A 502,238-nucleotide genomic window follows, 5' to 3' on the forward strand; every position below is an offset into this window, starting at 1 on the left:
AACTTACCATTAAATAGGTTTTATTGAAAGATGTAATAAATACTCAAAACTCATCACTGCATAACTATTGACTACATTTTACCATGACTCGGGGTTATGGTTTTTGCATTTGGTGGATGGATTACATAACGGTTGGTTACAGTGCATTTCTTTCCAGCTCTGTGTTCAGGAACATCTTGTTGGTATCGTGAAATCAGCCATAGTGGGAGTATTTACACCACAGAAATCAGCAAACAGCACAAATCAGGGCTTTACCCCCATTCCCCCAGAAATCCAGTCGTTAAGCATTTACCCACACGTGTTGGTCTCATGTTCCTAATTTGAAAAATGAGCTGGAAACTACTTTCCATCAACTCACGCTCCAATTCCAATCGAAGTGATTGGCAGAAGGGGCGCCTGGGTGGTTCAGTCAGGTGAGCATACGACTTTGGCTCAGGTGGTAATCTCGAGGTTGGTGAGTTCAAGCCCCACATTGGGCTTGCTGTGGTCAGCCTGTCAGCGCAGAGCCTGCTTTGAATCCTCTGTCCCCCTCTCTCTGCCCCTCCCCTGCTTATGTTCACCCAAAAATAAATAAACAAAAGGAAAAAAAAAAAAAAAGAAATGATCAACAGAAGAGACAAAAGGGAAAAATCCTGCCAAGTTTTCCTCTGTGTTTGGAAGCAACCACTAACATGGTCAGATATGCAAGGCTTCTAGAAAAGAAATCTGAAAAAAACATTGGAAACTGTGTGTTCTACCAATGGAAAAAGAATCAAAAACAAAAACTCCAGAATGAGGACAAAGAAAGCAAATGTGTCAGGCAGCCCTCTACTCTCTTCTCTCCTTCCCACGTCCCTCTTTTGATATGTAGATTATTCTAATCAAAGGATGGAAATAAATGGTATAGCTCCAATAGACCAGCTGTTTAGATTCCCCTTACCTATTTAACTGGCTCCCAACATAATAAAAACATTCCCTAAAACAAACTAATAAAACAGGCCACCTAGTGACAGACATTTCCATGAAATCTGTAGTAAAAAAAGGGTATACAAGAAAGTGGTTCCTCTACTTTAAAAAGATTTTTTTTTAATGTTTATTATTTGTGTGGGAGAGAGAGAGAGAGACAGAGCATGAGCTAGGCAGGGGCAGAGAGAGAGCAGGCTCCGGGCTCTGAGCTATCAGCATGGAGCCCGACACGGGGGCTCAGACTCACAAACCGCGAGTGAGATCATGACCTGAGCCAAAGTTGGAGACTTAACCAACTGAGCCGCTCAGACGCCCCTCTACTTTAAAAAGATTTAAGCACATCTCAAGATTATTCAAGCACATCCAAAGCACCTGAATCCTGTAACAAAGAGTTCTTGTGCAACCCTCAACTTAAATACCAAACCAAATCCCAAATCTAGCTCTTTTGCTAAAGGATTTCCATGCGAACAAATGGTTTAGGTGTATAAACAAACAAACCTTTATCTAAATAAACAAACCTTTTTATAAATAAACCTTTATTTTTAGCAATCCACTCCTCACTTTCCTCAAGACATCACTTTAATTTCTAAAATTGATATTTGAAGCTCTCTTTTCCCAGAAAAGACACAGCACACGGCACGCAAGGTGAGAGGTGATAGGCAACTTTCTGTTGAGGGGGCACCGAGAACATGCCTATCTTCTTTTCACAGCACCCCACCCCCACCCCCGCCCCCACCCCCAGGGCATCAGACAGGAGCGTCTCCTCTTGCTAATGACTTAGTCATTCCCATCTCTGCCATCATACATTTGGACTCACAAGAAAGGAAGATAAATTTGAGTTATGTGGCAGGTGGAGGATGAAAAGAATCAGGAAGAGGAGAAAATCATATCTGACACAATAGAAAGGAGCTTTACCGTGAAGTCTCACTCCAGCCAGAAGGAAAATTTGAGTGGGGGTGGCAAGTAAGAAAGCAGACATGTCCCAAAATGTTAATAACAGTTTTGAAATAGAAAGACATCCTCATGATCAAAGGCCTCATCATAACAATACCAATCACAGCTACCAATCGTTGGACATTCTCTATGTACAAGCAGATGTGCTAATTGCTTTATATTTTTATTTCTCACCTTTGGGGGGCAGGTACTATTATCATCCCGTTTTAGAGATGAGAGACTGATCCTTAGAGAATTTAAGTTATTGGCCCAAGTTCACACCACTAAGTGGTAAATCAAGGAGTTAAGGCCAATCCCAATTAGTTGGCAAAGACTATTCTATAGTCACAACACCAGCATCTCGTAAGATGTGCTATGTGGGCCAGAGTCCCTCCTCCCTTTTCAGGTAAATTTGGAAATATGACATATTATATCCCTGCAGAATAAAATTATTATGTTGCTAAGAATTTCTGCTGTAAATAAATCTGTTAAATCTTAGCCCAGTATTTCCCAAACCAACCAATTTTTGATGAGGAAATCCTTTTTATTTGGGGGCAATATCTTAAAAAAATTATGTAACACACTCTGTGGTCTTTATTCAACAAAACATGATAGAGGAACATCAATATCTTAGGCCCTTCCTGCTCCAAATGACCTCAGAAAAGCATTTGGGCTAACACTTCAGTTATGGTTAGGAAACATCTCTGGGTGGAACCAACCTTGAGGAAACAGTGCAAAGGCCCTGAGGTGCAAATAAGTCTGTTTGTTGTTTGTTGATGGGAGTACAGTGAATGAAGGAGAAAGTGGCAAGCACATGATGAGTTCAGAGGGCGGTCAGGGCCAAAATATGTAGAGTTTTAGCCGTATTCATATTCATTAACATTAGGGAGTAATATGGTCTAATCAGAATTGCGAAACGTGAAATGATCACTCTGGCTGCCACCTAGCAAGTGGACAATAGGAGAGAAAGGATGGAACCAGGACACCAATTAGGAGGCTCATGTAATACCCCAGGAGAGACGGGAGAGGCTGGGGCCAGAGAGTAGCGGTGGCGGTGGTGAAAAATGTGAGCTGCATTTTCTAAGGAAATTCACTGCCATTTATGAATAGACTAGATAAAGTGGCCGAGGGAAAGAAAAGAAGCAAGGATGACTCCTAAGCTCTTCTGCCCAGAGCAACTTCATGGATTGTTACCGGTTGAATTTTGTTCCCCCAAAAGATATGTTGAAGTGCTAATAACCCCCAGCACCTCAGAATGTGACCTTATTTGAAAAAAGCGTCTTTGCAGATGTAATCAGTTAAATTAGAATGAGGTCATACCGGATTAGGGGTAGATTTTAATGCAATGTAACTGATGTTTAGCAGAGAAACCCAGAGAGGAGAGTGCCATGCAAATAAATAAATACATACATACATAAATAAATAAATAAGCCAGAGAAGACAGCTATGTGACAGTGGGGTGGGGGCAGAGACTGGAGTGATGCATCCACAAGCCAAGAATAACCAAGGCTTTTGCTGGCAAACACCAAAAGCAAGAGTCAGGGAAGGGTCCCCCCTTCCCCTCCCCTTCTACAAGTTTCAGAGAGAACATGGCCCCAGACTAATTTTGGACGTCTGTATGAAACAATAAATTCTGATGGTGTAAGCCCCACAATTTGTGGTATTTTTTTTTTAAAGAAGCTCTAAGAAACTAGTACGTGGATAGTGGGACCAATATCCCACTGGAGGCTGGGAAAACTGTGGAAGGAGTCGTGATGGAGAGGGGTAAAATGTGAGTCATCAACAGTACAATGGGAAAGAGAAGCTACATTGATTTCTTATTAAGATATGTGTGACATTATTATAAGCCAGGGTTTCCCATAGGATCCTAGTTCAGTAAAATATCAGTAGATTTTAAAAGGACAAAAAGTTTGGGAAGGTTTGGGTTAAACGAGCTTAAATAGGCTTCCTGGTTCCAGAACATCTCAGAGCCTTTCACTTATTAATGGGCAGCATGTGTTTGACTGTGACACTATTCTTAGAAAGGCCCTGAATCCAGAGGTTTACATAAGACATACCCAGATGGGACACTAAGTACTAGGTTGAATAATTTTTCAAGCCCCCACTTAGCTATTATCAAACAGGAAAGCTGGAATTTGAAGCCAGATTTAAGTGATCTCAAAGTCCATGTATTTTCCATATGTCACTGTGTAAACCACACAATATAAGAAAACCTGCTTCAGTGTAGCTTTTGACGAAAGCAGAATTCTGGGTAAACTGGATTATCTCGGCATTTATAAAGCTTATAGGTGCTAAAATTGCAAGTGATTTAAGGGCATGTTTATCTGCGAAGAAGAAATGGAAGAAGAAATGCTTCCCTCAGTTTTGAAAGTAATTTTGTAGTGTTGGCTGAAGCCCTCAGTCCTTTAGGACTCATGGCTAAAGCACTGTCTTCCAATGAGAAATTCTTGATTTTTCTGATGTAAATTAGACCTATTCCTCTTAGAATCAGTCTCCTTTTTGCTACCTACTGTGACTAAATTTCTCAGCTAAAAACTTAAGATACACAGCGTGGCAAATACAAGGTAAGACTGGACACGGTGGATGAGAACATTTTATGTGACGATGGTCCTGGGACATTCTGCAATGTCGTCACCTTCACCAGCACTCCCTGAGGTGGCAGGAAACTCCTCCCTGATTCCAAAAGAGAGACGATTATTATAGAGAATAACTGCCATGTAATACTCCCTTAGTTGAGTCTAGTATTTTTCTCATCTCTTTTCCACACGTCATTTCATTCGGTCTTCAGAGGAGTCAGTGGCTCTTCAACAGAGGTCCACGTTGATGAAGCCATCAGTCAGCTGCAGAGCTGAGGCAGACTCCCAAGTTCACGGGGCCATCCACTCATTCAACAAAGACATACAGTTGACCCTTGAACACCATGAAGGTCATGAGTGTGACCCTTGCACAGCTTAAAACCCGCGCATAATATGGACTCCCTCCATACTCTAATGACTGATAGCCTACTGTCGACTGGAAGCCTCACTAATAACACCAACAGTCAAGTGACACATATTTTGCATGTTGTATGTATTGTAAATTGTGTTATTATAATAAAGAAAGCTAGAGAGAAGAAAATACGAAGGAAAGCATAAGGAAGAGAAAACGCATTTATGTTTCTTTACTTATCAAAAAAAATCTGCATCCAAGTGGACCAGTGCAGCTCAAACTGCATATCTTTAGCTCCTACTATGTGTTAGACTCTAATGGAGGCACAGAGAACCAGGGACAAAGCGTCTGCCTTCACAAAGCTTACTTTACGGTGAGAAAGAGCACAAAGGGAGCTATTAAGTCCATCAACTGATGAATGGATAAAGAAGATGTGGTACATATCTATACAACGGAATACTACTCGGCGATCAAAAAGAATGAAATCTTGCCATTTGCAGCATCGCGGATGGAACTAGAATGTGTTAGGCTGAGCAAAATAAGTCAGCCATAGAAAGACAAACATATGATATCACTCATATGCGCAATTTGAGAAGCACAACAGGTGAACGTAGGGGAAGGGAAGGAAAAATAAGATAAAAGCAGGGAGGGAGACAAACCATAAGAGACTCTTAAATACAGAGAACGAACTGAGGGTTGCTGGAGGGGAGGTGGGAGGGGATGGGCAAATGGGCGATGGGCATTCAGGAGGGCACTTGTCGGGACGAGCACTGGGTGTTCTACGTAAGTGATGAATCACTGGGTTCTGCTTCGGAAACCAATACCACGCTGTATGTTAACTAACTTGAATTTAAATAAATATTTTTTAAAAAAGAAAAGAAAGGGGCGCCTGGGTGGCGCAGTCGGTTAAGCGTCCGACTTCAGCCAGGTCACGATCTCGCGGTCCGTGGGTTCGAGCCCCGCGTCGGGCTCTGGGCTGATGGCTCAGAGCCTGGAGCCTGTTTCCGATTCTGTGTCTCCCTCTCTCTCTGCCCCTCCCCCATTCATGCTCTGTCTCTCTCTGTCCCAAAGATAAAAAAATAAAAAAATAAAAAAAGTTGAAAAAAGAAAAGAAAATGAAAGCAGGGTAAAAGTTTCGGGAGTGATGGGTGGAGGAGTGGTATTATTTTATATCAGATGATCAGGGAGGGCCCCTGTGAGGAGGTGACCTGTGAGCAGATCTGAAGGACATGAGTGACTTCTGGGTGAAGATCCGGGGAGAAGAGAGTTCCTGGCTGGAGATCAGTGATTACAAGGGCCCTATAACAGGAGGCCAGGAGGCCAGAAACCAGTATGGCTGGAATCTGGCGAGTGAAGGGGAAAGGACAAAGCGGGGCCAGGTATCCGATCATTCGGGGTGCTGAAGCCAATATGTGTTTCAGAGGCTCAGTTCTCCCCAGCCCTGAGGCTTCCACCATTGGTGAGACCGGTCTCATGCCCACCTCTTGTTCATTCCCAGGACGGCGGGGCGAGAGGTGGAAAGGTTTATCTGATGGATAAATATGGGTAGTAAACTGGGCATGCTGGGCTCAACTCCCGATGTCCTCACAGTGAACTGTGTTCTTCTCTCCGCACCCAGTCTGGACTTGTAAATTGTTGGGCAAATCTGCTCAACCCTGGGCTTCAGCAGTAGGAGGTTTATTTGCCCAGAACTAAGAGTTCCAACCCAACCCAGTTTCGGTAATAAAAATGCTCTTTCACTCTCCACCTGCCTTGCTCTTTTGTCTTCTCCATTTCTCCAGAACTCAGGTGAGGGAAAGGAGTTTGCCATTCTGAGCGCTCCCTCAGAGACCCCAGGAGAATGGAAGTTGGACTTTTTTCTAAGTGTAACAGGCTGGAATTTTTTTCCCACTACACCCCACTGCGAACTTTCCATCATATATATAATTGGAGCAAGGCATCCTTAACAGTATGAGCTTCACACACATATTCAGAATCTGAAGTCACATACACTCTGGCTTGCCCACACCAGCCCTGGAAAGGTATGGGAATTGATCAATAGAAATGATTTTTAAAACTCAAACCAGCCCACATACCTGCATACAGGTAACCAAAGGGCAACAAAGTCATGGACTATAGCAAGAACAAATAAATACAGAACTAAACCTCTTCATTAAGTATTTTAAAATCAAATGTGCATAGTATCCAAAGTGGACACCCTAGAAAAAGCCCACAGATTTGTTCGTCTGGTCCTTGAGCCATGGAAACACCCTCTATAATTACCCCTATAGTTTCTGAAGGAAAAACAAAAAAACCACAACAACCAAAACACAAAGACAAAAAAACAACAACGTATTTTCACCCTCTTACTTGCTGCTTTCTCACTTTTTTCCACACCATCTTACCCCAGGCATTAATGATCTCCATATACCCAATTCAAAGGTCTTTGTCTCAGTTGCTTTCTCTGACACATTTGTCATTACCACCTTGGTAAATTTGCCATGGCCTTGCCTTTTGTGATGTGTGTTTCAGGGATCTTCTAGAATATTTTCCTTCATGTTTCCCTCTTCCTCTGCCTTGCCCCTAAACGTTAGGTGTCCCAGGAGTGTATCCTTGGTCCATGGCTTATCTTCCTCCACACGTTCTCTCCAGGGTGGGCCCATCACTCCAAGTAGACCTTCCATTGACCCCACTCAAATAACCACTCTTCTCCAAAGCTGCAGACTCACCCACCCAGCTGTCTGCTGAACATTTTCAACCGATGCCCCATGGGCATATTAAACTCAACTTGTCAAAATGGAACCTAACCCTTCTGGGAAGGCACAGTGAATTGAGCACATGTGTTTATTTCTGCTCCCTCATTAAACCACTCTAAAGTGAAAGTGAAGACCTTTTTTTTTAAAGGTATACATCCCATGGCTGAAGAAAACAGCAAATATGGCTGACCAAAATTTTGTTGTTGCTGTTAGATGGAAAGTGAACAGATAGTCTGCAGAGAGAGAAAGCAGAATATCAATGAGAAACAAGCTAATTCATGTCACAAAACCACAGAAAGGCAAAGGGTAAGTGCCTTCTGTAGAAGGCTAAGGGGGGACGGTGGTGTGGCACTGAAAACGGAGGGATAGATGAAAATCTGTCACAGCGGGTAGAGCCTCAGATCCCTTGCAGAGGAAGAGACTCATGCTGCAGAATTTATTTATTTGTTCTTTGAGATTTATTCTTTGAGCGATTAAACCATAGAAACTCTAGATTTGAGAATATGAAATACAGTCAAAGCTGGGGAAGAGGTATCCAATTGAAAAATAAGAGAAAATCTACACACCGATATGCCTCTGGTCCTTCAAACACTCATCTTTAAGAAAGCTGGCAGCCAGCACTATATGCCTCTATCCCTCACTCTATTTAGGAGACTAAAGGATTCTTCTCTGGAATACCTGAATCCACCGAAAGATAGATATATACACACACACACACACACATACTAATATGTCCTCCAATAAAATCTCCTGGACCTCATCAATCAATACCAAGGAGCCAGTGGACGGCTGACAAATCCCTTCAACACAACAGAGCTTCCAACCAACAACTTGGTTTCTCCCACTTAATATGAAACTAGAATCAAAGAAGCACTGGCAATTGGAAGAAAGCCTTTGATTTGAAAGAAAAAGCAAAAGAAATTACTTGAAGGAAAAACAAACTATAAGAAACAAAAACACAAAGAGTAGAATGAATAATGCTTCAATATATATATAGATAGATAGATGTATGTGTATATATATATATACATCTATATGTATATATGTATATGTATATATACATATGTATATACATACATACATACATACATATAGATGTATATGTATATATACATGTATATATACATATACATGTATATGCATATGTATATATACATATACATATACATATATACATATATATACATACATATATACATACATATACATATATACATATATACATATACATATATGTATATACATACATACATATATACATACATATACATATACATATATACATATACATATACATGTGTATATATCTATATGTATATGTATATATGTATATGTATATATACATATGTATATATACATACATACATACATACATACATATATATGTATATGTATATATACATATTTATATGTATATATACATATATACATATATATATACACATACATCTATCTATCTAGATATACATCTATCTATCTATCTATCTATCTATATTGAAGCATTATATTGATACATCTATCTATCTAAACACATACACATCTTTAAGAAGATAAGAGAAGATCTTCCATTCATTAAATAACAGAATACTGCCTTAAAAAGAAATGAAGGACAAGAACATGTTCCTGAAAACCAAAAAGGTGGTAGCAATTTTAAGATTTTGATGAAAGAGTGGGACAATAAAGACACATAAGTCTCCTAGAAAATACCACTAAAAGAGAAAAGGAGGTTAAAAACAGGAGGAAAAAAAGATAATTAAGAGATTGGTTCTGGAAGACCAAAAGCCGACTAATGGGAGTTCCAGAAAAAGAAGTAAGACACAATACAGGGGAGGAAATTATGGAAGAGATAACACAAAAATATTTAGCAGAGATATAGACATGCCTCCCAGATATAAAGGGACCCACCAAGTTCCTGGATCAAAGAAAGAGAAGACACAGAACACACTCCAGAAATAAAGAGGCTGTCATTAAGCTTCCAGAGAGAGAGAAAGAGATATCACAACAGAGAACCAGGAACCAAGAGGGCACTGAGCTTTTCAATGGCAGCTAAAAGATGCTGGGGAAACGTGCCTCCAAAATACGAAGAGGAAAATGATCTTCACATTAGGACTGCACACTCAGCCAAACTATCAAACAAATATAAGGATAAATTGAGAAAATCTTCAGGTGGACATAAGGTTTCCAAAAATTGATTCTTAACATACCACTACTCAGGAAGCTACTGGTAGATGGGTTCCACCGAAAGAAGGAAGAAAACCAAGAAAGAGAAAGATGTAAGGTCTCACTCGTAGGGGAGCTAATGCAGAAGACAAAACCCAGGAGGACAGCTATGCCTGAAGAGCCACCAGTCCACCAGTGCAGTTTGGAACAGTAAGACCAGTGTTTTGGTTGGTTTTTTTCACCTACATACATGAACTATGTGGACAGAAATTATTAGGAACTCAAAAACTACACTTAGTATCTTCTCTAAACATGTCCCTACTTCCCTATTTTTCTGTCTTGGTTAGAAGTACTTTCAAAGTGCTAATGTCTTACATTTTAACCATATACATCAGTTAAGCTGAAAGCCTGATCAAAAGGGGGGGATTGTTAAAAAGAAAACTACAGGCCCACAAGGGCTTCACTTAGGCCAAGTCCCCAAACCAAGGCTTAATACATAATCTAACTTCGGTTCCAACCTCCCCCAGAAACGCAGTCTTAACCAGTCAGTCAGGTATTTTCTGATGAGTAGCTGTGAGTCTGCCACATGGGAGGGGCCCTCTCTGTCCCCCTTGGGAAGATGAGGTCATCTGCATGATAAGACCCCTTGCTGTCCCCCCTACAAGAAAGGTGAAAGATCCTTTTCTTTTGGTAATAACTTTCTTTTTACAACTTCTCAGAAATCCCCTCCACTTTCTAGATGAAATGCTAACCAATTCACAACTTAATAAAGCCAATTACATCTTTAAAAAAAATTGCTTAGGTTTATTTATTTATTTGGGGGGGGGGGCAGAGGGGCAGAGAGAGAGGGAGAGAGAGAATCCCAAGCAGGTTCTGCACTGTCAGGACAGAGCCCAGCGTGGGGCTCAAACTCATGAACTGTGAGATCATGACCTGAACCAAAATCAAGACTTGCCTGCTCAACTGACTGAGCCACCCAGGTGCCCCAGAGCCAATTCTATCTTTTTTAAAAAGAAAAAAAGGAAAGAAAAGAAAAAAATACTCTCAAAGCACTGAAGCTAGAAACCCCAGCTTCTTTCTGGATTTATCTGTCTCCTCGCTGCCTTCTCACAGCCAATCAATCGCCAACTGAATCCCTTAGCTGTTTTTCAAATTTGCCCTCTCGTCACCAGCGCTACTCCCATGTCTTAATCTAGGTCCTTAACATGACTTGCCTGCACCATTGTAAATCTCCACGCTGATTCCTGACCCTGACCTTAACTCCGAGTCTGGTGAATTTCCCCACACTCTTCATTTGCGTTTGTCTTTCTTATTTTGCTGGGCCAAGGGTTTTACACCTTTTCAAACTATATTGCATGGCAATAGATAATGAACACATAGGCAAGATCTCAGCATAAAGTAGGAAGTGGGTAAACAGCAGGATGGAGGAGAAGTCAACAGAGAGCAATTGCAGACAGCCTTGAAGATGTGTTCAGAGCCTCCGTCTTCTAGTGACCAGGTACGGAGGGCTCTACATTTTGAAAAGAATATTATGGCCACAGAGTGAGGATGGATTTAAATGAAAAGACAGAAGGCACAGATACAAGTGAATACACTTTACTGTAATCCAGAGTTAAGATGATGGAGCCTAAACAGGTAAGGGCAGTGGTAATAGTGTGGACAGGGCTGACTTAAACATAATTAGAAGGTAAAATTAGCAGGACCTTGGGAGAGATGAAATATTATCTGTTGAAATAGAACAGAATCTAGGATGATTCCCAGTTCTGACTTAAATGGCTGGGCAGATGGTGGTGTCATTAACTAAGAGCTCTCACTACTTGATTCTGCCATGAATTTAACTAGCATTAGTGCATTAATGTGTGTGTGTGTGTGTGTGTGTGTGTGTGTGTGTGTAGGGATGAGTGGAAAATCAGACCCCTGAGAAATTGAAAATCAGCCCTGCTGGTAATCACATTACGATGCTCCCAACACAACAGTGACAATGTTTCTGCATGCCCAAGGCCATACTGCAGCTGTAAAATGACTGTCAATCCTTTCTTCTGGGTAGTTACTGCTCTCTTAGCCCTGTGTCCCCCAGCCCCGCTTTGCTCCTCCACCTCCTGAACCAAGACCTTTGAGACAGTCATTTGCTGAACTGCCTTGAATGCCTCCCACCCCCGCTTCCCTGATCCCTCCCTTGCCTCACTGGGCCCAAGGCCAAACCTTTCAGAAGCCTCTCCCTCTATCCCAACCTCTTCGTGATCCGTTCTCCTTTGCTGCAGGTAAGCAAATACAACTGATTTTGTGTCCTCATAAATGAAGTTAGAGAAACCATAAAATCGAGAGGGAAGAGACCATAAAGGTAGAACCTAAGCGGGCAGCTGAGGGCTCTGTATATTATTCTGTGACAAGAAAGCAAGCATCTGCCACAATTCCTGAATATACAATGTTCGATTATGAAATTTTTCAGAAAAGCTGAAACAATTTTACAACTTTAGGTAGGTGTACCCTACCTAAATTCCGTTGTCATTCAACTGGTATTGATTTAATGCCTTCTATTTGCCTGGAGCTATGCTTACCTGTAAAGACATAAAAGCCAGAGTAACGTTAGGGAACAAGGAAGGGTTTGATTTGACCGGAGCAGAGTTTGTGAAGGGGTCAGGTGACTTTGGTCTGCGCGGTTACGTTGGGAGTCACATGGAGGACACTGAATTTCATGGCAGGAAGTTTATACTTCATCCTGGCTGCAGTCAGGAGCCATTGAAGGCATTTAAGGAGGGGAGTGTCTTGTGCTTTAGAAAGCTCATTCTAGGGGCACCTGGGTGGCTCAGTTGGTTGAGCATCCAACTCTAGATCTAGGCTCAGGTCTTGACCTCAGGGTTGTGAGTTTGAGTTCCGAGTTGAGCCCCACATTGAGCTCCGCACTGGGTGCGGAGTCTACTTAAAAAAAAAAAGAAAAGCTCATTCTAGCATCAGTGTTAGGCTGGAGTGGAGAGGACCTAAAGTCTGAGAGCTAAGTTAAAGGTCTTCACACATGTCCTGGGACAAGTAAAGTCGTTAAACTGTGAACAGAATGGATTGCGGAGAGAGAAAAAGGAGAATGAAACCATATAATTACACAAAGATACGTCTAGGTGTCTTTTTGAAAGGTAAGTAATAGGATATTGAATCCCAAAAGGGAAAGGTCCAGGATACCTACATACATCTTTTGGCCTGGAAATAACCCCAATAATTTGAAAGCAGCCACGAATTAGAATCGGACTGTGGAGAAGAGGTTAAGAGATAAAACCCAAGGATATTGGAAATATGCTAAGAATTTGCTTTTTCAGGCCAATAGATCTAAGGACCTAAAAAGTTATCCCCTGCCCTCCTTATCTTGCTCCCCAGGTTCTGGTTTAAAGCAATGAAAGAAAAGCATGTGGTTTCACATACAATGCTATACCTGCAGTATCTCCAAGGGAGAGGAATCTCAGTAATCTGGGTTCAGTTCAGTTACGCTTAGCATTTGGGCCTTATGACAAAGCACTTGATCACTGTCCTGATGAATTCAATCCATTATGGCTTAAATCTTTGAACTTGCAAATATATAGCATAAAAGTTTAAACTCCATTCCTGGTTCTGGCCAAGAAGGTACAGTTTTCAGCATTCTGTCCAGCTTACCCTCTCCCAAGTCTATATAGATATTAATGAGTCATTTTTCCAAAAGTACCTTCCTAATTATGAGAAACCTCCCTACATCAGTTCTTTTAAATGTTCTTAGTTCTGTCCATGAAAACCCCACATTATTAAACCCCTGGGAATGCTAAACTGAATAATCACGTTTGCTCTTTAAAATGAACTTACAGGGGCGCCTGGGTGGCGCAGTCGGTTAAGCGTCCGACTTCAGCCAGGTTACGATCTCGCGGTCCGTGAGTTCGAGCCCCGCAGTCAGGCTCTGGGCTGATGGCTCAGAGCTTGGAGCCTGCTTCCGATTCTGTGTCTCCCTCTCTCTCTGCCCCTCCCCCGTTCATGCTCTGTCTCTCTCTGTCCCAAAAATAAATAAACGTTGAAAAAAAATTTTTTAAATGAACTTACAGGGGCGCCTGGGTGGTTCAGTCGGTTAAGCGGCCGACTTCAGCTCAGGTCACGATCTCGCGGTCCGTGAGTTCGAGCCCCGCAGTCAGGCTCTGGGCTGATGGCTCAGAGCCTGGAGCCTGCTTCCGATTCTGTGTCTCCCTCTCTCTCTGCCCCTCCCCCATTCATGCTCTGTCTCTCTCTGTCTCAAAAATAAATAAAACGTTAAAAATAAAATAAAATAAAATAAAATGAACTTACATTTGGGGCACCTAGGCGGCTCAGTCAGGTAAGCATCTAACTTTTGTTTTCACCTCAGGTCCTGATCCCACGGTTGGTGGGTTTGAGCACTGTGTTGGGCTCTACGCTGACAGAGTGAAGCCTATCTGGGATTCTCTCTCTCCCTCTCTCTCTGTCCTTCCCTTGCTCGTGCGCACACACACACACGCACACACACACACTCTCAAAATAAATCATTAAACTTTTAAAAAATGAACTATACTTCTTATTAAGAATGGGCCATTACCTTGGGAATTTCGATGCTAATAAAGGAGTATCCAACGTTATCTGAGGCAGTAACTAAGCTCTCCTCTTACTATCTTGATTCAGTGCATACCAGGGTGGTATTCAACACTCAGTCTTCCCTCTGACAAATCATATGCCTTCCGAAACAAAAACAAAGTCATTAGCAAATACTGTCATGCTGTTTGCTTCTTGTTTTTCTTTTCTCAAGGGGAGTGAACTGGTAAGCCCTGTGGACTTTCCAGATAACTCTTCTAAGTCATTTGAAGTACCTGTCAGTCAAAACCCACTTATTTCTCGGACTATAAAGTCAGCGCAGGAGAACCCCCCACTATAAACTGGTTTATAAGATGGACTCATATATATTGTGAGACCAATTTTGCCCCTCCAAAAAAAAAAAAAAAGAATGCAACAGCTTCTTGCTAAGAACACTTTCATTACAATACAACGGGTTTCCACTGGACTTAGATTAACCTGGAGTACAAATCTAGAAAGCCCCATCAGCCAAAGGGTCTTGACAACTGTACAGACTTTCACATGCCAACAAAGCCAGCGTGATCCACTTTACCAAAACTGTAAAAGTTCCTATTTGGAACAACTTTCTTTCTTAAAAGTTATTTTTCAAGTTAGCAAAATACATTCTAGTTAGATGGTTTTTTTTTCTTCTTTACATCTCTTTTTACTCATCTCACACCCAAAATAGTAAAAAGTTACTTGTACATTTAAGTGGAGGAGAAAAAAATAAGTGTCTTTAAAATGGGGAGACTGAGGCTTAATAAACTTAAAACCTTTGCTCAAGGTCACCAACTAACAAAACGCATCGGTGGGATTAAATCCCAAATTTACCAAAGCCTATTTTTTCCCATGAAGCGAAGCTGTCCTCAAAGGTACTGGATGCTTCCCACTGGCTTCTGGGAACTTCCCTGCAAGTACTGAATGCTCTTGGCCAGGAGCTCGTCCAGCTGTCCTATGCCCCTGGTTTTCTCCTAATCCTATAGTCCACGTCTTTCCCCTGCTTTCCTTCCCTCTATCGGGCTAAATCTCCTTTTGTGGGATGCTCAGATCAAAGGCATTTCCCTCTTCCAAAGCACCCACGAAATCAAAACACCCCAAAGAGACGTCTTGAGGGAGGCAAGGATGTGCCCCCACTTTGCGCCAAGAGTGTCCCACACCTTCGCGCGTCCCTGGGAGGCTCCTCAACTGGGAGGTTTCCTGGCCTGGAAGAGGCCTGCGTGCAAAGGCCTCGGTGGTGCCAGGGGCCTTCTGGAATGTTCCCCGGGGGCCGGGCGCACCCAGAGCCAAGTGCAAGGCATCCCCAGGTCCCCAACCTGGAAACTCCGGAAACTCCAAGCCGGCCAAGATGATGCTACCTCCCTTCTTGAGCACAGGGCTCCTGAGATACCTGCCGTGCGCTCCCTGAGTCCCTGGGACACTGCGAGGACCCGCTGCACCGCGCCACACTCACCGGAGCCAGCAAGTCCCCCGAAGCGGTGCGGAGGCGGGAAGAAGTGAGGCACCCCGCCCCTCGCCCCTGCAGTCACGACTACCTTGCGGGACGCCAGCTGCTGGACGCTCCTCTCGGCGGCCCACGTGATCTAGAACTTTGGCGCCAAAGGTAGGTCCCCACCCCCTCCTACCTCCCCCGGCCTCCGCGACCTGGCGGCACCGGGGAGCACTCCATCCTGGAAGAAGCAAGCACCCCCAGAGTGGAATCCGGAAAGGTAACAGAGAAAGGTCGGCTGCGGTGCAACTCTGGTGTGTTTCTTCCTTTGTGTGTTTTGATTTTCCCGCCTACTGTTTTAAAGCTGCTATCAGAATTCAAACACTGTATTTAGAAATTATTCCCCACCCTGGTGCTTGCAACCCCGGTGCTTGCAAGCCTGGTGCTTGCATCTGGAAGCCAAGTGGTGTTTTACTGCCACTGTTTAAAAAGTCCACTTGCATTCATCCGTGGTCCGCATTCCAGTCACACTGATTCTAGGAGCTCTCAGAACACCAACATGGAGTCAGGTGGTTTTCTGCGGTGTGGGGTCGGAATCTTACGGCAACCTGATGAGTTCTGTACTAAGATTATCCCCATTTTGCAAGCAGGAAGTGGAGACTTAAGAGAAGTCAGGTATCCTGTTCAGGGTCACATCTCCTGTAAGTGACATCAGTAGGTATTTTTAACCCACGCCGCCCCAGGTACTGGGCACTGAGCCAGACACTGGGGGAAGAGAGAGAGAGAGAGAGGCTAAATCGGTAAGGAGATTACAAGAACAAGGTAAGACAAAATACAGGAATGTCATCGTTCCCACATCAGAGTGTCCCCAAATGCCCTGAGGTTCAGAGATGGTTATTTAGAGCACCCCAGCAGGCCACCTGGCTTTGAATTCTGGCTCTGCTACTTAGCTACTAGTTCTGATCCATTGATTGATTGATTATCAAGTTAGCTAACATACAGTATATACAGTGTAGTCTTGGCTTTGGGAGTAGAGTCCCGTGATTTATCACTTCCATACAACACTCAGTGCTCATCCCAACAAGTGCCCTCCTCGACGCCCATCACCCCCTCAACACCTCCTCAACACCCACCCCCTCAACACCTCCGCCATCAACCTTCAGTCTGTTCCCTGAATTCAAGAGTCTTTCATGGCTTACCTCCCTCCCTGGAACTCAGTTTTCCTTCCCTTATCCCATGGTCTTCTGTTAAGTTTCTCAAATTCCACATATGAGTGAAACATATGACATCTTTCTCTGACTGACTTATATCACTTGCACCAACAAAGCCACCACACTCCTTTGTGAGGTGATGTGGCCCTTCTTCCCATCAGGAGGTGGAGTCTGTTTTCCATCATCCCATTTAATCGGGGCTGGCTTTGTGCCTAGTTTTGGCCATTAGAAGGTGGGCAAATGCTGTTTGCTTCTCAGAAATCGAAGCACCTTGCAGCTTCTGCTCTGAGGCTGCTGCCTTGGGACCACCAAGCCAAGAAGCCAGTGTGGCTCCTAGAGAGTGAGAGGTCACGTAGAGGAGAACTGAAGGATTCCAGAGGTTTGGGGAGGTATGGATTTGGGGTAGGAGACACACAGTGGACTTAATCCCATGGACGCCTCACTCTATGTGGAGAAGTACAGCCAGTCGAGGGCCAGAAGGGGGCCTTCTAAACTGTGGGCCTTAGGATATAAGGACAGCTACTGGCCAAGGAATACCTTTGCCCAAAATGGAACCACTTAAAGGAAAACCAAGCTGAATTTTATGGTAAATAGAAAAATGAATCACACTCAAGCATAGTTATTTAAAATCAGGGTGTCGCCAAAGTGTTACTGGAGTTTTAAGGACTTCAGAGGTATAAATTGCTACAACTTACAAAAACATCATTTCAAAGTTTAACTAAATGTATTTTACACTTATTTAGTTTTGTGAATTTTGAGTAACACGGGTTTTTTTTTTTTTTTTCGGTTTTAATTTTTGTTTCAGTTCCCCCGAGTGAAAAATGGCATACATTGATTCAAAGGGGGAAAAAAATGACATCTATTAAAATGATTAAAAGCCAAATAATAGAGTCAAAAGAAGTAAACTTCCAAATGACAGTTTTGTAAGTTTGTGGCACTTATACTTCTGAAGCTATTAAAGTTTAAAATTGCACTAACATATTTGAAGCACCCCGTATCTGGGGTGTGTAAGGTTTTGTACTAGGTACCGAAGCTTAGATTAAACAAAAAGGGGGGAGGGGAATAAAGAAGTGGCCTTCTTTAAGAAAATCAAAGTTTAGTTGGAGGGAGGAACCAGTTAAATTGATCCCATAATACAGTATGATGAGGGCTGTAATTGGGGCCTCTAAAGAACATTGTAGGTGCAGAGAACAGGGACCAAGTGACTCTGCCTAAGGGGCCAGGGATATCATTCCTGAGGAGGTGCAATGAAGCTGGGCATGAACAATGAACGGACATTGTGGGGAGAGGGTACCACGTGTGAATCGATGCTGTGTTCTGGGAACGATTGACGGTTCAGGGTCAAATACTGGATGTATTCGGGATGGGTCAGCAGTTGGCTAAAACAGACAGAAGGAAATCAGAGTGGGAAAAGCTTGAATGTCGATCTACAAAGACTGATGTCATTCATATTTGAGGCGACTTTCTTAATGAAATCAACGTAACGAAATAGGTTAGAATAGAATAGAATGGGTTTATTAGTTTCCTCGGGCTGCTATAGCAAAGTACTAAATAACTGCGTGGTTATAAAGAATGGAAATTTATCGTCTCATGGTTCTGAGGACTGGAAGTCTGAGCAAAGGTGTCTGCAGGGCCATGACCCCTCTGAAACCTGTAGGGGGAGGATTTTTCTTCTCTCTTCCAGCTTCTAATAGCACCAGGGTTTATGGCAGAATAATTCCCGCCAGAGGCATCTCTTCATCCGTCTTCAGGGATGTCCTCCTATGTCTCTTTACATTATCTTTCTCTTATGTGCGTCTTTCTCTGTGTCCCAACTTCCCCCTTATATAAGGACACCATCATATTGGATTAGGACCCACCCTAATGACCTTATTTTAATTTCATTACCTCTGTGAAGACCCTATCTCCAAATAAGGCTACATTCTGAGGTATGGGAAGGAGGGGGGGGTGAGGACCTCAGTGTATCTTTTTTGGAGGACACAATTCAATCCAGGAAAATAGGAAAGAAAATAGAGTAAGTCATGCTTTGTGAAACTTTCTTTTTCGGGTAAATGTGTGTGTATGTGTGTATGTTAGGTCATTGTATTAGTTTCCTTTTGGTAGCACAACAGATTACCACAGAATTAGTGGCTGAAAACAACACATTTATTCCCTTATGGTTCTGAAGTCAGAAGTCTAAAATCAAGGTGGCAGCGGGACCGCATTCCTTCTGGAGGCTTCGGGGAAGCATCTGATTCCCTTCCCTATCTTTTTCGTCTTCTAGAAGCTGCCCACATTCTTTGTCTCCTGGCCGCTTACTTACATCACTCCAGCCTCTTGCTTCTGTCCTCGTATCTCCTCCTCATTCTGATTTTCCTGGTTCTCTCTTATAAAGATGGTTGTAACCACATTTGCCCCACCAGATAATCCAGGATAATCTTCTCATCTCAAAATCTTTAACTTAGTCACATTTGCAAAGTCCATCTTGCCATGCAAGTAATATATTCATAGGTTCTGGAGTTTGGGACATGGACATGTTTGGGGAGTATTCAGCCTACAATAGTCATAATGCAAGCTTTATTTGTTATATGAGATATCATCAAAATAGCTTGAAAGCCACTGCACTGGAAGTCTAAATTTTGATTAAGATATATTGCTTATTTTCTTATTATGAGCATAATACATGATCATTATAGAAATATGAGGATATACAAGAAGGTCGTATAAAATTTTGTTGTGACTCCTTAGAGATAACCAAATGATGTGTTATTTTTGTCTAATCTTTTATCTATGCAAGTATGTTTAAAACAAAATTGGAATCGTATTATATGGTGTTATTTATCGTGCTTTTAGCAGTTAGCATTACATCCCAATTATTTTCACATGCCGTTAATTCAAAAACATAATATCAGTGGCTGTATAATGTTCAATCATACGAATCTACCCTAATTTATTCAACCGTTTCCAACATTTGGTCATTTGAGTTGTTTCCAATTTTTCCTTATTATTGATTCACTAAGAAATAGTCTCATATAAATAATTATGTGCATCTAATCATTTCCTTAGGAAAGAAATCTGGAAAGCAGAATTACTGAGTCAGAGGGTCTTTGGAAGGTTATCCAAGTACAAAGAAGAGAACTCTGTTGGCAAAGTAAAGTACATTGCAGGACAGGGGTGTGGATGGAGGTGACAGCCACGGGACCAGACGAATTGGGAGAGAATAGTACAAATGATCCCTGTAAAAGATGATGAGCCCTGGGGCCAAACTGTGTGTGGTAGTCCCTGTATGAGTTTTCTAGAACCGCCATAACAAATTATCACAAACTGGGTGGCTTAGAACAATACACATTTATTCTCTTACAGTGCGGGAGAAGTCTGAAATTAAGCTTCTGGCCCGACTGCTCTCCCTCCAGACGTGGGGGAAAATTTGCTGTGGGGCAAAATCTCCTGCCTCTTCCAGCTCCCAGAAATCCTTGATGTTCCTTACCTGGAACCTGCATCTCTCCAATGTCTGCCTCCATCATTATAGGGCTGTTTCTCTGTGTTTCTGCATGTCCTCTCCTTTTCTTATAAGGACACCAGTCATTGGATTTAGGGATTTACCTCATCTGCAAAGACCCTCTTTCGAAATAAGGTCACGGTCTGAGGTTCTGGGTGGGCATACATTTTGAAGAGAACACCATTCAACCCACTAGAATCCCTATGGAAAGGAGGGTACAACGGTGAGAGGTATTTTGATGAACTGAGGATATGAGCACAGCTAAACCTGGGATGGACAAAATGGACGAGTCTGTATATTTTCATTAAATAGTACCTACCCTGTCTTTCTTGATATCCATTCTTCAGCGGAGTGTCGCGTCTGGTGAATCTATGCACAGATTCTGTTCGGAAGCCGCCCTGCAACAGAGGAGATCATCTGTCCAGGCTGTGCAGGTACAGTCATCAGCAGCATGGCAGAGATGATTTTAGTGCATGTCTTTCCTTAGAGACAAGTGTATTCCTTCTCTTCACTACTCACTAGCATATCTTGGCATAATTGGCCCATTGCTTCTTATCTTTTTTTTTAATGTTTATTTAATTTTGACAGAGAGACAGACAGACAGAGCATGAGTGGGGGAGGAGCAGAGAGAGAGGGAGACACAGAATCCGAAGCGGGCTCCAGGCTCCGAGCTGGCAGCACAGAGCCCGATGCGGGGCTCGAACTCACGGACCGCGAGATCATGACCTGAGCCGAAGTCAGATGTTCAGCCAACTGGGCCACCCAGGCACCCCTTCTTATCCTTTGAGGAGTGTTTCTGTACATTTCTCCCCAAATGACCATAATTGTAATCAGCTTAACAATTGAAGAATCAAAATATGTAACTTGCAGAGGAGAATCAAACTGCTGAAAATAATATTTTTAGCCCTTGTATTGAGTACTCAAAAGTGGGCAAAAGAATGGCTTTACAAAGAAATTGGTTAAACCTTCTTCTCTGATTGTCTTTTCTGAAAGCAGAGATTTAAAATTGTCAGGTTGGTTGGGGCACCTGGGTCTCAGTTGGTTAAGCGTCCGACTTCGGCTCAGGTCATGATCTCACGGTTCGTGGGTTCAAGCCCTGCATCAGGCTCTGTGCTGACAGCTCAGAGCCTGGAGCCTGCTTTGGATTCTGTGTCTCCCTGTCTCTCTATCCCTCCGCCGCTCATGCTCTGTCTCTCTGTCTCTCTCAAAAATAAATGAACATTAAAAATAATAATAAATAAAATTGTCAGGTTGGGGCATCTGGTTGGCTCAGTTGGTAGGGCATGTGACTCTTGATCTTGGAGTTGTGAGTTCAAGCCCCACATTGGATGTAGATATTATTTAAAAAGTAAAATCTTAAAAAAAATAAAATAAATGTCTTCGTTTTGAACTTAAAATCATTAAAAAAAAAAGAAAAAAATAATAAAATAAAATTGGCAGGTTGATCAGACCAGGTGGTTTCAGGGTTCCCCCAAGCACTTGTGTTCTCCCCAACCGCATATTCTGAGGAGACTCCGGTTTCTTAGGCCCTGATGGAACATGAGTTGGACCCAGGTTCAAATTTAGAACCTGCCATCTGGTGACCTAAGCAAGTGACTGCGTCTCAGTTTTCTCATCCCTACATGGCAAAAATAATATTAGCTACCTCAGTGTTTTTAAGAGGGTGGAGTGAGATAGTGTATGTAAGTACTTGTCATATAGAATGGGCTCGATAAATGGTACCTATGACAATAATAATTATGGTGACGCAGGCTTATAACTCATTCTTTTCAACTGTCTCACCCAAGATAATGAATTGTATTCTCTCCCCCACTGGTGTTCATTGCATCAGGACACCACAGAAAGGCGTGCCCCTCCCTGACCTCTGGCCACAGCATTGCGGTGTTCCTTATATTCCAATTAAGAAGACCCAGAGAAGAGCCCATTTACACATCTCTGGCAGGTAAATACAATTCCAATTGTCTAGCTTCGGAGCTTTGATTTCACATTAATAGCTGCTGCCTCCAAGATAAATGTGGACCTGTAATGAAAACAAGGGGAATTGATTAATCTTGTAGACAACCATGCCCCTCTTGGAAATGTCTGTGTCTCTCCCCGCACTTGTCAAGGCTTCTGCCGTCGTTCCTTTTAAGTGTTGTTACATATCTTCGACGGACGCCTCACGGCTTTGGAAACACAGCTCAGAGGCACACCAGGAAGAAGAATGTCACGGCCCGCGCGGTGTATTACCTTGTCCAATAAACCATAAACCACGCTGCTTAAGGAAAGAAGTCAGACGTGTCACATTCACAGACCCGCAAAAATGTCATTGTGCTATTAAAAAGGAGGGCTAGGGGGTGCAGCTGAAATGACCTCACAGCTGTGCTGCACCTTGGCCGTAGCCTTGAGAAGTAGCCCCAGATGGCGGTGATCCCCCTGTGAGACACAGATGCGTGTCCTGAGAAATTTACAGAAGCGCGTCAGTCTCCTTGCACTTGGTAAGGAAGGGCCACCTCCAAAGACTGGCCGCAGGCTACAGACTCAGGGAAGTTGTGGCTAATTACTTGGTAATTATTTATAACAAGTGCTTCTGCTCCCAGCATGATTATCCTTCCCTGGGTTGCTTGTCTCCTTGTGCCTGGTTTATGTAGGGAAACAATGTCCAAATTAATCTAAGTCTTTTGTAGATGAATCTGTTCTCTGATGATGCACCACCCTTCCGCAGCAGGTGTTAAGCCTTGCTAACAAAAGACTTATTTTCGGTTTCCCTTTGGCTACGCTGAAAACCAGGCAAACAAGACTTTGGTGGATTAAGGATGAATTGTGGGATTAATATAGACTTGGCCACCAAGGACAGTAGAGCTAGCCCTGTGAAAAACCATGAGAAATAATCACCGGGAGCTTTTGCAGGGTTTCATGGTTTGCCTAGCACTTTTCACATATGTCATGTCTTTAATTTGTACAACAGTCCTGAAATGCTTATGTTGATATTATGATGAAGCTGCCCATGTGCTCAGTACAACGTCTGATTAAGGGCACCGTGAGGCTTTAGGACTAAACTGGTAGGGATTTGAATTCCAGCTCAACCACTCATTAGCTGTGTGACCTTTGCCATATTAATTAACCTCTCTAAGCCTTAGTCTTCTCATACATGGAAAGAGGACAGTCCTACAGGGCTGATCTGAGGATTTAATGAAATTGCGTATAGGGCTGTTAGCACAATGCCTGGCCCATAGCGAGTAGGCCATTCATTTGTTGAAGGCAAAAATTTTGCAGAGGATAACCAGAGATCAAAGGGAGTAGGGGAGATAGCATGTGGCATCGCTTCTTTTTTCTTTTATTCAGATTTTATTTTATTTTCCTCTAATGCAGACAGTGGTTAGCCCAGGTGCTCTACTTACTAATAAAATATTGTGCCCATGATTGATGGCATGATTCAAAGCAGTTGACCTAGAAAAGTGACTTTTCTGGTTCTCTAGCCTCTTGAGGGCTGTCGAGAACTTCAAGAACTAAGTAATATCACCAAATAAAGGAATACAGGTAAAACAGGTGAAGGATAGTCCTCGGTAGGAAGACTTCGGCAATTACCTTAAACCATTTGTTGTGTTTTATGTGTGGCAGTTGAGGCTAAACTGCTGAGAACCTCCTGCTTGGCTGGCTTCTGTGGATTTAAAGGACTCTCCCTTGACTTTGAGATGGCTACCCCATAGGAGCACACAGCAGCTGGGGAGAGAGAACACACGGGAGGACCAGTTCTCTCTTCCTTCTCTATTCTCTGTCCCTGGCTACAGCCTTGCTCTTAACCTTGGTTTTCTCATCGGAAAATGGAGGCTGTAACAATTGTCTTACCCCATCCACCCTAACCACCTTCCTCGCCCCAGAGGCTGGTGAATCCTAGGTGAGATGAGGGGTATGAGTGCAGGGGCTGACAGCACTATGCGTGTCCTGTGCAGCACAGTGGTCCCCAGTGCCATGTAAATCGCCTGTGTTTAATGTATTCCCCTCCACCCTACCCGGAGATCTATCAGTAAAACGTTCTTTCTTAGAAGAACTCAACACTGAATTCTTAAATTCTGGGCTTCTTTGCACCATGATGGTTGGAAGAATTACTACCTCACCTTTCCTGTTTCTGTGCACCTGTTGTTAATTTCTCCCAGGAAATTTTTGACAAAAGTGAGCGAGCAAAATAAAATACAGTCCATCCTCTTACTTGTGGATTCTGTATTTGCAAATTTGTTTCCATGGTTTGGATAACAGGGTCCCTCAGAATTCCTCACCCAAGTGACCACAAGCCTGCTGCCAGAGCCTGCATGGATGCATTCTGCCCCTGGGGGGTGGCCAAGAGGCATGCTTACAGAGTTGGATGTGCAGGCTGGACTGTGCAGGCGGAGGACAGGCTAAAATGCTATCGAGCTTTATACAACCGTGTTCCAGACCATAACTTCAAGCAGTCTCAGAATTCTAAATTCAAATCCGGTTTCCCAGGTTGTTATAATGACATATTTTTTGAGCTAAGAAGGTAGAGTGTGTTTCTTTTCTTGGTTTGTTACCTTCATTTATAATGTTTAAATATTTAGACACATGGCATGTGGGCCTCCATTTATACTCTTATGCCAGACCCCCCAAGAAAGAGGCAGGCTTGGAAAGAAATACACTTGTGTGGATTTAAGCTGCTAATATTTGGGGCCTCTTTGTTACCACATCATAACCTAGCTTATTCTGACTGTTGTTATACGTCGGAAGGAGGGGGTGGGTTTTTCAGGTACAGAAGCTCTAAAGCCATATATTCTGGCATAGGAACGTCAACATGGGTACCAGGAGGGGCTCAACCCAACAAGGAGTCCTAGGAGCCTCTGTGAACATTCCTGTGATCTGTGATGTGGACTACGTGAGGGGTGTCTACGTAATCTGCCTGGGGCAGGATGCCAACAGGCAAATGAGGGGCACTAGTCAGCTGCACTGAGTAAGTGAAGGAACAGTAAGGACAGGGAATCTTGAGAATCGGGCCTCTTCCCATTTGTATATAAGGAATAAGCCCCTAATGTGTTTGTCAGATCTAAAAGAGAAAGGGATACCCTACCCTCCGAACTGATCGATCTTGGACTTCTTCCCAGACTCACCAAATGTGAGCTCACATTGGATTCATTTTCAAAAAACTAAAAAGATATGGCATTTCTTATACTCCAGTATCACAGAACAGCACACACCTGACCAATATCTAAAGTGCTATTGTTATTACCTAAACTTGGTTTACACCATTTCAGAGAAAACAAATGCATTTTAATAGCCTAAGAGAAGCAGCAACTATCAAAAAAGTAAATCTCTTTCCAAAGCCAGAAGGAAAGACACGGTAGGGCACCCTGTCAAGGTCTGCACTCTGGATGATGAGCCCTGAACTAATGGGTCCAGAGGAGGCCACTTGCTCCCACAGAGTGGACCAAGCATTCACCCTTTGGCTATTGGTTAGAAAAGTTATTTTTACATTCAACCTGTTTTTCTTCCCTTAAATCTCAAGAGGCCCAAGGGTTGTAGAAAAACAAAGCCGGGTGAGATGGAGGAAAGTTTAGATAATGTGTACAAGATTATTCCTAGACCTCAGAGGGAAGCAATTTGAAAATCATCTTGTGTACTTTGAGTCTTTTTTTTTTTTTTACTTTGAGATCTTTTCTATCTTTCCCTCTGCCCCTGGTCTAGTCTGTATTTTCCTCTAGCGGCCAGTCTGTGGCAAAGTAATCACATCTCAGTATTAGGTTCCATGTTCTAGAAACGTCAGAACAAATCTCAATGATTAAATGCCGTGAATTAAGCTTGTTACTTCTCTAAAATTGATATGAAAGATACATTTTAATTAGAAAATTATAAATCCAAGCTGCTATACCACCAAGCCACCTCCAAAATCTGTATGAAGTTCTAATTCTGAAAAAAAAAAAAAGTTAAATCCTATCTAATGACAATGATCGTATTCAATAAATGGGGCTCAGCTTATTTCATTTGGGTTGAAATTTTGCCCTGAGGCATGTGAGGGTAAGCTATCTCCTGTAAAGGTCATCTATGAGAAAACCTTTGAATTTTTTCTCTTTGGATGTCTATAAGCTCTAATTAAATATGCATTTATTGGTGTGATTTTGACCAGGGAGCTCTTCATTAGTATGGAAGTGACTGCTCTGGCATAGCTTACACAGAACGTTACACTAAGTTTTCAGATCTTTCTGTGCTGCAGAGCTAAAGACAAAATCCAAGAAGTCATAATTCTTTATCAAAACTGACAGTTACTGTGTCATGCATCTGGGGATTTGTCTAGAGAACACTGCTCTGCGTTTTCAGCATTCAAATCCTATGGCTGCCCCTAGCCCCATACATTTAATTTTAACACAAGAAAGGATGTCTAGCAAACATCAAAACAAAAGCCACCCTTCAAGCTTAATTTTCTTTTTCACACATTTGGCCACCATACCTCCTCCCCCCCCCCCCCACCGTGATGTCAGCAGGAAGTAATCTCACCTATGGAAAAGAAGCCAGCACCCCTAACTGTGCTGACAAATTGTAGGGAAGTGAAAGGCTTGATGATTGCTGAATTTTATCCCTTTATATTTCCAAAAGAAGAATAATGTAGTTTTCTTTCCTCCCACTTACCATTCTAATCGCCCATGTCCGCAGTTCACACCGTGGCTCCCCACACTTCTGCATGGGAAGATAAAAAAAAGAATGAGATGTGACCCCTCCCCCACCCGGCCACACCCATTGGAACCTGTCGCTAGCGCATCCTTAATCAATCCCCCAAATCACTGTGGGACTATACAGTCCTCCCCCATTCCATGCCCAGCTCCTGCTGGTATAGGAACTACACAGCTTGTGGTAAACTGCTATCCATTATTCCTCTATATTTAGAGCTTCTCCAGAGAATTTCGCATTATCTCAGCCACGAAGCTGAAAGCTGCTTAAAGTTAGTTTTTCACAGTTGTTTATTCAGTCTGCTTCAGGCACCCTTCATTTACCTTGCATTAAAAAAAAAAAAAATCAGATCGATGTCCAACTACAGAAATGCAAACTATTGAAATATCACCTCGTAGAAAATTGACTATGATTTGCATTCCACTAATGTTGGAGTAGGTCAAAATGTTATTTCCTTCTCTCTTCTCACTAATGTTTCATTGAAGGTAAATTCTACTCCCTTCCACCAGTGAAAAGCCACTCAATGACCTGAATAAGATCTGGTGATAGGAAACATATTTTCAGTAATGCTGAAGTCATTTTTCTGCCAGAACAAATTAGTCAGTAGCTATGGAGTATGTCACAGAGGTTTTCAAGAGGCACTTAGGAGGATGCTAAAAAAAATATTCTTCTATGTAGATTATTAGAAATGTCACAGTGCTAATGTAAAAATGCTGTGGTAATCTTTCTGTTTCACTCTTCCCTACAAAAATCCTGCTTCTTGCTTGTAATTCTGCTCCTAAAAAAGAAAATGTCGTTTGAAAATTATTGCAAAGAGAACCAGAAAGGAAATTTTATAATTTAACCTGGAAAAGGCAAGATGGAGGGGTAATCAGATAACGGAGGCAAAGACACAATTGAGCTATTTCTCTGAATTCCCATCTCTACTGAGAACTGAATAAGAAAAGGGGACTTGGGCTGGATTTATAGGAAGCTTTCCGTAGAAGAAAGTGTGTCAAAAATAGAATGAGTTCCTGAATAAATGGATGAATAAATAAATGTATGCATGAATGAATGGATGGGTAAATGAATGAATTAATTGAATGAATGGAGGGTTATCGTCAAGGACCATCTTCCTTCAGTGCACTTTGGCATTTGAAGGAAAGCAGTTTATAGCACACACATAATACCTTGGGACCTCAGTTTCTATCATCATATAATAGAACAAACAACTGCTACTTTTCTGAGCCATTGAGAAGTTTGCATAAGATAATGTGAACAAAGCATCTAAAGGTACGTCTGTTTCATAATCATAGAAAACTAGAGTAAGATGTAAGGCTATGCTGGATGTGTGTTGGGTAGGGGATAGCTAAATCCTGAAGACTCAGGCAGAGAGGCTGACTTTATTTTATGGGGTAGCCTGGTCTTTACGTGATAGCATTACTATCAAAAGTTGCCAAAGAGGAAAAAGGGCCTCCTGAGCATCCTCTCTCCATGATCCATTTTCTCATGTTGACTCTATGCTATACGGACGATGTATGCATTTCTCCCAACTCTGTTGCTATTTGATATTAGACATGACCATAGAGTTAACAGTTTAATGTCCAAGTGTTCTCTGGAATTCTCTCGGTTCCTTTTGGCTTCTATTCATAAACTCAAAAGAGATTATTAGTAGTAGTATTTGTGACTTTACCATTTTAAATCTTACAGATGCTTACCTCTTAGAGGGAGACTTTGACATTCCAACAGATTTAAACTCGAAGTGTAAACATTCCTTTGGGGACTTTCATTTTGTTCTGGTAGTAAAAACTTCTGAGGAATGTGACTTACACCTGAGTTTCCAAATGAGTTCTCCTCCAGCAACTGAAATATCCTATGTGCTTATTATCCCACTGGTTATTACACTTTACCCTAGGGAATGTGCTATAAGTGAAAATTAAAATCTAGCTGCCCATATGAAAGCTCATGAAGTCATTGGGTGGCTCTTCAGTATTTGTGAGCTTGGTTCTCCTGCTGGGCTGCAGGGCACAGGGAGCCCTCCCGGAGCTGGTTGAGAAGGGCCTCCTGCAGCCTCCTGTAAACAGATTTCTTTATCCAGGAATCACAGAATTGAGACCTGCAACAGATATTGGGCATCATTCTCTTCAGTTCCCTCAATCCACAGAAGAGGCAACAGATCACACAAGAGAATCAATGGTTTTTCTAAGATCCCCAGCTGGTTAAAGAAAGAGTCAGAATTAACACCCAATCCCTGCAGTATTCTGAAATCACAGAACCCACCTGGTCTTGAAAGAAGGAATTGTTCTAGACAGATATGCTTTGGATGGTGGAATTGGGAAACTGCCCATGTTGATGGTGGCTTCAGATGGAATAAAATTTGCTTTTTTTAAAGTGGAGCATTTTGCTTTGTAACATATGATGTTCTATCATTGACCCGGGTCCATGGTGCTGTGATGTACGTTTCATGTGTATTTCATATTTTTAAAGAAGTACCATTGACCACTACCTTAAGACTAACAGTTTGGAAAGCATGGTATTTCAAAATTATTAATGCAACTCTTTCAATAATGCAATTTGGACTGTAATAAAGGTCTCCAAAGAAGCAGAAAGTGGAATCTGTGCATGGCTTAATGGAACTATTTATTTATTTAATTTATTTGTTAGAAACATTTTTTTTAATGTGTATTGGAGAGAGAGAGCACGAGCCAGGGAGAGGCAGAGAGAGAGGGAGACACAGGATTCAAGCTGTCCGCACAGAGCCTGATGCAGGGCTCGAACCCATGATCCGTGAGATCGTGACCTGAGCTGACGTCGGACGCCCAATGGACTGAGCCACCCAGGCACCGCTTGATGGAACCACTTCGAGTCAAAGGATCTTCGAGCTGGAAGAGATCACACATACCAGCCAGCCCAGCCCTTCATTTTACAGAAAATAAAACTAAGGCCCACTGAGTTTACCAAAGTCATACGAACCAATAAGTGGCATAACTGTGACGTATAACATTCTAACAAGACTGTTTTCCTTTCCTATTTGACTGAAAAGTCTCACTTAGAGCAGGGTATAATCATGATGACTTCATAAATGTTTTCTAAATTTGTACAGAATTTATAACTTAAATCTTAAGTATAGTGCATTGATCCAGCTTACGAGTTAAGGACAGATCATCCTCATGGCATTGTCCCGATTACAGTTCTCACAAATGGACATTAACTAGAAAAGACCTGTTAATGTGATAATAACCAGCAACAATAAAATTAAGGAGATTCATTCTTAATGACTGAAATACAAGTGCTACATTTTGGTTTCAAGTGTGAAATGACAGTGAAATATCAAAACTCATACCAATGGGAACATTGCAAATAGGCCTACAGAGGTCCCCAAATTTGTTTCAAAGAGAAGCAATGGCTCACTTCCCTGAAATATAGAGATATCTCAAGGAAGGTTTGGGAGACCCATCTTTCTAGAAGGCTAGAGGCAGGGAAGGTACCAATAATAAAGTCTCTATGTAGAGTGGGAAAATGGGCTGTCTAGTGTTAGGAAGACTCTTCTAAAAGTGTTCCCAAGGCTCTCCTTCACCTCCTTCAAGATTTTGCTTAAGATGTCCCTGACCACCATATTTAACCTATCCCACAGCACCCAAGTGGGGACTACTGATTCCTTTTGGCCTACTCTATTTATTTCCCCTAGCATTTACCATTTGCTCATTCGTATGTAATTCACTCATTATTATGCTAAAACATAAGCTCCTGAGAGCAGGAAATTTTTGTTGTTTTTGCTCACTAATGTAATGGAAGTGCCTAGAATAGTGCCTGACTTATAATAGGTTCTCAGTAAATATTCATGGAAGGAGTTAATGAATTGTCCCCAAATGGTATGCTTTGGACTGTCAAAGGTACATCACTTTTTCTTCTTCTGATCGGTGGTCATCTTCTTCTTACTGGACACAGCTGGTGACGGCGGGCATGAGGGATACATTGTGGATTCAGTAGACTAGTTAGCGTTGCATAAAGCTCCCCTAATTTCCTGATATTCTCCCAGTCAATTCTACCGTACTTCTCTGTGGCAGACAAGATTACTACTTGCTTGTTCATCAGTCATGCTTCCTGTTTGCTATCTCCATTTAGTTTGGGCAACAATGTGCCCAGGAGATGAATCACACTTGGCCTTAGTCATGGCAAACCACTTTCCTTTCTGTCAGTGATTGTTCTACAAGTGGGTTCATAGCCCAGTCTTGGTCAGTGAGATGTAATGAGAATTCCAGTGGAGGACTTGGGAAAGATTTTTCTCTTAAAGACTAATTGTTGATAAAATGTTCATTAGGAGAAGGTCAATAAGAAATTGTGATACACATCCAGTAACGTGATCTTCCATGGTATACACTGGAAAAAAGAATACCTTTTTACAGGCAACATGACTCAGGTGAAGTGACAACTTGAACCTTTCTGTTAAAAGACAGACTGAACATCAGTATTTTTAAAAAACACACCTTGCAGATGTATTTGAGTGGCTGTTTGCACTTTGTAGAGTTGTGTGCCCCTAGACCAGGGTGGAACAGGAGGAGACATTCGAGGTTCTCCAGGTGAGTAAAATCAGGGTGAGTGACTGAGATTTCTGAATAGTCTTTGGAATTTCCTGCTGTCAAGGAAAATCTCAGGGCTGCTTGAGATGGAGGTGTGAGTGGTGTTTTGGTTGTGCCATGAATATTTAAGCAAAGTAAACATTAGAGCTAGAAGAATTTCCAGGGGGGCATCTGGCCCTGTTCATGGTATATGAAATATCCCATTGTTGTTTTAATTCACCTTTTCCTGCTTAATTAATAAGACTAACCACCTTTGGATATTTTGTTCACCACTTTTTATTCTTTTCATAAATTGCCCATTGTAGCTTTTATCCAGTTTTCAATTGGTTTCTTTGTCTTTCTTTTATTAATTTATAGAAGTTCTTAAAACATTTTGGATTCTCACCTTTTATCAGTTTCATTCAAAATGTCTTTCCCTAATTTATGGTTTTTCTTTGAATCCTATGGCTCTTAAAAAACCTTTGCATTTTAGAGAATTTCAAGGATATGTAAAAATAGAGAGACTAATATAATGAACCCCCATGTAGCCATTACCCAGTTTTCACAATTATCGACTCATAGCCGGTCTTGTTTCATCTGTGATCCCCACTCATTTCCCTTACCTGTGGATTATTTTGAAGAAACTGCGACATCATGTAATGTCATCTACATGTCTCTGAAGATAAGAACTCTTTGCTACTTGAAGACACAGCTCTGTGTTCTGATCTACTTGATAAAAATCAAAGTCCTGGTGATTGTTAGAGGAGAATGAACTCAAATTGTGAGGAGAATGAACTCAAATTGTGGCTTGATTTTCATAGATAATTCTATTGGCTATAAGAAGAAACTTATCTCATAGGGAATAAAATGTGGGCTTTTTCCTGTTCAGCTCACTTCCTGTTCAGCTCATTTCTTGTTTTCTTTCTTTAATACCTAGTCTAGGTGGTCTCTGCATTGTATGTTCAGCACTGTTGTATTTTATTTATTTTTTTATTTATTAAAAAAATTTTTTTTTTCAACGTTTATTTATTTTTGGGACAGAAAGAGACAGAGCATGAACGGGGGAGGGGCAGAGAGAGAGGGAGACACAGAATCGGAAACAGGCTCCAGGCTCTGAGCCATCAGCCCAGAGCCTGACGCGGGGCTCGGACTCACGGACCGCGAGATCGTGACCTGGCTGAAGTCGGACGCTTAACCGACTGCGCCACCCAGGCGCCCCAGCACTGTTGTATTTTAAAGGTACTTAAGTCAAAATACATGGTTGTGCTACGGTAAAGGCACTGCACTCATGTTACAATTATAGAAGAATCTGGAAAGAGCATTCCACCATTCAGTCCCTGCAAATGTATCATCTTATCAAATTACCTCTTGTAAATTATTCATGTACAGCGTGCTTTGTCACTCAGAGTTTCACAATTTCATTTGCATACCTCTCGAAAATGGTGTTTGTAATTGTTATTTTAAGCAACACTTCATTAGTGATTTCTGTTTTTATAAAAATGTCTAAATACAATGATTTTCTGTATATTGAAAAAATACACACAACTGTTTTATTGTTATACTATCTTTCACTTAAAAAGAAGGAAGAGAATATTAAGTAGCTGACAGTGTATTGAAAGGTAACTAAGACTAGCACATGACCACGGGCTTCGGGCTTTTTCTGCCTTTTCTCCTTTGGTTTTGTGTCCTTTAAGGGGCTGTGCTTATTTGCAGCTCTGTTTCTTTTCCTCAGGGCCTGCTTGACACATTTGATCCCGAAAAGCTCCTCCCTTCCCTCTGATGCTGCTTGCACGCTTGCTGTGTTTATAGCTCGCCTTGTCCTTATTCCATAGTTGTCTGGCAGGGATAAGAATTGTGTCCTTTGGATCCTTGTATTTGACCTTGATTAATCTGGCACTTCCAGACTTCCAGCTGAAGCCCGTTCTCTGTAGTTGTACCGCAAGGAAGCTTATGGAGTAGGGGGGCTTCTCTGAGCTCTTGGACCTTGGTCATTTGGTGCTTTCTCGGCCACTTTATGTTTGGCAATTGATTGCTGCTGATCTAATGAAACTCTTCTCTTATTTCAATATCTTGACACATGTCTTTCCAATCTTCATTACCAGAGCAACTCTAGGGAACAGGGAATCTTCAAACAAGATTTTAATATGCCTTCTGTATTAGTCAGGGTTCTTCAGAGAAAGAAAAACCAATAGGATCTATATAGAGATTTGTTAGGAAGAATCAGCCTGTGCAGTTATGGAGGCTGAGAAGTTCCATGATCTGCTGTCTGCAGGTTGGAGATCCAAGAAAGCTGGTGGTGGAATTCAGCCCGAGTCCAAAGGCCTGAAAACCAGGGAAGGTGATGGTGCATATCCCAGTCCAAGGGCAGAAGAAGGTGAGATTCTCCGGTTCAGCAGTGAGATGCGTAAAAAGGGGCAAGTTTCTTCTGCCTCCCCCTTTTGTTCTGTTCAGGCCCTCAGTGGTTTGGATGACGCCCAATCACACTGAGGAGGGCAGTCTTCTTTACTGGATTCTCCAGGTCAAATGCTAATCTCATCAGAAGCACCCTGACAGAGACACCCAGGAACAACGTTTAATCTGCACACCCCAGAGCTCACTCAAATTGACACACAAAATTAAGCATCACACCTCCCTTCAGATGTCTATCCCTTATAAAACATTTGTTCTATTTGATCCCAGAGACTTGCCCTTCCTTTAGTTAATTTTGGATGTTATAAATATTAGTCCCCCTCCACCGTGCATTGTTCATATTTTCTCCAATTATTCATCTGATGGCTCATCGAAGGAACGTCTGCCTAGCTCCGCTTTATAATGGCTTGTATATTTAGTGAATATTTTGAAGAAAGACCATCATTCATGACAAATGTGTATCTTTTAGTACTTTTGTTTCCCAGCTCCATAGAATGCGTCTGACTGACTTTCTGTAATATCTACCCTCAGGCAAAAACAACTTGCACTGCTCTGTGACTCAGCTGGTCCATTTCTCTAATGGATACAAACCCACATTTCTCTTTTTCAAAATGACTGTTTATGAGGTTTGTCGATCAAGATAAAAGGTGCTGATGGGGTGCCTGGGTGGCTCAGTGGGTTGAGCATCCGACTTCGGCTCAGGTAATGATCTCGTGAGTTCGAGCCCCGCGTCGGGCTCTGTGCTGACCGCTCAGAGCCTGGAGCCTGTTCCAGATTCTGTCTCCCTCTCTCTCTGACCCTCCCCCGCTCATCCTCTGTCTCTCTCTGTCTCAAAAATAAATAAATGTTAAAAAAAAATTAAAAAAAAAGATAAATGGTGCTGAACACAATGAACTGTCGATTTGGTTCCCAATTTTGACTCGTGATTGCAGAGTCCTGCTACTACTTATATATGCGTTGCTTCTTCACATGAAATAACGGACTGACACCACCTTGCAAGCTTCCCACTACATTCTTTCTGCCACACTCCTGGCAACTAAAAAGCCCTTAGGAGCACCCAGGGGATTTCACATATCTATAAGAAGAACAACCTGTTAATTGAGCTTGGTTATTCTGTGGGGAGATCATCCAACATAATACATGCATAATGGAATAACATACAGCATTAGCCAGCTCAGAGCCCTCAGGCTGAGCTTGCCTGAAGAAAGAGCACCAGGTCATGAATAAGCAAAGAGGGTGGGGAATCCCAGAGGGAATGGAATTTGCCCAGAATCCTCCTCAGTTCAGCCCTGAGGTTTTTATCAAGGGTCTTCTGTGTATGGAGTGTAAGGTCAGAGACTTGTAATATTTCTTTCACTTGTGGGCAAGGAAGACAAGCTCCAAAACCTTCTGGGATGCTATTTAATCAAATTCCACAAACTAAGTATTTGCCGAGAGACAAACAATTCGGAGCATAGAACTTGTTACAGCCAAATCCAGCCGTGAGACATAATTAAGAAAATGATCAGTGTGTCTCCAAATAATACATTTTTTTTTCAAATAATACATTTTTATTTTTCCATAGAAACTACATGCCGAAAAGGAGGAGGCCAATAGCAAGTTCAAATGTCAATATTGCTATTTTAAAGATGGTCATCCTTTGGGGTGCCTGGGTGACTCAGTCGGTTAGGCATCTGACTTCGGCTCAGGTCATGGTCTCACAGTTCGTGGGTTCGAGCCCCGCATCGGGCTCTGTGCTAACAGCTCAGGGACTGAAGCCTGCTTCCGATTCTGTGTCTCCCTCTCTCTCTGCCCCGCCCCCACTCATTCTCTGCCTCTCCTTCAAAAATAAACATAAAAAAAAAAAAAAAGATGGCCATCCTTTGATTTGGAAAATAAAAATATGGTTCTTTCTCTCACATGGCCATGGTGTCCTGTGTCCATAGTATGACAGATTGTGTGACAGGAAAACAAATATGTTCTGAAAACAGTGCAGAAAAGCAAACTTGTATCAGTTGTTTTCCAGTAGGAGTTACAAGGTTGTTGGTTTTTTTTTTTTTTAAGGTACAGATACAGGGGCGCCCGGGTGGCTCAGTCGGTTGAGCAGCCGACTTCTGCTCAGGTCATAATCTCACTGCTCGTGGGTTCAAGCCCCATGTCGGGCTCTGTGCTGACAGCTCGGAGCCTGGAGCCTGCTTCGGATTCTGTGTCTCCCTCTCTCTCTGGCCCTCCCCTGCTCATGCTCATGCTCTGTCTGTCTCTCTCTCTCAAATATAAAATTTAAAAAAAATTTAAAAAACACACATTATCAGGTACAGAAACATGATCAAGGCCCTGTCTTATGAATAAAGGGAATGATAATTATCTGAAATTTAAGATGTACCTGTAAAAAGGATGCCCAGCGCAAAATATTTTCTCTATATTTATATCACAGTACCTGAAATTCATTATGAACTCTTAGGAGCTAGAGTGTCTCTCCAGTTTCAATTCCTAATAGGTTTTTTTTTTTTTTAATGTTTATCTATTTATTTTGAGAGACAGAGAAAAAGTGCATACACGCACAAGTGGGAGAGGGGCAGAGAGAGAGGGAGGAGAGAGAGAATCCCAGGGCTCAGTCTCATTAACCATGAGCTGAAACCAAGAGTCAGACACTTAACCAACTGAGACACCCAGGCCCCCCTCAATTCCTGATAGTTTTAATGAGAAAGGTAACTCATGAGCACATTAATCAACATTGTCATCCTATGTAGGGTTTTCCATGGATACATGTCTCCTTTCCGAACCCTCAGAGTTTGAGATTGGAGACAGGAGGATTCATCTAGAATGTGAGGTTTTCCTCTGGAGGGACCAAAAGATAAATAAAACTGATATTTGAGGCCTATTATTTTCCAGGCATTGTGCCTAAGGCCATCATGATCAGCTCAACAAGTATCCTTTGCAACCCAGGGAAACTGATATTTTATCAGCCAAGCCTCTTGTAGCGGCTGGGCACAAAACCAAACTTAAACAAAAGGTTGTCTTTGTTTATGTCTTTTAAGTTAGGTAACTAAAAAGTCTAGAGGTTCTTTGTTTCAGTTATAGCTGGTTCTGGACGCTTGAACTATGCCTTTAGAATCTCTTTCCTTTCCTTTTTTCTTTTTTTCTTCTGAGGTATCCTTATTTTCAAGCAAGTTCTTTCCACACAGAGGATCTCCAGGTTTACATGTCCCCCATTTTGGTTTGTCATCTCAAGTGAAGAAACATACTCTTTCTCTTAACATCCCTGTCCACCCCAGATGGAACTTTTAAGGGACTTGGATGGGCCCTGCTTAATTAGCCCTGTGCTCACCTCTGTGGTATGGCTTCCTAAACCAGCACAAGAACCCATGAAGGCACAAGAATGCCGGAGTGGAGTCAATACTGAATGAAGCATGGAGTAGGCAATGAGAGACATGAAAACGGAAAGAAGTGTTAGTTTTCTAGTGTCACTGTAACAAATTGCCATAGATCTAATGGCTTTAAGCAACACAAATATACCATTACATACTTCAGTTGATGAGTCTGATATGGTCTCACCAGCTTAAAATCAAGGTGTCTACAGGGCTGCATTCTTTCTCAAGGATCAAGGGAGGAATCTGTTTCCTTGCTCATGCCGGTGTTAGCAACATTCGGTCCCGTGTGGTCACAGGACGAAAGTCCTCATTTCCTTGCTGGCTGTTGGTCATGGTCTCTCTCAGCTTCTAGAGGCCTCTGCATTTGCTTCCTCGTGGCTTCTTTCATCTTCAAAATTAGCAACAGCGGGTCAAGTCCCTACCTTGTTTTGAATCTCTCCTGCCTCTTCTTCCATTGGCTTTCTCTCAGCACCCCTAGGAAAGGTTCTTTCTTTTTCAGTATTCACTTGATTAGATTGGACACATTCAGATAATCACGGATAATCTTCCCATCTCAAGACTTATAACTTTAATCACACCCACAAAATCCCTCTTGCTATGTAAACTAACATATTCACAGGTGTTGGAGGTTAGGAAGAGAGGACATCTTTTTGGGAGACCTTATTTGGCCTGCCAGACAGGGGGGTAGGCAAATGCCAAAAATAGACTCTCAAATCCATCATTTTTAAGGAAGGAGGTAGTTATAAACTGAAGTTTCCAAGCATACCCTCACATATAGTTCCTTCAAATGGAACTCAGGTGGCTTAGCGGGAAGCCCCCAATGCCTATATCTTTGACTGTAAAGAATAATCAGTTCTATCTGAAAAGGTGGTCCCCTTCACCTCAGTACTTGGTGTACATAGGGAAAGAATCATGGAATGGTGAAGAAGGAAGGAGACAGCCATCTAGTCAGGCAGATCAGCCAAACCTGATGCAGGGTCTTCTGGAGCAGGTTAACATGTGTGGATAATAGTGCCTCCTGAATGGAACTCAAAAGTACCTAGGTTTTCTTATTTGGGAAATTCCTGTAATAATTCAGTCCTTTCGTGAAACATGTTAATGTAAATCATTAAATCTTAGCATCACCTTCTCTCCAGGATCCAGGCTCACTGCTGTCTTGGTAGCATAAGTGCTGTAGGCACTTGTCTGATTTCTGTTAGTTGATGTGTCACATCTAATCGATCAACGTTCTGGCTCAGGAATCCTCTGACCTCTAAATTCAGGCTCACCTTTGGTTACGATAAGATCAGTGTCTAAAGTTCACATTTGTATACTATAACAACGATCTGTTTATCAGTCTATCCATCTAGCTGTCATCATGTACCCATCCATTCATACTTTGTCAAAAAATTTTGTTAAAAATAACTAAGCTTTTGGACTCAGCAAAACTCTCAAAATCAATTTTATTTCTCTTGCAGTTGGAAAATGAATTTTAAATTATTCATGTTAACACCCTCCAGATAAATTGAACTTTTAGAGTATTTAAGAGTATTTAAGAAAAGCTTAGTAAAGTCAATCTTTTACAGTAATGGATTTCATTTTTTAAATATTAATTTCACATTAACCATTGCTTTTTTTTTTACTTCTGCAGCCGTCTCATCAACAATTTCAAGAATCATTAATGTTAATAAGTAAAAAAGTAAATAATTAAAATTTTAACATTATAAAACATTTTTTTTTTTCCAACGTTTGTTGCTGGCTATAGGACTCACCGGCTGTCTGGAAGACGTTTTCTGTTATGGCCTAAAAAATACTGGATAAGATAGTTTTTTTTTTTTTTTTTTTTAAAGAAAAAAACATCTTTTTAAATGCATGCCTGAGCTTACAGGAAAATAAGAGAAATTCTCTCAGGGCAGCAAAATAAGAGAGCAGGCACCCGGAGAGGCAGTGAGCCCTGTCGCTGGCATTGGCCTGTAGGTGTCTGCCAATGGCTTTCGGCTTTGAGCTCTGGCCTTATCTTGAGCTGTAACTTACCCCGAAACCCAGAGTGTTTGTGAAGTGCAAGGTGGTGCTGCCAATGATAATACTGGGAATCCCGCTCTTGCTTGGGATACAGAAAGCTGCAGGAGAAGGTCACTGCCATCTTGATAAGAAAATGCTGAACAATGTACAAAATCCCAACTCTCCTGAACTCATCAGAGAGCTGAGGCCACATATGGCAAGCAGGAAGCTGTATTTCAAAGGGTAAAAATCCCCTCCACCCCAAGGAGAGTCAGGATGCGTGAATTGTTTTGCCTTTGACAGTGTCTGGGAGGAAGAGGTGGCTGCCATAGACCTGGGGCGGGGTGGGGGGTGGGGGGAGATATTTAAAAGAAAAAAAAAAGAATTTCTAAAGGCTGAGTATATGCCAGTGTATCCGTTTACAGTAACTGGAGGCCCCACATACCCAGATACAAGGGGGGGTTTTACCCACCCTTAAGCTCCTCTCCATGGTCTCCACTGGGCGCTCTTGAGAAAGACTGGTGTTAAGTCAAAAGGCTGGAGAGAGCCCCTTTTGGTGGCGCGGGATATGGAAGGAGGTGTCGCTGCTGTGCCTGCTTAGAAGCAGGATTCTAAAGCTGTTGGGGAAGAAGCAGCAAACTCTTTGGTCTTCAGTGCCCTGAGGAAGGGTGGAAGCAAAGCCATGTGCGTTTGGAGGGAGGACAGCACATCTTTGTCCTCATATCCGTATTCAGGCAACGATTTACTGTTTCCGAGGGAAGCAAAAGTAGAAACAAAAGCCATCTGCCCCTTGGGAGAAGCAGGGAAACTCTTTTGGGTCTGAACACTGCACCAATAGCAAGCAGAGGTCTGCGAGTACTGAGGAGGAAGCAGGAACCTCTCTGGGCAAGGGAACCCATCCGTGCCATCCAGCTGGTCAGCCTCTCAGGGCACAGAGCAGGGTAGAGTAAGGTGAAGAGTGGATTTAGAAGAGGCAGGAGGAAAATTTCCGGCACAAAGAGTAAAGAATGTGGGGGGGGGGGGTATCAAAAGTATGTTAAAGGAACAAGAGGCTATGAGAAACAACCTGATAGGCTTGAAAAATAATGAAATTATAAAAACGAAAAATTAAAAAATCCAAGTTATATATTCAATGCAGTTGATAAACAGCAGATTAGATAAATTGATACTTTAGTTGATGGATAACCAGCACAAGAGAAAATTAATGAAGGGGAAGATAAATTATCCACAAGAGAGCACAGGGAAACAAATAAATGAGAACTATGAGAGGAAGGTTAAGAAGCATTGAATGGGGAGGTTTGACATATGTCTAAATCACTGATGTTTTTGAATAGGTAATATTCAAAGAGTTAACAGCTAGTTTCCAGAAATGAAAAAAGATACAGCTCCTCGGATTCATGAGGCCAATGATCTTGAACAGGATATGTCACAGCTAGGCACACTGTAGGAAAACTTCAAAACCTCCAAACAGACCTCTTAAAAGCAGTAAAAAAGAGAATATAGCCAAAAAAGAGATAATAATTAGATTGATGGTGGACTTCTTTTTGTCGAGAAAACATGTCAGAACACAGTGAAATAATATGTTCAAAGTGCTGAAGGAAATTAACTGTCAGCTTGTATTCTATACCAAGCTAAATTTTTATTCAAAAGAAAAGACAAAATGAAGACATTGATAGGCAAAAATTGAGAGGGATTACTACTAAGAAATCCTCGTGAAGACACTTTAAAAGCATATGCTTTAGGAAGAAGAAAAATAATACAGAAGGAAGGTCCACAGTACAAGAAAGAATTGTGAGCAAAGAAAATCACAAACTTCTATTAAATCTCTCTATATAGTTACAAACAGAGAAGGAAGCAAACCATAAGGGTCTTTTAAATACAGAGAACAAGCTGAGGGTGGAAGGGAGTGGGGATGGGGCAGAGGGGGTGGGGAAAATGGGTGATGGGCATGGAGGGGGGCACTTGCTGGGATGAGCACTGGGTGTTATACGTAAGCGATGAATCACAGGAATCTACCCCCAAAACCAAGAGCACACCATATACGCTGTATGTTAGCTAACTTGATGATAAATTATACATATAACTTCTCTCCATTCTGTGGGACCTTGGGCAAGTCCCTCAACTTCCAATTTGCTGTACAGAGACTCTAAAAGTGACCGCTATAGTGTAATTGGGGAAAATAAGGAAGAACACGCACCTAGAACTCTTGGTGCAGCTCTTGGGACTCGGTTCTCATTAGCATTTTGGCAAAGGATGTGAATAGGCAATCTGCAAAAGAAGAAATATAAATAGACTCAAGTAAAAATTTAAACCTCACTATGAATCAAACAGATACAAACGAAAACAGCGATGAGCATTTTTTCCTCACCAATCTGAGTTTAAAAATATCTCGAATTCTTAATTCTGGTACATGTGGGGCAAGTCTTGGAATGAGTATAAATTGAGACGATTTTTCCAGAAGGCCATTTGGCAAATTGTATCAAGACCTTTAAACATTTTCATAGCCTTTGACCGTGTTCAGCCGTTGACTTACCCCAGCAGACACCTCTCGAATTGTATTTTGAATTTGTACCATTTATGTAGAACACACTGCGTCTGGGGCTTTCTAGAGTTGTACAGCTGGTGGCCCTACCATTGCCATGTTCAACTTAGAGCAATGAAGCCTAAGGAAATAAACAGAAAGGCACCCATAGATTGATGTGCAAGGATTTTTATCCCTGCATAAATCAAAAAAGCAGAATCGGTGGAACAATTTAAATTTCAATCAATAGAAGAATAATGAGAATTAAATTATTGTAGATTCGTACAATGGAATTTTAGATAGCCATGAAAAACCACATTAGGAATATGTAATGACATGGAAAACTTTTAATACGACTTCATTCCAAAATGAAGGTAGCTCTCTTGTCTCCAATTATAAAAATAAAATACCGTCATTAAAAAAATTGCACAATATAGAAAAATTAAACTGCTCATAGTAATTTCAATACACAAAGATAGGCACTTTTTTTTTTTTAATTTTTTTTTTCAAAGTTTATTTATTTTTTTGGGGACAGAGAGAGACAGAGCATGAACGGGGGAGGGACAGAGAGAGAGGGAGACACAGAATCGGAAACAGGCTCCAGGCTCTCAGCCATCAGCCCAGAGCCCGACGAGGGGCTCGAACTCACGGACCGCGAGATCGTGACCTGGCTGAAGTCGGACGCTTAACCGACTGCGCCACCCAGGCGCCCCAAGATAGGCACTTTTTAAAAAATATGATTTATTGTCAAATTGGTTAACAATTAACATTTTGCACTTTTGATGCAGATCCTAAGTTTTTTTTTCCACGTGTATGTTCATATTCCCACATAACATAAAATGCAAAAAGCAGACTACAAAAGTGTTAATCCCCACAGGGAGACAAACACAACTACAGCATTAATGTATTTATGCATGTTGGTGGGAATATGGACGGTTTTTATTTTACTTACCTCTCTTTTACTTCCAACATGCCTACAGTTAGCGTGAGTACTTACCTTCTAAGAAAAAAACATTTTAAGTAACATACAGGCAGTAAATGATTTGATATTGAGCTAACTTAGGACTATTTCTTTCAGTGCTTTGACTGTAAAATGTAGACATATTCCTTTTGCGAAATGAGAAATAACACTCATTAATCATGTTGCCGTCTTCCTCTTAATGAAGACATGCAAATGCATATGCAAACAAGCTGAACTTCTATTATGAGGCTGTGACAGGAAGCTCTGCAAAAGAGAAGGTAATGATACAGTTTGAAAAGTGGGAGGGCAGAGGAAGGTGAGTGGTGGCAAAAGATTTCCACTCTGAATGCCTTAAAAGTGCTGCATGAACCCGATAGTGGTCTAACAATAATAAAAGAAGATGGCAACCAGCATTAAGAAACGAAAGCTACTCATTATGGTCTGACACACAGAGTGTACCAGGACGGGGACATGAAGACTCAAATCCAAATGAAAATGTAGAAAGTTGTAACACTGCTCAGACTTTTCCCTAAGATTTGCCAGATCATCATACTCAACTACTTGTCAAGTTCAGTCAATATTACCTGTGTATAACTCTAGGATATTTTTATCTAATATCACACGTTTGGATCAAAACTGAGAAAGGCATTTCAACATTGAAACATTTTGTCTACACAATTCCATGGGCTCACATGTCTAGACATACAAATTGAGCAAACTCAGCATCCCCCAAGATCATTAACGTTCAGTAGGAAAGGCCTTGATGTCACAAGAGGGTACGAAGCATTAACGTTCTCAATATAACTGTCCCAGAGAGAATTGGAAGTAGGCTTATAGAAAATTAAATTCCTTGGACGGGGAGAAGACAATATCAGACAGCATCCTATTGTGTTAATTTGGCTTCTGCCCTTTTGTGTGGAAAATCAGGACAGCCTGCTGCCTTTAGATGGCTTGGGAAACCAGAACAAAGATAAACACTCGGTTGATTCTACAAACGTTTTTAAAATTCTATTACAGGAAAGATTCTTGGGTTTGGGAAGGGATGATTCTACAAATGTTTTAAAAATTCTATTACCGGAAAGATTCTTGGGTTTGGGAAGGGAGATGCCAAAATGGCAAAACACCATTGTTGCCCTCCAGAATCTTCTCATGCCATGAGAAAGCCAGGTGGAAAGACAATTGCAAAACAACAGAATTTTTAAACGGGCTGAATTGGTGGAGTAAACACAGGAAGACATTAAAAGACAGTTGCTTAGTAAGGGACTGTGATCTCTTACGATTATCATAGACCTTGCTACTCAAAGCAGGGTTCACGGAGTAGGTGTTACTACTTGGGAGCTTGGGAAAGACACAGACACTTAGCTCCCACCCCCAGACCTCCTGAATCAGAATCTCTGAGGGTGGGATCCAGTCTTAACAGGTCTCCAGGTAATGTTTATAAGGTTCTGAAGTTTAAGAAGCAACATTTATCTGAAGTACAGACATTTGTGATGTAAGAGGGCATATGAGCTTTCCTGTTGCTTGTTTAACAATGCACAATTTAAAAATCAATGATTATATATGCCCATTATAGAAAAATTAGAAAGTGTGGAGGGATACCAAAGGTGCCAAAAATTACCTTTATGAATTATTAGTCGGGTTTCTCCAGAGAAACAGAACCAATAGGATATATGTGTGTATATATAGGTGTGTGTATATATATATGGACGCTCATGCCAATATATATTGGCTCATGACAGTTCTTTTATATATGGAGGCACATGGTTATAGGGGCTGATAAGTCCCAGATCTGCATGGTGCATCAGCAAGCTGGAGACCTAGGAGAGCTGATGGTTTATTTACCATCCAGAGGCCAATAGACTTGAGACCCGTGACGAGCCAGTGCTTCAGTTCAAGTTCAAAATCAACAAAAGAACTGGTGGTGTAGTCTGAAAGTTGTCAGAAAGAGCTCTCTCTTACTCAACGGAGGGGGGTCTGCCTTTTAGTTCTAGTCAGTCAACTGATTGGATGGAGCCCACCCACATTAGGGAGGGCGATCTGCTTTCCTCAGTCTACCGATTTAAATGTTACCCTCACCCAAAAACACCCTCACAGAAACACCAGCCTACTCTTTGATCAGATACCTGGGCACTCCATGGCCCAATCAAGTTGACACATAAGATGAATCATCATGCCTGAATTAACCAATGTAACCATTTTGGTTTATTTAACGTGCCACCTTTTCAGTTTCAACTTGAGGACTGGGAGGGTATCCGGAGGAGAATAAAATCTTCGGATACAGGGAACCAGCTAAGATACTTTTTGTCTCTCTGCATCTGGCATCAATGGAAGTAGGAAGCAAATGCATTCACCTATGATCACCTATGATACCGCCTCTTCCTGTCCAAGATGAAGGTTTCACTTTCATATATTCATAACACATAAGAAGTGGAGGGTTTTTTTTTCCCCAAAGCAATTTTTTTTAGCTGTGGCGTGAAGTATTTCTCTGGCATAAATATCACCCTTCAACCCCATCTGAGCTGAAAATCCCATTTCTAATCTTCTTTCTGATTGAGAAATGATAGAGTGGATTTGCTGGCAAACATCTGCCTCACTGACAGCTGGCTGCTCTAGAGGGAGTGGCCCTAAAGTAAGTGCCTAGTGTTTATGCTTATTCATCACGAAATGTATTTTTAAAATCATAATGCGGACAAAATTGAAAGACGATTCGCCCCATGTTGATTAAGAAATTTTTGTGCTAATGTTAGATTTTATTCTGTTTTCTCACATCAAGAGGGCTATGGTTACATGATCTTATGAAAGATCTTGACAAGAATTTGATTCTCTTTTCCTTGCCACCAGAGACAGTCCCAGCAAAATCGTGGAGCGACATTAACCCTTGCTGGTCCCCATGGACCCTTTTGACATTATAATCCTATCTTTCCTATCGGTGATTCCAAACTTCAGCAGCACATTGAAACCACCTGGAACTTTCAAAAATACTAATGTTTGCGGGGGCGCCTGGGTGGCTCAGTCGGTTAAACCCCCGACCCTTGGTTTCAGTTCAGGTCATGATCTCAAGGTTCGTGGGTTCGAGTCCCACGTCAGGCTCTGTGCTGACAGTGGGGAGCCTGCTTGGGATTCTCTCTCTCTCTCTCTCTCAAAATAAATAAACTTAAAAATAAACAAATAAAACACTGATGTTTGTTTCCTACCCACAGGGATTCTGATTGGCTTGTTCTGTGGTGCATTCTAGGCACTGGGATTTCTAAAAAGCCTTCTGGGTGGTTCTGCTGTGCACCCAGAGTTGTGAGCCATGCCCTAGGCGATTTGTTACTCAAAGCGTGGTGACGCATCACCCACATCACCTGGGAGCTTGTTAGAAATGCAGGATTTGGGGCCTGTCCCACACCTGCTGAATCTGAATCTGTTTTTTTAATTTATTTCTGTATTTATTTATATATTTATGTATGTATGTACTTATATTTTAGGGAGAGAGAGCACGAGTAGGGAGAGGGGCAGTGGGGGAGAGAGAGAGAGAGAGAGAGAGAGAGAGAGAGAGAGAGAGAGAGAATCTTAAGTACTCTCCACACTCAGCACGGAGCCCAAGGTGGCACTCAGTCCCACTATCCTGGGATCGTGACCTGAGCCAAAACCAAGAGTTGGATGCTTGACTGACTGAGCCACCCAGGGGCCCCATGAATCTGTATTTTATAAGATCCCCAGGTAGCCTGTAAAAATATTCAAGGTTGCATACCACTGTCCTTTGTGTTGGTTTTTTCCTTGGTTTTAAAATCAGCTTTTGGGAATCAGGAAACTCATTCAGGTGAAAATAATTATTTAGTTGAATGTCTTAGGTCCCCTCAAAATTGATCGATTAGAACATGTGTCCCTAGCACTGTTTAAATCAAAGAAGTGAAAGTTCTAATTTTGGAACTTCCAGCATCTGGAAGCTGGATAGGAGGGAGTTTTTGTTTGTTTGTTTGTTCTAAAGTTTATTTATTTATTTTTGAGAGAGGGGGAAGGAATCCCAAGCAAGCTCTGCACTGTCAGTGCGGAGCCTGATGTGGGGCTCCAATGAGCTGAATACAAGAGTCAGACGCTTAGAAATCAAGGGTTGGATGCTTAACCGACTGAGCCACCCAGGCGCCCCTGGGACGGAGTTTTTGATCAGGGAACATTCTTGGTTTCCTTGGGCAAACACCCTCTTATTCTCCCTAACACTATGCCTGTCACTGCCCAGGGTCAGAACACAAGTCCTGCAAAGCCTCCAGAGTCTGGCTTGCCCAAAGATTTGTTTTAGGCAAGGAAAATGACAATGTCCTTCCGGGTTCAAATAGAAAACCATGAATGTTTAAAGCCAAGAAGATGTATCTTAAAAGACTTCATTTCTCTCCCAAGCGAAGGCTCAAACAGGAAAGTATTTACTGAAAAAGCAAAAAGTAACTTCAAACTCAAACTACTGGGTAATTTTGTTTTGGCATATTCTGAAAAGTATCAGCCAAAGCTGGGTTCAAATTAATGCCTGTCTCCTTGATAGATTATTTACCCTCTCTCATTTTGGTTTTCTTCACTAAAGGGGGAATGATAATACCTACCACCAGGGTTATGGCACATTTTGATTAAGATGTAACACGAGTTTTTTGGCCTCAGTTTCCCCAAAGGAAAACGGAGACCGTGATTCCCACTTCAGGCTGGTTGTGAATAGATGATAAGGCAGACAGAGTGCTGAGCATGGTCCTGGCACATGGTAAGTGGTTATTATGTGGCAGGTGATTTTTCTGTATCGCTCGCGGTAGGGAACATGCGGAGAGGGGGAAGGTAGTGGCAGTATTAGCAAATCATCAAATGTTGGTTTTCTTCCCTTTATCACACAGGGGCCAGATGTGGCAGACAGATGAAGTAACCTGCCTGTCTCTCACTGTTCCATACTTTCATATTCCATCAGGATTCTTATCCAAAGGTGCTGGTGGGGAAATGCCCCCACGGGAGACATTACCGTTTTGTGTGGGGTGTGTGTATGTGCGTGGTACGTGTGCATATATGTGTATGTATGCGGGGGCGGTGAGAGGGAGTGAGAAAGAGAGAGAGGACCTGAATGTACTTTCTTATAGGCCTCGCTCTATTCCCTGGGGGTTCTGAAACATTCTACCCTAGCAACATCCACTCATTCCTCAGGAACTGCTATAGTTAAAAAGTACGTGTTACACATTAATATTGTTTACTACGCTCATACACTGCCCTTTACCTAAAGATGAGGCATTACTGGGGCGCCTGGGTGGCTCAGTCGGTTGAGCATCTGACTTAGGCTCGGGTCATGATCTCACGGTTCGTGAGTTTGAGGCCCACATCAGGCTCACTGCTGTCAGCGCAGAGCCTGCTTGGGATCCTCTGTCCCCTTCATTCTCTGCCCCCCTCCCAGTTGCTTTCACATGTGTGCTCTCTCTCTCTCTCAAAAAAAAAAAAAAAAAAAAAAGAGGCACTATCGTCTCCATTTTAACAGATAAGTAGACTAAGAAAGAGGAAAAACCGAGTTCCCTGTCCAACCTCACCAGCGGCGTGTGGCAGAATCAGGATTTGAGCTGGATTTATCTCCAAAGCCCAGGCCTCCCTGTCTTCATATACACTCACACAAGTGGTGTAACACAGGAGTGGTAGGTAGAGATGGAAGTTACTTTTGCATCAGATCATTATTCTCCCAGCCTGCTCTGGAATAGTAGGTGTAAGCACAGCATGTTGTGCTCAGAACTCCTAACTGGGCTTCTATACAGCAGACGCTCTGTTACACCTATTATTTCATTTGGCCCGCGCAAATTCTCTGGGGTATTATTACCCTGTCTCAGAGATCGGGAAACTAAGATTCAGTAGCGGGCTCAAGATCACAGAGCAAATGAGCGAGGAACCAGGATGGAATGGGGTCTGTCTGCCTCCGTAGATTCGCACGGTACTTTTCCAGAATCACTTCTTCGCGCTTCATTTTACAAACCAATGTGGAATGTTTGCAAAAGGCTAAAACGTGTTTCCTAATGCCGGAAGACTGACCCAGATATGGTGTCTTTTAGTTTTCCTCCAATGCCCACTTACTCTCCCTCCTTAAGAAAATTAAAGAGCTTTTTCTGCTTTGTTATCAAATCTATAACTGCCACAGGGAAAGAAATGAAAACATTGATTCAGGACTTTTTCTGGCGGCAGGGCGGGGGGGTTGGTGAGGGCGAAGGCACAGAACATTCAGAATATCTGCTTGGTTCTCTGAGCCGACAAGCTAACCCCGTGGATGAAAATATGCCAGTTATCTGGTTGACTTTGAGGCTTGGGTTGGGAGGTTTTATTTTGTTTTTTTAATCTGCTGAAAGGAAAATGGATGCCAGCATGGATAATACCCATACTTCCCAATTAGAGATCATCTCTATAGCTTGAAACGTTGTCCCGGTAGAAATAGAAACGCCCAGGAAGAGGTGGAGGGGATCCTACTATGGGATAGCCCAGGGCAAGGATGCAGTTTTCTTCCCAGGGCCTAGTAGACTCCCTGACACATACTGAGTGCTCAAGAAACATTACTGAACAAATCAATGAATGCATAAATGCATGGACAGTTAGCAGGGAATAAATGCATTGGATACTTTTATGAAAGCAAGTGTTGACAGTAAAAGCATAAAGCCACAGACACTCCCAGACGACGTGAGAAACAAGTTCACCGCACACTTTCGCCCAGAGGAGACTTGGGGCACTCTTCACTTTAGTTTATCCTAGATTTCTCGTATGACACTGAAGGCAGAAAAGATTTTTGCAATCGCAAATGTCAGAGAACAAAGCCAGAGGATCCAACATGCAGAAGAAAACGTAGTCCGTGAGTTTCTGCGCTCCGTCGTGAGTTTCTAAACTGATTTTTCCCTTCAGAAAGAAAAGCTCCTGTTCCTCTGTCTCCATCTTTCAAGTCCGAGAGGTTGTAGCTGATAGCACGACGCAGTGTGTGTGTGCGCGTGTGCACCACACATCTGATCCCCTCAAGTTAAGTGGCCAAATAGGAAACTCAGGGCCATACTCCAGGAGCCCTCTCCACTTCAGTGGAGAGCTAGGAACACCTGTGCTTGTGGCTTGTGTGTCGCCACTAGGGGTCCCCAAGCAGCAAGCGATGTGAACTGGGAATTGGGTAGCCGAGGCGGCCTTCCTTTGTCTGCACCCCAGGTGTGGACTCCTTTTGTTCAGCGGCCGGGCTGCTACCTGCAGCCTCTGAGCTGTCTGCAGGATAACCCCGCCCCTGGCCGCCTGCACACCTCTTCTGAGAATAGGGAAGGTTTCTCAGCTTCTGCCTTTAGTTACGCCCGATGTTACCCCCGAAGAGCCAGTGTTTCCCTTTAACAGGACTAGGAATCTTTGTGGGAGAAACACAGCTTAAACTACAAAGGGAAATATTTCTCACTACAACAAAGAGTATATCGATGTTGGGAAATTGATAGCGAAAAGACCAATTTCCAGGGTACAGTAGAGTATTCGCCATAAAATATTTAAAGCTAGTTGACAAATAGCCCCACTATTCTTCCTGGAATGCCGGCCACTGGATTAATCTTGAAAGTGAGGAGTATTTCATTCTGTGCTTAGCACAGAGGAACGGAATGACCTTCACAAAGAAACACCCCAGAGTGCCTGAATCATGGGAGCCCATCTCCAACCACAACGGCCACATTCACCCCGTGGTGTTTTCTTGTCTGCTTTTAAACTTCAAAGGAGAGCAGAGCAAAAATAAACAAATTACAACAACATAAGAGCTACACTGTAAACAATAAATTATACCAGTTGAAACAGCTGGTGACTGGGGGTGGGGATTATAAATATTTGCTCCATTGGGGCACCTGGGTGGCTCCAGTCAGTTAAGCGTCCGACTTCGGCTCAGGTCACGATCTCGCGGTTTGTGGGTTCCAGCCCCGTGTCCGGCTCTGTGCTGACAGCTCAGAGCCTGGAGCCTGCTTCGGATTCTGTGTCTCCTCCTTTCTCTGCCCCTCCCCCACTTGTGCTCTGTCTCTATCAAAAATAAATCAATGTACTAAAAGAAAAAATTTTAAACAAAGATTTGCTCCATCAAAATTTTACTCTTATATTCTCACCATTTCAGTTTTTCTCGTTCACAGCAAAACAGTGTCATTGCATGCCTGTCGACTTCTTTTTGTGCTCCAGATGTGTTGCCTGTCATCTTGTTGCCTGGTGGTCAGAGCTACTGATGTGAAAAGTCATTGCTGAACATGAGAACCTTTCCTGGATTTCTTACTTCCTTAGTTTACTCCCTTATTCCAGAAATATCTCCTGAGCACCTACTGTGTGTAAAGAAAGCCTCATAGGGAATACAAAGGCTGGCCAGAGAGGGATCCTGCCCCCACCCCCCAGGCTCTTAATGGAGTAGGGAGATAAAATATGTTCCAAAATTACCATCAAAACAAACCAGAGCGTCTGGCAAGTGAGAGGTACAGGGGGAAGACTAGAGGAATTCAATAGAAGGAAAGCTGGATTCTGGCTTAGGGATCAGGGAAGATTCTCCAAGAAGGTGATTTCTACTACACCTTCAACAGTACGTAAGATGCTCAGCAGGGAGGGCGCCGGAAAAGGTTAATGCTGCCAGACCTGGGTGGTACTGGGCACAGTGAGAAGGGGTTGCATGTATGAAGGGAAGAAGAGGACATACGTTTGGAGAGGGAAGATGGGAAGGCTTTCAATGCTAAATTAGCTTTCATGCTAACAAAACGGTCATTGTTAATCCTCGATAGACCAAATTATAAACAAAATTTCTTTCGTTCCACGAGTCTTTTAATAGCTGAAGAAGGTAGACATATCTTTAAAAAATCCTGCTTTTCAAACAGACCGAAGATTTTTGCAGCACCAATATTCCCTTTTCCACTGACAAATTGGCATTAGCTAGAATGAATGCCCACGAATGAATGAATGAATGAATGAATGAATAAAATGTGTGAACTAATATCCTTATTGTTTCATTTGGAGAAACGCTTTGGAAGGTCCACACATAGGTTCCTGAGCCTACTTCATGAGGAGGGGTTAGCATCTTATTTCAGCCACCTGCTCCTAACTTACTGATATTGTAAACATTTTTTTTTTTTTTTTTTTGCAAGGAACAGCCAGCCTTTAGGCCCTCTGAATCTAAGAAAAGTGATAGTGAGCAATCATGCCTGCTGAGTTTTTCTCCATTTGTTGTGGCTTTAACAATCTAAATTATTGATCAACTTTCAGATTTCCATTCTGAACCTGGAGCTTTCCATTTGTTCTTCAAAATAATAGGCCTTGGAGTCATGGTCTGTCTCAGATCAACAAGCTAGGTTTCCCCAGTCATCCTGTTTTTATTCAGTAAACACGTTTGTGGGCCTTGCATCCTTCTTCTGGCCTCTGAACCCCGTGGAAAAAAGTTAATCTCTGTTTTATTCTGCTTGTGTACAGCACAGGGTGGCCTTGGCCTGGTGCCTTCCCAGCAAGTTCCCTTTTCCCCCTTTCATCTGTCAATTTGAGATAATAGAAGTAATCTATTTCACAGGGCCATGCTTTACTTTCCCTAACTAAGGACTGCAAAGTTCTGTGAAGGTGAATGTTATCATCCAACTACTGAAATAGAACTTAACATCCTTTTGTGAGACTTCAGAGATGAATGATGACACCTGTTGTGTATTGCTCAATTTGGGACAAGCAAGACACAAACCTTGGGCTAACTATTAGACATTTCCCTGACAGAGCACGCCACGGCTGATCAGTTATCTCCAGACGCAATGGAGAAAGCAGAAGTTGTTCAGATCATAGATCTGACCTTTCAAATGCACAATTTAAAGTCACTTACAGAGCGCAAACTGTATGCCAGGTACACTGTGGCTTTACACCTATCATGTCATTGAATCCTCAGAACACCCTATATTATCAGGATTCGGGCTGCCGGTGGAGGAACTGAGACTCAGTGAGTGCAGGTAATTTACTCCAGGTCACGTAACTAATAAATGGTGGAGCCATAGTATGAAATCATGTGCTGTCTTCCTTCTTCAAACTGACAGAGTGTCAACCCTACTAGGTGACACAGCCAGGTCAGTCCACCCGCCATCTAAAGATCTGGAGGGATCCATTGATTACTAGTTAAACAACTAGAGGTGCCTTTGATCAGAAGAACTTTGGGAAAACAGGAAGTCGGTTCTGATGGAGAGGTTAAGGTTGTGATGGACCATATACCCCTGAAGGACTCTCGGTTAGGCTGCTTGGGTCTCCTTAGAACAGGCAGGGATGTTCTAAATTCCATGTAGATGAGGGTCAGGAAGACTCCATGTGGCTGAGGACGGCTCAGAAAACTGCATTAGAAAAAAAAGCCTTATTGGTAAGACATCCTGGGATGGCATCCTGAAGGGAATGAAAAAAAAAAAGTTTAAATCAACTAGAAAATGTGACATGAGTGCATATTATGATTATTCAACATTTATCATTCACCGTACATGGGGTGCGCGGTTGATGTGGACCCCCTAGGACTGTCTGCTGTTCCTGTGTCACTCCTGATAATTTTTAAATTGACTATGTCCTTTTAACCATGTTTTTAAAAATTGAACTACCCCAATGCGAACACTTTCCACTTTGCTACATAATGAGAGTACTTTTCATTCCTTTAGTGTTTGCTTTTTCCTTTGATCTAACAATTTCTGCTCAAATTTCACAGTTTTCTGTTGCTTCAGGATTGAAAGAACCGATTACCCCGCTGGGAGCGTGAAACAGACTTAAAAAAAAAATCCGTATGATATTTCCCCCTGGTGAAATTAATTTAGGCTTAAATACAGGGGGAAGGTACACACCTTGAGCTCACATCTCTTTCTCTCCCACACCTAAGCAATTCCTTATCCTGAAAGGGCACAGGCAGACCTGCTTCCAAGTCTTTGTGAGGATCCTTCACCAGACGAAGTCAGAGAACCTCTCTCTCTTGACACCCGGCTTTGTGTGGGCCTGGTGACATATTTGGAACCTCTCTATCTCTTTGAAGGGCAACCTCAAAAGCCCAACGGACCCGTTAGTCACTGCCCGTGGCTGGGGTACTTAAGTGCACCTGGCTTGGGCTTCCTAGGTGTTTTGAGGGTGTTCTAGGAAACACACCTTCTTGCAGGGCAGGGACCATCATCAGCTCCGGAGTAACAAAGGACAATTTGGAGCGGCGTGGAAGGAGCGCTCCACAGCCGCTCTGGCATCCCAGGCGCCTTTTTACCTAGCATCCGTGTCCTTAGTGACCTCGCCCTCGCCCTCCGTATCCCCCGCCCCGGCTGTCTTCGCCGCTCCCTAGCCTGGCCACGGACAGCGAGCCCCACCACCTTCTCCCCACTCCCGGTTGCCTCCAAACCGTGGAGCCAGCGCGGCGCATCGCAGCCGCGCTCGCCCCGCGCCCCCCGGTGGCCTCCCCAGCACCTTGGGGTCCCGCGCCCCGGTCCAGCGCCCCCGCCCCCCGCCCTGCAGTCCTCAGCCTCCTCCTCCAGCCCCAGTCGCAAGAGCTGTCAAGCCCGCGGCAGCTGAACCAGCCCCGGAGCTCCCGCGTCTCCTCTCCTTCCTTTGTGTGCGCGCGAGCGGAGTTGGGGCGGAGGGAGAAGGGGGAGGTCGCTCTGTCTGTCTGGCTCCTGCCGCCTTTGCCCGGGCTGCTCGAAGGGCCGCCGGGGAGGCGGGAGCCCAGGGGAGGGCGCAGGAGCTGGCAGGGCGCCCCCCGGCCGCCGGGGCGCGGTGGTCCCAGCCGCGCGCGAGCGTGCGCGGACCGCGTCTGGGGCTCCGCTGGAGGCGCGATTAGTCCGCTCGGGCCGCCCCTCGGATCTCCCTCCGCTCCTATCTACCCACCGACACCCAGAGAAGAGCGTGCAAAGGCGCCGAGAGGGACGGAAACCACAAATAAATAGCGGCGGCAGCAGCGCGTCATCTGGTGGAGCAGGAAGTGCAGGCAGAGTCCGGAGGCTGGTGCTTTCTGCGCGTCCCCAGGACTTTGCCATGGGCTGGGGGCCGCGAAGGCTGCGAGCGGCCGGGCGAGGGCAGCGGCGGCGGCGTCCGCACCGGGGCTGAGCCAGCAGCGACGCGCGGGGCGCGCGGAGATGGCAGCGTCCAGCAACTCCAGCCTGTCCGGCTCCTCGGTGTCCTCGGGTGAGTTTCAGCCCGTCGGACGCGGCTGCCGCGCTGGGTCTCTCGCCCCCCGCCCTGGGAGGGGTAGAGCCTACCTGTGGCCGTCCTGCCCCCTCTCTCGGAGTGAGGGCAGGCGTCCGGTGTGGCACTTGTTTGGTTTGCCGGCACCGCGGGCGCCCACAGCACCTCTGCGCCTGACATCTGACAGCGCAGAGGTGGGAGAGCGGTGGCGCCCTTAGTGTGCGAACGGGAGCCTTCTGGGGACTTGGGGAGCAGCAGGCGAGAAGCGAGACGAGCAGGGCAGGCTCGCACTTTCTGGCGCAGCTGGAATCTGGGCTAGCGGGGCGCGGGAGGTTTGGGTGACGCTGGGCGGCCCGGCTCGCCAGCGGCGCGGCGCCCGCCAGGCTGGTTGCCCAAACCCCAGGCTGAGAGAGAAAACCCTCGCTCCTCGCAGACTTGATTTTCTTTGTTTGTTTCAGAAATTAGCTCCGTGGAGACACAAGCTTGGGGCATGGTTTGAGATAGAAGTAAGGAAGGGATTCTGTCTTTCTGGTCCTGATTGAAGCGAGTTAGAGGAAGGGAGGTCGAGCCCAACCTCTGCCAATTTGCCGGTTTACAAGTGTGTGCGTGTGTGTGTGTGTGTGCGTGCGATTTTCCTGTGTGGCCTCTTGAACATTTTCTTATAATACTCTCTGTAATTTCACTTTCCAGGCATACATTTTGTTTTCAGGTGTGGCTGAGTAAAGGGAGGGCTCCTTTCAGCTTTTTTTAATGGTTGATCAGCAGGTCTAATTGAAGAGAAAAAAAAACTGCTAATGAATCTGAAGGAATAAGAATCAACAGAACCAGATCCTCTGGTTTCTGTGTATGACAGATTTCTAATCAGAATGATGCATTAGGTAGCATTCTTCTACCTCTCTGGTCATTGAAAACTTTAATGACAAACCCCAAAGGCATAGCTGATAAGACCTCAGTGTAGCGTGCCTGTTGAGGGGTCCAGAAGGTCTGGAAATGCTAAGGAAAATATTCAGTATGTTAATATCGTGTTAATTCCTATTGTGTGTCTTTTGTTACATTACTTAAAAATTAAACTCAGAGGAAGCAACACCTTGGTGGGGCCATTGAACAGCAAGCCGGTCGTAAATTAGCCATATCTATGGGTGTGTAACTAATTTAACCATAAATGCAAGGTGAGTTTGACTACGGTGCGATCGTGATGTGGCACAAGGTGATCCCTTGAAAGCCATCTGTTATCTTTTTTGGCAGGTTTAGTTCCAGGGAAATGGCACTTCCTTTCTTCATCACTGCCAACTAATGAAAAGCACAGTGTTGTTAGGCATATGATATAGTTCAAGTTTCTGGTAGTAGCAGCCAATGGGGCAGAACAGTCATATCTTATTAAGAGCAGCAACAAGTTGACCGCCTGTGGTTTTAATTCTGAGAACTCAGCAAATGCTATGGCGTATTTTTAGTACCCCCAAACCACTGCTGCTGCTTTTCAATTCATTTTGGTTGACTAACATTGAATTTAAAATACAGTGATGTTGGCTTACGATTAGCAAGCATATGGTTATTCCTCTCAGAAACCCATCCACTAGGAAAGGAACGGGTGGGGGAGAGAGGAGGCAAGGGGAAAGAAGAGACAAGGAGGCAGTATTATCGCACGATTTCCTGACGGCGTAAGTTACAGATGTGTGGCACCTGGAAATTCAGCTGTTGGTATAGCTGAAGAAACCTGATGAAGAAACTGAACTCAGCCTTAAGAAGGACACGTGGGTTTGAAGTCACACAGGAGCAGCTCTAGGTGGTGGTAATCGCCTTGCAGATTGGATGGAGATGCCTCTGGTGGTTCTCCTTCCTGCTTTGGTTATCACTTTTTTTTTTAAATCCCAGGGGGAACTGGGCAATTAGGTGGACACCGAAATGCAAAAAGGGAGCATGGATATATTCTTTGATGTGGATCAACCAGGCCCATGAGCTTCGATGGCTTAATACACCAGTTAGACACTTTGTCTTGAGAAATACCAGAAGCCCGAGTTCTCTTTTTGAGCACACTTACCATCGTGTGGCTCATGAATAATTCAGATGGTGCAAGCAATTCACACCTGGGAGAGGTGTGGGGCGTTAAAGAATAGAGCCTGTTTGTGGTGGCAGCTGTGTTCTCCCAGGCAAAGGCCAGAGTCTGAGAAAATAGGGCACTCTATCCCTGTATTAATTTTCGCAGAGGGCCTACTAGGTGCCAGGAAGTACATTATAAGCCTCAGCCGCGAGGAGACTAAGTGAGGAAGGCCCTTTTAGGATTCCCTCTAGTGCTGAAGTTCTGGGATTATTGTTCTTGAGTTCTGGCTACACCACTGCCCAGCTGGGTAATTTGAGGTGAGTTACTCAACCTCTCCAAGCCTCAATTTCCTCGTCTGTAAATAAGGCTGATGCTAATAATGGGGCCTACATATAGGAATGCTGTGTGGATTAAATGAGATAACGTGTGTATGGCGTTGAGCACAGGGTGTGGTACTTAGTAAGTGTTTGGGGTGAATGCATTTTGCTCCTTTGGGGCATGAAATAGAAGGCACTTCATGGCTCAGACTTTAGGGGCAGAAGTAAGTCCAACACACGTAAAACTTGCCTCTTACATTGCATGTTAAATTTGATCTTGAGATTTGAGGCCCATTGAATAAGCATTTATTAAGTGTATCTTGGGTTTCGGGCACCGTCCCAAGTGTTTGGAATAGAAAAATGAATCAAGGTCCTTTCCCTCACCATCCAGAGGCAGAGATGGACAATACATAGTAATCTGTATTCCAGTTGGAGAAAATGAATTATGTGGAGGAGAGTACAAGGAAGAGAGTGATTCCTTCAGTCTGCAGGGGTCAGTGGGGGGTGACCTCTGAATTGAGGCTCAAAGGGTGTGTGGGATTTTTCCAGAGGGCACAGAGGGGGAAAGGCATTTCAGGAAGAGGGAAGAGCTTAGACAAAGTCCCGGAGATGGGGAAGTCCATGGCCTAATTTTTAGCTTCCTTTCTTAGGGCTAGTGATCCATTTTCGAGGTGGTGTCTCTTCTCCCGACAGTTCCTTAAGATCCATAAGCAGCATCCTGCATGGAGGTGCTACGGCACTTACTCTTGCTGCTGATGTAGGGGGTTTTCTTTCTGTTCAAGTAGCAGTGGGTTTGATGGAACAGCTCTGGAAGCCTTAGGACGCGTTTGGGCAACTGAGCAGTAAAAAAGGAACTGTCGATTTTGTAGTGAATAGCATATGGAGAGGTGAACTCGAATAATAGGGGTTAAACCTCTCTTGGAGGAATAGATGCGGAAGATTTAGGCTTGGTTGTGTTTGCACAGGGAGTAAAGAGCTAATAACTTACTCAGTAGTTAAGTTCAAAGTTATCTGATTTTCCTGAGAGTACGTTCTCACTTGCTGGTGTTGAACCACAACACCCGAGTGTGCCATTTATTCTCCGTTATCAGCTGAGACACAACAAATGAAATAATCAGGTTAAGATTAATTTTTAAACGCATTTTCCAAGAACTGTTCAGAAATTTTCTTCTGGAATATTCAATTATGTGTAGAAGAAATTGCTTTGCCTTTGTTTTAATGATAACTGCTAGTAATTAAATTTCACAATCACCTAGATTGCCAGGATGGTTTGATTACCTTTATTATTTTAAATGGAAAAAAAAAGCCACTATCCCTATGCTTTTACTCTAGCCTGTGGTACTTGATTATATTCTGAAATAAACAATGGTTAATTTGCAAAACAGTTTTCTTAATAATCACGGGTTATATTTGCTTTTATAATTGAAATAAGAACTTTTTGCATTTTTAGTGATTTGATTGCCAAATGGTAATTTCACAGAGTTAAAAAAAAAAAAAACTGACATAAAGTAATAAATAAAGAAGCTCTGAGATGTTTTCCAGTAACTGAACAAGGTAAAAATTAAATATTAAAGGGACCCCTGGGATATGAAGTTGTTAAGATTTTGAGAACATAAACACACTGTATTATAGAAATGAAATCAACCCAGACTTTTGAAATTAAAATGCAGATGGGAAAAGGTAAAAGTCAGTATTTATGTGCAGCATCATTGAAACCTTAATTGGGAAAAGAGCATTCCTGAGTGGATTGAAGGATTTATTCCTCCAGATTTTGTACAATAGTAATGTGGGCCAAATAAATAATGTTATTTTCTGCTGTCACACTGGCTTGATCCTAGAAATGATAAATAGGAATTTTCATTACTCATTATTGGAGGGTCAGAACCAGTGACGTATACAAATCTTTCATATCCCCAGATGCAGAAGGTAAAGCTGAACTATAATGATGCTAAGACATATCCGTGTGATTACAAACTCCATGGATTCACTCCTACAAAACAGGGTATCTTTGTTGAAACAAGCCTTCTTTTGGATCCCTGAATGATTCAGAAATATCCTATTTTGTGCAAAAGAAATTTCCTTACCATTGCTTTAGTGAGATCTGCTGGTCATTTAATTTCAACATTACCTAGCGGGTCAGGAAGATTTGCTGATTTTTGTTATTTTAAATCCCCTCCCCCCCCCCCCAAAAAAAATTGCAAATAAAAAATCACAAAGCTAAAAACTAATGTCCTGAAAGAAATCATTCGCTTCCATGGGGAGTATTGTTCTTTGCTATTTTTCTGGCGACCTTCCCACACCTCATTTTAACTTGTCAGATTTTTCACTGTCCCTTTGTGGTGATCCGGACAAACCCAGTGATAGAGAATCTGAAAGGAAAGACTTAAGCGTGACCGCATGTTTGCTGGGTTTGACAAGGGCCCACGGATAGGTGTGCTTTTGCTAAAACACCAGATCCCCCCTATTCCCACAAACCCGACGAAGTGTTTTTGAAAGACCCTGCCATTCGTTCAACTTTTGGGAGATGCAAACCCCAGGTATTTTCTGAGGCCAGCCTGTGAGGGATTTAAGTGGACAGTGTGTTCTCTGAGCTGCGCCCCGGGGCTTGGCCGGGGTGTCAGTCCCGCTGAGGGCCGTCTGCTGCTCTGCGGGGTCTCCTGCTTTTGCACAATGGTCAAAATAACCGGACGTTAGGTTTGGACAATCTGTACATGAGTAGTGTCACATGGGTGAGTTGTGGAAAAGAGTTTTTTGCCAGAAGATCACGATTCTTGCCAAGATCGTTAGAATCGGGGAAAGAGGAAGGGACCCAGGGATAGACGTATGATTAATAACACCCATCTATCACCCACCAATCATGTATGTTTTATGGAATGTTGTCACATTTCATGGCTCCTGAAGTACGTCACTTAATTTTCACAATGAATGGCTTCCTTCCTTCCTTCCTTGCTCTCTTCTTTTTCCTTTTCTTACCTGGTGTTGTGTTGGTCAGTTTTCTATTCAGAGTTTTGGGTTTTTTTTCATAAATCCTGCCTTTGGTCAGCTCTACTGTTAATGGTTTCCAAATCCTCCCAGTACCTTCCTGCTGCTTCTTCCATTTGCTCCGTGAGGTTGGAAGCTGGTATTCTGTTTCGCACGTGGATTCTGGTCGGGCAGTCAAGACGGATGTCTGTCTGCCTGGTGCAGGCCGATTGGTGTAAGAGTACACATTCCTGTGTCTCAAAATTACTGGCAAAAGCAGAGGTGTATTTAAAGTCTTCATGGCTAGGGGCGCCTGGGTGGCTCAGTCGGTTAAGCGTCCGACTTCAGCTCAGGTCATGATCTCACAGTCTGTGAGTTCGAGCCCCAAGTCGGGCTCTGAGCTGATGGCTCAGAGCCTGGAGCCTGCTTCTGATTCTGTGTCTCCCTCTCTTTCTGCCCCTCCACCGTTCATGCTCTGTCTCTCTCTGTCTCAAAAATAAATAAATGTTAAAAAAAAAAAAAATTTGAAGTCTTCATGGCTAGAGGAAAATCCAGTTAGGAATGTGCTGGCCCCATAGGCAGTCTGCTCTGACACAGGACCCGTGTGTCTGTTTGCTGGGATCTGAGCTTGAAGACCTGGCCTGTGTTCATTGCCAAGTCGTGATAAAACTTTTCAGCTCTGTACCCACGGAGGGTCATTCACCAGCTGCTTGGGCGAACAGCCTGCTTTTCCCCTCATTTGTTATTAATCGAACACCTTTGTGGGGGCCGATCTTCGAATATGGTCTTTACAGTATGGTCTAATTACAGCCTTGCCTTGCTTCAATAGTTTGGCCTGTCAAAGTCACCCAACCTCAGCCCGATAAAGTGTTACTTTAAATCATCCAATGTCTGCGTTCCCGTGGACATTCTCTAATAAAGGTGTTCGGTGAATAGCCTTATTTAAAATGTAATCCCTTCAGGTCAGAGGTTGCATTGATGAGATTTCTGGAGTTGAGACATTGTCTACACATTGTACAATCACTCCTTGCCTTGGTGGGCCTGCTGGAGAGAACAGTTTTTCAGGAGGAGAGGCTAGATGCTGCTTGCCTGGCGGAATCCCCTAGATCTGGATAAACAGTCTGCTTCCTTGAGCTGGCAAGAATTTTCACATTCTGAAATTCATCTTCATTAGATGTTGCAGGAAGAGCCTTAAACTCAGAAGATCTAGACACTGAAACTTTTTTTTATAAAAAGTTTATTTATTTTGAGAGAGAGAGAGAGAGAGAGAATGCAAGTGAGCCATCCGCAGAGGGTCAGAGACAGAGAGGGGGAGAGAGAATCCCAAGCAGGCTCCACACTGTCAGCCCAGAGCCCGATGTGGGGCTGGAACTCATGAGCCATGAGATCATGGTCTGAGCCGAAATCAAGAGTCAGACGCTTAACTGAGCCACCGAGGTGCCCCTGGACACTGAGACCTTTAACCAAGCCATTTAAACCCTTGGCCAGGATACCTAAACCCTTAACTAAGGCTCTTAAACCGTTGGTCAGAGGCTTTAAGCCCTTAACCAACACCCTTAAACCATTAACCAGGACCCTTGAGCCCTTAACCAAAGTTCCTAAACCCTTAGTGTAGTCACTTAAACCAGGTAGTTAACCAAGCCCTACAACTAGCTAGCTATGTGACCTTTGGTGAAATTAGCTTCTCTGAGCCTTAAATACCTCTCTCTGGAAACTACAGCTGTGGCAGCCTGTTTCAAGGAATAGACGTGAGCATTAATAGGGTGAGGGAAACATTGTCTCCCACAGATGGGGCTATCATACTTGCTCAGTAGATGTCAACGCCCCTCCTTCCTTTTCTCCCACCCTTAATATCTTGGGGCTTTAGTTCTCTGATCTTTAAACCAGAAAGAGTGCTATCTGATGAATTTATCCCACAGGATTGTCATTCCTGAAGTACTGTTTGGGGGAAATGCTTAGTAAATTATAAAAGCAACAATTCTGAATGGTTGCCCTGTGTCACTCTGTTTACATGCAATCCTCAGAGTATTCTCTGAGGTAGACAGAGTATCCCCTTTTTGTAAACAAAGAGGTTACGTTCAGACAGGGCACAGGGCTGGGGTTCAAGGTTGCCATGATAGAGCCAAGTATACTTAATTTCAAAGATCCTGTTTTTTTTTTCCTCTTGAAACGTACGCTGTTGGTTTTTGTCTCTGTGTGTTTAAAAGTGTCTGATATTAAGGCTTAAGGCTGAAATGCATGCTCATTGTTAACAGAGAACATACAGTAACACAGTTGTGCTTCGTTCTGTTGTCCTCGGTAGTTACCCACACCCACATCCAGCCTGACCAAAGCTTATTCTCACTGGTGTTAGGGACTGGGAGGTGTTACCAAGGTACCTAGGGGATTGGACTTAAGGATATCTGTACTTAAGAATGGTCTCCCAGAGTGAAGGGGATATAGGTGTTCAGTGCACTATTCTTGCAACCTTTCTAAGGTTTGAAAATTTTCCAAATGAAAGAAAAAAGACAGAGCGGGGGTAGGGGAAGAATAGTACTACTGAGTAATTAAGTACTAAGTACTAAGAATAGTACTGCTTTGCATCCAGGCGATTTCTTCACTGGAGCTTGAAAAACATTCCATTTTGTGTGAGCTTTTCAAGTCTTGTGGTCACCTCATGGACCTCCCAGATTCTGCATCTTCAGGGGGAAGGATTCGTATTTCTTTTAAGCGAAAAAGTAAAGGGAACTGAAATTACAGAAGGCGTTCAGGTAGACCATGTGGAACATTTCCTACCTGAGAATGTTTTCTTTTGTTTTTTTGTTTCATTTTGTTTTTTTCCCCCCCCTCCCGAACTGGTTTAACCTCACGTGGGCATTGTTGCTTTCAAGGGAGGAGGGAGCCTGCAGGTTGTTGAGCAGATTCCAGAATTACCAAAGAGAATCGGGGTCTGAGGAGCTCCGGGAACTGCCCAGGGCTGCTCAGCAGGTTGATAGTGGAGCTAGAACTGGAACTGACCTCTAGGACCCACATTCCCAGAACATTCATTCTCCATCCCCACTTGCTGACTGATCCTAAAGCATAGCATTATCCTAAGAGAATTTCTTACCACTGTTTTTTTTTTTTTTAGGGGGGCCCGGGGGTTGGCTTCATTGAGGCTGTTCTGTTTAATTATTTAATATTTTCAAAACAGAAGTTATAAAGTGCTTTGTATTTTATTTTATTTATTTATTAAAAAAAATTTTTTTTAACGTTTATTTATTTTTGAGACAGAGCATGAACGGGGGAGGGTCAGAGAGAGGGAGACACAGAATCTGAAACAGGGTCCAGGCTCCGAGCTGTCAGCACAGAGCCCGACGCGGGGATCGAACTCACGGACCGCGAGATCGTGACCTGAGCCAAAGTCGGCTGCTCAACTGACTGAGCCACCCAGGCGCCCCAAGTGCTTTGTATTTTAACTGAGGCTTAAGTCTCAAGGCAGTTGTGCCAGTAGAGGCACAGACTTAAGCGACCTAGCATCTGCCCTGACTATATAGCTGTGCTGTCCAATATGGTAACTACTAGCCACATGTAGCTGTTTAAATTTAAATTGATGTAAATTCAGTTCCTCAGTTGCATGAGCCACATTTCAGGTGCTCAGTAGCACATGTGGTTAGTGGCTACCATATTAGACCACGCAGAAATACAACGTTCCCATCGTTCTGTGGAAGATTCTATTGGGCAGCCCTGGAAAGAAGGTGGTTCTAAGACAGGGATATTACTGATGTAAAATTAACAAGCTAAGGATAGGAAATGGTCTCCCATTCCTGTATTTGCTCTGGGTGCTACTTAGGTTATATTTCACTAACTTTGCAAATTAGCTTTTCTTTCAAAGTAATTTTTTTTTAATAACTTTGAGGGGGAACAATGGAATGACAGCCAGAGGATGATGTTGGGGAGAGTAGTTAAAATATTTATAAACTCTTCTAGTCTTGCAAACTTTTTAAAAAATGGTCTGCAGTTTCCCTAATGACAACTCCGTTTCTTAAAAAAAAAAAAAAATCCTACAGTGAGTTATAATTTCACCCTCAATGAGGAAAAAAAAATGCCCATGATCAGAAGTAGATTGGATCTTATAATTGTAAATGTTCCAAAACATCATAAGGAAAATAGGAAAATTGTGAATGTGTGGACTGAGGTTGCTAGGGGCATATCCAAGTCATGCTATTTAAAGGAGATTTTCTACCAAGTTGGCCATCAGCAAACCATTTGCCTAGAAGTATTTTACTTCTGCAGAAGGCCCACATATGGGGCAAAGCAAATGGACTGGCTTTTAGAAAAAGTTAGCTTTTGGAATTTTCGGCACATTTAATTGGAAGAAAAAGTGTGCCAAGAAGATGCAAGAACATGGCAGTTGCTAAGAAAAGGAAGCTGTCCTCCTCCTTGAACTTCTGTTGCCGTCTTCAAGTGCATCAAGAAAATGGAAAGGTAGATGGTGTCTTTAAAGGGTCGAACAACCGTCAAGAAATAGTTCAAGGCCATTGGGTTCAAACATAATAGCCAGAGGACTATGGCACGTATGGCTTAGTCCTTATTGACATAACTCAGATCATAAATTTAGGGCGGTGTGAATCACAGAATCACTTGATCACTGCCTGCAATTCTTCTCATCAGAGACCTGGTACCTGGATTTCATCTTATCCTCTGCACCCTTGGGACTGGCTGAACACTGTGTTCTTCGAGGAAACAAAACCTGGCATTCTTTATTCATTTCACATATTTGCATACTAACAATATAAAGTAATTTTTCTTAAGTAATTTTGCTTCTAAGAAATACGCTCAGGCGATCAGCGTTTGACACAACAAGGAACCGGGAAGAAGGGAGTAGGGCTTTACCGGTAAATCTTCTTTTTTTTTTTTTTTTTTTTTTTAAATTTTTTTTTCAACGTTTATTTATTTTTGGGACAGAGAGAGACAGAGCATGAACGGGCGAGGGGCAGAGAGAGCGGGAGACACAGAATTGGAAACAGGCTCCAGGCTCTGAACCATCAGCCCAGAGCCCGACGCGGGGCTCGAACTCACGGACCGCGAGATCGTGACCTGGCTGAAGTCGGACGCTTAACCGACTGCGCCACCCAGGCGCCCCTACCGGTAAATCTTCTGTAGCAAATACTCGAACGTGCGGCTACCACACTGACCTATCACAGTCTCGAGGCTGAGCCGTGCGCTGCCTTACACGGTAGCCCCACGGGCTGTTTAGGTCTCGAAACGTGGCTAGCGTGACTGGAGCTGCGCTGCAAGGGCAAAATACCCACCAGAGTTTGAAGACTTAGTAGAAACCAAACAGGACAAGAAGTGTCTCATGAACAACCTTGCTGTATGGCGTATGCATTGAAATGATAACATTTTGTGGATCTTAAGTTTAAAAAAAAAAAGGTATTTTGAAGATCGCTTTCACCTGTTCATTTAAACATGTTTGATGTGGCTCTAGACTATTTAAAACTGGATGCACAGCTCACGTCATACTTGGATCGCCACTGGCCTGGATGGCTCCAGTGAGAATCCACTACACAAAACCGGCTGATTCACTGCTCCATGGCTCCCATAGTTGGAGCCCTGTGCACTGTCTAAGCCAGAAAGGTACCCTCCCTTCCCTGAGGCCCCGGTCAGCCCCCATTCTCAGGTCCCTGTTCTGTTTTAGTGCCAGGCCTTGAGATATGTCCTTCCTTGTCTGGGTCTGTACAGAGCTTTTGAAATGAAATAATACAGAGAGGAACAGGGTGGAACACCATCAGATTCTTACTGATACAGATTTTGTGCCTTGTTCTATGCTGGACTATAGCTCTAGACTTCGCATATTTACTGGTTAGAGTTCTGTGCATCCCTCTTTCCGAAGAAAGCTTGCAGTGCTAGGAAGTTGGGAAGAGAAGCCGAGAGAACAAGGGACACATTTTTCTCCCAATGTATGTAGAAAATTCTCCTGTGATCATGTTCTCCAGGGGCTCCTTGCCATGAATATGTATATGTGTATAAAACACGTCCGTGTGTGATATATGTCTGTAGGCATGTATATATGTCTGTGCGTGTGTGTTTGTGGGGATATGTATATACGGAAAGCAGAAGTGGATTAGGTTTCACAAAGTTATTTCCACGCAAATATATAAGTTAATATCAAGGGAAAGGCAAAGTCAAGCCTAGCGTTACTTTTAGTAGTGAAAATATTCACTTGGGATTATGCTAATGATGTGTAGATATTAATACACATAATTCGGCAGCCTAATGTTGATTTAAGTTGCTCATTCAAATTCACTTTATTATAGAAAAATTAGCCATTTGTTTTATAGTGTTTGTCCCTGCAGACAGTGAAACCGTTAAGCCATGTTTAGTGGGTAAATAACACTATTTTGCTGACTTTCATATGCAAAGAGAGCATTATCCTGTCTCCCACAGGAAGTGCCCTGTGAGTTATTACTTTCTGGCTGGGGACCTGGTTAGTTCAAGCCAGGTGTCCTCTCTGTTATCGCCCTGGTGATCAAGGTCCAAGGTTGAGGTACTGTCAGTGATCAGGGCACAGAAGTGTTTTCTTTTATGTGACGTTAATATGCCTAAGGCTTGAACTTTATCCACATGAGTGCCCTATGCTTGTTTTAAGCAGCCAAACTAACCCACATGCCTTTTTCTTTTTTTCCAAACATGAATTCTTCCTCAGAGAAAAAAAAGCAATTGACAGGGACTTTGTAAACTTTCTTGCAATAATATCAGATTAAGATTAGGAACATAACCACAGCAAATCCTAGGCAATCACAATCGGAAGACGTGATTTGGAATTAGACAATGCAATTTGTCGTAAGAATATAATTGCCATAGTACTTATTTGGTTCCGCATTCTAACCCCAGTAATAGCTCTAAGGGTCTTCTGTAAAGATGCTCAGCAGCTTTTCAAGGGAGAGATGCCCTGCAGACATCTTACTTCTCACAAATAGCTGAGTGTAAATCTGTCACTCTGGAATTCATATAGACATGTTTCTGAGAGCATATGTAGTTTCAGCTTGTGGTCCCTCCTTATAGTAACGAGTTCCACCCATTTTCCACCCCTAGAGTGGACTGCTATTTCTTTTTATTGCTTTACATGTAACTCTCTGAAACTTATTTCTAACATCCAACCTCGGGTTTTATAAATAAGTGTGGGTTCATTTGAACCCTGGACTTCAAGAATGGTGTTGTGTATGGGGGCGCCTGGGTGGCTCAGGTGGTTAAGTGTCTGACTTTGGCTCAGGTCATGATCTCACGGTTCATGGGTTTGAGCCCTGCTTTGGGCTCTGTGCTGACAGCTCAGAGCCTGGAGCCTGCTTCGGATTCTGTGTCTCCCTCTCTCTCTGCCCCTCCCCCACTCACACTCTGTCTCTCTCTCAAAAACTAAATAGACATTAAAAAAAAAAAAAAAGGATGGTGTTGTGTGACAAGCGTTGGAAAGCTGGGGAGCTGGCCCAAACACCAGCACCAACTGGCTGTGTTAAATTTGGACCCCTCTGAATTTTCTCATCCATAAAATGGGCTAATAATACTTGTGAAAATCAAATGGGATAGTGTCTGTGAAAGAAATGTGAACATTGAAAACTTGGGAACAACCCATAAAAACCTCTGGTCTCATGAAGTTCCATTCTTTTTTTTTTTTTTATTTTTTTATTTAAAAAAAAATTTTTTTTCAACGTTTATTTATTTTTTGGGACAGAGAGAGACAGAGCATGAACGGGGGAGGGGCAGAGAGAGAGGGAGACACAGAGTCGGAAACAGGTTCCAGGCTCTGAGCCATCAGCCCAGAGCCCGACGCGGGGCTCGAACTCACGGACCGCGAGATCGTGACCTGGCTGAAGTCGGATGCTCAACCGACTGCGCCACCCAGGTGCCCCGAAGTTCCATTCTTATAGAGACGCTCTGTTGGTTCCTTTTCTGGGTGATCAATGCTCACTCAGAGTTCATAATTGTCTACTGTAACTTGAAAAATCTCCTCTAAATATATCACCTTGCTCTTCACCAGCCTTTCAAAGCCTTGAAGTGTAAGCCTATCAGTTTAGAATCTCTCCATTCAGCCGCAGGATTCCACTAGGCATCCCACTTTCCCATAAACATTTTAAATTAGCCCAGACAAATCTCTCACCCAAAGAGACACCACTGTTTATACTTTCTGATCCAGAGGAGTGTCTCTTTTTAAAATTAAATTTGGTGTAATATTCAATCTATGCAAATACATCCCTGCAACAGACACGTAAGTTATAAAGCACAGGAAGAGAACTCTCGTAAGAGAGTCAGTCACTCAGTCTGGGAGCATCACCTACCCTGGCATCTTCCTGGAAACTCTTCTGTTTTCTCCCTTCCCTCCCCCTGCCTCCCCTCCACCATCTTCTTTCACTCCCTTCCTCCAAAAGTAACCACTATGAATTTCCTGTTTACTGTTACCTTGGTTTCCCTTCCTTCTTCAAATAATTTTGTCACATCACCAAAACCCATGCATCACAGACAGATGTTTCTGTCTGTTCTGGTCACTGCCAATCTTCAGTACCTGGAACAGTGTCTTGCATGCAGGAGGCACTCAATAATTGTTGAGTAAATGAATATGTCTATATCCCAAGCACTCCATCATAGGAATGCTGCAGTAGCCCTCCTTTATCTTTTGTATGTAAATCAGCTCTGTAAGGACCCCATCACTGGTTCACATTAGCCACATGCCTTTAATGACTTTTAGAAAGTTAGGGTTTCTTGTAAAAACTTGTAATGTGGAATATTTGCACTTAGGTGCAATAGAAGACTCCCAACAAAATCACATGGACTTTTCTGAACCGAGACTGCTCCTTAAACCTGATGTGTAGTTCACAACTACTTTTCGGGAGTAAATAGTGAACCCCTCAAAGAATATAAGCAGCAAAGCTAGAGCTGAATGGGGAGAGCTACAGAAAAGATTTTAGAAAGTGATATTGTGCATGTGCCACAGCAGTAGCAAACCTTGAAAACAGTATGGGAAAGAAGCCAGTTACAAAAGCCCACATATTGTATGATTCCACCTGTATGAAATGTCCAGAACAGGCAAATCATAGAGACAGAAAGTAGATAAATAATTTCCTAAGGCGGGGAGGCCTGGGGGGAAATTGGAGTGATTGCTAATGGGCCTGGGGTTTCTTTGGGGGATGATGAAATTGTCTGTTAATAGACACATGGCGGCACATGTCTGTTAATAGACTCAAAGTCACCAAACAGTATACTTTTAAACAGGTGAATTGCAGGGTATGTGAATTATACTCAATAAAACTGTTACTTAGAAGAAGCAAAAAAAAAAAAAAAGGGCAGAGTAGGGCTGAGAAGGTGAAAAGTTTGTAACGTTAGCAGACGGGGGCGGGAGGTGGTGGGGGTGGGGGTGGGGGGGGTGGGATCAAGTCCTACAGATCAAGTCCTTCCTGGATGGATACTCATAATCACATAGGAGACATTCATTCCGTATTCACTGATCGCAACACGTGGGGGTGTGTTCATATCCTCTTCCCATTTTTATTTCCAGAGTTGTCTTTTTCTGACAGCCCCTGACCTCCTTAGAAGGTATTCTCTGTGGTTGTTGGTTCCTGGGGTCAGCTCGGCCTGCACCCCACAATGCCTCCTTCCCCAGTGCCCCCCAAAGGCTGCGGTATCCTCTCCCTCTGGCTGAGGAATGAGGGCCAACAGCAGGTCTCCTCTGCTGATGCTGGACAAAGCAATTAGTGCATTTCTCATGACTAGTTAATTAGATTTTTGTGCAGCTTTTCAAGCCCCGGGCACAACTCTTACACCCTCAAAGCGGAACATGAGTCATCTGGGAACCAAGATTCCTACCGTGTAACCTTGGTACTGCTGAGTTGACTAGTACTGTGATGCTTCTGCGGCTGCCTCCAGATGCCCCCGCTGGATGGATGCGTGTGTATCATCTGTGGGCTCTTTTGTTGTTAATAATCAAAGAACGGGCACGCTTTGATCATGTCAGATCACAGCATTGTACTGTAAATACTTTGTTAGAAAGACTAGAATATTACATGGGTACAGTTGTCTCAGATGTTAGTAGTGTTTGCTTTAACCCTGAACAAGCAAAGAAGCATGCATTTGATCAGATTTGATCCACAATAGGAACACTTCAAATAGGACGTTTTTCAGAACCACATATAGTTCACGATAATAAATCTAATCCATATGAATTTTAAAAATACCTGCCGCTTTTGAGTGCCAGATTGTTGCAAAGGTCCCTTTCCTCTCCCCTCAAGGTCAGTGACTCTTGGGATAAGGTATACTTTCTGCTGGTTGGAGGAAGATCGGGCTCTGGTGGGGAGCTTTTGGAGCATCTTTGGGGACCAGAGTCCCCGGGGCAGCCACTTTCATGGGCAGGCTGCAATCTTCAATGGCCCTCGAGAGTTTATAGCAAGGCTGGCGCCACTTCAGACTGTTCATGGCTTATCCTTCTTACTCCTCATGGGACGACAGAGATGGGCACCTATTCATGGGAGTTTAATGGCAAAGCAAGTACTAAAACATCCTCTTCGGGTCTCGTTCAGAGTGTTTTTCTGGCAGCCGGAGGAGGAAGTGGGCATATGCACTACAGTGGATTTGCTGTTCTGCGTCCTCCCTCGGGGACATCCGGTTGCCTTGGGTTCCCTACAGCAACACGCGTAGGCAAGGTATTGTGCCAGGTGTTGGCCTCTGCACCTGCTCTCACATTTCACTCCAGGGACGGATCTGACACCTTGATCCTCCTACAGCGGTCCTGCTTTCTCCGTGGTTTTGCTTTCTGCGGTTTCACTTCCCTGTGGTCAAACAGGCTCCAGAAGCAAACGCTCCTCTTTCTGATGAATCGGCAGGTCAATAGCAGCCTAAGTCGAGCTGCTCACAGAGCCCAGGTCATTCACCAGGTCTCGTCACGTGGGCATGTATGTCCTCGGCTCACATGATCCCAGGAGAAAGGGTGCGCACGGAGACGCAGATTGACGGAGATTGTATTTACATAACTTTTCTTACAGCATACTGTTAACAGTTTTCTGTTTCATTATTAGTTACTGTTTTGAATCTCGTACCGTGCCCAGCTTACAAACTGAACTTTATCGTGTGTGTGTGTGTGTGTGTACAGACAAAACTAATATATATATATATATATATATATATATATATATATATATATAGGGTTCAGTACTATCTGTGGATTTAGGCACCCCCTGAGGGTCTCAGAAGACGCCCTCCCCACCCCCCCCCAGCCCCCCCAACCCCCGCTCCATAGATAAGGCAGGGACCACTGTGCTCTCTAATGTCACAGGCTAAAGTTTCCTTAACAAAAGCTGCTGTTTATGGAGCTTTTCTGGTGCTGACACCAAAATGCCTAACACGTTCACACCTCCTCACTTCCTCTTTAGAACATGTCAGGGTGTAATTATTGTCTGGGTTAGGATGTTTCTGCTGCAAATACAGAAAACCCTGAAGGAGGTGAGAGATAGGGGAACCAAACCACTGTGGCTGTCAGCTTCTCTGCAGTCTCTTGGTGGAGGACCTTTGTCCTCATCACGGTCTGTGGGTCCAAGACCTGCGTCGGGCTCCATGGTGAGAGCATGGGGCCTGCTTGAGATTCTCTCTCTCCCTCTCTCTCTGCCCCTCCTCCTCCCTCAAAATAAATAAATATTAAAAAAAAAAGAGTAAAGGAGTACAGGTTTCCCCCACTTTCTGGAACTAGAGTCCCTATGAAAGCTTTTGTAAGCAAAATGACGCAAAGCAAAGAGGCATTTACCATTCATTTATATGGAAAAATTTGTGAGCGTTCCCAGACCCCCAGAATAACCTCTTTTTGATTTCTCTGACACCTTAGGACACATCTTGCTAGTGGTTGTCCAAAATAAATCACGGTAAAACACAGATGCTCACAGACACGGTTCAAAGCTATGTGGTCAGATGCTGGGACGCTGGGTGTAGTTTTGGGGAAGGAACTCCGTGGGACCACTCTCGCTGCTGGGAGTCTGCTCTGCCTTTGTAATTGCTCACTACAAAACTAATGCTGAATTCTCTCTTTGCTTTTCGTTTTTTTTTTTTTTTTTTTTTTTTTTTTGCAAACTGCACAAAACCTTTTTGGATTTCTTTTGGTTAGTGGAAATGTAGGTTAATGTAGGTCTTTTGTAAAAGTGAAATAGCATCATGCAAACTTTTGAGCGGCAGGGGATATCTGTAGTCTCCTGCTGCTGGCTGTGTGAAAAGTGAGAGAACCTTTTTCAGAAGCTCCCCTTCCCCCCAGCAGACTTCCCCTTGTCTTCTGGGTCACAGGCTTGTCACATGCTCATCTGCAAGGCAGTCACTGGCAAGGAGACTAGGATTTCCATGTTGCATAGTGTCCAGTCATAAGCTCCTTCCTGGAATGGGGGTGGGGCCAGCCTCTCCTAAAGGGGTGAGGACACCTGAACAGAACGGGGTTCTGTGAAAGAGGACAGAGGAATCTAGAGTGTCGGGCACAGCAACGTCACCAATGTCCTCAGCCCTTGGAATCTTTAAGGCCATCACAGAAATACTGAGAGTTCTAAGAAAACTGGCCTTTCCCATTCAAAGCACTCATTATAGTCTAGTTGAGAACCAAACAGTTGGTGGTCTTATTTAGTCTGTACTAATATTCACTTTGGGACCAAGATGTTTCTGCTTCCCTTCCAAATTAAAGTGACCAAACAGCTTTTACTGATGCTTTGCCTTTACTTGTTAGTGCCTTACGGATTGAAACACTTGGTGTTATGGTTATGGAAAAATACAGAGTTGATTCTGGATAGATTCTTTAGCTCTGATGAAAAGTTGGACCATAAGGATTGAAGGTTTTGATTCTTGAGACTGACTTTAACTTCCCTGGGCCTGGCATAAGTTGAAATTGTTTTATTAGAAATTCAGGGAATAATAGTAGATAATTCAACCACTCCTGGTTGCTATGGCAAGGAATTTTTAAAGCTTTGATTTATGAGAAATGGTGATCATTAGCAGCTCTTTGTTTTTAAAACAGAGAGCCCTGCAAACTGTCAAGTCTTGAGTGGAATAGATGATTGGCACCTAGTTGGAGAAAGAATCTGAGGTTATTTCTGAAGAAAAAAGAACAGGCGGAAGGATTTTGGAGAGCAGGTTTCCATTTTTCATTAAAAATTTTTTTTTAATGTTTATTTTTGAGAGGGGGAGAGAGAGAGAGCAAGCGAGCACAAGTGGGGGAGGAGCAGAGAGAGCGGTAGACACAGAATCTGAAGCAGGTTCCAGGCTCTGAGCTGTCAGCACAGAGCCTGATATGGAGCATGAACCCACAAGCCAACCCACTAGCCGTGGGATCATGACCTGAGCCCAAGTCAGACGCCCAACTGACTGAGCCACCCAGGCGCCCCTCCCATTTTTCATTTTTATGGCAGGCCAAAGTGCGTAAAGATCATCGGACAAGGAGTCATATGACCCAGGTCTGTGCCAGTTCTGTCTCAGCATTTGCTTTTCATGTGGCCTGGGGCAAATTACATTATCATTTTGTAACGTTCTGATGCTCATCTGTAGAATTATTAGGTTGGACCAGATCATCTTGAGGGTCTTGAAAATTTTATGATATTCTGATTCTGCCTATCTCTTCTTGTCAATTTATAGTGCGTTGGCGGCATCCCCAAGGGAACAAGCCTCCCACCCCACACACATACTTTACATAGCAATTACCGTTGACAGCATTGGTCCTGGGCACCCAGGGTGTAAGACATCACAACCATTGGGTGTCTGTGCTGCACTCACGTTTCAACCCTCACTCTGCTGCATAAGCCCAGAGATCTTCCAAGTGGGCTCAAGGGCAGTATTATCCAAGCCTTTTGGAATGCAACTCACACTAAGAAGTACATGTTATATCACAAGTCAGCACATACACACACACATACCATGCACACACACACACACACACACACACACATAATTTAATGTGTATTTATTGAGTATTTATTGTTAGATGTGTTACTGCAATGGACAAAAAAGACAAAAAACTCTCATCCTCATGAAGTTTCTAAATACAGAGAGAGAGAATAAGCAAAAGAAACTATATGTAATCTATGAAATATGTGTATCATTATTTTGTGTATTTATAATGTAGATGAATACTAGTTTGTATAGTATATTAGGAGGTGATAAGTTCTATGGAGAAAAATAAAGCAGGAAGGGAGATAGGAGATACTGGGGTAGGGGTGGGGGTGGGGTCTGATATTAAACTATGCGGCCAGGGACGGCCTTACTGAAAAGCTGACATTTGATGGCGAGGGAGCCAGCATGCAGATATCTGGAGGAAGAACATTCCAGATAGAGGGTAATTACAGATGTCTGGCTGCAAGACAGACTGGTGTGTCCCAGGAACAGAAATAAGTTCAGTGGGGCTGGGGTGAATATGAGGTAAATGGAACTGGGCAGAAATGGGTGGGCAGATCATGGTGGGCCTTGCAGGCCATGTTAAGGACATCGGCTTTTGCACTGGGTGAGGTAGGTTGTCCCTGTAGGGTCCTAGCAGAGTGACATTGACTTGGGTTTTAACAGAACCACTCTGGCTACTATAGTGAGAATAGATTAAACACAAACACTGGGTGTGTGTGTGCACACGCGAACATACACACACACACACACACACACACACGCAGAGACAAAAGCTCCACACACAGGGCTTACCCCTTCCTGTGATGTGCTCTCCCATCTGCCTTTCTATTGCATTTCAATTGATTCATCTAAAAACTGGTCAGGGCCCACAAATTGATTTCAGAATCCGCTAGAGGGGGGCAACTGGCAATTTGAAAAGCAGATTATAAATTGGCCTAGAACCCCAAAGATGTAGTAGATGAAGTCTCTTTGCTGAAGGCATGGTTGTGGGATACGTGACACCCTGTCTCCATATTATTAAAGATTCATATTTAATAATAGTTTTCAAGGCGCTTTTGTTCATTTTTTAACTTACACCGAAGAGCACTATTTTATTGAACGATCACTTAAAAGTTTCATCTTTTCCTGCAACTCGGATATTAAATAACTTTGTGTATAGAACATTTCAAATGTATTTAAAGAGAAAAGTACAACACACCCTGTGTCCCCTGACTCCAACAATTAACAGTTTATGGCCTAGTGTCATCTAAGCATCACCTGCATCATTGGGATCATATTGAAGCAAATCTCAGGGCCAAGGTCACTTCATCTGTAAACATTTCAGTTGGTATCTTAAAAGATGAGGACTCAGCTCAGAGCCTGGAGCCTGCTTCCGATTCTGCGTCTCCCTCTCTCTCTGCCCCTCCCCCATTCATGCTCTTGTCTCTCTCTGTCTCAAAAATAAATAAACATTAAAAAAAATTTAAAAAAAAAGATGAGGACTCGTTTTTAAAAAATATGCCACGTTACTATTATCTTGCACACGCACACACACTGGCCATAATTCTGCCTTTTAGTGTTATCACCAGCACCCGGGTTCACTATTCTGAGGCGGGAAATACAAGTGACTTTAATGAAAGGAAGCTGTGGTCATGCTTCCTCGCCGATGATTCTGAAGATGGTGTTTCTAGACACTGCCAAAGCTTCTGTTTAAGAAACGCTTTCTTTCAAAAATGAGTCCGTTTGAGCCTCTTTCCCTTTTGTACTTTCACTTCTACTTAAATATGGCCTCTTTTCTGTGCCTCTTGACTAATCGACAGTAAGCAGTTTGAGAGAAGGCCTTGGTCTCCCGACTTTGTCCTGCCCAGTGGCTGAACACGGTTCCTGGCCCAACAGCCCTCACGCTTTTGTCAATGTTTGACTTCCTTTCTAAATGCTGCTTGGAGTAACCTCTCCTCCACCCTCTGGCCCGTCACTCTTTGGCCGTATGTTGCAAAGCCTGACTTTTTTTCGGAAGCCTCATCTTTACCAGGGTGGAGAGCTTTCTGGATGGGCATTGACGTGTTGACTGGAGCTTTCCGTTGTCTCTTCTGTTCCCTGAGTTTGCTATCCTCAATCAGCAGGGCGTGGCGTTCGTCTTCCTGTGGTATTTGTCCTAATCTCCACCAATTAACTGACCAGAGACCAGTTTGATGTGGCCTATATTCCTAAAAAGATGGTCATTTCTGAATATGTGTAACAGTCATAATTTTGGATGGAGGTAAGGAAATATTTTTATGTTTGAGTATATGGTGTATACTAATCCTACGTTCAGTATCCCTTTTATCCTAATTAATTACCCAAATGTTTTCTCTCTAAAATTGGTAGGGATAGGTGGCACGTTCCGAGTCTTAATCTTCTCATCCTTGTTTTCCCTTTCCTTTTTCCATTCTCTTTTCAATGAAAATGGAGTGCATTATTTGGTGTCAGCCACATGAATGGCTCTGGTGACATAAAGGGATAAGAAACGGCCTCCTTGTAACTTCTTATTCAGAGTGGGCTCCCAGTGAATTGTCACACCGCAAAGGCGGGGATCCTTAGGTCGCCGGGTACTCAGCAGAGGGCACCTTCTGGGCGCACATCACACCTTCTTAAAAACATTTTTGGATGAATAACTGCATGAATGGAAACATGGACTTCACCACAAGGAGTTTACAGTCCCAGGTGTGGTAGTGAATGTGGACTTTGTGGAACTTTATAGAACTTGTAAAGTCATTCTCAGTTATAATTATTCATAGTTCAAAACACTTTCCTTAAGTTGCTACCCGTCTTGACCACGGTCCTCTGAGTGTTTTGTACTCTCTTAAAGATGCCAGAAGGTTCTGCCTGTGGATCCTTATCAACAGTGGCACCTGTCTGGCCTCTAAACTGGAAACAAGCGTGTGAGGGGAAGCTGTCCCCTGCACTCGCTGTCTACCTCTCCTGTATGTGCAGTTCCGACAGACGGGGCCCTCCCAGTTTCTTATTCTCTCTGGGTCTGCAAACGTCACAGTCTTGGGAGGCCTCCCGGATGTCCTGATTAAGGGTCTTGCTTAGCCTGGAGGCAGGCGTGTAGTTGTAAACTTTTTACCACGAGGAAAACGTTTTTAAAACCAACACTCGAGCCTAAGTCTGTTTCCCAAGGCTTTTTCGTGTGAGTTACAATTTTTCATGTGTGCTCTGCTCGGAGGTATTTACTACTGGTTAAACAGAAATTAAAAATTCTTGTTGCTATGTCATTCCAAGGATTTGCTGTGGTGAAAATTAATGTCTTCAGTGTGTGTGTGTGTGTGTGTGTGTGTGTGTGTGAGAGAATGTCTGGCTTTGTGTGTGTGTCAGTGTATGTGTGCATCTTTGTGGGATGTGGGACGTATGTGTGTGTGTGTGTTTGTGTCCCAAGGCAGATTTAATTTCCAGGGGAAAGAAAACTTTCAGAAGACCATAATCTGTGGGGCAAGTTTTTAGCTACTATCTTTTCTTTCGGTTTCAAATTATTTACTCTTCTTCTTTAAGTGACTGATTCTGAATATGAAAGTTCTTCTAGAGATTGGAAATATCATTTAGCATTTTAATGGTTATATATAATTAATCTTATTATGTAAACCAATTATTTTTAACCCCCAGGTGGAGTATATAACGCAGCCTATATGTAATTCTCCAGGTATGATGAATGACAAGTCATAGAATCAAAATTTCAGAGAAGCAGCTACTTTGGGGGGCTGGAACATTTTTTTTTTTTTTTTTTTTTTTTTAAATTTTTTTTTTTCAACGTTTATTTATTTTTGGGACAGAGAGAGACAGAGCATGAACGGGGGAGGGGCAGAGAGAGAGGGAGTCACAGAATCGGAAACAGGCTCCAGGCTCTGAGCCATCAACCCAGAGCCCGACGCGGGGCTCGAACTCACGGACCGCGAGATCGTGACCTGGCTGAAGTCGGACGCTTAACCGACTGCGCCACCCAGGCGCCCCTGGAACATTTTTTTTAATAGACGTTTTAGTTGCTGAAAGAGTCCTTGTAGATTTCCCTCAAAATTAAAAAAGCAAGAGGAAGAGGAAATTACAATTAATAGTCTTAAAATTCCAATTAATCTCTCAAATAGTGATTAATTTCCAGAGACACGGAAACTCTGCAGTGTATCTGAGAGAAAGGAAAAGACAATTAGGATTGGGGAAATTGGCAGGACACTCGGGTAGGTGGAAATCCCATCAGGATTGAAGATTGCACCAGCACTGAGATAATTGACAAGGTGGGAAGCCTGCCAAAGCCGTGTCTCTTGTTGGTTCTCCTTAATGGAACAAATGTGCCCATTTTGAAGCCCACTGACCGTGTTTCCTAAAACCGTCTATTGTCTCTTCATGGAAATCCTCAAGTAAGATCTGGTGTCCAATGAGAGTGCTTTTTTTGTCACCTTTTCACTCATTATTTGGCTGAGATTTTGTCCTCTGCCCTTTACATTTCTGAGACTACTGGTGTAACTTGGGAATCACAAGGACCAAGTGATGGATCAACTTTTTCCTCTATGAAGGAAAACTTGCAAATTTTGGGGGTGCAAGTTATTGAGGGCAGGAGAAATTGGAACAGAGGGATAATTGGCATGTTCTCATAGAGCTGGCTATACTTATAAAAATAATACTGATTTTAACATGCAAATGCGAAGTTCGAATTATTGAGTAGGTTCAGTTTTAAATCCTTTGGAAACTAGTTGTATGTACCTCCGGGTTTCATTACATGGTAATTAAGATGATGTTAAGTTTTTACAGTAGCATGGCTTTGATCTGCTCTTTCTTCCCAGTCTACTAACAGTCCTCACTGGGTGGGAGGGGAACACCCTTCAGAGAACCAAAAATGTACCTCACGGTCCCTTGAGCTTCTAAACACATGCAGCACTTTACAGAAATAATGTGAGTAAACTCACCATTTGCGGTCAGCTGGAAAACTTAACTTTCAGAGAGATCTGACCAGCTACAGTGACCTAGAAAACTAAATAAGCACTTTGGAAAATCTGGTTTGTATGTATAATTATTTTTATATTATCTCAGGCTGTGCCTTGCAAAGAGCAAACCACAGTAGTTATCTGACCTATTGCTCTACCCTTGCCTTTTCTGCAACACGGTAATTATGTAAGACTTAGCATGTTTTTCACTAAGTATATGTATACGGGACATTCCTTAGCTCCAGTAGCCCTCTATCTGGAGGCTACTCAAGCACTCTGCAGCACCCTCTCAGTCTGAATGGGAAAGAAACCTTAAACCAGGACCGGTGGCGACATTTAGGGACAGGGAGGACCGCTGGGAAAATAAAAGCATTTGGCGCTATTAGCTGTCTTGAAAGTTGTGATGTGGCAGATATTTTTAATTAAAATGGAAAATTAATCTTCAACATGAAAGGGTCCTAACAATGCTTTTCATTTGAATATAAATATTTAGTTGGGATATAGGTAACAGGATGTCTGTAAGGCCCTAAGGTCTTTTGGGTTGACTGTTTTTAGTCCAGGTTCTTCCTCTAGTAACTTAGAGCAAACACGAATGATTTCCTTTAGATTGTATGCATGCTTCTAAGGATATCTGAATAAAAGATACATTTCTGATAATTTGCCATCTCAGCTTCATCCCTTGGGCAGCAGGCTGGAATGCAAGAACCTAACGTGAATGTGAATTCATGTGTATGTGCAAGAAGGGATGTATCCCTTCCTGGATTTTTAAAAAAAATTTTTTTTTTCAACGTTTATTTATTTTTGGGACAGAGAGAGATAGAGCATGAACGGGGGAGGGGCAGAGAGAGAGGGAGACACAGAATCGGAAACAGGCTCCAGGCCCTGAGCCATCAGCCCAGAGCCTGACGCGGGGCTCGAACTCCCGGACCGCGAGATCGTGACCTGGCTGAAGTCGGCCGCTTAACCGACTGCGCCACCCAGGCGCCCCCCCCTTCCTGGATTTAAGGAACTGGCAGGAAAGCAGTTTCCTCAGGATACCTTGGATGGTTTATTATCCTGATCAGCTAGCTTTGCAATTAGAAGGCACTTAACTTTTGTTTAAAACACGAAAGTGACTGGTGGAGTTCAGATATCCATAAAACAAGGCCTAGCCTATAACTTTAGCCCTCTTTATCTTACATTTGAAAAAAGACAGTTCAAGCAGAACAATGAATTGGAATTAATTACAAAGCTAGAAAGGGCCCTGGGCCCCGGGCCCTTTTTTTTTTTTCATCTTATTTGGATTGTGACATCCCCTTCCACCTCCGCCCGCTCCCCCCCAGCCTTCACCACTGCCACACGGCTGCACCTCTGTTCTCAGCTCCTGACTTGGCTCCTTTTTCTTTTTTTAAGTGGGTACCACAGTCCTAAGTGCTAGAGAGTGTAAGTCATGCTTAGGAAAGGTAGGCATGAGGACTGGTGGGATTACATAATATCTGTATTCAAAGGTTATATCCCCAGAACCTGCAAAGGATCAGAGACTGATTCAGTGGTTCTTAATCCTGATTCGCTGGAATTGGTTTTGGAAAAAACAGTGGCCTAGACCACATTCAAGACCTAAAGCATTAGACAGAATCTCCTAGAGGTAAGGCTGAGTGATACTCCTGTGCAGCTAAGGTAATGAAACACTCAGTGTTTCCCCAACGTAGTGAATCCATGAGTCACCTAGAGCGTTGAACCGTCCAAGGATGGTCCTTGATGCCTGCACCCTGTGGACGGTGGTTAGAATTGCAGAATCTTAGGCCTACCCCATACCTACTGAATCCGAATCCAAGTTTTAACAAGATCCCCCAATATTTTGTGTGTACTTTAAGAAACATTTACTAAAAGCCATGACATAAACGAGAGGGAAATAGGATAAACAAACACCAGTGATTAGGACAGGTGATTAGGATCAAGTGAGGAAAAACATATCCATGCAATGAAATTTTGCTACCTTAAATGAAGTCTGGGAAGAGTTTTTTTAAAAATTTTTTTTTTTTTCAACGTTTATTTATTTTTGGGACAGAGAGAGACAGAGAATGAACGGGGGAGGGGCAGAGAGAGAGGGAGACACAGAATCAGAAACAAGCTCCAGGCTCTGAGCCATCAGCCCAGAGCCCGACGCGGGGCTCGAACTCACAGACCGCGAGATCGTGACCTGGCTGAAGTCGGACGCTTAACCGACTGCGCCACCCAGGCGCCCCAGTCTGGGAAGAGTTTTTGACAACTTAGGAAATGCTTATACTAGAAGCTTAAGTGAAAAGTAGAGAATTGTATCCATAGTATAACAGTATTCACAAACATTAAAGAATTTCCACTTTCGAAGTCCTGGGAGTGATGGTATAACCAGTATTGGACCCAGCCTCTTGTGATGAAAGACTGTCAGAGCTGGATGTAGACCACTCTTTCAGGCATTGGATAACAACCAATACAGAAATACAATCATTGAGCAAGAGGTAGGAGAGTTCTCTGGGAGATCCCGTAGGCACACTGGCTTTCTCTCAGAGCATTTTTCAAAGCAAGATTCAGGAAAATAAAACCCATATCGACTTCAGTGCCTCGAGGCAGAGGAAACAAAGATCAGGAATCAAAGATTTGAGGGTCAGAGTTCCAGAGATGGGAGAGCGAGAGCGATGGAGGAGAAGCCCTGAATCCACATAAACATTTCTTTAGGCTTTTTGGCTCCCCCATAAACTGTGCATGTTGCAGGGTGAAAGGCAGGAAGGTCTAGCAGAGAGAAGCCTGGTGAGAAGGCTGGGGGTTTCAAAGGCTGTTGATGCAATAAAGTACATATAAAAATAGACTGAGAGATGAGCCAGATGTTGGAATCACTAGAAATGGGCCTCAAAATACTTATAATTGGTTTGATGAAGAAAATGGAAGACCTGTATTAAGAAAATGTCTTCAGGCAGAAGGACTGGTCTTTAGTAGGAAGACATAATTACAGGAAGGAACAAAGACCTCCAGAAGTGGCAAATATGTGGGTGAGTATCAATATTTTGTAAAGTTTATTTATTTTGATAGAGCAAGCAGGAGAGGAGCAGAGAGAGCGGGAGAGAGAGGATCCCAAGCAGGCTCTGTGCTGTCAGCACAGAGCCCAACGCAGGACTCAAACTCACAAACTGTGAGATCCTGACCTGAGCCGAAATCAAGAGTCAGACCCTTAACCGACTGAGCCACCCAGACACCCCTAAATAAATATTTTTATAGCAACAACAACAATAATTTTTGTTGTATTTATAACATCTATAAAAGTAAATGAATAATAGCACAAACGATGGCAAGAGTAAATGAAGTTAAACTGTTACAAAGGTCTTGCATTGTTTAGGAAAAGGCAAAATCACTAATTTAACAAAGATGAAATCAAGGATGCACTTTGTAATTTTTAGGGTAACTATTAAAATAATGATTTTAAGAGGATAGAACTGGAATGCTAACAAGAGAGAAAAAATTCTAAAAACCAGATGATTGACTTAAAAGGAAGGGAAAAAAGTACAGGAGAGAAGAACAGATGGGACAAATGGAAAATATATTGCACGATGGTAGATTTAAAAGCAACTCTATTAGTAATTACATTAAATATAAGTGGTTTCAACATTCAATGAAAAGATAAAGATTGTCAGACTGGATAAAACCAATTGTATAAGGCTTACATTTTAAGGCATTTTGTAAAGACACAGAAAGGTTGAAAGGAAAAGGTTAGAGATAGATATACCCTGCAAACAGTAACCAAATGAAAGCCTACATCAACATGTTACTATCAAAGTAGATTTATTTTTATTTTTTAAAAAAAATTTTTTTTTTTAACGTTTTTATTTATTTTTGAGACAGAGAGAGACAGAGCATGAACAGGGGAGGGGCAGAGAGAGAGGGAGACACAGAATCGGAAACAGGCTCCAGGCTCCGAGCCATCAGCCCAGAGCCTGACGCGGGGCTCGAACTCCCGGACCGCGAGATCGTGACCTGGCTGAAGTCGGACGCTTAACCGACTGCGCCACCCAGGCGCCCCTAGATTTATTTTTTTTAATTAAAATTTTTTTTAGTACTCTCTACACCCAACACGGGGCTTAAACTCACGACCCTGAGATCAGAGTCACATGCTGTTCTGACTGAGCAGGCCAAGGGTCCCTCAGAGTAGATTTTAAAGCAAAAATTATTATGAGAGGTAGAGAAGGACATTTTTAAACAACAAAAGCAGGTTATAACAATCCTGAGTCTATAGGCACATAATGATACATCTTCAAACTATATAAAGCAAACATGGGCAGAGCTCAAAGGATAAATAGATAAATCCAAGGCCCACAGCCTTCTGTGTCACCCAAGTAGCTATAGCCAATCTACGTACGCTTTCCAGTGAATCAGTGTTTCACTGATTCAGTGATTCACTGTGATTTGTCATTGCTACCCCTCCACAAATTAACTGCTATTCTGACTTTCTCATCCTAGATTAATTGTGGTCTGTTTTCAAATTTTATTTAAAAAATTTTTTTTTAACCTTTATTCATTTTTGAGAGACAGAGCACGAGCAGGGAAGGGGCAGAGAGTGAGGGAGACACAGAATCCGAAACGGGCTCCAGGCTCTGAGCTGTCAGCACAGAGCCCCATGTGGGGCTCGAACCCGTGAACCATGAGTTCGTGACCTGAGCCGAAGTTGGGTGCCTAACCGACTGAGCCACCTAGGCGCCCCTGTTTTTGAATTTTGTACGCATAGCATCTTACAGTATTCACTTCAAAACTCTGTTGTGCTGAGATTCTTTCACCCGACATTATGTCTTGAGATTCATCCACATACTGTTCCTACCCATGGTTCATTCTTTTTCACTATTCTGGAATATTGCAATTTCTGTACGTTTATTTCCATACACTCATGTTTTCTGCTAATGATTTGGGTTGTTCCCAATTTGGGCCTACTACAAAAAATGATGCTATGAATATTTTGGTTGTGTATGTGCATACGCTGTCTATTACGTATATGCTCATAGGTGGAATTGTTAGGTCATGGAATGTGTATATATTGAACTCTATAAGATACTGCCAAATGGTTTTCCAGAGTAGTTTCACCAGTTTAGTGTTCCACCCAGCAGTGCATTAAAATTCCAGCTGTCATATATTTACACTACTCCCATGCCTCATTTCTTGTGGCTTAAAACTCTGTTGACTTGGTTCTCTAAAGCTCTATGGGCGATAATATCAAACGTTTTTCTATTTTAAGAATAGGAAGCCTTTTCATCAGGAGAAGAGTAATTATATTTGACCAGAGTGTCAAAACCATTGCAGTAGCCGAACTAAAAAACAGACATGACAGGAGAGACAGTCCCAACCGATATGCTGAAGTCAGATCATCCTAAGGCCACTTAACTGAAAGAGGCACAATTAGGTGAAATTACTGTCCCAATTAAGAAGCCCTTACTTCTTACTCATTAACTTAATTCTTTTTCCCCCAGAAATGTTCCAATTATGAAAGATTATGAAACAATCTCTGATAAAGTGATATTACATGTGAACACAGTAAATATAACTGAAAAGGATAGATTTTTAGGTCATCATATACTACTAAATTTTAACTGAGTTACATACATAATTAATACAATGAAGTTATGATGAGAACAAACCTCACAATACAAGCATTTTTTTCTGTGTTGAGTGGAAAAACTGTTCTTTTTTTTTTTTATGGTTTTTTGTTTTTTGTTTTTTTACACCCTGTGTTGTTGCTTAAAGAGAGATCACAGGAGAGAAAGTCAGAAACCATTTGTGTTGTTACTAGCTGTATGATCCTAGTCACTTAATATCTTTGTATCAGTATTTAAGCATCTGCAAAACTATGGAACATTATATCCTGTTTACCAAAAAAAGATGATTGTGAGAAGCAATTGAGGTGCCTGTAACAGCTAATCCATGTAGAGAAAGTCAACAAAGCACTTTCCACATATTTTCATTTTTATGTTTAACATAATCTTATAGTTGATAAAGTGCTATTCAAATGCTTTTTCATATGATAAGTCATATTTTTCATAGGATAATCTTATTATACATCTTATGTCATGAGCAGAACCCAACGTAGTTCAGTCTATAAGTACATTTTGCTCATTCTCCTTCGCCTTAGTATAAGGGAATGGAGAGTATGATTCATAATGAGTAAAACACGTATCATCTCCTGGAGATAGAAAATGAGGATAAAGGCAGATTTCCATTCGGGAGAATTTATTTGGGCTTTGGAAGTAATTTAAAATGGCTCTTCCCTCTGTTGGCAATTTGTAGCCTGCCCGAGTTGACACCTCCATTTTCAATCACAGCAAGATTGCTTTTGGTTGCAGGGAATTGCGAAAGCCAGAGCTCGGAAACTCTGAAACTGAACCCTTTTCAAACTCCTTATAGATTTCAAGCTGATGGAGTAGGAACGCCATCTTCTTTCCTGCTTAAATGTTTCACGAATTATTTACATTAATCCAAGATTTGTCTCCATCACGGGCGGGAGGGGGGGGGGCGCGGAATGTGGCCTAATGATAACATTGCCCTGTTATATCTGGACACAGTGGGTTAGCTGGAAAGATATGTTAGCTTTCAAATACGCAAACTTTATTGCAAAGTAATTGCTGGACTTTTTATGTGCATATGAGATGGAAGACAATATTGTCTATTATCATTAAGTTCCCACATTAGTCAACCAAAACCAATATATTAACAATTGTGTGTGTGTGTGCACGTGTGTGCACGCACGCGTGCCTTCTGATTGTCCATCTGTATGGAGGTAAGTACACATGCGTTTAGAGCAATACCTCCAAAGATTCTCTTTGTAACACTAGTTAGATTCTACAGGATATTAGTGCTGTAGTTTAGCATCCCTCTTGATTTCTGTCTTAATTTTCCATGATCTAGAGAATCTAGAAGTACAACAAAGCTGGTAATCTCACCACATCTCTAAGGTATAAGAAGCCCGAAGCTCATCACCAGCTGTAAGCTCTTTGAGACCCGTTTTGAGGACTCACCATGAATCACGCTAGAAAAGGCAACTTACCTCGCGTAGGGGACAGTTATAATTACTGAGTGGGTGTTATAGTCACTGAGCTTTACTGTAGTTAAAATATTATTCTAAGACATGTCCTACAAGCCATGGGATTAGGCCTTTATTAATAAAACTCCCCAAATGGTATTTGCAATGTGTCATTCCACTTGAGAAGATAAATAGGGCGGAATTAAACTAACACAGAAAGATTACTTATCTTATAATTAAGAACATTGTACAAGAATGACTTTTGAATTTATAGCAGTTTCTGGGTTGGCCAGGGAGACATATTAAATAACCTTCCTTTTTAAAAAATATCTTTTGAGACATAAATTCTCTGTGGGGAAAAAACATAGAACAATGAGCTGTCTTTTCTCAACTGATTGCCTGTAGCATTCCAAATGCTTTGAAAAATGAAGGGAAATTCAACATTTTAAAATGATCTTTCAGAAATCTATTATCATGAGTGTAGAAAAATGAATTAAAGTCTTAAAGAATTTAGACTTTTTGGAAACTTCCATGATGTAAGCTAGGTAAGTCCAGGCTAGACCAGCCCACAGAGCATGATAGCAAGAAAACACAGAGGTGAGTCACTGATTTTTGTAGTCAGCTAGAAAAGAAGCACTTTCAATGTGATTTTTAGAAAAGAAAACTAGACACTATTTCCTGACATGAAGACAGTTACTCTCTTAGTTTCTCCTTGGAAACTTCAAAGAGCTTTATCCTGTTTATTTACCATGCCCAGTGACGCTGAGCATCAGGTTGGGTTTGTGATTTTTAAGATCTTGGCTAAGATGTCATATGTGGGTTTTTTTGAAGGCTTGACTTTCAAGTAATCTCTACACCCAACATGCAGCTTGAACTTACAACCCTGAGATCAAGAGTCATATGCTCTACTGACTGAGCTGGCCAGGTGCCCCTAAAATGCTATATGTGTTCTTAAGCAAAGCAAAGTAGCAAGTTGAACACTCAATTTATACCATTAAAGTAAAAATGTCCACTTATGCAAATCAGAATCAAATTCATGGTAATTTGCCTATAGTATGAATTTTCAGGTTTTCTCTTGGAATCATGCTGAGGATTTTAATTTTGCTTTTAATTTTCTCAATATATGCCCAGAACAATTAACATGAAGAAGATAATTTTATTGTAAGGCTAGAAGATAGATTTGGATGATCCAGTTTTTCCCTTTGTTCCTTCTGAAAGAATTTATTTTATTTTATTTTTTTAAATTATTATTTTTTTTTTAACGTTTATTTATTTTTGGGACAGAGAGAGACAGAGCATGAACGGGGGAGGGGCAGAGAGAGAGGGAGACACAGAATCGGAAACAGGCTCCAGGCTCTGAGCCATCAGCCCAGAGCCTGACGCGGGGCTCGAACTCCCGGACCGCGAGATCGTGACCTGGCTGAAGTCGGACGCTTAACCGACTGCGCCACCCAGGCGCCCCAAGAATTTATTTTTTTTAAGTGTAATTATTTTGAGAGAGAGAGAGAGAGAGAGAGAGTGAGAGAGCGCACAGGGGAGGCGCTGAGAGAGGGAAAGACAGAGAGAGAGAGAGTGAGAGAGAGTGAGAGAGCGCACAGGGGAGGCGCAGAGAGACAGGGAGAGAGAGAGAGAGAGAGAGAATCCCAAGCAGGCTCCACACCATCAGCATGGAGCCCAATATGGGGCTTGATCCCAGGAACCTGGGAGATCATGACCTGAACTGAAATAGAGTCAGACACTCAACTGACTGTGCCACCCAGGAGTCCCTAAAATGAATTTCTTAAGTTGGTCTTTACTTTCCCCATCTATAAAACAATGAAAAAGCCTGTCTGATGCTGTGCAATACAGAGAGGGCATTCATGTTTTCAGAAGCAAATTGTAATGCGTACATATAGGCAGTTTCTGTCATTTTGTGCTTATGGAAGGAATAATCGGAGTTCCATGATTTCAAGTCATTAGATCTGCTGTGAGATGTGACATGTTGTTGCCATTTTGTTAGAATATTCTGGAACTATGCCACCTCAGTGTTTAGTTCGGCATTAGCACAGACTATAACTGTTCTGGCAGAGTTTGTGAGTCTTATTTCCCCATTGGCTCCCACTATAATGGCATCCCACTGACAGCAGGCAGCTCCTTTTTTTCTTTATTTTTTTAATATAATTTATTGTCAAGTTAGCTAACATATAGTTATACAATATGCTGTTGGTTTCGGGGGTAGGTTCCCATGATTCCTTGCTTACATACAACACCCAATGCTCATCCCAACAAGTGCCCTCTTCAATGTCCATCACCCATTTTTCCCACCTCTCCAACCCACCCCCCATCAACCCTTGGTTTGTTCTCTGTATTTAAGAGCCTCCTTGTCTGTTTGAAACTATATTTTTTTCCCCTTCACTTCCCCCACTGTCTTCTGTTAAGTTTTTCAAGTTCCACGTATGAGTGAAAGCATAGGGTATCTGTCTTTCTCTGGCTGACTTATTTCACTTAGCATAATACCCTCCAGTTATATCCATGTTGTTGCAAATGGCAGGATTTCATTCTTTCTCATTGCCAAGTAGTATTCCATTGTATATATAAACCACATCTTTATCCATTCATCAGTTGATGGACATTTGGGCTCTTTCCATGATTTGGCTATTGTTGAACGCACTGCTATAAACATTGGGGTACATGTGCCGCTACGAATCAGCATTCCTGTGTCCTTCGGATAAATTCCTAGCAGTGCTATTGCTGGGTCATAGGGTAGTTCTGTTTTTAATTTTTGAGGAACCTCCAGACTGTTTTCCAGAGAGGCTGCACTAGTTTGCATTCCCACCAACAGCGCAAGAGGGTTCCCATTTCTCCACATCCTCACCGACATCTGTTGTTTCCTGAGTTGTTAATTTTAGCCACTCTGACCGGTGTGAGGTGGTATTCTCAGTGTAGTTGATTTTCATTTCCCTGATGATGAGTGATGTTGAGCATCTTTTTATGTGTCTGTTGGCCATCTGGATGTCTTCTTTGGAAAAGTATCCATTCATGTCTTCTGCTCATTTCTTCACTAGATTATTTGTTTTTTGGATGTTGAGTTTGGTAAGTTCTTTATAGATTTTGGATACTAACCCTTTATCTGATATGTCATTTGCAGATATCTTCTCCCATTCCGTTGGTTGCCTTTTAGTGTTGTTGATTGTTCCCTTTGCTGTGACGGGGTCCCAGTAGTTCATTTTTGCTTTTATTGGGGCACTTCAAGTAAAAAGTTGCTGCAGCTGAGGTCAAAGAGGTTGTTGCCTATTTTCTCCTCTAGGGTTTTGATGGTTTCCTGTCTCACATTTAGGTCTTTCATCCATCCTGAGTTTATTTTTTGTGCATGGTGCACGAAAGTGGTCCAGGTTCATTCTTCTGCATGTTGCTGTCCAGTTTTCCCAGCCCCATTTGCCAAAGAGACTGTCTTTTGTCCATTGAATACTCTTTGCTGCTTTGTCAAAGATTGGTCCGAGCAGGCAGCTTCTCAGAGAGATGTTTCCTTACATTGCTGGGGACTGTAGCCCAATAAAACCATCAACTTTTCCACCTTCATACTTTTTTTTTTTATTCAGTCACTTTCCCAACTCAGTGATCTTTTTGCCAGTAGCCACTCACACTCCTTTAAGTTGTTCTTTGTTCCATAGAAATGGAGGTATTGAGTTCTTTGATAAAGGTTATCTCCTGTCCAGCATTACTCCCTACTTCTTGTGGCAAAAGCTCCCCAGTTTTCATATGGGCGCCCACCTTTTCCTAACTTTCTCAGGTCTGGAGCTTCTGAGGGTAACTTACGTCCAGCTTCACTGAGAAGGGCTTCTGGGACCAGGCTAGAAAGGACACATGACCCCACCGGAACCAGAAACTGTTTGCTCTGGCTTTTACTTGCTGGATTTAAACTGTGGTTATTTGCAGTTATCCCCTTGGGACCCGGGATAGACTTCACCCCTTTGGGGACAGAGCTGAGAGGTGGAGAATGGAATCCCGATTCATGGTGTTTGAACCTGAATCCAGTAATGGCTGAAGTTCTACTCTTGGCCTTCTAGCTACCATAGCTTTTCCCCCTCTAGTTTAAATCAGTTGGAACTGGGGCTTCTGTCATCTGTCATTTGCAAAAGAAATAATGCTAAGTGATACAAACGTAGAGTCTATAGTCCATGTTCAAAAGCATTTCAATCCTTCTTTGTTTTATCCTGGGTATTCCCACTAATACATCGAGGCTGCAAAACCTTTTCACACTCATGGATGCTTGCACCCACCAAGCTGATTATTGGATTTGAGGCCTTGGGTTGCACTACAGGTAAGTTTTCAGCTCTGAATAGATTTTAAGTGGTAAACATGGTATCATGTTGCTTAAAATCAGGGTACCTACAAGCCATTGCTTATAATTCACAGAGAAGCGATCTTAAAACACACACACACACATATACGTGTATATATGTATATGTGTGTGTGTTATACATTTAGAATGACTAGGCCAACAATATTTGATTAATTTCACCTGTAGATTAGAAAAACCCAACCTTCCCACTGGGCAATACCAGGAAACAAATGCACCAAGATAGAGAACTTGATGTGACCAAAGTCCAAGACGATTTAGCTGCAGGCAAAATAGGAAAGGGGGTTGTTTGTTTCCTATGACCCCAGGTTTCTAGGAGGCCAGTCCACCCACGCATGTCAGGGCAAGGTGCCAGGTGAGTGGGCCCCTGGCACTGGAGCCCGATTCTCCTTACTGCACTCTCGTTTCACGCCCTCTCTTCCGTTTGCTCCCACTCTGTTCCAAGTTGGCCTGATTTCCAAGCAGACTGACGTGCTTTCCTTTCTGGCCCATGAACTCAAGGATGGATTTAATATCTGGCTTTAACTCTTAGAGCTCCTATGCCCCCCAGGTGGATGGACCAACGCCTGTCCGCTCTTGACCTCTTCCCTGGGCTGAGGGTGCTATTTCTGTCTTTGCAAGCACACGGCGGGGTGCGGAAGAAGGTCGAGATGAAAAAGTAACACATAGAGGGACAAAGGTCCCTTCCCGCACGTGGAAGGATACCCCTCCCGGGTATCTGCCCGCACGTGTCTTCACCTGATCTAAAAGTGCTTCCCATAGGCAGACAAGTGAAGCCAAGCATATGGCGTATGCTTCCTAGTGCACCAGACTGTAATATTATACACTTGGATTACAAAGTCTGGATATTACAGCCATAAACATATGTAAACATTTTAACGTGTTGTTAAAAAGGAAAAAAAAATCACTATGACATATTATCTTAGTGAGCTGATGATGAAGATTCATTAATCATATTCCGAAGATCTAGGTGGAAAGAATGACACCCACTTCAGCATAGAGCTGCAATAGCTAGTGTGATGGTATTTTTTATTTGGCTTGCCTGTCACTGTTTGCTACAGCTGTGTTTTACAGATTAGGGTCCTAGGACTGGAAGGAACCTTTAGCCGAGGGATTGGAAAACTTGACAGCCTCCTGGCCCGATCCAGCCTGCCACCTGTTGCTGTAAATACAGTTTTACTGGAACCCAGCCACATCCATGAGCTTTTAAATGTTGTCTAAGGCTGCTTTCACATACACCAGCAGAGCTGAGTACTTGTGACAGAGTGACTGTAAAGCCAACAGAGCCTAAAATATTTACTAAAGGACCCTACCCAGAAAAACATGTGCTGACGTTGCTTTAGAAAGGCGATCTGAACTCATTTGTTCATTTTCAGGAATGATTGTATTTTTGTTGCCTCAGGAAAGTATTTTTTGGGGTGCCTGGGTGGCTCAGTCAGTTGAGTGTCTGACTCTTGATTTCAGCTCAAGTCATGATCCTAGGGTTGTGAAATTGGGCCCTGTGTCAAGCTCTGTGCTGATGGCATGGAGCCTGCTTGGGATTCTCTCTCCCTCCCTGTCCCTCCCTCTCCCTCCCTGTCCCTCCCTGTCCCTCCCTGTCCCTCCCTGTCCCTCCCCCTCCCTCTCCCTCCCTCCCCCTCCCTCCCCCTCCCTCCCCCTCCCTCTCCCTCCCTCTCCTTCCCTTTCCCTCCCTCCCTCTCCCCCTCCCTCCCCTCCCCCTCTCCCCTCCCCCTCTCTCCCCTCTCTCCCCTCCCTCTCCCTCCTTCCCCCTCCCCCCTCCCCCCCCTTCCCTCCTCCTCCTTCCCCCTCCCCTCCCTCCTCCTCCTTCCCCCTCCCCCTCCCCCTCCCTCTGCCTTTCTCACTCAAATGGGCTCTCCTCTCTGTTTCTCTCTAAAGTAAAAAAAAAAAATTATTTTTCCAGTTAGTAAAGATTCCAGGGATGAAGATTGAATTGCCTTGTATTAGCAACCAAAAATTCTTTGTAAAGGTAATTTACCTAGATCCTTCATGATACAATGTAAACCCAGTTCCTCTTTTTATTTTTTTTTTTAAATTTTATCTTTAGTTTGGTTTTTGTTGTAGCTGCTCAATGAAAGCTTTTCCTATATTTAAAGACGATCAAATGGCCCAATTTTTGTCTCTCCCCACTAACCCCTGCCAGAATGACGTCCGTCCCTTTTAACGTTCTCAAACCTTGGAACTTTTTTCTTCTGCATTCCTTGTAATGATATTTCTTTTACCTCGAACTGGACATTGTACTCTGATAACATTTACCTGTTACAAAGTTCATTAAGGCATATAATCAGTTTGCATCTTGGAACACCTTGGGAGGCCAACTAGTTTTTCCCATGGCCATTTTGCAGGTGAGGGGCAGTGAGGCTCAGCAAGGTTAGATATCTGGCCTGTGATCACACAGCCAGGAATTGATAAACCTCTTCAAGGGAACCACACTGCCAATTGCTTTGCAATGAGCCTGGCAGGAGGCCCCGTAACAGTTCCAAGCTATACTGCATGTGTCTGACACAATACTGCTTGATTGAGGGGGAATTATCCTGTCCTTCATTTTATAGCTACTGTTCTGTGGCCACAGCAAACAGGTTATGTGTTAGCAGAGGAACAGGGCAAGAGTGGGGTTAAATTTGCAAAAATGCATCACCAGTTGGAGAAGAGGTGTGTGCTTTGCGGGAGGAGTGGCGCCATCTTGGTATACAGAAGTAATCTTATCTACATGTCTTTTCAACATTACCATCCCCATGTTCGGGCTGTGCTATTTGTTTTCCCCTTCTGATGTACTGAGTTTGGTAGTCTGCCCAAATTGCTTGGATTTTGGAGTCTGTCTCTGAAGATAGCCTCTACAGTTCTCTTTTCTCGTCACCGTTTGGTGTTAATTCTCTTGGAGTCTTTAATGAAGATGTTAAGCAACAAACACAAAGAGATAGCTCCTTAATAATATATTGTTCTCAGCCGAGGACAAAGATGGCATAGGGACACTGCTCTGTAAGTATGAAAGAAAAAAAAACCAAAAAACAATCGCTATTGCACTTTTGGGGGTGGATGTTTCCTGACTTATTCACTTTAGCCTGTTAGATGTTTCTTTGGGGACCAAATTATAGCCCTGATACTATCATTAGCACTTCAGATTATTGGTTACAGGCTATAAGGGAGATGTAGGCTGCTGCTTGAACATTCTGCATTTTTAGTGAACACCGCTTCCGTTTTTGGTTGTATGTTGCTTATTGTTCACCGTTTATCATGGTGTATGTTCATGATTTCTATATGCAGAGATCATCTTACTAATTGAATTCCTTATTGTATGTCTTCAGGGTATTGTAGTTTAAGTATTTATTTTTATTACAATATAAGTCAATCATTTGAAGCATAAACCACTTTTCGTTACACACACAGCGGCAAAATTTCCCCCCAGTGTCTTTGTTTCCGAATCCTCTAATTCCTGGTGACCGTAAGGAGTGGAAAGAACACGCTTTGACTCCTGAGCCCCCAGTGTCCCCACTGTGGCTGAGAGAGGCCAGTGAGGAGGTTCATCTTTGGATTTGTAAGCAGATTTGTAAACCTAGGACATTTTATGAGGACATCATCAGGAGAGAATAGATTCAGGACCTTGCTGTCATTTTTATAGAATTAGAGTTAGATGGGACATTAAAATAAAAATTTCTCTTTTCTGACTCTTAAAAACTGAGAACAAACTGAGGGTTGATGGGGGGTGGGAGGGAGGGGAGGGTGGGTGATGGGTATTGAGGAGGGCACCTTTTGGGATGAGCACTGGGTGTTGTATGGAAACCAACTTGACAATAAACTTCATATATTGAAAAAAAAATTTCTCTTTTCTTACCCTGTCTTCCAGTCTTCCTTTAAAAGCTACTTAAGCAAAACAAAACAAAACAAAACAAAACAAAACAAAACAAAAAACACCATTCCTTTGCATTTCCTTAACCTTCTCTGTAGCTTAGTGGCCACCTCTCATTCTGATCTGGTCAGATTTCTTCTCATCCTTTTATGTGCACGGCCAGGAAGGCTTCCTAAATCATTCTCCGACTCACAGGTACCTTCTCCCTTTGAGAAACAATGTACGCAAGCTCTGTTTTTTTTTTTTTTCCTTCCCTGTAGAGTTACGTTCAACAGATACAATTTCCACATCTAAGAAGCAGTCATCCTTAAATTTCACCGACTAAATTTCGTTCTGGAAGTTTCAAACCTGCAAACAACGTGAGCGACCTGATATTTATTTCCATCTGAGAACAGAGAGCATCTTTTTCAAAGTGTTGGGGTTTGACTGAGGCTGTCTCTTTCCCTTGGCACTGACCGTGTGTCCCCTTGGCGTGCACTCACATATCTTAGACTTTTCGAATGTCCGTTGAACACGGATGCCCTTAAATTTTGCAGGCTTCTTTCTGAACTGTTATTTATGCGCCCTGTGAAAACTTCAGTTCTTTTTATGACAGACATTATTTCAAAGGGACAGTGATGACAATGAGTATTCATTGAATTATCTTCATGTATCTGTAATATGGTCAGTCTTTTTAACATTCCTTGTGATAACTTATCTTAATTTCTATTATCCTTTTTTGCTTGAAGGTTTTCATTATTTCTACAATTTATATTGTTTTTGTTTACCCAGTTAATGCCCTTTTCTCTTTCATTTTTCTCAGTGTTACATTAAAGGACAAACGAATCACAGAGGTTCAGAGCTTGGGTTCCAGAGCCCCTCCTGTCACCAAACTAGTCGCATGATCTGTGCAAGAAACATTGTCTCTTTGTGCCTCCCTTTCCTTTTCCCTAAAATGGTTGCAATAAAATTACCAAACTCCTTCGGTGGTTGCAATATTGCATGAGTTAAGTTATATAATGTGTTTAGAAAGGAGCCTGGCATATAGTAAATGCTCGACAATGGCAGCTATTATCATTTATTTATTTTTGATTATTTATTTTTGATAGAGAGAATGAGAAAGAGAGCAAGCAGGGGAGAGGCAGAGAGGGAGGGAGACACAGAATCCAAAGCAGGCTGCAGGCTTCGAGCTGTTAGCACAGACCCCGATGCGGGGCTCAACATCATGATCATGACCTGAACGAAAGTCGGACGCTTAACCTACGGAGCAACGCAGGAGCCCCTATTATCATCATTCTTATCATCGTCTCCTGAGGAGTACGCACCTGGTCAAACACAGTGTGTCTTCAAAATCCCTTACAAAAACCTCATAATAGAAGCAGGTGCTTAAAGAATGTGCTAAGTAACTGTCATAGGCAGAACGATGGCACGATGTCTGTATGCTAACCTCTGGAACCCGTGACTATGTTATGTTACATGGCAAGAGAGACTTAAGGCTGCCGGTGGAATTGAGGTTGTTGTCAGCTGACTTTGGGATGGGAAATTTTCCTGGATCTTCTAGGTAGGCCTGATGTATCCACGAGGGTCCTTTAAATGTGAAAGAAGGAGGCAGAAGGGTCAATGTTAGAGGGATTTGAAGTGAGAAAGTCTCAATGGGCTATTGTGGGCCTTGAAGGTGGAAGGGGGTCACCAGCTAAGGACTGTTGGCAGCTTCTAGAAGCTGGGAAAGGTGAGGGAATGGATCCTCTTTTCCCTAGAGCCTCCATAATTAACACATCCCTGCCAACACCTTTATGTCAGTGAGACCCATTTCAGGCTTCTGACCACCAGAACTGTTATATAATAAATTTGCATTATTTTTTTTAATGTTTGTTTATTTTTGAGACAGAGAGAGACAGAGCATGAGCAGGGAAGGGGCAGAGAGAGAGGGAGACACAGAATGTGAAGGAGGCTCCAGGCTCTGAGCTGTCAGCACAGAGCCCGACGCGGGGCTCGAACTCACGAACTGTGAGATCATGACCTGAGCCGAAGTCGGGCGCTTAACCGACTGAGCCACCCAGGCGCCCTAAATTTGTATTATTTTAAGCAACCAAGTAAATGGTAATTTTTTAGAGCAGCCAATAGGAAACTAACACAGCAACCAACTGACCAGATGAGAAGATTAATTGTTTAAGACAATGACACCGAAGAAAGATACCAGAGAAAGAACTTGGACATTAACAAGATGTAATGGCTAGAACCATTTCTTAAAGCACTGGGTTCTAGACCTTCCCTGGTCAGACTCACTCCTTTAAAATAGCTCACACGCACAGAGACATAAAATTTTCCATAAAATTTTATTGAGGACCACAAACCACACAGAAGCCCGCCATGACTCCGGGTTGTAAACGTAGGTTTGCTTGGGATCTAGTAAGGCTTAACCAATGACGAGGCTTTAGCAATGAGTCTAGGAGCATTCACTACTGGACTGTCAGAGTGGTCTATTGCTTTGAGGTTCTTCTGAGTAGCCAGAAGGCTCTATGAATGTGAAGGTAATTTAGAAGTTTGGGCTCCTTTTTCAGTCAAATTGAAAGCTTAGAACCTTATTCTCTGTTTCTCAGTCTGCTGCGACCATATTCAATCCCAAGTCATGCGGCCCTTCTGTACTCCTTGTCTCCTTTTTTAGGAAAAGTTTGTCGTCACTAGAGGAGTTAACTTGGCGTTTAAAAAGTAATTTGAAAGCTAAGGTAACACGAGAGTGATCGTTACTATAATATGCCTTATTTCCGAGGTCTTGTTTGTTTTTGAGCAGTCATGAAGGCAGGTTCTATCCCCACATCCTAGGAAGCGCCGATGTCTCTAGAAGATGGCATACGTATTCTGTCTGCTAGCATGATTTCATTCATTCATTCGGTAAGTTTTGACCCAAGACTGACTAAATTCCAGGCATGGGATTAGGAATGAAGGATGGCAGTGGTAAAGAAGGTGGATGTAGACCTTATTCTGACACTTACAATCTTCTTCGGATCCTTGTTAAAAAGTAAATACCCCTTGGAGGTATGGTTTAAATGTCACAGTCCCTGTGCCCTTGACAGTGAATGTGTTTATCAGATCTCATTCTGAAAATAAGCTTTCACTGAAGAGAATATGAAGTTTGAAGTATGATAAGAGCCTGAGGGGGAAGAGTGGGATTGCTGTACGAAGATAAGAAAGGATGATAAGAGGCGGGTAAATAATACCTTCACTCATCTTGGATTGCTCTTCCAGTGGATCCAGACTATTCTTTTTTTTTTTTTTTTTTTAATTTGTTTTCAACGTTTATTTATTTTTGGGACAGAGAGAGACAGAGCATGAACGGGGGAGGGGCAGAGAGAGAGGGAGACACAGAATCGGAAACAGGCTCCAGGCTCTGAGCCATCAGCCCAGAGCCCGACGCGGGGCTCGAACTCACGGACCGCGAGATCGTGACCTGGCTGAAGTTGGACGCTTAACCGACTGCGCCACCCAGGCGCCCCCAGACTATTCTTTAAAAGTCCCTGTAAAGAGTGTGCAAGTGACAGGCCATGGAATGGTCACAGACCATCAGTATGACCCCAGACCTGGTTTGAAGCACGTCTCTGGGACTCGGTGAATACTTGGGTCACATAGCGTGTCTGGCATTTCTCACAAGCTTATGCTGGGGCTAGACATAGCTGTTGGTGAGGTTTCTTCTTTACAGAAAGATAAAAGCTGCCCCGAAGTGACCTGTGATTTCACAGACAACTTCAACATCTTCCACCTTGGCCAGGTTGCGTGAACACGTAGGACATTCTCAACCATGATTTGCCAAAGGAGATGATGAAGTGAGATAGTCTCAATGGGCTCTTATGGGCCTTGAAGATGGAAGGACGTCACCAGCCAAGGACTGTTGGTGGCTTCTAGAAGCTGGAAAAAGCAAGGACATAGACTCTCTCGAGAATTAACACATCCCAGCCAACACCTTGGTATTAGCCTACTGAGACCCATTGTGGAAAAACAGAGCCTTGTATTCCTTTCCTGTTGCTGCTGTAGCAAATGACCCCAAACTTTGTGGCTTACAACACAAATTTACTTTCTTAGAGTTCTGGAGGGTCACAATTTTAAACTGGATTGACAGAGCTGCATTCCCTCTGGAGGCTCTAGGGGAGTATCTATTTTCTTAACCTTTTTCGCTTTCTAGAGGTTGCTCACAGTCCTTGACTCATGGCCCCCCGTCGCTCTGGCCTCTGCTTCCTTTCTCACATTTTCTTTCCCGCCTTCCTCTAATCATGACTCTGGTGATTATATTGGGCTTACCCTGGTAATCTAGTATAATCTTCCCATCTCAGAATCCTTAACTTGATCGTATCTGCAAAGTCCCTTCTGCCATGTAAGGTAACATATTCCCAGTTTCCAGGGAGTAGTGTGTGGACACCTTTGGGGCCATTATTCTGTGTACCACAAGGCTGACGGCATCGAAATAGCCAGAGTCCTTGGCTAAAGGCCTTCAAACTGACACCTCAGCCCCATCCAGTTTTGGAGCCAGAAAACCTTTATAACCCCAAGGTGGGCCATTTTTCCATTACAGTCTATGTGATATGAAATGTTTTAATGTGATTAGAATTAGCTATGTCTTATCTCACATTTGGCTCAGTGGGGGAAAGTGGGGAAACAGCAGATTTCCAGGCTCTGTGCCTTGCCTTTGCAGGTCTGTAAATTCTTCATCAGATTCCTGACTGTTTCAGTAACCCCTCATCCTCTTGCCTTTTAGAGTATACCTCACACTGCATTTTTTGGACAGATAGGACATACCTTTTCAATATGTGTTTTTCTAAAGCCGAAGATTTTAACTTCACGTTCTCATAGTTAGGTGTCATCATGGAGCTTTGTGTTCTCTTCCAGATAACTTCAAAAGTCTGGTAGCAAAGAGGCAAGGGGAAAATAAAGCATTTCGACGGAGCAAGGACCTTTGCCAAAACCGTTCCTGGGTTCTTTTCTGTCTAACATCTACCCTCTAGGCTTAAGCGGAGAGGAAAACAGGTCTCAAGGCCAAGCCTGGAGGTAGGAGATCAGCTTTGAGCCAGGAGATTAGGCAATGGGGCTGGCCTAGGACCAGACGAATGGATGTTTCAAAACCAGAGAAGAAGAGAGAAAAGTGGGACAAAGAAGGAGCTGAATAAAGTGGTACAGAATGGATACATCTTGTGCATGAAAAATTCTGACCACAGTGTCTTTTGAATGTGATTCCAAGGGGCCAGGGCAAGGTCTAAAAGGAGTGAACCTGAACTTTTTACTGCACAGCACAGCGTTGTATATATGGTGTTGTAAGTTGCTGTCACTCAATCATTTGAATCTCTGTTACTCACTTACATTTTGACACCCACCCCTTATTACACCCCTTTTATTTTATTCTATATATTCATTTATTTATTTATTTTTTTAAATTTTTTTTTCAACGTTTTTTATTTATTTTTGGGACAGAGAGAGACAGAGCATGAACGGGGGAGGGGCAGAGAGAGAGGGAGACACAGAATCGGAAACAGGCTCCAGGCTCTGAGCCATCAGCCCAGAGCCTGACGCGGGGCTCGAACTCACGGACTGCGAGATCGTGACCTGGCTGATGTCGGATGCTTAACCGACTGCGCCACCCAGGCGCCCCTATATTCATTTATTTTTAAATTTACATCCAAGTTAGTTAGCATGTAGTGCAACAATGATTTCAGGAGTAGATTCCTTAGTGCTCTTTACCCATTTAGCCTACCCCCCCCCACAACCCCTCCAGCAACCCTCTGTTTGTTCTCCATATTTGTCTCTTATGTTTTGTCCCCCTTCCTATCTTTATATTATTTTTGCTCCTTCCCTTGTGTTCATCTGTTCTGTGTCTTAAAGTTCTCATATGAGTGAAGTCATATGATATTTGTCTTTCTCTGGCTAATTTCGCTTAGCATAATACCCTCTAGTTCCATCCATGTGGTTGCAAAGGCAAGATTTCATTCTTTTGGATTGCCAAGTAATACTCCATCGTGTGTATACATATGTATATGCCACATTTTCTTTATCCATTCATTCTTTCCATACTTTGGCTGTTGTTGATAGTGTTGCCATAAACATTGGGGTGCATGTGCCCCTTCGAAACAGCATCCCTGTATCCCTTGGATAAATACCTAGTAGTGCAATTGCTGGGTCGTAGGGTAGTTCTATTTTTAGTTTTTTGAGGAACCTCCATACTGTTTTCCAGAGTGGCTGCACCAGTTTGCATTCTCACTGGCAGCGCAAAAGAGATCCTCTCTCTCGGCCAACATCTGTCATTGCCTGAGTTGTTAATGTTAGCCATTCTGACAGCTGTGAGGGTGGTATCTCATTGTGGTTTTGATTTGTATTTCCCTGATGATGAGTGATGTGGAGAATTTTTTCATGTGATGGTTGGCCATCTGGGTGTCTTCTTGGGAGAAGTGTCTATTCATGTCTTTTGAGTTTTAGGCCTAATATGTGTATTATCCCCAAATTTAATGTTGTCAGGCAGACCACGCATTTTTCCCCACTGGGAATGATATATAAGTATGATCTTAAAGTATACGTATAAATTCATTTATTTAACAAATCTTTATTGGTCATCCAATATTTACCGGACTGTGTACCAAGGATTCTTCTAGGCACTGAGGATACAGTATTTAGCAAAACACATTGATGTTCTCTCTTTGAGGAGCTCATATTCCAGCTTGGAGTGACAGACAACAAGGTAAAATTTAGGGAAGGAACAAGAGGGCAAGAACAGAGATGGAGAGTGTCAAGGAGGGTTGAATTTGAGATAGGGTGATCAGAGAGAGCCTTTCTGAGAGGGAGACCTTTTAGTAAAGTCCGGAGGAAATGAGGAGGTTGGTTAGTGGGTATCTGGTGGGGAAGAACCTCCTGGACAGAGGAACGGCAAGTACAAAGACCCTGAGGGGCTACTCTGCCTGGAGTGTTTGTGGAATAGAAGAAGGCCAGCGTGGCTGGAATGGAGTGGGCGAGAGGGGCAGGGCTGGTAAGAGATGACAGCGGTGTGTGTGAGTGGAGTGTGGTTCGCAGGTCATGGGAGGTCTTGTCGATCACAGCAGGGGCTGTGTCACCCCACACGAATGGGAAGTCATTAGAAGGTGCTGGGCAGAGCAGTGGTGTGACCCGCCTTTCATATTCACTGGATCATTCCGGCCTCTGTGTAGAGAATGGACTGCAGGGTGCACGCGCCGAATTAGGGGTGGCCTTTAGGTGGCTGTTCCAATAATCTAGGAGACAAATGATGGCTTGAACCAGAGCGATGGCAGTGGGGCTGGTGACATGGGATTGAACTCTGGGAATATTTTGAAGGTAGAGCTGGAGCAGGATTTGCTGACGGGCTAGGCAGGAGGCCAAAAGAATGTGAGTCAGGGGTGATGTCAAAGTTGTTAGCCCGAGCAACTAGAAGAAGGAATGGAGGGACATTTACTGTCGTGGAAAAGTTGGTAGAAAGAGCAGGTTTGGGAGGGACCATCCATGGTCCGGTTTGGACATGTTTAATTTGATGGTACTCGTTGGACACATCAGGTAGGCATGCCGATCTATATATGGCCCTACAGTTCAAAAGAGAGGTCCTGGTTGGAGATATGAATTTATCTTCACATAGATGCACATACCATAAAGCCACCGTTTCTAGTCTGCACTAGTATACTTCCTAAAAATCGTTAATTCAAGCTTTCACTTGTCACTGCTTTTCACAGCACCTTTACATTTGGCTTAAATAATAAAGACCCTATAAAAAGCTCTTGTCCCCTTGGTTCCAGGCTTCTGTCCATATTCTGGCCTGTTTCTTCCCGGACCCATCTGCTTCCATCAATGCTTAGCTTTTCTTGCTGAGCCTAGCCCCGCAGAGGCTATATAGCGTTCAGGCAGTTAAAGTTCTTGAGTCACATGGGGGAGGGGGCGTGGTAGACTGAAAAACACATGCCCCGCCTACAGAGGGCAGCCCTGTTCTGCTCCCACGTGTGTGTATCGAACCAGGGTTGGGGACCCAGTATTGCCGGTTCTTCCAAAAATCAAGCCAGAAATCTAGATTTTTTCTTTTTTTTTTAATGTTCAGTCTCCTAATATTTAGACATTGGCAGCTAACTTCATACTTTTTTCAAGACTCTGGGCCAAACAGAATATATTTGGGGACCAAATCCAATCCACAGGGCAATCAGCCTTTTACCACTGAGGAGCCTGTTAGGCCAATGACTGTGTTTGGGGTTTGGACCCTGGACAGAACCTCTTGGATTGTCCGCCTTGGTTTCCCCCAGCACAGGCAGAGGACATGACCTATGTACCCTGGGGAATTCCCAAGGGACACTCTCCCCTGAGCCTAGCTCTTAAGGGCCCTGCTTTTCTGGAAAGGACAAGACACCTTCCCCAGGACCTCTCTGAAGAACATTTTGTGTCCTGTTCTCCTGCACCCCCTTCCCTTGTGATACTGTATCTCGCTCACTTCAAAAGCAGAATGAGTATTGATCCCATCTCGTAGGTGAGACAGGTAGAGACGACTGAATCAGCACCTCTGTCTCAAATGCCCGATGGTAGAAAGGATTGCAGAATAGTAGCTGAAAGACAATCTGAGGGAGAAAGTTAGTCTCAGGACGGGTAGAAGAAACTATATTTTTTTTCAACAATTATTTACTGAATACGTGCTGGGTGCCACTTCTTTCGCTATGTGCTGCGTGTGCCGGAAGAGGGTAGAACACAGTCTGCTCCTAAGAGAGTCGCAGCCTCGTCGCGGAGACAGATACGACAAGAAACACATCGCAGCCCGTGCGAAAGAATCAGCAGGATGGAGATGCCACAGAGCAGAGACCGGGGGTGGAGTGAGAGTCTGAAAATGGTTTTGGGGGGGCAGTGAGAGCTGGGCCACGTTTTGAAACACGAAGAGGAGTCTATCACGTAGACCACCGGAGGAAAGCATCCTAGAAAAACGAATGAAATGGGCGATGGTTGAGAGGTATGGAGCCACATGGAGCTATTAAGGAACTCTAGTCCTCTCGAGAGCTTACACTGTGAGGAAAAGGGGAAAGCCAGGTGTGGTGGGACAGGGTGGGAGAGGGTGCCAGGTTCCAGGTCCCAAAGGGCCTTGCCAAAGAGGAGCAAAGAGGGGCCACTGTTTTCGCATCTTCGCTGGAGGCTCCTGTGGCCAGCTCTGTCTCAGTTGAGAGGCAAACCGACAAAAATCCCGTCTTGTCTTCCATAATTTATGTCAAGAGGAGAGCCACTGTCGACCTGAAGCTGTTGAAAAGGAAAGGTTGACGTAACTTTCACTAATTGCCTTGAGGCCTCAGGCCGTTCACCTAAGACATAGAACATAATAAAAGTATCAAGCGCTTATAGGGTGTTTGCTCTGCAAGGCATTGTTTCCGGGGCCCCATGTACAAATGCATTTCTATTCCTCGTTGAGTTCTCGAAACCACCCTATGATGTAGTTGGTCCCAGTGTAGTTAAGTGACTCGTCCAGGGTCATACAGCTTGTAAGTGACAGAGCAGGCGTGGAACCCATGCCGGCCGCCTGTAGAGTTCTTGCCCTGACCTCTTCTTCTATAATGCTGTGTCTGCCATGTCCTGGGCTTTCTCGCCAGAGGCTTTGGAAGGTGAAGAGTAAATGTCCGGCAGCCAGAGATGGGGCTGTTGTTGTTTATGTAAAACCATCTCTTTGGCACTTGCTGATGGCAACAATTATAAATGCAAATGATCAGACACCCTGCCTTAATTCAATTTTTAAAAAATGTTTATTTTTGAAGGAGAGAGAGACAGAGTGTGAGTGGGGGAGGGGTAGAGAGTGAGGAAGACACAGAATCCGAAGCAGGCTCCAGGCCCTGAGCGGTCAGCACAGAGCCTGATGTGGGGCTCGAACTCACAAACCGCGAGATCATGACCTGAGCCAAAGTCGGACGCTCAACCGACTGAGCCATCCAGGCGTCTGGACCCTGCCTTAAGTCAAAGCACATTGAACTATGGCTGCCCCCCTTCATACTGCTGGCTTCAATGTTATTCCACGTGTATGTGAAATAGTGCAGCCCACAGCCATATTTTCTGAGGCAGTCCACGATCTGTCTTGATGAAAACAGAATAGGTCTCTGAGTACTTTTGATAATTTTCTTCAAAAACTTTGGAGGGCTGGGTTCAGGTCGGTTGACTCTTTCGGTAGAATAAGTGTCCATTATGTTCAGAAAGCATTGCAATTTCTCTTTGATGCTTATTGTGCATTAGTTAAGAGCCGTCTTGGATAATGGCACAAGTTTAAACGCTGAAATCCCAAAGTGAGATTCTTTGACTATTGCCTGAAAAAAGTCTGCAGCACTGACTTTTCTTCTTGGAAAAAAAAAGAAAAGAAAGGACAGAAACGAGAAGGAGTCAGATGGCATTTCTATGAGGAAAGCAGTAATTTCGGTTCTCGGGGCAAATGCTTGTCTTCTTATGGCATGACAAAAAAAAATTTTTTTTTTTTTTTGGAAATGAACTTCAAACCTTCCACACACGTTAAAAGTATTCCCACATGCAGGGAAACAAATTTATTTTCATTAATGCCTTTACTGCTCATGTAATCAACAAACAGGGGTATGGAAAAAAAATACCACTGAGAGGCATTTGTAAAAACTTAAAATAGACGTATTTTGTGTTTTCTGTAGGGTAGCTTAGTTATTTAGAATTCCATTGTAATATAATCAGTTATTACTATATTTAAGAAATATGGTAAGGGGAGGAAATTACTTTTCAGAAAATGGAACTAGCTGATTTTTTTTTTAATGCTATGGAGAAATGCAAAGAACAGTAACAACAACAAAAAACCCCACAATCTTTTGTTGCTGCTACTGCTTCTGTTCGTCTGTTTCATCTTTCATAGCACAAATCTGATTTCTGACATTTTTCACCAACCTGAGATCATTGTAGCCTACCTAATATAGGTGCACTTCACTTTGGGTCCCAGGCACTATCCTGAACAGTTACGTACAAATCAGTTTCCTAAGTTGAATCTTTTTTTTTTTTTTTTAATTTTTTTTTCAACGTTTTTTATTTATTTTTGGGACAGAGAGAGACAGAGCATGAACAGGGGAGGGGCAGAGAGAGAGAGAGAGAGAGAGAGGGAGACACAGAATCGGAAACAGTCTCCTAAGTTGAATCTTTTAAAATGCGCTCATATTGGGGCGCCTGGGTGGCACAGTTGGTTGAGCGTCCGACTTCAGCCAGGTCACGATCTCGCGGTCCGTGAGTTCGAGCCCCGCGTCAGGCTCTGGGCTGATGGCTCGGAGCCTGGGGCCTGTTTCTGATTCTGTGTCTCCCTCTCTCTCTGCCCCTCCCCCGTTCATGCTCTGTCTCTCTCTGTCCCAAAAATAAATAAAAAACGTTGAAAAAAAATTAAAAAAAATGCGCTCATATAAAAAGAACAGAGAGAAGAGAAAGAAAAGAAAAGAAAAGAGAGAGACAGAGAGAATCTGAAACAGGCTTCAGGCTCTGAGCTGTCAGCCCAGAGCCCAACTGGGGCTTGAACTCAGGAACAACGAGATCATGACCTAGGCGGAAGTTCGATGCTTAACCGGCTGAGCCACCCAGGTGCCCCTCAGTTTCCCTATTTCTAAACTCCAGATGTCAGTATTCCAGTTTGTCATAAAGTAGGCATGTTTGTATTGACAAGTGACATAACTTTACTCTGTGTATGTTATACAGATTCTGAATTAGAAGAATCTTAAAATACCCCCAGAAATTTGCTTGCAAAATATGTGTGGGTAGGTGTTATCACTTGTTGGGCGGAACAAATTACAACAGCGAAACAAGAATTGCACCAAGCCTCAAGGCTATCGAGGGAAGAGAATCTAAAGTTCCCACGTTTTTTTGTTAGTGTGCTTGCCAGAGTAGCCTGTCCATCTAAAATTACATAATCTAAGTAAGTCTGAAGTTAACTGCAGTTCTTTGCGCTCACAAATCTATTTTTAGACACCAAAAGTACACCTAAGTCAAGCTACCAAGCAGGGTCCTGCAGGATCTGAACATTTAGTGCCTCCTTTTTAAAAAGAAGTTGCCCTGAGTAACGGCACACTGGATTGTTCTATTGTTAACATTAAGGAGGGAACTTCCTGATTTTTTTTCCTTCGTTTTTATTTGGTGGTTTCTAAACTGAAAAGGAAACATTGAAGGGTGCTTAATTTCAGGTCTGTGGGTTAATGTGTTATTTTCCCTCCCCACACCCACTTGCCCCTCTCCCTGCCGTATCGTAAGCGGTGAGTTTTCTCATTTATGCTGTTTTGCTCTCATTTCCGAGTGTGGGATTTACCCTGCTCCTTCTTGGTTGTAGTTTCAACATAGAAGACAGGCTGCTGGGGAGAGACGGTGGCATGGAGGGCAGAAGGGCCTGGGGTTACCTACTGTCCTTGGCTGGGGAATGAAACGTCTGTGCCTATGATGACCTAGTTCGCCTCCCACACAGTGGGATGCGTTAACCAAGGGACTCTTGGAGGTGACTGAAACCTCCCTAGTCATTTCCGCTATCCTCTGTAAGAATTTTAAGGCAGACATTGGTATACGAAGACAACAAACGTGAGTCCAGCATGATGGCCGATGGGTCTTGTCTCCAGGAGCAGTATAGCCTACTGACAACAACCGGAGGGCTGTGCCGAGGGTGGTAAGGCTGGTCTGGACTCAGTAGAAAAGTAGGTTTAGAAATGTCCGCATTGGGTGCAGGAAGAGGAGATGGTGGTGTATACGCTAAATGTTATAGTCTGTCTGTGGTGGGGGCGCCGGCTCCTGACTGGTAATGGGGAAACCAGCATTTTCCTCTCAGTGCTGCCCCTAATGAGCAGGGCAACTTTGAGCGAGTTAACTTCCCTTGGCCTTGCTCTCCTGGTCTCTCAGGGGGAGAGTAGACTCTCTGAACCTTCTAGGCCTCAAATTCCATGATCCCAGGCCAGGCTGCTAGGGAAATAAGTACTTAACCTTCGTCTTGGCCTTTTAGGTCTTTCTCGATCTGACCTAATACTACTTTTCAGGCTGTATCTTCAGTTTCCTATACGTATTGGCCAGGCCAGATACCCACGGTTTCTCAAACGTGCTTCGTATTTTCACACTGTGATCTCTTCTCTTCAGTAATCTCTCTACATATAATATCTGCGCCTTCCCCTCTTCTCTGATGATCAAAGTTCTACTCATTTTTTTTTTTTTTTTGAGACTCTGAGCCTGTAGAACGTTTTTCTTTGTGGAACCTTTAATACTTGACAATCTGTGTCAATCGTCTACGCGCCTGCTAGGTTGCCTGCAGATTCGGCCCCAAATGCACGGTGGGCAGAATTTGCGTCTCGTGCATTCTCCTGTCAGTGGACTCTCTTCAGTGTCTGATTAGGCTTACGAAAAGTAGTAAACATTCCTTTCAATGGCACAGCGAAAACCGGAGCATAGCAATAGAAATAAACTGGCAAGGAGAATCGTTTAAGTCAACACACAAGTCCCTGTTGAATTGGGGCCAAACAGGATGGCAGGTACTTCAGTGGTCACAAGTGAGAGTAAGAAATAGTCTCTGTCTTCAAGGGCCTTATGGCTCATCATCCCAACATCGTCATCACCATCATTCATCATATCTTCCGCTTATTTAGTATGTATTCTTTTTAAAAAATTTTTTTTAATGTTTATTATTTTTGAGAGAGAGAGAGAGAGAGAAGGAGAGTCCAAGTGGGAGCAGGGGAGGGGCAGAGAGAGAGGGAGACACAGAATCCGAAGCAGGCTCCAGGCTCTGAGCTGTCAGCACAGAGCCCGATGCGGGGCTCGAACTCACGGACCGCGAGATCATGACCTGAGCCGTAGTCGGATGCTTAACCGACTGAGCCACCCAGGTGCCCCTATTTAGCACATATGCTTTCCCACATCTCTAACATACATCCTAAATTCTTAGAACAACCATACCGGGCATCATCACCTCTATTTTACTGGTGAGAGAGTTTACCCAGAGAGTTTAAGTGACTTTCTCAAGGCCACACAGCTGTGGGATGACTGGCTTCATAACCTGTGCTGATTCTAGAATACGCCACTGTCACCCTAGAGGGAAGCATATGATGAGGACAGGCGGTTCACTGAGCATGCTTTCTACTTTCTCGTCTTCAAGGCTTTGCCCATGCTCTTAGGCCACTTGGAATGCTCTCTCCTTCCACACCTCTCAGCTTGTGGACATGCTTCCCACACTTGAAGTATGTCAGTCTCAGATATCTCCTTCTTTTAAAAAAATGTATGTATTTATTTATTTACAGAAAGAGTGGGGGAGGGGCAGAGAGGGAGAGAGAGAGAATCCCAAGCATGGTCTGTGCTGTCAGCACAGAGCCTGCCATGGGGCTTGAACCCATGACTATGAGATCATGACCCGAGCCCAAATCAAGAGTCGGATGTTTGACTGACCAAGCCACCCAGGCGCCCCTCAGATATCTCCTTCTTGAAGCCTTTTCTGCCTCACTCTTCCAGCTGGGCTGCTGATAATGTGGGACTGTCTACACTTATATAAAACGAATGGATTAATCCCAACTTCATCTCTTTTTTTCCTTACAAAGTTTCTCAGGGTGAGGTAAGAACATCTAATGAAAAGTGACCAGGGAAGTCTGTTCCATTGAACGAACATCTGTTGAGCCCTTGGCAAGACCTTGGTAGCACATACAGGAAGACTCTCCCAGTATTAGAACGACTGTTCTCTGCTTTATAGAAGAGGCTGTGTTGACACCCATGATGAGATCATTGTCTGGGATTTATGTTGCACGGAGAGAATTACTCTTGCCTCAGGCAGAAGCAGAGAGGTTCCCAGAGTGCTCCTGTCCTCTTCCTGGTCCTGGTCCATGGAGCCCAAAGGGGTGAGAGATAGGCACCGGGGTGCAGTGGACAGCGTCTGAGAAGGAACTTATTTGCTTGGAGTTGCAAAACCAGAATAGGTTTCTGGAAGAGTTTTAGAGCTTCTTCCCTCCATCCGGGAGCGAAGGGTCAAAGTGAGGCCGCTGTTGGCAGAGTTTATATTCATTGATCTTCCTATGAGTAAGTGGGTGAGGTCGGTGTGTGGTTTCTGCATCTTCCACGGTGACCATAGAGCCATTGCTTTTGCAAGTGCTGTGGATTCGGAGGTAAATAAAGCACAACTGGGGCCAAGCAGCAGCTTACACAACTTCAGTGCAGTATGGCACCTCGCGTGTGGCTCATGATGGCAGCGTGCACGAATACCATTGCAGCCCAGAGGAAGAGGCAGTCTGTTGTGCCTAGGAGCGTTAGAGAAGATTCCAGAGAATCTGGACCCTTTTGCCTGGACTTGAACGCTGAATGGAACTTTCCCCAGGCTGAGAAGGGGTGGGATGCCGGCTCTCCAGGAGAGAGGGAAAGCAATTGCAGAGAGGAGAGAAAACAGGATGACGTATCTGGAGCTGGGGGACTGCAAGTTTTTTTCTGTTTCAAATATTGCTGGTGTTTATGCAAAAAACAGAGTCACCCGCAGATACCAGAACAGGCATCTCCTCCCTGCTGTATCAGACACATGGGCATGCTGTCAATGCCTCCTTCCTCCCCTCTTCACCATTTATGAAAGCCGTTGCCCAACACCCGCCAGAGAACAAGTGCCCATTTGTCCTGTGCCCACATGCCTTCCCCAGCCTTCTGCCCATGGCCAGCCTGCCCTGCTTCCTGCTCTCAGCTTGCCAGAAGGATGCGGGCTGCTGCACCGTGCAGCTGCGGGGGGGCGGGGGGGTGCATCATGCCCACAGACCACCCTGGCGCCCCGGCATTGTGCGGTGCCTGGATGTGGCCTTGAAGGGGCCAGAACTTGTTTGTTTTGCTCCCTTACAATGACTGCCAGCCCCTGAGTTACAGAACACAAAACAGAACAAACAAAAGCTTTACTGGCCCCGATGGTGCATCACGAGTCCTGACCTTTTATTAGCCAGTCTTGACCTTCATCGTATCACAGCCTGATCCACTGAGACAGGAGCGTTGACACTGTTCTATTGTTTCCTCTGCCAGCTTTCCCTCTCCGTGGCTTTGCTTTCCAATTGAAGACAAAACAAAGCAAAACAAGGATCAGACTCCAACTCCTCCCCAACTTCTAATCCTCAGGTGGCCAATGTCACACTTGTAGTTTTGGTTTTGTTTCTGCTGTCAGTTTTCAGTGGAGACCGTTTTTTGATAGAAAGAGTATTACTGCGTGTGGGCCTGTATGCTTGCTCGGCCTTGTTCAGGCGTCCGTGCCTGAGATGAACCAGCACACCATGCCCGTGAGAGCAGATCTCAGAGACCAGCCGGCTAACAGGGGGTTTCAGGGGGGCGCTGGAAGGCTCCTGGAGCTTGGAAAGCAGACCCTGTCCACCGGAGGGAAGTGCACTCATTGGATCTGACTTTCTTTCAGGTGATGGGAGGAAGTCTGGCCGGGCATGTGAAAGGTGCAATCCAGAGGGTCTGGAGGCAGTACTCGAGCAGGTAGTGGCAATGTCAGCAGGAAGCAGCATCTGATATCTATCCACCCAGAGACCTGAGCTCCAGACTGGCCACCTGGACCCTGGGCCCCGCAGTCAGACCTGCCTTCAGACTGCTCACCTGCCAATTTGTATCTCTGTTCTGCCTCTAGCTCATTACCCAAGGCCTCCCCAGTTCTCTCTCTAGCACTCTCTTCTTCCTCTCGACTCTGCTGCTGTGCCCTTACAGCAGTGCAGACCATACATTTTCCCCAGGTTCCTGTTCATGTTGCGGTGTTCCTGTTCATGTTGCAGTGTTCATGTTCATGTTGCGGTGTTCATGTTCATGTTGCAGTCAAGACTCCCTGACTAGAGTCTTTGCCCATCACATCTGCCCTTTGGATACTGCCAGGCCTTCACCTGAAACACAGCTCTGATCACATCGTTCCCTCACCCATGGATCTCGTGTGGTTTCCATACTGTTGAGCTTGGCATTTCAAGGCCACGGGTGGTCTGTGTTGCTTCTTACTTCACTTTCTGTCTCATTCTCTGCTTAGAATACAACCACGTCTTACGCCCTGAATATTTTCAGGCTTCTACTCTCATCTTTTTGTCCAGAGAATCTAATGGGAAGCTTGTTAAACATACAAGTTCTTGGGGGCACCTAGTGGCTCGGTCAGTTAAGCATCCAACTCTTGGTTTCAGCTCAGGTCATGATGTCACGGTTTTGTGGGTTCAAGCCCTATGCTGGGCTCCATGCTGACCATGTGGAACATGCTTGGGATTCTCTCTCTCCCCCTCTCCTCCCACTCATGCTATCTGTGTGTCTCTCAAAATAAATACACAAACTTAAAAAAAACCATACAAATTCTCCACCTTGAGGGACACACACCAGTAAATTGGGGACTGGAATCTGGATACTTCATGTTTAGAACTCTGGCCCCATGACCGGCTGAACCAGGTTCAGGGAACCAGCACCTTTGTCCTATCTTCCTGTGTCCTGGTGTGCCTTCCCCCATCACTGGAACTTGATCTGTCCTTCAGTGTTCAGATCAGATGTGATTTTCTCCTTGAAGAGCTTCATGATCCAGGTAGCCAAACGTGATTTCTTCTTCCACCCCATAGGTTGGTCCCGTGGCCTTTCTGTTCTAAGCCATCTGTCTTTCCTTGGTTTGATTGCAGGTTCCTCATGTAGAGAGTATATTTTATTCATCCATGTGTATGTTAAAACATTCAGGAAACTAACTTATATTTAATAGCTGCTCTAATGTAAAAGGTGTTACGTAACCGGACAATCAAGTAAAAACACACAGATGTTACATTCATTTATGTGATAGTTTCCATCTACGAGAGAAAAAAAAAAAAGGGACAATCTCTCAGGAGTGGTGGTGGCCTGAGTACCTGTAATCATCTCCATTTTTTCCCTAAATTTAGAAATGTGAGTTTAAACAAGTCACACTTTGAGTTGTCATTGTTTGGCTTAGTAAGAGAGTGTCAGGCTTTTGAACATCTGTATTGTCAGGCCTTTACTGATGTAACCTTATATACCACAGGTTTATGATCTTACTGTCCATCTGCAATCTTTATTTTTTTCTTCCCGTTACATCTGCTTTTGTTCACCGGCAGAAACCCCAATGAGCTCAGGTTTCTGTTAACAGGCGTACTTCTATGGCATTCTCTGAGACGAAAGGAAGATGATAGGAGTCAGCTGTTCATAGCTGTTATAGCAATATCTTTATTGATACATTCCCATGTTTAATATCCTTGTATCTGCATCTCAAAAATGAAATTAGATATCCATTACCAAAATTAGATAGGAGATTTATTGGATGAGAAGTGCTCTCTTCCTAATCCTTCAGTGAGCAAAAGGTACTTCTTTGATAATTCTATAAGAGAGTGAAAATTCCTTTTTATTTTCAAACGTTACAGAGAGGAGATTAACCTGGTTAGGCTTCACTGACATAAGGAGTGCGTGTCTCAGGGAACCAGGGATAGCCAATGGAAGTTTCTGATTCAGGAACGTACAGAAGATGTGAGACTTGGATGAATTATAGCACGACTCATTAAAGGGTATAAAAGTACTTTACAAATAATTAAAGATTTTAGATTAGGGACTGAATTCCCATTAAACCCTGACATTTCCTACTATGAAGGCTCTTCCCTCCTTTGCAGGCCTGAAACTTCTTTACGATTCAGTAATATTTCCGTTATATGTTAATTATAGGCAAGGGTGGTAGAATGGAACGAAAATAATAAAAATAATCCAAAACCATTTGTTATTTATCTGTCTCCTGTGCAGGATACTTTACAAGGCATCGTGACTTAAAACACTTGCCTCTCATACGACCACTTTTTAGGGTTGTTATAGGAATCAGATGTCATAAAATACCCAGCATGTTGAATGCTAAGTACAGGCTAGGTAGAATTTTTAAGATAGCTTTGTGTGCGGAATGTAAGCGAGTAAGTTAAGACAATCCACCCATATTAGTAATGTTTGACTCTGAACAGAGATTTCACTCTTTCCCCACATACCATTTTAAGATCCAAGCGTTAGGGGAATATATCAGTAAGTGTAAGCTGTGAACATTTATTTTCAACTAGGAAAGTGAAGCCAAATTTAGAACTAGTAAGGTTGGCATCATAGAAATAGAAGTTAATTATATATAATTCAAGACAATATAGGACCTGGTGCATGGCACTTATCTTGAAGATCTAAGCAATTAAAAATCCAGTGATAGTGGTTTGCTTTAGCTTTTTGTCGGTGTTTTAAATTTTATATGTCAAGAACCCTCCATGCTGGATGTACAGGTTTAGAAACAAACTCATTATCTTTAACTCCTAAACAGCTGAAGAAAAGCCCCGAGTAAAGGCTTTGCCGCTGTAGTGAGTTAAATAGCAACCCCACCCCTACCCGCCACGCTACACACACTTAGAAAAAAAAAAAATCATGTCCACCTGGAACCTCAGACTGTGACCTTGTTTGGAAATAGGATCCTTTTAGATGTCATTCGTAAGGTGGGGTCATACTGGATGAGTGCGGTTTGTGAATCTCCTACCGATGTTATCATAAGAGGGTAGAAGACACACACAAGCAAGAAGGTCGTGTGAAGACAGAGGCAGACACTGGAGCAACATTGTCACATGCCAAGGAGCACCAAGAGTTGTCCTTGTCCTTGTCTATCTGAAGCTGGAAGAGGCAAGGCAGGATTCCTCCCTGGAGCTGTCAGAGGGACCATGCACCTTTTGACCCCTTGATTTCAGACTTCCAGCCTCCAGAACTGTGAACGAATCAAGTTCTATTGGTCTAGGGCGGCCAATTTGTTACGGCAGCCCAAGGAAACGCATATGGTCACTTGTCAGGGGTGCGCTTAAAGGCACCGACACCCTATTTTCTATCCTCAGGTGGGCACAGTAAAACCTGCGACACAGGATAATAGGAAGATTACATAAGATCGTCTATGTACAAGTATTCAATACATGGCTTTTGGTCTTAAATTTCACTCTTGTGCACCAACGTGCTATCTCTTGTACAGGATGGAATTGCACATTAGGGAGAGGAAACGCTATTTTCCACAAGGCCAACCAAAAATGTAAGTGACTGCTTCGGGCAGTCGGCTTCCCATCGTGGAAATGGTTTAAGCAGAGTCTTAGGCATTTAGAGTGTTGTCTCTATCAATTAGAGAATGCATTCAGTCCAAGTTACGGAAACCCAACCGCAGTGGCTTAACAAATAGGGATTAACCAACAAAATTCTCACATAGTAAAATTCCTGAGTGAACCCCCTCGGTTAGGATTGAGGCACCAGGGTACCATGAAGCACCCAGACTCCCTCTTTCTGCCCCTGCCCTCCTTACGTGTCCTTCATCCTTGCTCCATGAAGTTGGTTGCCCTACCTTGAGCCACACATGCTCATTATAACAGGATGAAGAAGGTTGTGTCTAGAAGGGACAGCCCACATTAAGAAAGCAAATATTTTCCATAAATCCTCAGTACCTTAAAATTATTCCTCATTAGCGAGAACCGAGTGCATGACATCTCCTCAATATGAAAGTACCCAGGAAATTTAGTTTTTTAGCCGGGTGCAGCGCTGCTTTGAACAACATAGGTCTTCTATTTGTAAGGAAGGTGCCGTGGATTTAGGGTAGCCACTTAGCAGAGTTATCCATAAAAGAGATTCTGGAATTGGTAGAAGATTGGGCTACATGAGCCCTTCCAACTAGAAGATTCAAAGACGCAGTTAGCAAATCATTCCCTACCCTCAAGGCATTTACACAGTTTATATTGAAGGGAAGTTCTGCAGTCTGTTACAAGATATTAAGAAACTTGAAGAACGAAGACTGTTCTAGAAGTTACTCCGTTGCTCATACTCAGCCTTGGTGTCACTAGGTAAGGGACGTAAGAATCTGCCATAGCTGCCCAGACAATCACACGCACCATGTCTGTAATTAGAGCCAATCTCCCTGCACAGCCACGGCTCGGCACCTACTCCTTCCCAATCTCACGTGAATGTGTCTGCTTATCAGAGTCTATGTCACATGTAGACCCGTAGCTACAAGAGAGACTGGGAAATGTAGTTTTTAGCCTCTCAGCCTCTGTAGTCCAGGCAGCTTTGCTAAAAGGCGATTGGACAGGGTGCTTAGCTAGCTAATGCGCAGCGTCTAGCACGGATGTCGTTCTAAGCAGCTGCATGTAGTTGCCCCAGCAAGACAGCCCGCAGGTCACAGAGGGGTGAGGCCATGTGCAGGAGGCATTGGAAGACCAGAGGGACGCAGTGAGGAGTTCAGGTCCACATACACCAGGAGCCTACAGAACAGGCACCCAGGACCAGACAGTGGGTTGCTAATGGGGGGCTGAAGAGAGTCAGGGAGAGGTGGAAGTAGATGTCCCTGGGCGTGCCTGTGTGGATGGGGTGCAGAGGGAGACACGTTTCTACATTTCCCTTCACCTGGGCCCTGTCCCCGCTGCACACAGAGCTTTGGGTCCAGGTAGGGCCAGCAAGCTCGCCTCGCTGCCCGACCAGCCCCATCCAGCCCAACAAAACAGGGATGACAAGGGAGGGGCTCATGTGGTAGCTATGCGATGCTGTTCCCGTGCCCTGGCCTGTGTGACCTTCCAGCTCATCCTAAAACATGGGCCGTGGCAGGAAAGATCAAGAGGCAAGGAGGAGAAGCAGTAGCCTCCACACTAAAGAACTTTTTGTTAGTAACTCCCAGGCATGAGGTCGGGAGAAAGAAGCCAAATGATTTTTCGAGAAAAACCTAGAAACTTGATTGGAGGTGTGCTTTTCCTTCCTTCCTTTTCGTCTTTTTCTCGGTGTCAGTCATGTTTGTAGACTGTGTGATACAGGCAGTGGGACAGCCTGAGCAGTTAGTTAGAACTGATCTTGTAGGGGCCCCTGGGTGGCTCAGTGGGTTAAGTGTCCAAATCTTGACTTCGGCTCAGGTCATGATTTCAACAGTTTGGGAGACTGAGACCCATGTTGGGCTCTGCACTGACAGCACAGAGCCTGATTAGGATTCTCTCTCTCCCTCTGCCCCTCCTTTTCTCTCTCTCTCTCTCTCTCTCTGTCTAAAAATAAATAAACTTAAAAAAAAAAAAGAATTGATCTTGTAGACAGTCAATATGACAAGCTGGATGATTCAAGTTCAGAAAGGACCTTTTATAGAAAAACAAAAAAAGCCCCCAAAAACCCAGTCCTGATTTATCCCCACTCCACCCCTACCCCTTTTGCGTACTCTTTTTCCTAGGCCTCGTGGAGGATTTGACTGATTTCCCGACATCCTTTCTTTCTTTGCAAGCGGCATGCATCTAGGCCCTGCACTCAGGTATACCTCCTGTAAGGACAAGATCTATAAATGCAACTTGCGGTATGCAAACCCCATTTTCTAGAAGCAGATTCCGTGTAATGCCATTAAATGTAATCAGAAGTTACCAAGCATCTTACTGGAACTCTCTTCCAAATGCACCTAATCCAATTTACCTTTCCTTTGGTATTTAAGTCCCTGACAGCTGGAGTGGACATTTCTCAGACAGAGCAGTTGGGCTTGTAAAAGATGCCCCATTTTTTCTTTCTTTCCTCTTCTTTGGTCACTTCCTGTTAACATCTCAGTGCGCTGTTACAGTGAGCATGAAACCATTGGGTTACCGTCAGTTCTAGACACGGAGAAGCTGCCATATCAGAAATGTTCACTTGACTTCAGCGTCATGGATGTGTCAGGTATCTGCTGAGTGAGTGAATGAGACACAGTCCCGTCCTCAAGCCCCAGGCGACTTGTCATCCTATTTCAGAATTACAGAAGCTCGTGATCATGTGGGAACACTTTAATAAATGTGGAGTTTCATGACTCATTCGCACATGATTTTAGTGTTTCTTTTTCAGTTGAAAACGTTCTTTTTTAAGAAGGAAAAGTTTGCGCATGAACATTCGCAAGGAGGGGAAAAAGCCATTTCCCATTCTTTCAGCTTGAACACAATTACAATATTTTAACTCTTACCTTATGGTTTTGAATTTATGTAGAGCAACATGCCCCTGGGTGATTTAATTATCTGCTTCTGATCTCATCACTGGGTAGTGGAAGCCTAGGGGGAAAATCTTTTCATTCCCCAATATCTTCTGTTAAGAAGCTGGTGCTCATGGATCATTTGTTCAAGGAATTATTTAAAAGCCCATTTTCTTTTTTTTTATTTAAAAAAAATTTTTTTTTCAACGTTTATTTATTTTTGGGACAGAGAGAGACAGAGCATGAACGGGGGAGGGGCAGAGAGAGAGGGAGACACAGAATCAGAAACAGGCTCCAGGCTCTGAGCCATCAGCCCAGAGCCTGACGCGGGGCTCGAACTCACGGACCGCGAGATCGTGATCTGGCTGAAGTCGGACGCTTAACGGACTGCGCCACCCAGGCGCCCCTAAAAGCCCATTTTCTGTTCGACATAAATTATAGCTGCATCAGGCTTGGCTAGTAAGGATGATCTTCAATGATCTTTTGAGACCTGGACACATGAGATCTAGGGTAAGGGAACTTAGATAGTCTAGGAGCCAATCTTATGGCCTATGAGGAGAAACGGACATCCCTAAATCTACCTGTAGGACCTAAATCTACCTGTAGGACCCTCCATTAACCAAAGACTCTTTAATGGTAAGGAGTTGTGGCTGCACATCCCTTTTGTCATTGGGGAAGCAAACCTGAAGGAATAGAGTACTTGCTAAGACTCAAAAGCCATCCAGATATAGGCATAGCTTTACCTTAAATACATTCTGAATAGAAGCAGTCCATTTCCTTCAGAGTTTTTGACAGTGGCTGGGACTGTCAACTCATCTTGCCATTGAGAACCTACCCTTCTTTCCCGGACTATCTGGCCTGAAGCTCAGGCTCCCACTCTTCATTTATTCACCTCTGGTCTTTGCGTCAGACCTGAGCACCATGAGTGAGTAACACCTCCCCTCACCGAGGCCAGTGGCCAGAAATCTGGCAAACAAGAGAACAAGCAGCCCGACCCTCGTTTCCATTTGGCCTGGTTACATCATGGTGTCCTCTTACGGGTGTCTTTAAGTAGCCACCTCAGTGGCCTGCTGGTCATCTCAAACACAGCACGTGTAAAGCTAGCCTCACAGACTGGGTCACAGTTCAGCTCAGGCGTCTGCGTGCCTTCTATCCATCAGCGGCAGTAACTCTCCTGGCCTTGTCACTCGTGCTCAGCTATGCTGACTGTTCCCTGCCCTTCACCATCCCTTCATCTTGTTCCCACTCGTCCACATGTCCCTGCACCTAGACCGGAGCGAGAATCTCCTCCGACCCTGGAGTGTTAGAACTGAAAGGGCCCTTTTGCGACTCATCCAATATCTTCAGTTTACAAATGAGGAAATGGCAGCTCCAGAGAGGTTAAGCAGATAGCTTTGTTTCAAACTGGTCAGGCCTACCGTCCTTCCTCCTGGTTCCGCATTCCTGCTACCCTGCCCAGTGACGTCCTGGTCGGCTGCCTCCTCCAGTCTCTGTCCCTTCCTCCGGTCTGTGTGTTTGGTACTCACGTTTATTTGGCTGAAATATTTCTTTCGTCATCTTTCTCTCTCATCCACAGATTTTTGGTGGTCTCTATTGGCAGGATGACTCGTTATAGACTTTTAGCATCTAAACTGGGATTCTTGAACGTGATAGAGATAATAAGACAACAGACACCAACCAGGATGGCCCTGGGCAAACCATGATGGACAGTCCACCCATCCTACAGCCTAAATCAGAAATCCTAAATCAGAATGACCAAACTTTGCCCCATGGAACGTAAGGTTCTCTGCATTCATGACCCGGTTACACGTCTAGGATCTGTCCTCAATTACCTTGCTGCAGTCCGCTTGCCCAGCCTTCCCTGTGCACTTTATGTATATTTCTGCTTGCGAACCTGAAGGTTTTCCTCTGGTTACCTAGCACCTCTGCTTTCTTCAAGGGCCTCGTCAAGTCCCTTTCCTTCCATAAAATCTTCTAAGTCCGATGCGTCTGCCGAGAACGTCCAGCTCCTATACAGTCTCACACTTGCTGTCTGTACTACCGATTTGATCCTTCCAAGCAGTGAAATGAAGCGTTTTGATCTTTTTTGCCTTAGTAGTGAGGATATAGTCTCTGATCAGCCCCTCTATAAATATGTCTGTTTTCAAAGGACCCACACAATAACACAGAAGGAAAACATGAAAATGAGCAAAACCTTCAGAATGGAAATCAGAATTTTATTTTACCCCGGAGGGTAGGAGGCTGGGCAGCCTCTGCAAAGGGGACCTCGGCATTATCTGGTGGAAATGCCAGTGCAACCGTACTTCCGGCCGCCCAGTGAAGCCACACCTGCATCGGCTCTTTGCCTGGGTAGTGCTGTAATCCTAAAAGGTTGGGAGCAACCGAGCATCCAGCAATGGGGACCTAGTTGAATAGACTGTGATATGCACACAGTAGAGTATCACCTAGCAGGAGGGAGGGAGGGAGAGAGAGAGAGAGAGAGAATGAAAGAGAGAGAGAATGAAAGGAGAAAATGATAGAGAACGATGTCCACATATGAATATGGAGAGATCTATAGGACATACACAAGTGCAAAACAAGGGACAGAAGAGCGAGTATTGTGTGCTATCTCCCGAGTACCATTAAGTACTTTATTTTATGGAATTCTTTCTTTTATAAAGTGGAAAGTGTGATCAATGTTGCTTCCCATCCTTGGCAGGATTTTCATGCTTGAATTTGCGGGGCCGAGTAACCATCCAGGGAGGGATAGCAGAGCTATGCTTTAGAAAACTCTTTCTGCCACGAAGGAGGGCACTTCGGAGCAAGGAGCGGAAGCCTGGAGAAGGCATGACCACCGTGTGGGATCAGCACCCAGGCTCCCATCCTGCAGTCCTGGATTTTGCTCTGTGAACCAGGTTTCCTTATAAGAAGTTTATCCATTTTCTGGTTTCGTATCTCAGTGCACCCCTCTTATTGCCCTTGGCCTTCGAGAGTTTAGAGTTTGGGTTTCAGGTGAACATTTTATTCAGCGGTGTGATTTTCCAGCCTGATAATTTTGGACACCAGATTTGTTTTATTTAATGACTGATGTACGTGGTGGTTTCTCCCAGTAGCAGAGGCAGGGAGGAAATAGATCCTTTGTTCCTCTCATCAAATGTAATTTACAGCTTTTTAAGAATGTCATTTAGAAATAATCCCCAATTAATTAACCACCTTGCAATTGTATTCTGTTTTCTTCTAATGTACTTTTTGAAACTGTGGGGAAAAAAGGTTAGGACATGATTTTTTTTTTTAAGGCAGATGTCTGGAATGACCTGTTCTTTTTTTTTTTTTTTTTAAATTTTTTTTTCAACGTTTATTTATTTTTGCGACAGAGAGAGACAGAGCATGAACGGGGGAGGGGCAGAGAGAGAGGGAGACACAGAATCGGAAACAGGCTCCAGGCTCTGAGCCATCAGCCCAGAGCCTGACGCGGGGCTTGAACTCTCGGACCGCGAGATCGTGACCTGGCTGAAGTCGGACGCTTAACTGACTGCGCCACCCAGGCGCCCCTGGAATGACCTGTTCTAAGAGGAAATTATTATTATTATTATTATTATTATTATTATTATTATTGTTATTTAGGATATAATGATTCCTCACTCCCAACCCCCGCATCCAATCAGTTACCAGCCATAACGGACATAGATGTCCTTGAGGAAGTGTCTTTAGGAACACTCTAATCAGCTGGCTTTTTACTTTTCTTCTATGTGATCTTATTCTTCCAACACCTCTCTTATGAAGGAAACTGAAGCACAGAGAGGTTTCGTAACTTGCTCAAGGTCACACAGCCTACTTAATGACAGGCTTAGGTTTGAACTCAGGTCCCTCACACTGTAGAGCTGATGTTTACAGTATATTCACTGCCTCCGTAACTCTTGTCACTTCTACCTTTGCTAGTACTTTTCACATCATTTCTAAATGTACTGAGAGCAGTTATAAGCATCATCATTAAATCTCCCCTGGAGTACTATGGTTTCCTCTCAGCCGGGCTCTATATTCAGATTTTCCCTCTTATAACCTGGAGATCGTCCTTACCACCCTGAGCTCTGTCTTTCTAAAGGACCGCAAGAGGGGTGCATGGGTAGCAGTCGGGTAAGCCACCAACTCTTGATTTCAGCTCAGATCATGATCCCACCGTTAGGGAGTTCAAGCCTCATATCGGACTCCGCACTGACAGTGCAGAGCCTGCTTGAGATTCTCTCTCTCTCCCTCTTTCTGTCTCTCCCCTGCTCATGCTCTCTCTCTTTCTTAAAATAAATAAACTTTTTAAAAAAAAGACCGCAGAATCATTCCTCTACTTTATACACATTTTCCAGAGCACCTACCCAAATTTATGGTGGCTTTTTTTTTTCCCTCAAAACATTATTCCTCAGAACATAGGACTTTGTTTTAAATTTGAGTCCCGCAAAGTCTTGTTTTAACTAGAATGAGAGCTCACTTACTTACTTTTGGACTACACATTGTTAGAGCAGGACACATTAGCTTAAATATGTGCTAAAATAAATGCTCATAGAGCTCATCTAATGGAATGATTTTAACAGGAAGCAAATTTAGGGGTGCCTGGGTGGCTCAGTCGGTTGGGCGTCTGACTTAGCTTGGGTCAAGATCTCATGGTTCGGGAGTTCGAGCCCGACGTCGGGCTCTGTGCTGACAACTCAGAGCCTGGAAGCTGCTTTGGATTCTGTGTCTCCCTCTCTCTCTGCCCTCCTTGGCTCACACTCTATCCAGATTCAGGGGAGGGAGAGCGTCACTACCACATTGTAGGAGATCATGTGGGATGGGAAATAGTAGGCCATTTTTTGAAAATAGAATCTGACCTGAAGAACTTCGGATGGCCCATCTCTAACAGTAACAGAAGATAAAAAACACATTGGAAGTGGTGTGGAGTTAAAACAGAGTCATGGGTGGATGAAGCTTGCGCAAGGGAGAAAGGGGTAGGATGTGGACATTAGGGAAAGTATTGACAGCAACCAGATGTAGAATTCATGAGAACCAGGCAACTGGATGAAGGTGTGGGGTTAGGGAGAGAGATGACTAGATATTTTGGAGTCTGGAGGTCAGGGAGTCGAGTGTGCCTCAGGCAAAACCAGGAAATAGAGGCAGACAGGCAAGCGTGGGAAGGAAGGCAGATGGGATCTGGAGAAGGAGGTCCAGTAGCTGTTCACATGAGCACTTATCATGTCTAAACCCCATCTCCTCATTCCTGCCCTCAGCGTTCTGGCCCTGCACCCACCACTGTCCTGAGACTCCTCTGACAACTATACCTCTTTGCAGTTTAATCCCAATGGCTGCTTCCATTGGCCTCTCTGTCCTACTCACCTCTGTACATCTATGGTATCTGCCCTCCAGCCTGTCTTCCAACAGAGCATGCTTGATGGTTTCATAGGTCCTGCTGTCTCCTCTTAACCATCTCCAATGCCATTGTTTGGCCAGTTCATCGCATCTGACTCTGCACTACCCTTTTCTCTTAAAAATTCTCCCGTTTCTTGCCTTCAGTTGGCTCTCCTTCCAGCTCTCTGGCTGCAGCGTCCAGTCTCCTGGGTTGCCCAGCTGGCTCATTCTTTGTTGGTGTTCTCCAGGGTTTCCTCCTTGGCTGCTGTCTCTGCTTATTCTGCACTCAGCAGGTAAAGGTGGGCTTCTAGTGGACCAAAGGCCCCTGCAAAGGGATATGAATTTGGTGAGCATGTGTGAGTAGACATGCATTTCTAGGATATGATCCAAAACGTCATCACATTCTCAAAGTGGTCTCCGAATAAAGAGAAACCAGAAGGCTGATTTATGCATATTTACTCCATGGCTTCAAATTGGTATTCAGCCCATATCACTGCTTTAAACTTTAGGATTCCTCCATGGTTGCACATGAGGCTCTTCAGGGAAGCTTCAAGAAATACTGGTAATCAATTGAATCGGAATCTGGGGCATGGGGTCCAGCGGGGTAATGCCTTTCGAAGAGAATGTTAACCCTGCTTTGCGTCAGTCACAAAGATAACCCACATGGTTAATACTTTAAACTGCTTTCTCTTTACTAGGCTACAATAAGTTACACCACCTTTTTAAAAAAAAATTTTTTTTTCAACGTTTATTTATTTTTGGGACAGAGAGAGACAGAGCATGAACGGGGGAGGGGCAGAGAGAGAGGGAGACACAGAATCGGAAACAGGCTCCAGGCTCTGAGCCATCAGCCCAGAGCCTGACGCGGGGCTCGAACTCACGGACTGCAAGATCGTGACCTGGCTGAAGTCGGACGCTTAACCGACTGCACCACCCAGGCGCCCTGATAAGTTACACCACCTTAAAGAGAATTGAATTATATGAAGATTAAGCTGTCAATTTCAGTGACAAAGATCTGGCTTTTTTGTTTTGTTTTTAAACCTGTCCTATAGAGAATAGATTGAATATAATTGTTTTCTCTGGGTGGACCTCATTCAGCAAACTAACCCCTTTCTTCTTTGCCTAATTGTTTCTTTTAGTTTTGTCTATTAAAGGGAAACTTCCTGACTAAAAGGAAGGTACAGTTTTTAGTTTTGACAAATGGAAAGAGTTTGGGAAACGGATGGTGGTAATGGTTGCACAAGAGTATGAATGTGCTTAATGCTACTGAACTGTGCACTTAAAAATGGTTAAAATGGTACAGCTTACGGTATGTCTATTTAACCAAAAATTTTAAAAATAATTCAAAACATTGAAAATGGACAAGACCGTTGACTTCACAGGAAAACAACTAGAGTTAGATGGGATAAGTCATTGGCCTTTTAAAAAATGTCTTGTTTGGGGTGCCTGGGTGGCGCAGTCGGTTAAGCGTCCGACTTCAGCCAGGTCACGATCTCGCGGTCCGGGAGTTCGAGCCCCGCGTCGGGCTCTGGGCTGATGGCTCAGAGCCTGGAGTCTGTTTCTGATTCTGTGTCTCCCTCTCTCTCTGCCCCTCCCCCGTTCATGCTCTGTCTCTCTCTGTCCCAAAAATAAATAAACGTTGAAAAAAAAATTAAAAAAAAAAGTCTTGTTTGTCAGCAAAAATTCAATCAATTGAGAAATGATACCAAATCTATTTCTCTCAGTCAGAGTGAAATCATGAGAGTGGAAAGTACCTGTTATAGAGAATTCCACAAACAGACAAAAAGACAGCAAAAAACCCTCTCTCTGCCTAATTCAGTTCGTGGAAACCAGACCATAATTTTCCTTCTTTCCCCATGTGTATTTCCTAGACAAAAAAAAAAAATTGAAAACTCACATATTTAGTAAGCTATAATTTAAGCACTAGCATAATTCCTACAGATACTTTCAGTTGCGGAGTTGGGGTGGGTATATTTTCAAAAAGTGATCGAGAAATTACCCAGAGGACTATATTCCCTGTGGTTCGTGTGCTGTTGTGGTTGAATTCACAGAATCTGCAGCCAGAATGCCTGGCTTTTAATCCAGATGCCATTATCAATTACCAGCATGATCCCCCTCGAGTTAGTTTACCTGCTTCTGCCTCAGTTTCCTCACCTGCCATATTGGTACCAACCTCAGAGAATTAAATGAGCTAGTACACATAAAGCACTTAGGACAGAGCCCAGAGCTTTTCTGTCCTCATCACTCTGAGTTTTAGGGCTTTCTGACTCAGCAAACATTTCCTGAGTGTTGACTGTATATTGCTGAAGTCACAAACCATACCCTGAAACAGACTCTCCCTTGAGAACCTCAAAGACCCTCCCCTTCCATCCCAGTTCTTTGCACCCCCGCCCTTCTCCAGAGGTGCCATGCCTATTTTTCCTGAATAGTCCATCCATGACATAGCCCTTCCTCCAACGTCCCCTGACTCCACACAGCATTCACCCATTTACTGAGCTTCCAGTTTTCTGAAGGCTCCGAATTGCCTCCTGACTTGCTTCCTCTGGGCCCCCTTGTCTCCCTCCTGGCTTCCTTACCCTCCTCCCTCGGGAAGCTGTGCTCTTTGAGCCCTCGATGTCCACTCAGCCTTACATCATAGCACATGTTAGTGTTCATCCCACTCCGTGAGTTTTTGAGTCTCGGGGTTTCTGACTGAAGTCGGTTGTTCTGCTTTTCATCCACTGATGGTTTCAGAGAAAGTTTATCAAGGAGGGGCTCTTCGTCAAGATATCATGCAAGGATTCGCAGGATAATACTCCTCTTACAAAAATGTGTCTCAGAACCTAACTGAGATTCCATCTTGACAAAAGAGAGCAAGAATAAGAGAAGCCGTGAAGTGACTGGGACACAGGTGAGAGGGAACACTATGCTTAAGAAACCATCCGTTTTCATCCAGGGACGAGGAGGCAGCAGGTGCATTTATACTCTGATACCAGAGGAGAGAGCACAACTCTCATTTGTTCTTCTCGACTAGACTGACCAAACTCACTGTCATAAAACCTCTTAAAACCTTGGTCTGGGGACGCCTGGGTGGCGCAGTCGGTTAAGCGTCCGACTTCAGCCAGGTCACGATCTCGCGGTCCGTGAGTTTGAGCCCCGCGTCAGGCTCTGGGCTGATGGCTCGGAGCCTGGAGCCTGTTTCCGATTCTGTGTCTCCCTCTCTCTCTGCCCCTCCCCCGTTCATGCTCTGTCTCTCTCTGTCCCAAAAAAAAAAACAAAAAAACAAAAAAACCTTGGTCTGTTCTGAGCATTACTTCTGCCTCCTTAAGGATCTTGGCTGTGGAGCTAGGCAGGCTGTTAATTAACTAACAGAGCTTTGTGTAAACTGTTTAGGAGATGTGGGTAGGCAATAGGGACTTCTAGAACAAAGACGAGATGATTAAATAAAAAGCTTCTGTGATTAGGGTAGATGTACCTGCCTTGTAACTCCCTGAATCCAAAGGATTTTGCTGCAGCTTGGAGGAGTCTTCTCGAGGGAAATGAGATGAGGGGCGTCTGTCCGGGTCCAGGAGAGCGGGAGCCCAGGGCCTCTCTCGAGCATGCAGGGAGGAGAGTCTTGCAGCCTGGGCATTGAGCAAGAGCTCAATCGTGAGTAAAGAATATTGATGCCAACTAGACTAAGTACAATGACACCCTTTGCCATGGTGGATGAGTATGATGAGAAAGAAAAGTCTTACGTTTTGAGTCAACTGAATAGAGTCTGTTTTAAATGTAAAAAAAAAAAAATTGACTGCCACCTGAGTGAATATTCACCTCAAAAATGTTTGATTCAGGTATTCTGCATGCCGTTGGCCTTGTGACACATTGCCAAAGTGACTGCCAGATGTGTGTGTCTTCTACAAAGCAAACTGCCGATACGTTTATTGTATGAGGTCTCCAAGCGGAGTTTCCTAGGAAACTGGGCCATTGGCAGGGCTTACTCACTGAGCACACACCAGAGGGGGACATAGTTCCTTTTTTCCTAAGTTCTCCTCTCTCACCTCCTCTCTATCCTACCACCCCCCGCATCAAAAATGTCTAGGGAATGGATGATCCAATAAGATACTAAATAGGCGCTATTATTACCTATGAATGGAAAGAATGCATTTGCTACGTCTCAGGTTGGCCATGTTGCCTGTCATGTGGACCAACAAGATAAGAATTGTGAAATTAAGCATTTTCCAGAAAAATCCATGGCTGGTGATCCCAGTCTTTATTCCAGCGTGTGGCAAGATGATGTGAGAAGAGTCAGATGAGATGTAGCATTTATTGACTATTTGTACGCAAGATACTGTATTCCAGGATATACATGCATTATTTCATGCTAATGAGCTCCTTACTGTGACAGGCACTGCCCCGTTTCACAGTCCAGGGAATTGAGGTTTGGGGACAGAGGACTGTAATTTAGCCAGGGCCACCCAGCCAGAAAGAGTGGAGTAGGATTTTTGAGCCCAGGTTTACTCCCCAAGAGTTCCCACTGTGGCATATCTTGGTGTGAGTGACAGGCTGGTTATGAATGCTGCCCTCCAGTTCCCTTCCTTCCGTCCCTTCCTACATAGTCAACAGCAAGAACCAGAACCCCTTCCTGAAGCCTCCACCTCTTCTAGCAGTGACATCCTTCACACCCAGCCCTGGGGCGTCACGATCATCTTTTGCAAAACGGCCAGTTGACTATATTGGCCCTTCTCTCCGTTTAATATGAGAAGCTAACTAAAGTCATGTTCTACTTGAGGCTCTGCTCCTCTCTTAAGGAAAGAACTCAATGTGGGTCAAACGCCTCCTTTTCCTTGATGCTTTCCCACCTGGCTCAAGCCCCAACTCCCCCCTGCAGCTCCAGGAGCACTTAGAACTTTGTAGGCCTTTGGCATTTCTCACCAAGTGCCTTCTGACCTCTTCTGTATTTCTCCCTGGCAGGCATGTCACTGGGATACGCTTCTCCAGACAGCCCAGGACCTTCTGCACATTAGGTACTAAATACACATTTCCCAAAGGTCCTTTAACAAAAGGATGCAAAAAGCAAACTGCTTCTCTCCAGGGAGGAACTCGTGGGGTGTGCATCCTAGCACCCAGAACCAAGCACCGGCCCCCTTTTGAATTTTCTCTAGTTTTCCACCATGTGGGAGGTCAGCATGTTCCCGTTCCGGGAGTCTGGTATTTGTCACCTGTATGAACAGTTTGTGTTGAGTCAGGCCGCAGAATCTTCTCCCTACCTTAGGATAAGGAGAGACTCCAGAGCATTCTGTCTACATCTGCCAGCACCACTCAGCCTGTGTTTTGGCTGATCTGTAATTTGGATGACTCTCCTTGAAGCAGGACAGCCAAATCAGCATCCTGCTGATAACAGTAATCAGATTTTATAGCAAAGTCCCCAGTTGGGCAGGGCAAGCAGAGGCAGCCTGATCTATTGATGTGTGTTGTGGAAGGTTCTTTTCCATTGAGATAGCTGAATATTTTGTGCTAAAACCTTTTTCTTCCCTGCACCCTGCCTGTTTCTCCTACGCATGTTATGGGACAGAAGTCATCCCGATTATCTTCTTTATTTCATTTGCCTATTTAAAACCCTGGAATTAAGGTTTGGGAAACAAATTGCCCATATTTAATGTATGTGATTGCCTCAAAAGTGTCATTTATTTTTAGATAACATGGGAGGAAGTATAAATTATTTGATAGTGTAGCAGCATTTTCAATGGTGCTTTTTATGTCTTTTGTATTTCATGCCATTAAAAAAAATAGTGTCTTTTTGGATACCAGCATTGGCTATAGAGTGTGTGTGTTTTTTTTAATGAAAATTACTAACTATGCCATGCATTTTCGACTTCTCTTAATCTTTGCATTTGAAAGAGAATATTCTCTAGGTAGCTTTGAAGATGATAATAGCAGTGAGAATGCCTGGATGCGTCTGTCCCGATTCCCAAGGAAGGCTTCTCCAGATGTGGAATGCCATGGGGAGTCGATCTGGCTTGCATAATTCACAGCTGCCAGCCTGTAATCCTCTGTGCTAAATTGGGGCTGTGGCCACAGAAGGCAACACAGCAGCTGGGCTGCTGGGAGTCAAGTCCCTGCACTTGCATGGCTGTCCTCCTATAACCATGTGCAGGGTCCCCGATCCCGAACACGGGGTGCACTGCTCTGGGAAGGGAAGGAAAGGGAAGGGAAGGGTGCCTGTAACTCCTGCCTGGTAGGTGGGAGGAAACACCTTGAGTCATTCAACTGAACCACGGTTGGATAATCGGGGGGTTAGTTTTTTATTGCATTGACTTTGGCATTTAAATCTTAAATTCTTTAGAGACTGGTTCTTAAGGTGAGGCAGGACCATAAATTAGAAAGACTGAGGATTTCAGCCAAATGGAGAACACAGCTCCCTTTCACGGCCTTGGGCCATGTGGCTCCTGTTCTGGTCCACCTTGGTCCACTTAATGACGGTTAAGCCATACACCAAAACCATCTCAAGAGCTTTCTGGCCCTGAGGTGCCTGGATGGCTCAGTCAGTTAAGCGTCAGACTTTGGCTCAGGTCATGATCTCACAGTTCATGGGTTTGGGCCCAACATCGGCAGCCTGCTTGGGACTTTGTGTCTCCCTCTCTCTCTGCCCCTCCTCTGCTCATGTTTGCACTCTCTCTCTCTCTCTCAAAAATGAATAAACATTTAAAAGAAAAAAAAAAGAGCTTTCAGGCCCTCTGTCTTGTCCTGGTTTATCAAGTGGGATAATATCACCTGTTCTACCGACTTTCACAGGTTTGTTCTGGGGATCGGAAAAGTTAATGTAAGCGTTTTGTCCACTGTCAGGCCAATTTAAATAGAACACACAGATGGATTAACAAACAATCTCTGGTATGTATGGTGTCTGTCTTTCTAATTCTCTTCCTCTTTTGAATTATGGCCTCAGTTGTAAATACTTCCTGATAATAACGATAGCTATCATTTGCCGAGCACTTTTCATGTGCGAGGCATTGAGGCAAATGCTTTGCAGGCATTATTTTTATTTAATCCTCATGGTAACCTTGCTGGTTGGCCCTCATTGCTTCAGTTCATGTCAGCACTGGGTTCCGAATCCATCATGGTCTTCTAGAAAAGCCCTTCCCACTGCCCTTTAAGCTGCTTTCAAAATGAAGGGGCTACATTCTTCATTTCCAATTATTTTATTTTATTTTATTTTATTTTATTTTATTTTATTTTATTTTATTTTATTTTATTATTTTATTTATTTTATTTTTATTTTTATTTTATTTTTATTTTTATTTTTATTTTTATTTTAACATTTATTCATCTTTGAGAGACAGAGAGAGACAGAGAATGAGTGGGGAAGGGGCAGAGAGAGGGAGACACAGAATCGGAAACAGGCTCCAGGCTCCGAGCTGTCAGCACAGAGCCCGACGTGGGGCTTGAACTCATGAACTGCGAGATCATGACCTGAGCCGAAGTCGGACGCTCAACCGACTGAGCCACCCAGGCGCCCCTTCATTTCCAGTTTTGACACTTTTCAAACGGCTTAATATTTTATCGATTGCTGAATTTTATCAGCTTCTCCTGTTTGCACCGTAGGCCAATGGGCATGGAGTGCTAATGTGATCACTGAGCAGAGAGAGGGAATGAGAGGGTCTCTGGAAAGAGAGGAGAGAGTAAGAGAGGAAGGAAGAAAGAGAACATATGACCGCCAGGAAAAGATGTAGTTTTTTGTGTGTGAAAGGAATAGTGATTTTCTAATATTTTAGGTACAGCTAATCCTTAAAAACATATAATTCATTAGTTAATGGGCTTTTGATGTTCAGAGTACAAGAAATTTGGAAACACATGATCTTGATAAGCTTCATAAAAGATTAGAAGACGGTTACAGTGAGACCATTTCCAGCATCGAAAAACCTTGCTGAATGGAAATGATTGCAATCGAGGTGGGGTGGAGGAGGTGAGAGGCAGGGAAGTGGGCAGGGGAGTGGCAGGGAAGGAGATGGGTAAAACGGCTTCAGAGATGCTTCTCCAACAACACTCCCTGGGTCGTCTTCCTCATCGCCACATACCGAGTGCATTAAATTTGGCTGTGGCGGGCCCCTGCGTGCTTCTAATAGCAAGCACCCAAGTTCAAGGCGCTGGTGGTCACGTGTATCTGGCGAAAAGCCCCCTGGTTGTGTGCTTCTGGCCATGATGAATAAACAGGTTACCTTTCGGCAGCCCATTGTAACATAGACCTCATGAGTCCAGAGCCTGCTTTAAAGATGAAGCCATTTTGCCATTCAGAAATGTTCCGGGTCCCTTTCCATCTCTCAGATGCCCTCTGGGCGGGGTGTCCCACTGGCTGGATGCCTCTGAAGAGCCACTTAGGGGAATCCTGCCTGGGAACCTGAGCATAACCAGGTCAAACGTGGGCGTGTTCTAGCTTGGTAGTAAATCAGGTTGCCTCTGTCCAGGCCAACAGTGGAATGTGAGGTTAAGAAATACCATTTGTAAAGGAGAAACAAAGAGTGGCTACTTTTGCAGAATCATTGCTTGTACTTTAGACGTTGATTATCCAGTCTTGTGCAGTATTTAGGGCTTCAGTTTCTCCACTTTGTCTGGCTGCTTTGCCTTCTCACACTGCCTACTTTCATTCCCTCTAGAAAATAGACCAGGGAAGAGACAGGAGCTGAAACTCAAGTCTGATCATTTTGCTGCTAATAAGCAGTTCCATTAACGATTTTTTTCCTGCTCCTGGAGTGCAGGGAGAGAGCGTTTCTTATTAATCTTTGCACTTCCTCCCGCCAGCACTTACCCAGGTGTCCAGGAGGAGCTGAGTGATTGTTTACAGGTGGATTAGGTTGAAGCGAATATTTTTCTGTGATTTGCAAGAGAGCGATGGAAGACAGTGCTCCAGCTTTGTTTCTAAGGGGGGTTCTGAGGTCCCTGGAACCAAAGAGAGAGTGGCTTTGCCTGTAACCTTGCTCTGTCGCATGGAAGGGGACACTCGATCTGTGTGGTCCTGTCCTCCCACTCAGTGACGGGCCGGCATCTTGTGTCCCCCATCGCCGACACGGGGCTCCCTCTGTGGCCCAAGCTCAGGGTCCTCTCTGATTCCCCTGGGTCTGCGTGCACCACCCCCCCACTGTCGACCCATAGATGTGCATCTATCACAATCCTTATGAATCGTCACTTTCTCTCCGGCCCCTGTCATAGCATTTGTTGATTGAGGGTCCAGGCAAAATCGGCAGTCCTCATACGCATCTGGGCACTGCCTGATTGAGAGCTGAGAGGCTCTCGGAGAGGAATGCTACTCTCTCTGCCTTGCCAGGGAGAATGAACCACTCCTGGATCCACGTCATGGGCAGAACAAAGGCATTTCATCAGTAAGGATTGGGGGTAAGGCAGGTGATAAGGCAATAAAGGGGAGAATCTGCACCCAAACCAAGAAGGTGGTGACCCTCAGGCAGATGGATGCTTGGCCGTGGAGCTGGAGAAGGAAGGCATGCTTCTGCCCAGAGAAAAATAACCCGGTTCTTCCAAGTTGGTGGTTCTCATGCTTTTTGGGTTCGGGACCTTGTTATTCTTTCGAAAATGATGGAGGGCCCCAAATACTTCACGTGGGTTATATCAGTCGATAGTTATCATGTTGGAAACGGAAACTTCGAAATTGAAAACATAAAATTATCAGTTTATTTCAAACAAGATACCACCCGGATGTTAACAGACATTATTTTTATTGAAAAGTTATGTTTCCAGCAAAGAATTAGTCGAGAATAGGGTCGTTTTACTTTGCTGCAAATCTCTTTAGCATCTGGCTTAATGAGGGACAGTTGGAGTCTCTTATCTGTTTATGCATATGATCCATTGCCGTATCTTGTGTCATGTATGTTGTGGGAAACTCAACTGTACGCTTGAGAAGGAATGAGAAGGAGACAAACCATGTCATTGTGTTTTTAGGAAAATAGTTTTGACCTCTCAGACCCCGGGGCGGCTCTTAGGGTCTCCCAGGGTCGCCAGACCATCCTTTGAGGACCATTTCCCTCGGTGTAAGTTCTCAGAAACTTGCCTCTCTCCGTGCCTGACATGTGGCTATCTTTAATCACGACATTTCTGCACTAGCAGAAAGTGGGTAATGTGGAGCCAAGTGGATAATTCCTTTCAAATCTTTTGCCCTTTCAACAGTGCATGTGAACATTCCACAAAGCATCACAGAGACGAGCCAGGGTAAGATAGACGTCAAATGTCCTGTTGGGCAGTCTGGACAAGTTCTTGCTCACTGACTGGCAAACAAGATAATCCAGACCAGGAGACAGTCTCCTCTCTGTGCTTTTCAAAATGCGAAATCTCCAACCGTATGGGCTCCGCTTAGCTTGGACAGCACATATGTTTTTCCTCTCTACGATCACGAAAAGCTTTATAAGAGAGCGACAGCTGCTCCAGAGTCTCTCCGAGCTGTGTGTATCCAGGACCCCAGGGCAGCTCAAATCTGCTTTCCAAGTGGCCAGAAACTGGCCAGTTTACCGACTCATCTGGTATTTCCTGGGCAGCACAGATCCGTCTCACTTCATCTTGACTCCCTTTTTTCGTGCACCAATCAAGATAGTGACAGAGCTGTGACACTAGCAGGATGAGCATGAATGGAAAGTGATGATTTATAGGGATTGTGATCTAGCTTCGCCCAGGCCCAGACTCTGCCCGCTGGGGAAGGACGGTGGATGGGGCCAGTCAGCAGCCAACGTGCAGACCAAAGAAAGGCTGCTAAAAGGCAAAACGGATCACATTTGAAGGCAGAAACGTCATCTCCCATGTGGCCAGGAAAAGATTCAGCGTCCTTCTCTGTCCCTTGAGAAAACAGTAGCCTGGCCTCCCCGCCCCCACCCATGTGTGGTTTTGCTTTCCGAGGTTTCCGTTACCTGTGGTCAACCACGGGCCGGAAGCAGATGCTCCTTCTTCTGACATCTCGTCAGAAGCTCAAGAGTAGCCTCACTGTATGTCACAACGGCCCTGGCATTCTCCTTCCTTCGTCCCCTCACGTGGGCGTTGTACCATCTCACAGCACAGCACAATAGAAGAGGTAGACCACCTTCACATTACTTTATTTCAGTACATTGTTGTAACTGTTCAATTTTATCATTAGCTCTTGTGGCCATAAGTCAAATGCTGTCGTAGGTGTGTATGCATGGGAAGGAACATAGTGCATCGTTCAGTACCCTCTGTGGCGTCGGGCACCGGGGTAGGGGGGGGAGTCTCAGAACATATCCCCTGTGGATAGGGAGGGACTACTGTTCATGCATCAAAGCTCAGGCCTCTCCAGAGCTGGCATCAGGATGGTCTTTCTAGATTTTGCCATAGTCACAGAATTTTTTAGCGAGAGGGAGGGTTAGAGATTCGCCCTGTGTGGAGAAAAGGGTGTGTGTGTGTGTGTGTGTGTGTGTGTGTGTGTGTGTGTGTGTGAGGTGGGGGGAGGTGCAGGGTAGGAATAGTGCCACCACAGCAAAGGCCCAGGGATATTGTGTTTCCTTGCCATCTGCCAAGCCTAGCGTGGAACTCAGGCACCACACTAGGGAAGTGGAATTATCCATTTCCCATTTTCTCTGTGATCCCTGCTCCTTAGGTGCTTTGTTAACCTCTCTGTGTCTCTGTTTCCCTATCTGTGGAATAGATACAACAGTAACATCTATGTAGATACAACAGTAACAACAGTAACATCTATGTCGTGGGGTTGTTCTGAAAATTGAAAGGCAGTGTGTGTAGAAGTTTCTCCAAACAGGAAGCACAGAATAAATGTTACTTACCAGTCGTCGTTGTTGTTATTGCTTTTGTTATTACTTGACATCTCTGAACCTCAGTTCCTCAGTTTTCTTTTTTTTTTTTCATTCTTTTTTCATGTTTATTTTTGAGAGAGAGAGCGCGAGCAGAGGAGGGTCAGAGAGAGAGGGAGGGAGACACAGAATGCAAAGCAGGCTCCGGGCTCTGCGCTGGCAGCACAGAGCCTGATGCGGGGCTCGAACCCATGAACTGTGAGATCGTGACCTGAGCCAAAGTCATACGCTTAACTGACTGAGCCACCCACGGGCCTCTGAACCTCAGTTTTCTCATCTGCAAAGAAAATTTTCCAAGTTGACGTGGGGATGAGTTAGAGAACATATGGCCAAGTCTTGGAAAAAATGTCAAGTGCCATTCACAGTAATACACTGCATTTTGGGGGCGAGTTGACAGAACAAGTCAATTTTTGGACCCGGGTGTTTTTCCATGTGTAAGAGTCCAGTCCTTGAGCAGGGACCCATGGTTTTCTGCCCTGTTGTGAAAATAGGGCAGCTAATTTTGATTAAGTGAATATATAGTACCAACCAGAGGAGAAAGCAGCAATATAATCCCATCCGGCAATAGCCGTTAATATTTGTGGAGCGTTTATCCTCTGCCAGCACTGAGCTAAGTACTTTACATGTACTAGATTGTCTTACCTCCCGTCACAGCTTCTTGAAGGAGATGCTGTCACTGTCCCTGGTTTGCACATAAGTAACGTGAAGTTGATGGTTGACTCAGGGCCCCTCAGGGAGCTCGTAGCCAGGCCACGAATGACCCCAGGCAGGCTGGTTCCCTGGTCAGTATAGCTCCCTTTAACCAGCATAGTGTGAGAGCTGGAGATCCGGAAGGAGGTGAACAGGGATTACATCCCCGTTTGGTCTCCACCAGCCACAATGTTGTGCTCTGCACGTGAAAGAATTAGGTCTTCCGTTCTCTTTAGATAAAGGTAAAAGATACGATGTTTTATCTGCCATCAGTATTTCTGAAGAGAAGCCGTCTTAGCTGAGTAAACTGTTGCCCAAGCATAACCCAGGACTGGAGCCAAGAATAGATCCTTGAAGTGGAGCTCCGATGCAAGACTTTAAGAGCTCTGAGGGGGTCCTGAGAGCCTGTAAAAAAAAAAAAAAAAAAAAAAAAAGGCACAGAGAGTCTAATCCAGGGCTAAGCCTCAGGTATGAGGTAGAACCTTCGGGGGTAGAGATGCAGGTTTTCTCAAGTTGACCAGAGGCTCTCCTATGGCGCATGGATATCATTTCCCTGTCTCAGTCCAACATTATTTGGTGGAACAGCAGAGGCATGTATTAGTAATATAGATATATAGCGGCTGTGTTAGTAATATAGACTGGGAGCTTTAGAACTAGAGAGGCCAGAACTTAAACCTCAATGCTGCCATTTAAAAGCTGTGTGGCCTGGGTGGCTCAGTCAGTTAAGCATCCGGCTCTTGGTTTCGGCTCACATCATGATCTCACGGTTCGTGGGTTTGAGCCCTGCATCAGGCTCTGTGCTGACAGTGTGGAGCCTGCTTGGAATTCTGTCTGTCTGTCGTCTCTCTCTCTCTCTGCCCCTCCCCTGCTTGCTCACTCTCCAAATAAATAAATAAACATTAAAAAAATAAATAGATGAAAGCTATTTTATTATTTATTGGCTGTGCAAGTACTTCATTCTCCAAGTCTTCCTAGAACAGCTGTAAAGATTAAATGCAAAATTGGGGCGCCTGGGTGGCTCAGTCGGTTGAGCGTCTCACTTCGGCTCGGGTCATGATCTCACGGCTTGTGAGTTCGAGCCCCGCGTCGGGCTCCGTGCTGACCTCTCAGAGCCTGGAGCCTGCTTCGGATTCTGTGTCTCCCTCTCTCTCTGCTCCTAACCCACTCGCATTCTGTCTCTCTCAAAAATAAATAGACATTAAAAAATAATTTAAATGAGAAATTGCATGTAAGTAAATCCCTTAGCACTTCATAAGCCCCTAATAAACGAAAACTATTAGCATCATTGTTATCCATATAATAATAACTTCCCACTAGCTGGTTCCTGGATTTTCCAGTAGTGTTGAGGGACTGTCCCTTAACCATGGCTTGACCCCCAGCTGTTGTAGATCATCAAATGCGATGTCAATTTTAGGTACAGGGCGCCATGGGTAGGGACCGGTATGGTTCTAAGCCTCCCTTCCTTAACGTGCATTAGGCTCAGGATGGTGCTGGCTAGGCTTTTCTGGAACTGGCCACTCAGCTTGATCCTGTTCTCGCTCAAGCCTGAAACCAATATGCAGGAAGAGATGTCCTACAGCAAACTGAGTCACGCCCCTGGCTCAGGCATAAAGGTCCTGGCTTACCGTTTCCTGATTTGGTGGGCCCCCAAACCCTGCCAGCGTTCCTGAGAACTCTGGTTCTGCGTTTAAGGGGCCACCCATGTTGACATCAGATGGGAGAGGTTACTAACTGAACAAGGCATATTGTGAAATGAACAGACCACCCTATCCGCCCGACGCAGGTTATTAGCTGAGCAAGGACCCCTGGGAATTTTGTAGCACGAATGCCCTTGTTAATCGAATGGTCGAGGCACAGATACTGTTGGAGCATCTCTGGGGGCCAGAATGTCCGCCCGAAGGAGAAGTCCTCTGTGTATTGCGGACCGTAGTCCTCCTTGTGTTACCTGAGTATGAGTTTGGCAGACTGAGGCAAACTGATATGAGACCCAGACTGGCATGGAGGCATGCAAAGGTGGGTAGAGAGCGGGCATCTGCAGGACGGGTATCAGGCACGCACAAATGTGCCACAGCCCCGGTGTGGGATCCAAGCAGCAGGATTTGGGGTTTGGTCCCTAACAAGCACTCACTGGGAGCTACCAGAGCCTTGCAAGGAGGCAAAGTGCTTTTGTCCGGAACGCAAGCCAGGGCCGAGAATGGGGAGCCCCTGAAGCAGGGGCAGATGCGTGCCGAGTTTGGCCACGGGGCGTCTCTCAAGCTCCCCTGGACTGCACACCGGCCCACGCGGGCTGGCACTTTGCTTGTTGCACCGTGGCTTTTCCCAGGAGCGTCTTCGAGATGTTGCTCAGCTTCTGAGGTGAACATGCCTCCGTGGGCACCCGATGTGGCAGCTCTGGGAGTTCATCCAGCTGCTGTAAGCCAGGATGGAGTTCGCCTCACAGCCCAACTCTTGCCCATCTCCCATTCTGGCTCCCTTTTACCAAGTGCGGTCATATACCACACCGCCGAGAACTCTACAAGGACGCATCCCTCTAATGCTGCCAGCAACCTATGAGGTAGGTGTTGTTCCTGTGCCCATTTGATAGATGGAGAAACTGAGCCGTTGGCGGTAGAGGTCTGGGAGGCAGCCTGGGCAGTTTCTGGACCAAATGTTGGCAAAATTCTTCTGTAAAGGGCCAGATAATACATATTTTAGGGCTCGCGGGGCCATATGGTCTCTGTCACAACTACTCATCTCTGCCTTTGTAGAGCATTAGCGGCCGTGAGCATGGCTGCGTTCCAGTGAAACTTTATTTACAAAAACAGGTGGCTGGCCGAAATGAGCCTGCGAGCCCCAGTTTGCCAACGACTGATCAAATCAGGCAGTTCGTTAGTAGATTCTCCCCCATCGCCGGTGAGATTAGAATTCATCCTGCTTCCGAGGATCTGGCGTCTGTGGTGTCTTGGGAGAGCCCCCTGGGGACCCCCATTCCCTCCAACCCGCTGCCTGCCTGCAAGCTCGGTGGTGCTGGCCTGCTCTCCAGGACCGAGAGCTTTTACGGTGGTCTCTTTTTCATGGAGGACCTTAACTCCCTCCACATCACCCCCCCTCCCCACCCTGGGGTCTGAAATTCTGCCACGAGTCATCACCTGTTTGGCGGGGGGCCTTTCTGGCTTGCTATCCCTTCCCCATGAGGAGTCAAAACTGCCCCCCTTGATCTTGGCTGGGGGCCAGGTCCTCTGTAATTAGGAAGATTAGCAGGATCTGTGAGGCTGCCACCTGTTTGATAGGAGGATAGTCCCCGTATGAGCACGCCTCCCCTTGCTGGATGTCCCCCAGGCTTGGCCCCCCCCCCCATCCAGAGCCAGCCCCCAGGGAGGTCTGGCCCCCACCTCTCCTCATCCAGAGCCCCCTTCCTTTCCTTTCCATTAGACCTTCCACGTCTGCCTTGTGTTTGCAGCTTGAGTAATGGCATCATTTCGCCCGAAGAACTCGGTATATCAATTAACTTTTTTTATGGAATATTAACGTGGTATTCCTGAAATCGTGGGTTGTAATTATTTACAAAGTCCAAAGGGCAGCGGGAGAATAAAGCTGCTGAATTGCTTGTGGTGATTGAAATTATGCCCCAAGCTCATAAGAATATAAAAACCAAAGCATGCTTTCCTTATCTCCCCTCATATGTCAGCTGTCCTTGGTAATGGGGTGTAGAGACACCACAAAAATGCCAGACTGAAAGAAAACAATTAATATAGGTCGCACCTAAGGTATTAACAGTCCTTGTACACGGTGTTTATAAGCTAATTGTTTAGACATCAGAATGCGTTTGTTCAACAAACCTTGAGACCGTAATTTGTTCCATGTGTCAGGGATACAGGATAAGGCTCCTGGGCTCACTAGAGAGAGAGAAAGAGAGAGAGAGAGACCCTCCTGTAAAAGAAAGACTACAAACCGTATCAGAAGTGCTATACCAGAAGCATGTACACGGCCCTGTGGGAGAGAGAGGTTAGGGTGCAAGTCTGTGGTTTCAGGGAAAGCTTCTCCCTGGGGGTGACAGGCGAGTTGGTTCAGTGAGGTTCCTTACCTGGAAAACAGGAGGAAAGGCATCCTGGGCAGAGGGACCCACATGTCCCAGGCAAGAATGGGGTGTGGTTGTGTGACTGGAGCATGTGGTTCTGAGAAGAGAGTAGGAGTTGAATCTGGAAAGTGGCAAAGCGATGTGTAAGCCAGTCTGGGAGTTCAGGCTTTACTGGGTGACATGAGCCAGAAAGACCGCGCGCGCGCGCGTGTGTGTGTGTCTGTGTGTGTGTGTGTGTGTGTGTGTGTGACCTACTTGAGTTGTTTTCCACTAATTTAAGTCTATCTAATTTAGCTAACCATATAAAGCCCAGCATGAAGTAAAACTGCGGTAAAAGTCCTCAAAATGTTTGTTGAGTGAATTCAGGGAGTCATTCCAGAAATTCCTTGTTTCATACATTATTTGTGTGTGTGTTGTGTATTTTTCTTGGTCTCTTACATCGTAAGGTCTCATCGTATCGATGATTGTGGGCTGAGTGTTTCTGAGTGAGGCACTGTATACACGGGCGTGTTGCCTTTGTAGGGATTTTCTCTGGGGGGGGGGTCCAAGGTGAGCCACCCATTTCACTAGGTGGCCTCCCATGTCCATATTTGAAGAACTTTTCTCTGGGGTTATTTTGTTTTGGTGGAAAAGAATCCCCTCACTCCCTGGGGGAACACGTTTTAATAAAAGGCTTTTATTTATTTTTTTTATTTATTTTTGGGACAGAGAGAGACAGAGCATGAATGGGGGAGGGGCAGAGAGAGAGGGAGACACAGAATCGGAAACAGGCTCCAGGCTCCGAGCCGTCAGCCCAGAGCCCAACGCGGGGCTCGAACTCACGGACTGCGAGATTGTGACCTGGCTGAAGTCGGATGCTTAACCGACTGCGCCACCCAGGTGCCCCTTAATAAAAGGCTTTTAAATGGAGGGGTGATGCAATTCAGTTTCTGTTTTAGAAGGATCTCCTGGTAGCAGTGGGGATCCTGAGTCAGAGTGTGGAGAACGGAAGGAAGCAGAGGCCCTGTTGGGAGGCTGTGTTGTAAAAAATAAGAGGTCCACGGCTGAGAACGTGAAAGCTAGGATGCAAAGGTTCAGGAAGTAGGATTCCTCTTAGGAGACCGAATTGATGGGATCATGAAGGTGAGTGAGGACCACTTCCTGTGATTAATAATATAGAAGAAGAAACAGCGCTTTAGAGGGGGTAATGAGCTGGGTTTGGGGCCTCTTGAGTTTGAGGAGCATACATTTGGGGTTCCCCATTGCCTGGGGGTGATGCGGACTAGAATTCAAGAGGGAGGGTTGGAGGGGAAAATGATACACAGATGGTGATCCATGGAAGTGAATGAGTTAACTAACCCCAGGCGAGTTTGAGAGAGAAGGGAAGGGAAGAGAACAGGTCTCAAGTAGAAACCCAGGGAACAGCAGGATTTAAGGACCCACTTGGAGGGAGAATCAGCAGAGCAGACAGGCTTTCTGGGCAGATCAGTTATGAACGGGGCAGCGTTGATTAACGCGCGGGGACCTATTTCCACCTGGAACTGAAATAAGTTGTACCACTCGATGAGCTACAGTGTGTTTTGAATACCCTGGGAACCTTGCCATTACTCCTACATTTAGGATGTAAGACTCCATTCATTTGTTCCCTCGTTAATTAATTGGACAAATATTCTACTGAGCATAAGACTCTCTGCTGGGCAGTGGGTATAGACCTAGCTCCTCGGCTTTATTCCTTACAGCTTAGCAGAGAAGACAGTCAGCAGCAAAGTTGGAAACAGATGTTTGCATGGAAAACAGTAACAATTCCACCTGGGGATCGATCCCTCAGAGTCCTATCTATCCATTGCCTCTAAGAGATATTTATCAGTGGGGGCGGAAGGGGGAGGTTTACACTGCGGGTGCTTCTGTGTCCTAATCTCCTCCGAGTTATGCAGATGGCCGTGGGGCCAGTGCCACTTCCTGGCATCAGCTGCTGGCACACGGACGGTGCTCTGCCCGAGTATGCTGACTGTCAGGGAGGCGCCACCTGACAGCTTCTGCTGCTTGGGTGCCGGGGGTGGCCAGAGTGGTGGGGATACTCTCGACTCCCTCCTGGCCTCCTACATAAGCAGCGTAGAGACGGTCGTGTTGACTGCCAGTGGCATGATGGAACCGGTCAGAATGGGAGCTATGACCTCACCTGGCTTTTGCCGAGCACTGAAGATGTAACCGATAGTACATGTCAGCTCATTTGTCCATACAAGCCGTCCGCGTCGAACGATACTCATCACTACTGGTTCTTCTGTTTGTTTGGAAAAGCCTTTCATGTTGGAGTGAGGAATGAGGTAGAAGCAAGAGCACTGGTTAAACAGATTCATGGTTGTCGCTTCTTGAGACATCTTGACTCAGTGCAGAAAAGTTTTACTGAGTACCTACTGTGTGCAGGGCACAGGGTTCACGCGTATCGTGTTTTGCAATCCTGCTGATAGCCACAGCCCTGTTGGTTGTTTACGTGGACTTTGGCAGACTGAGATCGCTTTGCCTTTTCCCTGCGCCAGCCTCTCATTATAGCTTTCATTGGCAAACCGGATTGCAAACCAGGAGCGATCCACTTTGCGCAATAGAAGCGTTCCTGAAAATTGTTTTCGAAAACGATTCGTTGTCAGATGAGTGATGTTTCAGCTGTACTGGGGGATTTTTCTATGAAAAGGAATTTCTGATGCTGAATTGTTTTGAAAGGTGAAACATTATTTTCTGATTTATCTGCTTGGTAAAGGAGAATTTTTAACCTAAAGGGAAAATAAGTCAAAATTTAATAACTTCAGGAATCTGAAACAATACCAAACCAAAAAAAAAAAAAAAAAAAAAGGCCAATTTTTAGGGCTTATGAGTGGTGAATGCTAACAAAAAGAACCAATGTCCTGTAGATCACACGACAGAGTGTTCGCTGATCTGAAGGAAAGATAGTCTTATTTGCTGGGCTAATAATAGCAAATAATAGCAAATCTTGCCAGTGCCGGGGGGGGGGGGGCGGGGAGAGAATAATGACAGAAGCATCAGAGAAAGAAGAGAAAGACTGAGGAGGGACTAAAGCCCGAGAAAAGGAAGGATAACAGCAGGTGGTGGAGACACCCGAAGGGGCAGAGGAAATTACAGCCAAATGCTGAGAGTGACCTCAAAGAGAAGAGCTGGCCGGTGGGATAGAAGCTACTTCACGCAACAGCCCCTGCCTGTGAGCACATTGGCCATAGGACATCTGGCTGCCCCTGGATTCAGTCATTCCTGAGGATCCCATGTATTCCTGGCCAGGTTATGTTCGAAGTGCTTTGCGGATTAACTCATTTAAGCCTCCTAACACCCTCCTGAGGAATCAGTTATCCCCACTTGATGGGTTACAGAGAGGCTGAGCATCTCACCTGAGATCTGAGTCTATGCGTGGAAAAGCTATGTGTGACCCACAGAATTCTAAGACGCCCCCCACCCCCACCAAATTCCTCCTCTTAGTGTGGACGGGACGGGTAAAGGTGACAGGTTTTCACTTTCTTGATAAGGTTACATTATACGGTAAGCAGAAAGTGATTTTGAAGATAGAGGTATGGTCCCTCATTACTTGATTTTGAGTTAATCCAGAGTCCCAGGGTGGGCCTGACCTAATCAGATGAGTCTGTTCTAAGAGGGTCCAGGCCTTCCCTGGAGAGAGCGAATCACAGCAAGTAATTCTTCTGCTGATCTTGAAGAAAACCACAGCCACGTTTTGAAAGCCTACGGAGAGGATCACGTGGCAAGAATCGACTGGAATGGCCTTAGGAGCTGAGAGTGGTCCCTGGCCAATAGCTAGCAAGGAAACAAGGAGCTTAGTCAGCAGCCTCAGGGGAATGAACTTTGCCAGTTTGGAGGAGAACCCTGAGCTCAAGAAAGAAACACACTCCAGCTGACATCTTGTTTTCAGCCTTGCGAGACTCTGAGTAGAGGGTCCGCTCAAGCCCTGTCCCTACTTCTGTCCTATAGAAACTGTGAGCTAATAGGTGCCTGTGGTTTTAAACGGCAGGTGGTGTTGTGTTGATGTGTTGCACAGCAATGGAAAACTAATACGCAAAGATTTGAACCTCGAGATTCTGGCTGCAGAGCTCACATGTTTCCCCGCTACCCCAGTCTGCCTCTTCTAAGTCACATCTCAAAATTATTACTTCCTGGAACTTGAAGATTGAACAGGAACCTTTGAGATCAGCCAGGCTGGTTGCCGCGGGCCTTAGAGGACACCGTGGTTCCCATTGTTGGTCTCGGTCCAGCCACAGGAATACAGAGATCCCATGGAACCCTTCTTTCCCAAGACAGCTTATCATATCCTTGAAGACTGTTCTCACGTTTTACATCAACCTTCTGCTTTCCAGGCAAAACATCTCCATGCCCTTATTCTTGTCCCTCACCATAACGGTCACCCCTTTCCTACTGTCCCTCAGGTTGCCTGTGTTTTTCTTTTAGTAAGATCAGGGACTAAGCACAAAACTCCTGGTGTGGTCTGCTTCACATAAAATACAGCATGTCTAACACAAGCCACAGTCCAAATGTTCCGTCCCCATCAGGACAGCAGTAGACCACATTTGGTAACCACAGTGCCTTGCTGACTCATATCCCAAGTAAAGTCAACCCAAACTCCTTTTTGTTCACACACGAACCTGCTAGGCTGTGCCTCCACAGCCGTGAACTTGTACATGTTTATTTTAACCTGAAGACAGGCTTAACATTTATCACGATTCTGTCTCCTGGGGGATTTGCTACACCTCTTGCTTGATCCTGATTATGTCATCTAACACTATCGCTCTTCTTCCCGGCATGCCTTCAACTCTCCATGAGTTGATCGGTGTGCCATAAATATCCTCAAGGGATTATTGACAGAATTTTGGAACTGGACAGGGCTGAAGTCAGAGTCCTCTGGAACCATTTTGATGGCCCACTTCCAGTGTTTGGGTCCTTCAAACAGTCACAAATCCAACTAAATGTATCATCTACTGGAAGTCATCCAACTCGTAAGGGTACCCTCAGAAAGGCAATGAAATTTTTCCTGGAGTCCAAGTGCAAGGTGTTGAGTCTTGTTGTCTGACCTCCCGGCCGGGAGGTCACAATAGCTCCTAGTGAATGCTCACCAACACTTTGTAGTATCTGTTCCACGTTGGGCATCACCTGTGCTGACTGTGGTTTGGTCCCCCTTAGGTAAACAACATCGTCTCCCACAACCCCATTCTCTGTCACCTTTTTTATGGTTTGTTTCCACTCAGACAACCAAGGGAAAAGATCAAGATTGTTTAGAGGATCATGGTGGATTGTGGGGTGCCGAAAGGATTGAGGCTTCAGAGGACGAGTAGATCCTATGAGTTTTATACCGAGAAGTAGGCTGAGAGCTCTGGTATGACAATTAGGACACATGGAGAGGCGTGCAGTTACAGGCAAGGTCTGCGCATGGGAATGGGTGGGGAGGGAAATGAAGAGATAGGACTATGGTCCTGTGGTTTCCGTGGGGCGGAGGTAAAGGGAAATGTGTTCTGCAGAATCCCCTTTCTTTCTCCTGTCCTCTTGCCCTTTTTTCCACCAGCCCCGCCTGACCTAAAAGCAGGAGAAAACGAGAAACAGACCCACCTTATGAAACAGAGGGCACGGTCCTTGGCAGCACTGGGGAACAGCCCATGCTCTGTGCGAGATCTTGGGATGGACGAGTTCCAGTATCCACCCTAAAGGGAAGATTCTCTGATTCCACGGGTTCATTGAAGAATCATAAAACCAATGTGAATGGGCTTGGTAGAGATAGTCCATGATTATAAATATACCATGACTGCCCTATCTTGGTTCGTTTTTTCATTTATTTTAAAATTAAAAAAAATTTTTTTTATAACATTTATTTATTGTTGAGAGACAGAGGAAGACAGAGCATGAGCATGGGAGGGACGGAAAGAGGAGGAGGCACAGAATCCGAAGCAGGCTTCAGGCTCTGAGCTGTCAGCACAGAGCCAGACGCGGGGCCCGAACTCACAAACCCTGAGATCACGACCTGAGCCGAAGTCGAACGCTCAACCGACTGAGCCGCCCAGGCGCCCTTACATTTCTCTTTTATAAAAACAAAAGTAGCCACACGTCTTATGGAATACCTGTAATTCCTAAAGACCAAGAGCTCCTATTGGATACTTGAAAAAGCAGTGTTTTAATTATTGTGGTGGAGTTTTATCCTGTCGTGTTTGCCGGTTGTTTTTACCAACCAGTATTCATTCGCCATCTCTGATAACTATTTCAGTTTCTCGTGTGTCTGGAGGAGTCTCCACTTTCTGCCCATGTGTTTTTGGTGGGGTTCCCTCCACATTCCGCTCCGTAAGGGATCTGCGACCCGGGTTTGGTGGGTCAGAATGTTAGCATTCTCTCATGTTTGACTCAAGCCAGTGAGAACGTGGGGAGACTTTTGCTGGGACGTAGGGAAAAGAAACCCTTGGTCTCCTTGGCTGGACCTTGGAACTGTCAGGTTTTGAGACTTAAGCTGTTTCAAGCTCTCTTGCTTCCAGGAGGGGAGAATCTCAAAGAGAATGGAACCGTAGAGAACGGCAGAGATCAAAGATAGAGCAAGACTGGAGTCTGGTGATAGGAGGAGGCAGTGATGAACCTCTCGACCCTGGAGCAAGATCGCTGGGTTGGAATTGCTCTGCCATGTACTAATGGAGTCGCACAGGATAAGTTAGTTCCGGTGCCTCAATTTCTTCATCTGTAAAGTGGGAATCGTTGTAATAGCTACTCACAGAGTTGTTGTGAGGATAAGGTGAGTCGTGTGAAGTGCTGAGAACAGCACCCAGCATGGACCATGCAAGTGTGAGTCACTATCTGAATTCTGCATCAAGCCGTGCCTGAAGTGAGACCTGCCTCCGGATGTCTCAGTTCTTAGAACAATATAGTCTTTGTTTTGCATTTGCCAACTCGGGCCATGTTTTCTGTCACTGAACCTACAGGGTTCTAACGAGTAGAGCCAGTGAAATCAAATACTTAACTCACTTTTACGCTTCGTCTTCCGTAATAAAACCAAGATAAAAATAATCCAAAGTCAGATATTCATTTTTTTGATCGTTACCGATGGGGGGAGTATGATCTTGGAGCAAATTAATTCCTTCTCCTTCCCATCTTCTCAGTTGCATTTGTTTGACATTTACTCTTGAGAAATTCTTTTTGTTTTGTGAAGTTTATATATTTATTTTGAAAGAGAGAGCGAGAGGGCGGGGAGCCAGATAGAGAGAAAGAGAAAGAAAATCCCAAGCAGGCTCCATGCTGTCAGAGCCGAGCCCGATGCTGGGCTCAAACCCACCAACTGTGAGACCATGACCTGAGCCAAAATCCAGAACTGGTCGCTTAATGACTGAGCCTCCCAGGTGCCCTAGTTTTCAAAAATTCTTTAAAAAATACTTTTGGTCATGATTTCCTAGGAAAACTCCGAACATTATCGTTAGATTTCCCCAGTGAGCATACGCTTTATCTGCTTTATCCCACAATCCATGCAGTGTTCTAAAATGTTGATATAATAGAAAACACTGAATGGGAAAGAGGGTAGTTGGCTGGGGCTACAGATAGGAAGGGGAGAAGATCAGAAAACCTGGGACTCTACCTTGGTCTCAGGCACTACCTTGCTGGGTGGTCTTGGACAAGCCCTTCTCCTTGGTTTCCTGATCTGTAAAGCAGGCAAGATGATGCCCGAGCTTCCCCGCTTATTGATTTTGCAACAGATGAAGACTTTCTTAAGCACCTTAAATAATATATTTCATTTTCTCTCTGGTTGAAATGACGGGAAGGAAATTAGAAAAATAACAGATCTTTTGTATGTTGTGGTTACCTTGGAACTTCTAGGGTATATCATAAGGTTTGTCCTCTCTATTTTCCTTCTGTATCTGAAGGGTTTTGTTTTTCCTTCCCCACCCCCCCCCCCCCCCCCCGCTTTTTCCTATTTGCTTCCCTCTAAAACTCGCTGTGTTCCTCTCCCTGAGTCCTCACCATCCTTCATCATCAACAAGGATCTTGGCTATTTTAACTGAGAATTACAGCAGAGGCCGCGGGCCTCTAGTCAGCTTTAATTAGCAGGCGGTTTGCAGAGAGAAACAATAAGGAACCAGAGTAGAAAACAAATAGTAAACTGGAGAAAATGGAGACAAAGAAATGGAGACAAAGCAAATGACTAGAATTAGCTCGGGGAGCTGGGGAGGGGCAAGCCAGAAATGTGATTCTTCCTTTTTCTTAGAATGGGAAGCCAGGCCTGGCGTGCAGTGGACCCTGGTGGGTGTTTGCGGAGCGAGGGAGCGAGGAGGTGACTGATGAATAGACGTGAGTGAGCATTTGGCTGTGCGTGGACATGCTTGATCCTGCCAACTCAACCAGCCCAGGGAAGGCGGAGGAAGGAAATGACAAAAGAAAACTCAGGATACCGATATACCAATGCGAAACAAATTTTCCACAGCAGAAGCAAAAACACCTAAGGCATCGAGTGAGGAACAACATGACATTTGAGAAAGCTAAGAAGTTCCTGCTAAACTCGAACCAGTGCATTTGTTTTTTTGAAGTGTGGGGCTGATTTGCAAGGAAGTATTCATTTCATGCCTCACTATTTGGCTTTTAGGTTGGACTTAATTAAAAAAGCTGTAGCATCTTTGAGTCCAATTTCCTCTTTTCACATAGCATCTGTCCCTGACAGCTTGCGTGAGGCTCGGCCACTTGTTGAGGCCGAGGCTAGAGGAGGAAATGACAGGGGAGAGGCGAGGTGGACAGACGCCTCTTGTTGGAGGTGGCCCTCTCTGATTCTGCATGGGCCCCATCACGTGCTTAGGAAGCTCCTTGCTTGAAGCAAGGCAACAGATGTCTCCGAGAGGGGGATGCTGGCTGCCTCACAAAGGCCAGCATGACTGAGGGTAGGCATGAGTGCACTAGCGGGAGAGGGAGGCACACAGGCTCCTGTCCTCTGTTCAGAGCCGGAAGATAGGCCAAAATCGGATACAAGCAAAGTCTGGAAGGGAACAGTGGGAAAATACTTGGAATAAACATCATCCCTGGGCAGGGGCGGGGTGGGAGTTGGGACCTATTGCCAAACACAAATACACCCTAGTGTTCTCTATATTCAACTAAATGGCATAGAAGATAAAAGCCTATACAGGGGGTGACTTTGCCTCTGGGTAGGCGCTGTTTTGTTTTGCCAAGGGGTGTTTTGTTTTGCAAATCCTAGCTGCCTGTTTATGCCTTTACCTGGAGCTGCGGTTTTGAGTGTGACCAAGAAAGAGACCTGAAGCTTTCTCCCCTTAGATCTGTCACTCTCTTTTATCAGGATAAGCCTATCAGTAAATCCAAACAAACTGGGATCTCATTTTGGAACCCAGTAATCGAGTTTGTGGTAAGCAAGCTCTTACCGACGGAGCATGCACTTAATCTGCTGTTTGATGTTTTTAGATTTGCTTTTAAAGCAGTTTGTTTGAAGTTCAAGATATTAGAATTTAGTTCTTTGGGGACTTCATTCTTAAGTTGAAGGAATCTTTGGAAATTACTTAGGCCTTTATACTGGTCCTTATTCCTGAAATTACTTGGAATGTCCCTAACCGTGCTGTGCTGTTTTATAGCACCAGGTTCGTTCCACCAAATAAGTGCTGCGTTCACCTTCACTTTCTGGGACTTTTCTCATCTCCCCTATGTGCCCCCACTGGGGCCACATTAGATACGTTAATTCTATATCTAACTGCCGAAGATGTTCTGGCCGCATTTTGTTGCTAGACAATTCCTGTTGCTTTCATACAAAGGAAACCAACATTGTGACCTATCTCACTTGAAGCTTATAGTTAAAGCCCCGTTTTTTTGTGGTTCTGTGGGTATTAGAATCTTCTGCTCTTCCCATTTCCTTGCCTTTGATGCCTGAAGAATCTAGATGGCCTGACGGTGAGCAGATTGTCAGAGATCCATGGAAGAAGGCCATCTCTGGGCCACATGAGAACTTAAACACGAGCGTAATCACATGCCCAGAAAGCAGTCCACGTTAGGAGCCATAGAGGTGCATTTGGCCAGGCTTATGAGGCTTGAGTGTCACCGTGAGTAATGCTTGGTAACTTTTACCGAACTTTTCCAATTACACGAATAAGAAAAGGATGCTTATGGAAAAATGAGAGCAAAATATGGCCGAGCCAAAAGGATGGCTTCCCTGAAAATCCTGTGTTTAGAAATAGTCACATGAACCTTCTGATGTTTATGCTTCTAATTTCTTTCCATATATGTATATACGTGTAAATATATATTTTCTTTTTACAAAAATGTGGTCAGACCACTTATATTAATTCTATTTCAAAACCCACTGTGAATGCATTTCTACATCTTAAGTATTTGACATCATTTATAATGGTTATGGGTAGTTCATTTGCATGGATGGAACTTATGTTTTTTAACCAGTCACCGATTATTAGATAATTTAGGTTGATTCCAATTTTTGTTTTTAATAAATCATGCTATGATGATTTTGTTATTTTCACGGCTGAGTGTGTGTGTGTGTGTGTGTGTGTGTGTGTGTATGTATCACTTCTTTTTTATCCATTCATCTATTGATGGACACGGGCTGTTTCTATAGTTTGGCTGTTATAAATAAGGCTGCAGTAAACATAGGGGTGCATGTATCCCTATGTTTGAGTTTTTGTAGTTTTGGGGCAAATACCCAGTAGTGCAATTCCTGGATTGTAGAGTAGTTCTATGTTTAATTTTTTGAGGAACCCCCATACTGTTTTCCACAGTGGCTGCACCAATTTGCATTCCCACTGATAGTGTCAAAAGGTTCTTTTTTCCCCACACCATCATCAACACTTACTGTTTCTTGGGTTTTTGATTTTAGCCATTCTGACAGGTGTGAGGTGATATCTCATTGTAGTTTTGATTTGCATTTCCCTGATGATGAGTGATGTTGACCATCTTTTCATGTGTTGTTGGCATCTGTATGTCTTCTGTGGAGAAATGTCTCTGCCCATTTTCAATTGTATTATTTGTTTCAGGGGGTTGAATCGTAGAAGTTCTTTATATATTTTGGATATTAACGCTTTATCAAATATGTCATGTGCAAATATCTTTTCCCATTTCATAGGTTGCCTTTTGGTTTGGTCGATTGTTTCCTTTGCTTTGCTGAAACTTTTATTTTGATGTAGTCCCAGGATTTCCCAATAAGTCCCCAAATAATTTTGCTTTTGTTTCCCTTGCCTCAGGAGACATATCTAGAAAAATGTTGTTATGGCTGATGTCAGATTACCACCTGTGCTCCCTTCAAGGATTTTATGGTTTCAGGTTTCATATTTAGGTCTTGACTCCATTTTGAGCTTATTTTTGTGTATGGTAGAAGAGAGTGGTCCAGTTCATTCTTCTGCATGTTGCTAGCCAGTTTTCCCAACACCATTTGTTGAAAAGACTATCTTTTTCCCCATTGTATATTCATTCCTCCTTTGTCAAAGATTAAGTGACAATATAATTGTGGCTTTATTTCTGGGCTTTCGGTTCTATTCTGTTGATCCGTGTGTCTGTTTTTATGCCCGTACCATACAGTTTTAATCACTACCTCTTTGTGATATAACTTGCAATCTGGAATTGTGATACCTCCAGTTTTGTTTTTCGTTTTCAAGATTGCTTTGGCTGTTCGAGGTCGTTTGTGGTTCCATACGAATCTTAGGATTTTGCAACTAAATCGCTACGCCCCTTTGTTTCTTTAATATTCAATTCTAGAAGCTTCATTGGTCAAAACTTGCTATGCTTCTTATAAAAATCTGTCCTATATGCCCTTTCGGATGGCAGAGGACATCTGAGTGACAAAAATGAATAGCTAATGCTTCTCAAGCCAAACGTGACATAGTCAAAAAAGAGAGAGGGATCTCTGCCCTTTACTCTTTGGGAAGCTTTGTGGGTAATATTCTCTGCTATAAATTTCAAAAGAGGAACTGGACCCCTCATTTATTTTGGTTGTTCCAAGCCCTAAATATTAGATTCAGTGTGCTGAAAGTAGGCCTCATGAATGACCAGGCATGGACATTTTTTGTAATGGTACTTTTACCCTGCTCTGCCTATGTACATGTCCCTGCTTTATCTGTGAGGGTATCTGTAATTGTAGTTACTGGTGGCAAAGGAAGGAGAGAAAGGGCAATCCTCTTAGTTCTTCTCTGTGTTGAGACACACGTTTTTGATATGCTGAGGGCAGTTACTGTAAAATGCAGACTAACAGTGTTTCTCTAGAGAATAGAAAATACTTAGTGACGATGGAGTGCTTAGAGCAACCTTTCAATCCATTTATCAAAAGAGCTTATAATGGAACTCTCATTTCAAGGGAGGTCAAACACTAATAAATATTGGGAAAAGAAAGTTAAAAGGACATCAAGTTAATATTTTACTATCCATTCTTTGATCTTAGAAAGCTTGAAATATTTTCCACACTAATTTTGTGATTTATGGACTCATTCCTGACAATTGGCTTATTGGAACACATACAGATGCCTTGCTTTTAACTACAGTTTCTACAATGCTTTATAATACCGACCGATTTTTATGCATTCATTGGCCTCACTTACTGACATTGCCACAGGTCTGGAATAGTCTTTGCTAGTTAAGAACTGGATTATTGTCAGTAAAAGCAGCTGACAGGTTACTGCTTTTTGGTTCAAATGTGGTAACAACATCTCTTGGTTTTGTTGTATTCCTTTGGGTGGAAAAACAGTAAAATACCCCATACTCCATTGACTCTTCCACACTTAACCTTTATTATTAACAGATGTAACTGAGGGGTCAATATTAGCATATATATATTAAAATGGTAACCACAGTAAGATTAGGTAACACATCCATCACCTAACATAGTTACGTTTGTGGGTTTTTGCCATGAGAACATTTAAGATCTATTCTCTTAGCAAACTACAAGTATATAATACAGTATTATAACTACGGTTACCATGTTGTATATGTTGTATATGAGTTCAACTTTTCTTTAGATTTCATATGTAAATGAGTTCATGAAGGACTCTTATTTCTCTCACTCATCTCAATTAGCATAATGGCTTCAAGGTTCATCCATGTTGTTGAGAATAGCAAGATTTCCTTCTTTATGGCTGAACAACCCAACTTCTTTATCCATTTGTCCATCGAGGGGCACTTCAGTTGTATCAATATCTTGGCCATTTTGAATAACGCTGTAATGAATGTGGGGTGCACACATCTCTTGGAGATGGTGATTTCATTTCCTTTGGATAGATACCCGGAAGTGGGATTGGATCATATGGTGGCTCTATTTTTACATTTGAAAAAAATGTTTTTTTAACATTTATTCATTTCCTGAGTGAGAGAGAGAGAGAGAGACAGAGTATGAGTGGGGGAGGGGCAGAGAGAGAGGGAGACACAGAATCCAAAGCAGGCTTCAGGCTCTGAGCTGTCAGCACAGAGCCCGACACGGGGCTCGAGCTCATAAACCACGAGATCATGACCTGAGCTGAAGTCTGACACTTAACCCACTGAGCCACCCAGGCGCCCCCCCTATTTTTACATTTTTTAGGAACCTCTATCCTGTTTTCCATAGTGGCTACACCAATTTACATTCCTACCAACAGTGCACAAGGGCTCCCTTTTTCCATATCCTCGCCAACACTTACTCTCTTGTCTTTTTGATAATAGCCATTCTGACAGGCATGGGGTGATATGTCATTGTGGTTTTGATTAGCATTTCCCTGATGGTGAGTGACGTGGAGCACTTTTTCATGTACCTGTTGGCCATTTGCATGTCTTCTTTGGAAAGGTGTCTATTCAGGTCCTTTGCTCATTATTAAACCAGATTATTTGCCTTTCTTTGTTCCTTTCCTTGGCAGCATTTCCCCCTCCCATGACCACTCATTTCTCTGCTCCCTTTTCAGTAAAACGCTTTGCCGTCCATTCTTTCCCTCCAGTTCTCCACTGAATTCCCTGCAGTCAGGCTTTTGTTCCCATCCCTCCACCTAATACCGTCTAGTCAGGGTCACCGGCCGCCTCCACAGTGTTGCCTTCAAGATTCCATTCTCAGCCCTCACCTTAGTTGACCTCTCAGCCCCGTATGCTAATATCGATCACTCACTTCCTGCACCATGAAACATTAGCTTCTAGCTGCTTCCACAGTCTGCACTCTACGAATTGTCCTCCTGCTCAGGCCTCCTGATTGCCGCTGCTTCTCTGTCCTTACAACTCACTCCTCTCTCCTTCCCTCACTCAGCCTTGGGCCTCCTGGTGTCCTCAACCATCTCAGGTGCATTTCAGATCCTTTGCATTACTGTTCCTTCTACCACAGATGCTCTTCTCATGGATATCTGCAAGAATCTCTACCCCTCTCGTTCTTCAGGTATTGGCTCACACGTCACCAGTACTACCTATGTTCTTTCCCTACCCCTTATCTTTAAAACAAATTTTTTAAAATCTTTATGTTTGAGCAAGAAAGAGAGAAAGAGCGTGAATGGGGGAGGGGGTGGAGAGAGAGGGAGACACAGAACCCGAAGCTGAGCTGTCAGCACAGCTCCTGATGCGGGGCTCGAACTCGTGAACCGCGAGATCGTGACCTGAGCTGAAGTCGGATGCTTAACCAACTGAGCCACCCAGGTGCCCCCCCCACCCCTTATCTTCATAGCACATCCCATCATCCAGCTTACTGTTTTCCTTGTTTTATTTGTGTCAGTCTCCACCCACTAGCCTGTGAGCTCCATGGTGGGGCGGGGCATCTGTTATGTTCTCTACCATATCCCCAGTGCCTAGAATGGTGCCTGGTACATGATAGGTATTCAGTAAATATTTGTTGAATGAATAAAGGAAGGAAGGAATGGTGAATGTTATTATTTTTAGCAATGTACTTGGAGAAATATACTACAGTAGAACCCCTTGAGGCTCTTACTTTATAGGAGTTAAAAGATTCCTAGTTTTCTTCTAGTTATATGAATTAGGGGGAAAAAGGGTGTTTGGGGAGGTGGAATGCCTTTCTTGTTTTGCCAGCCTTCCTGTACACACGGAGACACCTCCTCAGAACTCTAAATTCCAAGTATAATCCTCAGAGTCTATCTTGTAAGCGCAAGCCATTTTTGTGCCAAACTGAATGACAAGGGCAGAATCAGAGAAGGCGCTGAGAGTTTGCCTTCATGTGGCTCATTTTGATTCAGAGGCTCTAGAAGTGTAGGTTGAGACACTTCTGGAAACGTAGACGATCCCTCCTGCCCATCCGCGGTGCCTCCTAGCCAGGTAAAGACCTCACGAGATACCAGTTTCCATTACGGACGCATCAGCACGTTGGTATGCATGGGACATGCTTGGCACCGTCTCTACTCCCTGCCTTTTCTCAGATTGTTTTTCCCCTTTCTTCCAAAATCCCTCCTCCTCTATTTCTGCTTGCCGAAGTTCTATTCCTATCAAGGCCCCCCCACAAACACAGACTCGTCTATGAAGCCTTTCCTCTGGAAAGCCTGGACACCCCTCCACCCCCCAACCCCATAGATTGTGCTCCTTAGAACAGCCAGCTCTGGGGTACTTAAGCTTAGCTGTAAACACACACACACACACACACACACACACACACACACACACACACACATAGACACACATATACTTACAACACACAGACACGCACACAGACATATATACCAAATGTAAGCTCATTGAAGTCAGGGAGTGTATTTTCTTTTATCTGGTATTTTTAACACCTAGGACATGCCTTGGACAACGAAGGCACTCAATATAATTAGAATTATAATCAAATGGACACAACCCCTTTTGTCAGATAAAAATTCATTCTTATAAATGCCCCTCCTGCTGTTTATTTTCCTTTTCCTCCTGTTTTGTGTCTGTTTAGACATTCGAGGCATTTTTTTTTAATGTTTATTTATTTTGAGAGAGAGAGAGAGAGAGAGAGAGAGAGAGAGAACGAGCAGGGGCGGGGCAGAGAGAGAAGGAGACAGAGGAGCCGAAGCAAGTTCTGCTCCTGGCCCGATGCCGGGCTCCGGCTCACGAACCGCAAGATCATGACCTGAGCCGAGGTCGGAAGCTTAACTTACTGAGCCGCCCAGGCGCCCCTGTTTAGATATTATAAAGAGAAAGCACTTGTGCACCACAACAAAGCCTCCTGCTTCATCCAGGGCATAATTGCACCCCTTGCCCAGCACCACGTGCTTGTCCAGGTGCCCTCGGATGTGTCTGCACACAGAGGCCACTCTTACTTGGCAGAGGAAGAGACCGGCTAAGCCACTTACATGAGATCGGCTTGCCACGCAGGGCTGGATTTCGACTCCTGCTCTTCTGAGGGTCTAAGGATGATTTGGCATTGACACCATGCCCGCTCTGTATCAGAAACTACACAGGTGTAAATCTCAGGAGTCCAGAAAGGTATATAAAGCCACAAGACCCCCCTTTTGTGGGTATTGAGGCGTTTCTACCGATGTTTTCACCTGGTAGCGCGTAGGTGAAGCCCAGTGATGCTTGGCCCCCGAGGCTATTTACCCGCGTCTTCCTATGTGTCAGTAAGATCAGGAGAAGTGAAGGCCTGAGAAGCAGATTATTGACTAACGCAGACCTGGCCTCGGTGGCATTGGTGCCTTTGCCAGCAGAAAGGATTAGGCAAATTAGCAAAGGGCCTTGAGCCAACAGGGTCTTGTGGGAGGCCTCGCTGATGTCTGAGATGGGGGGCACTGGGTCCCAGAGGACGAAAAAAGTGGCATGATCTTGGCTGAGCTGTCTGTGGGCACCACATGCTAGAAGTAGTCTGTGTTCAAAGCGCAGGGCTAAGAAGCTCAAAGCCAGGACGATTCCAAAAGGGGAAGCGGGGGGGGATGTACCTCCAAGAGAGTATTTGCCTAACAGTCTCTGCTGACTTCAACCAGGGTATTTATTTGCATGTTACAGGGCTGGTTCCTTTCCATTGTATACTTTAAAAAAAATTCTTCTTTCTAATGGCTTATGCGTACTCCATTGAAGAAATGAAGGACAAAAGAAATAAAGTGCCCTAAATCTATCCAGCAGTCCAAAGAGGCATAACGGAAGCCAGATATTTAACGGATTTCGTGCGAATTGCCTTGCAGGGGTCAAGAGTGGCTTATAACAGGTAAACACTCCTTGGGATACTTTGCCACCTGCCTGATTCTGTGCACCAAGTTATCTCAGGGACGGGCTCTTGGCTGAAGGTGAGATTTGCACTTGGGAACAAGGCAAATCCAGGCAGATGCGCTGTTAACGGCTCCTCTGGATTAAGAAGGAGAATCTGTCCTGAAGAACAGTACTGTTAGTGATCCATGGTGATTTCTGATGTCATGAGAGAACACACGCTCGTGTTTCATCTGCAGGCCTGTTAATCTTGATGATCCTCATAAATCAAGACATTCCTGAGCTCGTAGGTAGCGCTGTCTAGAGGTGGTAGCAAACGGTACACAGTCAGGCTGAGCCTCGTTTTTGTGAATGCTTTATGTTTTTCTAGCCCTTTCAGAAATCCCTGCCCATCTGATACAGCAACACTGGTTTTCCCTAGCTCTTTGCTTCATTTTGCTCATTCGTCAAATGGGAATGGAGATGTCACGTCTTTCAGAAGTCTTGCAATAATAGATAATAGACTTGGAGAGCACAGCATGTCCTCCGTGTATTATTTTATTAGTATTGCACATAACTCAAGACTCTGACTTTTTATAAGAGTAATACAATTATGAAACAAGATTCCTGATACTGCTTGGTATCCCATGATCGTTCCTGTATTTTCACGGAGCTTTTATTAGATAGGAGGCATGAGGGACTGGGACGTAAACACAGATAACTGACACATGGGGTAGAAAGTGACAAGCATTTTAAGAGACAAATCAATAACTCTCCATGAGAGTACAGATGAGATCGGTTTGCAATGCAGGGCTGGATTTCAACTCCTGCTCTTCTTCGAAAACCTGAGTGCCCAAGAAGGAGAAACAGGGAAGACAGGGAACATAGCATGGAGCAAAGATTTGGAGGCGGGAACCTAGAGGGAACCCAGAAGGAGTAGATTTCATTCCAATCCAGGGGGCATGAGAGACGAGAGCACAAGTTAGACTAGGAAAAAAAGATTGGGGTCAGATTATGGAAGCTTCTCCGTGTCAAGCTGAGGAGAGTGGACGTTAGAGCAGAGGCCATGGCAAGCAGTGATGAGGGAGACCGGAGACAACACAATGGACAAAAGTGGGTGATGTCTTGAACTAGGGCCCTCTGGAGAGAGGGAAGGAGGGCGAGGCAAGAAATACCCTGACAAGAGAAGAGGCAGGAGTTAGCCATTAATGAAATGGAGAAACAAAGGTGAGCTGGTGAGAGGAGCTAGGGAGAAGGTGAGGCACTTCATGAAAGCCTGAGGTGTCTCCCCGAGCCTTTGACCACTGGCTTCCGAATGGACAAATCTTGGAAAAATATTGCCTGTTTATGTTCTTTCTCAATTTTGAGCGATGCTCTTTTCTACGTTCAAGGATGCTCAGAGTAGCCAAAGGTACAGCATAATACTTCGAGCCGACAAAACAATATGATGCGTCAACTTGGTCAAGTTTAAAATTTTTTTTTTCAATGTTTATTTATTTTGGGGACAGAGAGAGACAGAGCATGAATGGGGGAGGGGCAGAGAGAGAGGGAGACACAGAATCGGAAACAGGCTCCAGGCTCTGAGCCATCAGCCCAGAGCCTGATGCGGGGCTCGAACTCACGGACCGCGAGATCGTGACCTGGCTGAAGTCGGACACTCAACCGACTGCGCCACCCAGGCGCCCCGGTCAAGTTTTAAAAAAAGAAAGTGGCGATTCATTTTCCGACCTGAAGAATTTCTCTTTTTCAAAACTGCCGACACGTGAAATTCTGAAGTCCATAAATTCACAGGTCATCATTTGAATAACAAAACTATATTTTCCCAAAGCTTTAGATGGTGAATTTGTCAGGTATATTTTGCCAAAAAGAAACATTTTAAGGACTCTCGTCTAAACTATACGTCTATAGGTGACCCCTCTTAGAAAAGTACAGTTGCGGTGGCCAGTTTGGAACAGGCCGGTGGCCTTACTCTTGCGGTCCTCCAGCCTGATCATCAGCCCCTTCCTCGGGGCTCCTCTGGATTTGCCCCTGTTCCCCCCATGGGAACTTCTGGTGCTACAGGTGGTATGACAGTGTTTCACCTCCCAGCCCTTAAAGTAGCCTGTGCTAGTCCAGCTAAGTTGTCAGACGGTTCCAAGAAAGACGGTGGAAATACATGTTTGAGTTTGAGCTTTTATCAGTTTGTGCCCTCGACAGAACACATATTTGACGGACTTGAAGAGGAAGGAGAAGGAAACTCTACAGCTATGATGATAATAAGCCCTTCTTCCTATGCAGTGCGTTAAAATTCATCCTACCATTCTCACTTGACTGCAGTCCTTGGAGATTTAGTAGGTCAGGTAGTATAATTCATATACCGTGGGTGAGATGATGTGGGAAGAGCAAGTCTAAGTGATCTGCCCAAGGTCACCTGGTTAAGCTGGTGTCCACTCCCCAAGTCCAGATCTGCAGCCCTTCCCAGTGTATCATGTTGTCCTTTCCGAGCAAGGATGAGGGGAGTCCTGGGCATGAGGTCTGGGTCATGTGGAGTGCAGGACCCTACAGAAAGATGGGGAACATCTGAGAGCCTCTCAGGAGTGAGTGTTCTACTTGGATCCCAACTGAATCCGAAAATGGACCTTCTTTTGAGAGCAGGAGTGAGTGTGCTACACTGGGATCCCAGTTGAATCCAAAAATGGACCTCCTTTTGAGCGCAAGCTCCAGATCGACCTCAGGACTGATGAGGCCTTCAGTCAGGTGAGAGTTCTGTGTTTCCAGGGAGCCGGGGGTTTCCTTCCATCTGGATCAGACTCTCGGGGGCCTGTCTCCCACCTGGTGCCATGCCACCGCTAAGTGCGATGTGTCAAGAGGCAGTGTGCTTTGGGGTTGTGTTAGTTCCCTAGGGCTGCTGTCTAACAGGGCGGCTTAAAACAGCAAAATGTATTCCCCCACAGTTCTGGAGGCTAGAAGCCCTAAGGTATCAGCGGGAGTGTGTTCCCTCCAAGGGCCCTCGAGAACAAAACTCCCTGCCTCTCTTCTGGGGTCTGACAGCCCCCAGCATGCCACCCATGGCCTTCCTTGTCTTGTAGCTTGCTTCACTCCAATCTCTGCCTCTGTATTCCCAGGGCATTCTTCCCTGTGTGCCTCTGTTTCCTCTTTCCAAGGATACCAGTCATTGGATCGAGAGCCCACCCTAATTCAGTATGGCTTCATCCTAATTAGTTATATATGAAAACACCCTGTTTCGAGGTAACGTCACATGCTGAGGCTCCAAGTGGACATGAATTTTCGGGGCGACACTCTCCCACATACCACAGTGGCCAAATATAGGCTCCGGGGCCAGCGTGATTAGATCCCTGTCCCACTCCTCTTCCAGGTCTGCCCAGCTTCTTGGGGCTTCACCCAGTACCCTCATCAGGGGCAGCGGGCTGACTTCTCATTGCTGTCACGTGTTGATGCTGGTGTCTGTTTCCTGGTCGCCAGTCATCTGTTCGCCAGAGTCATTGCTGTGTTGGCCCACATTCCCCACAGCAAGACACCTTAAGATCGGCCTGCCTTCTGAGTTACTTTCATGATACACTTGATTCGTAGAAATTGTTCTTTCCAGAGGTGAAACTCGGCAGGATGTATGAGGCTTGTCGCCATTTATGTGCTACCTGTAGGAAGCCATTCACCTGTTCTTATGATGTGTTCTGGCCTTAGGGTCCATCTGGGGCTGCCTCAGTTACTTGCCCAGGCACGCCATGGGCACGTCCCCCTGGCATCTCCTCCCCCGACTCCCCTTCAGACTCTACCTGCCCCTGCCCTCATCTTCCCTAATTGTACCAGAGGGTTTTCTTTATCCGCTCCTCTCAGGGCTCTGCCTGGAGATGGGTGGGGTTTGGGGCTGCTTCTTAGGGCCCTCCATTCTCTGGCACCTTTCTACCGCCCTCCCCTGGTCTACTAGCTTCCCCTGGCTTGTGGGACTTGAGGAAAGCCTTAGCTTACGTAACACCCGTCCTTCCAAATCTTCTGCTCATTCCTGGGCCCAATGTTGTGAAATAGAAAAGAATCAATTTCTTCGTTTTCTGCCATTTTGTTGTGTCCTCTTTTCTCTCTAGTAAAAGCAGCAGTCCTAGCTGAGTGCATGGGCAAGGGCCGCTGGCTATAGGGACAAAATACAAAACAAACCCACAAAACACCACTGGAGGTAGTTCTGAAAAATAGTCTCCTAACTCAAAAATTTCAGTTTCACAGTTTAATAGATGTTCACAGAGAAAGCAGAGGGCATAAATTAGTGACCCAAACCCAATTTGCTGCTGATGAAACCCCGATCCCGTGATATCCCTGGGAGATTTGTATGCTGTGGGGTGTAGTTGAGAGTTAAGAACCCAAAGATGACGTAAGTAAAAAAACACACGCAGAGAGGCTTAGCCAAGCTGTGATTTGTAGAGAGAGAGAGAGCACTTCCTAACCAAACGACATGAAAAATTGTAAAATGTGATCAAGTGAACCATCCTTGTCTCGGTTAGTCTGCTTTGGAATTCTAGATGTTCAGATTTTAGCGTCAGATGGAATGCTTTTGTATAATACTAGGTGCAGAAGGGACCGTTTTAGTCTTGGTGTTGGCTGAGCACCCAACAGAGTAAACGGGCCATTTCAAAATTTAAGAGACTACCGCACGGAAGCGGAAAAGACATGAACGCCAATTGGCTTTGGTGACTCTTGACCCGTCGCCCACATTTGGGGGGGTGGCAAGCTGCCGAGTTAGAATTTTGAAGCAAGCTACGCACTATGCTCTAAATCTAAACCCTCTCCAGAAAAGGTATGGAGCTGCCTGCCCCTTTCCTCAAACGCAGGGAGAAGAGCTCCAACCAGACCTCTTGGAGGGTTTAATAAGTGCCCTCTGCACTTTGGGGGACACAGTTGACTGGAGCTTGACTCACCCCTAGGAAATCTACAGGTCACATTGCTCTTGGATCATCACCTTAGGGCCCATTGGGTAGCAGGAATTTGTCAGGGCAAAGGAGCAGATGTGAGCCAGGCCTGAGATAGTTGTTCCGGGAGAGTCACTTGGAGGCTAAAGTGACATCAAAAGGAGAGTGGGCCTCCAGATTTCCAGTGGCTGAGGAAGGAGCCCTAAGCAACCAGCATTTGTCACAGGTGATAAATCCCTAGTAATTTTAGGGGAACACATGAAATCACCCCAGGAGAAAAGTATGTTTTAAATGCTTGCTGGGAGAGCACCTAAAGCCTTCTTTTAGGAGTACTAATCGAGTAGGACCTTTCCTACCTCCTCTCTCCCCTCCATCCCCATCTGAAAGGACAGTGGGCAAGATGGAGTGGGAAGGATAAAAGGGCAGGCGAGAGAAGAGACTTCTTCCGCCTCAGGAAAATAGCCCAAATCAGGCTGAGCCCAGAAGCGGGGAAGGTACAGCTCTGAACCAAGTTAGAAGTATTGCACTGGACTGAACATGTTCATCGCTCCGCTTTGGGTTTTGTGAATTGGGTTTCTGACAAACTTCTTATTATCTAAAAGTAATCTGAAGACGTGAGATTTGCCCTAAATTTCTTTCAGGGCAGGGGAAGAGTTAACCTAACAGAACACACGTGAAGGGACAGTGTGAGACAAAAATAAAGTTGCTGATAGCCCATGAATGTTCTTGTTCAAACAGTAGCTACATATATCGAGCTTTCAAAGAGAGACCTAAAACATCCATATCCGACCAATATGTTTGGGCCTTTACTATGTTGGGCAGTAACACTGTTTTAGGAGCTAGGGCTAGAACTGGCTTAGAAAGAACATCCCTTTATCTGCTGTTCATTTTCTACATACTTAAAATCACAAAACAATTATTCCGCACACCCAGCATATCAATAGGGATAGTCTCCTCTGGGACAAAGATGAATTTTGTTTTTTATCTTAAAACAAAATAGTTTCACAACAGTTCTGGCACTCACCCAGATTTATCACAAAGCTTGTGATTTGTAAAAAAAAAAAATAATAATAATAATAAATAAAATAAAATTAAATAAATAAATAAATAAATAAATAAATAAATTGCATTTGTTAAATCTTAGAGGCATGATACAATGGAAAGTTGAGTCAATAGCTGAATAATTTTTAGCGACCAAGTAATCAAAGCAATTGTACAGTTAGCTGTCCTGTTTGCAGAGAATGAAAAGTATGATAAAGTTTGCTTGTGTGGAAAGCCATATGGACTGCCAGAATGTAACTCTTCAGGCCCACATTTTATTCTTCCGAACGAGGAAGCACATCTATGTGATGGTGACCTCTCTTGACTTGCCTTCAACTCTGTTTCCCCCCTCCTTATTCTCCTTCTAGTCTGACTGTCCTCCCCTCCCTCATGTCTGTCTCTTCTCTTCCACTGCTCCCCTTCTCGCCACCAAACCTTTTTTTTAATTTGTTTTTAATTAAAAAAGATTTTTTTACATTTATTTATTTTTGAGACAGAGAAAGAGAGACAGCGCACAAGTGGGGGATGGGCAGAGAGAGAAGGAGACACAGAATCCCAAGCAGGCTCCCGGCTCTGAGCTGTCAGCACAGAGCCCAACGTGAGGCTCGAACTCACAAACCGCGAGATCATGACCTGAGCCGAAGTCAGACGCTCAACAGACTGAGCCACCTACGTGCCCCCCTCCCCGCCACCAAACCTTTTTAAATACATACGTACTTGAATCTTACTCGTGTGTCAGATTTCAGTGTTCCGTATCTAGTTTGCCCTTCTAGTGGGCAAAATGCAGAATCAGCGTCAAGCAAATCTCTCAGAATGTTCCGAGTGTCGTGATTTGCCTTCAGTCCCGTGATGGGTGAGCTAGCCCTCCTTAGGATGCAGTATGGAAGCTAGCATGTGAATATTCATTGATGTAGTCTGTGGTGCACAGTGTGAGTTGGTAAATCTTCAGTCCCTAAACTAGTTGTATCTTAAGAAGCAGACTTGAAAGCATCCTATTTTGTTTTTAACGTATATTTATTTTTGAGACAGAGAGAGACAGAGCATGAACGGGGGAGGGTCAGAGAGAGAGAGGGAGACACAGAATCCGAAACAGGCTCCAGGCTCTGAGCGGTCAGCACAGAGCCCGACGCGGGGCCTGAAATCACGAACCGCGAGATCATGACCTGAGCCGAAGTCGGACGCTTAACCGACTGAGCCACCCAGGCGCCCCGAAAGCATCCTATTGTTTGATCGGTTTCCTGGGAGGGTGTTTCAAGTTTTAAAACTAGAGTCAATGTAAACATTTCCTGAGACGTTAATTACTAGTATCTCCTGTAAATGGACGTACTGGCATCATGTAAAAGAAAGGGGAATGTTCTGGTGAAGTAACTTGTTTCATAAACAATAAAGAGGATCCACAAAGGAAAAATATAGAAGGAAGCTAATGATGGGAACACAAAAATCCCTCTATGAAATGTCACTGCAGACTGTGCTGATTGCCAAGAAGGAGGGTGTCATCTCGGAGACACGGTCAGGAAAGGAGATCCCAGGCGCCGGAGGAAAGAAGAAAGGGGTAGAGCAGGTGCCACATAAACTGCTACATCCTTGACCTGTGATAACTTCATCCTCCAAGAACCAATGTCTGGGGAATCTTGTGTCCAAGGTAATTCTTCAAGTGCTTTGTTTATTATTTAAATGTTATGGCAGACCACTCAATCCGGTATAATCGATGTGTAAGAACTGCTACAAAGTCCCTCCTGTCCCAGCAGCTTTGTTAGCATCCTTGAGGGATGACGTGGGAATGTAATCAGGTGAGTGCAAAGGGAGTTGCTCTGGGTAATTTGCATTCTGTGGAGGTGCCAGATTCCTGTCCTCCCACGCAATGATGAGCATTTCCCTCTAGAGGTGTGTATAATAAGTAGTCCTCTGTGTTTTGGATGTGATTGGTTATGTCCAAGCCTCTTTAGCGCTAAGAATATAATTTTAGGAGATCCTGAGTGGTTCAGTCGGCTAAGCGTCCAACTCTTGGTTTTGGCTCAGGTCATGATCTCAGGGTTTGTGGTTTGAGCCCCGCATCAGGCTCTGTGCAGACAGTGCAGAGCCTGCTTGGGATTCTCTCTCTCTCCCCCTCTCCCTCTGCCCTTTTCTCCGGCTCTCTCTTTCTCCCATAAATAAATAGATAAATACTTTTTTAAAAAAAAGAATATAATTTTATTGTGATGACATTTTTTTTTCAACGTTTTTTATTTATTTTTTGGGACAGAGAGAGACAGAGCATGAACGGGGGAGGGGCAGAGAGAGAGGGAGACACAAAATCGGAAACAGGCTCCAGGCTCCAAGCCATCAGCCCAGAGCCTGACGCGGGGCTCGAATTCACGGACCGCGAGATCGTGACCTGGCTGAAGTCGGACGCTTAACCGACTGCGCCACCCAGGCGCCCCAATTGTGATGACATTTTTAAGGAAACAGCCCCCAAACCCCATCTTAGGGGGGGATGGACCCAGATACATCTTATCACTGTTTATTGTTTCCTCCTTCTTTTAAATCCTTTGCCCAGACCTAGGAAAATTGCGATTTGACAAGGCCAATTTTCTAGAAGTCTGATGGCCTCCAATTCAGGATCACTTCGAATATCTTTTAGGAGTCTGCAACCTCTTTATATGCATTTTGAAAAACCTAATGAAGAAATTGAAGTGAAAATCTTTGTAAGTGATGACATAATAACTTCCCTTTGTTTTGGAAATCAAATCTTGTGAAACATTTCAGTGTGGGGGGAAATATTAAGAGGGGTCTGTGAGTTACGCAGTTGGTAACTGTGGTTTAGTTGACTTCAGTTTACAATTAATGGCATTTCTCGTGTGGTGGGGAGAATAACAGCCCCCCAGAGATGTCCCCGTCTTCATCCCTGGAACCTGAGGCCTGTTGTTACATGGCAGGAGGAGCCAACAGATGGAATTCAGGGTGTTGAATCAACTGACCTTGAGATGAGATGATCCTGTGTTATCGGGGTAGACCCAGTGTAAGCATAAGGGTCCTTTTCAGTGAAAGAGGGAAGCAAGAGAGACAGTCACAGAGATTTGAGGAAGCTATGCGATTGGCTTTTGGAGAGAGAGGAAGGGACTGTGAGCAAAGAATGCGGGTGGCTTCCAGAAGCTGGAAAAGGCAAGAAAACAGAGTCTTCTCTAGAGGGTCCAGAAGGAACCCAGCCCTGCTGCCACCTTGATTTTAGCCCAGGGAGACCTCTTGTGAACTTCTGACCTCCAGAAATATATGGTAATAAATATGAGTTGTTTTAAGCCCATTAAGTTTGTGGTTATTTGTTACAACAGCAATAAGAGATGAATACACCTAGTGCTGTATCTTTCTGGATTTGGGTCATTTAATTTTTGTTAATGTTTGTTTATTCCTGAGAGAGAGAGAGAGAGAGAGAGAGAGAGAGAGAGAGAGAGAGAGAGACAGACTCTGAACCAGGCTCCAGGCTCTGAGCTGTCCGCACAGAGCCCGACACAGGGCTCGAACTCACAAATGATGAGATCATGACCTGAGCCAAAGTCAGACGCTTAACTGGCTGAGCCACCCAGGCGCCCTGGGTCATTTTAAATAAACCAGTGGGTAGTATCTACTGGGCACCCTGGCATGCAAATAACTGGATTGGCGAAGTTGTAAAGAAAATAAAATGAATCTAAATGTATACAAGTCTGTGGATCACCTGCCCCTCCTGTTACTGCGACCTTACTTTGTGTTACTTCTTCGCTCACCTGGCTCCAATCCCTCCAGCTTCCTGTCCATTCTGCAGACTTCCTGCTTTGGCCCTTGGTTCATGCTTCTTGCTCTGCCTTGAACATCCTTGTTCCAGGTCTTCCAACAGTTGACTTCTGCACATCCTTCGGGCCTTGCTTGTAACGTTTCCTTCTCGGTTATTCACAATAGTCTATCAGTCATAACTCCAAATCTTAGTGGTCTAACAAGGAAAAGACTTTTGCCTTCAGGTCATAGCCCAATGTGGTTGGTGTGTGTGTAAATCAGAAATAAGAATGGGGAGTCCCCTGTGTTCCCCATGGCCGCCAAGCCATTCCAGCGTGTGACCCCTTTCAACCCCTTGGCCTTCTCAGAATCCTCCATGGGACCACCTGCTTTCACGTTGTGAGAAATAAGGAACATGTCGAGGATTGTTTAGGCCAGGCCTGGAAAGTGGAAAGCCTCGTTTGCACCCACAATTCCACATGACCCCACCAAGGTGCAAGGGGCTGGGCATGCGGTCTTCCTGTGTGCTCAAAAGGAAAACTCAGCTGGGTGACTAACAGCTCTGTTGTGCCCCTTCCCAGAGATGCCTTCTGTAGCTACCTAAGCAGATCTGCCTTGTTAGTCTCATAATGGTAATTTATTTTTCCTCTGTAGCACTTTATCTTTAATAATTTATTTGCCTGTTGGTTAATTGTGTTCTTCCCACAAGCCCAGAGCTGCGTGAGTACGTGGTCTGTCCGTGACCACATGCACGATACCTGGCAATGCTGTGTCCTGCACAGAGTGGACTACCAATCAATAGCAGTTGGTCGATGTGTGATGAATGGACAAGCCAATGATCGAACAAATGAATGATTACAAAATAGACACCTTATCTAGAGGGTATCCACTCTTATAACAAAGACAGAACTAATAGGCCGCAGTCTTTCACAATAACAAATTTTAAAAAGCAACCAAAATCTCTCATTGAGTTAAAAATAGCGGGCTTTGGGGCGCCTGGGTGGCGCAGTCGGTTAAGCGTCCGACTTTAGCCAGGTCACGATCTCGCGGTCCGTGAGTTCGAGCCCCGCGTCGGGCTCTGGGCTGATGGCTCAGAGCCTGGAGCCTGCTTCCGATTCTGTGTCTCCCTCTCTGCCCCTCCCCCGTTCATGCTCTGTCTCTCTCTGTCCCAAAAATAAATAAACGTTGAAAGAAGCTGCTACAGCAACAGGTTTACTTTAAAATTAAAAAAAAATAATAATAAATAACGGGCTTTGCGCTAGGATTCCAAGACAGTTTGGAATGACACTGCCCTTTTGCTTTTAGCCCAATTTCGCTTAGGTTCAGTTCTCCAGATGAGCAGACTGAGGGGGAAGAGTGAGTGCTCTTTGGTTTGTTTTTGTTTTTGTTTTTGTTTTCCTGTTGGTTTACTCTTGTGTTTCTGAGTGGGGTGCAGACCCCTCAGATACTCTCCTGATTCATCCGCCCCTTCTCCACTCCCAGGAGCCAAACCATGTGACTGTCTCCTCCCCTCCTCTATCACTGTATTTTTTTTTTATTTTATTTTTTTTTATTTTAAAAAAAAAATTTTTTTTTTCAACGTTTATTTATTTTTGGGACAGAGAGAGACAGAGCATGAATCGGGGAGGGGCAGAGAGAGAGGGAGACACAGAATCAGAAACAGGCTCCAGGCTCTGAGCCATCAGCCCAGAGCCCGACGCGGGGCTCGAACTCACGGACCGCGAGATCGTGACCTGGCTGAAGTCGGACGCTTAACCGACTGCGCCACCCAGGCACCCCTATCACTATATTTATAGTGGCTCAGGGGATGGAAACACGCCATCTCCGATGACCGAGTTTTCCTGTCTTGCTCCCCCTTTTCCTTCCCATTGTCACTGTCCCTTTTGGCCTAGCACGTGCTAGCACTAGGATATACAGCCGTCAGAAAGGCAGAATGGCCAGTCTAAGGCTACCTCTCCTGTAGTCCTTGCAGAGCTCTAAGGAGAGATGGTATGTCATACTCAGCTCCTTTGCTGTAAAGACTGGGCCATTGCCTGTCTCCTGGAGGAAGGCACAGGGGAAGCCCACCTTGTCTGGCTCATAGCTCTGTCCTGCCCCAGGCATGACTCCCAACTGGCCAAGCTCTGTGAATGTAGTGGAGTAAGAGGCCTGAAGGCCAATGCCTGGAATCACTGGCCAAGCGAGATGTTCCCTACTTCACATGGGTTCCTCCCACTCCCTTCCATCCCCTATGGGGCAGGCACATGGCATTTCCAGGGGGGAGGGACCAAAGACTTGTGGTTGTACTTTTCACAGGAATTATTCCAATCAACTACCTTATGTATTTGCTTCACTTTCCTTCCCTCGTTCCGACGTTATTGCGCGGATGAAATACATTAAATGAACACTAAAATCAAGGATGTGTGCAAAGATGCATCCACAGGAATGTTCAGTAATAGAAAAAAAAATGGAAGCAACTTAAATGTTCACATAAGGCAGTAGATAAAAATAAATTATGATACATCCATATAACGGCTTGAAAGTCATTAAAATTGATCGTGTAGAAGAATATTAAATGACATGTAATCATGTTCACATTTAATTTTTAAAAAATCAGGCTATAAAGGGGACACCACATGATCTCCTTTTTGCAATTAAAAAACTTTTTAAATGTGTAGGATATAAACAATAAGAAGGATAAAGACCAAAATGGGGTGGCTATTGTAGTAAATGGGATAATAGGTGAGGTTTTCTTTTATTCTTTGTGCCCAACAGTATTTGTTAAATCTCCAGAAAAAAAATTTTTTTAACGTTTATTCATTTTTGGGAGACAGAGAGAGAGACAGAGCATGAGCGGGGAAGGGGCAGAGAGAGGGAGACACAGAATTCAAAGCAGGCTCCAGGCTCACGAGCTGTCAGCACAGAGCCCGACGCGGGGGGCTCGAACTCACAAACTGTGAGATCAGGACTTGGGCCGAAGTCGGACACTCAACCGACTGAGCCACCCAGGCGCCCCATGGTATTTATAAAATCCTATGTAATGAACTTGTATTTCTTTTGAAAAAGGATATAAAAATCTAAAATGTTGTTTCACAAATTAGATGACTACATCCCTAAATAAATACTTGTTTATAAAAATGACTATTGACAGAAGAATAGAGCACAACACAAATCATTGAAGCGCAATAAAAAGCCCAATAGCCTGATTTCTGTCTCTATTCCCCAACCTCTTCCTTGACCTTATCTCTCCCTTTCCATCCCACCCACATGCAACAGATGACTGAGGTGCCTCATCTCTACCCCCTCCCTCACATTCCCATCGCCATTGCCTTAGTTTAGTGCTGGATCATCTTCTTTTTTTATTATTTAAAAAAAAAATTTTTTTTTAACGTTTTATTTATTTTTGAGACCGAGAGAGACAGAGCATGAACGGGGGAGGGGCAGAGAGAGAGGGAGACACAGAATCGGAAGCAGGGTCCAGGCTCTGAGCCATCAGCCCAGAGCCCGATGCGGGGCTTGAACTCATGGACCGCGAGATCATGACCTGAGCTGAAGTCGGCCGCTTAACCGACTGAGCCACCCAGGCGCCCTGAGTGCTGGATCGTCTTCTGATGGGACATCTTGCCTCCAGGAAGGACTGTGCTTGCACTGGTCTGGACTGTGCTGTCCTGTCCTCTGACAACCTAGCAAATGGGGAGCCACATTAGGAGACTCAACCCAAAGGTCACATTTTCTCTTGGAGTCTTCCTCCGACAGTGACTACTTCTGTTCCCAGAATCGATCCTTCTTTACACCCCACTCTCTGTTCTGATGTTTTAATGTCTATTGACTTCTTTCTTTTTTATAAATCAGTTTGCTGAGGTCTGATGAGTGTGCAGAAAGCTGCATTAAAGCATTGTGCATTAATGTATACACCTCGAAGAGTTTGGGGATAAGTCTATACCAGTAAAACCATCACCACCATCAAGGCCGCAGTCCTATCCCAGAGTTTCCTCTTGCCCCCTTTATCGTTGTTACTGTTTTCTTCAGTTGCACTTCTTGGCATTTATTTTGTATCAGGTACTTTACAGTTCCCCCCTAGTAATTTATGCAATCCTTGTGACATCCCTGTGAGAGTTATAGCCCCATTTTACAAATGAGAAAACGGAGGCACAGAGAGATTAAGCAATGTGTTCAAGGCATCACAGGTAGAAACTGACCAGAGTGAGGTAAAACCCAGGTAGTGTGGCTCCAACATCTCTCTGCTTAACATATTTATGTGCTGCTTCTTCTCTTATTTATGTCTTTCACATGTCTCTCTCCCCCTACCACCTTGTGGAGGCAGGAACCATGTTTTATTAGGTTTCTTTTATTTTATTCTATTTTTTTATTTTTGTCTTTTTAAAAAATTTTTTTAATGTTTATTTATTTTTAACAGAGAGAGAGAGACAGAGCATGAGCAGGGGAGGGGCAGAGAGAGAGGGAGACACAGAATCCGAAGCAGGCTCCAGGCTCTGAGCCGTCAGCACAGAGCCCAGTGTGGGGCTCGAACTCACAAACCACGAGATCATGACCTGAGCCGAAGTCAGATGCTCAACCGACTGAGCCACCCAGGCGCCCCTTTTTGTCTTTTATTTATTTATTTTTTTTAGTGAACTCTATGCCCAACCTGGGGCTTGAACTCACAACCACAAGATCAAGAGTCTCATGCTCTACCAACTGAAGCCAGCCAGGTGCCCCAATTTGAGATTTATTTTTTTTAATTAGTGCTCATCAAGATAAGTATACTCCCAATCCCCTTTATCTATTTCACCCATCCCTCTACCCACCTCCCCTCTGGCAACCACCCATTTGTTCTCTGTACATTTTGTTTGCCTCTTTTTTGTTCTTTGTTCATTTGTTTTGTCTCTTAATTACATATATAAGTGAAATCAGATGGTATTTGTCTTTCTCTGTCTGACTTATTTTATTTTTGTGACAGAGAGAGACAGAGCATGAACAGGGGAGGGGCAGAGAGAGAGGGAGACACAGAATCGGAAACAGGCTCCAGGCTCTGAGCCATCAGCCCAGAGCCTGACGCGGGGCTCGAACTCACGGACCGCGAGATCGTGACCTGGTTGAAGTCGGACGCTTAACCTACTGCACCACCCAGGCGCCCCTCTGTCTGACTTATTTCACTTAGCATAGTTCCTTCTAGGTCCATCCGTGTTGTTGCAAATGGCAAGATCTCATTCTTTTTTATTGCTAATATTCCATTATATATATATATATATATATATATATATATATATACACATATATATACATATATATGTATATATAAATATATATACAAGTATATATATAATGTACATAATATTCCAATATTCCATTATATGTATATATTCCATATGTATACTATATATATTCCGTGTGTGTGTGTGTATATGTGTGTGTGTATACATACATATATATATATTTCATATCTTCTTTATGCATTCATCTATCAATGGACATTGGGTTACTTCCATATCTTGGCCGTTGTAAATAATGTTGCAATAAATATAGGGGTGCATGTATGTTTTCAAACTAGTGTTTTCATTTTCTTTGGGTAAATACTCGAGAGTGAGATTACTGGATCACATGGTAATTCTATTTTTAATTTTTTGAGGAAACTCCATACTGTTGTCCACAGTGGCTGCACCAGTTTGCATTCTCCTGAGCAGTGCATGAGGATTCTTTTTTATTTTTTTATTTTTATTTATTAAAAAATTTTTTTTTAATGTTTATTTTTCAAGGCGAGAAAGACAGAGTGTGAGGGGCAAAGAGAGAGAGGGAGACACAGAGTCCAAAACAGGCTCCAGGCTCTGAGCTGTCAGCACAGAAGCCCGACGCGGGACTCAAACCCACAGGCTGTGAGATCATGGCCTGAGCCAAAGTCAGACGCTTAACTGACTGAGCCACCCAAGCGCCCCGAGGATTCTTTTTCTCTACATCTTCATCAACACATGTTATTTCTTGTCTTTTTTTATTTCAGCCATTCTGACTTGTGCAGTTTTGATTTGCATTTCCCTGATGATGAGTGATGTTGAACATCTTTTCATGCGTCTCTTGGCCATCTGCATATCTTCTTTGGAAAAATGTCTATTTGGGTCCTCTGCCCATTTTAAATAGTATTATTTGTGTCCTTGTTTGTTTTTGGCGTTGCATTGTGTAAATTTTTCAGGGAGTTTGACTGTTGACCCCTATTGGATATATCATTTGCAAATATCTTCTCCCATTTAATAGGTTACCTTTCTATTTTGTTCATGGTTTCCTTCCCTGTGCAAAGGCTTTTGTCATGTTTTAAATGTATCTTTATTTCTTTGATGCGAAGCCCAGGGCTGGCCTATAGTGATCTCATAATAAATATTGATTGAATGACCATTTAGGCAACAAGTATGTATTGAATACCCACCATATGCCAGGCATTGTTTTTAAGCACCTGAAATGCACAGGTAATAATACAGATCAAGATTCCTGCCCTCGGGGGGATGGACAGTGACTTCGATTTTAGTGAAAATGTCAAGGGCAAGTTGGGTAAATGATTCAGGAATTATTTACGTGACATTTTCACTTCTTCCGTAACTGTGTTTCACTAGGGTACGTTTTAAATCGGGGGCATAATTTGTGACAACTATGGTGCTACATATTAATACAAACCCTTCCTTTGTCACATCAGAGCTCTGCACCCAAATGTAAGTGATCTGTCAGTGGTCAAATCATGACTGCCTGATGCTTCATGATGCTTTGAAACGTATTTTTTGAAGCTTCAATGCATATCTGAAAATATCACCTTTCTTTCATTTCTTTATGTTCTCCTTTGTCGCTCATCATTTTTACTTTTTTTCTGCTTTTCTACTCTTATTCTCTTGTGAAACCATCTCATTGCCCCCTGCTGCTTCCTCCCTTACTCTCTGCCTTCTCTGCTTACCTTCCTTTTCCCTCTACTGTGCCAAATTTGTATTTTTGAACAGTGGAGCAAAACTCATACGGAAAATATGATTTTCTTTTTCAACCTGAAGGGTGAACATGATGAGGAATTAATCTGACCAAATTTTGTGTCACCAAAGGCTGTAGATTTCATTCTAGAGGCAGAAGAAAGAAGAGAGAATAGCTTTAGCCATCAGGGCGGCCTTACAGGGTAGAGATTATTCCATTTTATTAATAACAAAACAGGGCTTCAAAGGGATTAGTTGTCTATAAAAAACATGTAGAGAAGCGTATTCTACAACATGATGCTTACCACCTTATACAGAGGGAGCTCTGGAAAAAAATTTGCTTCTCCTGCTTGAAGAATGCATTTTTCTGGGGTTTCATTTATTAAAATGTATTTGAGGCATTGAAAAACCCAGACTATTCCCAAATAATGGCATTATTTTAAAACAAATGGAGTCTTACAGGAATAGAGATAACCTATTATACTTGCAAAACACTAGCTTAAAAAATGTACCACCAGAATATGCTATTTCTTCATTTTTCCTCCCCACACTCCCAGTTTCCACAAATGGAAATTTCTCATTCTTTTAGACCCTATGTTCAATTCTAATGGCCATAGTCGACCACACAAAGCGTCTGCATTTATCAATAGTTTCCCTGTATATTGAGTAATTGGACAGCCCAGATTTTCTTCACATTATCTTTTGCAGACATTCTTTTTGTCAGACTCTGTTCCCAAACCATTATCAGCCTCTTTAACCATTTGCAGCTAGACTTGAGCCTCACGAAATCAGCTCACAGGTCACTAATGACGCTCTCGCTGCCGAGGCCAAGCCTTTCTCTCAGCCCTTGTGCTCCTCAACCTTCCTGACATATATTGAGTTGCTGGATGAATGCTTACCTTCAGGTTTTTCCCCAGGAGCAAATGATCACATCTTAAGAAGGGTTAGGTCCTGACCTCTAAGTTAGTGGGTGTGAACCCAAGCTGGAAGGACTCTCATGAAATAGAGGGACCGTGGAAGAGTGAGAAAATCTTTACAGAGCAGGTGGGGCAAACGGTTTGTTGGCTGAGCCCCCAGAGCTGTCATCTCACTCTCAGAAAAGTGCCCCACCTGAGGCCTCACTGTCCCCATTAGTGCTCTGCCGAGCACTGTACTGACGGTAGAGCTGGGAGACCCATCATTTAGGGTATGCTACAGTCGGGGAAAGCGAGCATTTAGAGAAGTGCAGTCTTTAGGACCATGGTACTTAGCCAAGCCAGGAAGCAAAGATTAAGTCTTCTAAACACAAAATCATTCATTCTTATGATGCTTCACTTGGGAACATTTCTCCCAGAAACTTTTGTTGATACCTGATTCTTGATCGCTCCCTTCTCTCCCCTCGTTTATCCATATCCATGCCCTTATATCCTCCAGGGCACGATGGAGATCTTAAGGTGGTTTATGGGGCATAACTCACTGTGGGTGTTTATCTTTTTTAGAAATTGTACATGAGGCGAGAGCTTCTCGGAGTCACAGCGTCTCAACATTCTGTCCAGGGGGTGCCATTTCCTATTCGATTATGAACACATTCTATCCAGTGTCTTCTGGAAATCTTTCTTTTTCATCTCCTATCCCTAGGGCTTGTTAATCTATAAGCTAATGTTACTATTATCCATGGGCAATATGATCCAACAGTTGCATTTCTAGGTATACATCCAAAAGAATTAAAAGCAGAATCTCAAAGAGATATTTGCACACCCATGTTCATAGCAGCATCATTCACAGTAGCCCAAATGCGGAAGCAACGCAAGGATCCATGGACGGATGAATTGATAAAAGGAGTTATTATATGCATACAACAGTATTCCTTTAAAAGGAAGGATATTTTTCTTTTCTTTTTAAAGTTTATTTATTTAGTTTTGAGAGAGAGAGAGAGCAGGGAAGGGGCAGAGAGAGAGAGAGAGAGAAACCCAAGCAGGCTTCCTGCTGTCAGTGTGGAGCCCAATCTGGGGCTCAAATTCACCAACCATGGGATTATGACCTGAGCTGAAATCCAGAGTTAAGACACTTAACGTACTGAGCCACCCAGGCGCTCCGAAAAGGGGGGGTATTTTAACACAGGCTACAACACAGATGAATTCAAGAACGTTATGCTAAGTGAAACAGGCCAATCACCAAAAGACAAACGCTGTATTATTCTACTTATATGAGGTACCTAGGTAGTCAGATTCACAGATACATACTGTAGAATGGTGATTGCCAGGGGCTGGAGAAGGGGAAAAATAGGGAGGAGTTTAATAGGTACACAGTTTGAAGATGAAAAGAATGCTGGAAATCAGTTGCATAATAACGCCCTTAGCACCACTGTATTGTGTACTTAAAAATGGTTAAGATGGTAAATTCATGTTATGTGTATTTTAACACAATTAAAAATAGAATGCAGTTTTATAAGTATTAACCTGAGAAGAGAGTAACTGGAAAGTTACATCACCAATAGCAAAATTCTAATAATTCACTTCCAACGAATATTTCCCAGTGATTACTATGTACGATACACCTGAGCTGAGAGCCAAGAAGGATAATGAAGATAAATACAGCGTGGTTCCTGTCCCCAAGGAGATGTTGGTGTGGTCTGGGGAATGGGATGTACACAGAATATTAACTGACTGAAAATTCTAAGAAGTGGAAATTCATGTTAGGTGGAAGGGAGAGCATTTGAGATGACCATTTATTTTTTTTAGCGTGTATTTATTTTGAGAGAGAGAGAGAGAGAGACAGAGAACGAGTGGGGGAAGGGCAGAGAGAGAGGGAGAGAGAGAACCAACCCCAAGCCGACTCCACACTCAACTGAGAACCCGACGCCAGGTTTGATCTCATGACTGCAAGATCCCGACCTGAGCCGATATCTAGAGTCAGACGCTTAACCGACTGAGCCACCCAGGAATCCCGGGAGATGACCATTTGAAGCAAAATGAGAAGTGTAGGTAGGACTCTGAAACCAAAAACAATTTTCAAAATTACCTGAACTTGCATTGAAGAATGAATAATTAAGACTTTACTGCCCTTTACTTTTTTGCATTCTTAGAAACTATTCTAAGACCGTAATTCCAGGCATCCCGTCATAAAGCATCGCCTCATTAAAACAATGCCGCGGGCTTACGTGGGCGTTATAGTTCTAAGTGCCACCAGATCCCTCAGAGCTCATTCCTATTTTATTTTATTTTATTTTATTTTATTTTATTTTATTTTATTTATTTTATTTTATTTATTTTATTTTTTTTATTTATTTTATTTTATTTTTAAATGTTTATTTATTTTTGAGACAGAGAGAGACAGAGCATGAACGGGGGAGGGGCAGAGAGAGAGGGAGACACAGAATCCGAAACAGGCTCCAGGCTCTGAGCTGTCAGCACAGAGCCCGATGCGGGGCTCGAACTCACAAACCACGAGATCATGACCTGAGCCGAAGTCGACCGCTTAACTGACTGAGCCACCCAGGCGCCCCGCTCATTCCAATGTTAAATACCAGCATTCTCAGTACAGAAGAGTCAGCTTTACCGTAACTTAGCATTCAGTGGTGAAAATGTACCAGTTCCCGAATTGTTACGGAAGTACAATTTTTATCATATGCCTAGAAAACAAAACCATATATGCATTTCTACTTTTTTGATTACCTTACAAACAAGCATAGTAGATGAGATGCCTCATACTGTGTATGCTTCTGATTCAAGGAACCTTCCATAGTTCTGAAATGCTTTACTTTGTAACGGGTGTATCCGAAAGAGAGAATATGTCAGAATTGCCTGGCAAAGCATACTTGTTCTGATCTGCTCTATCCTTCTCAGCTTTGGCAGGCTAGCCCCTAAATTGCAGGTTTCCTCCCATTTGATCCGGGGAAGCAGATTGCTGAATCATGAGTCCTAACTGCAGGCTGAAGGTGAAAATGATTCCTTTGGGGAGTAATGTATATGTACAGTCTACAGAATTAAGCTGAGACACAATGACATTGCGTTAGGAGATTACACTAATAGGATCACTTTAAATTAAGATCCCTGAATGAATAAAATAAACCTATTACTCTGAGGTTCACCTCAGCCTTGTAAAATGCCTAGCACATCAGAGGTTCTGGAAACATGTCAAACAGATGACATAAAAATGGGGTATTCTGATAATGCAGGGATATGTTTGAGGGTCATCATTTATGATTCATTTTTTTTCATTCAACGGATATTTATTGACCTCTGTGGACACTATTCTAGGTGATATAGCGGTGAATAAAATAAGTCTTCATCCTTAGGAATCTTACCTTCTAGTGGGGGAGGCAGAGGATTCAATGTCAGAATGCTAAAAAATGAGGAGGTAAAGCAGGAAGGGATTTCTGAAATATCAAGGTGGGTGTTGAAATTTTAGATGGGGCAGACCATACGTGAAGTATGAAATTTCTAGAAATTTGAGCATTTAAAAGATTATGATATGTAATCCTATGCAGTCAGTACTGTGCAAAGGCCATTCGTGAGGGTACGAAGAAAACTGGTTTCTAGGTCTTGTCACCCATTCATTGAACAAGCTATTTCCTCCTCTGGATTCAGGACACAGCTATCCAATATGCAGATTGGACCATGCGAGCTCCCAAACTCTTTGAGCTCTGAGATTCTCTGAGTCTTAATATTTCTTTGATGATCTTTCAGTTCCCCAGAGTTGGCAATTACTACTGAACACATTTGATTTGAGCTTTCTGGCCATTCCGATCGTCATATATGTAATTAATGTGTGATGGAATCAGGTTGCTATGGTCTGAATGTTTGTGTCCCCCCAAAATTCACATATTGGAATCCTAACGCCAATGCGATATTAGGAGCCAATGTGATGGGACCTTTGGGAGATGATTAGGTCATGAGGGTGGGAACTTCATGGATGGGAGTAATGTCCATGAAAAAGAGATCCCACAAAGCTCCCTAGTCCCTTTTGGCCATGAGGGGATACAACAGGAAGTCTGTGACCCCCACTCTGGTCACGCTGGCACTCTGAGGTGGGACTTCCCTCCTATATTTCTGTTGTTTATAAGCTGCCCCACCTGTGGCTTTTTGTTAGCGCTGCCTGAACAAAGACAGAGATATTCTACATTGTTAAACAGTTTTAAAACTGCCATAATTTTGTGATCGTTTTCTTCTGTAATTTCAGGTAAGGCAATTTGATTTTCTTCATTGGAAATAAATATAGAAAGAGAGCAATTTATATAGCATGAGTTGATTATAGTACATTTTACTACAATTTAGTAGTGAAAAAGCCTAGTTAGAAGCACCTATTCACTATGACGTCTATTTTTCTGACACAATTCAATATCCTTAGACACTGTCAGAGGAGATGTAATTATCCCAAATGCTGAGATTACGTGGTTAAACTAGCCCACATGCTATGGATTCGTGGCATCTTTATACTGAAAGCCAGTTTCTAGGCAAAGTTGAGGGTGGCCAGGGCCACTGTCCCGGTGCGATACCTAACTTTATTGAACTCATACAGAGAAATGTGATTTTTGCCACAATGTTGGGATTATCCTTTTAACTTGCCAGAGTTAAGTTTCTTGGGGTATGGAGTCCCTCCAAATAACCTTGTGCATTCTACCTCTTCTTTTTCTTATTGTGGGGGGGGGAGTAGGAATTAAGCTTGGGGGGGACAATCACGTGGTCCCTGGGGCTTTGTAAGCAATGATTTGCTCTGCTGATTAAAAAAAAAAATGTTGCTATGAAAAGGGGTGTAGGTAGCTCGAAAATAGGTTTCGATTTGGTCATTGTATTCAAGTTCTGGGAAAACAGGCCGTTCTTTTGAATTTTTAAACAATAATAATTTGTTTAAGACATTTGCACAATCATGATAAGTAACACATCTTGATAAGAAAGCTTGCATTGGCACAGCAGCTATGGAAGGACCACTACAGAGATAATGAGCACAGTTATGTTTAAATTAAGTGGGCACTGAGGGATAGGAGTAAATAGGGAAGGAGGAAGTAATTGAAGCAGCAAATAGTCTAAGGCATAGAAATGGAAATGTGGGTACACTCTGCAAATTTAGAAGTCATTTGGTGCCGGGGCGCCTGGGTGGCTCAGTCAGTTGTGCCTGACTTCCGCTCGGGTCATGATCTCACGGGTTCGTGGGTTCGAGCCCCGCGTCGGGCTTTATGCTGATGTCTCAGAGCCTGGAGCCTGCTTCAGGTTCTGTGTCTCCTTCTCCCTCTACCCCTCCCCCACTCTGCCTCTGTCTCTGTCTCTGTCTCTCTCTCTCAAAAATAGACATTAAAAAAAAGTAAATAAAAGTCATTCAGTGCCACAAATGATCTTATTAATTTCTCTAGAGTTTTGAATAGGTGCCAGTAATGATTTCATGAAATGGCCATGGAAATAAATCAACAAATGGATCAAAACCGGGGAAGAAATCTCTTTGTGCATGCCACTTTGGGACCAAGGGGTATTTCCCAGATTCTTTCTACTCAAAGTGTGGTCCAAGGACCAGCAGTATTCAGCATCCTGGAGTGTGATAGAAATGCAGACCTCCAGTCCTCATTCAGGATCTACTGAATCAGAATCTGCAGAACAAAGTCTCCAGGTGATATGTATAGGGACATCAAATTTTAAAAAGCATTACCCTAGAGTTGTTATAACAGTTCATTGATTGATTGATTGATTGATTCATTCATTCATTCAACGTTTTCCATGTGCCAGACATTAGATTAGACAATAGAAGGGAGAGATAGTCACAAACATGAGTAAGACATGATCCCTGCACAAAGGGACACATAATTGGAGAGGACCTATGAGACGTATTAAAGCTAGCGTTAATAGAATTTGTGCTTGACCGTGAGATGCCAGGGTGAGGAATGTGGATGATGTCCTAGCATTGTCCTGGGCACATGAGTGTTGATGGTGAGTTTAAAGCAGACTAGGGGTAAAAGAGAACGTGTCTACCCTGAAAATGTGGAGTTTTGAGGCAGCGGTGGAGTTTACAGCTGAAAATATCTAATAGGTAGTTGGAGTTGAGAGCGGGGCTTGACAAACTATGGCTGCACAGACCAAAGCCTGCCCTCCCTTCATTTTTGCAAATAAAGTTTTATTAGAACACTGCGACGCTCATTGGTTTGCATACCGTCTCTGGCTGCTTTCACACTAAAAAGGCAGAGTTGAGTAAATGCACCAGAGACCGGAGACCCTGTGGACCAAAAAACCTTTCTCTTCAGCCTTTCCCAGGAAAAGTTTTCTGACTTCTGTCTTAGGGTATAGTGGAGAGATCAGGTTAGAGACAGCTATGTGGAATTCATAGCAGCCAAGGTGGGGATGAGAAACCTCCTGGGAGGATGTTCACTGAGGAGAGAAAAGGGCAAAGTCGGAACCCTGAGAGAGACGCAGCTTCACGTGCTTTTTGTGCCTGGGGTAGCTCCCCTGGCTATTCAAATTCTTTTTTTGTTGGTTTGTTTCCCTTGGCACTTGCAAATTCATTAAGCCAAGAAACTTGCACTAGGTCAGTGAAGCATCCTGTATGTGATTTATAATCATAATGATTTAGCAGATCCTCTCTGGTAATAAATAATTATTACTTTTCAATGAAAGCTACAAGTAACATAATAGTTTGGGCAGAAGTGACTGAAGAATCTCATCTCCTCGTGGAATAGAAAGGAAAAATATCATTTTCTCACAAACGTGTTTTGCCTGACTCTCGTGGATGGCAGGGCTGTTCCCTAAATATGGTCCCAGAGCCAAGCTGACCACAAACTGGCATGTTCTCAGTGCTCTGCCCAGTTATGAGGCTGCCATTCCCCTCAGATACAGGGAAGAGAGATAGGCAGAGGAGAGCTGAGATGGGGAGCAGGATGCCCCTGGAGCAGGAAATAGTTTAGGGCATAAACAGGAAACCGAGCCTGTGAAATCTACAAACTTAACATGCATTCGGTGCCATAAACTCTCAGGTCCTTCGCGGCAGTTCTGCATAGGTCTTTGCGCGTAAAACATTTTAATGGAATCGCCACGAAAAGGAAAGGATTCAGGCCTCAATTCATAGCCCACCTTTCTTGGCTAAATAACATGGATAGTGTTAGATACGGGGCTCCGAGTTGAGGTTGAGTGATCTCTACGTGTTGAGGCGAGGACGAGAGAAAAAGGGTGCAGGCGGAAGTCAGCTCAGCGCCTCAGCTCGCGCTGCAGAAATCCAACTAACTTCGCCTGATTGTCATACTAGCACGAAGGAGTTCTTTGTATTCTCTGATGCCGGGCATGGCGGATGACTTCACAGACACCCCGGGGTTGAACATCCTTGTGGACACGATTCAGATGTAACAGAGCTGCCAAAAATGTCGATTTCAGTTTGAGGTAAGATACTTCTGATCCACTCCAGTGGCTCTTGGGCTAAACCTGCAAGGCAGCAGATTAGCGTGGGGTTGCAGCGCCAGATTACAGGCGCTGATCTTGTCTCCGTTTCCACAAAACGACTTTATTTCCAGCATTTCTCTCCGCTTCCCATGAGGGCCCAAAACTGTCTGTTCACAATATTGCAGTGTTGGGGGTTTCGTACAGGGCTATGGTTCATCTGGGCATTTGTTTACTCTGGAACCGAGTGGCACCAACCCCTCTGTCACATCTCGCTTTTTCAGGGTGAATGAGCCACTGTTGCAATGCCCAGTCCCTTTGTGCAACCTCCTCTCCCCTGCCCTCACCGGCCCCCGTCTTTTGGTTATATCTGTGTCTCTGCGACTCTCCACTAGAGGATAAAGAAGAGAGTTAATGAGTAGAATGACAATCGTCAATATTTAGTGAGGAACTAGGCTCAGCACTTTACAATGCTGAACCCTCCCAGCTCCCCACCCCCCACCCCCGACTCTGGGGTAGGTCCTATAGATTTCTCTGTTAAAGAGGAAGTCATAGAAGTTGCAGGAAGTTAAACAGTTTGCGTGGTAGAGCCAGAAAGTGATAGAGTTGCGTCAGCACCACGTCTCGGCTGTCAGATCAGAAGTGGGGCTCTTCGTCACCATGCCGATGGACAACACGACGTCACAGGCTGGTGATTGGAGGCCCAGAGCCACCAAACTGTGGCTTCTCAGTTTTGCCCTTTCTGCCTCCAGGGAAGATATCCATTTGTCACTCTCTCTGCTGCGGTTTAGATGCACTGCTGACCAGGGGTGACAGAACCCTGCAGATCCGAACAGCAAAGGGCATCACAGAGGTTTGCCACGGTGACTTTTGGCTAGCATCCCCAGATTTGTGACTGTGTGTTTTCTGCAGCTTTATGATAAGATATTCCCTTCGTTGGAAGAGCAAAGGCCAAGTCAATATTAAAGAAACATCAGGACCAACAGAGCGATTTTCAGCAACGTTCCTCACTGTTCCTCGAACAGCCAGTTGGACCCCAGGCCCCAAAAGGAACGGTTATAATAATGACAGCTCTCAGATTTTAACTTATTGAAAGTGTCTTGTTGCATCTAGATGTACATTTCCCTGAGGTCTGCCCTTTTCCATGGCTCTCTTTCTCTATCTTCCAGTGCTCTGTGAATTGTTCCTTCCAAGCTGAGGAAGACAGTGTTCTGTCTGGTGGTCATCGCTTGGTCCTCTCTCTCCAGCCTTCCAATGTATACCTTCTTCTCTTTGTGAGGCAAATTTCCTAATTTCAGGGGTGCGTCTGCCGCAACCACGGGGACCACATGGATCCTATCTTTCCACGCTCACAAACTTCAGACTCTAAATCCCTTAAAATTAGAGCCGATGCTGGGAGCAATCAGGTACATTTCTCCCTCGTGGCAGAGAGTGCCTTCTTTTAAAACTTGCATTCGAATGACGTTTCTTCAGAACACCTCTATCGCTTCTACAAAACAGCCTAGGGAAGAGCTTTTACAGATTGTTAGCGGTTCTGGTGCAAAGCTTCATTGGTGGAAAATAGTGGGGATTTGGGGGGGCAGAAATGAGACTTCTGGGTTATCAGTGCATTTCATTTATGAATGGCAAGCAAATGGAGAGTACGTTGATTTTTTTTTTTAATTTTTTTTTCAACGTTTATTTATTTTTGGGACAGAGAGAGACACAGCATGAATGGGGGAGGGGCAGAGAGAGAGGGGACACAGAATCGGAAACAGGCTCCAGGCTCTGAGCCATCAGCCCAGAGCCTGATGCGGGGCTCGAACTCACGGACCGCGAGATCGTGACCTGGCTGAAGTCGGACGCTCAACCGACTGTGCCACCCAGGCGCCCCGAGAGTACGTTGATTTTGACCGCCAAAGCGAAGATTTGCTGTGCTCTGTAGTATACGGACAGGGCAGTGAAAATGGAGGCCAACACACGGGCACATCAGGGGCCAGGCACTCGGAGATGAACTGATCTATCCCCCACAGCTCTCCTGTGAGGGAGGGCATACTCTGAGAAGCTCCATTTTGTAGATGGGGAAACCAGGCACAGAGGAGTTGACTGGCTTGCCCAAAGTCACACAGCTCGTAGGGGGTAGAGATGGGATTTGAATCCAGACAGTCTAGTTTCAGAGGCCGCGCTCATCCCCCCCTCTTCTATGCCTCCTGACGCAAGGACAAGGAAGATTTAACGCTTCCTCCACAGATCGTAGGGATTAGTCAGAGAAGCATTTGCCAATCTAATTTAAGGCATACTGTGTTAAATACCACAGTAGCAGCATAAAATAGGGTGGTCTTAAGCCCTAGATATTTTCATGTGATGTTAAAAGCCATTTTTGGAACTGCCTTCCGTCCCAGAGAATTATCAACCGCTCAGATAATTGAGGAAAATGAGGCAAAGTAAGGAGAGGGGTCCTATCTAAGCCCTCTTTTTCTTGTAACTCGCCACTAATAATGGTCAAATGGCTTTCCTCACGCTGCTTTCTAACAGCTCTGCTTGTCTCTGCCAGTGGGTCCCTGCCTTTCCTGGAACCAAAAGTTCTAAGCCCGTCTCTGTTCACTGTTGCTTTCCAATGCTGCATAACAGGGACCATGTTCTGCAGGAAGGTGGAATGTAGCTTTTACTCATTAAGAGATTGGTAAAGAACAAAATTATAAATTCCACATTTCAGATTCCCATCACGATGGAATAGCCCTTGCCAAATCTCCACGAGCTTCCCTGGCTACAAAATGAGCAAAATAAAACTTGCTTCCTCCTCCTCCTCACCTGGTGGGAGTGCTGTGAAGATAAAAGGCAATAATTGGTGTGAAAATGCCCTGAGCTCCGTAGATGAAAGCTCTGTATAATCCCAACGTGTCATTAAACTGGCTTTATTGGGATTTTGATACAGTTCTGTGGCTCAGAGAAGTAGGTCTTTCAGCTGGTAGCATAGAGTCCCAAGGCTTTATTCCAGAAAGAGAGTATTTACTGCAAATATAGTGAAGTCAACACTATCCGAAGTCGGAAACAGCCTGCAGTTAGAGGCTGGGTGCACCCCCCATTTGGGAAGCACTGTCCGCCATGCCTGAAAATCTCCTGTGGTGGGGAACTCACTACCTTGTCACACAGCCCCTGGAGACCGTTAGAAAGTGCTTCCTCAGACTGGCATTAATTCTATTTCTCTGCCGTGCTGAACCACACAGTACACATCCGTAACTTGCCCTTCAGCTGTTTGAAGACCTACGCCGTGCTCGCTCAGAGACAGGGCTAACTCAGCTCTCTTCAACCAGGTCTTACATTGTGTGGTTCTGGATCCTCTTATCATACTCATTGTGCTCCAGACACATTCCAGTTCTTCCCTAATATTGTACAGGGCAGCCTCCAGAGTTTTCCGGTAGTTTTGTTATACCATAACAGCTACTGAAGTTACACCAGTTATAGTCTCCGCATGCATATCATATATACTAGGTTGTGTCTCCCCAGCACCGCTAATGATTTCTTTTAATTCTTGGCAAAAAGTTACATTTATCCCTCTTAAATTTTATTGAATTTAGTGCCAGGCTATTCAGATCTTTTTAAACCCACATTTTGCCACAATTTGAACTTCTGGATCTTTATTCCAGAAAGGATCAAGGGCATACTTCTTATAATAGGACATATCATTAAAACTCCTGTACATGGACAGTTTTCATAAGAAATATTTCACTTTTGGGGCGCCTGGGTGGCTCAGTCGGTTGAGCATCCGACTTCGGTTCAGGTCGTGGTCTCGCGGTTTGTGAGTTCGAGCCCCGCGTCGGGCTCTGTGCTGACAGCTCAGAGCCTGGAGCCTGTTTCAGATTCTGTGTCTCCCTCTCTCTCTCTGACTCTCCCCCATTCATGCTCTGTCTCTTTCTGTCTCAAAAATAAATAAATGTTAAAAAAATTAAAAAAAAAGAAATATTTCACTTTTACGTAAACCATGAGTAAAAATATTGCATGGGCTGAGTCCAAGAAATATTTTTTATCAACTATTTTGTGCCCTTTGTAATTGTCAATCACCAAGGTGTGAATCTGCCTAATAGCACTGGTCTCTCTTCTGTGTTTTGTAACCTTGTCCAAAATGCTTTGTGGAAATTCCTGCTTCATTTTTTTTTCTCTCATGTCCCAAACTCATGACTTGATTCTGGAAAGAAATGACTGGCGTTACTATGTCTTGAGTTGCTTTTAGTGAGACCGGGTTGCCTTTCTATGGCACCATCCTAGTCAATTCCCTTTACAGTCCACCCCACTGATAATTTCCGGGATCAATTGACAGCTCAACCATCAAATCTCAGAGGATGTTCCTTTTATCTCTTAAAAAAAAATGGAGACATTTGCCTAATCCCTTGCTTCTGGCCCCACTCTCCTGGATCGTGTCTTCCTCAAAGGCCTCTGCCACCAGGGTGTCCGTCCCATATGCACATTTCCCCCGAGCAGTTCATCCAGGTAGGAGGTTCGAAGTGACTTGGAGCAGTTAGTGCTCCTCCTATCCAGTACATCACATCGAGGTTCTGTTTCCTTTTAGCAATATTCCTTTTGTTCTTTGCCACGCAAAGACTGTCCTCCCTGGCAGGGAAGCCAGTGGCAGCTGGCGAAGGAATTGCATCTCTTTCTGACACCCATCAGCATCACACCAGGGATGCAAGGCAGGTGATTCAGGTCTTCTTTGATGTTCTTCCGAATCTAAGCCTCACCAAATTCTTTTCCAAGCTACGTGGAGTCTTATTACAATACAGGTATCTTTGAGAAGGGTCATTAAGCTGACTCAACCACTCAGTTTCAGGGGTGAGGATAGGTTTTAAGGGAAGACAACCTTAACTGCTCCTTCATGGCTGGGCTGAAACATTCGACCTTCCTGGGACTTTTAACCTGGTGCCACTGAATAGAGAAGAACCCGAGCCTGCTTCATTTGGGGGGCGGGTGGTGCTCCGCTCCTGGGGTATTGTTTGCAGGAACTAAAGGGAGAAGAGGTTTTGCACAAAGATAAATGGATTAGGGGTTAGGAGACCTGGGCCATATTCCCACGATCTGCTTTTAAACAGGCTCAGCAAACTCTGTAGCCCTATCTATAAAATGAAAAAGTTGGATCCACTTAAATGCATCTGTAAGGTTGTCCCGAGCATGATTCTATGATATTTTATCCTCATCCATTTCCATATTTTCCACCGTAGTTGGCTCTGTGTCCTATACACAAGTTATGTCACCTCTCTGGGTCTTTGTTTCCTCAATTTTAAGGAGGGAGGAATGGCTAGTTCTGTGGGTTTCTGATTGAGCAGGACTCATGGAAACCTAGAAAGAAGTGGGATAGAGGTGGGAAAGAGGGACTTCTTGTCCTCCCCCCTCCCTGTTTAACCAGAACAACTCACTGTTTCCCTGTTGGTCTTCTGCCTAAACTTTCATTCAGAGCATGGTTGCTGCTTTGTTTTGCTTGTTTTTGCCTACCAAATGGACCATATCTTAGTACATGTCCATATAGTATAATGTCATAGATGACCTTGCAGCCTCCATCCAACTCAAAAATCAGATATTAAATTCCTTGAGAGCAGGGATAAGGACTTGTCATTATATCACCATTACCCTTCATAGAGCCTATAGTGGATGTTCAACAAATGCTTGTTGGACAAGTATATAATGATAATAATGATCATTCTTAATGAGCTCTTTTTGCAGGCCAGACTTTCAGTGCTTTAGTGTGGATAATTAACCCTTAGCTTAAACGTATGAGATAGGTATAATTTTTGTCTCCATTTTACAGATTGAGCAATGGAGTTCACTAAGACTTGAGCTGAATAGAGACGATCTGATATATATCAGAACCAAGGCTGTTAATCACCTTGTTACATGACCTCGTTTCTGTCTATTGGACATACTGAGTAAGCCTAGGGATAAAGAAGCTGAAAAGCAAGGCCAGCGGGGAGCGGAGCGTATCAATCTGAACATAACACGGGACAGGGGGTGTCGGGATGAGTCAAGCTGTATGGGAAAGTGCTTAGACCTGAGGTGGAAGGTCAATTCTATAGAAGAGAGCTCCCTAGACTGCCAGCATCAGGTGCTGAAATACAAATACAAGCACTTTTCAGAAATACAAAGCCACCAGCCCCATCCCAAACCTTTTGAATCTGAAAAGCTGGAGGTGGGGCTCAGAAGTTTGTGTGTTAGTACGCCCCCGGGGACTCTGATGCATGCTAACATTTGGGGGCCGCTGCTGTGTACCAACTTCTGTGACTTTGGTTGTGACACTGAAGAGTGGTGAAGCTTCTGGTTTTCTCACAGTTGAAGTGAAAGTTCTACATCGACACCGATATTTACCTCTTCGGTATGTTTAGAGGAGACCGGCCAAGGTGTTTCTCGGACTGAGAGATTCTCAGTATCAGATTCCTTGTCTACCTTCTGTTTAGTCTGTAAGCTGAGGCCCATCCCTTAACTCTTGATTCTTTGCCTGTAAAATGTGGTTCATGATGCCTCACCCCCTTATTGGGATAGTCGGCGAATTGTGTAATTAGTGGTTGTGAGGCACCTGGAGCGCCATATAAATACTGTAGCATAATAACCACTTTATGGCCTTAAATGCTGCCTACAACTTGACACATTTCACATTTCTTTCCTGAATTGTCCACTTTAAAACGAGCTCAACAGTTTGGTACGTGTACTTAATTTTTATCCGTTCCTTGGGCCAAAATGTTGTGTTTGTGTGTGTGCTTCCTTCAACCTCACAAAAGACGAAGGTAGGAAGGAAAAAAAAAAAAGGTTTAAGACATCAGGACCTTCTGAGAAAGTAACCTCTCCAAAGCATGGTGTTTGATTGATTGTCAGACACGGATTCTACAGAAGTTTTGAGCAGAAGGCTGAACGAGAGAGTCTGTAGGCACAGAGGTAGCTGGTGCCTATGGTAATGTGGGTTCTTTGAGATTCTAAGCTGCGACTGTTTAAACGCAGCTCTTGTGCAGTATTTTTCCTTTACTCATTTTTTTTAACAGCGACCCTCCTTTCCCTGTTTAGAATCTGAGAAGTCTGAATTATATCTTCTACGTGGCCATTCTTTATTCAACTTAGGCAAATACTTCCTTTTTTAGGCAAGACTGCTTGTCCTATGTATACACCCATTTTAGATTAGATTTACAAGAGTACAGGCTAGTCTGTCTTACTCTAGTGTCCTCTGTGCCCCCCCCACGCTGCCCTTAAGCAGATAACTGGCCAACGAAGACCCGAATGGAAACACAGCAAAAGCATTTCTTTTGAGAGTTTGATTAGGGCTGAATTTATATGGAGGATACCAATGTGGATAGATAAGCAGAGATATATGTGTAAAAGAGGTGTTGCTATCAACAGTGTGGTGTGAAGAAAAAGTTTAAAAGTTTATCTAAGGGGCGCCTGGGTGGCGCAGTCGGTGAAGCGTCCGACTTCAGCCGGGTCACGATCTCGCGGTCCGGGAGTTCGAGCCCCGCGTCGGGCTCTGGGCTGATGGCTCGGAGCCTGGAGCCTGTTTCCGATTCCGTGTCTCCCTCTCTCTCTGCCCCTCCCCCGTTCATGCTGTGTCTCTCTCTGTCCCAAAAATAAATAAACGTTGAAAAAAAAATTAAAAAAAAAAAAGTTTATCTAAACGTAGCTTTAATTTTGTGTATTATAACTTCAATATCGGAACATCATTACCGGTCAGGGGAAAACCTCCACCCTTCTATTACCATTATTACCATTTCCTGACATCTTACATTGTACAGTATTATTGAGTTTAAGAAAAAAAAAAAAAGAGCAGTAGAATAGGAATCATCCAGACCATGAATCAACTCACTAATTTACAAACCAAGTCTCAAGTAAACAGGCTTGTTTCTCCTCATGCCTTATGCAGGAGGTCAAATGCTTACAATAACCTAAAATATCAAGTCGAAACATGTTCTCATAATTGGAAATAAGAAATTCAGCCATCTGCTAATGGAAAGAAAAGTTTTGCAATAAAGCTAACAGCTGCTGTCATTTCTCAAGAAACATCTCTAGATTCTTCAGAAGACAGTAATGGTGCTTACAACAGCTCAAAACCACTCAGGGCGCCATTAAGTAATTGTGAATTACCTGGGAAATCGTGTTGGCACTTAGAAGGGCCACGTGGGATCCCTTTAGAAGTTGCTCTAACTTCATAACTGCCTGGGTTTATTCACTGCAGACCGGAGTGTTTCCTTTCTTAAGTTCAAATAAGTCCAAATGAATTGGACAACTGATTTCCCTGCAAGGGAAAAAGAGACTGTGCCCTCCCTTTCGCTGAAGCCAAGGCTGAACCCAAGCATGGGTCCTGTTTCCACCAAGTTGAATAGAAATTTGCTAAGCACTATAGTGAAATAGGATCGTGCCTGGCAAATCGTGAGGGTTGACTGCAAACCCAGAGGAAGAGTTTCACTCCTCCCCCTCTTTCACACTGGCATTAAGGCTTCAGATAAGGCAAGAAAAATGGTCAGCCATAGGGAAGGTCTGCCCCCCATAATAGAAGATGATCCGGCCAGAGATATTTTCTCATGTTTTCTGATCACCTGTCTTCTCAGGGCCTGTCTTTTCTTATCGGGTGTAAGTGATTTGTCTGCAGCATTTCTAAAATGGCTCTAAGAAGATCGATAGGAATGTGGTGAGGAAAGAGAATATAATTTTACTTCCCTCCCTTCGCTAAAGGCTGCATATTCTCATATTGTGTGTGCTTCCTGCCAGTTTGGTAATAATTAATGCATAGTGTGTATTTAATCTGCAGAAACTTAGCAAGAAATAAGTGCGTTTAATCATTGTTTACATGGTCCTAAAGCATTTTTTTCAATGTTTTATTTATTTTTGAGAGGGAGAAAATGGGGAAGGGCCAGAGAGAGAGAGAGAGAGAGAGAGGGAGGGAGAGAGGGATACACAGAATCCGAAGCAGGCTCCAGGCTCCAAGCTGTCAGCACAGAGCCCGATGCGGGGCTCGAACCCACGAACCGCGAGATCATGACCTGAGCTGAAGTTAGACGCTCAACTGACTGAGCCCCCCAGGCGCCCCAATCCTAAAACATTTTAATGTTATAGTGTTTAGTCATCAAACCTCTGCAATAAAGAAAACATGTTGTTTGACGGAATTAGGTAATTTAAATGTTCCTCTTGTAATTTTTTAGAACAGGAACTGTTGCTTTTCACGACATGAATATCTTTCTTGAGGAATCGAATGGCAGTGTTCTCTGGTTCCTTTCTTTTTGGATTCTCAGAGCCCTCACTATCCAGACTGTTCACTTCTCCTTCAGTGTCTCCTTCCATGTGGCGATAATTCGCTTTTTATGTGCTAACCTGATCAGACTATAAACTCCTTGAAGGTAAAGCGTCACCTTCCATATTTCTTTATGTCTCAAAGTGCCTAAATCCGTAGCTTGTCAGGCGGTTGTAGCCAGATTTTATGTATTTAATCACATTTGATGATCTGATCCATTGCCTATTAAAATAATGAGTTCCACCTCGTTCTATTTTAATATCATAAAGTCATCTTGAAATGCAGTATGTTTGCCAGTCTCTTTTCTAAGATGACCCTGGCTATATTCAGCACAGTGATCTATAGTAAAATTCTTCATCCGTGGGCTCTGGAGCTATGAGCTGGCCTGGGTATGATACCAGAAAAGCCTGATTTGAACCAATGTTACTTAATTAAATGAGCTTCATCCAGTGCACAGGGTCAGACTGGGTAATTTCTGTGTGAGGATAATCGGGATTTGTTACCACTCAGAGAATCTTCCACAACTGGAGAACATAAGAGAGAATGGCCCCTCTTAGGTGGATGTTTATATACTTATTATAATTAATAAAGGGTTAATGAAGTTGGCCTTTCTGAAACTTTGTTTTTGGAATTTAATTCTGGTCACTAATTGACCTTCAAGAGACAAACTCATGTTCTTGGATGTTGTGTATGTATGTTGTGTATGTATTCTTGGATTTGTGTGTGTATGAAATACAAAGGAGTCGATTTAGTATCTAGGACGTGTCATTTAAGTTCTTAGGAACCCATAATTGCAGGTCTGTGGCATGCATATTATATAAAGAAAAGAAAAATAGCCCCCTAAACTTTGAGGCCTTGCTTAGGCTCAGAATACATCAAAAAAAGTAAACGGGGAGTGTTGGTGATGTTATTGCCAGTTTTATTTTTAGAAAAACCAAGAGCTCAGATGAGAGCTTCCTTGCATTAAGTCACTTTAGAAGTGCTGTATGGTATAGCCTGGGAAGTTTATTACAGGTGTGAAATTATGCAGTACGTATCAAGGGTAAATGTTTATTCATTTTCTAAATTTAACCCACCAACATGTAAATGCTGCATTTGGAAGTGAATGTACTGTTTTGGCTTATGGATTTGAAAGTCCCCCTACACTGCCATGTGGAACAGAGGTGGGGACACTGGAAGGGTGTCCAAGCTCCCGCCTCACCTTTGGGCCACCTATTTGATTCTACTAAAAGGTGGAGTCAAAACTCCCTATAAAAATACAGACTTTAGTCCTGGTCAGGTCTTGTTTCAGGGTAGGTTCGCCTTTCCTATAGTCCAGGAGATGCTAACAGAGATCAGGATCAAGGGCCTGAAGGATTTAACCAGAGGAAACCATGTTACTGGAGCCTGAGAAGAGGAGAAAGATCCACAGGAGAGGGGCCCAGACAGTGGTAGTGGTGGAGGGTCATATCTGCTGTCTGCACTGAAGTACCAGAACAGGGAGAGAACCAGAATAAATGTCCCAGTATGTCTCTTCACCCTCTTTCCCACTTCCTGCCCAAGCCTCCCATTAGCTAAACCCAGTTAGAAGCCGGAGGCAAGAGAGTTTGAGTGATCGAGTTCCTAGACCTTAACCTCCCCCCACACATCCACACTGAGAAGACCCCTGGGAGACATAGGGACCACTCCTGTCAGAGAGTCCGTTCTTCCTTTCAAGATCGGGGTTACCAACACAGTGATTTCTCGTTGGATTGGCTGAGGGATAGGGAATGCAAGGAATGGCAGAAAGACAAGAAGCGAAGTGTCTCCTTCAGAGACCAGAATTGGGGTAGAGGGTTGGCTTGTATGACCTGACAAAAATTACGAATGGTAATTTATGATTTATGGATTTATAATATAAATTTATAAAATTTATATAAATTTATAAAAATTTATAATTTGTGGATATGATTTATACCCATAAGAAGGAGAAAATGAACAAAGAGCCACAGGGAGTCATAGTCAGGAATGCTTGCAAGGGAGTGAGGCTCTCCAGAGTCTCGTGGCCTCTCGCCATCTGGGCTCTCTGGGGCAAATTTCTCCTTGAGACTCTATTTGCCCATGTTTAAGTATTAATAAGGATCATGCCTACCCCATGTTGTTCTTGGAAGGCTGAATGAAAAGGTAATTGTAAAGTTCTTGGCCTGGGACATAGTCAGCACTCCGGAAATACAGCTGCTAGCTGCTAATCCAAATTACAGAGAGGAAGGCTCAATCTTGGCTTGTGGTCCTGTCCCGGAAGATGTCCTTCCTTCTGCACCAGGAGGTCAGAATGTGGGTGAGGAAGGGCATGAGATATTTATGTTTATTAAGAGGAAGCATGGTCTGCCATTAGGTGAGAAGTACCCCCTCTCCCCGTCCTCCTTAGCGCTGAGTGAGGGGCTTGCTTATCTCTCAGATGGTGGTCACCTGTGGGGCTGGGAAGTAGGAAGCAGAGAAAGTAACTACAGAACGATGCTAGGCTCCTACCTGATCAGGGCTGGGTCCAGGGTGCACAGAGCAACACCAGAACAGGGGAAGCACACCCAGGGTGTGTGTCCACATTCTTCATTGCCTTCCCCCGCTGGGTCCTGACCCCGCTCTTTTCTGAGCCCGTGGCCTCCATAGTTTCGCGGTGGGGCTGCTGTTGAAAGGTGTCCCGGGGCCCTTCCCAGAATCTTATTCTGAGAAAATGCCCACTCTTGGGAGAAGAGACGGCAGGGTCAGTGGGAGAGATACAAGCAGCTAAGAGCAGATCCAGAGGAAATTGGAGCCTCTTGGGAAAAAAGAATGCAATAAAAGAATCTAAAGATGGAATTGGGCCCTTTAAGTTAGCTGGCTCTCCATTATGTTTGCAGTTTTTAAAATAAAAACTGAAAGCAAGTTGGCCGAACATAATGGCACTTGCAGATTTGGGAATTAGGAGCAGAATTTTGCTCTAAATTTGTGAAACCATGGCATGGTTTCATACTGAACATGTTCTATTCCTACCACTAGCGTTTTCCTGGCTGATTTCTTCTCCAGCCCCAGACTTCTTTCTGGTTTTCCAATTTATGCCCCTCTTGCCCTCCCTACCCCACCCACAAGCCAGCAGCTGAAGAGACAGTGCCTTTGTAGCAGAAATCTCTGGATTTTCAGCAGTGATGGTTAAGAGTCAAGGATGAGATGGGCGTGTGTGAGCTTGAGAAAGGACCGGATGATGATGCTGTGCTCTGGGCTGGCAGTCCTTGACATTTTGAAGATTACCGGGCCCTTGACAATCAGATTTGACCACCCCGCTTCTAAGATTCAAACATGTCTGAAAAGCCATATGATAAATACACTTATTCTCAGAGTGACTGTTTCACCATCCAAGATGAGTGTAGGAAATTCTGACTGATTGAGTTATGGCGATTTGACATCCCCAAACTACAATGGTGAGGAATTAGAAACATTCTTCTGGTAATTCTACTGGGAAAGAAATGGTTTTAGAAAATGTCCATCAGATTTTCCACATATGTGTCTCCCCAGAGTGGAGATTAAGGTCAAAGGACTAGAGTGGAGTGAAAAAGTCAAATGCAGAAATATGTCTCTGTGTGTATACAGGAAGCCCATGCTTGGGGGGAACTGTATGCATATTGTTTGTATTGTGTTTATTTATTTATTTTTTTAAAACACATGATTGCCCTCTTTTTTTTAATGTTTATTTTTTTTATTTTTATTAAAAAAATTTTTTTTAACGTTTATTTATTTTTGAGACAGAGAGAGACAGAGCATGAACGGGGGAGGGTCAGAGAGAGAGGGAGACACAGAATCAGAAACAGGCTCCAGGCTCTGAGCGGTCAGCACAGAGCCCGACGCGGGGCTCGAACTCACGGACCGCGAGATCATGACCTGAGCCGAAGTCGGATGCTTAACCGACTGAGCCACCCAGGCGCCCCTTAATGTTTATTTTTGAGAGAGAGACAGAACGTGAGCAGGGCGGGGCAGAGAGAGAGAGAGAGGCACAGACCCAAAGCAGGTTCCAGGCTCTGAGCTGTTTGCACAGAGCCCAGTGCAGGGCTCAAACTCGTCAACCGTGAGATCATGACCTGAGCCAAAGTCAGATGCTCAACCGACTGAGCCACCCAGGCGCCCCGTGTTTGTATTGCGTTTAAAAGGCACTATTGACACCTTGAGTCATTTGCTATGTATGAGAGATAAGTCATCTTAATCAGTGGATACCTGTAACATACTGTGAGTGTAATAGCTTTGAAAATATTGGTGATACTAAATTCATTTAGAAAGGTATCGGAAATTCCACACTAAAAATCTCAGTGGTGGTCAAGCTTCTTTCTGGAATTACCTATTCAATGCAGCGGGGTGCTCACAGGAGTGGGACAATGAAGTCGCTCCAGCGTCCTTGTCACTGTGGAAGCACATGAGGAAAGCCTATTATGGTGTAACTGATGACTTCTGAAAATAGAACCAATTCCTAAGAAGCCAAAGGTTGCATATGAAAAACCTACAGGCAGCTCCTGCTGTAGGCTGAGCCTCTTGACCTGGCAAATTATTACTAGCTCGGTACAAGTGGTCTGTTAGCACGCAGAGGAACACCCGCTTCCTGCCAGGGGATGCAAGTCCCGGGACGTGGGAAGCTCCCACCAACTGCTTGGACCCAGACGCTGGAGATAAAGGATCTTTTGCTGCGTTAATTAGGGGCTCCAAATCTCGTCATTTCTGGCTGCTTTCTTTGCTTTTTCCTTTGCCAGTTTTTGAGCTCTGACAGCCAAATCCTAGCTGCACTAGTTAGTGGTCTGTATCCGAGGCAGGTAAGGCGCTCGGCAAATCCTGGCTAGGAAGGAGACTTCCAATATGCTCAATGGTTGTGGTCCTTTTTAATCCTGTCAGCCAGCTTGTGACGGGTCACGTGTGCACTGAGAACCGTGAAGACGATTTGCCTCACTTGAACCTTGCACTGAAAATGCAGTACTGCTGGCTAGAATAGACGTCCCTAAGGAGAATCGGATTTTTTCTCCCCTCTACTTTGGTAGGGGCCACTCAGTCAATCAAATAAGCATTAACTGAGCGCCTGGTGTATACAAACCTCTGCTTCGGGAGGTGCTAAAGAGGAAGAAGTTGCAGGGGAGCCCTGGGGTTTGGGGACAGTGCGGTGGCTTTCCACTGGGACTCACACCTCAATTCCATGCCACCAAAAGCCAGGGGACACTCACTCGGAGTAATCATGGTGGGGGTTCTGCCATGAGCAGCGGGGGTTCTAGACCTAGAAGACAACAGGAGGCAGGTTGCCCTTGAAGAATTTTCCTGTGACCCTCTCCTTGCCTCTTCATGGATTGCAAGCACCCTTTCCACCCAAAGTCTGCCCGTCCCTCTTGTATCTGCCCATGCCTTACAGGCGGGGAAAGATGGCTTTTGTTAAGGCACAGACTCCGGGTGGAAATGATGAACTAGATTTTATGAGAAAACACCTCTTTGTCAGAAATGCTCAAACACACAAGCCAAGAAGTCTCCATCCTTTCCAGGATGCCTGAAGTGAAACCCATGTCCCAATCATTCCCTTTGACCTCTACCTCCCTTGCCTTCCCCATAACACCGAGTCTAGCAAACTCCTACTCATCCTCCACCGCCCCGCTCCAGCGCCCCCTTCCCTGTGAGGCCTTCCTCATCACTTTCACTCACTGCGACCAGGGGCCTGGCTCCTTCCTTTGGGCGCCCATGGCACTTGCACACATCCATCCTCTAGACGCCTTTCAACGATATTCCCTCTAGAAGCGGGGGGCTGCTGGACGGAGGGAGAGAAATTTGTCTTAACTCATCTGTGCCGACCCAGCACCTAACCGGGGCTCGGGAAACGAGCGGCGGGTCAGGAAGTTGACAAATGATCTTCCGTAAAGGCACCGGTGTGTAAATACACTATTCCCCCGTACGACAGTGCCGCTGAAAATAGGTAAACAGAGGTTACAGGTGCCGACAGCCTGAGACAGGAGGGTGACATTAAGGAAAGACGTGTTGGCCATGTTTGCTTTCTGCTTCTGGTAGCAGGAGCAGGAACTGTTGCATACTGTGATTAGGAAGACAGACGCGGCGCTGTACAAACAGCAAGAGGATATGACCCTCCCGCCAGCACGTGGTGCAGCCGCCCAAGTGCCCGTGAAGCCCAAGCGGCAGGGAGATAACGGCGGGGGCCCGGAAGGGGGCGGGGGGAGGGTCTATTCTTCTGGCTCCGTTTACGTAACGTAAACACTTTCTCCTTCGGGGATCGTCGGGACCACTTGTTGTTTGCCTTAGTCTTCACCCTCTCATTAGAGACCTGCCACCCACCCTGCCTCGGCGGCGACAGGAAGGCTCTCCTTCCTGCACGCACGTGTTCACGCCCTGGGCCCGCGAGTGATAAATGCATGCAAACTACCGCGGAGTGTCACGTTGGGCTTTAAATGAGCATCTTGCGGGGGGCAGGGGGGGCGGGTGGGGGGGATCGGCTCCACTGACAGAGGTCCCCGCTCTCGCTTGCCCTTCCCGGACGTTGCATTTGCGCTTTCTGTGCTGTTTTCGTTGCTTTGCTTTGCCGAGCGGCCGGTGAGATGTCTCAAGTGTCGCGCGCGCGCGCGTGTGTGTGTGTGTGTGTGTGTGAGTGATCAGTGATAAGACACCGCAGAGCACTGAAAGCCAGGCGAGAAGCGAAACTTGAGGCTCCCGTTCTCAGGAGGCTTCGAGTATCAGCCAACCGACCACAGCCCCTCCAGACAACCTGCCCGGGCCTCATTTGTTGAGGCTTGCCTTGCAGTAGCGTTTACGTTGGTTATAAATGAAGACAGAATTAATACAGTCTTGGATCTAAGGAAACAGGTTTTAACGTTGTGAGGCAAATGTGTTTCATTCTTGTGCTCAACTGCAGTAGGTCAGCCTTCCCAAGGTGACCACTGAGGATGCATAGTATTATTTTTGTGGGGTACAAATATGGTGGCCAACTTTGGGCAAGATACAGCCCTTTGGGTCCTCAGGTTCCCTATCTGCAAAATGGGATGATAATGTCCACCTTACGGGGGCCGTGTGGAAATCCTGTGTTCTAATATTTATGAAGGCCTGCACTGTAGCAGGGCTCAGTTGGAGAAGCAGGGTTTTATCGTGGAGGAAGTACGGTTTTCAGAGCTGAACATACCTAGGTGGGAATACGCAGCTCTACTAATTAGCCATGTGATTCTGAATATCCTCACTGTTCTTCAGTTTACTCACCAATACAGTACAACTGATAATACCTAATTTATAAGCTTGTTATGAATGTGAAGTAAGACTGCACAGGAAACACCCAAGAACATGACATAAAGAAAGCCTGTCAATAGAGGTTAGGATATTTTCATCTGTATTGATGATATATCCCCAAAATTACCTTTCAGAAAGGAGGGTGTCATCTTAAATTTTATTTTATACCAAATCTCTCATACTGTAGGGTTTCTCTCTCAATTACTTTATTTTGAACGCCCAACTACTTTCTGGAAAAGACACAATAGACCTGGAATTACCATAATCAATGATAGTTTTACCCCTTGTAGAGGTCACTTAATGAAATCCTTTTTATTTTATTATTTTATTTTTTTTAACGTTTATTTATTTTTGAGACAGAGAGAGACAGAGCATGAACGGGGGAGGGTCAGAGAGAGGGAGACACAGAATCTGAAACAGGCTCCAGGCTCTGAGCTGTCAGCACAGAGCCCGACGCGGGGCTCGAACTCACGGACTGCGAGATCATGACCTGAGCCGAAGTCGGCCGCTTAACCGACTGAGCCACCCAGGCGCCCCAGTGAAATCCTTTTTAAAAAGAAGGCTAAGGAATTTAACCCAGATATAGTCACAATTACAAATCTTAAATGTAACTGTACATAAACCTTTTAAAAGATTTGTCTTTGTCTTTGTAATCCCAGTGACATAAAGGGGTATACAGTGAAAACCAAATCTCCCTGCCTCTCCCGACCCTCAGTGCCCAGCTTTCTTCCTCGGACAGACCAACCTCAACCTCCAGCAGTTTTTTTTCCAAAGCTGTTTTGTGCTGTGCAAATACTGTGCTGGCTGTACTTCGCTTTTAATTGTGATATCTTAGCTTTCCACGTCTGTCACCTCATTCCTTTTAGCACCTTCGTATTTTCCCATACACAGACCTTTTACATTTTTTTAATGATTATTTATTTTTGAGAGGGAGATAGAGTACAAGCGGGGGAGGGGCGGAGAGAGAGGGAGACACAGAATCTGAAACGGCCTCCAGGCTCTGAGCTGTCAGCACAGAGCCTGACGCGGGGCTCGAACTCACAGACCGTGAGATCATGACCTGGCTGAAGTCGGCCGCTTAACTGACTGAGCCACCCAGGCGCCCCTAAAGGTCACTTTAAAAAGCAGCATGGCCACCTGCAGGATGACTGAAAAGCCAGCTAGTTGCTCTCATGTCACGCGAACGCATGGATGGGACTGAGATGTCCAGGGCCACATCGTACATGGACTTTTGCAGTTTTTGCTCTGAAAAGGCTAAAGAAAAAACAGTATGATGTGCTTTGGGGGGAAAAAATGTCAAAAAGTGCCAAAGATACACACAGAGAATTTAAATAGACATTCCGTAAAATGCGAATTGACGAAGGTGGTGTCTCTAAATTTGTGGATTATTTTATACCCCATTAAAAAATTTTTTTTTCAATGTTTATTTATTTTTGGGACAGAGAGAGACAGAGCATGAACGGGGGAGGGGCAGAGAGAGAGAGGGAGACACAGAATCAGAAACAGGCTCCAGGCTCCGAGCCATCAGCCCAGAGCCTGATGCGGGGCTCGAACTCACGGACCGCGAGATCGTGACCTGGCTGAAGTCGGACGCTTAACCGACTGCGCCACCCAGGCGCCCCGCCTGATTTAATAATTAAATGTTATGAGTAGCTACCTGATAACTTTATTGATATCTCTACACGTTTAAATATTCAGAAACTTTGGGGGGGGAGAATCTTCTCATTAGGAAAATGGAGGCTGCCTTCTGCTGCAGGTTGCTTAAGGCCCAATATTTAGCAGGCCTATTCTAAGTAAGCAGAAATGAAAATAAAGTAGGCATGGGCTACAGTGTCACTTCTATTGCTAAGGGCAGACGAAAGGGTTGTTAGCTAGCGGACCTGCTAACCACTGAACCCCAGCATTAAGCAGGCTCACCTGTGCCCAGGTACTGCGGAGCTAGACCTCCAGGAAGGCAGCTATCCACTGCCAGGGTCATGCTCCCAAGGGCTGGTGTAAAAACCAAGAGACAGATCGCTTCTGTCTCCCCACGACACGATACAGGCTCAGGTAGAGGCCAGGAATTCACTTACTGAGGGTCCTTCACAGGCTAGGATTGGAGAAGGAGCCTCCCCCACTGACATGGTATATTGGGGCACACAGGATATATATACTCCTTTAGACTAATCTTCACCACTTCTCCAAGGCAAGGGATAAACAATGCTAAGGTTATTCCATAGCATGTGAAGGGTCCTCTTGTGCCCTCAGGGCAGGAAGGATATGGTCATCAGAACTGTTGGCATCAGCATGCTGCTTTTGACCCTCTAGGTCAACCGAACAGCTCTGATCAGAGAAGCCAGGAGTGGAGAGATTGCAGATGCTTCATGACCGAGAATTTAAGGAGTCCTGGAAATGTCTACCAGGAGAGCTTTCATAGGACTTTCTAGAGCAATCTCTGTCTTTTCAGTTGAGAGAACTAAGGCCAGTCTGGGAAGGGGTCGGGGAGCAGCTACAAATCACCCAGGAAACAGAGTTTCCAGATTTTCTGTATTACAACATTTCCATAGTTTATTTCAATTAGTTGTTTAATGTTTGCCTTCCTTGCTGGACTGAAGGCACCCGGAAAGCGGGGACTGGGCTTGTCTTGCTCACGGCTGCGTCTTTATCATAAAACACAGTGCCTGGTACATGCGTATTTGCTCAAGGGATGGATGGATAGATGGGTGGGTGGGTGGATGGATGGGGAGTGTGTGGAGAGATGACTTACGAAAATTGTAAAAATTAGAGATAACGTATATAAGGGACCCACCTCAGAACCTGGAATGTACCAGGCGCTTAAAGATTCCTTTCCAGGTTTGGTAGGAGACCTCTCTCCCTCTTCTGTCCCTGCACTAGGACTCCCTCTATTTGACTCTGAATGTGGGATGGCCAAGAAATCTTTCTTTCCTACCCAGTAGCAGCATTGCCAAGACCATGATTTATGAGAAGCTTTCATGAGCATTTAGTCTGTCGCTGCCCCACAACCATTAGATATCTGAAGAGACGCAAACGCCCACAGTGAACTCAAAGAAAGATATTGTTGCAACAGGAGAACAAAGTGGCTCTTCTGAATGGTAGGAGTCGAGCTGGCCGGCAGTAGAGCTAACTTGTCTTCTCAATGGAAGAAACCTTCTTCAGGAAGGAGAGGAATAAAAGAATAATTGTCAAGAAATAACCGAGTGTAGGGGCGCCTGGGTGGCGCAGTCGGTTAAGCGTCCGACTTCAGCCAGGTCACGATCTCGTGGTCCGGGAGTTCGAGCCCCGCGTCAGGCTCTGGGCTGATGGCTCAGAGCCTGGAGCCTGTTTCCGATTCTGTGTCTCCCTCTCTCTCTGCCCCTCCCCCGTTCATGCTCTGTCTCTCTCTGTCCCAAAAATAAATGTTGAAAAAAAAATTAAAAAAAAAAAAAAAAGAAATGACCGAGTGTAGTAATCTCTTTTTCTTGTCTGTTCCAACAACACTTTTTGGTCTAATCTTGCTACGTAACATGCCACTTTTCTACCTTGCGCTATGGTTACCTGCACATGTGGCCAGGAGCTGCGTGCCCAGCAGGCAGGCAGTTTGTGTTTGTAGAATGAATGAACGATGTCTTTATTTCATCTCCTAACTGATTCCTTGTGGTTAGCTCCTGCATCTTGCCTTTATATCCACCCCAGTGTCTAGTACGGTATTTTGTGCCAACTAGGCTGTAAGCTGTAGGTAAATATTTGTTGGATGAATAAATGAATGCCCAAAAGGGCTTCTGGAGGAAAGCCAAGAAGACATTCCTCTGATGAAAAGAATTTGTAAAGAGGCAGGCAGATGCTGGAAGGGAGAATGTCAGGGCGGGGGCCAGAGGAGGAGAGACAGGCCTCTAGGCTGAATGGAGGTCGTGGGTGTGGGGGTTGTCTCTAAAGAAATAGCAGAGGAGGAATGATAAAGGAGGAAATTATCCACCAGGAAAGCAGCTCCATCATGCTGGGAGGAAACAGCATTTTTGTAGAAACAGAGGGCGAGGAAGTAGGGAGAGGGCCCCGAGAGAGAAGGGAGAGTTGGGATGAGGCGAGCGGTTCGGCAGGAGGTAATGACAATGATATCCAAATTACAGCTCCTGTGTCTTTTACTTCCCTTGACCCTTGTCACTCCCCCCCGCCCACACACACACACACACACACACACACACACACACGCACACCCCTTACTGGAAAGAGATGTTCACCTCCATATCACTGCCATACCACCCAGAAGAGGTATGCACACTCACAAGTTCTATTTATCTTCTTTCCTTCACCCTTCATCTCACTTACTCCCTCTCACCTACCCACACTCTACTGCAAGGTCATCAAAACCCCCCTCCCTTGTTCCTGAAGCAATGGGTCCTCAAGCTTATCTTGCTCAAACAGCTCCTGATACTACTGGCCACTTCTCCCTTTCTAATTGTTTCTGGCCTTGCCTTTCATGTCAGCCCATCTTGTGGTTTCTCCCTATCTCCCTGGTCTCTGTCATGGCCCTTTCACTCTCATGCTTTAACTGTTGGTGCTCCTTGGGGCTTCCATCAAAGGCCTTCTTTCCTCCCTCTGAATGCTCATCCGATGTCATGTCGTCCACTTTAGCGGCCATCTGCATGTTGTGGTTTCCATTTCTAGATCCCCAGCCCAGTTCTCTCTTCTGAACTCCAAGCCTCCTAGATATGTTTACTTGGCTGTCCTATGGATGTCTCTTTCCAACAGGGAAAAGCCAAATGCATCGCCATCTGCTAAACCTGCTTCTTCTCCCGCCCGCCCTATTTCTGTGAATGGCATCACTATCCATCCAGTTGCTGACGCCAAAACCATTTGTCTTCTTCTGCCCAACCCCAACGTGATTTTCTCTCCTTTCCTTCTCTGTCCACATCCAGTTCATCACCAAGTCCTGTGGATTCTCTACCTTTTTGATGCCTTTTGAATCCACCCCATTTTCTTCATCTCCACTGCCACCATTCAAGTTCAGACCACCAATGTCACCTGCCCCACTTACTGCCGAGCTCCATGACTCCCCCCCCCCCCCCCCGCTTATCTTCTCTCCCTGCCATCTTCTCTTCCTCCAGTCCTGTTTCACACTGCAACTGGAGTGATCTTCTTAAAGTGCAAAATGGATGCTGTGTCTTCCCTGCTTGTATTTCCCCTTCCCTCTGGAGCAAAAGTAAGCCCTTAGCATGGTTTTAAAAGCCTTTAATTATCTGGTGCCTACTTATCTCTCTAATTCCTAGCTACTCTGAAACATGCACACGCACGCATGTGCACACACACACCATAGTCTATATATTTGGCCAGCAGGCTGAACCACTTCTAGCTGTCAATGTCATGTTCTGCTTTGCCTCTGGTCCTGCCAGGCCCTACCTTGGTCTGTGAGTCATACTCCATGAGCCCATTTGTCCAAAAAGGCACTCCTTGCCGTTGGCTACTGTAGTAGATGTCTAGGTGATAGAACATCTCTTTGACTAGGCTTAATGTGCCGTTGTACCAGAAGTTAGTTATGCTTCCTTTAGTCTTTGGAGGCTGTAAGCCTTGATGGTAGATTCTAGTCCCCTGGGACTACCCTTGAAGGAGCCCTGGACAGGACTGCTCAAGGCCAGAGGTAACTGGCCAAGCCATGGGGAATGCCTACCCCCACTCAGCCTTCCCAAGATTGGGAAATTCTGCCATGGACACTCCTCCTATACATTACCTGCCTCTTTATTTGTTGTATCCCTTGACAGAATGCAAGGTTTGAGTCAGGGCACAATGTCTGTCTTTCACTTACCCACTCTATATTAAGCATCTGTATATCCTGGGATACAACATTGGGGGCCATTCCTGTTGTACTGTCTGTGCCTGCCAAGGGATGAGTTTTGGCTGAACTCAGCCTCGACTCCCCTCACCATGTGCTCTGGCGCGGGGGCTCTGCCTCCCGGAGCAAGCATCTTCCTCACGCAAAGGTGCTCTCTGATTGCCAAGCCATTGCCAAGCCAGATTGAAAAGGGTGCCTTTCTCTAATTCACAAAAGGTACTCAATTGGCTAATGGTGATCCAGGCATCAGAGAACAAGATATGTGAGGCTCTTGCTCTCACAGCACTGTCTAAACAAAGAAATATATAAGCACTCAGTAAAAATAATTCAGATGATGAAAAGACCGCAAGGAATGAGAGACTATCTGAAAGACAGCATTAGATAAGATGGTCCAGGAAGACATCGCTGAGGAGCCAGAACATTTAAGCTGAGATCCAGATGATAATGAGGCCAACCATGGGGAAATCAGAAGGAAGAGACAGTGTGAGATCTTTAAGACTGCAATGATCTTGATGGACTCAAGGATCGAAAGAAAGGCCAGAGTGGCTGAGGTATAGTGAGCAAGAAGGGACGACCAGGGAGAGGTGGCCAGGGGCCAGATCATACAGAGCTTTGTAAGCCTACTTGCCTTGTTCACTGAGGTGTCCCCATGGCCTGGCTCATTGTATGTGCTCATTAAATACCTGTTGAATGAAAGAATCTCATCATGCCTCTGTATACAGAATAAGTGCCCAGAACAGAAGCTCCGTGTGGCCCCAGTGCCCTCTAGTGACCACAGACTCCAGCCCAAGGCCCTTCGTAGCTTCATCGTCTTCAGAAAAATCTCAGCTTAGTCGTGTCCTTGGGGCCCAGCCAAGTTTCTGGAATTTGTCTTACTAACTTATTACTTTCTGTTAGTTTCTGGAATTTGTCTTATTAATTATTCTCTGCAAGGAGGACTAAATCAGCTACAAAAATCCCTGACGTATGATCCACTGTGAGATGCACCCAGGCCTCCATTCTCTACCCAAGCAGCAGTTTTAAAAGAGAATACAAGGCTGCCTGATTTCTCAGGGGGATGCAGGGAACCTGTATAGATGGCAGGCATTAGAACACATTTTTGTATTCCCTAGCCAGTGTGACAACAAGAAATCTCTGTAGCAGCCTTCACATCTCAATGTGTTGTAGCAGTTAGGACGATCTCTAGGTCATCGTGCAGCCCAGGGATGGCACCATTTGGCTGGAATGCCTGACGAGCCACAGGCTGCACACTCTGGCTTGCACATAACCTCTGAAGACCCGAGCTTGGGCATAGGGTGTGTGTCAAGGGCGTATTGCAGCAAGTGCACAAAGGTGACATAGTACTCCTCCTGTCATTGTTCAGTTTCATTTGAATCCCACCCATTCTGGGCCCATTAAGCTAATCACCCAACAAATTTGCCACTGTGATCTCATTGCGAGGCCATCCCATGTCTGATTGAAAAACCCGTTTTCCACCCAACTTCCCTGGGGAAAAAAAAAAAAAAGTCACCAACTGCAGCCCATTTGCAAATGTGTGCATTAATAAATCAAAAGTGACAGCAGAGACCTGGCCCTTCTGGGACAGGGGATGGCAGAAGGAGGGGCCAATCCTTTCACCCCCCGTCTCCAAATGACCCCCCCCCACCCCAAGCTGCAATAATTTATGCAGCTTTGGTTGAAGTATCCTTAAGGATGGGTCATCTCCAGCTTTCTTGGTAGATCATTCTCTAAATTGGTGAATCTTTCACTGCTCGTATTTTCCAAAGGCCCCGCATGTGTTTCTCTGTTGATCTAGTCATATACCACTGAGCCTACCGAAGGAATCTGGCTCTCCTTGATGTTTACAGGTATTTCCTCTTTAGTTGTCACTTACTCGAGTGTAGCACCTGGCGTTCTCTAATTTTTCTTCATTAATCAGTCCCCAAATTCCTTTACACTTGCTCCTCAGGTGCTTCCATCAAGTGAATGTATTTCTGGAGCTGAAAATGCCTGGAAGAGTAGAGCCTTCCAGCCACCGCCATCAACATGAATGGGATTAGCGCGTTTCTACCTTACTCCGTGGCCATATGTTTCCACGGGTTCATGCCCAGGATCATTCTGTGCTTCTGTGTGCTTCCCTGCCAATACATAGTTAGGCTTATCTCTGTGTTTTCTAATTGAGTCTTGAATGCACAAAATGAAAACCTATGTTGACAATAGCTAGTGTTGGTGAAGGTGTGGGGACACAGGCATTTTTCCATACACTGTTGAGAGTTCCACCTTCTGAAGCCCATTTTAACAGCTTTTTTTTTTAAGTTTTTTTTTTTTAACGTTTATTTATTTTTGAGAGAGAAAGACAGAGCGTGAGTGGGGAAGGGGCGGAGAGAGAGAGGGAGGCACAGAATCTGAAACCGGCTCCAGGCCCTGAGCTGTCAGCAGAGAGCCCGACGCGGGGCTCAAACTCGGAAACGGCGAGACCATGACCTGAGCTGAAGTCGGTGGCTTAACCGACTGAGCCACCCAGGCGCCCCCCATTTTAACAGCTTTTCAGACAAAACATATGCAGGTCCTTCAGCCAGCATTTAACATATGTATCATTGCAGCTTTGTTTATAGTAACAGAAAATTGAAAATAGCCTAAATAGTCATCAGTTGGAAACTGTTACATTAATGAATTGAATGCATTTGGGTATGCTCATGGAACGAAAGACCAAGCCATAGTTCAAAAAATTAGGACCTTACAGATCTCTGTGTGCTGACATGGAAAAATGCCTAAGGAATGTCATTAAGGTCAAAAGCAAATTGCAGAACAGTAGATAGGATAAGAGACCATTTTTATAAATTTTTATTCTGGCCACTTACAGGACAAAATCTAGGCAGAGTCACATCAATGGATTAAGGGTACTTTTTCTGAGTAGGAGGCTTTCTAAGACACACATTTTTTATTTGTTGGAACTTTTCTGTTTTTCACAAGTGTGTATTCCTTTTAAGTTTAGTAGAAACAGTAGTGATCTTAAATTATTTTTGTGATGCTCTTGGTATAGAGAGGTGTCTTTTTATGACAAGGGCTCTCTATTGCCCCTGTTGTCCTCACCCTGGGTCTCAGACATAGTAGACCTTTCCACGTGCCGACACCAGGATTCTTCCTCCTTCCCCCAAAGCTCAGAATGGCGGTACTTCTCTTCAAAGCTTTAGTTACTTGAGGACATAAGTTTTCTTGATCACTTCCAAGTTTTAACGTGCACCTCCAGGCCCCTTTAACCAGCTTTGCTTTGCTTTGCTTTGCTTTGCTTTGCTTTTTGTTTACTATGTTTGGATTCTCTATAGATGATTTCCTTTGAGTGGTCTTGTTACCTATTTTTGTAAGATTTTGATCATTTTCTAAGCATCTATATCTTTTTTCTCTCCCTCTGCCCCGCCCCTTCTTTAATGAGAAGAGATACCTGTTTCCTGGCCTGCTTAGAATTGCTCATGAATCTTTATTTCACACAATTTTTAACAGAGGGCCAAGGGGATTGGGCACAGCCTTTTGCTACAGAAGCTCTTGTCTTGTTTCTTTTGCCCTCGGTCTTTGCTCTTTCTGGACTAAAACTGTGCAGGCTACCTATGTAATTGTAAGAATTTTATTAAGAATTATATTAAGAATTGGGTCTTTTTACTTATACTTTGTGTTCAGGGTGGTGATTTATTTAGACAACATGTTAAAAAAGAGAAACCACCAGGGTGCGCCTGGCTGGCTCAGTTGGTGAAGCATGCAACTCTTGATCTCAGGGTTATGAGTTCAAGCCCCATGTTGGGTATAGAGATTACTTAAAAATAAAATCTTAAAAAGAAGAGAGAAACCATTAAGCACTCCCATGAATTTATTTCTTATTAATTCAAATTTTTATACAAGCAACATGAACAGAAAATTAGAAAATGCAGGTGAGCAAATGAAGAGAAAAACAGAAACTGCCTAAATTTTCACTCTCAGGTATAGCGACTATTTAATAATTGGTTCTATAGCCTTATAGATACCTTCTATGTAGATAAATCTTTTCTACAAATGGGATTAAATTTGATAAATTATTTTATAAGCTGATTTAATACGTCACGTAGCATAAATATTTGTCTACGTCAATAAGGAAAGAAAATAATAGGAAGCATAGAATTTACTACATGCCAGGCGCTAGATTAAGTGTTTCATACATATTAGCCTCACAACATGCTATATGTTGGGTAGCATGATTACTCCCATTTTATAGATAAAACAGCTGAGGCACAGAGAGATGAGGTAAATTGCCTAAGGTCATATAGCTATAATAAATGACAGTACTAGGTCCGGAACCGAGACTACCGCTAGCTGCAGAGGCCGTGCTCTGGACCACAAAGCTCTGGCCCACACTGTTATTTTCCATGGCTATGTTATATGATAATTTACCTAACCACTTCCTTCTTTCTGGGCTTTTGGATCCACTGTTGTACACAAAACAGCAATGAAAACCTCGTTCATATATTCATCTTTGTATGTGTGCTCATTTACTACCCCAGGCTAAATCCCCACGGATAGAATTGCTGGCTGGGTCCAGGAGTTGGGATACCTATTAGTCGGTATTTTAAGCGCTCTATTTCCTATGTCTCTTTGACCCTTATAAATTCATTGTTCTTTTCCAAAAGCGTATACCTGTCTTTTGGATTCAGCGATAGTTTGGTTTTTTTCCTTAAACATGAAGCTTCTTCTCTTCTACTTCCTCTCCCTTCCTTCTGCATCATGCCCGTTTCTCGAAAATGTTTCACAAAGTAATACACTTTCCCAAAGCCTTAGGCTTTATGTTGTCAGCACTTCCAGTACCTTCCACCTCCTGCACTGTAACTCTTCGATGGGGTCAGGTACACAGATGAAATACTGCCCGCCCTTTGGCTTGATGTCAGTCCTTCATATGGCTATTTTTTTTTCCTTTTCCCTGCTTTGTTACGTCTTTCCAGATTCACAAGAATTGAAGTAGCAAACCTGCTGCACGGCATGTTTTTTTTCTTCTGGACTCAATACATGCAAATGAGGGTGGGCTGCCCGGCAAGGATGACTGATGTGTTCGAAGCCTGGAAGACAGAGTTTCCTGCTCTCATCCCACCTTGGCCTCCACTCCTTGTATGACCTTGAGAAAGCCACTTAATCATTCTGCGTTTCATTTTCCTCATTTGGCAAATGAGGAGGGTGAACTAAATGACCTAGAAAACCTATTCCCGGTTTGAAGAAAAAAAAAAAAAAAAGTGTCAGGCTATCCCAGAGTAAAGTAGAGCTTTGAGAAATATTGTTTGAAACTGGGGCGAATGTGCAAGTTGGCGGAGCAGTGTTGGAGGCCGCTAAAGATTTGTTTCAACGTATTAAAAATATTTTGTGCCTTGTCTCTTAACCAAGGTTTCCTAACAGTGTGCTTTAGTGGTTTCTGAAACATGTCTCTAAGACCAAGGTAATTATAGTTGTTCCATTGAAGCATGACAAATGGCCTCTCACTTTGAATTCTTTAATGGGAAAGAAAAACCTTCCATGACAACAGCACTGGAACTTAATTACAGGCTCCAGATCCAGGGGCAAGACTAGCGATGGCCATGGCTGGGGTCAAGGGACAGAAGACAGCCTGGGAAGAACCGGGACAGGGCAGTGTAACAATGACAACATCAGTGGAGCTACATCAAGAACTTGCTATTTGCCGGGCGCTGTCCAAGAACTTGAGATGTGGGGGTCTCATTCAGTTCCCACAGTGACCCTAAGAGATAGGTTATGAGGTAGGCACTTTGACTTCTTCTCTTTTACAGCGATGAGTATTGGGAGGCTTAAAGAATTTAAGTAACCCGATTCAAGTTATTGTGGGAGGTAAAATTTGAACCTTGAGGCTTCTCGTACGTCACACAGGCTTTTTGAATATGTGTTACATGCCAGGCACCCTTCTCAGGCCTGGAGATGCACCAGTGAATGAAGTTCCTGCTTGTATGGAGTTGGGCTGTTCGTGGGATGAGCCCAGTAATAACAAGCCAACGAATCGATAAATAATTTCAGGCGGCAATAAATGCGATGAAGGAGAGTGCCGAGAGCTAGGGGTAGGCTACTTTACACAAGATTGTCAGGGGAGGCCCCCCGGAAGGTGACCTGTGAGCCAAGCCCTACATAATGGAGGAAGTCAGCCATGCAAAGATGTATCAGAAAGCATTTTATGTGGACCATCCACAAGAGCAGTGGCTGGGGGCTCGGAAGAGCATGGCTTGCTCTGGGAACAGAGAGAAAGTTAGCCTTTCTGGGGGAGCATAGAAGGGCAAAATGTCTGCAGAGATGTCAAAGAGGTGGACAGGCACCAGATGACCCAAGACCTTGAAGGCCACAGCAAGAGGTTTGTATCTCTTATTCCAAATGCAGAAGGAAGACACTGCAGAATGTCCAGCAGGGGCGTATTGTGATCTCCGGTCTCTGTAGGGGGCCTTCTTCACTTCTCCATAATACCGCTAACGTGAACAACTGGCAAGGGGTAGATTGTTTCTGTAGCAGGCAGGGCAGCCTCAGCGAAAGTTATCAAGTTGGGAGTCAGTGTTTCAGATGAAACAAAATTCTGGGTTTTTCACGAAACAGCCAGATTGTGATGGACAGGGAGGGATCCTTGAGTCTAAGCTTTTGACTTCAGTCAAGAAGACCATAGGAGACCCAAGGAGAGCATCTGAGCTATCCTTAAAACCTGTGTAAAGGAGATTCCTTCTCTTTGGGGACCTTCCCTTAATAGACAGAGACTGGCATTCTAGGCACTGAACATTCTTGACCACTTCTTGGTCTGGGGATTGTGCTCTCGCCTCAGAGAACAAATCTCATCCAGAAGAGTAAGACGTTAGAGCTTCGTTGTAGATGACATCTCGGAGATTTACATTTCTATGTGACCTGGTCACCCTGGTGATCTAGTGGTGAGGATTCAACACTCTGTATGCAATCTTGTGTGTGTGTGTGTGTGTGTGTGTGTGTGTGTGTGTGTGTTTATCTTTGAAAAATATTTTTGAAAATGCCCTCAACATTTTAACATACAGGACCTGGCTTTTCTTTTTTTTTATTTTTTTTTTTTGCAAATAAACATCACTTTTAATAAGTTAAGGTGAAACCAGCAGAGCAGTTACAACATTTTAAAAGGCTCTCCTTGCTACCAAATGTTAATTATTATCTGCCATTTTTATAGACCTTCTTAGTTCAAATATTTTCATATATATTAACTTAATAGTATACATTCCTGTCATTTTCATTCCATCTTTGTGTTTTTCTTTCTGCCATTCTTTGTGTTTTTTTTTTCTGAAATTTATTGACAAATTGGTTTCCATACAACACCCAGTGCTCATCCCAAAAGGTGCCCTCCTCAATACCCATCACCCACCCTCTCCTCCCTCCCACCCCCCCATCAACCCTCAGTTTGTTCTCAGTTTTTAACAGTCTCTTATGCTTTGGCTCTCTCCCATTCTAACCTCTTTTTTTTTTTTCCTTCCCCTCCCCCATGGGTTCCTGTTAAGTTTCTCAGGATCCACATAAGAGTGAAACCATATGGTATCTGTCTTTCTCTGTATGGCTTATTTCACTTAGCATCACACTCTCCAGTTCCATCCACGTTGCTACAAAAGGCCATATTTCATTTTTCTCATTGCCACGTAATATTCCATTGTGTATATAAACCACAGTTTCTTTATCCATTCATCAGTTGATGGACATTTAGGCTCTTTCCATAATTTGGCTATTGTTGAGAGTGCTGCTATGAACATTGGGGTACAAGTGGCCCTATGCATCAGTGCTCCTGTATCCCTTGGATAAATTCCTAGCAGTGCTATTGCTGGGTCATAGGGTAGGTCTATTTTTAATTTTCTGAGGAACCTCCACACTGCTTTCCAGAGCGGCTGCACCAATTTGCATTCCCACCAACAGTGCAAGAGGGTTCCCGTTTCTCCACATCCTCTCCAGCATCTATAGTCTCCTGATTTGTTCATTTTGGCCACTCTGACTGGCGTGAGGTGATACCTGAGTGTGGTTTTGATTTGTATTTCCCTGATAAGGAGCGACGCTGAACATCTTTTCATGTGCCTGTTGGCCATCCAGATGTCTTCTTTAGAGAAGTGTCTATTCATGTTTTCTGCCCATTTCTTCACTGGGTTATTTGTTTTTCGCGTGTGGAGTTTGGTGAGCTCTTTATAGATTTTGGATACTAGCCCTTTGTCCGATATGTCATTTGCGAATATCTTTTCCCATTCCGTTGGTTGCCTTTTAGTTTTGTTGGTTGTTTCCTTTGCTGTGCAGAAGCTTTTTATCTTCATAAGGTCCCAGTAATTCACTTTTGCTTTTAATTCCCTTGCCTTTGGGGATGTGTCGAGTAAGAGATTGCTATGGCTGAGGTCAGAGAGGTCTTTTCCTGCTTTCTCCTCTAAGGTTTTGATGGTTTCCTGTCTCACATTTAGGTCCTTTATCCATTTTGAGTTTATTTTTGTGAATGGTGTGAGAAAGTGGTCTAGTTTCAACCTTCTGCATGTTGCTGTCCAGTTCTCCCAGCACCATTTGGTAAAGAGGCTGTCTTTTTTCCATTGGATGTTCTTTCCTGCTTTGTCAAAGATGAGTTGGCCATACGTTTGTGGGTCTAGTTCTGGGGTTTCTATTCTATTCCATTGGTCTATGTGTCTGTTTTTGTGCCAGGGACCTGGCTTTTCTGGTGAGGTGGCATTGTATGGATGTTTCTATTTTATTGTAAACTCAGCAACTTGATTTATTTTATTTGGGTGCTTTTTATAAACAAATACCCCTTACAATTTAATTCATTGAAACTTAATTAAATTTAATTAATTGAATACAATGTAATTCATTAAAATTGATTTCTGCCAAATATAGAGTGAAATTAGTGGCTTGTTTGGGTTAAAAGCTCACTATTCTAAGATATTGTTCTGCTTTGGCAAAACTATTAAGAACGTCACTTTTATCGGCAAACTAAGTTTGAATAAGAACACAAACCATTATTTTTTTTTATTTTTTAATTTTTTTAAATTTTTTTTTCAATGTTTTTTTATTTTTATTTTTGGGACAGAGAGAGACAGAGCATGAACGGGCGAGGGGCAGAGAGAGAGGGAGACACAGAATCGGAAACAGGCTCCAGGCTCCGAGCCATCAGCCCAGAGCCCGACGCGGGGCTCGAACTCACGGACCGCGAGATCGTGACCTGGCTGAAGTCGGACGCTTAACCGACTGCGCCACCCAGGCGCCCCAGAACACAAACCATTATTAATGCACTGTATTTGTGTGTGCACTTACGTGGCTGATTATTCATAGATAGGTTCCTGGCAATGTGGGCCTAAGGATACAGATTTATGTGAAGGAAGACTACATTCAGAGGCATTTAGTTGCCTCTGTGATCAGGTGGGCCCCAGAGAGCAAGACATTAATTGTGAAAGAATTTAATTTAAGCTACACAGCTGTAATTAAGTAGGATTTGGGGAAGTTCACCACTGTTGAGTTAGTTTTTATGTAAATAGCGTATTTGTTTCTCAGGAAAAATTCTCAAACTGTCTCCATGCACGAGGTTAGAGAATTGCTGGTCCTTGGCATGAAGCTCGTTGGTGACAGTAGCATAAGGACAAGGGCAGTGGGAGGATGGCTGTGTGATACCTTGGGGGTGCAGGATGACAAGAACAGTTTCCTCGTAAAAGGTGCCGAACTCGGGGACTCTTAATGTTCCCTCCAGCTCGGTGTTCTGTGATTGGAGGGAAAGCATTCTCCCCTCTGGCTGCTTAAGTTACCAATGTTTTACCAAGGCCTTAGCCTCATGCTCAGGAAGGCTGTAATAACTCCATCACAATTATAAATTCAGCTGTCAGCACTGGGATTGTTGAATCGACTGAACAAGCAGATTTTTCTCCCATTGTCTGTTTTCTAGATTGATGAATAACAATTTCATCCTCTCCATTTTATTGTAACTCTTTCACTCTGACACTTCGGATTGCTGAGAGAGAGGTGTTCTGGAAATTTCCTAAGTCACACACTGGAATAAATTCAAGGAGATAATGCGATTCCAATGGAATCATCAGTGTCTCTGCTGTCAGACCCAGTCGTTTTAGGAGTTCAGTTGGTTGAGTTGCACAACTTCCCAGATTTAATATTACATACTTGCCCCTTTACGTCTTGCCCTCAAGTCTTAATAAATGGGCTAAAGGTCTGATGGGAAACTGTGAGATAAATTATATGTTTATTATGCCAAGTTAAGTAAATACTCTTTGAAAGGATTACTGGAGGGTACAATCAAGTTAATTGCTTTAAAAATCTTTTTTGATTTACTGGGCTCTATGAAAATGGTTAAGCAATTGATTTCTGTCATGGTAAGTGATCTAAAGAGAGTGCTGTTGGGTCCACAAGGGTTGCCATGTACATTTCCTCCCTCATGGCTGGAACTGTCCCATAAATGAGCAGAGAGGGCCCCCTGGGACCAGAATGCAAGTACTACTGACAGACTGTTGTTCCTCGGAAGGAGACACATGTTGACAGTTTGACGTTCAGGCTGACAGATTGATTTTTTTTTCCCTTTTTTATTCTAGATGCTGAAGAATACCAGCCTCCAATATGGAAATCATACTGTGAGTATTTGAAATGAGAATCTCTTCAGATGTCTTCAGTAGGCCTGCCTTTTGAACAATTCTTGCCTTTGATTTAATGAACACAAGCAGTCCCGCATCACAGCACTGAAAACCCAAATCTTGCTTTTTCTGCTAAGGAAGAAGTCACGGGGAACTGCACAGCCCTCTCCCTTGGCCAGGACCCTCAAGAGCAGGCTGCCTGTGACCTACTTCAGGAATGCTTAGAAAAAAAGAGATATACATTCTGACTCCCCCACCTTTTGGGTTGGGGCTTTCCTTTCCTTTTTTTTTTTTTTTTCACTTTTTTTTTTAAGGTTTATTCATTTCTCAGAGACAGAGCGTGAGTGGGGGAGAGGCAGAGAGAGAGACAGAATCTGAAACAGGCTTCAGGCTCTGAGCTGTCAGCACAGATCCCGATGAGGGGCTCGACCTCATGGACCACGAGATCATGACCTGAGCCGAAGTCGGACGCCCAATCGACTGAGCCCCTTTCCTTTCCCTTTTTGCAGAGTTGCTCAGCAAGGATGAATGTGTTGACTTCCATGAAGTACATTCTTCGCTGATCATCCTATAGTTGTAGTATCATATGACATTTACCGCAAAGAATATTAACAGATGGCAAAGAACTGTTTGGGCACTACAGGTGATGCCTTTGAAACAGAGGTCGTATCTGGTCATCAGTCAACAGTTCAGTTCCCTTCATGAAGGCAGGCAGTTGTCATCACATCGAGTTCATTTTCTCTTACTTTCTCTCTCCTTAGTATCATCTGCCTAAGTGATTCTCCAACAAGTGAGGGGAGGCATGTGCTTGGTTGGAAACCCACCGTGCTGACAGCCCGGGGACACATGTCCTTGTTCGGGCTCTGATTCTGCACAGCAATCATAAGAATAATTATTATCGTCGTTATCGAAGCCACCGTTGTTTCTACCACCCGTGAGAGCTGCCCTGTGCTGGCCACTGTGCCAGCTGTGTGCCTGAACTCTCACATTCTCACCATAGCCCTAAGCGATGGCTGCCATTATTATCTTGTTTCACATGCAAGGAAACCACAGCTCAGGGAGGTTCAGTAACTTAGCATATGTTCTCCATCTCTGAGCACATCGGACTGGCATTCAGGGTGGAACCCAGAAGCAAGTCTGACCCCCAGCCTGCAAGTTTTCACGATTGTTTTCCTTCCACTCAAAATGTCCTACCTAAGTATACATGCACACACGCATATACGCACATGCCTGTATCTCTCTCTCTCTGTTACAGAAGCAACACACAGCTGCATAAGAGACAAACATTACAAAATACACAAGGTTGAGCGTGAATTTTTTCCTAATTGACAAGCCAGCCCCACCCCGGATTCTGTGTCTCTTTCCTGCTTCCCAGGAGCTGACCTCGGTCAGTTTTGGAAACCGTATCCTTCCAAGTGTTCAAAATACACACGGCTAACGTTAAGACATTTTTGCTGTTGTTCCCTTTTGAGAAAAATGGCGCTTATGCTGTACTTGGTGTCCTTCAGCTTGCTTGTTTCACTTCACAAATACCTTGTTTTTATCTTTCCACGTCAGCATATATAGAGGCACCTCATTCTTTATTACATGAGTCTGTTCTTCCATCTGTGAAATAAAGGGGCTGTGCCGGGTCTCCAAGGGCCCTTCCAGTCTAATGTTCTGCACTCTGATCTTCTATTTTAAAAGGCAGCGCTAATGACTTAGTAATTGGATGTTTTTGTTTGTTTGTTTCCTAATGGAGTGTGAAGAACTCTGACAGTAAATCAACAAAATATCTGTAGTGAGAGGCGCTGGGTGTTCCATGACTTACTGTGCTTTGCACACTGCTTTGCACACAGCCTTGCATACATTAACTAGCCGATAAATATTTGTTGAGCGAATGCCACCGCAGAGAGCTTTACGGAAGCAAAAAGATGGCATTGGCTCAAATTCATTTCGCCTTTTGCTAAGAGGCCTTGGGCCACCCAATATATCTCTTAAAAGTGCTTCTGAGTCCTAAGGAAGGTGGAAAACACGTTGCTGATTATATGTGTACACTATCAATTTCACCCTAGTGTGTCGGTTTTGAGTCTGGTTTGGGGGTCTAACTGAAGTCGTGCTTTTTTTTTTTTTCATTTGCTCTGAAATCATACAACTTTCGACACAGAAGGGATAGCTGAGGCCGTTTAATACAAACCTAATGGCATATATGAAATCGCTCTTTATTACGCCCAACTGATAGTCATCCCGGCTCTATTTGAGGGCCTCTAGTGACGTATAACTCTAAAACTGAGGGGAGTAATGCCACCAGATGTGCCGTCGACATCATCAAAACCACACTGCCTGAATCTATCCAGAGCATCACTGAGCAAGAGCTCTTTTGGCTGTCCTGGACCCATAAATTATTTGAGTTTGGGTGCTGGGCCACTCCTAAGCTCACCGACCGTATTATCCCCAAGACACTATCTTATTCCCAAGACTACTATCTACTCATACGGTCCTTCAGCAAACATGCAGGCAAGACCTTTTCCGTGTCAGAGAACAAGGTTTAGGAATCAAAAATGACTACCTTGTGACCCCTACTTTTCTCCAATGTATGGTCTTGTAAGGGAGAAGATATAAAGCGATTAACTTAAAATGCAAATGGCTTCAGTCATAGTATCCTCCTGTTCCACTGCCTGAGATTAGAGAAGACTGTATAGAAGGGGTTAAATTTGTATGAGTCTTCAAGGATGAATGGGAAAAGGAATCTTAGGGCCTTGCAGGGCTTCACGAGATCCTTTTTAAAATCCACATATGCCAGGGGCGGCCGGATGACTCCGTTGGTTAAGTGTCTGGGTCTTGATCTCTGTTCAGATCTTGATCTCAGGGTCGTGAGTTCAAGCCCCACACTGGGCTCCATGCTGGGCCTGGAGTCTACTTAAAAAAAATTCAAATATGCTAAACCTGTAGCATTTTCCTGATCTGAAAGTCCAAAAAATGTCAGAGCATGAAATTTGCTGGGTTTTAAATAACCTATTGTTAAATCCATTTTGAACCTGAGGAACCACCGAGGCCTTTTCTGTGAAATGTTCACAAACAGTCCTTTGAAAGATAATTTTCGGTATTGATGTCAAGCTCATTAGCATAGCATTTATGGAATGCACATTTTCCCATCACTCACACTTTTTTTTTTTTTTTAACTCTAGTGACTTTTGATACTTTTAAGTTGCTCCTCTATTTACTGAAGGCGGTACATTTTTGCCATATTATAGGACTTGGTTCTAAAAATGTGATTTTTAATTGGTGTGGAAGTATATAGGTATGTCTTTTATTGCTGACTACTGGACATTAATTTTGACTTACTTGGTATCAGATTCTTATCATGAGGCATTAGTCCCTATTATGACATTATGCCTAAAAGAAAATTAGCTTACCTGATAATAACACACTTTAAAAAGTGATTTCTAAGGTTTTTTTTTAAATGTTTATTTATTTTTGAGAAGGAGAGTGCGCACAAGCAGGGGAGGGGCGGAGAGAGAGGGAGACACAGACTCTGAAGCAGGCTCCAGGCTCTGAGCTATCAGCCCAGAGCCCGATGCGGGGCTCGAACCCATGAACTGTGAGACCATGACCTGAGCTGAAGTCAGATGGTCAACTGACTGAGCCACCCAGGTGCCCCGATTTCTAAGTTTTAATGCTAATTGCGATGCTCTTGGATGGAGGTAACAGAATATTCCACTCCATCACATTCAATGACTTAAGCAAAAGGTCCAGGGACTTATTCCAGCAGCTCAAGCGACATAGGCAGTTGTGTATCTCTTCCTTTTTTGGCTCTGCTTTTCAGGTTGGGCATCACTATTTGGAGGCTCTTCCTTTGTGATCCCAGATAGCTACCAACAGCATCAGGACTACCTCCCTTATTCAAGAGCAGCAGGCAGACAGTTTACTTTCCGGATACCTTTAGCAAAGACTTAGAACCGAGTCTCAGCCCTGACCGACTTGCGTTACCCATTCTCAACTCCATCATTACTGTCAAAGAGTTGAGTATGCTGCTCACCTGAACCAGTCAAGGACCAACCGTCTGTAATCCACATAACTGGAAAATTTGGAGGACTGTTAGAATGGAGAAGATGGAAATGGATGTGGGGAAGGCAACCACAAATGTCTGGCTTAGAAATTTAGAGGAATAGGAACCTTAGAAATCAGCTCCCTCCATATTTTATTTAAAGTAGATTGTGCATTCATTCATGTATCACTCATTCAGCCAATACATATTAAGTCTTTGCTTTAAGCCAAACACTGTGCTTCGAGTTGTGAGGCCAGCGGAATCGATCAGCCTGGGTCTTGAGTCAGAACCGTGATGTCACGTGATTTTCCTTAACTACCTGAATTCTCCGCTCCCCTCCCTTTCTCGGAACCTAATGCTACCACTTAACTGGGCTTGTCTTGGGACAAGAATAATATTGTCCCAGAGTATCATGTATCTGCAGCTAGTCCTTGATATTCACGATCAGACCCCAAAACAAAGCATTGACGAAGTCATCAAGAAAGCGTTGGTTTCCATTTTCGTTAAAAAAAAAAAAAAAAAAAAAAAGCTGTCTTTAAGCGCACTTAAAAAAATAACAATGAAGCCACGTTGTAAACTTTAAGCTGGAGCCACATGAACTGTATGCCCTAAGCAGACAAGTTCACAAGTCCATCTCCCTGAGTATACTCTGGGAGACTTTCTTTTCTAAGAGGCCAAGTGCCAATTAGGCAGCAGATTCTGGTGCCGACAGCTCTCCCAGGAGACCCTCCGGGCGGTAGGTCAAGCAGTCACAGCTTGTGCCTGTTTTCCTAAAGAGGAGTTGAGAACCTCAAAACCCTGACCCCCCTGACCCCCTGCATCGGAATTGCCTGGGGAGAATATTTAGAATAACAGATCCTCAGCCCTAACCCCCAGATTTCTGAATCAGAAGAGTTGGTGGGGGAAATCTGCAATTTATCATACCCCGTCGTTTTTTTCTTTTTCACACTTACACCTGAGACCCTCTCATCATGAGGCTACATAGCCTCATCCCCGGGTTTCTCACTGTGCCATTAGACAAGAATAGAGCTCGGTCCACATTAAGTCTGGACATTCTGCCAGTGAGGCAGGTTGGAGGTGAGGTTAAGCCAAGACGACCTCTAAAACACCTGCTGTTTTCTCGCACCCATGAGTTTTTCCCATGAAGAATGGGAAAGACATGGGCGGTGAGCAGGGTGGCCCTGGCTCAATGTCACAAGCAAATGGCTGGCTTGGCCTCCTGGGTCTTCATGCCCTCTCAATAAAGAAGAAGCTGTTAAGAGGCCATTCCTGCAGGGTCTGTAAGGAGCCAATGGGTGTGGACAGGGCTTCGGTGTCACCCAGGCCACAGGCCTTCCCTTGGCATCCCCAACAAGTAGGGTGATTACTGTTAGAGAATGAGCCCACTTTTCTTATTGAAGAAAAAGTAAAACATTCTTTCAGTGAGTCCTGGATTTCTCGATGTGCTTCACGTTGCTTGAGAAGCAAGGACTCCTCTTCTCCACCTCCACGGACCCCAGTGGCCATGCCCCCTGCCAAACAGCTGGTTCCAGTGCGAAGAATTCTCTCAGGTCCTGTAGAGTGCCCAGGGCTGGGGAGTGCCTAGAACATATTTGGAACATTGCTATAGCAGCAAGTTCCATCGAATCACCTCCTAGCCCACAGAACCGCCCAAGAAGCGACATATGTTATCGTGTTTTGCTTGTGAAATGTGTTTGTTGAACAACAACAAAAAAGATCCAAGAAGTGACACTTTCAGATGATGTGACATGTTCCAGTTTGTGTTAAATATGCCTCAGAGGTTTTTTTCTTCACGGATGGTTGTTTGGTTGTAGCTAACCTTGAAAACGAGCGCCTGAAACCCTTGCTCGAAGCTAAGATAGGATTTAGGGCCCATTTTTTTATAGGGCTACCATTGCTGTTGGTCGCCATCTCATTATCTTTATAGAGACACATTATCCAGATGGGAAACAGGCTTCTGTGCCTATTTGCCAACTTTTGTTGCTTGGAACAGCACCGAACAGATCGGTTCCTGAGACGTGCTTACTGAGAAACAGCGATGGGTCAGTGATGTGTGCTGCCCGGGGACCAGGAAAAAGACCCGGCGGTTCCTGGCTTGAGGGTTTTGCAGGGACTCCCTCAAAGTCGCCCCTGGGTCAGTCTGCTCCTGGTTTTGAGATTGGTGAACTATCGCATTGCACTTTACTAAACCTCAAAGGGTCCTTAGAGGGCACAGCGACCGACTTTACCCTGTCTAGAATGTTCCTTCACCTGTATCCTCTGTGAGTGTTAATGGCGTCTCAATCTCTCATGGTTTCAAGGTCCTTCCCTGCATTCAGTGTATCATTAAGCGCTGTCAGTTCTCCTCTGCAATCCATTTACCTTCTTGTCTGACTTTCCACCAGAGGGTTGTCTTAATGCACATTTTCACGATCTCCTTTACGTGGGACTAAAATGCTGTTCTCTCTGGATTCCCTGCCTCCAAGGCAACCTCCTCTGATCCTCCTTTCAGTGAGGCAAAGGGCAGTGGCCCCACTCATGGCTGGGTATTAGAGTCTCCAAAGAGCTTTTATAAAAGAAAAACAAACTGGGGGAGCTTTTCCCCAGAATGTCAGTGAGCATTGCCAGTGCTCAGGCCCTCTCCACCTCCTGCTTTAGGGAACTACTGGCGAGGCTGAAAAATCCCAAACCTTGGGATCTGGAAATCGGGCTTTAAATCTCAATGTCGTCATATTCTCTGTGTGACCTGGGGCTTCTTCAAAGCTTGGCATCTCCACTACTTTCTCAGTAAGGGTAATAGTTACCTTGGAAGTTTGTTGGGAAGATTAAATGGGAAGATGTAGATAAGGCGTCTGGCACATAGTAGGTGTCCCTAATTTGGCAACTTGTATCTTCTGGATAGTCTTATCCTTATTATGCTGAAACAGACCAGATCATGTCCTCTCCCTGCTCAAAAAATGTAACCGTCACCCCGCTTTCAGACAGAAGAACATCCATGCTCCTTAGCGTGACCTTTAAGATTTAGCTTTATGTGGGGGCGCCTGGGTGGCTCAGTTAAGCGTCCAACTTCGGCTCAGGTCATGATCTCACAGTACGTGAGTTCGAACCCCACGTCGGGCTCTGTGCTGACAGCTCGGAGCCTGGAGCCTGCTTCGGATTCTGTGTCTCCCTCCCTCTCTGCCCCTCCCCTGCTCACACCCTGTCTCTCTCTCTCTCTCAAAAATAAATAAACATTAAAAAAAATTTTTTTTTAAAGATTGAGTTTAAATGTTTAAAACTCAAGAGAAGGGAGAGAGGGTGCCATTTGGGTACCTTGGGAAAGAGCAAGCCAGGTGGAAGGTATAGCAAGTGCAAAGGCCCTGAGGCATAGGAAAACAAGCAGGGCTCTGGACTCAAAAGGATAGCCCGATGCCCCGGGGCAAATATTTAACCGTCCCGTGCGTGTTCCCTCATCTAAAAAATAAGAATGATAATAATGCAGCATTCTTTTTTTCTGATTGCTCCTGAAGATTCAATAAAATATTGCCCCTGGCACATGATAGGCACTCGATGTGCTGGTTCCCTTCCCTTCTCCCTTTCTCTCCATTTATCATAAAAGCCTCCATATAATGGTGACTGTGGTATATGGCCTATAGCAGATGTTCAAATATTTGCTGATATGGATTACAAAGGCACACTTAGCATCAAATGCTCCTGTCTTACAACATGTATACTTCCTTTGTCACCTCCAAAGAGGCATTAAAAATGGCCAGCCGTACTGCCACGTATAACTGTTGGCTTCAAGAGGCATTGGCAGTGAGAAGAGAGGAGGGGGCAGGATTCTCTGGATGCGGCTTCTGCAATTCCCCTTGGGTCTAACGCTCCGTGATTTCAGGAACTGGCCCTTTTGGGTCCCGTTACACTCATTAATAGCAGCACTGTTGGAAACCAGGTAGTAGGTATCGGGGCTGATTCAAGAGGTATAAAGGATTCCACGCAGCCTCTCCCATGATTTAAGGAGAGCATGGGCATTACTGGGATGGTCAGTGGAACGTCCACAATTATTTGTGTATCTTTGGCCAATTCTTCCTCGTGTTTTCTCTTTGATGAGAGGCCTTCTCTGTCTCTATCTGCCATACATGGGTACAGTTGTCCTTAAGTGACACAGGCACTGTCATTAGCCTGGGCAACTCAGCTTGGCAACGTGGCACGTTAAAACGTCTATACGAGGGGCGCCTGGGTGGCGCAGTCGGTTAAGCGTCCGACTTCAGCCAGGTCACGATCTCGCGGTCCGTGGGTTCGAGCCCCGCGTCAGGCTCTGGGCTGATGGCTCGGAGCCTGGAGCCTGTTTCCGATTCTGTGTCTCCCTCTCTCTCTGCCCCTCCCCCGTTCATGCTCTGTCTCTCTCTGTCCCAAAAATAAATAAAAAAACGTTGGAAAAAAAAAAACGTCTATACGAGGGTTAGATAGTTCCTTCTTTGTGCAAAAGCTGGGCAGTCTACACTTAATTAGGTAAGAAAATAACCACGTGGAGCTGCAGGCATTGAGAAGCCATAATTACAGAATACATCCCATCATCTCCATCGCTGTTTCCACATGACCATCTGCATCTCAGTTAAAATTTCTTTTTTTATTTTGAGACCTAAGAATAGATCAGAACTTTTTGCTTATCTTACTACATTTTCTAGAAACAGTTTACGTGACTGAGTTGTAACTTTTCATACATTTATATGGTCTAAAATTAATTCTTCCTTTTGCAAGATTCTCAGGATAATATCAGCTTGGCTTTCAAAGAGGTAGAGCTCATAGGTACCTGCATAGGGTAGTTTCCTTCTTTTTTTCTTTTGTCTTTTTTTTTTTAATGTTTGTTTATTTTAGAGAGAGAGAGAGAGCAAGAGAGCGCACAAGTCGGGGAAGGGCAGAGAGAGAGGGAGAGAGAGAGAGAGAGAAAGAGAGAGAGAGAGAGAGAGAGAGAATCCCAAACAATCTCTGAGCTGTCGGTGCAGAGGACGATGTAGGGCTTGATCTAATGAGCCACGACATCATGACCCGAGCCGAAATCAAGGGTCTAATACTTAACTAACTGAGCCGCCCAGGCACCTGGGGTAGTTTCCTTCCAAGAAAAATAACCAGACTAGCTGAACAGCAGAAAATCACTCATTGTAATCAGAAAAATCATGGATAATAGGCTGATAAATTTTATTTTTATATACAAACCTGCTTTCCTCCACACTCAAGCCTGAAAGGCGGTCTTTGAAGCAAGATAGAAGAGGGTTACTATTTCTTAAGATATTGAGGGACCCAAGAAAGAGAAATGACAATGGGTGGGAATTAGTCATGTAGATGAGAATCCCTGGTGATGGGTGGGCCAAGAATGGCACTCATGAAAAGAGAAAGGACTTGGGGTTTTACCCACTCACAGAATCAGTGGTGTCTTTGTACATATCTGTGACATTTCAGAGAATAACACTCCTCTGCTAATGCCAGTCCTTCCCCGATGTGTCAGGAGACATCATGGAAATTCAGGAATCCTATTATGTGATCTTGCTGCTTAGATACTCAAAAGTAGAATTCCATTCTTAAAATAGAAGAATTTTACTCCTACCTTCCAAGAAAGCCATAAAATGAACAATGCCAGTAACAATTATGAAACTAAATTGGCCTTGTAAAAGAATAAAAAAATCAATTTTGCCAGTTTACATCCATGGTAACTCATTTCCATATAAATGATCTGACTTTATTCAGTCTAAAAATGTGCCTGTATCCTTTTTGTTTTATTTTTTGTTTGAAATATTTGCAGTTCTTGAGATATACTTAGGTGGAACTATTTGAAGGCATTTTGGTATGTGTTGTAGTTTTCTAATTATAATTATCTTTTTTTTTTTTTTTTTTTTGGCAGTGTATCAGTTACAGCAAGAGGCCCCTCGTCCCAAGAGGATCATTTGTCCTGGGGAGGTCAGTACTCAGCTATTTCCAACACACCTTGTTAAATATGATGAATTGTCAGCACTATGTTGACATAGGAGGGCTTTCCGGTTTCCTGGGAGTTGATTTACATTACTGTTTGTTAAAGCGTCACCAAATTTAACACCTAAGTAATCTATATTTTGAAATCGGGTGTTATTTGAAAAATATTCACGAACTAATTTGAAATCAGAGGTCTTGTGTTTTTCACCATTGCAGAGGCAAATTAAGCCTCCATTTTTAAAACCCCCAAGACGTGTGTTTTGGTGTTTTCCTTGCTGTTTTGATTCTTTTATCATTTTTTTTATTATGGAATGCTTCCAACAGAGAAAACACAGAGAATAAATAAATATCTAGGTCCCCTCAACACTCATATTTAACAAACCTTTATGCTCTGTCACATTTACTTGACGTTAAAAAAAAGTCCCTACAAGAAAAGTGACTGTTTTTATTCTTGGAGATAAGCTTAAAAATGTATCAACTCATAAAAATGCTCACCGCCCAGAGAACTATCCCCAGGCCTCCTTCACTTCTCTTATCGTCTGGGATGCCAGCAAGATTGAAAGGCAGGGCGAAGGTTCTATTTCCTAGTTTTATACTGGCACCAGTTTCTGTAATAGTCAAACTAATATCCTTCACCCAGAGGTCCATGGGTCTTTGCTTATTTTTGATATTATGACTTAGATTAAATATACAGTAGCAGATGCCGCTTAAAGTGTCCCATCTGCCTTATTGGCAGGAAAAGGCTCCCATTCCAACACCCTTGAGATTCATCCTTGAACATCAGTGCTTTCTGGCTACAAGACTGACGGGATCTGGTTTTGAACCTGTCTCAAAGACTTTGGTCCGTAGATATCCACACCCAGAGCTGACTTATCACTAGTTATTGAATGTTTCTACATAAAATTTTACTTCTGTGGGATACTGAAATTCATCAACTGATTGTGTCCTGTCATCAACCCTGATGACTTTTGTCCTTTTGTTGTTCAACGATAAAGGAGAATAATATAAGGAATAAGAAAGGAATCGGGTAAGTACAAAATATTTAATGAGATGCTTGGAATAGAGTGGGGAGACAAGTAAGACACAAACTATTAAAAATTCCTCCGATCCTACTTTGCATTTAGTATTTCTCCAGCAGAAAAATCATAGCCCATGCAGGGAGCTAGAGGGATTCAGACGTCTCCATGAAAAGAATGCTTTGTAAAATTAGAACACAACTAAGGACTTTTCCTAGGGGTATCGAGAAGAAGTCTCTAGGCAAAGTTGCGTACCAAACCTTAAAATCTAAAGAGACTGTAAATGCTCATTTGTTCATTTATTCAACAAATATATGTGGAAAGCCCACTGTGTTCTGACTTTGATCTAGGTGTTGGGACAGCAAAGAACTTGGCTATCGATACTTGGCATGTCATATCAGAAGAGAACAAAATCATGATGTGTGTAATTAAAGATCTACTATTTTGCCTCTGCATATGTACGCATGTGTGTGGGTGCATGTGTGTGTGCACGTGTGAGAGGGAGCGCACTTCTTTGCTTCTCAAAATCTTTGGAGCCGTGTCATTTGTCCTCTAAGCCAGGTGGATCGTTAGCAGTGGAGATGGGTAGACTCAGATTAGCTTCACAGCTCTTCCTAGGATTCAGCTGAAACTCTTTAGACGTCCAGCGGGGTCTTAAGGATCCACAAATCTCTTTAATGTTGCACTTGCGTCGGGAGGCAATGCCACAGACCTCTTGGCAAAGCAGAGCTGTGTTCCACAAGCCATCACCGTCTGCTGTCACTCAAGAACATAGCGCATGCATGGCTTTTTTTTTTTTTTTTGTCCTCTCGTCTGTCTTTTGAACCAACTTTTCACCTCCCGACCTTTGTCAGTTTAATTCATTAATAACTTACCTGGTGGATGCTGGACTCATAGCTTGCTTGCCTCTAGAAATTCCACATCCCATTTCTACCATGAAACCTCGCCTGAAATGGATATTCATCAGCTCCATTTCCTCGGCAGGCAGCATGGGGCCCGTGCAGCCAGCCAGGTGTCCGGCGGTAAAGGGTCGCGTGTTGCTGGCAGAGCAGGTGCTGCTTGGAGGGACAATGCCAACTGGAGCGGCTTCAGCTCCCTTGGTCCTCTGGTGCAACAGGAGCTGCAGATCGTTCCTGCCCACGTTGCTTGGCGTCCTGGGACGTGGCCTCCTTCAAGTGAAGGCACGGCCTCCTCTTGGATGCTGTGAAACCGCTGCCTCTGCTACAGGCAGCGTGTGAGCAAATGTCTCTTTGGCCCGTGCCGCACCTGCATGCTCAGGGGACATGCCTAATGAAGTCAGAAAGCCTTCAGTTAGAGTATGCGGCCAGAGAGACTGACGCTTTATTAGCACATTTACCTAACGCCGTAAGGGCTATTTCTTCTGAACCGTGAGTTACGATTTTTTTGTCTTTGCCACCTCACCCCTTAGCCAGCTATTAAGAGGCCACGTTTTCCTTCTATATACAGTCCAGCCGCCCTCCTTCTTAGTCTTCAGCCTGTCTGCTCCCAGCCACCATGTCCCCAGCAAGCCTGCCCCGCTGCGTTACGCCAGCGTACCCCGTTTCTTTTGTCTCTCTGGTGGCTCGTATCTTCCCGGGCCAGGGGCTCCTCTCAGGTTAGGCTCGTCCTGCTGAATACGATGAGGACTCGCGTGAGAGCACCGGCGGGGTCTGTAGTCACGCAGATACGGAACACTGTTGCTCAAGGGTAAAGACACAGGCCAGCGTGACTTGAACGCTTGCTGGCCGTCAACAGATACCAGCCCCCTAACAGACTTTGCTGGGGACCTAGATGAGTCGAGGGGACCACCGGATTCAGCAGGCAAAATCCAGGGAGCTTTGGGAATGCAGGCAGAGGACCCCAGCTACAGAGTCAGCTGGCCTTGCTTTGGATTCGTGCTGTGCCACTTTCTGACTAACTAGAGTCACGCACTTACTTCCTCAGGGAGATGAAGGTCTACTCTACTCCAAGGGCCAATATCTACTTGGCAGGGTGCTATAAACGGGATATATGTGGTAAGTGTCTAGAATAGGGCTTGGCACATAATAAGTACTCAGTGTTCCCGATTCAAGGCAGATTCAGAAACCTGTGAAGAAGAGGTTCGGACGCGGTCATTAGGGACAGAGTCGGAGCGATGACCGTGTTCTCTGCATGGGAGAGTCCAAAAGACAGGGATCAAGAACAAAGCAAGATGCCTGGATCAGGAATTCAAAACCACCAGGAGAAAAGATACTGAGGATGAGGAACAGAGGGTGTAAGCAGCGAGGGAAATGAAGGTTCCCTGCTTTCTCGAGATTCATCGCTGTGAATACGTATTTATCGAGTAGCCACCGCACTTGGCCCTCTACTAACATTTCCTGAGTGCTCCTTGCCAGGAGATTCAAAACATCTTCTTGTATGCAAAATTCTCTCGCCCTTTCCCACCATTATCTATCGGTCATTTTGAAAGCAGTTCATTGATTACCAAATAGGTGCCTGGGTGGTTAGGAAGGAACTGTGAATGTTGACTCCCAAATGTGTACCTCTAACTAAGACTTCTCCCTGGGCCTCAGACACCTTGTTCCATCTGTCTGCTTGACCTCCTCAAGGAGATGTCCCACCGGCCACCTGTAGTCTAGAGAATTCAAAAGAGAACTGACCCCTCTCCGCCCCGAGACCTAGACTCCTTTCTTCCCACCCTCATCTCTCTCTCTCTCTCTCTCTCCATTCACCAAACAGGATCCCAGATCATAATTATTAAATATAAAATCGAACAGCTTCAACGGCTTCCCGTCGCTCTTAAAATGAAAGCAGGACTCCTTGCTATGCCTGTGGGCCGTGGTGGGGCTCCTGGACGGGTCACCTCCTGCCTACACCATTCTCCTCGGAGCGCACCGCCCTGCCGCCCGGCTAGCCTCTGCTCCCCTCCATCAAGCCAACCACAACATTGCAACTACAGGATCTTCAGATCCGCCCTTTGCCTGGAATTTTCCAGTGTTCTCTGCATGTCCAGGTTTCAGATCAGAGTTCAGCTAATAACAGAAGCCTTCCCCGAACCCTATGAAAATTAACACCTCTCCATCGCAGTGTTCTCTCCTGAGCTTCGTGAAGGTGGCTCTAGGTGTTGCTTCGGCAACTGCTTATTGCCACTGGTGATTGTTCTTCTCCTCCTTTGGGGGAGTAAGAGGGAGAGGACACAGGCTGAGTGGTTTAAAAAAAAAAAAAAAAGGGACTGCCCCAACCATCAGATCTCCTTGGTCGTATCACCCCGTTTATTTTGTTTGTAGCCCTTGATACGCTAATATACTTTCTCTTGTACTTGTCTGCTTGCCACTTCTACGTCTCCCTCCAGGAAAATACATGCTCCAGAGAGTTCATTGGTCTTCATTGCGTGGACTTCCCTAGCATTGAAGCCAGCGCCAAGCTGCAGTGGGCAATCAGTAAATATATGGTAAAATGGTGGGGAAAAATGGAGACCACTAGCATAAGGAATTTGGAATTCTCAAACTATTACTAATAGCATATCAGATTTACCCAATGCTGTTATTAGGGTAGTGACTTGGACTTTTGGCAGATGTTAAGGTTCTTAAACACAGACTAATATTTTTTTTTCCTGGAATATTCTAAATTTCTTTTGGCCTTTCCAAAAGGCCAACACGTCAAGATTTACTTGCATGACTAATTGAAAGTCAAGCTCTGCTAGAATTACCTAAAGAATATACAAGAAGTAGAAATTCTTTTGTGACTAAGTGATTTGGTGTCATTTGTCTTTTTGAAATTGCTGGCGTGAGTAGGGAATCATAAAAAGCAATTTCCAAAAAGGGAAATAAAACTGCGTACTATTACTTCAAATTGTTCTCCCCTCTGTGCAGCTTTACTTTTTCCCTCTCTTGCCGTAGAATAATATATTTTGGAAAGTTTCTTTTTTTTTTTAATGCAAAAGTGAGTTGTAGAACTGAGGTTTCTAGCATTCATGACCAGAACCAGCTTTTTTCCTTGATCGGCCAAGTATAGATGATAATGACCAAGCTCAAATTGCGATAACACCTGATTTTACCTGCTAGTGAATTGTATTCACTTTGTAAATATCACTTTAAATGCCCCATTTTCTCTAGTTTGGGGTGTCCCTAAATATCTGCCCATTTCACTTTCTTGTACCTTTATTTGTCAAAATTGTTCTTTTCAGTCTACAAAAGCATTTCACTTTCTCATTATGCTTTTAAAATTTTGATTCACCATACCTGGGCTTTACAGTCTTATAGTCTTGTAGCTTGAGGCATTTATCTTGTCTTAGTCGTATCTGGAAGATCTTAACAAGCCATATTGATTGACCATGTGATTCTCAACTAACGCAGTCCATTTAGAATCTGATTTAAAGTAAACTCAGGAGGTTTTCTACTATTCTACAATCCTCCCCCTTTTCTGATTTTACTCATTGAAAATAAATGTTTTTAAACATATGTGCATTTGGGGGAACATTAAAACTCTTACTCAAGACATTTAGACAAGGTACGTCTCTAACATAATGAGATTGATTCTGCAAGCCGCAAACAAAAATCAATCCCATTACCTTTTAATTGGCTTAATGTGTAGTGATCAGAAAGCTGTTTCTTCCCTGGTAAGAAATATTTCTGTTCTTCTCATCCTAGACTTTCTCCATTGGTCTCCTTTTTTTCCCCTTCATATTGACGCAACCTAGAATAAAGGGCATTTTTCATCCTTATTTCTCCTAAGCTTTTAGTTCACTCTGTAATGCAGTCAGGCTCTTTTCTTGATATGATTCCATCTTGAGTTTGACTTGCTTCGGTTATAGACCGACCTACTGCAGTAAAAGGGCAAAGCTTTTCAATAAAACCAATGTGAGGGGCGCCTGGGTGGTGCAGTTGGTTGAGCGTCCGACTTCAGCTCAGGTCACAGTTGATGATTTCAAGTTGATGATCTCGCAGTTGATGATTTCAAGCCCCGCATTGGGCTCTGTGCTGAGGGCTCAGAGCCTGGAGCCTCCTTCAGATTCTGTGTCTCCCTCTCTCTCCGCTCTGCCCCTGCTCATGCTCTGTCTCAAAAATAAATAAAATATTTAAAAAAAAATGTTAGAAAAAATTTTAGGTGAGTTTTATTTTTTCTAAATACACAACCAAAAATTTGGGGCCTTTTTTTTTTTTTTAAAGTTCTTATTGACAAGCACTGCCATCTACCAAAATACATAACCCTCCAAAAAAGAAGTCACTCTCTTTAGACTACTTTGAACTGCTTCTAATGTAATGCAGACCCTGCATGTTTGGACCTATAAATATTTAGTCATTTGCAAGGTGATATCACAAACAGAGGATAAGGGACTCCTGCTACAGAATGCAGAGGCTCAGGGGCTCCGAGCCAAGAGGACAGGTGGGCTGGACTGGAGAGAGCCATCAAAGAACAGTATCTATGCCAAAGCATAAATTGAGGCAAAGGCGGAAGGTCTCTTCTTAAAACCAAACGAGGAAGGTAAAGGGGAGATTAAACAGTGATTGATAATAAAGTAGCATTTCTTGAGAAGCTCCCTTGATCTCTCCGGGTGATTTTTTTTTTTAATATTTAAAAAAAATTTTTTTTAATATTTATTTATTTTTGAGAGAGAGAGACAGAGCATGAACAGGGGAGGGGCAGAGAGAGAGGGAGACACAAAATTGGAAGCAGGCTCCAGGCTCCGAGCCATCAGCCCAGAGCCCGACACGGGGCTCGAACTCACGGACCAGGAGATCGTGACCTGAGCTGAAGTCAGACGCTTAACCAACTGAGCCACCCAGGCGCCCCTCTCCAGGTGATTTTTATTTCTGAGAGTCAAACTTGAACGTGTGTATTCCTTGATGCGATTACTTGAGACAACCTTGTGTAATTAGTTGTTTTAGGAAAACAGAACAGCCGATAGCGTCATGGGGTACAACACATGCTCTGTTACCCTTACCTAACCCGTGACAGCCGTTAAGAACCCAAGATACGTCACTTGTTGATGAGAGGTGGGAGGGGGGTGGGCCAGACTGCAGCAGAGTGGTTATGATGCCAAAGTGCTGGATTTCGTAGGGCCAACCTTACACACCCGAACAGGAAGTAGATGTCTCGCCTCCTCAGTAGCTAGTGCCCAGTGTGCCTGCTTTGTGACTCAGAGGTCAGGTCCCGCAAGAGTTCCGTTGTGGCCAGGGTTATCCGAGAAGGAGAGCGGGTACAAAGCACTGAGTGCCCCAGTAAGGTTTTACAGACAAGCTTTGCATTTACTCACCTGGTTAAACATTAACTGAGAAATAATGCTGAGGAAAGTGAAGCCACACTTGGCCCTGGGCAAGCCTAATCTCCTCAGGGAGTGTGGCCCGGCTGGCCAAGCAGTGAGACGTTTGAAAACAGGTCTGTAACCATGACTCTCCTTGCCGTCAGAAAAATATGGGTGGTATGGTTTCAGACCATCCCTATTTTAAAAGGTCCTCCCTTGGGGCGCCTGGGTGGCGCAGTCAGTTAAGCGTCCGACTTCAGCCAGGTCACGATCTCGCGGTCCGTGAGTTCGAGCCCCGCGTCAGGCTCTGGGCTGATGGCTCGGAGCCTGGAGCCTGTTTCCGATTCTGTGTCTCCCTCTCTCTCTGCCCCTCCCCCGTTCATGCTCTGTCTCTCTCTGTCCCAAAAATAAATAAATGTTGAAAAAAAAAATTTAATAAAAGGTCCTCCCTCAATGATGTTGCCCATTTATTTACTTCTTGTCCGTCTTTTCATTGCAAGCGATAGAAGGAACACACTCAGAGTGCCTGCTGTGCCCGGAGCACTGGGTTCGAGTTTTACCCGTGTTATTCCTCACAGCAGTCCCGTGGGGATTGTTACCCCGTCTCACTTTACAACAGGAAATGAGACAAACAGCGCAGGAGGGACAGAGTCTGAATCAAACCCAGACCAAACCTAGGACTGGGCTTCTAACCCGGTGATTCGCCACTGTGGTCCCAGGGCCAGTGGCTCCAGCATCACCTGGGAACTTTCAGAAGTGCGGATTCCCTGGCCCACCCCAGACCGGCTGAATCACAAACTTGAAGACAGGGCCCAGCAATCTGTGTTTTAACGAACGCTGATGTCGTCTTGACACGCGCTCGAGTGTGAGTGTTCGCCTTCCCTCTGATTTCTTTGTCCTCCTCCCTTCCCTGCACTCTAAGATAGAAGCCTCAGGATGCCTGTCCCCTCATGATGCTTCCTGTTTGGCTTGCACTGTGCTAGACTCCTCATGAACTTCGAAGTAGATGCCAAGTCACCCCGTAGCCTTCTGTTTTTCATCCGGATGTGCTTCCTCCTGGATGTTATTTCCCACCCTTTAAAAATATTTTGCTTTTGCCTTTCTTTGCTATGTCTAGCTTTTCCGTACCTGGAATGTTGCAGAGGCCAAATATGAATCCTTCTATGAGTATGGTCAAGTACTCAATTTAGCCTGCTTTCCTATTCCCACCCCACTGCCCGGTTTGTTATACTTCTTACTGTTAGGTTTGTATTACAGGCAAAAATATTTAGAAGCACCTGGGTGACTCAGTCAGCTAAGCATCCGGCTTCAGCTCAGGTCATGATCTCACGGTTCGTGGGTTCAAGCCCCACATCGGGTTCTATGCTGACAGCTCGGAGCCTGGAGCTTGCTTTGGATTCTGTGTCTCCCTCTTTCTCTGCTCCTCCCCTGCTCGTGCTCTGTCTCTCTCTGTGTCTCAAAAACTAAACGTTAAAAATTTTTAAAAATATTTAAGTCCCATTCTAAGATGCTTCATATTCATGTGTGTTCATATTCTGTATGTACTATTATGAGTTCTAGCTCTTTTTTAGATGTTTTCCTTATCTTGAGGAATATGTACAAATCTTTGATAATGTGCTCTTTCTTTTAATGGCCATTTGCGTTAATAAAAATAGCAAATCCATTATCATTACGTCAGGAATACTTTGAATTATATTATTCTGTTTCTGTATCCCAAGACGGTAGTCTCTCCATTCAGTGGATCATCTGTGTGCCTAATGAGCATTTCTCAATTCGGGTTTGTAGAGGACTAATTTGCTAATGAAAGTCAGTCCAGCACTGGTACTCTCCTGGCTCCACCTCCTTGCCTCAATCTACCCCTCCCCTCATCGTCTCCAGGCTGACGCTGAGCCATTGGTAATCAATCACCTTTGGCTGTGTTCTTTAACAAATCATAGTCTCACTTGACATTAGCTCTAAATACACAGCATCCCCCTGTCTTGTTGGACAGAATAGCGAGCTTTACTTTAGCGGTGGTATCTCTTCCCTCCTCCTTATTTACATAGTCAGTGTCATCTCCCCGTTCACTGTGGAAGGAAATTGAAGAGCCTTGGTGGAGCTGAACAAAGGCATATTGGTTGCCATCCAGCACCTTGTGTCCTTCTAGGTAATGACACATCGATTGTTCGATGAATTGTTCTCGTATCTCCCTGAGTATTTCGACCAAGTCTGTAATTACGCTTTTCTGGTCTGTCCCTTTGCTCTTGCTGTAGCCCTCAGGGTTCCATGACTTCTCAAAGACCATGCTTAACGATGCTTCAGCAATACCTTTCAATTCAGGGACGCAGATCAGACCCCTTAGTGTTTTAGTCTTCTGAGTTGTTTAACTGAATAATTGAACCATTTTCTGCCTTAGCTCTTTTTGATTTTAAGTTGGCATCAGTCTCTCATAGATTAAAAATTAATGATTCTCTCTTCCCAGTACAGAAGAGTTGGAAGGGCACAAATACAAAGAGATGATCTGACCCACCATTAAACACAAAGGCCTTTGAGCCACTGGCAAGCTCGGAGTTTTGAGCTAACTGTAAGTTGTTCTGACACCGAGTTTGAAGAATGGAGTTTAAAGAATGTTAATTGGTTAGTGTAGCATTGGCATTAGCAAACAATAGCCTGTCGACTGTTTTGGTAAATAAAGGTTTTTTTTGAACATTTTTTTTTCAACGTTTATTTATTTTTGGGACAGAGAGAGACAGAGCATGAACGGGGGAGGGGCCGAGAGAGAGGGAGACACAGAATCGGAAACAGGCTCCAGGCTCTGAGCCATCAGCCCAGAGCCTGACGCGGGGCTCGAACTCACGGGCCGCGAGATCGTGACCTGGCTGAAGTCGGACGCCTAACCGACTGCGCCACCCAGGCGCCCCAATAAAGTTTTAATAGAACACAGCAATGCTCATTCCTTTCCATATTGTCTATGGCTACTTTCATGCTTCCATGACTAGTTGAGTACTTGAAACTGAGGCTAGATGGTCCTCAAAGCCTAAAGTACTTACCATCTAGCCTTGCCAGGAAACATTTGTCAGCCCTTGGTCTTACACCAAAAGTAACTTGAAGAGCGAGTTAATAGATACAAAGCCCTTAACAGTGTCTGGCATTCATATATGGGAAGAATTGGTCTTTAATTTCTACCATCTCCCGAGCACTATACAGATGTTAGCAAAAAAGAGGGAATTTGAGTCCTGTTATTTGGGATGAATTTGATCCTGAGCCATTTTAAGAAACGTTTTGGCCTTCATATTTAACACGTGTAAATTGATAGACAAGGCCAAGGCAGAGACAATAAGCAGGTATTCTTTTACCAGCTTTCTCATGGCCACTTTTTTCCCCCCGTCAAGAAATGGGAGCCTGTTAGAAAAGGGGGCACGCTCCATAAGCAGGAAATTAAAGAGGTGTGTGGATTCTGTTGATCTCAGAATACTACCCGAACATGTCAACTAAATTCGCTTTCTTTAATTCCAAGAATAACGCTGGTATTACCCTCCTATGAAGAGTTTATGTGTTACTGATTCTGATTGATGACTTACGTGTTGACGCATTTGGGGTAAAGAGTGCTATGTCTGCAACTTACTATGAAATTCAGCCCCTAAAAATGTTGAATTAGTGGGCGGAGAGAGGGAAGAATGAATAGTTATGTCATAAAGCAAGTATAGGAAATATTATAAAATCTAGGTGGTGTGTATATGAGCGTTTGCTGTAAAAGGCTTTCAGTTTCTCTGTATGTATGAGCATGTTCATAATAAAAGGTCAAGAAGAAAAAACAAAGATGGTCTGTACGAGAAGAGCGGGGGCAGGATGTGCTTCGGCTCAGGGAACAAAAACAATCTCTTGGGTGCACAGCCCTGAACAGCAGGAGAGTGTCTCATGTCAGAGCCGCTGGAGGACCATAAAGCTAGCTCAGGAATTTTTAACGTGGACTAATTTGTCAGGAAAAGGATTCAAAAGCAAGGACAATTATTAATAAGGCACTTTCACTCTTATTTATTACCATGTTGGGAATTATTTTAGGGGGATCGCCTGTTTCAGAAATGCTAAAGTAGGTAATTTTTTAAAATAATAGGGAACAGGCTTCTGGATTTTATGGCATCATCACCGTATAGACAAATGAATACTAGAGCTGAAATCAGGGACTGGGTTTCAACCCTAAATCTGCTGTTGGCCCTGGGTAGGACTGTGACCAAGCTAATTTACCACTCCGAAGGGCAGCTTTCTTATCTATAAGAAGGAGCCAAAGATAGATATTCCACCTCCCTGTAGGAAGAACAAATGTTAAAAGCATTCTGAAGGCCACAGTGATCTCGCCAGACAATGAGTTCTCAATTGGGGTCATATTGACTCCAAGGGGAAGGGGGGAACATCAGTTCTTAAGGGGACACAGTCTTTTTCAATGTGTAAAGCACAGATGCACATATAGAGCATAAACAGATATACAGTCTACCTGTAGTATTAAAATTTCATTTGGGAGAGATGATTAGGAAGAAAAAAGCATGTAAAATGGCTCCAAAGAAAGATTATAATGCAGAAAAGATTGAGGACCTTTCACTAGACAATCTTTCATTTCTATCACCTCCCAAGTTCTGGCTGCCTTTCTTTTTCTTTAGGTAGATTAATTCTATTCATCGGTTGGAACACATGCATTTGAATACTGACACCGAATACTTGTATTTAAATACTCTTACGTTTCTAGAAGGAGGGAGAAAAAAAGGAGAAGAAAGAGAATGATGGGTGTTCTTTGCCCTTTCCAAAGTATGTACAGGACCACTTAACCCAAATGCTATTCAGCTTTGAAGGAAAGAATTTACTAACGAGAATGAAGAATTAAATGGGTATACTCACCCAATCTTTTTCCCCCTAGAAATTTAATAGCAGCATTGAGTTTTCCCTTGATTCGATTCAGTTCTATTGGGTACTTCAAGCTTTTTTGAACCTAAGAGCTATTGGGAGAATTTAAAAAGAGTTCCAAGGAGAATAATGAAGATGAATTAAGGATTGGAAATAGGATCTATTAGAAAAAGTTAGAAGAACAAGAATTATTTAGTGGAAGAACAAGCAATCAGGTGACCGGAGATGGCTTTTAGGAAACCTTATCCTATAGAGAATAGTCTCAGGTTCTCATCTGCACCAAAGACCAATGGAGGGGAAGATGTATTTTGATGCAAGAAGAATATGAGATTAGATATTAACATAAAATTTCTATCTATGCTAAAGTCCCGAATTTTGTTTCTCTTTTATGGGATTTTTAAAAATATGATGCCTGTCTGTAGGAAGTATCAGGAGGATGGACAGATGGACCCATCGTGTTTGATTCTCCTGCGCTGGTGGGAGGCCAGCCAGTCTGGCCAATATGGCTGACCTCCATGGGGTTTGGCTTGATGGGAGGAAAGAGCCATTTTATGTGGAGCTGTGGCTTCAGGATGCCAAAGGATGAATAGCAAGCCCTAGCCAACAGTGTCAGGGCAGAGTCAGAGCAGTATACCTAATTGGGTTGTCCACACAAGGAGGGATCAAGGTGGGTGTTGGGGGCCAACACAGGAAGCCAAGAAATGAGTGCCAGGGAAGATGTAGCAAGGAAGACTGGGTCAAAATGAGCTGCTGGGAAGATGCTCCGGGCCAACTGGAAAGGTGAGTGCTACCCATGGCTAGACTTTTGGGTGTTCTGGGAAGCCTACAGTGAGAGTAGGATCAAAATCCACATAGACTGGGTAAAAATCCACGTAGAAGTCTTAGGAAGATATCGCAAGCTTCCGGGAAGGTATTCATTCTCTCCATGTTTTGGAACTGCTGCCCAAAGTTGTGCTTCCCAGTCCTGGGATGTGTCAGAACCCCCTGTGGAGCTTGGTAAACCTTACAGCTACCCTGGTTCCTGCCTTGGAGATTGGGATTTAATGGGAATATCACTTAGGATTCTGTTATGAGCAATAGAAATCAACTTTGGCTAAATTTTGGGAAAAGAAAGAAAAGATGGGAGACGGAGGGTAGTTGGAAGGATATGAATCAATTACCTTAGTGGGGAAAAAAAAAGCTGAACCAAGGGCTTTAGAAAGGGTTTGTAAAGCAGGACATCTCCAGGGATCCGGGAAGCAGGACTGATGCAGTTCTAGGCAATAGAGTGTGATGCTTTAGGGCCCAAGCTCCAGGATAATACAGTCTGCTTTTATTCTCTGTGCCTCAATTCACCCTTTGGAAATGGGCGTAATAGATCTTACCTCCTGGGTAGTCATGAGGATTGAACGGGTTAATATATATAAAGACAGTGCTTAGGACAATGCCTGGCACATTGCAAGTTCTTAATAACTATTAGCAATTATTACTATTTATAGCACAAGATATGCTGTTGGGTACCAGGACAACAGAGAAAGACAGATGCCTTTCCCTCAAAAAGCTTACTTCTAGAGGTCATAAAGCCAACAATCCCAATTCCACTAAAATTATGGCCCTAAATCAGGCCTTTAGTTCAGAGGGAGGAGAAGAAATTATACCTAAGCTGGTTTGAGGCAGTCAGGAAAGATTTTCCTGAGATGGCAGCATTTACCTCTTACTTACTTACTTATATTTTTTAAGTATTTACTTATTTTTGAGACAATGTGAGAGACAGAGTGCAAGCAGCGGAGGGGCAGACAGAGGGAGACACAGAATCCGAAGCAGGTTCCAGGCTCTGAGCTGTCGGCCCAGAGCCCAACGCGGGGCTCAAACTCACGAACCGTGAGATCATGACCCGAGCCAAAGTCAGACGCTTAACCGACTGAGCCACTCAGGCACCCCTATTTATGTATGTATTTTTATTGAACTGTAGTTACTATACTATGTTACGTTAGTTTCAAGTGTCCAACATAGTGATTCAACAAGTTGATCCATTATGCTGTGTTCACCACAAATGTAGCTACCCCCGTCACCATACCACACTGTTAAAATACCACTGATTATTCCCTCTGCTATACCTTTTATCTCTGTGATTTATTCATTTCATAACTAGAAGCCTGTATCTCCTACCCCCCCACACACCCATTTTGCCCATCCCTCCACCCTCCTGCTCTGGCAACGACCGGTTTATTCTCTGTATTTATGGGTCTGTTTCTGCCTTCTGTTTGTTTGTTTATTCATTTGTTTTGTTGTTTAGATTCTACATGTAAGTGAAATCATATTGTGTCTTTCTCTCACTTATTTCACTTAGCAAAATACCCTCCAGGTCCATCCATATTGTCACGAATGGCAAGATCCCATTCTTTTTTATGACTGAGTAATATTCCGTTGTGTATATATAATATACATAACAAAAAAATAATAAGCATTGGTAAGGGTGTGGAGAAAAAGGAATTCTCGTCCGCTGTTGGTGGGAATGCAAGCTGGTACAGCCACTGTGGAAAACAGTATGGAGGTTCCTCAAAAAATTAAAACTAAAAAAAAAAAAAAAATTAAAACTAGAATTGCCATGTGACCCGGTAATTCCACGATTGGGTATTTCCCCAAAGAATACAAAACACTAATTCAAGAAGATACATGCACCCCTATGTTTATTGCAGCATTATTTACAATAGCCAAAATGGAAGCAAGCCAAGTGTCCATCAATAGATGAATGGATAAAGAAGAGGCAGTAGCTATACACAATGGAATATTACTCAGCCATAAAGAATGAAACCCTGCCATTTGCAACAACATGGGTGGACCTGGAGGGTATCATGCTAAGTGAAATAAGCAGAGAAAGACACATACCGTATGATTTCACTCATATGTGGAACTTAAACAAAGCAAGCGAAAAACCCAGACTCTAAATATAGGGAACCGATAGCTATCAGAGGCAGGTGGATGGTGACGTGGGTGAATTAGGTAAAGGGGATCAAGGGTACACTCATTCTGATGAGAGCACTGAGTAATGCATAGAATTGTCGAATCGCTATATTGTACACTTGACACTAATATAGCACTGCATGTTAATTATACTTTAAATAAGTGAATTAACAAACAGACAATTTACCTCTTCTTTTTAAGTCATTGAGATTTTGCCAGGTTAAGGCATAGATGGGTCGGAGAGCAAGTATTAGAATTCCACGTGGAGGAAATCTCCGGTCCAAAGAATGACCACAATGTATGACTAACCCGGATGTGTTTCAGAAACTGTAGGTATCTCTGTGGTAGGGACATAAAGAATTGGGGAATAAGGATGTTCAGGGCAAGAGTATGTGTGATGGTAGGGACATAGTCTGGATACACAAGCAAGACCGTCCTAGGAAAATCCTGTATGCCATTCATTTATTCATTGAACAAGTATTTATTGAGCACCTACTCTGTGCCAGCTCTGTTCTAGGCTCTGGGGATAACAGTAATAAGCAAAACACAAAAGTTTCTGGCCTTGTGTAGTTGCCATTTGAAAGGGAAAGATTGGGGCGCCTGGGTGGCTCAGTCGGTTGAGCGTCCGACTTCGGCTCAGGTCACGATCTCGCGGTCCGTGAGTTCAAGCCCCGCGTCGGGCTCTGGGCTGATGGCTCAGAGCCTGGAGCCTGCTTCCGATTCTGTGTCTCCCTCTCTCTCTGCCCCTCCCCCGTTCATGCTTTGTCTCTCTCTGTCTCAAAAATAAATAAATGTTAAAAAAAATTTTTTTTGAAAGGGAAAGATTGGCCAAACACACACACACACACACACACGATACATAGTATCTCAGATGATGACAAATGGCATGGAAAAAATAAGCCAAAAAGGAGACATCGGGTATGCCAAGGTAAAGAGGTACCACTTCTAAGTAGGGTGGTCTGGGAAGGATGCGCTGAGTGGTATAGGTTTCACTACTAGGCATCAGGGAGCCAATGAAAAATTTTAAGCAGAGAACTTGAGGAGATTTGCATTTTCTGACTTCAGATAGATTGGAAGGTGATACAAGTATAGACAGGAAAACCTATAAAAATATTAGTTGAGTGCTTTGGGTAACTAGACACTACAGTGGACGTGGAAAGAAAGAGACGGCTTCAAGAGTAATTAAGGAATCACATACAATGGACAGGATTTAGAGACGGAGTCCAAGTGGGATCGGGAGAGAGGAAGGAATCTGGGGTGGCAATTTCTGGCTTGGACACTAGGCGGATGATACTCTGGTGGTACCATTCAGAGGGATGAAGGGTAAAGGAGGTTGGCCATCAGATGTGATAGAACGTCTTCTGGTAACAGCTCACACAGGTCTCCGGAAAGGGCACTTTTAAGAGTTTAACGATTTGGGGGTCAACCTATCTATTTATGATAGCAGAATCAATGTTCTTCATGAGTGCGTCCCCTCTGTTGTCCCCTGGACAGTTTCCCTTGCTCTTGGTGTAAAAACAAAAGAATATGGAATTTGGCATCAATCAGATGTTGGTTTGGATCTCCTTCCCATGCTTGTGTGTGATCTTCAAGTAATGTAACCATATGGGCCTTCCTCTCCTCATCTGCAAAAAGGGAATATTAATTGCTGTGTAACTTGCCTTTTGGGAAAAGAGCAGCACACATACTGAAGGTGCCTTTTAAGTATTGGAGCCTCCTCTGCTCCTCCTGAGCCCTGCCCTTATCTGGATTCTAAGTCAGTGTCACTAGATCTGAACCTAGAGAAAACCAGAACCAGGAACAAAGGGCGGAGGTGCGAGGTGGGGTGTTTGAATGTGTGTGTGTCTGGGTGTTAGTTGCCCTTTCGTTATTTTCCAAATCCAAATATAACTAATTTGGGCAATTCGCCTTCTTCTTTCATTTATTTACTTTTAACTTTTTTAATGTTTGTTTATTTTTGAGAGAGACAGAGACAGAACGCGAGTGGGTTAGAGAGAGAGAGGGAGACACAGAATCCAAAGCAGGCTCCAGGCTCCGAGCTGTCAGCACAGAGCCCGACGCGGGGCTCGAACTCACGAGCTATGAGATCATGACCTGAGCCGAAGTCGGACGCACAACCGACTGAGCCACCCAGGAGCCCCACACCTTCTCCTTTTTTGAAGATGATTTTGTATGGTTGCTTCTGTAATGAAACGTAGGAAATCAGGACATCACTCAGGCACTGGACAGCCACTCAGGCAATGCTTCGGCTCCCCCCGGGCGGGAAGGTTCCTCTGCGACTGGGGGAGCCAGGTGTGGTGGAAATTTTGTTTCTAACCCAGTAATCAGAGCAGAGTTTCAAAACAACATGCTGTGAGGCATGAAATCCCATAGCAGTAAAGGGATTTAAACATTAGTTCATATATATGCATATCATGGGTGGCTACTCCCAGTAATAACTTAAATTTTTCCTTTAGTGTTTTTCTTTTTTTTATATTTCAGATTGTTTACAATTTTTCCAAGCGAGGCAAGGGGATTTCCTTATTGAAGTTTTGACATGTTAGTCTGTTCAGTGTGGTAGTTACCTGAGCTATTTCCCTGAGTAGTTGGAAGTATGTCTGCCTTTTCTTAAAAGCTACTTTTGTGAATTATTATTGTTCTCATAAACAAATATTTCCTTTTATTTTCCTTTTACTCTGTATTTAAAGTATTTATTGCTTGTTAGTATTTTGGTCCAAAAAAAAAATTTTTTTTTTGAAAAACCTTTCTTGGGCATGCACAAGAGGACAAAATCCTTTTTTTGTCTAAAAGAGGGTTTCTCAGGGGCGCCTGGGTGGCTCAGTTGGTTAAGCGTCCGACTTCGGCTCGGGTCATGATCTCACGGTCCGTGAGTTCGAGCCCCGCGTCGAACTTTGGATTCTGTGTCTCCCTCTGTCTCTGCCCCTCCCCTTTTCATGCTGTGTCTCTCTCTGTCTCAAAAATAAATAAAAACATTAAAAAATTTAAAAAATAATAAAATAAAAGAGGGTTTCTCAGCCTTGGCACCATAATATTTGGGGTGGGATAAATTCTTCGTTGTAGAGGGTCTGTCCTATGTGTTACAGGATTTTACCAACATCCCTGGACTCTGCCCCACTATATTCCAGTAGCACCCTCCCCTCATGACAGTCAAAACTATCTGCAGACATCAGCAAATATCCGCCGGGAAAAAACACACCCCCCGCCCTCCCAATTGAGACCCACTGGTCTAAGAAAATTCTTTTACTTCTTCTTTGTTCTAATATTATCACTGATTTTTAAATCACAATTCCGGGGGAAATCTGAAGGAAAAAAAAAAGGAGGCAGAAAACAAATCGAATGAGTTTGAGCGGCTCTGGTCCTGAGCACCTCTAATCTGATACACAGTGTCTGTCTATAAATTAGCAGAATATTTACACCAAGGTTACCAAAGTGCCTGATTTGTGTCTAACTTCTAGAACTTTGCAAGGCCGTTCGGTAACCTTTTAAGGAGGTTTATTACAGAAAGACTCACCAGTAGGTGTTTTTATAATATATTATAATCAAGACAGGAAAGAATTTACCCCATCGGTGTCCGCATCTCAATTTTGAAAGCTTTAAAGTAATGCCGTAAGGAAAAATAAGGCCTTAGGGGTATGTGGGTGGCTCAGTTGGTTAAGTGTCTGCTTCTTGATTCCGGCGCAGGTCATGATCTCACATTTTGTGAGATCGAACCCCGCCTCAGACTCTGCACTGACAGCTTGGAGCCTACTTGGGATTCTCTCTCCCTCTCTTTCTGCCCCTCCCCTGCTTGCTCTCCCTGTCTTTCTCTCTCTGTCTCTGCCTCTGTCTCTCTCTCTCGGTCTGTCTCTCTCTCAAAATAAATAAACTTAAAAAAAAAGAGGAAAAATAAAGCCTTAGATTCCAGATGAAAAGAAACAGGAGATTTTAAAGTTTCCTCAATTTTCATTCTATACTATGCACTTTGACTACAAGAAGATAAATTTCAGTACTTGCATTTTCTTTCTCTCCTTTTTAATAAAGAACTTTGATTTTTAATTAGAAGGGAATTATCTATATTTGGTTTTTTTTCTGGATAAAATTTCCTAATATCACCAATACGAATCCCCCCGTCAAAGTCTTTTCTCCTGAACTCGATCTGTATCTCAGAAAATTCAGCAGTCTAACTGCCTGTGTAGGAGGCTGCTAAATTGGGTTTTAAAATTATTTCTATTAAGTAAAAACTTAACATATACCAGCTGCTGAGGGATTATAAAAGCTTTGTTTTTTCAATAATTGGAAACCTTGTTTACAGAGGACTCACGATATTCTTTAAATGTCTTTGTGTTGAATATAAAAGAACTTGTGTTTATCTAGGGCAATGATAATCTGACTATAAAGCAAACTCATTTAAGGATTAGGCTTCCTGTCTCTCACTATGCAGCTGTCACCCTCCTGTTCTCTCAAGCTTTGCAAAATGCTGAGAATTACTCCTTCAAATTAGAGGAGTAAATTGGAAACTAAACCAGGTAGCTTGGAATCCATAAAATTTTAAATCACAGGGGAACAGTCGAGAGACTCAAAATATCACGACACTATCCCCCCAAATTCTCATTTGTTACCTCGTTGACAGAATTCAGTTCATTCCAAAGAGATTTTAGAGTGTTCAGTCCTGGCAAAGAAAAGTTAAGGACAATTCAGATAATCTCATATTTAACCCAGATGTAGAACTGTGTGATAGCCAACAAAGGCATCGGCATTGGTTCATGTCTACGCTGGAGAAGCTGGGAATCGCAGTAGTTAAAGGTGTCTGTGCTGGGTGTGAAGGCACTGACCTCAGTCGAGTTGTTTAGTCGCTGTCTGCAAAATAATAGCACTCACCTCATAGGGCTGCTTGGGGACAGAAGTGAGATAAACACGTAGAACCCTCAGGACAGCTGCTGGCACAGAGTAGCCCCGCGACTACATGTGAACCGCTTACCACGATGTTCCGAGCCCCACAATTTCTTACACGCATTATCTCATCTGAGCTTTATTAAAATCGCACATTTTTATAACTCTGGCTTTATTGAAAATTGAGGGAAATGAGATACAAAGAAGTTTAATAACCTCCTCAGGGTCACACAGCAATTGAATTGACACCAGGGCTCTGCCTTCATAATCTTTGCCTCATTCTTTCTGCAAACATGTCATGAGTACGGGCATACTTTGCTCTCCAAACGCTCACTATCAGGCTATTTGCTATAGCAACTTAACAGAAAGTTTTAGCCAAAATCATTCTCCTGGCTAAAAGCCTGCTATAACAAGTTCTCACCTGCTACCATCAGATGAGAAGCGTGGCCCCATCTCAAACTTTAATGTGTATGCGAGTCCCCTTCGAAATGCAGATTCTGCACTTCTAACGAGCTCCGAGGTGATGCCAATGCTACGGGGTCCCCGGATCACGCTTGGAGTAGTGGCAGGGGAGCTAGAAGACGGAAGGGGGCTTCTCTCCTGCGTCACTGTTCTGATCGACCTTGTGTTCAAGCACATTGTACCCATAACTCTCTCCACTTTTTCCTGAGGGTTTAGCCCTTTGGTGTTTCTTTAGACCAGACACCTGGGGGCATTACCAATTCAGGTCTCATCCAGATAGTATTTTTTTTTTAACAGTATCTGCTCAGTATAGGATAATGAGGATTCTCTTCTATTCAGCAGGGGACTGCACACAAATATACCTGTTAACTACGCCATTAAGGGTTAAACAATTATGTAATTGGGGGTTAAGTATTTTATACTAGGCAGAAATTCTTGGGACACCTGGGTGGCTCAGTTGGTTAAGCATCATCTGTGGCTGAGGCCATGATCTCCCAGTTCGTGAGTTCGAGCCTCGAGTCGGGCTCTGCGCTGACAGCTCAGAGCCTGGAGCCTGTTTCAGATTCTGTGTCTCCCTCTCTCTCTCTGCCCCTCCCCCACTCATTCATTTTCTCTCTCTCTCTCTCAAAAATAAATAAGCGTTAAAAAATTTTTTTTAAAAATTCTTAAACAGATTCTTACATAGTTATGTACAGGCATTTTAGTAATATTGGAGAAATTGATATTTTTGAACTTTTTTTTCTATTTAAAATAATGGAATATAGGCTTTTGCTGTTTGAACTTCTGCCGCCCAACACATTTTTAGGAGTAAATTAGATTCAGAGAATGCATGCCTGTGCTCATTCTGTGCCAGACGTGGAGCTAAATCCTGGGAATGCAATGATTATGAAGACCCAAATTGCTGCTTCAGAAACTCCTAGTCAGAGAAGAAATGGACAAGTAGCTATTTAAAATCTTATAAAAAGAGTTATAAGAGCACAGAAAAGAATGAGCCTTGATCTAAGACTCTAGTTAATTACACTTGAATAAAAAATTTAAAAATAAATAATTAAAGGGGGGGAAAAAAAAAGAGTGTGCCTAACTTTTCTTTCTGTGCAGGGAGGCTCTTTCTGGATACCAGTGATAGTTAGTAGTCATTGAAGTGCTCTGGGTCCCAGACACTGCTGCAAACATAACTCATTTAATTATTACAACAGCTCAATGAGGCAGTTACTTTTATTATCATCTCCATTTTATTTTACTTATTTATTTTTTACATTTTATTTATTTCTGATAGAGAGAGACAGAGCACAAGTGGGGGAGGGGCAGAGAGAGCCGGAGACACGGAATCCGCAGCAGGCTCCAGGCTCCGAGCTGTCAGCCCCGAACCCGACGCGGGGCTCGACCTGACAAACCGCGAGATCATGACTGAGCCGAAGTCGGACGCCCAACCGACTGAGCCACCCAGGCGCCCCTATCATCTCCATTTTAAAGACGAGGAAACCAAGGGACAGAGAGATTCCTAACTTGCTTAGGGATACACGGATTTGGCGTCAAAGCCAAGCAGCCTGAGTCTAGAGCCTGCCCCTTCAACAGTCACGTGATCTGCCGCTATTTTATTAGAAAGGAGTTCAAGATCTGAAATCAGAACGTATGAAAAACAATGGACATATGCTAGAGAGCAAATTATGGAACTACAAGTAATTTCATTTGATTGGAACATAGGATGAATGTGGGGTGATGAGACCATTCGGCAGGGAAGCCGGACCGTCTGCATTGGCTGTAGATGAGTAGGAACACGGTCTGTACGGAGTATGGACAGGACTAGACAGGACTAAACCCATTTTCAATAGTCACAGTACTGGCAATAATTATATTTGAGATGTGACCATAAAGTCATAAGATAGATTATTCTTTAAAGACATATATTATGTGAGTTCGTGAGTTCGAGCCCCACATCAGGCCCTGTGCTGACAGCTCAGAGCCTGGAGCCTGTTTCGGATTCTGGGTCTCCCTCTCTCTCTGCCCCTCCCCCACTCATACTCTCTCTCTCTCTCTCTCTCTCTCTCTCTCTCTCTCTCTCCCCCCCCCCAAAAATAAATAAACATTAAAAAATTTTTAAAAAAAGAGAAATTCTTATCAGATTCTTATATAGTTATTTAAAGGCATTTTAGTAATACTGGAGAAATTGATATTTTTGAACAAATTTTTTTCTATTTAAAATAGAATCCATCATCTTGGGAATCTGTGCTTTTATTTCTGCCGAGTTCCCATTGCTCAGAGCATGTTGGGAATGTCTCCTAAAATACCTTCAGAACAAGGCACAGTGCAGATTTTATTATCTTAGGGTCATGCCTCATTCTTGTCTCAAATGTATTTCCTAGTTGGATCAATGTGGCTCGGAGTAGTAACTTCTGCCTGTTTGCCGAAATAACATCTACTCTCAACTCAAAACACAAATATACGGTTTCTATAAGCTGATGACTCTGACTTTACTGTATGCGTAAATATCACCTGGGGGATTAATCAAATAACACATCGCAGCCCCCCCACCTTCGTTCTGGTTCAGTTGGTCTGAGATACGGATCAGGAATCTGTAATCTTTACGAAGCATCCTGAAGTTTCTGTTTTGAATGACCAGACCACGCTTTGAGAAAGGCAGCTGTAAGGATATTCTAGAGAAAGGTAGTAAAGTCTAAGTCACAAAAGAGGAATTCCAAAAGTGCTATGGTCAAGAGTGACATCGATGGCGAGTGTTGCCCATCAATGGGGGACTCTTCTCCCATAGATGATGTGCGTGTCGAATAAAATCTTCGATTACATTTTTAAAAAGAATCAGCATGGTTCCACCACACATACTGAATTCACCTGAACTTCGGGAGGACCCATGTCATGTGTTTGCTTGTTCCACAGATCATCTGCGTGTTGTTCTTCTGTAAAGAGAGGCGTTCCTTTCTGAACCCGGTAGATCAGCTACGAATCCAGTATTTTAGGGTTCAGCAATATATCTACAAATTATCAGATTTTTGTTTTGTTTTGTTTTCCTAAAATGGTGAGCTTCTTCCTGTTTGGAGTTAGAGCACTAACTAACTCATCTGGCATTGCAGATGCAATTTCTGTGAATCGTATCCTCAGTGCCCAGGCTCCCCAAGATGATGGGTTGTCCAACTCGAGTTCTTATCCTGAGATAATCAGTGGCAGGAATGCTCCAGAACCAACCTTCTTTCATGTTGGGATATGTTACATTTTTATCCCTTCCTGAATCCATGTGACTACCTCAATAAGCCCTCTATTTTTTTTTTAAGCAAGTTCTTGATTTCAACAAACCTAATTTTCAAAGAGAACGTGAGAAGAGCTTCTGAGCTGCTTTCCTTTTTTATTTATCAACTGTCTTCTCTCTCATTCGCTGAAAAGAATCTCGTACAATTGGAAACTGAAATTCAGGTGCTACGTCTTTCTTAATAAATCCACGTTTCACGAGTCAGTCCTGATTCCATCGATGGCTGACACAGAGCTGCATCTGGGGACTGAACCAGGCTTCTTCAGGCATTACTGGGTCACAGTGTAGACGTTACTAGTCTATCTAGTCAGCGCCTTTATTCCTGGGAGTCCTGACATCCAGCTGACTAGTTTTGTCTGGATCTGAGGACCCAGTATTACCCACCTTGAAAACATGTGGATGTTCTATGATTTTCCCAGGGCCATTTCACTTAATTTAAGCTCTTGACTGGTTAAAAGCTTAGTGAAGTGTGGAGAGAGAGAGACTCTGTTTAGACTCCTGTGAGCAGAAAGTTTAGGAAGAGAAGTTTTTCTTTGTTGTGCTTTTTTTTTGTAAATCCCAGCTGCTCTCTCTCTCTCGTTAACATTAATAAGGTCAGCTCTATTTTCTGTAAGAAAGGCAGAGACGACAAAGGGATCCAAGATTGAATCAGATTGCTATCAAAACAGCCCCTACCAGGGGAGGCAGTGATCAGATGAATGACCACATCTTCTCTCTTGGCTGCCTCGGACCTCTCCACCTTTCCTTTCTTCCTATAGGGCTGCCAGATTTAGGGAGAAAAAAAAAAAGAAAGAAAAACGGAATGCCTAGTTAAATTTGAACTTCAGATAAACAAAGAGTAATATTTTAGTATACATCCCGTGCAGTATTTGGACCTATTCCATGGCTCGATTCCATGTGTGGTCTGTCCCTCACAAATCAGTGCTCTTGTATATTCTCGTGGTTTCCATAAGCGGATCTGTCCCTCATTTAGGTCAACCTGTCCTCTAACAGGCAGGATCTTATTTGGTATCCCGCAAGGCACCGTAAGTACTGACTTTTGTATTTGGGGGCCTATGGTAGATTTCCCACGTGTTTCCTCCTGCCGCAAGAGCAGAACACTCCCGAGCTCCTCAGACCTTTCCTCTCCACACCTTTGAGGTTATTGTTTCATGAACAATGCAGGGCTGAGCACAGAACCCTGAGCATAATAAGCGTGCCATGTATTTTTATGATTGACGAATGAACCGAAAGCAATTTGTTATCTTCTCATGAGTCAAATTCGACACTCATGAACTACTTACTTACATGCCAGGAGTTAGCGGTAGGCTCTATCTTCCATGCTGTCCATCCTGAAGGTTAGATGAATTATTCTTCCCTTTCAGGGAGATAAGAGATGAGAACTGGGGGGTCGGGCTGGGAGATAACTCCAGATTTGCAAATGTCTATTATGGCACAGCCAAAAGGATGGAAATAAAGCTGTCCTTAGACATAGGGAGTCATTTCAAAGGAATGGAAAATTGACTCTCAAAGATCGGAGAGAGATCTTGCCCGTTGTATATTACTTCCTTCCATTGATTTTTCTAGTCTAAATTTCTTCTGTGGCATGTTGGTGTTGCAGATACCTAGGTACAGGATCATAAAAGTGAGAAAGAACTTTGAAAGCTAATAGAACGATATAAATGACAACATATTCAACTCCTATCAAAAAGCTTCCCAGCATGTAGAGTAATGGTACACATCCGATAACAAGGTGCCTTTTACACACTTTGTGCTTCTGTTAATGATATTATTTAGATCTTCCTTTGTAAATGACACAGAGCAGACTTCAAACCTTGAATGTTAAGAGTTATGAACGCCCCCTCTTGGTTCAGTGCTTTTCAAGTGTGAAATGCACAGAAGAGTGAACATATATTTAGACGTGTCTAGATGATGAGTTTTATACCAGTGAGGCTTGTCCGAGGCAGGCTTGTGAATGTGGTCCTCAACTCTCCCTTTCTGAACCTTTTCCTCTGCTCTATGGCTCCTGACTGCCCACTCAAATCCCCCTGCATCCTTTGGAGAGTGAAGGGAGGCCAAGAAACTGCCCAGGACCCTGAAATCCCTCCACTGTGCCGGTGAGCCCTGCTGAAAAAACTGCCCATCTGATTGTGGACAGAAATGACAGCAAATGAAATGGCTGCCCGGCTCACATTCTCCTCTAGTAAATAAACATAAACTTGCTGTCATAACCATCAGCGAAAATCCATGACTTAATGTGGCTCTACTCTATTTTCAGTGTCCCTGGAGTTAGATTAGGAGAACAAAAGCTGAGCGTGAGAATTCATGTTAAATTTCTTACCAATTCTAACACCACGAACATAAGAAAACAAAGTTCTCAAGAAAGTAGGTTATCATAAACATATGTGCTAAAAACCAAACGAGATGATCCAACAGCTCAAAATGTGATTGCAGAATGTTTTCTGGGATGCTTATGATGTTTAGTTAAGCCGTGAATGTTGTCCTCTGTATCTTGCCTCTGGTGTCAAGTGAATTTCAGACCGTTAGCCGTTTGTTTAAAAATAAAGAGTATCGATTTGATCTGGAAAGAGACCAAATTATTTTTAAATACAGGCACACTTCTTATTTTTATTATGACTACATAATGAAACAATTGGATGAAGATTTAACTAAATGCTTGCGTTTTATTCATTTTCTTTTTCCGGATGATGCCTTGTAATATCTTTATAAAGTTCTTAATATTTCCCTTTGTTTCCTTTGAAAATTCCTTTATTGGGTGGTTGAGTTTAGGTGGGGAATGAGCCTAATGATTAGAGAAATATGATGATTCTACATCACTCCTATCCAAGATAGAGGAATGCACTGGTTAACTCTGTGGTCTCACGGATCTCTGATTTGAGGAGTAAAAACTGTAATAAAAGTTACTATCAGGATTAGCTACGTTCGTGTGAATAGCATTTTTATCTATCTGATTTGAATTCGAATGCATTATTAATATTTTTCTTCTTTTTAATGTAGGTGGAGAACAGACCAAAATATTATGGAAGAGAGTATGTATCATGCTATTCTTTGTTTTAATAATGTAATAAGTGTCGTTTCGTGTGTCAATGAAATATTAAATATTAAAAATCTTCTAATATGTGGTCTTCATCAAATGTCCATTGTGCAAGTGTTTAATAATAAGGATAAATGCAATCAGACCCCTTTGTATTGAATTTTCCTTATAAGACTCAGGTGCTTGGCTGCCATTAACATGGGAGCGACAGTATCTCCTGCTGTAGTTCTCGCCAGTAAAGCAGCCACTGAGTTTCTGGCAAGTATTTGAAACGTAAGGCAACATTTTCCATGACTGAGGCTCTGTTCGTATTTTATTTCACTTTCTACCTTGGTACTGCATAAACATTTAGAGTGTCAGAGATTGTAAACTGCGTAGCTGAATTCTTTATTTTCATGTACCTCAGTAAAGGCAGCCTGGAAAAAGTCACCTCATTTCCCTGCGGTCTCATAAAACCACAATGATGATTTCTCTGGACTTGGATGTATTAGCCAAATTGCCTCAATCCCATAATGATTATTTCCTCCCATCTCCCTCTTACTTTCAACTCGTGTTGTTTCCTTTTCTCAGAAGCCTACCGGAGAGCAAATAGGCATGCCATAAAAAGAATTCTGTCTCAGGCTGCGGCGTATGGAGTAGCTTATAAAGCACAGACAGAGCAGCCCATGCAGGGGGTCAGGTGCACAGCTCGCCTGCTTCCCACGTCCAACCCAGGGGCCTTAGGAGCCGCAGTCCCTTTAGGACATCAAGTCCACCTCCCAAGCTCTCCTGACCAATCCAAACCTTCTTCCTCTATCCCCTTCCCCATCAGGACCTCATCTTCATGATGGATGACCCTCTTACATGTCCCAGCCTGGCAGTCACTTCCTAATGGCCACGACTGCATTTCTGAGCCTTACTTCCCAGCCTTGGGAATTCAACCAGCACCCTGGGCTCCCCGCCGGGGAGCACCGGCCTCTGCTCGCACATCCCCACATCCCTAACATCTAACCTAGTTAGTTGTAGGATGGCTCCTTACTTCAGTATACTGATTTGGATTTCTCAAATGGGACACTTTTGCATGTGAACTGCAAAAGGACCTCTATTGTGCATTTTCTGTATCGCGTAACACTTTTGTTGGATGACCTTTTAGTTACTGTTTTCCAGTCCCCAATCCACAAAAACTGTGTAGTGAGAGGACAGCAAAGAAACATTCTCTTAACCACAAAAGGAAAAGAAAAAAAAAAGACTTTTGTATTAGAGGGAAATTAGCTTTAAAACTTCAGATTCCGTGTTTCCCTTTCCCTTTTAAAAAGAAAAGGTTTTCGTTCCATTCGAAAAGTAATATATGCTGTCTTCAGGAAACATATATGCATTTTTGTTTCCTACTAGGAATCGCAAACTGTTGACGACGGATACCGTGACGGGAAGAGAGTTTATACTCAGGACTGTTTACATTTTTACCTCTTTTAACTTTTGAACTTCTTCCCTGTGCATAAGTATTTTATTCTTAAAACATGAATAAATTAACATCCGCTAATTTGGGAAAATAAGAAAACATATAGCTATGAAAGGTAGGGACCATTCACAACTCGCCACGAGAGAAATCACTGCTGACTTTCCCCTTCAGCTCATTCCTTCTGGTGTTTTCCTGTGCACACTTTCTTTCTGTAAAGAGGGGATCATAAGATATATACATCATGGATATTTTTAAACCCATGCGTAAAGGGCATGATGAGCCACAACCTAGATTCACAGAACTGTAATTTTCTTCTTTTGCACAATTGAATTCAACTTGGTTCTTGACACTTGACGTCTGCTGCTGGGCTATCGCCTCAACATGTCAAGGGAGTTAAGACTGCATTCAGGCTAACTGCCTGTTTGGGGTATCTCTTGCCCACCGAGAGTGACCTGTGCCCTGCTCTGTGTGTGCCCCATCCTTTTGTGGTCATCGCCTCCCCTGCCCTGGCCCACCATCAGGTGATGTCCTGGATGTCCCAGGCTCATACCTCTCGGGGCACCAGCTTTTGTCCTTTCTGACTCCAGTGTCTTCTGATGCCCGATGCCCCTCCTGCCCCTTAGCATGTCCTTGTCACCACACACACACACACACACACACACACACACACACATTGTCTCTCTCTTGCACACATGGTCTCATATACACACATGCTCTCTTTCTCACACACACACTTCTTCTCATATACACGCTCATGCACACACGTTCTCTCATACGTACACATGCTCTCACACACACACACTCTCATGCACACACATATACTCTCTCACACACACTCTCATATATACACACATGCTTTCTCACACATACACTGTCTTTCATACACACACATACACACTCATATACACACATGCCCTCTTTCTCTCGCATACACACTTTCTCATGCACACACCCTCTCATGCCCACACACACCCATTCTCTCCTCCCACCTCTGTCTCTTATAGACACACTCACACACGCGTTCTTTGCACACACTTCCACTGGCCCAGCATCTGCAGGGTTCCTTCAGGTCTGTCAGCCCAGCTCAGACTGCACAGGAGCCGTTCCCACAAGGGTCCCAGGGTTCAGTGTCCGCCCACACCAAGCCCCAGACCCCTCTGCTCTGGCTCCAGGGTCCCCGGACACAGATCCGTCAGTTCCAATCCTGCATCTGAGCTCTGCCCCAACTCCTCTAAGTCTCCCTCTTGCAAGAACTGGGGACGCTGGTCTCTTTGGGGGCAGTCAGGTTGCTTTTATGCCACATCCGTGCTCCTTTCAAAGAGGTGCTGCTCCGGGGTCTCCACTTGTTGGCTCTTGGGATTTAAATTTAAAATTTCCAGGGGCGCCTGGGCGGCTCGGTCGGTTAAGCGTCCGACTTCAGCTCAGGTCACGATCTCACCATCCATGGGTTTGAGCCCCGCGACGGGCTCTGTGCTGACAGCTAGAGCCTGGAGCCTGCTTCGGATTCTGTGTCTCCCTCTCTCTCTGCCCCTCCCTCACCCTCACTCTGTCTCTCAAAAATGAATAAATGTTAAATTTTTAAAGAAGTACAAAAGGCAAATAAATATTGAAATAGTCATCCCCCACCCCGAATATTATCATTCTACATTTCTCCTCACTTAATTTTCACAGTCCTGGGGAACAAAGCCAAAACTTGTCTAGCCGACTTCCCCTTCCCCCCTCCCGACTCCAAGAAGGTGAAATAAGGATTCTCTGTGCAGAAAAATTTCTTCTCTAATTTATTCCCCCAAAGATCTTCAAGTTTGGGATTACCCAAATGGGAATAGCCTGGATCCCTCAGCGCTGACCTCACCCCCCCAACCCAGCTCCCCCACTTTCCTATGACACATGGATGGATCAACTCTCTGATAAGTGATGGTGGGGGTTGTGGGGGAGGGGAAGCTGCCTTTACTTAAAGACAAGAGAGAAAGTGGTCCAGTGCCTGCCCCTGGCTCCCAGGAGTCACTGTCCACTCTGTGGGTCTCAGACATCTGCCTCCAGAGCAGAGCCGTCACTGGCCAAGCCTGCATTCTTTCTAGATACGCTGTGTTTTCTACATGCATGTGTATTACTTTTAAAATTAAAAAAAGCTAATAAGAAACGTTCTTTAAAAAGAAAAATACATACATTTTTGAAAACCTATCCCTAGGCGATTGCTCTCAAAATTAAAAGAAATAGAAGAGCGTTGATTATAGTTGGCTCTGATGTCCAGAGAATGAGTCTCTAAAATTAACAACACCCTGCACCTGGAGTGAGCAGGTTGATAATCAATAGTGTTCATTAGCAATCCAGACAATACGCAGTTTCTGTGTTTGCACTGAGAGCTAAGTTGGTAATTGCCCTTTTGTTATTCCCCATGGTTAAAGAAGGAGCCGTCACCTGGCTTTTTGTTTTGACTTTAATTCTCAGCCTGAGAGCCAGACAGTAGCAGAAAGCCAGGGGGACTGGGTGTTTGTTCCTTTGTTTTGCCTACCTGAATACTCCTTATATGTTTGGGTGCCTGCTGAGAAGTGGTTCCAAAGGCATCTTGAAGATACATGGTCGCTACGCCCCTCTTCCTCCAAGTCGGGGTCAGTGGGTTCTGCGTGGCCCCACCATCTTTTTTAGCCTCACTCTTTGTGGTGCATACTTTGTACGTGGTCAGTCGAGAACAAGGACGGTCTGTCTCTCCTCAGGTTTCATGGGATCATCTCCCGGGAGCAGGCAGACGAGCTTCTCGGAGGCGTGGAGGGCGCCTACATTCTTAGAGAAAGCCAACGCCAGCCAGGATGCTACACGTTAGCTCTAAGGTGAACTTGATCTCATCCATTGTTGCAGCTGCTTTATGAGTGACTTTATTTACTTTTCCCCGTGTGTTTTTTTTTTTATTGCTGCAAAATATATGTAACGCACATTTTACCGTCTTAGCCAGATTTAAGCGTGCGATTCAGTGGCGTTAAGTACATTCTTAATGTTATGCAAACATCTCCATTATTGCCTTCCCAGGACCTTTTCATCATCCCAAACAGAAATTCTGTAGCCATTAACCTATCGCTCCCCATTCCCCACGACTTATTTTTTTTATTTTTGCTTTGTTGACAGAGTATCAGTAGCATATGAGAGGCTCATACACTTCTTAGGCTACAGATGTTGTCAGTAGGATGGGCACAGAGGTTCTGTTTCTGCACACACAGTAAACTGGCAAACTATCTGGGCATTTAGTGCCTCTATAGTCACTTCTGCCTGAAACTGAGCCAGCTGAGGGAGCGACGCCCCTGCCTCAGTTAGTTCCCTGGAGCCCTTGTCATAAGTCTTCGCCTCACGTTGTGTATGTGCGTCTGGACCGACGTGGAGTTTGTCCATGGGGTTTTCTCAGGGATCACGTTGACCCATGGGTCCCATTGACTCCCAATGGCAGTCATGATGCTCTTTGCTAGCAAGCCGTGGGAGCAGAGTTCTCAGCAGCCTTTTACCACAACATCACAAGAACTGGAAAAAATCACAGTGCCCGACAAACGTCGCGTTTTCTGCACCTTTGTAAGCTCGATCCAATATGTGATGCCAGTTGATTCTTACAGCAATCCCATAAAGTTTGGGGAAAGCATCCAATTCCAGGATCGAATTGTCTTCTGGAAGTTCACTTATGACCTCTTTGGAATTGGGAAGACCTTTTTCCATAGCATGAATGGTATCATTCGGAAACACGTCCCAGCCAGCCCACAGTGGCGTATTCAGTGTGACGTCTGAATATCGTGGCTGTGGAACACTTTCCAAGTTGCTTAGATGATGTCAATATAAGGAAGTACTTCAAAAGCTAGTAAGTGCCCGAGGTGTGCAAAGTATTTTCCTATCCCCCAGTCCCCCAGCTCTCCAGCAACAAGTGCTGGCAGCCCCAGTGGGGAACTAAGCAGGGGCTGTGAGATATAGGACCAAGGCCAAGAAGGGTCAGCCAGTACTAAAGGGGAAGAACCTTATAGGTCCCTTATCGGTCCCAGATCCCTAGGACCCTGACAATGGCAGTTCCAGGAGGGAGCTTCACCCAACTCCCCTCACCTCCTTCTGTGGCACTAACTATGGGGGGAAGTATGAGCTCCTCGACTGGTGGCGGTCAAAGATGTAATAAAAAGGGCCCATCAAGGCCTTGCAGAGGCAATTGCCAGGTCATAGGGGAGGGGTAGAGGGGTGTGGCCAGTGTTCAACACGGAAGTTTGAAAGCAAAATATTTGTAGACCAGGCTCTCCCCTCTGCCTTTTACAAATGAGGATGATAAGGGCCGAACGGCCTTCGTGATTTCTAGAGTCAAATGATACCATATGACCACCTGGGTGTTAAATCCCACCCCTGCCTCTTTCCAGGGGCATAACGTCAAGCAGGTACCCAATCTCTTCAGATCTCCGATTTCTCAGCCATAAAGTGGGGGATAATAATTCTACCTGTCTCAAAGGCTCTCTATGATAATTTGATGGGGGGGTGGCGGGGAGGAGGGTGGAAATCATGCCAAGTATCTAGTTCAGCACCTAGCATACAGTACGCCCCAAAACTGTTAGTTGCTGATTTTCTTCACTGCTCTTGCTTCTGACACTGTTGTGATTTCTCAATCTCTTGGGGACAGGTTTGGAAACCAGACTTTAAACTACAGGCTCTTCTATGATGGAAAACACTTCGTGGGCGAGAAGAGATTTGAATCGATTCACGATCTGGTCACAGACGGCTTGATAACACTGTACATAGAAACAAAAGCTTCTGAATACATTTCCAAAATGACAACAAACCCCATTTATGAACACATTGGATATGCCACTCTGCTCAGAGAAAAAGTATCCAGGAGGCTGAGCAGGTCGAAGAACGAATCAAGGAAAACAAGCGTCGCAAATGAAGAACACACGGCGGTTGAAAAGGTAAGCAGCGCGTGTGTCAGAAACAGTCTCTTGTTTTTAATCTATGCTGAATAACGGCTTGATTCATTGTGGGTGTGATTGACCAGAATGCTGGCAGAGACCCAGCCCCGCCCAAAGAAATCTAGAATTTTGTGCAAGAAGAAACCCTAGAAATCCTCCAGTTTAGGGGCGCCTGGGTGGCTCAGTGGGTTGAGCGTCCGACTTCAGCTCAGGTCATGAACTCACAGTCTGTGGGTTCAAGCCCCACATCGGGCTCTGTGCTGACAGCTCAGAGCCTGGAGCCTGCTTCCGATCCTGTGTCTCCCTCTGTCTCTGCCCCTCCCCCACTCTCACTTTGTCTCACTCTGTCTCTCAAAATTAAATAAATGTAAAAAAAAATTAAAAAAAAAAAAAAAGAAAGAAAAAAAAAAAGGAAAAGAAATCGTCCACTCTCACTGAGGCCCGGAAATGCGGATTGATTTGCCCAAACTCCAACGGCCGGAGCCAGGACTTCACAAATAATTATTTGTCACTTTATTAATGTTTCGTGATGAAAGTAGTCCTTGGTTTTAATGCCACTTGAGGCCTTCCTGGCTGCCTCTAGTTCACCTAGCTACGCAAACACATGGTATTTGTGTCTTAGGACTGAGCCACCATGTGAGATGCACGGGTCAGCCCTCTCCTGAAGGTGGTCCTACCTAGATAATAGGTTTTACTGACAGAGGTGGGAGCCATTATCGGTGATGATGGCTATCTCTGGGAGGCTTAAAAGACAGGCTGTCCTTCGCCCCAACCGAAGAGTTATCATGCCTCGTGAGGATTAGAAACTTCTAAGTACTCGACGTTCAAGCTGGATGGGCGGTGGCAGGATGTGGCGAGGAGGATCTGATTTTTCTCTCCAGTAAGTTGCTGTTTATTTGAAAGGCACCACCACAGTTTGCTAGCAGGTTTTTTGGAAGTGCCCCTTTCGGAACCATCTGCTTTGCCTGGTCCTGTCTGTTTTCCACTGAAAGAAAGTGACAGCCAGTCACGCCGGTCAGCCCCCACTGAGTCTGTGCTGAGCCCACGGTCAAAGGCAAGCTTGGACTGGGACGGATATCAACGAGCAGAGCAGAGTGGTGATTACTAATCCTTAATTAAACCGGAACGGCGCCCCCACCCTCCCCCCCCCGTTGTCCAGTGTGAGCCTAAAGCAAAGGAACCTGAGGTTGACTGGCTGCCTTGGCTTTGGGACAGGGACGTACCAGAAATCACTGGAACGGGGAGGAGGGCAGAGGCAGGCCACGCGCGGTCCTGATGGCAGAGACGGGCACGATCTTAATTGATTTGCTGATTGAGTTTTAGAGCCTAGAAGAACCTTCCCCAAAAGCACATCAGCTGAGCAGCTGGCCCATGAAAAAATTATTTGCCATTTTCCTTTTTATAACTCCAGTGCCTCCAAAGCACCTGTTATTAATACTTTTACAAATAATTGACTTGGGAAATGGTGGGTCTTCTGACTGTTTACATTGTACCAAGGGGAAGGGAGGGGACTTGAGCCCTAACTTGCAGAGTTTGTTCTGGTTCAGACAAAAGCCATTCCGTAGTCTGTTTGTAAAATCTGTTCAAAAGTAATTTAGAATAGAAAATCTGGAAGCTGACCTTCCCAGCCATGACAAATCAGAAGATGAATCATAAAATAAATCTCTGAAGCAGTGTTTATATTTCCAAGTCAGAGAGTAATGCCTCCAAAAAGGCAATCTGTTACAACTGCAGGCTTTACACTAGAATATTTCCAGGAAAAGAGGTGACTAGAAAGAGTGTCTCTTGTATGTTTGGGATGAGAGTTTGGGTTCTGGGTAGTTGAATCGGTAATTCTTGAGAGTTGTCCTTGGCCAAGAGGGAAGTTTGGTCACTAGAAACTGACATTCCTAGATGCTATTCCCATACGGAAACTTACATGACAAAAGATGTCCTTCGTTGCAGATCATTTTGTATTTATTTATTACAATGAAATCTTGGAGGAAATGAATAATCAGGTTAATTATCACTTCAGAGGAGCTTCCCAGCACAATTTCGCCTTTCTAGGGAAAGCTAAGCAAAGAAAACATTGAGAGAAGAAGTCCAAGTGCCGTGAAGGGTTTGATGGACAGGTGTGGGTGGTGTGGATTTTCTTGCCACTAACGATGCAATGTTTGGCTTTCCTGGGGACATTCGGAACACTGGGTCTGGTCACTTGCTGGAGGTTGCTCATTCTGTTAGAGAGTTTGTTAAGTAACTTGGTACAAATCCATCTTTTTCTCCCTGACCTGTATTGACAAGTGGAATTATTAAAAGTCTCAGTCTTGCCAGAAATTCTGTTTCCCTTAAGGGCAGGTCAGTGGACTGTTGCCATGGAGGCAGTGACTAGACAAGAGGTAGCAGATACTTAAATGGATTGACTGAGAAGCGCCCGAGGCACCTGTCTGCTTCGATAATGGCGCATCTTGAAGGTTTAATGAGTAGGTTTCCTAATAATTCTCAAATCCAGACAGCCCAGCATTTGATTTTCCAGAGTACTTAAACTTTGTTTACCCAATTATTTTATTGATCATTTCCAAATGAATCCAGAGAGAGTATGTTACCTGAAAATCCAAGAATATTATCAGTGTTAATTGGCATAAAGATATTACTTACCGCATCAGATTTGAGCGGTTTCCAGATTTATCTCCGATCAAGATGGTTAGCAGTGAACTTGATTTTAATAACTATAGATGAGGCGGGGAGGTGGGGAGGGTGCAAAAAGAGTTGGGATAGTTAGCCAGTAGTAATCCTTTCCTTTCTGATTCTTTACTTAATCGGTTTTTAAAATATTAGGATATTTAAGGGCCACCATTTTGGTGCATTTAATCAAAATGGTCACGCTCAGTGTCATTTCTTCTATGAAACTTATTTCAGAATTGATGACATAGATGGATTATGTACAGACCCCCAAAACCAGGACTATGAGCAACAGAACAGGATTTAACATTGGTTCAGACATCTATAGTTTAGACACCAATTTCAGGGCTCCTGGGCGGTTGGTTAAGTGCCCGACTCTTGATTCTGGCTCAGGTCACGATCTCCTGGTTCTTGGGTTCGAGCCCTGCTTGGGATTCTCTCCCCCTCTCCCTGTGTCTCCCTTGCTTGCATGAGAGCACGGTCTCTCTCCCTCTCAAAAATAGATAAAATATTAAAAAATAAATAGTTTATAAACCAGTTTCACACATGTGAGGTAATTTCTCATTTCATCCTCAGAACAACTTCCAGGCACATAGAGCAGGAATCATTCTCCCTATTTTACTGAAAAAGACACCCTGGCAGGGTACGGAACCAAACTCAGATTTCTAAGCCCCAAGTTCAGAGCTTCTGAAACCTACAGAGCAGTGAGGCCTCATTCTGTTCTCACTGCCCTGATTGCTTTAAGCACACACCCTTGGTTCTCACCATGCTAAGTCAGCTGATGCTAAGAATCACTCAATATTTACATGATCTGGTTTTTTTTTTATTTTTTTTAACGTTTATTTTTATTTTTGAGACAGAGAGAGAGCGAGCACGAACGGGGGAGGGGCAGAGAGAGAGGGAGACACAGAATCGGAAACAGGCTCCAGGCTCTGAGCCATCAGCCCAGGGCTCGACGCGGGGCTCCAACTCCCGGACCGCGAGATCGTGACCTGAGCTGAAGTCGGACGCTTAACCGACTGCGCCACCCAGGCGCCCCTTACGTGATCTGTTTTTAAAAATGCACTGCTGTTAATAGCTAAGCTTTCTTATGAAGGATACCCTGCTGAATCCAATACATGTGACAACAAATTTTCAATAGCCCATGTTTATTCAATAAATTCGGCCTGCTGCATTCAATTGCGTATATGTTTTACTGGATAAAAATCATCCGTACTCTTGACAGAATAAAAGCACAGTTTAGAATATAGCATATCTAACCAGCTTATTCATTTCATGATTTTTTGTAATGGCCACTGTTAGGAAATAGGCTAAATGCCCATCAGCTGGGGACTGCTTAGATGAATTAGGGGACATCCATGTAAAGGAGTATCATGCAATCCAAGAAAAGAGTAAGCATATTCACATGTGCTGATATGGAAAGATTCCCCGGAGTGATTAAATGCAAAAAACAGCTTGCAATATAGTGTGTATAATGCGGTTTCGTTTGTGTAAACCAGGAGAAAAACAGTTTCGTGTATGTTTTTTTCTTGCAAAATGATAAACTGTCCCTTGAAGAGCAAGTATCATTGGTTGTCTGTGGGGTGGGGAAGTGGGTATCTGAGAGGTAAGGGTGGGAAAGAGATTCTTCCTGGCTACTATTTCATACTCTTTGCATTTTCAACCATGATAAGTGAAGCATCCTATTCAAAAAATTAAAGAAGAAGGGGCCCCTGGGCGGCTCAGTTGGTTAATCGTCTGACTTCAGCTCAGGCTATGATCTCGGGGTCCGTGAGTTCGAGCCCCGCGTCGGGTTCTGTGCTGACAGCTCGGAGCCTGGAGCCTGCTTCGGATTCCGCGTCTCCCTCTCTCTCTGCCCCTCCCCCACTCACGCTGTCTCTCAAAAATAAACGTTAAAAAAATTTTGTTTTAATTAAGTAAGAAAAAAAAGAATGCAGTATGCTTTAAATTCACATATGTTAGAGCACACCCTGAGTAAAACATCTTCTGTACTCAAGGCGTCACATACACACATGCAGAGAGCAAGCAGTTCCAGCCTCTGGACCCAGGCTGCTTTTTTCCACCCCTTGGCATGGCCCCTCCCCCATCCTGACAGCTCCCTCTCCACCCCCACCCCCACCCCCACCCCCACTTTCCCTTCATTTCTCCCTTGGATGGTTAACAAAGAGTCTATATGCCGCAGCCTTTAAACTAAGGTTGGGGACCAGAGGAAGATAACTGTAGCACAGGACCCAAATCACCCAATGAAGACTTCCATGTGACGGTCCCGGAAATGGGTTGGATGTTGCTTCCTCGCTGGCATTGCTCCCCTGGGATCCTGCCCAGACTTCCCCCCATTTTTCATGCTCCCCCACGCCATGCCACCTCTGCTTTCTCAAGCAGTTCGGACCAACTCCCGGATTTCTCTTGCTTTCCTGTGGCAGCAAGGAAGCCCTCTTCGGTTTCTGTTTTTCTTCCTGTGAGATCAGAAGACTGACCTTTTCCCGGTTAAAGGGCTTTGAGCCTGGTTAGGATGTGCTCCTCTACAGATGCGTGGCTTCAAAGAAGAAGAATCTCTCCCAAACCCCACTCCGCCTTTTATTTTCTTTTTGAAATAATTCCCTTCTTTGCATCCAAGGTGATCCTCTCGTTGTTTATTTTGCTGTTCCCCCCATACGAACCAGTCAGCCTGCCAGAGATTTTTGCCCAGCAGTGACATTACATTTCCCTCCACTGCCCTTGAGCAGGAGGGAGTGGCCACACCAGAGGACGGACCTCCAGGTCTTGCTGACCAACAGAAGCCTCACAAGTCAGTTGAGCTCAGACTGAATGGTTCTTTGTGCCACCCCCCTCCAAATTCCGCAATGGTACTTAGGAGCCGGTGGCCCTTGATGACATTTTGTTCGTAAGAGTGTTGCTCTCACTGTTGTTGTTTTTATCTTGGAAATGCTACGATTTGCTTTATCCGCAGGACAAAGTCCAAATTCCTCAGCAGGACATTTGCAGCTTGTCTGAGCCTGGGCTCCCCTGGAAGCAGAGCCTGAGGCAAGGATTTGGTCCATTGGTAATTTGGAAAGGCATTCTAATGAGCGGGAAGGAGAAGTCAGGAGAATGTAACGGATGAGAAGCCAGTGGAAATGGGCGTTATTGCGTTGGGCATGTTCTGCGGAGCCATCTGGAACTGCTCCTGAGAGGAATTGAAGTGGGGTGTTTACCACCGCCTGTCCTCTGTTGGCTGAGGGGTGCTTGTGAGCTGCTAAGTGTCCCGCACACCAGGCTGTGCATGTGGAGAGCCAGGTGGGTGCCCACGGATATCCCAGACGGTTGTGTCAGAGAAGCAAGAGGTGCATGGCGAGGACAGGTGCTAACGGACCGCCCTGCCTGAAGGCATGTGGCTGCAGCAGTCCCCGGGGGAGCAAGTGGTGAGGGACATTGAAAAATGAATGGAAACACCCCTTGCAGTCCAGCCCCACTTCTCCCAGGCTGTCTCCCACTGCTGGCCTCCCCCACCGGCCTGCGATCCACAAATGTTCTTGTCCCCTCGCCTCCCCTCCCATTCCCCCTATGCCTGCCATCTGAAATGCCTTCCCCTCCTGTGATCGGTCAGTTCCTGTCCCTCCTTTAGCCTCCAGTACAGACCCTCTGGTAAAACCTGTTGAGGCCCACCCTCCTTCACAGACGCTGATGGAATCACTCCCACCACAAAACAGCCCCAGAGCTTTACACATCCGCTTTATGATAACTGAAGAGGACGCACAGCCCAATGGACAGCAGACGGCTAACTTTAAAACTTTAAAATGGAATAGACTGAACTCCCCCTGAGGAATGTGTATCCCAAATACACCAAGACGGTATCTCACACGCCCCCCCCCCCCTTCCCTTTGGACAGCTCCTTCCTCCCTGGGCTGACTTGACTCCCTGAGGGGCAGGAAAAGCCAGAGCCTGGAGAAAGAGTCCTGGAGACCATTTTGTGCAGCCCCTTCGTTTTGCACGACAGGAAACTGAGGCACCCGTTGGTCGGGAGTATTTCAAAGACATCTCGAGGTCCTGAAGGCGCGGGTGGGAAAAAAAATGCTTTAAAGTAACCTGCAGCTTAGAAATTCTCTTAAAGTTCAGATCTTTGAGGAACGTAAGTTATACCTACAGGACTTCTATGCGAATGATTGGAAAGTGAAAAATGAATTCAGATTACAGTTAGTCTAGAAGGTGTCCTAGCAATCAGAACCCAGCAGGAAATGGAAGACATAGTCACTGGGGTGCTGAAGAGAATTTGATTAACAAGGGATTTTTCTCAGGGGTTGGGAATGGCAGGAAGCAGTTACCTCCCCCATGCTGAAGGGACCAGAAGAAGACCCTGGGGTTATTGATGTCTAGTAAGAGCTGGAGTGGGGTTTTCCAGACGAGGGGGACTCCCGTAAGAGAAGGGCTCCCACAGAAGGGGGGCTTGCACAGAAGGGGGCTTACTTAATTGGAGGGTTCCCACAGAAGGAGGGTTCCCGCGGGGGGGGGGGCTCCCACACCGCAGGGGGCTCCTGCAGGAGGGGGGCTTGCAGAGAAGGGGGATTCACAATGTAGGGGGACTGTACAGGAGAGGCTCCCACAATCAGTCCAGGCTGCCATATCACCCAAGAGGGAGGGGGTAGGGGAAGAAATAACCCGACTTTTCTCTCTCTTCTACCCTTTGATCTCTTGCCTCTCCCTCCCATTGGGCAAGCTGTACCTAAAGCCGTAGAGCAAAGACGCTGGGGATACAGTCCACATGAGTCAGTCTCCCCACCGTGGGGAAAGGCGGGACAGAGAATGCATTGAGAAAAGGGAGTAGAATATGGCAGAGGATAACCAACGCAAGGAGTGAATGCAGACCAGTTCCACTGCTCCCTGTGTTAGCGCCGTTCTAATTACTGTATCAAGTTCAAGTTCCGACCCCGTAATTGGCATTAATGCAAGATAACGAGGTTAGCTCTTTTCCTGGACGGGCTCCTCCCCTGTGCCATTGTGGAAAGGATCTTGGTTCTGGAGGGCACACCGGCTTTGTGGCTTTGTTAAGGACAATTGATTCAAACGCAGTGTGGCTCATTGCCGTTCACCAAGCCAAAGAAAGAGGCTGAATTGTTCATGTAGAAAGCATCAAGGCACTGAAAAGATCCTCTCCCGTTCGCAGGGTCTGGAAAACCTGTAGATCTGCCCCCACAGGAGGGCCCTTGGAAATAATATGTAACTGACATAACCCGTCTTTTCTCAGGAGTGAAGGAAGATGAGCGTTAACTTAGCTAGTAAATGTGACAGGTGCCGTAATGACTCTTCTTCCCACCTCGCACACACAGTGATAAAATGGAATGGGACATAATGCTGTAAGAATGGATTTGAACTTGGATTACATTTGCTCACAAAACCAGGTTTTACGGAGCATTATTTTACATTCGAATCCCCTAATGGTGTGGAATTTATCGTGCAGTCTGAAAGATAGTTGATTTGGCTAGGTCAGTGGTTCTCAAACAGGCTGCAGCTTAGGGAATCATCACCCTGGGAGCTTTAAAGAAGTACCCATGTTTGGCCTCTCCTGACTTCTTGAATCAAAGCCCCCAGCAGTGAAGTTCAGGCATCTCTATTTTTAAGGTTCCCCAGATGATTCTAAAGTTCTCATCCCCTGGTTAGGCGGAAGGCGGGACAGGAAGTAAAGGTTATCAGATACTTGAGGGAGCCTTTTCTCTCGGGGATATCTGTGCCACCTGCTCTAATGTTGCTTATACGCCCTAATTTAGATGTCTGTGTTCATTCTCTGCCTCTGCCTGCACACGCAAAGTCCTCCATGAAAACACTTTTCAGATAGTAAACCCCGGTGGTTCACAGGTTGGCTTTGCTCCTGGCTCCTTTTCCCAGATCACTGGCTAACATTTAAATGATGGGGGGAAATTAACTGGAATAGATTTAAAAGAAATTTAATGAAGGGACAAGGAAAAAAAAAATCCATGCCTCTTCCTTTTAGGCCAGCTGGTGGTTTCTTAGCAGCAAAGTTGAATAGAAGAATAACTAAATCCCCTGGGTTCTCTTCTATCAGAAAGCTGCACTTTTTACCAATTCCTCACTGTCAGTGATCTCAAGGTTAGAAATCTACAGGAACGGAAAGGAAAGTTATCCTGGCGCAGTCAGTATTTGTCAGAGTAAGATGGGCCAAAGCCTCATTCACCCCCATCCAACATCTCTAGAATAAACAGCTCATTTAGAGACGCTGCGTCTGCGCAAGTATTTTTATGTAAGCAGTGCCATCTAGTGGCCGAGAGGAGAGTTACATGCTGGTGACCATCTCAAAGGGCTACGCGTAACAGATGTGGGAGTAATGAGCAAGAACAAATTTTCAGCAATGAATTCACTGATTCGTTCCCACTTCCTCAAGGTTTTATAGCACGAATCAGGCTATGCAATGGCTAGGGGGTGCCTTTTTGTAGTGCGTGCTCATTGTCTGTGTAAGCAGGTGGGCAGTTCTGCCAGCTTGGGACACTTAAATATAAAAATGGTCCCAGTGATCTGAGCCACTGGGATTCTGGTCCAGAGGTACCCAAACTTTTTGGCTTTTTTTTTTAACGTTTGTTTATTTTTGAGACACAGAGAGACGGAGCATGAACGGGGGAGGGGCAGAGAGAGAGGGAGACCCACAATTGGAAACAGGCTCCAGGCTCTGAGCGGTCAGCATGGAGCCCGTCGCGGGGCTCGAACTCACGGACCACGAGATCCTGACCTGAGCCGAAGTCGGACGCCTAACCGGCTGAGCCACCCAGGCAACCCCAGACTTTTTGGCTTTGTATATTCTCTTTAAAATTTCTGGGGGCGCCTGGGTGGCGCAGTCGGTTAAGCGTCCGACTTCAGCCAGGTCACGATCTCGCGGTCCGGGAGTTCGAGCCCCGCGTCGGGCTCTGGGCTGATGGCTCAGAGCCTGGAGCCTGTTTCCGATTCTGTGTCTCCCTCTCTCTCTGCCCCTCCCCTGTTCATGCTCTGTCTCTCTCTGTCCCAAAAATAAATAAACGTTGAAAAAAAAAAAATTAAAAAAAAAAAAATAAATAAAATTTCTGAGAACCCCGGAGAGCTTTTATTTATGTGAGTTGTATCCACTGATATTTACTGTATTTAAAAGTAAAACTGAGAAAAATGTTACGTATTTACTCTTTTAAACATAGCCCTAATACATTCATTGGGTGTTTATGTAAACGGCCTATTTTTTAATGAAAAATAACCCCGCTGTCCAAAGAAAACAAAAACTGGTAGGAATATTGGCATTATTTTACATTTTTTGTAAATCTCTTTAATGTCTGGCTTAACAGACAACACATGGGTTCTCACATCTGCTTTTGTATTCAGTCTGCAATGAAATATTTTGTTTGAAGTGTAGGAAGGAGCTCTGGCCTTGCACAGACCTATGTCATTGAAAAAAAAAAAAAGGAAGAATATGGTTTTTTGTAGCTGTTTAAGGTAAATCAGAGTTGAAAAAAAAAAAAATTAGACCAGGGTCGCCAGATGGCTCGGTTGGTGAAGTGTCCAACTTCGGCTCAGGTCATGATCTCCTGGCTTGTGGGTTCGAGCCCCGCGTTGGGCTCTGTGCTGACAGCTCGGAGCCTGGAGCCTGCTTCGGATTCTATGTCTGTCTGTCTGTCTCTCTCTCTTTCTCTCTCTCTACCCCCCCCCCTTGCTTATGTGCGCTCTCTCAAATATAAATAAGTATTTTTAAAAAGCAGACTAAAACTTAACAAATGGTAGTTTCTGAAAGGCTAGTCACAATGTCAGTCCGTGGAGGAGATCATTCATGGAAATAGTTTTGACCACATGGGGTCTCTGAAAGTATCTTCAGGTCCCTCACACTCTGAGAACTGCTGCTGTAGGCAGGACCTCTGATGGATGAAAAGTTAGAAAAGTTTATGTTTGTATGTCTCCAGGCAGGTGTTCAAGGGAAATCAGTATGCCGTTTTCATCACCTTCGACTGTGGGCGGTAAATGATGCTGTCACCTAGGACTGCTCTCCCCCGGCAGAAACTGCAGTATTCGCCCTGATCGTGACCTCAGAGCTCTTCCCATTGGCTTTCCGGGGGGGCGGGGAGGGCAGGGGGCAGCACAACTGATCCTGGGCCTGTGTCATTCCAGGTGCTTCTGCTGTATACTCCCAGTAAAGAACCACTCTTTCTGCAGAGATGAGAAATGGGCCCAAAGCTCAAGGTGACGTGGTGGCATTGAACACTGGTGGGACGAGATACAACCTTAGGGAATCCCGTTATTTTCTTTCTTTGGCCCCCCTTTTTCTTACTCCTCCAGTATTTCTCCTTCCACCGTCTTTGTGTCTCTCTAGTCAAAGCCTAGCGGTCTCCCCGGCGCCACCCCCATGGTGAGTAGCTCTCACCATTGCCATCTAGAACCTAGGCACCATCTTCGGGAAACCGCACCCAGAGCTGCCTCGCCTCCCACGCTCCATTTATGTGCTTCTGGTGGAGTCGAACCCAGCCCCTGAGCCCAGAGGTGGATTTGTCATTCAAGGTGGACCCAAGGGGTCCCCTTTCCCTGGCCGCTACGGTTGGTTCAAGGGTGGGCATGTGGTCAAGTCAGAGCCACTGAAACCAACAGACTTTTACTGTGAGTTTCAGAAAGAAGGCCTGCAGCCCTTTTTTTCTGCCGAGTTGGATTCAGCAGGAAGCAGAGTCTGGGTGGCCGAAGACTCTTCTCTGAGCCTGAGAAAGTGGAGCTGGAAAGGGAGGGAACCTGAGTCCTCAGAACTTGGTCTGTGCCTCTACCTGGAGGCCTGGGAGGCAGGTCTGGAACCTGCCACCCTAGACTGGAGATTCCAGTCCTGTCAGTTACGTTGGTCAATTAATTCCTGCATAGCCTTTTAGCTGTGGGAATGGGCGTGTGTGTTGAGTTTGGATGTCTACTGTCTTTGTAGCCAGAAGAACTCTAACTCTTGCCACCCCCAGCAGCTGCCCCCCCTTTTGTCCTGCACTTACTCCTCACCTTACTTGTCACCGTTACTGAGAAAGCAAAAAGCTCTAGTCTTCGAATTCAGGCTCGTTTTCATTTTAATTGCGCGATCCACACTATTCTTCCTTGACGTGGCGATGTTAAATCAGAAAAGGGAACATCTCGTGTTGACCGAAGTGGGTAGGAATTATAGTACTTGGATGACCAGGTAGACACGGGAGATAACCCCAAAACCACTTTTGGAGTGCATTTCTCCATCTCTCACCTTCTGACCCTGCCCTAAGCATATCTCTAGACCTCGTCATAATTATATGCACTTAAATGAGATGAAGGCAATAGGTTAAAGAGTCCTAGTGAACTCTGATAAGCCAGACTTTTATCTATTCATGATTTTGCCAGTAATTTTTGTTTGTTTGTTTAACAAAATGGAAAGAAACACAGCTCCATCTACAGTGTCGGATCTGGCCAAAGAGAGCCTCTGTTGAACACAAGACCCGCCCCCCCCAGATTATCAGTAAATTTAGGAGACATAAGCTGGAAACCTATAGCCCCTCCCCATTTTTTTGGAAGAAAAAAAAAAGTCAAAAATACACCTGTAATCTTTATGAATTAAAAGCTTAGTCTATAAGAATTCATTTTTTTCCCCCTCAGCTGTGGGGAAGAGGAAGGATTTTGTTCCCTGCATAATTTCCATTGACATTCATGGAAATGAAATGGTCAAGGCTACATCTTGGGTTATTTGATTTCATTGCCTCTGGAACAGGTTGCAGAAGTGGCATTACTCATTTCTCAATAATGAAATGTCTGGCTGGGTTTTATGGTGGTAATTTATAAATATCCCAATTGGTTTTGTCTTTCCTTATACATAATCACTTTGAAGTTTCCAGAAAGTTAATATTTCACTTTGTATCTAGTCTCTATTTATGAAGCTAATGAAGCCTGACCATCAGAAGAATAAGTTAAAGTTCACAAATGCAACTTTTACAGGTCTCATGTGACTTGGTGGCTTAAAAAAAAAATAAAAAACTATTAAGTCAGTTCCCTGTCACCTGCAGCAAATCTTTGGTTAACACTCAGACTGAGAGTCAGAAGTAAGACCCATAATTATGAGCTGTGCACGTGCCTTTAACAGAGTGAGGATAGTTATATCACATGTATATAAATTACATGTAATACAATTCATGATATAAGTGATTTCTATTATTTAGAATCCTGAATGAGTTTAGGAAAGTTACAATCACAAAAACAGCAACCACGCCAAGTTTACGTATCAAGCATGGCGTCGTTTTTTGTTTTACTTTGTTTTTTAATGTTTATTTATTTTTGAGAGACAGAATGCAAGTGGGTTGGGGCAGAAAGAAAGGGAGGCACAGAATCCGAGTCAGGCTCCAGGCTCCAAGCTGTCAGCACAGAGCCCGACACGGGGCTCGAACTCACAAGCTGTGAGATCGTGACCTGAGCCTAAGTCAGACGCTCAACCGACTGAGCCACCCAGGCGCTCCGAGCATGGTGTCGTTTTTAATCCGTTGTAAACCGACAGTGTTTCACTTTGCTATATAACAGTCTTCAAGTCTCAGGCTCCCTGTTCTTTATCAGCCAGAAGCAAGGAAACTGAGGTTTGAAGGGGTCCAGTGATTTGGCCAGAGCCAGAAAACCAGTAACTTGCAAGTCCTGGAACTAGTTACTGGTAACTAGTAGTGGCTTGTTTGACCTCAAGGCTTCTGTGCTTTCCACTCGACCACACCGACAAAGGAAACCGATCTGCTGTGTGTCTAATATTAAAGCTTCTGGACAGAGCATGATATTAGGAATTGTTTTCCTCTTCACATATCAGTTCCCCATTCTCTCTGTGGATGATTCTAATCATCTCCTGCTCTCGACTGACTAGTTCTTAAGAAGAAATAGGTATGGCCGAGAGAGTTCCCTAAGAAGACAAGGGCTCATTACAGACAAGCATGCCTCCCTCTGCGATTTTAAAAGAACACCCTTGTGCGCATCTTTTAGCCCCGAGCTATGTGAGGTTCAAAGGCTTTGGCCATATTGAAAAGCTCTAGAGACTTTCGCCAAATCCCAAAGTGACGACTATGGTCTGCATGTTTTCGGTGACAAGCGTCTCACTTCTCACCGTGCTGGGAGAAATTGGGGTGAGAGGAAATTGAAACCACAGTTCCCCTCATGGATGGTAGGAAGTAATGCGGGACCCAGTTCCCCCTCGTGGTAGTTGGTGAAACACCAGCTACAGTTCTGGAGTTGTAGAATGATTCGCGTGGAGTTTGTAACGAACTGGATTTTTTTGTCCTCCCGTGAGTTGAATGTGGAAATCAACCGGGTCACCAGGAAAGGAAAGAAACACCAGCGTTTGCCGAGCATCAACCAAGCCCCAAGGGCTGCAGGAGTGCTTTCAGCTTGTCATATTCCATTCTCACAACAGGTCTGGGAGGGAGGATTGGGTGGCTCCAGTAACTTATTCATGACCACTCAGCTGCTGAGCTGGGACCCAAGCCCTGGAGGTCCTGACTTGAGAGCCTCTTCAGGAGCCCCTGACTACCTGATAGTGAACTCCTTGGGGTGGCACGCATGGCCTTTCATGATCTTGTCCCCTTGCCCTCCTCTATTTCTTCCCATGAGCTGTGTCCCAGAGGCCAACACCTGTGAACCATTAATGCGTGCTGAGCAAACCAACTGATTTCATGCCCTTCAGCATTTACCCCGAATTTCCCCTCTTCAGGGCTCCTCCTCGGCTCCCACCCAGCCCCCTGCCTTGACTTAGGGAATGATACCTACCTTTCTAGACCAAGCTCAAGCATTTCCTGACATGCAAAGTCTTCCTCAACCCCACCCAAGCCTTCCGGTCATGCCTTCCTTTGGCCGCCTCATTGTGACTTAGATATAACTCGGATTGCACTGCCCTGGAGGGGCTGTTCATTCAGTCATTCACTCTTAACTATTAATAATTAGTCATAACAGTCAGATAGTCATTGAGCACCTGATCTGTGCCAAGCACTCTTCTTCCCCTAGCTGACCAATCCCACTTACAAGGACCAGCTCAGGACGGGCCAGCGTCAGTCACAGGCACAGTAAGTGAGCCCCTGGGTCTCTGCTAGAGCAATTAGGGAAGAGGCGTGTTCTTTTCCCTAAGAGGGTCATTTGAGCAGTTCCAGCCTTGGTCTATGAGCCAATACATTTCCCTTTCTTTTTTGTTCTAGTGCTAGTTTGGGTAGAGTTCCTGTTTCCTGCAGCCATAATAGCTCTAACAGAGTCCCAAAGGAAAGCAGGCGCATGCCTAGGAGAGAAGGACCTTCTAGCAAAAAGGAGGAGCGTGGCTTGGCAGACAAGAGGGTAAGGTAGAGCGAGGGAGGCTGATGAGATGGGAGAGCTTGAGAAGGGCCACAAGAGCAGGCTGAGAAGTCTGGACTTTCTGCCTGAAAGCTTAAGGAGCTACCAGAGACGTGACTTGATGTCAGTGTGGCAGGTGGATTGGAGGAGAGAGAGACCGGGGCGGCATAGGAGGCGGAGGTGGGAATATTGGCACATCTACAGGTTCAATTGCAAAAGCCAGTAGCTGTTGACAGTAGCTGTTGGCAAGTGTTTAAAGGCCAAGCTTTTCCGTTTTTAAATGGTGGCGCTATTCTCGAAGCTAATGATCATCCCACTCTTCCCGATTTCAGAAAGCCTAAGTGTGGGAAATGGTTTCTCACAAGTTTCCCGGGGCTTGGGAGGCAAGGGGAGAACTAGAAACCTATTACCACACTTCTGCACATCAATTGGGCCCCACAGAGCTGCACTGGTCCAAAGGGCTTAAATGTTCAAGATGGGACCCTCTGTTCTCCAGAGCCCTCTGCCAGTGGCCCTTAAACATACACTCTGAATTAATATTTGTTAAATGAATGAGTGTGTATTCATCTCTCATTCCATCGTCCACCAGCAAAGAAAGAAAGAAAATGTGTACCTTTCTTTAAAGGCTGTGGACTTTAGAAATAGTCAATATTGAATTTGGTAATAAAATAAAAATACTCATTAACCTGGACTTCACAAATCCTGACCTTTAATACCTACGAAAAATTTACCAACTAATTAAATAGTTTACAGCATATTAAAAAGGAAATGGTTATTACTTAAGAGAGCAAAGGTTTTCTTCGAACTCAATGAGAGTATGTATATAGCTAGAATGGGGTAAAAAGAGGTCAGCCATGTTCATGCTGCTAATCACATTTTCTCTAATCCAGTGGTTCTCAGAGTTCAGTGGTTCTCAGAGTTCTCAAGAATCCTCCGGAAAGGTTGTAAACAGACAGCTATCCAGACCTCACCTCCATCTTTGCAGATACAGCAAATCTGTGCTTGGGCTCAGCTTCCCAGGAGACAAGGCTGCTGGTCCAGGAACCACACTTTGAAGCCACTGGTCTCATCATTAGAGTAGGACTGTTATTAACTAGATAAGGCAACTCCGGAAATAAGGCAACATGATAGTTGATTAATAGCACATATAATTATTAAACATCTAATAATTATTATCTATTATGTATATTATTAACCAACTATCATGTTGCCCTAGTTCCGGAGTTGCTTTATATATTATATAATATACTATTATTCCGTAATAATATATTACAGAGAATATATACTTGTTGAATATTATGTGTACAGTAGTTTGTGTGTGTGTGTGTGTGTGTGTGTGTGTGTGTGTGTGTGTGTATTCCCAGTATTCCTTTTTTTTTTTTTCAAGTTTATTTACTTTGAGAGTCAGAGAAAGAGCAAGCAGGGGAGGGGCAGAGGGAGAGAGGGAGAGAGAGAATCCCAAGCAGGCTCCGCACCACCAGCACAGAGCCTGATGAGGGGCTTGAACTCACAAACCATGAGATCATGACCTGAGCCGAAATCAAGGGTTGGATGCTTCGGGCACCTGAGTGGCTCAGTCAATTGAGCGTCTGACTTCGGCTCAGGTTATGATCCATGGTTCGTGAGTTCAAGCCCCACATCGGGCTCCCTGCTTCCAAGCATGTCAGTGGAGAGCCCACTTTGGATCCTCTGTCCCCCTCTCTCTTTCCCTCCTCCACTTGGGCTCTCCCAAAAATAAATAAATATTAAAAAAAAAAAAAAGAGTTGGATGCCTCACTGACTGAGCCACTCAGGTGCCCCTCCCAGCATTCTTTATACCTACTCTGCTAGAATATAAGCAGATATTCTCCAAGCGTTTACTGCTTTTGTGCGACATGTTTCCTTCTGTTATGAAACTCTTTTTTGGTGACCTCTGAAAGGCAGCTTGCTGCAGAGAGAGTGCCCCACAATGGTTAAGAGCATGGGCTCCAGGCCAGTTGGCCACGTGGCCCCGGACAAGCCACTTAAACTCCTTGTGTCCTCTGTCCTCACGTGAGAAGAATTATGACACCAGCCTCATGTTTCTTCCTTCATTATGACCTCTGAACACCCCACGCACTTTCCGGCCGCCATGGCCTTGCTCACCATGAGCCCCTCAGCCAGAACACTCTCCGCCTTCGTCACCTGCCTGTACCCCCCTGCCATGTCTGTGATTTTCCTCCCAGCCTCCCTTCGTCCCTTCCGACCCTGCGCGGTGCTGGCACAGAGCAAGCCCTCAACCAAGGGAGGGCCTGTCCAGCCCACCTTGGCGCTGTCCCCAGCCCCCCTTTGCCTCCTTGCACCCCCGGCTGCACCTTCTAAGGGCCCCCAGCTGTCCTCTGCCGGGAGCTGTCTCATGTTGGTCTCTGTGCTCCATTGTGAGCGTTATAAAGGGCTGACCCCTTCAGCTCGGCCACCTTGCAGGACTTACCGCAGCTAACGACTTGTGTACTTCCTGGGCACCTCACCAGTGTTTGTTGGGGGAAAAGGAAGAGAAAGAAGGAAGGAGGAAGGATGGAGGCAGGAATTCTCCCACACCGTTCACTGCTTACGTAACCTTTCCACCATGACTTTCGAAACTCGAGGAAAATCCACTGGGTAGAAAAACCTAGAAATGATTTAGCTCAAACCTTATGAAATGCCTGGTGTATTTGATCATTTTTCTCCTACCAAAAAAAGGCAATTTCATGTGGCTCAAACTGATATCTACTTAATATGAGTGCTTTGATCCTAGTAAGTATAAAACGTTATCCTTGCTCAGCCCATACTCAATATGCTGAATATTCATTATTGAGTCTACAGCAGGAACGCCGAGGGACTGAAATCCTGGGTTCTGAAGGGCCAGACGGTATGATGTATCAGAGTAAAAGTATCCATTGGCACTAGGTGGTAGTTCTTTTTAAATTTCCTAGGAACTGGTGACTCTTACACCATTCCTGTGTGTGTGTGTGTGTGTGTGTGTGTGTGTGTGTGTGTGTGTGTGTGTAAAACAGTTATAGAAAACCCAAAAGCAGCTCTCAGGGTCAGACATCTTGAGGGTCGGTTTGTGCATTGGTGAGCCAGATGGCCCGAAACCCTCACCCTCGTTCTAGACCTGTCACAGTGCCCCGAGCCCACTCACAACCAGATTAAAACCCAATCTAGCGAAGCAGGCGGGTCCAACACCTTTCTTACGCTTTCGGTGAAGGTCAGCTTGAGTTCATTTCTCTCGTACCATAATTGCTGTTCTGCCATAATCACTAAAGGCTGATCCACAACCAGCCTGAGGCCCCCCTGCACAGCCAGCACTCCTGGGCTGTTCAGATTTTCAGTCTGTTCAAGGGTGGACTCCCCAAGTTATAAATTACCCCCACCTTCCTGCCTTTGGGCTATTTTACTGCCTCTTAGACATGTCACCAGAGGAAAGGCTCCGGAAAGAAGTGAAATTCAAGGCAGAGCTGGTAAAAGGTTTTGTGCAAAGAGGAAGTCGAGGCCACCGGTTAGAAATCGGTGGGTTTTCAAGTCGCTGTGTTCCTACCATCCTAACCACAGGCCAGGCAAGTGAGGATCGGGGCAAACCAAGTTCATTAGTGACCGTGCCTTCTCCGGCTTTATTTCCCAAGCTCCAGCGCGCCTTGTTTGACAAGAACATTCTAACGCAGAGAGGGCGACCTAAAAATTAAAAATAGTAGTTTGTGGAGCAAGCCAAAGGGAAAAGTTCTCAGAAACGGGTGTGGATAGGATGGGCGCCAACGACTCTGAAGGCCGGTACGCACCTGTGCATCTAACCCACTTGGGCAGGTGCCGGGAAAGGTCATCCCAGTGGGAGCATCAAACTTCTGGCCCGTGGTTTGGACGAGAGCGCCCCGTCCTGGCCACAACCACATTGGAAGGAAGACAGTTATTTGAAAACCGGCCAGTATTCTGCTCTTCTCTTTCAGAAGGGAAGACCTGAAGAACTTTAGGAAAGTAGGCAGACAGCTTTCTCAGCGAAAATGCTGTCAGACAAGCAGAACACAGGGTTTTCGGTCAAATGTTTGGTGACTGTTAACACAGAGACTATTCAGGAGGGAAGTATTTTTTTATGCCCCATATGGACATAAAATTCCCTGCTGTTGTAGAAAAATGGGTAGAGTTCTGCTTTGAAATATCTATCCCCGCTTTCGTTTAACCCAACAAGTCTTAAAGGTCACGGTTCATATACATACTCTGTATACATTTCCCAAGCGAGGGTGTTTTAAGTGGCTTTTCCTTCCGGGGTATGTTTGCTAATTTTATTTTAATCCTGGCTTTAGTCCTTCCTTGTTGCTGTTGATCTGTTTTTTTATTGGCACTTTTTTTTTTATTTTTTTTTAATGTTTATTTATTTTTGAGCAAGAGAGACAGAGTGTGAGAATGGGAGGGGCAGAGAGAGGAGGGGACCCAGAATCCGAAGCAGGCTCCAGGCTCCGAGCTGTCTGCACAGAGCCCGACGCGGGCCTCGAACTCCCAAACCGCGAGATCGTGACGTGAGCCCAAGTCGGACACCCGGCCAACTGAGCCACCCAGGCGCCCCTTGTTGATCCATTTTTTAAAAGAATGACGTGGCGTGAAGGTGGGGACAGAGCGTGCCGTATAGAGCATGGCTACGGAGCTGTACTACCCAGGTCAGGTCTGTTCCTTCTGTCTGTGTGGCCCAAGGCATGTCACTGAACCTCTGTCAGCCTGAGCATCGCCTTCAGTGGCATCATGTACGTGCAACACATTCAGGGACAGCAGATGCCCCCTGCTAGGTGTGCTATAAATTCCAGCCACTGGTATACTGAGAGAGGGAGGGAGACACAGAATCCGAAGCAGGCTCCAGGCTCTGAGCTGTCAGTACAGAGCTGGACGCGGGGCTCAAACTCACGAACCACAAGATCGTGACCTGATCCGAAGTTGGACGTTTAACCGACTGAGCCACGCAGGCGCCCCTAAGCTCAAATTTTAAAGTTGTTTCCATGTCTGCTAGATGGCCTGTGTCTGGCTGTTGCTAAATGTAACTGACTCTTCATAGCTAGAGAAATAGCCTCAGCCGAAATCGTCCTTCACAAATAAGAAGAAGAAGAAGAAGAAGAAGAAGAAGAAGAAGAAGAAGAAGAAGAAGAAGAAAGAGGAGGAGGAGGAGGAAAAGAAGAAACATTAAGGGAGGCAGGATACTTCACATAGTTACTGATGTTTTCAAAAAGGAATATTAGTTTAGTGAACTGCTTGCTTTACACATATAAACGCTACGGAATCATCTAGTGTTTCCATGAGATGTTAAGGCTATTGGCTGTGGTCGAATATTTCTATTTTACAAAGATAAATAGGTTTCTTTTGTGCAAGACTTCTCGATAGGATTATGAGGAGAGGAATCACCTAGAAGGATCAGAGTGTGAGTGGTACCCACCCTTATTTGCCCATAGAATCCTTTCAATGCCCAGCATCTCTCAAGACTGATGCCCTGAGACGGGGCTTTGAGAAAAGTGGGACCAAAAGGAACTAAAAAATAGAGGCGGCATTCCCACATGCAAGGGTCTACTTATAACTCACAGTTATGGTTCCTTCTTACACGTTTGCCTTATAAACTCCACTTCCTTCTTTGGTCTGCTGCAGGCGATGTTCCTGACATTGGCCTGTCCCTACAAGGCTCCAGCTCTCAAGGTGTCAGACAAAATGTTATGGACAAGATCTTACTATTGAAATGGGAGCACCACCCGAATGCCTTGGTTCCCAGAATCCTAGAACCTTGGCATGCAGAGGGGAGAGAAGAGAGCAATGATTCTCACATTCGTTTTCTGCTGATCCCACACTGCCCGTGTGTCCCGTCAAGACCAAAGGGCCCATTCCTCAGTTGTGAGCGTGTTCCTGGCAGAAGCCCTCTGCTGAAGAAAGGGGCTTTCCCCAGTGCCCGTCGGGGACAGCCCACATGCAATGAATGACCTGCCAATGTGGAGAGACAGACCTCACTTTCCTTATTCCAATTCAGGACAACCCCGGAGGACCAGAACTCCCTGGGTCAAGGATTGAAATCACAGCAGCTAGTGTCTCCCCAGTCCTGCTTCCTTCCCCTGTCCACAGGTATTGATCCGGAGAGTGCTTCCCCGTAAACATTCTGTGCCTTGTGCCCACCCTGGAGTCGGCTTCCCCGGGGAACCTGACCCACGACAGTCTTACAGCCTCACATCTCAGGTTCCCTACTGGAGGTAGAAAGTAATCCCACTGTCTTCTTTTCAATTGGATTTAATGCCCATCTCAAGCTTCCGTCCTTCCTAATAGTGATTCCTTGTAGCCTTTGTCAATTCAGGGATTCCCTCTCTCCTCTTCTTTCCGTGGACCTCACGGAACATCTTCGTGGCTACATCTTCTTTCCGTGGACCTCAAGAGTTGTCATTTCTCTGTGCTGGTATCCACTGGGACCCGTCTGCTCACCAGTTTGTGGTCCACACCCCTGCTTCTTGTCTTAGCTGCCAGTTCTCTCCCGGCCGACCCCCTCTCAGTGGCACATCCTTGCCACTTGCAGGTGCATGGGGAGGGACATTCTGTTGCCTCCCACCCAGGCTGGGCTGCCTGGACACAGTGTGACGTGGCTGAATTTGCTGCTGTAGCAATTGTTCTTATAGCGGGGGAAATGTGCCATGTGTTTATAGTTCCACTGTTTAGCCTGGAAGGTTCTATTCAAAGTAAGCAATTTAGATTTGTGTGGAATGTCCTGGAAAAAAAAACAATTATTTTTTGTTGTCCCCGGGTGGAAAGGGCCATTGCATGTGTTCTCCTTTGCGGAAATAGATTTTAAATTAGTTCCATACAAACTTCTACATTCCTTGAACATAATGTTTTGAGCACCTTCCGTTGGCGGGACCTCCTTCAAGGTTCTGGAGACATAGTGGTAAATGCATACAGGCAAGTCCCCTGGTGGAGTTTAGAATCTCCTCCCCCTAGGATGCTTTTGGTAGGCGTTCGGTCCCTCTAGAGCGAGGACATCCTTAGCAGTGATCTCAGCATTGAGGCCACCAACGTGGTAGCATTTGCCCTTCATTCCCCCCGTCATTCTTATGTGAGATCTCGCTTGCAGAGACCCTTTCCCAAGGGGACATCAACACTTCCTTCTGCTCAGTTGACTGTCACAACCAATGACTCTGAGTAGTCAGCAACATTGAATTTATCCATGAATTGGCAGTCCCCAGGCCACATCTGGCTGCCAGACATGTTTTGACTGGTTTGCACACTGTTTTTTGGGTTTTTTTTTAAATAGCGTCATTTGGGAGATTTTACAAACTAACCTGGATTTCTGGTTTCTCTGTTTGAAAAAGAAAAAAAAAAAGAATCAAAATATCTAGTAGTCCAAGGTGAACAGCCTCATATGGCACTAAAATTACTCAAGGTTAGAAGCCCCATCCCCCTTCAGAGGGGGCAGATGTTTTTGCCTTTGGATACAGTTTGATAAATGAGCCACCCCTCCCTCCTCTACTAGGGACAGGCCACTGGGGGCCTTTCCTGGAGGATTTCACCTTTACGTGAACAAAGACTCACAAAGCTGCATCCTGGGCCTTATGATATTGGCCCCGCCTAGTATGGTATTTGCCTGACTGTCCTTTGCATGATGCTTTCTACCTTTATCAAAATATTTTATGAGAAATGGTCGTGGGATGCTCACTCGCTAGGAACCGTGACATGGCACAGTGTGTCACACACGTTATAATGACCTCTCTGATCGGCATTAGCTTCCATATGAGATCTATCTTGTTTGGGCCCCTTTTAGGCAACAAGGATGTGCACCTTGGCCCTCTCTTGGGCCCACGTGGCTCTTTTGGCCAATGACTTGTAACAGGAGATTATGGGTATCATTTCCAGATCATGATATTATCTGCTGGTTCGAGACCCTCCAGAACGCTCTTTCCTCCCGGTATGGTAACCTGGCAACATCTGAGATGGTGCTGCTGACAACCCCAGTCCCCCCAAAAATGAGACAGAAGATGTGCAGCATGAATGAGAAATCGATGTTTGTTGATAACAAGGAACTGAAGTTTGGGGATTCTTTTATTGCTGTAGCAGACCCTACCCTACGTTGAATGATACAGCCCACTGAGGAGATTTCTCTTGGAGAACTAGGAAAATTCTTCATCTTCTCGGAAACTGGTTTTCTTTCGTCTTATGGATCCCAAGAATTTTCTTTAGCTTCTCAATCCCAGATTCATCTCCTATAGGGGTATAGGACCTTGTGACCTTGTGACCATAGTTGGTATTCTAGCTTTCCCCCTACGTTTAATCTTATTTTTTTCTACTTCTTGTCTTATGGTAAGGAAGCTAATTTTTTTTTTAAAGAAAGAGCAAGGCATGAAAATAAGTAATGGTTTCCAAATAGTTTACTTGCAAATATATCTGTATGTCTCCCTTGAAAAAAAAAATCAGTTTGTATTACACTAAAAAAGAAAAACCCTGAGCATCTGCTGCACACGTTTCACAGGGTCTGAGCATGGGAATGGTGTTTAATTCTGGGATTTTCTAAGATTTCCTTGTAAGAGTGGACCATGAGAGAGGTTAATGGATTATAGGACTTTGGCATTTTTACATCAGAAATGTTGCCTTAAAATACGCCTTCACTTTTCTGTGGCTTATAATAATAAACTATTACGGATTACTAGTTTTAAAGTTGCCAGTGGTAGATTGAAAATGTTTATAAGGAAATAGGTGGTTTGGGTTTTTTTTTTAATTCATTTTTATTTTTGATTTTTTTTTCAACGTTTATTTATTTTTGGGACAGAGAGAGGCAGAGCATGAACGGGGGAGGGGCAGAGAGAGAGGGAGACACAGAATCGGAAACAGGCTCCAGGCTCCGAGCCATCAGCCCAGAGCCCGACGCGGGGCTCGAACTCCCGGACCGCGAGATCGTGACCTGGCTGAAGTCGGACGCTTAACCGACTGCGCCACTCAGGCGCCCCTCATTTTTATTTTTGTAGAAAAACCTCGTATTTAGGACTGTTTGTTACGAGTTGCTAGGAATAGACACATAAGAACAAGTCATTCTTGCTTAAGCAAGTACCCTGAGACGGATACAGTCTCTCTTGCGTGGCTCTATTAGTTTCCTATTGCTTTGTAACAAATTCCCACAAACTTAGCAGCTTAAAACACTCATCTATTAACTCACAATGCAATAGATCAGAAGTACAAGCAGACATAGCCAGATTCCCTACTTGGAGAGTTGGAGGGCCCACAGGAGGTGTGGACAACCGGGTTCTCACCTGAAGGCCCTGGGGAGGAATTTGCTCCTAGTCTCATTCAAGTTGTTGGCTGCATTCAGTTTCTTGCAGTTGGGGGTCTGAGGTTCTTCCTTCCTTCCCTTGCTGTCAGGTGGGTGTGGTCTGTGTTCCTAGAGACCATCTTTACTGCTTCTCACATGGCGCCTCTGTCTCCAAATCCATCAGTGAAGTGCGGTCCTTGTCACCCTTCACACCAGACAGCAAAGGCATCCTGCTTTTAAAGGACTCATGATTATCCACCCAGACAAGTTCTCGATCTTAAGGGTAATCAATGAGTGCCCTTAATTACATCTGCAAAATCCCTTTCACCATATAACATCATCAGGCAACTCAATGCCACGTAATATAATCGGGGAAGTGACACCAGGCGGCAAGGTCATGAGGCCATCTGGAATTCTGCCTGCCACGCCCCCTGACCATTGTATCAGCTCTCTTCTATAGTATTCAGGGACTCCTTTTCACCTATTTATTTCCTATCATCTCTCATATTTTCTGAACCATCCCCAACCGGCTGCTACCCTTATTCTGTTTCAAGCAAGCAAGTCATTGGTACAAGCACGTATTCATTACGCATGTCTGTGTTGCTTGTCTGGAGCCTACGTGGGAAGGTGGTGCTGGGAAATACTTAGGCAAGAGGAGTAGGCAGAAGGGTGAGCTCTGGAGCCAGACTTGTTTACTGGCTGTATGACTTTGTATAATTCACTTTACCTCTCGGTGCCTCAGTTTCCTCCCCTCCAAAATGTAGACTAGAAAAGTAACTACTTCATAGGACTGTTGTGAGGACTGAGTAAATTAAACAGCACCTGGCTCAGGGTTGCCACTACATGAGTTCATGTTTTCATTAGAATAATTGCGAGCTGCAGTAGCACATAAATCCCTAAATCTTAGTGGCTTAATGCAACCAAAGCTCATTTTTCACTTGCATTATGGTTCTGGGGGTGGGGTGGGGGTTGGGGCAGGTTTCTGGTTGGGCAGCCTTTCGTGTAGTCAGTCAGGAACCAAGACTCCTTATATCCTGGGTGTCTGTCTTGCTCTAAATCACTGGGTCTCAAAGTTATGATCCAAGGACCCTGCGGTCCCTGAGATCATTTCAGACTATTTCCACAAGGTCTCTCCCCTTTTCTAGCTGTTTATCTATGAAGGTCTGGATTTTTTTGTGTGTTCTCCAACCCAAACAACACAACAGATGGAATATAGAAGCACATGTGAGAATCCAGCTGTCTTCTATTAAGTTAGACATTCAAGAGAGTTGCAAAAATGCCACTTCTGTCACTAGATTTTTTTTTTGGAGGGGGCCATTGTGGTTAATTTTCATGAAAACATATTCTCCATATCAACATTTAAGGCTTATAGGATTTATATTGTTTATTTTTATATTTATTTTTTACATTTTTCTTTGTATATTTATAGTATGTTGTTTTTTATTTTTTAATGAATTAAGTTTCTTGGTAAGCCTTAAAAGAAGAAACCCATAGCAACAGAAGCTTTCTGGATTCTACGTAAATGCTAAGAGCGTAAAAGGGTTCTGAGACCAAAAATGGGGATCCAGTGATGTGGATCATAGGAGAATCTTCCATTCGTCTGGCAGGATGAGCTCAGAGGATCACGCTGGGAGGCGCCTACAGGCCAGTCTTAGAAGTAGCACATTATCTCCACTCATATTTCATTAGGTGGAACTTAGGCACATGGCCACACCAAACTAAAGGGAGGCTGGGGAACGTAGCTGGCTGTTGCTCAAGAGAAAGCAGAAATGGGTTTGGTCACTACCTCAACAGTCTTTACCGTATTTGATTATTCATCAAAGGTTTATGTATCATAAGCATCTCGCTTAGTGTTTTCCAAGAGCGATAGTATTTGTCTAAACATACTCAGGCAACTTCAGAAAAATTTAGAATTGTAACACGAGCTTAGTTTTTGCCTTAGCAGCGTAGAAGTTGGCAGAGACTTATCTGAAGCAGCAATGCATACGCTTAGCCAAAGAACCAAAAAAGAAGAGATATCGGCCTTTTTAGAACCAAACCCAATCAGGTGATTAAACAATAACAGTGAAATGTTCTATAAACACTTGTGATCCCTTTGGAAACTAACAGGGAGGGATAACTGGAGCTAGACTGAGAGGCTCTTTTTGCTTTGTCTTGTCTTGTTCGTTTTTAGTTTGGTTTTCGCTTTGATATGTCACACCCCTCACACAAAATCTACTTTGTGAGTTGGGAAACTGACGACCTTCAACAGCCTACCTCATGGATCAGCCATCTCACACTTTTTGGAACAAAGCATGAGTTACACACACACACACACACACACACACACACACGCGCGCACACACACACACACACACACACACCTATCTCAGGGTTCAGTTGCTTGGAATGTGTGATTGAGCTAAAACTTTTAAGAGCAAGACTTGGGTGGGTCCTAGTAAAGGCTTAGACAAAATGGTAAGATGGGCATTTGATTTTTAAATTTGTTATGCCTAGATTAAATTTAGAAGTTTATAGTTCCTAGACATTTGGCAATTCACATCTAACATTATAGTATTTTTTGTGATGTCTGTGGACTTTGTCAGATATTAGAGGCCCTTATATAAATGGCATGTTGTGTAACGATTTGTATAGCTGCATCTTTGCTTTCTTACATTGTGCTATAATTTTTTGGAGGTAGGAGACCTTGGTAAGGAAAGTAAGCGTGCTGTTCCTGGGAAAGCGTAAATCTACCTGAAGATTCTCCCCTTTATGAAATCACTTCCATTGGCTTTAGAAAGAACAAAGCATTGCTTAAGATATGGATTTTAATATTTTCTTAGTGTTTGAAGATAGCAATTCTTTGTAACAGAGTCCAGCTAACAGATTTAAACCTTTAAGACAGTTATTACTTCCTTAGCAGAAAGACCTACATAGGTAGCCTTAGGATGGGTTGGGCCAGTGGTTTCGTCTTGGATCCAGGATCTCTTTATTCCCCTTCTGCAAACCTTAACACATGGACTTTCTTCTCAGTTGGGTCAAGTGCATAACAAGATCACTGTTCTGTAGCAGGTATCACATGACAACGTCCAAAGCAGAAGGCAAGGGAGGTGATAGCCAAGAGGGCTTCTCCTTTCTTATTTCACAGGAGAAAACGTCTCCCCAGCACTTCTGCTTTCTGTCCCATCCCACCGACCAGCTCATGCCCCAGGCCCTCCCATAGGCTAGTCATTAACAAAAGGAAACAAGATGCTAAAAATGGCTTGGACCAGTCTTGATCGGTTCTCTGGGTCTGGACACATCGCTGCCCAAACCAAGTCAGGGTCCTATTGGCAAGTAAGAAGAGGGGAAAGCCACTGTTGGGCAGAGACTCGAGGGGATCTGCCCCAGGAGGGAGCCAGCATAAGTGCGCCTTCATGCGAAACAAGCACACCTTGCAAAAGATGATCAAAGTGCAACTGCCCAGTTAGCGTCTTTACAGTTGGGGGCATTTTTATGCTGCTCCTGGATTAGAGTCACCATGCCCCCTGATGGTTCTAGCCACTTGCAGCTGCTAGAAAGCCCCACCGTCACTTCCCATCTCAAAACACAGTCTTGTTTTCATAACTAGAATTCCTGATCCTGAATAATTACAGAAAATCCAAGTTTGACATAGAGGTAAGTCTCTCTCCCCCTGAGCCATGGTTGACAGAGAGGATGCCTGCTGCCGGGCAAAGGGTCCTGATGAGCTTTTCTCCTTCTGCGTTCCTGTCGCCAGATCGCTGCCCATAGGGTGGGGATGTGAAGAAGTGGGAGAGCTCTTACTTGACTGGTACTATCATAAGAACGCTTCACACCCACGGAGCCTGGAAAGCACACTTATGGGTTCTTAGGAAGTTGCCCACCCAGCCCCCCGACTTCAGCTGTTGCAACATGGGTAATGTGTAGATGACCATATAACTCCTCTTCCAAACCAGACAGTGAAACCCAGTGGAAACAGGGTGGGGACAGAGGAGTATTTGTAGTTTTATGAGGCCAGCAGTCAAGAACTGGGACCATCTACTCTCCGGGGCAATGGGGAGAAATAGTCAAAGGTCCACCTCAGCAAGGCACAGGTGTCTCCAGGGACCGTCCCCATCAGCCCCTGCTCTTCCAGCTGTCTCCTTCACCAAAAACTCCCTCAAGTTCACTTAACCTTCTAGATGATCCTGATGGCCTGAATTTGAAAAACTCCTAGATAACCCTCTGCTGTATGACCCACCTCTGGTCCGAAGGTAACATTTACCTCTGGTTGCCCTGAGTTAGATGGAAATACTGTTTCTTCCCAGATATCCAGATATCATTCTGTGGGCCTGTAGCCACAGGATGTCACCTTGAGATGGCTCAGGTGGCATCGACATCTGTCAAATACCCCTCCATCACTGCAGGATTCAGGGGTGTGGGACTCACACCTGAGTTAGCCCAAAGCATCTCCTCATGAATCCCTTCCCACTATTCAGTAATCTTCCATTTTCTTATTATTATGCTGGTGTGCCTGGGGCAGAGGTGGGGGTGGGGGTGGTTAACACTTATGAGCTGGTTTTCACCAGTTCCTTTGACTCTCTGCCTTCGGGTAGTGCGCCCTACTTGGAAATTCCACATCTGTTCCTAAGGAGAACTGTCCAGTGATAACATCTCCACCCAGGAACATGCATTGTGTGTTTTGCTATAACACTCGGATATCCCAAAGGCTGTTGGAGTTCTGTAGGGCTGCAGGTTCCCTCAACAAACGACCCCAGGCTAGTAAGTTTCCTAGTCTGGTGTTTGCTGTTCCCCTCCTGTGTCAGCTATGCCTTTTCCTCATAAATTCATTGTCTAGTCTACTGGCCAGGGCAACCCAGAAAGAAATGAAGCTTTTCAGGTTAGCCAACTAGAAGATTGTAACTCAGAAATCTACGTTTTACTCACCCTCCAAGTCGGAAGTGCAGCATATCTCATTCCTCAGAGCTGTCATCTCTTATTTTTCTTTTGGGTTCTGGGTACGTGAAATTGTTTGAACTCGAACCACCTCAGAACTGAGGCACAGTTACAACATGATACCTTACCCAAAATGCAAGTAGGTCGGCAAGAATCTTGCTAAGATTTTTGTGTGTGCAAATGTGCACTGATGAATTCATTCTGCTCTTTAATTGGGAAGTCTACCAGAAGAAATGGAAGGGCTGTTTGTGTGAACGTGGGTGTGAGAGTGTGGGTATGTGTATGTCCTAGAAGGAACCAACTCTATCAGTAAACGCATATGGAAATATGATAGATGTATCTGTCCCTGTCAATCAGCCGGACCAACATTTGGCTAATATTTTTAAATGGAAGAACCAAAGGCAAAAAAAATATAAACCGGTTTTATAATAGTCCCGGATAGTTTGGGTTCGCTTTGCATCATGGGTAATCCTCGTTTATCTCTTGTTGTTGTTGTTTTGTTCGTGGTTAGGGTATTTTCAGCTGCTATCCCTGGCCTTTTAGAATGTAATTATGTTTTCCTCGTGAGCTATAATTTGGCTGCTGCAACCAGAAGAAAAAGGCTTATGTGGAATCAGAGCTGACAAGTGGGAGGCTGTAGCTCCGACATTCCTCTGTTGGCTGACAGCTCCATAACTCCCTAGTATATAAAAAGACATTCCAGAAAATGGTTACCAAAAAGAATTGCAGCTCTTACACCGATACGGTTTTTTCCACCAGAGAAACAGCTCTTACTGGCAGACGTGTTTTATTTAGTGCCACTTCTTGTATTTAGCGTCTAAGTCAGCAAATATTTATTATGCGCCTCTGGTGCCGAATGCATGGTGCTGTGTGCTGCAGAGGTGGGATTTTTTTTTTTTTTAAGTATACTTTGGCAAAAAGCGATGTGTGCACTAAGTGAAACTCAAGCTATCGTTGACTTATGCTCGATGGTTCATGGTAGGGTCTGGAAACCCAAGAAGGACCTTCGGAGTATCAGGGAAGGTCTTGCAGGTGAAATGAGGTGAGGAAGATGGGTAGAACTGGGGAAGATGGGGTTGAGGGAATTTGCAGGAAGCAACGTCATGCATGGGGGAAGCACCACGTTATTTTCCTTGTGTTGACCGTAAATGATCATTTATACTAAGGTGACTATTTAATGTAAACCCAGACTTTTTAGAGTGGAATCAGACATGATTTGTAGGAGTAAACCAGAAAGAAGTATCCTTGACAAATCTGGATGTAGGGTCTCCTGATTTAGAAGAAACCTTACAGTTCTCTGTTAACCCCAACGACGAAAAGAGATAAAGCGGGCAGCCTCGCCTGTGTGTGCAGCAAGCATTGATTCAACCCCGGGAATACTTCCTCTTACCCTGCCTTTTCTCTTTTTCAAATCTGGCACTCCTTTTTTCTGGCAAAAAGAGAAGTGTCCTAAGGTAGGTTAAGTGGTTAGAGTCTTGTGCCATACCAGAAAAGTCTCTGCAGTTTAACTTTCCTTGTTAGATGTCTGCATCCCGTGCCCTCCATCACCACCCCAGTCAGCTGTGTGCTTCCAGTTATCCTGGCGGCTTGTGTACATCTTAGAGAGGTACTGACCATCTGGAAGCCGTATTCTTTTCCCTGGAAAATACAAAGCCCTGTATCACTTTCCTAGGGATGCCATTACAAAGTTCCAGGAACTGAGTGCTTAGAACAACAGAAATTTGTTTTCTTAAATTTTTTTTTAACGTTTCTTTATTTTTGAGACAGAGAGAGACAGAGCATGAACGGGGGAGGGTCAGAGAGAGAGGGAGACACAGAATCCGAAACAGGCTCCAGGCTCTGAGCCATCAGCACAGAGCCCGACGCGGGGCTGGAACTCACGGACCGCGAGATCGTGACCTGAGCTGAAGTCGGACGCTCAACCGACTGGGCCACCCAGGCGCCCCTAGAAATTTGTTTTCTTAATTCTGGAGGCTAGAAGCCCATGGCAAGGTGCTTGCGGGGTTATGCTCTCTCTGAAGGACCCAGGTGAGGATCTTTTCTTGTTTCTTATAAGTTTGTGGTGGTTTCTGGCCATCCTTAACCTTCCTTGGCTTGTGGACACATCACTCCAATCTCTGCCTTCATCCTCACATGCCTTCCTCCTGGTGCGTTTCTCTGTTCAGATTTCCCTCTTCTTGTAAGGACACCACCAGTCATCGTATCAGGACCCATCCTACTCTGGCATGCCCTCATCTTAATTTGATGACATCTGGAAAGACCCTATTTTCAAATAAAGTCACAATCGCAAATACAGGGGTAAATATATATTTTAGGGGGACACAATTCAACTACAACAGGCCTAAAGACATAGTCCTTGTGCTCAGGAAACCTGCCATTTACAGTACTTGGAAAAGAGATAAGCAGGGGCGCCTGGGTGGCGCAGTCGGTTAAGCGTCCGACTTCAGCCAGGTCACGATCTCGCGGTCCGTGAGTTCGAGCCCCGCGTCAGGCTCTGGGCTGATGGCTCGGAGCCTGGAGCCTGTTTCCGATTCTGTGTCTCCCTCTTTCTCTGCCCCTCCCCCATTCATGCTCTGTCTCTCTCTGTCCCAAAAATAAATAAAAACGTTGAAAAAAAAATTAAAAAAAAAAAGAGATAAGCAGACTATAATGAATAAATGAATGAATGAATAATAGAAACCAGTAAGTATATCCATCTGTCCAATCAATTTTTTAAGGGCCACATGAGAGAAACCAAAAGCAAATGGTCTAGGAGAAGAGAGCGACTCCCAATCTGTGGCCCAGGGACCAACAACATCAGCATTGCCTGTGAACCTGCTAGAAATGCAGATATTCTGCCCCCATGACCAGACCTACTAAATCACTACTCTGAGGGTGGGTCCCGGCAATCAGTATCTTCACTCCTCCAGGTGACTCTACCGCAGGCCATGGTTAGGAACCCCTGGTCTAGGACTTCAGAGAATTGACGTTCCTCAAAGCTGGATGGATAAGACTTCATGCAACACCCAAGGAGGTCATTAAGCTGAGAGAATTCATGCACACTTCTCTAAATCCCTACTGGAAGAGCCTACCACGTATTTTCAGGGTTCAGATCATGGTGAGGGCTAAACATTGGATCGTTTCATTCTAGGATAAAGTTAATCGGTCCAGCATATTAATAAGATGTGCAGTGAAGTTGTCCTCTCTTGCTAGGTTCTGCTTGCCCTAAAAACGTAACAACTTTACTGCCAGAGCAGCTCGTATGCCAAGCCGCGGAGTGAGGCTTGAGTTGGAAACCACGGAATACTAGAGTGGTGTACCTCAAGCCTTCATATTCCTACCAGATCCCCAGATCCTGGGAATCTCCTAAAAGGACGGATTGCAATTTGATGGGTCTGCTCTGAGTCCGTGATTCTGAATCTCTAACCAGCTTCCAATAATGCTGAAGCTAACAGGTCCAGGGATGCCCCTGACTCTACTGCGTCTTTGAACAGTGAGGCTAAGCAGCGTGTGAAGGACCCCACTATTTATTCACCCTTCTTAAAATGGGTAAATTAGCTTTGATGTTGCCTGGACTTGTATCTGAATGTTATGTTTAAATACTGAATTTTGTGTATTGTATTTGAACACTGATGAAGAAGGCTATCAATTTTTAAGTACTCAGTAAGCGTTGGCGAAGGTAGAGTTCGACCTCAAGTTTCATTGGAGCCAGTGCCAAGTGAGCGAGTCCCCAGTGTCCCCCGACTAGGCTCTGTGAAGGGCAGTCTAACCCTAGGATAAATAGAGGCAACCCTGCCTTCTGACTCTGGATGGCACTCATGTGCTCAGAAGGGTTGTGTGTGGATACACACCCTTGCACCATGTAATATACAACCAGAGGACGTCTTCAGGTCCTCCCGAGAGAAACGACAAAGAATAGCATTTGTCCCCAAAGTTGTTAACCAATTGTATCTCTACAGCCCGACAAGCTTCTAAGGCTTATGATCCTCTCTTCAGTGGGTAGAGGGAGGATATTTGAATAAACTACTTTATTTCAAGTGGAGGTGCAAAGCAATAGGTTTCTATGTATTGGGCTGTCAATACCCACTCAGAGTAAATTGCCAGGATTTCAAACATTTATGTCCCAATCCCAACTTTTGGTTTTTTGGTGAAAAGCACTTCTAATCTAAACTTCGATTTCCAAAAGTTGCTTTTTGTAAAAATTCATAATAATAAGGCTTACTCTTTATTCCTCCTGTTAGGTAATATTTGCTCACTCAATAATAAGTAGGAAATACAGATAAACAGAAAAGATGGCAATAAACATTTTTATACCCCACCACATGGAGATACTATTTCTTTCCAATGCTTACATAAATAGGAATAATGTATTTGCTCTAGCCTTTAAAACTTAAGTTTAAAAAGGGGGCGCCTGGGTGGCTCAGTCGGTTGAGCGTCTGACTTTGGCTCAGGTGATGATCTCACAGTCTGTGAGTTCAGTCCCTGCATCGGGCTCTGTGCTGATGGCTCAGAGCCTGGAGCCTGCTTCTGATTCTGTGTCTCCCTCTCTCTCTGCCCCTTCCCTGCTCATGCTCTCTCTGTGTCTCAAAAATAAATAAAAACATTAAGAAAAAAAATTTTTTTTAAAAACTTAAGTTTAAAAAGAAATTTTATTTTTTTCTTGCAAACTAATTTAAACATTACATTTTCACCAAATACAAACTGGAAAAGACAAATTTTAAGAACATTTGCTGAGCATCCATAACCTGACCTGGCACTGTTTTCATCCACCCAGCACTTAAACCATTTAAAAACCATGATAGATCACAGTGGCTTCTTCCTGTTAAGGAGCTTAGCATAATTTCTCTCCTGAGTAGATAAACCTCTGTTTATAAAAATACCTTGACAGGTCATTTATGAAAGGGAAAGCCCTTAGGGAAGGGTCAGAAAAGGAAAGAGGCAAAGTATAAAGCTATCTTTAAGTTTTTGAAAATATATATAACACATACATACACTGTGTATACACACACACACACACACACACACACACACACACACACAATGGTTATGGATCATTACACATAGAGAAAGAGAGCTTGAGTACCTGGATTGCTGGGGGTGTGGGGGTAGAGCAAGAAGTAGAGCCTCATGGGGGTGTCAAGGCCAATGAGAATGGCTCAAGGCCTTCAAAGAACACAGATGTCTAATACACAGTTCTGAGTGCTTTGCTAGGTGGTGCTTTAAAAACACTGCCTCCCTCTATCTCTTACCCTGCCTAACCTTCAATGAAATCTGCTCTGCATAGTTTTTAGACTAGAACATGCAGGGAATAAAGGAGTTGTGGAAGTGCTATAGCATCACCTGGGAGCTTCTAAAAACCCTGACACTAGGTCATACCCCCAACCAATTACGTCTGAATCTTTGGGTAAGGAATAGAAACAATGGTAGTTTTTTAAGCTGTCAAGGTGATTTCAGTGTATACTCAAGGGTTAAGATTCACTATTCTAGATGAACGCTTAAGGCCAAGATAAGAGTAATAAGGATTAGATTTGCCTTCACACCTAAAACAGCCATGGATGGATGGATGGATGGATGGATGGAAAGAAAGAAAGAAAGAAAGAAAGAAAGAAAGAGGAAGGAAGATAAAGAGAGAAAGAAAGAAAGAAAAGAGGAAGGAAGAGAAAGAGAGAGAGAAAGAAAAAGAAAGAGAAAGAAAGAAAGAAATGGTTTTTAAGACACTAGACTTCAGACAACAAAGGACAGTGTCTGAAAACAAACAAGGTGAACCCTGTAATTGCCCCGGCTTACTGTCTTGAGTTTCCAGACAATGTACAAGGAGGAGAGGCTCAGGCAGAACCCACAGGACTCTCTGAGATGAAGACATGGAGCTGAGAGTCCAGGAAGAGCAAAAAAAAGATGCAAAAAAAGAGCAAAAAAAAAAAAAAAAAAATGGTGTGGAGCATTCAGCAGGTATCAGTGCAGCAGATTCAGTAGTGTCCGGGCATGTATGTGAAGAGACCAGCCGAGGCGAAGGAGAAAACCAGGGAGAAGGATCAAAGGAAAGAGTGTGGTTGCTCACACTGGGCCAGGAATAGTGGCTCTTTTCCACCACCCAGAATGGAAAGTCTCATAATTCATGGGGCAGTGAGTTGAGTACTCAGGGTGTTCCTACCTCAGGAGTGGGGCATAATTAGACCTAGACCTAGACTGAGCCCTGCACCAGATGGACCTAGCAAATCATAAAAGCAAGACACAAAAGGACCCAGCTCCTTCCAAGTAACTTAACTGCCTCTGAGAACACACCTGAAGAACATTTTTAGGAATACTAAAATATCTAGCACCCAGAAAGTAAAATTCAGGATGAGTGTCATCCAGTAAAGGATGACAGATATGGGAAGAGACAAGAAAACATGACTCACACTGAAGAGACTTATCAATCCAGAACTATCAGAGATAGTTTTTAAATTTTATTAATTTTTTTTTTGAGAGAGAGATAGAGTGAGCAGGGGAAGGGCAGAGACAGAATCCCAAGCATGCTTCACACAGTCAGCATGGAACCCGATGTGGGACGCAAACTCACGATCAGTGAGATCATGACCTGAGCCGAAACTCAGAGTCAGACGCTTAACTAACTGAGCCACCCAGGCACCTCCAGAACTATCAGAGATATTAAAGTTACCAGACAAGGACTTTAAAATGGGCATTACAACTCTATTCAAACTCTATTCCATATATTCAGAAAGTTAAGTAGAGAAATGGCATATATAAAAAAGATCCAAATCAGACTTTGAGAGATGAACAGTCTAACACTAGAGAGGAAAAAACAGTACAGTTTTTAAAAAAAAATTTTAATGTTTATTTTTGAGAGAGAAAGAGAGAGAGAGACAGAGCATGAGCATGGGAGGGGCAGAGAGAGAGGGAGACACAGAATCCCAAGCAGGCTCCAGGCTCTGAGCTATCAGCACAGAGCCCAATGCGGTGCTCGGACTCACAAACCGCAAGATCATGACCTGAGCTGAAATCAGATGCTTAACCGACTGAGCCACCCAGGCACCCCTATACACTACACAGTATTAACAGTAGACTAGAAATTACAGAAGAAAAAATCAGAAAAATTAAAGACAGAAATAAAACTGTCCACACACATTTTTTTTTAAGAAAATGAATAAAGCTTCATTTGTAGGACAACTTTAAACGGTCTCATATATGTGTAACTGGAGTTCCCAAGAGACAAATGGGAAAGAGAAGGCAGGTAAGATCTTTGAAGAAATAATGGCCAGAAATTTTTCAGATTTGATGAAAACCGTCAACTCAGGGATCCAAGAATTTCAACAAACCCCAAGCACCAAAATCTACACCAAGGCACATCACAATCGAATTGCTCAATTATGGTGAGCTCGGTCAGTAGAGCGTGTGACTCCTGATCTGAGCATTTGGGGTTTGAGACCCATGTTAGGTATAGAGATTAGTTACTAAAATCTTTAAGGGGCACCTGGGTGGCTCAGTTGGTTAAGTGTCCAACTTCGGCTCAAGTCATGATCTCACGGCTCGTGAGTTGGAGCCCCGCGTCGGGCTCTGTGCTGACAGCTCAGAGCCTGGAGCCTGTGTTGGATTCTGTGTCTCCCTTTTTCCCTGCCCCTCCCCCGCTCACATTCTGTCTCTGTCTGTCAAAAATTAATAAACCTTAGAAAAAATTTTAAAAATCTTAAAAAAAGCGTAAAACCAGTGGTAAGAGAGGGATTATCAAGGAACACGTGGAAGCTTTCGGGTGATAAATACGTTCACTTTCTTAAAAGTATTGGTAGTTTCCCAGGTGTATGTATATGTTTGACTGGTGATACGAGTGATGAGTAAAACATTTCCAAATTGTACACTTTAAATATGTGCAGCTTATCATATGTCAGATACATCCAATGAGAGCTGATATAGTTTAAAAAGCAAACAAACAATAACTCAACCCTGGCTGCACCTTAAAATCACCTGGGGAACTTTGTAAAACTTTAAAGCTCTGTCCTCAGAGGTTCTGGTTCAGTTTTTATGAGGCCCAAGGTCTGTATTTCTCAAAGCTTGGTAGACAGTTGTTATTGGCAAGCTATTTTGAAACACTGTGAGCCGGGACTTTTGGAACCATTAACCTGATCCAGTGGTGAATGGCCTTTGTTCTGAATAACCCTGATACACAATGTTAATATCTGAGTTCTGGGTTTCCTGTGTCTTAACTTTTTACTTATAGGCACCTGATACCTTATTTTATTAAAAGATGGGATTCTGACAACTTCCTTGGTTTCTAAATTTTCTGGGATTTTTTTTTCCTTTGAAGAGATAAACAGCTTCTGATACTCCCAGAAATGGACCATATCATGCTCAAATTGGGCCCTTTCATTTTAGCACTAAGAAGTGATTCCTTAGAAGCCTTTTGTTGGTATTGCGGGTCAGGAATAGTCTAGAACGAGCCACCTGAGGACTCTCAAACTCTCTTAAAGAAGCACACAACAGCTTTATCTTAATTATTTTATTAGTTTGTACCTTTGCATTTCTATAACCTACCATGCCACTTCTCTGCTTCAAGCCATCCTTCGCCAGCCACCCCACTCCAAACTTCTAGATGTAATCCAGTCTCCCTTGGGTATTCTGTAAGGATGTACATGATCTAATGAGAGCTTGCCGCCCTCCTTGACCTTCTAATTTCCAGCCATCCTCATGTGATGGGTCACCCTCTAACTTAACCTCCAAGTCTTCGCAAACGCTGTTCCCTTTGCCTGGAACATCGTCCTGGATTCATTCTCACTGCCTGGCTGTCTCCTTCCCATCCTTCAGATCTCAGGTGAGACATTGCTTGTTTGGGAGTCAGAGAGGTTTCTGGACTCCCAGAGCACACTACACCTCCCCCACCTTAGCTGTCTTTATGACTCTATAAATTATATATGATTATATATTTTATATATAACATGATATATAATTTATAATTATGTGATTTACATGATTTATAATTAATTTATATTCTATTTACAGATAATATGTTATATATAAGTATAGATTATATAAATATAATTATATTATAATTGCCTGTTAACTCCTGTTATGACTGACTTGACTGTAAGCCCCTTGAGGCCAGGAACCAGTCCTAGCTTCTGGCTCATGGCCTGGACTGGTGATTCGTAAGTCAGAAATGCAAAGTTTGATAAAGTGCTGGGTCACACCATATCTTACAGTACTTTTCTGATTTACAAATCAGTCCGGGCCCTGAAGTTGCCTCTGAAAGCCAGCCACGGGAGCTGCATACCACAAGAGAAGCTTGATAACTTTGCAAAGATATGTTTTTTGCGTGGTAACGTGCTTAGCAGAATAAACCCAGATGGGAAAGATGAACTTGTTCCCCACTATCTCACACAAGGAGCGAAGCAGACGACTTGAGAACGATAGGAAACATGGGAGTCTCTACAAAATTAAGTTCAATTAGAATTACTTCTTCAACTCAGTGAGCGTCTGAAAAAATAACCTTTGTGTCAAGAAACGTGGTTTGGAGGGGTGATCATGGAAAGCAAATTTAAAGTAGTCCTTAAACCAACAGAAATGGTTAAACGTCTTGTGGTGGAGAAGAAGTCAGAATCTGTTCTTTGGGCCTAGAACAGGGCTAAAGAAATGTTGTCTTGTACATAAAGTTTTACTGGAACACAGCCACACCCAGGTGCACAGACTATGATTTCAGTACAGACAATGGCTGTCTTCATCCTGCAGTGGCAGAGTTGAATACTCCTGATGGGACAGAGACCACATGGCTTGCAAATCGTAACACGCTTAGCCACTGGCGCTTTGCAGTGGCTCGCCTTTGGCCTAGGAATGAATGAGATTACTTCCATTCATTCGGAATCACTCGTGGCGCTCTGCAATGTGCTGAACACGGTACCCGGCACTCAGGTAACCCAAGTAAACACTGGATGTGATTGACAGTATGGCGGTTAGGCACTGGTGAACCAACGCTGGGCGTAGGTAAAACTACAGCTGTCCTACAGAAGGCAGGAACACAGATGTTCCCGGCATGTGCAACAGTCTGGGCAAAGGCCAAGCAACGAAGAAAGGCCTACAGGTGGGTGGTGACCTAGTGTTTATTCTGCTCTAAAGCAAACCACCCTTGGGACATGTTTGTATCACTTCCTTTTCTCTACTTCCAGAGAAAATGATCGAGGGCCAAGTTCAATTTGTGGTTAGTCAGTATTCCACGCTGAGTTCCACGAAGTGGCTTCCAGGATCTTCTCCAGAGGATGTGGTAGAAATTTAAGAAATTGAAGGCGTGCATTTTACTTTTGTTTGACGGGTATCTTGAAGGCAAATAGGAAGGTTCATTTTGTCTGTTTGCGGTGCACAAGTCTGTTGTGAGCGCCGATCATGTCTCCTCGCTGTGAGGAGGTGGAGAGTGTGGGTGAGTGGTCAAGGGCGTTGTGGTAGCTGGAATAATGGCCCCAAAGGCAGCAAGTCCTCATCCTTGGAACCTGTAAATGTTATCTTAGTTTGGCAAGAGCGTCTTTGTAGGTGTGATTAAATTAAGGATTTTGAGATGAGATCGTTCTGGATTCTCCAGATGGACCCCAAGTACCACCACAAGCACCTTTATAAGCTAGAGGCAGAAGGGAATGCCACAGACAGACACAGAAGGGGAGTCAGTGCGAAGAGAAGCATGGGGAGATGTGAAGAGGCTGGAATGATACAGCCACAGCTGAGGATGTCAGCAACCCCCAGAAGCTGGAAAAGACGAGGAAAGGCGTATTCTCTCTTAAAGGCTCTAAAGGGAGCACAGCCCCTTCAGCAGCCCAGAGAAACTGATGTCAGACATTGGCCTCCAGAACTGCGAGAGAATACGTTGGCATCGCTTTAAGCCACCGAACTTGTAGTCATTTGTCACAGCAGCCATGGGACACTAATACAGATGAATTTATCAGATAAACAGTGTGCGTGTTATTGCATTACCTTGTGCGCCACAGTAAACTAGTGGGACAGAAGCAGTAGGCCCCCCACTTTTTCTTTATCCGTGCAGGTAGGGGCAGATGATATATAGTACGAGTTACTGAGCTGGGGTTGGTGGCGGGGAGAGCCTGAAGCAGAGAGAATCAGCAAAACAGTGGCAGAGGCCTGGAAGGAAAGGAGCTCACCGAGGCTTTAGATAACTGGGCAGAGATTCCTGGCTCAGTCATCCCCCTCTCTGCTTGATTTTATATATTTATATTTATTTTATATATTTATATACATTTTAGATACATATAATATATACATAAATTAATATAATATATTTAATATATAACAGAAATATATATTTATAATATATAAATACTTACATTTATATATTATAAATACATATATAATATATAAATACTTACATTTATATATTATATATTATATGTTATATGTTATATATTATATATAATTATAATATATATATATAATAATTATATAATATATAAATACTTACATTTATATATTATAAATACATATAATATATAAATATATATTTATATTTATATGTTTAGTATATTTATACATGTTTATTATATAAATTTACATCAGTTATATATATTTATATTGATATATATTAATATAGAATAATAAATTATGGATATATTTATATTAATTGTGATTATATTTATAATTTTATAAATTCATATTAATTATAAATATATATTTATAATATTATAAGTATATGTTATATAAAATGAGGGGCACCTGGGTGGCTCAGTCGGCTGAGCGTCCGACTTTGGCTCAGGTCATGCTCTTCCGGCTCGTGAGTTCAAACCCTGTGTCAGGCTCTGTGCTGACAGCTCAGAGCCTGGAGCCTGCTTCAGATTCTGTGTCTCCCTCTCTCTCTGCCCCTCCCCCACTCATGCCATGTCTCTCTCTGTCTCTCAAAAATAAACAACCATTTAGGGGCGCCTGGGTGGCTTGGTCAGTTAAGCGTCCGACTTCGGCTCAGGTCATGATCTCACGGTCTGTGAGTTCGAGCCCCACGTCGGGCTCTGTGCTGACAGCTCAGAGCCTGGAGCCTGCTTCAGATTCTGTGTCTCCCTATCTCTCTGCCCTTCCCCTGTTCATGTTCTGTCTCTCTCTGTCTCAAAAATAAATAAACGTTACAAAAAAAATTTCTTTTAAATAAACCATTTAAAATATATATATATTACATAAGATGAATATATATTTATTTATATATTTTTATATATACTTATATATATTCACTTACTTGTTTAATGTCTGTCTCTTCCTACATGACAACATAATTTCCATAAAGGCTGAGATTTTTTTCTATTCTGTTCACTGCGTTGCCAATTCTGAAAACAGTGCCTGGAACCTAATAGTCACTCAGTAAATAGCTACTCAACACATAAATGAAATCAAAGCAGATAAGATTCAGGATTAATTGTAAGCTTGTAACTGTACTGAGACCCCAGAGAAATACCCTGATTAAAGAATGTGGTAGGCAACAGGTGTCTATCTGAGAACGATTTGTCACCAGTCCATGGCGAGATCGGTACAGTAGTACAGAAGCCTCCAGAATTCCATCTAAGTGCTTTTTTTAAAATCCACTGATTGAAAAAATAGCAGAGTTGATGAAGAGCTACTATTAATTCAATTCTTTTAAATGAATTTGCATTTGTATTAACCACAACATATGTACCTCATTTTAAAATGGTCACATATATGAGGAAGAGACAAATACTTTGAGGCGGGGAGCTGTATTTATTCTAAATATAGATGATTCTCCAACTACAGAGTAATCACGAACCCCTCGGAGTCTGTAGCCCGAAGGTTCAAAATTATAAGCCAACCTAAACAAGGAAACCGGGGTGTAAAGATATCCCGTGATTGGCCCAGGGCATTATGATCTAGTTAGTGTCTGAGACAGGACCACACCTAGGCTTATATCCCATCGGGGTACAATTTCAGTGGCCACTGATGAGATAGCACCATAGATTTCTTAAAGGTCATCTCCTAGGCAACTGGGTGTGTGCTCATAGCCGAATCTGGCTAAAGGAGAAGGCCTCCCCGGGAGGGCCACGCTTCCAGTGGAGGACAGCCGGGCAGTGAGGACACGGGGGCACAGGGCTGGCTTCATGGGCGTGAGGCCTTTGCAGCCTCACAGAGCCCGGTGCTCAGAAGGCCATCGCTTGGTTTAGTGTTCTACTGTCACCTTCTTGAAATTCTTAATCTTTTTTTGAGAAAGGGGTACACATTTTCATTTTGCACTGGGCCCTACAAATGATACAGCTGGTCCTGTCTGGGCAAGACAATGTGGATTTAGCTGCATTTTATTTCTAGTTTATTTCTGATCTCGTTCCGGAGATCTAGCCCCCACTAGTGCCCCTCGGGATCTGGCAGACCCTGGGCTCCGGTAGGAGGAGGCTCAGTATACCAAGGCTGAGACTCGGGTGAGGCAAGGGAGGGGGTAAGGCACCAAAAGGAAGGAGGTGCTCACTCTCGGGGTTGTGCAGGTGTAAGACCAGCACCTGAGGGTATGTGCCCCTTCCATTTTGCACGTCACTTGCCTCACCCTGGTCCCACTCACCCTGCACCGGACCGTCCTCGCCTGCTTGCTTTGTCTTCGACAATGAATGTGTGCCTCCGTGGTCACGGAATTTTCATCAGCTAGGTCGGGTGGCACACAGAAACCTACCCGACTGACTTCTTCATAGATTTTTCTGCAAAGTGTTCCTTATTTGCTCAGTCTTTGTTGAGGGAGAAATGGAATTCTTTCTCGGCGAGACTGGCCACCGTTGGCTAGGGCACGCTCGCCTGTGTAAATGTAATTTGATATAAAGCTGAATCGTCAATACCGGGAAACATTCGACGGGGAGAGTGAAAGAGTAGATGGCACTGGTGGTCACCTTCAATGTGTCACCAGAGAGCAAGAGCCGTGTGGTGTGAAGTCAGAAAACCGTGGTTCTCATCCTGAGTCCTCTACGTATTTGCTGTGGGGCCCGGGGCAAGGCTTCGTGCCTTCTCAGCCTCAGATCCTCACCTGTAAAATAGGGTATAGCTATCTCTAGCTCCCATGATGGGGGGGGGTGGGGGGGGTGGGGAGGGTTGTGTGATGAATTGACCCATCTGAACACGGTTTGCAAATCATAAAATAGTCGTGGACACAATCATTCAATTTCAGGAGGAGTATTGTTTTGCAGGATGGCTCCATTGTGAGTTACCAACTGCTACCCACCGAGTGAGGGGTGAATTCCACAAGGTCACACAATAGAAGTTAGGCCTTGCGATAGGCTTCCCTGAGGAAAAGAAGAAACTGGAAGCCAGCGTTGGCCGGAGAAGAGAAGATGGAAAGGCCCGCTGAGACTGTGCACACTGCCAGATGGATTTGGGTGCCAGGCGAGGAACATCCCCCCGCCCCCATTTATCTCTCTTTTCTTGGGGTGAGTGTGAGAGCAGTTTTGTTAGTGGGGAGATAAGGAAACGACTTTGGCACTAGGTAGTCTGGATCTGGGTGCCCGTTGTTTATAGGAATTATCTGGGAACGCAAGTTCTCAGCACCTGGGGACCTTGGGACCCAAGCAATATGATTACGCTGGAGGGTGGGCACCACTTGCCCCACGGAGCTTGGGCACCGCCTCTCCCGCTGTGAGAGAGAGTTAGGACCCCACTCCCGTGACTCTTTAACCAGATAAACTAAGGTGAGCACCTAGAGGCATTTTCAAACCCCCTGCTTCCATCACAGGAGCATCATGACGCAAGGGAAACAGAGACCGTCATGCTAACCCCAACATTACAACCTAACTAGGTCATGTCAGGGTTTATTGGTGATCGGTTTAGATTTCATAGAGAGATCAGGATCCAGCCAGGCTAAATCCAGAGCCGCCCATTAATGAACTATTTTAAGAGGATTCTGTATAATTACAAAAGACTCCCTGGGGCCTTTGGCCTAAAGTGCAACCACGGTTCATTCCCTCGAGTTCAACTTATGTTCCCTGCCCATCCTTCCTTCCTTATGTTGCCTCTCCTCACCGCTTCCTTCCCGGCCTGAAATCCCACCCATGTAAGCACTGTAGCAGGTGCACAGTCCAGCCGTGGTGACAGGGCATGGGAGCCCCAGAAGTAGACAGATAATAACAGTACAATGAGCATTTTGCACTAAGTGCTGTGGGTGCCTAGGGGAAAATATGAGAGAGGGAGTCAGGCCCACTTCGAAAAGGAGACGACGGTTCAGCTGTATCGTGGAAGAGAAGTAGGATGTTTGGGGACAAAAAAGGGAGACGGATGTGCCGAGCAGACGATGCAGGGGGCACTGATGTCGTACTTCAGAGGAGATAACTGTGGAGCACTGAGAACAGCGTGTGGCACCTAGTAGCCGCTCGGTAAGGGGTAGTGGCGATAGTAGTATGTGCAAGGAGTTTCAAATACTCAGGATGGACAGAACGCAGGAAGGGAAGGTCTGGAAACGAAACTGAGGAGGTAGTCGGGGGATCTTTCTTCATGAAGGACTCGGCACAGTATGCTAAGGGAGTTAGACTTTTTTCTTCGTAGGATGTTTTAGCCAACCAGTTTACCTGCTCTGTCATTCAGACACTCATCGTTGTCTCCATGGGAGTGGTCTAGGTTAGGACACGTTAACAAATAACCCTAAAAGGCCTAAAGCATCGAACATTTCTTTCTTTCTTCCTTCCTTTCTTTTCTTTTCTTTTCTTTCTTTCTTTCTTTCTTTCTTTCTTTCTTTCTTTCCTTCTTTCTTTCTTTCTTTCTTTCTTTCTTTCTTTCCTTCTTTCTTTCCTTCTTTCCTTCTTTCTTTCTTTCTTTCCTTCTTTCTTTCTTTCCTTTCTTTCTTTCCTTCTTTCTTCCTTTCTTCTTTCTTTCTTCCTTTCTTCTTTCTTTCTTTCTTTCTTTCTTTCTTTCTTTCCTCCTTCTTTCCTTCTTTCTTTCTTTCCTTCCTGCTTTCTTTCTTCCTTCCTTCCTTCCTTCCTTCCTTCCTTCCTCCTTCCTTCCTTCCTTCCTTCCTTCCTTCCTTTCTTTTTTAAATTTTTTTATGTTTATTTATTTTGGAGAGAGAGACACACACACACAGAGTGCGAGTGGGGGAGGGGCAGACAGAGAGGGAGACCCAGAATCCGAAGCAGGCTCCAGGCTCCGAGCTGTCAGCACAGAGCCCGACGCGGGGCTTGAACCCACAAATGGTGAGATCGTCACCTGAGCCGAAGTCGGACGCCCAACCCACAGAGGCACCCAGGCGCCCAGAACATTTATTTCTTACTCATGTTCCAGACCCGTCACGGTACATGCCCAGTAGTGTTCTGTTTCTATGACCTCTGCTTCCAGCTTCTGTCTGAAAGTGATGCTCATCCCTAGTTCCATTTCATTGGCCACAGGAAGTCATGTGGCTATGCCCACTTCGAAGGGAATGAAGCAGGGCAGTCTTACTACACGGTGATGGGTACGTGGCTGTGCACATTTGTCAAAGCTCACAGAACGGTGTACGTAAAATAAGTGAATTTTACGGCATGGAACTTCTATGTTAACAGCTCTGACTTTGTAAACACTTTGGTGTATTTTTCAAATAGCCAACTTAAAAAAATTGTTAAAGTCATGATCCAGACAGCCACCTTAAATCTTATTTGAGCTCTAAAAAGTAATTTTATGGATTCCCTTTAGAAACACCACAACCTGTGTTATGCTGCTACATGTTTAACAACCGGGAGTGTTTTCCCTCTGGGAGGGGGGACGGAAACCTGATATTTGCCTACTTGTATTGTGTACATACTCCTACCGTGGCTGACTTCAGGCTCCCAACATGGTGTCACAGAATCAAGCTGGGAAGAGAGGCACGCAATTTGAGCTAATTCCAGCATGCCACTAAAAATATTAAAATATGCTATAATTGAATCATAGCATTATAAGACATTATAATAAGCAGCGACATAATGACTGCCTTCCTGATGTTCCAGGACTTCCTTGTACAGATTCCCAGTTTGCTAGTAATGCAGAATTAACAATAACAGTAATAATAATGCCAACTAGATACTGCAGTTTTGAAAAACAATCTGGTAGAATCATAAATTTAAAGATAGATGGGGCCTTGGAGTTTATCTAGTCACTTCGCCTTTGAGGACACACAGGAAGTCAAAGGCATGCCAACTGGCCGGTGGCAAAACCAGAGTGAAAACACAGGTTCCTGACTTCCTATTTCATATCTGTGGGTGGTTTTCCCCATCAGTGCAGGAACTCTGGGAGTCCAGGTTTTGAATGGGTACCATTGTTCCTGGCCCGCTTTCTGATATCCATCTTACAAGTATTATTTTTAAGAGCTCAAAACATTCAGCTCAGCGGTGCCTGTGGCAAACAAGGGGCAGGGACCAGGGGGTAGGGAGGCGTGTCAAGTGTTACTTGATAGCTATTGGATCCAAACAATGCGTTTCACCCCAGAGAGAATGCAGCATAACCTGACACCTTGTCTGAGGGCTGTGGTTCACCCCCAGGCACATGGGAGCCAGGTTTCTTGGGTTCCACCGACGGTGTGCTGCCCTAGCCTTTTCCACCCACCCCCCCCTTTCACCCCACGTTAACAAGAGCAAGGGCAACCCTGTGCTCAAAGCAAGGCCACTAAACATTTTCCCATCTCAACTAAACTTGGGGGTAGCTGAGAAGAATCTTCAGAAGAATTGATCCATTCCGCAAGCCTCAAGGTAGAGTCGAAACCCATAATAATAAAACTCTGTCATAATAATGACTCTTTGGGGGCGACACCAGACTTGTCCCCAGATCTGTTTCAAACTTGTGCGACTCTGGTCGTACACTTTTTAAATGCCCCTTTCTTCTTTCTCAGTCTAACAAATTCTTGCTCTTCCTTCAAAGTCCGTGTCAATGTCACTTCCCTTTTGAAGACTTTTCTGACCTTGATCTTGGAGTACCTCCCATCCCCCCCTCTAAATTTATTACTCCATCTACCCTGCTCCTGGAACACTTTGTAGCTACGTTTTCTGCAGCTTGTATTATAGCGTTTTGTGATTATTTGGTCAGATGTCTGTCTCCTCAGCTAAACCAAGTACTCTCTCCTTGAAGTCAAGACCCGTGTCGTTTTCATCTTTCATTTCCTGCAGCCCCATAGTGCCTGGCCTAGACCAAAGTAGACACCAAGGCGAGATGATGGGGAGTGAGGGATAGAAGGACAGAACAAGGATCCTTCTGGACTGAGAGCAAACACCCTGGGAAAAGTGAGGTTTCCCTGTGCCCATTCATGCCCTGAGCTATCAGATGACTGCACACTTGGGGCGGGGGGCGGGGGCGGGGGGGTGGGTGAAGTTCCAACCTTACGGTGCATGAACATCATGAGGCACGTTTGTTTAAAATGTAGATCCCCGCCTCCCCTCCCCTACCTCAACTCTGACTTATAGATGTGAGAAGGGGGCCAGAAATGTGATATGTTCTTTAGATGGTCTGCAGGACACTTTGGCAAAGCACCGGTCGGATGATTTCAAAAACGCAGACGTGGTAGGGGCTGGGGGAGGGTGTAGGCTCCAGTCTGTACTCGCAGTGCTGTAGACAGTGCTCCACAGCCTGCCCTGTTTCTCCAGAAGCACAGGGAGCTGAAAGATCCAAGGGGAGTCATCTATAACCCAACCCAACTCACTCACGCCATAGTCGTACAGAAGCAACACTGGCATTCCCCTTGGCCCAGGATATCTGGCAGACTTTTTGGCTCATCAAGGGTACCTCTGAACATTCTTGATTCTCGTACGTTATTTGATTATTCTGGGCTGTGGAATAGCCACCCAGGGTCCTTGTCCTAGTGATGGTCTGGCTCAGGAGCGTGAGATGTGGCCCTGGGCTCTAAGACCTCTAGCAAAGTGGGTGACTGTGGCCAGTGCCACTGTCGGGCACTCTCTGGACCGACCCTGGGCCTCCTTCAGGCCGGCCATCTTGTCCTGGCCACAGCAATAATGGCGCAGTGCCCTCTTGTCGAGTCACGCATACCCTTGAGGCTGCCTCACACCCGGCGCCAGGAGCCGCCTCTGCCTTCAAAGCTGGGTAATAACGGGACTGTCACCTTGTGGCAGAGGGCCGCTCCCAGCATCCCCAGCCCCCCGAGACCTTTCTCTAAGCCCTTCACGCTCCTGCGGACCCACCTGAGCCGATCTCAGAACCGAACTCTGGAACGATCTGACAAGGGCTGAGCAGCGTGTGTGTCACACTCGTTCACATCACCAAGTATGTTCGTTGCCCAGAGGACGATCATCTTACATTCCTACTCATTAAGTTACTATAATTATACCCACACGGGGTATAATTGATTTTAATTTTCACTCTGAGGTAGCTCCAGGTTACAACCGTGAGTCTCTCACCTTGGAGAACTCTCTCCCTTTATTTAGCATTTAAACGAGTATCAGGAGGGAAACACAAGAAGTAATTACGAGGAGAAACCAAGTGTTGAAAGGGGCAGCGTTTGAAGCGCTTGGCCGTCCTACGTGGCTCCAGTTCAGTCCGTGGGAAGTCAGCTGGGTGGCCCCAAGGAGCAAGGCGCCCCGACGTTGATGAATTGTACAGCGGTACCCGAGTCGTTCTAATGCGATTCTTGCCCACGGCTCAGTAGCCTCTACTTACGAATTAACACGTATTTTAAAACTCACGCACGTTACCTAAAGCTTCCCAACAAGTGGTAGTAAGGTTACAATTTCAACTGCCCACTCTTTTTCCCATCAACAATTTTAGTGGGCCACGTGGGCCATAGTCAGAGATCCACCTTTAACCTTTCAGAGTTCAGCCTCCTGTTCTTCGAGGTCCCAGGAGACACTGTCGACCCATTTCTCATTTGTGTTTAATTTCAAATTTTCCCCGTGGCGGGCAGATACGACGAGGGGTTGCTTTCAACAGGCTGTGAGTAGGGGTGTTTGTCGGATAACATGGAAGCGTTTGTTTTTAGATTGTGAAGGTGCTAGAATTAGTGGGGTGTGTTGGTTCTATTTGAGTCTCTAGGCAAATTACACAACTAAACAATTAGTTTACTAAGGGGGTGCCACCGTAGCTGATGGTATACGTAACACACGCACACACCGACATGCTTCGCACAGGATTCCGCTGTTGGCTGTCCCGTCTCTGTTCTCCCGTGGCTCCGATATTACATAATTATCTGGTTACTTGTCTCATCCCTAACTTTTAACTTTTCAAGGGCGTCCATGGAACCAGTGCTGAAGTTCATGTCTGTTGCACATTTGAAGATGGGACGTGGTTTTGGCTAAGCCCTCGTTCTGGAAGCAAGGAAACTGAGGCCTTATGACATCAGGTTACTTGGCTAAGATCATAACACAGGACAAAAAAAAAAAAAAAAAAAACATGCATGTGTCATAAGCAGGAGACTTCCCACTCAGATCAAGATATTTATCAACTGTCCCCTATCAAGAGTCTCAGTTTCCCTCAGTCACTTGGACATGTGAAAGGATGTGCTTTTATTCTGGCAAATACGCCCAAGAAGATAAGTCATTTTGCTTTGGCCTTCCCCTTTGTCTGTCTCATCTGCACAGTTCTTTGTGTAAGGATCCAAGGGTGTGGCGAAATATCAGAATTCGGGAACGGACGGATGTAATGCCCAGAAGACACATTTGTGAAATTCAACCAGTTAAGAACCCTGTTGCCTTGAATTGGACAGTGATTCTTTCACAAAAAGGTCTCCCCTGCTTTTGAATTAGGTTACACTAAACTGAGAGAGACCGGTTCCCTGTTCCCTTTCATGTGGTTTCAGGTTTTCCCAGGCATCTTGCGTCTCCCACACTGATGCTCCTTGCCAGGACCGTGGTGGATCAGGAGTCAGGTTCACCCCCTCAGAGGGCTCTGAAAGGCTTGGGTCCACACGTTGTAACTTTCAAAAAATGTATTCTCAAGTATCTTTTGAAAGACTTGTAGGATTTTTTTTTATGTTTTTTATTTTATATTTGAGAGAGAAAGAGCATGAGCAGGGGAGGGGCAGAGAGAGGGGGAGACACAGAATCTGAAGCGGGCTCCAGGCTCTGAGCTGTCAGCCCAGAGCCCAACGCGGGGCTCGAACCCACAGACAGTGAGATCATGACCTGAGCCAAAATCGGATGCTCGACCTGCTGAGCCATCCAGGCACCCCAAGACGTGTAGGATCTTTAGAAGAATTGTCATACTTCCTCCTTCGTATGCTTTTTATCTTCACTTCTTTTTCACACGGTACTAATTCTCTTTCTCTTACTATGGCTCCCCCTCCTCTGGTTTCCCATGTCATTGGGAATTTTTATTTTCTTTTTTTCCATTTGAAAGGGGAATGTCACCCCAGAGAAATCAGCCCAAGGTGATCCTTGCTAATCCTTCTCCCCGTACAGATCAAACTTTCCCCATTCAACCCAACTCCAGGTTTCTTCATTAGGTCAGACCACCATGGATCAGCCAGAAAGGCCCCAATTGCCTCAGGACATGAAACATCGGATTAATTGTGCACTGGGAGAGGGAATGAAGAATTCCTTTCTGAGGTCAATCAGCCCATTCCAGGAGCAAACCCATTTCACAGAGCAGCCCACAGCAGCAGGGACCTCTGCTGGGAAAGCCGTATACACCTGCTAGGGTGACATCAGCCTAGAGTCCAGGAAGGTTCTGGCTCACCCTGCCCCCCCCTCCTAGCATGCCAGGCTCACAGACATCCAGAAAAGCAAGAACAAACCTCCAGCAAACTCACAGGTAGTATAGGAGAAGCCTCTGGAGGCATGGATATCCTGTATTCAGAATTCTTCCGATTTTACCGCTGCAAGTAGTGACCAAACAGCCAATGAGGCAGCAGCAAGAGGGAGAGACTGGGAGGAGAAACGAGAGGAGATGGAAGGAAAGGAGCCGTCACACAACAGAATGCACCTGGCAGATCAACTATGTCAACATCTACCCTGGGCCTCCTCCCTCTGTCACTAAGACAAATCAAGTACGGTTGCCCCTCTTCCAAACCAGCAGCTCCAATCTCACTGCAACCCTTAGTGTTTTTTGAAGCAGATTTCTCTTGGCACCTGCACATTGGAACCACAGGGCATCTCTTAAAAATGTCAATGCCTAGCTTCCTCCCCTAGATATTCTGGTGTAATTGACCTAGGGTGGCAAGTAGACATCTGAATTTTTAAAGACGACCCCCCCCCCAAGTTATTGTAAGGGGCAACATAGTTTGGGAACCACTGCATTATTGGCCAGGTCATTCGTAACGCCCATACCTCACATACCCCCAGAACAGAACTTGAAGACACCCTCCGCTTCCTCCAAGGCACCCTTACCCTATTGTAACAATAGAAATGTGAGGGCAAATTCAGATCCAGCCAGTATTTACTGAGCACCTGTTATGTGCCATGCCCTGTGCTAGTTAGTGACTTCTTAGGCTTTGTCGTTAACCCAGCAGGTGCCCGTTTTAAAGGCAAAAAGTTGTCTTGTGAGATAAGGGTAACCATCTGATCTTTACGATCTGCGGCTTCCTGCTTCCAGGATGCTCCTCAGATAGAGTGATTTACAGGTACCTCTGTACTCATTTCAAACGTGAGAAAAGATGGTTTTACAAGGCCAGAAATGGGGGGGAGGGGCGGTGGGAAGAAGTGAGATCCCAGGGGCTCGTCCCATCCACATTGAACTAACAACATTTTACGATTACGATTACGATTTATGGTGAGCAAGACCGACATGACCATGTAGAATTTAGGGTTAAACAGTGCCAAAAGAAAAGCGGTTACGTAAAGAATGGTCTGAGCTAAGCCAGACACAAAGAAAAGCTTCCTGGAGAAAGTGATGAGGGGCCCGGGGGAGGTTGCAAGGATGAATAGGAGTCAGCAAGGTGAACAAAGAGGAAGGATGATGTCAGATGGGATGGAGCGTAGTCTAAGGGGTCCAAGTTTACAGCGATGGCCCCAGCTTACTGGGATTTTAAGCATATACTTATATAAGCTCAAATTTTAAGTTATATACATAGCAGAAGAATCTCTTTATTTTCGGGCGATAAGGGTTTGTATTCTCAGGACAGTGCCAGCCATGGAGATGAATCAATACTGAAAATATGCCAGGAGGGAAAGGAACTTTCAGGTGTGAAATACAGCAGTGATGAACAGCAATGCCCTGCATAGGTAAAAGTTCCTGGGCGATAAACACTCTTCTTAGTCCTTGAACTGCCTTGAATGAGAACAAGGACTCGATACTATAGATTTCTATGATCCTATAGTGTAGAAATACTTTACGCTCCATACTCATTAAAACATTTGGGTGTCTATAAACTTACATTCATTTAACCTGCCAATTAATGTTCTTGGAACTGTGTTTTTCCCATAGTGGAAAAAATTTACCAGTTGTTTCACTTTGTTTTATTTGTACAGGGAAACTAAAATACAAATGCATTATGCATAGCTCTCAGTACTGTATGTAACACTGCCTGCAACCAGGCAAGCAAGCTCAAAAAAGCCGCCCCCCCCCCGTCCCCCGCAAGGACCCCTCCATCCCACACATGTATTCCTTCTCCTAAGGATCTTGGTAGTTGGTTGGTTTTTGGGCTTTTGCCAGAATGCAACAGTTTTGGGAAGGATACAGGAAAATCAGCAAGAGGGCAGTTTCCTGTGGACTCATATTGTTTAAGATGTGTCCTGTGGGGCTAAGAGACTACTGTTTTTATCCATCACGGGGTTCAGAAAACAAGATGGGTGGATGCCAGGACCTTGTGTCTTGGGACTTCAGACTAACTGGCACCAGGGAGCTTAGAGGTCAGGATGTGGAATGCTAGGATTCAGATGACACCCTGGGCCCGGTCCATCGAGACGCCACAGCAACTCGGAGGGGCCCACAAGAACCAGCACGTTGTGTCCAATCTCTGCTGGTAGACAAACCTGAGAATGAGTGCCCAGAGGTCGTGCCTTGCCTGCCTGGAACCGATGTCCTGAAGTGCACTTTAGGCCACCAACCGTCACCTGTGACCAGTTATCCTCTGCTTACGTTTCCTCGTGTTTCCTCATCCACTGGCCCTGGATGCCTCATCGTGTGGAAGGGAAAGGACACGCAGTGGCCATCTCTGCTCCCTAGAGTGTCACCCAGGGCCGGGTGGCCAGACCACTCCCGTTCTGCTTATGTGCGCCTCATTCAAGGATACCGCGGGATGCCACCAGCTACGTTTACTTAAAAAGCAGTTGTTATTCGTAATAATCGTGGCAAACCTCTCCTGAGCTTTCGTGGCGTTTGGGGCACTGCGAACCCTGCGCGTGATGCGTTTTAATCCTCAGAACGATCCTGAGATTACGTGTCAAGTATTATAGTTTCCCGAACACTTGTACCACCATATACTCATCAGCCTTACGTGGTTACAGCTGAGTGTGGAAAACGCTGCTACTTCTAAACAGTAATGTAAATGGTAAATCTCAAAGAAAGGGATATGTGTAGAATTTTTTGCAGCTTATTTAACCATAGAACAACTAGAAGCAACTGATATTATAAGGAATCCCAGTTTGAAACCCAAGTGATGGTAGAGAAAAGGGGGTCGGCACAAAATACGCATCACGTCCTGTGAGTAGTCTGAGAACAGTTGGGAAGAAGGTATAAGTCTAAACCATCACCACCGGATTTGGTGTGACTGTCTTTGAAAATGGTGACTCGTGATATACCACGGATGGCCTGGGGACCCCTCAAAGTAGCTGAGGGTGTGTTTTTGGAAATGTGCCCTCTGCTCCACAGGGCTCCAAAAAAGTCTGCTGTATCCCAGGAGCAAGGAACTCCATCACTCCCAGTTGCTCCCAACACCCAGTCATAATACGCAAGGCGAGGAAGTCGAGAGTGAAGAGTTTGAGCCCGTTCACACGTTCACAGGCTGGCCTGCTTCCGTTCATCACAGTCCCCAAGAGCCCGAAAGGCTCTTTCCTCAGCGCAACGCTGGAGCCCAGGACCGAACTACCAGCCACGTTTCTATCCCAGGACCAATATAAGTTCTTCCTCCACGCGGTTTGCTTTCTGCGAATTCACCTCCCCAAATACACCCTTCGTCCCATTTTTTTCTTCTGCTATCGAAATATTTCAGGATGCAAGCCTGTCTCTGCAGCACTGACCGATCTTCGACGCAACCCCCACCATATGTCATGAAGAGCTGCCTTCGGTGATCAAAATACTTACGGCTTATGCTTAGCTCTCTAGTGGTCTGGTCAAATTAAAACGACCGTATGGTTTTAATTGTGGCCGGTCAGAAAGTTATTTTTTTGCCACATCTCTTAAAGGTAGTCTTAGTTATACTTGGATGTCAACGCCCTCCTGAGATCAGGCCTTGCTTTGAAAGCATCACCTGCATGATCACTAAAGTTAATTTATTCATTAGATTATATATGCATACATACATATAAATGATGCCAGGCATGGATCTGAGCAATTTACAGCTTACGACTTAAATTGCACATTTAATCATCTACGGGGTACCTACAATTATCCACGCTTTGCATTTGAGGAAATGAGGCACAAAGAAGTTAAGTGACTTGGCTGGTGTAAGGTCATCTGGCTTGGGAAGGGTTGGAGCAGGAATTTGAACCCAGACAACTTCGCCTCGAGTCTACTCATAACAAGGAATTCTTATCAAGCAAAAACTCGTAACCATTTTTATTTTTTAATGTGTATGTATCTATTTTGAGAGCGAGCAAGAACAAGGGAGGGGCAGAGAGAGAGGGAGAGAGAATGCCAAGCAGACTCCACGCTGTCAGCACAGAGCCCGACATGGGCCCAATCTCATGAACTGTGAGATCATGACCTCAGGCAAAATCAAGAGTCAGACTCTTGGTTCACTGAGCCACCCAGGCACCCTAACCCTTCACCACTTTTAGAGTTTAACTGCCATTTCTATGACCGTGGGGTCTGAGAAGTGCTCAGCATTTTCAACTGTAGTAGCACATTGCCAATTACAGTGTTAGCTTCTTACACAGCTCTTGAGGAGATGGAGGGGAACCTTTACTTATTGATTAAAAAAAAAATGGAGCCGTGTTTTATTTTTATTATGGCAAAAATGAAGTTAAAAAAAGTTAAACTAGGGGCGCCTGGGTGGCTCAGTTGGTTTAGCGTCCGACTTTGGCTCAGGTCATGATCTCCAGGTCCGTGATTTCGAGCCCCTCATTGGGCTCTGTGCGGACAGCTCAGAGCCTGGAGCCTGTTTCAGATTCTGTGTCTCCCTCTTTCTCTGACCCTCCCCCGTTCATACTCTGTCTCTCTCTGTCTCACAAATAAATAAACGTTAAAAAAAATTTTTTTTTTTAATTTTTTTTTTTCAACGTTTATTTATTTTTGGGACAGACAGAGACAGAGCATGAATGGGGGAGGGGCAGAGAGAGAGGGAGACACAGAATCCGAAACAGGCTCACAGGCTCTGAGCCATCAGCCCTGAGCCTGACGCGGGGCTCGAACTCACGGACCGCAAGATCGTGACCTGGCTGAAGTCGGACGCCCAACCGACTGTGCCACCCAGGCGCCCCTAAAAAAAATTTTTTTTAAAAAGTTAAACTAGAAAATAGAAGCTCTGCTATCCCAAATCCCAAATAAATAAACGTTAAAAAAATTTTTTTTTAAAAAGTTAAACTAGAAAATAGAAGCTCTGCTATTGATATATTACAAAATCTAAATTCTCATAGCTATATTATACATGTCAGGATGTAATTTTATGGGTCTAAATAAGTTTATTTAGAGAAAATCTATGTTGTACAACCATAGTTATTCTTTATTCCTTTGGCTCCTGTTACAAACAATAATATCTATGATAGAAACAGTATTTTTCTTTTAAAACTTTTATTGCTCTTGGCTCAAGGTCAAAACTCTTCAGAGATTTAACCTAAGTCATGTCTTTTTTATGGAATAACGTTCTCATGTATCTTGGGAAGACTTTAATTCGTATCAATGAAGGCCATTAAATGGCCTGTTTTAGGCTCCACGGAGAGTGAATACTTCCTTAATACCTGTTAGGTGAAGAGTTTTCTTTTCCAATAATGTTACTTAACTACTTAATTTTGTACATCTGAGAGTTTCTTTAAATATAGCTATGAGATCCACAGAGGACTCAAAAACTTTTATATTTATCCAGTTTCTAGTTATGTCTAAAACTCACCTAATCTGTTTCCTAAGATAAAGCCCTCCTAGTACAAAATGAAACTGATGCAAAATGGAAAAAAACATAGTTTTGTATGTATATATTTATACACATATAATAATAATCATGTATAGATATATATATGTCCATAGCAAAAGTTTGGTTTTTTTCTCATTTGAATCACAAAGGTAATATAATTAAAGGAATTTTGAAACATAAAGAAAATATAGACATTGGTCTACTTCCTTACAGCGATTTCTGTATGAGTTTGGATTTTTATATATATGTATAAGCATAGCGCATTTATAATTTTGTATCCTGCTATTTTTACGTAGCATATTTCAGCCATGTTACTGTATATGCTTCACAAACCTCATTTTTGCCTGTTGCTTGAGTGTCATACTTATTTAGCTACTTCCTAAAGTTAGGCTATGCCCAATATATTCCATTTTTAGCATTAGAAATGATGCTGCTCTGAATGCCATTCTGTATTTAGCGTCATTTCCTTAGGATAGATTCTTAGGAATTGAATTAGAGAACTTAAAGATAATAATATTTTGAAACTCTTCATACACATGTCCAAATTACTTTCTAAGATGATTTTAACAATGCACATTGTCTGACAATTTCCTGCCTATGTTTGATATGTGTGTGTGTGTGTGTGTGTGTGTGTGTGTGTGTGTGTGTGGCTTCGCTTGTGCATCCTGGGAGAACATGATATTGACCAGGTCTGGTGTTGCATACAGGAAAGAGCTTGGATCTCCAGTCAATGTCCTGTCTCTACAACTAACTGGCTGTGTGAATCTGTGCAACTAACTTGCCATTATGCTCTTTGTGAAATAGGGAGATTGGACCAGACCAGGCACATTCACTTATTCATAAACCTTTGTTGAGTGCTCTTGGGAGTTCCTTTTGCTAAAGAGATTAGAAAAAATAGATGCAGAAAATCCTTTCTCAGGACATTACATCCTACTGGGGGACAAATATGTGGAGGAAGAATCACATGAGATTTAGGAGTAGGAACTACAGAGCAGCTCTTCCCACGTTCCAGTCCGACTTAATAGTTGCACAACTTGAGTACTGAAAGCTCCCTTAGCTCGGCTATGAAATGGGGATGATAATACATGTCATGAGACAGATTAAATGAGGCAATGGTTAATGTGCCCGGCACAATACGTGCTCACCAATTGTTAGGACCATTGTTTTCTGTTTCATTGCTGTTGTGATTCTAATCTATTTTGTAGGTTTCAAGTGGTGGGAGCATATTGCAGAGGGATGGCTTCACAAAAGAATATCATGTGTCCAGAGAATGGGTCCCAGGTTCTGAGCATTGACAAAATGTGGGAAGCCGTAAGAGGCACGGTCTCCGAGCAGGGTCAGAGTCACGGGCCACATCTAAGATGCTTTCTTGTCCTAATAGGCTATTGTGGTCACTTCACAGAAGTGGAATGGACCTCCCACCCAAAATTTGGTTTGGTGTTGAAATTGATGATGCCACACGCCCGTCAAGAGGATACGAAAAGTATAATTACTCACTTAGTGAGGTTCCCTAGGGCGAGCAGGACAGACCTTCCAGCTGGTTTGAAGAGGGCTGGAGACAGCTACAAGGTACAACTTTAGGCTGGTTAGGGGGAGACTTGTGTTGGTTTTGACTTCCCACTGGCATCGAGGGAGGGGCTCGCAGGCCTTCTGATTGACCTGAAAGCTGTCAGCAGTCAAATACCAAAAATGAAGTCAGACTCTTTATTACATGGGCCATGGTTTTATGGTGGATGAAGGAAATCTCAGTGGCTTTCTTCTCTTCTTACAAGGGAAAACAGTCTCTCTCGACCCCACCTCTTGCCACCCCTTCCTGCTGCTGTTTCCCTGGCTCTCCATGCACCCCCGTACCGGCTCCACACCACCCCAAATGTGCTCCTCCCATGCTCTCTCAAAGTTTCTGCGATCAGGCTTCCCCTCTCCACTCCTTGGAAACTGCTCCTGTCAAGGTGACCACCCACTCTCATGGTGCTAAATCCTTTGGTCCTTTCTTAGTCCCCATCATACCCGACCTATCAACAGCATTAGATACAACTGATCCTCTCTTCAGTCAGCTTCCAGAATATCAAAGTTGCCTTCTCTTTCGCTTTGGTCAGTTTCCTTCTGAATTTCCTGACCCCATAATAGTTGGAGTGCCCCGGGGCTCAGTCCACGAGCCTCTGCTCTTCTGTGAGACTCCCTTACTATGAATCCATTGCCCCATGATAACTCCCAGGGGTGTATCCCCAGCATCTGTCTCTCCCTGGAGCTCCAGGTTTCCATGTCTAGCTGCCTCCTCCATGTTAAACACCCCCAATCGAGTTCCTGACGTTCTCCGTCACTTTTCCCCCTTTTGTCATCTTCTTCCTCTCATTCGATGGAAACTCTATCTATTTAGTTAGTCGGGTCCCAAACTGTGTCATCATCCTGGAGGCCTCTTTTTCTCTTGCACCTCACACCTGGCCTGTCCCTTCATCCTGGGAACTCCGCCTTGACAAGCTGTCGAGAATCTGACCGCCACTCACCACCTCCACCGCTCCTACCCGCCGATCCGCTGTCTTCTCTCCACCTGCATTTCCACAATAGCCTCCTAACTGGTCTCCCTGTTACCACCTTCGCCCTCCTATGGTCCTCAACGCAGCAGGCGGAGCAACGCTGGGTAAACGTCACTGAGATCACAGCACAAATCCACTCAAAGCCCTGCCGTGGCTGCTCGCATCCCTCCGAGTAAAGATGGGAGTCCTTTGCGGTGTCACCTTTTCAGTGAAGCCTCTCCTGACTATCCTGTTTTGAATTGCGCCCTCTATCTCTAGCCTGTATTCTCACTTTGCTTTTCTTCCTAGCGCTTCTCCCCTTCCGGAACAGTATATAATGTATTTATTAGTTCTGTTTGTGTCTGCTGTCCAGGAGAATGGAGACCTTTGTCAGTTGTTCACTACTCTAACCCACTGATGTTAAACAGGGCCTGATTGGTGTCTAATAACTCTTTGCTGAGGGAAGAGAAGGGAAGGGAAGAAGGGAAGGGAAGAAGGGAAGGCAAGGGAAGGGAAGGGAAGGGAAGGGAAGGGAGGAGGGAGGGAGGGAAGGAGGAAAGGGAGAAGTGTCTGTATCACCACACACACTCTGACATTCAATCTGAGAAGGAGCTACAGGGTCATAGGCTTGGCATAAGGCCGGTCAACCCACAACTATGAGGACCAGTAGTGGAATTTGAAAATCCCAGTCACCGCTCACCCAGGAGACCAGAAATAAACTTCGATTCGTATTCGGAATTTGCAGGCATCCGTGTTTCAGAACTGCTGGGTTCAGAAATACCCCCAGGAGCTATATCGGGGCAGTATGAGCTGCACAGCTGTGAATGGCGTCAGAAACTATTTTGTTTGGGTGATTGTTCGCTGTAAAAGCTCAGTAGGGGATTTGAGATATTTTTGTGTGTGAAACTGCGGAAAAGCCACTTCATCGGAATCGTCGTCGTTTGCAGCAGAGGAGCGTTCGCATGCAGAAAATAGCGGGTCAGTTTGATTTTCTTCTTTCGATAAAGGTGTGCCTTACCCCAATTGCTTACCAAAGAACCTGGTGGAAAAGTAGCTTGAGGCTCTGTTTGGCGCGTTCTGCTCTGCAAATTGCCATGCTGTAGTGTGACAGGAAAATATAATTCAGCAAACCTACAGCCTCTGGCAGGGTTCTCAGGGTCAGCTGCCGGGAGCGGCAGTGGCAGTGAAAGGATAAGAGAGAAACACACCGGGGTTCTCCTCTTCAGTTGGGTGCCGTAAGCCAGAAAGTGAGCATCTCTGACTCTTGTGATAAAACCCACGAGCCAATCACTTTGAGCACCTGCTTCTCCGGCCAGAACTGGGAAGGCACACGACAGCAAGGAAATACAAAGAAAAGGAAATGGCTATGGAATATGAGAAAAGAAAGAAAATAGCAGCTGAGAATTGCGCAATAGTGGCTTCTCCCTTAAAACGGGCACTGTTTCCCTGGGTCTTAGTTGTACAAAAGGTTGCCTAAAATACTCGAAAGCCGTGCTGAGGCGCTCGATTCCGCAAATGCTCCTCTCTCTCGAAAATAACCCTGCCGGCCTTTCTTAAACTTGGCATTTGAGAAACCTAAGGGTTTTGAAGTTCTCGTTTAAGCGAACGGATTGCTACCCTCCGGTGCCCAACTTGCTTCTTCCCCCTTTCAAGAACCGCACACAAAAACAAAGCAACGACAACTGCGTGGTGAAATGTGTGAGAGGCTTCACAGAAGCTGGAAATTCTGTCTCGCAGAGTACCTCCTGTGTCCACATCTAAGGAGCCCGTGAGACACATCAGCACTTAGGCAAAATTGGTGACCTCAGCCTCAATAAAGCAGCTGGAGAAATAGTATGAGAAGGACGGTGATTATACCATTACACGCCCACTCAACCCAAGAAGTATCCAACTATTTGTTTTCCTCCCAGTAAGGTGCTTTGGTCCATTTTAGAGCCCACACGCGTCCTTCCGTTTGGGGTGAACGTTGGCTGCTGCGCGTAAAGGGAAATGAGTCGTAAAAGAGGCAGGGAGACCAGTCCTTCGGCCCTTTGTGTCTCTCGTATTGAGAGTGGCCATCTGTCCCCGGAGAACAATTGGAGTGGCAGCTGGGTATGTTGTGCCATCAGAAATAAAACCCTCTCCTTCTCGGACCACGGCGCAGCAGGCTTGGAGGTCGCCAGGAGTTTTAGGAGTCGGCCAGGGCAGCTGTTGGTACCTGGTATTTTCAGTGGACTCCGATAGAGCCAGGATCCTGCCTCTCTGATGAGGGCCTGGGCAGGAGGAATGGCAGGGTGCTCCCCCCGCCCCCCCGCCCTCTCTCGTTTCTTTAGCAGTCATGGGGATGGGTTTGCAGTTCCCTCATATCCCTGGGTTGTCTTCTTCCTCTTTCAGGGCTGAAAACCACAAGCAGAGAATACAGCAAACACAGGGCAGTTCTGAGGGGGAGCAAGGAAGATTCATCTGGCCCTAGTAGTTTTCAGAGTTCATGGGATCAGTTAGGCTGGGCTTAGTGGCATTAAGAAAAGAAAACCGGGGGGGCGCCTGGGTGGCTCAGTCGGTTGAGCGTCCGGCTTCAGCCCGGGTCACGATCTCGCGGTCTGTGAGTTCGAGCCCCGCGTCAGGCTCTGGGCTGATGGCTCAGAGCCTGGAGCCTGCTTCCGATTCTGTGTCTCCCTCTCTCTCTGCCCCTCCCTCGTTCATGCTCTGTCTCTCTCTGTCTCAAGAATAAATAAACGTTAAAAAAAAAAATTAAAAAAATAAAAAATAAAAAAAAAAGAAAAGAAAACCGGCCCTTTGATTATCATTCAGTAATTGGGGCTACTCTTCACTTAGAATTTCTGGTTTTTTCACTTACCAACAGGAATAGAGAGGCAGATCTAGGATGCCCCAGCAAAAACCATATTGCCTACCTCTTATCCACTAGTCCCACATATGTACATGCATATGCGTGTGTGTGTGTGTGTGTGTGTGTGTGTGTATGTATATGCATGTATATATTTTTGTCATTTCAAGCTGACTGAATGCCTGCGGCATCTTAGCCGAGTGTCTCTGGGCGGGACTTCATGTTTTGTGGCTTTGAAGAAATACCGTGCAGTCCAGACTCATCACCCAACTCCAGAACCCCAGACCTGTGTGTGGGAAGTGAACTGAGGGTCTAAGAAAAATACGAGAACGCGCTGACTCTTGTAAAACTTGTAAGTCGTTTTAATGGAAGGCAAGAAAAGTAGAAAGATGCAAAAAAAAAAAAAAAGAGTATTTACTTTTCATGCAACAAAACTTTCATGAGTGCCAAGCTAGGGTTGGTGTCCTGCTAATCCCTTGAGATGCGTTAATAGAAGAACTGCAGGGAGTGCGCCATTTTAAAAGTTTTTGAAGAGGTCCCTGGGAGCAGAGAGGAGAAACGAGTCCTTGTGTCAGTGAGCAGTTAGCCACCGCTGTGGATCCACTAGAACCAAAGTGTCAGGGATTCCCATGGAAAGAAAACCAAGACACTGGCTTCTCTTCCCCTGGACATTGCCTGTTAGGACCTCAGTTTCCTTAACTGTCAGATGACGATAATGACACCCACTCCACCTTCCTCGTAGAGGAAAGATATCATATCATACAATGTACCCCACAAATATGTGGTGCTACTTTTAATTTTATGCTCGTGCCAAGCCTGGTTGTGTCCCTTAAGGCCTGATCCTGCAGGGTCTCCCTGTTTCCAGGGCCCCGTCTTGTGACACCAGAAGCCTGACAACTTGGTGAAAAGGAGACCTAAAGAGCATGGCACCTGGATTTTATTTATGTGCTCGTTTATTCATTCATTCATTCATTCACTCATTGCATGCAAGCAGGGGAGGAGCAGAGGGAGCAGGAGAGAGAGAGAATCTTAAGCAGGGTCCACGCCCAGCGCTGGTCGGGGCCAGGCGACTCAGGGCTCTATCTCACACACCATGAGATCAAGACCTGAGCCGAAATCAAGAGTCCGACGCTGAACCAACTGAGCCACCCAGGTGCCCTGACCCCTGGATTTTATGTCAAAGACTCGCAGAAGTAAAATGACTAGGTAGACCGACAGTGATGTGGCCCTCTGACATCAAGATATTTTATAGCCATGGACGTTCATTCATTGATCCAGTAAAATTTACTAAGAGCCTACTTTGTGCCAGGGGCGAAGTATGGCCCTGGGGTCTTATTTGTGATGAAAGCACACGCAGCACCTGATGTCATAAAGCTAGTCGTCTAGAAGGGGTCATGGATAGTAATTTTAAAAGCATACTAATAGCTTATGGTTATAACTTCTCAAGGTGACTGGAGGAAAGGGGTCAGAGGCAAGGCTGGAAAGGTGGCAGGACCGGACGCGGGCCCCTGTAGGTCATGGTATGGATTTTTGCTTTTAGCTTAAAAATCCATGGAGGTTTTAAGTCGCACAGTGGGAGGTGGGGGCAGGGTGGCATAGAAACATGATCACACTTTGTGTTTGAAAAGGTATCGATTCCTTTGCGGGAGGGGAGGGCGTTCACTAAGCGTTTACCGCGTGGATATCTCCATCTTCTCTAACCATCCCCTGGGTTGAAGCACTTGGGACTAGTGCCTCGGCTTTCCATGCCGGGAGCATTTTAGAATCCCCTGGAGGATTTTTTAAAATCCAGGGTCCACCCCCAGAAATCTGGATTTAATTGGTCAGAGATGGAATTGGAACATGGCTTTTGTTTCTTTGTTTGTTCCCAGGTGATTCTAAGTATCTTCAAGGTTGAGACCTTGGAGACCACTCCAAGGTTCAGTGGAAAGCACAAAATGGGTCCTCAAAGTGTGGTCCCAACATCAGCATCACCTGGGAGTCTGTTAGAGATGCAGATTCTTAGGCCTGATCTCCCACTGATGGAGTCAGAAATGCTGAGGCTAGGGCCCAACAGTCTGTGTTTTAACAAGCCTTCTGGGGGTTCTGAGGTTGACCCCAGGGTAAGAAGCACTAAACGGTAGAGGGGTCACAGGCGAGAGAACCCAGAGCCTGGATCTGATTCTAGATCTAGCTGTAGAGAAGCCCTGTGATGGGATGGGAGCGAAGGGCACACAAATCATTAAACTTCTCTGACCCTCAGTTTCTCACCTGTGAAAAGAGCAGGCAGGATTGGACGAGCCCAAAGGTGGTCTATGATGTTAAGGATTTATTATCTGGGCACACTGAACCCAAGGAAGTTTTTATAAGGTACTTTTACAAAATCTACATTTTTTTCCTTTTTTTCAAGTTTTATTTAAATTCTAGTTAGTTAACATATAGGATAAAATTGGTTTCAGGTGTAGGATTGAGTGATTCATCACTTACGTACGTACGTACAACACCCAATGCTCATCACAAGTGCCCTCCTTAATACCCTACAAAATCTGTCTTTCTATATAATGGCAGTAGAATGTAGTCATTGTAGGAAACTCAAAAAGTGCAGAAAAGAAGAAAGAAGAGAGTAAATGTCATTTAAAGTATCTTCACCCAGAGATGACGGTTTCTTTCCTCCAACAGTAAGCTGTGCTGGAGATATTCTGGTGTGTTTTCTTCGGATATTCTCCGTGAATGTACTTAAAAAAGTGAGAGTCATACTAAATATGTTTCAAGAGGCTACTTCTTACCCAACTATTATCTCAGGAGCATATCCCTTCATCATTAACAGTTATTTTAATCATCTTTGTTAGTGCCTACGTGATAGTCCATTACATGTTTTTACACCATAATTTAGCCTCTCCCTATCGCGTGTGTAAGCCTTTTCTCATTGCTTGATACTATTGTTACGATGAATATCTATCTCTTTACCTATGTATCTTTTCTACTTAATTCTTGGTCTGAAGACCTTCTTAAGAGAATCCTGGAAATACAATCATCGGATTGATACACATGAGACATTTGATACGTTGCCAACTTTTCCCCCCAGACTCGAGCTACTTCACGCAGACATAGCCAAGTATCAGAGAGCTCTCCTCACGACCCCCTCGCCAGCCTTAATAGTATTGATTTTCATTTCCTATACCTCCACGAGGCAACAGCTGCCTATAGCTGCAGGGTAGTGTTTGCATCAGGGGCAGAGGTCAGGCTTTCTCGGTCCCTAAGGGGGACTCAGACTCCAGGGACAGAGAAGTGAGAGAGGCCCCAGGAACCTAAGAGCTGGGGCTGGAAGAGTGAAGGGAGATTCTCCAGGAATGGATGGTGACATTTTCAATGAACCCTCCTAAAAACGCAGAGTGGACTTTACTTGAAGTCTGTGGAAGAATTGCAGATTGGTGAGAAATCACCTTTTCTAGAAATTGGTACTAAATGAGGCAAAATGTCATGGTCCCCAGAGGTGGGCTTGCCTGAGCCAAGGTGGAGAGGGGCTATTGGGTGGATGAATTCTGAGGTCCCGTCTGGGTTTTTGATGCTAGGTGACTAAAGTCAGCACAGAGGGAAGGGTCTGCCTCTTTCTCCCACCATCTTTCTCTCCTGGGCACTTTACATGCACACAAGCACCGCAGTGGGTTTGGTTTTCCCACGTCTTCCTGCCCACCGACCCACCATTGCCCCCCTCTCTTCATCTGACACCCTTCCAACTGCCTTCTTGTTACCTGATTCTTTCTTGGCTTTGGGATCCAAACCATAGAAAAAAGGACAGTGAGAGGCCATAAAAAATAGAATCCCAACCCTTATTTATAAAAAGGGAAAAAGGAAGTGGTAAGCTTATTTCACTATTTATTTATAGTCCCACCTACTTCCAAAAGTATCTTAAGTAGTGCCTGCTTTGGAAGAAGCCTCAGGGAAAACAACATTCTCCTCTGTAAAAACCAGACCAGGAACACCAGGCCTGGGAGTTGCTAATGGTTAACAAGGGAGAGGAGAGTAATTTTGGCATTTAACCCCTGGATGTTTTTAAATGTGGGCATTATTTGAATGAGGCTGTTTAGAGGGTGATTAAAAGCATAGATTGATTATTTACCCAAAACAACTGAAAATAGGTGTTCAAGCAGAAACTTATTAGCAGCATTATTTACAAACAGCCAAAAGGTGAAAATAACCCAAATCATCAACAAAATGTATTATATCCACACAATGGATTGTTATTCAGCAAAAGTCAGTGAAGTATTGATACATGCTCTGATACAGATGAACCTTGAAAACATTTTCCTAAGTGAAGGAAGCCAGACACAAAAGGCCATATATTGCACGATTCCATTTATATTAAATGTTCAGAATAGGTAAATCCATAGAGATGGAAAGCAGATTGTGGTGACCAGGGGCCTGAGGAAGAGGGGAACGGTGAGGGACCGCTTAATGGGTATGGAGTCTCATGTTGGATGATGGAATGTTCTGGAACTAGATAGTGGTAATGATTGCAGAATATTGTGAATGTACTTAATGCCACTGAATTGCTGAATTGTACACTTTAAAATGGCTAAAATGGTAAATTTTGTTATGTGTATCGAATCACGATAAAAAATAAACGTATTCTTAGCAAAACAAAAAAAAAAAGCCCAGACCTAGTTAGCTGTGCCTGGGTTCTAATCCCAGCTGCCCAGTTCCTCTCTGTTAAGTGGGGATAACTATAACAGTACCTACCTCATAAATCTTAAATGAGTCAAGCTACGTGAAGTACATACGTGCCACATGGGAAGCGTACTGTAAATATTTGTGTTATTAACCTAACCCAGCTATTCTCCACTGGGGGCAGTGCTGCCTCAGAGGAAAACTTGGCAATGTCTGGAAAGATGGTTGATCACCACCGTTGGGCGTTCTGATGGCATCTGTGAGTAGAGGCAAGGGGTGCCACTCACCGTCCTACGATGCACAGGACAGCCTCCCCCAACAGAGGATTATCTGGTCCCAAATGTCAGTGGTTCCAAGGGGGAGAATCCCTGATTTAAACAGAGCATGCGGGGAAATGTGCTCCCTCCAACGGACGTGTGGCTAAAAATAGGTCAGACAGAAATTTTTGTTCGAAAGGACTGCCCGCCAAAGTGCGACGTGCCCACCATGTATAGAGAACATGTATTAGTCATTGTGGGGGATATAAAAGAGGCCAAGGCACCGTCCTGGAGATACTTGGGTGAAGAAAAGCTCTGTGTGATGGAATTATCTGAGAGGGAAGTTTTACCAAGAGATGTTTGTAATCATTTTTCCTGTAGTAGATGGGTGATCTGGGGTCATCCACCCTACGCACAATAATGCTCACTCAAATGCCAGCACTTCTGGTTCCTTGTAAAGATGCATCTTAAGTGACCAGTGTGTGCAGCTCCTTCACGCATCTGAATGGGTCTTATGTTTGGGTAAATTGTATGGAACAAAGATTTGAAAAACAAATCACTGTCACGAATAGAAATCAAAATTTCTTGTTGGAAGGGCACAGACACAAGAAAGTATCAAATTTCCTAATATTCAACCGCCATATCCCAAAAGGAGAAAGGAGACCCATTTTCCCACTTTCCATTTAAAGAGGTGTCTTATCAGATTCTAAAACCGTACCCCCGTATAATTAGCCTAGTGTAGGTCACAGACTCAGTTCTTACACAGAACGGCTCACCGTCTAAAGGTCTCTGTGGACCTGCCAGCAGTGAAGACTTGGGGAAGGACCCTTGTTCCTTCTGTCTTTTTGCCTTTAGGCTAAGGATTACAAGCCTTTCAAAGATGTGCCATGCCTTCACGCAATATCTGTGGATGGCAGATGTCCTTTCCAGGGGGGCAATGGGAAGGAGGAGTCTGGTGGGGCCCATCAGGAAGGCAGATCCCTGGAGGTTCAGGTCCTTGGAAGCTACTGCATGGTGATGGGGGACCATAGGTACATCTTGGCAACTTACAGCCAGTGCCTACTATGGCAAGGAATTATATTAGATACTCTTGACGGTGAATTTGACATAGAACGTGTCACAGTGACTTCTCAATAGGGCAAGGACAGGTATAAAGCACTCTAATGTAAGACAGAAAGGGACGACGTGCAAGAAGGAAAATGTGGGGGAAACCCTATGGGATCTCAGAGGAGCATGTTGGCTTCTGGTGGGGAGTTTGGAGAAGCCCTTTTCGGAGAGGGCGGCATGTGGGTGAGAATGCGAATGTTTTGGGGCACCTGGACTTGTAAAATGATACCGCAGTATGCTAAAGAACGGAGCCGGCCACCCAGGTGAGTGTGTCAGAGAGAGACTTTGTAGGATTTGTGGAGGGGAGTGGAGAGAAAGGCGTGAGCTGGGTAGATGGAGATGAGCCTGTGAAAAACCCCCCATGCCCCAACACCATGAGGCCGTGGAGAGTCACTGACACTTTCTGGATAGGTATAAATGGACTAGGAAGACGACTATACAGCTGGGTGTGAGGTGTGCTGCGGAGAGAGTGTGGAGCAAGAAGGGGAAGAGGGGGCAGGCTTGGCCAATCGTTTAGAGCAGGACACGATGGCAGGATGTGGCACCACATCGGCTCCCTTGGGCGCCAGGACTGGGTGTTCGGCAACCCAGCTGCTGGACACAGATTGGGCTCTAGTCCCGGGCTGTGCCCCGTAAGCCAAGGGCACGTCCTCAGGCAAATCGCTTCACCTCTCAGTGCCTCAACCTCTTCATCCAAAAGCATGGGGAGAGAAGTCTTGTTTGTCATACACATGAGCTGCACAGTAGATGAGTAAGGGCGTCTAATACGTTCTGAATATTGTCTGGCCCAATAATGATATCGTGCTCAGTGGTTCAACATAAAGTTGGCTCTTGTAATCCCTGAAGGTAACAAGGGTGACCTGGAAGGATGCCCTTCTGAACCAAGGTGGAATGACGGTGGTTGTCAGGAATAAAGAATTACACGGGAAAACACTGACCTTGCATGATTCTTCACAAGGCTGCTTGGAGGGGCTGGGGTGCGGGGCCATGTGTCAGGAGAAGACAGGATGGCTTCCGTGGACTGTATATCTACATGACGGTCCAGCCCTCTGCACTCTCCTTGCGCCCTCGTTCCAACAGCATTGATTTTACCGTCAGGCATCGGCTGCATTAACTTTTGTCAGCAGATCAGGAGTACTCCCAAGACACAATGATTTCCTCACTGCTCTAGCGGAGAGACCCGGGACTAAAAACCTTAGTCCCTAGTGAGACCATCAAACAGATGAAGCTTGAAAGCCCATCGGGAGCATCAGGCTTAGGCCCTAAAAGAATGAACATTGAAGGGGTTATAGTTCAAATAAAAGCGACTTTGATGTTTAGGTTTGAATGAAGGAATAGTGACTTGTCTGCATGCGTGCGGAGATGGGGGCGGGGGGAAGAGAGACAGGAGGGTGCCTTGGAGCAAGACACCCTACCTTTTATGCTGAAACTCTGGTTGTAGATGGAACTCTGTGCTGAAGTGCTATGCTTTTTCTGTGACCCATTCACTTTTTAGACTGTTCTAATTCAATGCACACAGAAGAATAAAAATTAAGCTTCGAGTGCTAGGGCAGATTTTTTTTCTAAAGGGAGGCAGGCTTTATCCCTATAAGATTAAACAATCATCAGGGTTTAAAAGGTTTAATCTGCCGGCGTTCAGCCCAGGATGGGGCTCAGAGCCCCCAGAATAATTGGATACAGCGTCGGGCTTTGAACATCAGAACTAGTTGTGTGTGTGTGTGTGTGTGTGTGTGTGTGTGTGTGTGTGTGTGTGTGAAAGAGAGAAAGAGAGAGGGAGGGAGGGAGAGAAATGTGCAAGCAAGCACGAGAGGTCTCTCCCGTGGCAGGAGGAATAAAGCTGCCTGCCCCTGCCTCCTCCATTGAGCCCTCAGTGGCGACAGGATACAGCTTCTGGGGACTGCTGTGCTCATGAATGTGTGCTATTGTTCCAGGCACACGTCGGCCTCAAGAAATAGCACAAAACAGCCCCGTCCTTATTCAGATGCAGAACCCCCTCCATCACTCAAACCAGCCTTTCCAGGTCACATGCCGGAGGCCTCTGCAGACAGGACGCAGCTGCCTCAAATCTGCTGCCTAACATTAGCCGCGGTTCAAAAAACCTGACGGCTCTGAGCTTCACGGGGGAAACTAGAAAGATGTGGGGTCCAGGCGCTAGGTTCTCCGAGGAACTGTGGCTGGAGAATGAGAAAAAATGTGCTGTGGTTCGGAAGCCTAAGCAAGGCAGGAAACGCCAGGAGCTGTTGGCCGTGGCCTTGGGGGTGAAGGTGGGAGTCAAAGGCAGTTTTCTTTGGCCCCCTCTCAGACTCTTTGCCTGTTCACAGATCTCGTCCCTGGTCCGAAGGGCCGCCCTCACGCACAACGACAACCACTTCAACTATGAGAAGACACACAACTTCAAGGTAAGCAAGCCTCTGCGCTCTTTCTTCTGTTACTAAAGGGCAGGTGGAGAGGTGCGGTTGATGGTTTCCGTCCCCTCTTTGATTACAAAGTAATGAGACAGCAGATTCCTTTGCTTTCCACATCTAGTTGCGTGCACAACACGAGACCTTTGCTTTGGAGACTTCAGACAGCCGTTTGCCTGATGCCTAGAAACACCTATATGTATGTTAACTTAGTCCTGGAGACCTGGGCTCATTTCCTCTCCATATCCCCCCGCCCCGTCCAGCGGGAGAAGAGCAGAGCACGCCCGATCTCTGCCACTGGGAGATCTTCTGATGAACATCGAGCAGTACTTTTCCACTCGGAGTGGCTCTAAAGAATATTGCTGTCTCTGAGGCACAGGAAACCATTGCCCATTTCACATTCTGTGTTTTGTCTTTGTTTTCAGGGATGCTAACTCCTCTGGTTTATGTGTAGACGGCTGTGAATAGGACGGGAGATGCCATCCAGTAGCTTTTGCTTGTGCTCTGGGTACGGGGTGGGGGTGGGGGGAGCACCCCAGCAGCCTTGCCAGGCTCCCCTCTCGGCACAGCCTTGATCCTGCTCACCAGACCAAACAAAACGATATGGGAAGCTGGTGGGAGCTTTAGTGCATACTCCCACGTGTGTTTGTAAACTGGAAATACTGCTATCTTCATTTCAGACTAGCCCTTGTAGAAAAAGAAAAGAAACAAAACAAAACAAAACATAACGGCCTACCATCAGAAATCACGGCCTATTTCCTTTGCCCTAATGTGTTTTCCAAGAAATGGCTGGAGGAGATTCCGATGCCAAATTGCCTGGCCGGAGATGTGGTTGAGTGGAGGGGACACAGTGAGAGGTTTTGCCCCAGCAAATGGGCTGACGTTTAGACACTGGTGAGAGTGGAGACTGAAGGATCCAGGAAGAAAAGAAGAGGCGGGGGCGGCAAATTGTGAATTGTCTTCTTTTAAAAAAAAAAATTTTTTTTTTAATGTTTATTTATTTTTGAGACAGAGAGAGACAGAGCATGAGCGGGGGAGGGGCAGAGAGAGAGGGAGACACAGAATCCGAGGCAGGCTCCAGGCTCCGGGCCGTCAGCACAGAGCCCGACGCGGGGCTCGAACTCGTCAACCGCAAGATCATGACCTGAGCCAAAGGTGGACGCTCAGCCGACTGAGCCACCCAGGTGCCCCGTGACTAGTCTTCTTTTTTTAAACTCGTTTCCTTTAGGACCAGTAGCCCAAGTAACTGTTGAAGGGACTAGATAGCCCTTCACCAGAGGTGACCAGGGAAACCTATTTTATTCTGTCGATTTTCAATTCTTTGTAAGGACAGTTAGGTGTCTATTACGTAAACACTCGTATCTGTCGGGTCCGTTTGCCCTGCTGCTAAAGCAAGGGGCTTGGGCATCTGCGTGCTGTAATTGAGCTGAGGAATGGAATTATTCAGCCCTCCATATTTAGCCTGAGGATGAAGACTTGTATTCTATAGATCCCCACTGACGCCAAGGCTCTAGATATTTCTCCTGTGGCTGAATAGTGACGGCTCTCATGGGGAGTACAGAAAGCCTCTCGTGTTTTTTTCTGTTTTCTGTATTTACCCTTATTAATTTTTTTTGTCTTAAGAAAATGTTTTTCTGACTTTGGGCAGAAATCCTGGTTCTTTGCATCCTATGGATGTACTACCACGGGTTGGGAAGGTGGATCTTCTTGGACTTGGCAAATTCTTTTCCTTCCTCTTGAACACACCAGCGCTTCTGGCTTTGAGATGGAATTGGAATTCTGCCCACACCGCGATACGTGTTTGCATGGGGATAGCTTCTCCCTTGGCGTACTGTGCCTGGGCTTGTGTCTCGCAACAACTAAATGTTTGGTCGATGTACACTTCCAAAACTCATTTCGGTTTTTTTAATGTTAGATCTCTGATTGGGAAAGGAGGACATTTGAAGCAAAAAAGGCAGCTGAGACTTAGTTTCCTACATAGTGCTGTTGCTAACACGCGATCTGTGTTAATTAATTATTTACCACTGGAATCCATCAACAGCTCTTTCAGTGTTTGCTGGAAAAGTCAGTATCTACTCGGTGTGATCCCTTCTAACTTACAGCTATCGAGAGAAGAAAAGGTAGAGAGCAGGCAAGTTGTTAGGGGAAAGTACGCAAGGCAGACAGGAGCGTTTCTCTTCCGTGTGTAAATAGGCATCTTCAAGACATGGCAGACCCTTGAGTCTCTGTGTCCGTTGACCGTGGCTTTCAATGGTACTGCCCGTGCCACTGTCCTGAAGGATGAGTGGCAGGGCCGGGAGGGGGTGGTTTCCTCTGTCACTCCTCACCCCTGCCACCGTCATTCAGCCCTCTCCTCACCCCCAACCAATTTGAAGTGGAAATTTTGCATGGTCTTTAGAGGAATACTCCAAAAGCTGGTCAGTGCTATAAATAGAGCAGTGGGTTTTTAGTAATCACCACTGAATCAACCAAACAAAGAAAAACTCTTATCAAAAGGCCCCTGCCATCTGCTTGAAATCAGCATAAAATTAAGACATAAAACACAAACTTGTTCTTTATGCTGACATCTAAGAGGCTTTATGCAGAAACTCTTGATTTGTAATTTGGGTTATTATTTTAGAGTACTACGTGATTAGTATAGCGTAAGTGTTCAATACAAAAAAACAAATAATCGCATTTTCACGCTCATCAGCAAATAAGGTTTGCTAGACCCTGGCTGTGCTCTTGCCTAGGGGGTCCTACGAGAGATTCCAATCTGCCAGCCGATCTAAACGCCTCACCCCACAGCCAGATTTTTTTGCCCCAGTAAGGACTATGCCTCCAGGTAAAAAGCGGCCTCCTGGCTCTCTCCAGAAACTTCATGAAGAGGAATGAATAGAAACTCCCACCCCTATACACGTTGGGAACTTAACTGCCAGAAAGCCCCCAGGCACTGCTCCTAGGTGCCTACCTACTGTCCTTGCTGTTTAAACAACGCGTGTCTAAAAAAAATTTTTTTTAATTAAAAAATAAAAAAAATAAATCATGTCTAGGAAAAGACAGAAGTTAGCTCTGGGAAGAAAAGCTTTTGGAAGCAAATTAAAGTTATACTTCCTCTCATGCAATAATTATGTACTTTTCATATGCAGATATAGTTGTTGCTCATTTAAATCCTAAATTCTCTGGGATTACTTGCACATACTGGGAATTCGGAGGTATTTGTTGAAATTATGAAATTGACAGGATCTTATCTAAAATGAAAACCCTTTGATAAAGGAAGAGACACTCCTTTAACTCATTTTATATCTGCATCTCTGTTTATCTAGTAGAGACACTCTCCTGTACGTAGAATATCTCTCTTTGAGATGGTCTACCCTAATAACACCTTTTGGCTAAGCTCCAAAATCCCCAGAGCCCCAACAATCTGGATGGCTGTCCTTCCTTCCTTCTCCACTTAGCACAGCGATGATGTAGCAATGGTCAGCTTAGTACTCCTGGCCATAGCTTGACCTTTGGAAAAGAGCTTAGTTCTATGAGCCTCAGTTTCCTTACCTATAGAATGGGAGTGTTGTAAGGCTTAAAGAATACATGTAAATCACTTACAGTCCGTGGCGCCCAGTAAGGTGAGCTTTTATTATTTTACTATTCATCTTTTTGTCTCTCTCATCTCTTGCGCTGTAATGTTCAGCTTTCTCTGTCTCTATATTTCTTATTTTCTTTTTTTTGGATTTATTTAGAGAGAGAGAGCGTGTATGAGTGGGGGAGAGGCAGAGAGTGAAAGGGAGAGAAAGAGAGAGAAATCCCAAGTAGGCTCCGTGCTGTCTGTGTAGAACCCGACTCGGCGCTCCATCTCACAAACCATGAGATGATGACCTGAGCCGAAATCAAGAGTTGATCGCTTAATCGACTGAGCCATCCAAGCACCCCGTTTCTTTTTTTCTACCCTTACTTCTCCATGCCCTTCTTTCCTTTTTTCTATCGTCTGTTTCTTCCACTCTCATTAACTACATGTAACAGAAAAATGCAAGAGTGCTCTGGGCAATGCAAATGACATGACCGAAAACTTGGGAGTCAGAAATGAGCCAGGAGTGAACCGGGTGCTCCCTGTTCGGGAGACCATCGAGGAGGGAGGTGCTCACTTCACATCTGGGGTGGGCCAGATCCAGGGAGACGGATGACCCTGGGCATTTTCTCCACTCCTCCCACTCGGTGCTCAGCCCTCCCAGTCTGCATGTGCGCATACATCACTCCTTCCTTCTACTGAATTCTCTCCCTCCACCCAAACATTGCAGGACCACTCTTCTCTCCTTACATGGAATATGGATGGAGAGCAGAGGCCCAGAAAATTCTAAAAGTTGAAAAGCAAACCACTCGGCCCCACCCCACATTTCCCATCTCCTGTCCACCTCCCCGCCCTTGCCCCGTCTCTCCCCTTCCATCCCCTTCCTGTCCCCCACCCATCCCTTGCCCAGCCTCCTCCCAGCTTTACTCTTCTCCGTAGCACTGACCACTGGCACGGTACGTATTTACTTGTAGGCTCGCCTTCCCCTTACCAGCCGGAAACACTCACCCCTGGGGCTAGGGACAGGGGTTCGGGTCTGTTTTGCTTTTGCAGAAACCCCAGTGTCCAGGACAGAGCCTGGCCCAGAGCAGGCTGTCAGTAGATATTGGCTGAAAGGACGTGTAGCAGACATCTCACGGCCCTGTCTACCTAAGACTGCACGTTCTCTCCCCACTGGCCACCCCACCGCACGGTTTGCCCTTGGGCGTAGCTTATTACACTTGTGTTAGCTGTGCTCAAGCCCTCGCAGGTGTGGGCCCCTGCCAAGTCCACTAGGCTGTGCCAGAGAGACGGATCGTATCAGGGTGTGCCAGGCCAGCCCTCCTTCCCCATCTGGCCAGCGGGTCTGGCCGGGCAGGGCTGCCCAGTGTCTTATACAGGGGGGAAGGGGAGGAGACTCATGCCCGGGCTCACTGTTGTTGTCCCAGCTTCTCGTGTGGCGACTCTCAAAAGTGGCCCAGTCTGGACAGAAGTTAAATGGTTTCTCAGCGTACCCTTTTGTGTCCCCCACTCTCCGTAGACCAAGGCTACCTCAGTAGCACCCAGTTCCCACGTCCACGAGGGATACAAGCAAGCTCATTCAGCAGGCTCCTTGTGCACCTGCCTCCCCAACGCGTAAGATCATGGGATCCTGCACCAGGGTTCAGGAGTGGAGCTGTGGCCAGGGCACCTGTCCAGGGGCAGCACCACCACCTTGCCGTTGGGGTCACGTGGCCCATTCACGGTTTCTGTGCCTATCATTCCTTTTTGCATTCTCATCAGTCAGTGGTCATGTGCTTTGGAACAAGACATCTGTGCTTTCCATATGCAAACCCCTCTCTTTTCCTTGTCCTTGACTTCATAAGAACGTGTGAGCCCTTCTTTGTCCCTACTACTTTGCCTGTCTTGTGTTCCCGTGGGCACGCAGTGGCCCAGTGCCCTTTGCTGCCCGTGCCGATCCCACTTCTTTGTGTTCCGGCAACGGGGCCAATTGGATATTACACCTGCAGGAATCAGCTTCAGAAAAGGCCATTTGGGCAGAAACGAGTGTGGAAGGAACCACTCAGAGGAAAAAGGCAGACTTCATCACCTTGGATATAAAATGAAAGACCCAGGGGCACCTGGGTGGCTCCGTCGGTTAAGCATCCGACTCTGGTTTGGGTCATGATCTCGCAGTTCATGGGTTCGAGCCCCACGTTGGGCTCTGGGCTGACAGTTCAGAGCCTGGAGACTGCTTCAGATTGTGTGTGTGTGTGTGTGTGTGTGTGTGTGTGTGTCTGTCTGTCTGTCTGTCTGCCTGCCCTCCTCCCCTGGCTCACACGCTCTGTCTCTCTCTCTCTCTCTCTCTCAAAAATAAATAAGCGTTAAAAATAATGTAAATGGGTCCTCTTGAAACCAATAGCACGGTGCCTTTATCCAATGCAATTTCATTCATGGCAGGGATTTCAGGCAAGAGAGGAAACCATTTTTGGACACGGTTCTCACATAGGCGAGGGCCTTCTCTGCCTGCCAGGGTCTGACTAAAAGCTTGTCTTATCCCCCCTTGACCTGTTTTCATGTAAATATTGGAACACCGTCATTGTAAATCCTTTACAAACCATCGGAACCTGGTGGAAAGAGGATAGATTTTGACAACAAACCCTTGCTTAGGCCACACACCAGGGCGGTGGCTTGGTCAAGCTGTTACACAAATGTAAATCATCTACTCATGAGCCTGACCCATATCAAGTGCTTAGCTGTTATGAATTTTATATTTTGTTTTATTCCAAAGAACATATCAAAGGGGCTATTCTAAATGACTAAATGGCTGATTCTGGCATTTTAAGTCCAGAGAAATACTCCTTTTGTGTTTTGTGAGGAGAAAAAGAAAAGCACCAATGATCACTGTGCATATTCGTTGGGTCTTTTTCAAAGTTCTAAGATGGGGAAACTATTTAGATACGCAGTTTCTTATTCAGCGAATATGGACTGAGGGCCAGCCCTGTGCCAGGCACTACCAGGTACAAGAAAGACCAGTGGAGACCTAAGAATGTGAGCTCCTCTTCCACTGGGAGGTGTTCAACCAGAGTGCTTCTCGCCTAGACATCTGGCAGGGTCTAGAGACATGTCTGATCCTTATAACTGGGATGTGCTAACGGGCTGTCCAGTAGAGGCGAGAGATTCTGCTAAACTTCCTGCGATTCCCAGCACGTCCTACAAGTCCCGACCACAAAGAGTGATCTGGCCCCGACGTCAGTGGTGCTGGGACCGAGAAAACACGCACTAGACCATGGAGAAGCACTAGAGGATTGGAGGGCAGGGCATTGTCACAAGAATATTGGTGCTGAGGGGCGCCTGGGTGGCGCAGTCGGTTAAGCGTCCGACTTCAGCCAGGTCACGATCTCGCGGTCCGTGAGTTCGAGCCCCGCGTCAGGCTCTGGGCTGATGGCTCAGAGCCTGGAGCCTGTTTCCGATTCTGTGTCTCCCTCTCTCTCTGCCCCTCCCCCGTTCATGCTCTCTCTGTCCCAAAAATAAATAAACGTTGAAAAAAAAAAATTAAAAAAAAAAAAAAGAATATTGGTGCTGATACCCTGATAAACCTGGGAGGAAGTGACCACTAGCTCATGTCACTTTACGCAGTGGGGAGATACCCGAAAAACTTTGTGGCAATCAGTGTCCTCGAAATTAAATCCTTTTTTAAGGCTACGAGAACAGCTGCTGAATAGACAGATCTGGGGGGTGAGTGGTATCTCGGTTGACACACCCAGCCCTCAGACACCTCTACTGAGCAGGCTTCTGGGGGGGCGGGGTGGGGGTGGGGGAGTACTAGTCGTCTGTCACAGACCTAGCGATTCCCCTCGGATATTTACATTACATCTGAAAAGGTTCACGTCAAGGTCATTATTTCATCTGATCTTGCAAGAGGGAAAAGTCCAAAGTTTAACCTAATTTCTCATGAGTTGATTTGTCACATGATTATGAGAAAAGCAGTAAGTAGATGACAGGAAGAACCCTTGGCTGAGCCCGGGAGGCCAAGTACAGCTGACCCCCTGGGTGACTACAGACAAGCCCTTGGGGTAACTCTGGGCAGAAGCTGGACTACCTGACCCCCAAAACCCAGCAACTTGTAGCTGGAAGTGATGTTAGCCACCTCCAGCCCCCTCTCCTATGCTAAGACAAAGCTGCCTTTGACCCAAATAATCCTTTTAAAATCAAAAGAATAAAGTTCTCATTAAAAAAAAAAATTTTTTTTTTAATGCTTATTTTTTAGAGACAGAATGCGAGTGGGGAAGGGACAGAGAGAGCAGGAGGTACAGAATCTGAAGCAGGCTCCAGGCTCCCAGCTGTCAGCACAGAGCCCGACGCGGGGCTCGAACTCACGAACTGCGAGATCATGACCTGGGCCAAAGTCGGTTGCTTAACTGACTGAGCCACCCAGGCGCCCCTAAAGTTCTCATTTTTCATATAAACAATAAAAACAACCGGCTGAGGCGATGTGGTTTTAGTTTATAGCAATGAGTCTCTATCAGGGTTATTCTGCCCCTTGGGCACATTTGGCAAAGTCTGGAGACATTTGTGGCTGTTCCAGCTGACGGGTGCCACTGGCATCTAGTGGGTAGAGGCCAGGGATGCTGCTAAACAGCGTACAGTGACGATGATTTATCCAGCCCGAAATGTCCCTAGTGCCAAGGTTCAGAAATCTTGATGGCTGACGGACACGAAAAAGCACAACTTTCTCAAGTGTAGCGCGTCACAAAAAGCACTTTCTCTTTCTTACAGTCTAGAACCTGATCTGAGCTGATTACACACTTGGATGGGGTCTGCGCTGACCCATCGAAACACACTAGTTATGAAACCACGAGGGAATACTGCCTTCCAGATTCAGCAGATGTGAGACAAACAACATCCTGCTCATTTAGAGTCAAGTCAGGGGATACTCGCTGAACGCCTGAGATTTTTCTTGACAAATCTGGCTCTTGTTTGCACTAAGTGGCCATTCCTGGGCTATTTGTCAAACATACCTTATCTCCCGTAATATCATCTTTTTCTGTTTGGTGTGGTTTTAGAATCCCAGGCAGACCATGCCCAGTATAATGGTCTTGGACCGACATTCTTCCTGTCTGGGGTATTTTCTTCCTGTCTAGGGTATTTTAGTTACTGCCTTAAAGTTGGCAAAATGTCCTTTTTTCTGAAAAGATATTCTTGAAAATCAATAAACTTCACAGAATGGAAAAAGCTGATCAGTGATTTTTCAAGATACGGGGTATTTCGTTGGGAGAGCAGCCATCATAACTCAACCCTAAACAGAATGCGTTCAGAGAGTGACCTCAGCCTTACATCTAGTCTACTGTTTAGAGATTGCCCTTGCGGACCCAAAAGAAAATTGAACAATAGATCAGCCATGAAAATAAACAGTGGCCCATCACAAAGAGGAAATTAGGCAGTGGGCCTAAAATAATGTTTAACTAACTTTACGTTCCCCTCTGTCCCCATTTTGTTTTATTTCTGTGGGAATGTGCATTTGTGGGGACACAGAAGTTTTTTGCTATTCAAAAAATGTCCGTCTGCATTTGTTTGGCTGAAGAAATGAGATCGAAGGCGGTGGGGATGTACTGATGGGAAATATGGGCAGGGCCAATAAGCATTAAATGCAATTTTGATATGCATCATTTTTTTTAATATTGCTAAAAAGTGAAATTTTAGAAAATCTATGCCTGGGATATCCTGTATTTTCCTGAAGCATTCTTTAGGCTGGTTTCTATTTTGTCTGTGTAAAGTAAACAGACAAATTTATATAAAATTATATATATATAAAATTATATATATATCTCTATAAAATTATAGCTAGTCTCCTAATTTCTAAATATTCTATTTTCTTTCTTTTTTTAAACATTGTGTTTTCATTTTTCCCCCAAGGTATGGAGATATTTCCCACGCAATTTCTTACCCACTGGAGATATTCCAGAAAAAAAAAAATTGTCACCCCTTTTTTGCATGACCTTTCAAAAACCAAGCCCACCCTCACTGGCCTCTGGCGATGCTGTTTCCTATTCTTAGAATGTCCTCCCTAAGCCATCTGCCACCCCAGTCCACACAACTTCCCCACCAGATTCCGTCTTTCCCAGTCTGGTGAAGTCTTCTCCATCCTTGAAAACTCCGTTCAAGTATCATTTTCCCCCCGGACTTCTCAGGAAGAATCTATTGTAATCTCTGTTATACTGCCATAGGATCATTATTTATGTTGCCTATTTATTCTTACAGATGAGATCTTTGAGCGCAGGGAGGTCTTTCCTCCTCTGATCCATCAGACTTTGTATCTCCAAAGACTAGTACAGTGCCAGGTTCAAAGTAAGCAGTCGGCATGTAAGTCTGAGATGCACGAGTGAATGATGAGTGGGTGGACAGGTGGATGACATAGGAAATAATTCATCTCTCTGACCTCCTTTCCCACTAATTTGTAAAGCCACTTCTGAGATACACCAGTTCTCCACGGATGTGTGACTTTGTTCTGCCCTTTCTGCTCTATGCTACTGGTCTGGTGGCCCATCCTGCAGTGTTTTACTTTTTTGTTACTATAGAAGTCTTGGTGTATGGCTAGAGGTATTTTCCTACATTCTTTTACTTATTCAAAATTATTGTGGCTAGGGGCGCCTGGGTGGCTCAGTCGGTTAAGCGTCCGACTTCGGCTCAGGTCATGATCTCAGGGTCCGTGAGTTCGAGCCCCGCGTCGGGCTCTGTGCTGATGGCTCAGAGCCTGGAGCCTGCTTCGGATTCTGTGTCTCCCTCTCTCTCTGGCCCTCCTCCACTCAGGCGCTCTATCTCTCTCTCTCTCTCTCAAAGATAAACATTAAAAAAAATAAAAACAAAATTATTGTGGCTAGCCTTTTCGACTTTATTCTTATGAGTTTTAGGACCATCTTGTCAGGTTTGGTGAAAAGTACCATGGAGATTTTGACTGAAATTATATTGGATTTATAGACTTTTGTAGGAGAACTGACATATTTATCACACTGAGTATTGCTGTGCAAGAATATAGACTATCTCGCTCTTCTTATTTATGTCGTTAATGTCTTTAGTTATTTGCTAACTAGTTTAGATTTTGTTGTAAATGGAGTCCTTAATTTTATTGTTCAATAAAATGAGGTATTATTTATGTATAGTAATGCTTCTGATTTCTTTATATTGCTCTTAAATTAAGGAAACTTGATGGCCTATTTCTTCTTTCAGTTATATATTTCTTTGTCTTACTTTATTATGCTGGCTAAATTCTTCAGGATAATGCCCAAGAGAAGCATACATAGACCGCCCTATCTTTTTGCTGACTTTGAAGGAAATTATTCTAATATTTCATCTCTAAATGTGATGACCATTATGCGTGTGTCAGAGATACCTTTAATCAACTATTTTTAGGAGAGTTCCCTCTATTCCTAGTATGTGAAGTGCTATTGTTGTGAATGGATGTTGAATTTTATTGATTGTATATTCTAATTTTTGAAATGATTGTGTGGTTTCTCTCTCTTGTTATTGTGGTGAATTCTAGTGATGTGTTATCTACTTTAAATCCCTGATATAAGCCCCCCTTGATACGACATTTTTTTTAAATATAACACTACATTCAGTAAGATCTTTTTTAAAGGATTTTTACATTTATGGTCATAATTGAAATTGACCTATAATTTTACTTTCATGGTCTGGTATAGTTTTTGAGTCAAGATTATATTAGCTCATAAAGCAAATGCTGGACCTTTTCTTCTTTTTTTTTTCTCCTCCAATCTGGAATAGTCTATGTTAGTTAGAGATGATGTATTTGTTAAATATTTGATAAAACTTAAGAAAATCATTAGGGGGGCACCTGGGTGGCTCAGTCGGTTAGGTGTCTGAATTCAGCTCAGGTCGTGATCTCACAGCTTGTAAGTTCGAGCCCCGCATCGGGCTCTGTGCTGGCAGCTCAGAGCCTGGAGCCCGCTTTGGATTCTGTGTCTCCCTGTCTCTCTACCCTCCTCCGCTCATGCTCTGTCTCTCTGTCTCAAAAATAAATAGACATTAAAAAAAAATTAAAATAAAATCATTTGGGTTCATTAACTATTTGAGGGTAGATGCTTTACTACAGATTCAATTACTTAATGGATATAATTGAATTTGGGTTTTCCATATTAGTTTGGGTAATTTTTGATAATTTACACTCTTTATAAAAATTATCCATGTCAGGGGTATCTGGGTGGCTCAGTCAGTTGGACATTGACTCTTGATTTGGCTCCGGTCGCGATCTTATGGTTCGTGAGTCCGAGCTTCATGTGGGGCTCTGCACTGACAGTGTGGCGCCTGCTGGGGATTCTCTCTCTCTGCCCCTCCCCAGCTTGTACTCACGCTTGCTGGCTCTCTCTCTCTCTCTCCCTCTCTCTCTCTCTCTGTCTCTCTCTCTCAAAATAAATAAACAAGCATTAAAAAAAAAGTATCCACATCAAAAAAGAAAATTATCAATGTCACAAAACTTTTAATGTTTTTAGTATAAAGCTAGTATTCTCAAGATTTATATTTAGTATCTTTACTGCATTTGCATTTATGTTCTCTTTAGCACTTGTGTTTTTCTTCTTGACCAGTCTTGCCCAAAGTTTACCTATTTTATAAATCCTTTTGAAAATCACCTTTGAGGGGCGCCTGGGTGACTCTTTTGGTTAAATGTCCGACTTCGGCTCAGGTCATTATCTTATGGTTCATGGGTCCAGCCCCGTGTCAGGCTCTGTGCTGACAGCTCAGAGTCTGGAGCCTGCCTCAAATTCTGTGTCTTCCTCTCTCTCTCTGTCCCTCCCACGCTCATGCTCTGTCTCTCTCTCTCTCTCTCTCTCTCAAAGATGAATAAATGTTAAAAAAAATTAAAAATAAATCACCTTGGAGGTTGTTTATTCTTTTTATTTTATCTTTCTATGATTCTGTTCGGCAATAATCTTTATTATTTTGTATTTTACTTCATTATTTTTCTAGCTTCCTAAATAGTATGCTTAGCTTATTAATGTTAAACCTTTAAAAAAATTCCAACCTATACTTTTTAATACAGGCATTGAAAGCTTCTATACCCCCACAAGGAGTGTTTTGTCTTTCAATTCCAAATATTTGGTAATTTCCATTAAGATTTTTTCTTTGCTAATCTTTTAGAATTATTTTAAATTTCCAAATATACTGGGGTTTGGCTATTATTGATCTTTAATTTTATTGAATCATAGTCAGAATATGGCCTGTATTGGGTCAGTTCTTTTCTGTAGGTTGAGGCTTGCTTTGTGGTCAGTTTGTGCACACATTTCTTGCATTTTTTTAAACAGTACATATTCTATAAATTGTTGGATATGAGGTCCCTCTTGTATCCAGTATGTTAACTTAACCTATTTGATCTATTAATTTCTGTGAATAGATGTTAAAAACCGTTATCTGGGGCGCCTGGGTGGCTCAGTCGGTTAGGCGACTGACTTCAGCTCAGGTCATGATCTCGCGGTCCGTGAGTTCGAGCCCTGCGTCGGGCTCTGTGCTGACAGCTCAGAGCCTGGAGCCTGTTTCAGATTCTGTGTCTCCCTCTCTCTGACCCTCCCCCGTTCATGCTCTGTCTCTCTCTGTCTCACAAATAAATAAATGTTAAAAAAAAATTAAAAAAAAACCCCAAACCATTATGATTATGGGTTCGTCAATCTGTCTTCGGTTTCTGTCCACTTTTACTTTATATTTTTTGATACCATATTGTCATGTGCATAACAGCTCAGGACTATTATATCTTTAGGGTAAAATTAAATCTCTAATCATTATATAATGACCATCTTTATCACTAATAAAAAAAAGTATAAACTTTATATCAGGACATTTGTTTGGGATTTCTGTTGGCTAGCATTTGCTAGGCATGTTTTTTCTATCCCTTTATTCTCAACATTTCTATTACATTATGTTCTGAGTGTGTTTCTTGCAAAGGCTTTTTGAATATCTGCAAATTTCGGGCTTTTATTTGGTGTTAGAGCCATATGTGTTGTGATTAGAGACAAATAAGGATTTTTCACACACCCCCCATTTACTGTGCTTTTTTTATTGCTTTGTTTTCTTCTTTCTTGCTTTTCATTGGCTTAATCAAATCTTTATTTCATTTTCCCTTAGGCATTTTATAGATTCCATTCCACCCTTTTTGTGTATACTCCAAAATCTAATACACGTGTAATTAACTTAAAATCTTCCTTACTTAGTTAATGAGTAGCTCTACGTACATATCCCAAACGATGAGAACCATAGAATGCTTTGACTTTTTAAAGCCCCTCCTATCTTCCATGCCATTTTTTCACTCTGTTTTTCAGTGCCCTGAAATTAGTCATCTTGTTATTGTTTTATGCAGATAGAGCTTGATTAGATTGACCCCTTGCTCACCATGGCTTCTGGAATCCTGTTCTTGCCACTAGGTTCAGTATGCTTCCTGCAGATGTATATACCCCCTAGTATTTCTCTGAGTAAGGATCTGTGCGTGAACACCCTTGGCATTTGTCTGGAAAATACTTTTATTTTATCCCCACTCTGGAGTACAGAAGTTAGGTTGGCAGTAATTTTCTCTGAGCTCTTTGATGAAATTTTTCCATGATCTTCTAGCTTCTTTGTGCTGAACAGAACCGTTTTCATCATAATTGCTGTCCTTTGGCAAAAATAACTGGGTTTTTGTGTGTTTTTGTTTTGTTTTGTTTTTAGGATTTTGATTGTTCTTTGGCATTCTGCAGTTTCTTTAAAATCTATATAGGTTATATTATCTTTTTAATTTACCATGTTTGAGATTCAGTTAGCTTTTCTGAATCTGAAGATGTTGTGCTTTTACTGATCCTAGAAAAACCTCAACTGTTGTTCTTTTTGAATATTGCTTCCATGTATGACCTAAACCTCAACATCTCTCAGCTTTTCAAGATCATCCCACCCTCACTCCCTCTGCTCTACATTTCCAGCCTCTTGTACCTATTGTATCAATCCCGTCAGCAAGTGAGCATGCCCTAATGTCTCCCATTTTTTACTTAAAAAAAAAAAATTCTCCTTGACCCAAATCTCCCTGGGGTCCCTGGAGCTATTTCGTTGCTCTGCTGGACATCATAGCCAAATTTCCGGACAAATTTGCCTATGCATTTCTCCACTTCCATACCCCCCATTTATTCTTCGTGTCACTTGAGTGTGACCTTTGCCCTCACCGATGCAGCGAGACTGCTCTCACCGAGGTTACTAGTAACTTCGTGTGTCTGAATCAGTGTTGAGTCCTCATCTAACTGGACGTCTTCCCAGCATTGAACACAGTTGACCACTCCTTCCCTAATACTGTTCACCCTTTGGCTTTCGAAGCACTTGACTTTCTTGGTTCTGAGTGTTGGAGCACAGAGGGCTTGGGTTGAGCTCTATTTTCTTCACTTTCTGCTCTCCATCCCTAATGGTTTTTGTCCATTTACACAATTTTAATTACCGTTTATTTGTCAGGGGTGAGCCTAATGTACGCCTCCAGCCCTTACTCCTCTGAGCTATTGAATTATGTGTGAATTCCTGCTCTCAGGAATTCAAAGGCTCCTGCTCACCTTTGAACTTAAATTGTCCAGAGCTCTGTTCTTGAATCTCTCCCCCAAAGGGGGTCTTCCTTATCTCAGCAAAGGTCATCACCATCCACCTGGTTTCTAAAGCTAGAATCTAGGAGTCGTTCTCCACTCCTCTTTTCCTCCAAGAGCCACGTTTATTCTATTATTAAGTCTTATGAATTCTGTCTTTGAAATATATCTCCAGTCCATCCACTTCCCATCTCCACCTTCAGTACCCTGATCTTGGCCTCGACCATTTCTCAACTTGAAAAACTACTACCTGGTTTCTGAATCTCTTTCACTACAAATGTTCTCCCATCCGTTTTCAACATGGTGGTCAGAACATCTTTTTTCTTAAAAAATCATCTTCCTACTTAAAGTCCTTGAAGAGCTTCGTACTGGACCTAGATTAAAAGAAAATCTATACTCGTTACTAAAACCTTTAAGGCCCTTTCCTACCTTCGGCGTCATCCGAGTTCTCTCCCTCGCTCTGGTGTTCTGGCTACCCTGGCCTTTAGTCCTCAGTCACAGCAAGCTCTTTCGCTTGCAGGGCCTCCTAGCTTCCTTCTGCCTGGAATGTTCTCCAACCCTGCCCCCACCAGACCGGCTCTTCCCCTCTTTCAAGCAGCGGCGAGGTCACCTTTCAAAGAGCAGCCTTCCCCACCACTGTGGATAACCCTGGGGCCCCTCTTAAGTCTCTCCAGTCACAACCTTCTTTTTTCTTTTATAGTCCTTTCCACACAGTTTATTCTATTGATCTGGCCATTGCAACAGTATATGAACAGCCGACTAACTTTGTTGCCGTTATTAACCACAACGTCCCTTTAGAGTCTTTCTAGTAAATTATGAAGAGTCCTTGGATTGCTAAATTTAGAAAATGCTCAACTACCAATAGACCCCCTTACTGAGGGATTCTTTCAGTATCAGGTTGAATCTCAGCGAGCCTCTGAATGAACCGTGGCATTCTGGATCTGCGAGAGGGCAGGCACTCCCTGGGATAGATTCTCTGCATTCCTACAAGGAGGCCTTGTCATATCTTAGCGTTGTTTCCTTACAGCACATTTACCCATTTTCAGTAAAAACAATTCCGAGAGGTGGTTTTTTTTTTTTTTCATTGTTTTTTCAAAGCAGAAATAGTATACTGGGCAGTTTGCAAGTGATAAACTAAAATACCAAAAGACTATTATAACTTCGCTTTGTTGCATAGAAACCATGGTCGTAAATTGTTCTTTTTTTTAATTTTTTTTTAACTTGTGTGCACTCTCTCGGCCTTGACAAATCTGTGAGTTCCAGTAGAACGGAACCAGATCTGTTTTGTTTGCCATGTTATATATACCCAGTTACTGGCATAGATAAATACATAAAGATCTCAAAGTGATGCATTTTTCAATTTCAATTTTAATTTTAAATAAACCCTGCATTCAACATGGGGCTCAAACTCATGTCTCTGAGATCAAGAGTTGCGTGTTCTACTGACCAAGCCATCCAGGAGCCCCTGATGTTGTTTCTTCTTCTTCTTCTTCTTCTTCTTCTTCTTCTTCTTCTTTTTTTTTTTTTTTAAGTAGGGCTCTGATGAGCGTCTTCCCAAACCGTGTCCATAGTTGTCATCCTCCTATCTTTTCGTGTTCAATAAAAATAGCATACTGGCCTCCCAGTCTGCTAAAGGAATAATATCGCCTGCATTTCTTTTATTTGTCGATGGAAGCTTACAACTCGGAAAGTCCTTTGCAATGTCTCCTAATATTTTAATTGTGTAAAAGTAGGTTTGTATGTCTCCAAGCAGACTGCCTGTGGTGGGTTTCGGCTTACCGTGGCCACGTCTGCTTTCAAGGAATCTCCTGGTTCTGTGTCTTGAAGTTCACTGGTGTTAGAGGACAAGTATTTTTGTTTTGTCTTTGTTTTAAATCGAGACTTCATACCCGGTCTAGTCGCAAGAGGACCTGTGCCTGAATAACTAAAGATAAAACCATCCTTACTTCATCATATTCAAAATATTTAACTGTCTGGGGTGCTAACCAATAAGACTTGTGCCTTGGCCAATCATAAAGGGCTTTCGGTTTGCACACCCGTAGGCCACACCCGGCCATGCTGAATCCAGACCCTGTCTCTAGGGAAGGCAATTCAATAGACCCTACTGTAACCTTCATGTTCAGCCAACTCCTCTCTTTTTAATGCCTGGTTTGGGGGGTTGTGTGTGTGTGTGTGTGTGTGTGTGTGTGTGTGTTTGTGGGTTTTTTTTTTTTGAGTGGGAAGTGGCTCAAAGACTTCGAAGCTTTTAATCTTCCCATAATCATGTCTTATTTATACCTGCCTCGATATTCTACAGATGGAGCAACTTTGGTCAAAAGGACACAGTAATTGAGTTCTGCCTTCCAGAACTTGCTGAGCTAAATGCAGGTTACAGCTACTGGCCCCGGGCTATCTTGGGTTTGTCCTCGCGGTGCCTTGTTTGGGGTGGTGAGCGGGTGGTTCCTTAGCTGATGGCACGGCCCTATAATCTTACTGGTGCTCTACATTCCTTTCTGACTCTGGCCTAGGGCATGGTGGGTCATAGAGGATTTTCAAAGACCGAAGCATATCTGTTTTCTCCAGTCCGTTTGTAACTCCGCCTCGCTGGAAAGAAAAGGCCCAGTTAGGGATGCTCACTCCCACCGAGGTCGTTGTTTCTGGACGTCGTCCATGTGTGTCACGTCTGAGGCCACCTGCCTTCAAATAACTGAATGTCCTGACATTTTTCTTCTTTTGGGATCACAGGTCCACACGTTCCGAGGCCCGCACTGGTGTGAATACTGTGCCAACTTCATGTGGGGGCTCATCGCCCAAGGGGTTCGGTGCTCAGGTAAACAGGGAACTTCCTTCATCCTTTTCCCTGTATATAAAGGGTCGTGATGTTGAGCTGGAGATCATTTCTCCAGAGTTGGGAAACAGACTCAGGTTAGCTCCAAAGTCTAGCTTTCTGGAAGGTTCAAGGCATCTCTCTGCTTAATGGAGAGACTGCTCTAGGTGTCTGCTGGAATGAGAAGGAACATCTCATGTTTATGTAAGAAAAGAAAAAGATCCAAGCAAGTCCATTTTCTTATGCACCTACCTGCCACCCAAAATAGGCAGTAGTCCTTAAGTAGTCCAATTCCCATGGAATTGCAAGGTAGAAAAACCACATTTCCTTCCCATCCCCACTTTGCTACAAAAGGCAGGGCATAAAAATAGAAATGCTAGTGTAAACATTTACCACTTACCAGGCATTGAGCTAAGCACTTTCTGCTTATCATGCCCTGCAGCCTCACCAAAAGACCTTAAGGAGTTGCAATTATTCTCCCCATTGAATAGATAAAGGTAGAAGCAACCCAAATGTCCATCAAAAGATAAACCAAACGTTGTGTGTCAAGACAATGGGAGAGTATCCAGCCTTAAAAAGGAAGGGACTCCTGTCTTATCCTGTAATATTAATAAACCTGAAGGACATCATGCTAAGTGAAAGAAGCCGGTCACAAAAGGACAAATGCTAAGGATTCCACTTATATGGGGCATCAACAGTAGTCAAACTCAGGGGCACCTAAGTGGCTCAGTCAGTTAAGCATCCGACTGTGGATTTCAGCTCGGGTCATAATCTCACAGTTTGTGGGATTGAGCCCCTCGTCGAACATCACGTTAACAGAGCAGAGACTGCTTGGGACTCTCTCTCTCTCTCTCTATCCCTCCACCCTGCCTCTCAAAATAAATAAAATCAACTTGAAAAAAAAGATAGTCAAATTCATAGAAATAGAATGTGGTGCCAGGGGCCAGGTGGAGGAGGGTCTGAGAGTTAGTGTTTCACGAGTACAGAGCTTCAGTTTTGGAAGACGGAAGTTCTGGAGATGGGGAGTGGTGATAGCTGCACACAGTGTGAAGGTACTTAATGCCCCTAAACTGTACACTTAGAAATGGTTAAATGGTGAATTTATGTTACGTATATTTTATCACAATGTTTGGACATTGTTTTCTTTTTTTTTTTTTAACTTTTTTTTAACGTTTATTTATTTTTGAGACAGATAGAGGCAGAGCATGAACAGGGGAGGGGCAGAGAGAGAGGGAGACACAGAATCCGAAACAGGCTCCAGGCTCCGAGCTGTCAGCACAGAGCCCGACGCGGGGCTCGAACTCATGGACCGTGAGATCGTGACCTGAGCCGAAGTCAGACGCTTAACCGACCGAGCCACCCAGGCGCCCCTGGACATTGTTTTCGATGAAATTTATAAGAACATAGCAAAACTTACTAGTGAAATAATAAGAGCTGGCCAGGTAGCCTTGTATTGTCTCTAACACTTGCCATTTCTTTTATTTAATTCACACGTAGTGTTCACCACACTTTAGAGTTTACACAGATTAATTTAGGTGCTTCTAATGATAATCCTAGGAGTGGGTGCTATTATCATCCTTATTTTATAGAAGGGGAGCCAAAAAAGAAAACAAACCAATTCTGTTTGGTTCCATTTGCTCACATTTACATCCAACTAAATAGATCTGTCAAAATATTATTGAAGTTTACTTGAGCTTTGATGAATTTCTCATGCTGATAAAGCTAAGATGATTAAGAACTGGTTTTTTTCTTTGGAAGGAATGTAGATAGAACTCAGCCTAAAAATTACATGAAAATCATGTAATGCTTTTCAAAAATCATTTTTTGATGATTTTATCAAAGTTCAGATTTTCTCAAATCCTTGGTGTGGTTAAGTGCTTTTTTTGTTGTTAAACAGCTGATTATAACATTCATTATTATGTATGTGTATAACATATATGTGCTTTGACTAGACAGCACATCAACTTTGAACAACTTCAGCGTTAGATTTTTATTTTCCAGAATGTAGACTGTGTCTTGTTAGAGAAATTCTGTCAGTGGATACCAACGGCTAGCAAAGATTTTAATGTGTTCATTGAACTTAAAAGTACCTTTTCAGCTTTGGATCTTGATACGAGCTTTATAAATAATTACTCTAATCATCACATTACATGGCATTGTTCTAAATTGTAAACTCTCAAGTACTCCCACCGGTATCTAGTTAGACATTATTTCTACTCACAGATGTCAAAATAAGGTAAGTAGAAAGAAAAATGGCCTACCCAAACTCCCAAGAAGGGGAAGGTACTAAAAGCTATGGGCAACTCTCCAGGAAAGGGGAAGAAGTTGCCAATGGCCATGGGTCCACAGACCAAAGATCAGAGATTCCTTCAGAGAGAGTAATCATGTCTTCCACAAAAGGAGCATCCAGAACTTTAGGAAAACAACCTAGCACAAGTCCTAGGTGCCCTTTATGAGCCAAGACGAGCTCTGGGAATTCAAACCCAGAAGTCCACACATGGACCCAAAGGTTCCAGCCCCAAAAAAGAAAAAAAAAAAAAAACCACACACACACACACACACACACACACACACACACACACACACAAACAACCTAGCTAATCACCAAAACTAAAGAATCTCAGCGAAATGTTCTATTCTGATGGTCCAGCAACAGAAAGGCTAAATGAGAAAAATGGAATTCTCTAAGAGTTTTGTGAGTAAAGGTGGATTTCATACTCATGTTGTAGAGAATATCACCTCCAAATGGGATGGGCGTTCCAGAAAAATACGCAAACCCTTGGGTGTTTTCATTTTTATTTTTGGTAACATATAATTTGTGTCGGACTTTTACAAAAGGGCCAGGCAAGGCTAATGTGGCTTCTTTGTTTACAGACTGTGGACTGAACGTGCACAAACAGTGTTCCAAGCACGTTCCCAACGACTGTCAACCTGATCTCAAGAGGATCAAGAAGGTGTACTGTTGTGACCTCACAACACTCGTAAAGGCTCACAACACTCAGAGGCCCATGGTGGTGGACATATGCATACGGGAAATCGAAGCAAGAGGTTTGGAAAAAATTCCTTGTTATGTGATTTTGTTTTCACTGTTTGTTTTTACTGTTGTCAAGGAAACCTTCTTATAGTTGTTAAATTGACTCTCTCTCCACTATTGAGAGAGCGTGTTGGTGAAATGGCCTACCCCAGCACACACACACATACACGTGCATACACACGCACACAAATAAGCCAAATCCAGCCAACCACATCAGTGCTGTTTTGTACCCAAACTTTGTATCTATGCATTCAACATGTTTGCTAAGCCATTTGTTATGTACTACACATTGATATAAAAGTCACAGTTCTCACCTTCCGGAAACTGACACTGTAGTATGCAGATCAGAGGGGTAGGGGCGCCTGGGGGGCTCAGTCAGTTGAGCGTCTGACTTTGGCTCAGGTCATGATCTCGTGGTCTGTGAGTTCGAGCCCGACACAGGGCTCTGTGCTGACAGCTCAGAGCCTGGAGTCTGCTTCAGATTCTGTGTCTCCCTCTCTCTTTGCCCCTCCCCACTCACACTCTGTTTCTCTCTCTTTCTCAAAAATAAATGTTAAAAAAAAAAAAAAGAATCAGAGGAGTAAATAAATCAATGTTGCAGGTGTGTGTATTCAAAACACCATGTAGTCTCAGAAGACATTTCAGTGTTATTTGAGGACAGTCCAGAAAGGGTTTATGACAGAGGTGAAGTCTGAATGGAGTCTTCAAAAGTGACCCCATTAAATAGGTAAAGAAACTGTTGATCAACGCATACGTTTCTTACCATATAGAAATTCACCGCTCGTATTGCTTCTGTTTATTTTAAAGAGAGTGAAAAGATTAAAAAGATCTATGATCTAAAAAGATCACTCGAGTGAAAACTCAAGAAGGCAGAGAAGATAGAAACATTTCCGTGAAAAGGTTTTTCATAGTATGATTGAGTCCTATTTTCCTTTATTTGTGCTTTGTTGGGCTACTCTGCAGTTACCAAAACTTCAGTGATACGGTGGATCAAGTCTGGTTGGGGAGAATTTGGACTGCTGGGTGTAACGTGGATAGTTGGACCAGGTGTAAAGCCCAGAGGCTTTAACCATTTTTGCCATGTAGGGGCTCTGCTATCATTGGGATCCGTTATTGTGTCCAAACTGGCTTAATGTAATCTACAGATATTTATGCATTGGCCAAGTATCCCATTCTTTCCCAAACCAAACAAAACAAAACAAAACAAAAGAGGACATTATAGATTGTTCTCCCAAGCCTTTTAGAGAGAGGAAATCATTCCCTTTTCCACGCAGGATGAAAACTATAGCTACTCTGTTCCCTTAAGACTAGCTCATTTAATCTCACATTGTTACGAAATGGCTCCTGCCTTTGACTGCTCTAGCTGTCAGAGTTCACTGGGTGCTTTGGGACCTGGTGAAGGTATTGCTGCAGGGGCTGATCTGGATAAGAGTTGAGAAGGGGGTGCCCTGACTCTGGATGAGTAGCTGGGAAAAGCATCCTTGGGTCCTGTTCAGAGGGCTCTGCAAGTTGGGGTCAGAGCACCAGCCTCTCTGGAGCCCGGACTCAGGACCTCAGCTTCTCTGGAGAAGGAGGTATCATCCCGTAGTGATCCTCGTCAGAGGCGACTGATAACACGGGCAGAGTTACCGCCGTGTCTGATGTCTGAGGTGTCCGTGGGGAGCACAGCACTAAGCATGCCTCGTACAAGAGTTACAATAGCACAGATTAGGACTGTAAGCCCGGGGAGCCACAGCAAAGGAATTGGAGCCGCAGGCATTGGCATCCTGCACGTGTGAACAGAACCAGAGAACGGGCTGGAAGAAATTCACGTGACTCCCATCCCCAGCTTTGCTCCCACCTCTGCCAAAGTCTCATCTCATGCCCCACCCGTAGCAAATTCCATATTGCAAATCCTCTTTCGGGGCCATTTGTTTCTGCGTGATGTGGCCAAACAAGAAGGCCACGTGTCATCGCCTGTGTCACGTGCAGGTTACAACCACAGTGAGGCATGCTAACCTGTACCGCCAACTAGAACACGATGACTCCAGTTCTCTCTCATCTTGTGGACCAACCCGGTTAATCAGTGTGGCAACCTGGGCAACCGTACTGAGTCAAGTTCTGAGACTGAGTGGGGTTCGGTGGGAGGCGGAGCTGAGGTCAGTGAAGAAGGTCTCTGACAGTCCGGGGAGAAGGACCGGCAGGATACATGTCATGCATTTGTTGTCTCTGATGCAGACCTGATACAGACCCTTATATATGGCAGAGAGCATATACTTGATAAATATTTCCCAAATGAAGAACAGGAAAGTACATACTCATACGCAGCCAAGGTTCCTGTTATCAAGAGCTTGACAGAGTATATTGCAACAGCTGTAGAAGCTATTTGTTCGCTTATTTTTGCTGTAGTTATAGTTTGATAGCAGCTAGTTTCTTACATGCAAGGTCTGAGATCTGGCCCTCCCTCCCTTTGGATACTTTGGGGACCTGGCTGGGCCTTAGAACATATCTTAACAAATCAATAAGATCTAGGAGCAGAAGCCACATCTTTTTCTTAGCCCAAATATACAGTGATCAAGTTTCCAGAATCATCACTCAAATTTTATTTTTCGGCATCTGTGCGTATGATCCTTTATTTGAAGGTATAACGATGAAATCGATCATATTTAGTTAAACATTGAACATATGATATTTATGATTCAACACAAAAGGCTATAAAATTTAGACCATTTCAATAAAATCAGGACAATATATATCACACAGAGGTGCCCGTGGATGTATGTATACCTAGCACAGCACTGCACGCAGTATGGCACATGGGTTAAGATGATGCTGGGGAGACAGCGGGTTGCCGCCTGAAGCAGTGAAATCAAATCCACAAGTCTGATGAACAAAGGAAGCACCAAGGTTGATGAGAATCTGAAACAGGGGTTCACTTTGTGAAGCCAGGCAGGAAGAAGACCAGATCCCTGGGAGGTTTCCACTGCAGCGCAAGCAAACGAAGACAGAGTTGCCTGGAAACTGAGACGGGCAGGTCCGGCGACAGCATCGTTCAGTGTGACAGTGTGTAATGTACAAGAGCACTGACTGTATTTTTCTCATTTATAGCACACGGTGTATATATGAAATTAGAGTCCTCTGTAGATGTTTCGGGAAGTTAAAGTCTCTCTGTTTCCTTTTCCCCCACAGGATTGAAGTCGGAAGGTCTTTACAGAGTCTCTGGGTTCACCGAACACATTGAAGATGTCAAAATGGCATTTGACAGAGGTGGGCTTTGTCTTTCTTGAACGCCAAGTGACACATCCTTAGCTCCCTTTCTTTTGGAACCACATTTTATTCATGGTGGGAATGGGTTTCAGAGCTACAGAGAGTTGTTGCTCAAGAAACCAAGGAGTAGTCGTTTACAGATCACATAGTTCTCTGCCTTGCTGGGGGAAGGGTTTCCTTAAAAGTTGTGGACTAGTGATCCCACGAGTTTAAAATCTTTCTTGAATGGGCAGCCAGCATTTGGTGCCATTATGGCTCTTGATTTGATGTCCAACATTCACAGACAGTCCACATGGCACCAGGCTGTCCCTCTACATCCCCAGCCAAGGATCTCAGTGGCTCTTCTCTTTCTCCCAAAACTCCAAAGAACAGAGCATAGGGATGCGGATGTGCCCAACACTGAAATAGGGGAAGCCAGTGGAAGTTTAGGAGGTAACCCCTTTTGTTGTTTATAATTGTGACAAATGTTCTCTAGGCCACATTCTCTCTTAGGTCGGAGAACTTGGGAGCTTGTTAAAAGTACGGATCGCCACGGTCCACCCTGGGGACGCACTGAGAAAGCTAGGTGAACCCATGAATCTAGATTATTAATTTTTATTCATTCTACTGAAACAGACAAACAACAACAAAAAACCGTTCACCCATTTTTCCCACCCCTCACTGCTCGTCTCCTCCAATCACCAATCTGTTCTCCGTATCTATGAGCTTAGTTTTGATTTGGTTTGGTTTATATCCCGCGTATGAGAGAGACCATAGGGTGTCTCTTTCTCTGTCTTATTTCACACAGCCTAATCCCCTCAGGGCACATCTGCATTGCCACAAATGGCAAGATTTCATTCTTTTTTTATAGCTGAATACTATTCCTTTTGCTGTAAGCCACATCTGCTTTATCTGTTCATCCGTGTCTGGGCTTTTGTGAGCAACGTTGCAGTCCACGTGGGGGTGCACGTTTCTTTCTGAACTACGTTTTCATTCTACATTTCTACCGAACAGTCCAAATAATTGTAGTCAAGCCAGTCAACGGCTGGAACCCCTAGCCTACCAGAGAGAACCTTCTCTCTGTAGAACAGACAAGGTCTCTGATGATCCGGCTGCCATATCTGTTCAGGCTCATGGCCGGTTGCTCCTCCCTGTATACTTTATGCCCCAGCAATACTGAAGTGCACCTGTTTTCACGAACAACTGCCTTGACTCACGTGGTTCTGTCCATCTAGAATGCGTTCGCACCTCTGCCTGGCAAACGCTTACCTATTAATCAGGTGTCAGCTCAAGGGTTTCCTCTTCCATGAATCCTCCCTGAGCACCCCATGCTGACCTAAGAGTCTGACTGCCCTTTCCTGGGCCCCACCCACCCCCATGTTTTCACATGCCTCCAGCCGAGCAAGCTTCCCACTTCCTTGTAACTACTGAGTTGCATGCCTGACTCCCACTCCAACTTAGACCTACAGAAAGGGAATATGTGTCTTTTTCTCTGTGACTCCCCAGGGCCTGACAGTGCCTAGCACATGGCAGATTCTCAGTAGATATTTGTTAAATCTGTAAATAATGGGATCAGGTGATATATCTGCTACATTCCCTGTTTTCTGTTCCTTAGCAGCTTTTTTTTTTATCCTCAGAACCAAATGTGATGAGACATTTGTTCTTTCGGTTCTCTAAGTAAACGAAAATGCTAATTGTCTCGAAATGATTGTAACTTTAAGTCAAAAAGTGTCTTCAGAATGATTGTCAGAAGGGCACTTGGGTGGCACAGTCAGTTGAGCGTCTGACTCTTCCCTCCCCAGCTTGCACGCACTCGCTCAAAAAAGAAAAAAAGAATGATTGCAAAAAAGGTTAAAACATAACATTACCTATACATGAAGGAAGGTCAGAGTTTCCCAGATTAAAGTCCTAGGGGCAGAGGAGACAGAACCAAGAAAGAAGAAACGTCACGAGCCTGCAAGAGACAATTGAAACTGAAGATATTCAACTCTTCCTGTTGTGTCTGTGATCTTCAAACCCAAATCCAAAGAATCCTGGTGCAGCTATATAAAAGCTTCTTGATTTTTTTTAAATTATTATTTCAGATTAGATTTCTATTCCATTATGGACTTTTGTGTCTGGAATATTAATTACTATGTTAAATTTCTTTTTAGCAAATTACCAGAGGCTGGGTCCAAAGAACGACTTTCGGTCAATTTTACTACCCTTGGCTACACTTACGCTCAGACCCAAAATCGCTCTTCCAAAACTTCTGTTACTTCCTGCATGTCAGTGTTCTTAGATGCGAGAGTAGTCAGCTGGACTTGTACGGGCACGTTGCATCCACGTTGGATCGTTTCTTTGTGGGCATGCGTTAACTTGGCAAAATAGGTCCTAATTAGGAATTGGATCGTTGATTGTTTTTCAGACGGTGAAAAGGCAGATATATCTGCCAACATCTATCCAGACATAAACATCATCACTGGAGCCCTTAAACTGTACTTCAGAGACTTACCCATTCCTGTTATCACCTATGACACCTATCCCAAATTTATCGAAGCAGCGAGTAAGTATCGAGAGCTAATCTTTTATTCGTATCAAACCGTTAAGTATCATGCTTTTCACTTCGAGAAAATCGAGACTCGGAACTCTTTAAATTACTGCCCGAGCACCTGCTCTGCCAAGCGAGGGCACAATGGTACAGTTAATAGAAAACAGGCATGGGGCGCCTGGGTGGCTCAGTCGGTTGGGCGTCCGACTTCGGCTCAGATCACGATCTTGTGGTCCATGAGTTCGAGCCCCGCGTCGGGCTCTGGGCTGATGGCTCAGAGCCTGGAGCCTGCTTCCGATTCTGTGTCTCCCTCTCTCTCTGCCCCTCCCCCGTTCATGCTCTGTCTCTCTCTGTCTCAAAAATAAATAAATGTTAAAAAAAAATTTTTTTTAAAAGACAACCAGGCATAGTTCACCAGCTGAGTTGAACCAGTAGGAAGCCAGCCACTCAGCTGAGAAATGGTGCCAGGCAGTTGTCTCTCCACACCGTCGTCACTTCTCTCCTGGGCACCCGCACAGTCAGGGGCTGTTCTATGTTGAAAGCAAGAATGTTCCAGTAGTAAAAGATCCGGTGTTCTTCAGTGAGGACTGTACGGATTAGCTACGTTCATCCGTGAAGCAGACCCCCACTGCTAATCGATCGAAGTCATGCCCCCAGTTTGACCCGCTGGTGTTGTTCGAAACTGATCATACACCGAGAATCCACTGTGTCAAGTATCGTGCCGGGACCTCTCGATAATAGCCTCTAGTTTAAGCTTCTCATCCACCCGATGAGGCACACTTCATAATCCCATTTCACAGAGCAGGAAAGCTAGGCTCAGAGAGCTGAGGTCACGGGGCCAGGGAAAGAACACCATTGTCCTTGGTCTCCCTTCAGCCCACGGTTGCTCATTTAGCGTGTGGCACGCGAGTTGACTGGTGTCAGGAGAGAGGACCATTCTGGGGGGAGGAGGGGTGCTGCCCTCTGCCCGGCAACATAGTGAGGAAGGGGAGGTGCAGATGCTACAATGAGTGACATAGAACCCAAACACACCGTGAGGAATTGCTCATAAAAACTGTAACATCTAAAGGTAAGTATAATAATAAGATGCCTGACGGGCACAAAAGTGGGCAGGCTGGGATTAGTGCAAGATGTCCTTTCCTGGGGAGCTATGGCCCTATTTCCTGGTAGGAGCATTCTCCTACCCAGGAGAATTCTCCACGCTTACCCAGGAGCATGGGTCCTGGTGGTCCTAGGTGGAGAAGGTTCTGGCAACAGAGTGCCCTCTGCCCCAGGAGGAACGGCAGGGGAACGTTTCTTTGAATGGCTGCCAGTACCTATTCGAAAGCAGAAGCATGCACGTTTCCTCCCTTTGCTGATGGACCTAGTATCTACTTCCTCACCTGGACTGTCCAGCGGGGTTAGCCACGTCAGCGCTTGGGTGAAAAGTGCCATTGGTGCAGGCTGAGCTGTCGGGCTCATCGGCCAGTGCCCTTGTGTTGTTGACTGTATTCAGTTATGGAAGCCTGCCAGGAAGACACTGTCAGACAACCTCAAGAGAACACTACCACGGGCGATCCGGCTTAAATCAAAGCTCGTGACAGCGAGCTCTCTCGTAAACCCAGCTTTCAGAGGACGGGCAAAGCGCCGTTCCTGCCACCAGGAAACACGTACCCGACTGCAGACTTCAGGTCCGGCCTCCTGTCCCCCACCCAGTGCACACTGAATACCTGTGTGGTTCCCAACCTCCAGGCCTTTCTGGAATAAGGCAAGACACCAACGAGTCGCTTAGTTTAAGTGAAATGTTACCTGAAATTGCATGAACTTCTTAGACTTCCCCTCCATCTCCAACCAGAACAAACCAGTCTTCTGGTTACTTCTCTGAAAACGCGAATGTCTCAGCACTGCACTAATGCCTCATATGGGCCGTTACAGAAATCTCCAATGCAGACGAGAGGCTGGAAGCCGTCCATGAAGTGCTGATGCTGCTGCCTCCTGCCCACTATGAGACCCTCCGGTACCTGATGATCCACCTCAAGAAGTAAGCCAACACCCCCTCGGCACGTCCTCCACAACCCCTATCTGCCTGGGATGGTGAATGCATTAGGATTCATAACCTTTCTCCCCAACCCACTGAGGGGACGGACCCTCTTTTGGCAGGGGGGGGGGGGGAGGGTCTAGCGAAGGCAGCCCCATCTGTAACTGCTAGAACCCTCACTCTGTGCCTGGAAGTGCTCTACACACTTTACGTGTGTTATCTCTGTGAGGTGGGGGTTGTTAGGGGCCTCAGGTTACAGATGAGACTGTGGACGCTTAAGGGGGTAAAATAACCGATGTGAAGAGGTAACGTGAAACCGGACTGAAATCCAGGCAGGCTGATCCAGAGCCCACAGTCTGTCTTAGCCATTTGTCCACACTGCGTCCACAGCTGCACGGGGCCTCCCACACCAGCCCTATCCTCTGCGTTCTGTTCTTTCTCTTACAGCTCATTCTAGTTCCGGACTCCTGAACTGCCTTGCTTCTGGGCAAGCCCATTCCCACCCTGATCCCTTGTTTTTCTTGATGTATTAGTGACCAATCACCAAGTAACCAATCGCCCCAAAAGTTGTAGGCTTAAAACAATAGAGATTTATTATCTCACAGCTGCTGTGATCAGGAATCAGGTGTGGCTTAGTTGGGTGCCTCTGGTTCAAGGTCTAGAATGAGGCTATGGTTGAACTGATGGCCATGCTCTCTAGGGGAGCATCCACTTCCACACTCACTCACAAGGTTGTCGGCCGGATTCAGTTCCTCAGAGGCCTTGTGACTGGAGCCCTTTCTTGCTGACTGTTTGCCGGGGGACCCCCTCAGTGCCCTGCCACGTGAGTCTCCCCATGGGCAGCTCAAAAATGGCAGCTGGCTTCCCTCAGAGCAAGCAAGAGCCCCCAACATGAAAGATACAGTCTCTCTGTAACCTCATCTCAGAAGTGACATTCAATTGCTATTTGTTGGAAGCCACTAGGTCCAGCCCATACTCCAGGGGAAGGGATTAGACAAGAGTATGAATTCCAGGAGGCAGGGATCATGGGCAGGGGGCCATCACAGAGGGTATGCACCACAGACAGCTAGGCACTGCATTATCTGTGTGACAGCACATAAGACAGACGGAGATGTCTGGGTATTTACAGGACACTAGAGCTCTGGTTCCAGACTCTTTTACTTCAACTGTGAGGCTCTTTCCTTCACTGTACGTATATAGCAAGGTCAGTGAGTTGGTCTCTGAGATGTTGGAGAGATCAGGGCATTTCTGTGTGCCCTGTGTGTTTTCGGAAGACCCGTGGCAGTGTGCCCTGTGCGCCCTGTGTGTTTTCGTCCTGTGTGTTTTCGGACAACCCGTGGCAGTGGCTCGTTCACGGATAAAATGAACCACAAATTATCTACGCTAATTTACAGATCCGTTCAGTAAGTGAAAGGAAGCAAGTTGAGAATACTGTATAAACACTGGGTGGCGTTTTTATTTTCCTACCTTATAAAACATATAAATAGTGTTGCTCAGATGCATGGTGATCAGAGATGTAATAACATTTAGCTCAGAAGGTTTCTGTTTTGAGTAATTTGAGTATGAGTAATTTCTGGATAAGTAAGACTATGAAGGCCAGCCTGGTCTTTAATTAGCTAGAAATTATTTCTTTAGAAAGAAATTAGTTCTAATTGTTGTAGTTTGGAAGGCAAAGTATCATTATCAGGAAAAATGCTGATATGTCCCCTTTGAATCTTTAATGCCAATAATTTAGTACTTTTATCATCTTGCTAACCATCTTGTTTAGCCAGGCATGGTGCCTGACTTAATGGGAAGATGTGAGCAATTTGATAGTGAAGAATGTTCCTCTTTCCTACCTCCTTAGCTTTGTAACATGAAAGTCATACAAGCTGAGTTGGCCTTCCTAAAATGATGCTAAGTGGCCGACCTCATTGGCTCCAAGAGAATAAAAATAAACGCATGGCCTTCTGCGCAGAACCTAAACAGGGTTTAATCGTATTTTGCCTTCTTTCGAGAACCTGTTCTCTTTTAGTTCCATTATGAACATCCCAAAACCTCAGTTCCTTAAAGGAAGAATCCAGGAGACTGTAATTTTATTCTACTAGGAAGATAGCGAGCCAACTCTGGAGTTTGAATTTTATTCTGAAAGGCTTTGCTGTTCTCATCTGGATGTTGAAATGATGATTTTCAATTCCAACAATAATTACTGCTCCAGACCTCATCCTGTGGGAACCAGAAATAATGTCCAAGTGCTTTCCTGTCTGGCCACATTCCAGCCTTTCCCCTATCCCGTGATAATGGTCTGGCTATTCCTACACTCATGGCAGCCCCATCCTACAGTAACCTTGCTCCTCCGACACTAAGCCTGCCAGCAGGCCAGGAATCTGCCATCAGCTTCCCTGATCATGAGCATACAGACCAGTAGGAAGCAGCTACAGGGGGGAAAAAGACTTCCATACAAGCCTAGACTAAAATCTGCATGCACTGTGGGCCAGCTAGAAATCGGCTGCCCCTTCTAACCAATATTCCCTACTCCGTTGCCACATCTGTTTAGTAAGAAGGACTGATTTTCTAATTTTAAAGATGTGTCTGTACCAGATTCGCTAAGTAATTCACGTCCACCGGCTGCAGGCAACGCCAGCAACCTAGAAAGAAAAGCAAAAGCAGAAAATTACCTCTCTGAAAACACTTTTCTAGAACTCTGATTCTCAGTTTCCTTTCACAACTTGCCAAAGCAGGGACATTTCTGAGGGCGTATGTGCACAATCAGCATACACATCCGTCTGCAAGTCTGTGTAACGTCTCTGTGTATATGCTCGTTCTGCAGGGTGACTTTGAATGAAAAGGACAATTTCATGAATGCTGAAAATCTGGGGATCGTGTTTGGGCCCACCCTGATGAGGTCCCCTGAGGACAGCACCCTCACCACCCTCCAGGACATGCGGTACCAAAAGCTGATTGTGCAGATTTTAATAGAAAATGAAGATGTTTTGTTTTAATCCACCGGGGAAATGAGCTGAATGGCCCCGGCCCCATCTAAGTTGATAAGGCTAAAGGAATAAAAGCATTTCTTACGCTTGATTTGTTTTCCAAACAAGTGGCAGAATTTCCTGGACCACAGCGGGTTGTCAAGTCGGCTCCTGTGTCTCATAGACACTCGCCTCGTCCACGTGAGAAGAGCAGGGGTGAGAGTGACCAAGGCCCTTGTCTTGGGTCTTTGCCGTGCCTCCTACGTACATCTGTTTTGCTGGAAGAGTGATTAATAAATCTTTAACTTATTAAAAACAACAACGTAGACCTTTAAGCTTCAGTCTTATCAGTAATAAAAGGGAATTTAATTCATAGAGGTACTTGATACAGTTATGTTTTCCACTTACAAAAAGAAGACAATTCTATGTTAAATGTTAAATGAGACTTCTATTGTAAAACGTATTTTTATTTTAGCTGCGAGAATGTTACTTTATTTCAGCAAATAGAACTCAATGCAGTGCATTGATTATGACCCTGTGTACTTTGTCCCGCTTCTTGCTGTGATCCCTGAAAACGTTTACCATGAATGCAGTATTATTTTGACATACCTCTGTCCTTATCAGTGCTTTGCAGTGAAAGTTCACCGGCCACCTGTGTCCCTGCTTCTGATAGTTTTTGCTGTTAAGCACACTGGCAGCTTGCTGTCGTATGGTATACGTTTATAGCAATGGTAGGATGGCCTGATACATCCACGCATCTTCTTTCCATAACAATGTTGTGGAATCCCAGAGTATGTTTTGGCATTGGCTGTAGTCTTTCCATTATCGTGTGTGAATATCCCAGAATATGCAGAACGTGGTCATTTTACATAAAATGATTTGGGAACACTGGTTGAATCTGGGCCATGTAAAAAAGTGAGCACTTTCCCTGTTTTCAGGCCAGCATTCTGACTTCATCGATCAATGGCAAATTGTATTTTTGTCACACTTCTGTATTTATGAAAAGTGAATCTGCAGAATTGATTTTTTTTCGTTTTTGTTTTATAAACAAGACTATTTTTAAAAGTAAGAATGAGTAAGTTGGGTTTTTACAAATATTCCTCCTTGATAAGGGTAGCTGTGTATGGATCATAATTTAATATGACTTTATTACTATAGCTCCATCTTATTGGTGATATTTATCTTAGCATGGGCTTTTCACGGCAAGATTTCTATATTTTGTAACATAGGTAAAATATTGGAAGCATCAAAACCTGTAAATCTAATTTTTTTCCCTGCAATCCAGCTACAGCGTCTTTTCCTCTGATTGAGCTGATCCACGTACTTACTCGGTAGTCTGGTTTTGGAGTGACCGGAAGAGAATTACTGTGTGAGAAGTGAGCCGGGAGGAGGAGGGCGGTGCAACTGTTGTCCTGCATGGGCTCTGTTGGCACACGGCGGGGTCAGAATGGTTCTGCTGGGTCCCTGCTCTATTGTTCCTCCCAACTGTACAGATTTGTTTGTTGTAGCTTCTGTACTTCTGGATACTGTCAAAAGATTATCTGAAAATGGTTTTATTTTGTGAAGTGAATAATACTTTGTAATTTATGATAGCGTAAATGGAAGGAAAAGCATTAAATGTATTAAATTCTTCTGTCTATCGTTTCAGAGTGTGCGAAGAAAACTGGTGTTGGGGAGCGGCAGGGTCCAGTAGGGGGAGAATGTCCAAAACACCGTTCCCGGATGGGTTTTGGCGACAGTTTCTGTCGTCACCAAAACATGGGGAGGAAACAAGACACGTCCCACTGGGTCCCCACCCTGTTGCCCACCCCTTTTCCAGTGTCCACTCTGGAGGGCCTGCTTGGGATTCTAATGCTCCGCCTTCACTGTCCTTAAGACCTGTTGCATTTATGTTTTTCATTAAAAGACGTAGGGTTTATGGGCGCCTGGGTGGCTCAGTCGGTTGAGCGTCCTACTTCAGCTCAAGTCATGATCTCACAGTCCGTGGGTTCCAGCTTCGCATCAGGCTCTGTGCCAACAGCTTAGCCTGGAGCCTGCTTCAGATTCTGTCTCTCCTTCTCTCTCTGCCCCTCCCCCACTCACGCTTTGTCTCACTGTTTCTCAAAAATAAATAAATGTAAAAAAAAAAATTAATTAAAAAAAAAAGATGTAGGGTTTAGAGCATATCCCCCCTACGTCATCCTCAGGAGAACAGAACAAGAGTTTCTGAGCCAGAAAGACCTGAGTTTGAATCCCAGATCTGTCTGTTCTCAGCTGCATGTGACCTTGGGAATGCGTTTGCTCATCTGAAAAACTGGGCAAAATGTTCTGGCTGTGACATCTTAGATGAAATGACCTAAAGCCATTAGTAACAGTTATTTCTTAGTATTATCATTATTAAGAGTGATGACTTCACAGGGAAAGAGCTATAACCTAGGGTGGGAAGGCAGAAGCAGGAGAAGAAAAGGGTTCGTCCCAGGTTAAATCCAAGTTCGAGTAGTAATAAGGGATATTATAACAGGGCTCTATACTATGTAATGAGGGTCACCCGACTCCTTTTCTTGACTGTGATTACAACACCCGATCCCCTCTCCCTTGCTTTAGTCTGAAGCTTGCTCGCCCACATTTATCTCCCCCACCATCTGGCAGCCTGGCATGGCTCCTCTTACCCGGCTTGAAATTCCTGCCATTAGAATAACTCTAGTAGTGATCACCTGAGAAGAGGCAGCACTGTTTCCAGAAACCCACTGCTGTCTACAAGTGGGTTGTGGGAGGTGCGACAGGGGCAGAGTGGGTGGAAGAAGATAGTTCTCAGGAGGGGAGAAGACCCCTTTTCTTTCTCCCATTAACATAAATGGGCACCTGGTCTCCAGAACTGGGAGGGGGCCCGTGCTGAATTTCAAGGATAGCAGTCTGGAGGGCAGAGACAGGGAGGAGAGGACAGCATAGGGCAGTCGCATACCACACAGTTCAAGCATTGCCTAGGCTGTCCTGATTCCTACTAAAAACCCAACTCTGGTTTTAAAAATGTTCATTAATTTTCAACAAATATTTATCAAGCATTTATTAATGGGCCAGACACTGCGAATACCTGGAGGCAGGGAAGAGGCTTATCTCACTGGAAGAATTAAATAAGTTTAGTCTGGCTAGAGAGAGAAAGCTGGTCATGTTGAAGATTTGGTACTCTGACCTCAGGGAAATCGGTGCCACTCGTTTTTTTTTTGAATAAACTTAATTTTGGAATAGTTTTACATTTACAGAAAAGTTGCAGAGGTACTACAGAGAGTGCCTGTGTACTCCTGACCCACTTTCCCCTAATGTTAACGTCTTATGTAACCACCGTCCATTAATCAGAACTAAGAAACCGACACTGGCACATTACTATTAACTCCAGACTTTATTCAGATTTCATGGGTTTTCCACCAATATCCTTTTCCTGTCCTGGGATATGGTCCAGAGCACCCCACTGCATTGGCATTAATGGGTTGTAAGGGACAGATGACAGAATCTAGTTTACATTTTTAAAAGATCACTGACCTGACCGTGGATCCATCGGAGAACACGTGGGCAGACTGGGGTAGTGAAGGTTGATGTCGTTACATGCTCTCCTTGTCATGCAGGACTGCGGTGATGTAGCCTGCATCGGTGGTAGAAAGGCAGAGACAGCTAGAATAGTCATCTCGAGGAGGCAGAGTTGAAAAGGTTTGGTTACAGGTTGGATTAAAGAATCGAGGATGATTCTCGGGGGGCTGAATTTGACAACCGGACAGGATTTACAGAAAAGAGCACAGAGGAGCTGGAGGTCTGCAGGAGGGGTGGGGAAAGAATAGGGAAGATGGTGAGGTCTACTCTGGACATGGTGAAATAGAGATCACTGTGAAATTGCCAAGCAGAGATGTTTCACTGGCAATGACAGGGACAGATCCCAGCTAGAGACACGGGTCTGGGAGGTAACAACTGAAACCGTGGGAGTGAATGAAAGTACTCAAGGATACAGAACAGAGAAATAGGTGACAGTCCCCATTCGGAGTTCTGTGGAGCACCAACATTCAGGAAAGAGAGGAGCAGGCAAGTGAAGTCTGTTTTAATGTAGTAAAATAAAGAGGGTCTCAGAGTGCAGTTCAGAAGGACTCTCTCCCTTGTGTTCAGGTTTGTTCCACAGTGTCCTAATCCATTTCTTTGTCCCACTTAGATTTTTTTGCTACACGCAAGGTACCACATTCCACCCTGTGCATTGGAGGAGTTGCTTAGTTATTCTGTAAATGCAAATGAGCTGGCGTCATTTTGCTCTTCTAAGTTGAGTTGAAAAGATGTTGTCATACTCACAGACCTCCTTCACTGCCTTCCTGCAGTTTGTACAAAGTGCTCATCCAGCAGGCATCACAAAGTACCTTGACTGTGTGTATGTCTGTCTCCATTGAAATACAAACTCCCTGAGATTGGGAGTCGAGGATCCCACTTGGCCAATCAGGCACCCTCCTGCACAGCCTGCAAGTCTCCACGCAGGCTCCCCTGGCTGAGACCTCCCCTAGCTTCCCCAGACAGAGAAAAGAGCAGATACCAGCCATAAATATGTGGAAGCACAGGAAATTTAGAGAACTGCAGATTTGGATTTAACCAGAACACAGAGTGTGAAGGAAGAGGAGGGGAGTGAGATTAAACAAGCAGGACTGTGCCAGGAAACAAGGAACCTTGCAAGCCAAGCATAAGCCAAACTCAGAAAAGTCTGTCTAGGGACACAAGAAAGACCAGAAGACATTAAGACTAGGAATATGGGAGCTAATCAGGAAATAGGCATTGCCCGTGTGGCTTGGCTCCCCAGAGGAGGGATGGAGAATAGTCAGGGATAGGAGAGAGATTTAAGAGGTTGTTAGGACCCACTGATTTGATGCCAGAATTGAAAGGAAGGAAAGTGTCACAAATGTTACCCTCCATGTCTGGTTTTTGCAACTAAATGAATATTTAAGGAAGATACGAGAATATGAGAAAGGGAGCAGGTTCAGCAGGGGAAAATCATGGGCTCAGTTTGCAGGATGCACTATGATGCTAATAGTTCACCCATGTGGAAATGTCCAGTAGGCAGTTGGACAGGTGGTTTTGGAGCTCAAGAAAGGGGGATGAGCTGGTAGATATGACCTGGTCAGATTGCATGGCCAGTTGAAGCAAAGAGAACCAGTAGTAGGTCCTAAGAACAAAATCCAAGGGGCAGGCAGAACTAGAGAACATTGCAAGGAAGGTCAGGAATGGCCAGAAGAGGAAGGTGAGGGTCGGAGCCTAAGATGAAAGGGAAAGACAGAATGTCAGGGACAGACAGAGAGGCCATCAGGGTCAAATGCTGTTCCAAGATAAGTTAATGAATCCCCTTTGGATATGGCAACTAAGGAGTCCCCGGTAACTTAACAGAAGACTTTTCAACGGGACAATGCGATGAAAGGCAACTTGCTGAACCTTACGGAGCGAATGGGGATGAAGAATGAAAATAACACCTACAGTCAGAAAAACAGACCAAGTTCTCTTTCCATGGGCTTGTGCACGTCCTATGTATGATAAATCATCTATGGGAGCACATTTTTTCATTGTCGCCAAAAAAATTATTACCTTAACATACTTTCCTAAAAAATTATATACTTCAAAATCTTCATAAAGAATTAAGCGAGTGTTACTGGAACAGATTTTTGGTCACTCCAGTTACCAAGCATGAAACTTGTTTTGTTTTTTTTTTCCCTACATCCTAATTTGTAAAATGGGTATAATCCTGGTTTTGTTCTAGTTCCCTAATCTGAAAATGGGCATAATAACATAGTATCTGCTCTCCCCTCCCTATCAGAGTGGTTCTAAAGATCCACTGAGATCCTGAATGTGAAAACAGAAGGCTCACTATAAACTGTATGGCAATGTACAAATGTTAATTACCGTACGCAGGACCATGGTTCCAAAACCAATCCCCTGCCAGGCAGGGCAAGCTCACGTTAGTTCATTAACTGGCAGGGCTAAAGGATGTGGAGGCATGGGATGGAGTGGAACATTCCTGTCAGGGGCAACATGGGGCTGCAAGAATCAGAGATGCAGGCCAAACAGCCCCTCAAGGAAAGACTTGTAAGACCCCTAAGTCCACGAGGCTCCAGAGGACTTTCCACACCCATAGACCAAGGTCCCTCCGAGCCTCACCCCCGTAACCATTGAACCAACTCTATCTCTAATAAAATATTATCTGAACTGAAAGATTCCTGAGGGCAGAAATCTGGTCAACTTTGCTCACCACTCTACTCCAGCCCCCAACTGGCACGGTGCCTTGCATACAACAGGCACTCCAACCTTTTTGAAATTAGTGGCAGAATCCTTCCACAAATCCTTAAATGTCCTATAATATTTTGGTGCAATGGAGGAAGGGGCAACTCCAGAAGCAGAAGAATCTGCAAATGCATTTTGATGGGCTTTTGTCCACCATTTGGAGCTCTGCCTAATATCTGAAACTTTTAATTACTGAAGCTTGCCAATTATCCTTAACTCACCTAGTTTTTACCATAGTCTTTCTTCTTCCTGGTACGAATGATTAAGCATCAAAATAATTCAGTTTGGAGAATCTGAAGATCTAAGTCTCTAACTCAATTGTGGGTTACACAGCAAGTGATAGCTCTTTTGGGCTAGGATCGAGTACAGTGTAGACTAGAAGAAGGTCAGGTGCTGGATCCCCATGCCCCCCGTGGTTACATCCAAGCGTTACCACTTTCTGAGAGTGTAACTCAGGGAAAGTTATTTTACTGATCAAGCCTGTTTTCCTTGTCATTATAATGACCTAATACCAGTACCTCTTCCATGAAGTTTATGAGGCTTAAGATAATCTATATACAGCATTCAATACAGTAATTGGGGCTCAGAGTAGGGATACAAATGTTTGTCTAGAAACTCAAGAGCTTAGGGAAACTCTTACAAGAATGCTTAGACCATCGGTATTCTTTCATCTATGCTATCAGGCATCACCACTTACTGCTGCCTAGCAAATCAGAGTTAAGGAGTTTTACCCATTTACTGCCCGGTGGGTTTTTAAAGCCAAGCCACACCCGGCCCATGGTGGGATGTGGTGGGAAGGCAGCACGGTAGCCCTGCAAGAGCCCTGGATTTAGAGCCACAAGACCTGGCTCGGTCACAGATCAAGGCTTTTCACATTTCTGAGCCTCAGGTTTCTCCCCTTTGAAACGTGAAAACTAATGCCTGCCTGCTTGGCCCGCCAACCTCACAGGGTTATCGCTGAGGCCAGATGGCGTGGGAGCAGGTGTGGGGGTGCCGTCACACACCTTTCCACCACTCTGTCAGCTACGGCTGCTGCTGCCCCCGAGTGCTCCCCCTGGAGCCCCACCGACCGTCCTGCGGCTTCAGGTCTCCGCTTACTTGGCTTCTCAGTTGCTGGCCCAGCGGACCTCCCCTTTCTTCTCAAACCCCTCTCTTTCTCGGCTGCTGGGACACCACCCACCACACCCCCATCCTCTGCTCGATGCCTCTGCCCATTGTCCTTCCATACCTGTCCGAATCCCCTGGCACGCTCACCAATGCTGTTTCTTGCCCTACTTTATCCACAGGCGATCACAACCTCTGGCTCTGAATGCTATCTGTCAACAAATAAAATAATCCCTAAGATTCAATAAGCTACCCAGTGCCCTGTAACAGATCCCTTCTGCTAAAACCAGCTAGCACGTGACCTACTGCCCACAGCCAAGAGTCCTGATGAACACTCCATGACTCCACCACTCGGCTCTTTAAAATTTTCACATCTACCATATTTGCACTGCATCAAGAGAATTTAAAACTTCAGAATGATGTGTACAATATAGTCCTTCAACAATTCTACATTACTCTGGGGTGCCTGGGTTGGGGGGGCTCAGTCGGTTGACTTCGAGTTCAGCTCAGGTCATGATCTCGGGGTCCGTGAGTTCGAGCCCCGCGTTGGGTTCTGTGCTGACAGCTCAGAGCCTGGAGCCTGTTTCGGATTCTGTGTCTCCCTCTCTCTGACCCTCCCCCGTTCATGCTCTGTCTCTCTCTGTCTCAAAAATAAATAAATGTTAAAAAAAAAAAAGTTTTTTTTTAACGTTTATTTTTTGAGAGAAAGAGACTGAGTGTGAGCAGGGGAGGGGCAGAGAGAGGGAGACACAGAATCCGAAGCAGGCTCCAGGCTCTGAGCCATCAGCCCAGAGCCCGACGCGGGGCTCGAACTCACGGACCGCGAGATCATGACCTGAGCCGAAGTCGGCTGCTTAACCGACTGAGCCACCCAGGTGCCCCCCCCCCCAAAAAAATTTTTTTTTTAAAAACCACAATTCTATACATTACTCAGGGCTCATCACGATAAGGGTACTCTTAATCCCCTTCGCCTATTTCACCCATGCGCCCCGCCCTTTCAACCTCTCCTCTGGTAACAGTCTGTTCTCTGTATTTAAGAGTCTGGTTTTTTGTCTCTTCTTTGCTTGTTTTGTTTCTTAAATTCCACATGTGAGTGAAATCATATGGTTCTTGCCTTTTTCTGACTGGCTTATTTCACATAACATCATACCCTCTAGATCCGTCCCTGTTGTTGCGAATGGCAAGATTTCATTCTTTTTTATGCCTTCATTTTGTATATATGCCACATCTTTTTTATCCGCTCATCTGTTGATGGACACTTAGGACACTTCCATAATTTGACTATTATACCTAATGCTGCAATCAACACAGGGGCGCATGTATCTTTTCAAATTAGTGTTTTTGTATTCTTTGGATAAACACTCAGTAATGGAATTACCGTATCATGGGGTAATCCTAGTTTTAATTTTTTGAGGACCCTCCATAGTGTTTTCCACTGAGGCTACCTATATACTTTTCAGAAAACTTTTATCTAGTCATACCCAGTACGCTATTTAGTATGGTGCCTTAAAGAACGGTGCGTTAGCTCACTCTTTGATTTTGTAGAATCTTATGTCCAGCTTTACATGTGACATGGAAATCGTCTATAATTGTCTTTGCCTAAACAGTCCTTATTCAGTTTGTCTCGTAAGTAGAGTGACACCGCATTCTCTATTCTTCTTGTCTCTGGAAGCATCTGAATAGGATTGGTAGTTAGGGTTGGTTTCGGCTACAAGTAGTGGAGGACCCAAATTACGATAGATTAAACAAGGTAGAAGCTTATTTCTTGCTCATTTAAAACTCCAGGGGGGTGGGGGGAAGCTATGGGTCTAATATGGTAGTTTCATACTCGCTGGGGTCCCGGGTTCCTTCTGTCTGGCTGTTCCAGTGGGGATCTCCCAGTGCTTCCTTCACAAACCACTGTCTCCTCCTATAGGCTTCATTAAACTCTGCACAGGCCTGGCTTCCAAAGGACGGCCCTCCCCCAATATCCGTCTCTGCTGCTGGGATCACCCAACCTGGCTTGGGTCCCCTGCACGTCTAAGCCTTCCTGGGGTCCCACTTGGCTCACAGTAATGCATGTACGTCTTCCACTCATTGATAGTAGCTCAGTCAGTCCCCCACCACAGTCCTCTCCTTTTGCCTTTAGCATGAAAATAATTTTAAGTCCCCAGACTCTAGGGGACACACATAAAGCTCTCAGAGGGGTTCTGTGAACTAATCCCCACCCCCCGCTCCTGCCCTGCAAAGCTTAGGCTTTCCTTCACCAAAGAACATTCTTACAGTACTCAAAAACTCTCTAAAAAGAAATCTATTAAGCGTCTTGCTCAATCCTCTATATCCCCCCCGTATTTAACCCCCAAGGTGGGCGGTAAACTAAGGGTCACAAAAAAATGTCATACTCTTAGCATTCTCTGCACCTTCGGGCTATTAGCTATTGTGCTCAGTCTTTGGGGCCTTGTTTGAAGCTTGGTGACAAGAAAAGTCTCATTTAAAATCCTTAACATACATACACACACACACACACACACACACACATATGTGTGTGTGTGTGTGTGTGTTTTTTAGGTTTTTTTTTTTTTTGAGAGAAAGAGAGAGACAGAGTGTGAGTGGGGGAGGGTAGAGAGAGAGGGAGACAGAATCTGAAGTAGGCTCCAGGCTCTGAGCTGTCAGCGCAGAGCATGACGTGGGGCTTGAACTCACAGACTGCGAGATCATGACCTGAGCCAAAGGGACGCCCAATGGACTGAGCCACCCAGGCACCCCTGTAACGTATATTTTTTAAATAAAGAGTATTATTCTGGCAATCAGGAAGAAAAAAGTAGGTTCTGAAAATAAATATTTAGGCAGTTTACAATAGACTATCTAGCTGTAGGAAATGAACAGAAGTGCAGACTCACCTGATAGATTATTATCTAGTGGCCAAGGCTATCAGATCATTCCATTTGTTCCAGAAAACCAAACGGAAAAATAATACAACACCTACCAACAGTGGATTTCTTAAATGACTCATGGTATTGCCACATAATAGATACCAAACATTAAAAGGAATATGTTTCTATATTAACTTGGAAATGGTTCACAGTATGCCAACTTTGAAATAGTTCTCAATACTGAGTAATGAAAGAAAATACAGGTTATGACCCTGTAACTACTGTTTAAAAGTCTACCCAGTGCGTCTGGCTCATGCAGCACGAAGGAGTAGGCTAACACCGTCATCCTCGACTCCTCCATTTTTCTTGCCCATTACCAGATGAATAGCAGTGAAGCCTGTTGGCTTTACACACCCATAAACACCTCAGAACTCAGCCTTTTCTGCCCTTGCCTGCCCCCCACCAAGCTCCCAGAAGTCGATCCCAACACAACAAACAGAGGGATCCAGTCAAAATACAAGTAAGATCTGGTCCCCACACTGCCTAGAACCTTCCATTGCTTCCTCATATCACTCATAATAAAATCCAGCCTTCACAGTGGCACACGAGGCTTCCGTACGTGACTTACCTGAATTCCTGTCAGTGCTCTGATCACCTCTCCGGCTACTAACGCCTACACTCAACTGCATTTCAGACTCCAACACGCTGGACACACTCCTGCCTTGGAGAGTCTTGGCAGTGGCTCTTCCTTCTGCCCCAATTATCTACCTGGTTCCCTCCCTTTCCACCTTCAGGTCGGTTGATCAAAGGGGTTGGGCACACACCACCATGCCTCACCTGGAATGGCCTGGAACTCATGGTGAGAAGGATTAGCAGGCACAGGGTCACCTTCTTCAAGTACTCAGTAGACAGCCATCTTGAGCAGAGGTCTAGATGAACACTCCAAAGAGGCTGAGCTGCAAGACACCTTTTAATAGGGAAAAGGTGAGAGCGGCCTTGCAGGAGAGGAATGAAATTTTTAGATTCAAGGTCCAGCTTGCCCAAATCTTGGACTTCTTGTAGGCCCCTGGTCCCATGAGAAATGGAGTCATGGCAAAGTCCCTCCCACTGCAGGAGAGAGAAGGAGCCCAGGAGCCATCAACCCAACAGTCCTGCTTTTCACTCCACTGGACGGAGTTTAACTTTTTAAACTTAAGTTTAACTTTAAACTTTTTATTTTGAAATAATTAAAAGTTAAGAAAGTATAAAGACTCCAAAGTATCATTCGCTCTTCTTCCCCAATGGTGACATCTTATAGAACTGTAGTACATTACCCAAACCAGGAAACTGACCAGTTAAAAGACTACAGACCCTATTCAGTTTCCACAAGTGTCTAGGCCTACATTCATAGTCACATATGCATGGATGTGAATGTTGTTGTATGCAATTTTACCCCATGTACAGATTTGGGTAACCACCACCACAATCAGGATACAATCTATTACCACAAACTTCTTCCCATGGTCTCTTTGTATCCATGCCCATCCCTACCCCACTCCCCATCCACGTCCCCTGCAAATATCTGTTCTCCAGATCTATAATTTTTGAGAATGTTATATAAATGGTATCAAATAGTATGTAACTTTTTTTGACATTGGCTCTTTCCACTCAGCACAACTTTCTGGAGATACATCTAAGTGGCTGCGTGTATCAAGAGTCAGTTCCATTTTGAGGTTCCTCAAAAAATTAAAAATGGAACCACCCTGTGACCCAGCAATTGCACTACTAGGTATTTATCCAAGGGATACAGGTGTGCTGTTTTGAAGGGGCACGTGCACCCCCATGTTTATAGCAGCATTATCGACAATAGACAAAGTATGGAAAGAGCCCAAATGCCCACTGATGGATGAATGGATAAAGAAGATGTGGTGTGTGTGCGTATATATATATATATATACAAATACACACGCACACATATATGTACATATACATATGTGTATATATACATATATGTATATATACGCACATATATGTGTATATACACATATATACATATACATATGTGTGTGTATACACATATATATACATATATACACACGTATATACATATACACGTATATGTATACATACACACGTATATACATATATGTGTATATGTATACATACACACGTATACGTATACATACACACGTACATACATATACACGTATATGTATACATATACATATATACATATACGTGTATATACATATACATATACATATATACATATACATATATACGTATACATATACATATATATGTATATATATACATATATATCGCTAATACTCCCATCATTCGTATATATACATATACATATAGCGATCAAAAGGACTGAAATCTTGTCATCTGCAACATGGATGGAACCAGAGTGTATTACACTAAGACAAATTAGTCAAAGACAAATATCCTATGACTTCACTCATATGTGGAATTTAAGATACAAAACAGATGAACATAAGGGAAGGGAAGCAAAAATAACAAAAACAGGGAGGGGGACAAAACGTAAGAAACTCTTATTTTTTTTTCTTTTTCTAAATATAATCTATTGTCAAGATAGCTAGGCTACAGTGTATACAGTGTGCTTTTGGTTTCGGGAGTAGATTCCCAAAAAAGAGGCTCTTAAATATGGAGAACAAACTGAGGGTTGCTGGAGGGGTTGTAGGTGGGGGGGGATGGGCTAAATGGGCAAGGGGCATTAAGAAGCACCCTTGTTGGGATGAGCACTGGGTGTTATATGTAGGGGATGAATCACTGGATTCTACTCCTGAAATCATTATTGCACTATGTGCTTGGATGTGAATTTTAAAAAATAAAATTAAAAAAAAAAAAAGAGTTGGTTCCATTTTTATTGCTGAGATGTATTCCATGGTATGGCATTCCCATGGTTTTACCATTCACCCAAATGAAGGACATCTGGATTGTTTCCAGTTTGGGGCTATTATGAACAAAGCCATATGAACACTCATGTACAGGTTTGTGTGTGAATGCATGTTTTCACTTCTCCGAGATAAACGCCCAGGAGTGCAACCGCCGGCTCGTGTTTGCATGTTTAGCTTTTTAAGGAACCACAGAACTGTTTTCCAGAGAAGCTGAACCGTTTTACATTCTATTACCGCCAAACGTTTTCTTGTGGCCTTTGTAAATCTCTCTCCCATCTCCCTCCCTATCCACCTCTACCTCTGTCCCCGTACAGTATGTTGCATTTCCTAGAGTTTTCGATAAATGAAATCATATATGGTATGTATACTTTTTGGTCTGGCTTCTTTCCCTCAGCATCGTTATTCTCAGATTCATCCAAGTTGTAGCATGTCTATAGGTCAATTCATTCTATTGTTAAGCAGTAGTCTATAGTAAGGATAGGCCACAGGCTGTTTATACATTTTTACCTATTGATGGACAGTTGGGTTGTTCCTTCCTTCCTTCCTTCCCTTCCTTCCTTCTGGCTATTACCAATAAAGCTGTTATAAACATGCAAAAAAAAAAAAAAAAAGAAAAGAAAGTGATTCCATTTCTCCACATTCTGACCAGCATTTGGTGTTACCATTATTTTCTATTTTAAGCATTCTGGCAAGCGCCTGTTGGTATCTCATTGTGGTTCTAATTTGCATTTTGCTCATGGTTAATGATGCTGAACATCTTTTCGTGTGCTCATCTGTCATCTGTAACTCCGGTTGAGTGAAACATCCATTCACATCTCTTGCTCATTTTATAATTGTATTTGTTTACTGGTGAATTTTGAGAGTCTCTTATATATTGTAGGTGTAAAACCTTTGTCAGGTATGTGGTTTGCAAATATTTTCCCCTCGTCTATAGTTTGTCTTCAGCTCCTCCTAACAGGATCTTTTCCAGAACAAAAGGGTTTTTTGGGGTTTTTTTTTAGTTCTGATGGAGTCCAATTTAGCAGTTTTTTATTTTATAGATCATGCTTTAAGCCATGTCTGAGAATCCTTCACCTACCCCTACATCACAGAGGTTCTATCTTTTATTCTAAAAGTTGTATCGTTTTACATTTAAAATCCGTGATCGGGGCGCCTGGGTGGCTCAGTCAGTTGGGCGGCCGACTTCGGCTCAGGTCACAATCTCGAGGTCCGTGAGTTCGAGCCCCGCGTCGGGCTCTGGGCTGGTGGCTCAGAGCCTGGAGCCTGCTTCCCATTCTGTGTCTCCCTCTCTCTCTGCCCCTCCCCCATTCATGCTCTGTCTCTCTCTGTCCCAAAAATAAATAAACGTTAAAAAATAAATAAATAAATAAATAAATAAATAAATAAATAAATAAAATCCGTGATCCATTTTGAATTAATTATAGTGCCATGATTAAGGAGAAGTTTACTTTGTTCCTTTGCACAAAGGAACTCTCCAGAATAAGGGTAAAAGGACGTCCCAGGTGGATAGCCGTGTGCCAGTCACGGAGGATAAACAGCCCAGACTGGAACTGCGTGATGAAAGAGACAGCCACACTGGGGACTGCCACCACCCAGCCCTCTGCTGCAGCACCTTGTCCAACAAGAAAGGGGGAGGCTCAAATCTAGGAAATGCAGAATCCGACTCAAGGCATTCCCAGGAAGAAGCTATGCAGCAGGCCAGAGAGAGAGAGAGAGAGCAGTCCATAAGGAAGGAGAAGGAAGTGTCTGGGAGTAACACTTGGGGGAATGGAGCACATATATATTGGTTTGACTGAACTTGTAGAAAAGTGTACCAAGAAGCTATTGGAAGGTGTAAGAAAGAACTCGAAAGGGGACCAGTTGAAAGAGGGGAAGAGGGTCATTAGTAACTTCAGGAAAAGAAAGCAAATATAGTGATCTGTACCCTATAATGCTCAGTCTGAACAATATTTATACAGTCACAATATAAGCATGGAGCAGTCAACTGAACAAAGGCTGTAATATGACTCTAGCGGGAAAACTGGAGGGGGAAGCAGAAGGCAGGGTATAGGAGAACCAAATCCTCAAAGACCGGAGTAGGTAATTAAAAGAGAACGTCTAATATTGATCAATCAGAGGCAAGTCTAATACACATTTCTAACCTACGTGTGCATACATTGCTCTCATAAAATAAAAACTAACTTTTGAAAACAAGGAGTGCCATGTTGTCTAACACGGCAGAGACGTGATGCTCTCGTTCCTTCCCTCCTTTGGGCACCATTCGCTGATGCAGGTTATGTATTAAGATTCCAGGAACTAATGGGGCAGCACATGGGAAACCTATTCCTTGGCTTGCGCCCTAGCCACAGTCTGCTAGTGACCTTACTTCCAAGGATTTTGTCTTATGATTTGTTAATCCTTTTCTGGTAACATTGCTTCCAAGCTCAACTGAGTACACTTCCTCCTTAACTCCAGGTAATGCAATTTCAGTGCAGACTGGATAAAGAGCGTTCTTGAATCGCATGCAAAAAAACTTCTGCTTGATTTGATTTCATCATTAAGTGTGTTCCTGAAGAAAAGTCAGATTCATAGCAAATTGTTGTGTATTAAATACTCTCCAGTAAATTTTAACTTTATGTTCTTGCAGGGAAAAAACTGACCCCAACCAACAATAATGACAGTGCTCTCTTAAGACTCTCTATCATTATTTTCAAAAAGCCCTTGGAAGTGATTGACTTGTACAGTTTGTTCGCATAATTTTCCCACACAGCCAATGAAAGAAATTAGTCAAGGAGAAGCTAACATTTACTGAGTGCCTATTATGTGTCAGGCACTGTGCTAGGGACTTTGACAAATGTATTGTCTACTTTAATCTTGGCGACCTCCCAGAGAAGTGGTATTATCCCCACTTTACATTTAAGGAAACCAGAGCCTAAAGATATTAAGTAATTTTCCCAAAGCCACACAGTTGTAATTCAAACCAACCATCAAGTCTTTTCACAAGAAATGTATGTAATTACAATTCCCAGCATTAATTTGAGCTTTGAGTGCTCTGTGATTCCATAGGGTTTTAATATTTAAACAGCCACATATGATTTAGCATTGTTCCAAGGAGGAAACTGAGAAGACACTGACCTCATCAGAATTTTTAAAGTATGACGATCTCTTTTGATATAACGGTTGTGAAACCAACAAATGTTTATTGATCTAATGATTAATTAAAAGGCAATATGAGATTCAAATAGCTACATGAGAAGAACACTGTATTAGGGACAGAGTAACTAAAACTAAATCTAAATAACTCCACCTCTTAAAAGTCTTGTGACCTTGAGCAAATTGCTTCAGCTTTCTATGATAAAACTGTCAGACTTACAGTAGCTGTCTCTCTCAGGGTTCTTCTACCATTAAAAAAAGTGAAAAGAATACGACTCACTTTTGGATAAGCCCACAGAAAAGTGAAAAGCACATAGTAAGAATTTTAAATTTGCCATTGTTATAAAAGGTTTATAGCTGCAGCTGAAGCAATTTCTCCCACTATGTAAATGAAATTACATCAAATAGATAAACCTAAATGTTCATTAAGAATGTACAGGGTGGGGCGCCTGAGTGGCTCAGTTGGTTGAGCGTCCAACTTCGGCTCAAGTCACGATCTCGCAGTCTGTGAGCTCGAGCCCCGCTTCAGGCTCTGTGCTGACAGCTCAGAGCCTGGAGCCTGCTTCTGATTCTGTGTCTCCCTCTCTCTCTCTGCCCCTCCCCTGCTCATGCTCTGTCAAAAATAAATAAACATTAAAAAAAAAAAAAAAAAAAAAAGAATGTAGAGTGTGAGGGTCGCCCAGGTGGCCCAGTGGGTTAAGCGTCTGACTTGGGCTCAGGTCATGATCTCATCGTTTGTGAGTTTGAGCCCCATGCAGGGCTCCCGTGCTGGTGGCCTGGAGCCTGCTTCAGATTCTGTGTCTCCCTCTCCCTCTGCCCCTCCCCTGCTCTGTCTCTCTCTCTCTCTCTCTCAAAAATAAACATCAATTTAAAAAAAAAAAAAGAAAAAGAATGTACAGTGTGAGATTTACCTGTGGTTACACACGAGCAGAGCTGAACACCAAAACTTTGGTGACCTCCCCTGACAGACTAACACCAATAAAAGCAGCTATTTCTTGGAGATTTCTAACTATGTAAGTTTGACATTGGCCTTGATGCAGGTGGGGAAACCAAAAGATTCACTTCCTGCATTATATTACCCTCCCATTAGATATCCGCCTTCTACCTCTACACACGTGACGTAACAAACGGACACACTGACAAACACAAAAGAGAAAATATAACCTGGCAAACGGAGCATAACCAAACGCACCACCCCTTGAAACGAGAAATTGACAACTGCAGATAGGAGGCCGCCTTTTAAAGGAGCTGGTTTACCCCAGCTCTGACCCGGAACCAGGTGGCCAGCCAGAGAACATTACCTTGGATGGGAACACGTGACTTTTCATTTCCATCGACGATGTCCTAACAAACAATAAAGTTGAATTACCTTTGTTTCCGGAGTCAGGACGTGCCGTGGAGACTGGTTTCGAGATGCCGTGTCCTCTGGATCACTCACTTATTCCCTAAATACAATATTGAATAAAATCTCAGCAGCCATCCTCTGCCATTACGTTATTCCGCCCCCTCCACGTCTCCCCGCCTAATGTATCTCCTTCGTAGGGCTGAGACAGGATAGTATTCCTTCCAGTTTCGTAACAACAAACACAAAAACCTATCAGATAATTTGGTCCACTTACTGTACCCGCATCTCAGAATTAAAATCTGGCTATTACATGTAATGACAGACTGAAATTTTAGGTCATTGCCATTTTCATCACATTTCTTTTTATAAGCCAGTCATATTATAACTAACAAAGCATTTATACTTATGCATCGGATGGTCACTTATTCAAGAATATTGAAGAACTGTTATCTCCAGGTAGCATGCCATGTCCTAAGGATTCATCAATGACATGTCTTAGCACTCATGGAGAGCCACACCCCAGAGTGGTTAGTTAGGTCCCTGGACTCTCAAGTCAATTTCCCTGGGGTCAAATGCTAGCTCTTATACCAACCAGCTGGGTGACCTTGGACAAGTAACCTAAGTTCTTAGTGTCTCAGTTACCTTAATAATAACATAACAGTGCCCATTTCACAGGGCTTTTAGGATTAAATAAGTTAATATTTATAAAGCAGAACTGTACCTCATCCATAGGAAGTGTTACGATCATTATATAAAACATCATTCAATAAAATGGAATTCACTTTCTAGTGAGGGAGTCAGTCAATAAACAAATAAACAAGAAAATTATAGCTAATCGTGGGACAAACACCAAACAATTTACACTCTTAATTAAAACACACCCATTCCTGTCACTGGCAGGCTAGGTTAGTTGGATGAACTCCCCTGATGAAAACAATTGGGAATCAACACAATTTCAGTTTCTGAGAGCCTCCTGGAACCAATGGAGGAATTATAAAGCATCAGGCTCACCGGAAGAGGGATCCTTCCCGGTTCAAAGAGCCATACCCTCAGGCCTCGGACTGCTTAGAAGTAAGTTGTACCCCACCCCCCTTCCCACCCTCCACAGGTCTGCAAGGACAATTAAGTTGCTTTAGAACAGAAATGGTCTGGAGTTTAGGAGAATAATGAGTGGATTTGTTCCTGGAGGGTGCGGCCATGGGCGGGTGCTCACATACATCTTGTTTTCATTGTCCCACACTCCTCAAGCCATGAATGTAGTGTATATAAAGTGATCGTGTGTGGTAGTGCCCGTAAACTCTTGAAAATCCTTTCTAGAGTAAGTTAACTTTGCTTTAGGCCTTAAATCTTCATACAGTTGGTTTTTTTGTTTGTTTGTTAAGGAAAAGGAGTAAAATACAATGACATCCAAGAATATGAAGAAACACATCGACAGTAGGGGCAGGAAGTTAGGAAGAGTCAGCTGGTCTTGCTTGAACGTCAGAGAGAGGCTGCACTGTACCAATCAGCCTTGCTCAGGTCAAGTGTAAAACCAAAATGATTAGCAGTATTTTGTCACTTGCAATTTGTGTACTTGTATACACGCATTCATGTTAACCTGATGTGGGTTCCGGATGTGATGCTGTAAAAAGCGGATCCCAGATTCAGGCATGGGTGTAATGCTCAGTTATGAAGTTTATAAACTAAATCCAGCAACACGATGTGAAAACACAGAAAGGAGAAAAGGAATATCAAACTACCCATACATTGATGACAAGAAAGGAAAAGGCCACTGGAGATCAGCGTCTAATTTGCAAAGAATGGAAGCATCTATAAAAGAGAGGAATAAAGGAAGGGAGGAGAGGAAGGAATGGAAAAGACGAAAAGAGTAAATGTAAAAATAGGGGCAAAAAAAAATAGAAAGACTAACCCTCCAACATTAACTATAGGTATCCCTGGGTGAAAAGAATATAAATGATCTTTATTTTCTTCATTTTGATTAGCTGTGCTTCTTAAATTCTCTCATCATGTGTTTTCTATTGCCCAGTTCCCACTATAAATGCTTTAAAAGAAAATAATCTATTTCCCAGTCTCCAAAGAAACGCCAAGTTTAACCTTGAAAGTTCTTATTTTAATTTCTAGTATGCAAATCTTGCCCTCTAGGAATTCATTCTCTTTTGCCTTTGAGTGTTATCATTTATTGCACTTAAATGTGCACCTAAGAGGCCAGTGAATTAGGAAGGAAGGAAGGAAGGAAGGGAGGGAGGGAGGGAGGGAGGGAGGAAGGAAGGAAGGAAGGAAGATAGGAAGGAAGGGGGGAGGAAGGTGGGGAGGAAGGAAGGAAAGAGGGAAGGAAAGAAATGTTCTAATTCAAACTATCTACACATTTAAAAAAAATAAAATATGACAAGAAAAAATATTAAGAAATGTAAGCACTGCCCAATCTAAGCATATTTAAATTCTGTAACATTAAAAGTCACCTGGTATTCACTGGATAGATAAATCAACTTTTCAATGTAGATGGCTTACTTCTATAAACTTTCCCATCACTTAAACATTTCACTAAATCCTCCTTCAGTGAAGAACTTTTCAGATTGGTCAGAAAAAAAATGTGGCCATACTACCTTTTTTCCCTTTTGAACAATATATTTTTCTATAACTCTAATAGATTGTATCAAAGGGGAACACTTTTGGCTGCTAGTAACAGGAAACTGTATTTAAATCTGTGATGAAATCATAGGAATATATATTATCTCACTCAACTAGTAGTCTGGAGGCAGATGGTTCCAGGGTTCTTTCAGGGGCTCATCAAAATCATCAAGACCCAGACACTTTTCACACTCCCATGCCATCATCCTTAGCATGTTGGTTTTTATTCCCATGCCTGTTGACTCACTGCTACAATATGGCTGCTGCAACACCAGACATCATATCCTCATGCTGTGTTTAAATGTAAAAATCAAGGGTACAGCAAAAGATTTTCTTCTCTCAGAAAGCTGTCCTTTATCCACGGAGGAAACATTCCCAGACATCTTCCTTATGGCCCCATAAGTCAGAACTGGATGGGTACTCCTAATTACCAGAGGCTGTGAAAGTATCTATGGTTTAAGCCTTCCCCCTTGATCCAGTGTCTTCATCTGTGATGGAATGGCACTATGAGGACTTGTCCTGTCCTCGCCTCCCAGGGGGTGGGTGGCCTGTCTTTGTTCCAGTCCTGGTGCGCTAATTCAAAGTTTACTCTCTAAAACTAATCGCAACAAATAAGTGAAATTACACCACTTTCAAATACACAGTTGTGCATTATCATTTAAACATCCACGAATGCTAAATTAAGAAATTAATGATATAAAATATTCATTTTATATTTCATGCATTAAAACACTCTATAAAAAATTCTTTCCACTAATTCTACATTTTAAGCTGAGACAGGCATCATGTCTTTCACTATTTTTAGGCTTCAGAAAGGCCTGGGTGGCTCAGTCGGTTAAGCGTCTGACTTTGGCTCAGGTCACGATCCCACAGTTTGTGGGTTTGAGCCCCATGTTGGGCTCTGTGCTAACAACTCAGAGCCTGGAGCCTGCTTCAGATTCTGTGTCTCCCTCTCTCTCTGCCCCTCCCCCGCTCATGCGCGCGCGCGCGCGCGCGCGCGCGCGCGCGCGCGCTCTCTCTCTCTCTCTCTCTCTCTGTGTCAAAAATGAATAAACATTAAAAAAAAAAAGTCCTAGAACAATGATGCTCAGATGTCAGTTGCTCTATGCCCACTCCTTCCGTAAAGTTATTCATGACATCAAGGAACATCAGAATAGTTCTTTGAAAAAGAAGAGCATCCTGCAAGATGAAGCAGGTTGGAATTCTGCTTTCATTAGTGAAAATGGCCTATGGCAACTCCTTTCTACCCAACCAATGAAAAGCACGCATATGTTCCCAGGAGCACAAGCCTGAACCTGGCCGAAATCCACTGGTTCACATCCTCTAGTGGCTCAGGGCTGCACTGGTACTCCCCAGGTGGAATGCCTGTCCACTGGACCTCCAAACTTAAGGGAAGGAAATTCACATCTTCATTAAGTCCCTTAAGGGCCCAAGACTGGCAGGTTGTGGTCTCACGTGCTAGTTAAGACCCTGGGAACTGGAGTCAGACCTCCTGGGTTCAAATCCGGCTTTGCAACTTACCAGGCATGTAACTTTGAGCAACCATTTACCTTTCAGTGCTAGGGTCTCCTCGCCTGTCAAATGAGGAAACAACAGCACCTACATACTTGGGTTCCTGTAAGGAGTAAATGTGTTACCCCCAGAGAGCGCTGGAAACCGCGCCTGGCAGGCACACAGAGAACTTGTTAATATTACGCCTTTCAACTAAGGGTGCCTGCAACTCTGCAACATTTTGCCTGGATATGAAACAGTTCCTGTGAATTACAAAACTGGACCCCTGGGAATTGATTGGCCACGGCTGGGGACCCGGACAGAAAGAGAAAAAAGAAATCAGGGCAGGGGCAGAGGAAAAGCTGCGGCAACATTTACCCTGCGGATCCCACCTACAGCCTGGGTCTCCTGGCCAGGGTCTCCTCTACTGTTTCTTCTTCCAGAAGGAGTCCGGCCGGCGTGCGGCGCAGCTCAGCCTTTCTCCAATCAGACACCCCCAGGCCGGCGCCACGTACGTGACCTGATCCAATCTCCTGCCCTGGAGGGCGGGAACGCAAAGTTCCTACCTGCACCTGCGGCAGCTGTGGCCGCCTCCTGGGTTGGTGTTCCCCCCCGCCCCCTTCCCGGGGGTTCTGGTTTCTCGAATACTTGGCGAATGACCAGCAGGTGGGCAGACAGATGTCTTTCCCGTGCAAAGGACCGATGTGTAGGAAGGTTCAGTACACCAGAGTGAGCAGCCGAGGTCCCATCTCCCGCGGCTGCCGGGGAGTCGCTAGCAGGGAAGAGGGAGGCGCGCGAGAATGAAAGGCTACTAACCGGGAGAGCCTATCTGGGTATTCACCTGGGGCAGTGAGCCTGGCACCTGTTCCGCCGCGGGGCCCTCACGCCGGAGCCGAGTGCGCTGCGAGCCCAGAACTGCCGCCACCGCTGCGCCGAACAGAAGTTGGAAGCGCCAGGGGAGACGAGCAGCAGCAATCGGCTTAGCTGGACTGCAGACATTTCGGCAGGCACACCTTCCAGAAAAAAAAGCCCGACCTCCCCAGGTTGTCCCAAGCGCACCTCCTCCGTTCTCTTGGAGGTGAGGTCGGCTCAGAGTCTTGGGATCTTCAGAAGCCCGAACAGGTGAGCAATCAGGGTGGTTTTGCATCCGCCAAGACAGAGCTCATCCCAAGGTGTCAACCTGGGGTGCTACCCCGGCTCCGGAGAGGTTTCGAGCCACAGGCGCTCTGCGTAAATTTGCGTAATTTGCAGCGTTTTCCTTGCGCAATTAGTGCTGAGCCTTTCCGCGCACACGTCGGTTGTGGAAAAGAGAATGTAGGGTAGAAGACAGAAGGCAGCCATCGGCACACCCCACCACCCATGAATAACTTGGGGTGCTTCGCTGATCCGTAAAATACAGGGAGCAGGAGGTTTGCAGACCCAACTGCAAACCGTGCCCTGGGGAGAGGGTGCCTTTTTAGGGGAAGAACTTTTGGCGGCTTCATCTTCTATTGTTTTCAAGTCGTGGCCCGAGTGTGCCCTCGGGGCATCCTGGGGAGGAGCCGGGGCCCGGGTCTCTGCTGCGGAGGCCGCTGCGCCGCCTCGCGTAGGCGCTCAAACTTTCCCGGCGGTTCCGAGAGCAGAACTTTTCCAACAACAAACACCGCTCAAGTTTTGCTCCCCGGCGCGCCGGCAACTCCCGCGAGCACCAGGCGCGTGGGCTGGGACGGAGCCCAGAGGAAACCTGGAAATGCTCCCGGGCGCAAGCGAACCCTGCGCGTTCGTACAGTTAGTGCCGAGCGCGGAAGGCGCGCACAGGTGTCTCGCTCCCCATATTAGCACCTTAAGTGCTAATAAACAGTCTTTTCGGGCCGCAGAGCGCTGCTTTAAAAGCTGGGGAGAAGCAGATGGGTTTGGAGTTCCTGATTGCGCGCAGCAGGTTTCTCTCCTTTGGAGGAAGGAATTGCGCAAAAAAGAACAGACGCCTTTAATTTGTAACGAAAAATCTCAAGAGTTGCGCTGCCTGGTACAAAGTCGGTGCATATGTTGATACAGAACTAAAAAGAAGAGGACGTTTGCCGCTTGGCCTCATCTCAACCATCGGCTGGGGTGGCTTCGAAGAGACGTAAGATTGGTGTCTGGGGAATAAAAGGAAGAGTGGGACCGCGGTTTTCAAGGGAAATTAAGTCTAGACCAGTTTCTCTGAAAGCGGCAAGGCAGAAGTTCTGTCAAAAGCAGAATTTAAAAGAAACAACACATCCTGAGCTTTACCTCGCTCTTACCGGCATGTAAATTCCCCCCCAAAAAATCACATCGAAGAGGATTCTGGGACAGAAGTCTATGGAAAAACACCTTTAAGGGAAATTTCGGAACTGTTGACAGGAGTCTAATATTCAGTGCTCATCCATAGCACACCCCCTTCCGAGCGCCCTCCGCTCAGATGCTCATCCAAGAGGAGGCCCCGCGGGGCCGCGCTGGGTCACTTTGGGGCGTCCCTCTACAATCAGGGTAACAGACCAGGCCAGCTTCCTCTCGGGCCGGCTTAATCCGCATGCCCGGGAACCTCCCCCGGCGGCCCCCGCGCAGACCACCGCACCGGCCCTGGAGGCCAGGCGAGGGTTGAGGCGGGGGAGTGCCAAGGTGTCTGGAGACCAGATGGTGGCGCCCTGGAGGCCACCACTCGTCCGCCCGCGCCCCCCGGGGACGCGGCGGTGCCCTCGGAGGGCCGCGTAGCTCCCGGCCTGCGGTGCTCGGACCCGGGCCGATCCGGTGACGGGCGGAGCGAGGGGAGGAAGTGGGGTTGGGGGCACGTGACTTGGTCAAACCCATAACCACGTTCTGTTTGCTTCCCGGGTACAGGCCGCCGCCTAGGCTCCCACCCCGTAGCCTGCTGTCCTGCCGCGGACCGCCGGCCCCACCGGGAAAGAGGGCCCTTGCCCACCTGCCGCGCCCCGCGCCGCCCGGCCATGGCCGACAGCGGCGGCACGGGCAGCTCCGGGTCCTGGTGGAAATCGCTAACCAACAGCAGAAAGAAAAGCAAGGAAGCCGCGGTAGGGGCGCAGCCTCCCGCCCAGCCTGCCCCCGGGGAGCCCGCGCCGCCCGCGCCACCCAGCGCCGACTGGACTGGCAGCTCCCGGGAGAATCAGCACCCCAGTCTCCTTGGGGGCGCCGGCGAGCCCCACAAGCTGGACAAGTTGTGCGGGGAGAAGTCAGGCAGCAGCCGCCGCAATTTGAAGATCTCGCGCTCCGGCCGCTTTAAGGAGAAGAGGAAAGTGCGCGCCACTCTGCTCCCCGAAGGAGTCAGGTCCCCTGAGGAGGCGGGCTTCCCTGGTGACCCCCACGACGACAAGCAATAGCCACAGCGCGGCGGGACTGTCTTTCTCCCCACCACTCCTCCCTACCCTAGCCCCCGAGAATTGCGGCCCGCCCCAGTACCTGGTTCTAATCCCACCAACTTCTGAGTATTCACAAAGGCCTCCACGATTTTAATTTCCTGGAAATTGAAGTGTCGGTTAAGTTTTCAGTATTTCATGGCTCGAGGAGGCACTGAATATGTACTTGTGGTAAGCGAAGATACCTGCCACAGAGGAAGTTGGCATAATCCTTTTTTTCCCCCAAGAGTGGCCCCTTGTGCCACCTGGGGAGTGAGAAGGGTACTTCTCTGAGTGGGTCACTCACCTGGAACTGCACAGCCCCTCCAAGGAGGAAGCAGTGCTCCGATTCAGGACTCGCTGTTGGAGAGCACTGCTGTTTTTAACGCCAGAAAAATGCACTTTAGAAGTACTTGTGTAGACTCGTACCTAAGGGAAGGGCTGAGAGGGAGCAGGAAGCATTCTTAGGTAGAAGCATTAGAAGTAAGGCAAGATTGCTTTTAATGTTGAACTACAAAACTGTACTGCCTGTTTTAGTGTGGACCATTAAACCCGCTGCACCCTAAGCCTTAAGGTGACATTTGTGTTTTTTCCATTGCAAGACTGAAGTCTGTCATACTTAAAAGCAGGCATACGAAATCCAAAGTGACAGAGTTAATCATTTGCCACACAGTACAACAGCTACTCCTGGAAAGCTAGGGGAGGGGCACGTTTCTCAGAACTAGCAACACCCCGACTGGCACCAGTTAGCCGGATGTCTCTATTTACTAATTAAATTTGAGGAAGGGAAGGAGAAGTACTAAATAATTATTCCTAAATTTTCTTTGTTACTTCGGTACATCTTCAGACAGTAGAGTCTCACAATGCTAGTAGTAAATCTTTTTTGTATTGTTAACCATACTAACAATTCTCTGAAAATCCTTAAACAAATGGACTGGACCCTTAGTTTGTGCAAAGCCGTCTTCTTTTCCCACCCCTTTGCTGCAAAAGCTTACTTTAGTCTGATTTATGCATTTATCTAGTTTCACAGCCTTTAGATGTACTAATCTGAAGATTCTGAACAAAAATCCACCTGTTTGCTTTTGTTATGAACTTCAAGAAAAGGAGTAAATGAATACCGCTTGCTTTCAGCAAATTACAAGGAGTTATTGTAGTGGTTAAGGGCCACTGGGCTCTTTCCACCACAATTCAGTTCATTTATAAACATCCAGAAATACATAGGGAAATTGTAGTGGTCAAAGTGTGTGTGTGTGTGTGTGTGTGTGTGTGTGTGTGTGTGTGTGTAGTTTAGATAATTACAAGCAAGAACTTGATTGGAGCTTCTAAATGTGTTCTATAGAAAGAGGCAGATTTTTGTTTCTCTCAAATTAGTAATTTATAAAATACCAAAACATGTTCATTGGCTAAAGAGATTGAGCAATGAAACTTGATGAAAATGGCTAACCTCATGAATCAAACTTGGGTACCAGCACAATAATAGAGTTTACCATTTGATATATGAGTTTCCACATACCAAAGATTACTCCAAAGGAAATTTTTTATATGAGGATTATGAACACCTTACATTAAAAGAATGTTTGAGCTTTTTTTTTTTTAAATCTTGAAAAGACTTTTTTGCTGTGTATTTAGAACTGGGAATACGTAACCAAAGAGTCATCAGGGTGAGCCTCCTGGATGAGGAAGACTTCAAATCTGTTTTAAGTGGGCCTCCCCTCTCTAGACTCTGATGCAAAAGAGGGAGAGGAGAGCATGCTGGGGAGATTCATGCTAAGAAGGGACACGTGGGCTTGGCAGATCACTGGGAGTAAAGCAAGTAGAAACTGTCAAATAAAGCCTTGGAACACCCTCATAAAGCATTTTGATTTCACTTTGTAGAAAGTAGTCAAAATCAGAATAAGCATCCCAAATAGTTTTCCCCTCCCAGGAGGACCAATAGATTAGGACTATACCCATTCACAAAATTAAGCCTGCAATTGAATAATTTAAAAATGTTACACTCATTCTTCCATCCGTAGTTTTATTGTTTTAAAAAACATTTTTTCTTCTTAAGAACTTTTGCGTTCACAAAACATTGGCATCTTCCCAGGTTCTGCATCTAGCTTGGGATCCTATCCAAGTCTAGAATTGCTGCAGATAATCAATAGCAGACCTATAGCATGGAACTTATCAGCATGGTATCTTTACCTCACTGTTCTGGAAGAATCGAAAACCATGCTAATGGCAGTTATGACAGCGAATGCAATTCACAATCTATGGTTGCGGTTTGTAATTACAGAGTTTTCGAGCAGTCCTAATTGTGCAGTGGGAGGAATGCACTGATTTAATCCCAACTCAGTGAAATCAGAAACCAGGCAAAATTGGTGGGATAAAAAGATCATGGGTAAGATGAGATAATTTGACAAAGTGTCTTACTGGGATTTATACGTTTTACAGATGATTAATTACATTCTCATATATACAGACTTACATTTTTTTTTAAACCTCATGATAATGTATAGTAAATCAAGGGAAGGTGTTGAATTAAATTTGGAGTTAATTAGATTAGAGACTTTTGCTTTCTTTAAACCCCTTTACAAATGAAATTTCAACCACAAGTTTGGAAACCATTAAAAAAATGTTAATACCACGCTTCCAAATGATATGGGGGGAAAGGGACAAAAATCTAGTTGTGTGTTTGCTAAATTCTTTCACAACCATGATAGTTTTATGCACAGGATGGTTTTCTCCTCTGCGACTCTCCTTGCAAAGTCAGTAGCCGAGCAGTGACTCATATCATCGGTCACCTGAACGTCCCTTTGTGTTCATGCTTTCATTGTTCAGCCCATTCTGACTTGCATCTCGAGAGCGGAGATTCTGTTTTGTATATGCAGTCAGGATTTTCTGCTTCAGTGTGACACTGGGAAGTATTTGTTGTGCTTTGAAACATAATGTGAACTCAGCAAGCCTGATTTTGCCACATCCTTAGAAAGAAAGTGTAAACCCAATGAACAGTAGCATTGGCTAAAGCGTTGTCAAAAATCACACTCCTGAGATATTCAGAAGAAAAATTTTGCTGTCTTCAAATAATAAATAAATAAAAATATACACAGAAATCATTTCAAAGAAAGTGAACCAGAAAGGAATAACTCAGAGTGGGATAATAATATCCAGTGACCACCGGACCCTTTTATGAGGAAAAGAGAGCAAGATTTTTACTTCTCCCTGGCTGAGTAGTGTCAGCCAGACTAGAAACTAACACACAAAAAGCTGGCCTGATAGATCCAGTAAGGGAAACTGATCTTCTCAAAATCTATTTCAGGGGCACCTTGGTGGCTCAGTTGGTTAAGTGTTTGCCTTCAGTTCAGGTTGTGATCTCACGGTTTGTGAGTTCAAGCCCTGCATCGGGCTCTGGTGCTGACAGCTCAGAGCCTGGAGCCTGCTTTGGATTCTATGTGTCTCTCTCTCTACCCCTCCCCTGCTCATGCTCTGTCTCTCTCTCTCTCAAAAATAAATAAACATTTAAAAAATTGTTTTAAATCTATTTAAAAATAATAATAAAAGTCCATTTTATTCGTGGAGTGTTTTATTATAATTATACAGAAATGTAGAAGATTCTTTCTTGGGATAAGCTCAAGTGTATCTCCATGGTAAGTAGAAAGTGGGACGAGAGATATTTTATCCCCTTCCAGTGTCAACATACAAGTACCTTAGACTAGAAACAAGTGTGCAGCCCCAGGCAAACTTTGTCACTGATGAGCAGGGTGGCCATTAGGTATTTTTCTTCCCACCTCTTCTCTGTATTCCCACATCCCATTCTCACTTGCCTCAAAGCCATGGCACATGCATTCCCATTAAGCTCAGAGTTGAAGAAGAAGGGGTACCAGGAGGCACAGAGGCCTTCCCTGGCCTCCTGCAGGCATGGCATATTCACAACCACTTTGTCAAAAGATGGCCCTGCAGACTGGGAATTTGGGAAGAATAGCATTCGTGATAAGAGAAGATTATCACTAAGGAGCTAGGACATAAGGAAACAGCACAGGCCTTCCCTAGCAGAGGACAGCTGACCATTTGTACAGAAATGGAAACAGCTATAGACCACAAGAAATAAGACAGAACGCATAAGCAATCCTTCTGGGTATTCAAAGCAAGGAAATCAGCTGTGCTTCCAAACTGAACTGTGCTACAGAGGACAAAATCATGGGCTCATAATTGCCATGTCAGAGTTGTTGATAAACCTCATGCAATGAGAAGATCCATGAGGGAGAAAACACTGATCAGAGGAGGAGCTAAGATGGCAGAACAGCATGGAAGTTATTTTCTGTGTCTGGCATTGATGAAATACAGCCAGATCAACACTAAACCATCCTGCACACCTAGAAAACTGATCTGAGGATTCACACAACAATCTGCACAACCTAAACCACAGAATTCAGCAGGTATGTGGCATGGAGAGGTGAACTAGGGGAGAGAGAAGCCACAGAGGGCAGGGAGCTGTTTTTGCTTGTGGAGAGAGGACAGAGACAGAGGGAAAGTATGGGAAAAGCACCCCCCCACACAAAGCAGCTGGAGAGAAAATGGAAACGTGGAAACAGCCACAGGGACTGAACAAGAAAGGGAGAAAGGAGAGGGTTTAAATTCCATTAAGTCTCTATAAATAGGGGGAGCACAGAGTCTGAAACTGTGCAGCTGAATACCTTGTGGTGCTCTGGTGGGAAGGGCAAATACCCAGGAGCAGAGTGAAGTTGGGCGGGGGGGAGTCCTCGGGCCACACAGGGAGAGGGAGTTCCCCTGCTGGGACAACATGTGGTAGAGCCCTTGTGGCCACCCCAGCAGACCCCAGAGGTCCCAGAAGACCCCAGAGAACAACCACATTCACTGGTTCTGGAACAAGGTCGTTAAGGGTGAAGCCTGGTGGCAGATGTGTGTCATGATTTTCCATAATCCCTGAAACACTTCTGCTACATGATCACATGAACTTTTCAGGGGCGGGCTGACACCCAGCTGCAGTCTCTGGGCCTTGGCAGCAGCACGGACCCACAAACGTTCTTGGGTGTGGCCTGCATGCAGCCATTGCTCAGTGAGACCCTCCTATGGAGGGTCAGAACAGGTCAAAACTGCAGTCCCTCAGAAGTCAGGGATCGGGCAACACAGCCAAGTCTGAGATAAAACTCAGGAGGGAGGTGACACCTGGCAACCTGATGGCTTGGTCACCAACGGTGTAAAAGTGGGGAGTGGACAGAAGCCAGAGACAAAGGACGGGTGCACAATTACTGATCAGAGAGAACAGAGTTCTGATAGTAAAGACTGGGTAGCTGGGTGATGCCATTTTCACCACTCCCGCACGTGCACATACACACCTACAAGTGCCACAACAATCCACCCCAGTAAGCTAAGCAGCACCATCTAGTGGAGAATGGAGCCATTACATGGAGCCACGCCCGACGGGACCAACCTCGATTTTCAGGAACAGAAATCTCTCCACCTGCTTAGTTTACTGCTATCAAGTGCTTCACAGTTTGACTTCTAGGGGAAAATGATGTAATTTCAATCATATTTCAGTCTGTTCACTGATCCATCTACTCAATTTTCTTCTTTTTTCTTTTTTGTTTTTTGTCTTTTTCTTGAATACAGGAAGAGAAAAAATTTATTTTTATTTTCAATTTATTAAAAATACTTTACTTTTTCCTACTATATTTTTTACTTTTAAAAAAAATTTCAAATTCTATTTTACTTCCATCATTTCATTTTATTCTATCTATTTCATTATATTCATTTTTTCAAATTTTCAAACTTTTTCCTTTTTTTTTCTTGTTCCCCTTTTTTCTCTAATCTAACAGGCCCCTTTCAACACCCAGACCAAACACACCTGGGATCTAGCATCACTTATTTGATTTGTGTGTGTGTGTGTGTGTGTGTGTGTGTGTGTGTTGTTTTTAATTTTTTAATTTTATTTTTTTTACCTTATTAATTCCTTTTCTTCCTTCAAAATGACAAAACAAAGGAATTCACCCAAAAAGAAAGAGCAGGAAGAAACGACAGCCAGGGATTTAATCAACACAGATACAAGCAAGATCTCTGTACCAGAATTTAGAATCATGATAATAAGAATACTAGCTGGGGTCAAAAATAGATTAGAATCCCTTTCTGCAGACATGAAAGAAGTAAAAGCTAGTCAAGATGAAATAAAAAATGTGATAACTGAGCTGCAATCTCGAATGGATGCCACGGGTGCAAGGGTGGATGAGGCAGAACAGCAACTCATCAGTATAGAGAACAAACTTATGGAGAATAATGAAGCAGGAAAAAAGAGGAAATCTAAGGCAAAAGAGTACAATTTAAGAATTAGAGATACTGGTGACTCATTAAAAAGGAACAACATCAGAATCATAGGGGTCCCAGAAGATAAAGAGAGAGAAAAAGGGGTAGAAGGGTTGTGTAAGCAAATCACAGTGGAAAACTATACTAACTTGGGGAAAGACCCAGATATCAAAATCCAGGAAGCATGGAGGACTCCCATTAGATTCAACAAAAACTGACCATTAACAAGGCATAACATAGTCAAATTCACAAAATACTCAGGCAAGGAAAGCATCATGAAAGCAATAAGGGAAAAAAATCCTTAACCTACAAGGGAAGACAGATCAGGTTTGCAGCAGACCTATCCACAGAAACTTGGCAGGTCAGAAAAGAGTGGCAGGATATATTCAATGTGCTGAATCTGAAAAATATGCAGCCAAGAATTCTTTATCCAGCAAGGCTGTCATTCAAAACAGGAGAGATTAAAAGCTTCCCAGACAAACAAAAATTAAAGGAGTTCATTACCACTAAACCAGCCCTGCAAGAAATTTCAAGGGGGACTCTCTGAGGGGATAAAAGATGAAAAACAAACAAACAAACAAACAAAAAAACAACAAAAAACAAAAAGACCAAAAGCAACAAAGACTAGAAAGGACCAGAGAACACCACCAAAAACTCCAACTCTCCAAGAAACATAATGGCAATACATTCATATCTGTCAGTACTCACTCTAAATGTCAGTGGACTAAATACTCCAATCAAAAGACTTGGGTAACAGAATGGATAAGAAAACAAGATCCGTCTATATGCTGTTTACAAGATACCACTTAAAAAAATTTTTTTTAATGTTTATTCATGTTTGAGAGACGGAGACAGAATGTGAACAGGGGAGGAGCAGAGAGTAAGGGAGACACAGAATCTGAAGCAGGCTCCAGGCTCCAATCTGTAAGCACAGAGCCTGACCTAGGGCTCGAACCCACGAACTGTGAGATCATGACCTGAGCGAAGTCAGATGCCTAACCAACTGAGCCACCCAGGGGCTCCTAAGAGACCCACTTTAGACCTAAAGACACCTTCAGATTGAAAGTAAGGGGATGGAGAACCATCTATCATGCTAATGGTCAACAAAAGAAAGCCAGAATTTATCAGACAATCTAGACTTTAAAATAAAGACTGTAACGAGATGAAGAAGGTCATTATGTCATAGATAAGGGGTCTATCCACCAAGAAGACCTAACACTTGTAAACATTTATGCTCCAAATGTGAGAGCACCCAAATATATAAATCAATCACAAACATAAAAGAAACTCATTGATAATACTACCATCATAGTAGGGGACTTCAACACCCCACTTACAACAATGGACAGAGCATCTAATCAGAAAATCAACAAGGAAACAATAGCTTTGAATGACACACTGGACTAGTGAAATATATATTCTTTTCCAGTGCACATGGAACTTTCTCCAGAATAGATCACATACTGGGACATAAATTAGTCCTCAACAAGTACAAAAACATTGAGATCATTACCATGCCTATTTTCAGACCACAACGCTATGAAACTTGTAATCAACCACCAGAGAAAATTTGGAAAGGTAACAAATAATTGGAGAGTAAAGTACATCCTACTAAAGAATGAATGGGCTAACCAAGAAGTTAAAGAGGAAATTAAAAAGTACATGGAAACCAATGAAAATGGTAACACCACAACTCAAAACCTCTGGGATGCAACAAAGGCGGTCATAAGAAGGAAGTAATAGCAATCCAGGCCTTCCTAAAGAAGGAACAAAGGTCTCAGATACACAAACTAACTTTACAACTTAAAGCTGGAGAAAGAATAGCAAATAAAACCCCAAAACAGCGGTAGACAGGAAATAATAAAGATTAAAGTAGAAATCAATGCTATCGAAACCCCCCCCCCCACAAAAAAAAAACAACCAGTAGAACAGATGATGAAACCAGAAGCTGGTTCTTTGAAATAATTAACAAAATTGATAAACCACTAGCCAGTTTGATCAAAAAGAAAAAGGAAAGGACCTAAATAAATAAAATCAAGAATGAAAGAGGAGAGACCACAACCAACACAGCAGAAATACAAGCAATAACAAGAGAATGTTATGAACAATTATAAGCCAATAAAATGGGCAACCTGGAAGAAATGGACAAATTTCTAGAAACATATAAACTACCAAAACTGAAACAGGAAGAAATAGAAAATTTGAACAGACCCATAGCCAGTAAAGAAATTGAATTAGTAATAAAAAATCTCCCAAAAAAAACAAACATCCAGGGCCAGATGGCTTTCCAGGAGAATTCTACCAAGCATTTAAGGAAGAGTTAACACCTATTCTCTTGAAGCTGTTCCAAAAAATAGAAATGGAAGGAAAACTTCCAAACTCTTTCTATGAAGCCAGGATTACCTGGATTCCAAAACCAGACAAAGACCCTACTAAAAAGGAGAACTATAGACCGATTTCCCTGATGAACATGGATGCAAAAATCCTCAGAAAGATATTAGCCAGCCGGATCCAACAATACATTAAAAAAATTATTCACCACGTCCAAATGGGATTTATACCTGGGAGGCAGGGCTGGTTCAATATTCGCAAAATAATCAATGTGATTCATCACATCAATAACAGAAAGGACAAGAACCACATGATCCTCTCAATAGATGCAGAGAAAGCATATGACAAAATACAGCATCCCTTCTTGATAAAAACCCTCAAGAAAGTAGGGATAGAAGGATCATACCTCAAGATAATAAAAGCCATATATGAAAGACACAATGCTAATATCATCCTCAATGGGGAAATACTAAGAGCTTTCCCCCCAAGGTCAGGAACAAGACAGGGATGTCCACTCTTGCCACTGTTATTCAACATAGTATTGGAAGTCTTAGCCTCAGCAATCAGACAATACAAAGAAATAAAAGGCATCCAAATAGGCCAGGAGGAGGTCAAACTTTCATTCTTTGCAGATGACATGATACTCTATATGGAAAGCCAAAAGATTCCACCAAAAAACTGCTAGAACTGATCCATGAATTCAGCAAAGTGGCAGGATATAAAATCAATGCACCGAAATCGGTTGCATTCCTATACACCAACAATGAGGCACCAGAAAGAGAAACCAATGAATCAATCCCATTTATAATTGCACCAAAACCCATAAAATACCTAGGAATAAATCTAACCAAAGAGGTGAAAAATCTGTACAATGAAAACTATAGAAAGCTTATGAAAGAAATCGAAGAATACACCAAAAAAATGGAAAAGTATCCCATGTTCCTGGATAGGAAGAACAAATATTGTTAAAATGTCAATACTACCCAAAGCAATCTACATAGTCAATGCAATCCCTATCAAATTAACACCAGCATTCTTCACAGAGCTAGGACAAACCATCCTAAAATTTAGTATGGAACCAGAAAAGACCCCAATAGCGAAAGCAATCTTGAAAAAGAAAACCAAAGCAAAAAGCATCACAATCCCAGACTTCAGGCTGTATTACAAAGCTGTAATCCTCAAGACAGTATGGTACTGGCACAAGAACAGACACTCAGATCAATGGAACACAATAGAGAACTCAGAAATGGGCCCACAAATGTATGGCCAACTAATCTTTACAATGCAGGAAAGAATATCCAATGGAATAAAGACAGTCTCTTCAGCAAGTGGTGCTGGGAAAACTGGACAGCGACATGCAGAAGAATGAACCTGGACCACTTTCTTCCACCATACACAAAAATAAACTCAAAATGGATGAAAGACCTAAATGTAAGACAGGAAGTGATCAAAATTCTTGAGGAGAAAGCAGGCAAAAACCTCTTTGACCTTAGCCGCAGCAACTTCTTACTCAACATGTCTCCGGAGGCTAGGGAAAGAAAAGCAAAAATGAACTATTGGGACCTCATCAAAATAAAAAGCTTCTGCACAGTGAAAAAAACAATCAGCAAAACTAAAAGGCAACCGATGGAATGGGAGAGGATATTTGCAAACGACATATCAGATAAAGGGTTAGTATCTAAAATCTATAAAGAACTTATCAAACTCAACACCCAAAAAACAAATAATCCAGTGAAGAAATGGGCAAAAGACATGAATAGACACCTCTCCAAAGAAGACATCCAGATGGCCAACTGACACATGAAAGAATGCTCCACATCACTCATCCTCAGGGAAATACAAATCAAAACCCCAATGAGATACCACCTCACCCCTGTCAGAATGGCTAACATGAACAACTCAGGCAACAACAGATGTTGGCAAGGATGCGGAGAAAGAGGATCTCTTTTGCACTGTTGGTGGCAATGCAAGCTGGGGCAGCCACTCTGGAAAACAGTATGGAGGTTCCTCAAAAAACTAAAAATAGAACTACCCTACGACCCAGCAATTGCACTACCAGGCATTTATCCAAGGGATACAGGTGTGCTGTTTCAAGGGACACGTGAACCCCCATGTTTATAGCAGCACTATTGACAATAGCCAAAGTGTGGAAAGAGCCAAAATGTCTGTCGATGGATGAATGGATAAAGAAGATGTGGTATATATATATGATATATATCATATATATATATGGTGTGTATATATATATGGTGTATATGTATGTATATGGTATGGTGTATACATATATATCACATATATATGGTGTAAATATATCATATATATATGGTGAATATATATATGGTGTATATGTATGTATATGGTATGGTGTATACATATATATCACATATATATGGTGTATATATATATATATGGTGTATATGTATGTATATACACCATATATATATGAGATATAGATATAAAGATATAGATGTAATGGAGTATTGCTCAGCAATAAAAAATAATGAAATTGTGCCATTTGCAATTATGTGGATGGAACTAGAACTAGATGGTATTATGCTAAGGAAAATTAGAGAAAGACAAATATCATATTTCTTCATTCATATGAGCACTTTAAGAGACAAAACAGATGAACACAAGGGAAGGGAAGCAAAAATAATATAAAAACAGGGAGGGGGACAAACCATAAGAGACTCTTGAATATGGAGAGCAAACAGAGGGCTACTGGAGGGGTTGTGGGAGGGGGGATGGGCTAAATGGGTACGGGGCATTAAGGAATCTACTCCTGAAATCATTATGGCACTATATGCTAACTAACTTTCACGTGAATTTTAAAAAAATCATAATAATACATAAAATATCCATGCGGAAGTGGTTTTGATTCTGAGCTATATAACAAGATTGTTACCCATAAGACAAAATGTCTGGCCCTAAAACTAGAGAGGGTAATATTGAAGAAGCTAAAGGTACCTAGCCATGAGAAGAGCCACTGATTGACCTGTCCATTGAGTGGGCAATATGGGACCCATCTTGGACCTCCTGGGACATGCTTTTTTTGACGGGATCTTCCCTGAGTTACAATACCCTAGACTATTAATTTCTTTCTAATGCCAGCCAACCAGTGTAACTGCTGATTCATACCCTACAAGAATGGCAGGAAAAAGTTCCCACACAGTTTTCCATGACACTTGGTCATCGTTCTCTCTCTGACTTGTTCTTGCACGAGTCTTTGCAATCTGGTGTCCTTTGATTATTCTGTAAATTATGGGATGGAGTCTATATTCCGGCTTTAAAACTCTCTTTGAGCATTCTGCAATTTTGAGCAACTGATTGTAAAAGTTAGTTCACATAGTGCTCTTTGTTTACTTTAAAACACAAAGGCACCACCTATTCAGTACTGATGGTCACATGGGTGCCAGGGAGGAGAATTATAAACTGCAATAAGGCTACAACCTTATGGTGTGGTGCTACCAACACCATGTTGTCATCTGACCCAACAGTTGGGGTCATTCTGCTCTACAGGAACATCAGGCGCAATATTCATGTTAGAAACAAATAGCTAACAGTTTGCCCTGTTACCTCTGCTTGGCGTATTCTTGGCCCACCTGCCTGGAACAGCCTCAATCTACCTTCAAGGTAACTGTCAGGGACCTCCTTCTCCCAAAACATAGCTACTGGGAACATCTATGAGCGGTACCTTCAAGCCTGTGTTACCCACCACCACTGGCCATGTTATGTGCACATGATCCCATGTCTCTCTGTCCCTTTTCTTGGGGAGCTCAGGGGAATTGGAGGGAGCAATGCTTATTTTTCATTCCCCTGCATGAACTCCTGGCTAATCTACTAGGATATGGACCCCCCTCCATATAGCACATGCAGCTAGAATGCAACTCCTCTAGGGAAGCAGGCCATGGCTGGCTGATAGAGAAATGTCTGAGGGTTGTGAATCAGCCACTGTCTGATCAGGAGAGAGAAAACACATAGTAATTTGAACCGGGAACACGTTAATACAAAGAATTATTATCCATAACAGGGATGCCTCGTAAGAAGTAATGAGAGACTGGCCAGCAAGAAGTAAAGAGAACCTTAAAAAAAGAGGGATAGAGGAAGATAAGGGGTGGCCACTACCCTGGAGGTGAGATAGATCGCTCAAGGAAGGCCCTCTCTTGCCTCAACTCCTCCAACCTCGCTGGAAAGGGTACAGCCATGAACTGCTCATTGGCAAAGAAGTCACTGTGGTGCCACACCGACAGGACTTACTGGAAATGTACCTTCTAGAACTGGAACCATGTGCCAGTGGGCTCTAAAGCACTAATCACTAAATTATTTGAACCCTGTGGATAAAAATATAGGAAATATCACTGCGTGAATAAGAATGGGAAGAAATTTAGATTTCTGTAGGTTGGCTATGTTAGTTTCAAGAGGGCAATTGCTTGCTATAAAGTACTTCTGCAAAGTGGGGAAAAGGTGCTTCTTCCTCTGGGTGGACTTCAGCCCTGATCCGTTCCCACAGCAGATACTCTTGCACAGTAAACACCCTACACAGCCTGACGCAGCAGGTGTGAGTCCATGAATAGATGGAACTATGCCCCAAAGGTGATAGGATTCAGGAAAGGACAGACTGGCCTGCCTGACTGAAAACCCGGGTTCTAGACTCAAGTTTCTAACCAGTAGTTGTGTGATTTCAGGCAAATCACTTACCTGCTCTGGGCTTTCATTTCTCACTTATAAAAGTTCAGACACTGCAAGGTCAAAAATCCTATTACTGTAATGTATATGTAAAAGAAGCAGTATCTACCTTTCTATTCAAAAACAAACCAGATTTCCAATACCTGCAACAAACTCCAGAGTAGCATTGCAATCAGCACGGTGCCCCTCGCCATTGACATATTCTGGGGAGGCTGTGATCAGATCCACCCATAACAGCTCTTCTAGCTACTGGAACTCTCTTTCTTTGTATACAGTACACATCATGATATAACTCCTACTCTTCCTTTCAGTTTCAACGATGACTTTGGTTGCTCCAGTAAGAGCCTCCAGATGGAGTGAGGTCCCCCTCGTCTGGGTTCCTGCAGTGGACTGTGCAGGAGTATTGTCCCTTCCTCCACCACCAGATGGTAAGTTATTTCGGAGAACGACTCTGATTCCTGCCCGCTCTGCTGTGCCCAGCACAGTGCTCACTGCTGGACCAATGAAGATCTAAATCCAGTTTCTGACAAGAATAGTTTAGTAGTTAGGACAGTGGGCTCTGATGTCAGATGGGTCAGATTTTATTTTAATGTTCATTTGTTTGTTTGTTTGTTTAGAGGGAGCATGCATGAGCACGAGCAGGGGAGGGGCACAGAGGGAAAGAAAGAGAGAATCCCAAGCAAGCTCTGTGCTGACAGTGCAGGGCCCAAGGTGGGGCTCCATCTCACAAACCGAACCGTGAGCTCAGGACCTGAGCTGAAATCAAGAGTCGGATGCTTAGGTAACTGAGCCACCCAGGCACCTCAGGTGGGTTAGATTTAAACTCTGGCTTTTCCATTTACTGTCTGGGAAGCTATCTGAGTCACACAACCTAGCTGGGCTTTAAGATTTTGTTCGTTTGGTTTTTTGTTTTGTTTGTGGGGTTTTGTTCTTTGTTTTTGTTTTTCCCCCGGTTGTATTGAGACATAACTGACACCTAACATTGTATTGGCTTAAGGTGTATAACACGATTCAAGATATTTGTATGTTGTAAAATGATTACCACTTGAAGTTTGCATAACCTTTTTTTTTTTAATTTTCTTTTCAACGTTTTTTATTTATTTTTGGGACAGAGAGAGACAGAGCATGAACGGGGGAGGGGCAGAGAGAGAGGGAGACACAGAATCGGAAACAGGCTCCAGGCTCCGAGCCATCAGCCCAGAGCCCGACGCGGGGCTCGAACTCACGGACCGCGAGATCGTGACCTGGCTGAAGTCGGACGCTTAACCGACTGCGCCACCCAGGCGCCCCTAAGTTTGCATAACCTTAATACCTCATACTGTGACAGATTTTTTTCTTGTGCTGACAACTTGTGAGATTGACTCTCTTAGCGACTTTCAAATGTACCAGAGAGAAATGGTGGTGATAGTCACCATGCTGTACATCGTCAGAATCTATTCATCTTATAAGTGGAAGTTTATACCTTTTTTCCCACCCATCTCCCCACCCCTTACCTCTGGAAGGTTATCTGTTCTGGAAGCCACCAATCTGTTCTCTGTGAATTTGATTTTTTTTTTTTTTTTTTTAGATTCCACATCTAGGTGATGAGATGATATAGAATTTGTCCTTCTCTGTCTGATACTTCCATTAGGCTTTAAATTTTTTTCATCTTAAAAAAAATACAATTATTTGGTTTGTTATGAAGGTTTGATATGAAGGTTTCATGGAAAGTATATAAAATTGCTCCACACATGGTAAACCTTTAATAACTATTAGCCATGCTTATTATAACCAAGCTTCAATTCTGTTTATGCAATATTTGTGCAGAGGGAAGAAGGGGGAGCGTAAAAATGTGACTTGCCCCAGGCCCTGTACAACTTTGAAGAAGACCCTGAAGCAGTTTAGAAATTCAAAGCCTTTCCCATAAATTTTATAAATCTTGGGGAGCTCACACAAGCTCACTCTGACGGCTGATCATCTAAAACAGTGGTCATCTTTAGAACTGTTTACGTGTTAGGAAGAAGTCACAGGTGTAACAGACCTTGCTGTTCTATAAGGAAAAGCTGTTCTCAGAAGGCAACTACAGTCTTATTGTGCAGTCGTCAAAGTTACTATTTTCGTTCTGCTGATTTTTCTTATCATGCTATTAATATAAATTCATCACCAATCCTTTGGAAAATACTAAATAAAATCGTCTCATAACACTACCACCTCTGAGTGTATTTTCTTTTTTTTTTTTAAAGAGTTACTTTTATTTATTTTTGAGAGAGAGATTTGAGCAGGGGAGGGGCAGAGAGACTCTTAAGCAGGCTCCACACAAGGGTTCGATCAGACAACCATGAGATCCTGACCATAAGATCACGACCTGAGCTGAAATCAAGAGTCAAACACTTACCCAACTGAGCCACCCAGGCTCCCCATCTTCCAGTTACTTTTTAAAGCATGTATTATACGTATGAGTCTGTACGTGTGTTTAAAAGCCCTAAGTAAATCTTTATTGTTAATTTTTCCCCCAGCTGGGGGAGGGGTGATAGGGAAAGAGGGGCAAGCATCAGCCTAAAATGACTGAGACATGACCGTTGCTTTCTCCCTCTGGAGACGAAACCGTACGAAGCATCTGAACAGCGCTGAACCCTAATGACACGTCCCTCCTGCCTGCAAACCTCATGTTAGCACCTGTCACTCAGCCTGCTCCAGAATTTCCTCCTCCCAGTCACTTGTGCCAGAAAACTGGAAGTCGTTCTTGGTTCCTCCTTCTTCCTCACTCATTACCTCTCTTCACCAAATTCATCGGTCTGTTCTGTATTTCTAATGCACTTTTTCAGACCGGAACCCCTCTCTCCATCTCTCCTGCCACAAAGTGAAACCGACCACCAGTTTCTCGTGGCTGGCCCAGCCCAGCGGCCAGCTCTCCGGCCATCTGTCTCCACTCGTGCCCCACTGCAATCTGTCCCCCAACCCACCACCAAACTGAACTTTTAAAAAAGCTGAACACTTTTTAAAAATCTTTAAAAAAGATTTCAAAACATTTCAAAATGGAAAGCTAAATTGAGCATCCCCTTCCTCTGTTTAACACTCTCTGCTGAGTCAATATCCTCAGGGAGCCATTAAAAGTGCCTTAAAGCACTGGACCCACAACGTCCAGCCTCTGTCACCTTCTCCCACTCTCTTTCCTGCTGTCCCTCCAAAGTCAGCCTGTTCTAGTTCATTGAGCACCATTCTCTCTTCTACCTCCACGTCCTGGACCATGTTCTCCCTGCTGCCTGGAAACCCTTCTGGGGATCAGGTTGCTCAAGAGTCCATGAGCTTAATGAACTCTCTTAGACCTGTCTTTTCTTTGCAGACCTCCAGTGCTTTGGAGGACACTTCTGCTGCTTGAGTGGCCACATCGAACAGAAGGTCAGTGGGGTTCTCTTCCCTCTCTGGCTATTTTCCTTATGAGTATATGGAAGTGACAATACCACTTCATGGGGTTTTTGCGTGAACTAAGTACACATAAAGCATGTCACTTGCAGATAAGTTGCATAGCCCAGAGGAAGGCCTCAGTAATACCAGCTGTGTTATTCTTACTGCTGAATAATGTGTTGAGATGGCCTGAAGGCCTTACTGCAGTGGTCTTTAGCAATTGTCTGAAATGTGGAGGCTCCATTCCCTAGGGCAATCCTAAGAAGTCTGAATTTTAGAAAATTGTGGTTATGCCTTGTTCCAAAAACTCAAGGACAGGTGGACATGGCGGGGGGGGGGGGGGGTGGCCAGGAGATGGGGAGAAAGAGAGGATCACAGGTCCAGACCCTGAGGTGGGGACTCTGTGTCACCATCTTTATATTCAAGGATGTTCCCTCACCTGAGATTATTTAGTGAATGCATGTAAAGTATTGCCAGATCCCCCAACAAGGGAGGTAAAATTGGAAAAATAAAGAAGCAGTTAGCTTGGTAGTTAGATGCAATGGTAAGTTTTGAGAATGCCTATGGTGAGGCAACTCTGGAGACACCACTCTGTGAACACAAAGTCTTTAAAGCCTGGGGAGCGACCATTCTCCCTGGGCCTCTGATCTAGGAGACTGGTGGAAGATGAAGAAGAAGCTTTGTCCTCATGTGCCACATGGTTTACTCAAGCTGTCCTCTGCTGTGCGGGGTGGGGTGGGACAACCTTTCCAGAGATGACGATGCTGGAAATTTAAGGCAGGCCTCAGGTAGCTCCCTGGTAGTTCCCTGGAGGCTTTCAATGCCTCTGGGCCTTGTCAAGAGGTCTGTCCCAATCTGATTTGCAGAAGGATGTATTTTGATAGAAGGCAGCTAGCTGTTCATATGTTCACCTTTGAACATATTCTAAGTTTCTTTTACACTGAGGCCAGTTCTGAGGAATGAGATGGAGAGACTGAGGGGGAGAGAGGCAGAGACAGCCCCAGATCAGGACATGCAGCCTGATGAGGGTCCCAACTGGCATAAGACTTCTGGAAGGAAGTGCCCTGACATCCTCCAGTTGATCACGATAAGAACACTGGCTGAACCCACCTCTGATCAAGGCATCACTGAGACTACAGACACCAGGAAGTGTTTGGAAGGAGGAGGGCAGTTCTTCATCTACAGGGGCACAGAGCTATGGCTTTTCGGGAAAGAAAGGTAGAATTCTACCCATTGGACCCTCTGATTGTAAGGGCACTTAGCTGTCTTATTTTTGCAGTGTAATATTTAATCGAGGGAATCTGTAACTTCAGCACAAAGCAACAACTATTTATTGAGCACATACTACATGCAAATTTCTGTATAGCCCTCGGGACAAAAAATGAATAAGACACAGATGTTTTTAGTGCTTTGCATACTTCATAAGTGTAAGCCCTGGTTGTCCCCTTTCACTAATTAGTTGGTTCAACAGATATTTATTGAGTTCATTCATTCTTTTATTTATTCAGTGTGTCTGTTAGGTACCAGGCAGTGACCCGCAGGAGAAAATAGGATCTTAATCTATACCTATTTATAATCTTACTGTAATACAGTGGAACACAAACAGTAATAGTTTGGAGACTGGTGTTGGATCATTCAGGAGCCATGCAGGATATTTTGATGAGTTAATTCTCAGGGATTGCGGGCGACCTGAAGGCGTTAAACACATTCCCAATCCTGGGCAACTAACCCCCTTTGTGTCTGGATTAACATGTCTGCTTACTTGAGCCGATACATAGGAGATGCCACCAGCAGAGCGTGATGGTCTGCCTCCTAACCCCTCAAGTGGGTAGAGCTCCGGAGAGATCAGAGTCTGAAGCAGTCTTTGATGGAAAGGGGTCTTCTGGGAGATCGCATCCCCTTTGCCTTCTCGAGATGCGCGAACCCGCTTCCTGGGAAGCCGTACGCCTCTCCACCGGAACCAGAACCCACGTCTACTCTGACCAATGAAGGAAGATGAGCTGTGACGTGTCGTATGGTTTAACCTGTTTCCAGTTGGACCGGAAGCGCCAGTCAGCCAGACCACGGGTTTTGACAGAATGAGCTCTCGTCACCGCAAGTGTCAGTAGAGGCGCTGCCTTGTGGCTGCGCAAGGACAAGAGACAGCTAGGGAGATGACAACGTGCTCTTCCCTTGGCAGTCGGTCTTCATGGGTGAGGGCTCATGAGCCCTGATGCAGTCTGTGGGACCCAGGGGCAACTGCTGGATGGGAAGAGAGTCAGAGGCTAGAGCACAGAGCTGCCTGCCCAGGCCCCGGCCTGCCTGACTCGATAGCCTCCTTTTCCCCTTGGTCTCTCAGGGAGATGATGAGCATGGCTAAATTCCCTGAAGCCAGACTGATGCTCATCTTTCCTTTGTGCTATTCATCCAGCCATCAAACTCCGTGTCCCTCAACTCATTGAGTGGGGTACTCCTTCAAATATTTATTTTCAGGCTTTTCAAGCCAGGCAAGTGCCATCTCGCTTTCCCAAACCATGACCACTTCTCGGGTTAATTGTAAGAATGACAGGACTCATTCCTTAGGCAATGGCTTTTACTAACTCCCCAGGAAAAAAATGTACCACCCGGACACATCTACATAACCACATGACCTCGTACTTAAGAAACAGTCGCAAGTGCTGCAAAGCAGGACAAGATGCTGGCGATAGCTAGCATTTATACAGGGCCTTATCATCGAGGAAGCGCTTTCGTATCCATAAATTTCATGTGAGCCGTACAAAAACTGTGTGTGGCAGATGGTTTAGATTATTATTCCCATGTCCATGCCCCTTTGATATGTGACTTTGCAGCTCCTCCCATCAAGGTGGGGAGTCTGTTTCCTGCTGCTTTGTCTTTGGGCTCATCTCTGGTGTCTTGTTTTGGCCAATAGAATATGGCAGAATAGAAACTCTGCCAACTCCACATGCATTAGCCTGCTCAGGCTGTCTTAACAAAATACCATGGCCTGGGTGGCTTCAACAACAGAAATTTATTTTCTCACCCTTCTGGAGAATTGAAGTCCATGATCAAGGTGCCATCAGGGTTGGTTTCTGGTGAGATCTCACCTCCTGGCTTGCAAATGGCTGCCTTCTCACTGTGTCCCCATGTGGCCTTTCCTCTGTGCTCCTGTGAAGAGAGGAAGATCTCTGGTATCTTTGCTGCTTCTTATAAGGATAGCAGTCCTCTCAGAGGAAGACCCTTGCCTCACGAACTCACTCAACCTTTATGGCTTCCTTATAGGTCCTATCTCCAAATATAGCTGCACTGGGGATTTAGGGCCTCAACATATGAATTTAGGGGAATGTGATTTAGTCCATAGCACCAGGACTACACCACAAGGGGCCCTGTGAGCTTGACCCTCTCTCAGGCCCTGTTGCCAACTTGAAATTAGTCTGGGATAGCCCATTGGAAGAGACACGTGACATGGAACAGAGATAAGCCGTCTCCCTGAGGCCACCCGAAACCAGCCCGCCACCAGCCAACCTGGCCACTAACTGTAGATGCAGGAGGGACCCTGGATGAGACCAGAACCACCCAATGAGCCCAGTCCCAAGTGGTGACCTACAACTGTGTGCAAACTAATTGGCAGTTGTTTTAAGCTACTCAGTTTGAGAGTGGTGTGTTAAGCAGCAAAAGCTTACCGATTTGGCAGGTGTCACTTTTGTCCCCAGTTTGTTGAAGAGAAATGGAGTTTCAAGGAAAGTGACACTCAAGGTTTTACGGCTAGTAAGTCCTAGAGAATAATAGAATCTTCTGAATTCAAATCCTATGTTTTCTCCATGTCCTCTGATTCTACTCCAGGAAGGAGGGACTGAGTCTGGAAACACAGATATACTGATGTGGGCTTTTCCTAATAAATTAGTTTTTAATGAGCTGAATTTTAGAGTGAATAAGCATGTGTGTGAATGTATGTGTAGTGTGTATGTGTGTGTGTGTGCATAAATATACCTGTAGTTCCTCTGAAGGGTACAGACTGTTTATCAGGTGTTCTTTTTTTTTTTTTTTAATCCCAACTGAATAGCTTTATTAGCTGTGATGAATCTAGGCCCTGCATATTTATGTCAGCCTGACCAGAATAGCCTCTGGGTAAGAGTGGGCATGTGCTTCCGTATGTCCCTTTTCTATGGACTTCAGAGTGTTTTGTGACCCTTTCCATGAACTACTGGAGACTGTTGTAGAAATGGAGGTCAGAAAGAGAGCAGGGCTGAAGAGAAACACTCACTGGGGTGGAAGATATTTGCCGTTTGAGAATGATGGGCAAGGGCCTTGAAGGGGGGACTTGACTTGTGGGGCCCCCATGAGGACTTCCTCAGTGTTGAGCTCTGTCCCTTCATTGACAGCAATATTCCCCAGCTTTCTAATACAAAATCATTGGTTTCTTTCCAATATTTTGCTCTTTATGACAATGTGATATAGGATAACATCAACATAGATCATTTCACACCTGCATAACTTTTTCTGTAAAATAAAATCCTAGAAGTAGGCATTCTGGGTCAAAGAATATGTATTCCACAATGTTTTTATAGACAAGTTTTACAGATGTTGTCAAATGGCCACTGTAAAGGTTGTACCAATTTACACTTCACCAGCAATTATGAACTGACTGCTTCTCCATAGCCTCGCCAAGAGAACATTGGCTAACTTTTGGGTTTTAGCTAAATAGGTAAGAAATGACATACATATCAAAGTAATTTTAGTCTGAATTTCTTCTATTATGAGTGAGCTTAGCATCTTTTGGAATATTAATTTGCATATTTTATGTGAACTCTCCGTTCATATCCTTTGCCCATTTCTCTATCATGTTATTGGTTTGACTGTTCTTGAATCGTGAAACATGCTAGTCCTGTATCACTAACCAGATTGCCTTCATTTACATTTTCACATGATATTATTGAACTATTGTATTATTTGATTGTCTTATGTTGGGTTTTTGTGGAATTGTTGTGGGGTTTTTGAGCATTTATTGTGAATCTACAATCAGACTATCAGTTCGCTAAATACAGGACCCATGAACTGCATTTACTTCTCACTTGCTCTGTTCTAGTGTAAGGCTAAGTAATACTTCATCGCCAGGAAGTGTTTGTCTTACTGAATGTTGTCTGGAGCTTGCAATTTCACCTATCATGAGTTGAATGGTGGCCCCTGCAAAAGGTATATCCTAACTGTCAGGATCTAATGAGTAAGACCTTGTCTGGAAAAAGGGTCTTTGTTTTTTAAAATGAGATCATCCTGGATTATCCAGGTGGGCCCTAAATCCAATACCATCCTTGAGACACACACAGGAGGAACACACAGGGGAAGAAGGAAAGGGCCACATAAAGAGGGAGGCAGAGACTGGAGGTGGCCACAGCCCAAGGAACACTTGGAGCCTCCAGAAGCCAGAAGAGGTAGGGAAGGATTCTCCCCAGAGCCTTCAGAGTAAATGCAGCCCCGCCACCATTTTGATTTCAGCCCTTGGCCTCCTTAACTCTGAGAGAATAAATCTGTGTTACTTTAAGCCACCAACTGCGGTAATTTGTTAGAGCAGCCACAGGAAAGTGACCCGCCCACCCTCACTTCTTTGATCTGCTCTCTGCCACATTCAGGAAGGGCATGTTCCTCAGCAGACTGAGACAGGAGAGAGAGGACTGAAGGGGACAGAAAAGCACAGGAAAAGAGGGAGCACGCAGGGCTAGCAGTGGTGGGTAGAGAATGAAGAGAGGGCAAAAGAAGGAAGCGCGGAAGGAAAAATGAAGCAAAAGAAAAAAATGACATGAGGATGAGTTGGCCTCTGCTCTCAGACACTTGCCTCTTTCCTCGTCCTTATCTTTCTCCAGTCCCTCCTCCTTCCCTCCCTCGGCAACTCCCAGCCTCCTCACGCATCCTGCCACATTCACGAAGCATGCTGCTTAGATTTTCTATCCTATCCCACATTTCTGGTTATAGTCTGCAGGCACCAGGGAGTGGGTTAGAAGCCTGAGCAGAGGCCCATGCCCACCCAGAGAGCTCCCCCTCCCCCAGTTCACGCTGACCGTGAAGCTGCATGCCTGCATTCAGGGTCTCCTGGGCCCAGGCAGGGCCTTCAAGCACCCACTTGGAATGCTTCTGGAGTCATGCCGGCCCCGCCCAACATGAGTGAGTGAAACAAAGGCAGGAACCCAGAATTGCAAAATGTGCCCTCTGAAAAAATTCCAAAGGCTGGAAGGAGGTCGTGATCATTTTTGCTCTTTATCTTCTGGGTTGGACTCAGGGGCTTTAGTCGTCTCTGTGCTGCCACTAGTGGTCACCAGGAGTAATGTCCTCCTGAAGGACCTCGTACCCAAATTCCTCGGTGTTTTTTTGTTTCGTTGGTTTGTTTGTTTCTGAGAGAGAGACACACACAGAGAGACAGCAAGCAGGAGTGATGGAGGGGCAGAGAGGTGGGGGGGGACAGAAGATCCGAAGCAGGCTCTGCACCTACAGCAGAGAACCTGATGCAAGGCTTGAACCCATGAGCTGTGAGATCATGACCCGAGCTCAAGGCAGATGCTTAACCCACTGAGCCACCCAGGCGCCACTTCTCACCCCTTTTTGAAACATTCCCTCCGTTGTTTTTATTTAGGATTCTTCTTTAGGATTATTTTTACATAGGCAAATTGCTTTGTTTTGTTTTGTTTTTTTCAATATATGAAATTTATTGTCAAATTGGTTTCCATACAGCCCCCAGTGCTCATCCCAAAAATGCCCTCTTCAATACCCATCACCCACCTTCCCCTCCCTCCCACCCCCCATCAATCCCTAGTTTGTTCTGTTTTTAAGAGTCTCTTATGCTTTGGCTCTCTCCCACTCTAACCTCTTTTTTTTTTCCTTCCCCTCCCCCATGGGTTTCCGTTAAGTTTCTCAGGATCCACCTAAGAGTGAAACCATATGGTATCTGTCTTTCTCTGTATGGCTTATTTCACTTAGCATCACACTCTCCAGTTCCATCCACGTTGCTACAAAGGGCCATATTTCATTCTTTCTCATTGCCATGTAGTACTCCATTGTGTATTGCTTTGCTTTGTTTTAATAAACTTTTGATTTTTGATATTTTAGATTTATAGAAAAGTTGCAAAGGTAGCAGAAGGCGTTGCCATATACTTTTCACCAGGTTCCTCTACATTACCTTCTTATATAACCATACATAGTACGTTCGTCAAAACTAAGAAATTAACGGCGGCACATTACTATTAACTAAACAATAGACTTTATGTGGGTGTCACCAGTTGTTCCCTTAATGTCCTCTTTCTGCTTAGGATGCTGCTTTGCATTTAACAGACTTAACAAGACATAGACTGAGGTGGGAAGGAAGCTGAGGAAGAGGCTGAACAGTAAGCAAAGTGAAGCAAGGGTGAGCAAGGTCAGAACTGCTCCCAAATTTCCCGTGAGAAGAGAGACTCACTGGGGTGGTCATCTTGCAGGCGGCACGCTCATGACTCCCACCATTGAGGCCATCGGCACAAGGGTCTATCTCTGTGCGGCTGTGGCCATCCTCCTTGTAAGCCCTTCTGGCAGCTGCAGGAGACCTTCGTACCCTCCTGGGATACTCGGCGACCTTTGCACAGCCCCCGTTATTCTGTGTGCAGAAATCCACAACCAGGAGCAGAGGGGAGGGGGCTCATTTAAGCACAGTCTGTGTAATGGGGGCTTTGGATGGGAGGTATGGAGCACCCTGGGATCAGTGGCACTGGGAAGTCAATGGGCCCCAACATGTTGGGGTCTTCTCTCCCCACACCCTGTGGCCTCTGTGCTAGCCTTTGCAAAGACTACTATCCCGTGGCTGATATCCTCATAGACCAGGCCTGATGGCATCTGTCCACCTCTGAGCCCCTTTGTCATACACATCTAGGCTCCGCTTCAGTAGTAGTTTTGTTTTGTTTTTCAGTTTTTCAATTTTTTTTTTTTTTTTTTTTTTTTAGATTCAAGTTAGTTGACATATAGTGTAGTATTGGTTTCAGGAGTAAAATTTAGAGATTCATCACTTATATATAACACCCAGTGCCCATCCCAACAAGTGCCCTCCTTAATGCCCATCACCCATTTAGTCCATCCCTCCGCCCACCTCCCCTTCATCAACCCTCAGTTCGTTCCCTGCATTTAAGAGTCTCTTATGGTTTGCCTCCCTCTCTGTTTTCATCTTATTTTGCCTTCCCTTTCCCTGTGTTCATTTGTTGTGTTTCTTAAATTCCACATATGAGTGAAATCATATGATATCTGTCTTTCTCTGCCTGATTTGTTTTGCTTAGCATAACATACTCTAGTTGCATTCACATTGTTGCCGATGGCAAGATTTCATTCTTTCTGATTGCCAAGTTAATATTCCATTGTATATGTATACCACATCTTCTTTATCCATTCATCAGTCGATGTACACTTAAGGCACTTGCCATAATTTGGCTATTGTTGATAGCACAGCTATCAACATTGAGGTACACGTGCCCCTTCGAATCAGCATTTTTGTATCCTTTGGATAAATTCCTAGTAGTGCAACTGCTGGGTTGTAGGGCAGTTCTGTGTTTTATTTTTTGAGGAACCTCCACAGTTTTCCAGAGTGGCTGCACCAGTTTGCATTCCCGCCAATGGTGCAAAAGTGTTCCCCTTTCTCTGCATCCTCACCAACATCTATTGTTGCCTGAGTCGTTAATGTTAGCCATTCTGACTTGTGTGAGGTGGTATCTCATTGTGGTTTTGATTTGTATTTCCCTGATGATGAGTGATGTGGAGCATCTTTTCATGTGTCTGTTAGCCATCTGGATGTCTTCTTTGGAAAAGTGTCTATTCGGGTCCTCTGCTCATTTCTCACTGGATTATTTGTTTTTTGGGTGTTGAGTCTGATAAGTTCTTTATAGATTTTGGATATTAGCCCTTTATCCAATATGTCATTTGCAAATAACTTCTTCCATTCCATCGGTTGCCTTTTAGTTTTGTTGATTTTTTTCCTTCTCTGTGCAGAAGATATTATCTTGATGAGGTCCCAATAGCTCAATTTTGCTTTTGTTTCCCTTGCCTCTAGGGACATGTCTAGTAAGAAGTTGTGGCAGCCGAGGTCAAAGAGATTGTTGCCTGTTTTCTCCTCTAGGATTTTGATGACTTCATGTCTTACCTTTAGTTCTTTCATCCATTTTGAATTTATTTTTGTGTATGGTGTAAGAAAGTGGTCCAGGTTCATTCTTCTGCATGTCGCTGTCCAGTTTTCCCAGCACCATTGGCGGAAGAGGCTGTCTTTTTTTGGTTGGGTATTCTTTCCTGCTTTGTCGAAGATTAGCTGGCCATGCATTTGTGGATCCATTTATAGGTTCTCTGTTCTGTTCCATCGATACATAGAGAAATTTTAAAAGCATCTTTAGAACCAATTCCACTTCTTTTCTTTTGTGATACCCCATTATCTTTAAAAATTATTTTTAAATTTACATGAGGTAAAATTCTCCTCCTTTGGTGTTGACAAATTATAACACTCTATAACAGACATCACAGTCAGGATACAGTTCTGTCACTCTGAAAAGCTCATCCATGCTGAAACTTTGTAGTCAAAACCTTCCCCCCCCCCCCCCCCAACATAAATCATAGTAAACAACCTTTGATCTTATTTCTATCCCTACAGGGTGGTTCCCTTCAGAATTTTATACAAAAGGAATCACACAATACTTTTTGAACTTTGCTTCCTTCACTTAGCATAATATATTTGATTAGCATAATGCATCCATGTTGTTGAGAGATCAGTGTCTCATTCCTTTTTATTCCTGAGTAGTGTTTCATGTAAGGGATGTACAACTGTTTATCTATCCATTTACCCAAAGTAGGATATTCAGGTCTTGGCAATTATGAATAATACTGCCACAATTATTTGAATACAGGTTTTTGTGTGAACATAAGTTTTCATTCCTCTAAGATAAATACATAGGAATAGGATTGCTACATTATATGGCATATGTCTGTTTAATTTTACGAGGAATTAACAAGCTGTTTTCCAGAGTAACTACACCATTTTCATTCCCATGAGTAATGTATGAGACGCTCTACAGTCCTCACCAGGACTTGGTACTATTAGTTTTTGTCTTCGTATTAAACATTTTAAAAGGTAGGTAAAGATATCTCATTGTGATTTTAATTTGGATTTCCCTAATGACTAGCAGTGTTGAGCATCTTTAATGTGCTTATTTACTATCCATATACCTTCTTTGGTGAGGTGTCTGTTTAAATCTTTTGCCTATCTTTTTAGGGTTCATTTTCTTCTTGTTGAATTCTGAAAGCTATTTTTATATTGTGGCTACAATTCTTTTGCAGAGTTTTTTTTCTCCCAATCTTTAGCTTGTCTTAACAGTATCTTTCACAGAGAAAATTTTTTAATTTTGTGAATTCCAAGTTAGTTAGCATTTTTTTTTTTTTTTTTAGTGTACTGGACCTTTGATGACTTATCTAAGAACTCTTGACAATCCAGGGTTATGAAGGTTTTTCTCTTATGTGCTCTTCCAAAAGTTTAATAATTGTATGTTTTACCTTTAAATCTATAAATCCTTTTAAGTTACTTTTTATGCATTCATTTTTTTTAGCATATATATATTCAATTGTTCAGCACCCTTGGTTGAAAAACCTGTGCTTCCTCCAGTGAATTGTCTTTTCATCTTTGTCAAAAATATATTGGACATACTTGTATGGATCTATTTAAAGAATCTATATTCTGCTCATTTGTCTATGTGTTTCCTTTTGAAAATGCCACATGGTCTTGATCACTGCAATTTCATAGTAAGTTTTCAAATCAGGCAGCATGAGCCTTCCAATCTTGTTTTTCTTTTACAAAATCATTTTGTCTATTCTAGTTTATTTGGCTTTTCATATAAAGTTTTATATGTAAACCTCTTTACATAAATAATTATATCATCAATAACTAAAAGCGATCTTGCTGGGATTTTTATTGGGATTGTAATAAATCTATACATCAATTTGGGGAGAATGAACATCTTAATATTTAGTCTTCTAGTGCAAAAACACAAAATATCTATTCTTTATTCCTCTCTGATTTCTTCCATCAGTGTTTTATAGTCTTTAGCATGCAGATTATGCAAATATTTTATTATATTTATACCTAAGTATTTCATTTCTGGGAACCATTATAAATGATTTTTTTTTTTAAAAATTCAACTTCCACTTGTTTGTTGCCAGTATATAGAAATACGATTGATTCTTTAAAATACTGACCTTGTAGCTTGTGACTTTTTTTTCAACTCATTTACTGGTACTAAGGAGTTGTTTGTTTTTTTTAATATACACTCCTCAAATTTTCTGCATATAAAACCAAGCTGTCTGCAAGTATAACAGTTTTCTTCCTTTTTAGGATATGTAAGTTTTATTTCTTGTCCTTGTTTTATTGCATTGACTAGGAATTCTAATATGCTGCTAAATAGAAGTGGTGAGAATCTTGGGTCAGTCTTGAACTCGTTCCGATCTAAACACAAAAGTGTTCAGTCTTCATTATGCATAATTCATAATATAATTTCTAATGTCTAGTAATAACTTAGCATAAAATTTTTAGTAGATGGGGGGCGGCTGGGTGGCTCAGTTAGGCGTCTGACTTTGGCTCAGGTCACGATCTCACGGTTTGTGAGTTGGAGCCCCATATTGGGCTCTGTGCTGACGGCTCAGAGCCTGTAGCCTGCTTCAGATTCTGTGACTCCCTCTCTCTCTGTCCCTCCCCTGCTAGCACCTCTATCTCTCAAAAATAAACACTTAAAAATTTTTTAATTTGTAGTTAGATGCCTTTTTATTAATATTGAATAATCATTTAAAGAAGTTAAGAATTTATTTAAAATGTTATCCTATATTTATACCTATATTTGCCATTTTCAATGTTTCCATTCTATTCTGTAGGCCTGGATTTTCATCTGGTAACATTACCTTCCACCCCACTCTAACAAAAAATGTTAACTGGGGTTCCAGAAGAAGGTAAAAAGGTAAAAGGAACAGCTTTTATTTATTTGAAAATACCCCTATTTCACCATTGAAGGGCAGCAGAACAGCCTGCCCCAAGATGTGCCACTTTGGCATGTGGATTGTTCTCAGCTGAACGCAGTCAAGACCCATCAGATTCAAGGAAAACTTTCTCCCTAAACTACCTAAAAGAATTTAGAGAGGGGACCTGGCCCAGAAAGGGACCTGAGGGTAGCTTTTTATCTGAATGACCTATATGTACGGCAGGGCAAACGTCTGATTTCCAGGCACCTGCTCTTTTTCCCTCCTGTGAGTCACCCTCCTTCCCTTTGAAGCCACAGGACCCTAACCCATTCCTTAGCTCAGCATGGCATACAAGCCTCAATGGCCTGGCTTGTCCTTGAGTCTCATGTCTTAGAGCTCCTGTATATATGTAATTAAATATGTTTTTCTCCTGTTAATCTGTCTCATGTCAATTTATCAAAGCAGCCAAAAAAAAAAAAAAACCTAGAAGGAAAGAAGGGAAACTTTTTTTTCTCCCTTACACCATCATTTTAGAAAAATATTTTCACTGGATATAGTATTCCAAAGTCTAGTTATGGGTGGTTTTGTGGGTTTTTGTTTTTGTTTTTGTTTTAGTTCTTTTTCCCTTTCCTTAAAGATGCCGTTTCATTATACTTTGACTTACATTTTTAAAAATTATTTTTTGGGGCACCTGGGTGGCTCAGTCGGTTGAGCGTCCGACTTCGGCTCAGGTCATGATCTCACGGTCCGTGAGTTCGAGCCCCGCGTCGGGCTCTGGGCTGATGGCTCAGAGCCTGGAGCCTGCTTCGGATTCTGTGTCTCCGTCTCTTTCTGCCCCTCCCCCATTCATGCTCTGTCTCTCTCTGTCTCAAAAATAAATAAAAAACATTAAGAAAAAAAATTTAAAAAAATATTATTTTTTAATTATGGTAAATACACATACGTTAAATCATTAAATTTACCATTTTAAACATTTTTATGTGCACAGTGCTGTGGCTTTAAGTACATTCACATTGTTGTGCAACCATCACCACCGGTTAACCACCTCCAAAACTTTTTTCATCTTCCAAAATTGAAACTCTGTGCCCAACAATCACCCTCCATTTTGCCCTCCCCCAAAGTGCTCCCCCACTCATGGAAATGGCCATCCTACTTTCCATCTCTACAAGTTTGACTATTCTTAAATCCCTCATACAGCTGACATTAGATGTATTTGCTCTGTTTTGGTTGACTTACTCCACTTAGCATTAGCTTTATCTTCTTGTGAACTGTTAATAACCATTCTATCTCTGTCCCGTATGTATAATGCCTTCCCCTTTTCCGTGTATGCTTGGTTTTCAGTGCTTTGACTCTGATGTTCCACTTGGGGTTCACTGAGCTTCTAGAATCTTTAAGTTGATGTTTTTTTATCAAATTTTGAAACATTTAGCTATCGCTTCTTCAGTTCCTTTTCGTGTTCCTTTCTCTTTCTTTTCCCTGCTGGGACTTCAATTTCAATTTGGTGAGACTGATTAGGTCCACAGGTTACTAAAACCGTGTGCGTTTTAAAGATCTTTTACCTGTCTTCACTGGATAGTTTCAATTAACCTATCTTCAAGTTTACTAAGTCTTTCTTCTTCAGTGTTCAATTTTAGATTGATCTTATTCAGGTATTGTAGGGTGTTTTTTTTTTTTCAGGTATTTATTTGAGATATTTATTTCAGATATCGTTTTCAAGCTCTAGAATGTCCATTCCATTTGAGAATTTCTCTTTTAGAGTTTCCATTTTTCTCCTGAAATATCCCAATTCATCACCTCTTATCTTTATCCTTTCCTTTAAGCTCTTTGACATTTATTATAGTTGTTTTACATTCTTGTCTGCAAATTCCAATAGCTGAGTTATCCATTTATCTACTTTGATTGACCATGTTTTCCCTTGATTATAGGTCATATTTTCTTGGTTCTTCCCATCCCATAATTTTTGTTTTATTCCAGGCATTGTTTATATTAGAACAATGAAGACTAAAGTTTAATATTGTTTATTTTGTTCCTTCCCAAGAGTAAAATCTTTTCTTCAGTTGGTAAAGTGAGTGACTGACCATTCTGGTTCCCTCTAGAATTGAGTTGAGCTGGGAAGCTACTATGGCCATCTACTCATTTATAATAAAGGTTCCATTTCTCTCTGAAATTTAGTTCACCAAGTATTTGTTAGGCCAATAGCGCTTCACTAGCCCCACAGAGAAACCGTTTTTATTTTGCCTCAGTTTTTTTGTGTTTACCATGAGAGCAAAAGTCTTTTGTATCCTTCTACACTCTAACTGGAAGTGGAAGACTGTATTCTTTATTTTTAATTACCCTCCTTTTGATATCTCTGACACCTCTGAAAAGTGGCAGATTAAGGTATCAGTTTTGCCTCCATCTCTTCCAAAATCACGCTAGCGGGACTAGACAGTAGTGTAAGAGGGAATAAATTCATACTAGTGGTAGAATGGGAGGAAAAGATATATTTGCCAACCAGAAATTGTGATAGATGTCTGCAAGACCAAAAAAGGATATGATTGTATACTGAATAATTAGAGTAGAGGGAGCTACCACCCGAAGTAGAAATAAGAAATTTAAATACTGTCAGTTCCTTATTCCACATGTTCTCAGGCCTCTCCTTCTTTATATGAGTCAAGGATACTCTGAGATCAGACACTATACACAGAAAAACAGCAAGAGGAATGAGGACAATTCATCGGAACGCATGTAAGCCAGGACACGGTGGAATAGCATCTTTAAAAAGACAGGAAAACAACACTGAAAGTTGGCCACATCCCCAGATCAAGGAATGGGTCCTGATTAGCATCTAAAACAATTATAGGAATCTCATTTCCTTTGCCAATGACTAGTTCAGAAATCTAGGCTAAAACTGAGCCCTGCAATGTATTTCCTTGCCGCATATTACTGGTGCCGTGTAAGCACATGGACTTTCATTCCATAGTCAAAGGAGAGCCTCTCTGTGCTCCCTGTTGGGACTTGAGCAAGAAATCCTGCAGCTCTAGTTGCTACTGGGAACCACTTTTACGACCACCAGTTTAAAGATCACTTAGCGCTGTGGTAGTGATAGTACTGAGTCCTTGAAAACACTTCTTGATAACACGGTTATATATGAGAACTAAGCATGCATTTCATTATTTTCTTAAACCAGGTGAATTTGGGGTTTCTCTTACTTGCAGCCAAAAAAATAATTGAGACACTACCTCAGGACCCACGTGCCATATTTTCCTTCTGCTTGAACTGTTCTTCCTCTAATCTTAACATAGCTGCTCCCTCCTGCCTTTCAGATCTTAGTTTAAATATCACTCCTCCGATGGCTTGATCCGAAGTAGCCATCCAGTCCTCTCTGTCCTGCTAAAGTTCTCTGCATAGGACTTACCACCATCTGGTATGTTTGTTCATCCTCAGTTTATGATCTGCCCCTCCCATAGAAAATGCGAGCGTACTAGGAACAGGATTTTGTCCTAGTCACTGCTCTCTCTCGAGTGTCTAGAGCATGATCTGGCCCATCGTCATCAGCAAGTACACGTTGAATAAAGGAAACCATAGCAAGAAAACAAGCAAAAACACTGTTCTCTTGTATAATTTAAGGAAGGTGATTTGTAATGATAGAATTTCGAAGTATTTTGAGCATATGAAGGAATTTGAGATCATCTGGTCTAAGGTTATCAGGTTTTTTTTGTTTTTTGTTTTTTTTCCTCTGGGCACGTCTGAAGGATACAGCACAAGATAAGGCTGTGAGCCTCCACTAGAAGGGATGCCCTTGCTGGGCGGGAAGGTGGGGGAGGGTTGGGGGGTGGGGGGTGGAGATATCAAAATGGGGAGGGAGGAGAAAGACTCAGGGAAGAGTTTATGGTTTGAGAAATCCTTCCAGGTGATAAGCCTTTTCCAGGGGAGCATGTTTATGCTCCTCTTTGCCTGAGCTCCTTCCATTCCTACTCCCAAGGCCCCTTTGAAAAATCCTGATCTGATTGCACTACTTCCTTTTAGAGACAGTGACCCTGAAAGGTTAAAGATTTGCCCAAGGTCAAGCAGTTAATGGCAGAGCTGAATAAGAATTCAGTATTCTGACACCGTCCTATAGATTCAAATAGGGAGCAAGGAGAGCACAGATTGCCAAGATCCATGTCTCTGGAGAAGGGCTCTGTAGTGCTTAAGAGCAGGGAATCTGGAGCCAGGTTATCCTGGGCTCAAAGCCTGTCTGTGTAACCTTGAAAAAGTTACTAACCTCCTTGAGTTTCATTTCCGCATCTGTAAGTTCTGGGTTCGCTTGAATACCCAATGGCCACCTAAAACTCAGCACATCAAAACTAAATGCTCTGTTTTCCGTCACCCCAAACACCAGCTCCTCCGTCTCTCTTCCCAGTGTCATTAAATGCCAACCTTAACCTCCCCAGAAATCTAAGGCTGCTCTCAGCAGTACCTTTCTTCCTCGACTTCCCTCACTAACACCAAGGCCTACCAAATCCGCATCCTAAAAGCCTCTCCAATCAAATCACGTTTCATCCATTCCCACTGTCACTCCCCTGTGTCAGGCTACCATCATTTTTTTTTCCCATGATTGCAAGTTGACTGACTTGCTTTGTTGCCAAGGTTCCTGCCCCCTCCCATCCTTTACCTGCACAGTAACAGCATAATCCATGTAACATACCTGTCGGATCATGACCCTCTCCTCTCTGATCCCAACTTTCCCCTTCTCGAGTGGGGCTTCGATGACCAGCTCCCACTTCCCTCCCCAGCTTGCATTTCGTCATTTCCCAGTTTGCCTTCTCTGCTTCTCCTATCGTAAAATTTTCAGCCCTTTGAAAATGGCATGCATATTCTACCCTCCGGATGTTTTTTCATGCTTCAAGATCTCGTCTGGGAAAATTCTTGAGCTTTTTGTGGCCAGCTCGTACTGTTTTGATATCAGTTCGTCCAGAGGGTCTTGTGTGACACACACCTTCTCCTTCTGCCCCCAATAACATCTGAGTCAGGCATCACTCCAGTGTGCTTCCTTGGCAGCCTATACTGCTCCCATCACATCCTCCACCGCACCCTATCGCAAGTGTTGACCTATCTACACCTTGTCACTAACCTGAACCTCTGTGAGTTCAGGAGCTGTGCCTCATATGTGCACTCTTGTATCTCAGGTGCCTAGCATGGTGTATGGTTGATAGTAGTGAATAGCAGTTTTGACTATTTAATATTCTTCCTCATTTTCTTCACCAAATTTTAACCTTTCTGAGCACGTCAATAATAATAGAACTCAAAGCAAAACACGATCACATCTCTTTGGTATCTTATCGTAAATTAACAAGTAACAAACAACCTAAAATACTTAGCATCCAGATATATACATGGATGTTCCAGTGATATTTTCTCCCCAAATTCACTGATGTTCTTGAGGAAGAACAAAAACATTACCGGGAGCTCTCTTGTACCTGGTGACTCTATCTAGTAAAGGTCAAAGGTTACTCTATGCGTTTTAAAAAAATCTTTCTGTGAACAAATCATTTAAACTTCAACCACGCCTTAACTATCCCAAGAACAGAAGCATTCTTAGTTGATAAACAGCCGGTGACAAGCATCCTTATCTTTCCCATTTCTGTTCTTTGAACATAGCATTGAATGGCAAAGGTCTTACTATAAGGATTACTCCCCCTTGTATACAGTTGGGAGAGGCAAGTTAATTATGATTGAGTTTGCAGATAATGCAAGATCACAGACACTAAGGCACTCCATTTAAGATGCTGACTTTCTGAAGCAGAAAAAAATCAGCTAAGCTGTTCAGCGAAATTTTACTTTCTTTAGGCTCATTTTAGAAATATACTTAAGACAAATGATCTTGTTTCTATGGGGGATTAAAAACTTGAAGAGACCATTCGTTTTTCCCTCTGGATACATTTTAGAAGGAATGGTTGATTTTGGATTCAGAGTAAATGTCATAGTGGTTTTTTTTCCTAATTAGCAAAACTAAATGAGAACAATGCATCATAAAAAGCACCACTTCTATCAAAATTCGCTTAGTTTATTTTATAGGAAAATTAATATATGTTGAATGTTAATATTATTTTTTATTAATTTAATTCCATGAAGTAAGTTTACACAGATACGTGGTCTTGGTCTTATTCTCTCATACCTGGCACCCTAAGCAATTAAAATATTTCTATGGTAAAATCTGTATTTCAAGACTCCCAAGAAACACTACTTACCAAAGCTGTATATTTCTAGGTATGCCCCAATGTAATAAACTATAAGTTAAGAAAAGTCTGAATGGACAAAGCAGATGAAAATTAATCGTTAATTAAAAAATTAATTTTTATTACCAAAATGCTCTATAAAAAGATTTGCCAGCCATCTTCTTTAATTCAGAAATAAGTGTTTATAACAGTGTTTGTTAAGTGCAGAGAAAATGAAGGGGAAAGATTGAAGATTTGAAACAAAATTGAAGGTAAATTTATAAGCAAACAAAAATGGTTTGACTTTGGAATGTAAACTAATGGAAAAATATGACTTGCTTTGCCAGACGCTGATTTATATGGGAGACAGTACAAAATCTAATAAAGGAGACATGCAGTTCTTTACTTAGCAAATTATATATTTGGAACATTTTGCCTCTCAAAAAAAGAATCACTTTTGTCTGGGTAAAACAGAAACAGATACTAGAGAACATTAGCCATTCAGTGCATAGAAATGTCACAATGTTAATTAAGCTAATCATTTATTTCTGCCTTGTCTCGTTTCACAAAGAGTGTTGAAGAGCTTATAAAAATAACAAAAGCAATAAAGGGAATATTTAGACACCCAGAGCAAAAGTAATCATAGCTTTATAGTAAGTTACCTAATAAATAGTATAATACATTTTTAAACTTAAAATTTTAAACTTATTGAATGTTTTCTGAATTATTTTATAACGGATTACCAAAAAGAAAAAGAAAAGGCTGTAATTTCCAGGACTGAAATGCAGAGGTGAACCAGGGTAGCTGCTTGGGAGGAGAAGGAGTCATTTTTATGGTCCCTAAAATCTCTCTAGAAGAACTAAAAACATGATCTCAATTAACTCAGCTTGCCACATACAATTTATCACATGGTAAAATTCAAATAATTCTTTGTCTTTGAATTAAATATGAAAATATTTCCCTTCATTGCTGACATTTCTCTCACTGCTTAAAATATTGTGCATATTTTTAAAAGAATATAATTTGATAGGGTATTGAATTATTAACCTCTCTAGAGCACAGAGTTATTATCAAACTCTAGGCACCCACATATCTTGGTTTGGCTTAAGAATAGGGACCATATCTTGTTTTCTATGTGCCTACCACAGTGTATGGCCTCGGTAATATTTGTTGAGTGCATGATTTAACAAATTAACAACACCTATGATCTCTGAGAATGCCATGAAGGAAAACTAACATCTTCAGCCAACTGAGACCGAATGGGACCATTGTCAGGTTGAATACAAGGTGTTATATCTAAAGCACATAGAAATCTTTCTAATGTCAAGATGATCTAGATAGGCCCCCAATACTATCCTGAGTAGTCCAGCTAGAAGCATAGAGTCTAGGTATTGTTCACCGAAAAGGGACTCTAAAGACTATTTTTCACAACCTCCACTTTTGCAGATAAGGAAATCTAGGCCTAATTGAGTCACTTGCCCAATTGGCATACATAATTGACATTATCGATGGAAATAATACCCCGTTTCCCAGTCCAGGGTTCTTTCCAGCACACTGGCTGCTTTTATAATTTAATTAGGGAGATGATCAAATAAGAAACGGCAACTTTGTCTTAGTTTGTACTGTTTCTTTTTACTTGACTTCTTTCTTAAAGTCAAGATGTCTTGAAACTGGATCTGAGCAAATGTGGAAAACAGGGAGATGCTGGGAAGGTCCTGGAAGCAACTAGGGCAGCAAGATAAATGAAACTGACAAACGTCTTGCCTCGCTCCCACATGGTAGCAGGAGGGGAGTGGATGGGGGAGGACTCGGCCTTGTCTTGGACAGGGTCTGACTCAGTCAGTTGTTGTTGGTTAGAAGTACTGTCTATGTTGACATAGCCAAAGAGATTTGGACAGAATATTATGTCCAAAAGTCCATTTATCAACTAGATAACAAACTCCTGGACAGATTGCTAGAGTAAAAATGTTGCCTGGAATGTAGTTATATTCCAAGTAACTGTTTTTGCAGTAACACTTGCAACCCATTCTAGCCCCTGTACCTCACTCCTCCAAGCAGTAGCTAAGCAACATTATCACCCTGATGCCATCAAATTATTGCTGAGCAAAATCAGTGCTAGCAAAACAAAAGGTCAATTATAGGGGCTGTAAGCCCTAGTTAAGAAAAATGTACTTAATTGAATGGTAACAGTTTTCTCCAAGTATCATTTAATTTTTTTTTTTCAACGTTTATTTATTTTTTTGGGGACAGAGAGAGACAGAGCATGAACGGGGGAGGGGCAGAGAGAGAGGGAGACACAGAATCTGAAACAGGCTCCAGGCTCTGAGCCATCAGCCCAGAGCCTGACGCGGGGCTCGAACTCACTGACCAAGGGGCTCGAACTCACGGACCGTGAGATCGTGACCTGGCTGAAGTCGGACGCTTAACCGACTGCGCCACCCAGGCGCCCCTCCAAGTATCATTTAACTCTTAAATTTTTTTTTTTTTTAATTTTTTTTTTTTCAACATTTATTTATTTTTGGGACAGAGACAGAGCATGAACGGGGGAGGGGCAGAGAGAGAGGGAGACGCAGAATTGGAAACAGGCTCCAGGCTCTGAGCCATCAGCCCAGAGCCCGACGCGGGGCTCGAACTCACGGACCGCGAGATCGTGACCTGGCTGAAGTCGGACGCTTAACCGACTGCGCCACCCAGGCGCCCCTCTTAAATTTTTTTTTAACATTTATTCGTTTTTGAGAGACAGAGAGAGACAGAGTGTGAGTGGGGGAGGGGCAGAGAGAGAGGGAGACACAGAATCGGAAGCAGGCTCCAGGCTCTGAGCTGTCAGTACAGAGCCTGACACGGGGCCAAACTCACAGACTGCAAGATCATGACCTGAGCTGAAGTCAGATGCTTAACCAACTGAGCCACCTGGGTGTACCAAGTATCATTTAACTCTTATAGCATTAAGTTTTCAGAGCCTCAGTGAATTAGGATAAGGTACTACACAAATACACACACACACTATGTACACTTATATACGCTATATACATATATACACTATATATATATACACTATAAACTATATATATATATACACACACGTGTATATACACTATATACATATATACATAGTGTATACATAGTGTATATACACTATGTATATAAGTATACAGCTGGTTCTTGTTAGTCACAGTAGTTATGGTCTATAGAGTCACCATGAACACTGAATTAGCAAGTTCCTTGGGGAAATACAGGGGTAGGCTCCTGGGTGCCTGTGGTCACAACACTTTCTTAAACTGATTAATACATAACCTTGTTTTCTGTGTGTTTCTGTGTAAAGGCACTTTATTTGATATATACTGCAGCTTCATTAATATACTGAACTCATGACCAACAGCATTATTAAGTCATGCTGATGAAGCTGGCCTAACACACGTATTTTCTCTGGAGGGCACATCACAGCCCCACATGTGCTTAGGAACACGAGATAGCACTTCAGATACTTGGGGGCCATTATAAACAGCAAAATCATCAGCAGAAATCCCACAAAAATGTGAATTAACAAGGCACTAAATAGATCACGAAAAAGACACCTGTTTACTGTGTGAGAGCTAAAACAGGAAATCGAGGCGTTGCCCTGTTCAACCTCAGCTGGGAAGGAGCCTATCGGTGACTCAAAGTTTTCACTGCTCTGTGCCTGTCTGTGAATGACTGCCAAAGTGCTGTGAGTATGGATTTGGGGGTTACAAATAAATTTTAACAAATAGGTGGGTTCCCAAATGTGGGTTCTGTGAATAATGAGGACCAACTGGACACATATATAGTACATGCATCCATGTGTCTGTGTATGTATTCATGTGGACACTTCTCTGATGATCAGATATGTCGAGGCCAGTGTTGTTGGCAGTTGTGACTGTTTGCAACCATGGTGTCATTTCTAAAATGTAACAAGACCATGTTATTCCTACACAGCAGGTTAAATGTATAGGTAGTACTGTGTTCTGGGGTGTTTAGGCAGCTATAAAATTTCCATCCTTCTTACTCCTTCTCTTGAGCCTTTCAAAAACCACCCTATTTCTCTTTGTTATGCTTGAATGAGACAATACTAAGGTTCCTATTTTGATGAAAATAGGAGGAAATAGGAAACCTGGGAACCTCCCCTATCTTTCTGGAGGAGGGAAGAGTGTAAGCCTACAGTTTTGCCCTGGTCGGGAGCAAACAGGGCTCTTTGTGTTACTTGGCATGAATTCAGGTGAGAGGAAGGGGTATATGGACTTTAGATCTATTTACTGCCTGGCTGTCTTATTTTCTGTGTGATCTTTATCTGTAAGATGAAACTAATAATGTTCATATCATGGTAGTGTTATGAGAAGTGGAAATCATTTATGTTAAGCACTTTGCATTTTGTTCACATTATCAATAATAACCACAACAATAATCATTCTCATATTAAACATGGAGAGTAGAGGAACGCCTGGGTGGTTCAGTCGGTTAAGCATCCAACTTTGGTTCAGGTCACGATCTCATGGCTCATGGGTTCAAGCCCCACGCCAGGCTCTGTGCTGACACCTCAGAGCCTGGAGTCTGCTTCAGATTCTGTTTCCCTCTCTCTCTGCTCCTCCCCCACTCACTCTCTGTCTCTGTCTCTCTCTCAAAAATAAATAAACATTAAAAAAAAAAATTTAAACATGGAGAGTAGAGCAAATTCAGCCCCAAAAGAGCTACAAAGGCAATTTAACAAACATCTGCCCAGTCATACTAGGTTTGGGATTGCTGGATTTTAAAGCACAGCATGGCTGCATGTGTCATGACTAGCTTGAGCCTGTAGCCGAACTACTTTCTCCAACACACTTGTGTGCCAATCACTCTGGGCTGTCAAAGCCATCTGCTGTCCCAAGAGCATTAATTGTTTCCCCACCCTGTGCAGAGCTCTGGTGTTCAAGGTCCATGTAAACGATTCCACAAGAGAGAGGAGGCCTCCACACCCCTTCTGTCTGTCCTTCACTCTTCCTGGTTTCCATGTACCTTTTGCATCCACATCTCCACCTCCCAGCTAGCGATTCCCATCTGGTACTGCTAACGCATGAAAAACAGAAAAGTCTTGAGGCCAAGGAGTTGTGATAGGAAAAGAAAGTTGCCTGCAAAGAGACAGAGGTCAGAATAGAAATGTATATAACAGACATATGTTAACACATATGTTACATATCTAATACTATATGTGTAATATATAGAGATCCAGACGTTTGCTATAAACATTTGTTAGTAAACAAAAGCGTAAAATTACTGGAAGTCACATTTTCCCACACGAAAATGGGACAGATCCACAAAATCGCCAGCTGCTTTACATGGTAACGAGTTACCTAACACTCGAGACGATGAGAAAAGGCTAGCTGGCAATTGGTCAATGATGCAGCGATGATTGCTGGCTTGTTCTCTCATTGAACCCAACAGGTCATCAGTCACGGAGCATCTGTGGGGTGACAGTCACTGCAGGAGGCAGTGTAGGCTTTGCATCTGAGGAGCTCACTGTCTGGAGGCATCATTCAGATGACTTTTTAGAGACTGCCAGCATCTGCCAACTCAGGGATTCTATAATTCTGTATCTCTACATTCTGGGCTGACACGTAGCAGGTACACTCTAAACTATTAAAATATCCAAAGCCTACTGGTTACTAAAATACGGAAATATTTCCATTCTGGTTAGTAAACAGCCATTGTGGCAGCACCTGTAACAAAGGACTGAATGAGAGGACACCATAGGCTCTAGAGTAGGAGGGGGAGAGCCTTGCTGTTTTAAGGACTCTTTGCTGTTTATGCTCCTTACTTTAAGGGAGTAACTGTAGAATTTTTCCTTGGGAACTTTTTTTTTTTTTTTTTTTTTTTAAATGGGAAATGCTTTAATAGACTTTTGCTTACACTTAATCTGGGCGGGAGCGATTTGAACAGAACAAGGCTAAAATTTCCCTCGGTAAAAAAGGAACCTTTCGTGGACAGCAACACACATTTGTTGTGCTGTGGGCTCTTGGGGTTTCCCCCAACTGGATAGGAGACAGCGTGGGGGACCAAGGGGTGGGGACTCAGTGAGAAGCAAAGATGGGAGAAGATGCTCTAGTTTGCAGGAAGCAGATGCCCGCAATTTGCAGAAAGGCCCACCGGGCCCAGGAGAGAGGCAGTATTTGTGATGGTCTTATGCTGATACCATGCTGTCTGCTGCCTGTTTTCTTTTTCTGCACCGCAAAGCCCCACTGCGAACCTCCAATCTTCAGTCAACTCTGTTATGCCAGCTGCCACGCTTAGGGATCCCTGGGGGATTAGGAAGGGACCCAGAGAAGCCTCCGGCTTGCAGGTCATGGCACTGGAGATAACCAACGGGAAAGCGGGAGTCCCTGAGCGAAATAAGACGGGGTGGACAACAGGCTCCCAGGAAGACCTTCTGAGATGAGGGCTGAGGCACTGTATTTGGATTGAAAAGGCTGGAAAATGTGTGGAAACTTCAAGTGCCCTAGAAATAGTCCCATTTTATTCATGACTATCAAGCTGTAATAATCTTTCATAATTTACTTAGGAGATAACCTATTGTCCATAACAAGAAATTTACATGCAAATGAAATCCTCGGAAGTACGTATCAGTCACCCGCAAATACCAAAACCAAACGGGAACCAAAGGACTTGCTTTGGTTTGGATCAGTCAGTGGCCATCAAAGGACCCGTAGGGCCCCCACCACAATGCGGCGTGGACCCACTGGACCGGACTGACTGCCAGCTGCCTGTTTTCTCTGCACTCAGTGGTCTTAAAGACAGTTCTGTCCTGACTTGAAGAGCTCGTGTGTTAATAGATCTCAGGTCCCGATCACCAGTGCCCTTAAAGTACAGAACAGTACAAGTGGCAGAGGTCAGCCATCATCACAAAACCATAGCACTTCTGCTCTTTGTGACGATATAAGGAGCCATGCTTTATAGTAATTTTGGAAAATACTAAAATTTATGATGAAAGTGTTAACATTACCTACGATTTCACCTCCTCAAATCACATTCATATATGCGTGCATTTCCCCCCAGGCTTTTTTTTTTTATGAATTAAAAAAAAAAACAAAACAGGGGCGCCTGGGTGGCGCAGTCGGTTAAGCGTCCGACTTCAGCCAGGTCACGATCTCGCGGTCGGTGAGTTCGAGCCCCTCGGTCCGTGAGTTCGAGCCCCGCGTCAGGCTCTGGGCTGATGGCTCAGAGCCTGGAGCCTGTTTCCGATTCTGTGTCTCCCTGGCTCTCTGCCCCTCCCCCGTTCATGCTCTGTCTCTCTCTGTCCCAAAAATAAATTAAAAACGTTGAAAAAAAAATTTAAAACAAAACAAAACAAAACAGTATCATACATTATATACACTTTTATATTCTGTTTAATTTTCACTTACCAGATAATGGCTTTCCATCATCAAAACTCCTCTGAAAATATAATTTGTAATGACTATATAATATTTTTATATGAAATGTATTAAACTTATTAGACAATTCAGTTACTTCCAAGTTTTTCGTGTTACAAACACACCCAGAAGAAAAATGGGCAAATGACACGAACCAGGAGCATCTAGAATTTGAGGTGCAAATGTCCTGCAAGCATGAAAAGCTATCTCAGTTTACAAATATTAAAGACCTGCAAATTAAACACAGATATTATTTTCACTTATAAATTGCAAAACATTTAAAACACTTGATAAGCCCTTGTATTGGCGAGGGCATAGACAAGTCAACATCCTCAAAAGCGAGATGGAAGTGTAAATTAAAAATTGCATCTTCTATGGGCATTATGGCAATTGTAGCATTGTTTGTAATACAGAAAACTGGAAACAACCCAGATGTCCATTAAGAGGGGATTCATTTGATAGATGCTAGTAGGTTAATACAAAGAAATGTTTATGGAGTCTTTGGAAAGAATGAGATAGACTGTACACATGCTGACATGAATGATGTCCCGAACGTATGGATGTTTTATAAAGTTAAAAATATTAAAATGATGCTGGTAAAATACTTCGTACTCTATACACACGCTCTGGTTAGTGTGGGGGACTGATCAGCTCCTGGAAATGGAAGCTCTAGCTGAGTCAGCCCGTGATGCAGGCACTGCAGCCCTGTGCTTAGGGAACTGCATCCTTTACCTCCAACATGGGCCATTGCTTCGCCCTGGTCCTTAAATTCCTTGAAATAGTTGCATGATTCCAGTCGCCGGTGATGTCAACGTAGGCCCATCCTTCCAGGCTGAGGTATTATTTATGATGACCTTCATCATGTCAAGGAGTTCCCACAGTCACCAATCACCTGTTAATCTTTATCCCCTGTTTCCCAGACCCTTGCTGTTACAAGTACCATGGAAGTTCAACGCTTTCATTTTAAGTTCTAGCATGATTCTCTTCTTTTGTTCCTTTGGGCCAGGTGCAGCGCTGTGGAGGCCGGCAAGTGTTTAGGCGCGGACTGCTAGTGTTAGGCACCAGTAAACCCTTTGCTAGCCAATAGGAGGTTAAAGTTTCTTCCAGAATTCAAAACAAAAAGTAGAAAGAAAAACCACAGGAGCACAAATGACATGTATTGCATAACAACCTGTGAGAGACCGTGGAATTCTCATTGCTTAAGGGCAGTCGCAATGGGGAGCATAAGCCCTCGTTGACCAAGGATGTGCAATCAGATCTGCTCTTCTGGTTCTCATTAGGCTGAGACTGTAGAACAGTACACAGTATAGAGAGAATATATGGCAGTAAACAGTAACAGTATACTCACTGAACACATATTTTGAATAGCATTCAAGAGACAGAAGATATTATCTCAAATCATCATCATCATTTAGGTGAATTAAATGAGATGCTTCTGTAACCCCATTGTTATAAAATGAAAAAACTATTATGTTAGTAATAATGCTAATATATGCAAAGAAAACTGTTTGGAGGAAATTAGAGCAAGGAATTAACAATGTTTAAGTCCGGGATATGGGAACATGAGACACTTTCAGTTTTTCTGTTATATGTTGATGTATGCACATGCAAGTCAGGATAATATCATTTCTGATTCTGTGACGAAGAAAAATTATTACAGAGGAGTGAATCAGATTCACCACAGAGTTTTACTTCTGTTGCACTAATATCCATAAACAATAGAACTCTTAGAATTTTGAGGTGGTGAGTGAAAAAAATGTATATCTAGACAAGTTGTCATTGGTCTGGAAAGCCATAGATATGCGAGAGTTCAGAAAATATCTCAACTGAAATAATTCTTTGGAAGTGATGCTCTGAGAGATCACAATTGAGAACTCAACAGCAGAAACTCTTACTATCAAGAGATTAGTGGTGACCTTCAAAACCCATGAAATATAGCATTGAATCAAAATAGCCATTGTACAAATAGGTTACAAACACAAAGGCCTAAATCAGTTCTTCATAAAGAAGATATATAATTAGGAGGGTCTGGGTGGCTCAGTCAGTTGAGCATCCGACTTTGGCTCAGATCATGATCTTTCAGTTCGTGAGTTTGAGCCCCATGTCAGGCTCTGTGCTGACAGCTCGGAGCCTGGAGCCTGCTTCGGATTCTGTGTCTCCCTCTCTCTCTGCCCTCCTCCGCTCACATTCTGTCTCTCTCCCTCAAAATAAATAAACATTAAAAAAAAAGAAGATATATGATTAAAAGATAGCTTAATAGCAATATCCTAGGTTCAAAATACCAGTATACATGAACAAATAAAAGATGAGGGAGAAGAAGATATGATGAAATAAAAGGGTAAAAAAATGGTTTGTCTTGATAGAGCCAGTGTCAAAAAACATCATTTCAAATAATGAACTTAACAATTTAAGAGATATGAATTAAGTAATACTGCTACTAAAATTCAAAGATGCTAGATTAGATAAAAACAAACAAAATACAGTTTGTAGTGTAACATGACCATAAAGAAGAGAGAGGTATTAAAGAAAAGCATTAAAACAGGATGATAGAAATAAAAGTAACCTGAATAATTACAACAATAAATACAAACGAATTAGATTTCTACATTGGGTAACAGACACTGTGAGTCTGTCTTGAGTTTTAAGATGCAATCACAGTTATTGCTTCTGAGACTCAAAACAAGACGACACAGAAGAAAGAAAATTTTCTAAAGAACAAAGTTAACAATATGGAGAAGGCAATATTATGGATGCTGCCAAATTTCTCACACCTTGTATATGTTTTTCTTGCACACCACTGCTGCATCTCCGGCCACCCGGCCTTATCCTGACTCTTGCTGCTGTTCATCTAGTAATAATTGTGCAATAGAGAGACGGCTGCTCAGGTTTCTCCTTAGTAAAGGCTGTTTTTCTGAGCTGGGCCCAAAGAGATGGGACCCTACCTGCACTGCTTTCCTGCTTCATTATAGGCTTGCTGTCTGACTCCTCCAGATAGCAGAGCTCCAAGAGGCTATATATGTTTGGCAATTCTGGCAATACTGAGACTAGTATGCTTGGTTTGGGGTCATTTTCTAAGATGTTTTTCTTTTTTATTTCCTTCCTTTTTTTTGGGGGGGGGGTCTAGATACCAAATGACTTTATTTGAAGGATGGTACAAAGGAAAGAACTTACGGAGACATTTCAGTCATTCCCTAAGTTTTAACTAGTAATGGAGCAAGGTTGTATCAAGGATTTCTATGCATTTTAAGTCAAAGGTTCTTTCTTTTGGTTTGAAAGAGAACCGATCACCTCTCATCTGAATTGTTATATCTGTCCTGGCCCCCCCCAGCGGCCTCAGAGTATGTTGGCATCCATGGATTTATCAGTCACAGATTAGATATTGATAGTTGCAGCTTCTCTTCAGTCATCCCAATGGTACATGACACACAGAAAGCTGTCACTTGACTGGGGCACAAATTTCACTTGTCTGCTGCAGGGCTGGTATGTGGGAGCAGTAATACAGCCACTGAACAAACCGGGCAACTGCCCGGCACTCACATCCCCCGTGACTTTGCTACCTGCCACTCACTAATGCACACCCAGCATTTCTGCTGAAATGACTTTTTAAATTGCTTTTCTTTATGGAAAAAGAAACTGCCATTAAGTGAAAGAGAAAAATGTTAATGATGGTGGAACTGGTCTGTGATGTGAAGTAGGCAAACAGAGTATGTGAAGGAGACATAGTGCATGGGAAAAATAGGAGCCTGCCTCAACGTCTTTGTATGTGCAAACTTAGGTATTAGAGAAAATCTTGGGCCCAGATAAATGCCAAGGGCCCACTACGCTGTGTAGCATAGATCAGTTAAGTTCCTGATTAGTTATTTTCAGGGGCGGTAATGGGAGCTGTAAGAATTTAGATCCGTTTCCACGGTTGAAGAACTGAGGCTGCAGAAAACAACCTGAGAAATTAGCAGTTTTTACCACTATTTCTTGTAGCCATCAATTATTGAGCCCTTGCTAAGTCCACAGCATGTGTTAAACACATTATGTACATATATATCGCTTAAAATATATCCATCCGGTTTGTATCATTATCTGCAGTTACACATAAGGAAACAAAGGCTCAAGCAAGTGAAGTGCCTTTCCAAGGTCACCCAGGCTGTCAGGAACAGAGTAGACATTTGAACTGTTCTAACCATGACACCTCCTGGCCTCCATCTGGTATACTAAACAAGTCTTAAACTATATACTCCTATTTACTTATAGGGAAAATCTGTAATGGGGGCTCCATTTTATCCACAGATCCACTAAGAGTAGAGTAAAATGTAGTGCTTCCTGAAAGTAAGGTAGTCTGTCCTATTCAGGCTACTTTGCATGGGACCAACAGAACTAACCAAGCAACAATGGCCTGGAATGATATTGCCCTTGCAGAGCAAAGTCTTTTCCTTTCCCTTATCCTATTACAGAACTGTACCCACTGCTGGCTCACAACACAGATGTTGAGAATTATAGAGCTGCGAGCAAATTTAGAGCTCCTCAGATAAATTTAGAGCTCCTTTTCATTTTATAGATGAGAAAACTCAGGGACAGAAATATTAAGGAGTGTGGCCAAGGCCACAGGGTTGTTAGTGAAACAACCGAGACTAGAATTCAGGTCCCCTGACTCTCACTAGGGCTTCTCCCCCAGCACCACGGGAACAGTTGTGCAAAGCAAACTTTGTCTTGTTCTACCTTTGATGCTCTGATACAATCTGTGTGTCGAGTTAACGCCTAATTGTTTAATGCTTCTTTGCTTTAGGGAGCAACATTCTACCAGGACTACCTTCCAAACTCACAAGAAGTAAATGAGAGCAATAGAAATGGAATGTACGACTTAAAATGAGACGTGTAGAAGAAAAAGACATTTCTCATAAAACTCTGTAAAGGAGCACACACCTCTAGCACACAGGGTGACTCAGAGGGCGTGGTGAGGGAGCAGAAACAGAAAACTGATAATCACCGGGCAAGCCAAACAAAGCGAATGCCAGGGAATCTCCATTCTTATTGCTCAGGGACAAAGGCTAATAGGCATCTGGCGTTCCGAGGCTGGTAATACATCCCTGCAAGGAGGAGGTCATGAACAGAAGAGCTGAGTGCACGGTGCTACGAACATTGCACCCATGCGCTCTGTTGCCCTCCCCTCCACCCTTTGACCCTGCTTTGGTGTAGGCCTGGGCTACCTCAGTTGGAAATGGCCTCCATCCACACTATTGACTGCGGGCAGAGATTTGTCAGATTCATGCTGATTTGTCACATCAAGCCAGGTGGTTACTATCTCTCTCTATCTTACAGGACAGAGCCCGAGCTCTTTAGCTTAAGACCTGCAGTCATCCAGACCTCGGCCAGGCTGGCTGATCTCCCGTTTTCCCCTCCTTGAGTCTCCAACCTCTTGGTTGGTTTCTTCTCAGTGTGCCTCCAATATACATTATACATTCCTCCCTTTACTCCCGCTACCTGAAATTCTCATTCCTTTGTCTCCCTCTTCTCCAAGTTTCTCTGTCCCTCCCAAACCACCAGACCCTTCACGAAGATTTCCTGGAGCATCCTAGTCCACCGTGTTAGTGACTCTTGGTGCTGCCGCTACAGATAAGACTCATTGTGCGTTCCTAGGCTAGGCACTGTCCTGAGTGCTTCCCCCTGGATTAGCCCATTAATCTACACAACAATGCCTGTGGTAAGCATTGATTTCCCGGTGGCATGGCGAGTGGTAGGGACTCCAATGCAAACAGGATTAACACATGAAAAAGTTATTGTCTCACTTAAATGAAAAGTCAAGGGAAAGAAATGGCTCCAGTGATGCCACCGGGAACCAGTCTTCCTGTCTGGCCTCAGCTTCTACAGAGCGGCTCCTTTGTGAGGCTCCAGGAGGGGCTCCAGAGCTTCAGGCCCTCATCTCTCTCGACACCCAGTCCAGCAGAAGGCAGGGGGAATCTTGGCCAGAATACCCAGCAAAGATCTCCTACCACCTCCGTGCTATGACTAGGTGGTGGTCTGGCCATCTCTGAGCCAACTCTGGTCACAATCTACGTGACCGGAGGACAGGGATAATGAGACTGGCTGTGCCCAGTCTCGTGTGCCCCTTGCCCCCCCTCTGGGCATAGGGGCCAAAATTGGGAAGGAAATGCTTTTGTGAAAGGAAATCAAGTCTCCAGGAAGTCAAAAACCACCCACGTCGCATGGGAGTCTATGAGACATTTTGACAGTGAAAAAAATTATGCACATTAAAAATCAAATAGGTCGTGCTTCTCTAGGCAACATGGGAAATCACCTTATTAGTGAGTCTGAATGACAGAAAACCATTTGGAGGTTGGCCATCAGCAAGTATTCTCCGACGTTGCCTTTGGTTGGACCAGAAGATGAAAAGCATGACCTCAAGTTTCCAAAGCATTGTGTGACATCTGCCAAAATAAGATTGTATTTTGTTGGGGAAACAAATGCAAAAATGGACTGAAAATCGGCTCGTTTTTCTCAAAGAATTATTGGACTGCTAATCTGAGTAAGTTTGCTGTCATTGGTTCCAACTGCCTCAGATATTGCGGTAGCCAAGGGCCTGTTCAACATACATTTTCACGTGGAGCATGGCTACGGAGCATGCGATGGTTGTGAAGCAAATGTGCCTGCCTTGGGTTTTGCTGCTTCCTCTTGCCACGAGATAGCAGCTCATCCTTCTGCTTTAGCTTCTAGCTATGTCAGTACTTTGTCAGTTGAGTCTGTTTTAATCTCACTGTACAATTTCTTGTCTCCACTTTGCAAATTGCCTTTCAAGATCAATAGTAAATTGACCTCTATAAGAAAGCGTACACATGAATTCACATGTTCATGGCCTGGTATATTCCCTAAGCCTCCTTTTGGAATATTGCAGAACTGCAAAAGAAGTTTCCTACATCATGATAATGTGACACTAATAGGTCTGTGCCAGGCACTGGACTGAGGTCTTTTATATGATTTCATCTACTTCTTACAGGTGCTTGGTGAGGCATCTAACCAGATGAAGGAACGGAGGTTTGGCAAGATTACCCACGTCAGTTACCCAAGGCCAGTGGCCCAAGATTCAAATCTGGACTCTTTGTCTTCAAGCTCCTTAACAGACATTCTAGAAAATGTGTTACTGACTACTAAGCAAGCTTTCGGGACAATGAAAATCAATATAATGGTGAGGATAACAGTGAAGAAAAGAAGCACTTTGATTATTCATGTGCTGGCACAGTGAGACATGCCCCCCCCCCCCATCTCAGCAGAGGAGGTACTTCATGCTCTTAGCCTGAGTCAATTGCAAATATTTACCTAAATGGTCACAACGGCATCACATTCTCAAAGTGACAAGTTCCCAGTTTGGCTCCCTTTTAGTTTTTCCCCTCAGTGGACCCCTCAGTAAATGCCAAGCTCTCCTCTCCTCCTCCACCCTGACACAGAGGAGGTGAAATCTGCAAAGGTTTGGGCCTCAGAGGCAAGAATGTTTACATCTTGCCTTAAATGGTTGCTGCCTCATTCCCAGTACCCTCCTGCAGCTCCAGACTCAGACAAAGTGGGCAGGCTGTGGGTAAGGAAGGCCAGGCAGCCTGCCACACTTAGTCCAGTCTTTCATGTTTTCGAGAAACAGGCGCCATCAGAAGGAATTCTAAGGGTCACCTGGGAGACCCTCTTGCTCAGTATAGGACCCCTACCCACCCACCCCCAGCGTCTACACAGGTCGTTATTTAACGCCTGCCTGACTCCTCCCAGTGACAAGCCGTTCACTGTCTTGGAGAATTAACCTGGAACCTAAAAAGTGCTCTTGCCCCATAAATAGCTTTATCAGAGTGAAAAACAACAATGATGAGTATCTCCCTTCATACTCCAAACCTCTCAGAAGCCCGGAGCTCTGTTCCCTCTTACCCTCCCTCTGCAACTCAGGGAGAAGACACCTTGGACAGGTGGAAGGTAAGTGGGTGTGGTGCCAGTGTCTTCCCAGGTTTTATGTATCTCTGGACAGCCGGGTGCCTTCACCTGTTCCATGGACACAGCCCTCAAAGTCTCTTGGTTTACAGAGGAAAGGACGGTATCTCGTTACTTCAATATGTGAAACAAAAATAAAGCCCTCCCCTTTCTGGTCAAACATTAACTCGCTTCCCCTATCTTTCTCCCAGTCTCAGGTAAATATTGAGGAAATGGCATGGTAGTAAATTCCCAAGTGCTTTTACATGGTCGAGGACAGGTTCTCTAAATTAGTGCCACCTGGTGGTTTTCTGGAGTAAGGGCTGCAGCCCAAGTTTCTCCCCAGCGTCAAGGGCAGAAAGGGGACAAGAAGGTCAAGGTATTGCTCACTGGCTCTACAGCCCACACTGTGCGGGGCAAGATAAAGTTCCTCATTGTCTTGCTTAATCCTCACAAACCTGAGGTGTAGGTATTATAATCTCTCTGAATGAGGTGCCGAGGGATTAAACACCAGTTTTCTGGGAGTCCCTACCCGACTGATGAGAAGGGTCTCAGAGAGGACTTTGGTATGTAATGAAACGGAGGTTAGTGGGTGACTTCCTTTGCCTAATCCCTGTGAAATCCAGTCCTGATTTCTTAAGGATCCCGCAATGTCTCATTTCAGATTAACTATGGTATTTGAAACAAAGCTTTCCAGTGTCTCGCTAGGGTATCAGGAAGAGAGAGAGAGAATCCGAAGACAATAATCCAACTGACTCATGAAGTCCAAAGAAAGTCTTTGCAGGAATGAGCATGAAGAGAATGTCCTGCCCCTTTCCCAATCCTCTAGGTGACAATTGCGTGTTTATGTTGAGCATCGAGGGAGACGGGTGTATCTGCCTGGACACCCGGTACGTCAGCAGCTCTTGAGCAACCATCAGGTAAACCTTCCAAATCCCAAAGTGGCAGAGAGAGAGCAGGGGAAGAATAGCGACAGATGGGAGACATGGGGGAATGGAGAGGGGGATGAGGGAGAGGGGTTAGGAAAGAGGGAAAGAGTAGAGAAAAAGAAAGGAAAATATGAAAGAGAAAAGGAGGAGAAAGAGAGAGAGCTGAGAAAGAAGACAAAGGGCAAAGGAGAAGCAAGGAGAGAGCCAAGGCCCCTGGTGTCCACCTTCCAGCCCCACTTGACAAAGAGACAGTCCCCAGAGCAATGCTTGCAGCAGCCCCCGGGCAGGGCCGGGCAGAGCCCTAATTGCATAGTAATGAAGCCAGGGGGCTGAGAGTCTCTGTGTGCACGGCTGGGCTGGTCTTTGGTTTCACAGCCTGGCTGGCCAAGCCTGGCCACTGGGGGCCTCGGAGCAGGCATGTCACCTGGCACCTGCTGTCATGGCCTTCCCTTGTTCCGCTTGCGTGCCGACACACCCTCCCGGACTACAGGATGGACAGTCCATGGGAAAGCAGTGGGAGATCCCCCCGGGGCTGGGACGTGGGTTCCCACTAAACTGTCAATGTCGTGAGAACCTTGGTACAAGAGAGTGTCGGGTATCTAGCCCTTGGGAGACGGCAAAGGGGGAAACACAATGGGGAGGCTGGCCAGAGGGAAGCTTCTGTGCTTTGCCGTTTCTGTTTTCTTCCAGTGAGTGAGAACTCCTTTCCCCCCTTTCATTTGCTTTGTCCAAATCGGGCCAGATGCTGCTCCGGGCTGGTGTGTGTGGAAACAAGAGCCTTTCTCTTTCTTTTTCCTTCCCATGCCCTCCCCCTGAAAAGTTACAAGAAAGCTTGACTCAAGCCTTTAAGAAGTTTATAGAAACCCAAAGTTGACTGTGAATCAGAGGAAACAAAAGACATTAGAAAGGAGAGAAGCTAATTAGAAACAGAAAGGTTTTTTTTTTTTAACACAGGTTACTTACATTTCTGGTACCAGTGTTAGCCACAGAGAAAAAAAAGCAAGAATAGGGGCGCCTCGGTGGCTCAGTCGGTTAAGCGACCGACTCTTTGTTTCGGCTCAGGTCATGATCTCCTGGCTTTGTGGGTTCAAGCCTCGCATAGGACTCTGGGCTGACAGCACGTAGCCTACATGGAATTCTCTGTCTCTCCCTCTCTTCTGCCCCTCCCCCACCCGTGCTATCTGTGTCTTTCTCAAAATAAACAAATAAAAAAAAAAAAAGAAAGCAAGAAGAGAGGGGGCACATTTTGTCCGTCTTGTGTCTCTGATGTGCACAAAATCTCCAGCAACTCTCCCGTCAGAATCACAAAATTTCCAAGCCAAAAGAGATCTCAGAGATCGTCTCTTCAAATCTTTTCATTCTCAGGATATAACAAAGGAAGCCAGTGAATTAAATCCCCTGTCCCAGGCTGGCCAGCTTCTCCCTACTGCTGGCGGTTCCCTGGCAGCCTCCTTGAGTTGCAAGCAGCTGCCCAGCTGAGTGGGTCAGCGCGGCAGTGACAATGGGTTGAATTCCTACAAAGACCACTTTCTGTATTTGATACAGGCAAAGGGAATGGGGGGAAGGGATGGCCTGTTCACCATCGGCTTTTCTATTTAATAGCAGAGCATCATGAGAATCTGCCTGCCCTTTTGTAGTTGAGCCCTATTATTTGACCCAACATTGTATCTGATGCTAATGGAGGTACAAAAAGAAAACAGGAGGCTTCCAGTGCTTTGTAGACCCCTCGGCTGCAAAGAAAATACCAGCATCACTTTCTGCAGCATCTGACCTTGGGGAAGGCGCCTAACATTTCTGGCTTCAGTTTCCTCCGCTGTAAGATGAGGCCCTTGGGATTCCTACACAGACAGTACTTCTTTAAATTGATACTAATCCAGGACGCGGCGCTGTAACTGTTATGTAAATTCTAAGCATTTCATCTTGGTGCTGCTGCTTGAATTCGTGTTGTAAGGGTGGCTGTTTTTACTTCCTGTGATCAATAAATGAAGGAATGAAGGAAGTTTAAAGTTCTTAATGCCAAGTCATTCCCAATTGTACTCTACTGCTTTTAGAGACCTTGGCTATAACTAGTATTCAGCTTTCAGTGTGTCCTCACAGGAAGATCTGGCATATGACAAAAATGCTTATAAAATGGGAAGAGAATGGAGGGCAGCTCAGCCTCCACTGACTCCTAACTCACTGAGGATAAGAGCCGAAGTCATGAACATGACTTATAAGGCCCCACGTGATGGCCAATGCCCCCACCCTGCCCTCTCGGCCTTCTGTTCTTCCCCTGTACTCATGCTGTTCCAGGTCACTCTGGCTCCTCGGGCACCTCAAACAGGCTCCCCCATCAGGGCCTCTGCTTTCCCTCTGCTAGAAATTCTGTTTCCCCATTTGCTCTCCCTTACCTCTAAACGTCACCGTATCAGTAACGCCTTCCAGGAACACCACCAGATTTAAAATGCTTCCACTTTTCCCTGCCCCCGGCAATTTATTTTCGGTGGAGGGTCTCCTCTCCCTCTGATATAGTCTATACTTTACTGTTTCCATTTTGTTGGTTGTCTGTCTCTCCCACCTATCATCTCACTAGAGGGCAAAGAATTTTGTCCACTTTGTCACCGTCGTTTACCCAGCACCCAAGTCGATGTTTAGTGGACAGTGGACACTTAATACATATTTGTAGAATTAATAAATCTTGTAATTGGGGTGCCTGGGTGGCTCAGTCAGTTGAGTGTCTGGCTTCGGCTCAGGTCATGATCTCACGGTTTGTGAGTTCAAGCCCCACGTCAGGCTCTGTGCTGACAGCTCGGAGCCTGGAGCCTGCTTCGGATTCTGGTCTCCCTCTCTCTCTGCCTCTCCCCTGTTCACACTCTGTCTCTCTCTCTCTCTCTCTCAAAAATAAACATTAAAAAAATGTTTTTAAAAAGAATAAATAAAATTAAAAAAATAAAAATAAATAAATCTTATAATTAAATATAACTTTAGGTCTCACTCATACCCTTAGGGGATCACATTGTTAAATAAATAAAAAAAATAAGGCTCTCATTTACTAAGCACTTCCTAGGTGCTTGTTCTAAGTACTTTCCATGTGTTCATTTATCCCTTAAGACCCATGAATTAAGAGCCCTATGAATTAAAGTCCATTATTTGCATCTTCTTGGCTGGTCCTTCTAAACACTTGTGGGCTTAGGATCAGTCTCTGAGATTCTTCTTTTCTGTAACTATACTCACTCCCATCTTGCATCCTCAAATATCTTCTACATCTTGATCAGTACTAAGTGTACATCTCCCACCCAAGACCTCTCCCCTAAACTCCAGATGTGTTTATCCAACTGCCTACTCAGTACTCCTCTTTGGATGTCTAATAAGTATCTCGAACTTCAGGTGTCTTATGTCCACACCCTTGGACTGTAGCTCCCCACCACTAACTCTCTTTCTCTGAGAAAGGCAATTCTATTCCTATGGTTTTGTAGGCAAACATTAGAGGCTGGTAGAAATATATTTTATCTTGACAAGTGGTGATGGGTTTACAACTATATGCATTTGTCAAGACTCAAAACAGCTGTAGAGAAAATAGAGTGAATTTTTCTGTATGTAAATTAGACCTCCATGAGCTTAACTTTAAAAGGGGGGTTGTTGAAAAGCTATTATTGAAAAACATTCTTTGGAAAATTTTGCTCCTGTCTTACACTGATGGTGGTTTCTGTTGTCCTGGAGAGAACTCCACCAGTGTGTTTCCTTGCTTTTGTGGTGGGAGGGAGCAGCCATGGGGGCTGCGTTATGACTCTCGTGGGGCCCCCTCCTCCATTAAAAAATTGTTAAAGATGACACTTTATGACTGTGTCGATAGAACTTTTTTCTTCAGATTTTAAAAGAAATTTAAAATGTCTCTTATTTAAATTTAATTTGAAGTTTGAAATTAAAATTAAATGATATTTTAATTAAATGTAAATTGTAAACTTTATTTCTTACGTTTTCTTCGGATTTTAAAAGGGCTTAAAAAGTTCTTGGGGGGGGGGGGCCTCAAAGCGTCACAAGCCCCCCGGCACTGTGCCTAAGGGAAAAGATGGCCGCGGATGAGATCCAAGCCTACCAGAAAGGAAAATCAGGCTAATCATTTCCTACAAGTGAATGACCACGGGTAGAAATTAAGTATTTAGTTCCCAGTGTTGTCATTGCTTTTCCAATAGGTTGAAACAAGGGAGTTACTCTCTCTGGGTCTCAGCTCCCCAACGCATGAAAAACAGGATAACAAACTTAGCCCTCACTTAAAACCTGCTCCTAGGGTCTTAAATATTAAAAATTCACTCAATAACAGTTTGTTCTGTACCAGACACTGTGTGGTGACTGAGGAAATCTGAGATAAATCCCATATAGCTCCTAACCTTGGGGTGTGGCTAAATTCCTACTAAAGAACATTAAACATGCACAAAATAGAGGCACTTGACAAGGCACAGGCTTTTCCTTTGTCTGTTTTTTTAAATTATTATTCTTTTAAATATCGATTACTCTGCATATATAACCAGGGAATGGCTTGTAAGCACAACGGTGTAATTCCAAATACAGAGTCTGAAGAAATCATGCATTTCCAGCAGGAGGTTTCTATCAACAATTCAAGTAAGATTTCCTACAATGTTATGTGTCTGTAAACCATTCATGAAGGTCTCCCTAGTCCATGCCACTTTGAACTTTTCTTTGACTCCACTCTGAGAACCAGGTTGATGGTAGTGATGGTGGGCATGATTCAAGGAAAGACCCCTCACCAAGAAACAGTTCCCCCACTAGCCTTCTCCCCATGCTTCATGACCTGCTGCTGACTGTTCCTTCCTTTGGGTGAAATGTTGCCTTTCCCCTATAAGATCTCTTTAAATTTTCAAGTACTCCCTTTATTTATGAAGTCAAATGGTTTTCCACAGGGGCAATGCAATGGGAATCAGGGAGAGAGAGGAAGACTGAAAGAGGAGGAAGTACATGGAAGGAATCCTCGAGACAATCTCCCACCCCACTCAACTACCATTACAATTCTACCCTTGTCTTGAGATAATATTTATCCAGTAGGTTCTGTGCTGAAGGCGTGGGCTATGAGGAGAAACGCCTGTGTCAATCTCGATTAAAACTTTGCTGTCAGGGGGCGCCTGGGTGGCTCAGTTGGTTAAGCAACTAGCTCTGGATTTGGGCTCAGGTCAGGATCTCACGGTTGTGAGATCAAGTCCCGCGTAGGGCTCTGCACTGAGCATGGAGCCTGCTTGGGATTCTCTCTCTCTCTCTCTCTCTCTCTCTCTCTCTCTCTCTCCCTCTCTCTCTGCCCCGCCCCTGCTCACTTGCTCCCTCAAAATAAATAAATAAATTTTTAAAAAATGTGTTGTCAGTGTCACAATAACAAAAACGACCTCACATGTCGTCATAATATGTTGCTCTCTTTTTAGAAATGCGCTATGTATGCACTTCTTTTCCCCACGTTGTTCTTGATTTTGTTCTAGCAACCACGGACTCAGAAGTGGCTTGAGCAGCACCACTCAATTTCCCAAACAGGCAAGTCCTTGAATAGTATACTCATAGTGGACGCTGTCATTATCCTAATTTTCTATGAAATTATATTTCCCTTGATAACTGATCTTTTTTAAACTAATAACTTGGATACATCAATCCCTCATTTTAAAATTATTCTTTTTTCTGCCCATTAGTTCCTCCTTCCTTGACTCCTAGAGGCAAAACAGGGTGTGGCTGATGCCACTTCTGAGACATTTTTAAATGTTTATTTATTGGCAGGGGAGGAGGAGCAGAGAGAGAGAAGGAGAGAGAGAATCTCGAGCAGCCTCCATGCTCAGGGCCAGCCCTATGTGGGGCACAATCTCACGACCATGAGATCATGACCTGAGCTGAAATCAAGAGTCAGATGCTTGACCTACTGAGCCACCCAGGCACCCCACCACTTCTGAGAGTTATTTATTACACATTCATTTCGTCGGGAGTAGATGTTGAAACTTTTATTTTAAAAAATATGAAAATAATATTTTTCATCAAAAGAGTTTTATAACCTTAACAACTGCAAGAATACACATTTAGCTCTTTCTCCTTGATATAATTCTATATTTATAGAATTATAAATTCTCTATGTTCTTTATATTTCTTTATGAAGAAATATATATTTCTCTGTTCTTTATATTATATTTCTCTATGTTCTTCCAACCTGCAGGCATGTGCGTAGTTTTTATTTCTGTAACCCAAGCTTCCCAGGTCAGATAAGACTGAAGGTATGACTTACTTTTACAATAGGGTCCCTTACAATCATATCCCTGATTTTGAGCTTCTTCCCACTCCCTTTCCTCCCCAGCAGAATCACTAGATACTCCAGCCCTTCTCCCTAAATCCGTTTAGTCTCTGAGAAGGGTCCAGGGGTGAGGTTGATCTGCTGCGAGGTCTCCCTTCTAGGGCTGATAGTGCCGATATTTGTTCTCTTGGTCTGATAACTATGAAGGGGGGTAGATAATGATACTATCAGCTGCAGGTGAGGGGCTCATTGACTGTTGAATAAGACCAACATCTAAAGAGGTAAGCATAGTTGGGGCACCTGGGTGGCTCAGTTGGTTAAGCCTCCGACTTTGGCTCAGGTCACGATCTCATGGTTCGTGAGTTTGAGCCCCACATTAGGCTCTGTGCTGACAGCTCAGAGCCTGGAGCCTGCTTCAGATTCTGTGTCTCCCTCTCTCTGCCCTTCCCTAGCTTGTATTCTCTCTCTGTCCCTCAAAAATCAATAAACATTTAAAAATTTTTTTAAATAAATAAAAAATAAAAAGGTAGGTATAGTCAATGAAGGAAGGCCTAGACCACAAACAGGAACAAAGCATCGATCTGAGCTTGAGGGAGGAAGGACATTATGGCCTGGGACGCTGGAAGACTGAATAGAGGCACTAGGTCATTGAGTAGGTCCTAGTCAAAAGGATAAACTGGGAAAGACCACTGTAGGCCAGTAGTTCCCAACCCTGGCTGAACCTTAAATTTACCTGGGGAGTTTAAAAAACAAACGAACGAACAAACAACAACAACAAAAACAGTGCAGGCAGAACCTCCAGAGTTTCTGATTTAATTGACTTGGGTTGCAGCCCGGACAAGGACATTTAAAAATGTTCCTCAGGGGGGCGCCTGGGGGGCGCAGTCGGTTAAGCGTCCGACTTCAGCCAGGTCACGATCTCGCGGTCCGTGAGTTCGAGCCCCGCGTCGGGCTCTGGGCTGATGGCTCAGAGCCTGGAGCCTGTTTCCGATTCTGTGTCTCCCTCTCTCTCTGCCCCTCCCCCGTTCATGCTCTGTCTCTCTCTGTCCCAAAAATAAATAAACGTTGAAAAAAAAAATTAAAAAAAAAAAATGTTTCTCAGGGAAGGCAAAAATGAGGCCTGTGGTGGTGGATTAGAGTTGAAGGTATTAGTATGAATTTGTGTTTCGTTTCATATATTCACAGGTGGGAAGATACAGAAATATGGGTATATGTGTATTCTTGGGTTATTGTGTAGCTGTTTCCTAGTCCTGTCCACTGAGAGGGCCTACCTAGAAGCAATGACGGCCCAGTAATAATGAATACACCTAACATGGGACCTTAGGTTCTAAACACCATTATCCAATAAAAAGAAGCAGAGCTTCCCAGAGAAATGACAAATTCTGAAGCAGGGAAAATGTAAGATAGACCCAGTGCATATTTGTAGTATCAGAATAAGAAAGTGTTGTCTAAAAAAAACCCAAAAAAGGGGCGCCTGGGTGGTGCAGTCGGTTAAGCGTCCAACTTCAGCCAGGTCATGATCTCACGGTCCGTGAGTTCGAGCCCCGCGTCGGGGTCTGGGCTGATGGCTCAGAGCCTGGAGCCTGTTTCCGATTCTGTGTCTCCCTCTCTCTCTGCCCCTCCCCCGTTCATGCTCTGTCTCTCTCTGTCCCAAAAATAAATAAACGTTGAAAAAAAAAATTAAAAAAAAAATAAATAAATAAATAAACCCAAAAAAGTGAAGGAGGGGGGTGATGAGGGGAGCATATCAAAAGGACATAGAGGCCAGCCTGCAGGATTCCCCAGTGGCCAAAACTGGAATAATTTGAGCAAAAAACAAAGATGATTTTAGATTAAAACCCAAAACATAAAATAAATACCCACAAGTTCATACTGATAAATACACAGTTGAATAGTTAAATAAGTGGGGAGAAGGGGAAAATCTTCCTTACATGAAAAAAGTCCAATTAATAAATATAGAAGAAATGAGGGATACAGAAAATCACCTGGAGAACATCAGAGTGACAATTGCTAGAGGCAAGACCTATAGATGAATGTTAAAATCAAGGGCAAAACTTTACAGAAAAACGGGAAGTTTGTATAGCCTCCAAGTATCTCCCTCAAAATATTTTTTAGTTACTGTGGTGGTTTTAACTTATCTCCACATTTTTTTAAAAATTTTTTTAACGTTTATTTATTTTTGAGACAGAGAGACACAGAGCATGAACGGGGGAGGGTCAGAGAGAGAGGGAGACACAGAATCCGAAACAAGCTCCAGGCTCTGAGCTGTCAGCACAGAGCCCGACACGGGGCTCGAACTCACGGACCGTGAGATCATGACCTGAGCCGAAGTCGGCTGCTTAACCGACTAAGCCACCCAGGCGCCCCTATCTCCACATTTTTAATGTACTTTTGCTTCCAAAAAGTGAGGCTTAATTCCCTTCCCTTGAGTACAGGCTGGCCTTAGTGACTTTCTGACTAATAGGTATAGAAAGAGAAAAACAGTAACTTCACAGTGAAGAAACCTTGAGTAAGCGATCAAGGTTAACATCACCAGAAATAAGTTATGTTGCTGTATCATGCGTCCCCTCATAGGAAACAACAAGAGGGCATACAACCTCTATGATATCCTGCCTTCAAATCCATAACCCCAGTTGAATGCTGAGAAAATATCAAACAAACCCGAGGAACTTTCTACAAAATACATGACTAGTGCTTTTTAGAAATGTCACACTTCAGAGAAGCCTAGGTGTCTCTGTCAGTTAAGTGACTGACTCCTGGTCATGATCTCATGGTTTGGGACTTTGAGCCCCACATTAGGCTCTGCACTGACAGCATGGAGCCTGCTTGGGATTCTCCCTCTCTCTCTCTCTCTCTATCACTCTCTCTCTCTCTCCCAATAAATAAATAAGTAAATAAATAAACTTAGAAAAGGCTCAGGCTCCAAAAAAACAGAGAAAGAGGTTTTCACAGATTGAAGGAGACAAAGGAGACATATCACATAAATATGATGTGATTTCCTAGTTTGGATCTTTGAACAGACAAAGGACATTAGCAGACAATGGGCGAAATCCAAATGAGGTCGATATTGAGTTATTAAATTGGCACTGTTGATTTTTTAGTTTTGATAAATATGACACGGCAATGTAAGATGTTAACGCTGGGTGGGTTAGTGAAGGGCATATAGGGACTTGATGTACTATCTTCATAACTCTTATAAACCTAAGATCACTTAAAAATTTAAAAATTCGAACTATAAATAAGTAAAAATGTTTCACTGTTCTCCAGGTGATGTTAACGGGCAGAGTTGAGAAGCCCCTACCCTAGGTAAAGGCAGAAATTTCAGCTGAGTCACAAAGTGATAAAACATCATGAGCCATTTGAGGGAAAGATGAGAAGTTTATTATGGTAGCATTTTTCTATAGTGTAAGTAATAAGGGATGGTAGAGAATGAGGGAAGAAAGGTAGCTGGGTCAGATTGTAAACAGTCTTTTTACCCCTCAGGATACGAGATTGGTCCTTTATTTATTTTTATTTTATTTTATTTTATTTTAATTTTTTTTCAACGTTTATTTATTTTTGGGACAGAGAGAGACAGAGCATGAACGGGGGAGGGGCAGAGAGAGAGGGAGACACAGAATCGGAAACAGGCTCCAGGCTCTGAGCCATCAGCCCAGAGCCCGACGCGGGGCTCGAACTCACGGACCGCGAGATCGTGACTTGAGCTGAAGTCGGACGCTTAACCGACTGCGCCACCCAGGCGCCCCTGAGAGATTGGTCCTTTAAACTGTAGGCCTTGGGAAGTCATTATAATTTTTTAAGCAGAATAAAATTGGAAGTCCTATTTGGGGTTAGTTTTAGATAACTCTACTGTTACTTAAATGCTGTATAATGATAGCAATTACCTTAAAATATCTTGCAAGTTTATTATTTAAAGGATGTGAAATGATGTGTGGATGCCATGCAAAAAGGTTTTTTTTTTTTAATTTTTTTAATGTCCATGTGTGTTCCTTTGTTCATTTCTGCATTATGCCACATTCTCCCTACTTAAGGACCCTGGGCAGGAGCTGGGAAGAGCTCAAATCGAACAGCAGAAATGCAATGGGAAAGTAAGAGTTAAAAGTAAGCTTCCAACATGCAAAGCAGAATTTTGCAGGAAGTAATTTGAAAACCAGGTTCAACCAAGCCTGATGGGACAGACCATGGAGTTCCTTGCAACATAACTCCAGACTGGAAAGAAAGAAAAATGACAAGCTCAGCCCTTTAGCTCTGGGAGTGGCCCTTCAGTAGTTTTAAATTTTTCCAGAAGTAGATCTTTATGAGAGGTGGCATCTTCCTCGGAATCTTCAGGACAATGTCCTTGTGGGAAGAGACAGGCAGGATTGTCTGGTCAACGACCCTGTGAGCTCAGGTTGCCCAGAGTGGGCTCGTTGGGGCCAGGCAAATTCATCTTCCAGAAGGAACAAGGGCTCTCTTTCCTTGGGCAGCTTGAATCCTGTTTCTTCAAGGGTTGCTGAAAGCTGAAAGTTGGTGATGTCAGACAACCCCCTGCCCAGAGTGCTTGGCGCCTATGTTCCAAGAGCTTATTACCTGTATGCAAGGCATTCTCATCTTTGTACTAAGGGATCTCCCCTAAAAAAACTAACTCGCAGCTGCATTTGCCCTGCCCTGTCTAATTGAGAAAAATATCCACCGATGGGAAAACAGTTAACTAAATTGGGGGGCAAATAGGCAAAGAATCCTATGCAATCATTAAAAATGATGACTGGGGTGTATAATTTTGACTTGGAAAGATGTCTATAAATACCTTGAATGACAAGAAATAAACTCAGCTTGGGGCACCTGGGTGGCTCGGTGGGTTAAGCATCCAACTTCGGCTCAGGTCATGATCTCACGGCTCGTGAGTTTGAGCCCCACGTCAGGTTCTGTGCTGACAGTTTGGAGCCAGGAGCCTGCTTCGGATTCTGTGTCTCCTGCTCTCTCTGCCTCTCCCCTGATCATACTCTGGCTCACTGTCTCTCTCTCTCTCTCTCTCTCTCTCTCTCTCTCAGAAATAAATAAACATTAAAAAAATTAATTCAAGTTTTTTTTAAAAAAGAAAGAAATTCAGCTTAAGCATGCTCTAGTCCATGAAAATAATATCGCATAAGTCTATGTGTGGAGTGTGTGCCTGTGTGCATGCAGAGAAGACTATATGGAAAGATATTCATTGACTTAGCACTGTTTATCTCTGACAGCTGGTGTTATTTTATTCCCGTTTGCTTTTTTGTTTGGGTTTTCTGTGTTCCTCTGCTTTTTTTTAATTTTAATTCTGTATTTTATTTTTATAATCAGAAAAATAAACTGTTTTCATTTTGAACTAGAATAAAGTATTTGTTACACCTCAAAAAGCTCATTGTTCTCTGAATATGCCTCATGTTGCTGATTATAGTTTCATGTACCCATCAACAATTTGGAAAATTAAATTAATTACAGAAAAAGATAAATAGCTAAAACATATTTTTTTGGCTATCATTTATGTAAGATTTCTCTAAGTGTTGGGGCATTGGGGTCATTCCAAACTTTTGATAAAGTGATGAATAATATCTTGATATATAAATCCTTCCATTTCTGACTAGTTCACCAGTATATGGAGGAAAATCTACCAAAGCAAAGTAAAATTGGACAAATTGCTCTGTCCAATGATTACAGAGTCTTTATCAAGTGACATTTGTGTATCATCTTTTAAAAAACTCTTTGCCTTTTAATAATTCAAAAGAAACAATCTTGTTTTCATTTAGATTTGGTTAGTTCCTAAGGAGGCTGGGCATTTTAATTTATTATTTGCTATTTACATAAAATGTTAAATTTATGAATTGCCTTTTCATGTCCTTTGTTCATTTTACATTAATTTGGGGAGAGAGGTTCTTGTTAGAACAATGAGCTCACCTCTTTAATAATTTTGTAAATATTCACTCAATTTTATACTTTTGTTTGTAGTGGTTGTCAAATACATACACAGAGTAACGTGTTTTCTGTGGTCAAATCTATTATAAATTTCACTTTTTAAATATTTTTCCACTGATTTTTGTAGCTGAAAAGCCCTTCCCTGTCCCAAACTCAGATAATTCTTTATAGGTTAATCATTTACATCCAGTTCTTTAGTTCATTTGGAATTTATTTTGATGTATGAGATGAGATGAGGATCTAAACTGTTCTTTTTCCCAAATGGCTAACCACCTATCGAGATACCAAGTTATGACATCCGCTAAGATCTGCTACTTAATTGTTGAACCAGTTAGAAGGTTCGTTCTTCCAGAATAATTTGAGGTCGTTTATAGTTCATTGCTTGCTAAAAGTATTTATAGAAACGAAGACCTCTGGCGACTCCCACTCCCCCCACCTTCCCTGGTTTTACACCTGTACTCCCTTTCCGCTCCTGGCTGCAGTGAACCAGTGCTCCCACTTGCCCTCACAGCATTGCATTACTGATATTGCCGCCCCGGAGTACAAGCAGAGAGGTAGGGATTGGGGAGAAATGGGCTTCACTGCCTCGCAGAGCTGTTGCGTTCTGTAGAGACGTAACCAACGGTGGGTCACCTGTGAGGACCCCGTATCTCTGGAGCCTGGGATACATGGAAACATTCTTACAGCATCCTGATCAGGAGCCTCTTAGACACTTAGTTAATAAAACTTCTCCTGGAGTGAGACAGACAGTTGACCAATGTGTTTCATCCCCAGGGCAGTTGCAATGTATAACTGATTTCACAAATCGTTTTAGAAAGTTTGTATATGGGGGGGGGGGGTGATAAATCAGGTATCAGGTATCCCGCTACCTAGCAGCTTTCTTAACCCAAAGGTCTAAGTAATTATTTCTATACTTAAATGATGTATTTCATTGGAATCAACCCTTTAAGGAGGACTTCATACTCGCCAACCCACTGAACATGCAATAAATTTGTAATGTATATAAAATATGTAAAACATCTTACAGTTCTTTACCTCATTATTTGTAAGCTTGGATTTTTTTTTTTACCAAGTATTTTTACTTAAAAGATAACTACATTTTAATCCTTGCAACCATTGTAACCTATGGCTAATTACAGCAAAGAAAGAAAAGGGAAGGGTTTCAAATCAAAATGATAGTATGTTTTATCTCCCACGGCTTTCTCTTACCCAGAACACTCTTCACCATAAACTTTCCCCAAACTTTATATTTTGTAAAAAAAAAAAAAAAAAAAAAAAAAAAAAAAAAAAAAAAAAAGTGTGCTCTGTTTTAATGCAGGTCTAATTCTTCATGTGTCTTCAATAATTGCACCTCATTCCAAAATACATTGCCAAAAATAACCCATTAGCAGCCGTGGCAGCTTTGTCTCAGCAGTATCTCCTATACATTATGGCTACTTTTATTCTAAGAATAGCACATTCTTCCTTAGTGAATTAATCTTTTAATGGAATTTCTTCTGTAGTATTTAGCAAAATGACCCCACTCAGGGCTAGCCCACTCTCTACAAGTAATTAGAGATAAGTATGTTTAATGCATTTCTGAATATTTTACTCTAATACATTCTTCAAGCACAGATAAGCAGCTGTATGAAACTACCCTTGGGGCTGTTGAGTCCAGATTTAAAAATACACAAATAATTGTGTGGCACCTGGTTCACCTGACTGTGCCATGACTCAAATTTACCTTCCAAAGGGGCAGAAAATAAAACAGCTAACAGGCTCTCCTGACATTTCAGATCAGTGGTGTGTTTCCTTCTTCCTCCCACCAAACGTTAAGAAACTTACCTGAGTTAGAAAAGTTGGTTCAGCAACGCCCTCCGGCAATGTTCTATCCTCCATAGCTCCTAATTAGGGCTCAACTTGATTTTTTTTTTCTCCCCAGCTCTGGCTCAAGTTGCATCTCTGTGACTCCATCCACCCCCATTTAAACACATGTATCACTGCCTCTGTTCCAGAGTCTAGGAAGCTGTTCATCTTCCCATTATAGTCTGGCTCTTCCAAGGTCAATGCAAGCACTGTGAAAGAGGCCAGAAAGATGCTAATGGGCTTGCTGCTGAGACCACAAGGCATGCTGGAGCTAGATCAGGATTCATTTTAAAAAACAGATATGTTTATTTTCCACCATTTAGAAAAGAAAGAAAATTCAAAGTGTTTCTCAAACAAAAAGTACACCCCAGCTTTGGCATTAAAAGAATCCATAAAAAGCTGCAGAACTAGACTTGCCTTATTTTCATCTGCTTGACCCAGGGGGAGCTTTCTGTTAGATCCGTTGTTCTGGTGGGGGATAACCAGAGTGCCTAGCTGTTTTCTGATTCATTTGGGATATTTGGGATCATGGACGTATTCTTGTGAAAGGCCTGGAACATTCCTGCTCAAAGCATGGTTCACAAACTTGCACCTGTCCAAGTTGAGGTACGTACAGAAATTGAGACACGATACCCACTATTGCCGAGTTTGTGTAGGGCTCTCTCCTACCTTGTTGGTGGGAATACAAAATATGGCAGCCACTTGGCAAAACAATAAGGCAGCTTCTTACAAAGTTAAGAAACTTTGTACACTGACCATACAACCCAGCATTCCTACTGGAGGTAGTTACTCAAGGGAAATAACAACATATATCCACACACACACTTGTAGGTAGCAGCGTTAACAGTAGCCAGAAACTGAAATCGACCCAAATTTCTATCTGCTGGTAAGTGAATAAACAGACTGTGGTGTCAACACATTACAGAATGTTATACATCAAGAAAAGGGAATGATGTGTACAACCACATGCATGAATACCGCAAATAGTGTTTTAGGGGAAAGAAGTGAAGCACAAAAGACTACACACAGTATGATTCCACTTATGCGAAATTCTACTACTAGAGGGATGACTATGGTGAGTGAGTTCTCAGCTTCCTTTGTAACCCCGGGTGCAGGGGGACAGGGCCCGTACCTGTATGTCAGCTGCTGAGTCAGGAAGCCTCTTTAGACCTGGGGTTAATCTGAATCTTTGCGGTAATGCGTTACACACACCTTCCTATCAAGCCTTCAGAGTGTGGTCCACTTTCTCTAAAGACAAAATGTCACTCTTACTGTAACATCTATCCTGTTTTCCTTTTTACCAGCACCTCAGAGAATGGCAGCAACAGCTTAATGTTTACATCAGTGAATCAAGGCTGTTTCCATGGCAACACCTCTAATTCTCTGGAACTGCCATTTTATGTCACTTTACTATTAATGGACGATGAAACAAAAGAAAGCACACTGAACAGAGAAGGCTTAGTGCCTAAGACTGACAAGCAGAACAAGAGGGAAGGGAAGTAAATGTATCATTTGCAAGACTTTTAATACCTAGTGGGCTATGACATTATTCAGCAGTTAACCATTTCTTTTGCTTGGATTTATATAATGATTTCATAGGATCGAAGAGTCTTTGAGCTAAAATGGCCTTAAAAGTCATCTGCAAATCTTTATTTTTTTAATGTTCATTTTTTAGAGAGAGAGACAGAGCACGAGCAGGGGAGAGGCAGAGAGAGAGGGAAAGAGAGATTCTCTTCCAGAGAGAGAGAATCCGAAGCAGGCTCCAGGCTCTGAGCTGTCAGCGCAGGGCCCGATGCGGGGCTCGGACTTACAAGTCGTGAGATCATGACCTGAGCCGAAGTCAGATACTTAACTGACTGAGCCACCCAGGCGCCCCTGCAAACTCAGTCCAGAAAACTCAGTCCCAGAAGAGGTAAGGGATGTAATGAAGGTCATTTGGCCAGTAATGGTCAGAACCAAGAGTGGAACACAGGCCACAGAGCCAAAGTCTGGGGCTCCTTTTAGGCACAATATGATATGGTCTCTTTCACCTGTTAGTCCAATAGCTTAGGCTCAGCTAAATACTTTTTTATGGAATCCATTATAATGAATACCAAGAGTTTCACTACCTGGCCTACCAACAAGGGAAGTGAGGCCATTGATTATGGCTACCAGAGCCATGGCTTGTGACTGAGAAGTAAAATCAGGTGCCATGTCGCAAGCACGTCTCGTTCAGGATCCAATTGCAAGAAGCAGAGACTACCCCGGGGATTTTATGCAGAATGTGATTTAATATAAATCAAGATTTAACGGATGTAATATAAATCCAAGAATGATGCCCAGAACGATGCAGAACTCACCCCCCCAGGGAAGCTTTCATGTCTGTCCCAACCAGGAAGGTAGAAAATCAAGAGGCTGCCATTGGAACTATTGAGTCCAAGAAAACATCAGTGCAGATGAGATTCAGAATCGAGTAGCTGGTATCCGGAAGTCACTTGCACTCTCACCATCCACACATCTGGACACTGGACGCTGGACCACTTTTGGGGGGAGGAAAGCACTACATTCCATGACCACACGTGACATCAGAAACAGCCCCAAAAGCAACAGGAAGGTGCCTCCACGTCATTTCCACCTTTACATTTCCAATGAATGCATCTCATTGGCAAGACCTAATTTGCACCCAGAACATTACCCATAGGAAAGTGGAAAAATGTAGTTTGTTTTAAAAGCTTTCCAATTTCTGCTGTCCTGGGAAGTGTGCTGAAATGAGGAGGGACGGAATGCTGAGTGTCAGCTGGCTGTATTCAGGTGAAGGAGCTCATCAATGCAGTTGGTTAATGGATGTTAACACACATCGACAACAGGGGGTGCCTTACACCAGGAACTAGGAGAATACTTTGGTGAAAGCGGGTAAATGAGCACCCTCAAACACTGCCAACGGGAGGGAATGAGAGGTGCAGCAGTCACATTACAGAGCATTTAACAGAGCCGTTTCAACATGTGAAACCATACAGCCTGTGACTCAGTAATCCCACCCATCCTTTTCTAGCTCAGAAAAAGAACTACACGTATGCACGAGGTGCTATGTATGAGGATTTGATTTCAGATCACCTGCAGCAGCACAATACTTAGGTGAATACTTAATATTCATCACCAAGATAATGACTGAATAAACTATGGAAAAAGCCTTCCCAGGGAATTAAATATAGCAGCTAAAAAAAATAAGATAGGATGATCTGTACTGTCATTGAAGGATCTCAAGGACATACTGTAGAAAGTTTTCTGGGTGCATAAACAGCTGCCAGAATGATTGAGAGACAAGCCCATATGAACAAGAAATGGTCTGTACCAGTTTCCAGGCTTTTGACCCCCCTCAGACCAACGGAAGGTATAAAAAGAGGTCAGCGTAATGAGAAAGGGGATTCCTGAGATGTCTTCAGGAAAGATTTCCAGAGGAGGGGAGTATTTCTGTTACCTTCTGCTCAGGCCTAATGAGAGGGGTTTTAAGGGAAAACCTGGTGAAGTTAAGGAGGGGACAGAATGGACAGGGCCTGACTCATTCCCAGGAAATCTAAAGGGTAGACAATGGCTGACTTAGTGCTTTGTGTGGGAGCCAGAGAGGACCCCTGCCCTGAGAAAGATCATCTCTCTGAGTATGTGAGAGGTAGACGATGGGTGAGGGCTCTTTGGACCAAGGCAGCCATGTGGGACTGACATCCCCAGGTAGGTGGCCTCCTGGGAACCACCAGCTGGAGCAGGTAGTCCAGGGGATCAAACACATTACATGCAGTAGAAGGGGAGCATCCCTAAGCTGGGAACCAAGATGCATTCCTTTTTGGGGGCTGCTGTGACAAAATGCCACAAACCAGGTGGCTTAAAACAACAGAAGTGTATTATCTCACAATTCTAGGAGTTAGAAATTCAAAATAAAGGTGTCAGCAAGGTCATGCTCCCCTCAAAGGCTCCAAATAGGAATACTTCCTTACCTTTTTTTCTAGCTTCTAATAGTTGCCAACAAACCTTGGCACCCTTGGCTTGTGCCAGAATTCCAATCTCTGCCTCTGTCTCCCCAGGGTCTTCCTCCTGTGTGTCTCCTCTGTGTTTTTAAACTTCTCTCCTTATAAGGACACTAGTCAATGGATTTAGGGTACATCCTAATCCAGTATGACCTCACCTTAATTTGATCATATCTGCAAAGACTCTTTCCAAATAAAGTCACAATCACAGATCTAAGGGTTAGGACTTCAACCATCTTTGGGGGTGAAGGATAGAAGTTCAACTGCAACACAAGAAAATTGACCAAAGCCATCAAGAGTCTGCTTTAAACCAACCAAGGAAAGAGCCCAAGACCCTCCGGTAGGTGAAAGCTGTCTAATCCCCCACCCCACCCCATCTCACTTCCTGTCTCCTGCCTGGCCTTGGGAGGCAACAGTCAAGAAGGGGGAGAAGGTGGGCAGCAAGGAGCAGGATACATCGTCCCCCAAAAGCAGACAGTCACTACCTAACTACAAGCTTTAGTGGGAAAAAGAGGACCTATCTTTGAATGAGGATTAGGGTGTTGATCAACATCTTGGACTGTACATTTTAAAAATTTTCTATTTTGGAAACCATCAAGCATACAAAACATAGAGAAAATATAATAATGAATTCTCTATGTACCCACTTCCCAAATTCAACAATTATCAATTCATGACCAGTCTTTTTTTTTTTAATCTATACCAATCTACCCAAGCTCCCTCTTCCCCAGATTGTTTTGAAGCAAATCCCAGATGTTATATAATTTCACCCAGAGATCTTTTAACATCTTTTCTATGAAAAATAAAAACTTTTAAAAAATAAAACACAACCACTCTACCATTATCATGTTCTCAAAATTTAAAAACAAACCTTTAATATCAACAATTTACTAAATTTTCAACACTCTCCATTTGTTATATAAAAATTTTCATATACTTTTTAAATTCACCTGAGCATCCAAAAGGAACTATATATTGCAATGAGTTGCTATTTTTTCTAAGTCACTTTTAATATATAGGTTTCTCTCTCCTCCGTGCCTTCTTTTTTTTCTTCTTCTTTTTTCCCCTTATAATTTTCTGTAAAGAAACTGGGTCTTTGTCCTACAGCATCTCCTAAGGCCTGGCTATTGCTGATTGCATCTCCGTGGTGTTATTTAACATTTTCTTCTGTCTCCTGTATTTTCTGTAAATTGGAAGCTGCATCTAGAGGAGTGGTTCTCAAAAGTAGCCCATGGGAATCATCTGGAAAAAACTTTTAAAAATCCTGAAGCCCAAGCAAGTTCCAAGCCAACTACATCAAAGACTCTGGCGGTGAAAGTGAGGCACTGGGTTTAAAAACTTCTCAGATGATCCCAATATGCAACCAATATTGAAAATCTCTTCTCTAGAGTTCTGCTCATATTTAACTTTGATTTTTTTCCCCTCTTTAATTTTTTTTAAGTTTATTTATTTTGAGAAAGGGAGAGAGAGCACACACAGGTGCACATGCAGTTGAGCAGGGGAGGGACAGAGTGAGGGAGAAACAGAATCAAGGAAGCTCAATGCTGTCAGTGCAGAGTCGGATGCAGGGCTTGAATCCATGAACCCTGAGATCATGACCTGAGCCAAAATCAAGAGTCTGACGCTTAACGAATGAGCCACCCAGGCACCCCCTCCCCTCCTTTATAGGAGATGCTTGTCGTATACTTTATACTGGATATTTTAAATTTCCAAAGTGACCTTTTGTTTTACAACAAAGTTTACAATGTACAAATGTCTGTGACCTTGGACTGATTACAAGAGTCTTGAGAATGGCCTGTTTTTCATCCAGTGCAAGAGATGATTATCCCCCAGTGAACAAATTCTAAATGGACAATGGGAGGCAAAATAAAATGTGTTGGATCGTGTCACAAATTGTCCTTGATCCATGGGTCAGTAACAAGTAACTGGTTAGGAAAACATCTAGAAGGGCACACGCAAACCTCAGCAGTGGCTACCTCTGGGAAGTGACTGAGTTTGGTGTGGCAGCACAGTGTGTGTGTCCGTGACAAATTTTAGTTTTATTTCAAATTTTAGATTGAAAATAAAATCATGTGTTAATTGTGTAAGCAAAGTTAATGAAAAGAGAATAGATGGTGGGTTTTTAACATTAAAATTTCATATTTTTCCATTATAAGAGTAGTATATACTCACTAAAGAAAATTTTTAAAAATCAAGGAAGAAGAGTAGACTATAAACTATAAATTCCCCACTTCAGACTTATTTTTATGTATTTTTAAAATTAGCTTATCGTGGACAAAATGTCTTCACCTGATTTTTAAACTTCTTCCCACTGGCCTGGTCAGAGTCACTAAACGCCTATCCATTAATGTTTTTGTGGGGGTTTTTTTGCTTGGAACATTTTCAACCATACCTTATAATAATTATTGTATTATATGTTATAACGATTAATATTTATCCTAAGTGCTCTACCAGCTATAATTCTCACAATACCTCGACAATGTGAATTCTTTTATTGTTCTCATTCTACAGATAACAAGGGGTTTAAAGGAGATAAATATTTTCCCAACCATGTGGCAATGTCTAACCCTCTTTTTTTAGCTAAGAGGCTGGGACGAAGCTAGCTAAGAGAGTGTCTCCTCTGCGAAGTTGCAAATGTTTCAAAATCAAGAAATTCCTACCAAGTCCTCTGTTAAGCAGTGAGCCAAGAGTGATAAACTGGAGAAGTGGAAGAGCTCAGGAACTGATTCTGGAAGCCCCAAAACTGAGCCAGAGAATCTGCAAACTACAGAGATGTAAGCAGGGATGCATGCATGGGAGGGGTGAACGTTTCCAGGCTGACACCTGGTGGGGCAGTACCACTCACGTCTATATTTAGTTTGCCAAGATGGGTCAGGTATGGGTGGGCAGTCAGGATCTGGGACCAATCCATTTCATGTACAACTTAGTACAGAATATCAAGCCAACGCATCCTTTATTTTCTTAAGTCATTGATGCGGTGGAGTTGTTGGAGAGTATTGATCAGTCTGCTCTCCCCACCCCACCTCCTGACTACAATCCCCAGAAATAGCCAGTAGAGTTGGTTGTAAAAGTCAGCACTTTTACTTTTCCCGGGTGCTCTGGAACAAATAAAACCATTTCCTCCTGCCGCTGTGAGGAGTTGTTCTTGATGGCGAAATCATGGCCTCTGACTTACGGATTTGTGCACCTAGAGAGGGATTTACTTGATTCAAGTAAGTGTTTGGAGTAGATGATCCTAATTGCATATTGCATCATTATCACATGTCTCTGTTTCTCAATTATATTTGCGTTACAGTTAACCACTGAAAAAATAAATTCCAATAGAAAGATGTAGCAACATGGCTTTCTACAACACAGAAGAAAATCTTAAAGATATTTGAATAAGCAAACGTGTTATCTATTTAACTCCAATTTTATTTTTTAATGTACTTTTATCTCTTCTTATAGACCGCAACCTGATAGCCTAAAAACCTTTTTAACATGTTTTTCTTGGTATTGGCAGACAGGAAATCTGTTTCGTGCAGGTCGCAGCAGAGGGCGCTCTTCCTACAGATTCGCTTCTATGAGAACTTTTACAAAGGAACACTGTAAAAATGTCTTTGTTCTGTTATTAAGTTTATGACTTCTCCTAAATATATACATATAATTTTATTATGGATATATGTATAATATTTATTTATGTATTTTTATAAATATATTTATAAATATATTTTATGTAAATAAATATATATATTTGTATATTAAATGATATATATATTTAGAACTATAAACTTAACATACAGAAATACAGATAGATACATAGATAGATAATTTTTATGGTTTCTCCCCATCCATTAATTCTAAAACCACATGTAATTATGTTCCCTTAAATAATTACCACTTTGTTCTCCTTAAGCACGCTAACTTCCTGTTTCACCTTAGGAACTCAGCCTTGAGCGCAGAAAGTTGGGACTTTGGGGTACTGCCCCCCTCACCCTCCAGTGTATGTGCTTCTCTTAGAGTCATCTCTAGAGAACCACAGACCATTTTTGGAGCATGTCCAGGAGAGGAGGCAGATTTAGTTTCTCATGTGATGGCTTTGGTTTTTTGCTGTGAATGGGCTGCACACTGCTCCAACCCTCCTTCCTTTCTCTTTTCTTTGTCTCCCATATTTCTACTCCTCCAAGCTGTTCTTCGCTATTCCATGCTTCTATCCTTCTCCTCCACCTCCAAAGCCATAAGCGTCACTGTCTATCTAAGCTACCCACTTGCGGTAGTCAGCCTCCAAGGTGGCCCCACGGATCCCTGCCTACTCTGTATGTAGATCCGTTGTGTCCTCCTTCATCCAGCAGGGCTGATCTGTGTAACCACTAGGATACTGTGGGAATGGCAGTGTGTGACTTGTGAAATCAAGGTCACAAAAGACATACGGCTTTCGCCTTGCTGTCTCTTGGATCACTGAGCGGCTGCCATGCTGTGAGAGGCTCAAGTAGTCCCACGGAGGGTCCTTGTTTCAAGGAACTGAGCTCTCCTGCCAACAGCCAGCAGTGCCTGATCAGCTATGGGAGTGAGCCTCTTTGGAAAGCAAATCCTCCAGTCCTAATAAAACCTTCAGAGCACGCAACCCTGGTGGACATTTCATGATAGCCTCGTAAGAAACCCTGGGCCCAAACCATCCAATTGAGTCACTTCTGAATGCCTGACCCACAGGAAATGTGAGATAATAAATGCTTATTGTTTTAAGGTGCTAAGTTTGGGGTAATTTCTTATGCAGCCATAGAAGCTCATACTCCTGTCATCGTGCCTGATGACATGTTTAACACTATTTTACGTCTTCGGGGTATAAGCCCTCCGAAGGCTCATCACTGGTTTTAGAATAAATTCCAAGTCCGTGACATGGCCCAAGACCGAAAGAGGACTTCAACCACCTCGATTCTGATCTCAGTCTGTACCTTCTACTTACGTTCTGCTTTCCAGTTTATCTCTTAACTCAGGCAAAAGACCCTGAAGGCAAAGCATCTTGTGATGGGAATGGAAACTAACCCCTGGAAACTAACCCCTCAAGCAATGCGAACTGCCCTGAGCCAGCAAGATCCCACCTGCTGGACTCCAAGCCAATGACCAACCTGACCTTTGCTGCCCACCCGCATGTACTCAAGAAACTTTGTCCCACATTTTCCTTACATAGGCCCCATGGAAATAAATTCCTTTCTTGTGTCACCACCACTTGTCTGTCTTTGGATTTTGTCAGCAACGAGTGGCCGAACCTGATCTGTGTGGGCCCCCAGGGCCCGGTGCTTTGCCACGATTACAAGATCTTCCACGATCTGGCTCCTGGACGCCTCCCAGCCTCATCCACCCTTCCCCCAAGTCCAGCTACCTGGAAACACCTTCATTTCCCTACGTGTGCATGGACACAATTGACAGATAAAATACAGATTGCCCTGCTAAATTTGAATTTTAGATGAACAACGAATGGTTTTTCTTGTTATAAATATTTGCGACATACTTATACTAAAAATATTGCGTGGCATGTACTCATTCTAAAAGGTTCTTTGTTGTTATTTTGAAATGCAAGTGAAATGGGGCATTCTGTATTTTTAGTTGCTAACTCTGGGAACCTCACAGATGTGAAATGCTTTCTCTCAACTCCTGCTCTCCCCTCTGCCTGGATCCCTCACCTCCCTCTGGCTAACTTCCTGTCCGCCAAGACTCTCGGCCCAGACGTCCATGCCTCTAGAAGCCCTGTGCTGACGGCCTCTACCACACACACACCCAGAACGGGTTAGATGTGCCCGCCGTGGGCTTCTGCCCAAAGCTGTTGGGTCTCTCGCACACTGCACGCATTGCAGTTATTAATTTGCCTGCTCCAGCACTAGACTCAACTTCTGGAGGTCAGCCACTGTCTTATTCATCATGTCACCTCAGTGCCCAATGCATAAAATGATCACAACTTCTACTCGGTGAACACTTACAGCAAGCTAGTCGCTATCCTCAGACATTTACATACATTCACTCATTAAATCATCACATGAACCCCAAGGAGGTACTATTAATATCCCTTTTACAAAAAAAAAAAAAAAAATGAGGTTAGAGTGGGAGAGAGCCAAAGCATAAGAGACTGTTAAAAACTGAGAACAAACTGAGGGTTGATGGGGGGTGGGAGGGAGGGGAGGGTGGGTGAGGGGTATTGAGGAGGGCACCTGTTGGGATGAGCACTGGGTGTTGTATGGAAACCAATGTGACAACAAATTTCATATATTGAAAAAATAAATAAATAAAATAAAATAAAACCTTCTTTGACATTATATATATATATATATATATATATATATATATATCCCTTTTACTTTTATTGGTGAGGAAACTGAAGCAGGAAGAGGTCATGCAACTTGCCCAGAGTCACTAAACAATGGAAGTGAGGTTGGATTCAAAGCCAGGAGTCTGATTCCAGCTTAGACTCCAGAACCCCTAATGGTGAGCTAGCAGCATTACTTCTCTGCAGTGTTGGAGGAGTGGGGGCTTTTTTGTTTGTTTGTTTGTTGTTTGTTTGTTTTGGATGTTTGCAAGAACTAATTACCTAGCTAAGTGCTTTGAAACTAGATCATTTCCTTCCAACAGAGACCATGTTAAATTTGGTCCTCTTGGTCTTTACCCTTCCTGGCTCTCTCTCCAGCTACCATTACCTAGCACAATGCATGGTGCTTTCCTCATGGGCCAATAGCAAAGAAGCATCCAGATTTGTCGTTCCCTCTTCACATCCTGACCACAAATCAAGGGTGCCAATGTGTACTGCATTCCATAAGGAAGAACAGATGTGGCACGTGCCTTAGGAATAGAAGCTGACAAAGCACTCTGGTTAATAGCATGAGTTCTAGAATAAGCCTTCCTGAGTTCTGATCCCAGCCCTACTGCTTGTTAGTTGTGTGGATTTGGATGAGGTCCCGAGACTTAGGTTCTTCATATTCAAAAGGGAGATAATAATAGTTTTCAATTCATAGGGTGTTGTTGAGGATTAAATGAGATTAAAGGGGGGAAATGTGCAAAGCCTGAAATATAGCATGTACTCAATAAATGTCAGTTATTACAACTGTAATTATTATTCCACTCATCCCAGTCATAAGCACATTAGGCCTGCCCCCCCCCCAATGAATTTTTGTGACTTTCTCATACCCTTTCCCCTATATAACATTTCAGATAGGGATTAGAGAGGTAGGTCTTCACTGATATCCTCCAGCGTTTCAAGTCCCAGCCTCAGATATCTAAATTAAGAATATAAAATCAGAGGAGGAAAGCTGGACCCATAGCCCAGAGAAAGCTAGACTGAAGCAAGAATATACCCACTGACCCTCACTTCCTGTCCTACTGTGTAGAACTGGGTGGTTGGTCTCCCAACTCAGGTCAAGAAGCAGCTTTGCTTCTGGACAACTATGCCAAGAGAAGTCATCGTACCCTCCAGGAAATAATGCACACTCATCCCCAGGGTCTGCAGCCCATAACCCCGCACATCTCAAAGGCACCCGTCTGAAGAAACACTCTTTACTTCCCAAGTGTCCAGAAATATGCAAGAATTTTGGTATCTTTTCAGGGGGTGGTCTAGGCTCATTTACTTGTAGGGGTGACCATGATGAAATTGATGGCTGACAGTTTGAGCACTTAGTACATGCACTGCGCTCCGTACATTACGTAGGTTACCTCATTTAATCCCCAATACAACACCATCAAGTTTGGTACCATTGTTATACTTATTTTACAGATAAGTAAACAAATCAGTCTGCCCCAGTCATACAGCAAGTAAGAGAAGAACCAGATTTTTAATTCTATGCTGTGGTATGCAAATAGACTCTTCAGCTGCCCTCCTCTATGGCTCCAGGGCTTCTGTTACGGGACTAGGTCAACGCCTCCAGTAGATCCTTATAATATAATACCCTTAGGACAGGGGTTCCAACTGCACATTCAAATCATCTGGAAAGCTGACTCACTAAACCCTCGCCAGACCAATGAATTAAATTTTCTGGATGGTAAAGCCAAATCATTGGAGGTTTGGGAAGATTTCTCTGGGGGAGCCTGGGTGGCTCAGTCGGTTAAGTGTCTGACTTCAGGTCAGGTGATGATCTCATGGTTTGTGAGTTTGATCCCTGTGTCAGGCTCTGTGCTGACAGCTCAGAGTCTGGAGCCTGCTTCAGATTTGGTGTCTCCCTCTCTCTCTCTCCACCTCTCCCCCACTCATTCTCTCTTTCTCTCTCTCTCTCTCAAAAATAAAAAACATAAAAAAATTTTTTTAAAAAGATTTCTCTGGATGATTCCCATGGGCAGCCAGACTTAAGAACCAACCCCCTAGGGACACTCTCAATGGATATATTAAGCTTTAAAAAGAAATTCCTATCAGAAATCCATCTCCAATAGTGTTTGCTCCTCCCTCTCCAAGGAACAATCTCTGAACAAACTGGAGGTGAGGACACTTCATGGAAGGTTTTTAGAAGTTTTGGTTACTCACCTACGATGCCTGCATTATAAGGTTGGTTCACTTTCATGCAGAAGTAAATGCTGCCCTCGGACCCTAAAAGAAAAATTTTCCCTAGGTGCCTGCCCTGCTCTTGAATGAACCTGAGAGTGAGCACCTCCTTAAATTTTCACCCTAGGGATCACCCTTGCCTCACCCAAAGCTTGATGCTGGGGGAAGTTCTTAGCATACAACTATTCTGTAATGTGTGAAACAAACAGGAAAAAAATGAAGTGGCTCACACCAATGGATAATAATAGTAATCTACATTTATACCTTGTTCCTATTGTAGTTGCTTGTTTATAAGCAATAGAAACCAAGACTGGTTAAGAAAATAAATATGTGAAAACATGTGAGTGGGTCACAGATTCCAAGGAAAAGCAGTGGCCTCAGAAGAGACAGGAACCAGGGTGCCTATGAGGATCAAGGATGCAGAAGCTCTTCAGGAAACCACTTAAGCCATGTTAGCGTCCACCATTTTGAGATAAGATGATCCTTCTCTCAAGATTCAAATCCCTTGTAAGAGGTTCTAGCTGGAACATCTGACTGCTGCTTAGCACCTTGACTGACAGTTCCAAGAACACTACTTTCAGTTGGCTAGTTTCCTAAGGCAAAGCTGGCATGCTGTTACAGAAGGGGCGGGCGGGGGGCAGATGCCGGGCGGGCAAACCAGCAGGTGTTCACTCTGATACTGTGCCATGTGCAAGGTGTTTTGCATCCAGAACATTCGATGCGATAGTTGATGCCTGATATCTGGATTCCAGGTGAAGTCCTTTCCTAACTCCACCATTTCTTTAACGTAACTACTTGGTAAATATGTAGTGTATTATTAGAGTCTACTTTCTGAGAAACGTGGTCTTGGAAATCAGAGAGCTAATACCAATACGACTTTCCTACCACACAGCAAGGAGATGTAGCCAGATAGGACCTTCAAGTGTAGCTCCTGTGTATGTCACCCTTATCAACTTCTCGCAGAGCATTTCAGATCAGACGTTTGTTAGCAGGTAGTCATACGCTGATAGACAAATACAGCTAGTAGTTAACAGCATAGCTCTAGAGCCACATTGCGAGGGCTTAAATCCTGACTCAGTTATTATTTGGTGTGACTTAGGGAAGACGCTTACCTCTGGGCTCAGTGTCCTTATCTGTAAATTAGGTGTAATGATAAAATAGCACCCACCATATGGAAGCGCTGTAAATATTAAGAGTTAATACGTATAAAGTGCGTTGTTCAGAACCTGGCCCATAGTAAGTACTTAAAAGCACTTGCTATTATTCGTATACCATGGTTGCAAAGTTCTTATTCATGGAAAGAGCTTCTGGAAGCTTGAAACAAGTGGCCTATTCCCATTTATAACATTTGGATCCCCTTCAGAGCAAGCCCTTTCCCCAGGTCATGTAATGAGGCTCTCCGGGAGTGGAGTGTGGATTTGCACAATTGCTCTATCCTGTATTCTTTGCTCACTTCCTCAGCCCATTCCATCCCCCTCCTTCAGCAGCAGAACTTGAAGATCCCCAAAGCTGATCCGAGATGACAGTTCACAGCACAATCTGCTTATCCGTGAAGATCAGCTGCTGGCCTACTAATGTGGCCAACTTCTTCTGTCTTGGTCCTTTCATGACTTAGAAATACAAGTACCCTGAGGCACCCTGAGGACTATTCGTCCTCACCTCCGTCATTGTGCAGCCCACGTTCTTGCCCAGCGTCATCCACCGACAGTTGCCGTGTTCGATAAATGGAAATACAGGATACCCGGTTACATTTGAATTTCAGATAAACAGTGCTTAATTTTTATTTGTTGTGCGGGTATCTGGCACCCGCCCTCCGCGAGCATACTCACCACTAGGCTTCCTGACAGCAGCTCTGCCTAGCCCCACGCCAGGATACAAGACGTGAACAGGTTTGCTTCCATTGAGCCATATATGCCAAACCAAACACAAACTACATTTCCTGGCAACATAAACCCACAAGATGCTTGCAGATTGCAGATTTGTGCTCAGATACATTTGGGCAACTGCATTCCCTTCAATTCCAATCACTTCCATCCCAGTTTAGGGATAATTCTTGTCTAATATTTTGGTTCTACCTTTTTTATTATCTACATAATAATATTATCTATAATATATTACATGTAAGACTATATATAACTTCATATATGCCATATTATCTATAGAATAAATTCATGTCAAATATTAATCTTATACATGGAAGTTTATTTAGATTCATCATATTTTTAAACGATTTCCTTGCTCACCATTCCTTCGTATATCTGACACCTTTCTTCGGGGATCAGTTTTCTCCTTCCCTAAAGGATGTCCTTTTAATGAAAAAGAACTAAGAGTTCCTTTTAGTGAAATCTGTTGGTGGCAAACTCTCAGTGTTTGTGTGTCTGAAAATGTCTTTTTTTCGGCTCTTTATTGGAAGATAGTTTGATTGAGAATACAATCCTCAATCCTAGGCAGAATCTTTCTCCCAAGATTCTACTCGATATCCCACTGTTTTCCAGCTGTAGTGTTGTGACTAAGAAATCTGCTATATCATGCTGTCAGTAACAGACATTTCTCTGTGTGTAATCTGTCTTTTATCTCTGACAAGATAAATGACCTTTTCTTTGTCTTCATAGACTCATTATAATAGGTTTAGACATGAATTTATTTTTCTTAAATATGCTTAGGATTCATTGCAATTCCTAAACCTATAGATGTATATCTTCCATAAATTCCATACTATCTCCTGCCATTATCTATGTGTATTATTACTCCTCTTTTTTTCTGTTCTCTTCTCCTGGAACTCCTATCAGACATAGTAACATCTGCACATTTTCTGTTTCTTTTGAACTTTCCACATTTGTCTCACTGTGTTTCCATCTGAATAATTTCTTCAGAATTTACCTTCTAGTTCACAAATTCTGTTTTTAGCATTAGTTTACCTGCTACTTAATCTGAACATTGAATTTTAATTTCTTTTTTTAAATTTTTATTTATATTGAGGGAGGGAGAGCGTGCAAGCAGGGGAGAGGGGCAGAGGGAGAGAGAGAGAATCCCAAGCAGGCTTCATGCTCAGTGCAAGCCCATTGTAGGCTTGATCCCACAAACTATGAGATCATAACCTGAGCCAAAATCAGGAGTGGGTCACTCAACTGGCTGAGCCACCCAGGTGCCCCAAATTTTAATTTTTTTAATCTTTATTTTTATTTTTGAGAGAGAAAGAAACAGAGTACAAGTGGAGGAGAGCAGAGAGTGAGGGAGACAGAGCAGACTCCAGGCTCTGAGCTGTCTGCACAAGGCTTATGCGGGGCTTGAACCCACGAACCGTGAGATCATGACCTGAGCCGAAGTCGGACACTTAACCAACTGAGCCACCCAGGTGCCCCCTGAATTTTAATTTCAGTAATCATGTTTCTTATTTCTAGAAATTCTAGTTATTTCTTTTTCAAACCTACCTGTTCCTTTGTAAAAGCATCTTATTCTTCATGTTTTCCCTCTTCCTTTTATTTAAATAATCTAAATACTTTTATTTTATGTTTCATATCCAGTAATTCCAATATCTGAAATCCTTGTAGATAAAATTCTGATGTTGTTTCTGCACACTCATAATAGTTTATTTCTTTACATGTTTTGTAATTTTGAGTTTTGAACTCATGTTCAGTGGGCTTTATCTTTTTTTTTTCAATATATGAAGTTTATTGTCAAACTGGTTTCCATACAACACCCAGTGCTCATCCCAAAAGGTGCCCTCCTCAATACCCATCACCCACCCTCCCCTCCCTCCCACCCCCCATCAGCCCTCAGTTTGTTCTCAGTTTTTAAGAGTCTCTTATGCTTTGGCTCTCTTCCACTCTAACCTCTTTTTTTTTTTTCCTTCCCCTCCCCCATGGGTTTCTGTTAGTTTCTCAGGATCCACATAAGAGTGAAACCATATGGTATCTGTCTTTCTCTGTATGGCTTATTTCACTTAGCATCACACTCTCCAGTTCCATCCATGTTGCTACAAAGGGCCATATTTCATTCTTTCTCATTGTCAGTGGGCTTTATCTATGGAAATATTGAAGGGCTTGGGTGGAGAATGAGTCCCTCCAGAAGGTAATGTTGTTTTCCTATACCAGGAACATTAGAGCATCATAATCTGAAATTATAATAAGTTAATTTCTTACCTTGTAGTTTCTCAAATGACAAAGGGACTCTGTTATTATGCAATATAATGTGAGACTTTTCCCACATAAATATCATAGCCCAAGATAGAAGTATCCCTTATCATCTCCCTTTTCTGGAATGGATTTTTTCTGGTTTTTCCTTTCATCCAACCGAGTAGACATTTGAGGATCCAAACTTAATGGAGGTGTCTCAGTTCTAACTTCTGTCTCTCACACAGCAGCTGTTAAAACTCAAAGTATTGGGGCACCCGGGTGGCTCAGTTGGTTAAGCCTCCAACTTGGGCTAAGGTCATGATCTCACAGTTTGCAAGTTCGAGCCCTGCTTCCAGCTCTGCCCTGACAATGCAGGGACTGCTTAGGATTCTCTTTCTCTCCTTCTCTCTCTCTTCCCCTCCATGGCTTGTGCTACCTCTCTCTCTACCTCTCTCTCTCTCTCTCTCTCTCTCATAATAAATAAATAAACTTAAAAAAAAAAAAACTCAAAGTGCTGGGTTTCTAGGATTGGAAAATCCTCCTAACTCAGGTGTGGCTTCACTGCTTGCTTACTGGCCTCCTTTCCTCCTTTGTATTTTCCCCCTGGGGATATCCCCAATTTGCATAGCTGTGCATTTTACTCTTATGTTTTATCCAGAATTTCTAGGTGTTTTGTGAAGAGGTTTTTTAGGATGTCTGGTTCAGAGTTACTAGAAAATGGGGTCCCAGACTGCATTCTCTAGCTCACTCTTGGAAATTCTCATTGCATATCAATCAGCATATTCTGAGTCTTCAAGTAAATAAACCAATGAATACTTATTTAAATCAGTATTTCTGGATTTTTTTTTTTTTACGCTGAAACCCACTGTTCAAATAGTACTTATCCTTTAGAGCTAGTAATTCCTGAATACTCTTAGGGAAACAGTGGTGTAATAATTTGAATTGTGATAGTGAATGAGAGTCTGTCTGCTAGTGGACACAAGCCCTTCTTGATAAGCTTGGGGAGTGGCCAAGGACAACTGTGCAAACCAGTCCTCCTTGCATTGCTGAGGGGTTTTTGCTCTTTGTTTCGGGTCCTGTGTGGAATCCAGAAACCCTGTCTGTTTGCTCTTCTCCCTGCCAGCACACAGAACTAATGCTGTCTCTGTTTGCACAAGAAAAGAAAGGACGTACTTTCCATTCTAGCCCTTGTTTTCATGCCCAGAAGTTTCCATGGTATTATTCTGGATGCCAAAACTTTCCAAGCCCAGTGACATGCAGTATTTGGGTAGAACAGTTGTATAAAATCTGTTCTGCCATTTTTGAATAAGGAAACTTACTATATTTATTTTTAGACCATAAAGTGTCTATTTTTCTGACAGCTCAGGAACAACCAACATCGAAATAGAACTTTGCATGGAGCTACTCCTGACTGAGGGACAGAAGTTAAACTAGTTCTCCACAAGTTGAAAAAAGTTTAAATGAGCTGCCTAAATGGAACATAATTCTATGATTATGATATTCAGTTGAGTCAGAGTGAATTAAATGGACAGGTCATAAATTTCTTTCACACTGGATTATAGACAGCCCATGGGCTTCTGGAACAAAAATTTCCTGAATTGTGGAGTTTCATAGTTAAGAAAACTTAATCCTGTGAATATTTTCAGAGACTAGAAGAGTAGTAGAGCACTGTTATGGAAAATATAATAATGCAATGTTAAAATCAAACTTTATATAGACAATAAATAGAAATAAGATTTCTCTAGAAATAAGACAATAAATAGAAATAAGACAGTCCATGTGTTTCTGGAACAAAAGTTTCCTGAATTGTGGAGTTTCATAGTTAAGAAAACTTAATCCTGTGAATATTTTCAGAGACTAGAAGAGTAGTAGAGCACTGTTATGGAAAATATAATAATGCAATGTTAAAATCAAACTTTATATAGACAATAAATAGAAATAAGATTTCTCTAGGAAATATTTTTATTGTTTGGTTACAGTAAAAAATTTATCAGAAGACCGGGGTAAAGAATTGAGTCTCTTCCAGCCCTAAGGTCTGTCTTTAAATTTCCTTTACTGACTTTAGGACTGCAGATTTACCAGATAGGCTTCTAAAACGAATAATCCAGAACAAACAATGGCTGTATTATTGGCAATATCTCTCTAGGGTGACTGGAAGATGTCTTACCATGTACTTGGGAAGAAAACCTGAGTAAAATGGTTAAAACTGTGTTCTTATACTCCCCCAGAGAATTCTTGACATTGGTAGCAGAGGCTAAGGACGTTGATGCCGCCATTGGGGCTCACGGTCTTGCAAAGGGTCATATGTGACTCCCAGGGAACGAGCAGTATTAGGTTCAAGGGAAAAGCAGGAAAGGACTTGCCAACCTCAAAGAGAACGAGAAAGCGGCCTTGATGTCATACGGTGCCAACTTGAGTCTGGTTCAAGGTGGACTTTCTGCATCAATTTGACATTGACATCATCTGCCCAGGGCATGAGAACATGATTGTTTAAGGCCAGGGTAAGCAGTTGTACCATTGCTAGGTAGAATTAACTCCTGTACCATTGGCTGAGAGAGTAGGATATTGATTAAAATCCTTTGTGTCCTGTTCAAGTTAGAGATGATACAGAGATAGGTTCATACCTGAGGCCATTGCCTGAGACAGCCACAGAAAGCCGTTCTCCATTCCCTATCCATATCTGGAATTGAATGAAAGAAAAATAATTCGTTCTCTAGTCCCATCATCTTCCTGGGTTGGACATGTTCACTTCCAACCCTACTCTGGGTTGACTCAGACTGTCTGAACTTTTCCCTCAGAAAAAGCCCCCTGGGAGCAGGGAGGCATCATTTTGCTACCAGGCTAGCTTCACCGACTTACAGAGACAAGAGGATCTGCTACATAGCACTTATGTCATAGCCATAAACTATGTGACATCCTCACATCGCAGAGAAAGAATATGATGGAAGCACAAAAAACTCAACACAAACCAAGTGTCAGAGCTGTCTGCCTTGTGGCAATAACCTTGAGATGATTTCACAGGGGCAGAAAGCAACCAAATTCACATCCATGAAACTGTTCCCGAACCAGGCAACGCCAACTGCCAGACCACCCAAAAGGGGCAAAGTGGGTATGAAGAAAGAGGAAAGTGATTAGGTATAGACACTTGAGGGTTCTAACATGCCCAGTGGGCTCTTCACACCTGCATTTCTCCCTGTATCCAGCTCTGTGAACTTTGTCCACCAGATGTGAGCTGGTTTAATATGGGGACATTATGCCTCATTCATCTCAAGCTCCCACATAGGAGCTTACGGTGCGTCCTGACTGCCTTGGACATATTCTCATGACTTGAAGTCCTACAAACACCCAGTCAGGAAAAAAAAAAAAATAGGTAAAAATAAATAATGGAGGGGCGCCTGTGTGGCCCAGTCGGTTAAGCGTCCGACTTCAGCCAGGTCACGATCTCGCGGTCCATGAGTTTGAGCCCCGCGTCGGGCTCTGGGCTGATGGCTCAGAGCCTGGAGCCTGTTTCCGATTCTGTGTCTCCCTCTCTCTCTGCCCCTCCCCTGTTTATGCTCTGTCTCTCTCTGTCCCAAAATAAATAAATAAACGTTGAAAAAAAAATTTTTTTTTAAATGAAAAATAAATAAATAAATAATGGAAAGAAGGTTTACTTTAAAAGAAAAAAAAAGTTAACTTGTTTGCAGTTCTTAATTGATAAAGCTAATGTTACGATGTTTACTAAATTTTGCACAGAAAAAGCTCTGTGACTGACAGATCTTATAGACAAACAACAGAAAGGCATTTTAAGAAGCACTTCAAATTCAACAAAGGTAAACGGAATTCATCATCTCCTCTCAAAATCCCACCCTTCCCGGTGTTTCTCTTCCATGAATGGCATCACCATGTATCTATTTTTTCCAGACCAAAGATCAGAAAAGGTTTTTTTGCTTCCTTCCCCTTCCTCATGCCCCACATTCAAGTACCGAGCTGTGTCATTTCTATATTCTAACAAACTTTTTCTTTATCCCCACTTTCTCCTCCTTAGTTCAGGTGACCATCGTCTTCCACCCATACACCAGCACAGCCTGCTAGACTGTCTCCCTGATTCCATTCTTGCCTTCCCTCCTTCCATCTATCAATGCAACCAGGCTCTTTCCTCACCAAAAACCTTTCAATAACTCCTTAATATTCTTTCAGGAGTATGTAAACACTATCTCTTGGCCTATTGGCCCTACACAATCTCGCCCCTGCCTTCCCCCAAGATATTTTTCTTGCCCCTTTCCCGCTCATTCTACATTCTGGCCATGCTGTGTTCTCTCCCATCTTCGCACATGATTTCTGGCTAGTTCCTATTCAACTTCTGGTCTCTGCTTAGATATTCCTTCTTTGAGGAAGCTTGCTTGAGCCTCTAAGTCAGGTTAGATGGTGCCCCATGTAATTCTATAGGACCCTGTATATCTATCAGAACACAGCATGTTTATTGCAGGTTACTGGCCTATCTTTTCCCCAGAAAGTAAGTGCTATATAGCACCAATGCCTAGCAGATGGCGACCTCAATGAATACTTTGAATGAATAAATAAGTAAATGAATGAATGAATGGATGGATGAATGGATGTTCAACTACTTATACGATCAACCTCTTTTAAACGCTTTTAAGAAAAAAATATTTAGGTGCACCTGGGTAGCTCAGTTGGTTAAGCATCCAACTATTGGTTTTGGCACAGGCCATGATCTCAGGATTTGTGAGTTGGAGCTCCATGATGATGCATTGGGCTCCATGCTGATAGTGCAGAGCCTACTTGGGATTCACTCTCTCCCTTTCTCTCTCTCTCCCCTCCTGCACTCTCTCTTTGTCTCTCTCAAAAATAAATAAACCTAAATTTTTTTTAATATTTAAAGATATATCTGGGCCAAATTAGAGACAATAAAAATTAGCATGGCAAGGGGTTCCTGGGTGGCTCAGTCAGTTAGGTGTCTGACTCTTGATCTCAGCTCAGGTCTTGATCTTGGAGTAGTGAGTTCAAGCCCAACATTGGGGTCCACAAGGGGTATGAAGTCTACTTAAAAGAAAAAAAAATCAGCACACCAAGAATGGGAAAATTGTAGTTCAAAAGGATAAAAAGATCTCCCCTAATTCAGTTTTCACACCAACCTCAGGAATCCAGTTGAATTATTTATTTCCAAGTGGATCCCACAGGGTCAGGGTAAAGTCTGACCTGTGTTCTTTTAAGTAACTAGTCATCTCATTCGTCTCTTCCTTCCACAGTGTAATGCTTCTTGAACCATAATCTCCACATAACCAATCGGATGGAATCTCTTGACTTGTTTCATGATTATTTAAAACAATGATTGCTATTGTTCTTCCAGAACTTGCTAACAATGGCTAAGTTTTTACTTGGTTGGCACACTGTGCCAGAAGAAATACTTAACAAAAAGCTTCTCCCCACCCCTTTATAAAAGCAGAATTACATGGAACAACACAATGGATAATTTTGTGACTGAGCAATTTGAATAATGGCATTTTGGACCCTTAAATCTTATTTTAAATGATTCTGGGAAGTTTTTTTTTAAATTAGGCAAATCTAATAAACTGTCCAGGGGTAGATACTACTCACCACATCTCTCTTCAGAGCATCAGGACCTGCCTATAGTCCTGAGTCAACTGGACTTTAAAATACGTATAATATGACCTTTACAATATGCTCTTGATCATGTAAAGATATATGGAAAAAAAACTACAAAGAAATGTATCAAAATATAAGGTGAGATTATTTCTATATATTGGGAATCTGGGAGATCTGAATTTTCTATTTTTTTTTACTTTTCTGTATTTTTGAGTGAGCATTTTTTTTTTTTTGGTAATCATTTAAGGTGGACATTATTTTTATAAAAATCAGAGCAATTTACATATGTCCATAATATCAACTAAGTGAAAAAGAAATGTTTAAGGAGAAAAATGGCCAAGAGAAAAAATACCAGAATTTAATAGTTTCTGTATGATTTCTGTTTTCTGGCTTTTTATGTTTTCCAAATTTTGTATAATTAACACAGCACATACTAATTTTTAATGCAAAAAAAATCACTCTATTTTCTTAAATTAAAGGTAAATTATTAATACAAGGCAGTAAATTCTACAAAAAAAAAAAAAAGTTGCAATAGTAAGCAAGATTATTGGAGGGGAATTCTCTATGAGCCATGTATTAGGAATGGCCTCATGGGAGACAGAGATTTGCAAAGCCTTAAAGTATGGGCAGGTGTGACTGGGTAGAGAGGAAGGGCGAAGGCACTTCAGGCCAGGAAAGGAGCCTGCTCACACAGTGGAGGTAGAACCTTATTACTCGAACAAATAGCTCATACAGGGCAGTAGTGGGTGATGGGCATGAAGTTGAGCTCCACTCAACTAGAGAGGGCTGTGAGTGTCCGGTGAAATACCTTGAGTTTATTCTGCAAGCAAAACATCGGCACTTTTTACCATAAATGCCCAAAGCATCCCAGGAGTTGATTTGCAATTACAGTTGACCATGGAACAACACAGGTTTGAACGGCATGGGTCCACTTATACACAGAACTTTAAGAATAAATACAGAATAGTACTATAAATGTTTTTTCTCTTCCTTATGATTTTCTTAATAACATTTTATTTTCTGTAGCTGACTCTTATAAAAATACAGTATATAATATATATAACATACAAAATAGGGGTTAATCAACTGATTATGTTATTGGTTAGGCTTCCAGTCAACAAGAGGCTATTATTAGTTAAATTCTGGGGGAGTCAAAAGTTATACATATATTTTCAACTTCACAAGGGTGGGGTCATTGCCCCTAACCCCCGTGTTGTTTAAGGATCAACTGTATATTCAAGTGGTTGTTTCCACCAACCATTGGCCCAGTTCCAAAGTCAACAAGACTTTCATTGATGCCATCCCATTTCATTTTGTGGCCTGCATTCCACCTCCTACTGCCTTCTCTTTAATATTCTTCCTCTTCCTCAAAGGTCTTGATTTCCTGGCTACTACCCCAACCTCTCCCATATAGTGAGTTCCCGACTCTACAAAGCCATCTTCCTCCCATCCACCCCCATCCAAGAACATTGTTCTTCCCTTAATTGATGGTGGATAAGAAATTACCTAGCTCGGGGTGCCTGGGTGGTTCAGTCAGTTAAGCATCTGACTTTTGATTTTGGCTCAGGTCATGATCCCAAGGTCATGAGACCAAGCCCCGCATCAGACTCCTCACTGAGCATAGAGCTTACTTAAGATATTCTCTCTCTCTCTCTCTCTCTCTCTCTCTCTCTCTCTCTCTTTCTTTTGAGGCATCTGAGTGGCTCAGCCAGTTAAGCGTCTGGCTTCAATTTGATCTGTGCTGACAGCTCAGAGCCTGGAGTCTGCTTCGGATTCTGTGTGTGTGTGTGTGTGTCTCTCTCTGCCCCTTCCTGGCTCATGCTTTGTCTGTCTCTCTCTCAAAAACAAATAAACATTCAAAAAAAAAAAAAAAAAAAGATTCTCTCTCTCTCCCTCTGAGGCTCTTCCCTGTTTTCTCTCTCTCATTCTCTCTTTCAAATTAAAAAAAAAAAAAAGAAAGAAATTACCTAGCTCTAGTAACTCATAATAAAGGAGAAATTACTTATAAATTGTAACATTTACTTTCAAGTGTGTACGCATTTTAAAAGAGGTCCTTGTTAACCCATTGTAGTTGGAACAATGGAGGGAGGGAGGGAAGCTTTTTAAAATTTTTTTTTTTTAACGTTTATTTATTTTTGGGACAGAGAGAGACAGAGCATGAACGGGGGAGGGGCAGAGAGAGAGGGAGACACAGAATCGGAAACAGGCTCCAGGCTCTGAGCCATCAGCCCAGAGCCTGACGCGGAGCTCGAACTCACGGACCGCGAGATCGTGACCTGGCTGAAGTCGGACGCTTAACCGACTGCACCACCCAGGCGCCCCGGAAGCTTTTTAAGATACGTGTCTCATTCTCAAACAAATAAAGCCCCTTCAACTTCCCAAGCCAACAACTTTGGAAAAGTTGTCAATCATTTTACATCCTTTTAAATTCAAGACTGAAAGCTGCAGGAAGCAGAATCCAGGTGATCCTCTGAGTTCGGGCCAACATCAGGGAGTGCTGGTACTATCACCGGATGATGCTCTCCTCACACTACACAGCTGGCCAGTGCCGGTGAGGGACACAGGTGAGTGGTGGCTGGACGAAGAAATGCCTGCCGTCTCAGGAACCCAGACAGAACCAGGACTTCCTTTGACCCCTGGAGTTGGATCACATGTTTTCCTGTTTATCCTACTGCCCTCCTGTTCAGGGCACACTCAACCTGAGCCCGTGCCCACATCCAGGAAGGAGAAGAGGAGATAGATATGCGTGGGGCAGCACTCTGTGAGCTGCAAGGGGGGGTGATGTGCGGAACAGATGTGAGGGCTGGTTATTATTAGTGCCCTTGGTAAACAGGAGAGCAGCTTACCCGGGGATGCAATCAGCTGTTTTTGTACTGGGGCGAGTTCCAGACATGACTGCCTCTGCTCTCTTCCCGGCTTCATCTGACTGTCTCTGAAATTTGAAACTGCTTTTCCTGCTTCTAGTTTCTTCACTCTCAGTGTACTTGCTGAAGTCACGTATATAATAAAATAACAACAACAACAACAACAACAACAACAACAACTGTTGTAACGAACCATCCAGGAACATTTCTAAGACTTCCTGTATTAAACTCAACCTTCTTTATAACCACCTATCATTGTTACTGTTTTAAAGATGAAGATCCTGAAGCCCAAAGAGTTGGTCAAAAACAAAACTCGACTAAATACATTTAAATATCTGACTGGCTCTATTGAATCACTTCATGAATCCAGCAGCACCCCATCTAGCAGATAGAAGGGAGATCTAAAGAGCTACACGGAAGGGAAGGTTTTAAAGGCTGACGAGGAAGTCACAAACAAGAGACCGGAATATTCCAGGCAAGGTCTGCCTTCCTCTGCAGGGAAGGCAGGGATCATGGAGATCACCTCACTAGAGCTGATCAGGTAGTTCTCAGTTGAGGGTTTAAAGGTCACATCCCCGGGAGGGGCTGAAACTGCAATTAGGTTACTATGTCTTGAGTGGCTGACATAGTACTTAGCACAAGTGACTCCATTTGGGGTCTGTAGTTTCTTTTTTGACAGAGTTTAAGTCATCATCCAAGGTCACCCAGCTGGTAAGTGGCAGGGTTGGGATTTGAACCATTCTTAACCACTCTGCTACACTGCCTCGTTTACCTGGCAGCGGAACCTATCCGGTCATTTTGGTTACTGGCTTCTTCCAGTGATGACTCGGTGTCTCACTGTAACCCACATTACAAGCCCCTCTGCCACTTGCCTGAGTGTCGCTGGGTCAGCGTTTCTCAGCCTTCAATGTACTTCCGGATTGCTTGGGGGATCTTGTTAGCATAAAGTTTCTGATTCAGTAGTTCTGGGTGGGGCCTGTGATTCTGCATTCCTATCAAGCTCCGAGGTGATGCCAAGGCCCCTAGCCCGTAACCAACCTTTGATAAGCAGACTCAAACTCACACCTGACTTGGTACAACAGATACAGATTCCAGCTGTTTCCTTCTCTGCCATCAGCGCACACTCACGGGGCTGCCTCCCAGGCACATGTGTCACCTCTTGGATCCACCTGATACACCTGTGAACATCTTCTCATTTGCAAAACCAATCTACGACCCCCGTTGCTGCCTCATCCTTCTCCTCCAGCTGTTTGTGTCTTCTGTCTTTCTGCCTCGCTCTCTCTCCCTCCCTCCTTCCTTGTCCCCTCTCTCTTTCCCCTTTGTATTTTTCTTCTCTCTGACCCGTAACAACCTCAGCTGAGTAAACTTCACTCCAGTTCTTGTTATTGGACTTCTCAGCAAACAAACGCAGCATGTGTTTCTTGCTACCCAGAGATCCTGTGATTATGATAATAAAGTCTACCACAATCTTTAACCAGCCTGAAGGCCGCTCGCTGCCGTGGGATGTGCGTACAACACACAGAGGAGAAACATGTGGGAAGAGAATTGGGAGTAGAGCTTGGAAGAACATTCTGTACTGTATAGGTTGTTTACAAGGGGCCTTGATTATTTATTATGAACATTATTATTCTTCCCTATAATCACAAGAGAAAAGAAAACGTATCGTTCAACTTCAGGGATATTGCACAGCACTGGGAAGCCGCCAGGAATTGACAAACAGCCTGAGGAGCTAAGGAGGGCACCCAGAGCTCCCACCACCGAACCGGGCTGCCCACGCCTGACGGCCAACACGGCCACCGCAGGGTTCCCCCTTTACTGCCATCCAACACTGCGACTTTTTTGTTTCGTGGAAACCTCTGATAATTAGAACGTGGTGAAAGGGAGGGCCTTTGTGCATATAATCGCACGAGCAAATACCATCTCCTTTAAATTTCAAGGCAGCACAAAGGCATGTGAAGGGGACCCTAGATTAAAAACTACCCATCTGTTATGGACTCCATGTTTGCATCCTCCCAAAATTCTTGTGCTGAAGCCCTCACCACCAGTGTGGTGATATTCGGTGGTGGGGCCTTTGGGAGGTAGTTAGGTTTAGACGAGGTCTTGGGGGCAGAGCCCCTAGGATGGGGTAGGTGCCCTTATAAGGGAATGAAGGGAGCACAGCTCTCTCTCCTCCGGGTGAAGATACAGAGAAAACTCAGCTGCCTGCAACCCAAAAGAGGGTACCAGAACCCAATTCTGCAGGCATCCTGATCATGGGACTTCCAGCCTCAAGCCTGTGAGACAGAAATTGTTGTTGAAGCCACTCAGTCTACGGTGTTCTGTTAGGGCAGCCTGAGCTAAGATATCATCTAAGAGAAGCATGTTAAGAAAGATTAGTGCTGAAGAAATTATACAGAAATGAGAGGTAGAATCGTTTAGTGCAAAGAAGTATAAAGAACATTCGATATGGAGTTAGAAGGTCTGGATTCACATGCCAGCTCTGCCATCATTAGGACTGTGAATTTGGGCACCTTCCTTAACCTCTCTGAAGTAGTAACACTTCTCTCATGGGCTTGCAGCAAGGATCAGACGGACTGGAGCACGTGGAGGGAACTTCCAGGAAGTAAGCATGCACTAAAAATTGGGGGAAGGTACCACTCTGCCTTAGAGTACAGGAGAGCCTTTTAAAAGGGATGGTTCTTTCTCAGAACAAGAGAGATCCATGTGTCTGCATCCAAGTAGAGAAAACTTGCCCCTGCCCATTCCCATGGCTGCTGACCAGTTGACAAGAAGGGTTGTCTGCCTCTCTTGACAGGACAGCATGCCTCCCACAATATCCCAAGGAAAACACACCTGTAGTTAGACTGTCCTCTGGGGCATCAAGAAGCTGGAAAAAAACCAAGGAGCCTGAGAAGTTTGCTTACAAGCACAGTTTGAAGCCCTTGATGAAAATACAACGGAAGGACAGGCGTATTTTTACATTAAAGGTTTTTAAAAATACTTAAAATCAGAAGGTCAAGGCTTCAAAATGCATGATGACTGGATGCCTACCTCCATTCCCATCTGCTTCTGCTACTTCTGTGAACATGTTCTGACCTCAAACTGTGGGTGGAAATGCAGGAAGGATGCTGTCTGTGCGTGAGTGTGAGCCTTGGAACTTGCCTAGAGTGCTTCTGACGCCCTGCCAAGAAGACATAGACAGACACAGCCTCCCTATGCATCTCAAGTCGCTAACGACACTGTAACTCTTGGAATGAAAGGGCCTCAGCATGTTCTAAATCACATGTCAGGTGTTACTAGAAAGAGAGCTCGTGATGATTAAATGAGGAGAATTTGAGGCAAATCACAGACTTCAATACCAAGCTCCTAGAAGAAAATAGTGACCAGCTTCAAGACCTTGGAGTGAGCAAAGATATTTCTGAAACAGAGCATAAAGAGAACTAATCGTAAAAGAAAAAAACTGATAGAAACATTTCTCTGTAGTATTAAGAACTTGGTGTCCATCAAAAGACACCATCAAGAGATAAGAGGCCAATTATGAAGTGAGAGGCGATGTTTGCAGTACATGTATCTAAGAACTCCTAGCCCACGGTGATAAAAGAGTACTACAAATCAAGTTTTAGAAGGACAAAACCAAAAGTTCAAGTGATCCAAAGTCTCGAACAGTCACTTCAGAGAGGACGATGCCCGAATGTCCAACGTGTACGTAGAGAGGTGCTCGACATCGCCAGTCAGCAGTGAAATGGAAGTCAAAAGTCACAGGGATACACCACCACTCACCCACCAGAATGGCTAAAATAAAAGACTGAGCAGGAAGAGGATGTGGTGCAACGGGTACCCCCATATCCTACTGGTGGGAATGTAAACTGCTTCAAACATCTTTACGGGGGACCCCTGTGAAGACGGGCACTCCTGAGATAGAAGACACCTAGTGGAAGGGATAAAAATAAGGCAAGTGTGTTTGGGGAGATGAAGATCAGAGCTCTCTTATACCCTTGAGGCCACCTTTATCTACTGGTTGGTGCCCTTGGGGACTCCTGCTGGCCTTTACACAGTTCTCCTCGTTGTATGTTTCTTTCTCTCTTTCCCTTGGGTTTTTTTTGGTTTTTTTTTTTTTTTTTTTGGATCTCTAGGTCTGGGACCATTGATGTGGCTCCACTCTCACCACCACCCACAGCCACACTCTCACTCCCAGTTCCAACATTTTTTTATGACTTCGGGGGGCTACACAAAGGAATAAGCAGCAGTTTCATAGATGTGCTTCCTATTGCTGCAAAAATGCGTGCCTATGTCGCCCCTTCCCATGCTGTTAAGGTTTTGTCAAAAGATACTCAGGTTTATTGTACACTGAACTGTAGTCTTTTCCTGTAATTATTCTTTATTAAGCTCAAATGCTTGTGTTTATCATCTTATTTAGTAAATTATCCTTGATCCTTCTTCACGCCCGTTGCTTGGTAATTCTGTTGTGTTCCTGGTGCCTGATTCCTGCTCCCCCTCCTGACGCCCAGCCCTCCTGCCGGGGCCTTTTCAACTTAACACTGTTCACAGTTTCATGAATTTCTCATTTAGCCAATGGCATCATTTTCCCAGAACAATTTGGGAATATTGGATCACGGCCTTCTTTCACAGCCTGTGAACATTTCTATGCTTGAAGTTAACGATACAGTTTTAGGGTAAATGTTTAAATCCAGACTAATCTCAATTTTCCTTAGACTTAGTACATAGTATACTAAGATTCATGAGAATTATTTTTCTGGATGGAGTCTGATATTTGGGCCACTAAACGCTTTCATGTGTTTAATTCAAGTGGTCAAAGGAAGGACAGATTTGCATGCAAGACCATTGCTAGGAAATTTATCCTTGAGGTTCTCAGTAATTTTTTTTCAGTGTCATAAACTCTGCCGATCTCCATCAGTAACTGGAACTTGCAGTGCAAAAGGGAAGTTTCTTTTGTTTTGTTCTATCCAGAATTACAGGGATGGGTTCTCCTTCTGTTGCAGCCACCGCTTATTGCCTACTCGGTATTCATTTTCCCCTACCACCACCCCACTCCTTTTCGGAATGCAGAACCCTGATTTTGTTCCAGGGAATACTCAGCAATGGATCTTCACCAGCCATGGCAATCTCATTCCTGATGGCCTGTGATTGGTCTAGAGATGACCGTCTGCTACAGTTCATTCAGCCAATGCCATGTAAGCAGACATCTGGTAGGTGGAGCTTCTAAAAAATAGCTGCCTTCCTGGTAAAAAGGTACAGCCCAGCTCCTCATGGCCCTTTAGTTCCTCCTTCTTTCTTTGTCCTGCCCGGAACACAAGCCCGATAGGAGAAGTGCAGTAGCCACCTCGTGAACAAAAGAGAAAGGCCAAGAGAAATGCAGAGACATTGGCTTTAATGTTGTTGAGCCACTGTATTAATATCAGGCAACTGCCCACCTCTGACTTCTTGTTATGCGAGAAAAATAAACCTCTAATAGTTTAAGCTTATCTAATTGGTCTTCTGTTACTTGCAGCCGAAGGCATTCCTAGCAAATGCTCTTCTTTATCATGATGAGGTAAAGACGAAGTAATACTTTATTAAGCAGCTTCTGTACATCAGAGATTAGGCTGCTTTAAATATGTTAGCTCATTAGCTCTTCAGACCACTCTATAGAGTAGCTCTTAGCATCTATAGCTACAGATGAGAGCATTGGGTTCAAAGAGGTTGAAGAAAAGGCAGATCCAGGATGAAAGCCAGGTTTGTCTGACTCCAGTGTCCCAGTTCCTGTCACCATCCTGCACTGACTGCCAACAGCTGAGTAGAGCAGATGGAAGCTTGTACTATTTTAGCTAAAGTATGAGCCCTTGGATAGTTTAAAGTAGGAGTATCTGGTTGTTTGTTTGTATTTGTTATTGTCTTTTTTATTAATACCCTTAAAACAGTGTTCTACAAAGGGCTGGTCTAGAAGAGGCTTCCACTGCCTTGGTTTTAGGTTCAAAAGTCAGGTAGAGGAATGTATGCCAATGAAAGTAAGCAAAGCCATAGGTTTTCCACTGGAGGAAAAATGACACAATTGTGTGTCACTCTCAGTTATTTCAAGCAATTTCATGGGAGAATGAAGGAGTCCAGTTTATTAAACACAAGCAGAGTTAGCCCTCCTTCCCCACCCACTCCGTGTAGGTAGAAGGTAGGATTTAGAAGATCCCAGCCCAGAAATATTCCCCACAGCCTGACATAGTCTCAAACGTCCACCATTAAAGCTACAACAGGATGAGACAACAAAAACCTCAATTATAAAAAAACACATCTTATAGGAATTTCACCTCCCCACCCCTTCTCTGGCCCCTACTCTTAACATATTGCCAGCTGGTTATTCCATTAGTAGTCATGAGCCCAAAAGGAAAAACAGTGGGCAGGAAATAAGAATGTGTCATAGTGAACTAAGGTACAAGTGCATAAGGCCACAGAAGAACGAGATAAGAGATGGAACACTGTACCATTAATAATATCTTCATTCATTCATTCCACAAATATTTGAGGCACTATTTTAGGTGCTGAGCACAGATCTGTGAATATGACAAAGGTCTCTGTCTTCTCAAAGCTTACATACTAGAACAGAGATATATTTATTTTTTAAAAACCTAGGTAAATCTATTTTATGCATATGTTTTTTATGATCTCAGTGATAAACACTATGAAAAAAATTGTAAAGTTTCCACATAAAGAGTGAATGGAGAATGACCCTAGTAATTTCAAGTGAGAGAGTCAGAAAGGCTTCTTTGAAGAGGTAATATTTGAACAGAGTCTTCAATAATAGGAATGAGGCCACTATGCAAAGATTGGAGGTAGGGGGTTTTCAGACAGCATGTAGGAACAGCATGTGCAAAGGCCCTGAGATGCAAATATACCTGATGTGTGACCGTGATTTGGGACATGTTAACTGGGAGGTAGGAGATGAAGTTGGAGAGACAGGAATGCCAGACTGCGTAGAGGTTTGTGGACCTTGGAAGAAGATGGAAGGCATTGGAGAGTTTTACACAGGTGAGTGACCTGATCTGATTTACCTTTTTCAAAGACTACTTTGTGGCTCTGGAGGATGGACTGTAGGAAGGCCAAGCATGGAGGCAGGAAACCAGCTGGGAGGCTGTTGCAGGAATATAGTGAGAGATGATGATTTGGATTCACTGTAGGGGTTAAAGGAAATAGGAATCAAAGACCATTCCAAGCCCCTTGTGGGATGGTGGTTGCCTTTTCCTGGGAGAAGACTAAGGTGGATCACCGGGGAAGGATACTGCAGGAGAGGGTAGGACTTGCGAACCAAGAGTTCCATTTTGAACAAGTTACATTTGAGAAACTTAGGAAACATCCAAATAGAGTTGCTGAGCGGGCACTTAAATAAAATGGCAGCACTCATAGCAACCACCACGATCATTAATTAGGCACCAACTATGCACAAGTGTCCTCACAAATGTCATCATGCTTGGCACTCCTTATATAATAGGCGTTACCACTGTCATAACCCCAGAAATCCAAATTAGGAAAAAGAGACTTTCCCAAAGGTCAAGCTACTTGTCCAAGATCCTACAGCAGGTAAGTGGCAACCAGGTGGTGAACTCAATGCTTATGATCCCCTGAGTCCATTGAGCAAGAGGGTCCTTAGGGAGAACTTTCAAGACCCTTTATAAAGCTATTTGTGCAAATCTGGGGAAGTGAGGCAGGGGTGGGACTTCCCAGGGAGGCCATTAAACTTCCTTAGGGCGCATTCCCTGGGCTACCTCAATCCCCTCTTGAGGAGAAAGGGAAGAGATTTTTCATGGACTAACAAGATGTCAGTCGCCCTCTAAGTTTATTAAATCTGAAAAGCTCTCAATTTTAGTGCAAAGATTGATTCTTTCCCATCTCCTCTCTCAGGGCTTTTTAAAAGTCTGACATTACTTGACCACATGAAAATATTCTCAGATGCCCTTGTGAAGGGGAGAGGGACTGCTCAATTTCTGGGCTAGAGAAAGGGCAGCCGCCAATGAGAGTGCATTAAGAGCTCTGCCTCTGGTTATTTAACCTCTAACGATTTCTTTAAAAGCTCCTAGAAACCTGTGTGGTGGAAAATAGTGGATCCTGTCATCACTCAAACTGAAAATAAACCATGATTCCATCTTCTAAGGGCAGCCAAGCAGCGACATTAGCAAAACAACGATGGATGGCAGATCCGGGAACCTCTGCCGAGGTCCTCACAGGAAGAAAGAGGAAGGTCAGACTCTGTCTTCTTGTTTCTTCTCACAAGAGGGTGCAAGCAAGTTCTTGTGAGCTTATAGGTCCATCGAAGGACACGAGGACATACTTTATACCCACACGGTACAGTAGATATTCCGGTCCGAGGTCTGAAAGACACCAAATGTGCAGCATTAAATGTTCCTTAGTCTCAAGGAACATTTTCTTTTTCAAATCCACATGGCGACACAATCCAGATTTCCAACTTCTGCCTCTCTTTCTCGGGTTTTCTCCCAGATAATTTAAAAGGGGGGGAAAAAAACCAGCTCCTCCAACAGATTGTGATGAGTTGATGTTCTGAGCTTGAACAATGCTTTCTTTGGCATCCCCCTCCCCCTCCATCTTGCCTTTTGAATTATATTAAACCTGACATTATCCAAGGACTTTTGCATTCGTTGAGTTTTCAACTTGGTGCAATCTGCGGCCAATTCCAATGATGTGTCTGATTCATTTGTGCTGGAATCATGAGAACCCAGCCCACTGGACACCCCTGAGGCTGCTGCTCTGTGGATCTTTTCTCTTTTCTCCCCCTGCCCTGTTTCCTTGAGAAAAGGGATAAAGACTACACCTGACTACTTACTGGGTTATTTGCCTTATCTCTCCCCACTCCCCTGCTGCCAGTGAACTTCAAACTCAGGAACAGTCAAGCAGCTTATAAAATTTCACTTGCCCCTGTCAGCTCAACCAAGTAAACCTTCCTCCTGGAGGGGGAGCAAGGGAAGAGTAGACAAAACCCCAGACTCACTGATTTCAACTTCCTAAAGCAGCTGAGCTCATATGGTGTTCGGATTATTATTTACAAATCGGCATCTTCCAAAACAACCGCAAGTGTGTTATTAAGATAGAAGCCTAGAAGTTTCCATCCTAAGTAAGCACTGGTGCTTTAGAAAGGCAAAGTGGGACTATTGGTTTAGTCAGCTAATTAGCTGTTGCCTCCTCACCCGCTTAGAATTTTCTCATGCCACTAATTCAATAACCTAATTAACATAAAGATATATACATATATTTCACATATGTTCTCTCTCATTTCTTTATCACAACTGTACATGAACTAGCTTTAGTATTACCTTTATTGTCTAGATGGGGAAAACAAGGTCGAAGAAGGTACTGCAAATTAAGGCAGAGACCAAATTTTAGGCTCTGACATTGAATTCCACATGCTTCTCCATTACAAGGGATCAGACAAATATAGTCTTAAGCTTGTCTTAAGATTCTTTACGTTTTTAAAGTTTTTAAGGTTTTGTTTAAAAAGTTTTTAAGACTTTTTAAAAGCTCAAACCAATAGCATAATGGTTGGTTTTATTCTTTAGCAGGTGGAATCCTCTGAATGCTTGTCTACAAAATACTAAATACTTAAAGAATATGAGAGAGGAGAGCTGGGGGGTTTATCCCACCCAGAGATGAGCACACTTGCCTGCGTATAGTGGAAATCCATCCACATTTAATAAATGAATCAATTTCTGGGTGGTTATTACATAATTTGGCTAATCTATTTTAAAACAAAGTTGGGATAAAATTATATGCCAATTTCAAAAAAAATGTGACTATTAACATATGCATAAGGAAAGTAATCGAGAAAAATACGTACCACGTGTATATTGTCTGACACAAAATAATTAAAAAGAAGGAATAAAAAAGAAAACACATTATAGCATATTTGCATTATAGTTACAAGGGAAGCCAGACAGACCTATTTGTAAATTCCAGATCCTCCACTGTCCATGGTATGCTTGGAGGCAGGTTACTTAACCTGCTGTGTCTCCTTTTGCTTACTTGGAGGTGATAATGATGTGTACTTCAGAGTACTACTATAATGATTAGATGAGATAGTGCCTGGCATTCCATGAACTATTCTTACTATTGTTACTCTCATCCTTATTATCATTTCTCCCCAATTCACATTTCCGTGAGCTGAAAATCACCATGTCATGACCCCGCTCTATCAGCAGATATCATGCAGACCTGGTTGCAATCGTAAAACACAATAGCATTCATCACATGGAATATGGAACTAGAACTTTGTTTTCCCCATGCTTGTCTCTCAACTCACCATTCATAATACATTCGTACATACATTCATACATACATACAGTAAGCCAAAGAATTGCTGAGACAACAGTTAGATGGAAGAAAAAATGGCAACCTGGCTTCAACCCAACTGTCATGAACCAATGGCAGATGGAGGGATGGCACAAGGACTTGTTCTGTGAGTCTCCATCCCTGTCTACTTATTTTCTGGCTTAGTTTGGGGAAAGGAGAAAAGAATCTGTCCGCCTTTTACCTACTCTGAACATTTGATGGTAAATCATTGTTCACTAACTTCCAGAGGCAAATCAGGAGAGAGGGCAATAACAAGATTTAGGTTTTGGGTTTTTTTTGTTGTTGTTTTTTTTTTAATAGTCAACCAGAGACATTTCATCCCTGAGACAACAGGCCCCGTGGAGGACAGGGGAGACAGTCAAGGACTGAAAGTTGCAGGATTCTATGTAAATCCGTATACTGAACAGCAAGATTCCCTTCCCTTACCCAGATCCCAGAATTTCCACAGCCAGGTTTAAAATCCTCACACAGGAGTTTGGAAGATCCTTCTTCGGAAAAACTCAACAAACGTGCCCAGGGGTCGGAGCAGCTCGGCTTTTGCACTGAGCGGGGTGGGAAGTTGCTACTGAAACAAATTACCACAAACTTAGTGGCTTAAAAAACATAAATTTGTGAGCAGGAGCCAAGATGGCAGAACAGCCTGGAAGGTTTTTTTGCGTCTCTCACCATGAACTACAGCCAGACCAACACTAAACCATCCTGCTCACCGAGAAAACTGATCTGAGGATTCACACAACAATCTGCACAACCTGAACCACAGAACTCGGCGGGTACGCGGCGCAGAGAGGTAAACTGAAGGAGAGAGAAGCCGCGGAGGGCAGGGAGCCGATTTTGTGTGCGGAGAGAGGACGGAGATGGGGGGGGGGGGAATACAGGAAACGCAGGCCCCCAAAAAGCAGCTGGAGAGAAAGTGGAAAAATGTAAATAGCCGCAGGGACCGAACTAAAAAGGGAGAAAGGAGAAAGGAGAGGGTTTAACTTCCATTAAGACTGTAAACAGGGGAGGGCAGAGTCTGAAACGCCGCAGGTCCTTACCTGGCGGTGCTCTGGTGGGAAGGGCGAATCCCCAGGAGCAGAGTGGGGTCCGGGCGGTCCTCGGGCCACACGGGACAGGCGGTTCCCTTGCTGGGAGGACATCTGGCGGAGACTGTGGCTGCCCACAGTCACAGAGACCCCAGCAGACCCCAGAGAACAACCACATTCGCTGGTGCTGGAACAGGGTCGTTGTGGGTGAAGCCTGATGCCAGACGTGCCTTGTGATTTTCCATAATCCCCGAAATGCCACTGCTACACTGTCTCGCGAACTTTTTCTGGGGCGGGCTGGCACCCGGCCGCAGTCTCGGGACATCGGCAGGAGCACAGTCCCACGAACATTCCTGGGGGCTGCGGGCACCCGGCCATTGCTCGGTGAGACCCTCCCCCAGAGGATCTGAGCGGGTCAAAGCCTCAGTCCCTCGGAAGTGAGGGGTCAGGAAACACAGCCACATCTGAGATAAGACTCAGGCGGGAGGTATCGCCTGGCAACCTGCCAGCTTGGTCACCGACAGTGTAAAAGCGGGGACGGGTGCATAATTGCTGATCATGGAGAACACAGTTTGGATACCAGAGGCTGGGTGGCTGGGGGACGCCATTTTCACCACTCCCGCGCATGTGCATGGACACCTACAAGCGCCACAACAATCCCTCCCAGTAATCTAAGCAGCGCCACCTAGTGGAGAACCGAGCCATTACACTAACCCCTGCCCAGCTGGGCCAACCTCGCTCTTGAGGAACACAAATCTCTCCGCCTGCTTCGTTATCGGACTATGAAGTGCTTCATAGGTTGACTTCTAGGGGAAAATGATGTAATTTCAATCATATTTCAGTCTATTCACTGGTCCATCTATTCAATTTTCCTTTTTTTTTCTCTTCCATTTCTTTTATTTTTCTTGAACACGGAAAAAGAAAAATTTATTTTTGTTTCAATTTTTATTAAAAATATCTTTCTTTAATTTTTTTCTGCTATATTTTTTAATTTCTTGTAAATTTTTCAAACACTACTTTACTTCCATCATTTCATTTTATTCTATTTCATTGTATTCATTTTTTCAAATTTTCAAACGTTTTCCTTTTTCTTTTTTTTCTTTTTCCCCTTTTTTCTCTAATCTATCAAGCCCCACTCAACGCTCAGACCAAAACACACCTAGGATCTAGCATCATTTATTTGACTTTTGTATGTGTGTATTGTTTTTAGTTTTTTAATTTTAATTTTTTTTAATTTTAATTTTTTTACCCCATTAATTCCTTTTCTTCCTGAAAAATGACAAAATGAAGGAATTCACCCCAAAAGAAAGAGCAGGGAGAAACGACAGCCAGGGATTTAACCAACACAGATACAAGCAAGATCTCTGAACCAGAATTTAGAATCATAATAATAAGGAGTGCCTGGGTGGCTCAGTCGGTTGGGCGTCTGACTTCAGCTCAGGTCATGATCTCACAGCTCATGAGTTCTAGCCCTGCATTGGGCTCTGTGCTGATAGCTCAGAGCCTGGAGCCTGCTTCGGATTTGTCTCCCTCTCTCTCTGCCCCTAACCCACTTGGATTCTGTCTCTGTCTCTCTCAAAAATAAGTAAACATTAAAAAAATTAGAATCACAATAATAAGAATATTATCTGGGGCTGAAAATAGTATAGAATCCCTTTCTGAAGACATAAAAGAAGTAAAAGCTAGTCAAGATGAAATAAAAAATGCTATAACTGAGTTGCAATCTCAAATGGATTGAGTGGCAAGGGTGGATGAGGCAGAACAGCAACTCAGCAATACAGAGGACAAACTTATGGAGAATACTGAAGCAGTAAAAAAGAGGAAGACTAAGGCAAAAGAGAATGATTTAAGAATTAGAGAAATCGGGGCGACTGGGTGGCGCAGTCGGTTAAGCGTCCGACTTCAGCCAGGTCACGATCTCGCGGTCCGTGAGTTCGAGCCCCGCGTCAGGCTCTGGGCTGATGGCTCAGAGCCTGGAGCCTGTTTCCGATTCTGTGTCTCCCTCTCTCTCTGCCCCTCCCCCGTTCATGCCCTGTCTCTCTGTCCCAAAAATAAAATAAACGTTGAAAAAAAAATTTTTTTTAAAAAGAATTAGAGAAATCAATGACTCATTAAAAAGGAACAACATCAGAATCATAGGGGTCCCAGAAGATGAAGAGAGAATAAAAGGGGTAGAAGGGTTATGTGAGCAAATCATAGCAGAAAACTTTCCTAACCTGGGGAAAGACACAGATATCAAAATCCAGGAAGCACAGAGGACTCCCATTAGATTCAACAAAAACTGACCATCAACAAGGCATACCATAGTCAAATTCACAAAATACTCAGTCAAGGAAAGAATCATGAAAGCAGCAAGGGAAAAGAAAGTCCTTCACCTACGAGGGAAGACAGATAAGGTTTGCAGCAGACCTATCCACAGAAACTTGGCAGGTCAGAAAGGAGTGGCAGGATATATCCAATGTGCTGAATCGGAAAAATATGCAGCCAAGAATTCTTTATCCAGCAAGGCTGTCATTCAAAATAGAAGGAGAGATTAAAAGCTTCCCAGACAAACAAAAATTAAAGGAGTTTGTTACCACTAAATCAGCCCTGCAAGAAATTTCAAGGAGGTCTCTCTGAGGGGAGAAAATATGAAAAAAAAAGACCAAAAAGACTAAATGCAACAAAGACTAGAAAGGACCAAAGAACACCACCAGAAACTCCAACTCTACAAGAAACATAATGGCAATACATTCATATCTGTCACTACTCACTCTAAATGTCAATGGACTAAATACTCCAATCAATAGACATAGGGTAACAGAATGGATAAGAAAACAAGATCCATCTATATGCTGTTTACAAGAGACCCACTTTAGACCTAAAGACACCTTCAGATTGAAAGTAAGGGTTTGGAGAACCATCTATCATGCTAACAGTCAACAAAAGAAACCCAGAGTAGCCATACTTGTATCAGACAATCTAGGCTTTAAAATAAACTGTAACAAGAGATGAAGAAGGGCATTGATCATAAATAAGGGATCTATCCACCAAGAAGACCTAACAAATCATAAACATTTATGCTCTAAATGTGAGAGCACCCAAATATATAAATCAATTAATCACAAACATAAAGAAACTCATTGATAATAATACCATAATAGTAGAGGACTTCAACACCCCACTTAAAGCAATGGACAGATCATCTAATCAGAAAATCAACAAGGAAACAATGGCTTTGAGTGACACACTGGACCAGATGGATTTAGATATATTCAGAACATTTCATCCTAAAGCAGCAGAATACACATTCTTCTCCAGTGCACATGGAACATTCCCCAGAATAGATCACATACTGGGACACAAATTAGCCCTCAACAAGTACAAAAACATCAAGATCATACTGTGCATATTTTCAGACCACAAAGCTATGAAACTCGAAATCAACCACAAGAAAAAAATTGGAAAGGTAACAAATATTTGGAGACTAAAGAACATCCTACTAAAGAATGAATGGGCTAACCAAGAAGTTAAAGAGGAAATTTAAAAGTACATGGAAAACAAAGAAAATGATAACAACATAGCCCCAAACCTCTGGGACACAGGAAAGGCAGTCATAAGAGGGAAGTATACAGCAATCCAGGCCTTCCTAAAGAAGAAACAAAGGTCTCAGATACACAACTTAACCTTACACCTTAAAGAGCTGGAAAAAGAACAGCAAATAAAAAAACCAAAACCAGAAGTAGACAGGAAATAAAGATTAGAGCAGAAATCAATGCTATTGAAACCAACAAAGCAGTAGAACAGATCGATGAACCAGAAGGTGGTTTTGAGAGAATTAACAAAATTGATAAAACACTGGCCAGTTTGATCAAAAGGAAAAAGGAAAGGACCCAAATAAATAAAATCAAGAATGAAAAAGGAGAGACCACAACCAACACAGCAGAAATACAAACAATAATAAGGGAATGTTATGAGCAATTATATGCCAATAAAATGGGCAATCTGGAAGAAATGGACAAATTCCTAGAAACATAAACTACCAAAACAGACTCATAACAAGTAAAGAAATTGAATTAGTAATCAAAAATCTCCCAAAAAACAAGAGTCCAGGGCCACATTGGTTTCCAGGGGAATTCTACCAAACATTTAAGGAAGAGTTAACACCTATTCTCTTGAAGCTGTTCCAAAAAATAGAAATGGGAGGAAAACTTCCAAACTCTTCCTATGAAGCCAGCATTACCTTGATTCCAAAACCAGACAAAGACCCTACTAAAAAGGAGAACTATAGACCGATTTCCCCGATGAACATGGATGCAAAAATCCTCAGCAAGATATTAGCCAGCCGGATCCAACAATACATTAAAAAAATTATTCACCACGTCCAAGTGGGATTTATACCTGGGAGGCAGGGCTGGTTCAATATTCACAAAATAATCAATGTGATTCATCACATCAATAACAGAAAGGACAAGAACTACATAATCCTCTCAATAGATGCAGAGAAAGCATTTGACAAAACACAGCATCCTTTCTTGATAAAAACCCTCAAGAAAGTAGGGATAGAAGGATCATACCTCAAGATCATAAAAGCCATATATGAAAGACACAATGCTAATATCATCCTCAATGGGGAAATACTAAGAGCTTTCCCCCCAAGGTCAGGAACAAGACAGGGATGTCCACTCTTGCCACTGTTATTCAACATAGTATTGGAAGTCTTTGCCTCTGCAATCAGACAACACAAAGAAATAAAATGCATCCAAGTCAGCCAGGAGGAGGTCAAACTTTCATTCTTTGCAGATGACGTGATACTCTATATGGAAACCCAAAAGATTCCACCAAAAAACTGCTAGAACTGATCCATGAGTTCAGCAAAGTTGCAGGATATAAAATCAATGCACAGAAATCGGTTGCATTCCTATACACCAACAATGAGGCACCAGAAAGAGAAACCAATGAATCAATCCCATTTATAATTGCACCAAAACCCATAAAATACCTAGGAATAAATCTAACCAAAGAGGTGAAAAATCTATACAATGAAAACTATAGAAAGCTTATGAAAGAAATCGAAGAATACACCAAAAAATGGAAAAGTATCCCATGTTCCTGGATAGGAAGAACAAATATTGTTAAAATGTCAATACTACCCAAAGCAATCTACATAGTCAATGCAATCTCTATCAAAATAACACCAGCATTCTTCACAGAGCTAGGACAAACCATCCTAAAATTTAGTATGGAACCAGAAAAGACCCCAATAGTGAAAGCAATCTTGAAAAAGAAAACCAAAGCAAGAAGCATCACAATCCCAGACTTCAGGCTGTATTACAAAGGTGTAATCCTCAAGACAGTATGGTACTGGCACAAGAACAGACACTCAGATCAATGGAACAGAATAGAGAACCCAGAAATGGGTCCACAAATGTATGGCCAACTAATCTTTACAATGCAGGAAAGATTATCCAATGGAACAAAGACAGTCTCTTCAGCAAGTGGTGCTGGGAAAACTGGACAGTGACATGCAGAAGAATGAACCTGGACCACTTTCTTCCACCATACACAAAAATAAACTCAAAATGGATGAAAGACCTAAATGTAAGACAGGAAGTGATCAAAATTCTTGAGGAGAAAGCAGGCAAAAACCTCTTTGACCTTGGCCGCAGCAACTTCTTACTCAACACGTCTCCGGAGGCAAGGGAAACAAAAGCAAAAATGAACTACTGGGACCTCATCAAGATAAAAGCTTCTGTACAGCAAAGGAAACAGTCAGCAAAACTAAAAGGCAACCGATGGAATGGGAGAAGATATTCGCAAACAACATATCAGATAAAGGGTTAGTATCCAAAATCCAAAAAGAACTTAACTCAACACCCAAAAAACAAATAATCCAGTGAAGGAATGGGCAAAAGACATGAATAGACACTTCTCCAAAGAAGACATCCAGATGGCCAACCGACACATGAAAAAATGCTCATCAACATCACTCATCCTCAGGGAAATACAAATCAAAACCACAATGAGATACCACCTCACACCTGTCAGAATGGCTAACATGAACAACTCAGGCAACAACAGATGTTGGCGAGGATGTGGAGAAAGAGGATCTCTTTTGAATTGTTGGTGGCAATGCAAGCTGGGGCAGCCACTCTGGAAAACAGTATGGAGGTTCCTCAAAAAACTAAGAATAGAACCACCCTATAACCCAGCAATTGCACTACTAGGCATTTACCCACAGGATACAGGTGTACTGTTTTGAAGGGACACATGCACCCCCATTTTATAGCAGCACTACCAACAATAGCCAAAGTATGGAAAGAGCCCAAATGTCCATCGATGGATGAATGGATGAAGAAGTGGTACGTATATACAGTGGAGTATTACTCAGCAATCACAAAGAATGAAATCTTGCCATTTGCAACCATGTGGATGGAACTAGAGGGTATTATGCTAAGTGAAATTAGCCAGTCAGAGAAAGACAAATATCATATGATGTCACTCATATGAGGACTTTAAGATACAAAGCAGATGAACATAAGGGAAGGGAAGCAAAAATAATATGAAAACAGGGAAGGGGACAAAAACATAAGAGACTCTTAAATATGGAGAACAAACAGAGGGTTCCTGGAGGGGTTGTGGAGGGGAGGAATGGGCTAAATGGGTGAGGGGCGTTAAGGAATCTACTCCTGAAATCATTGTTGCACTATAATGCTAACTAACTTGGATGTAAATTTTAAAAATTAAAAAAAATTAAAAATAATAAAAACAAAAACAAAAAACAAAAAAAAAAAAAAACCCATGCCCGGGGGTCAGCAAACCTCATTCACAAACATAGAGCTTCCGATCAGGGATGAATTTCTAAAACATGATTGGACAGCAAAAGATCACGTGGTATTTGAGGAAAGCTCCTAACATGGAAAAGAGAGACCCCAACGAACAGCCGAAGGAATTTGAAGACTGCAGAAACGGTGTCAAAATCAGAAGAAAATTCCCCCCAAAAAGTACAGAGAGAAGAGAAGATATTGTATCCATGAAACAAGAGTAATCACAGAACAAGGAAGAAGTCTTGGAAATGAAAGAAAGAAAGAAGGAAGGAAAGAAAGAAGGAAAGAAAGAAAGAAAGAAAGAAAGAAAGAAGGAAAGAAAGAAGGAAAGAAAGAAAAAATTTGTAAAAAAAATTGTTTTTCAAGTGAGACTCCAAGATAGTTTAGCAAAAAACAAATGAGAGAAAACAATACCAAGATTGGAGTACTGATCCAGAAGGTCTGTATCAGATAAGATTAGGTTTGGCTGCATATAACAGAAAACGTAAAATGCTAGTGTCTTAAATGTGCAAGGGTTTATTCTATCTTAAATGGAGCTAGGCAAAGTAAGGTCAATATGGCAGCTCCAGCATCAGGAAAGTGGAAGCCAGGAGGGACAGAGGGCACTCCTCCCAGCTAAATCAGCTCCAAAAGCGGTGTTCCAATAAATCCCACACCAGCACTTCACTGACATCTCATTGGCCAGAACTTAGCCACTTGTTCTCATCCAGCTACATAGGAATCTAGGAAATGTGTTCTTTTATCTAGGCACTTTACCACAACCAAGTGTTTTCCTACCAAGGAAGAAGGAGAGGATGCAAATGTTTAGAGAGTCTTTATTACAGGGTCCGGTTTCTGGACCCTGTAATATAGTGTCCAAAGAAATGGAGAGAAACAGAGAAATGGATAGGCGGAGATTACTCAGAATTAGTACAAAGACATCACGTCTTTATGTTGATGGACTGCCAATTACCAAGCATAATGAATGGGAAAGGACCCCACGAAGGCCCATCCTAAGATTTCAGATTCCCGGACATAAAGAGAAGATCTAAGGTAAGTTCACAAACAAGTGATCGGGGCTAAGAAAAAAAGTGGGCTTGTCAACCGCACCCCTGGGACCTGTAAGACAGTGGAGAGGTGCCACTGAAATTTTGAGGAACATAATCTTCATCCTAGAGTTCCCTACTTGCCACAACTAACAATCAAGTGTGTAAAGTCTCAACCATGAAAGAATGTGGTGGGCAAGAAACCAAGAAAGAAGAAAATGTGGGTTCCAAGCAACAGGAGATCCAGCTTGAGAGGAAGGGTAGGAGAACTCCCCGGACGGCCGCTGGTTACCAGGCCTGAGGAGCAAACAGCCCAGTTTGGAGGAGGAGAATGAATGAATGGATTATCTGAAATTTGTACTGAGAACCCATGGCTGGGGGAGGGGGGCGGGATTATCTGAAATTTGTACTGAGAACCCATGGCTGGGGGAGGGGGGCGGTGTAAGAAAATTTAGCAATAGACACAAAGAAAACTAAACAAATGAAAAATGAAGTCATTATAAAAGCTAAATCCTTATCCACCATAATGGAAGTTAGGTGGTAATGTCTAATTGAACTATAGCATTTCATGCACATTACTAAAGTACGGACAGAGGGGAAAAAAAGAAAAATCTGTAGGGGCTGAAAGTGGTTGTTTCTACAGAAGAGGGAAACTGGAGTAAAGAAATTCTTCTTCATAAAGCTTTCAGCATCACTTTTAAACTTATGTATATTATCACTGTGATTTTAAAAATCAGGTTTTGAGATATGAAAACAAATAACCGTGTTGTTGTCCTTTTCCTAAATTATCCAAATGTAGTGGCATCCTTCATTGGAATTATTAAGAAGAAAAATACTAACTGAATAATTTACTAGATTAGTATGAATTAATTTTGTCTTTATTAGGAACTTGATACCTCTACCAAGTGATCCTATGGATTCTAGAAATCAAAGTTTCTATATTCAAACTCAATCTCAGCACCTACAAAAAAATGCCCTTTTATTCAAGAAGGTCAATGCCAGACACACAAATACACACAAACACGGCATTTCTGTCCATGTTTCACTGATTCAATTTGAAGGCTTTAGAACAAAAGATCCACAGGAATGGCTTACCAAGTACCAAACTATTAACTTCCTGGGTCCTTGGAACACCCATCTAACTGTTGATTAAAAAAAAAAAAAATCCAGGGGCACCTGGGTGGCTCAGTTGATTAAGCATCTGACTTGATTTCGGCTCAGGTCATGATCTCAGGGTTTGTGGGTTTGAGTCCCGCATCAGGCTCTGCACTGACAGCACTCTCCCTCCCACTCTCTCTCTCTGAAAATAAATAAATAAACTTTAAAAGAAAAAGCCAAGAAGCGTTAATGAGATAAATTGTGGAAGGAAAGAATCTGTCAAACTGAACCAGGAAAGGAGACAGCTAACATAACATCGCTGCAAAGATAAGTATTATTTGAAAACTCATCGTGCAAATTTGTCATTGAGAACTCCAACTACTTCACAGCCGGTTCCTGGGCTGATGAAGACAAAGGAATGTATATGCGCCGTGTTAATTTTACATGTGCCCAAGTACCCGGACGCTCGTTCTCTCTCTCTCGGAAAGACGAATTGATTGAAGGGTCCTAGGAAGCTTTTTTCACCTTGCAGATAACAACTAGAAGACTTATTGGGCCTCTAAAGTGCGTATGATGAGATGGGCAAAATAAAAGCCTCCCTCCTTGAGTGAGTTCCTGCTGAGCCCAAGCAAGAGAAAGAGCAGGGAGGGTTTGATTCTGCCGTACCTGAGCTCTGTGCCTTTTCTCTCTTGCAATTTCTTGTAATTTTCTGTCTTGTAATTTCACTCCTAGTGACATGTCTTCTTATTTTCCAGATGCAGACTTTTCATATATTAGCTGCCGCTGTCCTCAATCTCACTCCAAACAAACACTGCGTTTTGAAACCCAGTTGCCCTCAAGAGGAACGTCACTCCTGGGTAGACCCATCAAACGAGGAGTGAACCACAACCAAGCTTTAGATGCCTGGGCCCCTGCACTCTGACCACTGGACTATGTATGTAATGACGAGGAAATTCGCTCACGAGGTAATGTTAAGTGAAAAAAGCAGAACATTTGTGTGTCCACATGTTATATTATACAGATGGGTGTGTGTGTGTGTGTGTGTGTGTGTGTGTGTGTTTCAGAGAGATACACTAAAATATTACCTGTGTTTATCTGTGCTACAGAATGATTATGGGTTATTTGCAAATTTTCTTCTTTGTGATTTTCTGTGTTTTCCAAATTTTCTCTATTGGAAGCCAAGAACACATATTACTTTATCATTAAAAACAAAATAGGAGCGCCTGGGTGGCTCAGTCAGTTAAGTGTCCGACTTCGGCTCAGGTCATGATAATCACAGTTCCTGAGTTCGAGCCCCGTATCGGGCTCTGGGCTGACGGCTCAGAGCCTGGAGCCTGCTTCGGATTCTGTGTCTCCCTCTCTCTCTGCCCCTTGCCCGCTTGCACTCTGTCTCTCTCTCTCAAAAATAAACATGAAAAAAAAAACTAAAAAAATAAGTAAATAAAAGAAACATTGAATAGAACTCTTTTTTTCTATTTAATTTTTTTTGAATGTTTACGCATTTTCTGAGAGACACACAGAGTACAAGCGGGGAAGGGGCAGAGAGAGAGGGAGACACAGAATCTGTAGCAGGCTCCAGGCTCTGAGCTGTCAGCACAGAGCCTGACACGGGGCTCGAACCCCTGAACCCTGAGATCATGACCTGAACTGAAGTCGGATGCTTAACCGACTGAACCACCCAGGCGCCCCTCTTTTTTTCTTTTTAAAGCCAAAAGAACTTCTAGCATATTTTCCACCTGCTTGCATCTTCTATGTTATAATACAAATTCTGGATGTGTGGAGATATACTAGGAGTTACACCCTGACATTCCTATACATTTTTTTCTGGGCTGGACCACATGGTCTTTGGTATCATAATCTGGCTTCCCTGCTGAGGTTCCATTCTTCAGCAGACTTTTCTAGTGCGGTGCCTTTCCTCACCGTCACCACGTGCTTCCTGACTATTTGTTTGAATAGCCAAGAAGGATAAATATTTAAAGCTGATCAAGACGCACTTTGATTTATGAGCATCTCTTTTCGGGTGTTTTCAGGATCCAGTCCTTTATTCTTGCTAAGGAGCAGAGAGTTGATAGGCAATGCCATTAGACTAGCGTGCTATTCCTTTTTTTCCCCACATGACGCAATATCTTCCTTCAAGCTTACATTATCTCAGGTCAATAAATCCCAACACTGGGGAAAAAATAGGAATACCAGTCTTTTTTAATGACAGGGAAGCTCAGCTACTCTGATATTTGAACTTGTCACCTTCTAAATGTGGAAAGAGGGGGACTAAGTTTTCTTTTTTTGAGAATTTTTTTTTCTTTTTTTCTTTTTTTTAATTTTTTTTTTTCAACGTTTATTTATTTTTGGGACAGAGAGAGACAGAGCATGAACGGGGGAGGGGCAGAGAGAGAGGGAGACACAGAATCGGAAACAGGCTCCAGGCCCTGAGCCATCAGCCCAGAGCCCGACACGGGGCTCGAACTCACGGACCGCGAGATCGTGACCTGGCTGAAGTCGGACGCTTAACCGACTGCGCCACCCAGGCTGACTGTGTCACCTGGTTGCCTGACCTCTCAGTCAGAGAGGCTGTCACTCTCCTTTGTTGCCATTAAGTGGCAGTTTAACACCACATCACCTGCCATCATCTGGATATGCAGAATTCCAGGGCTTTTGAGAACAGTTGCTTCTTGATCGTCCTGGAGAACAAACAGGGTGTCTCCGTTGCGGCAATACGAATGCAACCAGCCCAAAAGGAAAGGAAAATTTAAAGCATGTCTCTTTAATCTTGGGCTGCTTTTTTTTTTTTTTTTTTTAACGTTTGAAACGTATCGCTATTATTCAGAAGTTTGCACAATTTTAAACAAAAGAAACAAAGCTACAGGGTTGAGCTCTGACTCCGGAATTGCTCCAAAACTGTCTTTCTTATCCTATCATTCTGGTCTGCCCTGCTCCATGATTTCACACCTTGAGGGTTTAGCCAGAATTCTCTCTCACCAAGACAGAAATAAAGCATCCATTTCAGCTGACTTGTCACCCCTAAGCTGTTATCTTTCTGGTGCAGAATATTCCCTGGGCAGATGACAAAAAGAGGGCTAGATATTTTTTCGGTAACTAATTCGTCAGTTCAACATCTAGCGAGTAGTGACTTATTATACGACACCTAATGTGCCAGCTGCTGGTGGTACTGAGACAGTGACACCAGTCCTTGCCCTTTAAAGATGAAAACAAATAAACCAACAGCCGTGACACCGCGATCTAAGTGCTGCTGTGCAGACGGAGAAAGAAGGTGTTAGATATTCAGAAGAGGGGGGCCCCTGGTCCACGTTGAGGGTTCAGAAGAAAGCTCTCCTAAAGTAAGTGGGCATTGATATTGAAAGGTGAAGAGGAATGCTTTCTCCAGGTAGCAAAGAGGGAAAAGGGATTCTGACACAAGGAAACGGCTCCGGTGAAGGCAGGGTCGGGAGCATGTGGTGAATCCAAGGGTCCCAAGTCCCCTGGGATAGCGGTAGCCCAGTGTAATATGGACAAGGAAGATGAGGAGGGGAAGATGATGCGGGGGGGGGGGGGCAAATCTTGGAGGCTTTATAGGTAAGACTAAGTTATTTAGCCCTTATCTGGAGATCAAGGAAGAACAATTGAAAGATTTGAAGCAGGAGAATTAAATGATTAAAATTTCCCTTTAGGAAAATCACTATGGATACAGAGTACAGAACAGTTGGAAGGAACAGGAAGAACACTGGAGCCAGAAACACCAGTTTGGAGATGATGGCAGGAGACCAGGCCTGCACTAAAGAAGGCACCTGGGAGGCAGAATGGACAGGGTTTTGTGATGGGTCAGATGGTGGTGGTGGAAGTGAGGGGAGAAGGTTAGGATGAACCGGGTTTGGGGCTTGAGAGAATCAGTGAGTGATCATGCCATCAACAGAAACCAGTCCTCCAGAAGGAGGATAAATTCTGCTTTAAAGGGCTTCACGATAGCTTTTACCAGGATGGAGGTTGCATTGGCACAACTACGCTGCGATGGTGGTGAGTCATTCCTGTAGTCGTGCATTCAATGAATGTGCTCTGCACCGGGCGCAATGCTGGCCAGTGAGACGAGGGTCCTACAGCCCAGGATCCACTGCTGTCCACGTGCCACTCCTTCACCGGCCCCGAGACTCTCCCGAGCCCATTACCTTCTCAGCTTCCATGTCATCATCTCAAACGTGGTGACCAAACCCTCAGCTGGTTCGCCTGACCGTTGTGATAACATTGGGGAAAGCCCTTGGTAAACTGTACTCGCTAGAAGCTGAGTGACAATTTCGCCTTGTAGATGGTTGGACCATGTTGGCCACGGGAGAGCCGAGAGAAACCAGGTGAAGAAAACTAATCTTCCCAGCAATGTGACAGACCTGGATGGAAGCGAGGAGGGAGCTCAGAAAGCCCATGACCCCCTTCCTACCCTACGCGGACTGTCTCCTTCCCCCACAGTGTACAGGGAGGTAACCTTGGAAAGAGGGATGTACTCTGAAACGGCGATGGGGGAGTTCGTAAAACTGAGAACAGTTGTCAGTGAAGTCACTCGTTTTAAATAACGAGTTGGTGCTTTTTTTAGTTGGTGCTTCCGGTGAGTACAGATTAAAATATGATTCCGTAAACCAGGTGAAGTTCCTTATAGTCCTGTGGTGCTTGGTAGTAAAACACAGTGCTTTCAATTGTGTGAATTTCACCGAGTTGGCCCCTTGGTGTTCTGATAAGGACTCTGAGGCGTGGCAGGAATTATTACGCTCATTTTGTAGAGGGAAGGATTTATATTTGGGGGATCCGACAAAGCTATAAAGTAGTGAACGTCACACAGCTAGTTGATGAAACCTTGAATCCACACATCCGTGGTCTCGGGGATGAAGGATTTTTTTGGTATTATTTTATATATTTACTTAGAAGGGTCAATAGTTTTGAAAACTGTGTGAAATCTTGGTCGGCAAATCCCTTCCCAGTTTCCCAAAGAACAAGTCTAAGAGGGTAGTTTGGAGAGTTCCTGGTTCTATTTTCTGCTCCCTCTCTTTCCTGAATCTTGAAACCCATTTCTCTACTGGTTCTCTTAACCTACAACACCTTAGAGTCTCCCTGATTCTCTCTCCTCTTCTAGGTATGATGTCATCTCTCTCCTCTTCTTGGTCAAGATTTCTGGGGGAAACGTAGCTGGTCTACGCTCCCCCCAGCTTTCCTGTATTTCAACCCACAAAGATTGGGCTTCTGCTTGGCCTATGGCACTGAACTTGTAGTTACCAGGGTAACTGATGACCTCCCATTGTCACACGTTTTGGCCCTTCAATGTGGCCACCAGGCGGCATGACACTGTTGACCATGTCTTCTCTCTCCCTGGTTTCTGTGCCCCCTCTCTCCGTGCTCCTTCCTTGCTCTCTCCCTTCTCCCCCCACCTCCTTTGTGGGCTGGCTCCTCTTTCTCTGACGGTTCAGTAAAGCCCTGTATTCTCTATACACCTTGATGATCTTCGTCTCTCCTTGCTCCGGACATGAGAAAGGTAGATCTCAACCTTTTTGTGTTTGCAGCACATTCTGGAACAGTAGAATTTGTGGAGGCAGCATGATGGAATTTAACCGCACCCCCAGAGAGTGAACTATATCCCCTTGTTGCCCTTTGGCACAGTGTGGCTGTTTAATGGCATCGTTAAAACTGTAATAAATACTGCAACAGAAGGTTACATAAGATTATGAACGCTTATTACAGGAGAAGTTAAGGTAGTCAAGATCCAGGTTAAGTGATGACTGATCCAGGTTAAGTTCCATGGAGATCTGAAAAATGAAGAGGTGTTCATCTGGGTGATGTTCGCTACAAAAGGGAATAGCATGTGCAAAGGGCCTGTAACCAGAAAGAATGTTACCTGCTCAAGGATCTGAAAGCAGGCCCACAAGGCTGGAGTGAAGAGACTGGGATAGAGGCCTGAACAAGTAGTAGTAGAGACTGTGAGGGCCTCCGACAATGCCCGGGATCTTAGCTGTTATCATCAGAGCAAAGGGACAGATAATGGGGGTGAATAATATCAGCTTTGGGTTTCAAGATGATCTCTCTGGCCACACTGTGAAGAAAGGCTTGGAAGAAGAGACACAGCATGTTTCAGAGTGACCAGTGGGGGGGCTGCTGTGGACACACTGGAGAGAGGGGCCGGGCCCCAGGATCAGGTGTGGCACTGGTGCCTGTGGGTAAGACCAGACAGATCCAAGAGAAGAAATCCACCTCGGGGAAGAGTGATGAGGGAAAGGTAGCTGAGGAAGTTGCTGGGTGGTCCAACTGGACGGTTGGGCAGATGAGCGGCACCCAGAACGGGGTAGGTTTGGGAGGAAGGCTGTGAGTATGGTTTCAGACTTGTGGAGTTCGAGGCTCCCGGACTGCCAAGCTCTGTCAGACAGAAATGGCCTCCCTTCCCCAATTTCTGACAGGGAAAATTCCAGTTCATCCGTGGAAGCCCAGCCCAGGGATTACCGTCCCCCTCCTTTCCCACACCCGACAGAGCTCGTCATTTCTTCTCTTATATTACCTCACCGTCCAAGGCAAACTCCTCTCTTGCACGGAAGTGTAAAACTCCATTTGCAAGCTCGTGTCCTCTACTAAGCTGTTTGCTCCCTGGAGGCAGGGCTGTGAACTGATCTTTGCACTCCCAGAGCCAGTACCTTATCACCATCTCACAGCTGCTCACAAACACGTGAAGAATTGATGTGGATACATGTAGGACACGCTTAAGATCTCTATAGCACCCGTCTCCTGACAAGCTCAGGAGGTCACAGCAGACGCAAACACATGTTTCCAAGTCGAAGGTGCGAAAGGTGAGCTATTACAGGCGTTTGTGAGCATTTGGAGGAGAAGAGACGTTGCCCTTCACTGGGTCACTGTATCAGCTGGGGTTACATTTGGCTGCAAGGAACAGAAAACCCAGCCTCGGCTTAAATAAACAGGGACTATTTTTCTCACAGAGCAAGAAGTTCGAAGGCGGGCTATTGCTGGAATTGCTTCGAATGCCCAGCAGTGCCAGGCTGACTTTGTTTCCCGCTCTGTAATCCACATTGGCCTTGTGGCCTCATGCTCCTTGTCTCTCGGTTGTCATCTGGTTGCAGCGGCCCCAGGTCTCTCGTTTGCGTGCAGGCATTAAAGAACTTGGGAGAGGGAATGACAGAGCCAGCAGCCTATCTGTTTGACTGGCTCCCGCTAGGGCCGCTCCACACAAGACCGGACGGGAACTCTCTGGGCTCATGGAAATGTCTTCTCTGCTAATTTATCTTCTCTTCCTTTTTGTATTATAATTCTAGTCATCACGTGTCTGTTTAATGAGAACAAGCACTAGGGACTCAGAGGAGAAGCGTCTGGTTATGTTTCAGATTTTTTTTTTTTTAAGTAGCGTTCACCTGTGCACAATTGTTTATGAATTTTAGGTTTCAGATTTCATGCCCGGGATCATTTATTATGGTTCTCAAGGAGGAAAGGCGGGAGAAACACGGGCCAAACAGGCAGGAAGCAAGTACCTCATTGGCTTGCACTGACTACCCGTATGCCCTTATACACCTGAATCTAACAGAAACCCATGTTCTTGACAACCCAGGAGTGAAAGACAGCCAAAGTGAATTATTTGTCCTCGCTATGAACATGAGTAATTAAGAAACCAGCTAAGGGCTGCGTGGGAACATACTCTGACAGCAGCTCCTACAGAATCTGAACCCAAAGACAGGTTGCAAACCATGTGTGAGATCCTTCCTGCTGCCATTAACTGCTGCTTCCCGTGTGTCCATGCATTTCATATGCGCCTGGGCACACCGCTGAGCGCAGGTGTCTCCTCCACCCCAGATCAGAGGTGCCTTTAGTGTTAGAGACCCTGCCTCCCTCCCCGGCACAGCTTCAGGGCCCTGCAGATAGCCCAGCTCAGAGCCCGTGTTCAAATACCGCAGGGCTGAGTGAAGGGTCCATGAGTATCCTCTTAGCTCCTCCACTAGTAGGAAGGCCAGAACACAGGACATAGGGAATCCTCACAAAGGATCACTGTACCTGAAGGAGTACATCCAGCTTCACACACACACTTTCTGTGGGTTCCAAGAGGCCTCAACATGAAGCGTCACTGGGATTTGCTGGCCACACCAAGTTCTTGGGGCTCAAACTTATTTCGGTTTTCAAACACAGTCGGCCTTCGCTTCCCTTGCTGCACCAGGGACAATCTACCTCCCCCCGCCACTCTTCCACCTGGCTAATTCAGGCTCATCTTTGTTAGCTCATGTGTCCTAGACCTCGCCTCCTGGAGAAGCTTTCCCTGACCCCGCCCCCCCCCCCCCTCAAGTCTGGATCAGGTGCCCCCTCTACGACCACACATGCTCTTGGTTCTGGATCGTAGCTGCCCATTACTTTCTTTGTGGACCGTGAACTCCGAGAGGGCAAA

At 43.9% G+C, this 502,238-nt stretch overlaps 2 protein-coding genes, 1 long non-coding RNA gene and 1 other non-coding gene across 19 annotated transcripts; 3 read left to right on the forward strand and 1 right to left on the reverse strand.

Annotated features, from left to right (window-relative positions):
* The first annotated feature begins 54,452 nt into the window (after window positions 1–54,452).
* On the forward strand, window positions 54,453–358,399 carry CHN2 (chimerin 2). Of its 3 annotated transcripts, none has more exons than XM_047846901.1 (13): window positions 54,453–54,906; window positions 213,743–213,781; window positions 223,666–223,721; window positions 250,378–250,409; window positions 254,567–254,680; window positions 256,483–256,768; window positions 326,552–326,629; window positions 344,450–344,534; window positions 347,406–347,579; window positions 350,734–350,811; window positions 353,198–353,335; window positions 355,235–355,340; window positions 358,147–358,399. In XM_047846901.1, the coding sequence occupies exons 1-13, from the start codon at window positions 54,858–54,860 to the stop codon at window positions 358,316–358,318; spliced, it is 1,407 nt and encodes a 468-aa protein (XP_047702857.1). In that variant the 5' UTR covers window positions 54,453–54,857; the 3' UTR covers window positions 358,319–358,399. The 3 variants fall into 3 exon arrangements, with proteins under 3 accessions (XP_047702857.1, XP_047702867.1, XP_047702878.1); XM_047846911.1 differs by lacking the exon at window positions 54,453–54,906 and adding an exon at window positions 163,550–163,599; XM_047846922.1 differs by lacking the exons at window positions 54,453–54,906; window positions 213,743–213,781; window positions 223,666–223,721; ... (1 more) ...; window positions 254,567–254,680; window positions 256,483–256,768 and adding an exon at window positions 319,632–319,739.
* LOC125161426 (small nucleolar RNA U3) lies at window positions 227,734–227,938 on the forward strand. Its single transcript, XR_007150623.1, has one exon. It is a non-coding gene; the product is annotated as a small nucleolar RNA U3 (small nucleolar RNA).
* Window positions 350,162–403,136, reverse strand: LOC125159078 (uncharacterized). 12 transcript variants are annotated; one of them, XR_007149686.1, is made up of 9 exons: window positions 403,081–403,136; window positions 383,671–383,804; window positions 380,855–382,130; window positions 375,919–375,994; window positions 369,352–369,481; window positions 361,805–361,904; window positions 358,395–359,829; window positions 354,703–357,964; window positions 350,162–352,744 (listed from the first exon to the last, which is right to left on the reverse strand). It is a non-coding gene; the product is annotated as an uncharacterized LOC125159078 (long non-coding RNA). The 12 variants fall into 12 exon arrangements; XR_007149683.1 differs by lacking the exon at window positions 403,081–403,136 and adding an exon at window positions 401,824–402,299; XR_007149680.1 differs by lacking the exon at window positions 403,081–403,136 and having other exon boundaries at window positions 358,395–358,566; window positions 359,617–359,829; window positions 383,671–383,800.
* On the forward strand, window positions 381,052–383,679 carry PRR15 (proline rich 15). Of its 3 annotated transcripts, none has more exons than XM_047846937.1 (2): window positions 381,052–381,135; window positions 382,852–383,679. In XM_047846937.1, exon 2 carries the CDS (start codon window positions 382,959–382,961, stop codon window positions 383,346–383,348), a length of 390 nt encoding a protein of 129 aa, XP_047702893.1. In that variant the 5' UTR covers window positions 381,052–381,135; window positions 382,852–382,958; the 3' UTR covers window positions 383,349–383,679. The 3 variants fall into 3 exon arrangements, with proteins under 3 accessions (XP_047702893.1, XP_047702904.1, XP_047702910.1); XM_047846948.1 differs by lacking the exon at window positions 381,052–381,135 and adding an exon at window positions 382,067–382,117; XM_047846954.1 differs by lacking the exon at window positions 381,052–381,135 and adding an exon at window positions 382,698–382,761.
* Window positions 403,137–502,238: the final 99,102 nt, after the last annotated feature.

The sequence above is a fragment of the Prionailurus viverrinus genome, chromosome A2 (assembly GCF_022837055.1).
Source record: "Prionailurus viverrinus isolate Anna chromosome A2, UM_Priviv_1.0, whole genome shotgun sequence".
NCBI lineage: Eukaryota > Metazoa > Chordata > Mammalia > Carnivora > Felidae > Prionailurus > Prionailurus viverrinus.

Coding starts and splice junctions, on each gene's coding strand:
- CHN2 (XM_047846901.1), top strand. CDS start 54,858: ATGGCAGCGTCCAGCAACTCCAGCCTGTCCGGCTCCTCGGTGTCCTCG. Junction 54,907..213,742: donor CGGCTCCTCGGTGTCCTCGG/GTGAGTTTCAGC, acceptor TTTTTATTCTAG/ATGCTGAAGAATACCAGCCT. Junction 347,580..350,733: donor ACGGGAAATCGAAGCAAGAG/GTTTGGAAAAAA, acceptor TTTCCCCCACAG/GATTGAAGTCGGAAGGTCTT.
- PRR15 (XM_047846937.1), top strand. CDS start 382,959: ATGGCCGACAGCGGCGGCACGGGCAGCTCCGGGTCCTGGTGGAAATCG.